At 36.7% G+C, this 470,663-nt stretch overlaps 34 protein-coding genes and 1 long non-coding RNA gene across 78 annotated transcripts; 17 read left to right on the top strand and 18 right to left on the bottom strand.

The window, feature by feature from the left end:
- The first annotated feature begins 6,214 nt into the window (after window positions 1-6,214).
- On the top strand, window positions 6,215-8,152 carry LOC124176848 (rhythmically expressed gene 2 protein-like). The gene has a single exon (XM_046558632.1). It carries the CDS (start codon window positions 6,717-6,719, stop codon window positions 7,485-7,487), a length of 771 nt encoding a protein of 256 aa, XP_046414588.1. The 5' UTR covers window positions 6,215-6,716; the 3' UTR covers window positions 7,488-8,152.
- A 2,152-nt stretch (window positions 8,153-10,304) lies between these two features.
- LOC124176171 (laminin subunit gamma-1) lies at window positions 10,305-26,702 on the top strand. 5 transcript variants are annotated; one of them, XM_046557085.1, is made up of 26 exons: window positions 10,305-10,690; window positions 11,027-11,381; window positions 14,321-14,582; window positions 16,405-16,706; window positions 17,262-17,467; window positions 17,702-17,805; window positions 18,823-19,011; window positions 19,138-19,363; window positions 19,499-19,755; window positions 19,838-20,010; window positions 20,081-20,213; window positions 20,282-20,506; window positions 20,632-20,820; window positions 20,931-21,116; window positions 21,208-21,410; window positions 21,503-21,718; window positions 21,789-22,062; window positions 22,157-22,335; window positions 22,421-22,551; window positions 22,746-22,856; window positions 22,973-23,171; window positions 23,323-23,560; window positions 23,650-23,825; window positions 23,891-24,076; window positions 24,202-24,319; window positions 24,470-26,702. In XM_046557085.1, the coding sequence occupies exons 2-26, from the start codon at window positions 11,241-11,243 to the stop codon at window positions 24,703-24,705; spliced, it is 4,860 nt and encodes a 1,619-aa protein (XP_046413041.1). In that variant the 5' UTR covers window positions 10,305-10,690; window positions 11,027-11,240; the 3' UTR covers window positions 24,706-26,702. The 5 variants fall into 5 exon arrangements, with proteins under 5 accessions (XP_046413041.1, XP_046413043.1, XP_046413040.1 ...); XM_046557087.1 differs by having other exon boundaries at window positions 10,305-10,694; window positions 11,086-11,381; XM_046557084.1 differs by having other exon boundaries at window positions 10,305-10,694.
- LOC124176178 (syntaxin-6) lies at window positions 26,046-31,321 on the bottom strand. 3 transcript variants are annotated; one of them, XM_046557100.1, is made up of 7 exons: window positions 31,039-31,321; window positions 30,000-30,202; window positions 29,429-29,523; window positions 29,255-29,314; window positions 28,895-29,127; window positions 28,675-28,769; window positions 26,046-28,304 (listed from the first exon to the last, which is right to left on the bottom strand). In XM_046557100.1, the coding sequence occupies exons 1-7, from the start codon at window positions 31,071-31,073 to the stop codon at window positions 28,153-28,155; spliced, it is 873 nt and encodes a 290-aa protein (XP_046413056.1). In that variant the 5' UTR covers window positions 31,074-31,321; the 3' UTR covers window positions 26,046-28,152. The 3 variants fall into 3 exon arrangements, with proteins under 3 accessions (XP_046413056.1, XP_046413058.1, XP_046413057.1); XM_046557102.1 differs by having other exon boundaries at window positions 26,046-26,438; window positions 31,039-31,319; XM_046557101.1 differs by having other exon boundaries at window positions 28,166-28,769.
- Window positions 31,322-31,867: 546 nt separating this feature from the next.
- Window positions 31,868-37,373, top strand: LOC124176177 (probable medium-chain specific acyl-CoA dehydrogenase, mitochondrial). Of its 4 annotated transcripts, none has more exons than XM_046557098.1 (10): window positions 31,868-32,035; window positions 32,174-32,252; window positions 32,438-32,605; window positions 34,207-34,307; window positions 35,254-35,334; window positions 35,729-35,859; window positions 36,141-36,249; window positions 36,324-36,464; window positions 36,545-36,817; window positions 37,007-37,373. In XM_046557098.1, the coding sequence occupies exons 1-10, from the start codon at window positions 32,012-32,014 to the stop codon at window positions 37,157-37,159; spliced, it is 1,260 nt and encodes a 419-aa protein (XP_046413054.1). In that variant the 5' UTR covers window positions 31,868-32,011; the 3' UTR covers window positions 37,160-37,373. The 4 variants fall into 4 exon arrangements, with proteins under 4 accessions (XP_046413054.1, XP_046413053.1, XP_046413052.1 ...); XM_046557097.1 differs by lacking the exon at window positions 34,207-34,307 and adding an exon at window positions 33,669-33,769; XM_046557096.1 differs by lacking the exon at window positions 34,207-34,307 and adding an exon at window positions 34,671-34,771 and having other exon boundaries at window positions 31,869-32,035.
- Window positions 37,374-38,092: 719 nt separating this feature from the next.
- LOC124176180 (early nodulin-like protein 2) lies at window positions 38,093-112,262 on the top strand. 2 transcript variants are annotated; one of them, XM_046557106.1, is made up of 2 exons: window positions 38,093-39,114; window positions 39,765-40,359. In XM_046557106.1, the coding sequence occupies exons 1-2, from the start codon at window positions 38,841-38,843 to the stop codon at window positions 39,794-39,796; spliced, it is 306 nt and encodes a 101-aa protein (XP_046413062.1). In that variant the 5' UTR covers window positions 38,093-38,840; the 3' UTR covers window positions 39,797-40,359. The 2 variants fall into 2 exon arrangements, with proteins under 2 accessions (XP_046413062.1, XP_046413063.1); XM_046557107.1 differs by lacking the exon at window positions 39,765-40,359 and adding an exon at window positions 112,024-112,262 and having other exon boundaries at window positions 38,094-39,114.
- LOC124176173 (nuclear hormone receptor FTZ-F1) lies at window positions 112,229-145,363 on the top strand. Its single transcript, XM_046557090.1, has 5 exons — window positions 112,229-113,934; window positions 136,850-137,538; window positions 140,773-141,031; window positions 141,255-141,355; window positions 141,569-145,363. Exons 1-5 carry the CDS (start codon window positions 112,881-112,883, stop codon window positions 141,713-141,715), a joined length of 2,250 nt encoding a protein of 749 aa, XP_046413046.1. The 5' UTR covers window positions 112,229-112,880; the 3' UTR covers window positions 141,716-145,363.
- LOC124176179 (glycine cleavage system H protein, mitochondrial) lies at window positions 143,087-147,407 on the bottom strand. 2 transcript variants are annotated; one of them, XM_046557105.1, is made up of 4 exons: window positions 146,910-147,407; window positions 146,302-146,445; window positions 145,555-145,807; window positions 143,087-143,232 (listed from the first exon to the last, which is right to left on the bottom strand). In XM_046557105.1, exons 1-3 carry the CDS (start codon window positions 147,058-147,060, stop codon window positions 145,578-145,580), a joined length of 525 nt encoding a protein of 174 aa, XP_046413061.1. In that variant the 5' UTR covers window positions 147,061-147,407; the 3' UTR covers window positions 143,087-143,232; window positions 145,555-145,577. The 2 variants fall into 2 exon arrangements, with proteins under 2 accessions (XP_046413061.1, XP_046413059.1); XM_046557103.1 differs by lacking the exon at window positions 143,087-143,232 and adding an exon at window positions 144,507-144,753 and having other exon boundaries at window positions 146,910-147,406.
- Window positions 147,408-148,194: 787 nt separating this feature from the next.
- Window positions 148,195-152,229, bottom strand: LOC124176174 (protein arginine N-methyltransferase 5). Of its 2 annotated transcripts, XM_046557091.1 has the most exons (12): window positions 151,801-152,142; window positions 151,237-151,380; window positions 151,043-151,161; window positions 150,729-150,952; window positions 150,360-150,542; window positions 150,069-150,278; window positions 149,758-149,966; window positions 149,456-149,578; window positions 149,189-149,364; window positions 148,891-149,094; window positions 148,606-148,787; window positions 148,195-148,408 (listed from the first exon to the last, which is right to left on the bottom strand). In XM_046557091.1, exons 2-12 carry the CDS (start codon window positions 151,323-151,325, stop codon window positions 148,256-148,258), a joined length of 1,872 nt encoding a protein of 623 aa, XP_046413047.1. In that variant the 5' UTR covers window positions 151,326-151,380; window positions 151,801-152,142; the 3' UTR covers window positions 148,195-148,255. The 2 variants fall into 2 exon arrangements, with proteins under 2 accessions (XP_046413047.1, XP_046413048.1); XM_046557092.1 differs by lacking the exon at window positions 148,195-148,408 and having other exon boundaries at window positions 148,624-148,765; window positions 151,801-152,229.
- Window positions 152,230-176,846: 24,617 nt separating this feature from the next.
- On the top strand, window positions 176,847-185,602 carry LOC124176176. Of its 2 annotated transcripts, XR_006869319.1 has the most exons (8): window positions 176,847-176,995; window positions 177,940-178,225; window positions 178,521-179,160; window positions 179,374-179,649; window positions 179,853-180,567; window positions 181,072-181,078; window positions 181,906-181,912; window positions 185,567-185,602. XR_006869319.1 is itself a non-coding variant. In XM_046557094.1 (5 exons), the coding sequence occupies exons 1-5, from the start codon at window positions 176,965-176,967 to the stop codon at window positions 180,114-180,116; spliced, it is 1,497 nt and encodes a 498-aa protein (XP_046413050.1). In that variant the 5' UTR covers window positions 176,847-176,964; the 3' UTR covers window positions 180,117-180,664. The 2 variants fall into 2 exon arrangements, 1 of the variants encoding a protein (XP_046413050.1); XM_046557094.1 differs by lacking the exons at window positions 181,072-181,078; window positions 181,906-181,912; window positions 185,567-185,602 and having other exon boundaries at window positions 179,853-180,664.
- On the top strand, window positions 181,078-184,005 carry LOC124176175 (kelch domain-containing protein 4-like). Its single transcript, XM_046557093.1, has 9 exons — window positions 181,078-181,221; window positions 181,508-181,678; window positions 181,782-182,017; window positions 182,103-182,269; window positions 182,411-182,560; window positions 182,630-182,848; window positions 182,982-183,154; window positions 183,391-183,577; window positions 183,687-184,005. The coding sequence occupies exons 1-9, from the start codon at window positions 181,108-181,110 to the stop codon at window positions 183,839-183,841; spliced, it is 1,572 nt and encodes a 523-aa protein (XP_046413049.1). The 5' UTR covers window positions 181,078-181,107; the 3' UTR covers window positions 183,842-184,005.
- On the bottom strand, window positions 184,048-189,179 carry LOC124176172 (valine--tRNA ligase-like). Its single transcript, XM_046557089.1, has 17 exons — window positions 188,904-189,179; window positions 188,577-188,769; window positions 188,022-188,268; window positions 187,718-187,946; window positions 187,423-187,602; window positions 187,184-187,308; window positions 186,779-187,041; window positions 186,435-186,663; window positions 186,177-186,299; window positions 185,996-186,103; window positions 185,729-185,888; window positions 185,359-185,627; window positions 184,978-185,190; window positions 184,789-184,903; window positions 184,529-184,707; window positions 184,254-184,403; window positions 184,048-184,186 (listed from the first exon to the last, which is right to left on the bottom strand). Exons 1-17 carry the CDS (start codon window positions 189,007-189,009, stop codon window positions 184,127-184,129), a joined length of 2,949 nt encoding a protein of 982 aa, XP_046413045.1. The 5' UTR covers window positions 189,010-189,179; the 3' UTR covers window positions 184,048-184,126.
- Window positions 189,180-190,311: 1,132 nt separating this feature from the next.
- LOC124174661 (F-actin-monooxygenase Mical) lies at window positions 190,312-230,926 on the bottom strand. Of its 8 annotated transcripts, XM_046553983.1 has the most exons (28): window positions 230,702-230,926; window positions 230,405-230,572; window positions 223,096-223,448; window positions 222,364-222,688; window positions 220,571-220,929; window positions 220,231-220,488; window positions 219,677-219,876; window positions 218,748-218,881; window positions 218,148-218,395; window positions 217,780-217,902; window positions 216,764-216,997; window positions 215,354-215,593; window positions 214,717-214,858; window positions 214,280-214,401; window positions 214,009-214,212; window positions 213,406-213,565; window positions 213,146-213,309; window positions 212,656-212,858; window positions 210,331-210,500; window positions 208,242-208,366; window positions 200,698-204,321; window positions 200,590-200,619; window positions 198,364-198,508; window positions 197,877-198,024; window positions 197,558-197,667; window positions 197,062-197,235; window positions 196,494-196,670; window positions 190,312-192,749 (listed from the first exon to the last, which is right to left on the bottom strand). In XM_046553983.1, the coding sequence occupies exons 3-28, from the start codon at window positions 223,375-223,377 to the stop codon at window positions 192,697-192,699; spliced, it is 8,154 nt and encodes a 2,717-aa protein (XP_046409939.1). In that variant the 5' UTR covers window positions 223,378-223,448; window positions 230,405-230,572; window positions 230,702-230,926; the 3' UTR covers window positions 190,312-192,696. The 8 variants fall into 8 exon arrangements, with proteins under 8 accessions (XP_046409939.1, XP_046409938.1, XP_046409942.1 ...); XM_046553982.1 differs by lacking the exon at window positions 230,405-230,572; XM_046553986.1 differs by lacking the exon at window positions 230,405-230,572 and having other exon boundaries at window positions 218,148-218,383.
- Window positions 230,927-232,030: 1,104 nt separating this feature from the next.
- Window positions 232,031-278,746, top strand: LOC124176402 (protein phosphatase 1 regulatory subunit 12A). 6 transcript variants are annotated; one of them, XM_046557644.1, is made up of 22 exons: window positions 232,031-232,433; window positions 243,977-244,107; window positions 245,755-245,873; window positions 246,212-246,371; window positions 247,472-247,616; window positions 247,887-248,002; window positions 248,338-248,483; window positions 249,460-249,600; window positions 250,749-250,831; window positions 251,284-251,410; window positions 251,599-251,710; window positions 254,689-254,826; window positions 255,227-255,391; window positions 257,328-257,456; window positions 258,721-258,910; window positions 261,987-262,136; window positions 266,159-266,345; window positions 266,646-266,755; window positions 267,401-267,472; window positions 271,925-272,251; window positions 274,523-274,618; window positions 278,569-278,746. In XM_046557644.1, exons 1-21 carry the CDS (start codon window positions 232,185-232,187, stop codon window positions 274,616-274,618), a joined length of 3,093 nt encoding a protein of 1,030 aa, XP_046413600.1. In that variant the 5' UTR covers window positions 232,031-232,184; the 3' UTR covers window positions 278,569-278,746. The 6 variants fall into 6 exon arrangements, with proteins under 6 accessions (XP_046413600.1, XP_046413605.1, XP_046413603.1 ...); XM_046557649.1 differs by lacking the exon at window positions 249,460-249,600; XM_046557647.1 differs by lacking the exon at window positions 254,689-254,826.
- Window positions 278,747-279,321: 575 nt separating this feature from the next.
- On the bottom strand, window positions 279,322-285,856 carry LOC124176404 (glutamyl-tRNA(Gln) amidotransferase subunit B, mitochondrial). Its single transcript, XM_046557652.1, has 10 exons — window positions 285,558-285,856; window positions 285,155-285,302; window positions 284,952-285,065; window positions 284,594-284,766; window positions 283,744-283,892; window positions 283,438-283,673; window positions 282,703-282,891; window positions 282,212-282,348; window positions 282,015-282,138; window positions 279,322-281,912 (listed from the first exon to the last, which is right to left on the bottom strand). Exons 1-10 carry the CDS (start codon window positions 285,767-285,769, stop codon window positions 281,694-281,696), a joined length of 1,701 nt encoding a protein of 566 aa, XP_046413608.1. The 5' UTR covers window positions 285,770-285,856; the 3' UTR covers window positions 279,322-281,693.
- Window positions 285,857-286,324: 468 nt separating this feature from the next.
- On the bottom strand, window positions 286,325-288,176 carry LOC124176406 (protein lin-7 homolog C-like). The gene is made up of 5 exons (XM_046557654.1): window positions 287,919-288,176; window positions 287,584-287,625; window positions 287,291-287,403; window positions 286,833-287,078; window positions 286,325-286,705 (listed from the first exon to the last, which is right to left on the bottom strand). The coding sequence occupies exons 1-5, from the start codon at window positions 287,953-287,955 to the stop codon at window positions 286,541-286,543; spliced, it is 603 nt and encodes a 200-aa protein (XP_046413610.1). The 5' UTR covers window positions 287,956-288,176; the 3' UTR covers window positions 286,325-286,540.
- A 233-nt stretch (window positions 288,177-288,409) lies between these two features.
- On the top strand, window positions 288,410-292,562 carry LOC124176405 (ataxin-3-like). Its single transcript, XM_046557653.1, has 5 exons — window positions 288,410-288,905; window positions 288,985-289,149; window positions 289,764-289,900; window positions 290,129-290,283; window positions 290,371-292,562. The coding sequence occupies exons 1-5, from the start codon at window positions 288,882-288,884 to the stop codon at window positions 291,030-291,032; spliced, it is 1,143 nt and encodes a 380-aa protein (XP_046413609.1). The 5' UTR covers window positions 288,410-288,881; the 3' UTR covers window positions 291,033-292,562.
- On the bottom strand, window positions 292,044-298,514 carry LOC124176403 (sulfhydryl oxidase 2). Its single transcript, XM_046557651.1, has 3 exons — window positions 297,543-298,514; window positions 296,791-297,043; window positions 292,044-293,971 (listed from the first exon to the last, which is right to left on the bottom strand). Exons 1-3 carry the CDS (start codon window positions 297,847-297,849, stop codon window positions 292,558-292,560), a joined length of 1,974 nt encoding a protein of 657 aa, XP_046413607.1. The 5' UTR covers window positions 297,850-298,514; the 3' UTR covers window positions 292,044-292,557.
- Window positions 298,515-299,792: 1,278 nt separating this feature from the next.
- LOC124175852 (EGF-like repeat and discoidin I-like domain-containing protein 3) lies at window positions 299,793-302,519 on the bottom strand. The gene is made up of 4 exons (XM_046556441.1): window positions 302,224-302,519; window positions 300,294-300,428; window positions 300,074-300,202; window positions 299,793-299,919 (listed from the first exon to the last, which is right to left on the bottom strand). Exons 1-4 carry the CDS (start codon window positions 302,273-302,275, stop codon window positions 299,855-299,857), a joined length of 381 nt encoding a protein of 126 aa, XP_046412397.1. The 5' UTR covers window positions 302,276-302,519; the 3' UTR covers window positions 299,793-299,854.
- A 5,378-nt stretch (window positions 302,520-307,897) lies between these two features.
- LOC124174559 (suppressor APC domain-containing protein 2) lies at window positions 307,898-311,143 on the top strand. 4 transcript variants are annotated; one of them, XR_006868951.1, is made up of 6 exons: window positions 307,898-308,990; window positions 309,053-309,199; window positions 309,800-310,012; window positions 310,442-310,584; window positions 310,706-311,084; window positions 311,117-311,143. XR_006868951.1 is itself a non-coding variant. In XM_046553757.1 (6 exons), exons 1-6 carry the CDS (start codon window positions 308,136-308,138, stop codon window positions 310,710-310,712), a joined length of 1,293 nt encoding a protein of 430 aa, XP_046409713.1. In that variant the 5' UTR covers window positions 307,898-308,135; the 3' UTR covers window positions 310,713-311,143. The 4 variants fall into 4 exon arrangements, 3 of the variants coding, with proteins under 3 accessions (XP_046409713.1, XP_046409711.1, XP_046409712.1); XM_046553757.1 differs by having other exon boundaries at window positions 307,898-308,849; window positions 308,922-308,990; window positions 310,706-311,143; XM_046553755.1 differs by having other exon boundaries at window positions 310,706-311,143.
- Window positions 311,144-312,307: 1,164 nt separating this feature from the next.
- On the bottom strand, window positions 312,308-326,374 carry LOC124174558 (cold shock domain-containing protein E1). Of its 3 annotated transcripts, none has more exons than XM_046553751.1 (11): window positions 326,229-326,374; window positions 321,487-322,953; window positions 320,621-320,800; window positions 319,806-319,996; window positions 319,044-319,254; window positions 318,123-318,352; window positions 317,752-318,013; window positions 316,864-317,100; window positions 316,451-316,653; window positions 314,947-315,531; window positions 312,308-314,609 (listed from the first exon to the last, which is right to left on the bottom strand). In XM_046553751.1, the coding sequence occupies exons 2-11, from the start codon at window positions 321,874-321,876 to the stop codon at window positions 314,441-314,443; spliced, it is 2,658 nt and encodes an 885-aa protein (XP_046409707.1). In that variant the 5' UTR covers window positions 321,877-322,953; window positions 326,229-326,374; the 3' UTR covers window positions 312,308-314,440. The 3 variants fall into 3 exon arrangements, with proteins under 3 accessions (XP_046409707.1, XP_046409709.1, XP_046409708.1); XM_046553753.1 differs by lacking the exon at window positions 326,229-326,374 and adding an exon at window positions 326,106-326,202; XM_046553752.1 differs by lacking the exon at window positions 326,229-326,374 and adding an exon at window positions 326,024-326,043.
- Window positions 326,375-326,684: 310 nt separating this feature from the next.
- Window positions 326,685-328,912, top strand: LOC124174561 (selenoprotein K-like). Its single transcript, XM_046553759.1, has 4 exons — window positions 326,685-326,931; window positions 327,020-327,101; window positions 327,891-327,989; window positions 328,557-328,912. Exons 1-4 carry the CDS (start codon window positions 326,913-326,915, stop codon window positions 328,651-328,653), a joined length of 297 nt encoding a protein of 98 aa, XP_046409715.1. The 5' UTR covers window positions 326,685-326,912; the 3' UTR covers window positions 328,654-328,912.
- On the bottom strand, window positions 328,881-330,993 carry LOC124174560 (probable palmitoyltransferase ZDHHC24). Its single transcript, XM_046553758.1, has 2 exons — window positions 330,946-330,993; window positions 328,881-330,756 (listed from the first exon to the last, which is right to left on the bottom strand). Exon 2 carries the CDS (start codon window positions 330,467-330,469, stop codon window positions 329,588-329,590), a length of 882 nt encoding a protein of 293 aa, XP_046409714.1. The 5' UTR covers window positions 330,470-330,756; window positions 330,946-330,993; the 3' UTR covers window positions 328,881-329,587.
- Window positions 330,994-331,388: 395 nt separating this feature from the next.
- Window positions 331,389-333,681, bottom strand: LOC124175175 (trypsin-1-like). The gene has a single exon (XM_046555158.1). It carries the CDS (start codon window positions 332,590-332,592, stop codon window positions 331,594-331,596), a length of 999 nt encoding a protein of 332 aa, XP_046411114.1. The 5' UTR covers window positions 332,593-333,681; the 3' UTR covers window positions 331,389-331,593.
- A 127-nt stretch (window positions 333,682-333,808) lies between these two features.
- LOC124176925 (hemolymph lipopolysaccharide-binding protein-like) lies at window positions 333,809-334,195 on the bottom strand. Its single transcript, XM_046558813.1, has one exon. The coding sequence runs from the start codon at window positions 334,193-334,195 to the stop codon at window positions 333,809-333,811; it is 387 nt and encodes a 128-aa protein (XP_046414769.1).
- Window positions 334,196-336,252: 2,057 nt separating this feature from the next.
- Window positions 336,253-341,781, bottom strand: LOC124175176 (tetraspanin-33-like). Of its 3 annotated transcripts, XM_046555160.1 has the most exons (7): window positions 341,393-341,781; window positions 340,646-340,849; window positions 339,836-340,009; window positions 339,514-339,645; window positions 338,652-338,978; window positions 338,355-338,414; window positions 336,253-338,253 (listed from the first exon to the last, which is right to left on the bottom strand). In XM_046555160.1, the coding sequence occupies exons 1-5, from the start codon at window positions 341,477-341,479 to the stop codon at window positions 338,742-338,744; spliced, it is 834 nt and encodes a 277-aa protein (XP_046411116.1). In that variant the 5' UTR covers window positions 341,480-341,781; the 3' UTR covers window positions 336,253-338,253; window positions 338,355-338,414; window positions 338,652-338,741. The 3 variants fall into 3 exon arrangements, with proteins under 3 accessions (XP_046411116.1, XP_046411115.1, XP_046411117.1); XM_046555159.1 differs by having other exon boundaries at window positions 336,253-338,414; XM_046555161.1 differs by lacking the exon at window positions 338,355-338,414.
- Window positions 341,782-345,297: 3,516 nt separating this feature from the next.
- On the top strand, window positions 345,298-350,099 carry LOC124175762 (protein scabrous-like). Its single transcript, XM_046556257.1, has 3 exons — window positions 345,298-345,609; window positions 346,470-346,809; window positions 348,509-350,099. The coding sequence occupies exons 1-3, from the start codon at window positions 345,380-345,382 to the stop codon at window positions 349,814-349,816; spliced, it is 1,878 nt and encodes a 625-aa protein (XP_046412213.1). The 5' UTR covers window positions 345,298-345,379; the 3' UTR covers window positions 349,817-350,099.
- Window positions 350,100-350,207: 108 nt separating this feature from the next.
- LOC124175763 (zinc finger protein 37 homolog) lies at window positions 350,208-352,924 on the bottom strand. Its single transcript, XM_046556258.1, has 3 exons — window positions 352,611-352,924; window positions 352,358-352,528; window positions 350,208-351,829 (listed from the first exon to the last, which is right to left on the bottom strand). The coding sequence occupies exons 1-3, from the start codon at window positions 352,725-352,727 to the stop codon at window positions 350,759-350,761; spliced, it is 1,359 nt and encodes a 452-aa protein (XP_046412214.1). The 5' UTR covers window positions 352,728-352,924; the 3' UTR covers window positions 350,208-350,758.
- Window positions 352,925-353,382: 458 nt separating this feature from the next.
- On the top strand, window positions 353,383-357,365 carry LOC124175861 (exopolyphosphatase PRUNE1). Its single transcript, XM_046556456.1, has 6 exons — window positions 353,383-353,596; window positions 354,584-354,822; window positions 355,652-355,917; window positions 356,017-356,258; window positions 356,845-357,003; window positions 357,099-357,365. The coding sequence occupies exons 1-6, from the start codon at window positions 353,561-353,563 to the stop codon at window positions 357,273-357,275; spliced, it is 1,119 nt and encodes a 372-aa protein (XP_046412412.1). The 5' UTR covers window positions 353,383-353,560; the 3' UTR covers window positions 357,276-357,365.
- A 740-nt stretch (window positions 357,366-358,105) lies between these two features.
- LOC124174744 (discoidin domain-containing receptor 2-like) lies at window positions 358,106-372,673 on the top strand. Of its 3 annotated transcripts, none has more exons than XM_046554181.1 (15): window positions 358,106-358,338; window positions 363,946-364,125; window positions 364,313-364,418; window positions 364,870-365,095; window positions 365,201-365,348; window positions 365,452-365,744; window positions 366,219-366,423; window positions 366,509-367,090; window positions 367,273-367,418; window positions 367,518-367,679; window positions 368,131-368,240; window positions 368,349-368,525; window positions 368,602-368,694; window positions 368,780-368,921; window positions 369,033-372,673. In XM_046554181.1, exons 2-15 carry the CDS (start codon window positions 364,047-364,049, stop codon window positions 369,327-369,329), a joined length of 2,766 nt encoding a protein of 921 aa, XP_046410137.1. In that variant the 5' UTR covers window positions 358,106-358,338; window positions 363,946-364,046; the 3' UTR covers window positions 369,330-372,673. The 3 variants fall into 3 exon arrangements, with proteins under 3 accessions (XP_046410137.1, XP_046410138.1, XP_046410139.1); XM_046554182.1 differs by having other exon boundaries at window positions 358,106-358,562; XM_046554183.1 differs by lacking the exon at window positions 358,106-358,338 and having other exon boundaries at window positions 362,985-364,125.
- Window positions 372,674-373,634: 961 nt separating this feature from the next.
- On the bottom strand, window positions 373,635-377,025 carry LOC124174746 (ubiquinone biosynthesis protein COQ4 homolog, mitochondrial). Its single transcript, XM_046554185.1, has 4 exons — window positions 376,842-377,025; window positions 375,033-375,376; window positions 374,019-374,242; window positions 373,635-373,815 (listed from the first exon to the last, which is right to left on the bottom strand). The coding sequence occupies exons 1-4, from the start codon at window positions 376,864-376,866 to the stop codon at window positions 373,662-373,664; spliced, it is 747 nt and encodes a 248-aa protein (XP_046410141.1). The 5' UTR covers window positions 376,867-377,025; the 3' UTR covers window positions 373,635-373,661.
- On the bottom strand, window positions 375,415-376,848 carry LOC124174745 (UDP-sugar transporter UST74c-like). The gene has a single exon (XM_046554184.1). The coding sequence runs from the start codon at window positions 376,734-376,736 to the stop codon at window positions 375,735-375,737; it is 1,002 nt and encodes a 333-aa protein (XP_046410140.1). The 5' UTR covers window positions 376,737-376,848; the 3' UTR covers window positions 375,415-375,734.
- A 437-nt stretch (window positions 377,026-377,462) lies between the features above and the next one.
- Window positions 377,463-391,827, top strand: LOC124174743 (inositol polyphosphate-4-phosphatase type I A). 9 transcript variants are annotated; one of them, XM_046554172.1, is made up of 19 exons: window positions 377,464-377,693; window positions 377,908-377,959; window positions 379,071-379,253; window positions 382,238-382,330; window positions 384,678-384,833; window positions 385,092-385,292; window positions 385,383-385,537; window positions 385,715-385,887; window positions 386,187-386,322; window positions 386,669-386,784; window positions 386,868-386,954; window positions 387,011-387,171; window positions 387,266-387,449; window positions 387,756-388,810; window positions 388,944-389,209; window positions 389,412-389,629; window positions 389,738-390,060; window positions 390,163-390,430; window positions 390,634-391,827. In XM_046554172.1, the coding sequence occupies exons 3-19, from the start codon at window positions 379,136-379,138 to the stop codon at window positions 390,764-390,766; spliced, it is 3,843 nt and encodes a 1,280-aa protein (XP_046410128.1). In that variant the 5' UTR covers window positions 377,464-377,693; window positions 377,908-377,959; window positions 379,071-379,135; the 3' UTR covers window positions 390,767-391,827. The 9 variants fall into 9 exon arrangements, with proteins under 9 accessions (XP_046410132.1, XP_046410128.1, XP_046410129.1 ...); XM_046554176.1 differs by having other exon boundaries at window positions 377,463-377,959; window positions 388,956-389,209; XM_046554173.1 differs by lacking the exon at window positions 377,908-377,959.
- Window positions 391,828-392,983: 1,156 nt separating this feature from the next.
- LOC124176919 (L-lactate dehydrogenase-like) lies at window positions 392,984-396,125 on the top strand. The gene is made up of 8 exons (XM_046558805.1): window positions 392,984-393,168; window positions 393,330-393,459; window positions 393,923-394,040; window positions 394,124-394,297; window positions 394,369-394,542; window positions 394,904-395,021; window positions 395,123-395,246; window positions 395,887-396,125. Exons 1-8 carry the CDS (start codon window positions 392,984-392,986, stop codon window positions 396,049-396,051), a joined length of 1,188 nt encoding a protein of 395 aa, XP_046414761.1. The 3' UTR covers window positions 396,052-396,125.
- A 2,091-nt stretch (window positions 396,126-398,216) lies between these two features.
- Window positions 398,217-469,649, top strand: LOC124175038. Of its 2 annotated transcripts, none has more exons than XM_046554855.1 (11): window positions 398,217-398,323; window positions 399,823-400,283; window positions 432,449-432,559; window positions 436,195-436,366; window positions 440,313-440,442; window positions 457,601-457,839; window positions 463,386-463,517; window positions 463,689-463,796; window positions 465,773-466,033; window positions 466,377-466,635; window positions 467,693-469,649. In XM_046554855.1, the coding sequence occupies exons 2-11, from the start codon at window positions 400,213-400,215 to the stop codon at window positions 468,667-468,669; spliced, it is 2,460 nt and encodes an 819-aa protein (XP_046410811.1). In that variant the 5' UTR covers window positions 398,217-398,323; window positions 399,823-400,212; the 3' UTR covers window positions 468,670-469,649. The 2 variants fall into 2 exon arrangements, with proteins under 2 accessions (XP_046410811.1, XP_046410810.1); XM_046554854.1 differs by having other exon boundaries at window positions 467,663-469,649.
- Window positions 457,727-458,735, bottom strand: LOC124175039. The gene is made up of 3 exons (XR_006869065.1): window positions 458,290-458,735; window positions 458,048-458,185; window positions 457,727-457,861 (listed from the first exon to the last, which is right to left on the bottom strand). It is a non-coding gene; the product is annotated as an uncharacterized LOC124175039 (long non-coding RNA).
- Window positions 469,650-470,663: the final 1,014 nt, after the last annotated feature.

Genomic DNA, 470,663 nt, shown 5'->3' with positions numbered 1-470,663 from the left:
CATGGATATCGGTCAATACTGAAAGTAATAAATATCATATTACAAATATGGTGATTTTACTGGGTAAATACTATTTATATAAGAAAAAAGTTTAATCATCGAATAGTTCACTTGCATCATAGAATTTCTATACAAATCGTAAAATTATACTTGTGAGACTGATCGATGTACTAAAATGAATATTTAACTGAAATACAATTAATGAATGAAAAACTATACAAAGATTAATGCCATATATATATATATATGTATATATATATGAAATTCTGACAATGAAAAACTATGACTGCCATAATTATTGTCAATTGTATATGGTTATCTGTGCATACATTCATACGTGCATCCATACTTACGTAAACACATAGAAATACACTTATACATTCATATATAACAAAATTAGTACGATGATAGAAACTGAAAATGTGATCAAGCTTACTTTACTGCTGCAAGATATTGATCATGTTCTCAAAAGTGCATTTTAGTAAACGTTGAATTGGTCCTAACAAGTAGATTTTTGGTATAATACATTCTACTGTCTTTATAAGCTAACAAAAATCATTGTTGTGCAATTCACCTATTCCTAAGTATCAATCAGTCACAACACACAAGACATTGTATATTTCATGGTTTCAAAGCTCGCTTTGAACCGATGCAATTTTATACCGTTTAATATACATGTGTCCTTGGTGAAACCAAAAACATCTGTATCATAACACGTAAGGCTTACATGAGAAAGCTCGTTTTCTAACTACAATTTAGATGACATAAATTAGTGATTAGATGATATTTATTATTATTGTTATTATCATTATCATTATTACTATTATTATATTATCCACAGTGTTGTTCTATACCGAAAATAGCATTTAATGCAGAATTTTATACTAAAATTATGATAGTTCGTATCAACTTAAATCTAGGTATATCTTCTAACGCCTTCGGTTTTTTCCTCTTGTAAGGAAAATGTCGACGGAAAGACTGGACAAATTACTCGGTGTTTAACAAAACTGTATTGCAGTTTTTTTTTAAATGCGTTTCACATATTTCAATACTGAAGTTTAGTAAAAAAAAAAAAAAAAAAAAAACAGTTTCAAACGATCCTGAAGATCCATTCAAAATTCTATTCACATCTATAAATCTTGATACTTTCTAAAGAAGCAAACTTTATTTCATTTCACCTACTTGATATCTAGTTTATACTGTGTTCGCATGTATATGAATCGATACATTCTTACACGAAATCACTAATTTTGTGTGATTTAAAAAGAAATAAATAAAAATACGACCGTGCAATTAGATATGATCGATGAGTAATATTAAATTATGCTGCTGGGCTTTTAAAAAACAAATAATAACGTACAACTTGCGTTGAGAGCAAGATTGAGTATAGCAGATATCAAATTTTACAAGTGTAGTTCGTAAATTATAAGAGAGTCGTTAAGAATTTTAATTGTTCGATATGCAGAAAATGGTAATGATGTACTCTAGATCGCAAAGAAACGCCTCGCGCAAACGAATAATGGGAAGAGCAGGAAAAAATGAGTAAAACTATATAAACGAAAATTCTTGTATTCTGATAATTTATTCCGGCGTAAATATGTCATTTGAAATTGAACGCGTGTTAGGCAGTATGTATAAGTTTCGTGTATTGTTGACTGATCTCTTGCTGTATAAAATAAGATCAGCACACGGATTTGGCAGTGGGCAAAAAGTAATTCGTTTCGTATTGTGTAATCTATTAATATATTATATTTACGTTTCTTATAACATAATCCCTAGATTATTACATAAGCATACACGTAATATCGTATCTCTCTCTTTCTTAAATGTTTTTTTTTTCCTTCTCCATATAGAAGTAATATAAAATTTATTTTATGATAAACTTTAAACGACTGCACATACCAATCAACACAGATCTTTATTTTCTACAGTAACTTATAGTTCTAAGTAATATTGTTTATGTAATTGTACCATTTTTTGTAATCTAATATTTGTAATGTCTGATGAATATCTCATTATTGCTATTATTGCAGTGTACCGTACTCCATCTGGCTAATGTACATTGCAGAATTTATACACTTCAATCCACGTCTTTATTTTACCTTATTTTCTTCCTTCTTATTTTGCAATAATTGTACATATTGGATATATAGTATTACAAAATATTCCATTTGTTAAGAATTGATTAAAGTATTATTAAACAGAAAAAAAAATAAAATAAAAATTAAACATACCGATCGTTTTTTATTCTAGTCTACAATGTACTAATATACTATTTTCGCTATAGAATCCATGAGACTCTTCATAACTATTTAGTTTAGTTCTCGTGATGTATGTATTCAAACATACAAATGTCGTTTCTTTCGTTACGGTTATCTTTTACAGCGCAAGTTTGCTGTACATATTTGGAATCGGTACCACCTACTTCCCGCATTTATCATTTAATGTACCATTGTTTCAACATTTCAAACAACGCTGGCGATATCACTTCCGGCAAGACCGTCATCAGGGAAAAACCTTTATGATCACTCTGGGAGAGAATGATGGTCATCTTCAATTATTCAAGTCAAATTGCATCATTCACGTTGACGTATCACGACGCTAAGCATCATGAATTCCTCAGTGGCGAATGGTAAGATACGAATTTGCAGATATTTATATTTACCATCGTTATTTCTGTGATCGATTTTCTATCTTGTGAAACTCCGGCTGTCGTGCGTTATACAATATTTATTATGTTGGGCGCCAATTTCTTATTGCAATAATATTGAAAAAGATCGAAACGGAAGTATAAATGCGGAGAGCAGAGTTCATTCTCAGGATGTCGGCGTTTAACCAAAGGTATTATAACTATCTTAGATCGGATGAAGAAATCGAGGCAATAAATTGGCAAGACAATTATATATTAATTGAATATAAATTTATTTGAAAAAAAAAAAAGTTACGATAAAGGAATAAAATACATGGATAATTAATGGAGTAATTACGTTGGATATTTGCGGGATGATACAATTTTAAGTGTATTTGAGCATGTGCATAAAAATTAGAATGAATCTGTTTTCAGATACGTATCTTATAAACAAGATGAATGATACAATTTCTGCTTTCGGATAAATAAATAATCATTAGTCTTTCGCGTTTTCTTATTTTAATTTTACGAGGATCTACTAACGTTGTAATAAAATATGTTACAGCATTAATATTGATTAATTTTCAATTAAATAAGTTAGAGAAGCTAGACATTGTTTCGTTTGGCTCAAGAGATCTATGCCGTGTTCCTACAGTTTTGTCCTGTTTTCTCAACGTAAATATAGTGGATTATTATAGATAAATTTAGTGTATGATTTCTGACATGTAACAATCCAAAGTAACAGTATCATTTCTACACCAAGTATGAGGCTTGCATACATTACACGGATTGAATGTTATTAATTATATGGGGAAACCTTTACTGAACGTCAAGAAACTGAACCTCTTATATTAAAATAAATATTTTTCGAATGATGTCTGTGAGAAACAAATTCAACAAAAATTTTTATATCCAATTCCAATGCATTTGTTTTAGAAGATTCTTCAGACACACGTTCAGGCGCCGATAATGAACCTGTAACGAAACTCAGCTGCCCGTTCACTTGGGACATGGAAAGTATTCTTGAAGATGACAAAAAATCACTGCTTGAAAGCCAAGATTGTATTGAAATGCTTGCCGACTATGAGGATGAGTTTCCAGAATATTTGTTAATTTGTCATCTCATGTTGGCCTACGAAAACGCAATGAGAAATGATCCATCAATTGGCATGCAAGATATTACAAATGCCGAAGCAAATTTTGCTGGTATTAAACAAAAGTACGTACCAGAATCATAGATATTGCGTTCATTAAATTCAGGAAACAACTTCATGCAGTGAAATGTATAAACTTATTAGTTATTTGTAGATTTTATAAGGAACTCCGTTCAAGTTTGAAGTCGCAGTCTAATTCTTTCGCTTTTTATTGATTCAAAAATGCTAACTACAATGTTAGTTTATTAAAAGATAACGGGTGTCTCATATATGTGTATTATAGCAGTGCAAATTTCGAGCCAGCCAATAGCAAATAATGTTTCCATTATAATGATTCTTGTTGTTTATAATTTCAGGAATACACGAAAAAATGTGGAAAATGTTTTACAGCATATTTTGATGGGAACAAAATACTATGTCCACAAAAAACTGGGGCAGTTAACAGAGGCAGACGAATTGCTGGGTAGAATATACAATATCGACTATACATGTAATACCGAATTGGGTATGCTGGAAGGATGTCAATGTATGGCGTGGTCGTTGTATAACTCCACTCACATTTCAGAAGCGACAACCTGTATTAAAAAAGCTCTGAAGTGTGATCCCGGTAATGCTAAGTGGTATTATTTGCTGGGAACATGTTACAGGCGATTCAGGAGGAAGTATGTATCGATAATCGAGAAACCAAGTCCCGAAGAAGCATCAGCCTTTCGGACTGCTTACAATATTTCCAAGAATCCTTTGTTTAGTGTATCTTTGGCCCAAATGTATAGAGAAAGTGGTAAATTTAACGATGCTAATCGTATCTACGAAGAAGTTTACACTCAAAATCCAAGTTCTTGCAAGGTACGGCTACAAATAGCTCTAGGATTTATTCGAGCAAAAAAGGATGTGCTGGCCAAGGAGTGTCTCGATTACGTAGGTCAAACGATGCCTAACTGCCGTATGTACATTCATTATATGGGCTTATACGAGGAAGAATGCAAGAAGGATTCTAAGGTCAGAAGTAACAAATTATGCACAGTAACTGGTGATCTGTTTATCACAAGTTTACTATTTACTTATCTAATAGCTGGCGCCCATATTGACTCGAATAAAAATATTGTATTAAATTTAATGCGATTAGTACATATAAATGAGATATGAAGTTAAAAAATATTTCTGCAGTAGCAGATGCAGTACGTCAAGTTCGCAGAAATAAACAATAATTAGTTTTTGATTATTTTCCAGGCTGCTCTACCTTATTACAAAAAAGCGACAGAAGGAAGCTGTTATGCTGCAGAATGGCAATTTCTAAGATGTATGCAGGCAGTTCACCCTGAGTGGAATCCGCTACCATATATGGTGGATTTGTTGGAGAAATATAAGAAAAATACTGATTATGTCATTCAACAAATAAATATCGAAGTCGGATTATACTATCTCTTGCGTTTGGAAGATATTCCATCAGCATGTCAGTATCTTACTAAAGCCATTGAAATTCAGCCAGATGCACGTGTGCTAAAAGTACGTCAAAAATATATATAATTATACACACATGGTTAGCAATTACTGGTATAATTATACCGTACAAGTCATTTCAGAACATTTTGAATGAATAAATTGCAGAAAAATTAGAACTTGTTCATGTTATAGAAATATTTAGATTTAGATTTTATGAAAAATTCTGAGGATAGAGAAGGACACCGGTACTGGTTTCTCATTTTTTGAGTAGTTCTAAATAATTGCAATGCAAATGAATAACTTAGTTTAGTGTCAAGATATTATCTTAATAAGGAAATTGGTCCAAGATGTTGATATTTACCTGAACAGTTGTACGGTGTGCCTAATTTGCCAATCTTTGTCTTGAAGTGCAATTAAAAAGGAGAAATGTATTCTACTTTCTCGTGTGTAGCATAAATAGACCTATCATGGAATCGATGCTAGTAATGCTTGTTGTGGCAAAAATTGGCAAGCAGAAACTTCATCGTATGTTGTGACTGATCATATGCTTTATGCCAAAAGAATGTATTTTTTTTATTTCAGAAGTATAAGAGTTTGTTCCATGAAGGCGAACTAAATACATACCATATTTTGAAAAACAAACTTCGACGCACATTACAAAAGAAAGCTGGAGAATATGACCAGAACACGATTTCAATGTTGCAAGATACATTGAAACGCTGTGACAAGAATTAGTACAGATTTGACCCTGATGCAGGTACAACTATGAGACAACCTGCAAGACTGCGAATATGAAAACGGCAAGCAATCTTCACAGATATCTATAAGAATTGAACTTCAGGTTGATTGACAAACTTGGGAAATTGTGCAGTCAGGACATTTTACTGGTCGTAGGTTAAACCGTAGATCCCCTATTCCTTTAAAGATCCGTATTATTTTTCATCTTTTTCCGAATCATTGTTGAGCCTCAACATTAAATTTTTACTTCTGAATTTGATGCATAATTCTGTATTATCATAAATAAGTATAATAATAACTAAGGAAAATAAATATCTAAGATCATTTATTTAAAATTTCCGCTGCTCAGAATCACGTGATCCACAGTTTGGCGCACAAACTTTTCAGCGTCACTTAACGTTGGTACTAACGTAAAGTGTAAGAAATTAATTACTGACCGTTTATAATTAAAAAAATATTCGTAGAATTGGTGGACAAATATGTACAAAATCCCATAATTCCTTTGACAAAATTTTTACGATAGAAGTATAACATAACAATAACGTAAAAGATGCGCACGTTGATGCGCACAAATATCGAATGGCGGCCATTTTTGTAAGCGCTAGCAGCACCGGTGGTAATAAAAAAATTAAACCCTTTTTTATCTCATCAGTTTTGCAAATCCGTGGTGATTTTCTGTTTTGATCGTGTGACAGTCAGATTTAATTGAAGTTGTGCGGTATTGAAAAAATCGTGAAAATACAGGGTGAAAAATGAACGCTATACGACCGCGTTTAGTCACGTTTGACGTGACGGGAACTCTGCTGATGACGGGGTTGGAGGTTCACTACTCGGAAGTGGGATTGAGATACGGGATTTCGGTGGACCCTGGGAAATTGGCGGGAAGTTTTAAACAGAACTTTAACAAACTGGCGGCGGATCATCCGGTGTTTGGAAAGCACACGGGACTCGGATGGGAGAATTGGTGGCGAACCATAGTGTACAACGTTTTCCGAGAGCAAAACGAGCACACTTGCGAAAAGGCCCTCGAAAAGGTGGCGAGCACCCTGATCGAATGTTATAGTACGAATGAATGCTGGCACAAGTATCCCGACACGCTAAATATACTCGATTACTTGAAAAAGAAGAATGTCGTACTCGGTGTCATATCAAACTTTGATGCTCGTCTAGAGTCTGTACTCGTCAGCACCGAATTGCGCCCGTATTTCTCTTTCGTTTTGTCCTCGTACGACCTTGGAACCGAAAAGCCCGATCCATTGATATTTGAAGAGGCTCTAAAAATAACGAAACGTTATTGCGATAGATCGGTTCTACCCCATGAAGCCGTACACATCGGAGATACGTACGACAAGGATTATCTCGGTGCCAAAAATGCCAAATGGAACGCCATACTGATCAAACGTGATGACAAAAAGCCAACCGATAACACGAAAGTACCTCATCGCGACGTTTACCGCAGTCTCAACGACCTCAAAATCCATTTCGACAAAGTCTTTCGTTACGAGATGACGGAATCGCCTTAGCAAATCAGTTTCACATGTAACTAAATTATTCGAAGTCTCTTTGACTTGAGAAATGAGTATGTCAAACTAGAGTAAATTCCGTTTAAGTGTTACCAACGTTATTGCTTGATATTGAGCACGGATCTACCGAACAATATTTACATGTAATGAATATCCTCCGTGATCAATTCATGCGATAGAGAAAACTACTTTCTACCCCCTAATAACTCTAATATTGACGATGAGACTTAGAGGCACATTTGTATCACCTGCATGCAATGCGAAGCAAAGGGTTGAAAACATGTACATATTATTTTACGAATGACTATGAATATTTATATTGATAAAGTTGTGACGCCGCGGATAATTCGCACCGCAGGAATTCTCAGTGTTATTGTTTAGTTGTTTATTCTTAATATATTTAACTCATATAAACGATTTAGATATGTGTACCAATTAACACATGCTAAGTAATTTGACAAATCATTGATTTGGTGGCACGGAAAATTAATCAACGATTGATTATACTAATTAAAGTCATTTGTGTGTAAGCTTGAAGATAATACAATTTGATTAATGTAAGGTGAAATAAATTTATTATATTTTAATACTCATGTACGACTTATACAATGATATCGATTTTAATTTTATTGTCATATTGAATTGAAAATTCGCGAATAAAACAATAAAGATACAAATCGTATTTTTTTTTCTACTGTAAACGATTACGCTGACAATGTCATTCAATATTCTACTCGTGTCAATTTAAACAGTACAATCTTTACAATACGGCCTCATATTTAACCTCATACCGCTTCAGGCCTATAATATTTATCGCTTCAGGCACAGAAGTAAAGAACAACAAAATTAGTCATTCTACGATACGAAAATAATATGGTCGTGTTAAAAATGTTTCGTTTCCACATTTAACGTTTTCGTACGGGTATACTTCGTGTTGTTACTATATTTAAGCAACGTAGGTATACAATATATCACGATGTCGATTTTAACAAATTAAATTGTGCTTATAATAATTTTAATCGATAAGTCATCCTTAGGATATTCTTACAGAACTACGAAAGTTAACCAGTTCATCTTCATCGACATGGAAGATAACGCACACAGCTCTACCTTGTACCTACGTGCAGATGGATGTTAGCTGTGTAATTTGTTGACGTTGAAAGTTGAAGAAAACTAAGGAAACAAAGTTTATTCGTCGGTCATATTATCTGTGCAATACAACATACATATACTGTAAAGGCATATCTGTTGTTTTTTATGCTTGAAACTGATCTCGATGTTATTTAGGTCGATTCTGTCGGTGAATTTGTCAACGAAGAAATTCCGTGGACCACATTATACGTAATAAATATGCATCGTGGTAAATCTCACCGCGGTGATCGCGAACATATTCGATTAACGATCGATCGCCCAATATTAGATCCCGCAAAGCGACTGACGCATGATTGCAGTACACATATACCGCATAACTAAATCGAGAATATTACATTATGTGTATGTACAAACACCGAGATACCCGCTCTTGTACCATTATGGTCTCGAAGCGTGGGAGGCGCACAGTATCGCTTGTCGTTTCCGGGTAAAGAGATATCTATATCATTTGCCCCATGGCACATCCGACCTCCACCTCACCGTCGTCTCATTGAACGAGGATTGAGTCAGTAACGTTACTGTAACGATGCATGTTTAGGAAAAATCGTTACTTCGCATCTTTGGCAATGTACGAAATGTAGTAAACCATGATAGACAGAACATGCTGTTATTTTAAAAAATCCAACTTCTTCAAAACCATTTTAAAATTGCACAGTAATGATTTTTTCCCTGGTGTTTCGTTACGTTAACGTTACTAACGTAACTTAGTACCGTAATTAACAATAAGATACAATGCTGAGAATATTCGATGCGTATAAAAGTATCGTGATTGATTATTGTTTCACGCTAGAAAACAGTACACTTTAGCACCTCGTAAATGGTATGTAATAACGACGTAACGCACGCAACCGTTTCATTTTCTCTAAGTGTTTGACGATTAATTAAGAGACGAGGAAGTCCACTAGCTGCCGATAATCGGGAGGAGAATATTCTTAACATCGCGTGCTTAAGTCAAAGAACAAGGGCCTCGAAAGTGTAGATCACTGATACATATCAGTGGGCCTTGGTGAAAATCATTTCTACGATTTTTTATGAATTTTTACAGAAATTGGAACATTTCGTAAAAATTGTAAATATACATAGTTAGTTGTAAAGAATTGTTAATTTTCGTTACAAATTGTATTATCTTGTAGATTTTTAACCGAAAATCTACAAGAGTTTTTACAACAATACTATACATATCGACAAATTTTTTGTACAAAATTGTACGAAGTGTTCCAATTTCCCTAAAAATTGGTAGAAAATCATAGAAATGATTTTCACCAAGGGGGTTAGACCGAGAAGGGCGCGCGTCGCGAGGTGCAGAGATGCGTGAAACCTGGCGAACCTCGCAAATAACGCGTACTTTATACCCTTTATACCTATCCCGTGGGCGTAGGGCGCCGGGCGAGCGTCAAGCTTAATACAAACACGACGCGTGTCGGTGTCCCTCGAAGCGAAACGGCTGCATTCGGCATTCATTCCCAGCAACACGACGCGAAGGAACGGGTCGACGGGTTATTGCCGGAGGCTTGGCGAGTCTGACTCTCGAGGAGCGAAGGACCGCGGACGAGGAGGGGGGCGTACAGCAAAGGGAGAGGTTCCAGCGAGAACGAGAAGAATTCTCGGGGAGCCCGTTCACGACTTGGTGTGCATGGTCGCATCGACGGATCCACCACCACCAACACCACCACAACATCGGCGCTCTCGAGAGCTGAGCGAAGCCTGGCGCAGCCTGGCGAAGTGCCGGCGAAGCCGAGGGCAAAGGAGGCGAAGCGAAGCTGACAATGGGAAATATAAGGCTCGCCGAGTGCCGCCGCCTGCTCCCAAGCCGAGAGAGTCGGAGGACGGAGCTGAGTTTAGTCCGCAGTTGGAGTCCGCCAGGCGGAGGGTGTTCAGTGTCGGTTGTCGTCGTCTCTGCGTGCGTTTAAGGACGTCTTGACCGCCTCGCCGGTGCCTTGTAATTTATTGTTGGCCGATTATCCTCTCTTCCCAGTTCTCGGCTCCCACGTTCCCGCGTCAATCCTCCGACACCACGTGCCGATCGTCTATTGTTTACACGGTGTATGCACGTATGTACGTATGTATGTATGTACCTATGCGTACGTACGTTCGTAAAGGATACTTACTATCTTCATATTGATGCAGGGCATTAGCAACTTTTATTTATTTCTCTATCTATCAATGATTCTGGACTCTTTTACCGATCCGTGAAACATTGATGATTACAACGAAAGTTGCCAATGCCCGTGGTTTGATGTTGGAAATTTGTATGTATAATTGTATAACTACCGGTGAACGATATCGGCAAATAAGCGTGTAATTGTTTGTAATGTCGTTGAAATGATATCATTAGCAGGGTTATATTTTACGCCGCGTTGTAGTTGAATAGTGAAAATTGATTACAGTGCCGAGGATTGATGAAGGAACTGGCACTGCCACTAGAATAACGAGTGGTGGACTTTAGTGTTTCTCAGCTGCTATTGTACGCAAAGAATAAAATCGCGCGCATAGATGAGTGAGCGGAAAAATCGGCGCAGCGCGTTCTTCGAAGATAATAAACAGGTTTAAGTATAAAACTGGTACGGACGATATCGGTACCGTGACAAAACTACTGACAATATGTCTGGGACGATGTGGAATTCGCTGCTCCTCATTGCCGCCGTGAGCTCTTCCGTGGTTACAGTGCTCGCGGAATTTGACCAGATACCGATAACGCGTAGAGATGACAAGTGCTACAACGAAACTACCGGAAGAGCGCAGGTGAGTTTGATCGATGCTGTAAATTTTGTTTATGTAACGCGAGCATGTTTTACGCGTTTTCCTTGCGTGTTTCCTTACACAAAGTACCCGTTTCCATGACGGTCGAGTGAGTCTGCGAATGCGCATGCGCGGAGTACAGAAAACACCACTTTTAAGACCGAGGAGATAAAAGTGGCCTTTTCTACACTGCGCGCGCGCTGTGGCGAACAAATCTGACGTTACGGGAACCTAACCTCAATTTCACGCTTTGCGAAAAAACGCATAACACACTTTTGTTGCATAAAGAATCGTGTGGAACAAGGAGACAACGTCTTTTCGCCTCGCTTATTTGCAATATTCCACTTCTACTTCATCCACGACTCGTATCGCAAACTTACGCTCGACTCGAAAAGACCGAGTTTGCCTCCTTGTTACACAATATACTATTATCGTTTGTAGGCTATACAGCGTAGAAAGCCGATATAGCGTAGTAGCAGCGAAGGAAGGAGAGGATATGTTGAAGATGGTTGATAATGACGAGAAGAACTCGCCCGTAAAGCTGTTAAGTAGTTCACACGACGCCGCTGGAACTGGAAGAAGAAGAAGGCTGGAACGTCGTAACTCCACGTCTTTGCATGGCCTGCACATGCCGCGTGTGTTGCGAGCAAACGGGAGAAGAAATGACGATCTATTTTTAGATGACTTAATTTTGGGTTTTGTTAGGGACGCCTAGGGTACAGGAGGGTTATCAACGAGTTCGAAGTTGCTTGAACTCTCCGCCGAGATAAATACACACCACAGATAAATACGCGATACTAGCACCGCCGCTCTCCTTGTTCGAGTACGTATTTATAATAAAGAATGATGTAGTTACGCGTACAATGTAAATGTATGATACTTCTCAGCTGTTCCATTTTTGGACACGAAATTGTACAAATTCCGTAACCAAAATTTGAGATATTCCGAAAATCGTTTGTCAAAACTCCGTAGAAGAACATCGAAATAATGTTATGCAAGTTCGAACTTGCCCCGATGTTTTCACGATCTCGATTTTCAAAAAAATTTTCGTTTCTGCAACCACGATTCTCAACAAAGACCGAGTTTATGCGGTTCTTTCGTGAATATAGGCACCACAGTTGGTTGAATTATTGAAAGACTTTAGCCGATGCGGATTTAATCACGTTGACGTTAGTAACGTTATCGTACAATTCGTGCTGAGGGAAAACCGTTATTTCGCAATTTTGGAACTATTTAAAATTCAGTAAACCGTAATAAAATGAAACATACTTATATTTTGCAATCCTAGTTACGTCAAAATCGTTGTAAAAATAAGAAAACACTGATTTTTTTCTCGACGTTTCGTTGCTATAACGTTACGAACTTCAACCTCGTCGGATTTATCGGTTTGAAGTAGACGCGATAGAATGCTCGTTAGCACCGTAGACCGAGGGTGAATCCTCCATCGGTAAATATTTGCCTGTCTAAGGGTGATTGTGAGCGGAGACAAGGTTCGACCATTCCAGAAAATGCGCAAGGATTATTCCTCATAGATTTCCTCGGTTGTTCCAGTACTTCTACAGACTGACTGTCCGACCTCCGTCGGGTCGACAAATTTCGCAGGGCTCGTCCCCTTGTCGCATTCTCCGCAGCTTATTCACCGGCTTTATTGTTCGAATCGTTCTTCACCGCCGCAATCCGCTTGAGCATAGAAATTCGCCATGTAACGCGTGATGCTTTCTAGTAATAAAACCGTGTAAGAATAGGATTTACAAACCGTTGAGTTGAGCAGCAAACGGGAAGGTAAAATTCTGTCAAATTGACTCAGAATTTTTGTAAAGCAACAAAACATAGGTATATGATATACTTGAAACGAGTTATATTTCAATATCGGGTGAAATATATTTTTACCTGAAATAATGTAAACCTTTTTCTCGGAATAGGTACTTCATGTGGTGTAATCTTGTATGTTCTAAGTTCACAAGTGCGACCGCGATATCGGCAAGCGTTTCGAGTGCAGCGTGCATGTATGAACCTGCTTGCAAGGAGGGATAAGGAGACCTCTCGTTTTTTCGTCTAGGTACTCGTAGCTCTCCGTCCGTCGCGGCTAGAAAGTCTCAATCTTTACAGGCTAATAACTTACCGGTCCATTATGTGCGCTGACTGATAGAAGAAGAAGAAGCAGAAGGAACGAGAACGAGAGAACGAGACGGAGAAAATTATTGTAATATCGTATATTATGCAGTTTTTTTTTTTTGCAAAAAGTTCGTATACCTATCATACTAATAGTATAACCTGCAATGATAGTACACGAGGCGAAAAGTAATAATTAGACGCAAAGAAATGAGAACAGATCGATCGCTGTAAAATATGCATACAACAGTAGCGACGTTGAAGTTGAGGAACGGAAATTATATTGAGTTTTTGTAAGCAACAAAAGCAGAGCTCTGCAATTCCGTTGAAGAGTTATTCGCTAAACATAGAACTGTGTTATATGTACTGTATAATGTGAGAAGGAGTGATCGATAGACCGTCGTAGTTGCTAATATCGATAAAAGTCGTTAGATAAACGCGGAACGGATATCGGTTTTCATTGACGAATAGACTGGACCAGACGGAACTCGGACCGCCGCGATTCGATGTAAATAATTATTCCGGGAAATCACCGTTGAATGTAAATCTCTGTATTATCGGTACCGGGTCAGCATATTATCGTCAGCAGAATCCGTGGTTCGAAATAACATAACATCTCTACGACTTGTGCCACGTTTTCAAAGGCCTCGATGATCTTCGCCACGCTTTTACGAGGCTTGCTGTTGACGAAGTAGAAGGAAATACGATTAAGAACCTCGGTGTATTTACGCAACGGCGAATGATCTATACCAACCAATTTCTCTATTTATATTGTACCTACAAGACATGAGATAGACTTGAAAATGACGAATCGAATCATATTGTTTCAGAGATGCATTCCCTCGTTTTTGAACGCGGCATTCAGCGTTCCCATGGAGGCAACGAACACCTGCGGTGAAAACGGTATCCCTACTGAATACTGCAAGCAAACTGGAGTCCAGCAAAAATCCTGCGATTTTTGCCATGCGGGTGATCACCCTGCATCCTACCTAACGGATCTTGGGAATAACGACAACGCTACGTGGTGGCAATCGGAAACAATGTACGAGGCGGTTCAGTATCCCAACCAGGTCAATCTGACCCTTCACCTAGGTACGTTTGAAATTCTTCAATTAAAAATAAATCCCACCAACTTTTTTGGCGAACTGTGAAACAACAAAATCAAAACACACATTGCACATCATTCGCATTTCAATATCACATATTTAAATTTTTCTAGTAATGATTATACGAGTATAACGCGGTAAAGCGTAAAGCCGAGTTCGTGGTCGTTCATCATGCGCTTAATTTTGATGGTTGAAACGTATATATCGGGCAGTGAAATATAGACTCTAACTTTAGGCAGAGGCGCTCTTCTACATTTTTCTGCACGGCGATGCCACTGAACTATCTTAGCCGTGATTTCGACGTTATTTATATCGCCTGTCACTGGTTACAAGCCTTCAACATTGTAAACACGCACGGGCTTATTACACCCATCAAATGCATGTACAGGTAGCTCGCCCACCTTGGCGCAGTGCATGTAAAACACGTGCGTGACGTATTTTCCGGTAACGCAGCTTGATGCCTGCACAAAACGATTTTTATATTATTTCGTTTTCATTGCATTATATCGTACTTTCGCGGAAAAGTTAGCGATTTGTAACTTGTTTTTTTCGTCAATTTATATCCATTAACAAAACCGTTTTATTCTATATTCTTTTTGCGAATACCTAACAAACGAAGTCTTCAAAACTCAACGTCGAGGAGATGAGATTTAATTTTTTTGCAAATATAGTTGACGTATTACTGAGTTTCATATACCTACCATACATCCGGGCAGATTCATGATTATTTTTCTTCTTTGTTTTTTTTTTCTATACAGATAAGTACTCATAGTCATATCAGTTCTCAGACGTACAGCTGTGTGTAATATCGTACGGTCGGGTATGATGTATGATATACCTATATACACGTAGTATGGCGTCTAGCTGCAGCAGGACTGTACTATGAAAGATTCATTCATTCGTTACGAGTATTATAACGACAGAGGAGCGAAGATATAAGCTGATATAAGAGACGGGAGAGTCAAATGCGAGAGTATCAAAGAAGAGGAAAATGGAATGGGCGGGGTGAAATATTGACCTCTTTAGATAAGGTTTTGTGGGCATTTTATAACAGATTGCTCGTATTATAATTTACATACTACTAATTCAGGAAAAGAAGAAATTCGTTACTTTGATATTCATTGATCTTCATTTGCTCATGTTGAAAAACAACTATGAATAAAAATTACACTTCATATTGTAGCTTCGTATTACTATAGTATTCTCTTATTTCAACATAGGGTCATACAAACATTCGTAATAAGAAACAGTATATGTATATGGCTGTGCGAGGGAGAAATTTTTGCGAGTTAACGATCATGCGGTCCCGACAGAATAAACCATCGAGACCTTCTGGGCCCCACATGTTCATTCATAAAACAACAGCCGACTTTCTAAGGCTTTCAACGTTCATCTGAACCAACGTGACGAAGACCACCTACCAAGCGGTCTTTCCACGAATTTTTAAAAGGACAGCTGCTGCAGCATTAAAATATTATAGGTACAATCTTCCTCATTCTCACGGAAACTGAACGCCCAAACCGTTATTATTCTTATACGATTCGCCCCAAGTAGCCAATAATTATTCATTGTTAACGAATCGGCGAAATGTGATCAGAGAAGTGGAATTGCGCAGATGGATCTGGAATTTGTAGAATGCGGTAACGGGACTGTTTTTCTCAGAAAAATTTAATCACAATGAAAAACCGAAACTCGAACATTTACCACAATAATCATTCTTCCCTCGTTTTCAAACGAAAAAATTACAGATGGCCAGTAATCTGAATTCTCAAGCGAGAAGTAAGAATTTTCGTAATAACAAATTTCAGATAAGACTTACGACATTACCTACGTCCGGATACTTTTCATATCACCGCGACCCGAAAGCTTGGGTATATACAAGAGGAAGAACGAGAATTCCCCCTGGCAGCCGTACCAGTTTTATTCGGCTACCTGCAGGGACACCTACGGACTTCCCGACTCCAAGGAAACCGTTCGCGGCGACGATACCAGAGTGTTGTGCAGCTCTGAGTACTCGGACATATCTCCCCTAACCGGCGGGAACGTAGCCTTTTCCACCCTCGAAGGACGACCCTCTGCTTACTGGTTTGAGACCAACCCGGAACTGCAGGTAATTAATTTTGACTGTCGAGATTTTTTCGCCGAAGTCTTTAAATCCTTTCGTATATACATTTTTCCTCAGATGCGATTCGCTTGAAATTTTGCAAACATGGGCTTTTGGGACCGCTGATTACGAATCTGAATTCGAAATTCGAAAATGCAAAATAGCGGATTCGATATGGCGGACAAACAAAAAGAATAAGAAAAAAAAGTTTGAAAAAATCATGTCAATTTTTTTGGTGTCTGTTAAATTTGTGTAAAAATTGGCATTCGGATTTTCATAGTAGATTAGCGGAAAATGCTTTTTTTTGTGGAAAAATATGAATTAGGAGCATTCGTTTACATGTGCTATTTTTACGATAAGTAAATAAATTTATTTTATACCGTTTTCTAGACTTGGACGTATTTTAGGAACCATGTGGAACCAGAAACTCGGCAGTTATCAAAAAAAGTAGTTTAATAAATGAAAAGCTTTAAAAACGGTCGGAAGCTGAGTTTCCCAGCGTGAATTAAAGGCTTAAAGATCTTCCATTACTCGCGCAAACTTGTTTTCTGTATATTATAGGAATGGGTCCAAGCCAGCGACTTAAGGATCACTTTGGATCGGCTGAACACATTCGGTGACGAGGTATTCGGGGATGATCAAGTGTTGAAATCGTACTACTACGCCATCGCTGAAGTAGCCGTTGGTGCACGTTGCACCTGCAACGGACACGCAGGCGAATGTGTTCAGAGTACGGGTATCGATGGATCAACTCGTCGCGTTTGTCGGTGAGCATTTGACTCGAGAAGCCGCGAAATTTAATTGCGGAACGTATCGTCTAGACGAAAAATCAAATCTTGACACGTTTCGGATTTTATCGAAGTAATCTCCGCATTTTTTCTTCGATTCTATAATGCTTATTATTATTTCACTCTCAATTTACGTATCAATTACAACAACAGATTATTCAACGATATGTTTTTGAACAATTGAAATTCACAATATATCAACGATTTTTCCAGCTGTGAACACAACACCGCTGGAGCCGATTGCAACGAGTGTTTGCCATTTTACAATGACGCACCCTGGGCTCGAGCCACGTCGTTTAACGCCTATGAATGCAAAGGTATAATCATCGTCACGATTTTTTTTCTCAATTGATATTGGAACGCATTATTTCATCGCTAAATTAGAATTCGATAAAATTTATTATTCGAATCGGTTATGCAGCTTCGGCCAGATGCATAATCATATCTTCGCGATCGCGATATCCGCGAGCATTCTGCCGCTTCGTGGATCTGTTGAATGTTTTTTCCCCACGTACAAACTGCCTGCCCACCGTCTTGCTCGGTCGGCTTAGAACCCCATTGTGCGGCCTCACCTTATATGGACAAGTCAACCAAGTCAACCAAGTCGCGAAACGAAAGAATACCATCATCGCCAAGCTTCGCACGCTCTTCGTTCTCGCTACAACGATAAGTAATGCAGAACGTGAATCGTGCGATAGCCGTTGCGGAGTTCTTTGAATTTATTTAAAGAGAAAAAAATAAAAAAATAAATAAACAAACGATCCCCTGGAGTGATTGAAATACATTACGCCATTATTCGTAGAATATCTATGCAACTGATATTCCCACAAACAGCAGAAATCTAAAATGAATTGATCACTCTTAGATTCTCAACATGATGTATATAAAAAAAAATGATTACTTTGGAATCACGTATCAATTTTTGCTGTCCCGAAGTATTTGAAATCGCGAGTTAGCTAATTGTTAAGAAGAAACGTAAGAAAGTCGAGAATAATTATGGGCATCTCCGATATAGTGACATGAAAAGCAATTGCTGATAAAATAGAAGTCACGCGGTTTTCGAAAACAATGACCTGCCTTCCCTTTTACGGTGACTGCGAAGACTTCTTTGCGAGAAGCCGCCGCGATGTATCTTGCATACTTATACCTATACATATATTTCCTCTATAAGGGATTTCCTTATGCAGCCCCTCCTTGTAGGATATGCATATTTCGTTTTATAAGTTTCGTTGATTTTTAATGCGCAATTTGGATGATGATAGTTTTATACTTTACATAGTTTGTTATACCTACGTAATATTCTTAATTAAATACATTTCTTTTCTCAATATCAGCGTGCAACTGTAACGGCTACTCGGACCGATGTTACTTTGATAATGAACTGTATAAAGCTACTGGACACGGAGGACACTGTTTGGACTGTAGTTTGAATCGCGACGGTGCTAATTGTGAAAGATGTCGTGAAAATTTCTACGAACGTGCTGAGGACGGCTATTGTTTTCCTTGCAATTGTCATGAAACTGGTAAGTAAATCGTAGCTTCTGTAATAATTAGATAGGAATCTGCTGAAATTGTGAAAATAGAGTACAAATATGTTATTTTCAATTAAAATATATAATATATTTCACTGCGGTATTCGATGTTCACAGGTTCAAGAAGCTTGCAGTGTAACAGTGAAGGCAAGTGTCAGTGCAAGCCTGGTGTTACCGGAGACAAATGTGATCGTTGTGCTCCTAATTTTTATAACTTTGGATCACTTGGTTGTACTTCCTGTGAGTGTAATATTGCTGGTTCGTTGGGTAACGTTGAAACATGTGACCCATATAACGGAGATTGCCAGTGCAAGGAAAACGTTGAAGGAAAACGTTGTCGCGAGTAAGAATTTTGATAGTCAGCTTTAATCAAATTACAAATTTGATATTTTTTTTAAAGATACTGCAAAATTATATTGTATCCAATTTTTACTCGACATCCATGCAGTCGTAATAACATCTCAACCTTCACTCGCAGGTGTCGTCCTGGCTTCTTCAATCTTGCTGTTTCAAATGTATTCGGGTGCACCCCGTGCTTCTGTTACGGGCATTCATCAGTCTGTGAATCTGAATCTGGATATTCTAAAGTTGTTATTGAGAGCATGTTTGCTAGAGGTACCGAGCGCTGGTCGGCGGAAGTCAATGGCAGACGTTTACCACTCAATTACGACTCGCTGACACAATCTATCAGTGTGGCAGCCCAAGATCGTGAAGATGTGTATTTCGTTGCACCTGGTAAGTGTGAACCTTATAAAATGTGAATGGCAATCGAGTCGTATATTGTTCATAATATTTTGATCACTCATGTTCCTTGTAGACAGATTTCTTGGCGATCAACGTGCGTCTTACAATCAAGATATGACTTTCAAACTGAGGATAGGAGATAGAGGCGCGGCACCAACCGTAAGTGACGTAATTCTTGAAGGAAGGAATGGGCAGCCGATTGCGCAACCAATATTCGGACAGAACAACCCTTCACCATCTGGTGTAGTACGTATATAATTATTGAAACGGCATTGTCTATCGTTTGACGCGACGTTAATCCACGATTTTTCCACAGTTTATGGAATACAGATTTAGGCTACACGAGCATCCTGATTATGGTTGGCTTCCGCAATTATCATCGCGAGATTTCATGTCGATATTATCTAATTTGACCGCGATCAAAATCAGGGGAACTTACACTCACAAAGGTAATCAAGATCTACTAATTTCCTTCTCTGAAGCTTGTATTTTTAATAATTTTTTACATGCACTTCAGGCAGAGGATTCTTGGATGATGTAATGCTAGAAACAGCACATCGTGGCGCAGCCGGCGAACCGGCGGATTGGATAGAACACTGCACCTGTCCTCACGGATACATTGGTCAATTTTGTGAATCCTGCTCGCCAGGTTTTCATCATGAACCCTCAAACGGTGGTCCATTCGCGCTTTGCGTACCGTGTAACTGTAATGGACATGCCGAGATTTGTGAAGCCGAAACAGGTGCGTATTACATAATAAAAGTATGATCATTATGCAGAAATCGTTATTGGTAAAAACCGATAATTTGCAAGTACAATCAGAAATTGATTCAATATTTTAAACTTGTGCCTGCTAATTATCCACAGGCCAATGTATATGCCAGCATCACACCTCGGGAGATAATTGTCAGCACTGTCAACGTGGATATTATGGGTACCCATTAAAGGGGACACCTGATGATTGTAAACCATGCCCTTGTCCAGATCAAGGGCATTGCATTTTACTTGATAATAATGCCGACCCAATTTGTTCGGAATGTCCTCTAGGACGTACAGGTTCGTATTCTATGATACTGGAAGCATAAAATCAGTAATGTGTATACTTAATAGTATATTGTATAACGCTGACATATACTTGAATACTGATTAAACACATCCGACCACAGGTGCTCGATGCGAAGTTTGCTCTGATGGCTACTTCGGTGACCCTGAAAATAACCAAAAATGCAGGCCTTGTGAGTGTAATAACAACATCGACTTGAATGCGGTGCGAAACTGTAATCAACTTACAGGAGAATGTTTGAAGTGTGTAAACAACACAGCTGGCTTTAACTGCGAGGAGTGTCTTCCAGGTAATCTATAATTCGCATTTTCATTGATGTGAAAAACTTTTTCATTTGCGTAATAATAAGCAATTGCATGAATATTTCTTGACCATTTTAGGATATTATGGCGATGCCTTATCCGATCGTAAAGAGGATGGCTGTGTAGCGTGCCAGTGTTATGCTCCAGGCACGCAGGAACTTGATGACGGAAGTATCGCTCCTTGTGACCAATTGACAGGCTATTGTAGGTGTAAGCCTCATGTGACTGGGCGTAACTGCGACAAGTGTGAAGACGGATATTATAATATCGCTAGCGGAGAGGTAATTTCTTGGAATTTGTAGCTAATTCAAATGCAATTTCAAGAGTAATACATCACTCAAGTTCACATATATTGTTTAAACACGTATTTTAGGGTTGCGCTGCTTGTAACTGCGACCCCGAAGGATCGCATGACCGGACTTGTGACGCATTGACAGGACAGTGTCAATGTAAACCTGGAGTAACATCTCAACGTTGCGACGCCTGTTTGCCCTACCAATACGGATTTGGTAATGAAGGGTGCAAGCGCTGTGACTGCGATGAAATTGGTTCACAAGAATTGCAATGTGGTCCAGATGGGCAGTGTCCAGTAAGTTATTAATTCTGTACTATGCAAATCAATTGAGTTTGTTCTACACGAACTTTGTGCTATTTCTCAGTGTCTGCAAAATGTGGAAGGTCGACGTTGTGACCGCTGCAAAGAAAACAAGCATGACCGGCAGCGTGGATGTATAGACTGTCCTCCTTGCTACAATTTGGTTCAAGATGCCATAAACGCGCATCGGAGGCGCTTAGATGATTTAGAAGATACATTAAGAAAAATTGGAGGCTCTCAAACTGCGTTTAAAAAAGATACGGACTTTGAAAAAGATTTAAAGAACGTTCAAGATCGTGTCAGAACGTTGTTACAAAATGCTCAACAAAATTCTGGAAGTAAGTGGTATCTAGATTTCTTTCAGTAGAGTTCATTTTCATGTTGTTATTCAAAATGATTAACTGCTCACAAATGAAATTGTATATCTTTTAGGTAACAAGAAATCTCTAGTCGAACAATTGGACGAGTTGCGTAATCTTCTGAACGAGATAGATTACAATTCACAAGAGGTCGACTCTATTGCTGACGGAGCCAACGAGACCGCTACTAACGGCCAAATGAGTATTGAAGAGGCCGAAACAGTGTTAGATACAATTCACGAACAACTGTCTGTAAGTCTATTATTTTATAGTTTTAAACTAGCATTTATGCATAACGTACTTTTACATCAATGCAAAATAAATCATTTGACTGCAGGAAGCTGAAGGTTATTTAGCAACTGAAGGTCGAACTGCATTAGAGGATGCTAGAAAACGAGCTGAGGAAGTTGGCCAACAAAATAATCAGATGACCGCTATCGCGCAGAAGGCACGTGAACTAGCGGATATGTAAGTTACAAGCAACCTATTCGGTATTATACAACCATGGGTTTAATATCATCTCTCATTTGGTCAAGTATTTTTTCTTCTAAATACAGCTAAAACTATGCGACGAAACTTGTATAGACGTATGTGACTTGTAATAAAACTTGTTCGAATCACATGAAAATTATTTCTAAGACTTAAATGAAATATTCTTACAGTAACACAAACGAAGCAAAGAAAGTTTATGACATTGCAAATAATGCAAAAAACAGAACACTGCAAGCTTATAATCTAGCAAAACAAGCTATGTACAAAAACACCAACATAAGGTCAGTGTATTCTTTGAAAATTTTCTTAATTGGTCAACATCTATTGAATGCAATGAATGTTCATTGACATGAAATTTATATGGTTTTACTATTCATAATTTTTTTTATTCCATCAGCGATGAGATTCGAGCATTGGATAATGAACTCCAGTTACTCAAGGATAAATTTAATAAAGTCAAGGATCTCACAAAAATTACAGCTAATAAATCTGCCGCAGTTCTAAAAGAAGCATTGGTGATATCAATTGTAAATCTTATTATTCCAACCATTGATATTGATGAACTTCAAAGGCAAGCCGATGCCATCAGTAACGAGGTGAGATTTTACCTAAGTTCAAATTATTTTTGCACCTTTGTCTACATTCCATAAATTTTTTTTACTTATAACTTTGCTTTGCTATATACTTGAGTGAAACATTGTTAATGTCATACTATCTCATAAGTTTTATCATTTGTCTATGTTACAGGGATTAATGATAAAAGAGCGAGCTCAACTATTACTGGAAGACAATGATGATTTACTGCGAGAAATAAGTGAGAAAATTTTGAACAGTGAAAAATTATTGGAAAGAGCGAGAGACCAACAAGACACGATTGGCGAACTATTCTTGGAAGCGGACGATGCGAATGCAAAGGTTGATGAAGCTGTTAAAAGGGGTGATCACACTCTTAAAGAAGCCCAAGAAACGCACAAGAAATTGAGCGGTTAGTTTGGTTGAATATAGCTGGAACACCAATTATTTTTTCAAGTTGTTATCACATGGTTCATAACTTACGATTCACGTTTTGTATAGAATTTGACGAAGAAGTTCGACGGGAACAACTGATAGCACAAGAATCCTTGCGTGACATTGACGAGATCAGAAAACTGATTGATGATGCTTTTGAAAAAACTAGATCAGCTGATCAAACTTTGAATGGGGCTGAAGTTAATGCAGTCAAGGCACGGAATATTGCTAAAGAAGCGCAGGTAAATAAAAACAATGTTTCTAATGAACTTTAAACATGAGAAGATACTAACTGTAAGTATTCCAGGAAAACTATGCAAATAAAGCAAGTGAAAATGCCAACAGAATCAGGATGGAAGCGAATAGAACAAAATCCAAAGCCATTAGTTTGAGTCAAGAATCAGAACACCTACAAACTAGGCTAAAATTCACAGAGAGTCGTATCAAGGAACAAGAAGAACAGGCAGCCAGGGACGCAAACGTTACTAGCGAGGTCAGATTTTAGTGTCGAAAAATATATATAATATGCTTCTTTCAAATGATAATTTTTCGATTAATTCAATTCAATTTGAAAACTAACATAAAAAAATAATGTGCATGTTTACTCTTTGTAATCAGGCGAAACAAAAGGTCGGACAATCAAAAACCAATGTTGGTGTTGCATCCCAACAAGTTGATAAAGCTCTTTTAGAAGTAGCTGAGATTATAAAGGAACTAGAGGCTTTGCCAGAAATAAGTGAGTTTTGGAAGCAAGAAAACAATAATCTAGTGAACAGCGTAAAGTATTTTATTTCGAGAAAACTATACTTATACATGTAGTATTTTTTGATGATGTACAAAGTCATTTAATTATTAAAAAATCTACTATAACATTGCATACTTTTAGACGAAGCGGACTTGGATCGTTTGGAAGAACGACTTAATGCAGCCGAGCAAGAAATAAAGGCTAATAATTTGGATGAAAGAATTCGTGCCTTGACAGTGGCGAAAAATCTTCAAATTCAGTGGGTGAAAAATTATGATGAAGAAGTAGCAAGGCTTAAACTTGAAGTTGAAAATATAGAAACTATTAAATTAGCTCTTCCAACGGATTGCTTTAAACGAGTCCGTCTCGAACCTTAGACTTCCATCATGTCTCATAAAATAGCCATAGAATACTTAAAAAAAAATCATGAATTTTACGTTTCGTTTACTTGAATGAAACCAGAACTAACAAGTCAAATTCTCAAAATCTATACAATCCAGTATCGCATGATGCTTCAAAAAACATTTCAAATGAACACTGAGAATGCAAAAATATGATTTTCAGAAAAAAATTACGAAAAATTGAAAGAAAATAGGCGAAAAACAACATAAAAACGACATGTTTTAATAGACGAAAAATGAACTTCGAGTTTTTCAATAATATGACGCTAATTTACTAATAGAACAATGTAATAATAATGTTAAAACAGTCAGTTGACCGTTTTTTATGTCTATTGTCATTAACTTCGAGATTTCAATTCTCTATTATACAAAATTTCACAGTTTGTACAATGCTTTATCAGAAAATAACAATAACAACAAAAAAAAAAAAGAAAACATTAAAAAAAACTATTTTAATTGTACATTAATTACTAGATTTTATTATTTAACAGATAAGTTAAAACATTCACTTTGTATTTTCTGAAGTTAAGTACGTTGATACTTTTTATACAATGATAATCTCTGCAATCATGATTATTATACCAAAGATTTAAATAATAGAACCCTATTCAACATTATAAAATTTTCAATAATATACCTCTGCCAACTATACTCTGCAACTTTTAAGGATTTCCTTATTTCATTTTCTAAAGCTCAGAACACACGTTTTCAAAACTCATCTTAGAATAGGTCCCGAAACTTTAGAGTCTCGTACGAAGACTATAACTCATTTGACGAATGCGTTATGATGAGCCTTGTCATTGTTGAACATCTATATCAATCATTGTAACATTGTGTATGGATCATCTGTCAATGGATGTGCAGTCAAGTTGGCTGTTTCAGCTCTCCTTGAACCGACAAAGTAAGAAAGAACAACTGGTAATCTAAATTAATGACTGGTACTTCAGCCAACTTTAGAAACTTTGATTACCGGTGTTTTTTGGCAATTCATAATACTTAATACTTTACTCTTTAAACTTTTTACTTATATAAAATTATAAATAAAAAACAAAAAACATTTGTACGAAGTTTATAGTTTAGAACAAAATGTAGCATATAAAATAATAAACAATTATAAAATCATTGTACTCTGATAAGACTAAAAAAATAATTACAATGATTCATAATTTTTGTATGGCCTCGTATGAGATTTGTTTTTTATGAGAATAATTGAAACGCGAAATTGAAATAAGTAACAGCTTTATGATGTCAAAAAATTAACAGGAATTGATAACTTTTACAACTAAGAAGAAAAGAAAAAATATTTTTTGTCAAAATTCAAGGTGACTACCTTTATTTTACGAGATATTGATTTTTCTTCCATTTTACAAAGGACGAGTTAACATTATATGTATGGTATATGGCACTTTGTTTCTAACAACAACGTAAATATCTTTTTATTTATCTTCGGTAAAACGGTACTCTGGTAAATAAATATGCTGTTTAACAAAAGTTAATATACATATATATATATAATACACATATACATATATGTATGTAATATGTATACGTGTACACTGGATTACATTTAAATTCTAGTAAGAAAATTAATCACTATAATTGATGAACAGTCTGTAAAATGAAATAAGTTATTCACTTAATTATAAACAAAATAATTAGTAGTACCAATATCGCAGTCAAGACGCCAATGGCTACCCATTGTCTCCGATCTAAAACAAACGGAAAGTAACATCACATGCGCCACTTATAAAATTACATTTTTTATTTTGTTGATTTTGTGAGAGACAATATGTAACAATTTGAAACACAAATAAGTCTTACCCTAGTTTAAACTTTAATACCAACAATCAGAAGAAGACCTTAACATTGAAGTTTATTATTATTTTTGTAATATCAGATCTTTCAAATTGTTTAAATATTCAACAACATTTTGGGGACTCATGTGTTTTTAAACTTAAAAGGTGTAATCAAAACTTATCAAAAAATTAAACCACTGCCAAGCAGTACAGTATATATATACCATAATGGTTAGAGTTAACGTGTAGATTTTCTTCTTACATTCCTTTGAACATTCATTATTTGCAAGCATCTCTAAATTCCATATTATAGAAGTTGTTTTTGGCAGAAATCTAACTATTCAAAAATGGTAACTGATAAAATCTAAAACTGATATGCGTTTGAAAATGAGCCTAGTTAACAATGTTGATTTTGTCAGGATTGTATTTCAGAACAGCATCGTCTTCATTTCTTTAAATTAGCTGCAAACGTGTTCAATTTATATTTTGCAACTTTTAAGGAAGTTTTAATTTACTAGAATATGTAGTCTGGGGTACAATACAACTCAGTGTGGTATGTAATCATTTGGTGTTCGATTAAGATGAATTACTTTTCAGTTTGTCACAATGACCACTGATTACAGTTTTCTAAAATCTCTCAACAAATACGAATATTTGGATTGAATGTCTAATTTCTTTCAAAAACATCATTTACAATAGTTAACATCCGCTTCCCAGAAACTATCAACGTTTTATCTGTTCACCTAGGTATACAAGTACATTTTCCGAAGTCGCAACAACAGAATGATCAGCTGAGATTCTACGGTTCTATAAATTCTGAATCAACGCTTCGATCAGTTCTACAACAGTTTCATAACATATGTATTATAATCATAGTAGTTGTCAACAACATGATTTTAATACCTCACGTAACACTATGCTATATGTATACAAATTTTTGTAACTTCAGGTCTTGTTAGACTAGGTATAGGAATGACATTATTTCATTATGCAAATTTGATGCCATTTGCTGATTCCTCTACGTATAATTTTACTCTTACTAAATGAAAACTCATGTGTACATCCCGTTCAATATTTCTCTGACCTTTAACAGTGGTAACTATGTACATACCACATGTCTAATAGGTAATTATATTGACACAACTTTTGGGATGATAGTATTTAAAATACCTACCGTCATAGTTTTGACTAGCTGAAACTCTTGAAAAGTTACATTATAATTTTTCTTTACCATTTCTTGTTCAAATAGATGGTACATTATTGTCTAAAGCACATATTAGGTAAAGGACTTTTTTTTACACACATGTGGAATAGTTTTGCTGCAACAGGACACTTTTTGTTGGATGCATGGTGACTGATTTTGACAGTACTCGCCATGGAAACTAGATTTGAATTTATAAGTTACCCAGTGTTATACATTATACATTCCCACATCAAGAGATAGGAGATATAAATCTGAGTTACTTTCTTGAAAGGTGGCTAAGAACGAAATTCCGGATACTGTCGAAATTGGTAGCCCATGTGCACCAAAGTGTTTCGTTTGAGTAAGACTATGCCATGTAAATGGAATACATGCATTCATTTCAATGTATTCAATCATATATTCACCCCCAAGAATCGTGTTATTTTATAGACGAGGAAAATACCATTTAATCAGGCTAATCCGCTGTAAACTGTAAACTCTTAGTGTCATGTCATTAATCCATTCAGCCCTCAATTGATTTAGGTTATCGGATTTTGCTAAATTGCACGTATTTTTCTCTCTGACCTTGCGATGCACTAAACAAAAATTAAAATTGTGCAAAGTGATACTGCACAGACCGAACTGGTTAATGTATATTAATTGTGTAAACATAAGCTGCTGTTATTACAATATAATTTGATTTTCAAACTTTGTTAAAAAATGTTTCGTTCAAATTGAAATTTTTTGTTAAATCAAGCCAACATCAACTTGAGAATTAGGAATTACACGGATTGGTAGCTTATGTTTACATGACTAGAACACTATTACCAATGTCCTATTCCGCGGAACACAAGAAACAGTTTGTTAAGGTACTAGATAAAGAGGATAAAGAGGAAGGCTTAGAAATAAGGTCGGATGCTGTAGACGATGAGGTGGTGGGAGCAGGAATGTAATTGTTATAGTTACCATTGCTCATGTGAAGGACCTTTGCCATTTTCTTCATTGTCGCATCCAATTTTGAGTCTGTTACTTCCAGCTCATTTCCAAAGTCATCTAGCATTCTGGAAGTATTTAAAAAATTAAATATTTCATTAAGGAAACTTTGCTACTTGTGAACTGTCATACTAGCATCAAATATCAACTTCTTATTGAATTTGTTTTTTTTTAAATACAGTGTCAGACCTACACAGCTTGTTCGTCTAACTCTGTATTTATCTGACGAGAGACGGTTTTCAGGGTACCAATACTTTCTCCAATCATATCTAGCTGCTCGTCTTGTTGATGCATCATTGTGCTTTGCTGCTGTAGCGTATCCGTAAGGAACTGCCGGTTAGGACTGTCCATTTCATTTTCCAGCTTACTGTACTTTGTTGTTCCATGAGTGACGGGAACTCTTGCTGGACTGTTGTCCAGCAGGGGCTGTAAAAATCAGGTATAAACAACTTTTCTTCCTAGTTTTATGGATTCATTCATCGCACAATCTTAACAAATCAACGAATAATTTCTTTTTGCATTCAATACTTTGTTTTCAGTTAAGAATACTGACCTGTCTCGCGGTATGATCACGGTCTCGTCCTCTGCTTACATTCATTTTTTCTTTCATAATCTAAAAAAATGAACGAGGCTCTCAATTGTGCATTGGAAGTATGGAAGGATGAGTCATGTAATGTTGGTAATGGAAATTTTAGAAAAACGTTAGTCCTTAACTGCACAACCTCACCTTAACCATCTCACGAGTCTGTTCTATGAAGTTTCTTCGGATGGTTAATTCCTTATTATCGATTTTAAATTTGTTTGGATTCTTTTCTACGATACGTATGTGTGAAGTTAAGGCTTACATATTTGCTAAGCTTTGAACGGTATAAACATGTTGTCAACGTGCAGAATATTGTGAAGGAAATAGTACCAGTAAAGACAAACGTTTATTCTCAACTTAGCCTATTCCCGACTTCCTGTAAGGTTATCACAAGAGCAAAAATATTGTAAAATATTTCCAATAATTAATTTATGGTTCAACTTACTTGATTTTCAATATCAATACAATTTTCGGCGCGTTATTGTCGATTACGCAAAAATTATGAAAGACAAGTTTTTTTTTTTTGTGCTGAATTGCACTTTACAGGCATGACGGCGAACGCTAATAAACATCTAATAAAGCTTCATCTGACGTTTAAGAATTTTCGTCGACAATAAACCGTGAAAATTAATATACATAAAGTTGTTGCTTATTTTTTTTTTTATTATTGACACACAATTTCACGAGGTTAAAGCATAGAATAGTAAAAGGATATAGATCGTATCCTCTAAATCTTCTAAATCCCACTCGATGGACCTGAGAGCGTTCCGCAATTCCGTGGTCGTCCACTCAAGTTCTTCACGCGAAACCGGAAGTCCTCCGACTACAGTTGGAGTTGTTGTTGCATTCGACCCATCTTGTAACTCTGTCCAACGCCCGTATAATGCTCGTGTTTTATTTAGAGCCTTGCACACCTCGCTAAACAACAACTTTTTGTTTTACATCCTTACAAAATTTTACTACATAAAAATTATTTAAATTATTCAAACAGATCGTAGCCATGTAACTTTCTGATTCTTCCATAAATTTGCTTCATTTGAAATTATTTATTTACATCGGTTATAACCCGTGTATCTATTAAAGAAACCAATTAAAATATTTTACTGTGTTTCGGTTCGAATTCGAATACGAAACATTGTTGACATTTATTCAGTATATTTACAAATTTTTTCACAGTTGATACTCTTGATCTATTTCTCGTTTCAAATATTGTGAACATATGAATTTTCGATTAATATGTTTAATAATTAAGTGCAGGGTATAAGTTGTGGGATTGTAAATGACGATAATAGTAAGAATAATACGAATCTAAATTGTTGCAAATCCACAGAGTATACACTATACGACCTTATTCAATATTAACGAAGACAATTGATAATGATTATTCGTTTTTTGTCAAGAAGCAGCGCAGCTATTTTTTAACAACATTAGCGAAATATAATGCTAAGATACATTTTGAACACGAAGAAACGACAAAAATAATTTTTGTAATTTTACATATCGGTTTACGAAAATTTAAAACTTGTGCTGCAATTTATTCCGAGATATTTAAATAGATTCTCACACATGAAACGCGTGTATTGACAAACATAGTAAATGATGAATGACAATTTTGCCTGTTGTTTAGAAAAAAATAAACCAGGTGATTTGACAGTATATCAGATGCAACAGCGTATCTGAGCTGAAGTGTGAATAAAAGAAGTATAGAAAACAAAGAAAATATTGATAACGTCAGCCCCATTTTGTGAACTTACTCCTTGACGACAAAGAAGGGGTCTTCCAGCGTCATTCCTTCCCCGAAATTAAAAGGGTGGCCCTTCTCGCCTCCCCGTGGCACCCGCAAAAATTTTTAAGCGTAATTTCTCAATCATCGGTAGTAAATAACAGACTGTAATCCGCACTGTTATATCAAACCGACAACAATAATCAAATTGACACTTGCTCGCACCCCACTCTACTCATCTGTCGTGTATTATGACGTCTGCCACTGCAGACGACTATTTATTCGATTTTGACGTTTACCCCTTACAAAGATCTTCTAGATGGCAGTGTACGATCGATGCTCGACCCAGCTCAAGCCACAAGCCGCGAGTTTCGATTGGCCGAAACGCGAGTTCTCAAATATACCGCGTGTTTGTAAGCTCTACAAATCGACGTAGCTAAGGGTGCGTTCTGAAATCAGCTGCCAGCTCTAAAAACTCCCCGATGCGTTAAACGGACAATTGGAAAGACAGCTTAGACTTTCATGCATCAGATATAAAAGTTATTTTAACATGTTTCCGTAGAAATTACTTCATTTTTACTTGTATTTCACTACATCTCATTCACTTATTCCAAGGCACTTATTGCTCCGCATTAAGTACAAGCATTCTACTTTTAAAAGGCGCGCTTTTCACCGCTTAGCGGTATATTGGATGCTCTTGCCAAATGTGATACTTGGTTATCAACTGCGTTGCCATCTAGTGCTAAATCCGGCCAAGTTCAAATGAATTAACCAATGACAGCCTCGATACAAGAGATTGTTCCAATCCAATTCTGGTTATACTGGGTTATACCAGTTTACATACGTATTTAGCTCCAGATGGAAAACTGGTCATTGTAGGCCATCACCGTTGTCCGCTGATTGTATTTATCTCTGGGTTAAAGTCCATTCGAGTTTCAAAACTTTTGAACTGTTGTAGCTGGACTCTCACCTCAATCGTTTCTCCAACGTCGATCGACTCGTTTATGTTCAGGATGTCTTTGAGCCAGGTATAATTTCCCCGTCGAACGTTGTGTGCTTTCACTAATATTCAAGACTGTACGCACGGTTTAAAATATTAGTAGGGATAATTGCATCGTCATCAGATATTCCAAACTATTTTCCTTCATTTGTTCGTCTAATTGCAGGTGATTAGTAGGTCAGTGAGACAAGCAGCAGTCAGGTCTTTTTCTTCTCAAGCTGCAGTACCAAATGGCTACAATTTCCGTTAGTATTAAATTTTGACATTAATTACATTATATTTTAACAGTTTAGTATCATGAGTAATCCAATGGCAAAAATGTCAAGCTGCATATGCATTACTTTCTACGAAGAAAATAAAACTTTTCTGATTACTTAAACTCTGAGTACAGAATTAGTGCCGAAGCAATGTTGTTATATTTTTTGTTCAGAGCTTTCTGAGACGCAGCGAGAAATGCAGGAACTTGCCAGGAAGTTCACAAGAGAAGAAATAATTCCTGTAGCTGCGGAGCACGATAGAACTGGAAAATTCCCATGGGAAATTGTCAAGAAAGCCTGGGGTCTGGGACTCATGAACGGACACATTCCACAGCATTGCGGTATGTTCAAAATATCCTTGGCTAAGAATTTTCTTCCGATGATATGATATTTCGTGTATTTGAAGCTGGGGGCATCCAAATGAACGACAATTGAAGCAACATATAGCACACAAGTTTTTTCAACCAATTTCTCTACAAATTTGATAACAAATCTATCGATTCGTATCGATTCTGACAAATACTGTTTGTACACAGTTCAAAGTTTTTCCAATATATCTGGCATAGTATAATCCCATTATTATTTCCATTCAGATAAACGTTCAGCGTTTCAACCATTTAATATATTGAATCTTGAACCTTTTGAACAACTGCTAATTCCAAATTGAAATAATTAGGATGGTAAGTTTGTTTTGAACTTTAACCCATAGTGATGTGCGATTATTTTATATCTCTGATAATCAAACGTGCCCCAATCTGTTTTGCAGTAATATTTATCTAATCAGAATAGTGGTACACTGATCGCTCTGCAAGATATCTGTTAATCAATGATTTGTCATGCTAAAACAATAATATTTGAACAATAACAAGGTCAAGATATTTGAACCATATGTTTGATAATGTATCAGAAGATTAAGTATATTTTGATGTTGGTTTACCATGGATGGTTGAAAATTTTATTTAAAATGTGAGAATTCACACACTTGTTCAAGATCAGATACAAGTTTTTTTGTATGTGGTATAACGAAAGTTAAATTTCTTTTCGAATTCTAAAACTTGTGTTCGTTTAAATATCTGCATTCCTTTTTTTTTTTTGCAAAATATTCATCCAGACTACAATTAAACGGCATTTCTCAACATCAATTCCTGTGCTGTATCCTAACATATGCCAAAATACCGCAATGAATCGTTTTTACAACTATACGAAATTGTACATTACATAATAATAATTGCTGATAGTTTACCACAGTCAAATAAAACAGAAGATCAAAAGAAGTATCTACTTCATACTCAATTTTTAATTGGGAATGGGGAATCAACATGGAATCGTACAATTATACAACCAATTTGCTCTCTCTCAAAGCCAAATTAATACGGTCACTTTCAATTACAATTGAATCTTCAGGAGGAATGGGAATAGGTATTTTTGAGACGTGTCTGGTTGGTGAGGAATTCACATACGGATGTTCCGGTATAGCTGGTGGTCTTGGATCCACAGACTTAGGAGTAAGTTCCTGCCGGAGATGAAAAAGAATTCTTAAAAATTTGATCCAAGCTTATGGAGCAGTCAGCTCGTTTCATCCAGGCTCGTTAGTTCATCTTCTTTCAGCTTTTTGTGGATTTCCGATTGTTACCAAATTATATAAGTTGACATAGTTACTTTCTACAAAGTGTTAATTAATACTTACGACAGTTCTGCAGGCTTTCCGTGACGTTCAGTCCATCACATTATCATGGCGACTATACTTTTATGTCCTCAGTCATTTTATTATTACGCACTATTACTGAATGAATCTTATGTTTCAATGTTATGAATTCTTATGTTAACAAAACAAACAGAATACTATCGATAGGAAATTATGAGCATAGTACTTGTTGCTCATTGCATAGCAATAGATGGAACAATGTTGTAACATTGTATACAGTACTAATTTGACATTCAGGTGGTATTGGAATGAATACGTTTGATTCTTGTATGATTGGAGAGGAACTTGCATACGGATGCTCTGGTATTGCTAGTGGCATTGGATCCACAAAATTAGGAGTAAGTGACATTTGTGAATGTAACATTCCATTGCAATTCATTGTTCTTGAGCTGATATATGGATTCATGCCGAAGGGAGTTGGACGTCATTCATCGTATCATTAATATCAGTGTTGATTTCTTGGTGGGTTATCTTACTTAGTAATTACATATTGTTCTATTTTACATTTGGAGGCTTGTATGGGAGCATCGAAGCGATATCAAATATTTTATGAATTACTTATTGACATGTGGGTCCAATAGATATATTAGGGAAAAAGCATTACCCGATAACGAGAAGTTTCGAGATTGAAACGAAAATCGTGCGATATGCCAAAATAGCCATGACGTGTGATACATTAAATGGCTTTTGGTACATTCCAGGAGGATTAGAATGTGGTATTTTTGACGGTTGCATGGTGGCGGAAGAGCTTGCCTATGGCTGTACAGGGATAAAGACTGCAATGGAGGGATCAGGTCTCGGCGTAAGTTCATTCTGCTCGCGATCGAAAACTAATTTTTTTGTCTGTTGACTAACTTATGAATTAATTCTAAACATTAACATCCTTTCACCACGATCAACAATACTCTCATACTGGTTTCCACAGTAAATTACAGTGCAGTCTTGAATGAGCAAATTTATATTTTTTAAACTTTATTGCCAAAATTTCACTCTATAGTATTTTCATCTTCTAATTTTAATAGTTTTTGCATATGAGGATCCGAAGTAGGGAAAGAAAATAAATGCTCTCTGTCTCTTCTGTTTTGTGTAAGAAATTGCTGCAGCTTAATTGAGAATGTCTATGCACCATCTATTATGTCCTTAAATCTGGTAATGAGGTTCATCTGTATATCAGTTTACTGAAGCACAACCTTTGCTTAGTCACATTAAAATTATTGCGCTTGTTGTTGCTGTTTTAAAGTACATTCCGTATTTCCTAAATATGTGTTAAAATTGATTTCATAGCAAATGCCTGTGATTATTGCTGGAACTAAAGAACAACAAAAGAAATACTTGGGAAGACTCATTGACGAACCACTTCTAGCGGTAAGTTACCCTTCTATTCAAGAACCAGAGTGTGTCATTCTTCTATGCATAGTATATACTAATTTACTAGTGTTTTAATACTCAACATAAGAAACTCATTAATGAAAAATTTTTTCATCTCTTAATTCGGTTGTTTTTTCAATCACATCACAATTTGAATACCAAGGTTCGTGCTACACATTTCATACAGAGTGGATCAAAGGTACTGAGACTTGTGAATAACTTTTGAACGCGTGTAGATATCGCGAGAAATTTGCCGGAAATCTGTGTGATTGAAGAACTTACTTTTTGTAAGGGTCGGCAATTGCCATATTCCATGAGTTCCAAGATATAACTTGAACTCTTCAGGCTATGATAGTAAGTGAATAAATTGATAATGATTCGTTCATGGCAGGCCTACTGTGTAACCGAACCTGGGGCTGGATCTGACGTAAGCGCCATTAAAACTCGAGCAGAGAAAAAAGGAAATGAATGGGTTATCAATGGCACTAAAATGTGGATAACAAATGGCGGTGTTGCCAATTGGTAATATTGAGGGTAGAAATTTACTCCTTAAATTTATCTACGTGTATTTACAATCTAGCAAGTACAATTTTAAGCACTTTGAAATTCAGTTCAGCCTAAAATAATTGAATGAATAGATTAATAGAATGAATTGTGACAAAAGGAATGGTGGTAAGAGAGTTGATATTCCTGAAAATCCATGACTTTGTTTATAACGGCATTTTTGATTTAATGTGAAGTTTATTACTAATAATACAAAATTAAAAGAACTCTAATCCTATTCAATTTTTCCATTTTCATAGGTACTTTGTTCTGGCTCGCACTAATCCAGACCCTAAAGCACCGACTAGTAAGGCATTTACTGGTTTCATCGTTGAGCGGGATACCCCGGGTCTAACTCCTGGACGTAAAGTAAGTTTAATGATCGGATGACTTACTTGTTACCCCACGGTTAGAAAAGTAACTTTCAGGGATAAAACTTTCAGGAAATGAATATGGGGCAAAGAGCATCTGATACCCGCATGATCACATTTGAAGATGTACGTGTCCCACAGGAGAATGTCTTGCTCGGTGAGGGTCAAGGTTTCAAGATTGCAATGGGAGCTTTTGACAAAACTCGTCCTCCGGTAACTGTTTATTTTTTTTCCTTCAATAGAATTCTGCCGTGGAATTTCATATTCTTTGAAAACTATTTCATCGTTGCAAGGTTGCGTCTGGTGCAGTTGGACTGGCGCAAAGAGCACTGGACGAAGCTACCAAGTATGCTCTGGAACGAAAAACTTTCGGCAAACCCATTGCCGAACATCAGGCAGTAGCTTTCCTGTTGGCTGATATGGCGATTGGAATCGAAACAGCTCGGCTAGCTTGGATGAAAGCTGCTTGGGCTGTCGATAACGGCCAAAGGAACACCTTTCTAGCCAGTATTGCTAAATGTTATGCCGCAGACGTGGCTAATAAGTGCGCCACAGATGCAGTACAGGTTTGTCACAAGTCCAGAATTGCAATTGTATATTCGATAAGCATTGCGTAAAAAGTTTTTATTCATATCCATAAATACAAAATGGCAAGTTGAACGTAGAATTCAGTTTTTTACGTTTGATTTGAAACTACTTAGTGTTTAATCACCAATAGGTATAATCACCAAGTATCAACGTGTGATTCTTTACAGATATTTGGCGGCTGTGGTTTCAACACTGAATACCCTGTAGAGAAACTAATGAGAGACGCTAAGATTTATCAAATATACGAAGGTACAGCTCAAATTCAAAGAATGATTATATCACGTGCTTTATTGTCAGAGGCTCAACAAGGTGGTAAATGATCAAATCATATCAATCACATGTACAAATCATAATAATATCTCATTGCACCAATAATGCTGAGATAATTCTCAATGCATCATTGTTTCCACCAATACAATTGTACATACAAAATTTCTTACAGAATTCATAATGCTAATGAAATAGCGTGTGTCTTAAATATGGCCGTTTAGTGAGATAAGGCTCACAAAAAATATATATTTTTTATTCTCTTTACTTGACTGAAGTTTACTTCTCAAGCGTAAATTATTCTCTACCTGTTTCCTAATCCATTTCAAATTGTAAATATATTCTTTCCTTATCTTTATCACTTTTCATTCATCAGTGTCGTAGACTGTATAATATACAATATTTAGGAGACATTAGATTTGACAACTTTAGCATCATCTATACGTATTTGTAAAATAATTTGCTTATTCCCGTAAAATTCTTCGTGATCCTGGATTTTGCATTTTGTATTTTATAGTCCATTTCTCCAAGGTTTCGCGGGGTGAATAATGAGTCATATCTCTAATGTTCACATGGGATTACAGTGGAGAGTTGTGTTCGAAAAATACCTCGAAATTTGTTCCGGACATTTTATTTTTTGCTTCATATGAAACTATTAATGTGAACGCAGTTGAAGATGTTCATAGAATTCATTGAATACCCTGGAACGCCAGCAACGGTTACGTTGTAAACATATACGCGACAAGACGAGAAAGAAACAGAGCAAAACAAGGTGAAAAACGAAATCATTCGAACGACGCGCGTATGTTTGTAATGTACGTGTGCGAATGTGTAATCAGCCCGGCGAGATTAGAAAGTGAGACGAGCGAAAACGAAAGTAATCTGTTTAGAATATCCGCGCGACGTCGCGTCGCACGTTAGTCAGGTTGATTTTCGCGGTCATAAAAGTTGTAGGTGGCGCCTCGGCGATGAATTCTAACGTGCTAGTCAAGTGCGCCGCTTATTAATGAAATGCGTATTAGATCGTATTATCTTCGGTTCTGTTGTTGATTTATCAACGTTTATCCACCGTTCGAATTAACGATATAATAAATGTGAAAAACGGGCATTGAAGCATCGTCAATAAACGAGCAATAATATTGTGACATCTGACCTACTTAATGCCTTTCATCATTGTTCCCGAGAGGAAAAAAAAACCACCTATCCGCGGTGGAATAAATGATCAACGAAATCATTGGTCGGGTTATAATAAACCGATGTATCTGATCGTTTCGATACACTAGGTCGGTACGAGGGGTAGGTGTAAACGCATGGGGTTAAAGTAACCGTATTAAATCAAAGAGAGAAACAAAAAGAGAGGAAAAAAAAAACGAAGAGGTAGGTAATTCGGTTACATAGGACCGTCGGCTGTCAGTCCCTCTTAACGAGGCTACGACCAGTCGCGAACGCTCGCTTGACTAGCGAGTCTCCGTCTCTGAATGCAAAGTGTAAGTGAAGTGGCCTACAGACCTACATTTATCTAACGTTCGATTTTTTTTACCCGCGTAGGGATTAATAATTCGAAGGGTTGGGGTCGTCATGTCGGCGTGATAATAGATGTCCCGATAGCGTACGGTGTTCGCGCAGCTTCTCGAAAAGGGCGTCGGGCATTAACGGCGTGGTGTAGGTGTTGTGCGCGGCAGAAGAGACGGGCGCAAGAGACAGACACAGAGAGTACATACATACATAACTAGAATGCACGAGGGCCGAATGGCAGCAGCAACGACCGACGGAGGGGGTCCGGGTAGCCCACCGGCGGCCGCTCTGTCCGAGGCCTCCTCGGTCACCCTGGCCCCTGCAACCTCTGCCCCTGTCCCTGTCTCAACCTCGGTATCAGCCCCTGCCCCGGTCCTTGAAACGGGACCACCGCAGCCCCAACAGGTACAAACTGAAACTGCAACGCATCACCCACCTACACTAGCCTCGCAGGGCAGCGCTGCCGTGCCAGCCGCCACCGTCGAAGCCACAGGTATGAGCCTATTAAAACACGAGTGACAAAAAAACAAAAACGAACCGATAAGCCAGCCGTACTGTACATACTGTATTAACTCGGGGATAACCGACTGCTACTACTACAACTACAGGTGGCGGTGGTAATCCTCTTTGTCAAACCTTATACGAGTTCGTTTGTTTCTTTGTTTCGATGTTCTTTTGTCTATGGTCAAAAATTCTCTAACCCATAACCCCCGACGTTTCTGTCGGCTATTACACGCCTCCCCGCCTCTCGTCCCTCGCCCCCCCCCCCCCCCCCCCCCTCCCGGCGCACTCTACGTACCTGCCGCTCTCACACTTGTACGAAATGTGTTATTACAACCACCTACCTGTGCCGGTACAGTTGTATTGTGTTCGTACCTACGCGCTCGCTACGTTGGCATAACACGGTAGATGGTGTAAACCATGGTCGGGGGTCCGTCGATCCCCCCCCTCCTACATTTCCTTCCCGCCGTTTCTGTTCCACGTTTACCCCATATAGGTATTTATTCCCATTCTCTCGTTCCTCCTCAACCATGAATGTTGCTGGTGTTGACATTGTTGCTGATAAGACCGACGCTGCGGAACTGTTGCTACCGTGTTAATTACTTCTACTTCTGCTGTTTTGCTGTTGCTGTCACGCTGCAGTGACACATCGGTCGTCGTCTCGACGACGATGACGACGACGACGAGAACGACGACGGGGTTACGCAACCGACGAAAGGAAGAGATCGGTCTCTCTGAAAAGAAAGGATATAAAAGCACGGCGAGTAGCGATGTGCCTGCGAAAGGGAAACACCTGGTTACACCGGGGCAGACAGACAGAGAGACGGAGAGAAAGAGAGAAAGAGAGAAAGAGAAAGATCATTCACTAAAGTTTCCAGCCTGTGGCTCGACCCACTACGTGTGTCGTCGTCACTCGATCGCTGCGCGCCGAGAAGAGAAAGAGAAAGAGAAATAGGAGGAGGCCAGGAGGCCAGGAGGACAGGAGGGCAGGGACGACGCATCGCGCCTGAAAACCGGCAACGCCGTGCCGTATCGTCGTCAGATCCAGCCGCGATGTAATACGACGTTCCACATGGTCTGTCTCTGCGATTCATTCGCACACTTACGACTGATACGCGACATGCGTAGGCATAAGTAAGTAAGTACAACGATACGCACGTGTGTACCTACCTGTATGCATAAGCGCGTACGATCGACACACGCGTGCCTGCCTGCGCAAACTTAGACATTACACTCCTGCCCCGGAGACACACGTTTCTTTATTCGCACGCAGAATTTGGGCCAGTGCGCGTGAGTTTGCAGCTCACACGCGTGCACGCGATGTCCGTGAATGACGCGTGCAGCGCGATCTTGCCCATACCTTGGTGTGTGTACGCCGTACGTCTACCACAGCTAATAATAATTCTCCCAATCCCCCAACACGCTGGTACATGTATGTTTATATGCTCAATATTGCGATGAAAATAACTCATTCTCTCTCGCGCAATCGTCGTGTCGTTATACGTGTAATACGTGTAATCGTTGCACAATTGCAGCAAGCCTGGTGTGTATTGTCTCAGGTTATTCTATTTCTCCAACGCTCTCTCAGCGCTAGCGCTGCAGGTAATTTCGAGTATGAAGCGAATCAACGGAACAATCGGTCCCGAGACGCTGCGTTATTTTTACGCAAATTAATTAACGAAGCTGAAGAGCTGGCAGCGAAACGCGTTAAACTTTTTGAAAATACGAAAATGCGGTTCAGTTTTAGCTTCATGATTCAATAAAAGTATTATCGGGGTATCGAGGTATTTGACAAAATTTTCATTTTCGAACTTCCGCTACATGATTCGTATGAACGTTAGAACGTTTGGCCTGTTAATTTTGGCTGCTAGCTTTAGCCTCGTACGCAATTAATTAACGTGTATATAATTGATTTTACTTTCTCACTTAGCTCATTGCCGCGGACATGTTACAATGGACGTATTTGTCATATGATAGTGACGTTTGCTTAAGGGGATGCCACTGGTCAATATCGACGTTTACGTATATATCTTCAAATATCGAAGTCCACGTAAATCAAATGCGAAAAAGAACTTGACAACCCCTATTCTATACCAAATTCTGAACAAAAACGCCCCAATGCATTTTCATTTGACGCAGAAATAAAGAAATGGCACGTTATCTACGAAATCGTAACAGTAAATTCGTAGAATTCGTGCCATTTCTTTATTTCCGAGTCAAATAAAAATGTATTGTAATGTTTTTGTTAAGAATTTCTTGTAGAATCAGACTGTCAAGTCCTTTTTCGCATTAGAGGTACACGGACTTCGATATTTGGAGATATATACGTCAATGGCGAAATCCACCAAGGCACTCACTTAATACCTTTCAAAAGGAAACCCTGCATTGTTAGAAAATCCCAGATACATTATTAGAGGCGCGATGCGAACCGCGATAAATTCAGGCTACGTATATAAATTACCGCTGAAAAATCTAAAAAAAAAAATGCTAGAACTTTGCAAAGAGGCTAATTGCTCACGTCGCGTATCTACGTCTGTGTAGGTATTGTATGAAATAAACGTGCAAATGTACGCAGTACGGCGCTCCGTTTGACCATTTTGTTCTCTTCTCCTCGTTATTGGCTGTAAAATGAACCATCCTTCTTGTAGAAATAATATGGTAACAAATATATGTGTCTACTTGTCAAACGTGTAGACATGTAACCGATTTTATGTTCACCATGCTGAAGTTTGTAACGTTATTGCAACGATGCATCCTTGGAAAAAGTTGTCATTTTGCAATTTTAAAATTACCTGATATTTAGCAAACCGTTAATACACGATCACAAACTCATATTGTCTAAATTCAACTTTGTCAGTTATTTTGATAATAAGGTGCGATGTAGTAATTTTGTGTTTCAACGTTACTAACTTCAGCCTCGTTTATATTATCCGAATGAAATGCAGTAGCTATAATCGGTATCACGTCATCGATGAAACCGATAATTCGATCGTCTCTAGTCATCGCGAAAAGTGGAAGGAATGTATGAACTTATCGGCAGGATGGGTGAACTGCTGTAATGTAAAATAATAAGGAAAATATCAGTCACTTTTAACTCGAACTTATTTATCGTCGCACATCGACGGCATGTGGAATCATCGTGTAGGAACTGTGCGAATTGAAATCGGTGTGTCTGTTGTTACTCGCGTCTCCTCACTCCTCAGACATCGGCACTGCAGATGTGGCGAATAAAATCATTTCTTCAATTTATCTTACATTCACAATCAACGACGCGACGATCGGCGCATTGGCTTAAGTTGTAACAGGTTTCGCGCGTGGGTTTCGTCGGGATCAGTCTTACAGAGAAACACGACTCTGTACATACGTATATGGTAATGCATATCAATTGATGGAGGAAAAAGAGAGGCTCAAAGTTTATTCGTAAACATGCGAATTTGTCCTCAACTCATCCTCACTTTTACATTATTTTGAAAATATTCTTGTAAACAGTGACTTGCTCGTATTCGTATTTTTGGCAGCCAATTAACGCACGAAAAATCGTTAAAAACTATACCCGATCACATTCGTACAGGTTGAAAAAATGACCGCAAAGGTTTCTAACGTCGGCTAATTTATATTAGTAATTTTAGTCGTGAAATCTGATCCGAATTCGCCGCTCTTCGAAAATCTATCGAACATCGAATTCCAGCAACAGACGTCGCGGTGACTTTCTTTCCCGTACCGCGGGCTTTTTCAATGGGGCGAAAAATAGGAGAAGCAATTTTTTCACGGTTTGCTGCCCTTTTCGGCACGTGCCTGCCGCAGCGTTTAGGCGATGAAGGGAAAAGGGCGCAGTTAATCTTCGGCACAGACTTCCCGGCGTGTTTGTTGACGACGAGTCAATGCGCGTATCCGATTCTATTCTCATACCTCAGGCCTAGGTATGTCTCGTGTACCTGCACCTGCCTTGCACTTGTTACATTTCCGAAAGTAATTTAGCGACGCCCTAACTCGGGGCCCTGATCTCTGTGAGAGGCAACTTGCGACGTGCGAACGCCGTCATAAATCAAGATTAAAATCTCGCTTTCGTCGCAGCGCTTGTTTCAATGGTGTTACAAAGGTATACGGACACAGACACGCGCAGACGCAGGCGAAAAACTGACGATATTTGCAAACAGTAAACGGTCACGGCATGGCGACAGGTATGAGGTACCAGAACCCACCGTGATCCTTTCTTCACCTTCATTACGGTTCGTACTTTCACCCAAGAAGGGTATCTTCTCTTCTCTTGTTCCCGCGTTATTTTGAAACTGACTGGGTCAATATTTACGTTGGCATTATCGCGTGCGATCAGCGTGTGCTTTTTCTCTTGTACTTAGAGATTCCATCGAATCGCAATACCTGTACATACATACGTCATCAAAAGTATTCACTATTCTGATCTTGCGCAATGTCCAAGTTGTGTTTTACAACGATGCGTTCGTTCGTACGATCGAATAATGAAATTCACGAAATTTTACCGGCAAACATTGCCGAGCATTCTCTTACAGATTATTATTTGCATTGGTGTATGTTTATTGTTCGCATCCTTGGACGCACTTGCAGGTTCATTAAAATTAGGCACACCCGATCAGCGTCATTTGGTTATTTTAGATCGGCAGACTCATCTCGTCTACTCGCATAGACGCGTACCTATTACAACTATTAATTAACCGAGGTCGCTAGTTAGAGAGAAGCTAACCGGTTGTTCCAAAGTATAAATCGTGGTAACGATAACGTTCATGATTCGACAACCGATTTCAATCAAGGACCATTCCGATTATGGGAATGCACCGAATCAATCTTTTTACAACAGCCTTCGCAGTATGAACGGAACGTATGAGGAGGACGCACTTCGAACGGCGATTGCAATTGCAGACCTCTTTAATAACGTCTTGGAATTACGTGAAATTTGCGAAACTCTTGAAATTGCGACCTGAACAAACAGACGTATCGTCATATGCGTGATTAAAAATGAGGTTTTGTACACAGAAGCTATGATAACAGTGGAATCAAGTCCTACTATATGCAATTCAAACAAATGGATTTATTAGTACATTTGAACCCAGCAGAACCGTGAAGACGAAAATGCTTCGATTATTTTTTTATTTATTTATTTTTTTTTTTCACAGAGCACCGAACAATAACGATCTTGTTCTTAATTCATTTCTCGTCCAAGGTAGTCCTGTAAATTTTTCCAATCACTTCGGGGCGGTTGAGTGTAAAGATGGTGTTAAATAGCGACCAAATTACTTACTCGAAAAAAGTTGAAAACGAATTTTATCTTGCACTCCGCGATGTTGTCGAACAAGTTCCTGCAGATATAAATAATCGAGCTCTTTCCGCTTTGAAAATCCTTCAGTCCGTTCGCTTTTCCATATTGAAAAGAGGTTTTCTTACTGACCCGATCGAACTTGATCGACCTTTTGATTTACCATTTACTTGAATATTTGAAAAATGGAATCGCGGACGTTTTTTGGGTACCTATAGTAGCACGCGATCGGTCAAATTTGAATGGTAAAATTCGGTAACCTTTGTCGGCACAAGGATGTTGCAACTGCAGTCGGAGAGGTCGCATTGTTGTCACACTTTCCCTTTTTCCGTGACCAAGTGCATGGCGCGAGCCCGCGGGTGAAGTAAGAGTTCGCCAGTGAGCGAACGAACGAATGGAACGGATGGACAGACGCCATTAAACCAGGTCAAAATCCACACGAAATTCATACCTGCACGCGGGGATCCGGGACGACGATGAGCCCAATTTGACAAAGGACCAAAGACGCCGGTCTTGCTTTTACTCCATTGGGTCCCGGTCCTTTTTTTGGCACGTGCCGAAAATCCCTACCCCCGTTAAAATCTCGTCATTTTCACGGGGTTGTTTGCCCGGGCGAGTCTCCGCAGGTGGTTCGAGTCCTCTTCGCGTTAAATCGGCACTTGCTCCATTCACCCTGACGATTCATTTCCAATGGACAGACCCAGGGTTCGGTTCTCGCAATTAGGCACACCTACCTCGGCCCTGCAACAACGGTTTTGACAGTTCTCCCCTCGGTTATGGGTATCGCTTAAGAGGCAGCAACCCTCGACGTTGTTGGGCCAACTTTCTCACCGGGGGGGAGTAGGATCGACGATTTTACAACCTTTTGTGTATGCAGTGTTGTATTTATTGCTACGTAACGCGTGTACAATACCGAGTTAGCTGCGGCCCGGTAAATTTAAAGTCTCAATTTTACCCTCGTTGTAGTTCTAAAGGGAGGGGAGTGACCAGATTCTTGAATGACGATTACGCTAGCAGTCAAAATCTGTGCAGTGAAATATTGTTGAGATAACAATTCTGTCATTTTTCACATCTAACAAAATTATATGACGATCGTATAGTTTAATTTTTTTTTTTCTTTATTTTATCCGACGCACGCTGTCCGATGGAATTATTTCGTATTTTTCTTATTGCTTTTGCTGTGGGCAATTTCTTTTTGGTTAAAAAAAAAGAAAAAAACAAACTGTTCGTGTCATTGTCAGAAACGGTGAAATCTGACGCTTCGTTCTTATCGCTGAATTTTTTTTTTTTTTTTTTGTTTGTTTAAATTCACTCTCAGGTTTTAGAAACCAAGTTTATCATTTACTTTTCAACGTGGAATTCCGCACTTGTCAGAGAATTCATTTCATACGACTACAGTTGAAATGAACTTGAAACAAAATTTTATCTTAGATACGTGTTTATTGTGTAGATATTACTAGGTTATACCAAAAATTTAGTATTGTCTGTAAAAAAAAAAAAAAGAAAAGATTGTTTGCCAAACATTTGGTTACATTCAATGCTATCGGGTTTACAGTATAATATAATTTACATTGTCACACGTTAAACCGAGAGTCCATTCATCAATATCGAATAATTATGTAGAAGTTTTAATTACGTGTCGTGCACTCGTGTCACGTATATTTATATATTTATATAATACACGTGTCTGTGTATAGTTGTTCTAGATCTGCTGTATACATATTTTTCTTTTTTTTTTTTTTCTTTTCTCACAGTTTATACTAAAAACCTTACCGTTACTTCATAAATTGTAATATAACACAAATATTTTGAGCAATATTTGAAAAATTTGCGAATATAGGTCGAAGTACCTAGATGATAAGGGAAATCGATACCAAGTTACGATGGAATCGATTAGGGTTGCGGCAGTATTTTCTCTTTTATTTTTTCTGCAATCCTTCTTACTTTTTATCGTTCCCTCTTTCCTTCCGTCTCCCTGCGTGCGTGCAGTTAAGATGAAACGTGTAGAATAAGAGAGAGAGAGAGAGAGAGAGAGAGAGAGAGGTACGCAAAAGTGGTTGTAAAATGGCATAAAGGCACGAGGAGAAGGAGGTGGATGGAGGATGGTGGAAGAGGAGGAGGCACTGGTTGCCAACGAATTGGGTAACGTTGGCGATACCCCCGCGTTCCCCGCGTCTCTTCTCGTTGCCCCTCCGCTCAGCTCCGTCGTCTCCCACGCGTATACCTCAGTTATTGAATCGCTTGACCCACTTCGATAAACCCGCACTGGAATAACTCAATAATACACCACAAAGTTAACAATAATTATTATGCACGTACTTGACTGTTTCGACTCTGTCTATCCGTATATCTATCTATCTGCCCATCTAACCATTTGCCTATCTATCTATCTATCTATCTATCTATCTATCTATCTATCTATCTATCTATCTACAAATATATATATATATCTATTTGTCTGTCTGTCTATCTATCTATCTATCTACCTATTTGTGTATCTACCTACCTATCCATCTAACTGTCTATCCATCTATCCCTCTCTTATTTATTCTAAAAACACGACAAGTGTTTGTATAATCCTTTATAGGTAGGCGCCTTATAACTACCCGAAGCCTAGACAGGGTGCAAGTTATAAATATCAATTTTATATCGGGTTGGCACAACGTTTGTCTGGCACATAATACATCATACACACGCGTATAATATGTAACATGTATGGGGCATTCCATACGAGACCAACCAATTCGTGACCTTGACCATTTTTGATTTTGTTGAAAAAATTTAACACTCTTCAAGTGGCACGTTTACAAGTATTGAAAAATATTTAGCTTGTGATATTCGTAAGTTGTGTTTTATTATTATTTTTTTTTTCATTATTTACAGCGTCTGAAGCAAGAAATCGCGTTTCCGTCTTGAAATAATAACGCAAGTAGAGTGATTTGATTGAAAATTATTCTTTTTCATTTTATTGAAGTGGTTTGTAGAATATATTTTTTTTTTTTTCTCTCTTCTATTGTATTAAACTTTTCTATACACTTTAACAATTCTTTTTAAGACCATGAGCTAGTTCTGAAGTCCTGAAGTTGTAATAACCGCCGTCAAATGAGTTTGCCTGCTTTAATCCGCTTAAGTAATTTCTTTTTTTTTTTTTTGTCAAGAATTTTTCAAATTCGCGTAAGAAATTGGCACGATTTTTTGTTTACATTCCTTTCTTCACGTTGTAAGTATTATAATTCATTTACATTGATTACTAATAAAATTATTCGTATTCTCGCTTCCCGTTTTCGCAGTACTTTCAAAATATCTCAGACAATCCCAAAAATTGTGCTTCGTGAATGGTTTGTTGTTTTTTTTTTTTTTGTTTCTGAAGGAACGTCGGACATGTTCCGTTCTCCATTATTTTACACTCAACGATTTTCGGGGTTCCTGCGTCGATAATTCGCGCTTTTATATACTGCGTACGCATGTACATTCAAACATAAACGTGACATGCTTACCAAATAATATATAAATTATACACTCGGTTCGATGTTTCGTACAGAAAACAAACGCTAATTAATGGAAAATGAGCCGAGGAGAGGAAGGGGAATCATTTTTGAGCTGCAGTAATTAACATCATCGTTTGATACCGGGATTTCAAAATCACGCGTTCAGCCGAACACGAATCGTTGAAACTTGTATTCCATGGTTGAAAAACGCTTACAATATACGATATTTAAGTTCATATTATTTTTTACGAGGGAATATAAGACATTTACAATATATCATTGTACCTATAATATGTATCATACATATAACACACGTAATACATAAAACGCAACACACACACGCGCGCATCTCAGAATTAATTTTCAATGCCTCGGTGGAAATATTATAACCGTTGTACAAGTAATCCATACCTGCGGTAATCTTACAGTTGATGCACGAAACGTGTAACAGTGCAGCGTTATTAAAAAAAGCTAAAAGATAGGGTGACCTCGACTTGGAATCAGTTTTGCGTTTGACTTGAATCGCGATGTGACGAAAAAGGCTTTAACGCCTTAACACTTGTACTTTTTCTTACGGCCACAAACACCATCTATCGGAAATTTTCTGGGCTGACCGTTTTGTACGATCGTTTTCTTTTAAAACTAAGTCCTCTTGTGTGAACGAATTAATTGACAACAAGGAGTCGTTGCAAGGTAAATATTGTACGGAGTGCAAAACTTGGGCGTGAGTTTGTCGATTGGTTGCAAGACGGTTCCTTGGTTCTTTTATAAAATCAGCAACGTTTTACACGGACTTTCACACCAGCGCCGCCACGCGACCACTTTCAGGGATAAACGATCGGCGGGCCTCCTTCACTGACGTCACACGGCCCACTCCGTCTGCATCGTTCGATAGTGTAGATCGCTGCCGTGGAATTGCAGGACTTATGGGACAGAGACTGACGTACGATGACGACGATGTTGGACAGTCGGGTCGAAAATCTGTCGGAATGAAAACGTGACTCGGGAAAGAGGCTTTCAATATTATCCGGAGAGTATCGAATGATCGGGACGCACATTTTTTATACTCGTAATTGAATTTCAAATACGTAATTACGCGTACCACAGGTCAGCTTTTTTTCAGTAAATATTAAACTTTTCGAGTCTCCTAAATCCAAAAATGATTTCCGTTTCCCTCTATCACGCAGAGTATTTTTGCAAAATACAAGGTGCTTGCATGAAAAAAAAAGGATAAATCTAATAAAGAAATCATCATTTTATTACAACGAATTAAACATATTTATTATGTTTATATTAACATGTAAACAATTAAACAAACAATTTCATTATGAAATCATCATACATCATACGTACATCATATACATCAAACATCATACATAGTATTAAAGTTCGAAACCAAACATCCGACCCAGAGCGAGCTTTAGCCAGCGATGGTTTTACAACTAGTTTATTTAAAATTCCGTGTTCAATCTCTTTTCGCCAATGAAACCTTTTATAATTCTCTATTATACAATAATTTCTGTTTCTCTGTTTGTATTTATTCTTGAGTCTCACTCTAACTCACAGAGTCTCACTCTGAGTCGGACTTCCGTCCGAAATGCTGTACAACTAACAACACCTAAGCATGTACTGGTCGTCATTTTTTAATTTATCCCTGAGGATGGTCGGCAGGGCCCGGCCGAAACGTCGACTCTTTTTATATTCACGTTTTTCAAAGTATTAAATTCTTCTTCTTCCTGACCGGATTTTCGACGAATTTTCATCTTCAGTCTCACTCTAATGCATATTAAATGAAAGTAAGAAATCACTTTTGCATAGGATTTTTAGAATCAATAATAGGATACCGGATATCGAATTAAACGGTACTTTCACTTTAAGTGAAGCTGCAAATGCGAATTCAAAAAAAAAAATACCTCACGCGATGGAACTTTTTGAATATTTTTCCCGTTTTCAATGTACAAGAAACAGTATTAAAAAACCTATGCAGTTTTTTGATTTCAGACCCGCGTGAACAACTGAACTTGTAACTTGGATTGACATTTTTACTACCGACAGAAGTGTCAAGTTTAAATATATCTTCTTTCTGCAATAACGCGATCCTTGACTCAAGGAGAGAGGAGAACGAAGCATCGTTGAATAGAATATTTGAAAACTGTATTCGTTTGTGTAAATATCGTAGACGAGGTCGTTGCGAAATTTTCGATCCGCGCAAAGTGTAATGATGACAATGATTTGAATATCGAGAAGATTCGCTCGTAACTGACCCATGTGTATGTGAAACATCACGTAAAACGAGAGGTGAAATTTGAATTTAGACACTATCGTATCATCCGAATTTATACTGTATAAATTCCCTTCGTAACGGATGACTCTTAAACAATGGCACTAGTTTCTGATCTATTAATAATTGATCGTATTTACCCTTATGCATTATGTATTATTTATAAACAGTTTCTATTTTCGACGCCGCGCTGAACTAATGCAAGAATCGATAAACATTGAATTGCATGGAACGTTCAGGAATGAATTGTACGTTTACCGTGAGCAAGTTTTACCGTATAATTAGTAATTATACAGGAGTAAACAAGCGAGTATCAACGACGATATTACCCAGCTTAGTGTACCGCGAGTAAATTTGTGCCGCACAGATGGTCTACGTGGTACTCGATATGTCTTTCTAGTCACTTGGAGTACTTGTACGTCACACGCGTACTTACTTCGGAAGTAACACGACAAGCGTCGCGAATGAAAAATTTGACATTCAAATAAGGATGAAGAATAATAGCATGAAATATTTTCATCGCAGAATCATTGGTTATCAAATTGCTGATCGATATTATTTTTAATTCACAGCATAATTTTATTTCCAAAAAATATGAAAATATATTCAAATATCGAGTGTCGCGTAATAAGTGCTTCTAATTTTTTTAACGTTTTTTTTTTCGGAAAAAAGCGGGAAAACGGTACACCGAAAGAAATTAAGAAGAAAAAAAGTACCGAGTACGGTCGTAAAGACTGTTGTACTTATGTAAAAGAACAAGCAGTAAATTTCAGTTGGATAATGAATATTTTATTATACTGCAATGTATTTGTGGAGATCATACAGATTATGATTGCAGGGATAAAAATTGGTTTATATTTAGAACAAGATTCTACGCTATTCAAGAATAATAAACATGTGAGCAGGAAGTATGAGTTTTAATTTAAGCGAAACTTTTCCTTTCGATTTTCTCGGTAGATAATCGATCGCACGGATGATAATGAAGATTCTTATTTTTTACGCCAATATTCAATCAAAAATTATCGGACTAGTCGATTACCGTTTCTCAGTCTTTAATCGTGATCGCATTATTCAATGAGTGGTAATCGACGGTTCGTTTAGAAAATACAGATGGGTCATGTTTACTTGTTGTTTGAACTATGAGTCGAGACGAAGTTAACCGGATTGCGAACCTTGCGTATGCTTAACTATATATATTTATGTGCGTGTGTACGTGCGGTCTTTAATTAGCAAGCCGAGCTGCAGTCCGCGTTACAAGATTCGAAATTTGAATAATTCTTACCAGCGAGTCGATTGAAGAGGAAAACAATCAGACGGGAAAGTCTTGATATTATTATAAATAAATAAAGTTGTCGAATTACGTAAACGAACCAAAAAAGAATAGATCGAAATGCAATTAAACGTGTACCGCTAATAATTTGCAAAGATCATTATTATTAATGATGAGGCTGAAGTTGGTAACGTTACTTTAACGATGCACGTTAAAGTCAGTTTTGTAGCATTTATAAATTAATAACATCATTATTTAAAACGGTTCGATGTTTGAGGCCTGATAACTCCGAAACGACTTACCTTGCGCAAATCTTTATTCAGATCTTTTTTGTAGAGGGTAAAATTTCCTACAAGAATATGTTTTGTTTATATCTTCACACCGATTCGTTTTCGAGCAATAAAGTTCTAAATTTTTTAAAAAAATTTTCCCATGTTATTTAAATGGGAAATAAAAAATTGAGAATCGCCACCTCTAAATATCAATATTAAGAGCTCATGTTTTACCGAGGTCATTTTTGAGGGACACTCGGAAGATTTTAGAATGTTCTTCGAAAAAAAAAAAAAATAGTTGGTCATTTTGAAACACTCTAGAGTACATCCTCCTTAAACGGCACTTGCGCTGCAGGCAGGGACTTCGATATTTCACTTTCAATCTTTCTGCACGGGGATTAGCGAACATCTGGCTCGTTCATGGACCAGTTGGCACAGTCCATTCGTCTCCGTTTTCTGACCCGACGGTCGGTTTTGTGCCGAGCCAGACAGACGCGCTTCTTAAATTTCGGTCTTGCAGCTCTTCGTGTTCGAGTCTTTTTTATTATCCTTCCCATTCGTGTATAAATGTACATTTGGCTATATTTATATTATAAAAGGGAGACCCGATTCCAGACCGTTAGATTAACCGTCTCGTTCCATCTTCTGTAACATGGTCGCTGAATAAAACTAAAAAAAAAAAAAAAAAAGATAGAAAAAAAAAATTAATAAATAAATCTCTCACCCGGGCTATAAATTTAGACGCTGCGAGTACTTTGTCTCTTTTTTTTTCTTTTTTCTCTCTTTCAGTTCTTTTTCACGCCTTTTCGTTTCTCGCTCTCTATATATATATGTATATATATATATATATATAAAGAGAGCGAGAGAGATGTATATATATATATATATATATACCCGCTTCAACGTGAGTTAGGTGAAATTATACATCGCTGATTGAAGATTCATCGGGTGTACAGTCTGGTGAAAAAAAAAATTGCCGAAACCGGAGAAATTGAGGAACAGGCGCCTGTAAATCAGCAACTGAATCAGATTCCGATATGTTTTATCGAAAAAATATAACCCTTTGGGACGGAAAAAATAATCGAGTACCGTGATTTTTTTTTTTTTTTTTATATATAGAAATTGCTCGAAAATTGTGATAATCTTTAAAACGAGTCACATTATCGAATAGTTTTATTTTTACGCCAAATTCGTGTTGTTTTTAGAAATTTCATTCGATGATAGCCGGATAATACCAAATCGGGTACAAATCAAATTTGAAGTAATTGTATCCGACGTTTTTGATATTTCACTAAATTATGTACCGCAAAATTTAGACAATCTCGATTTATTTATTTTTTTTTTTATTACTTCTCATTTATGCAACCGTTTTATTATACAATTTCAAAATCAACTTTTTATTCCGATTATTACGTAGCTGCTATTTGACGACGATGTTTGGACTTCTTTCATACGATCCGCAATTGCAGAGTTTTAAGTATTTTGTACTATCATTAATTTTACTGAATTTTTTACTCTTACGAACAGAAAAATTAACCAACTTGTAGTTTTGCAAGTTTCCGATTGCGAGAAGAAAAAAGATCACCATTTCGCAGCTTCAGAATAACTTTTAAGAACGTCGAATTTGTGAATTTCGAGTTTATATTTTTGATTTTTTTTATTAAAGAAGAAATCCAAATTTCAAATTATTATAATCCGTACGTCAGTCAGATTTAAATTCAATCTACGATTTCAATTAAATTCAATCAGTTTAATTCCTCGGCTTCAAAATCATTCGAATCGCACATATTAATAATCGAGCAACGTTATTATATTTCTTCTGCAATTCGACATTTATTTCGCCTCTGCGATTTGAAACTAGGTCAGACCTCCCACTTTGAATATTTTTACGCGTCTTCGGCACACTTTCACGATAATTCAATAAACTGCGAGGCAAAATAAAGAACTAGAATAATCGTCCCAAAAATTTTCAAATTCGTTCTAAGGAGAATAACGATAATTGCCTTTCGGTATTTTCGACTAAAAACAAACACACAGATTGCGAGTTGTGAAGTATCGTAATCATAAAATATATGCAGATCGCGCGTTGAAATTTTTGCGAAAAAATAATCCAAACAAAAAAATTGACCGGATTCTTTCACTCTCATAATACGTTTATTTTATTATATTTTTTTTTGTTTAGTTTTGAATACTATTGGCTATTTTTGAGAATCTTACAGCTATCGTGGTCAAAGAAATTTGTCAAAAAAAAAAAACAAATAAATAAAAAGATCACAAAATAGGAACGACAATAATTCAGGCATGTGTAAATCCACGTTTTAGCGAGAGTTGAATTGTTCTTTATTGTTGGAACAATGCCACGGGTGGTAATTACTGAAATCCTGATACATCAAATTCCCACAACACAATTTATAATTTGTACCCACAATTCTTATACATCTGTACGTACGCTGTACATATCTTACAAAATAGCCTGCACAAAAAAGTTAAACATCAACTGTTCCAGATATCAGATTTTATACTGCGTACGCTCTGAAAATTCATGTCTATATTAGAATGCGAAACGTCGATTTGAATGTCAAATTAACTGGAACCGAAAAAGAATAACAGAGAATAAATCGAATCCAATCAAACGTATACCGCTAATAATTTACATATATGGAGAATACAATCGATCATCTACAGTTAACATTTGGGAAATCAGGTTAAATATGAAATAAGAAAAAAAGAAAGATACACAAATAAAGTTGAAAATCAGACAGAAGTACCGTCTGTGTAATTGTTTGTTGAAAACGTTTACACTATCATTGATCTAGATATTAAAATATGTACAACGAAACAAAGAAACGATCATTTCTGTGCATACACGGACTCATTATACATTCATGTTAGAGCGATGAAGCCTAAAACCCATTAAATATGTGTCTACAAAAGTTGCGCATATACACATGATGGATGATAAATAAATATATCGACAAACGAATTGGTATACGTATTATAAATGTTTGCAAAATGGGTAAAATTAATGTATCTTATTTGTAACATGTGCATTAGGGTGGTTCAAAAAACAGGTTTTTTTTTTCTCTTACCCCCCTGAAACGTTAGTGCTTGATAGAATAGGATCTTGCCAAAAGATGAGCTCTCAAATCTACCAGATTGCTTTTAATTTTGTTACTTCGCATTCATTTAATATGGAAACATTTCACTTTTCGTTAAAAGTTGAAATTCTCGTAAACTGTTCGGTACTTTTTCAAAATTTCAACAAATAGTATTTTTTGTTCTCATTTTCAACAGGCGGTCAAAAACCGCTTATTTTACGTTTGAGTTGCGAGAAGAAAACATCTTTTTTTCCATACAATTTTAATTGTAAGTAATATATATATATATATACATCACAATATACATACGTATATACAGCTACACTTAAGTATACCGGAACAATCTCTTGAAACTTGGAAAATCAACGGCGCACGCCCGAGTTTTATCGGCTGTTCGCGCAGGCTGGCCATCCCGAGTTTCAGCTGTCAAACTATTTCCGCCGGCGATGTAGTTGGCACGAATTTTCGAGGTTAGAATCTCAAATAATCGAGGCAGCGTCTCGGAAAGTTTTGAAAAGCATTTGTTATCGGGCGGGAAAGTCGATTCTTCAAAGAACGGTCGGAACTTGACGCTTACGCTCTTTGAAAATTCAAACGCACACATTTTGCGTAGGTTGGCCCGCCTGCGTCGCGGACAAGAATATCGCTGCGGGAAGATTTCGCCGACCAATGAGATTTAATTATTTGGCGCATGCGCGTTTGATGTTCAAGTTTCAAGATATTGTCCCGGTGTACAAGCGTGTTACAATAAACGCGGTATACAGAGAGAGACATTGTTAGTTACGATGTTAATTCGATTGGGTAACCGACAGTTTAAACGATCATCATGCCATGAAGTAATAAGAAGCAGCACCACCAGCAACGGCATACATTACAAATCGCGTGAGCGCGCTCGCGCGCGCGTCTCGCCAGCACGGACAACACGGGCAACGAGCAACGGGCAAGGGGCAACGGGCAATGGTGGAACGGGCAACGTTGCAGGTTTCGCGCACGCGCACGCGCGCTACCGCAAACCAGGCATACATCCGCGTAATACCCACGTATACGTATATATCCACGACCAACACGTCACGCGGAGGAGCGCCGCGCGCGGTTTTTTAATAAGCGTCCTACTTTCCGCGGTATCTCGCGCAACGCGGCGGCGCCTCTCCCCCTCCTTCACCACCCACCGTCAGCCCTCATCTCTCTCCCACCCACCTCCCTCCGCTACGTTGGTGAGATAACGTCGGCGAGAGAGAGAGATAGATAGATAAACGGAGATATACGTCGGAGACCTGCGCGTTGCGTGCGGTGTTGCGCGACTCCTGCTCCGTAGTGCAGAAGCGAAACTGAAAGTGGTGTCCCACTGACCCACTGACCTCCTTACCCACTGACAATGACATCGATCTCTCGCGGTCTGACTGACTGACTGACTGACTGACTCGCTGCGCAGGTCTCTCCGTATGACGTACCTTGTAGAGAGGATAAGTGAGAAGGAGCTACGGCATCGGGGGGGCGGGGGGGTGGACATACACGTATATATGTATAGATGTGCACCCCCTTCCTCCCTCTGCGTTACAAACATCGATACGTGTACATACGTGCGCGGAGCGTAGGCTTGTTCCCCTCACCTCACCGCAAAACCCCGTCCGGGTTGACGCGACGCCCAGTGACGTAGAATTATTATCGACGTCGTCGTTCGTTAATTTTGTACACTTTATATAACTAATTGTATCGTAGATATGTACGTTTAATATTTATTATACATACGTGCGGGTTTTTCGGGTTTTTTCTCTTTTCTTTCTATTTTTTGGCGAATTTTTTTTTCCTATTGTTAGTCTTTTTATTTGTTTTCATACACGCGTTAGATCGACGTAATTTTTTTTTTTTAATATAATTATTCTATCGGCTGGTACTGTAATTCGTTACCTAGTTGAACAAGATCCGATAATTATTTTACACAAGTTACAACGATGGTATATCCTTGTTATCCTTACGATGTACCAAATTGGCTATATTTGAGGTAAAAATCTTCAGTCCTGCACCACTTTTCTCTTCCCATTCTGTTGGGGTTTTCTTTTCTTATCACACATCATATCGTATCATCGTTTTGTCAATTGTTTTTTAGGATTTCGTTTTTTGGAAAACGATTTCGTTCTTCGATTTCATGATTCATTATCGGCGTATACACACAAATGGGTCCTATGTGACGCATTTACGGATGTTGGTTTAATGTTTTATATTATTATCATCGTTATTATTATTATTATCGTAATTATACATAGCTAATGCACACATACGTTATGTCCGTATGTGCAATGCCGGATTTAACGGGTATACAGACAGGGTACGATTACAGGTATGGAACTGTACGAGTTTTCAAGGATTCGCAATGCGCTCCGCACGCGATGATCAGTATGTCCCATGTCCGTAAATGGTATTGGAAATCGAATAACCTTTTGTTAAACAGAGGCCAGGATACGTCCCGCGGATATTTACTTAATGAGAGAAAACTACAGTGATTCGGTTACATGTCAGATTTGATTTTGAAAGACGCTGCGACGAGATGAGCATGAATTTTTCCCTCATTCGGCAACGTATTTTATTGTTAAAAAGAGTGAAACCGCACGTTTTCACGCCGTTTTATAATTTATCTACCAGTCATCAAGTTTCGAGAGATTGTTCCGGTATAATAAGAGCTCTCGTATGTTATGAAATGAATAAGGTTGCTGCGTCAATACGTTATATTATATTACTGGTTATCAATAACGCTATTGTTTCAGACTTTGAACCGACGACACTCGTTTCCCAATAAAACCATTTTTCCCCGTCTCTTAATTTCGCCGATTGTTAATTCGCTTCTTAATCTCACGAAGCTGTGTTAATTTGTTCTGTAATCACCGGATCGTTACATTTTTATACCTGTAATAGATAATGCGTAGTGCATAGGTAGGGTAAGAATTACTCGATTCAGTTTGTATCGCGATCAAGAGGAAGGAATCTCTTTCTAATCTTGATCGTACGTGTCTGATACTTTACATGGGTGATCGTGATCGTACCTTTACGCACTCCTGTGCGTTAAGAAAGATCTATCGACGGTGTTGTCCGTGATATTGGAAGGCCGTTACCTTGTATTTTTAATGCGACCACGACTATTTATTCACACACAAAATACAGTTTATCGGATGTTACAGTATAACGTGTAATGTATTATAATATACGATACTTATATTTCAGGGTTAATTCACTCGTAGAAGATTTGAATTAATTCGAATAATCGAGGTTGAATCGATAGTTTCGAAATGATAAACAAATGTTTCGAAACTTTTCGTTTACACGTGTATACATTACATACTCTAGATTAGATCTATGGGATAAATTCGTTTGAAAACTATGCGTCTATACTTAGAATTGACGTATGGAAAAAGGTAGAATTTTATTGAAAGTCACGAATTTTAATTCAACTCCGAGATATTACGTGCATGAATTAATATTGCACAGTAATTTCATAATTCGAAAAATTTAATTTAACGGGTTTTGCAATTTTCACGTTTCATTTCTAAATCCTTTTACAATATACTTGTGAGGATGGTTTTTTTCTTGGCTCCTTTGTTGATTGCAAGAAACAAAAAAAAAACAAAAAAAAAACAAAAAAAATAACGTACTACACATTGCAAATCCATTATTATATAATGCAATTAATTAACAAGTTCTTACGCTGTGGAAATTAAACAAATAACGGACGATCTCAAAGATTCGTGGTTTTAAATTGCGAATTTTAATTCGTTTTCGATGTAGCTAGAAAATTTATATCTCGCATTGAGCACGATAAAAATTCCGCACGACAGTCTTCTTCGGAGCAGAATTCACACGTAACTCACATTCCCGTTTGTAATAACGTAAGGTTGTCAAAAAAAAAAAAAGGGACAAAAATCGCTCCATAACGGAACCGGCCTAAAATTGTTCCAAGCGAATAATAAAAGATTTGAAAATTTTTGGGATAGAAGATACAGTTTCTGAGAATTGTGCTTGGAATTAAAAAAAAACGTCCTTTCAAAAATCAGTGTAAAAAGTATTTTACAAACTTTACAAAAATTTGAAAAAAAAAGAAAGAAAAAATTCAGAATTCTCTTTCAGAGCTTGGAACGATTGCAGAATTACTTTTGTCGTTTTTTTCTTTTAAAGGGAAACAACGGCGAGGGTCAAACGCATTATCAAACATTATACACATTTGCTTGGGATTTTCGAAACTTAATTTTTTTTTTTTTTTCTTCTGTCACCCCTTTCCTTCTACCCAACTTTTCGTCCAGACGTCCATTCATCCTTATACCGTACGAAAAGATGGAACTCGCGCGGATTTCTTCGAAGAGAGCGCAAATTACAGGCCTCGCGTATCACGTATATCATATGCCATGGGATAGAGAGTGAGAGTGAGTGAGAGAGGGAGGGAGAGAGAGAGAGAGAGGGACGGCCGTTCTCGCTTTCGGCGGGACGCGTTTCGCAACGTCTCCGTGCAACCACACACGTTCGCGTATTATTTCATCCTATATATAGATATACCGTATTTCAAGCCGCGATACGTCGCCTACTTTCGCTAGTTTGCGTAAGAATCCCTGTCCGTGTATCTCTAGATGCGTGTTTACACGTGTGTATTTATCTTACTGTTACTTACCATACGTCTCTGTGTTCATTATGATGATTAGCTAATGCTCGGACTTACTCGCTGCATATACATGTGTGCGTACATGTTTCTTTTTACCTACTGTGGTTAAATTGTCGTGAAATTATTATCGTTATTGTTCATTATTCATTGTTGTTATTATTATTATTATTATTATTATGTGTAACACCTTGTATTATACTTGGATTACACACCCTTGTCTCACCCCATCTTTTGATTAGTCGTGGATTCTGGAACTTCAACTAACCTTTCATTGCACGGCTATTGTATTTATTTGCCTGGAATAATTTGGGATAACGCGAGGTCTGGAAAAAGTTTTTTTTCTTGGTTTTTTTGAGGTTTTATTTTAATAATCAGGCTGTATTGTAAAGTTTACTTTTGTCTTTTTTAACGTTGATAAATAAGTGTCGATGTTTTTGGTTGATGGACGTAAGCAGCAGGTAGCAGAACGTTGAAACGAGGAGCAAACTTTGTTTTAATGAAATGATTTTTTTCTTTTCCTCTGTTAGAGTTGCGCGAAAGAAATCCAAATTTGACATCTAGAACTCGGATTGAAAATTCACGTTGACCGATTTTTTTCTTACACTACGGTATTATAACTTATCTTCCAAATTTTAAATTCCTATTTCGTCGTCTTACCTTCCGCCATATTTAGATAAATGATTCTATTTTTTTAATTTTGTTTTTTATTTATTTTTTTTTTATTTTCTCATACATGTAGGGTTTTTCGTGTCTCCCAGGCTTGAATCACTTTAGCCGGAATTTGCTACACACCCATTAGATCTATAATACTTGGAAAGGATTTCTACCAACCTCGGTTGAATTTTTATTATCTGACGCAGGGGGCTTTTTTTCACGAGATTCGTAAAACTGTGCGATGATCGCGGATGTCCGGCCGTCTGTAATAATACTCGCGTTCCATCGAGATTTTACAATATGTATGTAATAACAAACTTCACCACTGCCCACGATTTAAAGACCGGTCTGAGATGCGATTCATTGTAAAAAAAAAAAAAAGTAACGCCCAAAGGACAACATATTCTACCTACTTAATACATGTAATACAATAGCATGCTATCATTCATTTACGTGTTTCTTGTAAAAAATGACACGCTGCTGTGTATGCAGGAAAATGTAAATCTTTCCCTAAAAATCACTTGTGATCTGATTGTTATTATTTGTAGCTTGAATTTGTCCTTGGATTTTTTTTTCCTTCTATTTTTTTTTTCTTTTTCGAAAATAAAATGGCACTTGGAGCCTTTTTTAACTGTCCGATAATTAGACAGCCGCATAAACGGCAACGTATCAAAAGTTGTTGCATAGTATTTTGATGCCCCGTTTATTCTGCCCTCGTTTCAACTTCACGTTACACACACACACACACACACACACACGTATGCAAATATATTAATAAATATATTACACTCCAGCCAATCGATGCCCACCGTTCGTATCAATCCGCGCTGCATCGTTGATCATTCGACAGATGGATTATCTTTCACAATCGATTTATCAGCAATTGATTGTCACGCGTATCCTACAGCATACAAATAATTGTCATTCGCTTGAGAGTTTCGCCGTTTATCTAATTCCTTTTTGAGCAAAAAATCGGTAATAAAGTAAACTTCCAGATCGATTGGATCGGAATATCGTCTCTCAATCGCGGGATATAAAAAAAAAAACAAAAAAAAAACGACAAACGTACTCGCATAATTCGCGATTTAATACGTATTCGTTCTTCATCTCGTAGTGATTTTTTTTTTCCCGCATGAATCGATAATCAAGCGTATATTACATGTCACAAATTGCTTAAATATAATACACGTTACGCATAATATTATCCATCATCCAGACTTGATTTTCACACTATTCGTATTCGTATGTATTTATGTATATAAATATTTATATATACATGGCATACATACACAGGATGTAATTCTCTGGCTGTTACGGTAGTGATCACGATATATTTTTATTAGCCTGGTTCCTCAGCCGCCGCGATACAAGTTGCGAAACGCGTTTGAAGCCAACAGCATATGTATCATGATCATTCTTCGCGCATTTATCGTACGTGTATACGTATACTTGCCCATATAAATATATGCATACGTGTGTATACGTGTAACGCGTCAGTCTGCGTTGCGTATCATTAAGTCGTATACACCTGCGGCTAACGAGTTGCTCGTGTCATACACATCCATATGTTTATACGGTATTCGTGTGTGTGAGTGTACAATGTAATTGCATAATTTATTTTCCTCGTAAAATAGAGATTACATGCGGTGCACCTTGATGTGTGTATAATGTATATTAAATACTTGCGTATCGGTCTATATATAGATATTTATGTATATACAGAGAGAGAGAGAGAGAGATACAGACTAGCAAGCAACCCCATTCATTTTGACGGAGGTCACCCAGTAGCTGTAAGTAGGTCTCGACCACTTGGTTAGTGTGTCATGGCACACTCGGTATTGAATATACTTAATCTCAATACTTGGGCTAATAAAAAAAAAGCTCCGTGTCAGAAGGAGGTTTACCTTTTCGCTGTAATATATATGTATAATACGTAACTACGTGCATACGCGCAGTGTATAATGTACGGAGAGTGAGTAAGGAAAAGCAGTAAAATCGCAGTGTATTTACATATCAGGGCGTTGACGAATTTTTTAACGAATACCTCTGAAATATTCTTCAAATAATTGAAAAACAATTGCCTCATTTTTTCAGATTTTTATCTTGACACTAAACCCGTACCGATAACAGAGTGGAGTTCCATATTTGAAACACACGTGTTTCGGACAAATTTTTCAGTATGTATTTTATTGTAAAAGTAAGAATGTTTAGAAAAATATGTAACTGCGAGGTTTTAGCGGGCATTAATGATACTATCTGAGAAAAAATTCACACATCATCCTACGATGCAATCTCGACGAATCGCACACCCTCGAAAATTGACTTTTCTTCCATTCAGAGGAAGTGAAATTTGTCCGGATCGTCTGGTTTGATGATGTGAATTTTTTGTACATGTAATTTCTTGCGATTGTACTATATTCAAAGTTTAAGTGAAATTTATTCGTAACTATACGGAATGAATTGCTAACGACAAAATGGTCCGTTGTCTGTTACAATTAAATGCGCACGCGCTGTAATCTGAAAGTAATTGATTGCCAGGGTGACCAACCGTCCTGAACGTAACCTCAAAAATTTTCACACTTGTTACCGGCATTTGTATTAAACACCGATAACTGTGAAAGTTTTTCAGGTTAGATACGTCAGGGCGAACTGTCTTTTAAATTTACGACGGTTGGTCACCCTGGCAAACAACTTCTGTCGAATTGTCACGCGTGCGCGTTAAATTGTAACAGACTACTTACCATTCTGTCGTAAGTAATTCGCCATGTTTTTATATATCATGTTATTATATATAATGGGTGAAATATTACAGGTTGGAATTATACACGAGAAACTATTTTGCAAAATAGTAACTATGTAGTATTTACTTATTAACGCATTTATACCGAGTCCGGATAGATTACTTTCTGTTTGAAATAATGTTTAAACAAAACTGTCCATCGATATTACATCATGCGGTTGCATTTGAACTCTTCGACCTGTTAGTACATACATAGGCATGAATGTAACTGATTCGAATTAACGGTTATCAATTTTATTAACATTCGAACCCGGAGGTCCGTTCCTTTTAATCATAATAATAACAACAATAATAATAACGTACAATGTATCGTATTAAAACGAGAGACAATCGGTATAATAACAATCGTGAAAGTAATATATGTGTCAAACATACACGTTATCGCATTTCCAATAAAAGTAAATATTCAATGTGGGTCAAATGTGTTGAACAGCGTTTATTGTACGTATTTATATGTATATATATATATATATATATATATATATATACACATAATATTATTATACGCGTATATATTCCAATATGTAGAACGGCATTTTTATTATTATTATATATATATATATATATTTTTTTTCTTCCATTTTTCGAACAAATTTTTATCATCTACGGACATTCTGGGATAAAAAGGAAATCGATTTCAATTAATCACAATGTTATGATACACGAAACGTGATTCTGGCTATTTACTCTCACTGCTGGTCTGATTCATTGAATAAGAGATGTACGCCTGGCGTAGTTGTATTAATACATAATTATATTACGTATCTACCAATGATACTTGTAGCGCGAGTGAATTTTTATTTATCTGACCCAAAAAGACACACTTCTGTGTGTATGTGTATATATATACACATATATATCCCCCCTCCATCTGTTTTTCACGGTTTCCTTTATTTTTTAACATTGTTACATAGGCATGTATATTGTATACATGTATGCATATGCATATCGTATACTTACTCGACCAAACCGCATGCAAGCCGATTACACCTGAGCTGATAGTTGCGGCGATCCAACCGAAACCTTATCGTCGAAACGTTGTTGAAAACACAGGAAAACAAGGAAATGATATGTATAATATGTACCTACTACACGTGGAAAATAACAAATAAGCTTTAGAAGGTACGTAGACGCGGGTGTGAAGAAAAAAAAATAAATAAATAATTATACCAGAAACGGTGAGAAATCGGAAATTCAGCGTTGTAATACATTTATATTACGTATATCGAGCTTTAATTGTATTTTTTTGTTTTTTTTAATTGAACTTTTCACTTTTCGTTCTCACCACGGGTTACGCATCGCACATCTTCCGTTTTGATATTGTCAAGGTATTCGGGGCACCTTAACAGCGACTTCGAGGTCTCTACGATGTAAATTCTACACGCATACGAATACGTATTATACATACGCACGCACGCACGCACGCACGCGTAGACGCGTCGCCTTTTGCATTATACAGAGAAATGTGGGTAATTACGATTGTCGATCGTACAGTGTTTGCGTTTGTGTTTGTCTTTGCGCGTGTAATACAGGCGCGTAAATGTATCGTGCTTTTTAAGTAGAACACGTAACGCATAAAGTTAAATTACCGGTGTATGAGGCAAAGCTGTGAATTTGTAATACACTCGAGGGTGTAAATTCCAATTGTAACACGTTATATGTATATATATATACATAGATAGATATAAAATTTATACACACACACATATATGTATATATATGTAGACGTGACACGTGTGTACGTAACTATGGATATGTTGAATATGGATTATTAAACGCACCGCACCTGTATGGTTACACGTGTTATAATCTATAGCAAATATTGCATTACGGTTGTATTGTTTAATTTTCGAGAAACGGCATCGGAAAATCGGAATGAACAGGATTCCGGATGTAAAAGTATCGAGAATCCAAAACGAAGAATGATCAAAGCGGTGAAATTTTACCGAGTCACAAATTCACGGAACTGAAAAACTTCGATCTTTCGGAATTTCGATGTTCCAGATTTGAAAATTTGAAAATTTTCGCACTCCCGGAACTTCGAGCGTCGGGTTTCGCACCATTGGAAACTTTGACGTTATGTCAAAGTTTGATTTCTATCCTTCAAATTTCGCTATCAAAAAATTCCGGAATTTCAACCCCGTCCCTGCAAAAAAAGTGTTTTCAAAAGTTTCGTCAACATTTTTTCCATACGTTCAAACGTTGACGTAATTTTTTTTCCAACGCTGTGTCGTAGATATGATTTCGAAATGAAAAAGATTTAAAAAAACCAAAAAACAACTTTCCATTAAATTCTTCCAAATCTTTTGGTGAAAATTGCGTTTAATTACGTTTTGAAATCGAATCTCGAGAATTGAACGACATTATTTGAAGACGAAGAGTTTTTTGTTTTTTGTTTTTTTTTTCCAAACCGAATACCCGTGCGTTGTTTCGTGAGGAAAAATCTTGTTGACAAAGTTATCGAAAAATTAATTCTCAATGACTCATCGGGTACAATATAGCTGGTAGACGATATTATAATGAATATTGAAACCTTCTCGGCAAGGGCACGCCGAGCTGCTGCCGAGAATAACTTATTTATAATCCTATGTATAAAAAAAGAGATAGAAAATCGTGTATAACAGCAACGAGCATAACAATAATAACAATTATAGTAAAAACTATGATAATAATCGAAAGGGCGAAGATTTCACCGATGCAATTTTACCTGCACGTGGCTATAACACTTCATGGATAATAATACGTTATACCTGTAATATACGCATATACGTATAACCATCGTACGTCTATGTTTGTGTAAGAAACGCGCTGCCTGCCCTCAAAAGCAGCCTTTTAACCCGGTTATATTTAGTATTTGGTTCGCTCGATCGACGCCCCTTCTTGCGAAATAACGAATCCTCGGACCCCGCCTATGTTATATGTGTATGGTTGTGCAATTTTCCAGGATACAGAAGCTGTGTGCTTCAATGTTACGTGTTACATATCCCTTATTACGGATGTGCTGTAATCCGACATTGAAATCTTGTTTAACATTGTTACGGAAAGTGAAACTTACGAAGTATATTGACTGTGGGAACAACAGGAATTGTAACAGTAACGGCAACAAGAATTACAATAATTATGACCGTGACGCGGAAAAGATGAAAGGCAACAATTTCGCGAATCTCGAATTCTTTGAAAATCATAAAAATTTGAATATCTTTGTTAATATTTATTGCGTTGTTTACGGTAAATGTGTACTGATGTGAAGGAATGTGCGAGTGAAGAAAAAAAAGGGCAAATGAAATTTGCAAAGTATATCGATTACAAGGGGAGAAATAATTACATTGAGAAAAATGTCATTTGTTGAGATAACTAGAAGAATTCGGTAAAACGGTGAATTGTCCCGCAGTTTTTCTTCGCTGTAAAATCCTTGCCGTAAAAACGAGTCGATGAAACCATCATTTATAGTGATATGATTCTCGATAAACGGAAGAAGATGAAAATTTGTTCGACAAAAGTTGACCGCGTTAGACAGAAAGCTTATCTAGAAAACTTGAACTTTCACTTTTTCTTCAAACTACTTTTGTGCGATAGCGCGTCCGTGCGTTGTTTAAGAAAAATTTCAAAAATTTTTCATAAATTATCGCGCCAGGTGTGGGTGGAGGTGTAACCGTAACAGTGTAAAAATTGCGCACTACGTGGAAGCTACGAGGAGTCTAGGGATGTGCGAGGATAAGAAATGTGTGTCTAGTTTAGTGGGCAAGTGGGTCGCGAGGGAAACCATGAAGCAGGCATTGGTGTAGGTATGGTTACGTAACTCACTCAGTTCCAGTGTTATACAACTATATTGACTCACCGGATTAACAAGTAGGCTGCGCGCGAAAACGAAAGCTAACCGCGGCCCGAGTCGTGCCTGCACACCTATTATTCTATACATACACGCGTGCGTACGTACATTGCATTACGTTACGTTACATTACGTTACATTACACATTCATTTTCTACGACTTGACTCTGGCAGGCGGCCGCCGCCGCTGGGTAAAAAACTACCTCGACGAGAAGAAGGAGAAAAAATTTAATTGAACGATTTGGGGGGGGGGGGGGGGGGGGGCGGAGTTGAAGTTCCGAATTTGAAATGTTCCGAGAGCGCCTAATTTATAATCGTTTGAGTGGCGAAACTTGAAGTAAAGAGAGCGAACTTTGAAGAAACGAGAAACAAAGTTCCGAGATGAAAGATTTCGAAAAGTTAAGTTAGGACAGAGCGAAGTTACGAAAAATAAAGTTTCGATGGAGTGAAATTCTGATAATCAAAATGTACCAGGACTGCGTAGTTTACTCGATGAGTCGGTGTGAAAAATTAGAAAAACCGAAAATCAGGGTTAGCAGAAAATTTGAAACAAGGAAAAATCGAAGTGGTGAAATTTCAACGAGACAGAAAGTCACGGAACTGAAAATCTTCGATCGCTCGGAATTTCGTTGTTTCAGATTTTTGAATTTTCTCATTTTCCAATTTTAGAACCATTTGAAACCTTGATGTTTCCTCAAAGTTTGATTTTTATCCTTCAAGTTTCGCCGCCAAAGAAATTCGGAATCTGGCCCTTTCGGAGCTTTTGAAATTCGGAATTTCAGTCGCGTATTGTAACCGGCAACAAATTATGCACGCGTTGCAATTCTCCGCAACGAAGGACAATAGGAGGATTAAATACAAAAGAAAAACAATCATTCTTTTTCTCCTACTCTTGAAAATTCGATAAAAATTTTCTATTCTTTTTGATTTGATGTTACGAATTTTTGTTTCGATCGAACAAATTTTCCAACATGTCGATGTTACCTATTCGAAACGAAATCTTTAATCGTTCAGGTTACTGTTATTAAACACAGTACATTCAACTATGAATTGTTACTATTGTTCACTGTAACCGAAAAATACGGTTACTTTAATCAGGCCCAATCACTAACACTAAACAGCTTATACCTTATACCTACTTGCATACAATATACGAAATTTTACTTTTTTCAATTACAACAATTTCACAAATTGACAGCAAAAAATAGTATATTAGAATAATTTTCATACCAATTCCTGTACGGAGATCAATGAAAATAGTTTACCGGTTACGGTAGAAATATATCTACAAAATATGCAGGCATTTTAAAATAAAAATTGAAAAACATCGTTGAATTTGGAGTAACGATAACTGGAACAGTTTCTCTCGTTGGACGACGACGGTGTAAAAGCGATAGCGGTGACGAATTTATTTTACGCCGATTGTACTTTTGGAACGTGCCTCGCGTACACACACACACACACACACACACACGAATGTTTATCGCAATCACTCTTTCGGGGTCTAGAATTCCTTCCGCGATTACGCCGCGTTGGTTGGGGTCGAATCGATAGCCGGTGACACGGTTACCGAGTAAACCTGGCCTTGTTTCCCTCTTCGAGTCGTATATTACTCCCTGATTCTTCCTCCCGCACCCTTAACCTACAGCGTTGTAGTGCCCCAAGAACCCGGCTCGTGGAGTAGGTTACGCTTGCAGAGCCACTCGGCTCCGCAATCTTGATTATCACGAAGGTCCGACGACGCCCCAACCCCCCAGGGTACCGATGTAATATGCCTGCGTAGACCTTCCGAGGAGAAATTTAAGGTATCCGATTACTGCGCCCTTCCGCAATCCGTCGATGTAAAGTCTCCGTCTTACGATTTGAAATCCAACCGAGGCTTAAGGGTGTTATTTAGTCAGTTTTTACCGACAGAGTAAAAGTTCACTCTTTTTCATTATTACCACGATGAAGAGAATTGTCCACTTGTTATTTTTGGAGGTTTGAAATTCACGGATAGAATGCTCGACTTGTAACAAAGTCTTTATCTGTTAAGACAGCCGATGCTTGAGGGAGTTCTTTGGTCAGTTTTTTACCAACAGAGTAATATTTCACTCTCGTTCGTTGTTACCATGATTAACAGAGACTATTCATTTATAATTTTTGTAGATTTAAAAAACGCGGAAAGAATACTCGCCTTGTATACAAGGTTTAAGGGAGTTCTACAGTAAGTGCTTACCGACAGAGTAAACCGTCAATCTCTTTCACTTTTATCAAATCCTACGCAATTCTACGTGCAATGACTGACAAAAATGTACACTTATAATTACCGGAGGTTCGAAAAAATGCTCGATTTATATTTCCCTCGCACTCTTTGCGTTATCCGCAGGTTGCTATGAAAGTGCAACTGTAGTACGCCGTATACGCAAGGTACAGATTAATAAAGAATCTAATATTACGCGTAGAGGGATTATTTCTCTTTTCTGACGACGTGCCCTTGGTACGTTGATTGCCGTTGTATATTCGCTGTTGCAATTCTTTTCTTTATTGATTTACCGACCCGACGTGAGGGAGAAAAAAGGGAGAGAGATGCCCGGCTGATTGATCAAGGAAAACTCGATCTCTCGTTTAATTTTCTATCTCCCTCTCTCTCTCTCTCTCTCTCTTTTCCCCATCGGAGAGAAAATTGTATTCCGTATCACAGGGGATCAAAAGTTCAGGGACACCGACCCGTTTGTAATACAAGAGGTAATTTCTCGTTATTATACATCTGGATATATCTGGTATAGGTATAGAAATTTGACGAGTACATCTGTGATTTTGTTATTATTCACAACCGCATTATTATTTAAAATTCATTGTATATTTACACGTCGATCTTGTAATCTTGCAGAAAAAGTAGAGCAGGCCGCGTTTCATCGCTGCAGCTTATCATCGTTGCTATTTGTCGATTTTCCATTCGCTTATCTCAGGCTCGAGAGATATGTAAAGACAAAAGAAATAAAAATAATGTAAAAAAAAGCAACAATCGTATCGTGTATTGTTGTATGTATACGTCTGATCGCAACAATTATTTGCTGATACGTTTATTTCCTATTTTCTCTCTCTCTCTCTCTCTCTCTCTTTTTATCGTATTTGCCTTACAGAGTCCAAATGTTTCGCAAAATCTCTGTTGAAACATACGTATAATTACTCTCGAGATCCGTGAAATTACACTTTTTTTAGAGAAAACGGAACAAAAGAGAAAAAAATAAAAAAAAAAAAAAGAAGAAGAAGAAAGATTCTAACGCTGCACGTAATCGACGAATTATACGTCAGTGCTTCTGTATGAATTATTCCCGAATATATTTCCGCCCGGTTTGTAATCTGCGCGCCCGCATCGGAATCACGCTTTCCTTTTTTTATTCGCGGATATTAATTTTTAACGCTGTAATAAATTATCTCACACGTTCATATTACAGGTATGCAGATTGTAAAGGTGTAAATATCGCACCGAGTTGAATGCGATAAGGCAATTCACTCCCTCCCCCCTCAACAAACTTCAATGTATATAATCTATATAATTATCTTCATCGTTACAGAGATTTCCAGATTTGGTTTGAAAAAATCTTTTCACAAATGCCGGCACATGTCTTCCGCGGAGTGAATAACAAATACATTTTTCATTAGTTATATATTACAATACAATTTATATTAGTCAGCTAGGAAATTGAACTGAAAACATTGGAACCGGATAAAAACATCAGACTACAATTATTTTGAATGTTTCAGTTATAGAAGTTTTTATTTCACTGGTTTTAGATTCATTTCTAGTACCACAATACTGACGTTGTTTAATCTCTTCATCCATAATTTCCTCCTTATATAGGATTCACTTGAAATTTTGTACGAATCGGCTTTCGGGTTTCCTAATTACGAAACTGAACACGAAGTTCGAAAATTCGAAATGGTGGATCCAACATGAAGGACGTAAATTAAAAAAGTTAGTTAATTTTGATGAAATTTTACGTTACATGGTTTTTCGAGTCACTGATTACGAATCCGAACTGAAAATTCGAAAATTCAAAATGGCGGACAAACAAAAACAAGTAAAATAATGTTGAAGAAATTCTGTGAATATTTTTCAGTGTTTATTATAAGTTTGTCTAAAAATTGGTAAACGGATTTTCATCGGAGATTAGCAAAAAATGCTTTTTGTTTTTATTTCGTGGAACATTACGAATTTTGACCATATGTTTACACGTGCTATTTTTGCGATAGACGAATAGATAAATTGTATAATTTTCTTTTTTTTTTTTTTTTCATATTTAGAAATGCTTCGGGGATATTGTGCAACCAAAAAACTCGGTAGTTGTTGCCAAAACAGTAGTTTAATAAATAAAAAGCTGCGATAAGAAAATAAAAAAAAAAAAAAGTTTTTAGACGCTGAGCGTCCTACCGTGACTGAAAGGGTTAATTCGTATTCATTAGCCTCGGTGAAAATACCATTTTCTGGAAATTTGTCAACCGTTTCTTTGCTCCTTTCCTAACTTTTGAATCAGACGGGGTGAGATCCATTCATCCTGAAAACGCTAGAGGGATGTGGCTTTAAAATTCTCTTTGTCACCGCGGTCGATAGGGGTTCGCATTTTCGTCACGAGGCAACCAAGAGGACGGTTCTGTTTCCCATTAAAAGGAGGGGCAACAGGTTGCTAATTGTAATCCCGCTGACTCCTCTCGAGTTTCGAGTACTTTTTCACCCCTGAGTAACCCGGCCTCGTCGTCATCGTCATCATCTTCATGTTTCCTCTCCCACCATTACGGTGTGTATGCAGAACCTCGTTAAGAGCTTCGCACTCTTCTCGCTCGCTCCACATGAACGTGAACATCATGCGTTTAATTAAACTATCAAAGCGTGACGAGATTATTTCGTAACTCCACTATTTTACCGATGATATTATATCATCTGTTTTACTTGCGGCTGTCAATTTACGGTATAAAAATCTACTGTAATATCAAGTGTAATTATTACGTATTGATTGGTTCCATTTTGGATAACTTGTTGAGCCTATGGTAACTTGGGCAAACTTTGGGAACAATTTGGTGCAAAGACAAAGACAAAGGATTTTATACATTGGTTGGCTAGATGTTTATTGTGTACACACACACACATACATTATAACTGATCGGGAAAAGGTTACATGTATCGCAAACCTGTCACAACACCCACTTACATCTACAGATAAGTTTAGAAACATTTGCGCTTGTTAAGAGAACGCTGTCATTTCATATACATTTAATGTCATGCCAACGATGACATTTCATGATGATTATGATAATTCCGCAACGCCGCGCGTTACTATATCTTGCAAATCTGATGGTGCATTATACGTTTACATGTACCATACGTATAGACGTATACGTATATTACTAACTCACAACCAGACGAATTTTTAGTCACTGGTTACTTAAATATTTTAATTTTTTTTTTTTGTTTTGTTACCATACCATAAATCGAAAATCATAAAGTTAAAGTTGGACGGAAAATTAGGATGAGTTTTTCGCAACTTCAACCATGCAGAAAATCTAGTCATGTTTTACAATTATTTTTTTTAAAATTATTATTACCGCGGTTACTTGCAGTGACAATATTTTCTTACGAGTAACTTTCTTTACTTTTGTCACATCTTTAATCTTCCATGTACCGAGAATATTTTGCCAATTTTAACGGTTGCCTAATATTTCAAAAAATTAAGACTCAGACGTTACAACTTGCACGTTTTATACACTACGTCGGATCGGGTTCGGTAAACGGTTGTAACCTTATACCGGCAATGCATGCTCCTGCGTACAACAGAAGCGAACTTTCTTATTTCGACGAAACAGGTGCGCTCTGGGAATATCCGGGATACAGGAAGGAGTCGGCTCGATAATCGACTTCGTACACTCGATGAACGGTGAGACACAGGTAAAACGGGCATTTTGTTAAATTTTTTTCGTATCCTGTGTCGGCCGCCAAAGTCGGTCGCCTGTACATAGGTGTATATATGCCTGATAAATAACGTAAGACAAAAGTATGTATTATAAAATATAAGGTCGTGTCCGATGTACGAATAATACTTGTCTATGTTCTGAGTTTTCTCTGGGTTAGTCCGTAAACACACCCGCACTATAAAACACACAGAGTTTTGTTTTTCTGCGTCGTTTCATCAACTCCTTGTCTCTTTCACATGACTAACAGCGGCGCTTTCCCTTTGTAGTAATAATACCACCCTCTCCCTCTCTTATATTATAATATAATAGTTAGGGGCTACCTTGAGCTTGTTTAGTTTCTTTTTCGACAATAAAGATTAAACCTTGCTGTAATTACCGCCGCGTATTAGGTAACTAATTTTTATATATATGTATATGTATATATACATGTACGTGTATTTTTGTACGTACGTATGTATATATGATATGTCTAACACCGCGCAACGCATTGCGATATGAGAAAATTGGATTTTTGTTTTCGTTTTTTCGCTTCGATTTCATTTTGAAGCCACTTTAATACAAATTGCAACTTTCTTTTTTCTACGGTTGTAATTTTAATTTCTATCCATTCGGTATTATCTTGTCGTAATTTATTATTCGTATTTTTCGAATCGTACCCTTCCGGGGAACGAATGAAATAAAATTGAAATATCGTATCACCCGATTCCGAAACAGAGAAATCGATCTTTAATCGATACTTTTTTTTTCTTCTCTTTTTCGCGAATATCCCGAGCATTATTGAAACACGACGAATTATCGTTTCAATTTATTTTTCTCCCCCCCTCCCCTTTCAAAGGAAATTACTCTCGTCTGTTGTTTTTTCTATATTCACATCCGAAGAGTATATAATAGTATATATACCTGTACACACGGATGACAAGGAAAAAGAGAAGTGAAATCCGTAGAGAAAAGGAAAAGCGAGTTCGCGTATACTCGCCAAAGCCAAGAAAGACAAAAAGAGAAAAAAAAAAAAGGAAAAGAAAACTGAAATCCCTGCAAGATGTAATGGATAATGATGAATAAAATAATGGTAATAACAATAATGAGAGTAATAATATGTTTATAGTTCAACCGAAATCATTACAGTATATTGTATACGCTCAAGGATTTATAAAAATACGTTTTATACCTACATATATACAATACACGTATATATATTATAGAATAATGAAAATGCATGCATGTACTGTGCAATGTAAAGCAGAAATCTAAAATAATTGGATCATGGATACAACTTTTTTCTTCTGTCCATGGAACAAAAATTGAAACAAATATGTACACATACATATATCAGATTGAAAACTGTGACAATAGTAAAAGGCGATCATATGTTGAAATTTTAATCATATATTTTCAGCTAAAAAAAGCCAAAAAAAAAAAATAGAAGTCAATGATTTGACGATTTTCTGCTGCTTTTAACACTTGAATCATGATGATGATGATGTTATAATACCATAATTGTGTACATATTGCAAGGACATTTGATGCTCCGGTACATACATTGTATGTATGTATAATTATTTATACGCATTACCGTGGCATCTTATGCGGCATATTTTAAATTTACGACAATTCACCCGAATTTTTAGAAAACACGTAAAATTTGACATCGAATGCTGATCAATTCCGTGAAAACACGACGATATCTTTTATATAGTGGATGATTTCACGGAATGCCATTTTTTATTGTTGTTGTAAAAGTTTGGAATCATTTGGCGTGGGGGGTATCATAGATTGAAATATAACTGCAGACTGTACGAGACTGCACGTACGTACGTGCGTTATACGTTCATGCAATTACTTATTCACTGCTGCATCGCGGTGACGTCATTCTCATATAGAATCCTCGGTTGCATTGTATTATGTGCAATCTGTCTTTCGCATTTACATCGCTGCGTCTATATGGGAAAAAGTTGCGATAACGGAAACTGCAGGGAGAAGAAAAATCGGGAAAGTCATGCTGATTCAGCAATATTCCATTGAGCAGTATTCTTGGATGTTAGGTGTATGAAATCGAATGGAACATAAAAGTATTAATTGTCATACTGAATTTTAATATGTATACCTAATATACTCAACTACTGTTCTGTATTTCATTCATTATTGTACAATCTATGATTCGTGAAAATAGTGACGCTGTTACATATTTGAAAATTATTGATTTCGAGTTGAATGATAGCCTGAAACATCTGGGAATTTATTCAACCCTAATTATTATTCAATCGAATAATACGGAAAATTCTTAACATAGTTAGTTACGTATCATCATCATTCGAAATCTCATTAGAAAAATCGAATTTTACGCCGACGCAAGTTATTAAGGGTGACGACGTAATGAAAACGTGATGTATAGATCGAAAAATTGCAGGATTGCGCAATAAAGAAATTTTCAAATACGCGAGAATCCATTTCATACAATTTCAAAATCCTTAAATTTCCATACCATGTAATTCTCATTGATTTTGAAAATTCTACATCTCCCTTTACTGCAAATATTTCAACGAATGTAACATTTCACAATACTTCTCCCCCTTCAATTCCATTGTATCATTATTGAAAATTGGCCATCGACTAATGACCGTTCAATTTTCAAAACAGAGCTGCAAAAACTGACCTACGACGCACGCCTGCACGTAGAATTCATAAACCGCCGCGTGTCGCGCGGCAACGCAACCGGGTAAGTGTACAAAAAAAAATGAAAACGAGATAAAACATCGCTCGGCGCGAAGGGCCGAGCGGTGCGGCGCGGCGGGGGTGGAGCGGGGGGCGTCACCCCACCACCGATGCGCAGAAGACGATTTCCCGGTTCTGCGCCGCGACGAGCGCAACTTGCACGCAAGATGCATGGGCACAGAGGCAGCAAACAAGCGAGCGACGCGCCGCCGGTTCTCGAATCGCGGTCGGTTGGTCGGAGAACCTCAGAACGCGGGGTGCGGCGTGCTGGTCGGTGGTTGGTATGGGAAGGGGCGGAGAGTCCGAGGGGGGGGATTTGTGTCAAGGACACAACGCGCTGAGCAGCGGTCCGAGACGGGCGGACTGAGCCGAAACGGTGCGCTTTACCTGCCGCGCCGCCTGCCTGGCAATCTGTCTGTCTATCTATCTCGCGTCTCTTCGCGGGGAGCCGCTCGCTCTCCGTCTCTCTTCTTCTTCGCCCTCCCATTCCCGCTTACTCAGTCTCGCTCGCTCTCTCTCTTTCTCTCTCTCTCTCTCTCTCTCTCTCTCTCTCTCTCTCTCTCTCTCTCTCTCTCTCTCTCTCTCGCAGTTGGGCACACACCGCGACCGAACGGGGCAATACTGCACGCCGAATTAAGCGAATTAAGACAAGAGAGGTGAGACGACGGTGAGTTGCACAAACTCGTCTTTTCTCTACCTGATTCTCTCCCGGCTCAACCTTTTACATATTTTTCTTTTTCCATTGATGATTTTTGATTTTTTTTTTTGGTTTTCTCATGTTCGCTATTTGTGCTCTGCCTGTCTATCTCTCTCTCTCTCTCTCTCTTTCTCTCTATTATTATGTATACAATTGTATTTTTCTTGATAACTCTCTTGCTCTTCTCTGACTTGATTTTTTATCTCTCATTTCTACTACCACAACGCGTTGTGGCTTGGATTATTTTCATCAACGCTTTGCCGCCGTCGCCGCGTTAGCGGTGGTTATAACTTTTTTTTTTTTTCTTCGTATCCTCTCGAAAACCGCGGGACAAAGAGATATTATTTCCGAACACTTGGTTGTGTGCGATTGTGGTGATTTATCCGTTTTAGCCACGTTGCTGAGCAATTGATTATTACAAACGTGCCTTTGACTTTCCGACACCGATGCGAAAACTGGTCTTTCATTTGTTCGGTTTCACTCTTTACTACATTATTCACATTCTATGGTTTGATGCATCATATAATCGACGTTATTCCCAAACGAGCTGCGACTCTGGTCAACATTCATTGGTCAATTTATTTGTAGAGTGAAATGGCGTGCTCGGTTTTTACCGTGGGTTCAAGTATGACTTGTGAAGGGATTGATGAGCGTTACTGTACATTCTACGTAGGTTTACCATCGGAATTCATATGTCTTAAACAATGAATTTTCCGTAGGACAAAATTGACGCACTTTTACAATTGGTTCTGTGTTCGTCTATGTTTTTATCGATTCGCTGTAACACAGGTTTTTTTTTCTGAAAATTGGTTAAATTTCACTGAATTCGCAAATTATCGTCGAATCAAAGTGTCCGGAGATACTTACAAATTGAAAATTGTTCAATTTTATTCTGTTATTCGGTTGAAACAGAAAAAAAAAACAGTTTTTGCGAGCAAAGTTCTGTTTGGAAATTCTAATAAATTGGGAAGCCCGGGTTTCTGAAATAGGTACAAAAAATTTGTTTGCAGTTTTTCCCTATTGAAGACCGTTCGTATGATAATTTCTGTACCATGTCCTGCTGCATAAGCGTTCAACTTATTTGGGGGGATGCTACCCGGTCGGTAATGGTAGATTCGGTCCGGAAAAAAAACGCGAGCTCGATTTTACGTGAATTATGTGACAATGACTAGCGATGCAGTCGACGTAAGAAATCGGGAGTCATTGTCACATAAATCGTCTAGAATCGAGCTCGCATTTCGTTTCGGACCGAAAACAAGTTAGCCGGAAGTCCAAGGCATTAATTAGAATTATTGTACATACATATAGTATACAGTATATACACAGTACTTTGTAACGCGTTTCGTTTGAATTTTCTCAAGTATTGCTGTACGTATCTCTGCAATGTATAGCTAATGTATGTAAATTATACATAAACTTGGATGTAGGTAAATGCGTTATCGCCGCTTGTGCATCCGTGTAAAGGCCTTAAGGCTTAACGTATACGCGATGAAGATGAGAATTTTCGGCTTGTCACGGGGTCGAAGGCAGGAAAGAGGCGCAGTTCATCACCTGTAACACTGTAATGCATACGTAAAAGTTCATGTAGAACGATGCGATGGGAACGTTGTTATACGTATTTCACAGGTAGAGTGCAGGCTGGTAATTAAGAAAAATTTGTGATCAGCACGCGTGAAGCCTCGACGCGGGACGCACCGTTGCACCGGAAGTTTGTACAGTCGGTGGTCACGTTTACGATCTTCTTATAACAAAAGCAAGAGGATTGCGCAACTCCTAGCACGCTCGCCCCGCGTATACATATGTGTGTAGGTTAGGATATCTCTATATCTACGCACGCTATACGTTTCGACCTAAATACCGACGGGCGGGAAATTCAAACGGCAAAAATAATTCACACCGTCCATGGCACGTATTACGCGTGTATTAAGGATATACACGTGACTGTGAACGTGGGTGAACTGGACGCGGATTTTCTTTTCACTACGATATACCGAAATTTAACAATTGCAGAGACATCAATGGCGGGATTCCAAGTTCTGACGTCTTTAAATTCGTTGCGATTTATATAATCCGTATCATCATCGACAATTTCACGACGTTTTTACGGAAATTAAGACTTTACAACGTTTCAATAAAATCATACCAATTAGAGCAAATGTAGTTACTTGTACGATATTTTATTTTTATAATTGAAGAAGTACTCGAACGTTACTCATGAGTAATGGTATGTATACTGATTTCATGAATTTCTAACAGCAATGAAATTTTGTAAGTTTTCCGAACATTCGAGGGAACCGCTTCCACTCAACTCGGAGTCCTGCCAATGCAGGAAGGGATTCATTTGATCTCGCATTTGATGAAAAAGTGAATTTTCTTCATTTCTGAATATTCACGGTGTCCAGTAAAAAATCCGTTACAAATTCCAGGACATTTTCAGGTTATTCAAGGACATTAAAAATAGAATATTTCCGGGGGACAAGAAAAATTCAAGAATAGTTTCCAAGACTTTTGAAGGACATGCAAAATTTAAGGACAATTCCAGGACTACTGGACACCGTGATATCGTAACACTGAATATTGTAGAACTCAGAAGTGCAACCTAACTTGTAAACTTGACGTGCGGGGTGACGAAAGAAACTTGTAATTTCACAGGGTGTACGTGTAACGCACTTACAGCAATGGTGCACGTTGGTTACATGCGATATAAAGTATTACATATACGTGTGTGTATATATATACATATGTATATTTAATACTTGTGTACGAGGAACGGAACCTCGTTAACCGCGTTCATTCGACCAGTGCAGAGTTTATTATTACATTTCTTGCACGCGTTGCGCTTTATGCTTTGTTCTGCGGCAGCAGGAGCAGTGCGTGTATTATATGCAGGTTGGTGCCGGCGGTGGTGGTGGGCAGGGTATCAGATTGAACTATTCAACCTCCAACCTGGTAGCTCGCTGCAGAGTCGCGGGGCTACAGGAATTTGGATCAAGGAGGGCACTGGTCACCGAGCGTGACGGTATGCTTGACACGGGGCTTAAGAGTTTATAAGGATCAAGATAGATTTACAGTTGCGATGTAATGTTGGTACCTTTCACACACTGAGAGAAATTTTTAGTTCCGGTTACCGCTCGGTCCTCAACTATTTTCATTTTTTACCAAAATGATCGAAAAATATAGTTCAGGGTACAAAATGAAAATTAGTTTTATAGCTGTTACCGGAAAGACTAGTATCCGTTGCTATTCTTTCACATTACGATCACTGTTGCTCGATTTTCTCGTAACTGTTGCGAAAATTTAATGCTTGTGCAACGATAAATTGACGTTAAAGCCTTGTTTAACTAAAAAAGTAGAGTAAACCGAAGAAACTGATTTCGCGTTGCAATTACCAAAAAAGGATCGACGATAGCGCAAAATGGTTAGGCGTATCTCGTTTTTCGTAATTCCAACAATATTCAAACATTTTTTTAACGATACCTGTTTCACTGAACTTTCCTAGCTACTGTAACAAATGAAATTTTTCTCAGTGCACGTTAGAATCCTGCATGCGTATGCATGCCGAGCAGAGGAAATAATACCGCAGGAAAAAGGCATTTTGTGGTACAACCTGTCGTTAATCATTCGGAGATGCATCTCTGCAACGAAGTCTTCTCAATAAATGACTCCCGTGTGTATGACATTATTTCATTCGGTATTAAAACGAAGTTGATTTTTTTAGGACATTACCGTACACCTGTTTGAAAAAGATTTCATGGTGATTCGGAAGTCAATGTTATAATCGCAGGCGAGGTTTTCGGACACCATTTTATTACTGTTCTTTGTTGTTAATGTATTCGTTGGAGAAAGAAAGGAAAAAACACACACATAGACTCGTTTCCTAACGTGAAATTTTATATACATAATAACATTTCGTTCGATCTTCTTTGAAGATTGCGAAGTCAGTGGTAACAAACATCTTTCTCTTACACGTTGTAGTTTTCGGTTTTTTTTTTTTTTTCGTTCAGGACTCGATCTCGACTTTCGAATATGGCCAGAGGCATTTGTACCTGTAACGTTAACCCGCATGAATGAGAATTTTATTCGTCGGATATTATTTAATCCACAATACCGCATCGAACAAAGTGTTTCAATTTCAATTTTCACGAAGCGTCTAGATACGCCTGTCTGTCTCTGTGTTTTGCAAGCAATTTAAGTGCGACATATTTTCCCGAGATTTGCATTGAGTGAGATCAGTATTCTTCGGACTTGGCGAGATATAAAAGTAGAATGTAGGTCGATATAAATATCAAACGATATATAGGAATAACCGCGAGCCTTGATGCGTGTTTGTATCCTAGCGCTGCCTGTAGTAGACCTGATGGGAGAAACAAGAAAGAGGGAGGAGAGCTTCGGTATCGTTCTGACGATAAATATCGTAGCTATTCAAAAGTACAAGTGGATCATTTTTCAAACTGAAATGCGTTTAAATTTCGTTTAACGAAATCGTGCTGTAATACATTAATGCTCGAGATTCGATGGTAGTATTAATCGTTTACGTATAATTGTATAAGTACATGATACAAAAGCTCCACCAGTTGTTTCGGATTTCCTATCGAGCTAGGAGCGTTTTCAGAATCTAGTTTTAAAAAATTCATCATTGAAGTTTAGCCAATTTTCCGAAACAACGACCTTAAGCCTTGTTCTTGTTTTTTTTTCTCTCTCTCTCTCTATCTCTTCATACCCGTTCTTCTGTTTTTATGATTTTTCCTTCGTCTCGAAATACATATTCATGCTGAAAAATCACCTTGAAACTAAAACCGAATTATTTGTTTGTTTATTTTAAATCCATCAGAGATCTCTTGTAATATAATCATCCGGCGGCTTATGAAAAAGAAAAAATATACATGTATGTTCGTGATCGGTATATTTATGGTTCTTTTTTCCTCGCGTATTTTCGGCGATTTTCCAATTATCGAACGTTTTGAAAATTTCGTTGTAGCGAAATAATAGAAAAGATCATTGTTAGTCGCTATTACAAATTTAAGAAAGACGTGTTTTTTTTTTTCGGCTTTTTGGCTTTTTGTTTCGACAACAACGGGACATTCAACAAATTCCTTGGCGATATTGTGGAATTTTTCATTCGAATCGGCTTCTTCTAACATATACCTACTCTATAAGATGCAGGCTCTCCTTGTAAACGACAATCGTCCTTTTCCAATGACCTAGTTCCGTTTTCCTCTCTAGATACGTTTTGTTTTCTTTTTCTAATTTTATTCCACTATATAGTATTTTTTTTTTTTTTTCTCTTTTTTTTCTCCTTTCAAACAACCAAGATGCAAAGTGCTTCTGCTAATTATTCTTGCACTGAACCAGTGTTTGTAATAATTTACGTTACTCTGAGGTATGCACAAGATTCGATTAATATTACACAAACACATACACACACACACACGCACGCACGCACGCACGCACACACTGGAAAGAAAATAGAGTCGTAGTGTAAAGCGAGTTCCGCTCCGATGAGCGAAGGCTGTCTCTTTGCCTGTATCGTGCACTTTGTTTTATTACGTTGTGATTCGAGTCAAAGATGGGGTTACGTGCAGGAAATGAGATGAAGAAGCCAATAATAACAAACCAAAAGAGAAGAAGAGAAAGAGAAAAAAAAAACGGAACAAACATATCCAAAGTAAAAAAAAAAAAAAAAAAGGCAAAGAACCGAGAAACTAGCCGTGCACTTGAACGTCGGAGCATTGTCACCGTTTGTCGTAAAGAAGGTATTTCATACATATGTACTTGCGCTGTTGTAGCCTGGATTTTGAATCTGTTGTGTCACACGTTCGATTTCAATTAACAATGCAACGCGCGTGAAATTCGTCAAATTAAACCTGCCGGTGCGATAATATTTAACACCTGTATACCTGAACAATATATAATATATGTCATTTGCACGTGCACGTGTGTGTGTGTGTGTGTAGAGACGGTGAAAAGCAATTTGAAACAGGTTGCACAAAGTTGCACAAATTCATGCGCTGAATTCCACGCGTTGGCTGAAAATTTGTAATCTGTATCTGCGGTAAATCGACCGTCTAGTGTGTAATAACACGTAATGAACAAATTTTCGAAATGATCTTGGATCCGTGATAGTATTTATACATCGAAATTCGCACGATTCACAGCACAACGGAAAATGAAAAAGAAAGCAAAAGAAAACTTGCGTTTAAATTGCAACCGGTATTCCGAGTACGAGAATAGTTTTGATCGATGAGATTAGTCTAAACTCACCAATGAACCAATAATTCCGAAGCGAATAACCGACGTATGTGTCGTATGTATGTACATAACTACATACTCGGATTTAGGTACGCTAAACCGTTGAAAGTTAGGTAAAAGCACGGCACAGTCGAGTGTGTATACCTACGGTATAATAAATAACCGTTGAGATTTTTTTGAGAGGAGAATAAAAGCAAAAAAAATAAAAATTATCGAGGATGGATTCAGAAATCATAGTGTATCCGTATAAATGTAACACGGCTGTTGCTGCGTTCAAAATGAGAAATGATCAAACAATTTATTAACATGATTTTCGATTATGTATACGTATATATATATATATATGTATATATGCATATACACCTGTAATTGCATCAGCTGTTGCAACTTTTCTTTTATTTATTCTCTTCGTTTTTTTTTTCTCTCTCTTTCTTATCTTTTTTGACAGTTGACCTCATTCTTTATTCACGAAACCTGTGCAACCTTTCTCGGCGGTGCTTCTGTATCCGTATATATATACATATATACGGACACACATGTATTGAAACGTAATACAGATATAATCGTTGTGCGTTAACGAAAGTGATCAGTTTCTCGTTTCAATCTCTGTCTTATCCTTTTCTTCATGTTCATTTCCGTTTTTCTTTCTTTATTTTATTTTTTATTTTTTATTTTTTTTTTCCTCTCTTGTTTTCCTCAAAAATCTCGAATCTTCACAAATTTACACATCCCGGTTTGCTTTTCTTGAGATCGATTTGAATCGGTTTCCGTATTCTACGCTATATTCCGATTATAGGTACAAGAGCTTTCACTTATTACCGTATATCTTGAGGACACGTTTTATATTCGTTCTCGTCGCTGCCGCTGTTGCCGTGCAACAGTGTCCCAACCCTTATAATACCTATCAGTTCCGAATCTCCCCGACGGTGCGCTTTCACACGGCCTTAACCTACTTTTACCTCTGCGGCTTACCCGACTTTTTTTATCTATTTTTTTTATTTCTTTTTTGGCTTATACGGTCCGTAGGAAAATTTTTACGAGAAAAAGGGGGGGATATTTTTTTTTGCCCCACGACGTGATATTCCTGTAACGAAGATAATTCAGTCTCCTTACCGGGGATATCGATGCGCGAGTGATGTTGAAAGGAAACCTGCAGGTGGGTATTGGGGAAGTTCCGAGATTTATTTAAACCTTTAAACCGCGCATTATTACGCTGAGACAACTGTTGTAACAAGATGGTATTTTATGATTCTTGGGGTCAACGTCTGATTACAAATCCGAAATCAGATTTCAAAAATTCCAAGACGGTGGATCCGATATGGCGGACGAAAATTTCAAATCCGATCGAATCTGGTCGAAAAACACTGTGCAGAGTTTTTCGGGATCGCTGATTCGATACGGCATACTGAATTTTCAAAATCTGATTTCGGATTCGTAATCAGTGACCCCAAAAACTCATGGACAGAGTTTTTTTTCTCCGGATTCGATCGAATTTGAAATTTTCTTCCGGTATATCGGATCCAACGTCTCGATTTTTAAAATCTGATTTCAGATTCGTAATCACCGACCACAAAATTTATAATTTGTGTAAAACATGTGTACGCGTAGAGGGATAACTTTCTGGGAAATTAATTATTATTTCAATATTCTATAACAATTACTCTCGAATATCGAAGACTTGATAGTATACTATCAGAAATAGCAAAAAACCGCAAAGAAATATGTTTTCAAAGTTCTTTAAATATAAAAAAAATGTATATATATATATATATATAATAGGTGGTGAGAATACTTACTGCTGTGACTCAAAAGGTTAAGACACGCGGGGTGCGTATTTTTGTTTGTTTATTTATTTTTTTTGCTAGTCATATGTATCGTGTACACTTGAAAACCATTTATTTTCAACATTAATTTCAACCATGTATACATACGTGGATCGTCATATTACGATATGTGAACATCATTTTTCGAGAACGTTCATTCGGATTGCAATTCGAACGCTGTGCCTACGTAACATACGCACTTTCAATTTCAATTACAATCTGGCAATGTATTGTAATATATTTTTCTACAAGTAGAAAACTAATAGAAGAAGAAGATGAAGAAGAAGGACATTCGTAGTTGTTGAGTAAAATGAATGTGAAAATGAATTACAGTAGAGCGTCGATTATTCGAATGGTGATTTGATTTATCCGAAACGTCAATCGTCCGAAAGATTATTTAGTTCCTGGTTTTTACGAATAACAAGCCGAACTTCCGTTGTAAAACAGAGGAAAATTGTGGACTTTTTTCCAAAGGATGAAACCAAATGTGTACATACACCTGCCACTTATAAAATATTAATATAAGTATAGACACTTGTTTCTCAATACGTATATTTTATACACTATATATTCTATTACGTAAGCGTCATAAATGTTAACCAAAAGTACTATGTATCGAATAAGAAGATACTTGATCCGTTTCGTATTCGTACGTATCTACGTTGAACAAATCAACGTTTTTTTTGTTTTTTTCCACATGGTTCGGTTATCCGTATTTTCGATTATCCGAACGGTTCCCGGTCCCAATTATTTCGGATAATCGACGCTCTGCCGTAATCGCGCTTTGCCAGGACGTTGCGAAATCTCCGAAGACGACGATTAATTTCCGCACGCGTACAACGGGCCATAAGCATATCCTGTCATCCTAAACGTACGAGATATGTCTTCTTCTCTGTGTCCTCTTGGATGTTGATCCGAGGTGGTGAGTACGGTTTATACAGTCAAAACCTTTGAAAGAGTAGCCGAGGTGGGTAGAAGTAAGAAACCGTGCAACCAGGCGTGCGCCGCGAGCTGTCGTGCGTGGAATAGGATCAAGGCTGCAACGGTGCAACGCCTGCAAGACTCGGGGAGCAGCAGCGGCAGCGGAGAGAGAGAAAATCCAGACAGATCGGGTGGAAAAACTAGACACAAGTTGCAACGACCGTCGGAAAAACGAATAAATTGCGGACACGCCGCTAGCTCTGTTATTGTAATTGGGATTTGAGTGTAAATGGGAAGAGAAGAAGAGGGGAACGGGGAAGAGGAGAGAGAACGAAAGAGTCGATTTTAATGAAAACTGTAGGGGAAGAGGGACACGTCGGGTGTTTTTTTTTTTTTTTATTTTTTTGTTTACATGTTTACTACAGAATCAGTGTTCCGAATCCACGACTGTGCGGAGAGTGGGACGGGGTTGATATTCCGGATTTGAAAAGTTTCGAAAACGAGGAATTTCGAATTATTTGGTGGCGGAACTTGAGGTAAAGAAATCGAACTTTGACGAAACAACGATGTTTTTAATGATCGAAAAGGTGACGGCTGAAAGATCCGAAATACAAGATTTCGAAAATTCAAGTTACGATAAAGCAAATTTTTAATAAGTCAAGATTTGACGGAGTAAAATTCTGATAATTAAAATGTACCAGGACTGCGTAGTTTACTCGACGAGTGGGTGCAAAAAATCAGGTAAACCGTAAATCAGAATTACCAGGATTTCGAAGGTAAAAATATGGAAAATCCAAGACAAAGAAAAATCAAAGTGGTGAAATTTCTCCGAGACGGAAATTCACGGAACTGAAAATCTTCCGTCATTCGGAATATCGATGGTCAAGATTTTGATGTTTTCTAATTTCCGCACTTTCGGAACTTTTCAATTTCGGAATTTCAACCCCCCACCCCTGCAGAATAAAATCCGTTACGTTTACGGTAAAAAATATACTCGACGTGGATATTTTATACCACAAAATTTCAACGCGTTCCTCTTTACCTGCAGTTTCGTGTAAAATCAGTTGTTTTTTTCTCCTCTCTCCCGCAACCAAAATCATATTATTATAATAGAACAACAGCATCGGTCATTTCGGAATCAGAATTATCTTGGATAAATACGTTATTGTCCTCTTTATCACAATATAGACGTATAGGTGTCATGAAAATTCGACTCGAAATATTTTCTTCTTATATACACCTATTTTCATTTCGATATAATACCTTAAAAAATTTATCCTTAATATTTATAAACTATACAGGTATAAAAGGTGAACAGTGCTGTTTATATGTTGGTTTTTTTTTTTTTTTTCTTCCTATCATTTTTCAACGTTCGGTTCCGTCCATCGGTTTTCTTTCTTTGGTTCGTTTCGAAAATCCATCACCCTTGAAGTATCCCGCGCGTCGTAGTTCCCAAGTTTCTCGCAATTGCGACATCGTTGTAGACTGTAGGTAGACAGACAGACAGACAACAGGTTAAATAATACTCGTTGAGAATCCGTCGTCTAAAGAGGCAAAGTGGGCCGCAAGGTACAACAGGCGCCAGTCATTCAAACCGTCATTCGATTCGATTCGACTGTAAAAAAATCGCCCTCGCGAATTACCGCACGCATCTGTCGTTTTATACATTATACGCCACCCACATTACGTGTCATTGTAAAAGATGATTCAAAATTTCACCGTAATGTCGCAAGTGGGACAAATGAATAAAGTATACAGAAATTTTTCGGCGAGGAATTTCTGGCTTATGTTACGCATACATCTAATATATGTAATTAATAATTTTCGTAAGAATTTAAGAAAAAACGATTCTCGTCATCGAACTAACGTAAATAATTCAATATATGTATACGTGTATCTACGTATCGTATACACATATTTGCAGTCAGTTACGCGTGTACATTACACACAGGACAGGGTGTTACATTATATACGATCAGATAAAAATAGCAGACCTTGTTCACCACTCTCACTCTGCGCGTGACGAGGAGGTGAAATTAACTACACACACACACACACATATAGATATACATGCATATGTATGTATAATAGATGATATGTGAACATGCTTTACAATAACGTAGTGTCGTAGTGCAGCGTAAAACCGTAAGAGGGATCAGTGATAAAGAAAGAAGATCAGGGTGTATAAAAACGTTTGCAAAAAAAAAAAAAAAAAAAAAAAAAAGTGGGGGGAAAGAGTGATTATCATTTATATAATAGTTATGATTTCCATCGGATTATGTTTTGTAACATTTGTATCGTACAATTTAGCTACACATGTATGCGTATGTATATGAAAAGGGCCAGTTGAGAACAATTGTTAAATTATAGGTAATTGTCTCGAATACACTTTTCTTTATTATATATGTATATATGCCGGGAAAAAGGGAATATGAAGAAACAAATTGTTTGTCTTTGTTTTTTTTTTTTTTTTTTTTTTTTCTCTCTTCACTCAACTCAAACAAAAGCAGGCGGCATGTCGACACTCCGACGGGAATTTCCGTAGACGAATTATTCTGCCTATGTGAATATGTATAAAATATAGTGACGAAAGTTGTTCCTTTTTGCATATTCTACGGAAAAAACGAAGCATTCCAAATTCGAAAGGCGCAGGTTCCACATGAGGTGCATACCTTGTAATTTTTGGGATTACATTTTTCCCACGCCTTTAAGGATTTGCGAATTTCTATATCCATATTATATACATGTTATATATATTTATGTTTTTGATATCGTGAGTAAACTTACATAAATATGTAGGTCTGATAATCATCGTAAAATTCGTTATTCAGATCGATTATACACCCTGCATATGATGTATAATAATCTGATCACCGCGTCACGTCTGTATAAAACATTCTGTAAATATTTCGATCAGGTAGAATTTCTAAAAACACGAAACTTTACCTACCTGCATAATTTTTTCATAGCCTATTTAAGAAGCGAGAAAAAAAATTTGAACATATTCTGAGTGTATACTTAAAATACTATTCGTTGAATGGTGTCTTTAAAAATAACTATTTTTACATTTTTTCGTTTTTTTTTTTTCTTAATCCGTTTCCGATACCGTCATATGGTAAAACTACACTGTGAAATGTTTTGGTTGTTTTTATTTCTAGAATATGTGATAGAAGAGAAAAAAGAAAATCAATCATTTACTTCGAGGACAATATCCGTTTCACCGTCGATAATAATTCGCATCGTCTAATAATATACCTTGAATACATAGACGACGTGTCGTCATATTTGCGAATAAAATATTACATACATATCTGTGATGTATATGGGTAGGTATGTATGTCTTTTTTTCTTCCTACACATGCAAGAACCTCACTTTCCATTTTCAACATTACACTTACAGTATGTATTGTAGGTAAGCACAAGTGCAATATATATATATATATATATATATATATATATACATATAATTGTATTAAAAATCTCGTTGCGACATGTTTAGTATCGCATAATTCAAGGTCGTTCGCTGTTGAATAATTTCATAGAAAACTTGCGGCGATAGTCACGAAAGAAGCGTATAAACGAACCAAATAACATAAAATAAAACAAACATTGAATAAGAAGGAAAAAAAAAAAAAAAAACCGAAAAGAAGCAATGAAAATATTTCGTCAAACATCTGGTATATATATGATCATTTTTAACAAGGACTCTTCGCATTGTTGCATATCCCATCACTTGAGAAGCGTGAATTAAGTGCAAAAATTTGTCGAGGTCGCGTATTAAGCGTTTTGCTTGGTTTTTTTTTTTCTTTTTTTTTCCTCACGTACACCACGTCATATTATTCAAACGAACTACGTGCAAATCGTTTTACAATCTTTCTCTCCTCTATATATCTCTCTCTCTCTCTTTTCGGGCAAGTCCTCTCCTCCGCCTTCTGCAAATTTCTCCCCGAAGTCTTAGGCATCGAGAACTGAAACTGATTGCGTCAACCTGCGCGCGTGAGTCGCGGCATCGAAAAAAATAAAATGAAAATAAACAATAAAAAATAAAATCGTGAAATAAAATATACAACACTTCAAGGACTCGGATTTGCGTAGCAGTCGTAGTAAACGCGGTTTATTTCTATGTTTCGATTCGGGCTATTACCGGAGAAGGAGAACAAGATAGGACGATCATTACAGATATCTAGATAGATCGTACGTTGAAGATAATATGTACAATTACTATATTTGCAAGCTGTGACGAAGAGATCTTTAAAAATAAATACAAAGACGGAAAGAAAAGGAAAGGATAGGTAATGAAATTATAGACGAAAGATTCGATAACGATGCTTAGTTTAATATTGATTTGGAAATAGTCGAAAACCGTGTATAGTAGATGATTCCTTCGATTTCGGTACACAATGGTTAATTATTTTACTAGGAAGGAACTGTTTTCGACAAATTTATTTGATACATGTTTTTTTTTTTTTTCACGTTCAGTTTTCGCACCGTGTAATATTAAATCGAACGCAGGTGTCATTTGTAGAAAATGACGCTGATCCGACTGAAATAAAGAGAAAATCGAAGCTTATACTTCGAAGCCATTTGAAGCGAAGCATCGTTAGGATCTCAGCTATTGTTTACAATGTCAGTATCGTCTATTTATTTCATTTTTTGTTAATTTTTTTTTTTTTTTTTTTTTTTGCATATTTTCAAAGTATACCTCGGCAACAACTCGACGTATGTACATCCATCCATACATCCGTACGACCGTACGTATTATCCTCGTTATTTAAAATTGATAAAAACGATCGATTTTCGTCCAACCAACCAACCAGCCAACCTCAATTATTCTTCCACTTGTTCAATAATTTATTCTAGGTTTTCCGATAAATTTTGTTCCCCCCCTCCCACTCGAAGAACGTATATATTATCGTAGCACACGCCCGCGGCTTTACACGTGCGCAGAATCTAGTAGAACCGTTCTAAAAGCGTCGGAGGGACGGAGGGGAAATAAAAAGAAGGCCGCGGTGGGGGGAGAGAGAGAGAGAGAGAGAGAGAGAGACGCGCGTAGAGCATGCCTGGATGTGGCTGCAGAGGCGGTCAAGTGTACTGGGTAACTGGGTCAATGAGAAACGAATGCGGCGTGTGTGCGCCTCATCGTATATAAGCCGCGAGGATCACGCGGGTACGCCTAACCTAACCTAACCACGGAGATGCCTGCCGTGCGTGAGCGGAATGTGTCTATCTTCGTCGGTTATCTCCTATCCAACCTCTCCTCTCCTCTTTTCCTTCCCACCTATTATATTTGGTATGTGTCTTCCCTCCATCCCTCTTTCTATTGGCGTACATATGTTACATGCCTATTATTATCACCACGTATGGCTGCGCACACGCGAAACAAGAATGCGTATTACGTTCTATAGCTCGGTCGGTATGTGTACCTACCGAGAAAGAACACGTGAAATCGCAATTCTTTTGATAGCGCGATATTCTTCTTTTATTCTTTTTTTTTTTATCGTCGCCGGCGGGGATCAACGTTGGTCTTGAATCCAGAATTTCGAGCAGGTTCCGCGGTGGCTTAGATCGCCATCTTGAATTTATGGTTCAAGTTGGAAAATATCGAACGTAGAAAGAAAAACATTGGTCGGAATGAAATTGCGGAGAGTTGAATTTTCTACATGTTTGGTTGTTGTACCGTTTTTAGTCAAAAGTTGATAATGAGCTAGTTATTCGGTATTGAATTCAAGAATGTCGGTATAGACGGCATCTAACGTACCCTGGGAAATCGGGAACCCTGTAAAGGACTACTACTCGAGATATAAATCACTTTGGCGATGCGAGAACACAGATTACAGCATAGAGAGGAGAAAAGAAGCTTACAGTAGACATGCGTAGATACTGGAGCGGTTCTTGAAAACCACAAGCAAAATTCCCTGAAAATTTGAACTCGATCGGATAGGATTTAGAGGTCCCGCTTTCCAGTTTTCGTTTTTACGTTGAAATAACACGTAAAATTTTGTAGAAGAATGACAAAAAGTTTTATTTTCTCGTATTTTAATACGATTATATCAATTTTCTTCACTTTTAAGTCACAACAATTCTGAAAATATGCAAATTTCAATAAAATATCTGGAGACCTTTTCTCGTACTAAGTATTGCCGCCTACAAACAACCGGTCCCTTGATATTTTCATTTTGGTCAATATTTTCACTCAAAATCGGCGCTGAGAGTTAAGGTGAGAATTTTTTTTTTACGTCTTATATCAATGTAACAGCTAAAACTCAAAAGCAGGAAATTTTTATTTTTCTTCTCCCGTGAACAACTCTAAATTAGATACACACGTACAAATAATACGTCATACCTTACTGTAATATACTTATTGTTGTATAGGGAACAATATTTCTCGGTTTAACTCGTTACTTAACAAGAAAAATACCGTATTTAGAACAGGGAACTCTCTGTTTAGCCGGTATTCTATTCTTTACACACAAAATCACTACCACGCTCATTACGTTGCGAAATTCGTTCGTTGCTCATTGCCTGGTTCACGGTATTACGCGTAACCATGCACGAATAACTTGTACTATTCTCCAAAACACCTGGTGTTACTTTAACCAACAATTACGCTATTCTGATTGTTTGTAATTATTTTTTTTTGTTTTTTTTGTTTTTTACCTATTTTTCGTTCTTTTTTTTCGTTCCTTTTACTCGCAGACCTTTGCTTACACACTTCGGTATTCAGCTGTTCGATCATTGTTCGTCGTGAAACAAACCGAACAATCCGGTGCACGTATTATAAATTTATAATTAGCAACTGAAAGTCAGGAGTCAAAAATAACCCCAATTATTTGTATATATTATACGCTTTATTCAGTTTTAATAAAATTTACTGAAACATCTTGAATGACAACAAAGTTTGTTATTAGATTCGTATTATCGATGACAATGAATAGCTTGTTACGCTGAGAAAACTGTCATCGAATTATATATCTATTAAAGAAAATCTACAAAGGAAAATGGGTGCGAATTACAATTGAATATGATACGAATTATTATTTATTGTCATTACAATCGTCAAAAATAAATTTTCTCCGTGATTACATAGCGATGTTAAACCTGTTCGTTTGGTTGACTAAGTTTTGTGTTTGCTGGTTTTTTTTTTTTTTCAACTTCTTCTCTCGTTCAGTCAAACAAGACCTTGACATCAATTTATCGTTGCGCCAACATTGAATTATCGCAATAGTAACAAGAAAATTAGTAGGCTGTATATATATATATATATATATATATATACCGGTGACCAAAGTAAGAAAGAAAAAATTTAAAAAAAAAAAAAAAGGATCGAACAGTAACACGTAACACCGAATTTTCAGGTTACAGGAATTTAAAAATTAATAATAATAACGATAGAAAAAGACTCGGTTTTTGTATTTTTACTCCGAATTATATTATTCGGTTGCGATATAGAAAAATGAAAATATTTGAAGACTGTTTTTTATATATATATATATGTATAAATTTATTTACCTTTACGCTTAATTAACTAACCGAGTTACGGGTTACGTATGCAAACATTGGCACGATCGGCGATTGGGCAAATTTCTTGGGCTATAAAAAATACACGCATACCGTATGTAAGAAGATTTTTATAAATTTTTGTTTTTTCTTTATTTTCTCCAACGAGACGAGCGTCGGCGTCTTTGCGGCACGCGAAGAACCGGAGGCGTCGTTCGTCGATATTTTATATATGTAGTCCAAGTGCACCGGGTAAATGGGTCAAGTTGCGGAGGAGGGACGACGCCGGGCGTCGCGACGCTCCCGAACCTAGCCCATTATACGCTCGCCGCTGACCCAGATTCAAATATTTCCCCGTCATACCGACGACAAAGCAACGCGACGGTTACGCCCTGTTATTATACTTGCGTTCTTTGCACGTGGATTTAACAAACTTTAAACGCGCGTTCGATCTCACGCGTGAAGCTTATGCGGATGAGAAAATTTATTCGATTCTTCTTTACATTGATTTATCAGAATTATTTAGAAAAATAAAAGAGGCTGTAAGTGCCTGCAACGAAAAATTTTTTTTAAAACGGATACAAGTCGTCTTTTATGACAAAAATGACGCCTTCGGCCCTTTTTACAATTATCCTGATCAATTCATCGAGATGTTTCGTTGCGATGGTTGATTTGAACGGTTTTTATTATTTATCGCTTGAATTCGTCGGTGAAGTTGTTTTTTTGTTTTTTTTTTCACAAAAATGGCACCTTCGGCGTTAATCGAACCGTCGTTTTGGAGATCAAAATATCTACTCCGCATTTTCCCGTACACACGTTAATATTTATATTATGTCTAATTTGTACGGTTTGAAGTTTAAACTGTCTTTAATCTGTATCGTATTTTACATTATACCATTTTAGGTATATTTTTTCTTAATCACAAATGACAGCTTGATCGTTATTTCCTCCTGCACTTGTTTTATTTTTAAACGATTCCGGAAATTTTCGAACGTCTTGTAACAGCTCTTCGAATGAATATAGAATTAAATAGCTCTTGTAATTTTTTCAATCTCGTCATTGTTATAACACAATCAATTGTAGCAGACGTTTCGTTTTCGATGATTTTCTATTATGTGTATCGGTGCGCAGTCGATGCTTAGAAACCGTAATTAGTGTAGAATTTTACCTTTAACATGGAATTTTTTTTTTTTTACTTGTTTTTCAATTCAAAGGGAATTTTTCGTTTGAGAAAACATTGGGCAAAAAAAAAAATTAAAGTACCAGATACGTACGAATTGTTATGGGAAATGTGATAAATCGATACATGTATTACATAGATGATTTGAGCAAACATGCGCTTGCAGTGTTTTTTGTAAACTTCGTTGAGTGAAATTTCTCATTCATGTTTAATTTTTCACTTTATCAAGCTAGTGGCTTACACACCTTTCCCCTTACCCTGCGTAATCAATTATTAACACAAACGTACGCATAATTGCATACATGTATAAAAGTTGATGCGGTACGATGATAGTGATGATAATAGTAACAGTAATAACAATGTAACCAATGATCGCACGCCTGCGGTACGATAATATATCCGGTATAATCTAATTAGGCATGTGTACACAGATACAGTATGATGAAGTGAAAGATAATTGGTACAAAAGTACTTATTACATGTACTATATGATATGTATTATATTAAACCGGCCCAAGAAAAATTAAATATTTCCTCATCAAAGTCACACGTTTAGTAGTTGTAGGAAGAGGAAATGAGACGCCTGTCATAATCTGAGCCCTTAACGTCGACATTTAGTGGTTCCTGAACGCCATTTTTCATTTTCCATGTGAATAACACGCGAAAGTAGCTTAAGTTTCATTCTGATTTTTGTAGCTCAATAACGAGGCAATGTTCATGAACGCCCGATGAATATTTTTGCAGGGAATTGAACGCTCTACAAAAAAGGCTTCTCATCGTGTTTTGATAACTCGACTGTTTGAAAAATTATTCAAGGTTAAAATTGAAATTATGTAAAAATTCACTTCTTTTCGAGATTAATGTGAAGTTTGCCATTTAACAATATACAACTTGCACATTTTTACTCAACATTTGGTATATATTATATATATGTGTATGTACGCGTCACGTACAATTTATTGTATTATTCTATCGTATAATACATACATATACATATATATACCCTGCATGGCGCGGCACTCTCGGGAATTGGGTCACTTGTATCAAACTGACCTACATTCGTTATCGCACCTGTTATCTGCAGCCGCTGATAACAGATTTATTAACCTTATAATTATACGCATAATGTATTTACGTTATACACACATGATGCATACCTTTATAGATGTGTATTACAGAGCGCAATTTGGCACACTTACTTAGGTGAATAATGTTCGAGAACAACATTTATAACACTCTTCCCCTCTTTCGCAAAATTAATGTATTATTACAGCACATAGCTCAACGAATACACTATTTTAATAGATGTTTGTTTGTTTGTTTGTCGGTTGGTTTGTTTCTGTGACTTATTGATTTACGCGAGTTTATTTTTTATTTTCTTTCCTTTTTCTTTCACTTCTTCGTTGTTTTTCTTCTTATCGCTGTTTTGCTCGGTTCGATTCGTTATACATATTATTTCGCGTTGCGAAGACGAGGTCCGTTGTGGATTCATTTCGTTCTTTTCCCTTTCCTAATTTTTTTTTTTTTTTTTCACGCATTTATTGCAAGCAGCGTGCAATGAAAACCGTTTCGTCGCAATTTTGATTCACGTTACGTCAATATATGTTAAATACAGGAAGCTCGTCGATGAAATATGTTTATTTTTTCTTTGGTTTATTCACTTCGTAAAAAAAATTCCTCACCGTTTTCTGTGTTCTCTCATCTCACATTAACTTTTAGCATTGTATGATTTTTCTTCTTTCATTATTACCAGCATATAATTGTTCGCACGCTAATTTTGTGCGTACGTATAAACGAATCGATGAATCTAAATGTTATTAGTAATTTCTATTACCCTTTTATCCTTTTTATACAACGCGAAACTCTCATTGAAACTCGATCAATTCGTATAATAGATATTATAACCAAGTCAATTATCATTCGTACGAACAAGTTTACAATGTAAATGCCTGGTTTCACGCCTTACGTCGATCCAATTAATTCGTCCGTAATCGAATTAATTTTTCGTTTCGTTTTTAAAGGTCGCCAGCAATTATTGTAATATTTTTTATTCATTTTTATGCGTACGCCTTACTCACTTAATATTATTTTATATTTTTCCCATCGCGATTCAATTGATTATCCGTTCCTTTGGAAACGAAGCAAAATCCTTAAATTTCAAACTACGCGTGAGTTTTCACTTTGAGTACGGCCTGTTGCCGCCAGAGGGTTGGCAACGCTGCTACGGACCGTCACGTGGTCACTTCTAGGGACATTTCTTCTCCGAGCCTCGTCCGAGAATGACGATCATCCGACCGGCAGTCTAACTTCAGTTTTCCTTCACCTTCGCGTTATCTTTTTGCAGTATCTTTTAATTTATTCTTCGGTCTATCGTACATCCTCGTTTGCTGAGTTTTTTTTCCTACCCCAGCTTCTGTTCAGTTTTATTTCGAATTCTCCATTTCTTTACCGTATCTTAATCCCCTCTTGCCGGTATCTTTTTATCGTGGTACTTTGTATCCGGCGCTAAAAATTTATCATTTTCAATATTGGCGACTTGTCTCGTTTCTCGTTGGGGCCTTATTCGTAAGCCTTGCTGCTGTCGTATTCAGTCCCCGGGACGTTGAGCAGGGAGTACGAGTCACCAGGTATTATAATACGTACGAACATGCAGGCAGCGGATGCCCGGCCCACTTTTCCGTGGGAACGCGTTATACGCATCTGACAATGTACAGGATGATGATGACGATGGCGGATCAGCCCTGCTACCTCAAAAAAAAAAAAAAAAAAAAAAAAAAAAACCCTCCTTCACGAATATTTCCTTCTTTTCGTCTTTTCGTATCCATATATTGCGTAATTACATGATGCTTTTCTTGCTTTTCTGCAAGTGCAGGTCGTAGAACTTGAGAGAACAAGCGAAATGTCTATCCGTCGATTCTTACCTTCGTCTTTTATTCGTTCGTTCGTTCGTTCGTTCATTCAGCCGATTATGATGGAACAACGATAATTGAGGTACGACACGTGTACTATATAAGGTTTTTTGAAGTTGTTTTTTTCCTTCACTCCAATAGTAAAAATCTATCGAGATAAGAAACGGTCCGATAAAAATGTGGAAAATGAACGTGGTGCGTGGAGAATGACATGTCTGTATAGATCAAGAATTATCAAGAATTTTTGAATAGAGATAACATCAAGAGCCAAAATCACCGGGGCCACCCACGCGCTTTTTTTTCGAGTTGCCAGCTTCGATCAATAATAATAACAACAATAATAATAAACTATTAAATTTTTAAAAAAAAAAAAGTTTTTTTCGTATCTGCAATATGTAAATAAACACATCCTAAATATCCAAAACGATTCATTTTAATTTGTCCTACAAAAAAACGCCCTCCAAAAAAAGATATGAAAATCGTCTCAAGTTACCAGACTACTACCTTAACGATACCTGTTTCACTCAATTTTTCTAGTCACTGTAAGAAATGAAATTTTTCTCAGCGTACGTATATGTATATAACGAACAATCGAAAGAATGGATAATCACGGGCCGCAGCATCCTAGCAAACGATTCAAACAACGCGATGTTTCCAAAGTGTGCCAACATCGCGTCGAGCCGCCGGACGATGATCGATGAAAGTAGGAGTGAGGAGTTACTTCACGGTGAGGCAAGCCTCGCGTCGTCGCTGAGAAGTGAGAGAAAGAGAGAGAGAGAGAGAGAAAGTAAGAGAAAATGAGAGAGAGAGAGAGAGAGAGAGAGAGAGAGAGAGAGAGAGAGAGAGAGAGAGAAAGGCGTCGGTACATCGCGTAACAGGCGTAACAGACTCCTCGCATAATCGGCGAGCAAGGATCTCTGGCTTCGCCGATGCTTCTCCATTGCCAATGAAAGTCTCCCCCCCCTCCCCCCTCCCCTCGTCGTGTCACAATGAAAGTAAAACCGTTCTCGGTCTCGTTCTCAACCGGCTTCGAGTATTTTCGCTCTCTATCGTTCCGATTCGCGCAGCGATTTTATGGATACATGCGGATCAGTTTCGCGCGATGCAAAATGCGATAGAAATGAGAAGAAGAAAAAAATAAAAAAAAAAACCTTTTTTCAGGGTGGCCACAGGCCTGAAAAACCCGGAGTTGTCGGGGAATTTTTAATTTGATTATGGTAGATAACTGAAAGTATCACTTTTCTATCACGGGAATTGGAAATGATTTTTTGAGGTTAGAAATTTTATTATTTTCGTCGAGAGAATGAATTGGGTTTTAAACTGACTTTTTTGACGTTATATTTTACTCGAATTTCGCATTGAATTTGAGCCGAATAACGTAGAGTTAATAAACTGAAGGGTTTAGGCTTTAGTAACTTAGTAGAACTGGGGAAATGTTGGGGAAAAGTGGGTAGAAAGTCCTAGAACATGTGGAAATGTCATGGAAGTTTTTTCCGAAAAATTTATGGCCACCCTGTTTTTCGCTACCCTTAAATATTGCCCTCTTACGTCGATTTACATCTGTAAGATTATTTATTTGTTTATTTATCTTTTCTTATACTTTGAACGAATTGAACACGTTGAGAATGTTTATGGAAAGAAAATTTGTAATATCTATAGCTGGCACAGATAAGACGATTTTGAATTTAATGGCTGGATCGAATGTGAGATTCAAGTTCATGATTTCGATGGTATCGTTGTCGTTGTTTTTTCGTTTTTTTTTTTAGGGATTGTGCAAAATTTGGATAAAGCGTGTAAATAATTTTGGAAACTTGGCACTTTGAAAGCCATTTAGGAATTCCGAAACAGTGATATTTTTCCCAACGTTCATAGTCATTAGTCACGTTAACGCTGATTTGTCTACTACAACAAATCAAGTTAGGAGGTAATTAAACTCTCCTCGAGTTTATATCGTACAATACTGACCTTACTTGGTTGATTACAGGTAGGATTTCGTCGTTGTTTACTTTTCTAATTCTACACCTAAAGCAGGCCTCTAATGCACCGCGTGTGCGACACAAGCGGTTGTGTATAAGTGTATAATCTGAGGAAGATATTCGGAGTCCTTGGTACCGAAGGTGTCGTATCTTATCTCTCACCTTTGTGAGTCGAATGTCGTATCAAGGCCGCAACGCAAGTGAAGCACTATTATAATTAATCGGAAGAGGGATAATATGTGACTGTGTTAACGTGTGTTTTGTGCACATTGTAACTTCGGGCAAAACCGATAACGTCGCTCGATTAGAACGTACAACCTACCTGTAATTATATTATACATGTATCGATATTCGGTGCTCGAGTAATTCGGTTATAAAATGAAGCAGCTGAACGTTATGTGCAGGGTGTATAAATTAATCTAACGTACTTTTGATACTATCGGGTCACGCTCGTTATCATCATCATCGACATTTATATGGAGAATTCCATGCGAAACCCAACAACGTTTGATCCTAAACATTTTTGATTCTGTTCAATACAATTCCTGCAATTGTCCCGGCTCTGAAACAGTATCCTGAATTTTTTCAGACCTTGTATTCAACTGCTTAGTCATTGATTAATATTTTGCTTATTTAAAGTTTGAACAAAAAATTCTTAGAAACTATATTTTCTATTCCAAACTTTCAAAACCGTACCCATGATGGGCCGATTTTTAAAATATTTTTTTCATCACTCTCCATTTTTTTGTGACCAAGAAAAACGTTGTTTAAACGGTCTGGAAATGCACACAAAATTCTCAAAATCTGCTATACTCAACTTTTTTCATCAACTTCATTACGAAACCCGTATAGAAATTTTCTAAGTGAAAACTCCAAGTTTTGAGAATTTTTCGGGAATTTTCAGATCGTTTGAACAATGCTTTAATTGATCAAAAAAAAAAAAAAAAATTAAAAGCGCTAAAAGAAAATATTAAAAAATCATACAGTCATGAACACGATCTTGAAATGTTTAGAAAATAAAATACAGTTTTTGACAATCATTTAAGAATTTTGTTAAAGGTCATTTTCAAAATCACTCTCAACGTGCATAAATAATTAACCATTTCAATATAAAATCTGAAAAAATTGAGGGTACTGTTTCAGGATTAGTAGAATTTCAGCAAAAATGTTGAAAAAAATGAAAAATTGGGAGGGTCCGATGGTTGGTTGGGTTCGCATGGGATTCCTTACGTTCAGTACAACATTGTTATACACGTGGGCATTTCTTCTCCGATTTTGAGGAAAGCGTGTTGCACTTTATTGCATCGCCAGAGTTCGCAGTTGCGAAGAATTTTACGACGGTCTTGTTATAGCCCTCGTGAATGCAGTGAAATGCAGAAAATGGGACCGTCTGCAGTATATGGTCATGGTCGGGGATGAAATTACAACTGCAGTAAATAATGAGAAAGGAAGGCCGAGCATCCGCCAAGTTTCTAGAGAGTATTTGCGCCACTGGGTCGCACCTTATTACCACCGGTTATAACAATTTACTGACAATGAAAAACGCTTTCAAAATATTTAGATGGTAAGTATCCTTGTTACCCTTACGCGTATGAATTATTTATTGCGCTACCATGCTGTCTAAATTAACTTGCTTACAACTTTCTCCCAAAATTACGGTCTGTATCTTATACGTATAATATATATATATATATGGATTAGTTACCTATGACAATTTTATACATCGTAGCCTACCTAGTTTGCTCGAAATTTGTTGTACAAATGAAAAGATGACGAAGAATGTCAAATATTATTCCCGTTTCAAACTCTATTTTTTTTTTTTTTTTTATTTATTCGTTATATTTGTTTATATATTTTCTTATTTCTTTTATCTTGGCGATCACGCGTGAAAAATATTCATGCGGACAGTTACGAATTTGAAACGTATTCGAGTATTATTCGATACTTGTTACTATTTTTGTTATTATTATTAATATTATTTTTATCATTATTATACCCTGCAGTTTCGATCATCATATTTATATATCTCTTAACATGTTACCGCATGTACACCGTAGGATTGCTCAAGTGTTGTAATTGTTATTCATTAATCCGCTGCGTTTTTGAACGGCGATTAATTATTTTACCAACAGGTAATGCGATATCACTTTCTTATTGCAATCAATCTGCGGCGTTAACGCTGCGTATTCCGCGTTTAGTGACAAATTTGCGCGTGAATTTTTTTTTTTTTTTCCTGATTTTTAAACGTTTTCTTTCTTACTTTCTCACATTTCGGTTCTTCGACCAATGAATCGTTAATTTTTTTTTTTTTCCTTATCACTCCGTCTATCTTGCGCAAACGTACAACAAATCTCGTTAAAACACGCGATGCTGAGTTAATTAAAGGACGTACGTATGTTTTTACTTGTATACCGTACAACTCCTACATGGCCGAGCGATGGTCGCTAAACTGAATATAATCGATGCATCGATTAATCAAGTCCAGAAAAAGAATCGAACGCGACTCGATTGAATCGGTAAGAATTAATTGAATAATCGATTATTTCGTATTATTTTTTGTTTTTTTTTTTTTTTTTTTTTCGTAACGGTGCATTCGGTCAGGTAGAAAATATTCATTTATCTTTCACTAATTATATCAAATATGAGCTCGATAAGTAAGACAACGATAATGATTGATACTCCGATCACACAAATTGATATTCCACAGCGTCGTTAATGGGATTGAAAAATGAAAATCGATAGTGATGAAATATAATCGAATCACCCGATTAATCGATTTTGAAAAATAATCGATTACGCTCGATTATTTGGAAAAAAAAAATAAAAAATAATCGTTTCGATCGAAAATCGATTAATCTTTGATCGTTATTTACCGCATGCGCGCGAGAGGCTCCGTTTTAAACTATATGGGTATATTGTAAATATAATTCAGCACGTTCACGAGTGTTGCCCAATTTTTCTCTCTCGCTCTCTCGAACGACGAGGGCTCGCGTTGCAATGAGTTGACGATCTTTCGCAACATTTTTTTTTATCCCCCCCCCCCCTTCATCCTGCCAGCCCTACACGAAAGCACTTCCGTGCATGCCTTACGCGTACATAATACACCATATCTTGTACCTCGAGTACGTGATCCTCGATTTACGCTATATATTACACATATATCTATGTATTACGGTATATACATATATACACGTTTGTACTTTACAGTTAGGTATTATATACAATTTGTAATTGTCATAAGGTGGTCCGCGCGCAGACATGACACAGTGGCGTAACTTCGGGTGAAAGGGCCCGTGGTGAAATATATTCATTATTCTATATTATACATAGGTATATATTTATATATACGTTTTTTATTTTGCTCCATTTGTTTTTTTCAACTTCTAATTTTTATTATTATTATTATTGTTGTTGTTGTTGTTGTTGTTGTTGTTATTATTCTCATTAATCAGAGATTCAAGTTTTATCGACAAATTTTTAAAATCACACTTTCGTCATGCTGCACGTTTCGTTTTCTGATCGATGGTAAAAACGGAGTTGAAATTTTTGGAAACCGTTTTGTGCGACGACGTTCGGTTGAAATAAAGCTTGGACGAAATTGATGACTAAAAAAAAAAAAAAAAAATTTTATTGACATTCAGCTGTACGTGGTTGTATACGGAGTAGCTTACGTTGTCGCAGCCTCAATAATCTAATGAGAATCAGCCGCGCAAGTGTAATGTTTATGCGTACGGTTTATCGATAGGATCGATTTTTTATTTTTTTATTTTACTCATTTTAATTATTGCTTAAACGGCACAATTTGCAAAAATTGTATTTTTATTTCTTTTTTTTTTCTGACAATGTTGGACCGAGTTGATAAAATTGAAAGAAAATGTACACGTTTCAATTAACTATTTGTCAATTGTTTTTCCCTTGTCGTTGAAAATCAAGTTTTACTGAGAAAATATTTATGAAGCTATTTGTTTGATACTTTTTTATCGATGAGTATTCGAAGAAGAAATAAAGAGAAGGAAAAATCAGCAAGAGTCCATCGTAAATATTCGGGTTGAATAAAAGAAATTTATAAATAAAAAGTAAAAATTGAAAGTCGGATTTTTCTTCGATTATAATCGATAAATAATTGGGTCATAGGGGATGAAACTTTCACGAGTATTCGTATCGATTAACATTTCTTTACTCGGACATGTAATAATTCAATTTCATAATAACAATATCCTCAAATTTTTATTTCATCTCACGTTTCTGTCATGCGATATTTAAGCTTCAAACCAGCACAGCAAGGCCAATAATAATCGTGCACCGATGTTCATGGGAATCATCCATTGCAATAATTTTAATTTAAATTGAAATATCATAACGATGTATCAAAGTTGTATGAATTTCATACAGCGAACGTACGTGCGAAAGCGCGTCCATAATAACTGTGCGTATGTATGGATATAAAAAAAAATATTTACATCCATATATGTATATATACGTATGTTGCAGATTCGTTGAATTTCAGTAATAAACAATTTACATTATATATTATATACCTATGTATAGATCTATACACGTTATACGTATACGTAGAAATGTGAGATGATTAAAAGTAAGAGTTTTGCGAATATTTCTCACTCGGACATTTCATATACGATATCTCTCTCTCTCTCTCTCTCTCTCTCTGTCTCTCTCTCTCTCTCTTTCTCTCTCTCTCACCCCCTCCGCCAGTCATTCTCCATGAAACGCGCGTCGCCGGTCTGCAACCCAGTTCGCACGGCCTTGACACGGTTACCCACATGGGGGATACCTGCTACCCAGCCTCACCTGACACACCACACCGACGCAATTAGAATTTATAATAAATTATATTTTATACATCTCAAGTATATCGTATATCCAGCGTAAGCCTCGCATGTGCATGTATGTGTATTCGTATATATCTGCGTTATTATTCTTATTTTTGAGAGATACCTGCGCAGAAACGAGTGAATAGAGAGATTGTCGCGTCCTGCAGAGGCTGTAATTAAATAAGTTTAGTTATATGTTTATTTATTCATTTATTTATTTAATAAACAAAAAAAGATTTACATAATAATTACAGAATCATTAAGTAAGCATCTGCAGAGTGGTAATCGAGGTTACATGTTCGTGGCGTGGTGGTACAGAAACTTGATAAAAAATGAATAGTGATATGAAATAAATTATTTTTGTTTGAAATAATTTAATGATACCCATTTTTTTTTTTTTACCTTTTTTTTCTAGCATCAAGTATTCATTTAACATTTGGGAGTACATTGTAATCGCATGTTGCTTTTGTAAAACTATTTTTCACACCGACGGTGTGGGGATACTATTATTCTTATTGTTAGTAACAGTATTCGAGTTTAGGAATTTTACTATCAACGTACCGTAATGTTATTTTAAAAAGATTGAAGCGACGAGAGGTGGTCCGAATTTAAAGGATTGTTATCGATGTTAAATTGATTCTTATTTTAATTATCGCTCGATACAGATTATATCTTGCGTGTATTTACGCTGCATTACATTGGGCAATAATTTAAATCCGAAGGTCGATGATCATTGATTCCGGTCCCTTTCATTTATCATCGATACGATTCGACTCTGCGACAATTCGTCCGGTTGTTACTGATCGGGATTTTCGCGGACTGCACGCGGATAATGTATAACGCGGGTGTTGGTTTATTGTTGTTGCGTTGTAACGTATTCATTGTTGCACTGTACTACACCAGGTGCAGCTGCTGCATCCGTCAATTAGGTATATGCACGCGATAGCCTACGATTATCCTGTTGCTGCTTGCTGCTCGCCGGATGATTCTAGCCGCGTTTATACAATTCCACGTTACAGGTACACGCATCGTGTTTATCATGTATAATTAAGTCACCGTACAGAGTGCACCTGTAATACGTATACGGTGCGGAGATATTGACCGGTGCCTTCTTCATTTTTATGTTCTTCGTATTTTTATCGCCAATGTTCGGAGGTTGTGTTATTACGTACATAACATAACGTACGTGTATTATTTTAACCGAGGATGAGAACGATCTTGAGCAAGATCATTTCTCAGCTCTGAGGATTTCATTGTTTCGAATCGTTGTGACATTCACGGAGTATTCTTTGTTATAAAAGATAGTATTTTTGTACATGTTTAACATGTACTCTATTTTATTACGCCAAAGTTTTCAGCACGCATATACGTGCAATTATTGTATACTGTATAGGCGGATGAATGTGGTCAGTAAGTCGAAGTATTTCCTACCCACGACGACGACGATGATGATGATATAGCCCGTTTCAAGTTTGCGATAGTTGATATCAATAATAATGCACCGAGTGCGAGGTACCTTTTCTTTCTATCTTCTTTCTCTTCTTTATACTTGGACATTTTTTTAACGGACGAATAGAAGAGCTGAATTTAAGTATATCGGTGCATGTTATGAGATGACGTAAATTCATTGTTGGTTATTGCGTTACAGAGCTGAACGCTGGTTGGTCATGCGGTATATAATACATACAACTAACTTGTGTATAGTAACACGTTCTTATTATCGTTACCATTATTATATATTAATTACGAACCATTTCGAACCCAGTTTCACAGATACGGGTCACAGCTGTGGGTGTGCGAAAGAGAGAGAGAGAGAGATAGATAGATAGATAGTTTAATAGATAGTTAGATGCACAGATAGATAGATAGACGGACAGTTTATTTGATCCACGGTAATGTTGGACAAGTTTGTTTTACATTTATGCACCGTAAAAGGGGGAGAGAGAAAGAGAGAGAGAGATTGCCCAGCATTGCTATAAGTGATACAATGAGTTAGATTTTACTTTTAGTTTCGAAAATGTTATAGCAGCTAGCGCGGTGGGGACATCGCTCGTTATGCAGCCTTGGCACACTTTTGCCGCGCACTTATGACAAATATTACGACTAGGTGAAGAGAGCATTTGTAGGTATAACGTAGGCATAACACCTATACATATATGTATAAGTCTAACTATATACGTACGTGCATACATACGTGGATACGTGGACGCGTACCTTACGTACATAGATGTAACATGTACGTGGTTTTACCGATACATTATGCATGTATAAAACGCGTATCGACCGGCGGTCCGCGCGAGCTTATCTGCATCCACAATAAAACTATCTCAATTACAAATAGATACTTATATATATATATGTATATACATGTATGTAACACGTGTGTACATATACACGGATGTTCGTACACCTGCCTTACATATGCAGTGTTACGATGCATGCGCCTGAAAGACAATTCTAAAACACTTTCGGGCCTTTGGGTTAGGTTCAGGGTCGATTAAGAAAGAAACAAAAATAAATAAATAAATAAATAAAAAATGAAAAGTGAAAAACGCAGCAACCTTTTCCTGACCTGCGGCAAATCGAATATAATATCTCTTTACACACGGCTTAAAAACCTATTGGTGATGTGTGTCGTAGACGTTACAGATGCGATGTTTTCCTTATTATTGTTGTTATTCTCATTAGTTTTCGCTTATCGGTCTATTTAATAATCTCAATAACGAGCTCAATATAATTGTCACCTGATCATCATTTTCGTAACTCTTTCAACGAGAAATTGTATTATCCTAGACTGATGTTTCTTTACGTTACCGAGGCACGGCACTCCTTGATAAACAATCGTATCGAGATTCTTGTTAATTTATCTAGACACTTTTTCCAATTCACTTTATTAAGTATACATGTCTTTGTTTCCACAGTTTTCAGTCCGCATTACTGCTTGTAATTCAATTCCTGTAATATACTATTAAATTCCGCGTATATAAATAATATGAAGACAATAGGAATAAATAGATGGGGGTCTTATTTTATCTTTTGGCTGTACTCCAGATATTTCGTATGGGTCACTGTTCGATGCAACAAATGCACATACGAGCACCTGAGTATGCATCTATGTACGTAGATGCATATATATTCGCTGTACCAAGATTGCTGATTCTATTATGTTGAAGTTGGTAACGTTTTCGTTACAATTCATGTTAAGGAAAAGTTGGGAAAAGTCCGAGGTTCGAAAATTTTATTCGTTCGTTATGTACATACATTGCGTCTAAACATATTATAGATTTGTCGAACAGCTGGCTGAACGGTAAAGTTAGCTTTACATATAGATTTTAGACTTTGTTTTGACTTTCAAATCGAATTTTCACATTACAATATAGACTTCTATTATGCACCCTTAAAGTATCATCAGCTTGTCACTTTTATGTATACGGTATAAGCAGAAGGTCATCCACTGTCAATTAACGGATATTTTGAATTTCCGATGACTTGATTCGCCTCACTGATCATCTCCGTTCCAAGCATAAAAAAATCGAGCTCTTATGAAAATGATTACATACTTTCCCTATCCATATTTGTCGCACAGTTGATATGTAACATCGGTTTCCACGAAGTCTAATAGCCGGATTTCTTCCCATGCGTTTTCACTCCCTTTCTTTATTACTCATACGCTTGCTCCTTTCGGTTGAAATCTGATTCAACACCAATTTCATGTTACGTTACAACGGCTGCGTTAAAATGAAATACTATACTCGAGTAGTTTGAAACGAATTTCTGATTCCTTTGATTTTCTCCTACGATGCAACCACGGCTTCTCGTTACTTGCGCACTTGATTATGCTCTGGGTGGATTTTGCGATACGTCCGTTTATCCAATTTCGAAATAACAACCGTAAGATGAACGACAGTTGAACGGCTATCCGGACACGACGCGTTTCGTACTGCAGCTGAGAAAGTTGTTGCACTTACACGCGCTTTGCAATCGCTATGCAGGGGGTCGCGTGCTATTTTATACATACGATTTGACAAGTCAGTCTGACACTCGCAAACTCTTCGACTCTCCGTCGAGTTTCCGATATCTCCACTTTTCTTAAATTCATTACGCCTTCTTGGTAGACGCGGGTTTAATCTGCAGTTTTTCCTCCCACTCGTCGCAAAAGCTCTCGAATCCCCGTATTTCACAATACCTCTTGCAGACAAAATTACGTTCCTTTTATTCTCGCATTGCTATTTTCTCTTCTTTTTCGTTATACCTATGTACATCATTTGAAAAAAACGTCCCTCGCAACCTGTTTCGTAATTTTTTTCCCGTACAATATTGGATATATGAGTCATTGATGTAATTCAACTTCCACGCCGCAGGCTGTGCATATCCTTAAAACAAAAACCCCTGCAATACATGCATACCTATACAGGTATACATAAACATACGTCACAAAATTCCATTACGCTTACGTTCGAAACAACGACGGATGTGTGTGTGTGTGTGGGTGTGTGTACGTCGTGTCATCGCATGACAAAATAAATGTAACATTACGTGAAATCGAGTAACACGAAACGCGTCACTCCGCATCCCGCGCGTCGATACGCCTCTATGACCATAGACGCTGGCTGTAAGTGATTGTAATAAGTGTGTTACGCGCGCATATCTAGCCGCATGTCCAAAAGACGATCGCGGCCCGTTGAGATGCTGCTTCGCTCTGCAGGTGTACCAACGACGCAACGACGCAACGCCACGCCAGGATCTAGGAATATCAGGATTCCTCTAACCGCGTGCACATTAGACGCTGCTCACGCTTGTCGCAAGGCACGACGGGCCGTGAGCATGAAAGATAGAAGATGGATAAATTGTTGGGTAGATGAAAGATAGGCAGCTAGATAGACGATAGATAGACTGATAGATGATCAGATAGATGGGCGGAGAGGGCTCGCCGTACCCTCACGGAAAAAAAAACCCCACTTGGGTGTAAATTCGTACCCCCAACTCATAGATAATGCTAATTTCCCATAAGAAAAAAGTTAGGGGTACGAATTTACACCCAATTTGGGGTTTTTTTTTCCCGTGAGGGTAGTACGACGTTGAGCCGCGGTGATCCGCGGGAGGGAGGAAGGGGAGGTAGTGAGTCGCGGCTGCGTCATGTTCCCGGCGAACTGGGTCAGTAGGTCTCCCCTCCAGCGGCTCTCGCTCGCATCGACATCGCACCGCAAGCTCGCTGCTTGCTGCTGTTGCTGCTGCTGCTGGTGGTGTTCGCTGCTCGACGACGGGAGTGCCAACGGCGTTGCTGTTGACCCAGCTGTAAACAGCGGTCTGCCCGGCTACCGAGCCAAAGAAGTTCTTCTTCTTCCTCTTCTTCTTCTTCTTCTTCTTCTTTGAAAGCAAGAGTTGTCCCGCGGTTTGACGTTCGGCGGGGATGTGACGTGATTCTGAGCGCGTAGAAAAATCCATGATAAACCGAGTTCCTCTTATACAAAGGCCGACGCATCTCACGATGCGTAATATTAATGCGTATCTGACGCGACGATATTAGGAACTGGTGTTTCCATATCGTTTCTCTTTTCTTTTACTTTTTCTTTCTTTCTTTCTTTCTCGATGAAATATTTTCGAGCACATTTTTCTTCTTCCTTTCAACCGTATTTTTCATAACTGGCGGTGAAGTAACGCGGAAAATGCAATTCGATTCAAGGATCGACGCGCGTTGTAATCCTGCCGCAGGGCGGAACCCGTTCGTAACGAGAATTTTAATCTCCCTTCGCTACCTGCGCACACTTCGTTAGTTCCAGGGTATTATCGCGTATACGGCGTGTCAGCGGTGGCAGCGGCTACCAGTCGGGCAGTATAACCAGATTCTTACCAGCGCGGTGTGTTGTTACAACACACTCGCAAGATAGACGCAAACGCGAACGCTGGCTATACGAAACTCGTCCCATTCCCGGCCGTGTCGGGCGGTCACAATCTGTCTACCCACTATCCTGGAGACCGCGGATCAGAATCAGCACCGGCGAGGAGAATATCCCATATCCGCGGGTCAATTATCGTATTACTCGCCGAATGAATAATAATCGTTACACGACTGCAGGGAAATTGATCAAAGTCGATCCGAAGAGAAGTAAAAAAGAAAAGTAATAATATCGCGGGAGTCGGTGCTACAGAATATACATCGGCGATGAAAATGTACATCCGAGAAACGAAATTTTTCCAACATACCTACTCGAAAAATCGTTTATCGTAGATACGCGTAGCACACAGTGTAGCATTTTAGGGTTGACGGCGATGCGACAGCGGGGCGGACAGAGGCACACGTGGCTGCTGAGACCAAGCGGCCCGCAGCGCGGCGTTAAAAAAAAACTCCTCCCCCCACCCCCCGCCCCTGAATCAGCAGAAGCGGTAGCACACCAGCGAGCGAGCCTGCCAGCCGCCAATACTTGTCCGGCCGACATAGACCTGGTTCCGTAAGTGGGTCATCCCCACCGCGGAGACACCGGGCCGGTTCCTCCGCCTCCGCCTCCGCCGTCGTTGCAGCGACCCTCTCCCCCCTCTCTTCCTCTGCCTTCTCTCTCGTTCTTGCCCTAGTCCCGCGTCGATTTATCCGTCTCTCTCTTTCTCCCACAGCTCCCGCCCCCTCCCCTTCCCCTCAATGTTTGCGGAGCGCCCCGCAAGTCCTAACCTACCCCCCCCCCCCCACCCGTTCCTTTCCTCCCTCCCGCCCTTCCTCACCCCCCCCGGCACCTGGTGCTATGCGCTGCCGCTGTTGCTGAATCACTTTCACTTATGCCGTGCGCTGGTGTTGGTTCCGAGTCGTTCGGCGGAGTAGGAGAAGGTGGTGGCGGAGGAGGGGCCGCAGTCGACGGGTGAGGACCGGGCGCGAGGCGGACAACGACTACGACACCACCACCACCAATAACGACGACGACGACGACGATTATACGACCCGACTGTACGACCGTAAACGACGGACGGAGAGACCGCGACACGTCGGGACGTTGGAAGAAAGAAGCGGAGAGAGAGAGAGAGAGAGAGATAGAGAGAGAGAGAGATGGGGGGATAATAATTCGAAGAAGTAGAAGTAGTAGAGGGCGACGATGGGCAGAAGAGGGTCGCGTTCGTTTCTCGTAGCGGCAAACGGACGAAATGCAAGAAGAAGGGAACGGATAGGCGCGGAGGCACGAGGCTTAGACAACGCACCGCCGAGCCGCGCGCGAAACACCGAGACAACACCGTGCCTCTTTGCCTCTGCCTACCTATACGAGCGAGAAGGGTAGGAGGGGTGGCGGCCCTGCCGACCGAGCGAGGAGGCCGAATCAACTAGTCACGAGCGGATACCCGAGACGCGTGGTCGAGACCGCGGTGCTTCTCTTTCTCTGAACGAATAATAGGAGAAACTAACGGATATACGTAAAATAGTAGGAATACGCGTGTTTCGACATCGTGTCATATGTAACGTACGCGGTAGCGCGCTGTCATTTTTACGAGGAGAGGAGATATAATCGTATAACGCCAAGTGTCGTTGAGATCGATCGATGGATCCAAGTTTTCGTCGTTCTATTTTTTCTTTGTTTTTTCAATTTTTTCATCGTCGACCTGTGACTGTTTACATCGTTTTAACATCATTTTGTGCATAGAACGGACTGTGACGAAACATTGATTACCAACGAGTGGTTGTGATTTAACTTAACTCTGGTTAAATTTAATTCCTTCCGGTCGAATGTTTACTCGTTCTTAAATCGCGTGCTGCAACGAAAGTGTGATGACTTTGTTACCGCGAGCATGTAAATCATCGTTGTTGTTGGATTACACTTTACAACGCATCAAGACATTTATTTAATCGTTCGCCAATTGCTACCCGCGATTTGTTAAACATCTTCCAACGCAACGCATCGCGGGGTGGTTTAATGTTATTTTAATTTTTTCTCCTTCGTCTTCTCACCTCGCAAGTGAATCCCGTAACTTTGTACAATCGTGGATACTGTGTCAGCGAGAGCCGTTTATTGGCTTGTTATTTATTTATTTTTTTTTTCTGTTACCTCGCAGCTTGATAGTTCGTGTCTTTACTCACGCGTGAGCTTGTGTGTTTTGGTGTTTGTGGGTGTGTTTCGTTTTTAAGCACGCGCTAATCGCCGGCGTGTGTATTACAACACGCTACCTATACACCTCTCTCTTTCTTTATCGTTCTCGTTTTCTCTCGGGTACTTCCCCTCCTACCCTTTCTTCGCAACAAAATTGCGAAAATCATAACACGTACCGAAAAGGATTATAAACGATTACTCGTCGCTGTGATTATTGTGTGGTGGAAAAACATTGAATAATATAAAACAAACGAGCCAACGAGAAAACAAAAAACAAATAAAGTGTCACGTTGAATTCTGTCTACTTTTTGTTTTTTTTTTTTTCTTTTTTCATTATATCGTCGTCTCTTCCCCCCAACTCTCTCTCTCTCTCTCTCTCTCTCTCGCGCGCTCTCTTCCCCATCGCTGATAAAACATACGACCAACATATAATAATACATGCCGCTTCCGTGCCTCTGGATTACAGTGAAAATGTGTCACATTGGTGTTTCGTGATATACACAAATATACTATACAAAAAACAAACGCACGTTGGTACATACATGCATAAATACTATATACATAGACGAGAATTTTTACATCGTAAAACAGATATACGGGAAAACTGACACCGTCGGATACAGAAATCTGTAAAAAAAAAGAAAAAGAAAAAAAAAAAAATACTAGAAAACTGTAACTGTTACAATTCAGCCACAATGAAACGGACGCTTGTTATATTTTCAAACGACGATCATCACTACATTGCCAAAGTGTACCACCGACTCTTGTTATCTCACAATCAGTGAGGGACTTGGTGGTGTATTAAATAACAACAACAACAACAACAACAACAACAACAACAATAATAAAACTAATAATAAAAAAACAACGAAGAATCGTGCAAGGTGGTGACCATCAATCAATCATCGACGTGCGTCGTCTGGTGTGTGTCGTTAAGAACGTGCGTCGCGTGTCCGCAGCCCGAAATTCGGGCGTAGTGTTGAGGCAGGACAGGGACAGGCTTTAATTGTTCGTAGAGAGACGTCGCGACGATACGTATAAACATTGAGAGAACGAAAGGGAAAAAAGAAGGATTAAAATTTGTGGAGACCACGGATTTCGTTCGAATCAAGGTTTACCGCGAGTATTTCCTCCGATCCCTGTCAAGGGGTGGCGGCGAGGAGGAATTGGATTAATGCATTGCCCTCCGAGGAGCAGGAGGGGCGGGAATCGTAGCGTTAGCGTTAAAAGCAACGGTAGGAGGAGTAGGAGCAGCAAGAGTAACGTAACGGTCGAGGAGGGTAGGCCGGTGTGTGTAACGATAGCGAGCGGGTTGATTGTGTGATGTTATTGGAGATGGAACAGCATTCTGGCCTAATGTCGTTGAACATGTCGCCGTTCCATCTCAGCCCCCAAGGCAGTCCCTCGCAGGGTGCCGCGGGGGGTCAACAAGCGTTGGCTGCCGGCGGTCATTACAGCTCGCCGATATCGTACTGCGCCCAAAGTCCCCCGACGACGGGGGGCGGCGGCGGCGGAGGTCCTGGTGGTGGTGGTGGTGGCGGTGGTGTTTGCCATCAGCAAACCAGCAACGCCGCCAACAACAACAACAACAACAGTAACAGTAGTAACAACAATAATCAGCAACAGCAGCAGCAGCAGCAACAAATGCAAAACCAGCAACAGCATCAGTCCCAATCTCAGTCCCAAGCTCTCGGTCTTTCGGGTATCGATGCCGCTTTCTTTGACGCCACTTGTCCCGAAGAGAGGTGCCCAATGTGCGGCGATAAAATGTCCGGATATCAGTACGGGCTTCTCACATGCGAATCCTGCAAGGGATTCTTTAAACGCAACGGCTCGCCGAGCGTTAGCAAGAAAGTGTACACGTGTTTGTTCTCGCCTACAGGGGGCGGAGGAGGTGGAGGAGGAGGCGGCGGCGGCGGTGGTTCGTCTTCCGGAATCGACGGCGGTACCTACGCCGGGGGCGGAGGGGGCGGTGGTAACACACCCGGTAATAATACCGGAAGTGCCACCTCCGCCGGCGGCGGCGGCGGCGGGGGAATGGGACACGGAGGCGGCGGTTGCGTCGGTCAAGTCGGGGGCGCCGGTGGTGGTGTCGGTGTCGGCGTTGTTACCGGCTCGATACCAGGATCGTCGGACTTTACCGACGCGAAGGACATTATCGAGGAACTTTGCCCTGTTTGCGGCGACAAGGTATCCGGTTATCATTACGGACTACTCACGTGCGAATCTTGCAAGGGTTTCTTCAAACGTACCGTGCAGAATAAAAAGGTCTACACCTGCGTCGCGGAGAGGTCCTGTCACATCGACAAAACACAGAGGAAGAGATGCCCCTTCTGCCGGTTCCAGAAGTGTCTCGAGGTCGGGATGAAGCTTGAAGGTGAGCAAATTGAACTTGATTCTTTGTTCCGCTTTTTATTTTTCAATTTATTCCAAAGAACAGTTTTAAATCGATACCGGTCTAACCTGACCTAACCTAAACTAACCTAACCCAACCTAACCGCGTTATTCGATAACAGACGTACCCTGAGTAAAAAAAAAAAAAGATAGGAAAATCCTTGAATTGTGTTTATACCGCGGAATTTGGATTATTCCAAATACTCTTTCGCGATGCACTTCGTTTGTGATTTTAACGATCATCGAAATTTCATATGCACGATTATGCATACAAATGTCCATGAACGGTTTAATTATGATAAGCATGTTTGTAATATTGAACTCGTAAGTGCGAATAATTTAAAGTAACCGGAGACTTTGGTATTGTGGAAACAGTTTGGAGCAATCCGGTAACCATTTGGAATCTGAAACATGAAATCGGGGTAACTGAAAATAATATTCCCACCCTGCGCGAGAAAAGTTATATCGAATACCATTTGATTTGTTTCTTTGATTTATATCTTGCTTTTTTCATAAATTTTATACTTCTATATACGTATATCGGTGTTTGGAAAACTCGCCTTTGCCGCCGCGAGAGACTGTTGTATATATATACGAAAATGAAATGATTTTCACCAATCCGCGTGTCTCTCGGTGGAGTAACTCCTTTAGTAATCCAGTTTCGCATTTTAAAATCCACGCCCGGTAACAATCAAACTTTGTGTATATTGTACTATGTAGGTAGAATTATGGAATGCAGCTTCCGTACAACGATTCGTTGATAGAGGCGCTCTGTGAAGTAAAAGTAGCTCCGTTTGTCGTTTCGTTGTATATTACAACCAGGCATTTTAAATTTGATATTGGAATACGAATATAATGCGTCGTATTTTGCAATAACTAACTATACTAGGTCGTTTGTTCGGCGTACGGATCAACGATGCGTGGAGAGCAGACCTGCCTTACAGTATTATATTCAGTATATATGCAATTATTGTAACAAAGGTTTTTTTTTTTTTTCTCTCATACATTTTAGTTGGGCATTTATCATTCTATTAATGATGCAACCAGAATTGAAGTATCACCAAGATACGCGATATTGCTACGGATCAATAATACGGAGTTTGAGGATAAATAAAATGTATAAATATTAGGGTGGTCGTTAATATCCAAGGTATACTTCCCACGCCTGGAATCGATAGATAATAACGAAAAAAACAGTGTCTGAATTACTTTGGATCTTTAGCTTTATTGGAAAGAGTGGCGAAATCGATTTGATAATGAAAAAAGAAAAGTCTCAATTCTGGAGTAAAGAATTTTTTATAACTGTTGTTTAATTCGTTTTATTCGGTTAGAAAAGTAGGGTAAAAAAACGAGGAACAATCTTGTCTTTTCTTCTAACCAAATAAACTGAATTGAACGAGAGCTTTTAAGTTATTTGTTTTTTACTCGAAAATTGAGACACTTTTTTTTTACCGTCAACCTTAAATCAATTTTGGCATCCTTTCCAATCGAGCTAAAAATCTGAAATCATTCAGAGACTGTTGGTTCTTAATTATTTACCGATTTCAAGGTCGGGAAAGTTCACCTTGGAAATCAACGACCACCCTAATAAATATGTATTTAACGTATTCGGTTTCGGAAATTACAAAACCACCGTATTACAATATTGTAATTATTTGGCCTTGAAAAACGGCGCCGGGTCTTTAGCATTTTGGTTAGACGGGGCATCTGTGTTACACCTACATACAGTGATGACGTAGAACCGTATGTCACGTCATGTACCTAAAGTGTAAATATGTGTTCGAGAAATCTTATTTAACAGCTGGAAAATCCGATTGCTTGGTAAACGATTAAATAATCGCTTCTCACACGTTGTCTTATATCGGCCGATATTTGCAATCGTTAAATCTCTTATCGAATAATATCGGTAGGTACAGAAACATGCGCTAGTCGGAAGGATTTTGTTTGCAGAAAAAAACATAAAAGTTACTCCTTCGCGTCACGGATATCTTGAGATTGATGATGATTTTTTATTGAATTTTTTTTTCCTCTCGTTTATCTTTGTTATCTTTTGCAAAATTGTACGGTAGGCAGGCGTGTTTTTGAACGAACGAATCTTCCTTCATCAAAGGAGACGGTCAATTGAAACTGATATGAGACTTTTTTTCTTATCATTTTCAATTTCAACAGCAATTAAAAACGTTCCCTTTATCGAATATGAGAGAATTTTTTTTTTTTTTTTTTTTACAAATTTACTACGAAAATTCCGGATGGAATCGATATGGGAATAAGAGGGAACAATTTTCATTCAAATTGCATTTCGAAATTGCAATTCGAAACTTTGACGTTTCGCCAAAGTTTGATTCCTGCCCTTCGAGTTACGCCAACCAAACCAAATTCGAAATTCGTCGCCTTCGGAGCTTTTCAAATTTCCGACGTGCATCGTGGTCCATAGACGCGTGTATCGCAGTTTCCGCAACAGAAGGCGCGATATTTAAATGAAAAAGTGTGCGCGTCACGCGGATTGCGATTATCGGCCTTCTTTTACCCCACGTGTCTCGACGTCACACGAAGGCCCATAAAAATGGGCAAGGCCGGGGTGGTGGGCGTGTGACGTTTATGCCATACACGCAGACTTGCAACGCAATCATTGCCGTAATAGCGGAGGAGAAACGTCCAAGTGTTACGTCCGTGTCACGACGCTCATTACGTACGTACGTAAAATACAATATGACTGCATAGATTTACGTGGTGTACGGGTACGTTTATTACACTGCGTGCAGACGGTGACAATGACTTTGTTCATTCGTCGCGGACGTTTTTATTTATTTTTCAAGAGGGAATCGACACGTGAATGTTCACCGATGATATAATTCACGCGTTTCTCTCAGGTATCTCACGTTGTACGGTTTATTTTTTTCACGCGAAACAAGGATCGTCGTTAGTTGAGAGAAACGAAAAGTTTTACGTGCGTGCGTGGGTGTGCCGATTTGTAAACGAAACATCGAAGTTTTCGAACGGTCGCGAAACCCGACGCTCAAAGTTCCGAAGATTTTCACTCCCGTGACTTTCTTGTACGGTGAAATTTCACCGTTTTCTCATGTTTCTTTGTTTTCGATTCCTGATTATTCTGATTTTTCACAATCACTCGTCGAGCAAACTACGCTGTCTGAGTAAATTTTATTTTTTATTTTGAGCCGTCGGCTTTTCGACGATTCGAAACTTCGTTGATTTCCTCGAAGTCTGATTTCTTTACTTCAAAACTTTGCCACAAAATAATTCGATATTTCGCACTTTCGGTACTTTTAAAATTCGGAACTTCAACTCCTCTAAATACACGTATATATCTACGTACATAGAGCAACAAGCAGCATCGACTAAACTCTGACCTACGATTAATCGCGTCGTTCTAATTACTCTGCTACGTACGTAACCGCCTCGTTACCGATTGCAAAGCAGAGAAAGAGAGAGAAAGTGAGAGAGACAGAGATATATCTCAACGTCAAATCGTCGCCGAATGAAAATTGAAACATTTTCAAGTTCATCACTCCGCGTGTCGCGTCGCGCGCACAGGATAAACGCGTTTCTCTCTGTATTTGTGTATAATTGTGAGTGCGCTATCAAACCTGACAAGTGTCTTTTATCTACATTACACGTTTCTTATATACACATATAGTCATGTAAATGTACAGTAATAACACGTTTCTTTTCCTTGACTCATTTTTCTTTCTTTCTTTTCCTCTCTCTCTCTCTCTCTCCTTATTTTACTTTCCTTTTCGTCACGTTTCCTCCGTACGTAAGCTAGTAGTTTTCGAATCTGTTATCGGCTCAAAGTTATTATCATTACAGTGTCACGTATACATACGTATAATATTACAAGTATGTACGAGTGCTCTCTTCGTTGTTTCGATGTTATATATCGTACGGACGGAAGAAATTCAACAATTTTTTTGGCATTCTAATTATATTATACATATATTATTTTTATATACATTGCGTAGGTCAGGAGCGTCGAGTATTTATGAATATTTGTCTAGTTCTTGGACGCGTTTCGCGATTCTTCTTTCTCTCTCTCCCTCTCTCTCTCTCTCTCTCTCTCTTTCTCTCTTTGCCAATTTTTGTCCGGTGTTCATAACGTTCGATTTTTATCACTCTTATCGACGTTTATAAACACCGATTTTGTTTTCTTTTATTCTTCCTACTCTCTTACCAGCAAAAGAAACTCATCTTTACTCTTCTATCAAATTGAAAATGCATGTGACAAGATTATATAGAGTTTCCAGATGACAGATAAATCAATATATATATATATATATTACCTATACGTATATAAATACGTCGAATCAAATATTTTTCAAGTATATTTACTACGCGTATAATTTTTTTTTTTTTTTTTTTTTTTAGATTGATGAAATTTTCTCTCTCTCTCTCTCTCCCTTTTCGTTCGCTATTTTAGACACTCATTATTATGCGTACGATGTTATCGAAGAGTTTACAATTTTTTCTACCTTTTATCTTATTTACACACGTTTCATGCCAATCAGAGAGAGAGAGAGAGAGAGAGAGAGAGAGAGAGAGAGAGAGAGAGAGAGAGAGAGAGAGAGAGAGAGAGAGAGAGATAGAGAGAAAAAGAAACTACATATTTCTCCGCTTCATTCAACAAAATGACTCGTTAACTCACAATCGCACGCCCGTTTTTCTCAGTCTAGTCTAGTAATACCAGATGGTTAGTTCTTTTTTCTTTTTTTTCCCCCCATCGTTTAAGATTTTTAACGTTCTTGACTTCGATTCGACGACTGACCAATTATTGAGACAAAACCGCTGTCTGGTATCATTAGGAATTCCTATAAAAAAATAAAAATAAGTCTCGTCCACTGTTTTGTCAGGTGTACCGGATCTTGGGTAAATCTCACAAGTGCACGTTGGTTATGTAATATTGCTTTGGATTTGGCTAATAAATAATTAATTAGAGTTTTATAACTTGTACAATTACTGCTAATGACAATTAACGTACCGATTATGTAAAGTGGCTAATTATTTTGTAAATGGAATTGAAAAGAAAAAAGAAATATATGAAGACAACGAAAGGAAGAATTGTGAAATTTTCAAAAAAAAAAAAAAATAACTAGAAGCTGTCGTACGTGATGTAAAAATATACTTTGATTCTTTGATTTTTAACAACTCGTAACATTCGCGCGAATAAAATTTCAACGTATGATATATATAAATATATATATGTATATATAAAAACTCGTGCCTCTAACGAATAATTCAATAAATTGTTATTACTACGTAGTAAAAAAATTTTCTGTAACATCGCTCGGTATCTTTACAATTATCTTTCACCGCTCTGTGTATTGAGGAAAATAAAAATGGTCTAAAAACGAAAAAAAAAAAAAAAATGACCGACATTCATTTGCAATAATATAGAGAAAAAGTAGAGTTAAAAATTGATCCGTCGATCAGATCGTAACGCGAAAATATCAAAATTATATTACACACGAAATTGTGACGAGGTTATTATATCTTGTAAGGTTATACACAATTGCATGTACGATACGGGCATATATGTTTATGGATTACAGACTCGATACTCTCGGTGAATTTCGCACTACTAACCAAACGCTCGCCCGAGCAGTTATACGCCCTAATAAATTTAGATTTCGTCACTTCGCAGAACGGTTGTGTTGTGTGCAGTTGTTCTCTCGGTGCCTATGAAAGTGGTCAGTTTCACAGTTTCACAGTTTTGCAATGGTCCAACTTAAATAAATCCGAACTGCAGTTGTAACGGGCATTCCTATAAAAAACAAAAACAAAAAATAAAAAAAAAAAAAATAAATAAAAATCCGTCCCTCCGACAACAACGACGACTATTTGCCCATTTTCAACGTTTGTCTGTATATAAATGTATGCGTTTACATCATACTTCTTTCCTTCGAGTTTAATTTATTAAACTACACTTGGTTGTAATACGTGACCTACTTTCAAAATACTTGCATTTTCTTTGAAATCTTTTTTTCTCTCTCTATCTCTCTCTCTCTTTCTCTACCTTTGCAAATATTGCACGCATTTGAGGTTAATTGAGTGGATAATTTAATTTGTTCTTTTTATTTTTTTTTTATTTCATTCCTTCACTCTCCTCTTCTATATTCACCTATATTCACCTCCGCTTTTTGACGTATACGAAATTATTTCATTACAACACATTTTGTACGCTCTCACGAATATCGTGTGCATATTATTACACGTATTGGCCAACGTTTAATTATTGCAGCGGGGCATCGTGACGTTACGAAGATTTTAATTTCGCTTTTTACTTTTATTCATCTTTATTATTATTCATTCAATCATTCTCAGTTCGAACATTATCGCAGGTATGCTTGTACCAAACATTTTCTGCACACTACATGAATTTTAAATACTTAGCTAACGCACCTCGCACAGATGCATACATATGCATGTACGGATGCGTACACCGTAGGTATACATACACGTGTGTACACGAACATGAGTGTAACACACGTATTGCGTCATAGCATACGACGGGAAAAGATCATCGCGCCTGCGCATGGATTTCAAAATACAGATAGTTATCGTTGTTGTAATATATATATATACATATATATATTTATATATTTATATATAATACGCGCATCCAACTATTCGTCTACATTTAATTCACATACGGTGTACAGATATTTCGTGTATTTAAACTTTTCTCGCGTATACGAGACGCGCACGTATAACGTTGTGTTTTGTTTGTAATCATTTTATATATATATGCAGGAAAGTTTTTTATTTTTATTTTTTTTTTCACGAATCGGAAGTTTAATCATGTTTCGATATTACGATATATATTTTATTTATTTGTTTGTTCACTTTCTTGGGAAATTTGGGGAAATTTGTACCTCTAACCATACCCTGATTTTTATCACGGTTTGCATGAAATGTTGTGAAAGTCTGCATAACGTGTAATATATACACGTTTAAATTGACTCGAACAGCATAAATCAGGGCTCGTATATCAGTCAAAAGATGTCAAAATATTGCAGCCCATAAATTTAATTTTACAACGTTAATTTAAAATAATGTATGTATATATAAATATATATATATATTTATGCCTGTATAATTTTAAAAGCTCTCGGGTCAACTTACGACCTGTAATTGAAAACACACGGTCTTCACCTGTATTACTATAGGTATACAATATGCATGTTTATACCTGACTACGTATAACAGTCTTTGTATTATACGCGTATTGTTAATGAAAAACGGTTTTACTATTGAACTGAAATTTCTCAGCGTTTCCCACACAAGCATATATATATATATATATATATATGTGTGTGTATTTATTACGTGCGAGGTCGCACAGAAAGCTTAATTAATTTTCGGCGCCGCTTTAACCGGATTACAATTACATACAGCAACTGCTGATTTATCCACTTGTTGTACGTACATGCGGACAGAAAAATGTAAAAACTAGGAGTGTAGGGAGGGAAGTGAAATGTAATTGTGCGTGGATGATATAGTTGCCGAGGTTGTATTATACGAACACGTTTAGAAATCAACTTACAAATTTCATAATTATTGTGTCACGTTTAAATATTACCACGTTATATCTCTAACCGCACACACGCGCACAGACACTTGTTTCACTACCTTTCCCTCTCTGTCCATCCACCTACCTATCCTATCTCCTACTATCTAGTTAGTTATCTGGCTATCTATCTACCTGTTTGCCTGCCTGGCTGCTTGGCTTAACTGCAACTCGCGAAAGGTTAACACACACACACACACACACTCATTATGTATATATACAAAGAAGCGGGGGTTGTGCAACGTCCCGATTACCGATGTGCGATCCCTGCCTGCACCGAGAACCTTATTCTTTTTCTTTTTCTCATTTTTATTTCGGTCCTACCGCATCTTTCTTTTTTTCTTTCTTTCTTCTTTTTTTTTTTTTTACTCCTGTTATACCGATTTACGAAAATTATATTCTCTCAGACCCCCGTTGAAGATGATTTGTCATGTTTTTTCATCGTGCGAAACGAGACTTGATATCGTTCTTGCAAAAATTTCATACCTTTGGTCATGAAATTGAACGATTTTGGAAAAGAGTAAAAAAAAAAAAAAACAAAACAAGCATATAGAAAGAAATCGGCTTTTTCGATTATCGATAACTTGCGATGTTACATGGATTGTAACGAATTTCTTTTTTTTTTTTTTTGCAAAAAGGGCTGAAACGACTGAAACTTCTCGTTCTCGATGTTCGCTTTTTGTTGTATTCAACGTTCGATTCATTATTATTATTATTATTATTATCGTTGTTTTTTTCGGACAATGATTACCGCTGCACGATTTTTTTTTTTTTCATGTAGAATAAAAAAAATTTTGCGGCTGGTGTCGGAATCGCAAAGTGAGCAATTAGCCTCAGCTTAAATATTATACACGATGTAAGTGGATTATTATTTCAATTTTTGCATCCGTACCGGATTTTGTCATTTCAGCTGGATTGATCTCGTGAAAAATTTCACTAAAGAAAAACTAGACGCACGCACACACACATATTAAATATGTTTATACACGCATGCGTATCTACACAATATCTCTGTCTCTCTGTGAATTGTAAAACTGCGCTGCGTAATTAATAAATTTCAACGGTTATTATTTAGCTGGAATATAGTAGAGATATCTATGAGGATGGGGAAAAATAAAAAGAAATTGAAAAAAAAAAAACGACTCGAAATTAAGAAAGGGTGCAACGGATGATGGGGATTTTAAAACCGCTGTAGATAATCGACGGATTCTTAGACCCGCCGCCTCCGTAGACGTATACATACACGCATGTGCGTGCGTGCGTATGTATCTTCATTATTGCATATGTATAAGAAGGGAGGAGGGGACGTTGAATGAAAAATGGGGAAAGTTTTTCTTGATCGTCTTTTATTTATTTATTTATTTATTTTTATTTTTTTTTTTTTTTCTCTTATTTTGTCACTCTCTCCCACTCTCTCAACCGGTCGTCTCTGGCCTTGGAGCTGCGGATGCTCGCGCATTCCTCGGCTCAAAGATAACCAAAACACTCGCGAGTAGGTGCAGGAGAGAAGGAACGCGAACAACCTGCTTGATCTCATCTCATGCATCGGGACGCAGTGCTTGTGCGGTGTTTTGTCGCCGCGATTTGCAGGATATCGTGCGGTGTCTCTCTCTCTCTCTCTCTCTCTCTCTCTCTCTCTCTCTCTCCTTGCATTACGCCCACATGTGTCGTATGCATGTACGTGTCAGAGGTATATGTATACATGTATGTATAACGTGGCAGGACGAGAGGTGAAAGAAAGGGTGGCCAAGAAAATAACTCGATATACCGGCCAAAGTTGAAACTGACGTCATTGTCGCGCATACCTTTGTAGTAAAATAATGGTAATAATAATAATAATAATAATAACAACAGTAATAGCAATAATAAGAACAGCATTTACAGTATATATACATATTACCACCATGCGTGCGATGTTGCATCGCTGGTGGATTTCTATTATTCTACAGGATGACGCAGTTACGTATTGTTGCAATACGCACTGATTGTGAGAGAAATTTTTATTTCCGGTTACCGCTCGGTCCTTGAATATTTTCATTTTTTTATCACGATCGAAAAATATAGTTCTAGGTGGAAAATGAAAATTAGTTTTATAGCCGTTGCCGGAAAGTCTGGTATCCGTTGCTGTTCTTTCTCGTTACGATCACTGTTGCTAGATTTTCTTGGTAACCGTTGCGAAAATTTAACGCTCGCGCAACGACAAATTGACGTTAAAGCCTTGTTTGACTAAAAAAGTAGAGTAAACCTTGGAAACTGATTTTGCGTTGCAATAACCCATAAAAAAAAGGTACGACAATAGCGGAAAATGGTTGGGCGTGGCTCGTTTTTCGTAATTCCAACGATATTCAAACAGTTTCTTTTTTTTTGTATTTTTTTTTCAACGATACCTGTTTTACTGAATTTTTACTAGTTACCGTAACAAATAAATATTTGTCTCGGTGCGTGTATAATTAATCTCGTGTTATTACAACGAATGCATACATCAATGCGACGCGCTCGTTAAAAAGCTTCTCGTTTGTACTCGAGTTCAACTGATCACGGTGTTTAACTGCACTTTAACACGCGCTTCCTTCGCCCGCACACTCTGTACGTACGTATGCATTTATGTACGGTACGTACGTGGAACTTTCCTTTTCGTTTTCGTTTTCATTCGGAAGACGAAACACTTGCGACTTGTTGTCGACGTTTCATGTTTGATCCGTGATTTATATTTTTTTTCGTTTTTCTCGGATCGTATATTATTTATTTGCTTGTTTATTTATTATTATTATTATTTTGAATATTATTATTATCGTTACTTTCTTTCTTTTCTTATTTTATTTTATCTTTTTTTTTCTCTGCATCCGGCAAACGCCAGAATTCTCGAACATGTTGAAAACGAATGTCAAAAATTTACAAGTAACCTTCGGATGTGGAATTTGATTGTTTTTTTTTTTTTATTTTTTTTTATTTTTATCTTCCATCTATTCCGACGAGTTTTGTTTGCAAACTTGTCGAAATCGTTCCACAAAGAAGATGACTAGATTTAATCGAGACGATTAGAATTATCGGGGTTAATAAATTTCACCTATATTCCGCTTGACACAGAATGCGCTAATTTCTTTATTATTATTATTATTTATAGAATAGTGTGTGTGTGTGTGTGTGTATAAGAGAATTTTGAATACGACAAGTCACGTATTGTTCTATTTATCAAAAATTTGGTTAAAATTACACTCGTCGGAAATTGATCGTATACCAATATACTTTTTTATAACAGGTGTACAATTCATGCCAAAGTTTATACCCGGTAATTGATTTATCCATTTCTTTCAACGAATGACAACATAAAAATTATATCGATCTCGTTATATTACGAGTGCAATAAGTGAATATGATTCTTTACTTTTTTCGCATACGTTGTATACGACACCTGTGCAAAATTTGTCCAAGAGAATAACGCCTATTTTTATTTATTTATTTTTTTCATAACTTTCCCTTTTTCGGTTCGCTTCGTCTCTGTTGTTATTATTATTATTATTATTATCGTTATTATTATCAGAACGTTTCGAGTGATCGCCGCGACAGTTTGATCGCTGCATGTTATAGTACGTACGTCAGAATGACGTAGTTCTGCATCACTCCGATACGCATACGTGTATAAAATTAATATAAAACACGTATGCGTGGTATAATATGTATATATGGGTAATTCCCTGCGAACCCAAACAACGTTCGACACTCGGCATTTGTTACAATTCTGAAACAGTGCCCAGAATTTGTGTTCCAATTATTTATAAATATGTTGAAAGTGATCTTTTTGAAAATTGTCAAAAACCGTATTTTCTTTTTCATACACTTCAAAACCGGGCCCGTGACGGGCTGATTTGTTTTTCTACTTTTATTTTGCACTTTCATTTTTTTTTTTTATTTTATTTATTCAATTATTTATTTATTTTTTTTCTGACAAACTGAAACGTTGTTTGAACCTGCCGAAAATTTCCCAAAAATTTTCCAAACTTCTATCTTTCACTTGGAACATTTCTCGACCGGTTTTATTACGAAGTTACAAAGTATAAAGAAAAGTTGAATATGTTGAAAAAGTTGACCAAAAATCATTCCACAATGAAACAAACAGGTCTAGAAATTTTACAAGTGAAAAATTGTTGTTTCGAGAATGTTTTTGGAAATTTCATGACCGCTCAAACGATGTTAGTTTAATTGGTCAAAAATATTGAAACCGTGAATAAAGGAATAGAAAAAAAATGAATCGATCCATTATGGAACCGGTCTTGAAATGTTTGTAAAAAAAAAAAATACAGTTTTTGAGGATTTTAAAAAAAGGTCATTTTCAAGACCACTCTCAATATTTATAAATAATTAATCAGTTGAATAAAAACTATGAAAACTAATTCGGGGCACTGTTTCGGAATTTGAATAATCGCACAAAAAAATTTTGAACGAAATCAAAGATGACGAGGATCAGACGTTCGTTGGTTTCGCTTGGAATTACCCATATATCCTACAATAATATATCCATGATACCGCGGTTGTGTGTATAATCGATGTTATTGTTCCGATAATTGCAACGCGGTTTTCATCGAGATTTATAATATATATTCAAAAAAAAAAAAAAAAATTGAAATAATACGTAAACTTTTATTATACATTTTTACATACACAGCGCGTATAACGGCTGAGGTGAAAAACTTTTCAATTATGTATAATGAACCTGCACACTGCACACCGTTTCGGAGGGTATTGGCATCGCGATGACGAGAGGTTAATCCAAGGTTAAAATGAGATACAGAATCGTGCGATGAGTTGTACAAAAATTGTATATTTTTTTCTTTTATTTTTTTTTATTTATTTTTTTTCTTATCCTTCCTTTCCTTCTTTCTAGTCTCTTCTTTTCTACCTAGTCCCGAAGTCGATCTTCTTCCCTTTTGTTCAATTCTCGTTAAAAATTCACTTTATACTCTCCGAATTCGACCGACAACGATAACATCGATAAAGAATGCATTATTCATATATACGTGTAACGTAGTCGTAAAATTCAAAAAAAAAATCATTCCGTCCTTTGTGGAGAATTAGCGATTTGTCTTAAATTTTTGTCTCTTTTTGTTGTATTTTTTTTTTTTTTTTTTTTTTTTCATTTTGTCTGTTTTTGCGCTTCGTGGATTTTTGACTTGTTTTTCTCCCAGCAATCCCCGCGCGTGTTGCTTTTACACGCTAATTTCGAGTACCGTTATTATAATTGTACGAATTATAACCGAGCTCTTGGTACATTTTTATTGAAAATAAAAGTTTTATCCACCTGTTTAATGTACGATACAATAAAATACAATAAAAACGAGTGACATGTTATATATATATATATATATATATATATATATATATATATATATATATATATATATATATATATATGCATATTGTACGTCACACGCGTCATAAACAGTCATTTTATTGCACCCAACCTGCGCGATTCTTCTCGCGAGAAATGATATTTCTTTGTCCCTTGTGGAGGAGAGAAACTCGCGCATATGCGTATAAACGATCGCAAAATAATTTACGCGGTTCAACAATCCTCGATTTCATCTGCAACGCAGAACGTACTGTATTAATTTATTCATTAATTTTTTTTTTTTTTATCATATCCGGGGGGTGGAAATCCGATTTTGAAAAGTTGCGATTTTTTTTGGCGGCGAAATTTGAAGTAAAGAATACAAACTTTGCCGAAACATCAAAGTTTTGAATGGTCCGAAATCCGAGACTCAAATTTCCGAAAGATCGATAATGAGGAAATTTTTAAATCTGAAACATCGACATTCTGAATGATCGAAGATTTTCAGTTCCGTGAATTTCTGGCTTTTCTGGAAATGTCTGGAAATTTCACCACTTTGATCTTTCTTTCTTTTGGATTTTCGATACTTTTTTACTTTCGGAATCCGGGTTATTCTGATTTTTCAAACCCACTCGTCGAGTGTATTCCAATTTTTGGAATTTTCTGAATCTAGCATTTCGTAACTTTGAACCCTCTTGTTTCCGACCATTCGAAACTTGGGTTGTTTCACAAAAGTTTGATTTCCTTGTTTCATTTTATTTCTTAATTTTCTACTCGACGATGTTATAACTCGACTATCGAAACACGTTATCGTTGTGCGCTATTAAAAAAAAAAAAAAACACAAGAAAAAAAAAACATTTCCGCGAGATTTTTATGACGGGTTTGACGGTAATTAGTTATATTGGTATCAATATATTACATGGACGCGTTCAGCGAGTCATTCCGATTTAATATACCCATTAGCATATCGTCAAGTTAGATCTAACATTCGGACATGGTTATATCGTCATATTAAAGTCCGTTCAACTTGTCAAATACAAGAATAAATATTCTTACTTGGCTAAATATTGTCGTCGTTGATGAATATTATATTTATTTAATGTCAATTTAATTTCTTTCATTTCACTTCGTTATACTCGTCATTTGGTTCTTTTTATTTTATTGAAAACGTTGCAACGGCCTTGAGATATTCCATCTTACCCGTTATACACCACGTTTCATTTATCAAGCTTATCCCAGATTCATTCACCGCGATTCTGCTGCAAAAAACGATAGTGACGTCCGTCTCTCGGCATGGTTTTCGTTTCCTTCTGTTTTTTTTATCTTTCTTTAATTTATTCATTCAGCCGATCGCCTAAATTTTCATCGCGCATTCTGCACGAATGATGCACGGAAACTTGATAAATTCAGGTCAACAATGATAGGAAATAATTCCAGTTACAATTCGAGTGAGTCATTGTACAAAAATGCGACGTTATGTGAAAATAATCTTCCAATTAAACTATAAATCTCAGGATCTTTGATTTGTAACTAATTTTTAACACCCTAAGGATTTTAACTCTTGAAAAGAAAAAAAAAAAAAAAAAAAACCGAAAAATGAACGAGAAAACAACTTTGTTCGTTTCCTTATAATTATGAAATTAAAACATTTACCCAGCTTTGTTATTTATCGTCGCTGTGACCTCAATACGAAACAGTGAATTTCTTCATCCCGATTTACATATGCAATATATATATATATATATATATATATATATTGCTATATATATATATATATATAATGATTACGAATTTCTTATTTCTCGTTATGATTTCTTCTCGCGTATTATTAGTTCACTGTATATATATATATATGTGTGTGTATTAGGGTGGTCGTTATTGAGGGTGTCGGCGATTTGTTTCCGGCACGCCGTTCAAATCAACTTTAAATAATTAAAAAAGAATTATCAAATTTTTTCAAACTCTTATCTCAACTAAAACTATTAATTTAATCTTAAAATAAAATACTGCCGCTGAAAATGTGTCCGAAACACGTGTATCTTAAATTGAGAGATGAGATAAAAGTGTGAAAAATTTAGAGAATTGTTTTTAAATTATACAAAGTTACACGTGCATGTACATTTCTTAAAATTTCATATTTACCGTAATTATATTGTTCGGTCTCTCTTGCAAAAATTGTAAGTAACGTGTAACGAGCCCGGAGTGTCTGATTTTTCTTTTTCTTTTTTTCTTTCTTTCTTCATTTTACTTATAAAACCGTGAAGCGAGAATTGTTATGATTTGTCGATGCCTGTTTCCGGTTCCGGGTTCTCCGCCGTCTCGAAGCCCGTGACATTGGAGCAAAACTTACAGGTATATGCAACACACGAATCAAGTACGTTTGTCTATATATATATATATGATACAAACGCATACTTGAACGTGGATTCCCTTGTACAGTCTCGCTATTATGCATTATACAAATGTACAATATAGATAATACGGTGTGTAAATACGCGGCGAGGAATGGGAAAGTGTTATCACGGAAGTTGAGAAAACGGCCTTCGTCAAAGCTCTCCTTCGTATATCTACATATATGTATTATATTATTATGGGTAGTTATTCGTGATCGGTATGTAAGTATAATGTCATTGCTAGCGGCATAATTGATCCGTATATATTATACGTACCTCGTGTACGCGATTTTACAGGCACAGGTATTTATAACAATCATTATTACAATTTCTACCACCTATCGAAAATTTTTGTCGATATCGATAATTTATAAAATCGTGTCTTTTTTTTTTTTTTTTTTTTTCGTATATACATTTCATCCGATGATACATTTTTATTTTTTTTTTTTCATTGTTTTTGAAAGTCCGATTATGCTCGCGCGATCCAGTTGATGAAAAAAAAAAAAAACAACGTATCCATTTACCAACGAAGGTACCATTAGTCGAATTTGTTATTTGTTGAGCGTTGTTTTTTTTCCCACCCCCCGTTAATTTTTTTTTTTTTTTTTCTTGTCTTTTCACAGTAAGATAATTTAAGCCTTGAAGTATATCACCGTTATGCGTGAATTTGTGAATATAATCTTTATCTTATAGTATAACATAAATTTGCAAGAAATTGAAAGAAGTAAAAAAAAAAGCTCAATTGAATGAACTGTTGGAGCTATAAGTTTTCTTCTTCTCTTCTGATTAGTTCCAATTATTTTAACGCGTGAAAATAAAAAAACAAAAATATATATAAGTAGCGATTTATATGTTATGTGTGAACAATGTCGAATGACTGGTAACATCCTTTGATGTACTTGTGCTTTGAAGAAAAAAAAATCTTATTTTTTTTTTTCAAAATCGTAACCTTAAAATCAAGACATTTCGATACTCTTTACATTATCCTATAGATTTTACCGATAATATCTCTTCTATGTAAGAATAATAAAAATTCAATGACTTCGAAGTCCAATCGTAGTGGATAAAAAAAAAAAAAAAAAAATATGCCATAATCACCGCAATACAAAAATATCAAACGTCGTTGTAAATTCGAAGGAAAAAAGCTTATGAATATCGTTTTAATCGTAATGAAAAAAAAGAAATCATCAAAATTGTAACGAGATCGAACTTATCGTACAAGAATTGAAGAAATTTCGCCGCGTATGCGAGTTTTTAAATTAATACCGAACGCAGAGTTCGTGGTATTGCTAACAAGTGCCACTAATTTGATTATAAATTTAGAACAAGAAATATGCATACCTCCACATACCTATATTACAATTAATACTCAAAGACGTAACTTGTTTTTTTTTCTTTTTTTTTCTTCATTTATTAATTTTTTTTTTTTCAATTCGCAATTCAACGTAACGCGGAGTGTAGCTTATCGATCTAAATTCGACGTTTATCGTCACGCGTTCAACAATAACTCCGTATTTCGATACAACAGACAGCGCGTTATAATTTTACTTATTATAACCCACGTTACACGATAGGTTCATCTCACATCATGGGATGCAGTCAAGAGATTGGCAAGAGTAACGTGGCATTCTGTCTGTAATATACTTGAAACGAATAAAATGGCTGAAATGGACGCTATTTACAATTGTGTGGATCACGTATACAACCGTACAAAAATACACTAACGCGTTTTATAAACGTATACAGACTCTACCCGGTCATAATATAAGCACGTTGAAAGTGAAAGGAGGTTGAGGCGCTCGACTTGCTCGGCCCACTGCCCCCCTCCCCACTCGGGCCCAACAGGCCCAACTGCCCCCCGCCTCCCCCCCACCGCCCCCTCCAACAGTCCTCCCGACGAGTAGTTAAACGTTGGTTCTACAGTATCGAGCACATCTTGCGGATTCCCGCGTTTTATACGAGGATATTTGCCGCGTGTTTATTTTATTACTATTTTTAGTTCTTTTGTTCTTCTTTTTTTTTTTTTTTTTATTTTTTTTTAAATTTATTTATTTTTTTTTTTTTACTCCAAAAGCGTTCAATTTATTTGCCGCTTTTGTTTTGTGCGATTTTGATGAGAGTTTGTTATTTTTTTTTTTTTATTTTTATTAGACAAAGATGGTTTTCTTAACATTTCACCAACAGTAATTTTTTACATTCGTCTTTATCGTTCTCTTTTGTTTTATCACAAAGCTGTGTAAAAAAGTTTCTGATATTCGATGCCTTTCTTAAAGATTTATACGTGTAACGTATATTTATAACAATATATGGCAAAAGAAATTTTGATACGCTTGTGGGACTTGAAAGGAGAAAAATAAAAGAAAAACTTCAATTTTTCACAATATATAATTAAATTGATAGTTGAATTTGAAAATGTAAGATGATTATCAATTTTTTTTTTTTTTTTCTTCACGTTTGTTTTTTTTTTCACCATACTAGAAATGAATTCACAGATGCGTTCGGTGAAAAGAATATTGCAAATATTTGATAATCCTAAATCATGCTGACCCGATGCATTGCTCATAATTTTTTGTATTTTTTTTTTTTTTTTTTCGTTGTTTTTCATATTTATGATCCGGACGGACTTAATTAAAAGACATATCATCATTTAATTTATGCTGGCGTATCACCTTCTAATTGATTTCCCACAATTATAGTATTTTTTTGAAACATGTATTTCGTTACAGGTACCATCCGATTTCCGTGCTATTCGAAAAATAGAAAAATAGAACAGCTGAAGAGAAATAAAAAATAAAAAACAAAAAAAAAAAAAGAATGAAAGATGTCCGTAGGCGATTAACTGCAGATTCGTTGCAGAAACTTTTGCAACTGGTAGCTTGAATACAGTTTACAAGTATGGTAAAATTTTCTTGCTCAAACGTCAGGTGCATTCTAAAACGAGAATTATCAGCTTCGACTAGTTTTTTTTCTTTTCTTTCAGAATAAAAACAACCGATCTGTAGTAACCTGATCAAAGTGAGAAGAAAATGACGATAAAAAAAAAAAAAAAAATCAAAGAGCTCACAATTACCGTTGAGAAAATCCCTTGCGAAATTCCAAAAGTATTTAAATCTTGCGAATCTTCGTAAATGTATTTATTTTTTTACCTATTCTCCCAACTCTAAAATTGAAATTGTTTCCCGCCTCGTCAATTTTATACACCTGCACATCGTTCTCCTCTGCATACATAATATGTTTGTCTATACGCTTCGTAAAAATGGCAATACATCTTCGCCGAAGCACCGCAATATTACAAAGTGTCCGAATCGTCGCTCGATTTATCTCGTGAAATTATTTCGAAACAACGAACAAGTAGAGAAAAATTCTCGCAGGTTGGACAAAAACGTATAATAATAATAATAACAATAATAATAATAATACATGTCCGAGCGGAATGAGAAATGAAATGTTCGCGTATACATTTTGAGAGAGAAAGAGAGAGAAAAAAGAATTCGTTCTGGAGCAACTCGGGACTCCGATCACGTTCTAAGCCTGCATCGCGAAGAGTGTGTGTTGCAGTCACGAAGTTGTCGTAGGTATACACCATAAACGCACAACGGTTTGCTTTGTTGTGCCATAATATTTCTCTCTCTCTCTCTCTTTCTCGCAATAATCAAATCTAATTCGATGTCAACGCTGCGTTTATTTGATTCGGCCGCGTGCCACGTTTATGAACGTATGTGTGTGTGTGTGTAATTTACCAGGCCGCATTTAAGACGGGAATCGGACCTATAAGATTACGTAGCTATGGTGTAGCGACGATATTTTTTGTCGTTGCATTCGTCGAAGAAATTAATCGTCGTGAATGCGAATTTGTCCAGCAGTTTATTTTTTTTTTAAACACATCGTCGACGCGAATTGGGATTAAATTTTAGGCTAGTAAGTATAGTAAGATTCTATTTTATAGGGAAAAATATTATTCTGTAGATGATTTCGATTATTCTAAATCAGTCGTGATTTATTCCGCTTTGCGATGTATTTATTGCTTCTTCTTTTTCTCGCGAGGCTAGAGTTGGTAACGTTATTTTTACGATTCACGTTTCGGAAAATCGTTATTTCACTGATGCGGGAATCTTAGAAATTCAGTAAACCTTAACAAGGCAAAATAGTAATTTTTACACAATATATCATGGATCAATAGGGTCGAATTTGTGATGTTCCGTGTGGATAAGGTCGAGGAAATTTAATCGAATATTTGAAGATTTTCTCGACTGATTCTGGAATGAAGAAATAGGTCAATTTAGACACAATTTAGGGAATTGCAATTATGAATGCAGTTTTCGTTACGTTGAGATTAACGTGGCATACGTTTGCTAACTTATTAAAGATTGATCGAAATTTCATTGAAACATTGATACTGTCAAATATTCAATCATTCAGATAACGATTTATTTTCAATTTCACCACGATAACAGATATTCGCAATTACTCGTATTCTTGGAAAACTTTCAGTCGACTAATTGGTAAATAATATTCAAACAACAACAATTATCTACGCAGAAAACCATCCCGACGAATTATTGTTCCTTTACATTTACGTATACCTATACATACCTATAACCTAAATCTTCCTCACTCGCATTTTCCGCACTTATTCTAAGTATACATAATAATCTTCTTTCAAAGCATTACAATATTATTTTTTTTTTTTTCATTTCATTTCATTCCTTTTTCTTATCCCTTACACATACTCTCTGGCAAGACCCACGTATCTCATATATTTATTGCGAATAATGCAGAACCGGCATTCGATTTGCGTGTATGCGTATATACGTACATGCGTATATATATATATATATGTATGTATGTATGTATGCATACAGTTTTATACATGTGCACGTGTGTACAGACAAAGATTGGTGGGGAGAGTCGAAAGGAGGCAGGGTTATTGCGGAATACGAAATGTGTCTCCCTGCAGTCCGATCCCCCTCAAAACGTCGTCGACACTTTGGTTTCCTAAGAACGTTCGCATGCATGTAATACACCGTACGTGTATGTACGTACGATGTATGTGCTATGGCATATTATATTGCCAACACGCGAAACCAGTTTATTTACTTACGTATGTGTGTGTGTGTATATATATATAGAGTTTGGAAGATCAATTGTACTAATTGCGTAAAACAAAAAAAAAAAATTTGCGAAATTTTAACAGGCGTTTTTCGTCGTTACCTTTATTATATTTTTTTTTTTTTTCTTGTTTCTCCTTTTCGTTCCGATCTCTTGATTTTTTTTTTGTTCAACATTGCACGCGGCTATTCATGCGTCGCTTCTAATTCGCAAATATCGCGTGATTATTACGTGTACATACGTACATACATACGTACGTACATACGATATACAAAAATGCAGGGATTAATATCTGTATTATGCGTTTATAAACGACTTTCTCGTAATCGATGTGTAAATTGTTTTCTTGTTTTTCGTTTTTACGCGATATTCAAGTACAATACGCGAATGTATACTTGCGAACGAGTCAGTATCGTCAAATAATACATTTGCTATCGTTTCATTCCCTTCATTGTATATTAAATAAAATTTGTATTTGCACTGAAATTGCGATATGGCCGTCAATTGACGTGCTTGAAATTTCGTGTGTATTTACAGAAAAAAAAAACGACATATTTTTTTTTCCATCAGTTTTACACACCCAATACCGATCGGATTTTGAAAAATTCGCAAATTCGTACACGCGGTGCTGCTGAAGTTTGCCTGTCAAGTTTCATCTCTTTGGATATTTCCTATCTCACGATAATAATAATCTTTCCGTCTTTATTTTATTTCACTCTTATTTTTAAAAAAGAAAAGAAAAAGAAAAATCCTTTGCTTCGTTTCATTTTTGCAAATTGTCAGCAGCTGCGGACCGCTGCAAAAGTATTTCCCTTAATTGCATTAAGTTTAAACGTGATGTGTGTGTATGCATGTGCGCACGTATAGGTATGTAGGTACATTATACATACAACGTGACGAGCGCACGCGTTATCCGTTCTAATACGAAATGACCCAAATTACCGCAAGGAGCGTGTATATATGACATGCATGTATACGTATATGCAGTGTTGTAAGTTGGCCGTGTATAAGTTTACACTATACCTATACCTGCCAAGTATAACCGCCGGTGTTCGTTCAGTTCGGACTATTGGAAAGTTTAATTTGCCACTAGCAGGTGGGTAGAAAAATATACGTGACAAATATATGTCTGGTGTATATTGTGTATGTGTACGTATACGTATATATACACTAAATTTAATGTTGTTGGGAAATTACTTTACACATACGTGTGTATCATATGCTGTCCGTAAATGGGCATTTAAAACGAACTGTTTCCTTTTATTTATTTATTTATTTTTTATTTTTTTTATTTTTACTTTCTTTTTCTCTCTTTCTTCATTTCATAATTCAAACAGCCAAAATATTATTGTTGAAAAAACGTCGTGTTTTTGTGATTTCGGTCGTTCGTGAAAAAAATGAAGAAACGACTGAAAGAAATGTTTGGCTTTTATGTTCGTACTGGAACTTTTACTTTTAAACGCGTTTATATGCCGAAAATGACTATCTAAATTCATAATTTTCCTTTATCGTTTAACCATTCTCTACGCATGCAGATTGAACTATATACAAGTATATGTATAAGATGTAACTACTATATCAAATGGCTCGATGTCCTGAGTCTATAATGTCTAATCGATATTCGTATTATTTTCTACGACATCCGGGAAGTAATGTAGGTATGTTGTACTTATGTAAATCGGAAACCGAAGATTGCAACGTTCCTTCGGATTAAATGTAAAAATAACATTATATAACTATATATATATATATATATATATATTTATGATATATACGCATACGTGCAGGAAGGGGAAATGTTCCAGAACGCTTTAAATGTCTGTATCTAGGTACCTGAGCAGCTGATTTAACTACTAGGTTGTTATTGAAATAGAGAAATTTGTCACTCATGGAATAACATGGTGTCCAGAAGTCCTGGAAATATTTTGTTTTTAAGATTTCCTGCTAATGATATATTTATTTACGTTCACCGAGTAACTGTTGTTAAGAAATTAATCGTTTTTCCCTACTAACAGATTTTAGTTGAAACAATGTACACTTGGGGGCAATGAATCTGAGACGGTTAATTTTTTCCACTAGACAGTTATGTCGGCAATACAGAGAAACGTACAGCGCCACAGTCGACCGAACGCCGAACAAACTCAAATACGCGTCAATCCAACAAGTCAATATCCCCGCGGTATTTTAAGGTTAGATTCGACAGTCATGGGTTATGTTACGTTAACTGAGATTGAGTTAGTTTCGCGCTTGGCCGACTGTGGCGCTGTAGGTTTCTCTGTGTTGCCGACATAACTGTCTAGTGTAAAAAAATTAGCCGTCTCAGATTCATTGTCCCCAAATGTATAATCTCGTACGTCGCGCCGATTGTTTACAGTGCCCTCTACATTCGTGGATTTTAATTTTTCCCGAACGTCCTTTAATAATCTGAATATGTCGTTAAAATTGTACCGATTGTTGAACAAAGTTGGGCGTTGTTCCGTGTTTCAGCCGTACGAGCCGACAGGATGAGGGGCGGTAGGAACAAGTTCGGACCGATGTACAAAAGGGACAGAGCGAGGAAACTTCAGCTAATGAGACAGCGCCAATTGGCCCTTCAGACGATACGAAGTGGCCTCGGTAGCGAGGTCGGTTATCCGTCTGCCGTAACGCCGTTCCTCCACATAAAGCAGGAGATTCAAATACCTCAGGTCTCGAGTCTGACCTCGTCTCCGGACTCGAGTCCATCCCCGGCAGCGGTTGCCGCGGGACTCGCGACGACGCAGTCGGGACCAGGAGGAGCCGGTCAGCACCAGCTTATAGCACCGTCTTCCCAGCCGACGATATCGGCCGGCAATCATCTCCACAACGCCAATCCGAACCTCGAGAGTAAATTATGGCCGGCAAACTCTACGACGCCGAGTCCGAAGGCCTTCAACTTTGGCGAACAGTCCCAGCAGTCTCATCAACCGGCCAACACACCGTCCACAGCTACCCTTAAAACTAGTCCGATGATCAGAGACTTCGTTCAGACCGTTGACGATCGGGAGTGGCAATCATCGCTGTTTAACCTATTGCAAAACCAAACGTACAATCAGTGTGAAGTGGACTTGTTTGAACTTATGTGCAAAGTGCTCGACCAGAATCTCTTCTCGCAGGTCGACTGGGCGAGAAACTCGGTTTTCTTCAAGGATCTGAAGGTTTGTCAATTTACATTTTTCAACGACGATTCTCCTCGTTTCCCAATCTCATCGTTACACCCCGTTACACTCGTTTCTTGATCTTACAATCCCGCTCCTCCTACCGCTCTTACTAAGTTTCGGCATGCCATTGTTTTCAATGGTTATAATTAACATCAAAATCGTGTCTAATTTATGTACCTACACACATCTCTACGGTTAGAATCAATTTCTTACTTTTTACACATACAAAAGTGATAATCGCTATTACTCATTGTTTCCACCTAGTACGAAGGATATCAGAATGTTTCGTAAGTTCGGTTCACAACTTGTTTGACATAATTTATTGAGAAGTAAAAATTCCTTCTTAATTAAAACGTATTTGTATGCATACATACACGAATCGCCGTAGAAAATTTGTGAAATACTTGTGTGTAGGTATACGTGTACAATCGTCAGAACGATGCGCATCGTGTATTTTTACACCAATAGGTTTATTCCATCCAGCGATAAACTTTAAAGATGAAAATGGTTATTATTTCTTTCTTTATATAGTATTGAAGGTTCTTTCTCGTAATTCGATAGATTAGTAAAAAAAAAAAAAAAATGAAATCATTAATTTGCCAAGACACAAAAAAAAACCCCCCGTTTTCGCAAAGTATAACATATTTGCAACTCAAAACGGTATACATACTTTATACTCTTTGAACAGTATATTTTGGAATATATTAAAGTCGTTAGACTCTACGGAGGTCTTCGTATCTCCTATGCGATCTCATTTCCATAGAGTATCGTTGGCAGGTTGCCCGTCGTCCTTGAACGTCCTGGAAGTCCTGAAAATCTCGCGAAATATCACGACAGTCCTTGACATAGTACGGCAATATCCTGGAACCTGGAACCCAAGCTCGAGTTCTCGAAATATTTTCAATTCCGGTCCTCGGTACTCGTGAGGGAAATGATCGTATGACTTTACTCGAATAAGCGTTGAATGATTTCGTTATTATAAAGAATAATTGGTGCACTTCATCTTTTTTTTTCTACTCTTCGTTATTTTTTTTTATACGTTGTACGAATCACCCGCAGGAACAACTTTTTGCAACGGAAAGGGTACTTTAGATGATAACTTTCGATAGGGTACATTGCAGGACTTTATGCTTAGTCGAAAACTTTGTTACACGGTACTACGTAATGTTAACTTCGGAGAAATGTCTACGCCTATAATCGTGCTCAATAATACGTGACATTGTTTTACAATCGTGCAATTATAAATAATGGGACACGTGCAGACCTGCGCCGATCATTAATAATAATAATAACAACAATAATAATGTTAATAATAGGAGTGTATATATATACACTGTTGGAAGAAATATATGCATTCATTTATTTTCGCACTCTTCCAGTGCTACGTACAGCAGAGAGGTCAGCTCTATCAAATTCATGCGCAAAATGAAATTCAACATTTTTTAATGTTAGGACATTTCACGATAGTTATTTTGGACATTTGGACAGCGTGTATATAGAACGATATAAATATTCTAGATCAAATTAAACTCCAAATGAAGATTTTAAGTCATTTTACAATTTTTTTTTTTCATATCGGGAGTACTTTTGGTACCCATTACCAACCATTTTCGAAACAGTTACAAGAAAACATAGCAACAGTGATCGTAATGAGAAAGAATAGCAACGGATACTAGACTTTCCGGTAACAGCTAGAAAACTAATTTTTATTTTCTACCTAGAACTGTATTTTTCGATTATCGTAAAAAGTGAAAATAGTTAAGGACTGAGCGGTAACCCGTTCTAAAAATTTCTCTCAGTGTTGGTTTTAGTACGAAATACAAAATTTTCTTAGTACGTTGTTCTCTATTCCTGGAGCCATTTTGGTGAACGGATATGACGTCATGCGGCAAACGCGGCGCACGCGACGGGCAGAGAATTCACACCGCTCACGACGATCAGCCATCAGCTATCAACCAGCGACGTCCAAAGTCTGTGGCGGCCGGTGTTGGCTGCCCTGCATTGCAGTTGACGCGACGGCGTTGCTCGATGTTCTTACATCAACAAGTCGTCGTCGTCGTTTCATTGTAGTGTGTCTATGAGGCCGTCCCCCCCCCCCACACCGCCACTCCGAGTGTGTAAGAGCGGGGTATGTGAGGTAACCGCGAGGTATTTCACAATCGGTGAATGATTTCAAGCATCGCCTCATATCTGGGTCATAACACGATACGTTTCTAGGTTATGGCGGCGGCTCTGGCTGGGCTGGCTGGGCTGGCTGGATGGCTGGCCCGAAGCGGGCCCATAGTAATTTACATTCTATGGAGGTCTACGTCGGGGATATTATGTCTTCGCGTATTACCTTCTCCAAAATTCACTTACATGCCATATACCTACCTCTACACCCACGCCATTCAAACTACTCCTCCTCCTTCCCGCTCCCCCCTCGCTCGTTTTTTTTTTCACTCTTTCTGTCTCTTACAAATATGAGAGTCCAGAAGCCGATTGCTGCAGACGTTGAGCCAATCCCCGTAACACCGTGTATACACGCTGTTGCCGATTATACATGTGGCGAGTTTAATATGTAATTGATTTCGTTTGAAATTTTTCCAAAGATTTTTCATCTTCGTTTTGATTTGTCGGTATTATATACCTGTAATCACTTTCACCGCATGGTCACATACGCTCGTAGTTTTATAGCCGTGGTATTATAAAATTCGAATTAATTTTTTATGTCTGCGGTCTGTTCTTAAATTAGATGTTAATAAAATTGTAGAGCAAATTTATTATACATCTTTGAAATCGATGATACATATTTTATACGGAATATCATTCTTGTAGAATGTGTGACGAATTTGTTTGAATCAAAAAGAAAGTTATTCATGTTTTATTTTTATTGCAACATACATCTAATCAACCGATGAATAATATAGTTCGTTCCATTTTTTGAAAAGTAAATTATTTTCGTATGTTTTATGAAATATTGAAAAAGTATCCAACAAAGTTATGGCTGTTTGCTTTTTGCGTCACTGCTTTAATGTGTAACATTGTCATGGCGTCATTAAGTCTAGATACAGCAATTGTAAAATACCTTTTTATATTCAACTAAAAAATTTGAAAGAGAGAAAGGTTCTATTAATATTCTTATCGGCCAATGATGACAATTGAACGATTGTCACCCTATCCGAAATATTTAGATTGTAAATCGATAAATATTACTAACTTCTTTCATTTCTTTTCTGTACATGCAATTAGGTTGATGACCAAATGAAACTTTTACAACACTCTTGGTCGGATATGTTGGTGCTTGACCATCTCCATCAAAGGTTACACAACAACTTACCAGATGAAACAACTCTTCACAACGGCCAGAAGTTCGATCTTTTATGTCTTGGACTTCTGGGTGTTCCTTCATTGGGAGATCTCTTCAATGAGTTGTCCAATAAACTTCAAGAGCTCAAATTCGACCTATCCGACTACATTTGTATGAAATTTCTCATGCTGCTCAATCATGGTGAGTTATAAATTATTTGAAATCCGTTACTTTATTAACCGACATTTTGCACTTATCTATTTTATACTAAAAAAAAATCCGATTTCGAATTAATATAATGGAAATAGAACATTTTGATTGAAATGTTTTTTTTTTGAAATTCATCATGTTTAAAAAGCTTTTCGATTTAACCTTTCTAAAAGATTTCTTCTAATTGATGCAAAAATAAAATTGTGTTTTACAGATGTACGGGGATTGGTGAACAAGAAACATGTGCAAGAGGGACATGAGCAAGTGCAACGTGCTTTACTCGATTACACATTGACTTGTTATCCGTCGTTACCAGTACGTTTTCATTGTCGTATTCTTTGATTAATAGTAATAAAAAAAAAAGATGACTTATGTTGAGCATCCGATGGTAACATTTACTCAGCTGGTATTCAATTGAAGACTAAAATGATGATTTGAGCAAGAATTATGTACCGGAATTCTTCTAGTTTACCAACAATTTATGACTTTTTTTATATAAAATTAACAATCGTAAATATTTTGCTCCAGGACAAGTTTCACAAGCTGCTGACAGTATTACCAGATATCCACGCGGTGGCGAGTAGGGGTGAAGAGCACCTTTATCACAAACACTGTAACGGAGGAGCCCCGACACAGACCCTTCTCATGGAGATGCTTCATGCGAAGAGAAAATGAAATGATCAATTATATGGACAGCTGTGCTGTCCACAGAGTATATTGTACTATATTAGAAGTCCTGGTACCGCCCCTTGCCAACGGACGAAATGGACCTCACGTATCTATCACAAAGTAACGCGATTTATTTAGGTATTGTACCAAATTACGGGGCCCTGGTTCATGTATTACCTATGTAAAGATGAAAATGAAGAAAGAAAAAAACAAATCAAGTATAGACGTACATACTTTACATAAATACATAGTATATATGTATTATAAAAGAAAAAAATGTATCTAAATATATATAAACATAATGATATATATTTTCTATATTTGATGTTGAAGTTTTAGAGATGTATCCGTGAAGAATTACCCTAACTCGGGGGGTATTATGCGCAGGGAATAGTAAGCAAGATGCCTTGAAAACAGTACAAAGGGTGGTTAACAAAATATTGGTCAAAGGGCAGGCAACTTTTGTCTGAATAAGTAAAGCTATTTTTCTAATATTAGAAACAATATTATTTTTAAGTAACAATACCACTGAAGCCTTGCTCTCAACTGATAATATCCTATTGTTGGAAAAAGAAAGAAGTAATGAAAGAAAAGAGAGATATATGTATATATATGTACACATTATGTACATATACGTGTGCGGATGTGTACGCCTGCATGTCATATGTATATGTATACGCATATATACCAATCTCTCCAGTTATTCGTATCTCTATACGGGATTCAACGGGCATACTTGAATAACACAGTGAATTTGCATGTGACATGTTTGTTGCACGTATGCAAAGGCCACCAGCCGGGCATCCTTAGAACTTCCTTTAATTCTGCATTTTTCGTCACACTTGCAAACAGCAGGGATTATCTTCTTGTTCTTGTAAATATTAGTTAACACATTCCAATTACATTGTATAGTATAAAATCATGTTAAATATGTAATTACAATAATTTGTGTATAGTTTAATGAAATAAATTTATTTCTGTTGCTTACTGAAAAATCCTTAGCTACTTAATGTCTTCATTAATTTTAATACTTTATTCTTGAATGTATTTTTTGTCTTATCATTTTATGTGATTTTTTGAATTGTTTTCTGTTTCCCTTTTTTTTTTTTTTGTTCTCAAATAGGTGGCGGAAAAAAATAACCACGAATTGCGATATTTTATTACTACTTGTATATTGTACCATAATAAAGATTATATTAAGAAAACAACAGAATCACTGGAGCAAGGTTTATGTGGTCCTAAATTGTGTTGTAATTAATAATACATACATAATAATCAGAATATTACTGTCTTAATCAAGTTGTTAAATATAATGATAAATATTTAGTGAATGTTAAGATAGATTAGTTTTATGCTCGTATAGTTATTTTTCATCAATAGATTATTATTATATTATATATTGTTTAGCTCTTAGTCAGAAATTGTTCAGTGCTGTGAAGGTTGTCATTGGGACACCTGCGGTGGCTTCTAACGAGCCTCCCGTTACAATTGTCGGACTCGAGAGGCAGAAACGGCCAAACTGACTGAAATCATTGCCCACAATGGTTAGTAATATTCAAATAGGGGTAAATTTTTCTTTGCTTTTTTTCCTTGTCCCACTCTCGCCTCCTTCTATAAATTCGTTCAACTAATCGTGCCGCTCACCATAATTTATATTTCTGTACATCACGCACACACCATAGTTCTTCTGTTTCTTCTTTTTTTTCTCCTGACTTTTAACGACATATAAAGTAAGTTTGCTTGTATATCGAAATAATCTTTCAATGCTACGAAGGAGTGCATAGAGTTTCTATCCAGAGTTACCATATACGGCGAGTAGCGCTATTTTACGCGAATATATTATCAAATGTTTGCTTGTGCCGTTGCCTTGATGTTGTTACTAGCTAAATTTTATGCCTTGTGCGCAAGGATTTTTGCTGCTGGTTGGTCACTTTCGACTTCGGATCCTGACAGTCTATAATATTGACATGTTCTAAATGTGTCAAATCTGCTGGTTTGTTATAATACAGCTACATAAATCTATACATATGTGGTCAATTATTTAGGGATTTCTAAAAGAATTTCTACTTTGTACATTTAGTCTCATGAAATATCTTGATGTTAAAATATACACCCTGTGTATGTTAAAGCCCATTACACCATCTAGAGGAGAAAAAGTGGAAGGAAGAAGTAACTATTAATCTTCGATCGATTTGAAGAATAGTTCACATTTCCTCTTTCAAATTTTTTCCTTCGCTCTGTTATGAAATGGTTATGAACTTTAAATATACGACTATTACCTCAAATGAATATATTTCACTTTTGTACTTTTACAGTTTTAATAACTCTCGATACCTGAAGCATTGCAATTTGTTCCTAAATTAAAGATGTGCCGCCACCAGTAGGTTTGACTAATTTTCGAATATGCGATACGAAACCATCCATAAACATCACCCCTGAAGAAAAGAGGAGAGCACCCCTCAATTGAGGTCCTCCGCTATCTTTGTATCTATAAATACCCATCCTATTTAATTGTCCAATGAATTCCATTACATCCTGATTATCAACAATTGTACAATTATTATAGATACGATAATTATATGGTGTTATGTACATTGTGTTAAATATTAAATGTACAGTTACCAATTACAATTGGCAAGAAATTGATTTGATATCATTATGATTATTTAGTTCAATTGATTATTGGAATTAAATTAAAACAAAAACGAAGAAAAACGTGGAAAAAAAAATATAAATTCTTACGCATTGTTGACACTGCCATTAGAAACTGGCAATTGTAAATTATGTAGAAAATTCATTGATTGTAAATATATCTTTATTATTAACATACAATTGTACCTTCTCAGACTCAACATTAGTATTATCGTTGGATCTGGCGCTTCAGTTCTTAAAATAATGTATAACTCGTCAGTGAGCCAACAAACATTTAACACTATCAGGCTTGGGCTGCTGACGTAAACTTCTGAAAGCCAGTCTTTCACACAGCTATGCTTTACGGATTGAATTGGTGAATTGAGAGTCGGATTACCCAGATTACCATTTACCTGGTAACAATGAAAATTGAAAAACACAAAAAATAAACGAATCTTGGTAATAATACCTAAGCCAATAATTATAAGCTGTATGTGTAAGAAAATTAATTCGATACATATATGACATCAAGAATATAGATTATAAACAGTGCTAAATAATCAAAAAGGTCCTTTATTCAGACGCATTGATAAATAGCGAAGACAATTTGTTGTTTCAATCTATTTAATATATTACAAAAAAACCTTCAGAATAAATATACATTGTAACTGTCATTCAAATCTCTAAATCTGTATTACAGATTTTTGCCAATTACTGCACAAGGCATAATGATTTTTTCTACCAACGCACTTATATGTTCTGTACACAATGTATTCTGACTCATAAACCTTATTCACGTGATCTCATAACTATGACCTACGTCCTTTTTGACCCGAGATTGGCTATTTTAGAGTAGGTCTATTTATATTCTGTTCAATATGGACGTATGCTAACCAGAAACTTTACCATTGCTGTGCCCCCTGAATTTTACTGTCGAAATGAAAACTTTGCGTACATAAAATTAGTGCCTAAGGAGTTTCAAGAGTTAAAACATGCGAAAGATAAACCTAGATGTGCCGGTTGTCACATATACAAAAATTTGGTACATTTTTTTTTCTTGTGATGTTACCGATACAAGTTCTTCATTTCGTTTGTAAGACGTGTCTAAAAACTATATCGATGAAAATTGTCAAAATCCATTGGGCTCATGAAACTCCTCATACTATCCCATGATAAATAATGGAACTATATTATTTCACAAATTATTTACGTACGATTTATTTGTACACATTCTTATTTAATGGCTATCTGTTTTCAGGAATTGATCGTATGTCTTTTCATCCATCAATTTCTTAATCTCGTCTGGGTTAGTCAGTTCAACTTTGAAAAGCCAGCCCTTTTCATAGCAGGAAGAATTGATTAAACCAGGACTACTTTCAACTGCCTCATTTTTTTCCACTACTTTGCCAGACACTGGGCTATATAGTTCCGATGCTGCTTTTACAGACTCCAATGCTCCACATTCGTCTGAAACATTAAATGATATGACTCGCAATCAGATCAGTAGTTTTGTCCATCAATATCACAGACAACAAAATTGTTTCAGTTTAGTGTTTCTATGCTTAATTCAAGTTAGTCAACAAGAACTATATTCCAAGACTCATTTTTGTAAAAATCGTTACTAGATGTGGCTAAACGAAACTTTTGTGCCATTTTTAGGACAGCAGAGCTGAAGTCACAGTCGTGTTGGTAAATTTTGGAAGACGATACTGATTAATATCAGCATCATGAAAACCTATCGAGGTGATTTCCTATTGATCGTCAATCTAATAATCGTAAATACTGTCAAAAATAATGTAACTCAGCATTGCTTCACCTATTATGCTCACATTGGAAATATTTCAGTTCAGGAATTTCCTGAAAACATTTTTTATGAAAACATATACCTGCGTGAGACATTGAATCCAGATTGTAATGTAAAATCCGAAAAAAGAAGCAAATGAAAACAAAATTATTCGTACCTTCCTGACTTATGGAACTGCCAACATCTGGAAGCTGTGCATAGACGACGTCGCCGAGGGCATCTTGAGCATAGTGTGAAATCCCAATGGTACCGACTTTACCATTAATTTCTACCCATTCGTGTTTGTCTGTATACCATCTCTCTGAAAAACAAATAAGAGTTGAAAATTTGTTTACTAAAAATAATAACCGGTCTAGCCTTTAATGCTTTGAAATGGCGAGATTGAAAAAATGTAACTTTTAGTCGATGCAAAGGTCCAGATTTCACGTACGCGTGAGAGCGTGGAACAAATACTATCCGTACATTGTATCACAAAAAATTTTAGCTCTACTGGTGCATAACGACATTCTTGAATCTAAAAATGACGCAAGTTATCATATCGCATATTAAACTTTATGATCAAAGATCTCATTCTCCCCTCTTTGTCTGCTGTTAGTTTAAATTCCAATATAGGTTAGGCTAGATTAGGCAACTTGTGACAAACACAACCAAACCGACGATATTGAAATCATAGTAGTGCGTTATAAATTATGACACTAGAGAGACGGGCTGGATGTCAAATCCTACTATATATAAAGATGAATTAAGTAAGAAATTTTCACTCACCGGTACTGGACATACACCGCGTTGTGCTTATTCCTCGTGATAAGAATATCTTTGATCTTAGGGAAACACCACTATTGAACATTTGTTTACCATGAGTAGAGGCTATTGTTTTTACTGTACATCTTAAAATTTGCGTCACGTATTGAGCCATTGATTACACTTTTCTTGTTACTTCTTCGGGATAAATTACGTAAATAGAACTAATAACGTACTAGTAAACAATTTACTACTTTTCTGCTGCTACCGCGTCGTCTGCTAGGTTTCAACTAATTCACGATGCGTGTGACAAAACGACCGCAACAAAGCTCAAGTTGGAACTCCCGTAACGCACACAATAAAATATTGGAAATTCTTCTCTTCCAATCTGGTTAGACTCTTCTTTGCGTTCCCTCTCTTCCCTTAAAATGTTTATGTTTGTGAACGATCTTTCCACTCCCCGCAATCACTGCTTTACTATCAGACAGTGCAACGAGCATAAACGACTTTGACGCGGTCTTTACACTTTTCAAACGTTATTATTTATGACCTTTTGAGGTCGTGCGTTCACGCACCTATAGAAATCTAGAATAAACATGGAATGAAATACAGATTATAGTATACATTGCATTATAGTCAAAGAAAAAAATATTGCGAAGTCATCAAAAAGAAAGCCAGAAAGTATTACTAATATCCACCAGACTTCTTTTAAAAAATTCCTTCCAATCAACATTAGGCATATAAAAATATCTATATCATCTAGAACTGCTCCCATCTGTTTTGAAAAAGTTGGGTGAAATTTAATACGATTAATAATTTTCAATATCGCCGTACGTGTGACAAATTTTTGTACGGACATTTTTTGCTTCAATAGAATCCGAGATCTACGATTTACGCGGCACTTTGCGTGTGGTATCGGTACATGACTGTTCTGATCACGTGAGGTCAATGGTTTATCAGTTCGTTACAACATTTCTCCAGCGTGATTACAGCAAACATGTTATGTATCAAAATTCTACGTAGTACCACCTACATAAGTATATGCAGGATCACTATTAATAAATTGCAAGGGGCGGTAGCTGGTCTATCCATCACATTAATACGACAAGCTACGAACCACAAATACATGTTTCTAATCGCATTAAAATGCATTCTTGCATTTCCATAATGTGCAGTTACTGGCTCATCGAATAAAAGAGATATTCTCTAAGTTGATTACAAATACTGCACCAAACAATCAGTTCAACAAATGAAAAAATATCTTTTTTCGAACAACATTAAAAATCATTTTTTACAAAATAACGAAAAGTGGTTCTTTGTTTATTTAATTTTCAAGTTTCAACCTTTCATATCACACAGTTCATTGTAATTCAAAGCCCAATTGTATAGGACCGGCCATTTGGATTATGGATGGAACATGGCGCAGGTTTGCTGACACACCACTCGTACCACACATTTTTTAATGTACACCTTCGCCAAAAGTGTGCCTCAACCACATCACCAGCATTGAGTAGAACGGCTTCCTGGAAAATTTATATGGTATTTTATTAAGAAATCTTGATCTGTTTCCACAACTTACAAGGAAAAAAAATAATACAACAATGTGACGATCTAAAGCTCTTATCTTATTGTTAGTAACCATAGTTGTATCAACATTCTTTTAGTTGGATTGTACACCAGATATATCCTTACGAAATATAAGATTCATGTGAATTATTACCTTAATAGGAAAGAAAATTGGGAACCAGCTAACCATGCCTGGACTGTGTGTGTTCGGTTCTATACTAATAGTCGCATCTTTGTACAAGATGGCTTCAAAGTAGCCGGAAAAACCGTGCAATACCGAATTTTGTTCTGCTACAAACTTTTTCACTTCATACCTGTTGTTATCAATAAATGGTTCTGAAGATAAAAAGAATAGAATGAAAATTTTTGTTACATTGTAATAGGAAAAACAGAAATTTTTCGCAGCTTTTAGTTACCATAAACGTTGATCAACTCTTACCTTTATTAGGATGAACGAATGTGAAGAGAGGCTGTGGTTGTGCAATATCATACTTGTTTTGAAGATGAACAACGTAAGGAGTTTCAAAGTGAGCCAGGGGATGCTTGTCTTTTTCCTTACATTGCCTGACTTCATTATACAACTTTGACGATTGCACTGGACTAATGTATGACGTGTATGAACAAGGTATACTTATTCCATCATCTATCAATCAGAAATATTTAGAAGACATATTAGTCTACAAATAAATCCATGGGAACACTATATGAATGAATGTAAGTATTGATGCAAGGTATACCACTTAGGAACTTTTGAACCCCATCTAAGCACTCAGGTGAAAGCTCGTTATCGCCAAAAGATCCTAGGAGCTCAGAAACGAGAATATCTGCTTTTTCAGGAGCGACCCACTCTCTCATGTCAGATGATACAACAGTGACCTTGTCTCCCCATATTTCTTTTTCTAAAGCCTGTAACCTGTGATCAATAATCTGGTAAGTACTAGCAAGTTGAGAGTTAAGTACAGATTTAGTTGATCAATTTGGTTATCAAGACAAATTATGCATACGTTAGAATGGCATTAGGGTTTTTCTCAACAGCATAAACCTTGACTTTTCTTTGTGCTTTTTCAGCAGCATTCAAAGAAGCCCGTACCAAGGGTCCTCTACCTGCGCCGACAACCATGATAACTCTGCACAATGTAAAACGTTACAAGATGTATTAATAACTTTGGTTAGTGAGTAGGCAATGAAAAGATTGTTCAATTGGGGGAAAACTGGTTGACTAATCATAAAATTCATCAGCGGCCTCTACCCATTCACAGTTCAAAACAAGTTCTTATTCTAGTGTAAGGTTTAACACGTTCCTTACAAAGTTTTGGTATCCTTTTCAGCTTCTGGAATCTTGTCGAGAATTCCTTGGTAAATAGCGGTCTGATATTGATTGTATTTGAAGGGATCTTTTTCAAATATTTCATATGTCTGAGATTCAAGATTATCCATCAACGGTTGCAACGGGCATTGCAAATAATCTTCATAGCCCCTGGCAAATCTTTCAACTGGCCCATTACTTTGATAAGTCTGGGAAAATGAAATAATCTTAGACATTTTAACCACAGATAGCAAAAATAAGTGTACAATGCACTGCACAAGAGTGAAATGAATAATTTGGATACACCGTACCTTTGCAAGATGATCAAGATAATTATGATAAAAAGTAATATCCTGATGTCTGTTTGATCCGGATAGAATCATTTGGACCCTCAGTGGAGAAAACTTCTTGAGCAACATTTGATGTGCCTTACTTAATACTGGATATCCTTTTTTATTGGTAATGAACAAGGTTGTAGGTAGAATTAGGCACTTCAGTGGTTCACCCAACCATCTATTTATCTGAAGTTAGATTAGGTAATACAGAGACCAGGTAAAACAGAAAAAATCACGTATGAGGGGAATATCAATGTTACAAGTCACCTCATCTGCACTAGGAATGTCGTGACTAACAATCAAGGCAACACCAAGCTTCCCATGGAAGTCACAAACTAATCTCAGGGAATTCCACCACTCCCATGTGCTTTCAACTGCATCATCTCCTTTGTCTGATCTGTACGTGTTGGCTTGCTTAGCAGGGTTTTCCATTGGAACTTGAACCCACACCTACGAATGCCAAGGTTATTAAACATAATGATGTAAAATAAAGTTCAATCAAACTGATCTGTGAGGGTATTTGTTTTAGTTTTTCACAATTAGATTTAATTGACTACATTCTATGATTTTAAATTGGCGGTTAGATCAAAATATTGATACACTTGCACAGAACTAAACATCCATGTGTAAACATACCTGGAAGGCACAAGGAGTTGTAGACTTATTGTAAATAATTCGAGCAAAATTAATATTTTGATTCATATTTCTTGTTAGCTTGAATGTAATCGCTGGAAGACCTAGGTGTGTAGCCAATGCCAATTCCTGGTTTAAAGTCTCTTCGTTATTCTTTCGGGAGATTGGATTAGTGCAATCTACATCAATGTAAGGCGACAATTTCCCAATCACCAAGTTATTCCAATCTGCGAATTTAAATTCACTCAGTGGTATATGCTAAAAATTCTGGTAAGCAAATTTGAAAGTCAGTGCAAATGATTTTCTTCTCAGCTTACCGGAGCTGCATAGGATCATGTCAGACCTCGTGAATGGCCCAGGACGTTTTTTCAATTCAGGATCAACAAATTCACGTTTAAATTTTGGATGCACCAAGGGTATGCAGATAAAATCATACCTGCAAATGATGTCCATGAATCAGAGATTTTTTCAAGTAGAACGTCATGTTCAAATGGCAATAATAAATACTAACCTTGATGATGTCGCAGTCATCAAACAATTACTTAAATCTGGGACTGAACAGAAGTCCAGCCCACAGGAAACTTGTTTCTCAGCAGCCATTGTCACGATTTTAAGAACTCAACCGTGTCCCGTGAATCAGAGAAACTTGTATATGCTGCAAAATTGCATTTCATTTTTGAATTGTAATTGACCTTATTAACTACATCTTGTAATCAGAATAAATGCAAAAAGTATAAGTAGGCTGTTGATTTATTGTGAGGATAATTTTATAATGCGTATTACACTGAATTAGAATTGAATTGATAAAGCCAGCAGTGAAATATCTATATACGTGTATCCTAATGTGTTGTTAGATACTTTCATTTACTGATGATTATTTGTTCATCAATAAGCGTTGTAAACAATAGAATAACAGCACAATGTGGGTTATTTCAGGTGCGCAACGAAGCTGCCACATTGTTATCGAGGTTAGGATATGCAGATTCGTTTACGTCTGATAAAATAGCAACAAGTTATCTGAATCCTATTTAAAAGTCTATATTAATGATTCATCTATCCTCTGCTATAGCCGTACCTGAGGTTCAAAGACTGCGATTCAAGAGCCGGTATTAACAAAATCTTGCGATACCAAATCACGCTTTGACATTCTCACCGGCCAGTAAGACTGTCATAGACTTGTAAAGAACATAGATAGACTGCGTGGTCCGCGCACCGAGCTGAAGCCCTAATTGGAAAGAGAAAGCAACGGCGGAGTCCGACCTCTCACTCTAATTAGTCAATTGGTGGTATAAAGACGGATACCTCTGAGTAGATTTTTGTGACCAGTTTTCGGCGGGCAAGTGGACCCGGGTGAGCCTGGGAGCGTAGGAGGGTTTTGCTCTATCGATTCTACCTAAGGGACTCGAACCGACGTTCGTAACAGGCAAAGTAGTGTCGGTATGGAAGCTTATATTTTAGTCGGTACAAAGTGAATACGTAAGACTACTTGTCGACTGCGACTTAGAAATCTCGATCAGCTCGATCATTCCCGCGAGAAGACGCGTAACCGCGTCCACCGCCGACCACCCCCAACTACCACCGAGCACTACCAACCATCGTCAACCACCTCCGACCACCTCGTCCCCCTCCTCCTCCGCCGCCTCGTCGTCCTCGTCCTCCTCGGCCATCTCCGATCACCTCCTACCACCTCCAACCACCTGCTACCAGCGCCGACTACCTCCTACGGCCTCCTACCAATTTCGAACACCACCAACCACCTCCGACCTTCGTCCTCCTCGACCCCCTGCTCGGCCATGTATTCTTTAACATTAATATTCATAATTATTCCAACAACTTTTCATTTGCTCTCTCGATCTTGAATTGTCGTAGGCATAGAATCGAAACGCTGTTTCAGCTAGTCGCAAGTGAGGTATCTACATTGGGTAGGGAAATAGAATTGGTTTTAGAAAAGTGTTCGTACGGAAAAAAATTCAAAGTAACTGTAATACATCACGGATGCGCTAATTTTGATCGAGTCAAATGGATGCTGCTTATGTGAGACAGTATTTAACACAGTGTCCTGATTTAAAGGTTTGAAAAGGTGGTTGTCGGCGATTTTTTTTTTTTTGATAATGAGAGAAAGAACGAAGCTTCTTAAAATGTCGAGGGTATTTGAACACATATTTGAAAGGTACGAGCAAAAATTTTTATCATCTAACTGTCGCAGAACAGCAGCATTATTAGCTGACCCGTTAACTGAAGAATACATCTTTAGTCAACGGTTGACCATCAAAGGGCCTAGCCCCTTGAGTCTGGAATTGGCAGGGAAGATAGTGCGTCTTTCTTGTCTGAAATGTAAAAACTAGAATCATTATACATCATATCATATCATCATACATCATACATCCTACATCATACAAGATACATAGTATTAAAGTTCGAAACCAAAGTTTGGATGTCGTGTCTTCGTATGTTCAGAAAGTGACGTCACCCAAATTTTTTTTTCTCTTGCTAACCGAAAATCAGCTAACCGAATTTCTCAGTCTGGAAATAGCCACGCAGTAGAGCGGACGTATGAGAATCGCGCTCTGCAGATTTCGAGTACCGGGTTCTCTACCTCCTGGATCTTGCGCTCCAGGTCCGCTACCTCGGGAAACTCGACTTCCAGGACAAGTGCTCCGTAGTTCTAGCTGTCTAGGTCCTTGACTTGGTGACTTTTGACCTTCAAGACTAATTTTCCGTAGTTCTGGCGATCCAGGTCCTCCACCTGGTGGATTTTGACATCCAGGAACAGTGCTCCATGGTTCCTGCGCTCCAGGTCCACTACCTGGTGAAACTCGATTGTAGGGACAAGCGCTCCGTGGTTCCTGCGCTCCACGTCCGCTACCTGGTGCAACTCTAGATCCAGGACAAGCGCTACGTAGTTTCTACGCTTCAGATCCGCTACCTGGTAAAACTCGACGTCCAGGACAAGCGCTCCATAGTTTCTGCGCTCAAGGTTCACTACCTGCAGGAACTCGACTTCCAGGACAAGCGCTCCGAAGTTTCTGCGCTCCAGGTCCGCTTCCTGGTGAAACTGGACTTCCAGGACAAGCGCTCCATGGTTCCTGCGCTCCAGGTCCACTACCTGGTGAAACTCGACTTCCGGAATAAGCGCTCCATAGTTCTGGCTATCCAGGTCCTTGACGTGATGACTTTTGACATTCTGGACTAATTTTCCGTAGTTCTGGCTGTCCAGGTCCTCTACCTGGTGGATTATTACATCCAAGAAAAGCGCTCCGTAGTTTTGGCTGTCCAGGTTCTTGACCTTGTGACTTTTGAACAATTATTTCGGTTCATTTCTCGCGCAAGCACAAATTCAGTAGCTATAAATGCGCTAATAAAATTTATTGTCTTAATTAATTAATTAATCAATTAATTAATTATATTAATCCTTACACAATATTTTTGAAGTGTTCTTGTACTGAAACTATTTATTACTGATCAAGGTATAACCCGAGGTGGTGATCGGTGGTTGTTCGAGGTGGTTGGCGGTGGTTGGTGGTGGTCGGAGGTGGACGAGGAGGAGGACGAGGAAGACGAGGAGAACAAGGTGGACGAGGAGGAGGAGGATTTGTGCTCGATGAGTTTAACATTTTTATAAGATTACATGACAATTGTAATTATATTTCGTGTAAAATTTTTCTAACTTGTCATGTTTACAATAAATTATTTCAATTCATTTTTCGCGCAAGCCCAAATTCAGTAGCTATGAATGCGCTAGTAGAATTTCTATAATATTTTATAATTTTCTCATAATCTTCTTGATAAATTGTGTCAATAAAAAAATTGTATTAATCCTTACACAATATTTTTAATATTTTCTAATGCTGAAAATATTTATTAGTATTCGAGGTATAACCCGAAGTGGTTAGCGATGGTTTTTGGAGGTAGTTGGCAGTGTTCGGAGGTGGTCGTAGGTGGTTCGGGGTGGTTGCGGGTAATCGAGGTAGTCAAGGAGGAGGACAAGGAGAAGAACGAGGTGGTCGGCGGAGAAGTAGAAGTCAGTGGAGGAGGACGAAGAGGAAGCGAAGGACAAAGATGAAGAGGAGGACTAGGTAAACGAGGAGGACGGAGGTGGTAGTAGTAGGAGTAGAAGTAGGAGTAGGAGGAACAGGAGTTGGCGTAGGAGTAGGATCAGGAGTAGGATCTAGAGTGAAAGAAGGATTAGAAGTTTTTTCAGGTTCGGGGAGGTTCAATCTTCAATTAAAAAAAAAAAAATCGTATGTTCGATGAGGGATGTTATGGACCAAAAAAGCCTACACTTAGGGGTAGCTGCCGCCCCCCCCCCCGGACAAGGTGGGGGGTGGCACCACGGTTTTTTCTTCAGGTACTCGAGCTTCCCTATCGATTGGTACGAGTTTCAATTGCATGTTCGATGAGGGAAGATAACCTCGAAAAAACTGACCGGAAGTGACATTTTTTTTGACACTCCGGATCCATTGTCTATAAAGTCTGGCAACCTATTGACCATTATATTCCCCATCGATTCATATGCATTTTGGCCGTATGTTCGATGAGGGAAGATATGGTGCGGTCGGCTCCCGGACTAGTAAGACCGTGGTCAAAACTATGTGGTTGAGTCAGTGGTACTGTTGCGTTTTTATCCTAAGAATTGAAAAATCTAGGATTGTTAATTCGGAATTTGAACAAACGGAGATAATGAAGAAGCAAAAAGGAAATCAATTTAAATGTTAGCAGTTTTTTGAGGTGAGAAAATAATCCAATTTATTCTCATTATTCCAGAATCGTGCACTCGTGCATAACTATCATGCCTTTTCATACGTTTATTACCGCATGGTCTACACTGAAAACATTGCGGTGTGTCCAGGGCCTTTCTTCTGAACAATAAACAAAAATGAAAAAGATATTAACACTTTATTCATTTCACGGCATTACATGTATGACGATTCTAGAATAATGAGAATGAGTTGGATTTTTTTTCTCATATCTCTAACAGCTACTCATAGAGCTTAAAGAAAAGTTTTGTGGAATACGCTGCGAGCGAAGTATCAAAAGTACAGCCGAAAACGTAAGATTTTGTTTGTAATTCCTCTGCTGCTGGTCCTATATACGCTTTATTGAATGTCTTTTCGGCATTTTTCAGGGTTAGAATTATCTGATTTAAAAAGAGTCCTGCAAAACGATTTTACGACGAAAAGTTTCCAAACTCCGAGGGTCGCAAATTTTTGGCTGATTTTGGGATATGCTGATATCGATTTATTCACACCCAGTATCAACATAATTTTGCAACGAATCAAAACTTACGGCTGAAAAACATCAAATTTGCACTGGATTTTTAACGAGGTGGGAAAGGAAAATCACGAACTCGTAGGGACAAAGTTCCAGTTCCAGTTCCAGTTTATTCAATGTGGTACAAGTGTTCAGGTGTCAGTGTATACTACTTTACAAGTTTCCAAATACTATGAATCTATTATGTTATACTAGTACATTATACTAATGATTTTATACCAATAATTACTATGATAATATTCTCATTAATATAATTAGTATGCTATTTCTATGTAGAATAGATGCTGCGATATATATTGCATTAAGCAGAATAGGAACAATGTTGTATAAAATAGTTATTAATGTTGTTTGTAAGCGCAGTTTGGGTTCCAGTCTGAGTACCTACGATGCTAAAAGCTAGAATGCACCTCTGCAGGATTCAAGATGTGTAATGTTGTATTACTATTATATGTGATATTGAATAAATTGAATAACACCAACTGTAATTTCTCCATAATTTTTTCGTATCTTCTCCGGTATTGGTCCCACGAGGCTCCAAATACCTTTTTGTAATACAAGAGTTCCAATGAGTCTGGAAAAGGGTCATTCGGGTTGATTCTACGACGAAAAATTATCCGCTCGAAAAAAAGGAAGGTAGACCTCGTCAGTTTTTTTCTATCCGCTGTTTGTGAATTTAAAACAATGCAGAAATCAATCTTTTGATACAGTACATCGACGTGATTTACTGAGAGGGGTCGATTCGACGCATTTCCAATACGCTGCGATCAACGCATCAAAAGTTACAGCCAAAAAACGAGACCTGAGTTTTCGACATATTTCAGCAGGTGCTTTTTCCTTCGTGATTTCTCTCCTGTAGATCCCACGCCCTTTTCGCTGCGTTTTCTGGGTTCCTGGGGGTCCTATTAGTCAGGAAAGGGTCATTTAAATCAAATCAGAGACCAAAAATTTTCAGCTCCAAAAACGAAGAAAAAGTAAGGCTAACCCCTTTGCATTTTTGGCAAAAATTTTCGCAATTTTAAAAAGTGCCGGAATAAATTCTTTCATGCACTATTCCGACGTAATTTTGCGAGAGAAATCGATTGGGCGCAGTCCCAATACGCTGCGATCAACGCATCAAAAGTTACAGCCAAAAAACGAGACCTGAGTTTTCGACATATTTCAGCAGGTGCTTTTTCCTTCGTAATTTCTCTCCTGTAGATCCCACGCCCTTTTCGCTGCGTTTTCTGGGTTCCTGGGGGTCCAATTAGTCAGGAAAGGGTCATTTAAATCAAATCTGAGACCAAAAATTTTCAGCTCCAAAAACGAAGAAAAAGTAAGGCTAACCCCTTTGCATTTTTGGCAAAAATCTTCGCGATTTTGAAAAGTGCCGGAATGAATTCTTTCATGCACTAGTCCGACGTAATTTTGCGAGAGAAATCGATCAAGCGCAGTCCCAATACGCTGCGATCAACGCATCAAAAGTTACAGCCAAAAAACGAGACCTGAGTTTTCGACATATTTCAGCAGGTGCTTTTTCCTTCGTAATTTCTCTCCTGTAGATCCCACGCCCTTTTCGCTGCGTTTTCTGGGTTCCTGGGGGTCCAATTAGTCAGGAAAGGGTCATTTAAATCAAATCAGAGACCAAAAATTTTCAGCTCCAAAAACGAAGAAAAAGTAAGGCTAACCCCTTTGCATTTTTGGCAAAAATCTTCGCGATTTTGAAAAGTGCCGGAATGAATTCTTTCATGCACTAGTCCGACGTAATTTTGCGAGAGAAATCGATCAAGCGCAGTCCCAATACGCTGCGATCAACGCATCAAAAGTTACAGCCAAAAAACGAGACCTGAGTTTTCGACATATTTCAGCAGGTGCTTTTTCCTTCGTAATTTCTCTCCTGTAGATCCCACGCCCTTTTCGCTGCGTTTTCTGGGTTCCTGGGGGTCCAATTAGTCAGGAAAGGGTCATTTAAATCAAATCAGAGACCAAAAATTTTCAGCTCCAAAAACGAAGAAAAAGTAAGGCTAACCCCTTTGCATTTTTGGCAAAAATCTTCGCGATTTTGAAAAGGGCCGGAATGAATTCTTTCATGCACTACTCCGACGTAATTTTGCGAGAGAAATCGATCAAGCGCAGTCCCAATACGCTGCGATCAACGCATCAAAAGTTACAGCCAAAAAACGAGACCTGAGTTTTCGACATATTTCAGCAGGTGCTTTTTCCTTCGTAATTTCTCTCCTGTAGATCCCACGCCCTTTTCGCTGCGTTTTCTGGGTTCCTGGGGGTCCAATTAGTCAGGAAAGGGTCATTTAAATCAAATCAGAGACCAAAAATTTTCAGCTCCGAAAACGAAGAAAAAGTAAGGCTAACCCCTTTGCATTTTTGGCAAAAATCTTCGCGATTTTGAAAAGTGCCGGAATAAATTCTTTCATGCACTATTCCGACGTAATTTTGCGAGAGAAATCGATTGGGCGCAGTCCCAATACGCTGCGATCAACGCATCAAAAGTTACAGCCAAAAAACGAGACCTGAGTTTTCGACATATTTCAGCAGGTGCTTTTTCCTTCGTAATTTCTCTCCTGTAGATCCCACGCCCTTTTCGCTGCGTTTTCTGGGTTCCTGGGGGTCCAATTAGTCAGGAAAGGGTCATTTAAATCAAATCAGAGACCAAAAATTTTCAGCTCCAAAAACGAAGAAAAAGTAAGGCTAACCCCTTTGCATTTTTGGCAAAAATCTTCGCGATTTTGAAAAGTGCCGGAATGAATTCTTTCATGCACTAGTCCGACGTAATTTTGCGAGAGTAATCGATCAAGCGCAGTCCCAATACGCTGCGATCAACGCATCAAAAGTTACAGCCAAAAAACGAGACCTGAGTTTTCGACATATTTCAGCAGGTGCTTTTTCCTTCGTAATTTCTCTCCTGTAGATCCCACGCCCTTTTCGCTGCGTTTTCTGGGTTCCTGGGGGTCCAATTAGTCAGGAAAGGGTCATTTAAATCAAATCAGAGACCAAAAATTTTCAGCTCCAAAAACGAAGAAAAAGTAAGGCTAACCCCTTTGCATTTTTGGCAAAAATCTTCGCGATTTTGAAAAGTGCCGGAATGAATTCTTTCATGCACTAGTCCGACGTAATTTTGCGAGAGAAATCGATCAAGCGCAGTCCCAATACGCTGCGATCAACGCATCAAAAGTTACAGCCAAAAAACGAGACCTGAGTTTTCGACATATTTCAGCAGGTGCTTTTTCCTTCGTAATTTCTCTCCTGTAGATCCCACGCCCTTTTCGCTGCGTTTTCTGAGTTCCTGGGGGTCCAATTAGTCAGGAAAGGGTCATTTAAATCAAATCTGAGACCAAAAATTTTCAGCTCCAAAAACGAAGAAAAAGTAAGGCTAACCCCTTTGCATTTTCGGCAAAAATCTTCGCGATTTTGAAAAGTGCCGGAATGAATTCTTTCATGCACTAGTCCGACGTAATTTTGCGAGAGAAATCGATCAAGCGCAGTCCCAATACGCTGCGATCAACGCATCAAAAGTTACAGCCAAAAAACGAGACCTGAGTTTTCGACATATTTCAGCAGGTGCTTTTTCCTTCGTAATTTCTCTCCTGTAGATCCCACGCCCTTTTCGCTGCGTTTTCTGGGTTCCTGGGGGTCCAATTAGTCAGGAAAGGGTCATTTAAATCAAATCAGAGACCAAAAATTTTCAGCTCCAAAAACGAAGAAAAAGTAAGGCTAACCCCTTTGCATTTTTGGCAAAAATCTTCGCGATTTTGAAAAGTGCCGGAATAAATTCTTTCATGCACTAGTCCGACGTAATTTTACGAGAGAAATCGATCAAGCGCAGTCCCAATACGCTGCGATCAACGCATCAAAAGTTACAGCCAAAAAACGAGACCTGAGTTTTCGACATATTTCAGCAGGTGCTTTTTCCTTCGTAATTTCTCTCCTGTAGATCCCACGCCCTTTTCGCTGCGTTTTCTGAGTTCCTGGGGGTCCAATTAGTCAGGAAAGGGTCATTTAAATCAAATCTGAGACCCAAAATTTTCAGCTCCAAAAACGAAGAAAAAGTAAGGCTAACCCTTTTGCATTTTTGGCAAAAATCTTCGCGATTTTAAAAAGGGCCGGAATAAATTCTTTCATGCACTATTCCGACGTAATTTTGCGAGAGAAATCGATCAAGCGCAGTCCCAATACGCTGCGATCAACGCATCAAAAGTTACAGCCAAAAAACGAGACCTGAGTTTTCGACATATTTCAGCAGGTGCTTTTTCCTTCGTAATTTCTCTCCTGTAGATCCCACGCCCTTTTCGCTGCGTTTTCTGGGTTCCTGGGGGTCCAATTAGTCAGGAAAGGGTCATTTAAATCAAATCAGAGACCAAAAATTTTCAGCTCCAAAAACGAAGAAAAAGTAAGGCTAACCCCTTTGCATTTTTGGCAAAAATCTTCGCGATTTTGAAAAGTGCCGGAATGAATTCTTTCATGCACTAGTCCGACGTAATTTTGCGAGAGAAATCGATCAAGCGCAGTCCCAATACGCTGCGATCAACGCATCAAAAGTTACAGCCAAAAAACGAGACCTGAGTTTTCGACATATTTCAGCAGGTGCTTTTTCCTTCGTAATTTCTCTCCTGTAGATTCCACGCCCTTTTCGCTGCGTTTTCTGGGTTCCTGGGGGTCCAATTAGTCAGGAAAGGGTCATTTAAATCAAATCAGAGACCAAAAATTTTCAGCTCCAAAAACGAAGAAAAAGTAAGGCTAACCCCTTTGCATTTTTGGCAAAAATCTTCGCGATTTTGAAAAGTGCCGGAATAAATTCTTTCATGCACTAGTCCGACGTAATTTTGCGAGAGAAATCGATCAAGCGCAGTCCCAATACGCTGCGATCAACGCATCAAAAGTTACAGCCAAAAAACGAGACCTGAGTTTTCGACATATTTCAGCAGGTGCTTTTTCCTTCGTAATTTCTCTCCTGTAGATTCCACGCCCTTTTCGCTGCGTTTTCTGGGTTCCTGGGGGTCCAATTAGTCAGGAAAGGGTCATTTAAATCAAATCAGAGACCAAAAATTTTCAGCTCCAAAAACGAAGAAAAAGTAAGGCTAACCCCTTTGCATTTTTGGCAAGAATCTTCGCGATTTTGAAAAGTGCCGGAATGAATTCTTTCATGCACTAGTCCGACGTAATTTTGCGAGAGAAATCGATCAAGCGCAGTCCCAATACGCTGCGATCAACGCATCAAAAGTTACAGCCAAAAAACGAGACCTGAGTTTTCGACATATTTCAGCAGGTGCTTTTTCCTTCGTAATTTCTCTCCTGTAGATCCCACGCCCTTTTCGCTGCGTTTTCTGGGTTCCTGGGGGTCCAATTAGTCAGGAAAGGGTCATTTAAATCAAATCAGAGACCAAAAATTTTCAGCTCCAAAAACGAAGAAAAAGTAAGGCTAACCCCTTTGCATTTTTGGCAAAAATCTTCGCGATTTTGAAAAGTGCCGGAATGAATTCTTTCATGCACTAGTCCGACGTAATTTTGCGAGAGAAATCGATCAAGCGCAGTCCCAATACGCTGCGATCAACGCATCAAAAGTTACAGCCAAAAAACGAGACCTGAGTTTTCGACATATTTCAGCAGGTGCTTTTTCCTTCGTAATTTCTCTCCTGTAGATCCCACGCCCTTTTCGCTGCGTTTTCTGGGTTCCTGGGGGTCCAATTAGTCAGGAAAGGGTCATTTAAATCAAATCAGAGACCAAAAATTTTCAGCTCCAAAAACGAAGAAAAAGTAAGGCTAACCCCTTTGCATTTTTGGCAAAAATCTTCGCGATTTTGAAAAGTGCCGGAATGAATTCTTTCATGCACTAGTCCGACGTAATTTTGCGAGAGAAATCGATCAAGCGCAGTCCCAATACGCTGCGATCAACGCATCAAAAGTTACAGCCAAAAAACGAGACCTGAGTTTTCGACATATTTCAGCAGGTGCTTTTTCCTTCGTAATTTCTCTCCTGTAGATCCCGCGCCCTTTTCGCTGCGTTTTCTGGGTTCCTGGGGGTCCAATTAGTCAGGAAAGGGTCATTTAAATCAAATCAGAGACCAAAAATTTTCAGCTCCAAAAACGAAGAAAAAGTAAGGCTAACCCCTTTGCATTTTTGGCAAAAATCTTCGCGATTTTGAAAAGTGCCGGAATGAATTCTTTCATGCACTAGTCCGACGTAATTTTGCGAGAGAAATCGATCAAGCGCAGTCCCAATACGCTGCGATCAACGCATCAAAAGTTACAGCCAAAAAACGAGACCTGAGTTTTCGACATATTTCAGCAGGTGCTTTTTCCTTCGTAATTTCTCTCTTGTAGATCCCACGCCCTTTTCGCTGCGTTTTCTGGGTTCCTGGGGGTCCAATTAGTCAGGAAAGGGTCATTTAAATCAAATCAGAGACCAAAAATTTTCAGCTCCAAAAACGAAGAAAAAGTAAGGCTAACCCCTTTGCATTTTTGGCAAAAATCTTCGCGATTTTGAAAAGTGCCGGAATGAATTCTTTCATGCACTAGTCCGACGTAATTTTGCGAGAGAAATCGATCAAGCGCAGTCCCAATACGCTGCGATCAACGCATCAAAAGTTACAGCCAAAAAACGAGACCTGAGTTTTCGACATATTTCAGCAGGTGCTTTTTCCTTCGTAATTTCTCTCCTGTAGATTCCACGCCCTTTTCGCTGCGTTTTCTGGGTTCCTGGGGGTCCAATTAGTCAGGAAAGGGTCATTTAAATCAAATCAGAGACCAAAAATTTTCAGCTCCAAAAACGAAGAAAAAGTAAGGCTAACCCCTTTGCATTTTTGGCAAAAATCTTCGCGATTTTGAAAAGTGCCGGAATAAATTCTTTCATGCACTAGTCCGACGTAATTTTGCGAGAGAAATCGATCAAGCGCAGTCCCAATACGCTGCGATCAACGCATCAAAAGTTACAGCCAAAAAACGAGACCTGAGTTTTCGACATATTTCAGCAGGTGCTTTTTCCTTCGTAATTTCTCTCCTGTAGATCCCACGCCCTTTTCGCTGCGTTTTCTGGGTTCCTGGGGGTCCAATTAGTCAGGAAAGGGTCATTTAAATCAAATCAGAGACCAAAAATTTTCAGCTCCAAAAACGAAGAAAAAGTAAGGCTAACCCCTTTGCATTTTTGGCAAAAATCTTCGCGATTTTGAAAAGTGCCGGAATGAATTCTTTCATGCACTAGTCCGACGTAATTTTGCGAGAGAAATCGATCAAGCGCAGTCCCAATACGCTGCGATCAACGCATCAAAAGTTACAGCCAAAAAACGAGACCTGAGTTTTCGACATATTTCAGCAGGTGCTTTTTCCTTCGTAATTTCTCTCCTGTAGATCCCACGCCCTTTTCGCTGCGTTTTCTGAGTTCCTGGGGGTCCAATTAGTCAGGAAAGGGTCATTTAAATCAAATCTGAGACCCAAAATTTTCAGCTCCAAAAACGAAGAAAAAGTAAGGCTAACCCCTTTGCATTTTCGGCAAAAATCTTCGCGATTTTGAAAAGTGCCGGAATGAATTCTTTCATGCACTAGTCCGACGTAATTTTGCGAGAGAAATCGATCAAGCGCAGTCCCAATACGCTGCGATCAACGCATCAAAAGTTACAGCCAAAAAACGAGACCTGAGTTTTCGACATATTTCAGCAGGTGCTTTTTCCTTCGTAATTTCTCTCCTGTAGATCCCACGCCCTTTTCGCTGCGTTTTCTGGGTTCCTGGGGGTCCAATTAGTCAGGAAAGGGTCATTTAAATCAAATCAGAGACCAAAAATTTTCAGCTCCAAAAACGAAGAAAAAGTAAGGCTAACCCCTTTGCATTTTTGGCAAAAATCTTCGCGATTTTGAAAAGTGCCGGAATAAATTCTTTCATGCACTAGTCCGACGTAATTTTACGAGAGAAATCGATCAAGCGCAGTCCCAATACGCTGCGATCAACGCATCAAAAGTTACAGCCAAAAAACGAGACCTGAGTTTTCGACATATTTCAGCAGGTGCTTTTTCCTTCGTAATTTCTCTCCTGTAGATCCCACGCCCTTTTCGCTGCGTTTTCTGGGTTCCTGGGGGTCCAATTAGTCAGGAAAGGGTCATTTAAATCAAATCAGAGACCAAAAATTTTCAGCTCCAAAAACGAAGAAAAAGTAAGGCTAACCCCTTTGCATTTTTGGCAAAAATCTTCGCGATTCTGAAAAGTGCCGGAATGAATTCTTTCATGCACTAGTCCGACGTAATTTTGCGAGAGAAATCGATCAAGCGCAGTCCCAATACGCTGCGATCAACGCATCAAAAGTTACAGCCAAAAAACGAGACCTGAGTTTTCGACATATTTCAGCAGGTGCTTTTTCCTTCGTAATTTCTCTCCTGTAGATTCCACGCCCTTTTCGCTGCGTTTTCTGGGTTCCTGGGGGTCCAATTAGTCAGGAAAGGGTCATTTAAATCAAATCAGAGACCAAAAATTTTCAGCTCCAAAAACGAAGAAAAAGTAAGGCTAACCCCTTTGCATTTTTGGCAAAAATCTTCGCGATTTTGAAAAGTGCCGGAATAAATTCTTTCATGCACTAGTCCGACGTAATTTTGCGAGAGAAATCGATCAAGCGCAGTCCCAATACGCTGCGATCAACGCATCAAAAGTTACAGCCAAAAAACGAGACCTGAGTTTTCGACATATTTCAGCAGGTGCTTTTTCCTTCGTAATTTCTCTCCTGTAGATCCCACGCCCTTTTCGCTGCGTTTTCTGGGTTCCTGGGGGTCCAATTAGTCAGGAAAGGGTCATTTAAATCAAATCAGAGACCAAAAATTTTCAGCTCCAAAAACGAAGAAAAAGTAAGGCTAACCCCTTTGCATTTTTGGCAAAAATCTTCGCGATTTTGAAAAGTGCCGGAATGAATTCTTTCATGCACTAGTCCGACGTAATTTTGCGAGAGAAATCGATCAAGCGCAGTCCCAATACGCTGCGATCAACGCATCAAAAGTTACAGCCAAAAAACGAGACCTGAGTTTTCGACATATTTCAGCAGGTGCTTTTTCCTTCGTAATTTCTCTCCTGTAGATCCCACGCCCTTTTCGCTGCGTTTTCTGAGTTCCTGGGGGTCCAATTAGTCAGGAAAGGGTCATTTAAATCAAATCTGAGACCCAAAATTTTCAGCTCCAAAAACGAAGAAAAAGTAAGGCTAACCCTTTTGCGTTTTTGGCAAAAATCTTCGCGATTTTAAAAAGGGCCGGAATAAATTCTTTCATGCACTATTCCGACGTAATTTTGCGAGAGAAATCGATCAAGCGCAGTCCCAATACGCTGCGATCAACGCATCAAAAGTTACAGATAAAAAACGAGACCTGAGTTTTCGACATATTTCAGCAGGTGCTTTTTCCTTCGTAATTTCTCTCCTGTAGATCCCACGCCCTTTTCGCTGCGTTTTCTGGGTTCCTGGGGGTCCAATTAGTCAGGAAAGGGTCATTTAAATCAAATCAGAGACCAAAAATTTTCAGCTCCAAAAACGAAGAAAAAGTAAGGCTAACCCCTTTGCATTTTTGGCAAAAATCTTCGCGATTTTGAAAAGTGCCGGAATGAATTCTTTCATGCACTAGTCCGACGTAATTTTGCGAGAGAAATCGATCAAGCGCAGTCCCAATACGCTGCGATCAACGCATCAAAAGTTACAGCCAAAAAACGAGACCTGAGTTTTCGACATATTTCAGCAGGTGCTTTTTCCTTCGTAATTTCTCTCCTGTAGATTCCACGCCCTTTTCGCTGCGTTTTCTGGGTTCCTGGGGGTCCAATTAGTCAGGAAAGGGTCATTTAAATCAAATCAGAGACCAAAAATTTTCAGCTCCAAAAACGAAGAAAAAGTAAGGCTAACCCCTTTGCATTTTTGGCAAAAATCTTCGCGATTTTGAAAAGTGCCGGAATAAATTCTTTCATGCACTAGTCCGACGTAATTTTACGAGAGAAATCGATCAAGCGCAGTCCCAATACGCTGCGATCAACGCATCAAAAGTTACAGCCAAAAAACGAGACCTGAGTTTTCGACATATTTCAGCAGGTGCTTTTTCCTTCGTAATTTCTCTCCTGTAGATCCCACGCCCTTTTCGCTGCGTTTTCTGAGTTCCTGGGGGTCCAATTAGTCAGGAAAGGGTCATTTAAATCAAATCTGAGACCCAAAATTTTCAGCTCCAAAAACGAAGAAAAAGTAAGGCTAACCCTTTTGCATTTTTGGCAAAAATCTTCGCGATTTTAAAAAGGGCCGGAATAAATTCTTTCATGCACTATTCCGACGTAATTTTGCGAGAGAAATCGATCAAGCGCAGTCCCAATACGCTGCGATCAACGCATCAAAAGTTACAGCCAAAAAACGAGACCTGAGTTTTCGACATATTTCAGCAGGTGCTTTTTCCTTCGTAATTTCTCTCCTGTAGATCCCACGCCCTTTTCGCTGCGTTTTCTGGGTTCCTGGGGGTCCAATTAGTCAGGAAAGGGTCATTTAAATCAAATCAGAGACCAAAAATTTTCAGCTCCAAAAACGATGAAAAAGTAAGGCTAACCCCTTTGCATTTTTGGCAAAAATCTTCGCGATTTTGAAAAGTGCCGGAATGAATTCTTTCATGCACTAGTCCGACGTAATTTTGCGAGAGAAATCGATCAAGCGCAGTCCCAATACGCTGCGATCAACGCATCAAAAGTTACAGCCAAAAAACGAGACCTGAGTTTTCGACATATTTCAGCAGGTGCTTTTTCCTTCGTAATTTCTCTCCTGTAGATCCCACGCCCTTTTCGCTGCGTTTTCTGGGTTCCTGGGGGTCCAATTAGTCAGGAAAGGGTCATTTAAATCAAATCAGAGACCAAAAATTTTCAGCTCCAAAAACGAAGAAAAAGTAAGGCTAACCCCTTTGCATTTTTGGCAAAAATCTTCGCGATTTTGAAAAGTGCCGGAATGAATTCTTTCATGCACTAGTCCGACGTAATTTTGCGAGAGAAATCGATCAAGCGCAGTCCCAATACGCTGCGATCAACGCATCAAAAGTTACAGCCAAAAAACGAGACCTGAGTTTTCGACATATTTCAGCAGGTGCTTTTTCCTTCGTAATTTCTCTCCTGTAGATCCCACGCCCTTTTCGCTGCGTTTTCTGAGTTCCTGGGGGTCCAATTAGTCAGGAAAGGGTCATTTAAATCAAATCTGAGACCCAAAATTTTCAGCTCCAAAAACGAAGAAAAAGTAAGGCTAACCCTTTTGCATTTTTGGCAAAAATCTTCGCGATTTTGAAAAGTGCCGGAATAAATTCTTTCATGCACTAGTCCGACGTAATTTTGCGAGAGAAATCGATCAAGCGCAGTCCCAATACGCTGCGATCAACGCATCAAAAGTTACAGCCAAAAAACGAGACCTGAGTTTTCGACATATTTCAGCAGGTGCTTTTTCCTTCGTAATTTCTCTCCTGTAGATCCCACGCCCTTTTCGCTGCGTTTTCTGAGTTCCTGGGGGTCCAATTAGTCAGGAAAGGGTCATTTAAATCAAATCAGAGACCAAAAATTTTCAGCTCCAAAAACGAAGAAAAAGTAAGGCTAACCCCTTTGCATTTTCGGCAAAAATCTTCGCGATTTTGAAAAGTGCCGGAATGAATTCTTTCATGCACTAGTCCGACGTAATTTTGCGAGAGAAATCGATCAAGCGCAGTCCCAATACGCTGCGATCAACGCATCAAAAGTTACAGCCAAAAAACGAGACCTGAGTTTTCGACATATTTCAGCAGGTGCTTTTTCCTTCGTAATTTCTCTCCTGTAGATCCCACGCCCTTTTCGCTGCGTTTTCTGGGTTCCTGGGGGTCCAATTAGTCAGGAAAGGGTCATTTAAATCAAATCAGAGACCAAAAATTTTAAGCTCCAAAAACGAAGAAAAAGTAAGGCTAACCCCTTTGCATTTTTGGCAAAAATCTTCGCGATTTTGAAAAGTGCCGGAATAAATTCTTTCATGCACTAGTCCGACGTAATTTTACGAGAGAAATCGATCAAGCGCAGTCCCGATACGCTGCGATCAACGCATCAAAAGTTACAGCCAAAAAACGAGACCTGAGTTTTCGACATATTTCAGCAGGTGCTTTTTCCTTCGTAATTTCTCTCCTGTAGATCCCACGCCCTTTTCGCTGCGTTTTCTGGGTTCCTGGGGGTCCAATTAGTCAGGAAAGGGTCATTTAAATCAAATCAGAGACCAAAAATTTTCAGCTCCAAAAACGAAGAAAAAGTAAGGCTAACCCCTTTGCATTTTTGGCAAAAATCTTCGCGATTTTAAAAAGGGCCGGAATAAATTCTTTCATGCACTATTCCGACGTAATTTTGCGAGAGAAATCGATCAAGCGCAGTCCCAATACGCTGCGATCAACGCATCAAAAGTTACAGCCAAAAAACGAGACCTGAGTTTTCGACATATTTCAGCAGGTGCTTTTTCCTTCGTAATTTCTCTCCTGTAGATCCCACGCCCTTTTCGCTGCGTTTTCTGGGTTCCTGGGGGTCCAATTAGTCAGGAAAGGGTCATTTAAATCAAATCAGAGACCAAAAATTTTCAGCTCCAAAAACGAAGAAAAAGTAAGGCTAACCCCTTTGCATTTTTGGCAAAAATCTTCGCGATTTTGAAAAGTGCCGGAATAAATTCTTTCATGCACTAGTCCGACGTAATTTTGCGAGAGAAATCGATCAAGCGCAGTCCCAATACGCTGCGATCAACGCATCAAAAGTTACAGCCAAAAAACGAGACCTGAGTTTTCGACATATTTCAGCAGGTGCTTTTTCCTTCGTAATTTCTCTCCTGTAGATCCCACGCCCTTTTCGCTGCGTTTTCTGAGTTCCTGGGGGTCCAATTAGTCAGGAAAGGGTCATATAAATCAAATCAGAGACCAAAAATTTTCAGCTCCAAAAACGAAGAAAAAGTAAGGCTAACCCCTTTGCATTTTCGGCAAAAATCTTCGCGATTTTGAAAAGTGCCGGAATGAATTCTTTCATGCACTAGTCCGACGTAATTTTGCGAGAGAAATCGATCAAGCGCAGTCCCAATACGCTGCGATCAACGCATCAAAAGTTACAGCCAAAAAACGAGACCTGAGTTTTCGACATATTTCAGCAGGTGCTTTTTCCTTCGTAATTTCTCTCCTGTAGATCCCACGCCCTTTTCGCTGCGTTTTCTGGGTTCCTGGGGGTCCAATTAGTCAGGAAAGGGTCATTTAAATCAAATCAGAGACCAAAAATTTTCAGCTCCAAAAACGAAGAAAAAGTAAGGCTAACCCCTTTGCATTTTTGGCAAAAATCTTCGCGATTTTGAAAAGTGCCGGAATAAATTCTTTCATGCACTAGTCCGACGTAATTTTACGAGAGAAATCGATCAAGCGCAGTCCCAATACGCTGCGATCAACGCATCAAAAGTTACAGCCAAAAAACGAGACCTGAGTTTTCGACATATTTCAGCAGGTGCTTTTTCCTTCGTAATTTCTCTCCTGTAGATCCCACGCCCTTTTCGCTGCGTTTTCTGAGTTCCTGGGGGTCCAATTAGTCAGGAAAGGGTCATTTAAATCAAATCTGAGACCCAAAATTTTCAGCTCCAAAAACGAAGAAAAAGTAAGGCTAACCCTTTTGCATTTTTGGCAAAAATCTTCGCGATTTTAAAAAGGGCCGGAATAAATTCTTTCATGCACTATTCCGACGTAATTTTGCGAGAGAAATCGATCAAGCGCAGTCCCAATACGCTGCGATCAACGCATCAAAAGTTACAGCCAAAAAACGAGACCTGAGTTTTCGACATATTTCAGCAGGTGCTTTTTCCTTCGTAATTTCTCTCCTGTAGATCCCACGCCCTTTTCGCTGCGTTTTCTGGGTTCCTGGGGGTCCAATTAGTCAGGAAAGGGTCATTTAAATCAAATCAGAGACCAAAAATTTTCAGCTCCAAAAACGAAGAAAAAGTAAGGCTAACCCCTTTGCATTTTTGGCAAAAATCTTCGCGATTTTGAAAAGTGCCGGAATGAATTCTTTCATGCACTAGTCCGACGTAATTTTGCGAGAGAAATCGATCAAGCGCAGTCCCAATACGCTGCGATCAACGCATCAAAAGTTACAGCCAAAAAACGAGACCTGAGTTTTCGACATATTTCAGCAGGTGCTTTTTCCTTCGTAATTTCTCTCCTGTAGATCCCACGCCCTTTTCGCTGCGTTTTCTGGGTTCCTGGGGGTCCAATTAGTCAGGAAAGGGTCATTTAAATCAAATCAGAGACCAAAAATTTTCAGCTCCAAAAACGAAGAAAAAGTAAGGCTAACCCCTTTGCATTTTTGGCAAAAATCTTCGCGATTTTGAAAAGTGCCGGAATAAATTCTTTCATGCACTAGTCCGACGTAATTTTACGAGAGAAATCGATCAAGCGCAGTCCCAATACGCTGCGATCAACGCATCAAAAGTTACAGCCAAAAAACGAGACCTGAGTTTTCGACATATTTCAGCAGGTGCTTTTTCCTTCGTAATTTCTCTCCTGTAGATCCCACGCCCTTTTCGCTGCGTTTTCTGAGTTCCTGGGGGTCCAATTAGTCAGGAAAGGGTCATTTAAATCAAATCTGAGACCCAAAATTTTCAGCTCCAAAAACGAAGAAAAAGTAAGGCTAACCCTTTTGCATTTTTGGCAAAAATCTTCGCGATTTTAAAAAGGGCCGGAATAAATTCTTTCATGCACTATTCCGACGTAATTTTGCGAGAGAAATCGATCAAGCGCAGTCCCAATACGCTGCGATCAACGCATCAAAAGTTACAGCCAAAAAACGAGACCTGAGTTTTCGACATATTTCAGCAGGTGCTTTTTCCTTCGTAATTTCTCTCCTGTAGATCCCACGCCCTTTTCGCTGCGTTTTCTGGGTTCCTGGGGGTCCAATTAGTCAGGAAAGGGTCATTTAAATCAAATCAGAGACCAAAAATTTTCAGCTCCAAAAACGAAGAAAAAGTAAGGCTAACCCCTTTGCATTTTTGGCAAAAATCTTCGCGATTTTGAAAAGTGCCGGAATGAATTCTTTCATGCACTAGTCCGACGTAATTTTGCGAGAGAAATCGATCAAGCGCAGTCCCAATACGCTGCGATCAACGCATCAAAAGTTACAGCCAAAAAACGAGACCTGAGTTTTCGACATATTTCAGCAGGTGCTTTTTCCTTCGTAATTTCTCTCCTGTAGATTCCACGCCCTTTTCGCTGCGTTTTCTGGGTTCCTGGGGGTCCAATTAGTCAGGAAAGGGTCATTTAAATCAAATCAGAGACCAAAAATTTTCAGCCCCAAAAACGAAGAAAAAGTAAGGCTAACCCCTTTGCATTTTTGGCAAAAATCTTCGCGATTTTGAAAAGTGCCGGAATGAATTCTTTCATGCACTAGTCCGACGTAATTTTGCGAGAGAAATCGATCAAGCGCAGTCCCAATACGCTGCGATCAACGCATCAAAAGTTACAGCCAAAAAACGAGACCTGAGTTTTCGACATATTTCAGCAGGTGCTTTTTCCTTCGTAATTTCTCTCCTGTAGATCCCACGCCCTTTTCGCTGCGTTTTCCGAGTTCCTGGGGGTCCAATTAGTCAGGAAAGGGTCATTTAAATCAAATCTGAGACCCAAAATTTTCAGCTCCAAAAACGAAGAAAAAGTAAGGCTAACCCCTTTGCATTTTTGGCAAAAATCTTCGCGATTTTGAAAAGTGCCGGAATAAATTCTTTCATGCACTAGTCCGACGTAATTTTGCGAGAGAAATCGATCAAGCGCAGTCCCAATACGCTGCGATCAACGCATCAAAAGTTACAGTCAAAAAACGAGACCTGAGTTTTCGACATATTTCAGCAGGTGCTTTTTCCTTCGTAATTTCTCTCCTGTAGATCCCACGCCCTTTTCGCTGCGTTTTCTGAGTTCCTGGGGGTCCAATTAGTCAGGAAAGGGTCATTTAAATCAAATCAGAGACCAAAAATTTTCAGCACCAAAAACGAAGAAAAAGTAAGGCTAACCCCTTTGCATTTTCGGCAAAAATCTTCGCGATTTTGAAAAGTGCCGGAATGAATTCTTTCATGCACTAGTCCGACGTAATTTTACGAGAGAAATCGATCAAGCGCAGTCCCGATACGCTGCGATCAACGCATCAAAAGTTACAGCCAAAAAACGAGACCTGAGTTTTCGACATATTTCAGCAGGTGCTTTTTCCTTCGTAATTTCTCTCCTGTAGATCCCACGCCCTTTTCGCTGCGTTTTCTGGGTTCCTGGGGGTCCAATTAGTCAGGAAAGGGTCATTTAAATCAAATCAGAGACCAAAAATTTTCAGCTCCAAAAACGAAGAAAAAGTAAGGCTAACCCCTTTGCATTTTTGGCAAAAATCTTCGCGATTTTGAAAAGTGCCGGAATAAATTCTTTCATGCACTATTCCGACGTAATTTTGCGAGAGAAATCGATCAAGCGCAGTCCCAATACGCTGCGATCAACGCATCAGAAGGTGCAGCCGAAAAATGAATAAATTTGCTCCACATTTCTCTGCTGTTGATCTTTCGCACTTTTCCCTGCGTTTTCAAAGTTCCTCGTCGTCCAATTAGTCAGGAAAGGGTCATACTCGAGCCTGAGACGAAAAATTTTCGGCTCTAAAAATGAAGAAAAAAACAACGCTAAATATTGCCACACAATTTTGCTGCGAGTGAAACCTAGCCTTGGGATGCTACCGTCATGTCTATAAGCTCGATGATACCGAGCTGGATGGGGAACAATTTTTTCGTTAACGTTTACCAAAATGTTTTTTCTCTTAACATTATCGATTCAAAATCAGTCAGCCAAATTCCTCCTGGAAAAAACCGCACAGCAGAGAGGACGTGTGAGAATCGCGCTCCGCAGACATCGAGTATCGGGTTCGCTTCCTCCTGGATCCTGTGCTCCGGGTTCCCTTCTTGGTGCAGAAATCCTCGTCCTTCTCGTTCTCCTCCTTTCTTCCACCAGTTCCTGCAAGTAGTAGACCTGGAGCGCGGAAACTACGCAGTGCTTATTCCTGAAGTCGAGTTTCATCAGGTAGCGGACCTAGAGCGCAGGAACCACGGAGCGCTTGTTCTGGAAGTCGAGTTCCTGCAGGTAGTGTACCTGGAGCGCAGAAACTACGGAGCGCATTTTCCTGAAGTCGAGTTCCACCAGGTAGCGGATCTTGAGCACTGGAACTACGGAGCGCTTGTTATGAAAGTCGAATTCCATCAGGTAGCGGACCTTGAGCGTAGAAACTACGGAACGCTTGTCCCTGAAGTCAAGTTTCACCAGGTAGCAGACCTGGAGCGCAAGACCCAGAAGGTAGAGAACCCGGTACTCGAAATCTGCAGAGCGCGATTCTCATGAATCCGCTCTACTGCGCGGTTGTTTCCAGACTGAGGAATTCGGATAGCAAAAGAAAAAAAAAACTTGGATAACGTCACTTTCTGAACATCCGAACTATAGTTTCGAACTTTAATACTATGTGTGATGTATGATGTAGATGTATACTGTATGATGATGTATGATGCTGTGATGTGATGTACTTATAATGATTTTAATTTTTACATTTCAGACAAGAAATACGGACTTCATCTTTCCTGCCGATTCCAGACTCAAACGGCTAGGCCCTTTGATGGTCTTCGATGGTGTCGAATAGAACCCCATTTCAAAATAAATAATTCCTCATTTTCACATTATAGACGTATTATTGTAAGTAATCCAGTTTGTCTTCTGAAAAATTATCAAATTTATAGCATGGATCACGTATTAATCGTAAATGGAATTAATATCGTACATGGACCGCATATACATATACACTATTTGGTCTCTGTATCATTATTCTATCTGATCTATTACTATTTATGATCTATGGATACATTCTTTTCTCGGGTACTTGTACTTTAATTAAATCACTTTTTTGCTACAAATGCTGCCGCAGCTTCCGCAAGCCAAGTCACGTGACGCGTCATCAAGGCCACACATCGTGTATCAGCTCTGCAACTGGAATACCATACTGCTATAGAAACCTAAGAATTAACGCAGGTTTTCGGCAGTTTTAGGAAGGCTTGCACCGTGCGCTTCGGAAAGAGGCTTGCTGCAGGTGACACGTACGCTCTGCCGCCAGTAAAAAAGAAATTCACCGATAACCGACCGATATACGAATTCTGCGCTTACAATTTAAATGTACGCAACTGTACACGTTGTTACATTTTTTGTCCTGATTTTAATTATCTACCAATAAAAACATGTGCAAAAAATTATGTCAAACAGGCGAATTAAATTTCAATTCAGAACACCTTCTCGAGGGCCGTCAAGTTATGATAACGTGAATGTGTTTTTTTTAAATATTCTTTGACAGTAAAGTTACTAACTTGAACGTACATTCTGATCAGCTGGAACAGGATTACTTGCTTCTTTATCTAACGTCATGGGTTGATACAGGAAGCAGACTACAAGAGAGCGAGCGAGTCTAAAGACATGGGTTAATCTTAACTATTTTCCGTAGGCGCAGAATTCAAAATCTTCTCAACTACAGTGGAAACATCCGAAAGGTTGGGTTCTTATTCTTCGTTTCAATAGATCAGAGATTTTTTCCAGTACACTACAACTCATAATAACTATATAAAATATTTGTAGTAATCCTGAACCTCAACTTGATCGGGATCTTACGAGAAGTTTGTGTAAATAACTGTACCTCTTGGCTCTTATCCTACGTAATAACGAACAGTAAACAAATATTAGGTTTTCGGGAGAAATATTTGACAATACGTCAGGAAATACTTTGAACTTGAATTATTTGGGACCCAAAACTATGGAAGACTCTTCGCAAAATAGTAAGGAGTGAGACTCGAACCAGATGTCAAATTCACTGACCATTGGCCGAAACCCATCCCGTTTGGCGTGGAATAGCCCATATATTATTCCGCGTTGAAACTGCTTCCGCTTGCACCAGGCAGCACTCATTGTAATAAACATATAACATACATAATATAAAATCTCATGGTCTTACTCGCTGTAATCTAATCAGCGGATGTTCAGAAATAGACGTGGAAGTCGTTCCACATCATACTTACAAGTAAAAAATAAAATCGCCACCAGCATTTTTTTTTCTGGTATTGAATATCAACTTCTATTCTCACGTCCAAGTAACTCAACTTCTAATATCAAATCCCAATTTCATCCATACCAAAATCCACTTCGTTCACAACATTCACACTCCTCATTAGTCCAATAAATTATCTACACATTCAATTAAACCTTTTCTCCGTTTGATTTTTTGCTTGCTTCCTCATCCTTTCCCCGAGGCGAAGGCACCGACAAGAACGAACCCAAAGAAGCCCAAAAAACGTCTTGGATGGGTATAGAAGCATATTGCAAGCCGCTCGTCAATACCAATAACTCTATCCGGTAACAAATTCTAATTTGTAAACAGTTTCATAGAGAAGGAAAACTATGCTTCCAGAGAGAATTCATAATCGCGCAAACTTTACATGTAGCAATGAACGAAAAAGTCACTTAAGCCAAACATTGCATTGATTGCAAACCTTGATAGCGTGCCGTTCTCTCAGAATGTCCGACGCCGTGTCCGCTCGAGATTTTCTGCTTTGCTTATGTCGTATTCAGCCATCAATTCAATATGACTCGTTCAGTGATCTAAATTATTATCAACAATAAGTCCAGTAATATTTACAGATCGTTGTTGCAACACCCTTTCAACGAAGCATTACACGATTCAAAAGTGCATAAAACAAATTGGCGTCTTGCGTCGAATTCAATTTGCAAGAAATTCAAATCGTCGAAACCAACCGATGTTTTCTTAATATTTCTGTGATTTTTAAAAGTGAACGATATTAAGAAACAGCGCCTGAAAAAACGATATCAGGTACCCAAAAATTTTACTACGTCGAACCGGAGCAAAACTGCGAATTGAGAGTCAAAATTTACACTTTGAGTCCAAAAACTCGAAATATTAGCTTCTTTAAACTTAATCTAGACGCTCTTTCGAACGAAAATTAGACTAGTTCAGAAACCAAACTTGAAAGATGAATATAAGATTTCAGTTGCGCTATGTTTAAAAAGTATCTACGAATCTATGCATTAGTATCTTTGATAAACCGTAATCAATATTTGAAACTTTAAATCTTCATAGTACGAATTCCGTTTCTTTTTTTTCCTTTGTCTAAACAAATATTGTGTCTGTATGCTGAGTTCAATTATTGCTTGCGCGATACTTCATCTACTGAAAGCACAAATTTGCAAATTGACATGCTCGCTAAATAACCGTAACATGATTTTCAGATTTTCGAAGTTGAATTCCTTTTAATGAGATTTCATTCACTGCTGTATAATGCAAAGTTTGCGCGATTATAGACTTTCTCTGATACATGGTTTTTTTTCTTTAAAATTTTTTACAAACTAGAAGCAATCAATAATAGTTTGAATTTTCCGACGTTGAAACTACAAATATTCATAATTCCGAAATTTCGTATAGCATGTTGAAATTAAAAAAATCCAGTCAATCATTTCTGTATTCAATATATCAAAAAATTATCGAGGCGATTTTCTTTTTCAATTGTAACTATGATCCTCCCAAAAAGCACCTCTGGCGCAAAAACCTTTCGCCAAGTACATTAAAAATGTAAGCATATGTCACCTTATATAAAAAAGTATTTCACAAAAACATAGCATAAATAAATATTCTCAACCTTTACCGAAAAAGATTCAAATCACACATCATTACCAAGCACAAGCTCTATGATTCTCAGAAGGCGTGTCGAGGATCTCGTATAAGCAGCGGAATCTCCACCCCTCCACAATCCGAAACAATACGGAAAGGGGAACCACTAGTGATATGCCTCCTAATCAGCATGCCTGCACATAAAACGACATTTTTCTACATTAACATTCAATCTTCGGAGTCCATCAGACGTATTTCGAGACACTCGCGGGGCCACCCGATAAAGTTGCGCTGAATTTTTACAACGATATCATCATGAGCTCCATAGCGACCAATAAAGAGACAGGTATTTTATAATTTTTCCATATTAAAGTCAAGATTGATAATTTCGTAGCAAGGTGTCAAAAGAGGATAACTCGAAACAATAAATTTTTGTACAAAAAATGACATGGATAAGTTTCGCATATTTCTTGTCAGATCCTATTACGAGTGCGCGGTATTGGAAATTAGATACTAATTTTCGTTACGGGTTTCATATTCGGTAGTTTCGGTTATCCGAAATATCGAAAATTCCGTAAATACCGTAGTACCGAAATTTCGATAGACTTTAATCTGCAAATATCGTCGGAAAAAGACTAAGAAAAATCTGTATTGAACTGTATAAATACCAATAATCTAAGTAGTATTTAGATTATCAGAAATTTCGGTACTTCGGTATTTACCAAAATTTCGATATTTCGGTATCGGTATTGACAGAAGGTTTCCATACGGATACATTTCGAGGAATGAGATACCGAAAAAAATTCGGTATACCGAAATAACGCGCACGCCTAGTTCCTATACATTAGATTGGAGTATAACTTTGTACAAAATATCTCGAATTAATTTTTTCCAATATTTGCTTGGAAAGTTTCACTTACGAAGCCTGTGGAGCTTGCATAAAGTGCCCCGTTTCCGAAACCGTTTTCCCGAAACCGTCACGTTTTCGAACCACTATTTTCCCGACCTAGTGAATTCCCGCATTGTTATGTTCCTGACCTACCCGATTCCCCGCAGACCTGAGGAATTCAGTAGATCGGCAATACGACGATCCGGGAATTTCATTTGTTGGGAAACTGCAGGAAAATGCCGATTCGGGAAAATGGTTTCGGGAATGTGAAGGGTTCGAACTTTCAATGCACGGGTAGGAAAACAAATTTGAATCATATCTGAAAGTAGAAATTCAAGTGCTTTCGACTTAAGCATAAAGAAGGTACCCATGTGTAGTTTAAATGTACACCTATTTTTCAGAGGTTTCACCTGCATCGTCGAAAATTTTTGACGTTGACGGAAAATCTATGATAAAACTCAGCTGTCCATTCACTTGGGATATGGGAGAAATCATGGAAATTCGAGTACGATTATTAAACGATAACTTTCGTTTCAAAGATGTTATTGACAACCAAGATCAGTTTCCAGAATTTGTATTAATTTACTATCTCATGCTGGCCTATGAGAATGTATCGAACGAGAATCCGCAAGCCGCTGAAAAATGCATCAAGGACGCTGAAGATAGTTTTCTTGAAATTAAACAAAGGTTCTTGACATTATTTACTATAAACGTTTTTCCATAATGTTAGTTTGATACCACAATGTAACGAGAAAAACTAAATGGCTCAAGTTTGATAATGAAGAAGCTTAATTTTTCTGAACATTATGTGCTCTCTTGAGAGAAATTCAAGTGTAAAACTCAATCTGAATACACGAATTTTATACAAATGTAATGGAATACTATTCTAATTTGTACTTATACTGAAAGTAGTGATCAAATTTTACATTGAATTATTTATCTTGTTTCACTGATCTAACAATATTATAATAATGAAAATCAGGAAAACACTGGAAAGCGTAGAACGTGTCCTGCGACACATTTTATTTGGAACAAAGTACCATGTGCTTCAACAGCTGGGGCAGCTGACACAGGCAGACGAACTGCTGAAAGAGATATGCAATATTAAGGACATGAATGAAACGGAATTAGCCATGTTGTCCGGGTGCCAATGTTTAGCCTGGTCACTGTACAACGTCACTGATAATTCCATGGCAATGAAATTTGCACAAGAGGCTGTCCAGCATGAGCCCAGTAATGGCAAATGGTACTATTTGGTCGGGAGATGTTGCCGAACCTCAAGAACGAGGGATCGTACGACTGATAAACCAGATAAACATGAATCATTGGCTTTTCAGAGGGCTTACGAACTTTCTAAAAACGCTATGTTTGGTGTATATTTGGCCCGAATGTATCGAGAGTCTAAACAATATGAAAAGTCTCTTAAAATGTATAAGCAAGTTGCTGCTGGTGAACCAACTTCTTGTAAAGTGCGATTACAATTAGCTCTAGGATTTGTACGAGCGAAGGATTGTAGTTTGGCAAAGAGTAGTCTGGATTACGTAGCTGAAATGATGCCCACTTCTCCGAAATATGCACATTACATGGCTATATACGAGGAAACATGCAATCGAGACTTTGAGGTAATGACTGATAAATTATACACAATGTTGTCAATTCGTTGATATTCAGTTTATAACTACTTTTGATTAATGTTACCTGGTTGACATGAACAGAAATATTAGTACAATTTTCATTTGATTAATGAATAGTTGAGATTACAATGAATTGAAATATCACAGACAGTATATGAAAACTACTGAAATAAACTGAATAGTTTTTAATTAAACTTTTAGGCTGCTCTTCGTTATTACACGACTGCAATAGAGAAAGGAAATTATCCAGCGGAATGGCCGTATATAGAGTGTAGAAAAAAAGTTGAACCTGATTGGAATCCACTGCCATATATGTTGGAGTTATTGAACAAGTACGACAAAGATCCTGATTCCCAAATTCAAGAAATAAACATTAAAATTGGATTATATTATTTGTTTCATATGGATGATATTCTGTCAGCAAGTCAATACTTTGACAAAGCTGTTCAAATTGATCCAAATGCCAGAAGCCTAAAGGTATAGAGTTGATTTATATTATACGAAATATACGTACATTATTTAGTTGAAATAATAATTCAATTTTCTGTACATGTGCCCATTTGTACTGTAACGTGAAAATAGTAGAAATTATACTCGCATGAGTATCGCATTATTCGAAATTTTTTTAACTACCATGATTAATTTTTTCGTTTGTACCAACAAAATCTTTCATATTTCAGTCACATTACGTTTCTAATGGGAACAAAGTGAATGTATTTTATGCGTGGGCAGTAAAAATCCGCCTTGCATTACTGATGAAAGCTACGGAACTCAGTACAGACGAGATCGCCAAGTTGAAAGATAAATTGCAACTCTGTTCTGAGAATGATCAAAGAGCATCTTCTATCTCTGATGATTCAGAACAAACTTTGAACCAACGATGGTCAGAAATCTACCAAAGTGATCATCATCGAAGTTCTGGTGGCAATTCAAGAAAGCAGTAGATCCATCGAAGAAATCAATCCAAAGGCACAAGGCAACCGAAGCATTTGTGACAAACAATATTAATCAAGTAAATCAAAAAATAAAGGACATTTAATTGCAAATTGTGAGAAACGTTCAAGAGACTGCGACTATAAAATCTTGTGGTAAAGAGGAAAGTACTGCAGCTGAAGCTACGTATCATCTTGTCAAAAATTTCAAAACCCTGCTTTTTCACTAAGATAACCGCCAGACAGCCTAATGCTAATTATACTACTCATTCCTGTGTAATCAATATTTCGCATACTCGGCTACGTATCTTTTGTGCAACAAATGGCAGCTGGCCCAAGGTCTGCTTCGATTGCTGTCCATCATTCTCCATTCCTTACACATATTTTCCACCGAGACCCATGCAAGACAAACAAGCTTCATTGTAATTTCGCTATTCTGTCACATATTTCTGTCAACTATTATGTTACATACATACAGACCTATGAATTTTGCAATTACAACTCAAATGTACAAATTGTCACATTTCTTGTGCTGATTTTAATTATCTGCCAATAAAAATATGCAGAAAATTATGTTGAACGAATGAATCAAAATACCCTACAACTAAAATTGAGATGTTGAATATTATGATTATTGGCACTTACCCTGTCAGGTAATATACAGCCAGACGGAAAATAGAAGAAATACCGTGATTTATAACCTCATCAATTCGAACAGGATTATATCTTCAGTCAACGCTTGCGGAGACGGGAGAAAATTTAATTTTCGCATCGGCGTAGATAAAAGTTATTCCTGTGTAGTAGAGATCACAGGGTATTCCCGCTCCTAACCCGATTGAAAGCATTGATGGCAACTGGAAACTCAGAGACGATTATTATTTCAGAACACCACCATGTTTCGTGAACACTCAACACGTGTTTGCCGGTTGATAGTGGAGTGTTAGGTTAAGTTGTCAATCTTACCAAGAATTTCTGTTGATTTCGTTAAATTTACCGATTAGCAATGGGTAAAAAAGACAAAAATAAGAAGAAAGTTAGTGGTATTGAGAAAACAGCTATGAAAACAGAAAAAAAACTTACTGCAAAGCAAAAGAAAGAGTTGGCTGCACTCGGAGAGGTTAGTTTAGCATCGTAGAGTGCTAAAAATACAAATTACGTTACCAGCGGTTGTTCCGGTAACTTAATTTCTTCACATATTTCAAAAATTTCCACAGCTGAATTTAACCAATCGAATCGTCGTGCTACATTAATTCATGTGAGAATCAAGAAATGGTCGTAACTTACGGTAGTTTTGAACATAGTTCAAGACTTCCTTCCTTGTTGCTCAACGATTGTTCATACACTTAGAACAGAATAACACTTAGCATCTGACAAATGAGCAATTGTTTTGTTGTGTGTTGTAGGATGATATCGAGAAAGTGGTGGCAGAAATTGAGCGGGAAGAGGCAAAGAGGCAACGTGTCGTTGAAGCGGTTGTCGCACCGCCGTCACATCGTGTAAATTTCTCATTAACCACTCATCCTTTCAAAGATGAGCTAGTAATGCTTGGGGGGGAGTTCTACAATGGACAAACGGTATTCATAAAATTTATGGTGCAAATATATGTATCAATTCTCATTTAAGTTCAGTTTCATCAATGAACATCCCTTTAAAACAACATTGTGACATTCGTTTTAGACACTTGTGTACGGAGACATGTTCTTTTACAATATAAGCAACAACGAATGGTCCGTAATTAAGGCACCTGGTGGCCCAGCACCCAGATGCGGACATCAAGCGCTAGCTGTTCCAATAAATAAAGGTCAACTGTGGGTCTTCGGTGGTGAATATTCAAGCCCTTCGCAGTCACAGTTCTACCACTATAGAGATCTATGGGTCTATCACTTTGGGGATAAGAAATGGGAGAAAATTGGGTGAGCGCAAGAGTACTGTTAGTAAATTTGAATGTTGAGCAAATATGCAATTTTTTTCATTGGACTTCTTTTTTTAATTAACTAGGGCCACTGGTGGACCATCAGCGAGAAGTGGTCATAGAATGGTATATATGAAAAAACAACTATTTATATTCGGTGGGTTTCACGACAATGTCAGAGATTACAAATATTTTAACGACGTTTTTGTATTTAATCTCACAACATACAAATGGAACAAGTTGGAGCCTTCAGGTTTGTAGAGTGTGGAAAAATTTTTCTCACACTTTTTTAAAAACTCTAAAATCTAATTTACAGTAATTTGAAATGAAAGATGTAATATTATAATCATATCTACTATAGTCTACCATCATTGTGTAAATACATTTATTTCAGGCACTCCACCAGCTCCTCGATCTGGATGTGTAGTATTACCAACACCGGATAATAAAATTCTAGTTTACGGTGGCTACAGTAAAGAGAGAATTAAAAAAGATGTGGATAAGGGTCACGTACACACTGATATGTTTTTATTGAGCCCAGAGAGTGAGTTTTGCATTGGAAAAAAATAGCTTTGTAAGTTTCTGATTATGAAACCATGGATTCAAATTTTAGAAAATGATCAGACTGGATTAAAATGGAAATGGACGCTTCTGAAACAAAGTGGTATATCAATATCACCAAGATGTAGCGCTACAGCGATTTTGGCTCAATCAAATCTCGCATATATGTTTGGTGGTGTTTTTGACGAAGAAGAAAATGAAGAAGACCTTAAAGGAACATTTTTCAATGACCTCATCGCACTGGATCTTGAAAAGTACCAATGGAGAACAGGTATGTAACGAAAAAATTATGAGTTTGACGGCCTCAATTTCAACTGAATGAAACAAGATTTGGGGATATGGACGCTTAAGTACAGTTACGATGAAGTAACTTTACATAATAGAAATCATTTCTGGTTTCATAGTAACATTGAGCGGAAAGAAAAACCCGCAAGAGAGGCGAAAACGTAGAAAACAAAAAGAAGATGGTGATATTAACGAAGAAAGTAGTGACAACGACGATGGTAGTGACCATGAAGTTCCGAAAGCGATGGATGTCACTTCTGAACCAACTATTGTCTCTGATGGAATTTTCACGGTTAGTAATACTTGATACTATTTTGATTTTTATTATTTTCAGTGAATTTACTACTTGTACTATATACAACAGAATTGCCGCAGTAAAATGATCTTTTTCATTCGAATAATAATCCATGATTACAATGAAGCCTTGTTAGATAAAATTTCACTACGAATTCAAAATCATAAGTAACAACAAAACGGTTGACGACAAAAAAAAATAATTAAATTGACACTTCACTTATCCATACTCAGGTCACTGTTGGTCCGTCCAGTATGACCAACAGTACAATTAAGGAGGAAAAACGACCAGATGATATTTTCTCACCATCTCCTCGAATTAATCCTGGGCTTGCCATCAAGCATGGAGTGCTGTACTTGTTTGGTGGGATGTTTGAAGATGGAGACAGACAATACACTCTTAATGATTTCTACAAATTGGGTGAATTATATAATCAGTTACAATTTGTAGAACATTTAGGTAGCAAATTAATAGTAATTGAACCGAGATCAAACATTTTCTCAATTTCTTCTGCTCTCCTGGTTTACAGACTTTCGTAAGTTAGATGAATGGAAAACAATAATCAAAAGCGACATTACTTCGCAAACATGGATTGATTCTGAAAGCTCAGAATCTGAAAGTCAAGGTGAAGAATCTACCAGTGATGGCAGCAGTGAAAATGAGATGGAGGTTGACGAAAATTGAAGTGTAACTTTTGCCTAATTAAGTGACAGAGAATTTTTTTCATCACTATCAAATAATGTAAATTGATTGTATCATGATACTACGACTCAGCTGTAAAATTATCATTCAGTAAATTTTAATATGAAAACAAATTTAAGTCTGAAGTATATGAAAAACGTACTGCATAAACGATGTTGCGACGAGCATCTGATCTATGTAGCAATTTAGTATTCTCATGTGTTGAATTACCTACACACAGCGTACCAAATCTCATACATTGCAAGCTAGACTCAATAATCTTTTTGGTCATGCACTGTTTGCTCTCATTTGCTTGAGTTTTTCCAACTCTTGCCGTATTCTGTCTTTCTGTAGAAAAGAAAAAATATTCCAGTACAAACAATCGGTTCGTCACTTACAAATATCACAAAGTTACCTTTTGCAAATGCTTGCTCTGTACATCCACAGGTGCCTTGGCAATATAACCAGGTGCTGAAGTCAATTGTAACAATCGGTTCATTTGCCCCTCTAACGCGGAGACCTTTCTTTTAATCCTGTCTTGAATTTGTTCTGCTTGCTTTGGATCCTATCAAAATTAATTACTTTAATTATCGATAATTTAGTGTTTATGTTGCAGAAATTAGGAGAATTCTTTTATGCGGAAATTTAAAGGTTGAAATATATGTACAAAACGTAATAATTTTGTTTTACCTTAATTGAAAGATATATCACAGCATGACTCCCAACTGTATCAGATATACAATTCTCCATTTTATCGTAATTATTTTCAAGTGCTACTTTCACTCCCTGAACTCTACTTAACGCGGCAATAACGCTTGAATTTTCAATAAACAAATCCATATTATCTTCTGCACTAAGCACGACGTGTGCTGTAATAGAAAATGGTACTATATTGTAACAGATTTTATATTTCTACCATTCACTTGCGATTTTTTCATTGAATATATTACCTTCACTCGTATTCGACTTTATATTACTCGTAGAGATAAGACTTCTTATCGTTGATACGACTTTCCAAACGTTTCCAATATTTTCTTCTAGAACCTCATCTCTAAATTCTTGAAACTGTGAAAATTACATAAGTAATGCGATGTAAAATATCAGTTTTCAACTTAACTATACTCTATCAATTGCAATACCTCTTCCGATGTGGGATAAGTTGTTTGCATGAGTGACTTCAAAGTTGGCAATGTGTCTATGCGCTGAGACAGTAGTGAATATAATTCATCAGCCAGATAAGGTGTGATCGGTGCAATTATCCTCAGAGAAACATCCAGACACTTGATCAAAGTACGTATGTGTCCACTGGCTGTATTTCCTTCTAGATGTGCCAGTCCTGGCTTTGTTGCTTCCTAGTGAATACGTAATGTTAATACAAGTGTCTATATCAGAGTGGAGGTCCTCTTCACAAGCTTGTGAATTCGCGAACCATTGTTAATAGTTGGTCGAATATTAATTGATTAAGAAAAATATTTAAAATAATAGTCTATTCAATAAGTGTTGATTGAAAAAATGCATACCAAATACCAATCGCAGAAGTCCCGGTAAAAAAAGTTTTTCATTTTTGACGTCACAAGGTGAAGATTTCTGTGTAAAAATGCTTCATTCACAGTTGTCACCATCGATGATAGTCTGCTTAGTATCCATTTATCGATTGAACTTAGTTTTGCATCAGGAAGACATGGATGTTTTGACGTTGCAAGAAGGATAAACTTACTTGCTTGCCAGATTTTGTTACAAAACAGCTTATTTGTCACGCATTCACTTACGTCAAAATTTATGTAGTGACCTACGGGAGAATGAAGATACTTTTATTATGAAACGGTCATGTTGAGCATTCTATCAAGAGATTTAAATCAAAAAAATCTGCTGACGAAACTCGTAACTAACTCTTTATTTCGAGGGAAGATAATGTAAGTCGTAATGCATCATTTCCACATTCAGGGATTCCATTTGGAAACATTTTATTATTCAGATTCACCGTTCTCTCTAGCTCCTTATGCGAAAATATACCAGCTTTATAATTCTGTTTGGCTTGTTCATTGAGATTCTGTAAATAAAAAAAATTAAATATTTCGAGCAATAGTTGTGATATTTGATCATTGAAAAAATGTAGATTGCTATCTTTCCGTTGGAAAAAAAAATTGTAGCACTTACTTGCAATGATATACCCTGAGTAATATTTTCCGGAGTTATGACATTACCAAGACTTTTTGACATCTTTTTTCCTTGGTTATCACACAAAACTCCGTGCAAAAGTATTTCCTGGAAGTATAAACCTGTTCATGCGTTTGCGCAAGGAAAAAATGTCATAAACAAATTTGTATGATCACCATACCTTGAAAGGTAACTGACCAGTTAGTTCTGTACCAAGCATGACCATTCTTGTTACCCAAAAGAAAAGTATGTCATGACCAGTTTCAAGCATTGACAGCGGGTAAAACTTCTTATAATCGCCAGTCTGAAAAACATATAATAGATTTCAAGACCTGGGTAAAGTAAAATGTTTTAGAAGTGACAAAAGAATGTAGGTAATAAAAATGAAGAATAACTATTCAATAACTCTAGAAAATAAGAAGGTATTGCAAATTCATACTTGATTGGGCCAACCCATTACAGTAAAGGGTAGAAGCGCCGATGAAAACCATGTGTCTAAAACATCCTCATCCTGTTTAATCGTCACCTCATTGCCAAATTTGTTTCGAGCTTTGACCAGAGCTTCATTTTCAGTTCGTGCAATAATCCAAGTAGATTCTGAACCGTTACTGCAAAGATACGCTGGAATGCGATGTCCCCACCACAATTGTCTTGATACACACCAGTCTCTGAACAATATTTTGACCATTATCGGTAATATTCAATGCATTGTACCAGATGTCGATAAATCAACAGGATTTTCTTAAACTGATAACAATAGGTAGTAAACATCAGAAGTCTTACTTGATGTTTTCAAGCCAATTGTACCATGTCCGTTCATGTACAGATGGATCAATCTTTAGGGTGCCATTTTTAACAGCTTCTAACGCAAGAGCAGACATGCTTTTACATTTAATAAACCACTGCTCCTTAAGTAGATGCTCTATAACATCACCTGACCGAGAACATTTTGGTACTACCATGTTATGATCTTTAATTTCTCCTAAAGCATTATCATTAGCCAAATGCGTCAAAATTAGTTCACGTACCAAGAATCTTGGAACTCCCTATTGTTTCGCAAACATGGAAAATACAAAGTTTGGAGTTTAATAATCTTGAAAATAATAATTTATGGTGAAAAACGAAAAAATAGCAGTGTGTCTGCAAAAATAGCAACTAATCTGCATCTTAGTGATAAATTCATAGTACCTGAAATAGTTCAGTTTTCGATATTATGTTACCCTTCTCATCGATAACATCGATTATTTCTAAATTGTGTCTTTTAGCAACTTCTAAATCAGCTGGATCATGTGCTGGAGTAATTTTTACCGCACCTGTAAGTACAATTTTCAATAAATGGGTGTTAAATCCATTATAAAAGCTTGAATGCTGTTTAGTCTGACGATATAAGTACCAATTTTTGTATACCTGTTTGGTGATTTTTTTACCTGTGCCAAAAGTCATGTTTACAAATCGGTCTGCAATTATAGGAATATAAGTTTTTCTAAATGGATGCCACACCTGAGAACCAATGTATCGAGAATATCTTTCATCCTCTGGATGTACAGCCACCGCTACATCTCCTAACATGGTCTCAGGTCGCGTAGATGCTACAGTCAGGACTTCGTCTGAAATAATTAAAATTGAAAATTCCTCTATCACAGAGTGAGAAAGTGATAATGCTCAAAGATTTTGGAATGTGTACAATTTAAAACATGATCATTTTATTTTCAGTTTAATTACCAGAATTTTGAAGCTTGTAAGAGAATTCAGTAATTTGTCCGAACGTGATTTTTTTCTCATAACCAGGAATTTCTATTTCAGTTTTTCCTGTAACCGGAATATAATCAACTTCGATATCAGATATAGCACTGCGAAGAGTTGGAGACCAGTTGACTATAGACTTATCTCTATAAACTAAGTTTCGTTCAGCCAATTGAACAAATGCTTCTGTTACAGCGTTGCTACATCTCTATAAATTAAAAACTGCACTAATAACCAATGTGATTTTTAATGTAAATTAAAAGTTTATTTATTCAGCTGATACCTCGTCCTTGGTGAAAAATTTTCTGGACCAATCCAGACTAGCTCCAAATGATTTCAATTGCTTGTATATTACATCCTCTTTTTCATTTTTCCAACTCTCGACATGCGATAAAAATTCTTCCTTCCCAAGGTCATGCCGAGATAATCCCTTACTTTTTTTTAATTGCTTTTCGACAACCACCTGCGTAGCTATTCCTGCATGATCCAGTCCCGGTACCCACACAACTGGATGGCCTCTCATTCTGTACCTGTTAGAAAATAGTATTTAGAATGATTTTCAGACACAATTGCGTGAAACAAGTGGGCAAGAGTCATTTTTAAAAGAAAAGACTTTTCCTAAATCTGGTGCTATTTTTCCTTAAAATGTGACTTTTAGTCATCTTTCTTTGAACCGTGACTCTAGCAGAGCAGCAACCATTGACGGTTTATAAATGTCAGAGCCTTAATCAGTAAATAGTTTCTAAAATTTAAAGGTAAATATAATTTTGACAATAGAAAGTATTTAGAAATCCCAGCCAGTGAAATAATTATTAAATATCTCTGAATTTTTATCTACCATCTTGCCAGCGAATCTTGTATTACTGCAGTCAGTGAATGTCCCAGATGTAATGTACCCGTTACATTGGGTGGTGGTAATATAATTGTGAATGAAGTTTTATCGCTATGTTTTGTCGAGAAATATTTATTCTTCTCCCAGATATCGTACCATTTGCTTTCCACATCTTTACAATTGTACGTAGTGGGGAAATCTAAAATTGAGAAAAAATAAAATACATTAGCTGAATTTAATTCATTGAATGGTCTTGATACGGCAGAGTTTTTTGCAATGCTTATTGTACTTAAAAAAATTAACTGAATAATTCAATCAACGAACAATACGTACCATGTTTAGTTTGTGTACAATATTTGTAACAATTTGGGCTGTTATAACCTCTCCTAAGTGTCACGTGCAATCGCAATGAGTTCATTCTAAAAGTTTCTAAAATCATTCATCGAGACCTATTGCCCAGCATCATGAATAAAAAGATATTGGTATAGATTGGAAAATTATCCTAGTACAGTAATTACTAATCCGTGCTGTTTGACGTTCAACTATTAATCCGCATCTTTATCGCTGCACGTTACCGGCGGCCAGCGTTTTGTCGCGGTGCCTAAACAACAGCTACCTACATTTCTTGCCTGCGACCACATTCGTTTGTTTGCAGGCGCATCTATTGGTCCATTCGCTATGTTGGTCTATCTCGGGTGTCATCGACCCCTTTATTTATTATTAGTGTAGTAAAGTCATAGGAAAGTAAAGTTTTCTTATTAGACTCGACAGCTTTTTAGTTCTAATTAGAGATTAAATAATTTCTGCATGTGCATAAATTCATCCTAATAACGAATAGTATGGAAACAGGTGTTCGATAACTTGTTACAAGAAAAGACGTCGATTCAATTGCAGTTGAAGTCGGCGAATGGCCTGCGGGATTTCCCACACTAGATCTCATTTCTCTGTTTCACTTTGTCCACGAATACACGATTAGTCACCGATAAGTTATTAGACGTATTCCGAAATATGTGCTCGCACATGCGACATTTCGAAACGGTCGTTCCATAACTAGAATAAATATGCGCGATTTGTCATTTCGAAACGGCCGTACCAAAAATGATATCTTGTGTCCGATTCTCAATAATCGTTATTTCATTCTACTTCTGGTTTTTGTTGAAAAAAATAGATGTAAGAAGATTGAAGTCCAAAAAACATAAATATTACTAGATTTAAGAAATGTCCAGAATCTCGACGATGATATCGTTCTTCGATAGCGTTGCAGCAATTTGATATATATTCCATCGAAACGCTCGTTTGTTAGGTGAAGCTTAAGCACTTTCAAACTGACGAAAAAAATTCCACGAAAATTTGGGCACTCTACATCAACTCTAAGATGATCTGAATATTCGTCAACGATTTATAAAATTTCAAAGAGCAAAAAAAGTTTTCCCCATGTTATTTCCATAAGATAATTCGATCACAAAGCGGATTATGTATCTAACTCGATCTGCAGTTTTGTTTGTCACTTATTTGTCACGTGTAAAAGTTTTCAAATTCGACTGTGATCATTGAACCATGCAGAGTATCAGTGAAATATATTAATGAAAAAAGTACAAATTTTAAGAGATCAATGAGTTTCAAAGATTGTTATAATAATTGCAGGTATAAAAAATTATTCATCTCCTGCAGTTTACAGAGCAAAGTGTTTAAACTATCTTTGAAGTATTCCATTATTCAGAGTAACTTATGTACCTACAACTAGAAAGCATTCTCAAGTTTTATTGATAAATATACATCAGTATTTAGGCATATTTTTTCACAAAGGAGTTCTAGATACGAGGCACATATCTCATCAAGATTACCAAAAATACCATTCTGTTGGCTAATCCAATTTCAATATAATCACAAATTATGATAATTTAGAAGGTTATAAATGAATTATCATTCAGCGAAGCTATAATGTATTTATCATATGAATTTAGTGTTTCTCTCGTTGAGCAGTTTTGTATACAACCTATATACATATTTCCAGACATCAAACGTACGTACACGTCTTCAAATAGGCATATGATTTCTGTGTATTCTACGTACAATGCGCATATATTATATTGGTTAAACATTTTCGCATACTATACGGTTATTTCTTTTGGGCAGAATATACATATGCATGTATAGTCATAGTTTTATCTATAAACCGTAAAGTAGCCCATTTTTTTTTATCAATCATTAACCATAATTTAATTCCACTGCTTTTGGCATTCATCAGAATGAAAAATATACTTGTTACTGAAATTTGGAATTCCAACTGTATACTGTAACAAACTATCTTTATTAAACTGTAGTTGAATAGGGATTCCATTGCATCTACGCCAAGTTGAATAGACTTTTTCGAATCAATCTTGTAATAGGGCCTTATTCTTGAAATCAGACAACTCTGAAAGGTCAAATTTTCTCTGTATCCGATTGCTTTTATACAATCTTCATATCTTTATAGAAGAGGACTTTATAATTTGTTGGTATTTTTATTTAAATGTTCACTTCAGTTATGAATTTTCAAAAAATTGCAACTTACAACTTTTCTAATGAATATAATTTTCGATCAAAATGATAAATTGATGAAACAAAATGCATGATTATTTACCTCTAGTTTTACATTTCGTACATGTAATGCTGAAAAATTACATCATATCAAAACCAATAACTTTTTCCTTTTTGAAACGCACAAAAAATTTTACCGTGAGTTGTATAATCTTGCAAAAAATATCAGTTGCACTGTTTGTTAGCTGTTCTTCGAATTTAGACCGAGTATTATTATTAGCTCACTTGTATTCGTTACATTTTTAATATTTACTCAAATTTAAATTTTGTAAACAGATCGCTGCGATTTATAATTTTCGTCTTTTTAAGAGAACATTCCACCCAATGAACAACAAAAACGTAACGAATTATCGACTCATAATAATACCTGTGTGCCTTAAAATTCATGAAAGAGCTAATAGTTTGGTTAATATTTTTGGCAAGAACATAAAACGGAATCCTTTTGAAACTGAGAATTCAAATGAAATCGTGAAAGGTCGTTTCGATATGTAGAATAAAATATAAGGGAACTGCAAATCAAAATGTTGACCTCGAAGTTGTTCAATTTAAAAAATAATACCTCATATCTTTTCTGAATATCATCAGATAATAAAAGCATTGGTTTATATCGTACAGAAAATGGAAGTCCACTTACTCCGAACTGTGGATACTTTGCTATCAAAAAATACTTACGCAAAACAAATCGAGCTAACAGACCACAAATACTGAATTCGCCTTTTGTATTACATCTTATTCCAATACAAATATATTTTATTCCTAGTGGGTCTTTATTTACTTGTGTAAATTTTGTTTAATTTCACTTTCTGTAGTAATGACATCTATTATTGCAAGAGGAGAGCTGTCAACACGGAAGTTAGTTTTGATAAATGAAATCGGTATAATAGGATCCGCATATGGATCATTATTACCAGTCTTAAACTGAAAAAAAAATGCTCTCGAAACTTCTATTTTATTGCTTTAAAAATTTCACTGCCAGCAAGTAAATACCCCTTATTCCTTTGCTCACTGGTTAGGCCAGTAATAAGTGAAGATTGCGACATGCTTCACACGTAAGTCTGTATTTTCATCAGTTGTAACGAAATATGTCGCAAAATTTAAATAGAAAATTGGAAATAATTTATAACGCCATTTTAGTATGAAAATTAGACTGTCCATTGTGACCTATTTACATTTCAATATAGTCGGTACATTTTGAAAAATTATAAACTAATAATTATCCCAGTCTATTAACGAACATGAAAAATAGATTCTTAAGACTTATCATATAGAATATACATATCACGATTCTTCTTACTTGATTTGTGAAAATAATCGATAAAAATATTGCATGCATGTTTTGCTGTATAAATTTGTATAATTCATCTGGTCACAATCATTGAGGTTTAATTGTGATTATTTTCCGAGCACATAAATAAGCCAAATATCATGTCATCAGATTGAACTACATAAATTCAAAAATGATTAACATAGCTTGCTTCCGGGTACAAGAGAAGCAATTCGTACTTGGCATTGTAATTTCATGGAGAGGATGAGTTCTTGGAAGGAGTTAGTCCTTTAACCAACATTTGAGCTTCCAGATCACGGTCTTCGTCTTGATACCTGCAAACGAAAACCAATTTATTGGAGATAGATTGATCGCATTTAATAATTTCGTTTAAATACAACAATTATTAATACACGATGTAAATATATGTGAGTTAAAGAATATATGAATCTTGAGAAAAAAAACCAAACATTAACAAAGTCCTAAGCAACTGGAGTCATGCAGCACTCATTATTTTATAACAACATATTGTAAATTTGCTGGCACTTTTACCCCTCATTTTGATACTTCATCATACGTTTGATATTGAAAATAATATTTCTTTCTATTATATTGATTTAATAATATAAAATACAAAAAGATAAACTTTTGTAGCAAAACCATAGGAATAGTCGAGTGGACACAACTGTTTTATTGAAGTACGTACTTGATCGTCAATTGAAATTAAAAATAATTCACTATGTACGTAAACTATGAAAGTTTTGTATCTCACATCAAAGCTAGAGTAAAAAAATTTTAGAAAGATAAAAGTTTGAGATTTTATGTATACTTTGTACGACATTCAGTGCACCAAACTGGATTACATTGAAAGAACGGCTAGGCAGGGCAATCTATGTAAAAAAAAATACAATTTTCTTATCACTACAAATACAATGTTTCAGAGAATTATGTAATCAGTGTAAAGCTTCTCAATTTATTAATTCCCGACTTGTATAAATTAATCGTTTTCACTATGAAACATTTCTTTATAAAACTTTTCAACAATACAATTGTCAACTAACACTGATGGCTTACCAAATATGTCTGAAATGCAATCTGTAGAGGTGCATGACAAAATCAGGATGTGCCAAATTTTTACTTTACCCTCTGCCCATTGTCTATTTAGTATCTGAGTGTAATTGTTATGTCATGTTAGTGAGTCATGGTAATCAGAGTTTGTTCTTTTATGGCGGTGTTCATCAGTATGAATTTACTAATAAAACACAAAGCTATCATTTTGGACAAACATAATACCAATTAGGAAATATATAAATAAAGAAATAATTTTTAAAAAGTAGATTTACCCGAAAATCGTGATGATCAATGTAATTTATGGTTCAGACTTGATATGACAGCATTTTTTAATCAACGAAATTACGGCCAAGCACCGTCCGGAGCATTTTGTGCCGTTGATGAAAACATGCATAATATACCCAATGTAAATATATTACAATTATCGAGCTTCCTAAACATAGCTCCTTGGTCACCCGCTAATCATGGCAAATTTCTATTTCGTTTATTAAAACTCGATGCTCAATCATACATAGAAATGATGCCAAGATTAAGATCAATAATATTTTGTCAGTCACCATGTATCAGTGTACAATAAAAATACATACAGTACTGAATATATTTTGAATATTGAAATCGTACGCGCAATATATAGAATACGTGTCGCATAATGCACATGGATTAAATATTTGCAGACTATCCTTCCTAAATTGTTAATATGATATTCAAATAATATCCGAGCATCGTTTTCAAAGCAAAAGTGTGTTACAAGTCGGATTTGCAAATCTAGAAGCAACCGTTTTCTTTTGTCCAAATACTTAGTTTTCATCGAATGATTCACGTGAGTTTGTAACTTGCAATAGCTAAAGTTTCATGGAATAGTAGTCACAAACCGAAAATTGGAAAAGAGTTAGAAAGGACATACTCAACGCTTTAAAAGAAGCTGTTACTCAAATATTTTCAATGAGTTTTGGCTTCTTATTTTGGTTTAATTTGAAGTAAAACAAGGCACACTCAGGAAAATTACAATTGTTTGTAGAAACTGAGTTTGTTAAAGAAAGTCGACAAACATATTAAAAAAAAACCGATTGAACGTATACTTGAACAGTTTTACTTTAAGGGCTTGTTGAAATTTTCGGTCGGCAGATTTTCCATCAAAAAATGCTTCGGCGGGCACTATGTTACGAATGTGATCTACCTGAACTACTCATATAGCTGTAAGGTAGACAGGCGGTAAGCTCATACTATCTTCCTATTTCCATCTGCTGCAAAACACAGCTATCTAGCGATCTAGTGTCAAGTCACGCTTCGTCAGCTCATTTTGAAGACCACTTTTCCACCTTTCTTGTACTCAGACATTACACACAAACTCGTTTAAAATTCATCCTTTGAAAAAATAACTTCTGTTTCATGTTCTGGATCATGTACTTCATTCACATTGTTAAAAATTAACCACCATTTAACGTTGAACATCATTTAAATTTACTATTTTACTTCGTATTTATTGTATCTCCCAGGTATAACTGAAATGAACTACGTAACAAATAATATGTGTAATTCAATTCAATTAGTTCACACGTTTAATTCACATGTCCTTTAATGCAATTTTACCAAAATTACTATCCTTCCTATTTAACGCTTCCAGGTATAATTCTACTTTGAATCGAAAAAAATGGAGTAATTGACTCGTAGATCACAGATGTAACAAAAATGAATCATCATGACAAAGAAATGAAATTTAAGTTAATAGTACAAAAAAGAAAAAAATCATAATAATAAATAAATAAATGAAAAACAATATTCTACTATCAAGTCACGTTTGGACTCTAGAATAATACAGACAATAATATTACCTTCTAGTAGGTACGTAGTATTGATTTGCATGATCTTTAGAATGTAATCAGTAATTACTGTTTAACAAGCGCATAAGTAACTATCTTAATTGGTTTTAAGTCATGTAAAAATATGAAGCTAATTTATATTAAATCTGATGTGTCAAGCTTTCTTTATTTTCCCATATTAAATGAATGGGAAATAAAAATTAAAGTAGCGACCTATTAGAGTTGAGTTAAAGAGCTCCTCATTTGAAAAGATTGTTTTCTATCAAACACTAACATTGGAGGTGGTGAGGGTGAAAAAAATCTATTTTTTTAAACCACCCTATTGCCCATTCATGCAATCGACAAACTTCGCACAGGTAAAATCACAACACTAATATACATATTGTGTAATTGTGATATACCTTTCGTTACTGTTTTATGAACTTGCAAAAATAATAAATATGAAAATAAAAAAAAATAAATAAAAAAAATTAAACGAAAAATATCTACATTATTAATCTCCATATAAAAACATGTCAGATAAAAAATTATTTCCAATCACAACTTTAGTTGGATAAAAACCTCAAACCCTGTAATAAGTCACACCTAAAAACTAGAATGCTCATACAAACTAATGCATCAAGCACTTTGGATCGTCTGAAAGATAACATTCATACATTCGTTCAGTGCGTTTGCTACTACTACACTTCTACAGCAAGTATGGAGAGTAAGAAGAAGATATGTCACTACTCAGCCAGGTGATTTTTTACCTTCAAACTGCCAAGATGATCCTAAAATATGGTTCTGCTAAATTAACCTCAACTGTGATATTTAAGATCAAACTAGGTAAAATTTTTATAATGATTTTAACAATTTATGCTCATGATGGAGAGTAAAATTCATGAATGCGAAAGCATTTAGAAATATAACTCGACCTTCTCTAAGGTGATTTCTAACTATCTAGAGCCTGGTGCAGTAGCGAAAAATTTTCTTTCTTTACCGAAACGTTACTACGGTGTTCATGTGAACAGTAGAAAAATATAAGCAATACGAATTGCATTCACGTGAGAAACAGTAATGATTCTCTGTGAGAACCAATAAGAAATTCTACAATGTTAAACGAAAGCAGGTAAGCGACAAGGATAGCCAGGAGGATGAAGGTATATGAAATTGAGGCAGTAGGAGTTATCAAAGAAATATTAGTCATGCCGTTAGAGGTGACAGTGGCTGTGGCAGGTGCAGTGAGTGTTGGGCACGAGGGTCTACGCCACCTTTGTCGCTCTTCTTCCAGTAGAACAATTAGGGAATCTCTTTTCGCAACAATTTCCAGCATCTCGGTGAGAATTTCTCCTTCTTTTTTCACATCGTCGCTTGTCTTTCCTCCATCTACGAACAGGTAATCATTATTCAAGTTAGAACTGATCAATTCTGCAATTTACTTTATCATTGTAAAATTATTGCGTCCTATTTTTTCACACCCAGGAAAAACAATCCTACAAATTTATGCAAACTTCTTGAAAAAGATATCAATATTTAACATCGGTTTAAACAATTGAATGTGATAGATAAGTATTAGACTGTCAGTAGCACCCAAATGATTTTCGTGCTATTGTGATATACATATACTTTTTTCATGAGATAGAATGAGAACATTAGCTAATAAATTTTATATTGCTAGAACTTGTTCAGGAAATTCACATATTTTCGTGGATTACTGTTTGTCAAATGTTGGACACCTTTTGATGTAATTCTGGGAGAGAAATGAAGGAATACTAACCATCGTCAGCTAAGCGTTCACGCAATTCCTGTTCAAGACGTTCATGTCGATCTTCTAATTGCAATTCTTGAGCTCGTACCAGTAATTCTTTCTCGTATCTTCTTAATTCCGTTCGTTCTCTCATCAAGTCGAACCATTCACGCAATAAATCAACCTCCTCTCGATCCATACATTCTACAATATAAATATTACTGTCAACCTCTACAACAGTTGATTAATTATTATAATTAGTGAATCAGCTATGAAGCAACTATATCACAATTTGAGGGAGCTATCAAATGTCAACTGTACTGATAGAATTCCTGCATGTTTTACAACGAGCCGTATCTCCTTAACAGTCTATAACTTAATTAAATCTGGACTTTCATTCTTTTAGCGATATAATATATATGTGATATAGATCTTGAATATAGAAAACCAATTAATGTTACAGATAAACAACAAATACTATGTTCATTTCTGTTGAACACGCCAATAAAGAACTTGTACACTATACCTCCTTCCCCACGTAGAGCTTTTTCTACACTGACACCTCTGCTCTCCAGTTCTCGTTGCTTTACCTCAGTTTCTTCCAATTTTCGTTGGATTTCTTGTGCCATTCGTAATCTGTAGCACAAAAATTTTTTAACAATTGACTAAATGTCCTAAATTATGATGAATAACAAACTTTGAAGCCATTGAAATTATTAGCAATATAATAAATAATTATGCGACTAATGCACTTCTTCTGTCATGTTTCATATCAACTGTGGCACATGCATGTTCAACCTTACATACGTAATTAGTCTGTATATCCATGAAGAGCAGTTACGAACCTTTTTAGTTGTGTCTGCCTGGCTTGTCTCTTAGCAGTTTTTTCCTTACGTGGCATACTGTGACATGAATCTTCAGGTAATGACACTCGATGGGTTTGCGACATCGACAAAGCCGTTGTTTTCGAGTCTTCCTCAGACAAAGTATCATCTGTTTGGAGTACACATGTATTACAATCTGATGTCGGCCAAAAGCATTTACCACTGATATAGCAATGACTTTGAATAATAAACTGATGAACTCCGTTTCCTTTACGGTAGAAGATTTTTGCAAAATGATCACATTAATGAGAAACATACGTTAGTTGCCAAAAAATTGATGGATATAGAGAGCTATAATGATTATTTTATCCGCTATTACATACCACCAATAGAACTATATTTCACTTGGACAACGTATTTTCTGCTGTTTGTTTTTTAATGATTGCATAATAGAATTTTAATGGTGTAAATAAAATTAATAAATATTGTTAGCTCTTACTAATCGTACCTGACAACTGTGAGGTAGGGAGAGCATAATGCACTGGCGGGGGTGGAACCAATGGCGGACTTCCATCAAGAAAACTCCCCATCAACATTCCTTCGCAAACACTTTTAGGCCTGTTATCCAACTTATGAAATGATTCTTTGTCAAGCTGGAATACATTAACATCGTTTTAATTAGCGAATGAACGGAAACATTATTTTACATTGAAGTGTTAGAAAATGATACAGATTTTTAGAAATCACTCGAATGTGAATTAACATTCATGCAATAGAAAAATCTCATTACACTCAGTGTTTAAAAATGAATTTTTATATCAATCAAACCCATATCTTAATAATCTGTTTATGATTTATTTTCAATAAGCTCAATTTCTTTTAGTCTCCTGTGCAAGTATCCTGCAATTGAAAATAAATGTCTATTTCAGAAAATCTAGTCAATTTACGAAATCAGATTAGCGACGCACAATTCTGTGTTATGAAATTATTGTTGTGAAATTTATGCAGCAAAATTCAAAAGAAGAATATGAAGATCTTACATTCTTTTTTATAGATGACAATTATTAAAAATTTTTCAAGTAAGCAAAAAAAAGAGTAAGAAAACTGACTCAATATTACATCGAATGATATCAGAGATGTTTCAGCATTTGATGCGACTGGTCCAAATTTTTTACCTCAAAACACTGAAAAATTTTTCACTACATTCACTGGGATCAAATTTGCAGTGTATGACAGCAGGTTATTAATGTACAACAGTGCATTCGGTTAGCCACAGAAGTACATCGTGGTGCATTCTATACTGTCCTAAAAGCCATATGAACTTGTTCTGTATGATGTGCTGCGTACACACTACAGAAAATGTAGCGAATTAAAGTTCTCCTTTTACCGATTGTTGCAATTTCTTTAGTTGTTTTCAAGATTCGTCTTGCGGAACAATATTTGGACTTGGATAATTAAATATAACTTGCGTTTTACGTCTTAGAGTGGTATATTATCTATTTTTATAAAACTCCCGGTATGTTTTATCGCAATACAGCATGCAGATTAAGAATAATTATTGTTGCGATCATTCCGTTGGAAATGAAATGGCTCAGCATAAATGATGAATTGACAAAATATGATATGGCTTGAAATATGTGACGAATCATATGAAATACGACTGAAGTGAGACCCTGAATAATTATATTTTCATTGTAGAATAACTATCTGAAACATCTACATACACAGCTTTGACATAGTAGTTAAAATTTTACATATGAAAAATGACCAGCTCAAAAAATCAAAAATTTTCCTTTCATGTGTCACAGCTGTATAATACAATAGGAGCTGAATAACAAAATAATTCACTATCTACTTTTCATGATTTCGATCCAAGAATAGTGAATTCAACACAGCAAAGTACTTAACTGTTGGCAAATAATGTATATTAATTAGAATCCGAATACGTGGTGAAATGATTAACTGACGCTACGGATTTGTATGACACAAAGCGAGAACAATATTACATAAATGGCTTTGAAGTTGATATTGTATTATTCTAAAATTTGTCAAATTTATGATAAGTGGCATTTTCCATTAACTGATTCGTTGCATAAAATTCTAAAACATTTTCTGTCCAATACCTTATTTTTTGTTTTTTAGAACTGTACATTTTTAAAGGTACTTGTATTACGATTCTATTTTTAATCACAAAGAAGTTAGACTCATCATAGAAAATTGGTATATGTGTAACTTAAAAATCATGCCAGTAACACAAATCGAACTAGATAATAGACTGTACACTGTTTCTGGTAAAATACAACTCGAACAGCTGATAGCGTTAGTTTCGACTTCTTTTGGAAAACATTTTGGATTATTTAATTCATTAGTGATATATGATAAACAGTTTCGTGGATAACTACTGAAAAAAAATCCAATATCTTACATAAATATAAAAAAAGTAGATGAGTAATTGATAGGATGGAATTTAAAAATAAATAAAAATTAATTAAATTAATTAAATGTATGAAATAGTGAATGCAACTGATCTAGATCGAGAAAGATTTATCAATGTTTATTCCAATTTGGAAAATTTTGAAGATTGTATACAGTCTGTTATCTATTGAACAACGAAGCACAAGTGTCATAATTTGCAACGAAAATCAAATCAGTACCTGGCGTTAAAATATAATATACAGGTACATGTGGACAAAGAGATTATAATACGAATGACTAGTCATTATATATTGCTTACATCTGACCCATCCGAATATGATTTATACAACTGAAACATGTAAACAACCCATAATATATCATTCAAGGTAGACAAGTATATGCTATATTGCAAGTTTGTTTCGTTTACCTTCCCTTTATCCCTAAGCTTCGAAGGAAGTCTGAACCTTGAAAATTTATCCCTCTGGTTTGGCGGTGATACTGAAGTTTCTTTTTTTTTGAAGAAATCCGATACTGCTTGAATAATACTTTTCCTTCTTTCGGGATCCTTTGATTTTTTCTTGTCTCTCTTGCTTACGATTGCATCATTTTCGCATTTAGCTTCTGAGGACTGCAACAGTTCATCCATAGACTTGGCATTTCCAGATACTTTAGTCTCAGTGTTCACCTTCTTAGTAAACACCTTCACATTGTCAGTACTTTTGCTAGTTTGCAATTTTTTCCCTGGACTTAGTGAACCAAAGCTATAATGCCGCGTTCTCACTTCAGGCATCACTTCTTCATTAGCTCCCCTGTTGTCCTCCACGGAAAGCTGTCTTCTTGGCACTTTCATTCTTAGCTGTTTTATTCTATCTTCAGGACTCAATCCTAAGTCTTCATCACTCTTGAGTCTGGCCCGAGCACGAGCATCTTGTCTTGCTTTTTCGGCAGTCCGTTTAGCTTCTTCGTGTTTGATTCTTGGTGGAGCTGTAGGAGTGACGAATTCACTACTATATACATTGCTTGTCGTCTGAGGAGCTTCTGATACTCCACTTTCTGATCTTTGGGCAACAGATTTTTCTGAATTTAGGAACTTCTGAGTAAAAGCTTCGCGACCTGTCTGCTTTTCCAGCGTTTCAAAATTCAGTTGTTCAACAGTGCTTTTCGGTGTAATACACATTACTGGTGTTTCTAAATCTAGTGCTTTTTTCGCTTCAGCAAAAGTAGTATGAACCGGGCTGTTCGTCGGAGTTCTCGTAGATGTCGGCATAAATTTCAGTGGCACAGGAGACGATTCAAGAACATTCAATGGTTTTGCAGGAGATACAATGGTACCAGGACTAAATGAGAATGTTCTGGCAGCTCTTTTCGCTTTTTTCTCAGCTGACTTCAACTTCTGAGCCTGTAATTTATCCATTAATATATCCTGTATAAGATATTTCTGCTTAGATCGTTCTCTTGTGATTTCTTCAAGTTTACGAGATGTTGCTGGTGAATTAAAACTGTTATTACCTTGAGCTTCTTGAATTTTCACCTCTTCTGCAATCATCTCCTGCGAGCGTAAATGTCCCGAACACTTTGAATTTTTTCTTCTACCTTTTCTCACATCTATAGAATCTTTTACATTGCTGAACTCTGCAATTCTGGACTGTAAACGTTTCACATATTCCAGATAATCAGGATTATTTCCATCATGCGAAGGAGAAACTTGTTTCAGCGGTTCGTTATCATTACTTTCTGTCTTCATTAAAGCTGTCGAAGGATGCGGATTTATAGGACTGGCGAGTACAGTTATGATTTCACTAGTTGTAGTATCTTCAGCAGGTTCAGCTACTAACAAACTGTCGTCTTCCATTGATTGAAAAACTTCTTTCTTTACACATTCTTCAGGAGTCTCATTCTGTTCACTCGCAGGACTGTGATAGGTTTCGAGTTTCACGTTCTTGTTACTGGTACTGTTTAATCTGTCCTTAATGTCGTTCATAGTGATGGGATTTATTTCTATGACATTTTCGTCCTTGTACTGGTCATCATCTGAACCCAATTCATGGTCATACTCTGTCTCTGCGATTGGGGCTTCAGACGAACATATGTGTGAAATTTGAATGGGAGTCGTTTCTTTGATATTCACGAATTCGATGTACCCTCTATTTTTCAATAATGTTGTATTGGTAGCATCTTGCAAACTGTCATCCAGAAAGGACTCATTATCAGTATCCATAAAATCTATATTCTCACCGTTGGCAAGAAGTTCTGAAGTTTGATTAATGGGAAGCTCAATTTCTGTGCTTTTTCTGTTACAATCAGAATCTAAATCAGTTAGATCTTCTTCTCTAGCTATTCTAGCTGAAACAGTATCGTGAGGCACACTCACATGTTTGTGTATTCTATTACTGCGTGTGGTTATGAATTCTGGATTTATGTTAAACTCAACATCACGTAAATCCTCAGAAACCAATCCTTCGCCATCTCGAGCCCATTCCGAAAATTCAGTTTCTGTAAGAGCTGCTGTTGTGATATCATTTTCCTCGGAATCGTCATGCTCACTAGATGCACCTGATCTGGCAGATGTTGGACTACTACAATTACTCAAAGTGTTTTTACCTCCATCCTTCGGATCCAAGTAACTTAAATTATTATTCAGCCCTTCATCTCTTTCAGGAATTTTTACATTTCTGAATGAATGAGTCTCAAACAATTTACTTACAAGTGGATTAACCGCTCCCCTCTCATCTGTTCGAACACATTCAATTGAATCTGGTTCAAATGATACACCAGCTTCAAGTTGCTTCTCCTTACCAGTTTCTTCATCAAGCAGTAACTCACCGCTAGTGCTATGTATTTGTAATCTGGGAGGTGACAAATTAGTTGCAGCGTGCTCGACTGCTCCAAGTAATTCTTCAAATTCCGTTCCACTGCAAGATAAAGAATCACTATCCATTTCTGAGTCGTCAGATGTCTCAGTTTCTTTACAATCTTCCTTATTGTTTTGTCTCCAATCTACATTCGGTACAATGATTGAAGTTTCATGTAATGGGCTTCGAGGTCGGCACTCAATATTTTCATATGCTGGGTCACCATCTTCAATATTTCTGTCTGATTTCTTACACAAGTTTGTCATCAAATCTTCATTGGCATGTACTACAGTTTTAGGAACCTCAGTCATGACTATTTGTTCGATTATTTTTCGATCAGGTATATTCTGAGAATCTTTGCGGACTATATTCGGGTCTGTTTTAGACTTCATGATATTTGTTTCTTTTATTAAGTCTGGCAGAGGTACTTTAGATACATCGGATGTATCTGCTGATTTATTCAATTCAATATCCGAGAGTATTTTTGGAGATTGAACAGGTGAAGCCCCTTTGAAAGGTGAACTATTTAACACAGTAGATGGTGAAAGAGGGGAAAGCTGAATATTGCTAGATCGCAACTTATTTGTGCCTTGTAAAAATGCTTGCATTGTTGGACTGGGTTCAGGAGCTGGATTCAGTAGTTTTTGGTGTTGGGATATGATGTCTGTGAAGCTTCTCAATTTTGTGTCAACATTCGACGTCGAACCTGACTTCATGACCGATCCAGTCAGCGCAGAACTGCCAAGTAAATACCGTTTCTTAAGTTCCAAAGAGAGTTTTGACGCAATACCTTCTGTAGAATGTGTGCGATTCAGGAGATAGTCACCCTTTCTGGGATTGACAAGTGGGCTAGGTGAAGCTATTTTAGGACTTGATTGGACTATGTATGACTTGGCTTGATTTGCACCAACACCAAATTCCTTATTGGCATTAATCTTAGAGAATTCCAATTGCACACCTGTACCTTTGTTCTCTTTCAAGTTACCATTAACTGGAGATATGACGTGGCTCCTCACTTGAACTGTTATTGGTTCCACGTAGTTTCCTCTAGTTTTTCGGACGAATGCATCGTTTATAGTGATCTCTGGTATCTCGTGTTGTGTAGGAGTTGTACCATCATGCTCGAATTCAGAGTCTGTTGAAATTTCTGTTGCCGAGTTTTCATCACTCTCTTCAGCCGAGTCGTCATCTGAAGCCACCTGGAGACAATTATTTATTAATACGACATCCTCATCAAATATGGAGTTTCAAAATAGGAGAAATAGACACAGTTTAATTTGTTATGAGGTACTCTTATCATACAGGGGATCTTAGTTTCATCATTCAACGGCAGTCACTTGGTGAGTATAGAAGATTATTTAGTACATTTATTAATGGCAGAAGGCCATGGTGTAAAAGGAGTATCAAAGATCCATAAAATTTTTAACCACAAAAGATATACATGGTTTTGCAGAGGTCATGTGTATAGTAAAAAGTTTCTGCAGGTAAAAACTGCTTGTGAAACCAGATTTAAAGTTTTCGAAAAATTTCAGAAGAATCGAAAGGCATTGCAGAAACTTGGGTAACCAAAATAAATATTAGTTGTTGGTATCACAAGAAACATAGTTATTTCGTTAGGGTAAACAATTTGAAATTCATGAAACTGGATCATGTTGATTACATGGAAATTTCATAGCATTGTTATACATTGTTGGATTTGTTTAAACTATACTCCAGTAACAAAAAATAATAAACATGCAAATTTATTTGAAAGCCGTCGTGTGTGAAATCTTGGAAACACTGTCATCTAGAAAAATTTGATTTCATGTGTAAGATACTCGGCTCGAAATTCAAGAACTTTTACATAAAACGTAAATGTTTGGTATTATCATCAATTCCGGAGATACTGCAGTTGATTGATTAAAATGGGACACACTGTAGAATTAGTATATATATACATTTCAGATCAATTTAACCATTCTCCAGTATTAGTTTTGAAGTCTTTTGAATGTATGTCACAATACTATGAAAAAAAGGGTGTATCATTTACCTTTCAAATTAGAAATTTGCAAGGGTGTAATATTTTGAAATTCCTTGTCACAATGTTTAAAAAGTTGAAGACTAAAAAATAGATGTTCCAGAGATTGATTGATTGACTGAACTGACATATCTTGCTGTACTGTACAGATATTAATAAAATATGGACTGGTGGTAATGGTTCAGTTACTATACAGTCTATAGAGACCAATAAGTATCAATGCTGGTGTGAGCAGAAGCACTACTAGTCCAAACAAACGCATACAATTAATAAATCAGTGTTAATGCATTATTAGTCTTGACAACACTCCATTCTTATAGCAAACTTTTCTTTTTACCTTATTTTATCAGCCTTTGGGTTGTCTGAAAAAGTCTCTCATCACCATCAGCCATATTTTACGTAATATACTTTATTTAAATCTTCCAAACAATGTTACTAATCGAAAATTAGATATTAAAACTCAAAATCGTAATTTACGAAAAATCACAGAAAACTTTTGTAAATACTTTTCATCATGTACATCAACTATGAGTATTCAACTTGATTCTTAAACCTCTAACACAAATTATACTACGATATTATACATTTATCTTTTTTACGGAGTTCAGAGTTTGAGGCACTTAGGGATTTGGCAGAACCACGTGGATCGGACTTATGAGTTAACGCTACAGACATTGCATCTAACGCTTTTGGACCTGGTGATGAATTTTTTGGCTGTCGTTGATCATTATTAAAGAGATTATTACAGTCAGGAAGTTGAGAATCAGACTTGTCTAATGCCATTTTTTTAAGCGATTTTGTTTCACCGATGTTAGAAGATGATCTTATGTCACTCATAGCTGTACTCACGTCTACAATCCCCGGTGTATAGTTTTTAGCATTAGATTTCTTTCTCAGAGGTATTTCTGGCAGTACTGGGATTTGGACTATATTTTTCAAATCAACTTCACTAGAAGCAGGAGAATTTTGTGATAAACGCTTACGCTCAGGTCTCTTTGGAGTTTCAAGCAACTGGGTAGATGTATTTTTATTTGTTTTTTCAGGACTGTTTGACTTCATTAATATGTGATGAACAATACTTCTTCCATCCTCAGGATCTTTTTCAATTTCCGTCACTCGGACATCACGCTGAATAATTTCTTTTTCACTTCTGTTATTGCTAGTATTTTCATTTGATTCTATGCTCTGAGGTGATGTGTTAGGGATTTTGCCTTCACTAATATTGTTGACATTTGTTGAAGTTTTATCAAGTGTTGAACTAGAGGGTATATTAATCTGGGGTTGATTTGCTTTTGTATCTAATTCTTTCCTAGTTGTCGTGATTACTGCGTTCTCTAATTTGGATTCGTCATTTTTAGAGTTAGGCTTATGTAGTATGTTACGATCAAAGCTTGTGATTGTATTGCTATTTCTAAGTTTACCTAAAGTCAAATTTTCCAGTTTTTCAACATTTGAATTCATTGTATCTACAGCTTCACGATTTTGATTTTGCTGGTCTATTTCATCAAATTGTTTGTCAATTGTATCTGAGGCCTCACACTGAACAATATTAATAGTTTCACTATCAGCATTCAATTTCGCTAAAAATTCAACCTTTGGAGAATTTATCTCTACCTCATCAGTTTCAACGTTATCTTCATGGTCTTGACTGACTGATTTCTGAAAATATTTTCTCAAATCTTTGCTATCAACCTTATCAGATAATTTTGGTGTTACTCTTAACTCAATTATTTCAATGTCTGGATGGTGAATTTCTTGCTGTAACTTGTCACTTTTTTTAGCAACATCAGATTCTGTTGATTGATTTTTTCCTAGATCGAAATACTTGTTTATTTTCAACTGGGCACATTCTCTTGATAAGGGTCGTAGCATAATATGGCTGCTGTCGTTTGATTTCTTTGGTTTTTTGAATTTAGTTAGAAATACTGTCTCATTTTCAACACTATCTATTTTGGGATCAGCTTCTTCAGGAACTGCAAGTTTTGAAGTTTCTCGACATTCTATTTTATTCTGTGGATTTTCCATCGTTGGTGTTGGTGCTGTTACTGTGACAATTGGACTTTCACTCAAAGATATTTTCAATGAATTATTTTCTTTATCAATTAGACTTTCTACATCCACACTTGTAGATTCCACATTTACTGTTTTCTCACGCAAATCATCTTCAACTTCAAAAACTTCTTTGTCACTTCGTTCAATTTCAATTATCTCTGGAATAATTTTATTTGAATGATTATTCGCTAGCGTATCGTCAGAAGCACTTGCGAGTGAAATTATTTGTTCATCTTGTGTAGTTTTAGGTAATGAATTAACCAAATCTGACAAATTATTATAACTATCAGTGTAGCTATTTACGTTTCCTATACCGTCATCTTTCATCTGAGTGACAAGAACAATATCTGGTTGCACTTCTTTCTTACTTACAAGTTGTGTTCGATCATCTTCCAATTCTTTGATTTTCAATTCACTTTGCGAGTTGGCCGTAGTGGTAGTTAAATTTAATGCTTGTTCAACATCTTCAGTTTGTGAAAATAATTTTACTTGTTTATCAAATTCAGGTGTCTCCGTCTTTACGGTTTCACGATTACATTCATCACACTCCGTATATCTAGACTGTTTATGATCTGTACTATACAAATCCTCTGAAACCGGAGTTGTATCGTTTATAACTAACTCAGCCACACTGGCAGTCAGACCTATTTCATCAGTTATTTTGCCAAACAGGTCATTGGGTTCCAACTTTATTTCACCTACTTCATTCAACAAACTCTCTGTAGATGAACCAATAATCGAATTTTTTGATAACTCGGGATGAGTTAGTAAATTCTGTGACCCATCAATATTCGCGTCAATTAAAGGATTTTCAATACTTGGCATGGCCACCTGCGCTTCTATTGCACTAACATTTGTTGATTCATTGATGTTTGATTCGTTTACTTGATCGAGTACCTCTCTACCACATAAATTTTTACTATTATCTACATTTGGCGTTAAATCTAGATTCAACTTAAGATTAACATCGGTAAATGTGTCATTATTTGAACAAAGCGGTTCTTCAGGCAAATTATCTAACAAGTTTTGAGAGAATTTAAGACGCTTCACCTCTGTATCAGAACCTGTATCAGTTTCAGATCCATGGGGTCGATCTTCCAGCCAAACTTCTTGTTTTCTTAATTTTCTGGCACGTTCGTCATCCTCATCTTCTGTGGCTGTACCGCTTTCATCATCTAAGTAACACAACAATGAAGAAGAAAAAAACTCGGTTATACTTGAATCAGCATTGAGGCATTCTCAATCTGCTGGGTACCATCTGTGTCCAGCCGCCCAGTGCCACTTTATAAACCAAATTTTTGAAAGAAGAATGTAACAAAGCGCATAGCTATTACTCTGTAAAGTAGAGGACAAATAGTATGTATAGCAGGCTTGAAAGCTTAGGCTATTGTCTAAGTAATCAAAGTCTGAGAAATGCAAAGTGAATAAACATCGTGCCAAGAACGTAAGAATTACTAATATAATATATTCTATAGTTGAAAATCTGCAGTTTGAAAAATGTAATTTTTTTATTTTTTTTATTTTTTATTTTATGCAGTATCGAAGAAAAAGCATTACAATTCGAAAACTATAATTTTTGTTCATTATCTCGATATCGTTGGCATTAATTTTCACTGTGTTTCATAAAATTGAGATATTGGTGGCGGACTTTCGTAATCATATTACCGACACTCTCATAATTTTATCACACCAGTTTAGAGATAGAAAAGGAGAATTTAAACAAGTTTTGTGAACAGGAGAATTTGTGGGTAGCTGGACATTCAAGGTGGTCCACATTCGGATATCAGAAAATGATGATCCTCAGTGATGTGCCCGTATCAACCACAAATAAACAGTCATACACCGACAAACATGTATATTATATATATATAGATGGATCTTTTCGAACTTGACACACTTTTGGTTTTCACTGTGCCAGTATCTTTATGACTTCCAGGTACATTAATGAGCTGAGAAATCAAACTTGCAACATTTGTTAACATTTTAAAATCATCTCTGATTAACAGTGGCACTCTTATCAACTAACACAGTGAGAAAACAGTGAGCATATATTACGATGTTCGTACCTTTCATTGTCTAACTGCGTAAGTCGCGTAAATGAGAGGATACGAATAAATATTGTATATCAAAATTTGACAGTTTCAAAGAGACATTTACTGGTGATGTTACAAAACGATTTTATCGATACCACTACAAAATCTCACGATAACTCAAGATTCGAAATAAAAACTTCTCCCACGGCTAGCTAATTTTGAAATAAAATTAATGAGCGAAAAAAAGAACACTCTAATTTTAATTTAACGTGGAAGTTATTACACTTTAACTTTTTAAAAATAGTGCAAGTACACAAACAGATTCTGTAGTTAAGAGGGACAAATGCACCTAAAATTAAATTGATAACAAAATCCAATATCCCTCACTAAAAACTTATCATTAAGTTATATTGCTTCGCAATTTTGTGGATCTGGTCATTCCACGTGACGGGAGACTCTATTAAAACTTTGAAATTCTCGACCTTTTACAATTTAGATATTACTTGGATAATCTTTCCATATATTGGGGCTGGTAAGAAAGTTGGACGAAAGTTATTGGTTAAATATATTCTTATTTTTGAATGCATGTGCGGAATTTTGTCTTATTCATCATTTTTTTTAATAAGCATGTCCGCTTTGATAAAAGTAAATATCCGATTATGTGGTTGGTACTAATATCTGTTATTAGGTCACAGAAAATGACGTTAAACCAGAAATAAATTCAGAACAGCGTAATTGGTATGCAAAAATAGCAACCTAGTAACAAAAGTGTTGAGATCGATCTTTTTAGTGTAATATTGTGAAGTCGAAATTATACATAATTCCTCTTAATTCTAACAGTCGCTGTATGCTTCAACTCAGAAAACGAAGAAGGTGGCTGATTTTCAAAGCTATCAACACTGCTGATCAATTTAACAACCGACCTCTAGTCTATTATGGTCTGGATAGGTACATGCGATTAACGATTCTGCAACTGGCAAGTTGGTACCGCGCTATGTTATAGTGCTGTAAGGGTCAGGCTACGGAGCCTGGAGCATAACAGCGGCTCAGAATTTTATTTTTGTCGAGTAACAAATAGCGCCGTATATTAGACAACAAGACAGTACCTTCAGTTGTGTAATCTTCATACTCGTTACTTCCTGAATCTGAATGCTGTCCTGAGGCATGTGGGTGAGAATAGCGTAGAGTCCATTTTTTTGCCAGTTCTAAAGTTCCTTCAGTAGTGAGTGGTTGATCTAAGGCCTCTTCGTACACCTCATTATCGTCATCAGAATCACTAAAATAAACAAAAAAAAAATTATTATACTCATATCGTTATACGAGCTGAACACTTAAGAGCATTATAGTTGCAAAATTAATAACGTAATTTTTCGACAGTTACATTATTTTGAGGGCACAACATAATCAGTCTTTCCAATAATATTATAAGCAAAAACAAATGTCGATAAAGTCTGAGTTATACAGTTGAATATACAGGAGACATATACAAACTATATTTAAATGATACTTTAGTTGCAATATTTCATCTCAAGTAACAAGCGTGTAATGTATTAGGGTAGAGTCACGATAAATAAATTCTAATCCGTTTGTGATTGCTACTCTTATAATAATGGTATTAAAGATCTGCGTCTATCTATGCCATGCCTAGCAGCTGGAGAAGACCCTCTTCAGAAACTTTGTCAGTAGAAATACGAACATAAAAATTAATGCATAATAGGATAAAACTCATCAATGGTGTAAGCTAGAGTAGAGACTTTTCAGTACATTTTCTGCTTGAACATTTTCTTCCGTTATGCAACAGAATTTTAAAGTCTGGGCTAGTCTCTATATATAAGAACCTATAAGAACCTCTATAAAATAGTTGCACTTGTAAAACATTTGGTTACACATCTTCCGCAATTATGCCCCATTTATTTGATTCCAGGGTAGTGTTCTGTACCTATTACACGTTGATGTGAACAGTGCCACGTCAGAAGAATTGGTCAAATCGCGGATATTTTTCAAATTTTGCATACCGAAAGTCTGTAGCGGTAAGGGTTTTCCTCCTAAATAGCAATGCAGATTATCAATTTCAGATATTTTGTTAGAAAAGGTTCAATTATTTGCAACGCAAACTTAGGACGCGCATACTTCGGTAAATCATCAGTAAGTCAATACTGATGCTACATGAAGGATTTTTTTCTTCAGCTGGAAATAACGAGTTACACTTAAAGATAAACAACATTTTATGTCAATATTATTCAATTGTTTATTTAAAAAACTGCAAAATAAGGCAATTAATTGCAACGAAACTCTAGCTGATTTTCGATCATTAAAAATGCAAAAGTAATTCATCTTTAGTTAATTATTTACTCCTTTTCACATACTCAAACGAACTATGAAAGTTATCTGAAGCTGAACTTCCTCCATTGATGCAAAAAAGTGTGTCGGATGCGCAGAAAGTAACGATCTGTTTCATATAATTAATTACTGCCTCGTGTATTGTAACGAAAGAACAATTTTTCTGTGATAGGATGCAGAGACGACTGACCTCCCTATTCGAATTTTAATTAATCATTCAAGTAACTCAAATACAAAGAGAGTTACGAAATTAATATTATATTAACGCCATATTTAAATGTATCAAAACAGCATTCCAATAGCCTGATTTAAGAAAATTAAATCCACAAATACGATAACCCAAACACAGCTAAGTAGCGTTAATCGTAGCCATATCTAGAAATAATCTCAGTACAATTTTGTACCTGTTCGTAACTGAAACTCACTTGTACATTTCTGTAATAAATAAGCAAATAAACATCATTAATATTATTTTCGAGAGGGGTAATGCAAAATTTCACTTAATTGTCCAAAGATTTTCTAAAAATGAACCGATTTTTATTATTGACGGCTCTAACATTATCATTTGAAAACTATGTCGTCTTCTGCAAATAACCAAGGGAAGAAACAGCTTTCTATCGATGATTGTAACAGAGTTAAGAATTAAAAAAAATGGGCATGAAGTTGTTGCGGAATAAATTAACTTTGAAAACGTTTGAAATTTCACCTTAATGTTCTGCTGAAAAAATGAAGTTTTTTAAGAACTACAAGATATTAAAAAATGTAAAAAAATCTGTTACTTTGTTAATTCACCTCAAGTTCAATGATCCTGAGACATTACTTCAAATAAAACTGAAGCTTTGATTGAACATAGATGCTAAGTATTACCAAAGAGCTTTGCAGAAACTTTAAAAATTTATAAAACTGGGTAGCAAATTCTTCCATTTTCTAGCAATCACCAGCTGGTGTTACCATTATCATAGACTTCATATTTTTATTATCGCTGATAGTTTTTCATTTTTAATGGGGAGGACTGAACATGTGATGTTGGTTTCACGTTAACTGCATAGTGTAGATTGGTAAGGGTAGGTATGAATAATTAAAGTGTTTACCTTATGCAGGACATTTCATCACTGGATCCCATTTCTGCGGTAGACGCACCAAAATTGCGATCCGTCCATTCATCTTCGTCCATTTGACTCTGAGCTTCTTCCGCATCTGACAAGCCAGCCAGATTTTCAAATTCTATTCTTTCAGGTGTTTGGCCACGATCTAACAAATCAAGTCCGACTACTCCTTCTAAAGGTGTTTTAGGCTGAAACAGGAATTTAAAGAATGTTAGTTTAAACGGTCTCATCAATTTTGTACTGAAGGTGATAAAAATTGAATAGCTTTGTTGAAAATTGAGATGTCTTATATTGTTGATAATTTTAGGTTCGCGATGCTCAATTTCGCAATTGAGAGAATATATTTTGCCTAACTAATTCTGTGAACGACCGCAAATCTATATTTTTATAAATCGTACTACTTTTCTTTGACAAATAAGGTGTACCCCTTTAGGCATAGAAAGTCTACGTTTGGTTATTGCATTTAAATACATACTTTTTCTGGTGTCTTCATAGAGGGAGAAAGATTAGGAATATTTTCCTTATCGATGAGTGATATCTTCTTCTTCTCCACTCTAGCTTTCATCGTTCCAGACAATCCGAAGTGTTGTGTACAGTAAAATCTACCACCAGCTTTTTCTCGATCAAACATGTGACTTCCTGAAAGTTTATTACATTAGAACAATAAATTATATGGAAATTTGAAATTAATAGAATGACCAATTACATTGACGAAAAAAAGTGACAAACGCATACCGATCCTAAGAGATGTTGAACAATATTCACAACGGAAACAGCCACGATGGAAAAATTTGCCCTCAGCACTAAGCCTTTCCATAAGATAAACTCGCTTGTTGCAAAAATGACACATCTCTGATCCTCCTTGCGCAGGTAATACTAGCGCCGCCTTAGAATTCTGTAAAAGAAATTCAATCGACTTTAAATCTAGCAAGCAATGCCATTTTACACAGGAAACTAAGAGGCTAAAGTCAGCACATGACAATTTATTCCATATTATTTACAGTAAAACACAATTAACATCATGACTTACATATCGTTACAAGACAAACAAAAACATTACTTCACAAAAAATAATGTGTGGAAGATATAGTGTAAAGAGGGACAAACGTGATTGAAATGATCACGTTATTCGACATCTACCGGACATCGTTTTGGGTATGACGATGTGTGTCACATAACATAAAGTTTGACTAATTGTTTTGAATGTTTTTTTACTTGCTCCGATTACTAAATTATTGAATTCCAATTTTTAATAGTTCTACAGAAAATTAGATGATAAACTTCTTGCTGACTTCTAGCCCGTGTTTACCGTATGATCTACAGTGTTGTAATATTTACCGATCTTTGCACTTTTTGTTCAGCTTCTTGATTTTTATTGGAAAATTGTTCGGCCATGGCAGAGACTTTATTGTGACCAAGAACGTTACCCTCTTTAATCTTCTTGTCGATAAACTTGAGGGTATTGTCTAAATCAGCGTACTTACTATCCGAATCATTTGGGTCTCGTCCTTTTTTCTCCATCTTGATTTGTCGAGCTAAAAACTGAACGAAACATATAGACACCTGAACAGGATTTTTTAAACAGAATGAAATCAATTCACAAACAAACCTGCTCTCTGCTCCATTTTGGGACTCGTTCAACTTTTTGCTGACGAGCTCCGCGACCCATTTTATTTTCTTCAATTTTTTTCTCTATTTCCTTGACATTCCAATCACTTCTTTCTATTTTTCCTATGCATAGCAGAAAATACAGAGAAAAACTATATTGCTAATATTCAACATTTTGCGAGTGCTACTTTCCATTGAGAAACGCTCTAATTGACCAACCGTGACAAGCTTAATTATCCAAAACTTGTTTTGAATGTGTTTCTCAGAGCATTCATTTCACTACAATTTTACGATTGTCGGTGTGAAACGTTGCACATATGAGAATTTATTACCGGGATTGGTCACTTTTAGTTGTTAGCTTGCAAATGATGTTAACAGACAGAAAAAATAAATTGCATCATTCTTTTCAATGTAACAAAACGAAATATAACAACTTACCAATGGCGCGTAGAAGATCTCTAGGCTTTTTCTCGGTTGGTGCCGTACCTTTCAATTTGTCTTCAATATTTTTTATTCGACCAGAAAATTCTTCGTCAGCGGCACCTCGTTGTGGTCCACCTCCAACCTTTGGATCCCTATCCTAAGAATTATAATTTTCAATAAATATTACTATGTGACAAAATGTTTATAAAAATTTCATTGTTAAACACAAATTAGCATAAAAACAATGTTAAAATGCAAAATGTACGATAATGCACGTCAAAGGTTACAGAATACATTCAGCACAACAATTCATGGATCACATATGTTCATTTGTTACGAATCCAGGTTTTCTCCAACTATACTAACTTTGCGATCAAATGGTGATAAATTAGACATTTCAAACTCTAAGGTTTCACTCTGAAAATGATCCTCAACATTTTTAACAAAATTAATCCGAAACTTTTTAGTCAATATACAAGTCACTTGTCAAGTCTTGTTCAGTGCCGCATATTCAATATTATATGTTAATTTTCATTATCTTCATGCGAAAATTGCAAGAAGGTAAATGTTCAAGTCAGCTAATAATGCAAAAGGTTAAAACTCTAACAACATCAACTGTTAAAACGCTTTTTTCACACGCTCTAAGGCTTACTGGATAAAGTATTTTCTGTTCTAGCTCTTTCACCCTATCTTTGAAATCGGGCGCTGTTTGTCGATAGAGAAATATAGAATAATCTTCAAACGGTTCATCCTTGTCTCGTTTAGCATTTGCCTGCAGCATCTGCATACTTTTATAGAACTGCTGATTCGCCATTTTTCTTAGGTATTGACGTTTCATCATACGCTCACTTCGATTCTTTTCTATATCTTCGAGTCTCTTCAATCTTTCCTCCTTTTCGTTCAAATATAAAAATGTATACTTAGATTTAGATTGCAAGTGCGTGGGTACAAAAATGTCTTCAAGTACAGTTATAAAACTATAGTTTAAACTGATAGTTTCAGAATGATCAGTAAGGTTGGTAAAAACTGGAATTAGAACTTGGAAAATTAAACTGCCAAATCATAGACTATTTTTCTTCAGTTTGAGAAATTATCTACATAAGATATGGATAGTTTACCGTATAGCCATATACTTTTGTATGCAGAAAACTTGAAATGTTGAAGGAGGAAAAACCTCTTCGCATAGCATAGCAAAAAATGTTATCCCTACAAACCACTTACTGGATGAAGTTGAAATTTCAGACGATTCGTCTTAGTTGCACAGTGAATAAATCTCCAAAGGGGATTTTTAATTTGAACAGTAGTTTTTGATTTTAAAATTCAAGTATTTTATAGAATTACAGAACATACACCTTAATGTTACGGTGCAGTAAATTTGTAAGATTGTGTAAAACTAAATGGAGCTTCAAATGACGAATTTTTTTTCGTATTCAATGACACATTTTTTTTTACCTTGTTTAATTTCTCAAAGTATTATTTTTAAAGTGGAGGAGCTCCGCCCCCCCTAACCCAATCGGTGGGGGTTTCGCACCCTACACCTTGTCCAGGGTCTGTAGCCCTGGTCCCACACCCACACCCTAACTTCCGCCTACCTACATCCATGTACTACTGGTATGCGTTTCTTAGATATTCTCTTTGTTTCTTTTCTGTTCAAGTTAATAATGTGGATAGAGTTTGAGTTGGAAATAAAGTCCTATATGCAACACAGGAATAAAAGTCGATTATTCCCTTGTTGCATGACGTATTATTAAAAACTGGATATTTCCCTAATTTGCCACTCTAAACTATAATTGTTACCCCTGAAGTTTAAGAATATGTTTGGTAAAGAATCAAGTATGCACGTCAATCTAGGAAATTGATCACTTAACAGAGTCTTACTGCACTTGAATAAATTATCATGTTTGTGGGTTCCGAAAAGACGAGTATAGTTTTACGCAAGTTTCAAAAATTACTGCAAAGATATGTTGCGCGCACTAAATGAGAAACTATTGACTCTACATGTTGTATGTGTGTGAAGCAGCACATTGTTGATACGATTAATTAGTATATAATGTCATCTCACCGTTGTTGCACCCATTTTGTCGGTACTTCGCCGTTTTCTGGATCGGCGACTTAGTGAGTCAACTTTCTTTTCTGTTGTTGACTGTCCATACTCGTTGCCATGCCGAGAACGTGAATGTCTTGTACGAGAAGTACCATCTTGTTTAGTAATACGACCCAATAGTTGTGCTCTTTGTTCCGGAGTTAGTTGTTTCAATTGTTTTGTGAAAGTTGGCCTATCCTCGGTTTCAGGTTCCTGAAGAAAACGACGTTCACAATTTTGATTACGCTATTACAACTCACGGTATTGTAAATAATGCATATATATGTGGGATCAGAAGTCTGAACTTGTTGACTAGTGCAAGTGACGGAATCATATGTGCGGTACGTAGCTAAAACAGTAGTTCAGTTACACTCTGGTCACACCTGAATACATGTAGCTGGTAAAGGAGGGTTCAGAGTTGTATATTAGACCGTAGACTATTCGATTTGGCCGCAACGGTTATAGTAGTTTTTGTGTAATTTTATAGTTCTCAATATACTGGCGAAAATATTGGGTTCGACTCTTGATTCAGTCAAATAAACAGCAAATCCATACGGTATTTTTCGGTACAGATTTATTCTCTGTAATATAGGATGCAACTGAATCAAATCGATAGACTGTTTCTCAATTGCTATCAGTTGTTATGGTCCAATGTATATTCTAAGACAATCTTATAAATTGTGCGTGTAAGGTTCAGTTTGAAAAGGACAGAATCTCAGTCAAGAGTGCAAGTATGACACGGTGATCACGTCTTAACGAGGCTTATATTTAGACCTAACTGTATGCATATAAGAGTTTTGAATATGGGAACTCTTATTGTTAGAAAAAAAATTAACTTTTCTCACAGACCAACTAGTAACTAATATTACTAAAACTTATAGTTGCTTATCCAAAATGTCTTGCATATTTGAAGGAAATGGCAATATAAAGAAAAAAACGGAAAATAACACATAAACAAAAAACAGAGGCAATTGAGAATCAATGTATAAACTTACCAACTTTGGATGCTTAATGTGTGGAATTTCACCCCGAAATGTTTCGTATATTTGAGTGAGATATGAAAACATATCTAATTTGTCAGGCACATCGCAGGAGGCAATTTCGTCCGCAGTCATTACCTGCATGAGAAAGATAATATTCATATAACATATAGCAAAAAAAAAAAAATTAATGAACCGTCACTTTTGTAAAAGGTATGTCATTTATTCAAACAAAAATCAACAAATTTTGCAACTAAAGAGGTAGAGATCCGAAAAAAACGAGATCTAGGCAAAGGAAGACAAAATTCTTTATATTTTAGTTCTCGAAAACGGATTAAACGACTCTTGAATGTATGTACAATCTGCAATTGTTTACTACTTACCGGCGAAATGCCCAGCTCCTTTTCCAGTATATCGAATGCGAGTTGATTATTTTTTTCAACATCTTCAGATTTTAAAGAATGAAAATCTATCAGATCAGGCCTGTATCTATGAATTATTGCACAGATAGCCAAACCATCTTTGAACGACGAACTCATATCAGCTATGTGCACCGTGTTATAGAGAGCCACTTGTTTGCGCAACCAATGAAGAAGTACGTCTGGATGGACCTGAGAGTCTGTTCCAAGATCTACGTTAGAAATGTAATTTCTATTTCTTTGAGATGATAATCAAAGAGATATTAGAAAAAACGATTCACACTCAAATTGTATACTTGTTAAAATTTGGTTCATTTTAGCCACATTGTTATTGGAACTATTCATGCAGTCACTTGACATTTGTTTAAAAAGGAAAAAAAAAACCAAATATACTCAGAACACAAGAAATCTTATGCTCTGACGATCGCAGGCAGATGCGTTTCAAGTTAATTCATTAAAAAATTCATAATTCATAATCATTCATTGCGAAACTGAAATTTCATCAATGTAGGCATACTGCGTGCAGGGATATCTTTGTCTGAAGTTGAATATTATTTTCTTTACCCCTACGGCGTCGCTTTTTGGGAATATCTACAGCTGGTTGCATGGAAGGTTGTTCGATGTTATCTGGATCATCCGTATCCAAGAGGCCACGCACTTGAATCGGTGTGACCAGCCGAGGGTTCAAGTTTGGGTACCTTGAAAAACAAAAAGATTATACATTTACAAAATGTGTCATCGTTATACTGTTTAAAGAGTATGTTCACCATATTTTTTGTTCATAGACCAGTTAGAGTAACTACAGTCTCTGATTCTTACAAAATTCGAAAGCAACTTTAAGGTCTTTACTTTTAAAAGTTATATAAAATTGTACTGTCAAAATATACTTAAAAATATCATCTTATTGTATAGTTATATCAGAAATGAATGAGTGCCTCTCCCAAACTTTTTCAGTCACCTGTTCCGTTATTTTTGAATATCTCAATTACTCTTAGTTGAAGTGTTTTGTTTTCTCTTTTTTCAGAATTCTATCCACATTGACGTCAAAAGTTCCGATGGAATTAAAATCTAAAACCGGGCAGCTTGCGAAGCATGCGTTTTATGAGTTTGAAGTTAGTAGCGTTAATATAGTGACACATTATAATATTTATAACAAAAGCTTACAATTTTGCTACATCGGAATATCTTAAGGAGATTTGGGTTTGCAAAATATGGGTAGGTACATTTAGCATTATTACGATTTATTCGATTTTAGACAGTGCTCAAGTTGTGAAATAACGATTTTCACTAAAAATGCACTGTAATATCAACGTGATGAACTTTAACCTCGTATTGTTATCGTTATCTTTTCTTTACTTTGAGCAAACACATTATACTGTACAGATGTTTTAAATCAACACTAACAAGTGTTTGTATTCAATACTGCAAATAAAACATGTTCACTGCTAAGAAATGTAAACTTATGGTTATTACAAACAATGGGACTAGCAGACCTTGTGTGGGGATCCAACGTGTATGCAGCATAATCTCGATTGAGATTTTCTGGTGTCGTTTGCCCAAGAAGTCTGTAAATAGATTCCCGCTCGGCTAACACTTCCAACGGAGTCATGGTACTCCATCCTTTGATGGCCCAGCAAGCATCTAAGGAACTAAGAAATCCTCGAGCACACCCAGATCCTGTTGGCCAAAATGGCTACAAAAAACAAACAAGTAAGTTCATATTTCGATTACAGTTAAAAAACGTTGTCTATGAAAAACAATACATTTTAAGTGAACTTGAAATTAACAGATTATATTAATTGCAAGTAATTACTAAATATGATACTAATATATATAAGTCGAAGCAATTGCAAATTCTTAGAAATTGTTCGAGACTAGAGAATTAGATTGTACTCTTATTATTTTCATTTCATTATTGCAGATTTTGCTTGGTAAAAAAAATAGTTTGATAATAGTCAAAGTATGATTTTTCTATGTTCGCCAGACATTTATTTACATATATGTCCTTAATTGTATTTATTGGAATAATGTAGAAAAGTGAACTTACCTCCAACAAGCTGTCCCCGACCAAAATCATGAGCAATCGATGACCTTTTTGCTCCAACACTCTACTCGCATTTTCAGCAGCGTACATTGACGTGAAATCGAACATGGCTACATCTGGCTGGCCGTAATGATTAACAGCAAATTCCATATTAGTCATTTGATACTCAGTCGAAAATTCCGCAGCTTCGGTCGCATACTGCATCAATGCTTCTCGATTAACGTTCTCCATTGCAAGAAGCTTGGCAGTGTCTGCATGATCCTGTCACGCAAGATGTCATAAGTGTTTAAAAATATTAATGGAGAAATTGGGGTTCAAAACTACACTTATAAAACAAATGTACCTGAAGGATGACACCTTTGTCAATAAGGCTGTGTTTTTTGGCAGTCATAACAAAATAATGGGTGTCGTCTTTGTAGTAAACAATATTTTCTAGATCAATACCCGTCACTTGATACAATTCCTTGAAAAATTTTTGATTGAAAATAAATGCAACGCCACTAATTTCTTCAACTCGTGCCTCGGCTTCAGTTTTTTTATTTATAAAATTAGCAGTTATTGCAATAGCTAGCTTTCCCCTAAATTCCTTTCTCTTGAAACCTTCTAAAGTGTTCCTTTTACCATCTGCACCCAGTAAAACGTTAAACTCATACTGAGATACTGGATGGTCGGCTGGTGAAGTCTTTGCTCTCCAACCGATTTCTGTAATCAAATACACAAATTAGAGAGTATTAAATATAAAAAGAACATATTTATTGTTTCAATCACGTATTGCGCAAGCCTGTTCAATTTTAACTGACTAAACATTCATTAAAAATTCGTAAGGTATCTAAATCAACTCATTACATACATTTTTGTTTCTACATTCGAATATTTTTATAATAATAACTCATTCTGAATGTAAGTTGTGAATTCATATCAAGTCTCACAAGTGGGAGAAAGATTTCTATTACAAAATGATATATTCATGCGCTCGCTTTTCATTCACAATGTATTAAGAATCTCCAAAAGGCCTTTAAGGGCAAGAAATTTGTGCCAAAGAAAATATATTATTGATCTGTAGGAACTATTCAAATCTAAATCTGTTGCAAACTCCATTATAGAATTTGCTCAATTGAAAAATCTGACATCAAATAGTCCTCATGGATACAAAGAAGACATTTTTGTATAGACGTTTTGGAATTTTTGGACATAAATCTACGATTCTTGTAAGTTATTTGCCGCTTTGCTGCAATTGATAAACTTTTTATATTTTGGGTTTTTTTTTTCTTTTGATGTAGAAATTACATTGGTCTTGTAGAAAAATTTTATCCCATCAAATACTCGTGGGCCAGCGTGTTTGCTACCATGAATAATTTATGCAAGCAAACTAGAAAGTAACATTCCCGCATGTGCTATTTCTAAAATTATCGAATATTTTTTCAGTAAGATTTATGAGTTTTAAAATTGGGAATAAATCGAGCCAATGTGTCCTAAGAAATATGCAACAGAATTTGATTTTTTCAATACTAATTCATGTCAACAAGAATCTTTCCGTTCGCAGTTATTTCTGTTAAGCCCACGTGTGATGAATCATATTTGCCAGCCATATTTGGTCACTCTCCTTCAAACTGGCTCTCAAATTTTGATTCCGCGATTTGGTAGATATTTTATTGAAATATCAAGGATTCATAATATTTGGATAATCGTTCATCGAACAGAAGGAGCAAAATTTTCTTTTACTAAAACGCGCGTTGGCGCCTCACTCTAATCAGCTTGAAAATTAAATCCGTTATTTCTATCCGGAAATTCAAGGCAGCATGAAACACGGACTGAAGCCTACGTGGGAAGACACTGAGTCATTAAAATAAAAATCGCATGTAAATCTGTCCAGTAGTTTTGGAGCCTTATTAAAGCAGGCAGAGATGGAAAGATAATATAAAAAGGCTTGTAACTTTTTTTTTCAGTCATACACCAGTAAGTGAACTCTACTAGTAAACGGCCAATCTAATACAATAATTGAAGCAAATTGTGTCGATTGGTGAAAATTCTGTGACTCTTGAAGCTTTCATCCACTCATGTGTTTTACCATAGAAAAACGGTCGTCGGTTCAAATATGTATTAAAATTTTTCAATCTATCGAAAATCATTACTTACTGCTTTCCTCCTGATTCTCAGGAGGCGGCACCAATGCATCAAAGCTGACATTTTCATGGAATTCAACCCCAAGTACTAAGGCAACTTTAAGCAGAATACATTGTAGTTGTCTAATACTTATATGATCTATGGCTCCGGCACAAAATTTTCCAAAAAATTTCTTTGCGCCTAAACTGCGAAGATCTTGAATGACAAATGGCCAGAGATGAAGAACGTTATTTCTGGTTACTCGATCTCGTTTCTCCACAACAACTACTTTTGCTCCTAACAGTTGTGCCTCTATGGCTGACCGCAAGCCGCACGGGCCACCTCCAATAATCAAAACCTGTAATAAAAAAGAAAACGTTCTAATTTTATAAGATAAGAACAACAAAAAGATTGTATTAACTTATGAGGATTTCCTTTACTACTTCAGGATGTACTCGTACATAAAAACTCGTCAATATTCTAGAGGTCAACAGTCAAATACTATCGATGAGAGATGGTGGGAGTTGCCAACTGAATTTTGGAAAGAGACTTTACGTGGCTGTATTTCAGTAGTGCGAATGTAAACAAAATGATGACTGTACAATAAATTAAGCAGGTTTGTCACTAACAATGAAGTGAGATATGGTTACTATTAATGGAAACATTTGAAACATAATCCAACTTAGAAATATCATCTTAGTCAGGGATAGTCACAACTAGTGCCATTGTTATTTAACAATTGTTATAAATGATTAAATAACTTACCCTTGTATTCGGACATGCCTTTCCTCTGTTGTAGCATTTGTGGCTGGCACGTTGATCGAACTTCTTCCATAAAGCCTGCGCTTTCCATGATCTTAACTTAGACTTTAACTTTGGATAGAATTGATTGAAAGTATTTGGTTTAAGTTTTAATAAATCGCAGAGATGACGAAAATGGCCAAGAATTGATTTTAAGGTAGAAGCATTACAGAATTGATCAAACACTTCACTAGCTAAAGCAACTTCAGGCGAGGCTATTTGCTTTCGACCCAATTGATGCTCCATTATCTATCCATCCAGTTTCCTTATTTCTTGAGTGGTTTATGTGAAACCTGAAGTTGCTACTTCGTCATCGCCTGTAACAAAAAAGAACCGAGTTAAAAAACATAATAAAAGGTAAAGATTATATTGCTTTGTCAAGCTTATCTACAAACATTTTAAACTGTCTGAAGCTTAACAGCACTTCAAATTGTTACATAGTACGTATCTTCCAACCAACTAAGTTCTAGAGTGAAAATAGCATGAAAAAAAACTGCAGTTGATAGAAATGTCACGGCAGGCTGAACCCTATTGGCATCTACGGCATTTATTTCCTCATTACATATGGAGCGTAAATATACGGATTGACAGTGAACGTGGTATGTTGTTCTACGCAGGTAACATTGCAGACGATATATTTGGAGCAAGAGTAGCAACGATGCCTAGCTTTTTTTTTTAATCCAACCAACATAAATAGAGAATTTGATCTTTTTTCTTGGTGACACCAGTTACAGCTATTTACGGCTACTCAAAAGGGTAGCTCAAAATACACGTGCACCGTTCAATTATAGAATTTTCATTCTGTGTTAAGAAGACAACAAGTATCTCATTCGAAAAGTATTTTATTTCATACATGTCACACTTTGGCAATTTTTTCTTACATTTTCACCACGAGCTCTACTCATTATATTACTTTTTTATAATGTTTTTGCCAAGTTTGGCCAGCCACAAGTCTATTCTCTTGTAAATTCATCGGAACGTATCTTCAATGTTTAAAAAAACGGGTAATATATTTTAGTTTGGTCAACGTGGAATTTCGAAACACTTTTAAATGGTAGTGAATCCTCACCCATCTCCATTTTTTTAAGCAAATTTTGTTTCTTGTAATCCTAGAGCTATTTAGCTTTTTCGAACCCAGGATTTTTCAAAAATTTCGAATACAAAAATCACTTTACTTCTTCGTAAAATGTTTAATCGGTATCAAAATGTCGTAGATAAAAAAAAAATTGTTCTCAATCAATCAGTATATGAACGTTCTTTGAAATGAAAATATTAAAATTTTTCTCATGTGCTGGAAATATGGTGAACATTCGCTCGAACAAGTCGAAACCTTATATTTAAAAAAAAAAAAAGAAAGAAATACGCCGGTATCAATTTTGATCCGATCTTTTATTCGCGATTTCGCATCGGTACACAAAAATATCACGATCACGCTAAAGGTTTACATGAAATGCTTCGTATTAACATATGTTATAAATATCGAACTACCCTACTATTCTTACGATTAATATATTTCTGTAAATATTTCTTTCTATCCAAGCATTGTGTTTCCAATTTTAAGCATCGTTTCATAAAGAATTTCTTTGCTATACTTCGTAACTACACCACATTCTCAAAGGTAATGGAAAAACTAGAATAACCCAAGTGTGGTGTGGGATATTAGTTCAGCTATTCTAGACGGAGCGTGACGTGAATTCATTAACGAAGAGATCTGCAGCGTCAGTAAGAATGAAAATATAAAAAAAAGGTAGAGTTGCGCGTGCTGATTACTAATAAAGAATTATCATCGTAGGCGAGTAAAGCCGAATGGAATATGCCGAATGAAATTTAAAATTTGAACGGTACATGTCTTCAGGAATTGTGCCATCGTGCGCAAAGAATATCGGTCAACGTATTTCCGTCACGAAGTGTTTCAATCTAACAAAGAGGGTTGCGGGACAACTTCACGTCGGTCACGGACTAGAACCTAGACTCGATGTTGTATCGATTTGCATCATGAAATTTTACAAAAAATTATCAATTCATTGCATAGACGTTGTTTTATTAATTACCCTTATATCGCAGTCAGGTTATTTTATGTAGCTGATCAATTTATTCGATTGATTGGAACTAGTCCGTCAATCTAAATCTATAGTCCGGTATTGAAGAGCTACTCGGATCCAAGCGCCGAAAATAGTATTTCGCGCAATTGGCCAATTATCCAATTAGTCACGGTGCAATCTTGGATGGTCTTTTATTTCAAATCGAAACCGTTCCGTGAACAATTTGTTGACGTAAAACTATAATTAAATTCTTATACGCTTCAGATTTTGACGCATGGGAAGAAGAGATAAAACTTTTCTCCAATTATGAACAGACTGTATAATAGCGGCTGCCAAAAAATGTGCCATTGACCACTATAATCACCCTAAAATATATAGTTATCTATGCTTGTACCACACTCCCTTGTAAATAAAACAGTATTTATGCGGTCAGTTACTGTAACAACATCCCATTGGACTATGACTTCGTAGTAACGATAACAAAATAAAATTTAACATCAGTTTCAAAAGCCGTGAATAACCGTGTTAAGAAAAACTAAACATACCGTGCAACTCGTAGCGATTGCAACAAAACTTGCACGGGTATGAAAATCAAGTGTAAATGTATCCAATCGAAACACCGAGTCCGTCTATAAAATTAACCCCCGGAGTTTGTCTGTACAATTTTTGTTTTTGTGTGTTATAAATAAAGATATCAATATTCAATTGTACATAGGGTACATAAGAGTAATAAATAATTTGAAGTGGTTGTCTTGCAATTGAACGTGTGATTATTCATCCTTCGTATGCGGGGGGATTAAGCCTGTGACGCGATGCCAACTTCGCAGCATTGAATTGCTCAACACATATTATTCGTTAAACATGTTTTGCACTGCATTTTGGGCCTCACTTGTCACATCCCTTCCTCCTTTGTTCCTCTGTAATTTTTCATTCTTTATTGAGTAATGAAATTTTCATCTATAGGTGGGCAAATTTTTTGAAGATTTCAATCCGAGAACTGAATGCGGCAAAACAATTCTCAAACCTAATACATCGTACAATTTGAATAACTTTTACATCGGAGACATTTCAGACATTTCAGTCAGTTTCTTGACATGATCGAAACTCTTGTAGATATATTTCGTTTTTGATTTTCCGTTATGACGGTGCCAATTTAAGTAACGGAGCTGGATTCCCACGCTATGAAACACATCCAGGCGCGAAATTTTGCTACTCGCGTCATTCAATCGAGCCGGAAACATTCTAGATTTTTTTCATCGGAAAAGCGAGTGAACGCAACTTTTAAATGAATTTAAGCATGTATGTGCCTTAATTTAGAATTTTTTCAAGCGTATTCTAGTCGGCGTATCCTTGAAAAATCACCATGTTGAATTTAGTAACGTTATCTTAACGATTCAAGGTAAGGAAAAGCCATTACTTCGCGATTTGAGAATTATTTGAAATTCAATAAACCGTAACAAAACAAAACATAGTCAGATATAAAAATACGAAAATAGTGATTTCTTCCAATGTTTCGTAACGATAACGTTACTAACTTCAATCTCGTGAAAAATCAGTCGTTATCTGAACAATTAAAAAACAAACTAATCCATCTCAAAAGACCTTTATGTGCAATTGCAAAGTTCTTTCCTAATCCATTATGAGCTTCAAAATTTTTAAAAGTTTTTCATTTGTTTTGAAGGAATTTGCAAATTCCGAAGCAGTCCAGAAATCTCGTTGATGCATTTCTTCAATTAAATATAAATCGCGCATTCTCAACTGGGATATTCACAGTATACAGATTGGTTAAAAATTCAAGAATCGAATTTAGAGTTGAACCATCGAACAGGAACTCAAGATTTCGTATTTTTGCGATACGTTCCTTCAATTTTATCTACAAAAATTCAAGAGATATGTGTAGAAAATATTTGAATATTTACAAGCAAAAGATGGAGATAAAAATCTAGAAAAACCCTTGAATTGAGGGAACGGAAAAATGAGAGAAAATAATTGGACAAATTTTATATGATCGGGGTCAGTCAGAGATTCGGTGATTTGGCATGGAATGCCCCATCGGTATACAAACATACAGAGACATGGGATGACTGTGTTTCTATAAATACGGATAAGTGTGGGCGATGAGATGCAACGCGCAAGAATTAGAGCAGTTCTCACACAACCAATCCGTTCGCCGGTGTGGGCGGCAAATAACGGATCTGAAATGTTCTCAGTTTAACAGAAGATAATCGTAAAAATGATGTACGAAAACCGTCGATTCGGCAAAGGAATTCAACGAAATATAAAAACAGATAAGATATCGAGAGCTAAGCATAACAAACATTTTCTACACATGATGAAGTTGATATAAAATAATTTATTCGAGGCGAACGATTGAATTCGTCGTCATGTTTCATACCGTATATATAATTTACGCCCTAATTCAGTCCATAACGGTTATGACAAATTGTAGAAATACGCATGTATGTATGTACAATTCATGACAGGTTTTTATGCGCAGGCTACACCGTAAGTAGAAAATCTCTAAAACTTTCCCGATTCTTCCATCTCACTCACAATCAGAGAAAAAAATTAGAGGCGACTTTTTCACGTGGCTGAAGTTAGTAACGTTAGCGTAAGGAAACATTGGGGGGAAAAATCAATATTTTGCAATTTTGTAGTGATTTTGAAGTGGCTAAATTTCAAAAATATCAATAACTTTTGCCTTGTTATAATTTATTGTATTTCAGAGATTCCTAAAATTACGAAATAACGGAATTCCCGAAATACGAATTATTATAATAAAGTTACTACCTTCAGTCTCATACTTTTTCCCCGATTCAAAACTGATCAGATTTTCAGCGAAATCGCTGAAAAATTCTTGACGAGTTCTTTAGTAAAGTAAAAAATCTATTCTCCGAAAATGGGTTGTACAATTGAGATGTAATTTGGTATGTTAGTCTGGCCCCATTTATCTTAGAACAACCGCGATTTCGAGTAAAATCAGCCCTCTCTGTGTTATTGGTAAAAATAAATTCGCCCGCGATTTTCATTTGAAAATAACGAGACCAGCGGAAAGTTCCACGAATGATTTTCTTAAGTCTGCATGGAACTAGTAGATAAAATGACCTTAAAAAATAATAATTATCACATAACTCACGACATTCTTTGAATTCGCACTAAATTCTTCACAAAGATTTTTGTTTCTTTCTACTATGCATTCGATCGATGGTTTGACAAATAATTTGTGAACAATGTGATTTCTCAGAATTACGAATGTATAAACAGGATGTCGCAATGAATAAAAAGTCTCGAATATTATCATAGTTCTTGGACTCTACCGCCATGTAAAGGATCAGGTGCACATGTTGCAAGGGAGATTGTTTTGCAACGGGTTAAACTTTAGTTGATCTGTATATATCGTCTTGCATTGCAGCAAATATTGGGAATAATACTTCTTTGTTCATTCACTTGTGTTCGTTTGTGATACATGTATAAAACCAATGTGGGCCTTTGTTGTAAATTAACGTGCGATAAACCATTCTTGCACTTCCTATTAATATAGTTTTATTTACAGTTTTTTATTGAGGATACTACTCATAAGAATTATAAAAGTCATGTGGATCATGTGTCTTGCAATAGTAGTATAGTTGAAACAATCCTTCGATTTATTCAATGTACTTGAAGTTTGATCAATACAATAACGAGCCATGATTTCAAAATTTTGTTCTCTCAAAAAGAGGATCTTGATAGTTTTCTGAGTTGTAGATATTTTACATGGTGTTGTAAATACGATGTACTCCTACACAGTTACTTTCGTTGAGAAAAAGATTTTGAGCTATCAGACGATGGCCTACAAATACAAAATTTGCTATCTAGATCTTGTTTAGCATTGTGATTATTAAAAGAATAATTATATACAAAATAGTGATATTAAAAAGATTCTATCTTTGATTATTAGTACAAGGAAATGTTTTTTCTACTGTTGGAAAGCAATGAGGCAAACACAGATTTTCTGAAATTGCTGATAATGAAGTGAAGAGTATTTTATCAATAAACAAACATTTATTTCTACAAATCTACTTTCATTGGTCATCATTTTTGTCTTTCAAACTTGTCCGATAACATTTATTCATGTTTGAACTTTGTTAACTATAAACATTGTGATCTTCCCCACACTTTACCAACCGACGTTGGTAACAATGAAAAACCAAATGCAAACAGACTCCAATTCCAGTGATATGAAAATAACGAGTGTTGTAAAACTGAGCAAATTTTTTCACGGTTCACAGCAAAAGTCAGCACCTGTGAATCTGTACTTTGAATTATTTTCATTTTGAATTTTTAGGTGAGTAATAAATGAACTGTATTTGAATTTCTTACTCATCTACCTGTATAATTTATCATTTACTTTTAGTCACTTTGTATCTCTATCAAAGTAGATGGTATTTGCGTTGTTGCCATTATGAAGGTAAGTAAATAAACCTTATCAATCCGAACGTTATCTCTCTGTGAAAGTAAGCTACGTAACCGGATTATCACTGCTAGCAACTATCGTTTTTGTCTTGAAAAATAAATGAACAATTATACAAAATGATATGACCTGTCAATGTTTACATAAACTTACAAGCCTGTCGGAGAAAATATGACACTACGCGAATCTAGTGTTATTGGTAAATATGCATTTAAGTAATTAGTGTACACTGGTACCTGCATGCGTTCTTTGCGAATTACACAACAAAGTACAAGACACGTGATGATTCATCATCCATTAAAATTATTTCGTACTGATTGCAGGAGAGATAATACCTGTAGTCATTTATCGCACCATGTATCAGCCAATTGACAAGGTTCACGCAATCGGGGTAAGTAAAGAGTGAAAAAACGTAAGACTACCCGAAATAGCCAACTGGAACTGTCAATTACCACATAAATGTTGAAAAGAACAGCCCCCGTCGCCCACTGAGGACCTACCACCGTGATAACGGTATTTATCGTGGCGAAAATCTCCGTGTGTAAAAACATGCGGAATATTATAGGTGAATGAAATTCCTGTCAGATTAAAAATCATGTATATGACGACGCGATATTTGACGTGACAGAGCTTTCTAAACAGTTTTTTCTCCACAAAATCCAAACGTTCACCGAGGCGACGAACGAGATGAAGACCAATGAAGACTGAGGTATGCAAGGAGCAGGGCAGAGGAATAAAGAGTATATGTATCAGGTGTGCATGAATGTGTGTGTATACATACGTTTGATTAAAGCCTTTGGACTAGATCCAAGTAGCTTCAGAGCGCTATGTGAAAGGCTTCGGACCAATCAAACTCGTGGTTTGAGAAGAAAGCAGGCTGATAGTAGTCTGCTAGTTAGCTCGGAATCTGAATCGAGCAAGCCTTATGCGCTCGGATGTATCCAACGAACTACACGCGATACGTGTAAGAATGCAACCGTCGTGGGGGAACAAACGTCGGTCAAAAGCAGAGAAAAATAAAAGGAGAGTTTAAAAAAAATTATAGTAATGGACAATGTAATCGTAAATGTAAACTCACATTCCATTAAAGGGAAACGATAGTATCCGGTGTTGTAAAGTACTTAACAGGTTTCTATTTACGAACACACTACAACTCACTCCGGATCACTAATCACATAATTTCAATGACACTGTGCCGCCCGATCCACCACCCGTCTACCATTAGGTTTCTACTCGACTGAAGAGAGCAGAGACGTCCAGTGAGACGTCTACCAAAACGTCCAGCTGAAACTGAGCTCTTTAGGTGAGCTGAAGTTGGTTACTGGTGGTGTGCTGGGTTGAGTTCCCTAACCCTACACCAGAGGTACGTAATTCAACTCGCTATCTCTCTCGCACGCACTGTATTCCATCAGTTATGTTTACACCCACGGTTTAGACCAGTGGTTCACAAAGAACGTATTTCGCAATGCTGGCATGGTCATTGGTCAACTGACATACCGACGTCAATTTCTTATTCTTTTCTATCTGGCGCCTTAAATAAATCCCGTAGATACGGTAATGCAGGGTATGGACACTTGGTACTCACCTCCACTCGTTATTCGTGAGATCGGGACCAAAGCGATATCGCAACAATGGGGCAAAAGTATAGAGCATAACATTTTTTTTCGTGCCATTCTTGATTTGACAGAGGTCGTCACCACAAATACAATATTACCAGCTACTTCCGTGATAATATAAAACTAGTTTTAAAACACTCGCTCGCTGAAGCTTGTTCGGGGTCGGACGCCTAGTGTAACTAGTTTTTGTGCTTGACATAGTTGTAGGGGAGACTGGGCACGATGACTCTCAAAAACTTCCGGTTTTTGCTTCACAAGCCGTGTTCGAAAATTGACCGACAGTACTGTCAGCAATCTTTCATCTCTTTTGCGCTTCCAAGTTCGTGAATAGCTCTGACTCTGTCCTAGGGAATTTTCGGTACTGACAGTCAATTTTCGAACACGGCCTTTATGAACAGCGCTGCTGCTGCGTCAATTACTAGACAAATGTTAGTAATATCTAGTAAGTTACTAAACTGCTGCTGCTTTTTGATGCCCATGAAATCCCAGCTTTACCGAAAGCACTTAGGGACTCGAGGAGTGTGTTCGAAAATTGACTGACAGTACTGTCAGTACTGAAAATATTATAATCCAAGTGACCTATACTGTAGATTTTCAGTACTGACAGTACCTTCAGTCAATTTCCGAACACGCCCAATATGTGTGTAAAACCGCCGCACGGTAGGCAACTCAACTGACAGAAAAGAGTCACGAATGTTAAGCTAGACAAGTCTGCCGTGGATAGTTTGTGTTTTAACCACGAATTTGAGGTAGCGCGTGGGTTGTGCGGCCGAGTCATTCCGAGTCGGCCGAGCGATTCCGAGCAGTTCCAAGAATAGCCTAGCACGAGTTTAGAGGTGCCTCGGCGTCGGGCGACCGCTCCCTCCATCTACAGTGGACAGAAATCGTATGGGGGCTGGTAGCGAGCAAGTGAAGTGAGTGTGAGTCGAGAGTGTGGATCAAATAATGTCTCTAGAGACTCGATCAAGTTCGGCTCTTTTCAAGAGGGCCGAACAGTTAAAGCGTTGGGAAACGTCGGAAACAAATCGCGAACCACCCCACCCAAGGCAGATTGATCGTAAGATTAAATTCTCCGCGGACTGTGTGTATTTAGCAGCATGTGCAGCGGGCGACAAGGAGGAGGTGATTCGTTTGTTGCAGAAGGGGGCCGACATCAACACCGGGAACGTAGATGGATTGACAGCCCTCCACCAGGTAATCCGAACCCTGCTCGCCTCCCTTCTTTTCGTCTCCCGTCGCCGTTTCTCAGATTCGGTTCCTGCGGCACAGGAGAATCGTCTATTTAAACCCGGTCAGTCGAGATACTGACGGGTTGGTATATCGTCCCGAGAAAGACGTATGTGTGTCTAAGATGGCCGCGGTTTACTCCAGCTGTCTCCTTAATCGCAAACAACGGCGTTCCGCTTACGTGGATTTCCCTCAATGGAGCCAGATTTCATTCCTCCCTCGACCATCGTTCGTATAACTCAACGATTACCTCGTCCGCTCCGATACTGAGCCTGTTAAATTTAGGAATTCCTTCGAGTGGTCGCCACTGGCACGGTTCGCACACTGAATCCCCTTCCCCCCACCCACCCGCAATCCCTCACTTGCTGTTCACATGTGTGTCTCTCGGTTTGCTCCTGACGTGCGTCAAGTCGGCCGCTCCTCCGTCTCCTCCTCGTCTCTGTACATGCGCTTCTTCATTCCTATTCAATTTTTCGTTTCTGCCAGCTGCACACTTGTGAGGTGTATCGATTGTGCGTTCTGTCACCTGGCCAGTTCCATCGCTTATCGCTTGAAATCGGTGTTACACCTTCTCGTAGCTGACTGTCAACTCTCGTATTGCTAACCATGGCGTACGAAGTTTCTGAGACGATGACCCTTTCCCAGGGCTGCAAAAGCACCGAGTAACCTTACCTAAGTTGTCGACGATAGTTTTAGGCACCTGTTCTTGTCCCAATTCTTTGTTTACTTTGAAAACAGCACACGTCACATTAACTTTTTGACAATATCGCTGACAACAAGTTGAAAAACATTAAAACTCAAAACAACAACGATACAGTGTTTTTAGAAAAGATAATTATCATCTTATCGCTTAAGACGTAGTTCCTATAAGTAAGATAACCGAAATTCTCAACACAGCTGGTAAGCTGAGATGTAATGTGGCAATGAACGAAATTCATTCTTCGAAATTCTAAATGGAAATCATCAGAAGTTACTGATTCTTAATATCAAGTAATTTTCTCTTTACAAGTCAGTGAAAATATCTGGATTCATTGGTAATCGTTCATCAGACTACCAGTATATGGTAATCTGGTATAATTGAATTTCTTCCGTTTTAGATTTTCCGAAAAAAACTCAAATGCATCCGCTGTTTCATCAGTTACTGTAATTTACTTCTATGCTGGGTGCTAGTATGCAACAACGTAGTTTGTTTCGTTAATAATTAGAATTTGAAATTGAATTTTCTTCAGTGTTATCCCATTTTACCCACCGAACGATAAGCTGAATGCATTACATCGGCTTGTGCCAGTTGGCTATGGGCATGTCAAATCACTCGAATAGTAAGGAACAGAGTAGTTTATACTGTATATATGGCTTAATGCAATATCTGATGGTATCCAGTAATTAAATTTCTACCGCAGAATATGTTCAATGTTTCTCTTCGACATTTGGTTTTATGAATTTTCTCTTTTATACGAAAGAAATTTTATCCCTGAAAGAACGGAAATGTAAATAAATATCAACGAACGCATGGCCAAGGATAAATTCTTCCTAATTTGATTTTCATGTTCTTCGTTATCCAGAACAGTTAAAGTGAAATTTTCTTTTTACCTTACTAATATTACACTAAACGTAAAAACTGAGAGATAAAAGACTCATGAACTTGAGCCAGGAATGAACTCGCTGACGTATGCAAAATTGGCCATTCATCATTTATCTTTATAGTTTGGATAATGTATTAGTCGACCTATTCATCGAGTCATTTGCGAGTCGACCTGAAAATAATATATGCCAACTACCGTATCTCGTAATAATGGTAACGAAACATTTGCTGGCGTGATAGAAATATTGATTGATATTCATGCATATAGATAAATTTGAGTTGGAGTGACTTATGTCCATGATATATACATGCACGATATCATACAGACTAAGAACAGCGAATTAGTTATTCCGTCAAACTTTGTAATGGCCAGTTGAAGAACATGCCAAATAACATAATATATTAATGATATATTGTAATTCAAAGTAAAAACATGCTTGTTTCTCTAACACAATACACTATCCATTGGAGAAGATACATTACCGAAAGTGCAAACTCCTTGTAATTGTACCAGGTCTCAACCAATACCCTTGTGGGAAGTACCTGGTAAATCGAATTGATTGTGAGATGTTAAACCGAATGATATTGAAAAGAGGTTTGTTCTTCAAACATATCTCTACGTCGCAATTCCCTCCAGTGGTACTCAGACAAATTTTACAATTATTTGAACATCCAGAATCGAATAAAAGGTGACTGCGCTTATGAAAGAAAAACGTACACGGAGCTGTAAAATCCAAGATATTGCACAGCGAAACAATGATATGAAAATACACTTGTCCCAACCTTGCTAAATTTCTGCTTCCTCTAGGTTAATTATTTTGAAAATTTATTTTCCTAGTTCTAATGGGCATATCAATTCACTTTCTATTGTGTCAGTTAATGGAGCTAAATATCGTCTCAGAGGAATTAGAAATTAGGGCTCGGTATTTGGTTTCATCAATGCAGAAAACTCAGTAATGTACGCGTACACATTTTTCAAAGTTCATAAATTTCGGGGTCTTTAACTATTATCGGAGTGCTATCGTGTCTGACTATTCCGTGTATTAAAGAAACTGATGCAACGCTTTTTCCTATCATTTTCATACAATATCTTGTTCTACTCTCCTGCTATTTAATCATTGTTGTTGCATGCGTTTGCTCGTTATTTTCTCATCAGATTATCGTTAAAATATATGTACGTGAAATTTTCTACGTAATTTTATTTAATCGCTGCCGACCCGCTTTTCTTCATATTAACTGAATTATCAAAACTTTAAAATCCGTAACAAGGCAATATTAGAATCACACCATTTAACTATACTGCGTTTCTTCTTGATAAGAGAATTGCTCGTTTAGCTGTCGATTATTCACGAGGCTGAGGTTAGTAACGTTAATGTAACGAAACATTGGGGGGAAAAAATTACTATTTTGCAAGTTTATGGTGACTTCGAAGTATTTAAGTTTTGAAAATATGAATACATTTTGCCTTACTATGATTTACTAAATTTCAGACATTTCTGCTACTGTGAAATAACGATTATACAAAACCTTTATCATTACAATAACGTTACTAATTTCAGCCTCATGATTATGCGTTTTTCTTTTTATTTCATGTAGTTTCTGAAAATTCTCTCAATTAGTGAAGACAAAATCTGATTGGCTTTACTGAAAATTTTTTGGGTTCCGCTTTTTCGGATAAAGATATAATATTTAGCTAATAAAATAAACGGTACATTATTATTTACAATAATATCCTAGTGTAATGTTCGGTCCATAACTTTCACACTGTATAAGTTCCTATCCTTAATGTTTTATCGCAAATTGAACCATTTAAATATCTATATTCGTCATTCACTTTCTATGGATTGTATTCTAATGCTAGGAGTCGCGTTAGTCTAATTAGGTAATTATATTGAAGTTAGTAAGGTTATAGTAACGATTCATACTGAGGAAAAACCGTTATTTGGCGATTTTTGAATTGCCTGAAATTCAGTAATTCTTAATAACACAAAACACTCTTATATTTTGAGATTTTAGTTCCCTCAAAATCATTTTAAAATGAAAAAATTAGTGATTTTTCCCTCACTGTTTCGTTACTATAACGTTACTCACTTCAATCTCGTAATTAGATACTCGTATTTCAAATGTTTTATGACACGTTACCCTTGTCTAATAAAATTGCACCAATAATCTTGAAAATTACGGTGATTCCTCCATTTTGTCGCGTTATTAACAAGGAATAAACCAAAGTATCGTCCAACGTCCATGTCCATCAATGTGAAAACACTTGAATTCGACGTGACTGAAGTTAGCAACGTTGACGTATCTAAACGTTCAAACAAAAATCACTATTTGCACCTTTAGATTAGCTGAAGAATTTATTAGGCTGAAGTTTATAACGTTATTCTAATGGTGAATCTTTAGAAAAATTCATTATTTTGTTACTTGAGTTATTCGTAAGGTGCAAAACCGTAATTTGCGTTTCAACATTTCGATACGGTAACGTTACAGCCTCGTAAGAATTTGAATTTACAAAATCAGAGTTTGTTCGTACTGTATTGACAGTTTGCTAAATTTCAAGTAATCCTAAATCTGCAAAATAACGACTTTTCCCAAAATGCATCATTACAAATAACGTTACAAACTTCAGCCTGATTAAATTCGTGATATTTCCTTTGCTATCCAACGAAGTGTGCAACGGTATCCGTAACTTTCTTTCGCTCTTCATTTATCGCTGGTATAGTCATCGTTCTTTTGTTACTGTGTTCAAGAGCTATCTTGACCTGCATTTCAATGTTCTTATCACCCCAAAGATTTTTGCGGATCAACTTCTTGTTGGCAATGACAGAAAGAGAACAGGAAGAAATAATTTACGAATCCGCTGTTTTGGCACGGTCCAAATCGCAGCCTCACTCACTCATCCATTGTTCGCGGTCATTATTATTCATCATCAACAAACCCCTTTCATATTTTTCCTTTTTATCTTCGACTGGCAAGTAATACTCGAACTTGAATTGCAATATGCAAACTATTTCAACGCGCTGCCAATTGGCGCAGCAACGAATATGAACCGTTTACGCTTTCCGTTCAGCGATACGGATACACGTTCAAGCACGAGTATAACTGACAGTAAAGTGTTGGTAGTGACGACCGGCAACCGGCGTAACGTTACACTAAGATTAGACAGAGAGTTTGGCCCTCTTGCGAAACATGTATTATAAAGTACACCGGAATTCGTTCCGAAAACTGCGAACAACTGACTTCAACGAATCGATATTCGCTGGATACTCATTGTTTTCCCTTTATAAAAATTCCCTTCGAAATCGTTTATTTTCACAACATTCTTTCAAAATTAACACTTTCGTGCATACATTTTTCCTTATATGCGATTCACTTGAAATTTTGCATGCATCATGGCCTTTTGGGCTCGCAGATTACGAATCTGAACTCGAAATTCGAAAATTCAAAATGGCGGATCTAATATGGCGGACAAACAAAAACAACAAGAAGAAAGATGTTTTTTGGTGTATATTAAGTATGTGTAAAAATTGGCGTTTGGATTTTTGTGCTAAATTAACAGAAAATTCTTTTTTTCCCGGAAAAGTACGAATTTCGACCATTTGTTTACATGTGCTATTTTTGCAATAAATAAATAAAGAAAGTTTGTATTTTGTTTTTTTAGTCTTAATAATATTTCTGGTACCACGTGGAACCAAAAAACTCGAGAGTTGTCGGAAAAAAAGTAGGTTAATAAATAAAAAGCTGCAAAAAAAAAACCGGCCTGAATTAAAGGCTTAATAAATATTCATATAATGATGCTTTTGCGTATGCTTTTACGTATTCCTGAGTTCGTGGATCGTAACTTGAAATGTAGAAAAGTTTAACATGTCTTCATCAACAAATTTCAGGATATCGCGAGTACACATTCGTCTGTTATTATCTGTTGTTAAGATCGATTCATTTTTTCCTTCTCACTTCTTGGGCTTTTATTATACGAGCTATACATTTTTTCATCCATAATTTTGCAAAGAACAACAATTAATGAACAACGATTTGTTACAACCTGTGATATTACCTTTATTTTCGCAATTTTCAAGTTGGCAGTAGTGAATGCAGAACGTTGCCAAGTTTCACTGCAAGTCTTCATCTAATACAATATTTCACATTCCATATTTACATTGTACTCTCTAAATTTGCACGAGGTTGAAGTTACCAGCGTTACTGCAACGCTGCATGTTTAAAAAAATCGTTATCTTGCAGCTTTAAAATTTTCTAATATTTCGTAAATGGTACTAAATTTTGTAAAATTTTAGAGTGACTCTCAAGGATTTGTCTTTACAAAATATGACTTGGTTTTGTTTGTTGATGTTGATTAAATTTTAGACAATCTGAAAGCTGCGAAGTAACGATTTTTCCTAAACATTCATCGTTACGGTAACGTTACTAACTTCAACCTCATAGATTGAAAAAAATTTCACTCGTCGCATTTTCCTCCCTATCAGATCGACTACTATAACAAGTAGTGGAGAGAAGTTCCCAATTAGAAATGGTACGCGCGTTTTATTTTTCATTTGAATAACACTGATAAGTTATTGTCTTTCTCTAAGTATAATTACAAATATGTTTTTTTTTTTTATCCAAAATGAATATCAATTCAAGGTATATACAATATTGTCAGTACGAATTGGAAAAAATCTTGAGAATGCCTGACGCGATCTGTTATGCAGCTATGGATCGATGATGTTGATAATGATGATATTCAATAACGAATAATACTGCATATACAGTCGTATAAAATATCGCATCAGGAATTCCTAAGATTTTCTACTAATACTACTGAAAATATACCTTGGATTCGTATAAATTGTCGATTTTTTAAATGTTTGTTAGACTTGGCAATTTTCGACGTCCTAGTAATCATCACTCTATAGAGAACATATAATGTTTACCGGTACATCGTCATTTGGTGGCGTTAAATCATCGAGAAGAAAAATTTTCAAACAATTGGGAAAGATTTGGAATGCAGATAACGAAAGCTTGTGTATTGAAAACCCGTTAGAGATAATTTTTTTCAATCTACGGTTTATTTTCACAATTTTTTACACGAACCCTCCAAAATTCTAGGGAATTTTTTTTTCCCCCCATTTCGTAGACATGCATAAGCGCTCCAATATTATATGCTTAAATTTGATTAATGGTATGGGATAGGAATGTTCGGTTAGTAAGAAATGCTTGTACTTTTTGTAAACGCGGTGAATCAGACGTAGGTACAAACAAAAACGTTTATACAGGTCACGTTGAAAAATAGTCGTACTCTTAATTATTATTTTTTTTTTTTTGTTCAAGTTTCTCTTTTGGATCATAAATTTGAAATTGAATAATAGAAATTTTTATCAAAAGCATTATACGGTAAGAGGAGTAAGTTGAAAACTAGAGCCTAAAATAGTATCATCCTAATATAACGTAATATATATATATATATACACACATATGTATGTATAGAATAGACGCAACATGGAGCCTATGTATATAACCATTTAACTTACGCAACAGGCAGTGACGTCAGACTTCAATTTCGAATCGGTGCGTTTGTTTGTTACAAAACTTGCGCCTCACAAAATGACGCGCGAAATCAAAAGGAGGCATTATACGTATAACGGATATATACGATGAGTCTGAAGTTGGTAACGTTGAGCGTAACGAAATATTGGAGAGGAAAATAAAAAGTCGCTATTATGCAATTTTTTAGTGACTTTGAGGTGGCTAAGTTTTGAAAATATGAATTAATTTTGCCTTATTATAATTTATTGCATTCAGAATTTCCGTTAATTACGAAATAACGGGTTTTTCGAAACACGAATCATTAAAATAATCTTATTAACTTCAGCCTCATGATAAACGATCGATTCCTGTGTAATATTTTTTTTACGGGTGTGGGAAATAATTATCTAGATACTTGTAGTATTCTACGTATGCTCGATTAACGTACCGTCCATGTTCAAATAAATAAATAAATAAATAAAAATCAAAACTAAAGTCGTCCAGGTTACTATTGCGATGCGTATCGTTGAAATTTGTAAGCCTGCAAAGTCAGAAAATATATAATTACGTTGAGAATATTTTTGTACCTACTCTTGTATAGTAAATATTATGCTTTGCGTAAATATATACAGGGTGTTGCGTATTAAACATATCGGTAAAATATCTGGTAAATTATGACAGCGCGGCGCTGCTATTTAGACAATTTGTTACATCGTTGTATGTATATTCAGTTTTTTGAAAATCAACGCCTTCAAAGTTGTTACGAAAATTTTGAAATAGCGATTCTAAATACAATGTTTCGTTACTAACTTCAACATCGTGCAGATATTATCCGATTAGGTACACTCGGCGTGTCTGTTGAAAAATTTTCCCGGCATTCATTTTTAAAATTGCAAGTTTTTTTTCTTCATGTTATAACGCAAAAGTTTTTAAACGTGGTTTTTCTTACCGTGAATCCAGAAGTTATTCGCCTTACAAGTGAAAAAATGAACAATTTGAGCTGGAAGAAGTCTAAATGGGATCAAAGTGACAAGATTACGCGTTTTTAATATTGTGATTCAAGTCGAGAAGTAAAGTTTATAGAAAACAATGGCAAGATTGTGAAAAGTACGGAAATTGAACCATGTTGAAGTTAGTAACGTTAACGCAACGAAACATTATGAAATAAACCGTTGTATAATTTTAGACCGAATTCCAAGGAGTTTGGCTTTTAAAAATATGAACATGTTTTCTTTGTTATGATTGACTAGCTGAATGCTGAATTTCATACAATCCTCAGGTTGTGAAGTAACGATTTTCCTAAACATGCATCGCTTAAAGTAACGTTACCAACTTCAACCTCATGAAATTAATTATTTCTTATCTTTCAAGTTGCACTTCTGATTTTGTTCTATAGCTGAACCCTTTTCTTATGTAAATATTTCTTATGTAGTGCGTCGAAAGGAGAAAAAAAAATTGTGGATAACCGGGTCAGCAAGTAATAGAATGTTAGGTACAGCAAAACCGGACCTTTTTTACATTCTGGAGCTACCAAAAGAACGTTAGCAATCTTAGGTTACACAGTGGATCCCTTATTTCCCTAAAGTACCCTTTTTTTTTAGTCTCCTATAAGCACTCTAAAACTGAAGGTTTCCCCTCAGTAAGCCCTAAAGCAGTTGCCAGTTACTGTTATTTTCATGAACCAAAATGGACTGAAAAAATCAATTTACTGATTAACATAGGAACAAAAAAAAAATACATTGAATCTCAAAACTCTCTTATATTTCACAACAGTATAATTTTTACGGTTTAATTAAGTATCGTTATCCATGAAATACGTTGGTTCATCCCAAATTATTTTGTTCCTACATTAATTTGGAAATATAAACCTTGTTTTCAAGTAAAAAATTAATTTTTTCAGTCCATTTTAGCTTATTAAAAAAAAAAAAAAAACAAATTACAAAAACATCGATGATTTCAATATATACTACATTCAACATTTCAATCGTCCCCCGGCATGTGTTAATATTATCCGAAAATTTTCATATTCATAGGGAATATTTTTTTTTTATCATAACATATCTTATATTTCGGGTAAAATTGATAAAATTTCAAAACGGCCAAAATAATGGACACTTTAGCTGTGGGTATCTAATTTTGCTCTATTTGGTCCGTACTATGAAAAAGTATTGGAACCCTAATACCCCATCTATCTTTACAAAACCCCTATGTTGTAAATCCTAAATCGTAAAAAAAAATCGAAACCTAGCCTGGGAGAAGGTTACTTTTTCTCACTAGAGCGACCTGTATTTTTTTCTGTCAACATACTTCCGTTTTTCGTCCGACTTCTAAAATGCACGCACTGATTTCGAATACATGTAAAAATTACAGAGGGAAGTTATGGTTTTTTGTTATTAAGGAAAATATGCATTTTAGCATATGTCACTCGATGCGTTCATCATATGATGCACTCTGCATGAAAACCACGTTATCGGTGGTCGTCATACGGCACTAATTGTAAGTACCGTGTTTGAACTCATGAAATATAACTGATTTCGTCACACCCATGGATTTTATATTAAAAAATACTACGTTCGAAATAAGATTTATTTCTATAGGTACGTCTTTCATGTATTTGTATGTAGGTACATTTATACAGGAAATTAATAACGATTGCTCGGGTTATAAAAATTTAAATATACCGTTCGAAAGTGTTGAAACGTCGTTCTACCGACTTTCTGACTTCCCGACTTGGGTAGTTACTAAAATTGAAGCGATAAAAGTGGAAGGACGAAAGGTATTATGCATCTACATCCATTCTATCAGCAGAGGTACTCCGTTATACAATAACTGTACCGATGCTGCATCTTTAAGGTTTTCATCGTTATAGTTTTGAACTTTTTTGATAAAAAATCATGCCCCGAATTGGTCTCGCATGCATTTGTGCACCGTAGAATCGGTGGTATAAGTAGGTAACGCAGTTGCTCGTAATGCGTTAAATTGCACGTTTCTAACGGAGAGTCTCATCTTGGACTCGTGTATAACATAACCGCGGGAGTTGTGCTGGCATCGAGGCAAAATTTCTAAGCGGTGCAGACGTTCTTGATGAACGGAGTGTAGCCGACTGAGTAGCTCGAAGCTATTTAAGAACTACGACATTTGACCAATAGGTTAATACGAGCTGAATGTCTCTTTTGGATCGCCTTGCGTAGGATTTTGTATATTATAGACGCGAATTCAGGTATCGTTCAACTCTACGTGACTGTACAAAGTGTTTTGACAGTTTACTATTTATGCCAAAATTCACATGGAGAATGATAATTTTTTTATCTTATAAATACCTTGACCTGTTTTTACCTTACGGATTCCATTATACATTTTACCTCACAGCTTGGGTTATGTCTTGTGTTTGTACATATATTCTTGTATTACAACATTTGTAGCATTGCTTTTTACCAAAACATTCGCGGTCCACCGATATTGTTGGTGAAAAACCATTTCTCATTTAAGGATTCAAGTAATGATGCAAAATATCATCGTAATGCTGTTTCATAAAATCATGTGCATAACGCATGTACATAAAATCGGCAATGCAAATTACTCTGGAGATATGGAAAGAAAAAAAATAATTTCCGCAGTACCACCGGGTAGTGAAAAGCGCCCTAGAAGCTCCGACTGACAAGACTGATCGGCTTTACAGAATGACCCAACATTTAGATTTAATTTTTTTTATTTTTTTGATTGTTTTCATCTATAACGTACAATTTAAAGGTGCGAAGCGGTTTGAGAGATGCGAGAACTGGCATGGTTCATTAAGTCCTTGAAAAGATCATTTGTAAGAGGTATGCAAATGACGCCGAGTATTTGTTTAACGAGTAATGGAAAGCATAGATACAAGTGAAATAATAGATGACGTTAATTATCCGGTATACATAATAGTTTTCATAGTTGGTAGTATATAAGCAATAAATACCTACCTGTAGGATCTACGCATATTACATATTCCAAATTTATCTAACACGTGTATTGCACAGTTTTATAAATGTGCGGGAAACATGGCTTGGCGGGTCAATCAATAATGATGCAGTTTTTCTTTCTGTATAAAATCGCATAGTTTTCATTCAACGAGAAATACAGAACTTGATGAAGAAATAGATAGCCAAAAAAAAAAAAACATTAAAAAAATACTTAGCGATGGTAAAAGATGAACGACAACTTATCGCGTTAGTCCAGCCACATTGCTATGGTGGTTAATTATAAAGACAAAACTCATCTAAAGATATAAATAAAAAGATTGGAATGCTATTGTTATTATCAATGCGCTGTACAATTTTGACTATAAATTCGACTCAAATATGTTAAACAACATTGGGGTAGAACCTTATATTTTATTAAATTTTATTAAAACCGTATGAATTGTCTTTTTTAGGCCTGCATTGACGATGACTTGGATATGGTGGAGTTTTTGGTGGAGCAGGGGGCGGATATCAATCGTGGAGATAACGAAGGATGGACGCCTCTTCATGCCACCGCCTCGTGCGGATTCATATCAATTGCCAAGTACGTCTCTACGCATTTCCATCTTCCCTTAGTCCCATTTGTACTGTTGCTGCACATTAGAATGGCTTTTAACCCTTTCAGTCACAGATTTTTCAACTCAATATTATGGCCTGAATATTGTCACTCGCTGGTTTTCGGAGTCGCTGATCACGAATCTGAAGTCGGAATTCGATCAATTCTAATTCCAAAATGGCGGTTCCAATATGGCGGATGCAAAATCGAAAAAACTATGATAATTCGATGATTCTGGCCGAAACTCGTTACTCGGGGGTTTTTGGAGTTATACGAAATAACAATTATCATTTTAAGATGTAAATAAACGTTGATAATGCTAGGATATGGAATCCTTGAGGTGGGGCGCCAAGCATCCCATTGTGACTGAAAGGGAAGCCAATAACTTTTGTATCATCTATCACCCGATAAATCTTGTCGCAATTTAAACACCGGCATACAATCCCAAAGTATACCTGGCCGTCAAGACTACTCGAAACTTTCGTGGTCGATTAATTAATATACAAGACATTGTTGCTGCGAAGATTTGAAGACATTATTGAATGTCGTTTACGAGAACACGCAAAGCTAGAGTTAACTTCTTATGGGTTGATGATGCTTATGGTAGGTGTACCGAAAAGTTGATCTATTATTTTCGAACAAAATTGTTAGGCTTTAATATAAAATTGCTGAGAGCATAGTATAAAATATTACGAAAGTCCGTGCAAAAACTGACTAACTTGTCGATATCCGTTTATGAAAAATAACCGAAAACAGAAATGAAAGCGACGTTTTATCGGCGACTGGAACCGGTCCCCTCTGTCCTGCAGTTGCAGAGCTTTCAAACCCCATTAAGGGCATGTGACAATACTATCTTACCGACCGAGTCATTGTCATTGATATCCGAATCATCTGAAACTGATGCAAAAGATTACACCGTAAACTACGTGAAAAGAAAATCCTGGGCTTATTCGCTTACTTATGTTTGATTGGAATTGTTACACAATATCCAATAGCTTGGAGCCACTTGATTGATTAATAATATGACTAGTAAGTACACTGTGATAATTGGAGTCCAACCAAACTAGGAGTTGATACATCGAATTATGTTTAACTAACAGATAAAATTATAATACGATTATTAAACACAATTAATTTTTAATTCGTTTCTTTCGAAATAACCTAGGAATTTTATTTAATTGTCTAGTATAACATGTATCATACCAATAAAGCCAATAAATGTAATATACATATTGGTTTTTACAACAAAGTATTTGTTCATACATAAAGTACGTTTTTGTGAACGTGACTGAGTGTTACATTAATCGTCGATACTTTTTTGAAATATCGAAAGTGTTTCCACATAGAAAGGAATTTTTAGTTTTTTTTTTATCAATGTTGCTTGGTAAAAAAAGGTAAAAGACCATTTTCAAAAATTGCCTTAAGATTTATGACTGTGAAAAATGTGGAATAACTACGCAAAGGATAATGTTCCATGTAATATATCATATCCTAGAGTTACAGAGAAATCAGTGACAGTGAATGCATAGATTGTATTCGGTTTCACAGGAATCAATTAGATATGAAAATGTAATGCAATTTACCATTAGTTATCAATCAGGCATGGACGTAACAAAATGTATGTGTGGCTTCTAGATACCTGATAGAACAAGGATGCAACCTAGCAGCTGTGAACAATGACGGGCAATTAGCCGTTGATATTGCAGAGAGCACCGAAATGGAAGATATGCTTTACAAGTTCATCAACGAAGCTGGTTCGTAGCACTGTCATACTTTGCTCGCCATATTCTTGTATTTAAATCAATATCCAAACCCATTACAAATAAATAGGGGGGCTTTAGATCGCAAACTTATTTTTGCACACAGTCTGTTGCCTTCATCGAGACTGGAACAATTGAGATTGTGTACACAAAAGACATTTTATACTCATCTTATTAATTTGCTAATGAATAATTATTCGATTAATCAATAAGTAGATTTTACAAAGGATGTCGAAATGAGTAAATTTCATTGGATAGTTCCACTAATGTTATGCTGGATTGCAGTGAATTTAAGTTAGTTGATTTTTGGTACATCCTTGATTGTCCTTTAGGTATAGATATTGATCAAGCTAGGAGCGAAGAGGCAAGGTTAATGATGATCGATGCCAGAGCTTGGTGTAACGGTGCCCCCGGCAAAGACGCAGTCCATCCTAGGACAGGAGCTACCGCACTTCACGTTGCTGCTGCCAAGGGATATGTGAAAGTCATGAGGTAAGATATGACAATTCGATCTCTTCTTTAAAAATTGTATAAATCAGGGTAATAGCGTTATCAGAATTTTCTACATTTTTTCGTACAAGTGTATCATTACTGTAAGATTTTTCTACAAGATGATTGTGACTCGATACTATGTATTTGACCCTGATGATTCTTACCATATTCTTATTTAATTACATACAACCCATGTTCGTTCAAAACAAATAACTCAGGGATTTTCCTTAAAATCTAACTGGATTTAGGTTCAATAAATAAATTGAATAAACTAGCATAAGCTGCAACCTGAGGGATCATAATACAAAAACGCTTGTATAGAGTTCAGTTCCAAATCCGTGAATTCTGAATCTTAGGAGGCCATCTTAGAATTGTACTTATATTTGACACGTTTAAGAAGGAATGTTCTGTATCATATCTACCTACGTCCGAAAAGAATGATGGAATACTATTTAAAAGAAATATGACCAATGTTTGTTTAACTTGAACGAAACGTACGAGGCAAACTTGTTTTTTTTTCTTGTCGGAACAATGAGGGAATTTGATTTCAGCTAATTTGCCGGCACCCTGCAGGGTAAGCAAACGACGATCTATGCTTATAGTTATATAGGTAATTCCTAAAATAGATTCGAGATTGCTTACGGTTCCGAATCAGTGCACCATTGTGAACTAGCTATGTATAAAATAATTGACGATGGAAAGATATTAGCTGAATTAAACTTTACTTTTTTTATTTGGAAATCTTCGTTTACGATTCTAAGTAATAAAAGATTGTACAGGGTGTTATGACATGACGGCACACACCGTTGTGTAATAATAAATTCAGTGAAAACACACAAAGCATAAATGTCTAATGAAAATACGTTAGCAATTTATAAGGTTGTCTAATCTTTGACAACGGCAACCGAGAAATAGGGTTTCTTTTTATTTTAGTAAAGTCATGTTGCATGATTGGCTGATGGTGACGAGTTTATCATTCCAGCATCGACACAAGAAACAATGGCTTTATTGTATAGTCTTTCACATAAAAATTTGCTAACACGCCATATTCCGATCAGTTCGCACCATATGCACCCCTATAAGTGTTTTATATTTTCTAGCATCCTTTTACAAGCATCCTGTGATGTGAATGCGCAAGATCTTGATGGATGGACTCCCCTGCATGGTGCAGCGCACTGGGGTCAATTAGAAGCTTGTAAAATGCTTGTTGAAAAATTCTGTGATATGGATATAAAGAATCATTCTGTGAGTATGATAAACTTTGCTCATTCTTATAACAATTGTGCCATCGTATTAATGATATTATATTAGCAGCTCTATTCCTAGCAAACATTGATAATAATTCTTTCTTTTTCTCACATAGTTCTGTGTATTCAACTAACTGTGCGTAACTCATTCACACATCCTATGTGATGGTATCAGAATTACAAAGAAAATTCTCGCACGACTTTTGCGTGACACAAATAGAGCACATGTAAATAGCAATTTTGAATACTTTTACTATTTGTTTATCAGGGACAAACTGCATTCGATGTTGCGGATCCAGATATATTGAACGATTTAGAGGAATTGAAACAGAAACAAAAAACACTGATGAAGGATCACCAAGGAAAGTCGTCTTCAATGAAACGGTAAGTTTTGTTATTTTCTATCTGATTCCCTTCCAAGATCTTGATATTTGATTAAAAAGAATAAAAAACAATCGTTTGTAAAATATCTGATTTCAATCAGTCGTAATCAAGTTGTAATAGTGCTGTAGTAGTTTACACTGTTACAACCTTGGATAACGTGGTTTTGTACACCTGATAAGTCGATGTCTTTTTTTTTGGCATGACAGCAAGTAAAACGAGTAATATCACTCTAACAACCTGACATACAGATTAATATAGGATTAAGCTGTGTTACTGTGGCCAATATCTCAAAAACCCTAACATCAATCTCACACGTATAACTTGATAATCTGCAGAGAATTCACGAATGATGAAAATCCAGTGGTCACTCAAGAAGGCTCGGATATCTTTGACAGAAAAACTCCAGCCAAGGTACTGAGAGTTGAAGTAAAAATTCAATCCGACAAAGAAGATTCTGGTTCCACTACAAACAGTGACGTTGGTGAGTTGATATCTTACATTATATTTATTTTTAGAAATGCCTCGTTAATTCGATTGTTGACAACCGTATTTTACTGACTGCAAAAGTCTAAGATGAAATTAATATTAGAAGCAAAGCCGATTAAACTTATATAATTTTTAATAACTCAAAATTGGCAGAAAGCTTACATCCTATACATGGTATGCCTGGACGTATGATTCTATTATCTAGCTTCAAAGCCGTTTAGGCAACATTCGTTTGACGTAGCCCTTTGTAAGGCACTTAAATCTAAAACGTTACGTAGTTGATGCCTATTAATGCCTCAAACTTTGGAAAAATGGTAGAAATAGCGATGATAACTCAATTCCATTTAGTGTATCACCTCCATTCCAACAGTTGGAGTGCATGTCTCGTATACACCTTTTTATCACTATTGAAGCAATTACTATAGCCAGCAACGTCGTATCGGTTTGTTTGAAAGTCATATGCCTTGATTGCAACCAGTCTCCGAGAGACCATTTTTCGAAAATTTATTACTCTGAAACAATTGTTGGATATAGTACTGTGATTTTTGCTGCTATCCTTTGCTGCTAAAGTACATCGATCACTTTGCTTTCGATAGAGATCATAATTGTGATAATTGTAGAGATGTTTTTCCCCTAGACATTGTGTACATTCAGATACAGGCATTTAATATCTATCATGCAAAGGAACATTACCTCATCAAACTTTTTATTGATTGCGTATCTTAGCTGAACTTACTGAATTTTGGAGATTATTGCAATAGCAAGAAGACGGGGAAATTTTCAGATCAACTTCTTCGTTTCCACTATAATTTTGTTAGTGCTTAACACAATTTTAACCCTCCCGATTTCACTGTATGATATTTCTTTGTTAATTGGAAAATACCTTTCGAAATTTTCCTCAAATTTAAAGTTAAAGAAGTTAGCTTTTTAAAAGTAATTTCAATTCCTTTTTAAAATTGCTGCGAGGATAGAAGGTCAAGTCGAAACGGACATGGAAGCGAGTGATGGTGAAGGTGATTCTGAGACTAGCTCTCAAACTCACTCTTCCACCAATTCTGACCACTCTAATAAATCCAACCAATCCGACCACTCTGCATGTTTGACAGATGACGGTGAGTCCCTTGGTCACTGTGAAACCAATCTGTAACTGGATCAGATCATATTATGAATCTCATTAAACATGTGCATGTTGTAAATAGTTAATTCAAGTTTTTTGACAAAATTGATATTTATGTATATTGTTCACGTATTTCAGTTGTTAATAAAAATTCACCAGGCACTACTATTACCGTCATCACAGACAGTTAAGAGTTACTAAAACTTTACAAGTTCTAGTGATCAAACAGTTCTATTACTACAGTGGCAAATCGACATTTGTTTATCATTGTCTTTGAAACTTGTTGAATATGGCGCTGCGTTAAAAAAAAAATGAATCTCTTATTTCTCTTGCCTTTACTGACAATGAGTAAGGTTTTCAAATTTCCCATTATCAATTGCGAGTTGGTAATGATCAGCATACTTTTGAAATTTTCTAATATTACACGATTCGTTATTTGCCTCATAATGACTTTTACTCGTACAATTTTACAGGCTCATTAATTCTTTACTGAGTATTGGCGATGTGTTATAAAATATCACACTACTTATTCACTGTAAACTCGAGACTATTTCGCGCCTACAGTCTTCACGTGATCAATCTCTCAACCGTTAGTTAATGCTCAGTTCGTTATCCGACTAGCCGTTATTACTGTAAGAACTGGAGATGTGAAAGTGGACCAACACCAGCGAGAATTTGTAGATTTCCCAACAGCAAACACTATTATTTTTCAATGACGCACTGTTTATTGCTAATTGAATAATTTACTATTTATTACCTACCTATGATTATAAATTAAATGGAACGTGCTGTGGTAACACGGAATATCTTTCTGCACTGGAAAAGCATGGCGTGGATCACGTAATAATTGTTACCAGTCAATCGTGACGGAAACTGAGAGCTTGAAGTACAATAAAATGGAACAGCGTACTGCTTATTGATAGTAAAGAATGATCGGCCTCTGTACAGTCTTTATATTGTAAATAAGTTTATCAGAAGTTACTAATTGCAAAACTTTTATTGCAATATAATCATCATTTTACCGTGTTTCACAGTGATTGTATGTGTCGCATGATGAACGTGGTTGTACGTAATCCCTCGAATACATTTGTACTTACCTTTGATTCAGGCTTGATAATCTGTAATGTTGAAAAATATTTACAGAGAAGAAGAACAGAGTGAACAGGGATGAAACTGCAGCAGTGCTTCCCTCATCACCAACGGAAACCAATAAAGTTCCTATTCAGGTGAGATTATTTATGTTATCAAATCGCCTTATTAGGGGTAATTTTATTAGCAAAATTGACTACGTGTTCAATTAATTTTAAAAGCTTTGACAGTGGATAGTGTACGTCTAGTGATTCGCAACGGTTTGAATCAATCGATGTTTTATGTGATAAAAAGGAAGAAAGTAAAATGAATTAATCGAAGGAAAAAATTCGTGGTAGTAATTTAAAAAATTCACTCATAAAGAATAACAATGACAATATAGCGTTAAAAAGATAACTATGAAGTGGTTACCAATGAAACTACTCTGTATAAAATAACTAAAGAATCTTTTCAATATATTTGCTCCTGATCAAGAAAATTCCTAATAACATCTTGGTCTAAGGATATGCAGATTATTATGAAAAAATGTCGTATACATGACTGATCAACTGCTTTCAAAGGTGACTGAAAAATTAATTTTTTATTCCAGGCTCCAATATTGCCACCTAAACAACAGACTGATAATAATGAAGATGGAGCCATCCCGTCCTGGCGACGCTCTGGCTCCTTTAGAAGTAGAAATCAAGAATCTGAGACGACAAATTCCATACCTACCAGTAAGTTATTCGAGAATATTTTTAAGAAGCTCTTCATAAATTTCCTGTAACTTAGTCATCAGTCACGTGCGTCAGCGGGAAAGTGAATTTTGTATAAAGATATTATTTACTGTTTAAATATTTATTTTGTGCGCGGGATATCAACTGTAAACGTTAATATCAACGGACTTTGATGTTTACATCTACAGGGATGGAGGAGAAAGAAAAACCGTCTACCAAGTCACCCAGTTCACCGAACAAAATAACCCCAGATTCAGAGGTAGTACTTAGAAGAACACACAGCTTTGAAACTGATGAAAAGTGAGTAAAAGCTTTCATATCTGCTTTGATATTTTTTCAGGTCACTCTAGCTGTAGTATTATGCAAATTTAAAAGTTTTTCAACATTCACGGGTTTCTCGGGCTTTGAAATAAAGTACCTAAAGATGTGCATCAGAAATTGTATCAGACTTTAAAATTTAAGCGCCCATGAAATGAGGAATCAAGACACTTGACTTTTTTAATTATACTTCAGTGTTGAGAAATTATTTTTATTGAGTTGATGTACGATACCTATTTTCAAAAATCTTTATTACTACAATAATTGATTATTAATCCATTCGTATGACCTTAACGGGTTCCCGAAACAAAAATATGTGGCATTCTGACTGATAAATGTACTATCGACATCGTCTGATGTTTCATATCGATAATACATTGTTTCGTACAACGAACAGAACATTTACTTGGAAATCGAAAGAGATTATATGTTTTTGTGTTCTAACAGTTGTTACTCCCGCATCTTAACATGATGTTTGCAACTAACATAAAAGTTCTGCATTTGAGACAAATAGTTTAACTTCAGTGGTGTAAAACTATAGTTTGCTTTAATTGTTCAATAAGTTTCTGCTAATGCAACTCCTTACCATTGCTGCAATGGTATATCGAGAAATCATGTGAAAACTAAACATCTCATCCACCTGTGAGCAGGTAACTGAAATGACAATCGATTAGCAAGTTTAGTACCATGGGTAGATGTTAAAAATGGCAGTAATCCAGCTGTCTCTTATCAGGATTTATTAAAAAGTTTTGGAATAATATCAAGAGATTAACTATATTAAGTGGACGAAAGAAAGTAGGCGGTGAAAAATGTCCTGCTTTTAAAAATAGCTTCTAGTCATGACTGTAGTACCGATTTAGAATTGGATTGATTTGCAAATTTTCAAATTTTCGACGATGCTGGGTTCTTTTATAAGTTTGTCCTTTACGAAGCCCAGAACTTAGTTGGCCAGTGTTAAATCAATACAATAACAAATGCTCATTGTTATTTTATCTAAAAATCCTATGTTTCTCACCACCGACGTCTTTTAATTCACTTTAAGATGGCTGCACAACTTGACTGCAGTTCAAAACTTTTTTTGCTAATTGCAAGAGTGACAGCCAACATCATCGCTATTGCTATCATCCATTGGTAGCATTCACCTTACTGATGGACTGTCATTTAAATTGCGCACTTGTAGCTGACTCCGATGTTTTGTTTCCATATTATCTCTCGGTATTTATGAAACTGGTGATATTGATTCATCATAACACAAAGTGGAAAATGCCAAATACTGGCAATTTGTCAAATTGATGTACAGTTATGATTAACTGAATCCAGTCCCAGCTGAACCAGCATCATTCTTTACAACCTCTTCCATATTTCTACGTTTTTTTTTGTGTCTATCGGTTCCACCACATTTGATTTTTTCACTTATTTCCAAAGTTCTGTGCCCGTATTTTAAAATCTTACACCGTTTTCTTCATTCCTAAGTTTCACCTCCTCCACATTACGTGACCTGTTCCCTCTTTGCATAACTGGCAAAATTTAGGAATAGCGACAAAAAGTGTTATTTTTTTTTCATATTCTCCCTGTTCTATTAAATGAAAGTATACATTATGTTCATACCAGTGTGAATGATAGAAAACTCGTTGAACATTTTATAATATGCCCTGAAATTTTGGTCAGAGGAAAGAATTAATTAGTTAATTATTTTTATCATCTTCCTTAGTCTTTTGTATTTGTTATCGAAACTTTCATGCATGGCAAGTTAGCAACCTCATAAAAAATACTGCTGAATATCTTCTCACTTTTTTGCCCTAGAAGTTAATTAGGAATATTAAATTCAAACCTGGCAATAAGTCTCATCTGTGGTTCGAATTATTGGTTTCTGTAATTCAATTACTGTAGAGTTAACATATGTATATGTAACTTTACATCGAATATTTAAAAGTAATTTCAATTATAGTAACAAATCACAGGTATGCACATTATGCACGCAGTGCCGTATATAATTTATTTTTTCTTGGTCCTTGAAAGTTAGTTTTTTTTTTCGCCATGCTTCACTATGATTAGATAAAATAGAAAAAAGGTAGATCATCACCAGCAAAAAATTTCAGTTAATACCAGATTTCCAAAAATCGCGAAGTAAATGAGAATTTTGTTACTCAGATTGAATGTTTGCCCCCAAATTTATTCCCAAGATATTTTGCAATGATAAATACTCATATTCTTAGGTTTATCTGATTATTGTTTCGATTTTGGTCTAGACGTATAAGTTTGATATGTAGAGTCTAGCTGAATTGAGATGACAAAATTGTTCAACAATCTTTTTGATCAACAGTTGGAACAGAATATTTTTAATCAACAGAAAAAAAAGTAATAAATATTCTAAACTAGAAGCTTGATGAATAAAACTCAAGTTAGTTTTCTTTATGTCTGTAAATATGTAGAGTATGTTAGATAAGGAAGAGCATAAAAATAAGAATTTTAGACTGTGATGAAAAAACAAAAATAGCGTGCCCATCGGTACTTGAATACTTTTACAAAAATCTAATGTTTAGCTACTGTAAATATATCATGTTGATTGAAAATATTCTTCTCCAATTATTGGTCAAAGAGCTTTCACTGGATCATTTTCACATGCTCAAACGGTCCACCCTTTGAGATTCTAAATTAAATTTACACATTCAGATAGTCTAAAATAAGTATGCAATGCTCGATGGATTAACCATACTTGATGGGTACATTTGGTGAAAAAGTCTTTTGTTTTTCAATTCAATTAAACTTACACGAAGTCGAGGGAAATTTGACGATGTTATTCAAAGTTACTTTAATTCGTGTGAATTCATAAAGCTGCCGAAAGTCTCCTAAAGTCAGGTGTGCGTTTCATGAAGAATGGTCAACCCCTCGGCAGCGCTTTATGTATGTTAAAATGCAAATAGTATAGAGGTGTGCATGGTGTGGCGCATGTTGTGCAGGTTCTATAAGCAGTATAAGGCACTGCAAGCTCGCATCAAGGCATCTTCTTGCCCCAGTCTCCATCGTTGCAATCCAGCTTCTCCTACTCACACCAATACTACGACTGCTCGTTCTGCGTCTCTACGCGAGACTCACAGGTATATGCGCTTGCTCTAATTTTTCTTCCTTCTTATTTCTAATATTTTTGTTTAATAAGTTAACTTTGCAGATTTAAAAAAAAAATTTTCCCATATAACACGTGCTAAGTTTACAATGGTCTGTAATTTATTGAAATATTGCTTGCGTGTTCGCCGTGTTGACTCATTTATTTTTAACATGATTCGCTTTTTATCTTAACCATTGATGTTTTGTATTGACTAATTTTTAATGCTTTCATTATACGTGAAATTTTGTTCAACTTTGAACTGAGCAATTATTAATACGAGTGATAGAATTTATTCTATTCATTGTTCCATGTATCACAGTCAAACCTATAGTACTGAAATCTTGGTTTAAATAAACTTTGAAGCAAAATCTTTATTTTCTGCTACGTCTTAGGCGGAAAGAAGTGAAACTGAACTTGGAACTGACCAGGGTGCAAACTGGATCTATGCCATCTCCTACGTCCCTACCTAACACAGCTACTACGCCGGTAACTAATACCATGTCCGCTGCAACAGGAACCATCACAACAAGTCCGGCTCCAGCCAACCAAATTCGTAGGTGTGTATTGTTTTTGTTTTCTCATGTTAATTGTAAACATTTTCTTTAATCATCCAACTTTATTTATGCGTTTCATTACGCAATACCAATACCGAGCCTGAAAATACGTGTTTGATCCTACCACTGTATGAGAAAAACATGTGGTAAAACATGCCCTGAATTGGTGTGATTATTTTGAGATAGTCGCAATGTAAATACAAGGAGTCCAAGAACGATCGAAGAGTTACTCGTGGCAGCATATACACGCATTGGTAGATGCCCCCATTAAAGATTGTGCGAGGAACAGCATCATTTAATATTTGTCCGAGGCTTTGTACAGACCTGGATAAATTGGAACACCGAGAAAAGTCAAGGAGTTACTGAAACATTTGTGAAAAGCGTTGGAAATTTAATTTAAATCTGGAATTCACTATTTAGTAATTATAGTATTGGTATTCCTAGATATTTACCTAGTGTTATTATCGTAGTATATAATATGCAAGCATTCGGTATTCTACAAGTTTTTGATCTAAAATTTTGGCAATTATCGAATCGAATCATTTGTCATAAATTTTATCATTTTGAAGATTGAGATTTCATAACATATATGATGAAAATTTCATTTTTGCATCTGTAATAGGAAGTATTTCTGATGAGTTTTTTTTAGCAAGTATAAAAAAGTACAAACAACTGAATCGATTTTGATAACTTATAATATAAACTGTGTCTATCTGACTTTGAAAGCAGAAACCATGTGATACCTATTCTGATGCACAGAAGTACTTGGTGAAATCGATTTCAAATCAGACAGGCACGTTTTATTCTCAGTCATTAAATCAATTTCTTATCTTCTATTTAAAGGAAATAAGAGTGCTCGCATCAAACTGATTCGCGAAGAAAAAAAAAAAAAAAAAAACTTGACAGTCCTATGAAGTTTCTCTTTGTAAAGCTGTGAGTGCTAGTTACAAAGAGAAGCGTCGAAATTTTGTTTTTTAAATCGTTTATTTCTTTTATTATGCTCTAAACTTCAATCGAAAACATTTATAATCCCAATAGTTTCACAATATCACCTGAATTCAGCTGGTAGATGCAAGCGTGTAGTAGAACGGTATGATCTAGTCTGTAGGTCAGGAATTACCAATGGATAAAAATTCAGATGCGCTGATATCCCTGGTACATTTGATTTGGTTAAACATTGAGCCTGTATTACCTAGGTTGAAAGTTGAGCCTTTCATTCTGTATTGATACTCAATCGTACTATGGAGCATATTGAGAAATAGTCACAAGGGCTTATTTTTGTACCTTGAAACAATAAGGTTTGTTTAACAAAAAACAAAAAAAAAAAAAAGAAAACTCTCACTCTGAAAATATACCAGACGAGTTGTTGAAATTTATATGAATTAATCATTATCCTATCTTTGATATTATATATTCCATTATGGAGGACATTGATTCACGTAAATGTATAATTGGATCGAAAACGTGAGAGCAATTGCTTGAAGGAGCCTAGGATGTTTATGCATAGATTCGACTTACAGCAAGTCTTTCACTTATATACCAGACGAGTATAGAAGTAGTTCTTTATTTTCCTAAGCATTTCGGAATTTTGGAATCACTGCTGAAATTTATTCTGTAGATTCTTTCTTTTTGCTCCCAGCAATAACCAAGTCGCTCATTCATAACTGCACATTTTTTTTTTTTCTTTGGAAAGCCTTCAATTTATCGGAACATTAATAATATCCGATGATCTGTTGAACTCTGCGACTTTTTGGAACTCTCAATTAATTCTTTGCTGTCGGATGTTGATAGCTGTGCGTAACCTAGGTAAAAGGCTCATGTACGATAATAAATATATTTGTTTTATGGGCTAGGCGCATCAGATGTGTCTATTGGTAACCCCTTTTTGAGACTATAGTCTGCATTGTTTGATGTAATGTTGTTTGGTATCACGGGGTAGCAATCATCCAGTGGACACTGCCCCATCGGGTATATCTACTCCAAATTCAACCACAGCGACTCCAGTTACTCCAACTACTCCTGGAGGAAGCAAGCTTAGTCCTGGAAATATCTTCAAGAATTTCTTCAAGTGCGTAGTAACGACTTGATTCGGAGCTCTTTTGAAATGCGTGGTTTTTTTGTTCATTATACATTCGAGTGTAAAATGCATGATTCTGTAATGCTCTATTTTACTTGTTTCAGTTTCAACGGTTTTACTTAAATACCATTTTGTATTGTACACATTAAAATTAAGTTTGTTGTGTTTTTTTTTCATTGAATCAGAAGCAGTTCATCTTGCTTTAGCTGGTTTGCAACAAAAAAAAATTGTTATTTATATTGATTTCCAGTGCAATTGTCTGTTTTTTTGAGCCAAGTGAGTGGTGTTTTCAATGCAAATTGATGAAGATGGGACGATGACAGTCTTCTAAAGAACTATTATTAGACGCTATTCTACTGCCCATGTATATATGATAATGCTTGGTAATACCCAAAATTGTACACCGATTGTACACCCTTCACACAACTTCTGATACTAGATCACCCACTCCTTACTCTCTCGCTTGTGCTTTTGACATTGTCTTCCACTTCAGTCCAGTGGACAGAGGTTTTTTCCCAAACATAAAGCTAGACTAACTTTTTTTTTCAATAAATAACAGGCACTTGAGTGTTCTATAGCGATAGATTTCGGAAAATCGTGTATAATAATGATTCTTGCAACGCATCTTGTTAACAGTGGATCCTAGAACAAAAGCAGCACCAATTTGAAAGTTCAACAGATTCTCTGTAATCCCTTTTTATTTAAAATTGTCGTACGAATCATAGATTCGTAGATGCAGCTTCCAAAAGTAGGCATCTTTATCTTAATTTAGCTATTATTGATGACTCAATATTATCACTTTAAGTTTGCATAATTTTTAATTGCTTGATATTTTTTTAGTGTAGTGAACTGCCCAATGATTTTAGATGTTTTGCAAATAAGTATACCATTTAGTTGAAACTTATGACTTATAGCATCGTTGTGGACATATTTTGAAATTTGATTTGTGACTTGAAAATTGCTCAAATTTCATGTTATTTATTACATATATATGGACCAAAACATACAGAATATATGGAATTAAATAGCGTGCCCAATTTTCCCTGAATTATTATTCCTTATTTTATCGTTTTGTACTCTCACTAATTTTGTACATTTTCATATCAGAATTAATTTTTCTTTCAGTGCTCGATATATAATACATATAAGTGTAATAATTTACTTATTCTTTATATAATAAAATAAGTTTCTAAAATGTTTCTCAATTCCAAACGCAGCCGCAACACTTTATTGAATCATTCGATTCCTTGTGCAGATCCTTTGTGCCACCAGTTCGCGATGAGGAGAGTGAAACACAAAGAAAAGCGCATGCTAAGAGGGTACGAGAAACGAGGCGTTCCACTCAGGGCGTGACATTAGATGAGATAAAGAGTGCGGAGCAACTGGTAAAGAAAAAACAGCAGCAAAACAGTGAATCACCCGCTGTAACAGCACCCTCAACACAGGTAGAATTTCCTCTTTTTCACATCACTAACAAATGTATTAAACACTCAATGAATTTTATTCCTTCTTTTAAAACGTATTTCTCGAACGAAACAATCGCCGAGTCTTCGGAAGATGAGTTTCACGATGCACTTAGTAATTTGGATATCAGTGAGACGCAATTCTCAGATATTGGCGAGTTGTCACAAAAAAACTGTGCCCACGTAACACGCAAAGCTGAGCTCTGTAATTGCAATAAATTGCATCCAGAATGGAATTACAAGTCAATTGTTAGGCGCAAATTCAATTCACCGGAGAATATTGATGACATTCTGAAAAGGCAGAATTGGAACTATAACATATCAGCTTTTTCACATAAATCAAATTCATTAGGGAAAATCGATGATAGTTCAAAGAAACAGTACGAGGAAAAACAATTAATTCAAACGGAAGCTAAGATAGGTGAAGAAATTTTAGGGAACGGAAATCGTTGCGTGATCGTCAATAAAATGATCGGGTTATTCGTAGCTCTTGCTATACCCCATGTGGTCTTTCAATCAAATCGAATATAATTAAATTAGGCTGTGATAATATAATTTGAGGGTATAAAGAAGGTGATGAATCGACTGAATAATATGATGATTAATAAATTTAAACGTAGAACTACTTTGTGCTATCTCTATTGGAAAAATCAAATTTCTGTACGTATAAATTGTGATTAAAATAAAGTTTTGCACAATTTGATTGAAGATTAGTTTACATTTTCGGAAAGAGGCTAGAAGAGAAGGTGTAAAGTATGAGCAACGATTTGTCTTCCATTTGTATAAATTTTGGAACATTTATTTTTACTTGGCATAATAAGAGTCCTGCCGCTTCTGAAATTATTATTCCTCTTTACTGGTAAAATAATAAATTAATTATTTCAACTGCATCATTCCAGATCAGTATTATTTTCATTTGATGATGATTACTGTTAGTAACACAGTTCAAAAGAAGTATAATTAATCATGTTGTACTGAGAAAAATTTATATGGTAATTCTAAGTTCTGAAAATGATTTTGTATGAAAGTGAATCTAAGAAGTATAATTCATGTATTTCATGAGTATATAAAAACAGTAAATATAGAAAAACCTTGATATGTCTGTAGTTTTTATTCGATAGCCAATTGACCTTGTAGATCATTCCTTTATTTTTCTTCGATAATTGAATTACATATCCTTAACTTCACCGAATAAACTGAAATTTGGCAGAAATATAGTGACTGGATAGGAAAACCAAGTGGTGACTGGAAAACATGCGCCATAGTATTGTTGAGGAAAAATTGGGCTTGCAGGTTTATTCAGTTTCCACGATGTTCAAATTCGTACATTCAACCTGATGGAACAAAAGGCAATCATTGTTCTGTAACTTCAGAATTACCGACTTTATAAGAATTGCGATTGAAAGGTACAATACAAAGAATTTTTAACATTGTCTTAGCGCTGAAATAAATTATAGTAACAATAAACACTCTTCCATTTAGCAAACTAAAGATGAGTTGTCCCATCTTGCAGGTAAAATTCACCCTGCAGGTAAGAGCTATATTCGGTACTCTGATTGTTAGGCAAACTTTATTATTGTAACATCCATCTATTGTTTATTGCTTAGAGAACTGAGTTGAACTTCAAACTGCGATTTCTTCGTAACGGTCAAGAGGCGCACGTATGCCACTGTCCACCTGTTCCTTTCATTCAAGTACTAAATGACTGCCAAGTTTCAGTGAAATCGATGACATTGAAATTATATGCTCCCCACGTATGCCTCGATGTAATTCATTAAAAGTCATCAATGCGTTTCATATACTGTTTTTAATAACGTTTAAGATTACCTATAATCGGATATTAGCGTTACATCGTATTACATTATCGCATTACAAAACACTGTTATCTGTATGCCTCTAACTGTTCAAAATATATTGACTTCTTTTTGAGGAAATAATCCCTGAAACGGCGTTTTAAAATCAGCAGATTATTGCCATGCTAGGTCAAGATATATATCTGACGTGTTGCCGTAAGCTCAAAAACGTCGACTTCGCACAAAATAATTCTATACAATAGCAATTGCATTTTTGCCTATGTTCTAGACAACTAACTTCTCAAAACTTCTCTACACTGATTTTCTCGCTGAACTTGAACCTATCAATAAACTAAAATCATATTTCTTAGACTTGCTGCAATCCATACGCTCGATCATATTATTCTTCCAGTATAGTGTTACAGGCAAAACCTTCATCTTTGGTGCTTATTGGAACTCTGAATTGAAATTCTTCAGCTTCTAAAAAATAAAGCTTTGAGAAATTTTCATGCTGGAACTTTACATTCACACGTATCACATTTTTAACTATTTGTATATACATATAAATCTCATAAATTCATAATTTAATGTTAATATTATCACAATACAGTTTGGTTTTTAGATAAAAATAGATGAGGTAATCATTGAAAGTTGGCAGATTTCAGCTGAAATCTTTCAGACTTCACTCCTTATTAGACACTATAACTCACGTTTGTACATAGCCATTTTTCGCAGTTTCTTTTAACCGCTACTAATGATCTCGTTATTAGTTCACAAACATATTCAGTGTTCTATTACTCTGTACAAAATTCTTATTTTATCTCATCTAACTTTGATGAACCATGGTTGATATCTGGTTGATTTTAGAATTATTCCGTGTTCAAAAAATTGGAAAAGTTTAATCCGGCAGTACATGATTACGCACCGCAACGATAATATTGCTATAAATACGAAATAACTAGCAACAGATGTCGATTCTACGTATCAATCCACGGAAGCATATGTTTATGTAACCTGAATTGTAATAGTTGCATACTGAATGTTTTGATTGAAAATATAACCAATAGCCTTTTGTCTGCCTCTGTGAAAATAAGTTTTTCCTCTGCATATCATCAAATACATTAAAATTAATATTTGAAGACAATCGCTTGATTACAATTGTTTCGCTATCGGGGGCCCAGCGGTACTTAATACAAATCCGATCCAAACTAAATAAATAATATTATCAATCATAATTCACATATTTTTTTGGTGAAAATACTCAGCCTCCAGCTTCTGTGAGCAACTCAACCTCAATCACAGCTACGATAACAACAGCTACTCCCACCACAGTATCTGCAAACAAGCCCTTCGAGGAAACCAATTTGCCTGAGAGACGGCCCTCTTGGAGGCTCAGGGTAGATAATGGAAGCAAGGTGTGTGACTCAGATATTGTCCAAGTAGAATCGGTTGTACATTGCCGCCAGCGGAGCAATTTGTGTTCATGGGTATTTCATATTCTTGGCTGGAATTACAATTGAGTATTACTGCTACATATTTTGAAACATTTTATCTTCTTTTTTTTTTCGTGCATTGTATGCATATTCTACTTGGAATTTATACATATCTACATTGTAGTTAGATTGAAAATTATGTAATGCTTATCGTAATGTTTATTGTATCGTTAATCCTATAATCGTGATTGGACATTACGACCACATTTCACAATCGACGGTAGTTTACATTAATGGCGGTGAAAAATTCTAAAAATATCTTTCCAATGTGAAAAATTTTATGTGAACAATTTTTTCCGCTGCTTCCACAATTTCGTAAGAGACAAAAAAAAAGAATTGTTGTTCAAATGGTTGGTACGTATAAAACGAAGTACATGCTGATGTTTGAAGTAAATGCCATCAACTCCTAAAGTTTATTTACCCACGTTTTTTTTTTTTTTTTATAACAGAAGGCAACTTTTATGTACCAAGAAAGAATTTAATCAATTTAGCAAAATAATGATTTTGAGCATATTTATATAAGCACCATTGTGTTTTTCGTGAGGTACTAAAATTTTATATACACATTGACAATGATTCAATTAATTTGTAAGTCGCTTGTACGTTTTACCTAGTTGACAAAGTTGAAAAGTGACCATCTGTTGTGAGCCTAGATGCCATGCTGTCGAGAAAAAAAATGTCTACCCAAAAATTTAATTACTCTCTTGAAGTACCAGCATTTACTTTGTTTGATACATACCAGCCATCGTGTTGTTTCATTAGATTTGGTTCGAGAAAATTCAGAATTGGTTCGAAGTTGCAAAAAACTTGTTAAGGGGTGAATAACTTTTTGAAGACACAATTTCAAAACAACCCCGGGTAGTTTTAGAGTTGGGACAATGATGTAAAAAAATTTAGATCAAAACTTGAGAACGATAGGATTGCATGGTACTCGAGTTGTGCGTAGTATTTAATACTGAATGGCCATACAAACACTGTTAGAGTCTATTAATGAACGTCGAATATTCAAGGTTTGTCAAATCTTTGCAACGGTTTACAGTTATTAGTTAGAATATGTGCCTACTAAATGTAGAAAAATCTCTTTTTTTTCTAAACGTGAATTTGTACTTTTCATCTATTACGTGAAAATTATACTAAGTCAAACGTGATTTTTTTTTTTATCAATCGAGCCACTTTTGAAAATGTAACCACCAATTTAACGTTCAATTTATTGCGTTCTATTCTATTCTTTGAGAAAACTACACGCTAATTTTTCAAACTTTTATTAGTTGATTGGTAGCCTGATAAATATATAATATAATTTCACATAACCATGGATCATTTTCACTGTTCGCTATCTTATTTTTCTTCTTTTTCTTTTTAATGATTTTCTTGGTAATATTTTTTCGCACTATCAAACCCTTCAAACACGAAAATAATATCAACGGTCTTTTTTTATACAAGTCGAATAACTTTCACTTTGATCATCAAACTATCGAGAATTCAGCTCAACAGAATCATGCAGCTGTTAGAAATGTTAAGGAACAAATAGCAAATGTTTAGCTTCAAAAAACGCATGAGAAACTTTTGGATTATGCATTCATTGGCGGTTAGTCTGTTACGATTATAGATAATTTTCTGATATATTCGAACGATACTTTCAAATATGACAATAATAAAAAGTGCTAACGTTTCAAATTATAAACCTTATTTCAGTTAAGCATTAATAAGACGTCTTCTCATGTGATTTTTTATTCTTGCTTTTTTTCCTTGAACCAGTTATTTAGAAACAAAAAATAAGCTATCAATATTTTTACAATATTCGATATACAAAATTCAATTTTTGGAAACGGCTAAAAATTTTTTTGTAAGCCAACAATATAATAAGTATGATAACGCCTAAAGTCTGATCTGTCTAGAATGTGAATGAATGTTACGCTGTCTTGATACAAACACTCAATTCTAGAGAAATTTACAAATGATAATCCTGATAATTTTGAGATATGTAAGTTGGAATTTATTGATTGATTACTTCTTGGTGGAAATTACAATTTTTTTTTTAAATTTTCCGTCAACAAGCTGTGATTCACACAACAAATTGGAAAGAAGGATGGAATTTCACATGAGCAGGATATTTTATGAGTGTCCAACTGTGAGTGAAGCTCGACACTTATTTTGAGACAGAGTATTGTTTACTTATTTTTAATTTTTTTATGGTAATAACTTTTTCACACACTATGTATTGGCGTAAATATCACACTAACATCATTGTTAATTAATATTATAAAAAAAAAAGATAGCGGATATCTAGTCTATAAAATCATTCGTGTGTTTCTTGATAAGTTTGATGTTCAATTTGCACGTGCAAGAAATTTGATGATAATAATTTTGTATTAATTCTTCCATTTGGTAAAGTTAATAAGATGATTATTTTTTGATCAAAAATAGATTCAGGGTATGCATGTATCATTAATTGGGTTTTCCATGAGAAAAGGAGACGGAAATTATTATTATTATTATGAAAACAATGTTTTACATGTTTAAATTGTTATTAAAAATTATTAAGAGTAGCAGTAAAGTTGAGAAAGCTGAAATGCGTTTCTTAATGGGCGTCATTCTTGTGTCATTATTTAGTATTCCAGCATTACAAGGTACCAATATCTAGGTTTCGTAGTTAAGAATAATAGTGCGATGTTAGATTGAGTAGACTGAATAAGGACATTAGTAGAGTGACGCTTTAAATAGACCTTTTATATCTTTTAAAATGACTACATTTTATTTAAATGTGACTTTGTCATCTTATGTATTTTTTTAATTGTTATGTGTAAACTTATTTATCAATCGATGAAAACATAGATAAATTCGTGGTAAACCCAATTACACTTACGCACGTTTAACATTATCACAAAAAAAATTAGTATTATGTTTTAATTCAGTCCAGGCATGCATCGACCATAAGACTTACCCTCTATTTCTTAACTGTGCATTTTAGAAAACTTATTTTTTGACAAGCATCCAGTCCAGTCGTCAAGGTATACTAGACAATATGTGATATAATAAGCATGTGATGTAAATTATGTTTTGATACACGTTTGTACCTGTACCAGATGCTTGGAAAAAAGGCTAAAATGTTTGAAGATGCATGATCTCATTGTTTTAACAAATAATTTATCTAAGTTAGCTTGATGTTGGAAAATGCAACCACCCAGTCGCTGTTATTAATTATTACATCCTAGGTAAGCGTAGTAAAATTCTTGTTATTTAAAAAAAAAGTAATTGACTGTATTTTAATTATAATTCATACCTTCTATTTGGTTATTTGCAATGTTTGAAATGTATTATTAAACTATGGTATTGAATCTTTCTTTAACTTACGTTTTGGAATACCCTAATTACAACTGTATCGCATAAGCTGTTGTTTTCGATTTTTTCTCCTACAATTTCATATAGAACTTCCGTTAACATCAGCCTCAGAATGTATTATTTAGCATTATCTGCTCAAATTAACATTCATTAATAATAACTCTTGAATTTTCCCTGTATCTAAATCAATTTTAACTTTACTTATGTTTTTTGAAAACGATCAACTTTTTTTTTTTTTTTTTATGTGCTCGCGAAAATAATGATGAGTATTCACCCTAATTGCATTAAATAATATATTACGATTTTTATTTTTTTATTTGAATATGTTACTATTCTACACTTTATCTATTCGATACTATTCTATACACGCATACACGTTTTGTTTATTGGATGGTTTATATTGTTCAATTGATTTTATTTGTATATTTTATAATTATTTTAGGTATATTAAAGATTATCCTCCAAAACATGGAATTATTTTATTTGACCTGTAATAATAATAATTATTATATTAATCACAATACCGAAGCAGCATGCAATATTTTAGTTGTTGAAGTCGCTGCTAATTCTTAATTCGCTTATATTCGAATTTAATTCCTCAGTTCCAGCTGGAAGATGCAAATAATAGAACGTCAACTGATACTACGACCGCATATATCAGAAGGCCATCCGGTGGAGCTGGTGTCCCTAGACCTAGTTCGGCGCCGGTGGAAACCATAGCAGCCAGTACTACCGATACGACAATCACTTTACCCTTAAGAAGACCTCTTAAGCCTCCGGAAGATAAAGGTGCGTTGAGAAATGATCACGATGGTTGATCAAAATTGAAAAAATAAAGTGATTAATTATTTTTGCAAACGAACTTTTCCATTATATTTTCATAACAAAATTTATATATCTTTGGATGCAAAGAAGTTGGTCAAACTTTTGTAAGAATACTCGCCTTTATTGCATTTCATATTCATTCGGTAGCATAATATATTCTGAGTTACGTCGTTTCATCATCTTATTTCAAATATAAATTTTCCCCTTATTGGTGCATGCTGTCAAAATATAATGTGATTATACTTCTAAATTTTGTTTTCACAGAACAAGACAAGGAAAATGATAGTAGAAACGCGCAAGCGACACAAGCCGTAATACAAAGGAGACGGCGGCCTAAGAGAAGATCTACCGGAGTCGTCCATGTGGATATGGATGTTAGTATTCATTTTTCTTAAGATATTACCTCATTGTTTCTAGTATAAGACGAACCCCAGTTCTGCGACAGTTTTTCAGGATCTTTTTCTTAGTTACCCGCACATCAGACGAAGATGATTTTGGCAGGTTCTGTCAATGACAAAAAACCTCTGCTTATATTTGGAACAATACGATATACGAGTACTTTGAGTAACAAAATATTTCTCCGTCTAGTCTGTATAATCTATTAATTCTCTACGTAAATTCATAATTTTTTCACGTTCAACCTGTTTATCGAACTTGACTATGCAATTGCAGTTACGTCATGTGGGGGTTCTTAATTTTTTCAGTTAATGATGTTGTATAACTCAAGGTTTTTATATTTTTAACGCCAATGCAACTATCCTTAGGTAAATATTTATTTTGGGACAAGTCCAGAGTGATCTGGCAGATTTCTGTTAGCTGTTCGTAAATCACTGCTGCTCGTATTTGACGTCAGAGTAAACATACTATTTATAATGATCCGCGTGACTACACGGATTAGAAATAGCGACAATTTTATTATAAAATTATTTCCTTACATTTAACCATCATTAGTAAAATAACAGTTTTAAACGTTTCTAATTTTCATTCCTTCGCAATTATTATTTTTTTTTTCTTTATAGGAAATTGATCCGGATCGACAAGACACATCAGCCAGTGGAGATTACGAAGATTCCAAGGTCAACCACAATGAGGTAAGCTGTGTAGTCGCACATATTTTCAACTGCGAATATATTCTCTCGTAACAAAATACAAAAGCTTATTGTAATCACGAATCACATCATATGTGTCACGTAATTTTTCATGTTTCGCACAATAATAGCCTCTTGGAAATCAATTGCATCGATAACTTTGCAATAGTAGTCGGGAAGTGAAACTTTTCTGCAAAAGAATGTTTCTAATAATGCAAAATTCATCGTGCTATTGATCATAACAAAGTGCCGTAAGATTGACCCGACCAAAACCATGAGCCTCTCAAAATTGGTTCAACTTCAAAACTATTGGTCATGCAAAAAAGAAGAAATCGAAAATCATGGTATGCAAGACACATAACTTCTGGTTAGAGCCGCCAAAGTTGTAACAAAAATGGTATCGATTCATTTCAATCAATCTACAATTGAATGGGTTACGCGCATTTCTTAATGTTCAATCAAATAGTTTTATTCCATCAGTTCTCTTTCTATTGCAATACGATTCAAAAGTATCAATACAACTTTCGATTAAACTTGCATGACACTATTTTTTATAAAGGGGTGTCAACTTCCCAAAATTTCTTAACGGTCAGCGCAATGAATAATGTAATCTACTCTATTGAAAAAAACTTTTTGTTTACTTAAGCCGAAATTAATAGATGTGTCTTCGACCATAATATTATGTTGATTAAGTCCTCCGATCTTCCATGTCGTGTAATAAGATCGAGTAGCTGAAAGCATGAACAAAAAACATATTGTTATAAATACCTCTAGAAAACAGATGAATCTTATTGAATCGGGCAGTATTTGTCAGAGCTTTTAACAGTGAAACTACATCTAAGTGTTATTGTTAAATACAAAGAAACTGTTAAAATGTTTGCATATGTGGTCTTGCTTCTGAAAATACGTAAATATGTTTAGATTATTCCATGCCAACTCCACAAACATTTGACCCTGACCCTCTGGGATTTAGTTCGTAAGTTTTTTTATTCTTTTACTCAGGTTAAAAGGCATCTCCGATTTTTTTTCTCTTCGTTCCAAGATATTTTCTTTCGAATAGAGAACAGTTTAGGCTCACTCTTTGTAATTGCTTATTCGCAAGTACTTTAGTATCTGAGACAGAATTTTTAAAAGCTATACAGTAATTAAGAACTGGCCTTTTTCACGCAGTCAGGTGTAAAATAGTCTAGTTTAAAAATGTGGGCACCAAAGTATTTTAGCAACTCCATAAAGATAGTGCATTGTTTTCAAATTTTTTAGAATTTCGCGGGTGTGGCTAAATCGACAAAGCGTGGCAACAAAGAGAAAAAACAGTCGGTTAAAAATGCCTATACACAATTATCGGATCTTGCGTGTTGAAACAAAATAAATGACAAATAACGGCTGGTGCAGAAAATAACAATAAAATTTTGGGGAAGTCTTTTCATCTGACGATCGGTATAGTGTAGAAAAAGTCTAGAATTAAATCTGAGAGGGTCAGGGTCAAATTGTTTTGGATTTGGCATGGCATATCCCATATACAGTGTCGCTGATGAAAGCATCTCAGTATGTATGTGTATTGAAAAGGCTAGTTGATGCCACAAAAACCTCGGGAGATTCACACTGCGTTACAGATTTGTGATATTTTTGGGCCAACCTCTCGGAAGATTAACCTGATTCTTGCATGCTTGGGTAAAAATAACGTGAGAACTACACATGCAAGAGAAACTTCATATTAAGGACATGCCTGATCATTTTTTCCGTTTACTATGACTTCCTGAATGTTATTGTGTCAAAGTTGATACAGTTCTATTGACATAAAATAAATGAAACTTATTTAGTATTTTACTATCGAAACTATCGTCAAAACGTTCTGGAATATGGGGAAAAGTTTGCTAGTACTGCAAGTGTAGAAGTTTTAATGGTGAATAATTTTTTCAAGTTGTTTATAATATTTTCTAAGATATTTAATTTGCAGAGAGATTAATTTACAAATATTTCTTGTACAGGTTTTATTAATGTTTAACTTCCTTCGATGCCAATTTGCCTTTTATATTCATCAATCATTTTAATAAATAACAAAATTTTGTACAATTACAGATTTCTCATTTCTGAAACAATAGTAGGCCGATCAAATATTGAATAAACATATTCAGAAAAGTGAAGAAAACATCTTGTAGATTTAAAAACAATGATTTCGTTATTACTGATGCAATTGCATCCAGCTCTACATTGCAGTTTGCCTTGTTTTGTATTAGCTACCTTTGAAGTTGTGTGTTTTTCTGTTCGATCGTTCAAACCTATCGGTCTCCAATATGCATTCAGGATAGCTTGCAAATTGTAACAGTAAAGTTAAAACGTGCAGATGCTGAAAACATTACCTTACATGAATGTCAAAAAATTAAATAACTTTAGGAACTACTTGATGACATGGTTGAAGAATTAGTAGCGAAGTTACTTTCATCGTTAAAATATATATTGAAGCTGCAAACAAATTACAAAATTGTTTAAAGTCAAATCACAACTATAAAAATTAATTTTTCACTTTAATCTTCTACTTCCTCTATATCCTTTCATAATCTAGGTCTTGGCCAAAAGATTTTAAAAAGTGGATATCGAAAGGTAATTCTATAAATAGCCAAAGTATTGCAGAACTCTATGTGTCTATAATAAACTCTCAAATATTGTGAGAAAAGATTATATACTAATTTTAATTCATCCGCCATTATTACTATTTTTATCTTCTGTATTCTTGAATTGAAACGAAATCGACCCTGATGCGGAAAATGCTCAGAATAGGCACTATGCGTTAATTTGTGAAGGTTATTAAGTTAAATTAATATCTGTTTTCATGCACCATGAAAACGTGCGTCTCAGAATTTTCATGGTCTACGCCTAAAAATAATGCTGTGACATTTCAAGCATGATGCTCCTTTGACATTTACTATGAATGTATACTAATGTTGAAAAGCTACGTAGATATATTATTCAAGTTGCCGTATCGTAAATATTTTGAAAGTGTTTTCAACCGAAGGTAAAAAATATAGTTGGAAATTTTTCATTATATTTATAATCTTGAATTTCCAACAACGCGGTTTAAAGGCTTATGACTATTTTAACACTTACATGGACTCATCTGTGTATGCCTTGCAGTGGCTGGCAGTTAATTTGTGTGCGTTCTACGTATGTTCCATAAATAGAAACCAGAGCCAAAGCAATGTAGCGACGACCAACCGGCTGATGACTAGTGTTGCCTGCTAGTCGATGCCAGTCAAACGTTTGCTGTCACAGTAATAATTGCCTTACTTTGTCAGTAGTTGAAGAATTCTTTTTTTTTGAGGGAAAAAGTCAAATTTTTTTCCAGCAATTTAACATACATGTATTCATGGAGGCGATGATTTTTTTCACAAGTGCACATTGGATAAAGTACAGATCGTGGGTTGGAGTTTAGAAGAATTTGTGAAAACTTTTATCTACGGCTAAGTTCAGAATTAAAATGTCTTCGTATAGAAAACGAACTCAATCGAAACCTACAACAGCAGCAGGTTTGAGGGCCCAAGCATCTGCTAATGGAAATTCAATTTTTGGGAATCGCCAGACCAGTCTGGCAGGATTATTTGGTTCAAAGAACAATAGTTACTCTACACTACTAGGCATTAACACGCCAAAATCGTACAGCACACCATCTTTTTTGAATAAAACAAGCAAGAACAATACGCCGAATTCATTTTTTAAAAATTCATATTCGGATTCGACGAATAATCTGAATTATTCAAATCCTTACACAACTTATGGTGGAACATCGTCTGGGTACGGTGGCCTTACGGTACCGTCGCACTCTACAGTTCACTCGTTGAATCTTGCTACACCTATTTCGACTTATAACTACCCCCAAGCTCGATGGTCCGTACATAGAGCTAGTAGTTTCAACCAAGGAAAATCTAGACCAAACTCGAATTCAAATTTTGGGTCAAGAAGTTCTAGTCTGCAGAGCTTGGCTGCTTCCGAAGGTTACATTGTAAGAATTTAATATTGAAAACAAATCATATAGATTACGGTAAAGAGTAGATCACTTGTTTGATGAGTATACTCTGATAAAAGAAATGGTTGGTTTTCAAAAAAATTTTTAACTGCACAACTGTTTCGCAACCCTTCAAAGTAAATTCAGGTGAAAAATCACAGTGAGAAAAATTTTGAATTTTTTCCAATAATGCATACATAGCAAAAAAAGGTTTTGGAAGGTACTAGCCTCACATCTATCTGTTGGCATTCTAATTTTTATCTGATCATACTATGGAATATTCATTAAACGTTCTAATGGAACGATGTCATTACAAAAACTTAGAAACTACCAATTTTAATAACATTCCTTTTCTAAGGTGTATGTATGTACCATTCTATAATTTAATTGGTGGTGTCAATATAAATAACGTACTTGTTTTACCCCTCTGACTCATTGATTAATATTATTTACAGAGTGGAAATGAACGCTCTGGTCGTTCTAGTAGACTTGGCTCGGTATCCTCGGTTTCATCTGACACGCAAAATCCACCGCCCACCCGAACCAGAACTACAACTTCTGAAAACGGTGAACTTGATTATAAGAAACTGTATGAAGAATCGCAAGCCGAAAATGAAAGGTTAAAGGACAAACTACGACGCTCTGATGAACAATTAAAAGAAGCCAAAAGTTTATTGGATAAGGCACAAACTGCCCAAACTAAAAACTCTCTCTCCGAAGCTGAAAAGCGTGAGAGGCGAGCTATGGAGCGAAAACTTTCGGAAATGGAAGAGGAACTGAAGGTAAATTTCATATTTACAGTATTGAGTCTAATATCTTATTTAACTTTTTATTTAGCTTAAAAAATGATATACGATGTAACGAGTTTTTGGTGAAAAATTTTTACTAGTGCGCGGAAGCAATTCGTTTTTGATTTTGGCATTGGCATGGAACTAGATTCAGGAGCTTCAAAGTTTTTTTCATGAACAAAATACACGCCCGGATTAAGGAATGCTACTGTATTCTTACAACTCGGTCTGTGATTTTTTTTTTAAGCATAATAATGTGTTCAAATTTTTGCAGTGGTTAAGCTAGGCATGTCGTCTTTTGGTTGAAATTGAAATAAGTGAAGGAAAAATCGGGGAGTCTCATGTGATTCTGGTTATGAAATAGCTATTACATATTTAAATTAAAATCTTTTCTCAGCTTCGTCTCGATTACGTATCGTATTTTACTTCGATATTGAAGGTCAATAAAATCTAGTAAAAACCGCTTCGGCAACTAAGTTTAGTCCTCTAGGACTTTTTATTTGTATGTATTGTGTTTTTCATTTCTATAAATGAAATTCCTTATTTTCGTAAATCATATTAGTAAACATCTAAATATGTCCACGAATGAAAATATTTTATTATGAAATGTCAAAGTGCGAGACTAGAGAATTATTAAATCAGGTTCTGTTGAAATCATTTTTACATGAGTTACTGATCTTGATGAACACGGCCGTATTCATAAACAAAAGAAATCATTGGTCTATACTTTTGGACAGACCAAAAAAAATAATACCATGTTACCTTGTTGCGTTGTAACAGCTAACATGGTACGAAGAGCAATGTGTTCAGCTCTCTAAAAACTTGTTTCAACTACAACGAAGAGAAAAGAAGAACCTTTTTTAGAAAAAAGTATCGACATTTTCTTTAAATAACAACTGGTATTATCAAATAAACTATCTTGCTACTAAACATTGATCCAGTACACGGATAATATGAGCAAAGCCATGTCAATAAATCCATCCATAAGTTATAGTATAATTAAGTGCTCTTCAGTCGCTCATTTAACTGTCTAATCAAAGTTTATGTACTTGATTTTATTATTCGGAAATTTCATTTTGACATTGTTCTGCTAAGGCAGCGTCATTGTAGCAAAGCTCTTTCTGCAAATAACGAAAGAACTACTTTTTTTTTTTTTTTTGCGACCTTTTTACCACTTTTGAATTTTACTTACAGTATTTTCTGATCTTACATTTTCGTCAAATCAAGATTTTAAATCATCACGTCTTGTAGAAAAAGTAATTCGTATGGTCAACAAGTATTGTGCTGCAGGAAAATGTTTAATAACTTTTCATTTTATTTGAAAATTACAGTTTCTCTTTTGTTCACATTTGCTCCTTGAATTATTTTCATACATGTGGAAGATTGTTGTCAGATAAGACCATTAAATAAAATTTTGTAGTTTTACTATGAACGTGAAATGTATCAAATTTGCGATGGTTTGTACATACTGGAAATTTTTTATACTAACTCGTGATATTTATTTTTGCCTCAAAATTATCAAAAATATCGCCGAGCGACACGTAAAATACTTTCGCATTAAGATTTTCGCTTGGGTAATTTCACTTGAGGTGGATCAGTCAGTTTTCGAATTTCGATGTGTTTAATACTAACCTATAGTTATTGCGGAACATGATTTTTCGACCAAATGGCTGTCATTTTTAATTTTTTTGAATCGCCCTAATGTCGTTTCCATGCCTTTAGAATGCGTTGTATTTCTCGTGTAGAGTTTTTTTTTTTTAACTCCAGCTTTATGAAATGAAGCACACTTTCCTTTATTATTTATGCAGCTGAATAAAATAATTAGTCAGTTGCACGTTGAAATTTTTTATTTTTATCCTGTTTTTGATTATTGTGGATGAGTGCGGCAGAAAAATCCTAGTTTTTTAATATAGAACTATACAGTTTCCCAAAACTTATTGTTGGGCTTCGACGCATTGCTTCTTTCTTTAATTTACCACCTTTTGACGCATCTTATTCTCATCTATTCTTAATATTCATACGTGTATGCTTAATTTTCATTCTCAAAAGAGATATTCTAGTTCCTATAATTTTCTCTGGTATAAGACATCCGAAGGTCTAAACATGCTTCGATTTGTCGAGTAATGGTGATAATAACAATAATAATAACAGCAATAGAAACAACACACACTAAAAATACAATTAATTCTAATTTCTTTATATCATGGTTTGGTTTTGGGGCCTGGACAAACGGAGAATTTGGGCTAACCATTTCACTGTTTACAGCAATTACAAAAGCTCAAAGCTGAAAATGAGAGATTGAAAGCCGAAAATCGGGCACTTACCCGCGTCGTATCCAAACTCACCAATACTACTAAATAGGTAAAGGATATAATGACAGCCTCTGCGTTAACATTATACACATACACATGACATTTATCATATTTATTTATTTCATTTGACATTTTATCGTTGATAAATTTTCAACTTAAAACAAAAGCGCTGCATTTGCTTACCTTAGCTCCAAGCTTTATAATCATTTGGTAAATTTTTCATTTCATTTAATTCGTAATATTGCTAACGCTATATACTTGGATGTAATCTCTACCTTGAAACAAAGTATTCCAATTATTCAAGAGAGAGAATTTCATTTCATCGTACACAGAAAATCACATTTCTTACTTCTATCTACAATGTTGTAAATCGATCCCAATTGTTCACTCTATCTTCATTTTAATTCTGTTAAATATTCAATCTCTACGTTAAGGAGTCTCTTGAACGCTTCTCTAACTTTGAAGAAGATCTTAAACTGTTTTGCCTCGATACTTATGGGAACAGCTTTCAAGTTATGAGGGAGGTCATTGAAATTAGAAAACTTCACAAAATGGAAAAAGTTCTTACAAAAGGAATGAAAAATAATTTAATTTGCTCAAAATATGTACGAATTTTCCATAATTCAAGTTTGGACATGCTTTTGCTTCTTCGGATGCTTTTGGTAGATGAATCTTTCAAAATTATGTTAAACTTATTGGAAACTGAGACTAAACTTAGGATCTGACATTTTAAAATATTAGATCATCAGAACTTGTGAAATTTGAGTATTCTATATTATATTATGTTGAACTGTAAAGTTAAGCCATAAATACCGTTTACTTCAAGGATTATGAAGTGTTAATTCTTGCGCTGCATCAAGAGAAAATTTTTAGTGCAATAAACCACTCGTTAGATCCGCTTGAAATTCCACGTACTTATTCTCAGATTCATAATTGACAAAGCTAAGAAATTAATTTTGAATTCAATCAATACACCTTCATTTAAAGAATCAAATCTTTGACATAACTACAGAAAAAACATTAATTGTTCAGTAAATTTGAACGCTTATGGAAATTACCCGAAGCTTCCAATTCGGTATCACTTTTTTTGAAATTGCGGTTAATATGCATCTGTGATGAATTATGCAATAAATTAAGTTGGTCCAGTAAGTTTTCATACAAACAATTTTCTGTCAATGCAGCCAAAAATACTTTATACTCAAAAGTAATAGATAATTTATGGATAATCTGTTGTTGTTGCTTTATAATATAGACCATTCGAATCCCAAAACCCTGAATCTCACCCTGAACAATAGTCTAGGATTTGGATATGTCAGTTTCCAATAATCTTAAGAGAAAAAAAATGGAATTTTCCAAAACAGAGAAACGTGTCAACCTCTTAACATGCATTTTCTAGTTTGCGTTGCTATTTCTCAAAATTTAATTCCACATTAATTTCATATCGGACGTCGGTGATTTTTTTTTGCCATCTAGTTATAACTAAATCAATTTTATTACTGAGTTAGTTATCAAGATGCGATTGTTCCCAAATATTTCATAAACTGTAATCAGTGTTATCTTGAATTAAGATTTTGTTGTCTCTTTGCAAGTATTATGGATTTATTCAGATTTGAAGTAAGAAGTGTTTTAAAAATGAAAAACCAAACTTATTGTGCTTCCAATCACGGTTACCCTGTCTCTAGTTTAGAATTTGAAACATCATTCCACGTAAATCAATTGCACGCATGATTCTGCTCGCTGTTGTGTTTTTGCTTTGATCAGTTGCTGGTGCATTAACTATATGTCAAACCTTTCTGTTTTGTCGACAAATACAGCAAACCAGAAATCCCCCCAATTCCTCTTCTGAATGATAAAACCGCCTGAAAGTTTGGATATTGATGAGATTTACAATCATGCTTGTGTAGTAACTAAGAGAAATTTAAAAAGATACCTGTTAATACAATTGTTTCAGTTGAGGGAATAAACCACTGTGATGACCAAAAATATTATATTTCGATGAATTTCTTCAAATATATGCACATTTTTTCCTGCTAATAATTAACAGGATTAATTTGCAAAGGAATTTCTGAAATATCGGACTTTCATTACTTGATTTGTTTATTAGCTTTTGCAAGGACTATTTACTTTTTTCAGAGATTATGTATTAGTGAACCTTTGGCGATTCGTTTTTTCACGTAAGACTACCATATATATGTATATTTTATAACTTACATACAAGTGAATTTCACGAAATAAATTCTTAGGTCACCGAAATCCACTCGTATTTGCATTTATGTATACACATGTGTTGGTGAAAAAATGCAACGAAATTCACCTATGGGTCACTATTTAAATATGGGTTTTACAACGATTATAATCTTTTGTAGAGGTATGCACAGTGCGACATGGTATTATATTAAAAATTCGTAATTTATATTATACTGGAAATTATAAGTGCGATATGAACAATCTATCAGTAGGAGGGTGAAGTGAACGTCTCACAAACTCGGGTGCTTACTTCAGAAACAATATTTTGTTCACAATTAGCTATAAAATTCCCAGCTGCAAAAAAACATGATCGTGCAAACCGTATTGATTTGTGGGTGCTTAATTGCTAATAGAATAATAAGATAATCGAATACTGTTGATTTCATAATCAAAGAAACTAATATCCAGTACTATATTCTGGCCAGTTTATCTTTCGATAATTATTGTCACACGATGAGGATTTTATTATATACTTTACACACATTCTTTCAGTTTAAAATAATAACAATCTAATTTTGAATATGCCTTTTGAACTCATCGAATTCAACGTTATAAAATAATGTACTCAGCTCAAACATTTGAATTTCTCCTTACTGTTGTGAGAGTTTCACTAATTATTCAATGTTGTTTTGAAAGTGCTTCAGTGAAAAGAGGAAAGATAGACAGTTTAACATATACCAGATATCTATATAACGTTTTATCAAGAATATCACATTCAATAGCTGTAGAATTACAAAGAAACGTGAGAATTGCAACACTTTGAATTAAAGTTTACAAAAAATTCCTACGCTGAAGCTGCGTAAATCTCTGGAAACCAAATGATACTTTACTATCGCTAAGATTCATTAAATCACCATTCGCGTTAAGCTTCACATGTAATAATGTGGTGTCTTGAGAAATGAAAATTTTTATTTACAGAGTTTCGTATGTAATTAGCAGATGATTTAAATAGTCGATCTCAATCAGTATCATATCTACCACTATCAATCTTGTATTTGTCAGAATCACATTCCTATTGTATTATATGGAAAATATCGAAAAATTGATAGGCGCAGAAATGAACTCATCGGAGATGCTACGTCAATTCTTTCATCATAAAAAAAAAAAAACAGGATTGCAATAGTTACCAAGTTGTTGAAATTAATAATGCGAAAAATGCTGTAGCAAAAGTGCATGAATCTTAGTTATTTGTCGGAATGATTGATTCTATTTATATCTTACATATCATTTTTTGTTTTCTCAGGTCCTAATTAGTAGGCAAAGGCTCTGAGTAATAGATTCTCAAAAATTTGCACATACAACATTATAAGATAATTGTCAGTTAACTAGTTAGTTACAATATTACATTATTATTTTCAAAAAAAATTATAAATCTACAGAGCAAGCATTATTAATTCACTGTATAATAACTACTAACCGTTGACTGAAAATATATAAAGATGTACTTACTGACTCGCTTGATAAGATTGTAATACAAATTGCGTCAATAATTGCACTTGTTGAAAACTCTCCATACAGGGAGCATGATGGTTGGTCGTACTCTTACCTATATCTTCAGCCAATGTATTAACTATAATTTTCCTGCAAGTTGATTATTTATCTCAAATACACTGCTAGTATATTCTGATATTTGTTTAATAATCATTTAATATTCGCAGTGTTCATGTTGTGTTTTTCAATTTCCTACGTATATCGTGGCCGTGGTTTATATAAATAATAAAGCATATTAATGTTTTCTTCAACGATTTTCAGATGATGGAGTACATGAAATGTGAAAATCAGAGGCTAAAAGACGAAAACGGTGCCTTGATTAGGGTGATCAGTAAGCTGTCCAAGTGAATTCACACACAAAAAAAAACCCATAACTTTTTAATATCTAAGTAGCATTATTATACAATTAATAATTACTTCAAGTATACAGCATTATTATGATCTATTATATTGTAATATTAAATACGGATTGATGTTTGTGTTAGTAACTTAATTTATTCAAACAAAATCAGCTAAGTTCGTGGCTTCGGCGGACTTTGACAGAAAAAAAATAACGCAATTTTTTTTTGTTCCTCCGACTGTGAATATTTAAATTAACAGACCCCACGTTCTTTATAAGGTTCAAACTTTTAAGTAAATATCCTACAATAAAGTATATCGACGATGTATTTTTACCAATCTATCTAAACAAGTATTGTAGTTGAATGAAATCGTACAACTGAAATTCATATTTTTCGAATTATTCATATGCGGGATCTTGATTAATCCAATATTTTTTCCTTGGGAACCATATTTTTTAATATTCCTAAACTTTTCGAACCAATCACTTTCACACATGCAATATGATGTTCAATGTCGTAATAGAGGTACGTGTATATTGCATAAACATTACTGATATATTCTTACAATCCGTATTAAACAAAATATACCGTGCAGGAACTTGTCCATTTTATCAATATTTTGATATTACGGAGTATCTACATCTACTGCCAGTGCACCTTTTTGCTCGTTATATACAAACTTCTGCTGTGTGTTAGGAACATACAATTTTATACAGAAAATGGCTAATCTCAGGCCAATAGTGTGAAGATTTGTTTCGCTAGATTAAGAAAAACTTGATTTTGTGGATGACTTTTTATTGGGTATTTCAAGTATTAAATGAGAATTAACTTCTGTACGAAACCTTTCATAATCGATACAGAATAAAGGAAATGATACTTGACTTGGTAGTTCATCAACTTGAGATTCTGATATTACAAATCATAATATTCATTATTTAAAATTACACCTTTCATCGATTTTCATGCAAACTAATGCTAAAAATATATACAGATACTTAGATTCATTTTGATATCATGAAATTTCACGGTAGCTCATCAATTATATCAATATGAACAAGAACCAGACAAGTAACAGAAAACCAATGAAAATTTCTATGCTACTTCTCACGCACGGACTTATAATAATTTATTAGTAGATCTAGAAGTTTTGAGTATGACGATTAACAATCTACGGTTGATATTGGGTCAGTAGTGTGAACCTGACAAAGAAAACTCTATGCGTAGGAGAGAGAACGACTTCAGGTTACTAAAAACGTGTGCGGCGGAACAAGTCAAGGATTGCAACATAAACACAAGAGCAAACTCTATTCTGCCAATGACGTGGCACCAGCTTTTTCCTGCTTGTAAATTGTCAGCCATCCGCTGAAATTTTCGCTCTATCTCACCCATACGGTTTTATATGTCAGGTTCGCATGAATTGGTCCAGTATATCTATCTCTAGTGACATTATTGTAAACAATTGTAAAAATTGAACGAGTGTAGTTGTTTCTAACAAGGTTTGTTATATAATAACGTATTGTAGTATAACCGATTAGGAATTACTAGTTAAAAGTCCAATTACGTCATTGTACTGTATTATAGTAATTAATATGTGCTTATTGTACTATATTGTTTTAAAGTATTCGGGCCGAGTTGTATGCTAGGTTCCTTGTAAATTCGAAGCAGCATAACTTGAGTCCATAACTGTATAGCCTTTATAAAAAAAAATAATAACAGAGTTTACTGTATGCAGATATATCATTTGTCAAAATTTCACAATTTTCAATGACAATTATATATAAATGCTTCGGATATGCGATGCTTGCGTAAATCAGTATACATGGTTTATTTAAAAAAAAAGTAAATCCTGTTTCCAACTAGCACAGTGATTAGTATTTATTTAATGGTAATGCGAACATCTACATATTCATTTACTTGATTGCAGGTAATTGCACTTGATCTTAATACACAGATACTGGTAAATACTATTCTTGATTAAGTGAACAAATCAAACGTCTCACCAGAGCAAAGCTTATGATTAAATCTTGACAGTGGTTGAACCAACTGAAATCAAATGCAATCCAATTCCCAATGATGATGACTAGTAACTCATGTTTAAAAAAAAAAAGTAACAGGCACGGCAATCGCAGGATTCGAAATGAAATCCTTTTTGTCATATTATGATTATTTGATTAACCTGCGATTTGTTGTGTATTGTTGTGCTTATTCAGAAGTACTTTCAGGACTGTTGTGATTTAATGAAAATGATTATCTGCTTACAATTTACCAAATCTTGTGTAATTTTAGCACACAGCTCCCAGACATGTTTTGTGGAAATATGGACAGACAATCCTGTCCCACCCATCTGTACATATTTTGTTTCGTTTTACTACTTCAACTATTAAAACTACACACGAACGTTTTGCGAGCAACAATATAACTATGCAGGGAGACTGAATTTTCTAGTCTCCAAAATTACCACAATGTACCACAAACATATATTTATTTCCTACATGATTTTGTACTTCTAATGAATAATGCAATTAAAATTTCAACATGTCTTTTATATTTCCGATGTTTCTAACGTGAACACTACTTAAATATATTGCAATAGAAATCAATATTGCTTCCATATTCGTCTTCTAATTCTCCAAATTATTCCTCACGGATACTGTTTCTTAGTCGAGGAATTTAATAGGATAAAATGTTCGATATATTCTTGCTTGTTCAATAGAGCATTAAAAAAGAACAGTTTAAAATTTTTGAACGGCTGCTCCTCTTAAAATTCAGTGTTTCCCAAAAGGACTATCCACAAATATAAGGCCTAAGGTCAAGAAACGAAGGTCGCTCTCTCAATTCACATGTCTCCCCGTGTATTTCTCATTTAGATAACATGTGAAAACTACATTCTCATGTTCAGTCACTCTCTCTCGTTTTTTATTAAAATAAATCAAAGAATAAATTCTTACGACTTTTCCTGCATAGCAGAGTAATTATTTTATTTGAAACGTTGTTTAAGAAGATGTAAAATTCAGTAACGACAAGAAAAATTCAACTAACAATGTCTCATTCATCTAACAATTTTTTCAATATATTTACAACAGTGGCCATATCAGCACGATTTTTAGTTTCCTGGGCTACAGCACCCACCAGAGCTCTGAAAACTTTTGTCTTTCCAGCTTTATACTTTTTTACAACATCAGCTCGCTGCAGCAGTATATTTTTGCATATTTGAGTTAATTGATGTTCATCTGTGATCTGAGTCCAATTATTTTTCTCAACAATCTACAAACAAATAACATACATTAAAGAAAAGTAAAATCTTACATACATATCCATCCATGTATACAATCTGTCTATGTATGGCTACACTGAAACGAAATTTACTTGTTTAGGAGTCATCGACGATTCAGTTATGTACTCTTCCAGTACGTTTTCGGCAGTAGTTAAATTGATTGTTTTGTTTTGTAGCATGTCCACCAATTCACCAATATGTTGCGCATTCAAAATACTAGAAGATAAATTAGTTGATGAAAGAATTTATTATTATTTGATGTAGTAATAGTTTTACCGTGCTTCCATACCAAGTATCCAGTTCTAATGCTTTTCTGTTGACCACCGTTAGTAACTGGTTGATCAATATGTTTGATACAAGCTTGGGTTTTCGTTTACTGTCTTCTTTGACAACAGCTTCGAAGATATTCAGCAAATTGTTTTCATTCTGAAAAGGTTTCAGATTTGCATCAATGTATTCACGGATAAATAATTCATAAGGTTTCCACCAAAAGGGGTTGAGAAGCTATTAGTTGACTACAACGATGACCACTAGCATTGCCTTTGTATCCTAGGGATTCTCTTTTACTTTATATCGCATAACAGCAATTGAAATGTAAATGAATTTGGTTCAGTGTGGCAATATCTTTAACCATTCACTGGCCGTGTGCTTTTTTGTACACATCGCTGTCCAATATATACGAATTCGATCATAATTAAACTAAAATTCAAGGAACAGAAATCGTTTACTTTTGAATATTTGGTCGAATAATTGGAATTTTCTTTAATAATACAAACTCACAGTAAGTATAATGGCGGCAGTTGAGTCGAGTCCAAAATTATTTTTAAGATTGTATCGTGTTTCCTCTGGAAGCTCGGGAAGGCTTTCTTGCAGAAGTGGAACATCAACCAATCCATACTTATTTTTTATTTCTTTAGTGACGTGTACGTGCAATGGCGGAAGATTTGGTTCTGGCATAAAACGATAATCCTGTAATGTAACTTAAATTTTTTTTTACATGAATTTATAAAGAATCTTATTCTATTCTTCAGAACTGCACTACACAAATGTGATCTGATATAGCATGCCTATAAGTAAACTAGAAATTCAAATTAAACTTTCTAGTTGAAGGCACCGTAAAGATTTTAAGGTTTATGTACAGAAATTAATATGAATTCAACCTTGTATGAGGAAAGTACTCTGATTGAAAAGTCACCAGAGAACGTCAAAAATACAATAAAGGTAAAGTGCCACCAATACTGCGATTATTATACTACAAACCAGGAGCTGTGTTTACAATTCGTAATGTATAAAGGTCTTTGAAAGTAGCTTATTAACAATAGCGTCACATATGAATGGAATTCCGACAGTCTGTTTGCAACAGTAAACGCAGATTTTGTAAAAAGTTGAAAGACTTCTCAGTAAAAAACGGAATCGCCATGTCACTTAAATGTGAAAAGATTCTCAACCGCTATAATAGAATTGCGCAACACACTCTTACAGAAATACCATATTTTCGAAGTATGCATTCTATACCTGCTTTTCTTCTTTATCTCGCATTGGAACTGTTTTGCGAATTTCCGTGTCCCATGACCTTGTTTCATTAATAATTGTACCACCATTCTCAATTTCTTTAATCTGTCTGTCAATTTCAAACTTTACAGCAGCTGCCACTGACCTAATACTTCCAATGTTCTTGACTTCTGTTCGCGTGCCCAATTTTTCCCCTGGTCGATTCACAGAGATATTGGCGTCAACTCGAAGGGCACCCTCTGAATTCAGATCATTATGCGTAATGGCCATACTTCTTTGTTGTTAATTTTTTTTTTCATACCACTTTACCTTCCATTTTACAGGAGCACGTCCCCAATCTTTTCAGAATGAGTACGATCTCTTTGACTAGCGCAGCAGCCTCTTCGCCATCTGATAAGTCCGGCTCGAATACCAATTCCATCAGTGGTATCCCTGCTCGATTAAGATCGACCAAACTTCTGTTATTGTTGATCATAAAATAAAAATTCAATCCGTAAGTGTCTGTTAATATCTTTCAAGTTGATAATGGTCTGAGACAAAGTAAAGAATTTAAGTATTTGAGCCAAAAGTGTAAGGCATAATCGAAATTAAAGCTAAACTTCAGAAGGTAACGATTTTGAGTTCTCAAGTTTTGTTTAAGCCAGGGCAAATATAACAACGACATTCAAGACTTCACGTAGGTATAGATTTTTGTAATTTTTACAGAAATTTCACACACATGAAAATTAGAAATGTACTCTGCAGTGCTTTGTGTAAGATACAAATTGATCTGAAACAGCTTAAACTCGTGCGCTTCACGAAATGGGATCAATATATAAGAATGGCTAGCACTTGGTTTTCAAACTCTTCATACATGGTATAGTGAGAAAGCGAAAATTGCAGATAAATCGGTGAAGACATACATAATTAATACTTGACAATACTTTTGGCATAAGCAGAAAACAATTTTTCTCCACATTTGTATAGATGAGTTAGGAGGTTTGTTTTACCTATATTAAAATGATGTACAATCAGAACGCATTACGAGAATATTTATATAAGTCAGTGATTGTTTTACTTCAGCAACAGGTCTACCAGCGAACAAAATATCCACAATAATTAAGAGTAATTTAATTGTAGCAACAGTTACAGCAAATAGGTATTGAATCTCTGACAGCACCTTTTTGCTATTAAATCATGTAAGCTTTTGCCACTGTCTTGTTCCAGTTGCAGCTGCTTGATTTTAGAAACTTTGCTGTAGGGTCGTGGATGAATACCCGGTGTATATACTTGGAAATTGAGTTCTCCATCTATAGCCAAGGCTTGGCGTTGCTGAGTTATTTGATATCCTGCCTGTAAATATTATCATTTAGCCTCAAGCAATTTAATACTACCTGTCTAGAAGATTAATTCGTCGTGACAATATGCCCAACCACAGCTCATACAGTAATTGCATCAAATTTAAAAATGAAGTTCGCCATATTCAAACAGTGGGTTTTATAAAGTTCAAAATTTGAATTACTTTCTAGTCAACTTACTGGCAAATCTGCATAGAAATAATGTTTTCTATCAAACAATGATACTTCGTTTACTTTGCAGGATAGCGCCAGAGCAGTTAGTATTCCTGCTTCGACGCATCTTTTATTCAGTACCTAAAAATCGTAATATCAAATTCATAAAACAATTCACCTGCAAAAAGCAGATGCAGTACGAAACTTTACTCATCAGTGATTATCCTTACAGGTAGTGTACCCGGTGTAGCACAATCAAAGAATGAAACGTTACTGTTTATCGGGGAACCATACATGGTGCTTGAACCAGAAAATAACTTTGAATTCGATTGAATTTGGGCGTGAATTTCGAGTCCAACGACACTGCGCCATTTTTTCCTAAAACATTTATTGGCATCAAGGAGTATTTCGAAACGAGCTAATGGAAATTTTTCAAAACGTTCCTGATGTGTTCATTGACACCATAGAAAATTGATTTTTTTTTACATGGATACTACACTTTTATGGAGGTATTTGTTAATCCTTATGAAATCGATTTTGTACCACTTTAAAGTAAGTTTCAAAAATGACACGCATGTCCCCCAATTAAGTAGAAAGAATTAAAATAATTTTATAAATCTTGCTTGTTGTTACTTTGTTTCAGCTCGAGACTTGGCTTCTGTGCCAAAACAATGTTTCAACATCCTGAGATAAGGCTTGTTTTCGCGCCATCGTTTGATGCAAGGGTTAATTTTCCAACAGTTCGTATAATTCATTGGATATTTCAAATAAATTTTCACTATTTTTACAGGCTCTCCGTCGCTCGCGTTGGCTGTGTCGTATGTATTGTACGTACATACACGCATACATAACCTCGCTCCACAATCAGGTGTGATACGGATTGTCACAGCTGACCACCACTAAATTCTATCTAGATGGACCTATATATTGAACACGTGCGCTTCGTGCAGCGCTAATATACGTTGTTCGCAGCGACCCTAGACGCGTGCAATCGATTCCACTCGCAAAATTACGTCGACGTATATCAGAGTTAAGATCTTTTCGCGTGTTTAGAAGCATAATATTTTTATATCCGAGAATTAATTCAATGGACCCTGTTCAGACTAATCGAACCCTAGGGAAGCCAAACAAGACATGTAGGACATCGTAGAATCAATGACCGAGGATAAACGGATGAATTTTTTCGTTGCTTGAATGTCACTTCTGAGATTTGGATACTATGGGAAATTATAAAAGCTTAGTAATGATGCGTGTAATATTGCTTAAGACAATTACAAAGTGCTTGGTTTTTCAAGACGAGTCAACTCTTGGAAATTCCTTCAAACTTATATGTTTAAAAAGAAATTAAAGTTTAGAGGATTTGCCCGTACACTTATGATTGGGTTTAATTATATTGTGGATCGGTTTTAAATGGCTCATTAATGAATACTGATAATGTTCGTGGGAGAGATGGCCATACAGAAGTTATTTCTAGGTGATGAATTACAAGATAATTAAGCCAGATATTAATTTGTCGCTTAAAACTATAATAATTAATATAAGTAACATTACATTGTATCTATATCAGTTATTCATAAATTCTATATATATGTAGTGATAAAAATAATCATTGCAGTCTACTGCACACGTTGACGCCTACGCGCAGTTTGGTGCGCATGTTTATCAAACCGCAATTCCATTTCCTCCAAAAGACGAGGAGTATAGCGAACAACTAACTTCACCGAGTTTTGGGCTTGTTTCAGCGATTCCACAGCTGTCTCATGATTTTCGCCTTCAATACACTAGAGGAAATGAGAAAAATACAATTATTTACACTATCCTCTATCATCGTATAAATTCTTGAATGGCAACGTTCGAGTATGATTAAATCTTAATATTTTATCAATGTAAAAATTTCACATTACGTACCACGCCATTAACAGACAGTAACTGGTCACCACGTTTCAAACCACCATGTCTGTCGGCCACACCTCCTGGAATAATTCGAGATATATATACAGGTGAATTTTGCTCTTTTCCTCCCATCACATTGAATCCAAGACCCTCCTCTGTTTTCGGTAATTCAACAACTCGCGGATGGGCATGTCCTTCACTTGCCGCAAAAGCAGCCACAGTCGCCTTGGCTGTGGCGGAAGCACGCACATCTTGAGAACCCTGTACCAAAAATTCCACATACACTTATATTAGAGTGGTTTTAAACAGGATAGTTCTAATAAACTCAAAGTCTCAAAAACTCATGAATGGCGTATGCCAGGCACCAATTAAAGTATATGTTACGAATCGTTTGGATGTTCTCCAAAACTTTGGCATCAGAGAAAAATTGATTATTTTATGAAAAAGGTATAATTACTTGTACTTAGTATTACCTGAATATCAACAGTCTCATACACGTGTTCATAGACTTCTCTTACTGCATTGAGAAAGTCGCTTTGTAGTACCTTCTGCAGAGCTGCTAACTTTGTAGCCGGTACTTCACCACCTAAAATAAGTCAGCATCAATCAAATATTCAAGATAAACTTAATTGCAATATAAATACATTACTCGATGATGTTATTTATGAAAACTTGATACAAACCATTTTAATTTGTAATAATCTAACAAATATTTGTTTTAGTAAGGATGTAGGTAATTTAAAAAAAATTTCAATCATCAACTTACTTTTCTGTAGTTTGTCGAGGAGTTCGATCGATCTTTTGACATCTATAAAAACACAAATAAACATAAGCGAGTACCAGAATGAAAAAATAGTAAATGTCCGTTCTAGTAACTAATAATTAGATGATACTACAGACATACAGACAATTGAATGAATTGAAGTACCAAATTATACATTTCTTATTCTGCAATTGCTTATTCAATGAATTTAGTTACATGATCAATCTAATTACTAATCACACCCAGAAGCGTATCTACGAATTGAAAACTATCCGGCGTTTGCACGACGAACTGACAGTACTCCAAACTGAGTAAACAAGAGCAATAAGTTAACATACCCCTGGCTAATGTGAGAGGTTCCCCAATCGTTGCCATGGCTGTTAAGCGAGAGTACAAATATTTCTAATATGATAATTACTATCTTTTTTCTCCGCAATGATCACTCAGTATTTTTTTCTCAACTTTCACCAATAATGTTCTCGCTCCATCAATAATTCTGCTGGGAGTATTCCAAATTCCACAACAATAATTATCGAACACTGTCCCGATTCTGACAATTATGACGCCTTTGACGAGAACCGATAGGTGGAGCTCCGAGTGAAATCGCGTTATTGTTGGGCTTAGGATCATACAGTGTCAAAGAAATTATTAATTCTAAAAACTCTATAATTCTTAATGCTTTAATTAAATTTATTGACTCTTTAAAAATTAATTTCTAATATAATAATATATCTTATGTTAAAATAACCTATAAAATGTTCAAATAATTTACAGTATAAAATGTTCAAATAATTGTAATTTAATCATAATATGAAATAATACAAAACTGTAATATCAAGTGTAAAAATGGTTGTATGGGCTAGTACCCAAACAGAGAGGTGATTCCACATACAGCGCCATTCATTGCAACTCATTACGAGCGCGTTCCGAAATCAGCTATCAGCGCCAAAAACCACTCATCAAAAGCGAGTAAATTTGGGAGCCTATTGGCCCTTTTCCATCGGCTAAGACTGTGATTGGCTATTTGTCCTGACTTGACATAGGCATGAAGGAAGGACACTACAAGCTTGAACATTACCATCTCCTCTTTACATCCACCGCGCTTGAAAAGTGTACATTCCACACAAACGTATGTGCATACATGGATATTAATGTATGACGTTTGATTGCTTGACTTGAAATATATTATTTTACTTTTCCACCGCCTGATATCGCGTGTTATTATCTATTATCCGAGGTCTCATTTTTCGTTTTTTTCACTCGAATCTTATTTCGCTTTTTTGTAAAACCCTGACTTCACAATGGAGAGCATATTTCACGAGAAGGTAATGTAGTTATCCAACCACAGTACTATAATGCTCACTAAAATTTTCATGTCCATTTTGGTTCAAATTTATTTCTTAGCAAGAAGGATACCTTTGTGCGCAGCATTGTCTCAATGCTCTTCTGCAGGGTCCATACTTCAACGCTGTAGATCTTGCAAATTTGGCATGTCAGATGGACGAGGAGGAACGCCTCAGAATGGCTGAATCAGGCATCGACAGCGAGGAGTATCAGTTGTTTCTGGAGGTAACCGTTTGTCTTACTCTTATTATGGCATACACAATCTTTTTTTTCTCACTCTACCATCGCGTATGTATATTGCTTCGTGCCTATTCTGTGCGGATCATTAATCAATTGAAATTCCCCGTGTTGATAGTATTTTCAATTAGTCGATTCAATGTACATTAGATACATCTCGGACTTACTAGCTGTTTTATTAATAGCATTACGACAACAAGCTACAGAGGATTCTCATAGTCCTATTGATTTTAAGGGATGGTAACCTTAGACTATAGAAAGTTAGTATTATCTTTTTACTGACGCGACAGAACTGTCAGTATTTATTGAGCTAGAAATAAAACTTACTCAAAGAAGCATTCTGTACTATGAAATGTAGCTGGAAATGGCTGTAAATGAAAATAGTATTACCTTGTTGTTGGCTATCCTTGCTTTGTGCATGTTGTCTGGAACCAGTTGAAAACACTATTGAGTTCAATCTCACAATCCAGATGTTGTATTACAATTTATTGCTTCTATATAAAGCAGTGAAATTCCACTCCACTTTGCAAGCTCTATTGTAAAATTAAAAGCTGATGTTTTTTCATCATTTTAAGCTAATTCAATGGATACCTTTGTTATAGCAACCATCGGGAAACATGGATGACAGTGGGTATTTTTCGGTGCAAGTCATAAGCAGTGCTCTTAAAGTGTGGGGTCTTGAATTAATTCCTTATAACAGCACTGAAGCAACAGCCCTAATGGCCCAGAACGATCCTTCGTAGGTTATTATTTATCATTTTTTGTTCCCATCGAAAGTACTGTGATTAACACTCATCTTGATCATCCTTATTTAAACTTAAGTGCCTCAGCACTGCTGCAGATCACGTCAAATCTTACTCTCACTGACCAAATGCAAACTGTATTAACGAAAATAATTCAATCATCGGGAACAAGCATTTATTAACTTGACAATATACCTACCAGGATTAATAATTGACTTTTTTAGAGACATGAATGCATATATTTGTAACTACAAGGGCCACTGGTTTACTATCAGAAAACTTGGAAAACAATGGTTCAACTTAAATTCAATGTTGAGCGGACCACAACTTATATCGAACACATATTTGGCTATGTACCTAGCACAGCTGATGCAGGAGGGTATGTTGACAATTTCATTTTATATTATTCGATAAATAATCATCATTTTCAATCTTCATTGATCATTTTACCATATATTCCTCACAGGTTACTCAATTTTCATTGTTATCGGTTCTTTACCTGAATGTGTGGCAGAGGATGTAATTACGAAAAATCCAATAACAGCAACACCGAGAGTAAAAGCGAGATCAAATGATTGTGTAGGAACTAGTGGTATGGGGTATCGTTTAGGTTCCAAAGAAGAGGAAGATGCTAAAATTTTGAAAACTGCTTTAGCCTTAGGAGAAGTTAAAGTTCCAAATTCATGCGTACGTCTAGCTTCAACATCATCAATAGCAACGGCAGTCAGTAGAATGAGCCAAAAAAATCATTCAGATATTGCATCAGAAACTGGAAAACCAAGAGAAAGAATAATACCAATCAGAATTGAGGGACGTGATCAACCTACTGTAGAAGAGGAGGATGATGCTGACTTACAAAAAGCATTAAAGTTGAGCTTACAGGATGCTAATGTAGGTGTTGACGAATCTTCGAATCTTAGATTGGATCCAAGTAATGATAAGGCAGACAAATATTTACCCAATTCCAATGAGGATACGGATGAAGACGAGGATTTGAGAAGGGCCTTGCAATTGAGTCTAGAATGTATGACCACACCATCTACTCCTGATCCTGATGATTTACGCTGGCGTCGATTGGCCTTCTTAGGAATACACAACAGCGATTCTACTCAGAAGTTGAATACGTAACAATAATTCTGTGAATTGTTATTTTTTTTTGCTTTTTTTTTTTATTAAATCTGTTATCGATTGAAATTCAATATGTAAAGTATAATTATCTAATGAACCAAGTGGAGTGATCTTGTCACTTTTTATAACTAATGAACTAATAAAACTAATAAAGTTTACTACATTATAATTTAATCGCGTTTTTTCATTAATTTATTCTAGGTTTGTTAACAATTCTAACTCAAACACGTTTATTGTAATAATGAATAATTCTGAACAGACGTTTAAGACCGAGCCTTGTGCGGACAATAATGCCAGAAGATGATTCATGCAATTAGTTGGATTCTGTAATACATCTTCTGGCATTAATGCTGCGTGAAAAAAAAACTTTGTATCCAGCGTTATATGCAGCATTATGCTATTTGCGGAATTTTCGTGTCAGTGATGCATAGGCATTGATGATATTCATAATGAGTGACATTTAGTGGTTGGTCTGTTGGTAAATACTGAGTATAGTGAGCTCTGAGATAGTACCTTTACATCCCAGTAATATTTCTAAAAGCTTAGTGCACACTGCTCTCTCAGTGCGTTGCATACACATAAGTGATATTAAATCATATGTCAGGTATTCACACTGTATAAACTTAATATGGACCATGAGCGATTAACCAATTATATGATGGCTTTACAAGAGAAACCCCCTACCTAATTCTGACCATACCACAGAATGAAATCACGGAACAGAATGGTGGAAAGTAACTCGAATCCTCGTCTCGCTCATCTCTTTGACAATTACTTACGACGTTCACTCCGTTCCATCTGCAGAATTGATGTGAGATTTAAATAATTAAATATCAGAACTACACCTGTAATTACATCGATGATTTGTAACATTGAGCCGCACCACCATCGATTCAATAGATGTGTTGACTGACTGTTGAGCTAGTTATGCGAATCCCAGAAAGTAATACTATCGATCCTGTATTTCGTTTCGTTTTACTTTTCTCTAATTGGTACGGAACAAATCGAAACTTCGTAATGACTAGTTTGTATTTCATTGCAGCGATATTTACATTCATGAGGTATGTAAGTATGGGAGGTTCTATTTACACTGTTAACGAGTTTAAATAGCTACAATTTATTTTAATTCCGTTTCGTAATTCCATTCAAATTTGCCACATGCAAGAATTCAACTATTGCATAGATTTATTCAACAAAGTATCTATTTAGATGCATTTTTTATGTACAAGACCTTTACAGTTTATCCATTCAATACAGGGCTAAAGTTATGTTCACTGATCTATTGAAATCACCACGGATTTTCGTTTCACCACTCTTATTATTAGGACACTATTTTTTTTTTGGCAACTAATGTTTTTCATTCTGGATTTATTTTAGATTTGATTATACTCCCTATATTGTAGCGCTACGCCAACAGTGAACAGACAAACTGAATATACATGATTTCTCCCAGATTTAATGGTAAACTTTATAATGTGATGCAATGTTTCTTTGATAAATCAAATCGCATAAGCGACAAACAAAGTTATACTTTGCCAAAAAGATCATGTATATATGTTTTCTTCCTGTAAGTCCTTTTCATCGCAAACTTTATACAAACAAGGACGAGTATCGTTGCAGACGTTACATACAGGACCACACAGATGCTTATGTCAAATATTGTAAAATCCCATCCCAATTTTCGTTGACCACTATACTTATCTGAAGCAAATCGTTCTTGTCTAATTTTGAGGTGAACGATACTGTTATTCTCGTTTAGTTTTCCACTTGAATTATAGTAACTTATTTCTGAAGAGCTGTACTTGCGATATAAGTAACGTAATATTTCTGCTTCGTTCCAACTCTCGTTATTGTATTTGCAAGTCGAACATTGCTCTTTGGACGGATATTGTACTTTTTTATGCATAGGATCTTCAGTTTTATCACCAGCCAGTCTTTTGTTCACAAGATTGTGCGATTTCCACAGCCACAAAATACTTTCGTTTAAAGTACGTACTTCAGACATTTTATTTTCACCAGCCATTTTGACGAAATGTTCGGAACAATCAGCACATCCAAAAAAGTTTTTGATATATCCAAGCATAGCTTGTAAAACTTCTTGTGGTTTATATTCTAGATTGTTTTTATTACGGATTGCGGAGTTTACGGTGAGCATATGGAACATTGTCCAAAGTCCACATGGGTACCCACGAAAACTACTAACACTCCCCTTGCATCCAATCCATCCCTGTGGCCCAGAGTATATGGGGGATATTTCTTCTTCAGTCGATTTAACAATTTGTCTGAATTCTTTCCCTGTCAGTCTTTCTCGCTGATCAACAAGTTCTCTTAATCTATCTAAAAATAAAATACCATTGCGTCCAAATGGAAAGTACTTTGCCAGTACATTCAAGTAAGCTTTCAGCGCCTGAATCTTGTCCCCCTCTATAATTTTAACCATTGGAATTTCGTGGTCAATCGAATATCTCAATGCTGTCTCTAAATCTAACTGAAAAAGGAGATCTCCGAGTGCTCTGACTTCCTCCTGTTCTTTTTCGTCTCTCCTTTCTTTCATTATGTCCAACACATTTGGTATTTCAACCTTCATCCACTCGCTGGGATGTTTATTAGTATTATCAGGTATATCTACCGTTATTCCTTTCAACACTAAAAATTCCTTAATAGCTTTTCTTATTCCTTCTCTTGTTGGGTACCTCACATTTATAAGTTGCTGCGAACTGTTACGGCCTAGTGCAATTAGAGTAGGAAATTTATTTACTGAAAGCATTATGCTAAGTGGCTCATTCTCAGAGGTCACACCACGAACTTGTATACTGCTGATGTTGTGTAAGTCTAAGGTCACCTCAGTGGCTAGGAATGAATCCACCGTTTCAAATATTAAAAAGTTATATTTTACACCGGCAGGTAAATCTTTCCACAAATTCTTCGTATCCCCACTTCTGTAACATGCAATCAGATGACAAATAATTTTTCTGGCTTCATTAAACTTCTGCCTCTAAAATTGCAGATAATTAAAACTAGTAATTAGAACAAGCAGTACTCGAAATTGTCTTGAAATTTAAAAAGGGCTCCTTATGAAAAATTACTACCGCCGTATACTGGAATAGTGGAATTCAACACCAATAGTGTTCCCGGTACGGCTGAAGTATATACTAGTGAAATAATACTTGAAAATAATGATATTTATATAAAATAGTACCTGAAGAATATTTGAATTCATTAATACATTGTGATTAATTATTACAAAGGATATATGTATGAACTCCTTTCATTTTGGTGCACTGTATTCGTAGTATCATTACTGCATTGTTTTTGGGAGAAGTATCAATCAATACTGATGCTTTCAATATATTATGCAGATTGTGCGCGATTAACTTTTATCATCTATTGTAATAGCTCTGTTAGAACAATTGGTTGTAGTCAATTAAAGAAACTCCAAACCCATGCATTATACAAAAGCAAACAGTATTATTGAAATCCGACACAATTCGATACTTTCTAACCCATTCTCATGTTCCCATTCATGCCGTATAATCTGTCGTTACCTTTCTCATTCTATTTCTACTTTTTCTTTCTTTCCATATCACTGAGTGGAGAAGAATAATACCAAGAAGAAGAAGCTACCAGTTGGTCCCATTATCATCATCATCAAAGATTGAAATGAGGGTGGGAGGACAACATGTACTTTAGAACTAGAGTAGAATTGACACATATTACAGTTGATGTTAAGATAGATGCTGCGTGTAAAACAAAAATTGTATACAAAATTATATAACCTAAGAAGACAATGAGACCTATCGGCAAGGGTGGATGCAAATAATCAATTCAAAAGGTAAGTGTTCAGAATTGATTAATTGGCTCAACAAACAGGAAAATTGATTGGGTTGTAGAGATCAGTCTAAAAAGAACTTTCAACTATTCCTATGTATTTCACAACTAACTAAGGGTTCAGCTTATCCATTTACAAGTTACCCAAAGAATTACATTTTTCAAATAATTAAGGAATAACTTGACTGGTTTTACGAAAAATCTAATCAATTCTAACTTAGGGAGAACAGCATGGATTGAGATGAAAATAATAAAAATCCGTTGTTTTGTTCTTGGGAAGTAGGACGAAAAATTGATAACACACATACATTCACACATACACCTACAGATTGAGATCCAGTAAGATTCCAAATTTTTGAGTTGATCATAATAACTTCATATCTATTTTGAATATAAAGAAGATCTAGTTCGGCGCCAATCTCTGAAAATGGCGATAAAAGATCAACGGAAAACAGAAGAGAAGGAGATCACAATATACCAGTAAATCAAGAAACTATTACCGAAATCAGAGAAAATCATGGACTGTATAGGGAGTCATTAAAAGGACTAAAAAGCAATTGATAATCTAAAGAAACTGAATCTCAAATATGATAACACAACAATATGTTTAGTACATAAAACCATTGCACATGAAAATGTGATCAGAAAAATAAAGTACAAAAGAAAAATAGTATCTGGATACAGTATAGATATCATAAAACATTCACGAAATAAACAACTGTTCATAATAAGTTGAACAGAGAAGGTGAAGATTGTGAAAGAGGTAAAATTTATTATGAAGCCATTTAACGTACAGTTAAGTGAACACAAAACTGTGTAGATATTATGAGATTAGTAATTAGTGTGAGTAACATCAGTAGTAGACAAGACATCAAGGTTATAATTCAGTGTGATAAAAATTTTGTTTACTAACAAGGAATTCCTAAGAGTTAAAATCGTAACAACAAAAGAATACTTGCAAACATATAGAAAAGTAGAAACGAATAGTGGATCTTTAAAAATCGGCTAAGAAACCTATTCGAAAAAGAAAAGTAGTAAATGGTGAAAAAAGCTAAAAAAGCTAAATCAATCAATCGATCAATCTCTCTCTCTCCTACGCTCACCTGTCGATCACTCATCTTCAACCTCCTAACATAGCCGCTCATAGTTGATACTATCCAAGTCAAGAGTGTTGAATTATTACTGTGCTGAACTCCATTAATCCACTCATGAATGCCACAACTCCACACTATCAGAGACCAGTAATAATTTTTCATAGCCAGAAGTGGTGAACATGTGCACTTGAGAAATTTAAATGTCATTACTTCAAGCCCGCAATAGGTTTTCCAAATCGTGCATTAGGTTGACGAATGATAATTCAACTGTTAGATGTCACAAATTTTTAATTCAAGTCTTGAATAATATAATTCAATATACGATTCAGGGAATTAAGGAAATTAACTATGGCCTTGAAACGGCTGAGGCAAACCTCGTTGTAGTATATATCAGCAATAACCATCAGAGAGGGCTCACTAAAGTAAACTAAATTTGCAAAAAATAGCCAGTCACGAAAATTTCTTGGATGCCTATAATTGTAATCCTACAGAAGGAATGAAAAGCACGCTCCAATAATCATATATTTTGAAGGGGTTAGATGTAAGAGAATTTTTTTTCTTATATTTTGAGAGTCAGTGCTAGAGACAATTCTTAATAACCTTACGATCAAGCTCAATTAACTCAAACTTCAGTTTTGTGCGAAATCAGCATTACAATATGCATATAAGTAATTGATTTGAAAAATTATTACTGAATAGTGATCTGTTTTCCAGTCATTTGTTGATTTGTAACCTCTTCATACTATACAGGGTGTGGTAAATTATATGATACAGACTTAAATATGATACTTTTAGCAGGTTGCCTTTAGCAATCCATAACCATTGTACATACATACCGGTAAGGAGTTATATTCGGCCAAGAATGACCGCGACCTTCTTGCTGTTCCTTTTCAAGGCGGTCAATCAAGTTATGTCTTACGGCATCCATGTCTTTTCCTTTCTCAATTTCTATACCGAGTTGACCTGGTTTAGCGTCAACATGAAAATATTTGAGCATTGGATAATGCATTATTTCATATTCTCGACAAATCGGGTTGTTATCATCATTTGCGCAGTCAATTGCAGCTACCACAACAACATCTTTCCAGTCTGAAAGAAAAAAATCGAAGAGGGGATTTAGTGAAATGTTGTTGATGGCTGGAAAAAATTTTTTCGTATTCATGCAAAAAGCAGTCTTGCAGTACAATCAACTTGTAATTTTATGGCGCTAACGCAGATTTCGAAGGAACTGATGTATCTGGAGCAAACGATTGAGTCGAGTACGCATCTACGGATCAAAGATGAATTCAACCTAAATTCCAAGTTCCTAACTAATTTATCGTAAAAACAGTCATCGAAAGAATGACTTTTCATTTTTATTCTTGTTTTAGGTCTGCTCTACAGAATTTCTGGATTAATGTTTGTAGTATCTAAATGGTGAACAAAGTATGTGCGAGAAATATTTTCTATCCAAAAAATTTAACAACAGATAAATTCTCGTCACTAAATGGACAAAAACAGTAACGCCTTGCAAGTTCAGGATCATCCAGGACACGCTAGTTCCTCCAGAGTAACCTTGAAGGTATATGCAGGACCTATCGATACTTACGTCCGATGTCTTGAGCAAGAGCCTTCCAAGTATCTGCAAATCGAAGACAAAATCCGCACCAGCTGTTGTAAAATTCCACGAACCAGCCTGTCTTGCTTTCGTAAATACTGGGTTTAAAATTAGTTGCGTTTAAAATGTATATTCCATCGTTGCTGCTGTATAATCCTTGACCGGTTAATAAACTGTCGTAATTATCGTTTTTTCCGGCTACAGCCGCACTTGCATCTTGCACCAAAACTGTCACGTGTAGAACAAGCGTTTGGAACACTAGCGTGGCAATATAATACCGCATCACATTGAAATTCATGATGAACCGTTGTTCTTCTGATGAATGTAAATTTTATGAATGAACATTTCAAGAGGGGAGCCAACAAAAAAAAATGTTTGAGTTTGAGCGGAATGCTAATCACGCACTACGTAATGAGGAACTGTCAAAGCAGCAGACGACTCATTGAGGATTACGTGTTTCCGAAACCGAACTGCTAGTGCCAAACCAATATGCTATAGTATACGACGGCAGTTCTTTACAATCAGATGTCATCTGTCTACCAAAGTATTTTTTCAGCATAATTAGAAAATTACTCCACTGTTATCTCGTAGCCATATAGCAGGAAAGGAAGTCGACCGCCGTCGTAAATTTATGCGTCAGTGTCGTGAACCAACATCACCACTATGTCAAATCCACTGAAAGTGTTGTATCACGGTGGGAGTCGGTGCAGGCACAGATGGAGGTAAACAGTTCGACACACTCATGCATAAACTACGTCTCCATCGCACCTTAAAATTCAGGATTTAGATTTTCAAGTTAGATTGTATTCGTGTATGTCTGTATCACTGGAATGTATGCCTGTGTAACACCGTTGCTGTTGGTCAACCTTTTTCGTAAGCTTAGATCGCTTAGATTTATCCGTATGATGTGCCTAGCATAGACAATGCTGGTGGTACTCTACTAGGCGTAGATTTTCACGGGTGTCAACTTGACGCGACGGAAAATTAACGCGGCAGCGCCAAGCCGTCGGCGGCAAAACGACGCTCATGAAAATGGGTACCGAAGCAATTGTAAAATGACGCTAGTCTCTACAACTACGTGACATACGTGAACTACGTCGTTCAGTCAGTGGTTCTCAGTTGCGTTTTTATGCTAAGAATTTGATAATCTGGAATTGTTGATTGCAAGTGTGTACAAACGGAAAAAATAAAGTAGCGAGAAGAAAATCGTATAGAACGCTGGCAGTTTTTTGAGGTAAGAAATTATTCTAATTTGTTCTCACTATTCCATAAACGTGCACTCATGTCCATACTAAAAATGTTGCGGTGTGTCCAGAGCCTTTCTTCTAAACAATGAATGATAATGAGTGAGAGTTGTATTCAAGTGCGAATTATATTATTTTCTTTATTACCTCGAACAGCTACTTACATGGAGCTTAGAGACAAGCTTCACGGAATACGCTGCGAGCATCATATCAGGAGTTATAGGGCCTAAAAACAACATATTCCTTCGATTAATTTCTGTGCTGCTGGTCTCTCCTTCGTAATTTTTCTGCTGTTGGACCTACGCTCTTTTTGGTGTGGTTTTTGCGTTCCTAGGGGTTTAATTAGTCTAGAAAGGATCATACGAATCAATTGCAAAACAGAAGATTTTTCATAATCAGAGTGATCACGTTCATGGGCTCCTTCTGCCGCTGACGGCGTGCTACTGCCGCGTCAAATTACCGTCGCATCAATTCGACGCCCGTGAAAATTCACCCTGAAGCTGCACGATATTTGTTAGGGTTGGCTCTCTTGAATAGGATATGGTTGCTCGATTAGTAATGTATCGAACCCACTATCATATTAGATTAGTACGCGATCTGTATTACCGGCATGACTAACGAACCCACCTATAGTGACAATCTAATTTCATCTGAGGTTCGATCTCATGAGCTTGAAAGATAGAAATAAAGCGGTTTTATAAACGAAAATCCCAGCGACGTCTTCACTCACCGACGAACACTCCAAATTCGAAAACAACAGAGATGCAAAGCAACTAATATGCTACTACGTGTATTTATTTATACTAAATCTTAACACCAAATAATACATGTGATACCAGAGTAACTCAGCTTACTAATCAATTGACGAATGAGACTCCAGTCAAAGCATTCGAGAGTCAAAAAACGGAACTTCAGTAAATCAGTAGACGACACTGGTAGGCGAATGCTCGACAATGTATGTGAGATATCAAGATTCAATTGGTCACCAACATTTTGATTGGATTCCTAATAATATTTATTCATTGAATATACACACAGGTAAGTAGTAATAGAAAGAAATTAAATCACAACACACTCGTACGGGAAAGGTCCGCGGGTGAGCAAGTTTTGTGGACCCGGGCAAGCTAGAAAACATACAAAATCCTTTTAATTTTGGGATTCACATAGCATCATCTAATATAAGTTGGTCTCAGTGTAATTTTGTTCCATTGGGGTTACACAGAGTAACTGGAATAGTGAACGTGGTTACTCATTTCTATTATCACTTCATATACTAACCCTTGTCACATAGAGCACCAAAGAATCCGGTGCCTTCACACTGACATTTAAAGCCAGGGTGTTGTGATATTTGAAGGCAGGAACCTCCGTGTTTGCAAGGTCTTCGATAACATTTATCATTTCGGCGACCTGGAACAAATTGTTAACCCCGATTAATAATCACGATCTAAATGAATGGGCCAACATATTTTGAATTAACAATATTTTGAAAAGTTTTCACCTCGTAACGCAAGTCTGCAGTCCTCAGCATTGTTGTACCTATATTCGGCTTTGCAACCGTACCCACAGCTACATTGTGCATTCACAATTCGACATCCTTGATGCATTTGGTCCAATTCACAAGCGAGTGATATTCCTTTAAATGTAATTTTTTCTCGTGATTTGCATTTATGTAAAATATCAACATATTGGTTTATCTATCTCAAGTATTGCTGAGCGTTGGATTCCATAGAAAATTATAGAGATGAGAAAGAAAAAAAAAATATTGTAATCAAGTAGTTAATAAAATTTGAAATCTAGACAAATTTAAGTAGTTATGCTTTTCGAAGGTGAAATTTTAAATATCAAGGGAGTCTATACCATACATCTTTACCATCATGTTAAAATTTTTTCTGAATTCAATCAGAAGGAAGTAAGCCTCTGGAATCGATAATATATTGTTTACTTTACTACGAGATATGTCACATTACCTCTAACGGGATTTAATGGTTTAATTTATTGTAGCCAGATAAAAAAAAATTCGGGGTATGAAAAAAAAATGCCAGAAATCTTACGTTACAATAAGTTGAAATAGAAAGTTAAAATCTATTTGTAATTAAAGAGACAAGTAGCTGGTCTGTACCGTCACTTCGATCATTTTTCAATATTTCGGGGATCGCGCCGTTCTGTTATATAATGTCAAGTTCACGGTGTTGTATGTTCACGAAAATAAGTTTGGTTTACGCCTTCCTAGCTAAAAGCAATTCAGTATTTCTCTTACGAAATTTTAACTTTGAAATTGCGGATACACCTTCCTGGCCGTATAATACTCCATGTTTTTGGATTCCATCTCCTACTCTTCGGTTCTAAGCCCTCGATATTTTTCCTCTGATAATTACCACAATTTCCATACTTTGCGTTAAAAGCGTCGCAACGATTTCATAAAACTACTTATCGCGTTGTAACTCGAGACCATCCTCACGTTTATCGTGGAATTGTTATCCGCTTGCATAATTTTGATATGCTCAAAAAGCCGCGAAACTAATATATCTAATAATACATCTTATGCCCACAGTATCTATTGTATGGAATATATATATTGATAAGGTATAATTTATGTTGTATCATAAACTAAGTACTGAATAAATTACATGACTTTTATTGTACAAGATGCAGGCCTGATTTACCTATTCCTTCGATTATTTGTTCACGTTACCGATGTATAATATTTATTTCAAAACTGTAATTGTGTAAAATTCTAGTAACGAATCTTCGAGAATGATATTATACAATTATGAATTATATTAGTAAAAATATAGGGACGGAGTTGAAGTTCCGAAAGCACCTAATTCCGAATAATTTGGTGGTGAAACTTGAAGTGAAGAAAGCAAACTTTTACTAAACTACAAAGTTTTAAACAGCTGGAAACTCGACGGCTCAAAGTTCCGAAATACAAGATTCCGAAAATTCAAGTTCTGATAATTCAAAGTTCCGAAAAATAAAGTTTCGATATAGTAAAATTCCGAAAATAAAAATATAGTCGCCCAGCGTAGTTTACTTATCAAGTGGGTGAAAAATAATTCCGAACGTAAAAATATCGAAAATCCAAAACAAAGAAAGACCAAAGTGGTGAAATTGCACCAAGCCATAAATTCGCAAAACTGAAAATCTTCGATCATTCGGAATTTCGATGTTTTTGATTTTTAAAGTTTCTGATTTTCGCACTTCCGGAACTTTGACTTGTCGGAGTTATAGCCTTTCGGCATTTTGTCCTTTCGGAACTTTGCACTTTCAGAACTTTGAGCGTCAGGTTTTCGGTTTATTCGAAACTTCATTTCTTTTACTTCAAACTCAGATACCAAAAAAATTCGGAATTTGGTGCTTCCCGAATATTTAAAATTCGGAATTTCAACCCCGCCCCAAAATATATTCATATATTATCACTTATGTACCTATGACAAGAACTAGAACGATGAGAGCGAATACTTTATAGATTTTCATCATGTTCGCAACGGTGGGTGAAAGATGCAATGAATATACAAATCCTTCGACGGGCCCTATTTCTGGTACTGTTATAAAGTTAATCACAACACAAAGGCCAAAGGCCGACACCCGAGCCAGTCTCTTGAAAGTCTGGACTGGAACTGACGGCAGCAAAACGAAGTATAAACCACCACGACTGTCGCATACGGGGTCGTAAACAGTCAAGCACTTGTCAGGCTCCTCTGCTGAGGCCAGTGAAGTCTGTATATATACTGCTTGTGAGTGGAGGAAAGATAAATTTATAGCGACCGACTATAATCTGTACCGAAGCTGAGAAGCCGTTGCACTTGCGACCCCACTGGCGTGGCATTTCCCTCTTGTCGTTCACTGCCCACGCAGAGCTAAACTTTATCAATGGCTCGTCAGTTATATTTCTATGCATGTGTAATACCGTACGTTCAACGTGCAGAGAAATAAGGATAGAATTTCAAACCGCCATCGCATTGCGGTCAACCCTTTTGCTAAATCCTATTTATTCAGGGGAACATCTGCAGAACATATGCGTAGGTATCGTAGTTTGCGAATGCCCAACCATTCGTACTTTGTCAGTTGCAGACTTGACCGAGCTTTTTTGTTAAATGTAATGTACCATAAGCATCACGAGATTAATATACCACAGTATAGCGTACTGTATGATAAAACTATTCTCCACCAATTCAATCACTTTTTACCCCACAGATATGACCGAAGAATCTGTAAATTTTGCAGCAATGTACAAAGCGATGTACGTAACTGTTCAAGAAACGAACATTTTTCAATCAATTCTACGAGGACGATTAGAACACAGAAAAAACTTTGCCGTAAGTTGTTGAAAACCGGTTTATACATATTTTTTTTTCCTTAAGTTACACGTTTACTGGAAAAAACTAAAACATTTTCTAAAGGTTGGATCGAAAAATCTGAAATAATTCACGAAAAGTCTCTCCAGCTAGTGCGGCGAACTGACTAAATTTCATAAAATTGTACGTCGGGTGGTAGAAGAAAAGGCCTGTCAACGAACGCCCGCAGAATGTTTCATACAGATGTAATGAATTATACGTATATATCTTTGTTTACCACACACATCTCGTATATGGAATACCATTAGAGTACAGATCACACAGTTAACTATTTGTGAGCGTATAAAGGAATTGATAATGTATATACGATAATTTTAATCTGTATACGAAGAATAAATTGGCGTAATTTAACTATCTAAAAGTGATGCGAATTTCTGAGTTCGAACTCGACGCGTTCGTGCCTTTTGTATAAATTTCTATTACACATAATAAAATTATTTGCGTATAATTTAATAATTCTTCAATACAGCTTCATAATCTATAATAAACTTATCTTTAAATTATATTCAGAATTTTTGGTTAAAGTTTCCCATGCTCATAATTCGGTTTCTCATCTCCAGTTCAACGTGCGACAGCTGTATTACGATTACCGGGAATTGCGTGAGATGTACTTTAAATGTGCATGAGGGTATGTAAAATAATGTTGAAAATTTGTAATCGCGTTACAAATGAAAAAATTGTGGTCTGAAAAACAAAATAAAAAAATAGGGTGAGAATCGTGTCGAAATTAACTGCGCTGATCCGATATGCAGATACATATATAGCAGATTACATGTATATATAGTCTCATCGATCAAAGTTAATATAATGTGATCAAATTATTTATCAAAGATTTCAAATCAGATGCTTGATAGATAATCTCGACTCTGCTGCGCAAATTTCCTAGTGCAAATTCACTCGTCGGCATTTATATGAATGTAAATCTGTAGAGAGCTTTGAGAACGAATATTTTTTCAGAGAAAGTGCAGATAGTTTGCATCTATCAAAGCATTTTATCTAGTGTAAGACTAAGCAGATATGTAGGGTGGTTTCTTGCAGATGCTAGTGGTGAAGTGTTTTACAGGATTTCGTCAAATCAGTACACCGTGGTACAGTAATAATAATCAATAAGAGCTATTCTGCGACAGGAAATGATGGCCCTGGTGCTTTTTAACGTCAACTAGCGATAAGTATTTTTCCATACGTCATTCAATCTTCTATATCACATGTATTTATGTACATAAAGGCGAGAAAAGTGACTTTCTTGCGCCGCATCGCTTTAATACGAACCGGATGAACACTTGAGTTTTCTACACGTTTGCAAACATCATCACGCCATTGTACAGGCTGATTCCGTTGAACCAGCAAAAAGTGGTTCGGTATTTTAAGTATTTAAGTTGTAGAAAGTAGCTTGTTGCTATGTGCCGCATGTGTTTTGTATTTTTATTAGCCCGAGTGAATTCTAAAAAAGATGTTTACGCCATCAGGCGTCCCCTTTACAAAGATTAAGGAAATTTTATCTCATATGTACACTCTTTTGATTTGATTCGCTTTGAGAATTATCGCGATAATAATTATAGAGATACCAAATGAAACTGACGAGATTTATTTTAAACTATAGTTTGAAAAATTATAACATGTTTGATATTCCAGTCGCGACTTACTTGTAAAGATTTAATTCTCACTCGTTACTTTATTTTAATGCAAATTATATACTTTTATCGTACGGTTTTTCAAAGACCTACTAAAGCAACGCTGAAACTCCGCAACACACTATAAATTTAATATTGACTTAAAAGACGCAGAGAATCGAGTAAACCAATATTTGCATTCAATTGAAAATATAAGTATTCATCCAGTACACGTACCTTATACACACAGTAATCGAAAAAATTGAGTTAGTCGTCGAAGAATGACTGTACCGTAATATACCATAGATATAAGTATAAACTCATTCCTAACGTTTTCGAAAAACCGATTTTTTCCGCAATAGATTTTGAAGAATTGTACACAGTCTGGAGATCATCAAATTCAGCGCCATCATAAAATTATATCTATACGGCCAAGTCTTAATCTGATTGTGAGTAAAATTAAATTTCAAGCAAAATTATATTCATATATTATAACTGTCAAATGAGTTAAAGTTAACTCTACAGTTCGGAGTCTGAAGCCGAAGTGGAACAAATTTGCACCGTATCACTATTGCTTAAAATTCTGATAACACTTGACATTTCATTAGAAAAAAAGATCTGTGCCGCGTTCGGAGTTCAATGGGGCATTCCATTTCATAGTTTATACAAACAGCATAATGAATGTTTTAAGAAGATTGCAGTAGTATTAGTTTCTCAATATTTCACGTTCTATATGAATAAATGTTTTATCGAGTACAAAGGCGGCCGTTGTACTTAGGTATGTAATAACGAGGAATAGTCAGGGTAAGGTGAAACACTGAGTAAATGGGACTGGGTGCAGAGCCTATAAATCATTATTGTTTCATCGTACGTATCCTGATCTAATGTAGCGAAGTAAGTGGAAATACTAGTTGTATACTTCAAAAATATGTCAATAAATGAATAACGCATTTAAGAGATATTTTTTGTAACATGTCTCTCAACGCCTGACAGATATCAGAAATATTTTTCAAATGTCAAGAAGTACTCGCGCGAAAATATTAAAGTGGAGTATTTTTGAAATATAATGATATACTAGCTGTATATGTGTAGGTCGGATGTTTACTGTGTAGCTGGTGTTTGTCCTCGTGCGTTCGCTTACTCGTTGTCAGTGTTTTACCAGATGATACGAGATTAATGAGATACCTCACGCCCTCACTGCACCGCGCAAAAACTACGGAGCGTTGGTCTTGGAAGTCGAAATTCACCAGGTAAAGGACCTGGAGCGCAGAACTACGGAGCGCTGTTCCTGGAGATCAAAATTCAACAGGTAAAGGATCTGGAATGCAGGAACTACGGAGCACTGGTCCTGGAGGTGAAAATTCACCAGATAAAGGACCTGAAGCACAGGAACTACAGAGCGCTGTTCCTGGAAGTCGAAATTCATCAGGTAAAGGACCTGGAGCGCAGGAACTACGGAGCGCTTGTCCTGGAGATTCAAATTCAACAGGTAAAGGATCTGGAATGCAGGAACTACGGATCACTGGTCCTGGAGGTGAAAATTCACCAGATAAAGGACCTGAAGTGCAAGAACTATGGAGCGCTCGTCCTGGAGATCAAAATTCAACAGGTAAAGGATCTGGAATGCAGGAACTACGGAGCACTGGTCGTGGAGGTGAAAATTCACCAGATAAACGACCTGAAGCACAGGAACTACAGAGCGCTGTTCCTGGAAGTCGAAATTCATCAGGTAAAGGACCTGGAGCGCAGGAACTACGGAGCGCTTGTCCTGGAGATTCAAATTCAACAGGTAAAGGATCTGGAATGCAGGAACTACGGATCACTGGTCCTGGAGGTGAAAATTCACCAGATAAAGGACCTGAAGTGCAAGAACTATGGAGCGCTCGTCCTGGAGATCAAAATTCAACAGGTAAAGGATCTGGAATGCAGGAACTACGGAGCACTGGTCGTGGAGGTGAAAATTCACCAGATAAACGACCTGAAGCACAGGAACTACAGAGCGCTGTTCCTGGAAGTCGAAATTCATCAGGTAAAGGACCTGGAGCGCAGGAACTACGGAGCGCTTGTCCTGGACGTCGAGTTTCACCAGGTAGCGGACCTGGAGCGCAGGATCCAGGAGGTAAAGAGCCTGGTACTCGAAATCTGCGGAGCGCGATTCTCATACGTCCTCTCTACTGCGCGGTTGTTTCCGGACTGAGGAATTCGGTTAGCTGATTTTCGTCGTCGACGATTACTATAGATCGATGACGTCAAAGAAAAAAAATTTTAGGTGACGTCAGTTTCTGAACATCCGACATCCAAAATTTGGTATCGAACTTTAATACTATGTATGATGATATGATGTGTGATGTATGATGATGTATGATATGATTTTGATGGTAAAATGTACTGCGACATAACTCTGTATATATGTATATCACCAGCCGGCTAAGTATCTCCTTAGAATATATATTTGTCATTTGTGGAGCTGTTCGACTCAACATCTAATGTAAGATTCTGAGGATCTGTTAGGATCCACCGATTCTAACCATCCCGAAAATAGAGTCGGTATTGCAGAATACTGTAATTTCTTTTCTAGTGTCACTGTCTACTAACCAATATTGAAGCGCCACACGTCCAGCGGACAACTTGTGAAGCATAACCGACAGGATATAAAGGATCTTGGTTACGCGGCCCGCACCCACATCCAGAGTTTCGCGACATATAACGACCGTGATCAGAGTTCATATGGTTGACAGTCTTTAAATATCTTCGGTCAACGCCCTAGGTGAGGTACACAGCCACCTGTAGTAAGCTACAGGAGTTCCGGGACTTATCTGTATAAACGCCACAGTCTTTAAATATGCTCATTGTCAGTCAAAGACCGAGGATATAATACAAACACTTGTTCGAAATAGCACCTTATATTTTCGTATTGTGTTTAGATTAAACCTTAAATCTTGTACCTAAGAACCCGTAATCAGTTCGTTTATTATTCTAACCTTTAATTGCAAGTTCAATTCATGTATTCTTCGCGTTCTCTAACGTGGCGTGTTGTTCGCAGTTTAAACGTCAAAGAAAACTCGTGCAACGTTGGGCTTACAACCCAAATATAAATTATAATAGATTGCTAACAACAGAACTTTAAATGGTATAATACTACTGACCTTTTTCAAAATAGCTAACATCTTTACTTCCTGGATTAATCGTTTGTTCGTCTATTCTACTACTGATAGAAACTAATAAACAAAAATAAATTAATTCTACTGTCGCTTCCTACACACCAACTCTTTCTTGACTAGTGACTACCATGAAGTAGAAGAGGGTATCACCTGTACATTTAGTGCCAATAATAGTCTTATTAAGTAAAATTCTTTACAATATTGCCCAACCATGGCTCAAATACAGTCTGCAAACCTAGACGGGTTGCCAAAAGGCTTTGTCTCTGCAATGAGAACCTTATTTGACATAATGGACGATGAGCGTAGTGGATTTGTTAAATTTGCTGATATTCAAGAGAGGTGGCAAGACGACGGTACGCAGGGCTTGCCCAAAGGGGTATTAGAAAGCCTGAAGAAAGTTACACCAGTCAATGGTCTTCTATCTTTTGAACGGTTTTGCACTGGCCTTAAAATTTGTTTGCTACAAATTAAATCTGAAGCAGAAGCTAACAAGTTAGAAGTACCACAAAACAGACCACCATCCGCTCCTGTCTTAATTGTCGATGGGCAAAACAAAGTACCTTGGACTTCTCCAAACACGGCCACAATTCATCCCAATAATGCGATCGCTCAGCAGCGAACCCTTAGTATGCCACAACTTCTGGGAGGTCGTAAAGAAAGTAATGTTGCACTGGAAGCAGTTGATAACAGAACTGTACCGGAACCAAAAATAACAAAGCCATACGGACCACCAAAACCTCCAAGAACCGGAGCTGGATTAGAAGGAAGAGCCTCGTTGGGTGTGAATTTTGAAAGAAACATTGACAAATCTGAGATTCGAACTGCATTGCAAAATTGGCAGATGGGTTTGATGATGGGGGACGAAAAGTCACTTGAAAAGAGACAAGTCAGTGCAATGAATTATCAAGCGGATCCGAGAAGTCTTGTAAGAACAGCGCGAGTTTTGGGTGATGGGAAAGCTGTAGATACACAAAATAATCAGATCAATGTTCAACAGAAAAAATCATTGGGGCGGCGCCGTGAGCCTAGACGACATACGTTGCAGAACGGTATTGATTATAATATGGTAAATCCCTTTCTCCTTTCCAATGTATATCAAACAATGCTACAATCAGGTGAACTTTGCAGATGAAACGGATGAAACAGATCGAACAAGAAAAAGATGTGCTGCTGCAGGGTCTGACTGCTGTTGACAAAACTCGTGAATGGTACCTCAAACAGATTTCTGCAACTCAAGAAAAAATTAAACACGTGGGTCGCGTGGGTTCACATGTGGTAAGGAGATTAAAAATTCTCCACATCGTCATTAATTGCATACAGGTCCCTCCACTGTCTTTTTTGATGTCCAGGTCATGCACTTTATGGTTTTTTTCTCCAGGTCATCCGCTTTATGGTTTTTCCTGTCCAGGTCATCTGCTGCATGGTTTCCAACATTTAAGTAATTTACATCATGGTTCCTTCTCTGCTTCGTAGTATTTGACCGCTTGGAGTGCGAAAAATATCAAGCAGCTGACTCAGAATTCAAAAACTATGACATGGATGACTAGGTTACTGTAAAATTGAGAAACGAAAATCTGACTTCAAAAACTCTAAATTGGACAACCTAATTATCTTAAACTGTGAAGCAGATAGCCTGAGGAATATTAACTATGAATTGTCCAACTATATATTGCTTAAATCTGCCTTATTTTTTTTCCGTACGTTTCAAATTCCTGGATGGTCCCCTTTTTTCTCCACGATTTCCACCTTGATTTTCTGGATAGTTCTAGAGAATTGTCAGTAAAACTAGTGCTTCTCGTATTACAAAGTGTGAAAAATATATTTTTTTCGACATCTGTTATGGCATGTAATTTTTTGTCATTTTAAAAACATCAGGAACAATGGACTGAAGCTCAGCAGGAAAGGTTGGAACTGCAACGAGCAAGAGTACTCGAAGTTAACCGGCATCTCGCGGCATTAATAAGTAGCTGGGAACGTGGTGGCTTACCACTACATATGAATTTAGCTGTAATCAGTCATCCTACTACGGCACAATTGCATCAAGATATAGTATCCCGACTTAAACAACAAAACCACAGATTAACGGAGGTATTGTTTCTTATATTTTTTTGTATTTAATATTTTGGTATTAGTTATTGTTACAGTGGTGAAGTCAGCTGCAGGTTTTAACTGTCAAGCGTAAAAACCCAACAAGAAACAGGCTCTGTCTGATTTAATTTAATCTTTTTATTTTTTTTTCTTTAATGCTGAACCGTTCTTTGATAAATAATCATTCGAAGCTCTGAACATTGTGTCACACGCGTAGCAGCTGAAATCTGAAGCTAACCAGCATTTTATTATAGTTTGTATTTATGCTAGTTTTTTTATGTAAGCAGGGAGTCCTAAAAGCTGGAAATTAAAAAATTCAAACCAAAATAAAATGCCGGCTCTTAAATATAAAAAATTTTTCTATAGTTGTATTTAAAAATTATTCGAGATGGATTATAGGAGACATCTAATTGAAGTCCTAATTTTCAGGAAGTAAATAAGAAAAGTCAACGTATCGCCATATTAGAACAAGAAAAAGACAATTTGATGCGTGAAGTTTATAATCGGCAGTCGGGAATGAGTCAACCTCGAAGATCGACTATGATCCATGAGCCACATGATCAGACATTCATGTAAGGTACTAAAAGATATTTATTTATATTGTGGAAAAATGTATATGAATATATTTCTAATTGGTTAAAATTACTCAACCCTTACAAATTCACTTAGCCAACTCTGATTTATTTATTCCAGCATTTAGTGACTACTTTCACGATCTGATTTCCTGAACCAAGCACTTATCGTTTCAAAAAGATAATATTCCGTCCAGAAAAGGAAACTTCCTGAGCCGAAGCCAATTTTCATATTATAAAGATACATGGGGTATTTATTGTAATAAGTCTATTTGTACAATAGATTAAAAAGTCGATAAAGTTGATAATTATTACTGATTCACAGGTACGGTGATTTACCTTTGTAAAACACTAATTTATGACTGTGAAAATTGTTGTAAAATTAATTGTTTTGCAACAATATCTATTGAGTAATTTATAAATAAAAGTTTTTTAGCATAGTTTCATTTAATTAGTTATTATAACGAGACTTTCATTATTTCTCATCTTATTGATAGAACGTAATTATTTTTGTAACATTTATATACTACAGAAATGTACATAAATGGTAGTACACACAGTTCGAGTATGTTTCCACGACTTCATTGAGATCAACTACATTCAATACGTTATTATTTCAACTTCCTTTGCGTAATAATTCTTAACATTCAGGATGTGAATAGCTTCGCGTTAGTTTAAAAAAAAAAATGTATGGCAAAATTGAAAATTTTGGTTACATTTTCTTTAGCCACGGTATAAAAATGATGCAAATATTCAAGATGCTTATCAGTACCGTTCATTTAAAATTTTAGTATCTTATGAAGCGTTTTTAAAATGCATTCTTATGACACATGTACAAGTTGCGTAAATAAACATCCTTAATTCCAGAGAGAATATAGAAACAAAAATGATAAGGGAATATGCTAATAAAGTATATATTTCAACGCGAAACACAACTTTTTGCATGTAGTTTGATTATAGCGTGCGTCACCAACATTAGTTTGTACGTTTTCGGATTTACGATAATTCAAAAATCAACGCTGGGTACGAAAATTTTAGCACGACCAATGTTCGAAATTAGAAATTATGTTGCATTGATCGCGTTATTCGCGCAAATAGTATCCACATAATTTTAATTTAAAAACTGAAATTGATTATGAAGAAATTACTTTAACTCTTACCTAATTCTGCGATTTCCGACAGCTCGAACCAGACGCTTTGCCCCTCTTTCCCAAAAACAAGCTGGAAATACTTGAAGTGGTGCGTAAGTCCATTTTTGCTGTAGAGCAGGTTTGATTTCTTCACGTGTTTTACGTCTCTAATAAAAAATAAAATGTTGAAATTCCTCCTACAATTTTAAACACCCAGGTCGAAATGCATATACGCGAACGTCACGAATTGAGACATCTTCCTTATGTCTTAAGCCTATGGGAAATTTGGAAGAACGAGGATATGGATAAACAGCCTTTCATTGTGCTTGTTTCGCTCTTTTTCACAAGTCCTACAACACATAGAAGCACAACACTCAAGATATGCTTGATTGACTTTTACCAAACTTTTACTTGGTGGTCTACAAGCTTCACCTAAATTTTAATTCTGCTTTGTATTTGACTTAAACACTATTTGCTACACTCATTGAATATCACATTGCTATCATAAAATACTAATTACTCCACTTTACTATTGGAAGCGTTTGAAGCTTGAGAGAATGTGGATATGATGAATAACTATACGCATACAAGTATTCGTCAAATAAAATACTATGAAGTACGAAATATTTCGTTGATGCTTCATATGTTTATTTTTCACCAATAGTTTTACAGTATGTATGCATATGATGTGTTGGATCTATGGGCCTTAGGACAAGCGCTTAATTTGTATCGTGCTTGTGTATGTATTACATGATTATGTTATTCTTTCGTCTATTTCTAAGTAGTACCACGTCTATATCGTTCACAGTCGTAATGGCAAACTTATAAAATGTGAATGATTAAATTTCTTTTATAGACGATTAATAATTTCATCATATTTTCACTGCATGTATAATACTAATTTGATTTGACAACACGAGACTGCATCAGGAACTTGAGAATTTATCTTCGTACATAGGTGTGTGTGTATACATATGTATATACATACATACATACACACATACACATGTATACATTAGAATGAAACGAAAAAATGGGATTATCGAAATCAATTTTCTCTATACACCGAGAAATTGTATTCTGAATTTTAGAAACCCGCCCAAAAGAATTTTTTTCTATGGGACTGCATCTTTCTGTTCCCAAAGGACCACTATATTTCAATTATATGGATAATAAACATTCATGACCAAAGAGTGGCATTTAATATAAACCCAACATTCTTTCAGGTGGGTGTTTAGAGTTAGAGAGTACAACTTTTCAATGCATAGGGAAGACTGATATCGAAAGGGAATTTTTTTTTGTTCCGCCCTAATCTATCTATACGTTTCTTTTGGGTTTTGTATGTACAAGAAGTCTGGTACCAAGTTACGCGAGACTTTGATATTCACTGTTTGATATAGCAATTTTGTGCATAGCTCAAACTGTTTGAAAATTATTGTACCAAGTACAATAATTCGGACTTGGTACAAAATAGTTTGTACCCTTTGTGCTTTGTATAAAAATTGCTGTACAATCCGCGAAATTGACGATTTCAAGCTTGGTACGTGAATCATGTATATATATTTATTTATACATATGTAATATATATAATATGTCAAATAAATATATACACTTGAACGAGCGCATGCGCGTGTCAACACCAACACAGCACTCATGTATACACGTAAATATGCATGAAGTGTGTGTACGTATTGTGTATAAAATATATTATCTACGACAAACGATTGGCCAGATTTAACTTATATTTTCTTGGTTCTTATTATTTTTTTTTTTCGGTTTGTATTGTACAAATTCGTAAACATTTCATTAATTGATTTCGCGATACAGTAATTTATATAATGGAGATGCACATTTGTGCATCTTTATCGCTTTCATCATTTCGATTATCTTCATCATTATGATCATCATGCACTTAAATAGATAATCCATTAGCTCAGTCATGCAATTTTCTCATTTAAGACATGGTGAACCATTTCGATCATACACATACACAGCATGTGTGTGATTGTACTATAATATGCCTAGTCTCAGTGAGTGTATATCTCTGGGTAGCACAAATAGTCCAAACAAATCGATATAAATAAAAGTTGTATCAACATGTAAGTATATTTTTACAAAGTCAAACAGGAAACGTTGATTTTAGAACATGGCAATCTATGCCAGGCCCAGCTGGATGATTATCATACAGCCAAACACCGGGTCCTATTCATTTTGCAACCCAATTTAAATAAACTTTTTTAACTTACAAACTCCAATTTTTATCAGACTTATCTGACTGCATCAAATTGAAATAGTTATCAGATGCAACATTTGCGATAACTATGGATTTTACATTGTGTACAAAAAAAAAAAAAAGAAGAAAGAAAAAAAGACGAACGAAAAACATTGCGGAACAAGTTTTTGTATACTTGCAAAACAGTAGAAAACAAATCAGCATAAAAATTGTAGCTACAGAAGCAAAGTTTATTTCAAATCATGGATTGGACTAACTGCCCCCTTTTTTACCTTTATGGAGATAAAATGACTCGTTGTTTCTGATAATTTTAACGTCCGAATTGCCGATTATTATTATTACGATAGTTATTATTAATAATGTTATTATTGTTAATTGTTATTTTCGATTTGGTTACCTTTACGTTCATAATAATAATCTCGGCATTCAAGTGCATGGACTAAAAATATTTAATGTAGGTACAATTTGGATAAATAATTATCGGTAGGGTACATTATTCTTGAATAGCGCCAGGAATGTGGGGAGGTCTCTCCTGGCCAAATCCTCGAGTACCATCCGGGCCTCGTGGTTGTCTAACAACTGTTAATTTTGGGCCTGTATCTTCTAATGAAATAGTACGCAGACGGCTTATCAGCCGTTCAGGCCGCTGTTGGACTACGTCACTGTAAATTACAAGAATTCAATCAATGATTGCTGTTATATATTATTAAATTTATTATTTATGATTCCATTACATTTCTACAGATCACACACAACGATAAATATTTAGACCAGAGCCCATGCAATGTTAGTACCAAGAACTTAGTTGACTTCGAAAATTTGAAGTGAAACTGGTTAAAAAATGATCATTTTTCATATCTGTCCTGAAAGTTCAGCATATTTTTAAAGAGTTTTTTTTCTGTAATCTCAGATTTAGAAAACTGCAATCTACCAATGAAATATACGAAAAACTACATTATTTGTGTTATTTAAGAAATTTTTGTTGTCATATTTAATTACCTTAAACGGGTCACGTTGCATGCCGAAGATTTTCCTGTACGCTGATTTGTTACCAAAACAAATTCAACCTGGTCACCAGGTTGAAGAGTAGCGTGATCCCTAACTTCGCTCATGTGGAAAAATAATTTTTTTCCCTCATCAACTTCGTATGCAAGAAATCCAAATGGACCTTTAACTGCATCAACTGTTGCTCTTCGTTTTTTGCGTACAGCTACAATATTACAAGCATGCCCTGCTGCATCTACCTGTAATTGAACTGGATCACCGGACTGTAACAGTTCACGTTTATTCACAAGACCCATGATTCCAAATTCATATTCTGGTGTCTCTTCGTCTTCAGTAGTAGGATTTATTTTGATTAGCCCAGCATATTCAACTTGGTCAGGATTAGCGCTTCTCAGAGGTCGTACAACTGTACCATCTAGTACTTCCCCAGTACATACAGGCCTAGGGATTGTTCCGCGAGGTACTAATCGTACAAATTCCGCAGCTGCACAACCACCTGTACCTCGGCCGTTTCCAGTGCCAATAGTACACTCAACGTCAGCTCCCAACTCCAAAGTGTTAGCTTCACCGTCAAAATTACTGGACATAAATTCAAGATTTTACTTCGATGATAAGATTTGATAATATTTATGATGAGTTTAGTATATAATCTAAAAAAAAATTCTCCTATTGTCTGATTTAGCACTAAAGCTGTTGGTATGGTAATGGTACATAGGTAAATATTGGGAACCATTGTGAGAACAGCGTGACGAGTTTTATATAGACAGTAGAAGGTAAGGGCACAAAGAAAATGACAGTGTTCTATAATAAACCAATTCTATACCATCAAACGAATTGGTAATTGTAGAGAGCTAAATTTATATTTCCTGGACATCAGATCTGTTCAATAAATTTAACCGATACTCGCAATCTTAACATATATTCAGTTTTAAATATATCTAAGTGCAAAGGGACAACGACTTAGGAACCACTCGATAGGCTGAAGATTGATAATGCTCATCTCAACATCAAATTAAAACATACGGGAGCTATTTCGGTTCAAACAATAAGTCATTTCAATTTTTTATTCTTTTTTCCTTTTTTTTTTCGACATTTGAGTGAAATATTTATTAGAAATACTTTGGCAGAGTTGTCAAAATTAATATTTTGAACTTTCATTACTGATTTTTGGAAAAAAGAAAAAAAAGTCTAAATCTAGAAAAATGGAACACATGTATACATATATATTCTCTACTAGCGTTTTCACTATGTTGGATATAGGAAAGAAATGCAATTTCTACCTACTTACGTCGTCTGACATCTATAATAAAATTTATGATCGTGTCTACAATATATTAGAAAGAAAATATCTCAACACTGCACGCGAATTTCGTAAATGAAATTTAATATTGTGTTTTTGCTAGATAAATACAAGCCATACAAAAAATATAATCAGCACTTCAAAGTGTATATAATTTTGCAAGCCATTGGCAAAGTATGTCATTTTAATTTGTTTTACCTGAAGTGAAAAAATATTTCCCTTTCGTGATTCACAGTCTCAATGAAGCCAAATCCATCCTTGAGGGCGGCAATAAAGCCTTGGATGATTGAGCCATTTGATTTCTTATTTCCATTCTGAGTTTTTTCGTTCGAATTGGTTAATGATATGTCTACGGCGACAAGTTCTTTATTTCGCTTCACTTGGCAAATGTTGAATGTGACCTGGAATAGAAATTTTCTGGGATAATTTCAATTTTAAAGTACTCACTGTTCGAAAATTTTCAAGAAAATTTAAAATGAATAAATTTATTGACTGGGATTGACGACGTATCAGAACGAAATTAGAGAAACAGAACCACACATAGGACAATTGAAGAAAAACATAATGTTTTTTATAAAAGTAAAGGTATCAAGTTAACGAAATTTTCTCACCTTGTCACCAAGCCTTGGAATACTTTTTGGGTCACAGTCTTTTGTGAAAAAGATGATATTCTTTTGTTGGCCATCTTTTAAATAACCAATAAGGCCAGGTTCAATGCCATTAATATCCTGAACTATACTACCTGGTACAGTTGTTTCTATAACACTTTCAAATTGAACACTACCTGATGGCAGATGTGTCAATCTAATTGCGCTTTGTCGAGAATTGGAGAATGATGATGAGGGATCCTAAATAAGAAACATCAAAATTTATATATCAATAAAGTTAAAATTCCTGGCTCCATCAGGTTGATATCAAAATGTCTGCAAATTTATTGGAGTTTTTTGTGGAATAATCCCGAACTGTATTTATGGTTAGTCCAGCTTTGAAAATCATCAAAATCGAAAATATGAGAGAATCATTGATGATCAACGTATGCCAATAAGTTAGGTCAACACTGAGACGCACAGTTAACGATATCTCTTACGTGTTGAACTTCTCAAATTTCTTTGTGAATTTTTGAAAATGTATACTGAAACTTTCAGCATTTACTATTGAATATAGATTCAATTGTAATCCGTACATTAAAAAAAAAAGTAAATATTCTGTATAAGTTCTCTATAAGTCTAACAACGTGTGAATGTTTAAATTCATCATATCTGTGACTTGTAAAGAAAAAAAGTCTGCCAATGTCAAGTCTCTGTACAGCAGCAAATGTTAATCAGAGAAAACAGATATCATATCTCTTTCGTAAATATTCTAAAAAATTAAAGTTATTAGACGTTACTGTTAATCTCTCACCAATTGTATACTTTAGGTTTAAATGAAAACTTGGCAGCCTTTTATTCTTTTAGATATGTCGGTCGGTTAGACAGAATTTATAAATATAAAATTTATACTTGTATAACTGTGAATTCGACTTCATCATTCACACTGATTTCTCTATCTACATCCAGAACTTCATTGAAATGGAAGAAAAGTTTTGCGTCTCGGTCAACGCAACGTATAAATCCAAAACCCTCTTTTAGTGCAGCAATGATGCCTTGCTCACGGCGTTCTCCCGACACAGAAAAAGATTCAGGGAGTAAAGAGATTTCTGTGGCTCTTTTCAGTTGGTCTCTAGTATCAGTTGCAATGCGAAACTGAACCCAATCACCATGCCTAAAAAGAAAATTAGATTATTTTTAAGAAAACGACAATTTCAATACTCAATCTACATAAGAATAAACCTCAAGATTATTTGCTTATCATTTCATATATCACATTTCACCTCAATGTAAAATCGCCCTTCTGATCCTTATCCCCGAATGGCACTTCGACTTCAGAATGGTCCGGTGCTCTATATCTGATTCGACCAGGCAATGGATCGTTTTGATGACGTGCAGCTGTACCTCGCTCCAAAGGTTTCAATACTTGTCCTTTTACAACTTCATTACCAACTTCTTCAAAGACAATAGATCCTGGTGGTAATTTAGTAATATTGCATGCGACTTCTTTGCCCTAAAAAAATTGATAAGGACACAAATACACTTTTTGCTGATTATAAAATTGCAAAATTCTCCATTTACGACTGATTGAACTCTAAATTTCTGATCGTGAAACTTGGGAGTTTTAGAAAATGCAAAATGCGGTTTTATTGTTATTGACAAGTTGAATAGTTCACTAAACTGCTTCATGGACAATGTTCGAATCGCTGAAAGAGTATGGTTATTTCGGTAGAACTATCTAATGCTGTGTGAACCACAAGGTACATGCCCTAACTAGACTTTCCTACATTAAAGAGATGTAACATTATTTTCACGAGTAACCTCTTGCAAGGGGATCTTGTAAACCTCTGCCATCTCAATAAATATTTACATACATTAGCATTATATTCATCATTGTAACAAATGAAGAGAATATAAGCTCTGCAGTCCTCAGCTTAAATTCACTTGATACATTTTTACCATAAATGAACAGCCAGTTGTACTCAATTTTTTAGAAACATGTTCAATCCATTACAGAAAACTTAATTTTTTCAGTTAAAATGTACTGGCGGGGGTCGCGCAACCACCACACTGCTTAAAACTTTGTTGTGTCACCAAATTGATAAAGAATATTTTCTCATTAATTCTGCATCTTTCATATTAAGTGGCACCATATGTACTGATTTATTTTTCAGCTTGAATTTAGTTGTAATAAATGAACTTACATTTCGCGTTTGTATGATGAATTCTACATCATCTCCCAGCCTTAACTCATCTTTCATTGATTTGGCCTCACTAAAGTGGAAGAAAATCTCTTTGACAACGTCGGCTCGTTCAATGAAGCCAAAACTTTCTTTCATTGAACAAACTACTCCGCGGTAACGGACAGGATGGGCTGGATTTTCAAGTCTGACATGACAAGCACCCAAGTTACCTCTGAAATATGTAAAAACTCTCATACTTAATACCATTACAGGTAAATTGTTAGTGCACTTAGGTAGCTATTATTGTTTGTGATTAAATTGAATCATTAAAATGGTATTATAATTTAGATTAGGTTCAAACTGAATTATATAAGTTGAAGTTGACAAAGAACTATTCAAACTATAGATTAAATACTAAACAAGGCAATGAACAATAAAAATCAAACAGAACTTAAGGTGTTAGTTTCTGAGTCCTGAAACTCTGAAAGCAGTTCCCCATCTTTTTCGCAAGGGCGGAGGTAGATACCTTTCTTAAATGAGAAACAAACCCAACAGTCAAGAATTCACAAAAAATTTTAAAGATCTGTTAAGAAGCTCGCACTTTTTATGACCATTAAGCATTTGAGATTTCACAATTCTAAGAACGAAAAATTACTTCACGACCACCACGCAACTTTATATTTTATTTTAGATTCTGTGAAAATTGATTGTGAAAATAACTGCAAGTTTATAAACATCTGTAAGTCAGTAAACGGTGTACATAAAATCACAACAAACACTAACCGTTGATTAGTAGCAATTTGAAAAGACACTTTGTCACCCGCACGCAGAGTGACGTTTCCTTCTACATCATCTTTGGTATAAGGCAGGAAGAAACACTCGCCACGATTTTCATAGCTAATTCGTCCTTGTGAATCGCCACTACTGTGTAGCTCTGTTGTTACATTGCCAGTAACCCTCTCTTCACTCAGTACCTGCAATACATGATTTTTTTCGGCATTTTAAAATATTCATCAATTCATTTCATGTCAAATTGTTTGATACTATATTGCGTTATCACTCAGTCTATTTCTTCACAAACAGTGACAACTCGATGTGAATCTACCTCAAGGATTGAGAGGACTTTTAGAATTTACGTTACTTATTCTATTGAGATTTGAGCTTGTACTGTAAGCCTGTATGTTATATCTGTGAAACTTATTGTTAGTTTTGGTTCGCTCTTTCCAAGCACATTTTAAACATCATTCCATTATCTTCATTTACTTTTGGAAATTAGCGTGCGTGAGTATGTTATCCTATTGCAGAAATGAGTTGCCACAAAAGAGCTGATTGAAATTGTACCTTCATAAAAGAAAATTTTTCGTAGCTTTGACCATACTTGTAAATTTGGTTTCTAGAAGTTATCATAATTTCAATCTACCTCCGTAGCCATTTCTCCCTACAACAGATTAGCAAAACCACGCACACAAGTCATCAACAGCAATTGAAGATTATAAAAATGCATTCAAAATATTCTTTATTGGAACAATTGAACAGACTTGAAGCAAACTGCTACAGTAGGTTTTAAAGTGACTCATGCTAATAATTGTGTTATTTACCACTTCCGGAGCAATCTTGCTCACGGTGCTAGCAATAGGTTTTCCTGTTCGTCGATCATATGTCATTTCAAATTCAACTGGATCTCCAATTTTCAGATGCTCTATATTACCACTGAATTGGCTAAAATGAAAAAACAGTCTGGCTTGCCGCTCACAGCACTGTATAAATCCGTAAGAATGCTGTGCATCACATGGAAAAAACAAAGTTAACATAAGTTAATTAGTATATAGTAAAATGAAGTTAGATGATGTTTCAACTAATGTCAAAATTACACCAGTTCTACCAGCGTTTAGACACATTCTCTTAAGGATGTATCGGATTTTCGACCCAGTGGAAAAATTAATTGAAAAAGAAATGGTGAAATCACATTTCACTCATGAAGAACTATGAAAAGATCATAGCCTTAGACAATGTTTTTAGTACAACAATCGTATTGTTTGTAAAATTTCGATGAATCTGCACTTATTTCCATGAGAAATGGATACTGCAACTATCAATAATATTGAATATTGAATAATGTGAATGTATTTTTTAATAAAGCAATGATAAAATAGCTTAAAAATTGTTTCCATGTTAAGAAAACGTTGTTTTAGTCGAATTCAAGTTGTATAATTTTAGTCACTTTCTGAACTTTCGACAGGCCATTTTTCGGTTTTGATACCTTCGTGTTTAAAATATGTGTTTGATACATGCGTACTCAGCAAGGACCAATGCAATTATCACAGCAATGGAAGAAAAGCTGATGTATGAGATAAACTACACTGAAGGCAAGCGTCAAATAATTTCACAACAGTTTCAAGCTTTACTAAATCGGACACCGTAATACATTCGTAACAGTACTACGAGGCTGATCATGATGACTCACCAATAATTTTTCGATTATTCCAGTCTCACGGGTGCCTTGGTTGTTGGACTGATCTTGGTAAGACGAATTATTGGTCGCAGGTTCTCCTGTGTAACCAATACCTCCTTCCATACCAGTGAACGTGCCAATTGGAAATCTAGTTGTGCCGTTACGTGGTGATGTCTGCGAACTAGGATAATTTACATAACTTGACGAATTTTTTCCACAGCTAGGAGGTGAACCCATGAAGTGATCTCCGCTGTAACCGGTACCATTGCGGTATCCGCCGCCTGATTGGTGTGGCGCTCCAACCTTAGGACTTGGGATGGTCATGGATTTGTAGTCAAGTATTGCTGGGTCGGAGTTCATTATTGGCGGCTGGAACGTTTTCCACTGAGGATTATTGGACATTATTTGAAATTTTCAACGTTTTTATGTTTTTTTTTGTTCTCTTCTTATGTTAATTTTAAATATCTCCGTCAATCGATTATAGGTAATTTATTATTTGACTTTGAATTATTTTATTTAATTTTTTTTAATCTTCTTTTGAATTTTTTTGTTTTCGTTTTTATTTTATTTATTTTTTTTGTCGTTTTTTTTTTTTCTTTTTAAATTGTGTTTTTTGTCTTCGCTTCTGCTCCTTTGCAATATATATACTTATATTTAGAACTTTTAGTCTTTTCAATTATTTAAGTGTTAACATAGATATCACAGAATGGTTCTTGGTACCTTATATATTTGTTTACTATTACAACGTTACAAGAACTTAACAAAGAGGGAGAAAGGCGTGTTTTTTTTTTTTTTTTTTTTCCTTTTGTTTGGAAACGCTGCTGAAATGCAGATTCTCTTGTGACCGGCAACTAGGGAGGAAGGTGACACGGGTATCTTGTTAATTGTGGTAGATTGTTTAACGAGAACTACCACGGCTGTTCTTATTCTTAGCAAACTTGGCACTCTCAAATTGTGGATAATTCTTTTGTCCCATTAACAGATCAAATTAGCACAATCCCAGCCAAGGCAGCAATCACAATCGCAGGGTCACCACTACGCAGAGTACCTAGCTCCTTTTCATTAAGCGGGTTGCATACACAGTTTACAAACGAACAATACGGTTAGCATGAGTATTTCGAATGATTAATATGTGTACAAAATATTTCAACACATCATATCATACGAACAATACTTTCCACGAATCTTTGCATTAATAATATCATAACAACTGTTTGATAATTACTAAATTTAGCTTGTTCGAGAATAACTGTGTTTTTCTTAAACATCAGTCATCCTTTATAAAAGGAATAAATCAAAAACATTGGAGATTTAAAGGATAAATGTTGGCTTGAAAATCCTCAGATGTCTTCAATGCGTGCTGAGTGTGGTTGTGTCGTTCCAATAATTCTAGAGTATCGTTTTCTTCTTCAGCTTTTAAATGTGGAATTTACAGTGAGCGTTGATTTCAAAAATATCCTAAACTAACAATTACACAATCTGGAACAAAAAAAAATAATACAATCATGAATCAACTACACCAATATTATCTAATCTTAAGAATACTACATCAAAGATACTTTGGATAGTAGTTGAAGTAGATATTGAACTGGAGTATTGTTATTTTCAAATATTTTTAGACCAAGAGGAGTTTGTTTATAACAGTTTTCATTCGCTGTGATAGTTTTTCTTTTAGCAAAATCATTAAAATAAATTTTGGAATTGCTGGAATTGTTTTTTTTTTTTTTTCCTAACAAAACAAAAGTTCACCAATATTCTTAAAACTAACGATTTTTTTTGCTTTAATGCTTCATCATCGTTTTAAAACACGCCAGTATAGGTAGGATATCTCTGGAAATTCGAGCGCAATAATCTAGATCAGAAAATAGAAATGAACTGAATGAACGGAAAACACGATGATTAGCGGCGATATGTTTTCAGAAAGCATTAATGTAGAAATGTGTGTACTGTTTTAGCTTGTTGACAGTGTCAGTTCTCACGTTGGGTAAAATTTTTTGTCTGTTTTGATGGAACACTGAATTCCTACCATTTTAGCATATGCGACACACGGTATAATAATTCACACGTAGTGTCTGTCAAAATCATGTGCATGTGGGATTTGTGCATAAAGTCAAAAATTTATGTTTAGATAATACAGTGTCGAAAATTGTCATATGATTCACGTTGCTGATAAAATAGAAAAAAACAGTACTTGATGCATAATCAAAATTTTGAAGTATTTTGAGTATTTCAGACTGACTTAAAAAAATGAGTGGTTCTGAATAAATGTGCTCAAATTACAACGTATTGCTAGTTACACAGAGTGATGTGATTTGAGCTGTTCTCTAATTGACATGGTGAAAAGAATTTATGCAAATCTTTAGAACACGAGTAGATAAAATTAACGTTTACGTACACTGAATTAAACGTTTTTATAATGGACCATGCCTATGATGAATCTGAGCACGAAAAATTGGATAAAAGTCAGAAATAAAACAGTAAATCGAAAAACAGTTTTGAAATTAGTATTGCCTGAAATTCAGTAAATTGTAATAAAGCAAGCTAAACTCATATTTTGCAAACTCAGCCTCTTAAAAGTAATTCTGAGGTTGCAAAAAAATGATTTAGAGAGAATAATGTTTCATTATGTTGACTTTACAAACTTCATCAATTATTGTTTGTCTAACTTTCCAGAAATGGGATTACAGGGTTGCCCCTGCTTTTCTGTTACACAATTTTCTAATATTTCTAGTAACTCAGTGCTTGAAGTTTTTCAATTTTCTAAGTACAGCGTCGGTTATGGGGGTGTAGGGTATGATATTTCTAAGAATTTGCATACCTCCACTAAAGAACTTGAGGTAGATTTATATCGCTTTGAACTGAGCCTCTCGCAATAGGGCCATCAAAAATCTGTAAGGGCTATGCTGTTTTCTTCCAACAATTTACTTTTATTGCCAGCCGTATTGCGAGAGTATCTGGCAAAACTGTGGCTACGCTATATTCAACTGGAATAGTGGGAAATCCTGCTGAGGGAAGTGGCCCTATTGCGAGAGGCACTATCGAGAGAGTCGGCTATACGCTATTCCTTTTCTACACATAATAAAGAGATATTGTTGCCAAAAAGTGATTGATTGTTACAATTTGATATGGTAAATTTGTGTAGGGGAGGGGCTGAAAAACATTAATTTATGATTCCTGTTGCCAAAATTTTAAGGAATAATTTTGCCCGTTCATTTAAATTTTAAACATTGCTGACAAAAAACAGAGTTAATCAAGAGTAATCAAAAAACTGAGATTTTTTTGTGTTCAGTAATTGCAGGTTAATTAGACAATATTTATAGGAAATAAGTAACTACTATCAGCTTATTATATCGACTGGATCTTAAACATGAAATATCTTTACTCATTCGATATGGCAAACATTTGAAGATAAAAACTTAAATTTCCAGATTTTCGTGAACAGAAATCTCTGATTTTTTGGCAATAATTTACATTATCGTCGACGAATATGATGAGTGAATCTTACAAATTATACCAGTAGTAACCTGAATTTCGAATCTAGGTAAACAAACGTACTTAAGTGACTGATTAAGCAATGGGAATGGTCATCGTCTAATATGAGTTGCATGAAGTGTTCTAAGTTTTTGTAAAATTAATTCAATCTTTGCCGAGATGTCTTGATACATGAGCGCCATCAAGGACCACTTTAAACAGGTTTGCATCGAAATTTCGCATATATATAAGTGAATGCAAATATTCAACTTAGCCTATTTTGCTTGCTCCAATGACATTTCAAACACAAGTAATATAAAAAAGAACCTGGAAATGCACTTTGCTCTTGAATTCAACTTGAAATAAAGTATTAAAGGAACTCTCAATAGATTGAAAGCGAATGTAGGTTGGCATACAGTGCTACTTAGAACAGTATGAGCATCGTCATCGTTTGAATCTTAGACAACATCAGTGACAGATGGTATTATCTTTGAAGCAGATGATACATTTATTTAACAACTGTGAAAAGTGTATTGTTTCACCAATTCTCTTTCTGTCAAATGTAAAATGACTCAATCTATATTACCAAACATTACTCATTATCAGAAATTATTTAATTTGTTATACATTCAAGCCAATGAAATAGTAGCAACAACATTGCGAGATATTTGGTAGATTACAAGAGCTTGTCGTGAATGCAATGTTTGCAAGTTATTTGGTATTGGATATGCGGGCTACGCAACTGACGTGAACTGGTAGTGATTAGAAAAAAATGTAAGTAAATAGGATACGTTACTTTTGGAGTACTTATTGGACATGCAAATCATTTGACTCATTTGATAAACTGCAACGTGCTTATCAAGCACAAAACGCTATAGTAACTGTATTAGTTTTAGTAGCTGTATAAGAAATTGGAGCAAGCAGTGTCAACCTGGCCACAGAAACGGTGTATGATTGACCTCACACGAAAGTACGTTAGTAAAATGTCCATGATGGAACGGCAGTTAGTCAGTCAGAACAATTCAATTTAGATACGCGTATGTTGATTTATAGTCGAAAGTTTCACAAAATATTGTACCGATGTATGTGTTGTGTGTGCTTCATTGTGGAGTATTTAGATTTTTTCTAACTACATTCCGTTAATTGGTATATCATATTACTTGATTTGTATTGAGACTCGCCGCAGCGTTACTGAAGAGTACTAAAAGTTGTAAAATAAAACATTGTAAACTAGATTTAAAGTAACGAAGACACATAATCTTAAATTTTTTTACAAAACTCACCACGACACAGCACAGCACTGACGACATGCCGCCATGTTGAATGTCAACATTTAGCATTCACATACAAAACAAGAGCAACTGCGGAGAGATTCGGAACCACAGCCTTCTTGAGATACATCGATTATCCAGGACCCGAAGAGTATGGGATAGAGTGGATGCCAGGACCCTTGAAGTGTATGATTACTGGTGAAGTCTACGTAGACATTTATGGACAAATTTATTAATTAGATTTAATATTTTACGGCTACTTATTCTCAATGTTAGGTGGCCGTGAGCCAAAACTTTCAAGAGCTGAAACTCTGATTTAAAAAAAATAAATGAATAAGGCATTGTAGTTTACCTCATTGTAAAGTTGAATTCACAAATAATAGTGTTACCTTTGTTGGAGTACGCCGATTATTTATTTCACGTTTCAATCAAATTTGAATTTGAATTTTATGACTTTTTAAAGCCTTAACTCGCAGTCACCAGCGAGACGCTGTGGATACCAAACATGACGGATCCGTTTTGCTAGTGATTTTACTACATGCATCGAGTAAACCATGGTGTAACTCCCGCGTGGCATCATCCCATTATTTCTACATACGAGAGGTCACCAATAGTGGCAAATGACAGCAAGTGACGGAAAGACGTCGCTGAGAAAGTGATAACTGACAAGTGTTCGCGAACCTCCAAGAGTGCGACATGGCTTACGTTTCTCAAGGTAAACGATATATTGACAATTATCGAAAATAAATATTAAAATGTCAAAAACCCAAATATAACGTAAAAAATTTTATACCAATTCTCAGATGGATCTGTGCTCCAGACTGAACCCTGGCCGCGTAGACTGGTTTCATTTTTTTTGGGAATTTTCTACATGTTTTTCATGTTGTAAGTAATAATAACATTAAGCATGCTAAAAGCCCCCCTTTTTGAATAGAAAAAACACATCTAACCACTGCAAACGGATAATAGGTAGGCCCACTTTTGGAACGTTTGTGACATGATTATTAACAGGCCCGAGGAAATTGTTTCAGGTTAATTCGTCATTCTGATCCAACGGTAAACTTTTGATTGAAAAATAGAATTTGTTATAAATTACAAGTGTATAACTTCCCTTGACAATATTTTGATCCAGCCAATTGCTCGAGGTTATGTTCTGCAGCTGGAACATGCTTTAATTTTGTTTATCAATCAAGAATTGCCCTGTACCATTTATTACCAGCATGCAAACAAAAGTTTATGTAGTACAGAACTCTTATTCATATTTTTATTACACACCTGCTATTAAAAATAGGTGTGCAAATAAATAAATAATTGCATCATAAGAATCGCTGTCAAACCTGTTACATTCTTCAGAGGTATTGAAGAAAGCAAAATCCATTGACAGAATTTTGTGACCTCATACTTAGATTCACAATCCGATCACTGCCGATATAAATTAACAATTAAAGACAGTTAGGTACGTCCATCTCAAAATTTTGAATGTGATATAAATAGAAGAAGCTCATTCAATATATTTGGTTGGATACTTTCATTCTTTGAATGGTCACAAACTTTTAAGCCGACCAACAATGGATTCCTGTGGTACTATAGTTGGTTACTGATATAAATTTATATTATTAATTCTGAATGATACGAGTATAATTTCTCATGATGATAGAATTTATATATTTATAGTTTCAAGTCATTCGTCAGCCCTGTTTTAAACGCTGTTGGAACATCTGAGGATTCGTACAATCAGGGCACATACAGAAGAGACTACAGGCCTGGCTCAGGGTACATTACAGTATTTATTTAGCTTAAGACTTTCTATCGTTATCAAATTATGCTATGTACAGTATGCTTCAGTAAAATGAAATGGATGATGCAATTCAAAGTTAAGAACAAAGAATTATACTTTTTATAAATTATGTATGTATTCATGGCATGTTCGTACACCATAGTCGTGGTACTTTAACATCACTACTTCATGCACAAAAGCGTGTTATTAATCACTTTTATTGCAATGAATATTACTCTTATTACACCAGTTTAATGAAATTTAAGATGATCGATTGTATCAGTTGACTGTGATCTAGTGATTGACTTGTTTTTTTTTATTGGCCATGTTTATACTGCATTGATCTGATACAGAACAGGGTTAGACAACCAATGTAGGCAAAGCAGAGAATTTATTTTAGAATCTTCCACGTGATTGGTGAACTAGAACTCAATGCAGACAAAAATGACTATTTAATGTCACTCATTATCTGAATTAACAGAATTACACATTCATTTCGAACAAGATATGCATCAGAATTAATTTGTGCTAAGAGCAAGTTTGAGATTTTTTTTTGTATTTAGTCCACCACGTCCACCTTCACGCAGACTTGGGAGACCAAATACAGGATCATCCAACATTTACACTCCGGGACCATGTGGTGGATGCGGTTGTGGATAAAATTGAGAGCTGAATTTCAACCATTCTTTTCAAGGCATTCACATTTCAAATCACTAAGTCAAATTAAAATCGCATGATATGAAATGAGATGGTTGTAAGCTATCCGATGGAAGTAACTGAACTTGTTGAATTTCCTAAATCATATGAAAAATTTAAATACTAATATATTATGAATTATGAAACTAAATGAATACAGTATATTACAGGTAAAACTTTTTTGTAAATAGAAAAAAAATTTCAAATACATCATTAACCAGAATGTGCTGTGTAATCAAAAGTACCCTGAGAATTCCCGTTTCCAGAACGACGTTTTCCATACTTCTAAAATTTACTCCACTTTCACTGAATGATTATATAGTCTTCCTAAGTTATGTTTGACGATACCGTTTCCAAAACCAAAAACATAAGACATATACTTTTAAATGATGAAACCTTATAATAATTATATATTAAGAAAAAAACAATTCGTGACTCCAGTGATTATAATTCACTAACTAGTGTTAAGGAATAAAATTTGTTCATTGCAAAAGCTGAATGGAATATTGATAATATTTAAGTTTTTAAATTTCTATGTTTGTGTGTGTTCCCCTGCAAGGCACAGCATTTTTCTAAAATGTGCAAAAAGTTGTTTCTGGTTTTTGTGTGTACTGAATGAGATTAATGTCGTGGAAGAATTTGAATGAAAGTATTGCACAGACTAGCAAAATTTATCTCATAAGCAGAAATGCAATTTCAACACCTATTTTTCTAACTACAATTCGTGGGGAATGTGTTTCTTAAGATAAATCATTAATATACATCAATTTATAGTTTTCGTCCAATAAACAATGACCAGATGATATAGTTTTTCAATATCTTTTACAAATAATAATAATTTGTTCTTGAGGTTGTGAAACATATTTAAGAACAGAATCACTGCCATGACAAAACAATTTTATCTAGTTTTTTCACTGTTTTGTTTCCACGACGATGCCGTGTCCCAGATGATACCATCATGAGGGAGTATAGACTCAACGTAAGGATTGAATAAGGCAAAATACCACTTATGGCCAAAGACTTCAAGAATGTTTTGTTTAAACCCTAAGTTGTAAGAATAGTCTTTTTTGTTCTTCTCGTTGCAAACCAGTCCTTGAAAAATGAGATGAAAGTGGTAGACGCATAAAACACCCGTGAATAACATTCCGACGACCGATACAATATACAATAGCAAATAAAATTGTTCGATAGATCCGTCGAAGCCGAAGACAAATATCGCGAGTGGAAATACAACCTTTATAATTGACAAAGGAAATTCAAATTGTATTTTACTCCAAATGAAAAAATTATTGAATATAAATGCATATGCAGTTGCGGCGAATAGATAAAAAATGAACATCAGAAAATATCTATGGTTGTAATGGCCCACGCAACAGCCGGTGAATATACAGTGATGATCACGTTTCAGAATGCAGGTATCACATGTAGGGCAATGCCAGGAACGAGGCGGTGAAAGTGCCTCGCAAGAACTGCATAATCTCCAACCGTCTCGGGCTGTAGCTGCATTAACTGGTACTATTTTTCTCCTTGTACTTGTGTCGCAGAGTACAGTAAATGTAAAGTTACCCACTATATTTAACATCATATAATTTCCCATGAAAAAATGAATGAAATACGTAAGCGTTCCAAACTCGTAGAGGTCCGGTAAAACGATCCAAAGTTCAAACCAATAGATCAGAGGCACTATTACTAAAATAAATGTCATTGAACCAAAATCACTCAGGCTTCTGGGCCATATTTTTTTCCGTATAATCAGTGTCTCATTATGGGATACACGCATTGTAAATAAGGTTAATTTACGAATAACGTAAACAATTCACGTGTAAACAATCGCTCGAAATGTCTCGTTGACGCGTTTTAGCCGGCGTTAATGATTGGTTACTAGTCAGTAGTCGCTACTGCCTACGGTGGATGGAGTATGTTATAAACACATTTACACGTGGTGTGAATGGTGCAGGACGTCGTTGACATACGTGGCCTACTACACTTCTATAGCCACACCTACTTTTGCAGCGCAGGTATCGGATTTTCGTCCGTACGAGGCGCTCATTCAGTGATTGCGAACAGCTGAAATAAAATTGACCGGGACGTGTGAATGACCGGATAATCCCGAGAATGAGACGCAGTGTCAGACCTCGTTCGTAACATCGAAGAAAGGCGAGGTTCGCGATTTTTCCCTTACTTTCCATTCACTCTTACGCATAGTCTGTTCGAGCATAATCAGTGGACACAAGTCGTTGGAGAATTCTAACTTACGCCTGACGCTCCGGGAATCGGCAATTCGACTGCATAGTCCGGTTCGCGTTCTACTAGACTTCGCTAAAGTATGAAGTCTATATTTGGCACATTGACCGCATGCAGCTTGGCAGTACTGAGTGGTGCTGATTGGTCTAAACTAGTTTACTGACAGATTGAGATTGCTGTCGGGCAGAGTTCTGACTTGTCACGAATGGTTTGTGCCTATAAGAAAATGCCCCGATAATCTTCTGTTGCGGTTATGTTTTTTACTTTCTAACATAAAACGGAGCTGCGAATCTCGGAATTCGTTTGAAATAACTAAAAAAAATCTGATTACAAATTCCTTCTACGAAAATTTCGTAAACAATCCCTAACTCATACAGTCACGCCATTTCTACTAGCTATTTACTAGAGAGATATTTATTAATCTACGTATAATAGTCATCAACGATACTAAGAAGTTGATTCGACGCTTTTAAAATGTATTTTGAGGGATGGACGGAAATTGTGTTTAATACAGTATCGGAATTTTTCCATGTATTTATTTTATTGAACAAAGTAAACCCATCATCGCGTGTAAGTGTGAAAAATTTCAAAAGCCTACTCAAATTTCTATTTGTTTCCGAACAGTCGATGCCGTCTTGACAATTAGCCCGGGAATATGCCTCAATCACCGATGATTAAAGTGTTGCTAGATTCTGGAGCTACCGGAAACCCTGCTGTATTAACGCTAGGGTCAACAAGAGAAAATAGCCATGGTAGATAGTCAACGATACTGGTGTGCATCGTCGAACTCCCAGGTACACATCCTGCTTTGTACGTTACGGGACTGTCGTATATTGCAGCAGTGTTTATCGCTGCTAGATTCCCGTTAATAAGGACAGGTCCTCCAGAATCCCCGCCACAAGCACTTTGTGGAGCTGACCCTACGCCCCGGGCGCACAATATTCTGTTCGGTATATTTTCAATGTTACAATTCGGGTTACCTCTGCAACGATTCGAACCAGCCTTGTGCTCGGCATTGCACACGTCCCAGGGCACAAGGACCGACTGTCCGCGAAAAAGAGTTTGGGGATATGCGTTGTATCCTATCTTTCCCCAGCCTACGATGGTGGCCGGGGTACCAGGAGGGTAACGGGTGCCTGGTGGCGTAAGTGTGATCGCTTTAAGTCCACCGCTGACCATGTCTTCCACGGTTCTTATAAGAGCGACGTCGAAGGCGTGCCGTCTCGGGTCATACTGGGGGTGGATCACACATTGTGCAGCGTGTATCGGCGGTGGCTGACCACGCTGCGAATTCGAAGGGTATATTTCTATCGCCTGACATCTAGCCCTGACTATACAGTGACACGCAGTGACGATCCAGTAGTTGCTTATTATGCTGCCACCGCAGAGTATTCCGTTCGCGTTGAGTCTCACGAAAAATGGAAAATCTGCGGGATTGGCTTGCTGTCCATTTATGATGCGCCTGCCAGAATCGTTGTCACTGTACGGCGATGCGAGCACGGTTGACCTTGAGCTTCCATGGAGAAGAAGTAGTAACGGAACGCACGTCAGAATAGCGGAAAAAGTATTGAGCTTCATGATGATCGTGGGTCCGCAGCACTTTGTTTTCGATCCAGACTTACTCCCTGATTCATATACCGTGTGCAATCCACTTATCATTCAATCGTCGCAACTGTGTTGAGAAAATTACTTTCAGGTTCATTCGAATTTCATTACACTTGTTGTTCATAAGCTACGCGATTCAATGGTGCCATTGCGAATTCGTCACACGTGATAAGCGTCAAGCCTCGATAGATCGATTATAGCCTGTTCAAATGAAAATTTACCGCAGGAGTGCTTTATACACTTGTCTCGAAAACAGTGTGATCTGAAATGTTTCTGATGAATTTGTTCAACTGCAATAAAAAAATTCTCATTCACTAATGTGGTTCAATCTTAAGAAGGGAATCCAGTGAAATGTCAATAATATCGAGTTTTTTGTTTTTTAAATAACTTTTCGCAGATGATTGCATTTTTTTCAGGACACATACTACCGTGATCTAAATTTTGTTCGAAGGAATTTTTGATCACATCTTTTTTAGTCATTTTAAAAACGAAAAACTTGATATTATCAAAATTTCACCGGAATTCCCCGTTAACTCTTTCTACTTTATTTTATCCATTACTTTCGAATCATGACCGCATGATTTAGACTTGCAACCTTATCTGCTATAGCCCACAACCATTCTTAAATATATGCGTTTTAATATTTCAGATTGGCCAAATTCGCTGCGTGTATATCTGTATTATTTACGGCATGAAAATGTAGCGTTGTCATCTTGAACTGATATTTTTTGCGATGATGTGAATACGGTTCTTTAATAATTCGTGTTTTCATTCCCAATTCATCAGTTTTGAGTGGTTGCAAGGTTTTTCATTCTGGTGATTATTTGATACCGCTTGAAGCGGAGAAATCTGTGTGTGATCATCTAAACTAAATCGATACTCGCCGTTGAATTAAAAATAATCATCTTTGATCCACCATTAAAGCGATCATGCTTCATCAATAATAAACAATCAAAGAATTATATGAATTGAAAAATTGCGAACAGACTGCGATATGCAATTAATTGGTAAAAACTATGTACTAAAATTGACGGCTGAGCAAAAATCCTCTGAAAGTTTCGGAACAACGTAAGATTGAACTTGAAACTCTTTTCAGCAGAATACGTCTGCTGCTGCTGTAAAAAATAATAATAATAATTTATCATAGATATGAAGATTTATTTTATATATATTTGTCTGAAAGACGGTTCTATTATTTTATATTCTACGTTATTTATCAACGACATACTATCTGCCAATAAAAATCGATCACTCTTGTTAGATGTCTTCATCAGTAGATTGGTAACTCGCATGTAAAACCAAACTGTGTACCGCAATTGATATCGTTAAGTCCGCCACTTTTGTGCAATGATCCGCAATTTTCGGCACCACCCGAATTGTCTGGTTGTCCATCTGCCCACTCGCCGAAACCAGCTTTCGCCAACGTCTGACCGAGAATGGTCACATATTGGCCTTTCCGATAAAGATCGTGAAATCCAATACTGGCAAAATCCGGATGAGGTGATCCAGTGATTGGAGATGATTTTTTGAACAACTCAGTGACTACTTTCGCTTCGGCTATGGAGTTGAGAATGGCCAAGTGACCACCCTCCTCTTCGCGAGGCATTCGTGCATCGTTCCAAGGAACAGCTCGCGTGTGAACTTTGTAACCGCACATATTCGGCGTGTACCTGCGTACGTAAAACATTCAGAAAATTGAACGGGAGTTGCATAAAATTTGTCACGCGGAGTGTACTAGTGTACACTTAGAAGAAATATATACTCTGATCAACTATTGATAGTGAAGGCTTACCTGTAATCGTCTCTTTTGGCGAACGGTTAATTCCACTGCGGGTAGGCCGCTCTCGGCATATAACGTGAATCCCAACCGCAACCTATTCATAGGAAATATACAATACCTCTATGCATAACTACTAAGGAAAACCTGTGGATGATTACCGCGAGAGTTTAAATTAGAAAAAAAATATATAATACGAATTACAAACAATTGATTATAACAAATATACTACTTGAAACGATAACGAAAAATAATAATAAACACAAAGTTTCGTTGAAGTTAGGAAGTAATTTTCGATCGAAACCAATACTTTTCTTGTATCATCACAGACGGTAAAAATTACAAAAGTAATTGGGTCGGATTGTGAATTCTTATAATAGAAGATTGTGCATCAAGGAGCTAAAGTAGGTCTTTTTATGCCAAGCGTAAGTTTACGAAGTACAGTGCAAACCGAAGACGAATATTGCAAATGCGCGTGGTGAGACTGTCGCACGATGCCTTACGATAACAAAAGTATGGCTCACAAATGAATTTATTTAACATGTAAGTAAATGATTACCCTTTCTTTCACGGGAAACACTTACCGAATGATGGTTGATAAAACCAGTTTATCGCAGAATGAGCGGCTGGATGCTGTGCCGTTGGCAGTGTGGCATAGAACAATATTTGAATCACGCTGAAGATAATTGCCATGGCTGACATTTATTGTAAGATATACCGAAAGCTTTACTAGTTTCGGCGTCTCATGTATTCCGCACAAAGTTAACTGTGGCCAGTTCTGTTTCGATGCCTCGGGATACTCAGAACCCAGTGACGTGTGTTTCATTCTATCTCATCATATTATTATCGCAAGGAAATGACTAATAACAATACCGCAATGTTTATTTATAACTGAAAATACTTTAGTTGTTCACCATTTCAGACCGTGAAACATTCAATACAATGTCTCACTCAATGAGAGACTAATCTCATTTGTGCGCATGAAATGGTTCATTTGAATTCCAAGTTTTATTTGTGTATGATAGAGTTATTTTCTATTTTTGTACAATCATGTATAAAATTTACGCAATCTTCAAGCAGGACATCGGTGCAACTTTTCGATGATATAATCGATGTTATTCTTATCTGGACGTGACAGAGAAATTTTGCCACGATATTCGTACCAAACACCGCGAAACCTGAACATACTTTTCCATTACGATCAAGTTGTAATTGTAAAACATTATACATATATCGCATGCGAATATTGATGCGAAATTTACTTCCAAGTCTGAATAAAGACAGATTCAAGTGTTTTTCCATATATTTTGTATGTATTCAATATTGTCAGTCACAAAATCCGTATAATAATTATAATAATAATTTGAATAAAAATTTAAAAACAGAAAATCTGAATAAAGACAGATTCAAGTGTTTTTCCATATAATTTAGTATATTCAATATTGTAAGTCACCGAATCCGTATAATTAAAATAATAATTTGAACAATGAAAATTTAAGACAAGCCTGAATAAACACATACCTATATGCAAGCATAATTCCATATATTTTAGATTATTCAATATTGTAGGTCACAGAACCCGTATAATAACTAAAATAGTAATTTGAACAGTGAAAAAATTGTTAAAAAAGCTTGAATAAACACAGATACAAGTGTTTTTCCATATATTTTAGTGTATTCAATATTTTAAGTCACAGAATCCGTATAATAATTAAAATAATAATTTGAACAACAGAAAACATAAAAAAAGCCTGAATAAAAACATATGCAAGTATTTTTCCATGTATTTTAGTATACTCAGTATATGGCAATTCTGTATGTCACAGAATTTGAATAATAATTGACAATCTTTTTAATTATTGTAATTTATTTATGAAGGTGACAAAGAGCTATGACACTAATGTGGACTTAGACCTAGATAAAGAACTACACATCTATCAATTGATAGTTTCCTCTTTAATTTATAAAAATTTTTAAATACAAGTAGTAAGTATACAAAATCAAATTTTTTTTATGCTTATTGTCAGATCTTAGTAAAAAAAAAAAGAAAAACTTAAAACCTCAAAACGCTCGAAATTTTTAATTCGCTAATAAATCTGTTTTGGCACTAGACTTTCCTTGATGCCGATTTAACAGTAGGTATGTTTAAGAAAGTTTAATTCATATTATAAAATTTCTTATGCCATTTGGACTATCGGCAGCGATTATTTGTGCATATAAACTGCATGTAACACATACAGTTTTACAATTGAAGAGTATATATAATATATTCTGTTGTCAGATAGGTAATCAAAGTCAATTCGATACTAAACGTCATAATAAATAATTATCATTATATGGGTGATGTTTGTAGTGCAGACAAATCTACATATACATCATGGACTCTACACCTAGAATAGGTGTTGTAATGCAATGTTGTAATCAAATTCTTTACCAATGAGGTGACGCACAGGCATATCCCAGGTTTCCACTACAGTGGTACTTCGCGATAGTTTACCCATTGTGACTTAGCAATCCATAGAAATTACAAATGAACACGAAGTTACAACTTGTGCAGTCAAAAAATAGTCTGGCGATTATTCAGCATGTATGCGTGATGATGGATGATAGAAACTATGATTAGAAAGAGATTCACAGCTGTAAAGGAAGAATATTCACCGACTATTGCTGGGTATGCACTATTATAGATAGACTATCCGATGTGGGTTATACTTCGTCCTCTATTTCTTCTCACACTATGATGAGGAACTACTATTTTGAATATTCAGGCTGCATGTGCCGAAGAGACGTGCTACGTTGCGGAATAAATAAGAACGTAGTATTATATTTGAATCCGTTAAGTTACCTTTTCCTTCAAAAACACTGATTCTAAAGTATTTATCAGATGTTTTTATAAAATGTTTTACCATCAATCGGATAAAACAAAGTATCTGGGTAAAATGAAATATTACGAATGAACTCCGTGAATAGTATAGTTAGTTTTCAATTTTAGTGATTTGCAGGAAGAAAGTGATGATATGAAGCAGTCTCTAAATACAAATATACCCCTTCAATATTCATAGAAAAACATATCAATGGTAAAAAAAGGAATCACAAAATACAGTCAAGAAATAACATTCACTCGATAGTATAGATGATATTGGTTACCCTCGTAGCTTTGGGATAAAGGGCAGCTATTATTGTAGCAAATCATAGTAATTCATGCTTTCGTTTGTTAGCAAGCTATTCAGACAAAGAGATTCAAACTCTGCACGAGCATCGTAGATGCGAGTTTCTCACTGTTGCTCGTTTTTTGAGCTCTAATCTTTGAACATATTTGTTTCCCGTTAAAAGTACAGTGTTTCAATTAACCAGGTATAAAGAAGCAACTTTGATTTTCATTTTTCGTCAAGCCATGGGGGCAAATTCTTTCGATTACCTATTAATTACGTTATTTGTTATTTTTATACGTTCTTATTATTTGATTCAGGCTGCCAATCTCCCTAAGCTATATCAAGTTACAGATCTATCATTGAAACACCACACTTGTTTACTGAAATATGAACGGCTATCAATGGCTGTCAATGTAACGTTTGACGAGAGTCTTGTTTTTAATAATCATGTCTGATATTTGCAAAACCAACTTTGCAGATGGAAAGAATCTCACACTTTACGGATGACTAATATGAAATAATATGTATTTCAAAGAAACCACTTTCTCATAACTTGAATTACAATATGTAATGAGAAAGATTATTTGTGTGCAATAGACACCATTCTTTTTTTCATCGAATAGCATTATATTCCGCTGTCATTCACCAACCGAAAATATAGTTAGTTATTTTTTTTTCAAACTCGCACCCCCTGCTCAAATATTTGAGGCATCTGTTTCAGCCATAACAGTGTTTTATACTACCTAATTAGAGTGTTTTTGTGACATATGTGACGTAGCCTGAAAACTGTAAAAAAGGAAACAGATAAACAAACAAAGATAAATATTATACCCAAAATGCTAATACTAGATTATTAAGAGCGGTTTTCAGTTTACGAGATAACTTACTTTGTAATAATAAAGAAAAATTAAAACAATAATCTCGGTAGACGCATTCCACTTTACCATCTAAGTAAAAAACAAAAAAAAGATAAATGAATTAAGTTCGTTTAAAAATAAAAGGAAAATGACAACGTATCATGAATACCTATATAATTCAAGACACGAATTTAATTAGCTTTTGCCCAGGTGTAAATGAAAATAACTTCTAAAATAAAGAACTAATCTGATGAGGGAAAGAATGCAAAGGACATAAAGTGAGATGGCAAACACAACAAGTAGAGCCATTCGAGCATTTACACTGACTTCGGTTTCTTGGCTTCTGGATTGACAGCTGGCCACCTGCCTGCCGTTCGAAGAGGTGATTTGGTAGCGGTAGGTGGCCTGAGGTCAGGCTCAGGAGTGCCAACGTGACTTTTGCAATTCGATCTGGCCTTCCAAAGTTTTTGCCAGATAAATTACAAATAACTGACTGAGCGCTATGCCCAAAGCTATACCAGCTATAGCGTACAAGTTACGTTCTGCCCAACTCCGTACTCTCTCTATACAGCCATTAGTCCATACTTTCTTACTCGCTTCTGGAAGTGTCAAGTTTTGTGCCTTGTAACCGCACATAATGTTTACCAATCCACTCTGAAATTTAAACCATTATTCAATAGTTACTGAGTTAAAGTACAGGTTAGTATTAGAAATTTTTAGGTGAGTTCCCACATCTTGTCGGAAAGTGAGCTGAAGTAGAACAACTCGAATCAGATTTATTTCTGGCTCTAAAATCCTCACTTCTGCACGATGTGCAAAATTGCATTGAAGATTGAAAATTTCTCATACGTAGTAAACAACGGCAGTGTTTTACGTATGTAGCTAGGCACGTGGGTTTAACAATTTTCATTACTGCCCCCTCAATCGTCAACCCTCAACATGGGTTATCGTAAATAAATATCACACAAAATAGTAGGGATTTATTATCAACGCAGTTCAATCAATATTGTCTGAAATTCAGTAAATTTTAAGAAAGCAAAACGCGCTCACATTTTGCAAACTGAGTAAACAATTTTTTTTCATTGTTTTGTTACTTCGACGTTATTAATTGAAGAAATCTGACCTATTCAAAAGCGATTGGATTGTTGTACTTTTTCTAGGTAGCTTAAGACTGATAAAATTGACTTACAGAAATGTTGGTAGCATTCATACAACATGAAAATGGTACTCCACAGTTCTCAACACTCGGACTAGAACAGTTGAAGTACTCATTCTTTCCCCAATCCCGATAGCCCTCACCACTCAGGCCGCAACATTTAAACTGTAAGGCAAGGTGTAAAGATGAGATGTCGTCGTTCAAGCGATAGCTATATTACATTCGTAATTTAGTGAACGCTGAAAAGCTTTGATTAATTTTACAACATTTACATAGTTAGAGATAAATATTTATTTAGAAGTTACCAGCAAACATTCGCTTGGTAAAATTTGCATATGAAAAAATATTTTCTTACCTCTTTTTGTCCAAAATCTATGAAGTTTTGCAGATCAGGGTCTTCACGGTAAGTTTGGATAATTTTATCAGTGAGTGAATCTTCTAACAACGACTGCAAGGTATGTGGGAATACAAAGCCTACGATTGCAACTCCCATCTCCAGTAAAAAGAAGACCAATAGACACAGCGAGTACTAGACGAAAATTAATTATTATTTAGCAACACTATTTTCGTTTTCAACTTAATTTTTTGCCAAAAGTAATAATAGAAAGAATATCCAATGTTAGTCATCAATTGTAAAAGTGGGACACATTCTTGACAATTAGTAGTGACATAGCGCCAATATTCCATGAGTAAAAATTCAGAAATCATGGGTAATTTACTAGGTGAAATATCATCATTCTTACATATTGAAAGGGATTTAAGCGCGAGTGACGCTATGGAGTGTCATGGTATCAACTGTGAACTAAAAGTGGGGCCAACTTTTGTTATCACTGAGCGTAGGCCTTAAGTCATCTCCCGATAATTACTTTTCGCTTTAGAACTAATTCATTACAACAAAATTAACATTTTCTCAACTGTTTGTAAATGTATACACAACATATAATACAAATTTTTAATGATTAAATGATAAGCAGGGGTTCCTCTGCTTACGAATTCAGATAATTTTTCAAAAATTAACACGGAGATTTTTGTGACCACATCAAGGTGTACAAAAATAGCGAAAATCATTTGCAAGGGCATATTGCGTGTGCAAAGTTCAGAATATCAGTTAAATGACAACCATGGAAAAACGTAATTTTAATGTAGTATTATGATATATACTAACAAATTTAAGCAGGCAGGTATTTTCACGAAGCGCTCCAACGCAGCCTGCAAAGCTGACAACAAAGACAACTCCGCCGGCAATCACCATAACCAGTGAAATATTCAAAACGACATCATACACATTTTCCACTCTCACAGAACCAGTCGCCTGCCATTTGTCCACAAACGCGTAAAGGCCAACGCCTATCAGCAAACCGCCAAATAGCTGGATAAGATTAAAAGTTACACCGCTCATTAGATATGATTATTTAATGCTAACTGTTGATTAACAAAGGATGACTAATGGGCAAGATATTTTTTATTTCACTAGACGAAATCCAAAAAAATATGTGAAAGGTGTCAAAAACAGAATGTCAAAAATGTTGTTTTGAAGAAATGGGAAGTATAAAAACCAATTTTTAGTCAACTAAATGAGAGAAAACTTTGTTGGCGAAATTCTGCTTACAGTACACTGTAGAAACATTTTTGTAGAGTTTTAGTATAACTGCCTTCGAACCGATCGTATGATGGTACGTAAATATGTGTAAAAATAACAAGATTGGGGGTTGTCAGTTTGGTCAAAAATTCAATATTAAAAAAAATATCGATTTTCTGGTCATAAAGGGTGGGATAAAATTTTATACTAAATCTAAATTGTTAAATTTTAATATTCTTTTGCAAAGTTCTTAGAATTACTTGTATATACGTAGGAATGGTGAACTAGTGAATACTCGTACGAGATTAAAGATTTAAAAAAAAAACAACGTACCCAAAATACGAAGTTCAGCAGGAAAATCATGTATTTCACGCACGAACTTACGTACGTGAAATTATTTGTACGTCGACGATTATTCATCGTGAGTTAAAAATTGTCTGGGAAATGATCTTGCTTTGTTTCTTCCTAGAAACCCGATGATATGTCCGTCAAACACCCCACCTTAAAGCACATACACTCACAATTTATGAATACTAAACATCTTCGAGTTCTACCTTCACAGCTATTCGTGACGATGATTGCAATACCGCTTTATTCATTAAACAAAACTGTAAATAATTCCTGATCTAACCACAATACGGAATGAACAAGTATCAGCGGATGTATTTTTGACAGCTAGATCGTCCTCCACCATTGTGGTCCATATCCACAGTTCCTTGATTAACGCCTGAAACCAAACAGATTACTCTAGAGTTCTGTCGTCCTTAGATTCTGGACACTGATTTCTACATAGAGTTTTCTGGCAGTAGTAACATGTAAAATCCATCAGGTAGCGTATAACTTCCCTGAATTTGATTCCAGCGGGAAGGTATGTGTGAGCTAGGCGTCCCTATTGAAAATGATTACAGCCTATGATTATATCTTTAATTAAATCACATAAAAAAAAACGCGAATCATCAGATATAATAGACAAAAAATAATATAGTCAACTGTATATGATTTTTTATCTAGTGCATTTGCTAATTCATGATTTTGTAATTTATTACATGATTTTTTATAAATTTTTTCAAATTCGCAAGATAAATCGTGTAATAAATTACATGTTGATTTCGGTCACAACATCTTGAGATTTATTAGATAAACATTTATGGCTAGAAATCATGCAGAAAACGCTCTCGGAACTTAAGAATTTGCATTGAAATTTTGTATACTTTAGCACGTTTCAATACGATTTTCTGTATTAATCCATCCTAATCTACATGTATGTATATAATTTTAGCCAAAGAAGGTGTTCTTATTTAACTTTGCTTATACGTAGTTCAAAGCGTCTATTTCGAATGATTCCGAATGTGATCAAAAAATAGTCGAATCTTATGCCTTCCATGATTGTGAATAATAACAAATATGCTGGAAGGAATAAAAAAATTTGTAGTTCAGAGCGTCGGATTCGTGCACACTTGAGGACCTTTAAGGAACGCTATCTCATCATACCGCACCTGGCAAGCGGCAGCCAGAAGCTGAACATTCCTAATTTTTGCCTCACAGAAAAATAAAAGTGTCACCGTATCCCTTTTGCTATACCACCAAAGGGAAAGGTTTAGTTCACATAACGTAACTTCATCATAATTTATTTAAGAAAAGCGGATGAGCTACAGCGTTCGTACAAAGTCAGAGGTTTCTTTTTTTTTTTTTATACACGGGTTTTCGCCCGTAGATAATTGAATTAATAAGTATTATCCCTTCTTGTTAAAAAATTAAAAATATAATGGTACAATGTACATTCTATATATGGTATTATCAGATTTATTATTGGCGCTGCATTAGACTAAAACTTTTAAGTATTGTACCATAAGGGTGCAAGCCACCGTCATTTTTCGTGTGATGCTGCCTAGAAGAGCATAACATCTTATTAAATAAAATTTTTATTATTTTATCTGGTATTCTCCATTTTTACGATTCCACTTGAGCCAGAAGATCATCACGTAAGAAAAAGGCTTTGTAATGATGAAAAAATCATTCTCCCAATAGGATTAGGCTGTGTATAACAGATAGGTTGATAGGTAAAAAAAATGTGTTTGATCCTAGAGGCGTAACTCCCTGAGATGCATCAAATATAAAGGTTACAAAAAATTTTCTGACTGAATTAACATAAGGAATAACTCAATTATTTGCAATAATGCTTATTGGTGCTAACTTATAATCATCACTATTAACTTTCAATCTACTACCAAAAATTATTGCTTGTGCCTTAGAAGCATTTAATTTGGAACAATTAAGTTCACGCCAATTGACAAATTCATTATTCAACATATCGACATGTTGGTTTACTTTTAATGGATAACAAGATAAATATACAATCAAATCGTCTGCATAGAATATAATGACGTATTTTTACGATATCAAAGTTTGTGGCAGCAAATCAACCGTGTATGAATATCGTAAACCAGAAGTTGACATTTTTTTTTTAATTATTTCGAATTTAAATACATTACGTATCTCGCTTGAATCTTATTCAAAAGGCTTTAATAAGGTTCTACCTTCGGTTCGAATGCGATTTGAGCAAAAAGATTTTGCCATGGGTGTTGCCAGGAATTGTAAAAATGCGCTTGAAAATTGCAATACCATAGATCAGTGAAGATCGATTAAACCAGCGGCTGTTACGGTGAAAATACCTCAAATCTAACAGCGTGAAAGTTATTGTTTTCTTACAGGGTATGTTTTTCACGGAACAGCCGGGGTTCGAACATCTGCCGCACAGACAGATGAAAAGATTTCTACCCAAACTTTGTAGCCGAGGGGCGCCGGCGGTCCGGTTAGTCGAATCATTATTTACCCGTTGCCTTAGCTCAGCTCGCATCGCTGGACGGGATGATTTCGACTCGCATGCCGGCCGGTGCGGGTAGATGGTCCTCCTGGCTGCAGCCTGAAGCTGACTGCGAGTGCCGGCCCTAACTATACCCTGTGGTGCAGAGAAATACTACGGAGGGGGCGAGGGTGGTTGCCGGGGGCCGTTCGACGCGTGGCGCGCGCGTGCGCTCGTCTTTACTTATTGCAGAGGCTACGTGCCAAAGCTACCAAAAGCTAGGACTACGGAGAGAATACACTTAGGAGGGCTAACTTTGATTGGGCAGCTGGAAGGCCAGAATAAGTAATGTCTACGTGTACACAAACGTTTTTCAATCAATTATAAAACTCTGTGAACATTGGTTGTAGGTTCCAAAGAGCTAACCGTTTTCCGTACAAAGACTGCCACAGCTGCAACCATATAACGAAGAGAATCTATTCAGGGGGGCTAATTTTCATGGGGCAGCAAATATATTTGAATCAATTGAGAAAAATCTGTAAACATGGATCATGGAAAGATTTATTCTGAAGACGCGAATTATTTATTACAGTAATACCTCGAAGGGCGGGAATCAACTCATCTAAATTTAATTTGAATTCAGATTTACATGAATGAAGAATCGTATTGAAGTTAGTCACGTTGGTGCTACGATTAATATGATATAAGGAAAAACCGTTACTTCGCTATTTTCGAATTGTCTGAAGTTCAGTAGACAGTAATAAAACAAAAGACACTGATGTTTCGCATTCTTAGTTCCTTAAAAATTATTGTGAAATTAAGAAAGTAGTGATATTTTCCCCAATGGTCCGTTACGATAACGTTACTAACTTCAACCTCGTGAATGAGGGCAGTTGTTCGATATTGATCGAGGAGAAAATCAGTCACGAGTAAGGTGCTTTACTCGTTAACCTGATTGAAAATAAAACGGTATATCTGAAGAGTGAACTTTCAACTAATGGTAAGAAAAATAAGTTGGGTATCTATTCATTCGTAGGTGAATAAATTCTTTATTTGGAGTTAATTGTCCTCGGTAAGTGGTTCAATCAAGTACGAGCATATCCGTTGTACATTTCGGTATACCTGCAATCTGTGGCGGCGATGGCAGGCCGCAGGAGTTAGGGATCGAGATAAAACAGGTCTGTGATGCGGAATGGGGTTCTTAGCGAGGTGGGGATGATACTTTGGTACGGAGGATACCGGGACGCCCGGTGTTGTGGAACACCTGCTCCGTGGAGCTCCACGGAGCCGTAACGGCGCGGGCCCTTTGTCCAGCCGCTAATATAAGCTCTCCCTCGGCTATAGCGGTGTCAGTATGCCCATGGCGTTCAGGGTTTCAATTTACCATCCATTCGAATGAGAATATACAAAACACAGCTCGTACTTGATGAAATAATTGTATCGCGGTTGTAAACGTTCGCCAATCAGAAATACCTGCAGAGTTCGCGAAAATTGTTGTATCATCACATTTTAACGGTATGTGGAGAACAACGGAGTGGTTGGTTCTAGTTTTAGTGCTGATGTTTGTAACAATTGGCAAAACAGCTAGTGAAGATCTTACGATGACGGTTAAGTTTTTGCAAGAACAAGTGGAGGCGCTTTTAAGTCATCGGCAAGAAGAGTATAATGCTTTGGAAAGTAGCCTGAAGCGTGCCATTGAGAAAAACACGGAATTGATTGTGCTGAAAAATGAAGTAAAACAGTTGAGGTATGTATAAAATAATTACTACAAGTAGGAGCTTAATTTAAGGTCAAACGTCGGGCTGTAAAATTATTCGAAACTACAGTGTACGTCCGACCGAATGCTTGTAAGTTGGTTCATCACTGTTGATGAATTTATCTGACCCTACAGAAACCGGTAGCATATTAGCTTGAACTAAAAGTTGAGCAATACCAGTATTGATGATTTTTCACTATTACTTATCGGATAAAGTTAATTACATTTTAGATTGAAAAATATGATATTAGAATTGTTTTTCTCAAAAACTCAGCTATTTTATCTTTCGCGCGAACATCTCGCGTGCCATTAATCAAAATGTAGGACGGGGGTTGGCTTTTAGATGACGTATTTAAACAGTTCCATTACCCCCAACCACTGGAAACGGTTTTCGATAAGACATTGGGAAACAAATTCTGGAGGGTTGTCAATTTTTACATAATGTATTGTATATATCTACGAAGATGATGAGAAATGACATCGCATTCTTGTGCATCGATCATAATTAGTCAGCCGCTTAATTTAGCAATAACGATTATATGCCGAGTATATGGATGTATAACATTTATGAATTGGATTCACAAATTGATGTTCATTTTGCCGCTTCTACTTGCTGACTTTGACAAATTCATTCAGAGCGTCGATTGTGATCGAGTTATAACCATTGCACTAGATAATACACGCCGTACAAAAATATTTAAGAGGAGTCAAAATGTTTATGATACATATTTTTACAAAGTATGTTTTATACTTTTTTTCATTGAATTCACCACGTTTACGCTACCTTTCCAATTAATCTTACAAAAGGAGTACATCGTAATGCATGAAATACATAATGAACGTTTCCGCAGGAAGGAAGTGACGCTACTTCGCGGTGGAAGTGGCAACGAAGCGAAGAACGAAAAGTTAAGGGTGCGCTGGTTGGGGAGCGCTGTTACTGAATTACAAGCCGAAGTTGCTGAAGTACTTCGAACGAGAAATGCTAGCGAGGAACTTGCCGAGCGTTCCAGGATGCGTAGCGAATTGACTCTTCTTCGTGGTGACGTAGCCGAAGTCGGTCGCGGGATCCGAAGCCTCGGAGTACGGATCACGCGTATCGAGGCGACCCTGGGTACGATGCGGGTGGATATCGGGACGGTCAAAGAACGATCCACTCAGATTTCGCGATCGTGCGCCGAAGTCGTTAGTCAGGTAAACCTATAATCTTATAACAAATCGATGCATCCTATAATTTTCAACACATCAGAAGCTGGAAGGATGCGTAAAAAGGATATTTTTATGCTCGTTAGAATCCCTCATTCCGTTTGGGGATATTTTGAAAAATCACAGAAATGACGCATAAGAATAATAATTTTTACAATCAACAATGTGTAATTAGATGATTTTATAATTGAAAGCTATAAAATTCAGTTACTGTATCGAGCAGTGTAATCTTTAAATCTTTACTTAGAAGTCAGCGAGCATTATTATATACGATCCGATCCACTTGAAAGTTGTACAGAATTGAATCCTTGCGATCCGCAACGCGACAAGTTGTTCTTCTAATTTCGTTTGACTCCCCCCCCCCCCCCCCCCCGTGGGCGGCTGTGACCAACTCATGTTATTTGCCAGAGTACAGAGGCCGTATTTACATGAGGGCAGAGTACACCTGCCGGGCAGCAGGCACTGGCAGCCGGCCCGTTCGATTCTTTCTTTTGTATTTTTCGTTTTGGCGGGTAGCAGCTGCCGCAACATGGTTCCCCTTTTCTCCCTGCCCTACGTTCCATTCCGATGCTCGACCTGCCCATACCCCCGTTGCACCTTTCCAACTTGCAGGAACGATGCGTGGTACGAACGCATTCCCTCCTCCTGCCCCTCGGTCCGGCTCACTCTCAACTGCACCTGGCGTGTAGCCAGCCGTATCCCATCGCTCGTCATCTGCTTAATTTACTTGCGTCGAAGCACACAGCTATGGGGTAAAACCTTTGGCGATTGCTTATCTAGTTACTTCGGCTTGCGAGGAACTCTTCGGCCCCTATTTTACACCTATGATATACCTAAAAAAAAATCTGTAGGCGCTAGCGGTGTCGCGGAATCAAAACCAACATTGCACTTTTATGCCTGCGATCATTCCTGCGCTATATACTGAATCCATTACTTTCACTAATTATCGTGCGTGTACTGCACTTTTCCAGAGGTACAGGTAAACTCTTGCATTCACTCTGGTAAAATTTTCTCTCAGAAATTTGCAAAACTCATTGACAGCATTTCAGACAAATTTTTTGGAAATAATCATGTTCGTTTTGCGGAAATTTAATTAACAGACTTTAAGCAGTATTTTCTCTCTGAAACATGCTCCGGTTTTCTCTGAAGAAATATTCGAAAGTCTTGAAACATTATTAGTTAAAATCTGATTAGTATACTTTGGTGTTTTTTCAATAACTTCAAAAACTATCAATTTGTGGAAATTTGTGGTGTCTTCATGAAATCCTGTAACAATCTTGGTTAATATTTTATTAATACGTAGGCAGGGTGTTTTACTAAAAAACCAACTCATTTCTTAAAATCGGTGCCAGCAAAGTTTAACAAAATATCAAGCGTCAGACGCGAATTTCTCGCTTACCTACGGGATATGCCATATGCCATATGGTGAATAGTGGGATGCCAAGTGGGTTATACCTCCACTCCACAGACGGATCGAGCATTTGACTTCCCGGTAATTTCACGGTGTATCCCCTCACTCGAGCCACCATGCACTCCGAATTTAATTGGGTTCACTCTAGACCCACGTCCTCGGAAATGCCAATAATGATTGTGCCTATGTATAGACAAATAATTATGACCATCCGTCAATAACGTGTTTTTGAATCGTCAGTATGTTCTAATGAATATTTATTTTTTTTCGTTGCAGATGTCAAGTGTCCAGATTGAAATGAAATCCTTGAAATGCCGACCTGAGATATCCATGCACTACAAGGATAACCCATCTCTTCAGCACAATAATATTTACAACGAGATCAGAAGACAACACATCAATCACCACACGCGACACAGCCTTTTACGAGCGTCATCGAATCGTTACATAGAAGAGCGATTGATGAATCTCGAGCGTAAGATTTCAATGGTCTCTCGGAAACGCGGACTCGTTGAGAAACGTGTTATATACGAAAATCAAGATTATGTAACAAAGCATTTAACTGCTTTAGAAACCGTTCAGCACAGTTTTTCAAAACAGCTGTTTAACATATCGCGAGAAGTAACGGCTGTCTCTAAGGTACGGGAATCGATGGTGGAACTGTTCGAATCTATCCAAGCAATCGAAGACAAAGTTGACACGAATCAACCGGACATGAAACGAGAAATCGCACGATTGGACGTCAACGCGGCGAGGAAAGCAGCAGAACTTTCTCTTACGCGTGAGGAACTTGGGAATTTACGTCGAATGGTGCAAGCTCTGAGCGTAAGTGCTTCTAAACTCCAAGAGAAGAGCGACCAGCAACAGGAAATGATTGGGAACATCAACATCACTTTGGCGACTCTGGATTTGACCCAGTCTTTGGATACGGCGACCAACATCACTCACGAATTAGAGCACGTTGAAGACCAATACAGACTGATAGTCGATGCTCTTCCTGGAAACTGCAACGACAGAGATGGACTTACTCTTTTTGCACCAGGTCCAGGTGCGCCGTTGCTCGCGTCTTGTAATAAAGGATGGTTAGTCGTAGCACGACGAATCGACGGAATGGTCGAATTCGATAGATCTTGGAACGATTACGCAGCAGGATTCGGATCGCCGGTCAATGAATTCTGGGTGGGAAATGAAGCGCTGCACCGACTGACAAGAGATAACTGCACACGATTGAGGATTGACCTCGTTGACATCTATGGCGGGCACTGGAGGGCGGAATACGAATCGTTCAGGGTTGACTCCGATGAGGCCAACTACAGGCTCCATGTTTCAGGCTACTCAGGAAATGCTACAGACGCATTGTCCTACCAGAATGGAATGGCTTTTAGTGCGAAGGACCGCGACTTGGATATAAGCTCAACGGACTGCGCTGCCAATTATCACGGCGGTTGGTGGTTCAGTCATTGTCAGCACGCTAATCTCAATGGTAGATATTCTCTAGGACTCACGTGGTTTCAGTCACCCACTAACGAGTGGATGGCTGTTGCATCCTCGGAAATGTCCATACAACGTAAACAAGAATGTTGATACGTCAAGATATTCGGAGGCTGTTTTCTACACGGAAAAAAATACGAAGTCATTCATATTGAACCATGTCAGGGTTTAATTAATATTACTACTGCATCTAATCGTAGCAAAAGACACTGCAATCGATACAACACAAAACACGTTTTTTTCAATACTTTAGTAGTAGGAGTTTACTGGATTCAATCAGTCAGCAAATGATGATTCTCACCGCGCTCGAGAGATTGTTTGCTTTGAGTAATTATTGCGACACATCGTGCCTAAAGAATTTTTTCACTACCACTAATAAGTACTCTAAATTGGCATTCTCTATATTTATAGTTTCATCAAATGCCATTTGATTGTATCCCAATGCTTTACCAAAGAGATGAATATAGTAAAATAACGATGTATATAAATTTTATATATTATAATTTAGGGATGTTACATATATTAACTATCAGTTATATCTATCATGAGTATTAGACACATTATATTGGACATGGTACAGATCATGCTCTTCATTTATATTACAAATTGTACGAAATGCTAATTACACTTTTGCGTATTCACTGAATTATGAAGATGGATTTGAAAAAATTAATTCAAAAATTACTCTATTATGCAGAATTTATGTGAATAGTACAAATATCTGTTTATAAATTATAATCTTAAGTTCAACCAATAAAATAAAGACTTTTAATTTATTTACTCGTACTGATATTCAATTACAATCATGTTCAAGTGCGAAGTTTGATAGGAATGAATGGTTGTTTCGATCATTCGTTTCAGTATTAACGACAAATCACATAGCGAGAGAGATATTTGTAAGACTTGCAAGTATAGTTAAAGCATTAACGAATATAAAATTCCACCTCATTAATGGATGATGCTAAATTACTAAATATCACAATTACTCAATTTAAGCAACACAAACTTTTAATTACGTTAAAATGAGATATGTGGCTATAATTTTGAAGAATCAATAAATCCAACAGAATGCTTAGTTTTGCACTTTCTTTCGTGAACGAACAAACTTCCCGAATTTCCATATGCAGAGCCGCACATCTTACAGATGAACGGTTTTTCTCCCGTATGAATGAAAGTGTGCTCTTTGAGATACTTATGGCGCCTAAACGATTTGCCACAAGTATCGCAGTGATAATTAGCTTCACCCGTGTGCGACCTTAAATGGTACTTCAATCCATTCGCCGAAGCAAAAGCAGCACTACATATGTGACAAATGAAATGTTTGTCACCTGTATGAGTTCGCTCGTGTCTTTTTTTGTAGCTGGGAATGGTGAAGCTTTTACTACAGAATTTACATTTGTAAGGTTTATTACCAGCGTGTGATTTCAAGTGAAATCGTAGTCCGGATTTGGAAGCAAAAGTTCGGCTGCACATATCACATAAATATTGTTTATCTGTGTTTATTAAAGGACCCTTACCATGTACCCTTAAATGAAAGTTTAGTTTTACTCGTTCTTTGAACGGCATACCACACACTTCGCATTTAAAATCCATAGCATCATTATGCTTTTTCATATGTTCACTTAATTTTTCACTATTATTGAACGTTTTATTGCAGACATTACACGTCACGATTTCGCTTTTCAAATGTGCCTCAGTATGCTTTAGTAATGCTTTCTTAGAAACGTACACTTTTTGACACAAATTACAGTCAAATTTTTCCTTTTTTTTTGGCTGTTTCACACTCTTGCCCGTCAAGACTTTATCAGTATGGATTCGTACACGTCGCGTTTTAACTTTTGTATTATCCTTGCGCAAATTACAGTCCTCAACTTCTAGACTATTGCTTGAACGTATTCCATTCGCGATGCAGCCGAATTTTTTGCTATCTTCATCATCATCATCATTATCATTATCATCATCAGCAGCGATATCGCTGTATATCATCTCCAGTGAAACAGGCGTTACGTTTACCTTAGATATTTCCTTTTGATGTATGTCAAAGAAAGAATTTGTCGAAAGCAATGGGTTACCTTCAATATTATCATCCGTCTGAATGCCGATATCCTATAAGTGATTATTGATTGGTGAAGGAAGAAACATCTAATAATATAATGTTGATACATGCAGTGGACCTAGGCAGAATGTTTATGCGAGGCGAAGGGAATACCTTGTATGTATTTTCTTTAAACGATATCAAGAAAACCAAATTCACGCACATTTGTCAAGTTTCGTTCACTTCGTGAAAAATTAAGAAATATCCGAAGGATTTGAAAAGAGTGCATTGAATGCTAATGCCACAGGAATTGACCTATTTGAATTACATTACAATTTGATACACTCAACTCGTTATATGGCATATCTCGATAGTGAGAAAATTAAGAAGTCCAATATGTTTAATTCTTAGAATCCAATATTATGCTATGGCAGATATTTTAGGGAAATAAAAATATTCACTGTAAAATGTTTACGAAGAATTGTTGTAAAGATTGGTATATTTTGTGAAAATAATTTCAAACAGATGATATTCAAAATTATGCAAATAATTGTATAATTGCAGAAAGTTCTGACGTTATTTCACAAACATATTCTTACCTTAAGTGCTTCGAAAATTGAATGAGATGTTTGCTTGGGCGAGAAAATTTGGTAATATTCCCTTAGTTTTAGATCAGAATGTTCGCACTGCGTTTTAAACTCATCAATAGATGTCAATTTATCTTTACAACAATTACATATCATTTTAGGCAATGCATCATTCTCCGTTATCTGGAATTAATAAGTTTGATCATTTATTGCTATGATAGCCTGGTCCTTAATAAACATTGCTACATCATTTGAATTTACTGACCTCTATAGAACAATAATTTTGAATTTGTAATTGTAGCTCCGATGTGCATTTGCTCGCATAAAATATTGGAATCAAATTGGGCTCATCGCAAAGGCATAACCTACACACCATATCCATTCCGATAATCAAGTCAGTGATAAGTGAATATCAACGATGAAATATCAAGCATGACTTATTATTTGTTGGAACTGACAATGAGGCGAGCTTATACACAAATAAATGTTTAACAGGCATCATGTCAATACTGACTAAGGGGTATTCAATTGTTGTAAATCTTGATCTACCGTGACCTGACCACTGAGACTGTGTGTTTATACTTGAAACATTTGAACGATTGACCAATCATTATGGTGAAACGTGGTTTAACAGCAGAAATCCCCTAGGTGGTTGAAGTTTGATGTTTGATACCGCGCATGCGTCGAGCGCTCGGTGTAAAATATAAATATGATGTATAAAACGGATCACCAATTCGATTTTATGCAACAAAATCATCAAAAGTAAAAAAATAGCGAAACAACTGTTTATTCCCTACATTTTCTGGAAGTTTTCATTAGCTGGCAGCCGTGAGAGCGAGAACGACCTCATTTTAGAGAGAGATAGATGCGTTGGCTTGTGAACGTGATTTCATCGGTGTATTCCGTTAGATCCGACCAATGAAATCACAGATTTGTGTTAGATAATGATGTAAACGAAAGCGCCAGAATTTCTTTCACACCTCTGATATTTTCACCATATCCATATTTTCACAATGTCAATTGCCAACATGGATTACTGACCGTGTTTAAATCCTGTTATCAAGCACAGAATTTCGAACCAGCTGGTTTATTATTCCCTCAAATCTATCGTTATAATTAGTTTCACCCAACCGTATCAACTCCGTACAGTCTTCATGTTGTAAACAGTCCATGGTAAAATTTCTAACCTATATCACGTCGTTGCCTTTGTAAATCATGGATTCCTTTCTGGAAGCATCAAAAGCTTGTTTGGTAATTACATTTAATTGTTGGTCAACATGTGTTTCGAACTAAAATCTTCGCAATAATTAGTGACATCAGTTTTTATATTCAGTCAAAAGAATACAAAATAATTTCTGTGAATATTAGCTCTCTTCATTTTGGCTATTAGCAGTCGGTTATGGGCGGAATTCGACAACTGCTGGAAGCAGAAACGTCACCAAACTATTATGTCATTTAAGTAAACAATTGCAGAAGTATTGACATTTATAGTAAATGAATACTGCAGACAAGTGATAATTTTTTCGACAGGAATGTGTCGTGCACTTCTAATATTCATGCACGAGATAAATCATGTTCAAATTTCATCAAATAGTCATCACAATTACAATTGCGACTATTTTCCCTGAATGTAAAAATGCATTCTCAACAGGAAATTCGCATAAAACATTTCTACAACGTTGCTGAATATTCGTGGATATATTTTTAGAACTTTACTATGAATATTCCAGAAAATATTTCAACGAAACTTTCATAGAAATATTTCTGGAAAAATGTTCACACCGTTATTAGTACCACTGTAAATTTAATTTAATTTCTTTGCATTGTGAATTCGCCGCTTATTCAAATAATATTTATTTTCTCATCGAAATACGATGAAACGAGTATTTTTTCGAGTTCAAGATACTTGACAAGCAGCACTATGATCTCAATTGAAACTTTTTTCAAATAAATAATTTTTCCGATTAATTGCATTTACTGTTATTCAACAAATCTCTTTTTATTGCGGGATAATCTATGATGCAACATTCTATGAAGTAATATTTCTGTACTGCCGCAGTGGGCACTTGACCCAATCCCGGTTTATTGTTTTCAGATGAAGTTTATACGCTAGATAGATAAGTAAGTGCTGAAAAGCCAATGTGATTTCTCGATGGGAAATATAAACTTTAATCTCGAGATAACGTTACATTAAGAATAAAATTTCTGATTCTTTTGTTTAAACTTTTACGGTCGCAGGATAATCTAGTTCGGTATAAAATTGTCCGGGTAGTATTGGGTAATCCAACATGTGATTTGGATTCAGCAGTGTGTGCACTTGCCTATGCATTCCATCGCTACAACGATGTTAAAGACAAAGGTGAAGATACTGCTGTAATACCTTTGCTCAATATTCCGGAAAAAGAATTTCGTTTGAAAACTGAAGTTCTGTACCATTTTGAAAAACACAGCATACCACTGGAGCTGTTGACTTTCAGGTCAGTTTTGGAATAGGGGAACCCATATTGCGATAGCGTAAGATTGTACATTCTTCTTTCAAACGAATCACTTTTCATACCGTATGTTTACACTCTTTTAATAAACTGCCGTACCAAATTGAACCCTGATGTGTATCACGAATATAAATGATTCGGTATTGGGGCCTAGATTAAATTGATTTGTTCATATTTATCAATGTGCGGCCAATAATACATTTGAAAATGCTTTGTATAGCAAAAATGAACGTGACATATCTGTTATACTTGTGGTATAGCATGTATTTTTAAATCTTATTAAAAAGATGTGCTTGAAATTAAGGGTAAAAAGTAAATTATCATTCATATGTTTCTTTTATCCCACGGAAGAAATGTTCGGTTTATTTTACACCCTTGTACTAAACTCGATTTCGACCCTCCGCAATTATCGAGAAATTCAGCGTTAAGGGGGCGTTTCACTAGGAGGGTGTACATATGCTGCTGCAGTCACTTACTACTGATATTTGGAACTGCTGATGTTTCACAACTTGAGATCAGCCTTGCAAGAATCTATAACTTTCAATCCAACAATATTAAAATTTAACACAAGAATTGAATTTGCAAAGCTTTAAGGCAAAAAGTTCGAAAAGATATGAATACGGATACGTCTGTTTTACGCATCTAGGTATTTAATCGAGTTTAAATGTCTGTTGATATTGTCTCGTGGTTCACGAATTGAATTCATTGGAATCAAAATTGTAGAATTTGCGTTATCACATGCGTTCTCCTTAAATATACGGTATATGTATACCGAAATATATTCACGCATACAGTTTTCGCCATCTTGTTGCAGAGATCAGTTGAGTCTTGAGGTTCTTAGCAGTGAAAAGAAATTAGAAATTATTTTGGTTGACCACCATACTCTCTCTGAGGAAAGTCGAGGCCTTGCTAATTCGGTTGTAGAGATTATTGATCACAGACCACAAGACCCAGCATGGTTATGGCCGCAGAAAGAGATTAAGATAAAAATAGTTGGCAGCTGTTCAACTTTGATTGCCAAGATTCTGATTGATAAAAAATCGAAAATTCTGGATCCTCGTATCTGCAGTTTCCTGCGAGGTAATTCCAACACACTTGTACCTACTCTTGCGTGATAGGTTTTAAAATGTACAAATACAGCTCAAAGTTCCCAGTAAATAATTGCCTCATTTACAACAGGGCCAATCTTGGTTGACACAGTCAACTTTTCTGTCGAAGCTAACAGAGCCACTCCTGACGATGTTGAAGTTATTAAGAAACTTGAGGAGATTGGGTTCATTACTTCCGACAGAGAGATGGAATACAAAGAACTCCTTTTCGCTAAAACAGACATCAGTAGGTTGACCCCCGGGGAGTTGTTGATCAGGGATCTGAAGGTTGCTAATGGTATACCGATTTCAGGCCTTCCAATCTTGGTAGAGGTATAAAAATCATTGTTTTATCAACCCGACACAATTTTCAGTAAACGATCAGTTCTGGAACCGTTTTATATTTTCCCTAGTTTTATTTCGACCGATTGTTCCAGCTAATGCAAGATTAAAAAATTCCAAATCTCTGAAGTCCTTTTATACCTCTTATTTTGATTACGAAGCAGTGATTTATTTCGCTTCAATCTTTTGTGAGTTCGTAATTGATGAGGCAGTTTTCAAAGCTGTAAACCTTGCTTTTGAAAACTCTTTTGAATCAAGATTTCCGAAATTCAACTTGCAGAATAGACTTGAGATAACTGTATTTTGAAAAATACATTCTGATGGACTTTGTGCAGTAGAGTGAAATAAAAAAAAATATACAATTTGAATTGAACATCTTCATTGAAAAGTTTGCAACGTTCTCTATAATTTAATTAAAGACCGCATTATAGGACTCTCAAAATTCGGGATGTTGTATAATTCTTGAAGAGTATAACGCGACGGCTAAATATCAAAAAAAAAAAAATTGTTACTCACTGATAAATAATTGAAGTCTGCATGCATAAAGCTGCACGCTGTAACAGGATGATAATTTCAGAGTTTTGTGAAACTGGACGGTGCCTTTGAAGCACTCACTGAATTTACAACGAAATATAGCTGTTCCGTGACCGTTGTGATGGGTTTAGATCTGAAAAATGACACAGTAACGAGAGATATTGCTATATTTTCGCCGACTAATAACAAACTACGAAGTACAGTAAGTGATTCTGCGACGAATTTGGGACCAGACTCGCTTGATTCTAGTTTTATGTCCATCCGATAATTTCATGGTGAAAATTTATCCGTTTACAGATTATAGAATCGTTGAAATCTAACACAGAACCCTCGCTGAATTTAATGGAAGAACAGATGATTTCAACACGTAATAAATACGACCTTGTTTTATTCAAACAGGGCAATGTAAAAGCGTCGAGGAAACAAATACTCCCGATCATCAGAAGCATATCTATAAATTGTAATTCTTTCTAATTAACTCCCGCGAATAACAAATATTTTTAATTTTCCAATGCATTGTCACATGTAATATTACAGTTGTTAATAAAAGTTTTATTCAAGTAATATCCATAATACGCATTACACCTCTTTCAATGTTTAATACGATACGCGTAATGGGTAATGAAACATTTTCCATGTTTTTAGAATGTTATTTTATTTTACCGGACAAGACGTACGACATGCTTGAAAATTTGATTGAAACAAAGGTAGTAAACTTTGCTGCAGCGTCGGTTCGCATAATTAAATTATCTCCGGACCACGTTTGCCATTGCATTTAACTCGGAAGATTTCCTGCACTGAAATAGGATGCATAAAAGACGTAAAACGGAAAAAAAGAAGCAAGAAAAATTCAAATTTCCCCCGAGACCTCACGTGGCCGTCATGTTCTTCGGTTTTACATTTCCATCTCCGTTGTAAAGTATATTTAGACGTAAACGAGTCCGGAAAAATCGCTTATATATCATTTGTCGTTGTTATACTACGCGAAATGAAAAAAAATTGCCGCTCCCTGTATTTACAATTAGCGTAAGAGCTTGCTGAGTGATTACATTAGCTTGAAGGATGTCTGGGGAGACGCGTTGCTGAATTAAGAGTAAAAACATGAGACAAAGGGGCAAAGAAACGGGCGGAAATATAGAATAATCCTACTCTGGTGTGCAGGTGGTTGTCTACGGGGTACGCAGACGTATGTGAATGGACGTTATTGCAGGATGAGCCATACCCAGGGTGGGATGGAAACGCGTCTGCGCTCCGGAGTCACCACCGACGCTGCGGCACACTCGCAGGGTGGGAATGTGGTGGGATGGATGCTGGGTCCAGGCCCCCGTTCGTATCAGTGTACATCGGAAACAACCCCTCCGAATAACATATCCTTCACGTCACAACGTCGTATCATACCGTAGCCAGTTGTAAAATTTTTCAAATCCGAAAAGTGAAAAATCATTCGTAACTTACCCGTTCAACGAAGAAATCACGGACGCGATTACCACGCACACTTTATACGGATAGACGGTTAACGCACACGTGTATTCTATAGGTATGCACATTTCAATATACAATATCGATAATACCATTTCCAAGGTCTGCGAGTCAAGATCAGACGACGAACGTGAGCTCTGATCGATGTGATACTTTATACGCAAGGTAATACGTTTGACGTTACGTATAGATTATAGGGATTTGGAGACCCCGTTAATTAGACAAGAAAATCAGTGATCAGTGAATTAAGATTCAAGAGGCATTCGATATTCCCTCTTTACGGTGAGTCAACCAACAAAGAGATTATGTTACTTTGAATTTGGTTTAACGCTGTTATATTGGGTTCAAAGAGTACTTGAATTTGAAAGTTTCTGTACATATTCACACGATTTTGCTACGGTAAGTACGTAATTTTGATTTCGGTTGTCTGTATCATCGCGTTTGTAAGAATAATACAGTAATTGTTAATGATTTTAATGGGCAACGTAAAACATTTTTAAACAATTTTATCTCCGGTGTCTTGATCACTGTTAACAGCATACCAATTTTTACGATGATATATTAATATCTGGATTTTGAAAACCGTGTACATTACCATGCAAACGAAACAGCGATGTGAAAATGTAGAAAGACGCACATTGTGACGAGTTTAGTAAACAATTATCACATTTTAAAACACGAATATCGTACAGTATCAGTCGTAACTGAGTAAATGATACAATTTGCCTGTCACCTCGTTAAGTCGACCAAGTGTAAACGAATATTGCACGCCAAGTTGCATTACTGCAGGAAGAAATAAGCGAGAGGTGAGAAAACATCTTTGAAGCTCTCAACGCCCTAAGGAAATTGTAGATCTCCGTCGGTAGGAAATATGCCTTTAGCGAGGCCGAATATCATTTTACCCCCTCGGCGAACGAACGGTGACCGAATTATACGTACCTTGTGTGTAGGTGGTGTACGTTATCCGCTGGAGAATGAAATTCCAAAACGTCGGAAAAGTCGGATTAATCATCCGCGCTTGGGATTAAAATTTCACCATCCGTGTATCGAGACGCGTATAATTCGTACGCGTATCTATTTGTCTAGAATCGCGTAACTTTCGCCTCCAAATTTACAGCTATTGTGCAGAGGGTAGCAATATTGACTCGGGCGTTGACATTTCACCATCGGCAAATGTTAAACGTCCACCCTACCTACCTAATATTTCGTGCCACGTGTCGTGCAGCGAACAGCCCTCCCTAATTCCGACGCTGTAACACCACAAAAGCTCAATAGGTATCCACTATTGATGGGATTACAACCGAGCAGAACGTTAGAAATTAACGTTACGGAGCATGGTCAGAGGACAAGGATTCCGTCCCACTGAAATTGAACTTAACAATAAGTTACAATCAGATTTCACGGTGTAGTTAAGAGTTTTTTCTACACTGTATTTTAACTGTAATTATTGCATTAGAAGCTTATACCAAAGTCCGACCGAAACGTCAAAGAAATAAAAATTTTCGACTCCACCACGAGAATAAGACTGAGATCGAAAATATTTCTCACTACACTGAAATTACACTGAATTCTAAATACGTACTTATAACTGAAATCACACTTGAAATATACTGAAATTAAATAATATGGATATATTTTGTTAAAGAAAAGAATAAAAAAAACCATAAACTTATCAGTGATATTCTGGTGATGGCAGAATGGATTTTTCGAATCTAATTTTGGTTTAAGACCGTAGTGGAAAAATTTTACAACTACACCGAAGAATTGATTGGAGCTTGAGTGATTATTTGGAATATAACTGTAACATCGCTGATTTTGGGATCTAGTGAAAAAACACTCTAATAACACGTTGGGACCGAATCCGCCAGGGAGTGGTCATTTCCGACGGTGTTAATAGTCGTATCCTTACAAAGGATGTAAGATTCACGATACCAAAAAATCGTCTGAATTTTCAAAATATTTTTGAAAAGGATTAGATCAAAATGACTGCCATTCGTGCAGCTAGGTAGATTTTTTTTGATTTATCCCGTCATTGCCAACGTAGTATTACAATTTTGGTTTTGTCAAGTCGTGAGTTTTTTTGAATTGAAATGGGTGATTTTTTTACAAGAGGTGAAATTTTGACATTCCCGATGCCAATAATCGCGAACGTGCAGGGTACATGTTTCGAATTTGGGCGCGATCAATGTGTTGGGCGTAAATCATTTAATTGGCTAGCCATTTCCCTAGTGCAGAAGCCTCTGCGTGGAGGCCAACAAAGACCTGCCAAAAGGGTCGGCGGCGCAGGATTTGCGAATACACACCTCTACCTTTTGGCGATGAAAAATCACAGGTTTCATCACGCGCCATCATTCTCCATCACGACTTTCCTCTTGGCTTGCTTGTCGTAATACCCAGGCAAGCATATTTTCCACCGAAGTACGTCGGGGGATCTCTTTACGCGAACTCCATTTTAATTCAATTTTGTAGAATTTTCAACTTTTTTGCCTCAGAAATACGAGATATTAATAGCAAAATTTTACGGACCGGCACCGAAATACACGTGTGTCATTTGCGTAATAAAATCTAAAATTTGGAGGGTTAGACAATGAAATTGAAGTAGTTATAAAATCCTGAATTTGCGATACAAGCCGAGTCACAGGTTCCTAAAAAATTTTATTCCCATTGCCGGTGAACGTAACATTGTATTATAATTGTAAATTACATCGTTCGTCCATCGTACAAGATTAAATCGGTTGAAAATTTGACACTTCCATAAAATGTTAACGATCCAAATTGGTTCGCTCTCGCATTTTCGTGAAAAAGAATACGGATAGAGGTGTAACGGATTCAATTATCATCGAGAAAAATGGCACGCAAATCGAGTAATTTATTCCGTATAATTCAATTCCGACGATAAGCTGTTACGTCATCAGAATGTCAGGATGAAAAAAACGATACGTATCTAATATCAAGTTATTTGAAAAGGACCTTTGAATTGATGGGGCATACCGTGTACGGTAAATATCATCAACCCTGCAACACTCCATTCCCTCTATCACGCTGAATATGCAGATTTTGAGCGAGCCGAAATTAACTTCGTTAGGACAGATTGCCCGTGAATAATTTCATCGCCTATTCAACGGCATGATAACTTTGTTGGCATATGCCTATTGTTCTCGTTTAAGACGTCGCGATGGCGGAATATAGGTGTATATATATATATATATATATATATATATGATACACGATTCTACGCGGTGTCTTCTCAAAGATCGTTATTTCACTCATCCCTCTCTCTCTTTCTCTCTCTCTTTCCGACCGCTCCGCTGTCTCCGTCGGAGAGTATTTCTTTCTCTCTGTAAACTGACAAAGGGGCTATGGGCACCAAAAAACAAACACCTCAAACGTTGAGAGAGGCACGTGTCGCCCGACGTGCGGTGGAATTTATGCGGAAACGCGCGGTACGTGCCGTGTGACGTTTTAGGACGAGCATCGTGACGACGCAAAAATTCACCCCCTCCAATCGCGCTGCGACTCGCCGTTGCCGTTTCGCGGTGGGTTAAAAAGTGCGAAATTGCTTTTACGAAATCTCGTTTACTACTGAGGCTTTGCGTTAATAGAATTTCTTACAGTTTTCCCACCCTTGCTTGTTTTCCATGAGAATTCTTTCCCCGGGAAAACTTCTCTTCTTTTAATATGCCACATCCATCCCTCCCCCCTGCAGCGGTTGTTCTTTCGCAGCTCTACTGTATAATATAATCCAACCTATGAAACACACGGTCTGTACACGTACGCGAATCCTATACTTTCGCATTAATACTTTGTTAAGTGAGCCGGTTGTTGTCGTTATTTAATTTCCGATGATATATCGAAAACTAATTTTTTTCTTTTCGCCATATTATGCACACGCAGTAATGTCAGATTTGTTGTAAGCACACGATGAATATTAAACTTTCCACCAACGGACGTTATTACAAATTTTTCCATCATTATTCCAAAAATCGTAACGAACAAAGTTCTGTCAACTTTGGTATACATATAATGATGAAAATTTGGTATAAAAACTTTGGTATATATAATCTTGATCAGGACGTTTACTAATGTGTAATCAAAAATAGAAATAAAAAAAAAAAAAAAATATCAAATAAAAATAAAAATCGCGATACGCGTTGCTTTCGCGCTGCTTTTCCCAGTGATATATTGAATTAGTAGAAATGAAGCAAGAGGGAAATAAAAAAAAAAAAAAGAAAAAACATTACACCGACGCCACTCGGCTCGATTGAAACCACGAGGTAACTTCGCTTACCTGTAATACGTTATAGGCATTATATATGGTCATGAGGGAAAAAAATCCACAGCATAGTCATACGAGGTATATCGACGTGTGTTCCTGCAGGTGTCGTTTGCCACATTAGACCTGAAAGAAGCATTCGAGAGGTTAAGGGTGCAGACGAATGGCGTAAAGTGAAGTAGAGAGAGCATAAAAGGGGTGGATGATGAGGAGAAGGGGGATGGGAGGGGCGGGGGGCGGGGGGGGGGGGGGAGGTAGGGGTTGAAGGGGTGTGCGAAAGCAGGGGGCGGATAAACCAACTGCCAACATCGAATGCCAGCCGACATTGCGGACATTGTGGACATTGCGGAAACCGTGCAGACACCCGGTACATGGCGTATTGATCGTTGTCCTTTACTTGTTGCGCAGGCACACTAGCGGCTCCGCTTTGCTACCGTTGGGACTGCAAAAGCTCCCACACTTGCGCATGGTTCTATTTCTATATATGGACCGATGTAATTAAGATTTGGAGCCAAACAAGAGGACCATGGTAGGGACCATGGAACTCCATTAAGCGCTGCTACGATACCGCCGTGTCTCCTGACAAATTTAACTCACCGTCCGATCTCGGCGTTTAACACTTTTCGTACAATGATAAAGAAATTTGGGAAGCTCAATTTTTTTTATTTCACTCCTGATAGCCGAAATTATCGCGTGTACTCAAGTCTCGAAGACTAAATCGATTTTCCTATTCCTTTTACTCGTTATACTTGCCGTGCGTATCATTCCGCAATTCGTTTGTCGAACAATCAAATCAATAATCATTTCGTTATCTTTATGGAAAACTAGCAAAATACTGGAATCATAGACGAGTGAATGTAATTGGTAGGGTGTTTTCTCAAGATGATGTCCGCTGATTGAATTGATTATCCGTGACTGGTGAAACTGTATAAGTTATTCTGTCGATTGGCTTGGAATTGGAGATTGGATTGATATTTCAGGGTAAACCGGGAAAACCGGGAATAGTCAGGGAATGGACCGTAGGGAAAAATGTAATTTAAAAGAAAAAAAAATCGTTTTCAAACTTTAGCTATGCTTTGTAACTTCAGTTGAGCCAAATTTTGGAAATGGTATTGTTTAATTTCTAATTATTTGTGTGAAACGAAGCATTGCTACGTGTTTTTTAAATCCAAGTTTATACATTCAAGGTGCACAACTTCTGGAGCTTTTGGTCATAAAACCTGTCCAATATTACTCAAGTTTTGTGGAAAAACGTCAGGGAATTCTGAATATTTTTACGGGAAAAATCAGGGAATTTTATTTAATTTAGCAAAATTGTCGCCACCCTGTATCCGTTATTCTTGAGGTATTTGCGATGCATAACTGATCCGAACATTGTTAATTCTGTTTCAGAGTAAAATGTAACGTGTAAAAATGTGACCAACATATACAGATTATCATGAACTTTACAAGGCATTCCAATAATGCTGCAGTAGGATATCGCTTTACATATCATGGAAGCCGTAGGTATATTCATAAAAGTACTCATTGTCGTGGCTTGTTACACGGATGAGCCAATTAAATATGTTTTTGGTGAGTATAATTACAATTGTTGCCTAATTGACGAGGAAAGGTTAAACTGTGTAAATAAAAAATATATACGACTTGATTAATATCTTATAGACAAAACATCTGACATATGTCTTGATAACTAATTGCTCTTTTTCTCGGTTTGTTACTGCCGGTCTAACTGCGATATTGAATCAAGGTATGATTTCAGCGCAATGTATCATTCCACTCGGCATGGAAGAGGGAAAGATTCCAGACAACGCGATTACCGCCTCCTCCAGTTACGAAATGAAATCCGTTGGCCCCCAAAATGCTAGGTTCGTAATTCGAGGAATCCTGATATTCCACCGGAATGCCGTAAATTAGTTTCACTCTTACACGTGTATTCAGAACTGTAACACAAGCAATCTCACATATTTGGAATTAATTTGAACGTACAGCCGTTTGTCTATTTTTGATGGGACGATTGAAGACTGGTAGATATACATCATCGCATGAATAATTTGATACGCTTAACGCGATGCATTGAAAACACGACTGTCCATCAATTGATTCATTAATATTGAATTTAATAAGTGGCAGCGGAAATTTATAGGCCAATTTTAAAAACTCAAAGTACTAGAAACTTTACATTTTTTTCTATCGCTATGGCTTTTTGTAATTTTCCCCGTATTTTTGATGCTTTTTGAGTGAAAAAAAATCAAAGTGTGATCATTTAACTAATTGATGGTCAATGTAAAAGAAGATATACGATTGCTATTCCTGCAGAATACGCCAGGAGAAAAATGGTGGAGCTTGGTGTCCGAAAGCCCAAATTAGCAGTGACATTAGAGAATACTTGGAGGTGGATCTTACGAATAATCACCTTATCACATGGACTGAAACCCAGGGTAGATTTGGTAATGGTCAAGGGCAAGAATACGCGGAAACGTTTTTTCTGGAATATTGGCGTGACCTGAAATGGTACCAATACAAAACCATGAAAGGGGACAAGGTGGGTCAATCGTTAAACCAAAAATGTCAATTACATCACCTGCCACTTTTCGTCACTATTCATTATTATTATACCCTTCGAATTCGCCGCGGTAATCGTTGATAGGTACTCCGTGGAAACAGCAACACGTATCTGGTAGAGAAGCAAAAATTGGATTTGCCGTTCGTTGCCAGCAGAGTTCGATTCGTTCCGTACAGTCAACATCCGCGAACGGTTTGCATGCGAGTTGAAATTTACGGATGTGTTTGGGAACGTAAGTATTCAAATAGATCTGGACAGCCAGAGATCCTCCTCTTTCGATGTCGTAAATATGATCCGGTCGCTGATGAGGAACGAATTTCGATATCTTTTCCCAGAACAAATCACTAAATATTCGGCCCCGATAGGGGAGACTTTTGGACCCAATGGCTGCAATGTCGAAGACTCATCTTACGACGGTATTAAAAATGGTGATCGTATGGTCGATGGACTCGGACAACTGACCGATGGTGTATACGGAGAAGAGCCGAGCACCATAGCCAGCAGTTTCACAAATTGGGTTGGCTGGAGCAATTTGAACCCAGTGGAGCTGACCTTCGAGTTTTACGAAGTACGAGGATTTGAAAACTGTACCATCCACGCGGCGCATATACCGTCCCGAAATATCGAGGTATTGCTCAATGAGGATATGGCTTTTATTCTCATTAACCCTTTCAAGCATACATTTTTCCTTGCAGTCAAATTTCTTGAAACTGGATATATATAACAGTTTTTGAAGTCTCTGATATAAAAAATGAGGCCATATCTGAGAAGATTATCGAGTTCCATTTTGCTGGTCCCCATAATCTTCCCACAATTACAATTGTTCAGTAAAAAACTGACATTTTCAACCTTTTATTTGTAACTCTCACTATATTCACGGAAGCATCATAATCCCTTTTAAAACATCAATATTGACATCCTGGAACTTCAATTATGTAGAAAAAAAAAAATGTCAGCGATATCTGACAAATTGTACATAAATCTTGAATAACAGATTCAAACAAGGTGTCTCATATATATGAGACGCTGTGCCGCAAAGGGTTAATGATTAACTTGCGTCGTACCTTTTTTTCTATCCAACAATTCAACTGAAACGTTACAGGTCTTCTCCACTGCGTACGTTTGGTTTTCATTCGATGGCAAGCAATATCATCAAAGTTCGGAAAAGCTTGAGGTCAACGAAGATGTAAAATCGACTACCAGGAGCGTATCGATATCATTACAATCCAGGATAGGACGTTTCGTTAAAATTGAACTTGTTCCAAAAGCTAAATGGCTCCTCGTGAGCGAAGTCACGTTCGATTCTGGTAAGAGGGTAAAAACTTTACGTTTCAAACTCATTCGTAAGGGTGTTTCAAAGCGTGAGTCATCGGAAATCGGTTGTGTTCGCAGTACCGGCATCGCGGAATCTATCGGACGAATCGTTGGAACAATTTTATCGGGCGTGTCACAAGGATAATGAAACCGAACTGAGCGATACCCAAGACTCGCATTCGAGCTACAACAAGACAATTTTTGAATTGAACACCAATTTGACACCCGACGCGTTTCCGGTCAGCAATTCTCAGACCTACATAGGACTTGTCAGCGGTGTTCTGACGGTAACTGCGCTTCTGCTGACTTGCACGATTTTTTTGATGAAGCAAAGGGGACGCAACAAAGTCGCACTGCTGCAGAAGCACACGGCCTTGTTGTGCAGATCACCGACACACGGAATAACGATCAATATGAAAGACATTAAAATGCCCCCACCTGTCATCATCAACGGCTTATCCCAGTCGAAATTGTCTCTGAAAAGTAAAATACTATCGGTTGACAGTCACAGTCTTCGAAACGACGATACTCTTGGTAGCGAATACGAGAAATGTAGCGTCTACGAAAGGACTTACAAACTTTATTCGAAGGAGAACCTCGGCTACGAACCTCACACTCACAAAAGCGATCGAGTGTCCAGTTGTAAGAGTGAATATTCGGGTACGTTAAACCTTTTAATTCGTAATAATAAAAAAAAAAAAAAAAGAAAAGAAGGAAATGTAATCAAGTACTGTCGATCAATCGAGTACGTAGAATATGTTTTCAACATCATGCGAATCTAAAACAAAACATATTTTTCACACGTGAACTTTTGCTTGATGATCTAATCTTACCGTGTACAGATTTTACAAGCGACAGTTGCTGTGACGATAAAATTGTCGATCGTTTGGTCCTTACCCCGTTTCCAATAAAAAGACTTTGCCATACTTCGTCTAGAACTAATCACCAAATTTACGAAGGTTACTACGCGGCAACGGATATTTTGACGGTAAAAAATATTCATTATTCAAACTTCGTTAGGCTGGCATGGTTTAAATACCTTTTATTATTAAAATAATAATACTTTCGTTGGTAAAACTGATTTCAGATCAATAATAGAGAACGACAAAGTTGTTCGAATTTGTTCACATCCCTACAAATTGAGGATGCCATACATCCGTCGCACGTTTCTGACTCTTGTAACCTCCACCATGTTTCAAGACATAGACTAAAAATCCTGGACAAACTGGGGGAGGGGAATTTTGGACTGGTAAGTTATAATTTTATAATTATTCTCGGTTGATAAAGAAGCTGTGTATTATTTCATGCAAATTATCTTCACTCAATTACAATAATTTCAAAACGCATGTTGTAATCGATTTTAGACTCATTATAAAATCTATATAAATTTTTTATACCGGAGTTAGCATAAACCACGAATTACGGATGTAATTTACAACTATGATATAATTTATCACAAATTGTAACTGACCGGTGCCCGACATTGCTGGTAAGGCTATCGATTATATCAATTTGCCTGAAAGCTCGCTACTAATTAAAGGAATAGCAAGAAACACCGATGCCATGTATACCTACAGATATTATATACTCCCCTGAAAAACTTTCATCACTGTATTTATCGCTTAACCATTTCTTGTACTTTTTTCCCACCAGTCTTCCGATTCACTCAACAAACTTAAAAGTAATTAATACTCTTCCAGGTTCATTTGTGCGAAGCTAAAGGTATTCATAGTCCAGATTCAAATACGATACGCAATAAACAGGTTGTGATAGTGCGATCCCTTTGGCGCGGAGTTACAGATTCATTGAGGTATTTAATTATGTTTGTATTTAATTTTCTTTATTTTAAATTTAACGAACTAGCTAAGGCTCGAGTAATTTTATGCAACACATTGTCACGAAAATTTTTATTTCGCAGAAAACACTTTATGAACGACATGTACTCACTGGCAAAAATTCGAGATGTAAATATAGCTCGAGTAATAGCTCTTGTCGAGGAAGAACCATTCGGAGCAGTTTTTGAGTACGGCGAGCTCGGGGATATTCCTAGTTTTATCAGAACTCATGAAAAGTCGAGTGACGACATGCCGTTAAGGTAAGACCCCACTCGTGTAATGGTCTGATCTTATTTGCGGAGCGTATATTGAGCCAAGTTTATTTTCGAATTTCAGTTACGGATGTTTACTGAATTTCGTAACTCAGATTGCCTCAGGAATGAAATACTTGGAAAGCTTGAACATTCCGCACCGTGATTTGGCTGCAAGGTAATTTCATTTTGGTGTTTCGTAGAACGAATCCATTCCCCTTTCAGAAATAATTATTCTCCTAGAACATTTACAAATTTTATAGGAATTGTGTCGTAAGCAAGAATATGACCATAAAAGTATCAGATCATGCAATGTATTGTAGCAAGTATGATCAGGAGTATTACATAGACGACTGTTACGCGAGAGTTCCACTTCGTTGGATGGCGTGGGAGGCAATTTTACTGGTACGCACAATCTTGTGGAAAATTGTCGTATCAATAAGCACGTCTTGTATCTACATTTCGTCATATAATAATATATTATAAAAGAGAATTGTGTACATTTTTCTTATCCAGAGAAAGCAAACTTGCAGATCCGATGTTTGGTCCTATGCAATTACGGTTTGGGAAATTCTGATGAACTGTGCGGAAGTACCTTATGCTGATTTAACGTCTGAGCAAGTGTTGGAAAACTTTAGCAGATGGTACCATTGTGGACCAACGGATAAGAATCAGCCTCGTATTCTTCCACAACCAGTTCCATGCTCAAGAGATTTGTATCACATGATGACTAAGTGTTGGAGTAAACGTGCAGATGACAGGCCAACCTTTGAAGAAATCTACCTATTTCTGAAGCGATTGAGCTTCGATTGAAATGTTGTTTACACTGCAGCGTGGACCAAATCAATTACAATCAGCTTAAGCATCCGCCACTATCACGTCTTGGATGCTTTAGCCACTAACTCATGCTCAACTAGATTATATATCTTGACCTTCTAAATATATCATTACTATTAAGATATCCGTATATTGTGTGAGGATTTTTATATTAAATGTCGAAATTACTCGGTCGACTTGGTCAAAATTGAAAACATTTTACTATATAACATAATCAAGATTCAAGCTGATTATAAGTGTAAGTTTGGTATAGAGGAATAAGATCACTTGGAGCAATTGATCACTATTGGTCAATTACGATTGTTATAATTAACGTAGTTATAGGGATGTTTCAGGGGGAAATATTTCGCCGGTTATTTTTTCCTTTCCGTTTTGAAAGTCTGTTGTCTAGTCAAAACTTCAACTTTTAACATTCTGGGTTTCAGTTAAAATATCTAATTGTCAGAGATAAGATGAATCACCCTTCTTTCCTCCATCTTATACGTACAACTTTGTTACTGCTGTAAAGCGTTAGAACATTCAAGATCTCATTGAACAAACATTTTTTTTTCCGTATAATTTAAAAATGAATCGTATTTGGAAATTTACACGCAATCAAAATTAAATCACTTGATTTTTATAAGGTTTTCTAAGCAATAGTTATTTGAATGCAAAATTTCTTTTTTGCTCTTGCTTTACAGTCAACGTTAATTCAACAGATTCTTCAAAAATACCTTGGTAACGATCCAAACAGAAGGCGAGATATTTAGCCTGTATGAAATCGTCATTTTTGTAATGCTATGTTTTGAATGTTCTTTGTTAAGTTTTCCTTACAAAGTCACGTATGATAAAAAAAAAACTGTATCTTCACTGAACAAATCGGCATTTATTTGAAAATAAACGGCTCGATTTTCCCGTAGCTTGCGTCATTTTCGATCAGGATGCATCGTGTTGTAAAAATGACGAGTTTAAGCAATGGAAGATAAGTACCTAGAGTAAGATTTTTTTTAATTCTCTAATTGTCACGTGAACTCAATCACTCAAGAAAGTAGTAAAACTCGTTTTTCGTCCCGGGAATTCGTGATTGTATCTGTTTTATTATACAATACCCAGGCAACACGCTTGTCGAGATCTGAGAAGTAGAAAGTTAAGGATGTGTTGACCGAAGAATCAGTAAAATAATGTTTTCGCAGCTCAATCCTCGGACATCCTAGTTTTTTATGAAAGGAAAAAGTTGAACATTATTCACTAGTTATAGAAATTATCACTAGTTTTAATTTAGTTTATATGTTTTCGGTACCAGCTGTGAAGGGCACTACATGTATACATATATTGGCGAAACCTAAAATATAGATGTAAATTCCATGTACAGGATTCTTTGTAAAACATCAACAGAATCTGACAGAATTGCTTACATAAGTGTCCATATGACTATTCAAAACTCGAGGGATGTCTGAATACGAAACACTAAAACTGGTAAACAACTAAATATTTTCTGTGACATTAATTAATAGTCGCAATCATACAGGCGATTCCTTTATTTGCCCGCCACTAATTTCACGGACACAATATTCGGTTTCTAGGATTCAGTTTTATTGATGGTCAAATTATATTTCAGTTAATTACTCTTGACATCAATTTTCTTAGAATTATTGTGCAATACTTTCATTTAAGAAATAATTTATGTAGTAACAAATTGCAAAAATGTATCATCTTTTCTAAAGATTTAGGACGCAAAATTTTACCCTCGAGAAAAGAAAAAAAAAACACCATATATGGTTCATTCTGTCTCTAACATTTCTCCTGACATTATGAGATATGTACATAATAATATAATCAACAAAAATCATAATACTAAACTCTTTAAAAATGCTGCTCTTGTAGATTCACTGCGCAAAATAGGTTTCGTCACAAGGCAAAAAATCATCGATTTCACTAACAACACGTGTCATTGAAATAACCACAGCCGGAAAGTATTATAGTTATGATAACCATATTTTTATACTCTAGTATCATAAATATGGTCAAGTTAATCATATATATGCTAAAGTTAACCATATTTCTTCTCAGTAGCTATATTGGCCATACGTATAGCCAAACCAATGATTTTTTGTCCGTGCAACAATGTAGTACTATTTGGAAAATCAAACACATGTACATACATACTCAAGCAGACAGAATTTATGATGCAAAAATTGCTATTATTTGTCAAATTTTCGTCAAGTTGTTTCAATCATGTTCGACTGAATCCTAAAGAAGATTTAAAAAAAAAAGACAAGATCTTACGATGAGATCTCGCATATAAGGTCTTAAACGAAACTTATATACATACATATATGTAATGCGAGGTCTTATATCAGAACTCAATTACACATTTCAACATTCTATTGAGATGACGTCTGATATGTATTTAGATACGACTAGATATGAGAATTCGGGTGTGCGAATCATGTGAAAATTTCATATTAAATTTCATGTACCTCAAATTTACAGTAGGATAATGCCTCTTCTATGTGTATCAAGTGAAGTGTTCGCTGTCACAATGACCGTTATGTATAATATTTTCTATGAAACTCGTGAAATTTATAGATCTCATATGGCTGTGCACTTTATAGTGAAATTGCATATGAATTCTTGTGAAAGATCTCACGTAAGATCGTATACGTCAGATATCACGTGAAAATTTTCAATAGGGTAGGTTGATTCCCTCCCTTTTATCCCGAAAAGTTATCATTAACATCGCGCTTGTATTTATTAATCGTTATTCACCATTTGTTCTTTCCTGTATCCATGTTCAAAATCAATCCAAGGGTGTGTACCTGGGGGTAATTTAATAACTTCATCCTCCGTGGTTCGTGACAAATGTGATGAATCTCGTATTCATTCATCGGCAATTAGTTGTGAATGTTTATCAGTTTTGTCACGGAAAATCAGTATTACATATCAGAGATGGAACACTTAATGCATTTTTTTCCAGACAAAAACTTTGCCTACTTGCTTAATTGGAAATAATTCGATAAATTTCCCATTATTCGAATAATCTTTTAGCAAAAGTTTAACAAAAATGCAATTTCTGAGGGACTATCGACGTGCAGACTTGAAAAAGAACCGTGAGGTATGACCGATCTGCCTCGTGTAGAGTTGTTCAGTTTTGCCCTGCAAAGTGGTCTGGAAGACGGTGTTGAAGTTACTTGCATGAATTCCTATTGAAACTTCATAATAAAATATAGCTACAATTGTAATCCAACTTTGTAATATGAATGATATTCAATTAAAAATTATATTCTTCATATTTCCAGTGTTATAATCAATAAAAACTGTTATACTGTGCAATCGGACCATTTACTGCTGATTACTGTATAATAATTATTGTAAATTAATTCATCCAAACAGGCCAAAAAATAATGATCATCGTCTAAAGTACAATCGTGTCTGAACGATGCGTTTTCATTTCAATAATCGTATTTCGGTCGATTGTTTTTGTAAAATAGCATTAACAAATATTGGCGATTAACGTTGTGATCGTTGGACCGATGACTGATACGTTGTGCTGTGATACAATAAAGTCATTGCGATTGGTAACTCGAAGTGATTTAATTGAGCTCAATCAATTTTCGAATCATGTAAACATTGAAAATACGTTACACTGATCTAAGGAACGAATCCAGTGTCTGATTAATTGTAACGTTCCAATTGTGTTGCACTGCTGATCACCTATGTGAAGGGTGCAGAGTTTGGCCAAATATCAGCGGTTTCTCTATTTCACGAGTCGTCGACCGATCCGCTCCGTTGCTCGCTCCAAACTGACCGTCAGGTTTGGGAAATTGTTAGGATTCAAATTTTGGGACAGAGGACGTTGCAGTTTCGAATTGGAGATCTTGATCCTATTTCAATGCGTAGGTAGGATTAGGGATTTGAGAGGAACTGTGAACACAGATGTCATACAATTGATGAATTGAACGTCAGGAGTATGTGAATACGGATTTTCGTTATACATATTAAAATTGATCATGAACAGGTGTTTTGGATTGTTTCTGGTGGCATTTCAAATAGATATGGTGATAATATTTGAAAATAAGTAAGATAAAAATATAACTGTTCGGTGGCACCCATAAGATTGCTGTATTACCTTCATTTTATTGAAAAAAAAGGAACGCTTATACATACTGAAATGACTGTTGATCGGCACATGAAACAATATGGTATGTAAAAAAACGCGTAAGATATAACGTGAGATAATTCGCAAATCATTTGTCCATGACTTTTTAAAATTGGGACATTACAAGATGTGCATTACATACGCGTTATCAATTCTCATATTTATTGAATTCAGATGACGAGTGGAACAATATTCATCTCCTTGTAAAACTCTGTAAGAGGCTGCTCCCAACGTTCTTCAAAATAAACACCAAGCAGAAATTGAGATTGTGAGCCTGTTCTCAACGCCCAAGGCAGATAATGCTCAGTGTACATTTTCCTTGACCTAAAATTACACAAATGGTTATTATTAAATTTCATGAACGGTTTATGCCACTACTTTCAAGCCACTAATTATTTGTTACTAAAATTGTTCAGAATTAGGCGATCGATGATTGCAAAAGAATGAATTATTCTGTAGCATTTTCTTGATGGCGCTTATTGTGATTCATGGAAAACTGAAATCGGAAGGTCTAGTATGTTCTTTACTTCGGACGGAGACGCATCGCTCCAAATATTGCTCCTGATGTGCACATCGGAAGACGTGTTTGCACAGCTTCTACCCATTTCACAGCAACTTCGCCAAGCATAGTAGTTGGCATTGACAATGCTGTGTGATAAATGTCGTGCACCTCTCGATACCTTTGCATCACATATGCAAGTTCAATATCATCAACAAATTTTACAGCCATCCTGGAATCTGGAGTCACTTCCTATGCGAATAAATCCTGTAATCACTTTGGTTCTTATTTATCATTTGTTTCAGAGTATCATAAGTTTTCAAATTTATGCTGACAATGAACAATTACTCAAGTGTAGAATTAATGTAGTCATTATAGCAGTCTATGAATTAATTAGGAACCAATATACAGGCCTAGCTAAGAAATATAATGCAAGTCTCCACTAAGTAAAATAAAGTACGAATTGCACTGCTGCTCTGCTAATTTATGTCATTGAGAAAAACTGTAATTGCGTGTAAAGGTAATTTCAACTCTTTGAAAATATGGAAAGCCCTAGAACAGCTTTACATTTAGTTTCCAACAGTGTCAAGCCAGAGTGGCGTGTGACAAATATCTTCGCTGCCACGCTTATTTCAGACTTGGCGATATCAGGGTGAGGGCAGGAATCGACTGTACTCGAGTATACAAGACAAGACTACAGTATTCTACACAAATTATCAAAGGTGTTGTAACAAGTTGCAGGGCGGGTAGCAATCATGCCTATGGATGTCACGGATGCATATTCTAATTTAAAATTGTGATGGAAAGTTAGCTCGTAATACAGAATAATAATAACAATATCTGCATTTATCAATAGGATTTGTATTGAAATCGTTGAAAAAAATTGATTTTCAACAACGAATAGCATTTACTTACACATGCCTGGATGGTTATGTTTCAAAAATTACGGCAATGTGGGTGACTATAGAAAAAAAAAGATATGTGACGAAGTAACTTGCTACCATCCCTGCAGTGCAAAGTATTTTGATATAGTATCTCTTACGTTAGTTTCCAAAAAATTATAGTACGACTTTCCAAGGGTTCCATTAGGCAAACGCTTGAGCAATGCAAGATCAATGGTAGATGAATTTATGCGAGGTCTTTGATCTAGAATGCGTCTGCCTTCTGTGGAAGACTGCATCTGTTGTAGGCAATGAACGAGTGCACTCTGTCCTGTTGTCTCGCCAAGGCAAGCTATCATGTCAGCACGATAAGGGTTCGCCAAAGATATGGCTGCAGCACCTGCCGATAGTACCATGCGTTGCAGAAATGATAACTGCACATGGTTCCTCGTGAAATCCTCTGCAAAGGCACCGCTCATCGACAGCCCTCGTACTGCTGATCTGTCTGCAACCCATCGAGGAAAATAATCTTGTGGTGTTGAATTTGGTGAATTGAAATTTATTGTTTTACAATAAAGTTTTATACATGTGAAATAGAAATAATTAACATAACCATGATAATAATAATAATAATAATACAGCACAATTTTACAATTATCCTAATAAAATAATTTGGCCTAAATTATGAGCCACTGTACTATGGCACAAATTGTCCTGGTAACAGTAACTGTCCTTTGGTAGATTATCAATTATATGTATATTTTACAAATTACAATTAATAAGAATTTCACTGGCAATGACTTGACAGGTGTATAATTACCGGTCACAATACGTCGCATTTTAGTTCTAACATTGGGCAATAGTTATACAATTTGGGTTTTACCTTCTTCAACAGTTCGTAAAGAAGTATACTTGACTTCCGTTGGTTCTTGCCTCCTGAACGTAACCCACGTATAAATTAAACTACCAATTACACTTAAATTTAGTCCAACAAAGTTGAGCCAAGAGAATATATAGTCACCGCCAATAATCATACCAAGATAAGTGACGGATATATTTTTAAGACAGCCAATAATTGTTGTTGTTAGTGCGGAGTTGTGGAGCGTGCATAAAATAACGCTGTACGATAATATAAATCCCATCACACAGGACGACATAAAGTGTATCAAAAATATCGTGTTAGTCCAATATTGGAATTCCATAACATGCTTAATATCGCCTGACCATGAAGCGATTGCTGATGCAGGTAGAACCATGAACAAAGAATTGTAGTACATGAGGCCATATTTTCCAAGTTCTTTGGATTCAAGTTTTTTTTTCATACAAACTCCGTTTGCAGCGGTAAAAAAGTCATTGAGCAATATGAAGATGTATCCCTCAAGATTGAACGCAAGGTCATTTGAAGCAGCCAATATTGCGCCGAGGACCATCGTATATACACTGATTTGGACAGAAGCTCGTGGTTTTACTCCCAGTATGTAATATTCAGCAATCATTGTCATGAGAATACTGAAACGTCTTAAGGCGGTGAACATAGGAAGACTCAATTGCTTAGTTCCGCCTAATCCAAATATCATATTTCCTATGAAGATTATTGGCAGTGGCCAAATCTTCTTGAACGTTGAAACTTCTAGGTCGGGAAAATCAACGTAGCGCAATTTCTTTGCGATGTACAGGACAATTATAGTGGTCAACATTTGTCCGATACCCAGTACTTGGAACGATGGAAAACTGTAGGATGTTAGCACCGTCTTGTTAACTATAGTTATCATTAACGAAGCTATACCGTAGAAAAATGCTGAACCTATCCGCAGGAATACGGTGTTGTGCTGGTTCGAAATCATTGTACTCACAAATCCTGCCATTTAATTGCTGGTTTCTATCAACTTGGTTAACGTGGTTAAAGTCATAACGCGTTTATTTATATTACAAATTGATATAATATTCTAATATACAGAATATCAACGTACATTGAGATAATCGCAACAAATCCATAGTTGACACGTTTGTTGCTTGATTCGAGTGCCACGCGTACGTTCCGGCTACTTAAAAATTTTCGTAACGTAACTTGTTACATATCTGCTCGACAGTCAACAAGACACTAAAGTACTAAACAGCTGTACACATAACCCAATTCACGATCAGAGTAGCCAAGCGCTCACTATAAATGCAAATAATACAATAGTGTGCGTGCGTGGTAGAAATATACTACTACACGGCTAATTATGGTGAATTCTTTTTGTTGGTTGGCAAAAGTGGAGTCTGAACTTGGCAAATCGCGCCCATGCTTTTAGGGACCATCCTCGTAAATTTCATGTTCTGTATTTAGCAACGTTTTCTGATACAATATAGATTTTTGGAACTACTCTTCGAGGTGCCATATTTAACATCGCGTAATGCAAAGCATATTTACCTCTTCAAACTGTCCTAGGGAGTTTTTAGCGGTGCCGGCTAATGTCGGAACGCACCCCAATGCGCAAGCGAAAAAATCACGTGACTCGTTCACACAAGCACTGCTATGTGGCAACGTCGCCGACTGACGAATGAGATCTCACTGTTTGGAAGATTCAATGCGAGTTCTACCTACGTATGTATTCATGGTTGAAGTAGAAAGATGTGTGGCTGTGTGGTGACATACATACGGACGTATATATGAACTATGAGTCTACGAACGTCATCCGCAATGTTAGGGCGGCTAGGAGTGGACCACGAGTAGAACTTTTGACACTGTTTATTCGCTTATCCCTGAGATCAGTCGCCAGAAGTGAATTTTATTGGTTTGGAGAAAGAAAAATCTTAGCTCCGGATAATGAAATAAACCGGTAATCAGCTGTGTTATTGACTTTGCGTAGGTATAGGAAATAAAAAAAACTCGACACGAATCCGCGAGCTCAAGTAACTTTACGATTCGTTTTCAATATTCCTCATACAAATATTACCCGTTTCGAGAAGTTGTGATGAAACTATGACATAGTTGTCAAATAATGAATCGTATATATTTTGATCCTTCTTCATCTTCTGCTTAAATAAATGAAGTGTCTGCAAGAGTCTGCCTCTCGAAGAATCTCATATACATCACTTGACCCAAGTACGTGATTACACTTTTGTACATGATTTTAATATTTTTATCAATTAAATAAGTCGAATAAGGAATTTCACGTATCAGGATGAAATTCTGATGACTTCTTACAACTTTAGAGCATCTTTCATGCAATATTCTTCATTTGTTAATCTGATAAAACTGTACAACGGAATAACAGTGCTTACTGATTACATAGGTATAAGCATAAGATGAGTAAAGGTATTTGACTCGTGTACTATATTATTGCTTATTTATCGCGGATTTAAGATAAGATCTTCCATGTGTCTTGCATTGCTCGAATTCATTCTGCTGATATCAGTGATCCTCTCTTATTTAAAATTCAATAAAACAAGTTATCAACCTCATTGCGCAATGATCATAATTCACAATATAATTTCATAAACATCGTGGTTTTGTTGACACCAGGATGATTTTGGGATTAATTGCACTGAAAAGACAGACTTATTGGGTGATCATTCCCAAAAATTATTTTACCTGTGGATCAATACCTGTGGAGATTTTCATGCATTAATGATTGTTTGTATCTTAAGATTGACATTTGTCTGTACGCATCAAGGTGAGGTATCGACAACAGTTCTCAGTCATTTTCTGCTTGTATAGCGATAAAGAACGTCATTTTGCACCCGATTAATCTGTTCCGAGACATTTATCTAAATTTTTAAAACAGATTTTGCTGTACCTGTTCTCTGGTGTTTGAAGTATCTCTGTGTAGTTTGGAAGAAATATGCAAATATATACCATTAATAATAATAAATATGTAGCCAAATGAGGCTTTCCCACTTTCAGACATACTGTGAGTAATAAGGGGTGAACTTTGCTGAATGGGAAATGGGATGGTCTAGATTATGTTTGTTATGATCTGTGAGTGATACATTTCAAAGACACGCATGCCAGATGAATGGTAGATGACGAATATTTGTATTACGAAAATGTTTATCACGTCAATCGCATCAATTGACGTGTGTACGATTCTTCGGAATATGGTGGCATGGGAATGGCCAGAGCGTTGGATATTGGTACCTGAGACAGAGTGTACAAATTGCAAATAACGAATTATCTCACATCAAATTATTTTATAGAAATATTTTCATTCCAGTGAACTTGAGATCACACGTTGCTGGTGAAGATCGATGAGAATGTTGTAATACAGGACAAAGAAACATGCGTTTTAATAAACAGGAATTGATGACATTGGCAACACAGCCGTCGCAAAAATTTGATAAGGAAGGAATTTTATACATACGGGAACGGCAAGAAGGTTTCTTTCGAAGAACAGAGAGTGAGTTGTTGTATAGCTGATCGGATATATTTAAAAAACAGATGCTATGCGAATTAATGTTTTCTCTCTTTTTTTTTGTTTTTTTTCTACATCATTTATCAGGCTAATAGATACTTATGCATGGACGTTCTAACTGTACTGTAAATGTTTGAAATTTTGAAAATAAAATTTAATAATTAATGTTTCATTTGTTGTTCGATTCAAGGACATGAGTATGCCGATAGAAATAATTACTTAGTTACCTTACATTGACATTTAACTATTTAATTTCGCAGGCATGCTGAAGACGTGTCCTTTGTATTTTTTCAAATTTAGGCTGATGTAAAAGTTACTTCGTTCGGTACTAATGATATGTTTCTCGTTCAAATCTAGAAGGACTTGTAATTCAATTTATAAACATGCAAACGGGACAGTTCAAGCGAAAATAGACAAGGTTCGGCATTGACCCTCCTCGTCGTATGGGTTGCTGATTTTTTTCACCGGATGGTTATTTTGTATGGCTCGGCAAATCAAGAATTCGGCAACATATTCAGTGAGTGTTGCGACAGAACCTTGTACACGATCGTTTGGACTGTCTCATGTGTACATTACAGTTAACTTTATAAATATCGTTACAAATGCAGTGACAATCACAATTTTTAAACAATTGTATCAATCGAGTGCTATCGTTCATGAGCATCATATTCTTAAGGAGCATTGCAAGATGCCGTGTCAAGAATTTTCCTTGTAAATTTTTCTGCCTATCTCTGCAAGACATCATTTTGTGAATCGTGATTCGTTAAATAAAAATTGCAGGGAATTGTTATTCTGTAAAACTTTTCTCAGATTATATGCGTGCGTGATCTGCTGATCACGTTTCTTGGTGGTGAACTATGCTTAATGGAGTCTATTGAAAATTCATTGATTTAAATAAATTTATGAAACTCGACCAAGAGTAAAAGGTCAAGTATTGAAAGATGTAGTTGCATCAAATAAATAATTTTTGCTATAGATCTATGTACTACCCGTAACATGTGTTTGAAAAGCTATTTCCGAATGATTAGACTTTACATAATGAAATTTTATCATACAGCTTCAAAATAGTTTGAATGAAAAATATATTAATACTATGTTGAAGCTTGCATGAACATTAAGCAAAGTTCAGAAGGAATGTGTACTTTGTAAAGAAAAGCCTGCAGATAAATCTTAGGAGTTCTGATAGTTACAACAGCACATAGATCAATAATAATGAGAAAAGGTTACCCTAGTTATTTAAAAGTTTTTAAACAAATTGGAGTTTCAATTTGAACACGTATTTCAAATCCTTTGAGTGTAAACCTGTATTCGTAGTGCTGAGTGATCCAACAGTTGAAGTTTCGCCCTCAAATTATGTAGATAGACCAGGTTGAAATTAGTATAATATTAACGTTATGATGTATAAAAAAAATCACTGTTTTGCAACTCCACAATGACTTTCAAGGACTTGTATTTGATCAATATAAGCATCTTCCACTTTATTATCTGTCGTCATTGTAACTATACAAGACTTTAGTGTATAATTTCATGTTTGAATTCATTTTCCTCAGTATTAAAAAAAAAAAAAATAGTCAAGTTCTGAAAGAATAATTTAAACATTGTTACAAGAATGATAGAAAATTTTTGCCAACTTTTTTCGTAAAAGCATAATAAATCCGCGTCTCAAAAAATGAGAGGGTAGCCAGAAAAAAAAAAACATCGAGCAAGTTAGAAATGTTGGAGAAAAAATAAAATCTAGAAATAAATCAAGGTGTACGAAAATGTAAAGATCGTCATTAAAAAAATTTGATGAAAGAACCGAAAAAATTTTTTATTGGTAATCTACGACTCCGAAAAATTCTCTGCAATTTTACATCAACGTTTGTAAAGAATTACAGAAAAAACATTCACCATAATGAAATTATTGAAGTGCACATTGATTCCTATTTTAGATTATTTCGAAACAAGTCCTAAGAGAATTTTTTAAATAGATAACGTCGACACGTTTCCATTAAATATGTGCAATAAAAATGATTTGTTGGAAGTATGTTTGAAACAAATAAAAATAGAACATTTACACCATTTCCTACTTGTGTATTGAAATGCATAACTCACACAAGCTAATCATCAATATGCGCGTGTGCATTCTCCGTGAGCTTAGCCACAGTTTTTCAAGACCTGTTGACATTTCTGATAATTATCCAGATTTTACTATTGCTTGAGAATATATTCGGTAATTTAAAAAAAAAAAAATAAAAATTCAATCCACCCTTACCGAAGCCAAATTTCTTTTTAATATCTGTGATCTAAAAAGATATAAGTCACACCCAAAATTGTATCTGCAAAAAAGTCTTCTTTTATTATCAATTTTTAAATTGAAGAAAATTTAATCTTAGTTCACGTAGAATCCCTTATGTATGTGCTTGTCGATATCGCCTGTGGCTTAGCTAAGGAACTTGGGTCCCTAAATCTCAAGTGATTTGACTTTTGAGTTTGTGTGAGTATGCAACTAAGGTGTAAAAAGAATAGATGATCCAAACAGCGCTGACATCGTGTGCACATTTTGACTTATTTCACCAAACAACCACCAAATGTTTCAGGTGAATGAGACAATGTGAAAAATAATCGCTGTTTGAAATTGCACGTATGAGACCTAGATCTGGCAGGTCATTGAAAAATCGAATATTTTATGAAAATTTTTCTGCTGTAAGAGGCGACATGCATTAGTTTACCCCAGAAAGTGAATACATTATACGTAGAATTAATTACAGGATAATTAATAGACTAGATATCATTGTAAGTTTCATATTTCATGTTATTTTTTCCTTTTCTTTCAACTTATAATCAATTGAAATATAACTCATTGTACTAACTCTAAAAAAAAATTAATGAACATTCAATCTAGTTACCCAAGGACATGTTTACTCTATTCTTTCTTTTAAAAAGAGGTGCATGGTTAATCATTACCTGTACCTCCATACAATTTCCAGGTACAGGTAAAAAACTTGAGAGCAAAAGACAAAAAGGAAAAACACATAAGACTCTACGAGACCTCAGTTGTGTAACAGCCAGCACGAGTAAAGGTACCATCGAGTGGATTTTACACTAAGACCTTTCAAATTCCTAATCCAACTTCCTGCGATTAACACAACTCTCGACTGATCTCATATTAAACACGTTCCAATATTTCGATAATAATACATTATCCTTGATAGTTCATTTCACATTACAAACTTTGTAGTTGAAGCTAAATTTCAATTCGCCTGAAATTGAAAATAACAACTCGTCAACTTGAAGAATGGAAGTTTAAATATATTGTTGGAAAAAAATACTGTTTCCGTACTAAAGTATTTTAATATCAAGTTGCCAGAATTATTAAAATAAATGTTTAAAATTTTATCCCGTGTAAACCATTTAATAAAAACCATAATTTCAATTTTTCTGCATCGAAGAAATATCAAGAACATGTAAACTCAAGTTCGTCGCAGACCAAAATTTTGACTGCAGCATTTAATGGTAGAAAAATATTATCATTTAAAATTTCATAAACAGATTTATGCAACAAAATTTTAAATGAAATGATATTTCAACAACTATTTCCAGTCATCAGGACTTTAGACATCATTTTTTAATATATGAATGTGAAATGAACTTTCGTTATTACTTATGCACATTACATTCCACTGAATAATATTACAGCTTTATTTTCATTTTCACAAATTGTGCGTTTTGTATCACTTCAACTTTCATACTTTTAATGAAATAAGACGAAATTTTAGTTCTTCATAATTTTGTGTGGTGAAAATATTTCGAAATTTTTGTTGACAGAAGTTCTCGTCTCATGATGCTTAATTGCATTATACTCACATATTGGAGAATAAGATATTGTGGAAAGGATATTCCGTTGATTTGATCAAGGGAGCTTGAATCATACTGTAACTGATTAATTAAATATCACATAATGAAAGCAATTCAAATAATTCGCTAATCTTTGTACGCGCTAGCATATTTTATCATCTGCATGTATGTGAGCTTTGTACTTGAGCTGCCTGGTTTGTAAATTATGCATGCTGAAATTAGCGACGTAGCGCATGTAGATTGAAAAAAATCAATGTACTCGAAAACTGTGCAACTTGTTATTCATTTGTAATCCTCTTACTGCTGAATACAAGTAACGATTCCATATTCTTCGTAGTAGAATGAGAAATTCAAAACTTAAACTACAGTAAAATATTTAAAACTTGGCCGTAGTCAATGTATATTTCATAATTTGAATTAAGAACTGCAAGTTTCGTAACCTTATCAAAATGACTTCTGGGTACCATTATTGTATAATTTGGCTATACTGTTATTTGTAACATACCACATACCAAATAGGGTGGCCATAAACCTTGAAAGCACGGCACAATATGCAAGAAGCAGTGGACCGACATCTTCGGAGTACTTATAATTAATCCTTTAAAAAGCGTAAGATGTCCTAATTTTATATTACGCTGTTAGATTTGCTTTCAATTCTTTAACGTATTTGAAAACAGATCTTGAAAAACCTGGATAATGATAGAATTTCAGTTTTTATGGCTATCGAGAAAAAAAATATAATTCACGAATATTCCAGATGAAAAATAACTACTGTACTGTTGGCGTAATGGGGTACCAGCATTTAACTTTGAGAGTATTTCTGCCACTATTGGAGTACTTCATTAATGGAATGCTGCACTATCGGAGTATGCACTAGTGGAGTAATACTTTGACAAAATGGAAAATATATACGAAATGAAGCCTACTGATTATTTATCTACTCTATTTATACATTTCTTTAATGTGTAGAATTTGCGTTATTAGAATGTGTAATAATGAATTCTAATAATGTATATTGTTGAAATCAACAGTAGCGACTTACTACTCCGATGGCCTTCACCACTTCACTAGTGAATTCCAATACTTTGTCACCACAGTAGAGCCTTGATAATTTAAATTGTTGAAGGGTAATCTTGCCAGTATAGTTCAAGCACTGTTCATAGTAAGGCTTCTTTGAAATACAAAGTAACCTTCTGCGCGGATATGCTAGTGGGTGGTAAGACGCCTTACTCGATATTCAGTTGGTCGACAAGTCAGTGTGCCAAGGAGTTTTTCATATATTGGAGTCAACGCCAACATAGTTTTATTGTAACTTGCTAATACTCACACTATTGCAGAGCAGTTCTTTACCAAGCCAATAGTTTAGTATTACACATCCGAGGTACAGTAGTCATTTTTCTTAAGGGATACCAAAACAAAAAATGATTCACACGAATGTTGAACTGCACATGATAATTATTGGCAAAGTATTGGTACTTATCACAGAGAAAAAAAACAATGCAAAACGTTTTCAACATAATGAAGAAATAACTAATGTAATAATTCATTCTATTTCATACTTTTTTTCAACAGCAAGTCTAGAGCGGTGGTGCAGGTTGCGAGGAAATTTGTTGTTTTATTTTAAATCAAGAGAACAATGGTCAGAGCCTCTTGGAGTTATTATACTCGAACAATGCAATGTCCGTGTCGATCCACCAACACATCAAATTCCCTATGGATTCAGCATAGGTAAGTTATGGCTGGTGGTGTTTGTCCAACTCCAGAGTATCATTGTCGGATAAAGAGTAATCATTTATGTTAAGTCCAACTATATCAGATATATTTAGTCATGTAAAAAAGTGACCTTCTCGATACTTTTTTTGCTTGCATACTTTTACTAGCTGATTTTTACAATTAGTAAAACTTCTATGAAAAGAATAATTCTTCTGTTAAGTATTTTTAGATGCAGCAAAATTTTTTCATGTCTTGTACTCTGTTTATGTCTAGTTTTCGATGGTGGCTTATTCCAACAGCTGGGTGCAAATTCTTCAGAAGACAGAGATAGCTGGCTGCAGGCACTCCAGTTGGCTAGTTATGAATGCATGCGTAGTCAGTTACTGGCACTACGACAACGGATAGAGGCTTGTAGCGGTCATAAACATGGAACCGACATTCAAATGATGCGTCTTCAACAGGGAATTACCACAGGTGAGTTAATAGTTTTAAAAAATCATAAATTCAACGCGTCTTCCGTAAGTGTCTATGCCATATAATTAATCGTATTTATACTTACAACAGATCCAGCTGAAATACCAATCTGTGAAGTATCACTTGCATGTGACAATCTGTTATGTGATGGCCATGGCCGTCCACCAAATCCTGTATTAGAAATTGATATTCTTGCTCATCGATCAAATACATGGATTAAATACGCCAGAACTGAAGTAGTCGAGGTAAACATGGAGATACTTGAATCAACAACACTCTACCCTTTATATCTTGATTGTAATTAAACCCTTCTTCCTTATAAATGGGCTTCGTATCATTCACCACCAGAAATTATTTGCTCATCTTTTGCCCAATTATTCAGTAATGGCTAGTCTATATTGGATACGGTTCTGTGTTTACAGAGGAGCAGCAATCCTGGATTTCTGACAACTGTAAGCTTTCGTACAAGCGATGGTTTAACTTCGGAGACGAAAGTAAGGATTACTGCATATGACGTTAGGGAGAGAGTTAGTCAGACTGCTACGCCAATAGGATCTGCAGTGGTTATATTCAATGCCATACAAGATACACCACGGCAAGTCACTCAATTATTTACCTTTAATTCTTTATTTGTTCAGTTTGAATACTCATTTGACGTTAAAATGATGTAGGCATATTTTTATATCGAATAAAATGCTAATATTTTCTGGTACTGTCAAAGGAAACATGAGGTATTTGTATCTTAACGAGATCATTACGAACAATTCATAAAAATATTGATAAATTTTGTAAAAATAATAGCGAAAGCTACTCTGTTATTCATATCGTATTTATTCATACAGTTCTCAAGGTTTCAATTAGTTCAACTCTACATGATTTCTTTTCTGTCGACAGACTAAGAATACCATTGAAGTCTGCCAAAGCCACAACAGTAGGTTTTTTAACCATCAATGTGTGGAACTTGGAGGCAGAAGACAAAGGCAATAGCACAGAAAGTACTCCTTGTAGAAACATACCAGCTAATAATCAGGTAACAGTGATATTTGTGACTGAATTATCAATATCGAAATATGCAAACACTGATTTTCAAAACGCACCAAGTGAAATATCAATGATAATTGTAGTGAATCTGAAAAAAGGTTCACTTCCAGTTCAGCAACAAATAGTAACGGAAAAACATTTCAATGCATACGAAGTTGTCTAAGATTTGATTTTGAAGTACGTAATCTAAGCAAAATTAATGGCTTGACTGGATCATGTATGACAATTATAAATTTCAATGTTAAAAGTCACAAAGGCCTCCCTCTGTTGATTCTCTGAAAATATTTAAGATAAACCGCTTCATGCGTTTTAAAAACTTTCATTCCCATTCGTAGATATTTTCTCATAGAAGGTCACAGTCTTTGCCTCCAAGATTAGGAACGAAAATGAAGCTTCCACATCAAGGTCAACTTAAATTGTTATTTGCGAATCCCCATGTCCAAACATACAGGTCAGTATTTGCTGCATCCATCGTATATGAAGTTATGAAGTCGTCAAGCCATGTAAAATTCACTAATGTTTGTTACTATACAGGTTCCATTCTGGTCTAGGAGGTGACATATGTGTTCATGAGATAATGGCAGAGAGCAAATTGTGTTTTCAATTTCCGCAGCAGCTACTGTAAGTATGCTACACAAGTCAATTTGAAAGTGGTACAAATTTAAATACCATCTTAGTGAAATTTGGATACAAGAAGAAAAAGAGCTTCTGCAAGAGGTAGCAGGAATGGGTGAACTCCGCGAGCCCTGGCACACAAAGCAGATAGAGCTTCTCGATCGACATCTGCATCTTTTACATCTCTATTCGCAAGCTAAACAAAATTTGACCGCTTTTAAGGGTATGTGGTTAATTATTCACGTTGTGATATTCTTCAATCAAAAGATAAAAGTTTCTTCACTGACCAAAACCTGTAAATTATGATTACATCGTAGGGATTCATTTCAAACAGTCGACGCGAAAGAATGATAGGACTCTAGAATTTGCTCCCTTGAACCTTCATTTGCAAAGGATGTGGGTCCATAACGACACACTAAATAAATGTGGTTTCTATGATTTTATCAGTGTAGGAGCCTTTACAGCACATGCTCACAAGAGTAAAAATGGTGGACTTATTAGGTGAAGTATTAAGATAATCGTACTATGTGTGGCCATTTGAGCTGGAATTGAAAATTTCTTGATTTGCTCTTCAACCATCGTTTTTTGTCATAAAGAGGCAGATAAGAAAAATGTAGCCGAATCAGAAAATTGATGAAAAGAGTTTTCTTAGAGTTAGTCGAATCCTTTAAATTGAAATTGAATTCTTATCCGAAAATTCTCCAACGTTATTTGATACTCAAGTTTCCAGCTTTTATGGTCACTTTGTTTTGTCGAGTATGCACTGTTTGCATTGTGCTCTTAATAATTGCTGATAACTAACTGTAGATTGGTACAAGATCTCAAAGAATCACCGACACGCTGCAATCAGTTATATCAAGGGCCATCGAAAATAACCATGGCACACGATGCAATTCAAGCCATAAAACAATTGCGTCGTGATGTAGTTGAGGCAATGCGTTCTCTCATGAAACTTGCGAAGGAGAAGCAAACTAGTGGCATGTTACCCATTTGTGAAGATATGATATCAAAAACTAGGATATTACTTAGCTTGTGGGATCCTGGATTGGTTGAAGAAGCGTTAACGTTTCTAGAAGAGTACAAAGTTGCTGCAACTGTTCAAGAACCCATAAATAACGATGATACATTGACGCTGGATTTAAGAACTCACCAGTCTCTTTCTCCGTTCAAACGGATTACCCAACAGCTTAATTTTGATCTGAAAAGTCCTGATTTTGACGAGTTTGTAACACCTGATACACCTGAGTGTGTAAAGGATATTTGGACGAAAGAAAGTTCAAAAATGAAATACAGTAATCTTTCCTCTTATAAGGAAATCAATGAAAACGGGCAGCTCGTATCAGCAGAGAACTTTGTAATATTTCCAGACGTTGAAGATCAATCAAATGATGCGGAATCTAATCAAAATGGGAATAGTGCTGATAATAGCAATGAAGAGGATGACAGAGGCGGGTTCAAAGGAGATTTGGATTTGAGCAAACGTTTTTTAGATACACAAAAAATGTGCAACTCTCCATCAGCAAATTATTACAAGCCTACTGACGAGCCTGAACCATGGGATCTTACGCAACTCAATATTGAAGCCAGCGTCATGTGTTTAGTTTCTAAAGTTAAATTCCTCTGTGGTAGATGCAGCAGTCCTGCTGTTCGTTTACGTAGTAAAAATGGTTTAGGCAGGTCTCAAAGTCTGAAGGGGTATGCTCCGAATAATTGTCATTCTCCTGCTGTGGTCACCATTCAACCAAAAAATGGCACAAAAAATGACGAGTCGAGCAAACTATTAGATAATACCAATGTGTCGAAACAAGACACGAATTCGTCTCTGGAAAAATCGGCACCGGCTCTTACTAAGGCTAAAGAAGGTAAGATACTTAGGATAATTTATGACGTAGTAACATGGGACTGACAGACAATAATTGTTCATTATATCTGTTATTTGAGCTCGTAATGCGTCAGGGTTGACTGATATTTATTGTAATGCATCTTCTAATAAAGTCTGTCAAGCAGTAGACACAATGACAAAAGTCATTAAAAGCAATTCAGGCCAAAGAAATAAGTTTACCGAGGGTCTGGACTTCGCATCAATAGTTGATTGGACCAGCGAGCTTAGGCCCAGTATGAAGAAATTACGACAAGCCATGGATGGACTTCTGAAGACTGCTAGGCTTACACATTCGGTATTTCGAGTTCAGGAAGATGCTAAGGCTGCCCAAAGAGCTTGTAATGTTCGATACAGGAGGGATGTGTGCTTCAGTCAAGCGGTAAACGTCTTTTGTAAACTGTAGAGGTTCGCTAGTGCTAGATTACTTTATAAAGTCTGAAAAAAAATGACCAGAAGTATTGAAAAGTTATCGCTGTATCATGTTTTGAGCATTCTGTTTTGGATGAATAAGTGGAAAACATGCTCCTATTTTATATACGTTTTACTCTATTGATTAAGCTCAATGCCATTTCACTTTTCAGTTGACAGCATTGGTAACCGGTTTAATGGCCAAACTATGGTGCCAGCGGCCTGATCCTATGTTTCTCTTGATTCTTACAACTCTTGGACCAATCATATCATTTGAAGCTCTTCTCAGCTACTATGGAGATGAAATTGATATGTGGGGTGACATGACTGTTGCGGTCGAAGATTTGCATACTGTCGCCTTTACGTTGTCTAGATGTGGTGTTCATGATAGGTATATGTATAAAATATTTAAAACTGATCGGATATTCTGGTCAGCAGCGTCAAATACAGATTGAATAATTCCTGAAACGTACATGGCATCATTTATTTGTCACTACAGAATAGAGGGAAAATCTATGTGTGCTGCTCAGTTGCCATTGCCACGGGTAGTTGGCTCACGAACAGCATTGACAGTAATGCTTCCAGTACCAGATGCTATCTATTCTCTACTCCCGCTTGTGCCATCTTTGAGACAAACTATTTCATTTAATGTAACGCCAGTATTTTTCAACGTTGGCATAAATGAGATGGCTACGTTGGCTGAGAGCCTTGGGACGACAAGACCTCAAAAGAAGAGCAATATCGACAACTTTGACAGACTAAATGAATATTACTTAAGATTCAAAAAACTTAACTTGCCTACGGAACCTTCTTCCAGCAGAAGTAAGTTAAAAAAAAATAGGGATTAATTTGTTATTGCTGATCCCACCAGACTATGGGTAAGCTTGTACCAGTTAAAAAACTTGCAATGTTTAACATTTTCAGTCGGTACCCGTTCACCTTTAAATCAAACATTGGCAGATATGGTTAATCATTTGAAAACATGTGTACAGACCAAGGTAAATAAAAATGTTGATGTCCTTCAACTCTCATCACATATCTGTCGGCGTATGAGAGGGTTAAGATTTACCAGCTGTAAAAGCGCCAAAGATCGTACCGGTATGTCAATAACTCTTGAACAAGTCAATGTACTAGCCGCAGAATATCATCTTGCTGAGCACGAATTTAACAGAGCACTGGATTGTATGCGAAGGTAACAAACTGATGGCTTTTTCTTTCATCATTTACAAAATTTGTATAGATTTGTGTTATTGTCCATGAAAATCCTTTGATATTACTGTAAATTTAAACACATTTTTATATTGACAATTATGATACTTTGCAAAAGAAAATTCACAATGAAAAGATGTGATTCTTATTTTTTTCCAATTTATTGGAATATTATTTTCATTATAGCGAAGGATGTCGCAGAGAAAATACGTGGAAGAACACAGGTGTACGAAAATATGCATTTAATAGTCTCCAGATATTAACTCTTCCCAAATTGTACCGGCCACCTACCGGTACGTATGGATCAGCACAAACGTAATTCACCCTATCTACCTGAAATTATATTCCAATATCTAGTTGTACAAAATATACCCCAAAACTGAGTGCACGTTACTGAAAGTGACACATTACAATGTTCAGTCTTAACATCCTCTATCGTTGAGGTTACCAATGAACAGAATGCATGTGTCAATATAAATATAGTACTATTAAACTACTTAATTATGAAAATTATTGCGTATCAGAGTATAATGATAGTGGCACAAACCTTACGAGGATATTCATACATCGATGGTATGAGAGTGATACAAAAATTCCAATCTAATCAATACCATTATATTCTTGTTTATTCGTGCAGTAGACTAAGTCATATAGAATAATTTCTAGCTGCTGTTCTAAAATGTACATACTATGATAAAGTGCACGATAAATGCATTGCTAGGCAATGACAATGGTATAGAACTTACCCGCATAAAATTCTTTGTTTCTATGTATACAAAAAATTACCAAATAGCAATTTCAACTGCAGACTCATTCCTTATTGTGAAAATATGACGTATACGTACTTGTCGGTTGATCACGGGAAATACCAGGCATTTTATTATGCGTTCCATTTATACAATTATACTGTCAACATACTAAAATCGCATTGTGGGCATGTCACATGATGTTTTAAACATTGAGCGTATGACAACCGACTCTGTGGTATTATCGATAGTTTCCTATTCAATAAATCCTGATGGTAGTTTTATTTCTTGGTCGAAAAAGGAATAGAAAAATTATTCTCAAAGTGGATTCGTAGTAAATAATAGTTGACGATGATGTACTTCAATACTACCCTATTGAATTAATTTAGAAGCGTTGGCCGTTGTTACTATTTTAGTTAATCTCAATAATCTGTACAGTCCAGTTACTGATCGACGGAATTCAATATTGTATTTTATAATTCACTAACAACAAGCTGCATTGTCATACACCGTACACTTTTGACAAAGCTTGACCTTAATTAAAAAAGGGTTTCAGTTTCTACTAATTTATTAATGCTCACATTGTCATAACCAACATCGAATTCCATACATACGAAAAAAACCACAATTAAAACAAAAAAAAATAAAAAATTTAAATTCTATGTATTACAAGATTATGTTAAAATGAAGTATTAAAATTATATTTTATTCATAGATATATGACGGTAAAAAAATATTGTTTACAAATAAATTATTAATATAGTTAAATAATTGTATGATCTTTATATCCGATATACTTTAATCTGGGGAGAAAACAAAAACTCGAAAAAGTCTTTTCATGGCTAAAAATGTGTATTCATTTGAATCTATAGAGTCCTTAATTATGATTTATGTAATTAATCAATTCTGACTTATGGACTGTCCAAACAAGCGTTTTCACTAGTCATATACTTACCGATAACGACGGTTGTAGATAACACGTTACAAAGTCCTTGTAGATGTAAGATCTTTCTTTTGAAGGAACTTAACGTTAGTATTGTTAAGTAATGAAAAAATTATACTAAAATCACCATTTGCCAATTTTCTAGTGACTGAAGATGTTGTGCTTCGAAATTACATGTTAGAATGAATGCATTTCTTGAATTTCTTGGGGTTTAATTAGTCTAAAAGTTTTTAGCTTTAAAATCGCAGAAAACAGAAAGATAAATCCTTGGGATTTGGCTTCAAAAATCACCAAGAAATACTAGACTTAATTTTTGGATAAGCCGTAATGACATGTCGATTTGAAATACAGTCGCTCAAAAGTTACAGCCGAAACACAGGGAAATTTTTTGATACTTACCTAGCTGTTGATCCAGCTTTAATATTTTGACTGCGTTTCTTGAGTCTTTGCGTGAAAATGTAACTCTTTTCAGATTCACCACAACGAATTATTCTCGCGAGACAACTGCTTAGGTCTTAATTGTTTATTTCCATACAAATAGAAACTGCATTTTCTGGCCCCCAAACATCTTACTTTATCTAGAAAACCAAATAAGGAATGAAAATAATTTAAATAAAAAATATGTATTTACACATTAATCCGGGCCCTGGTAATTACGTTCCCTACGCACAAAGTCTAGTAACGCAGTAACCAAGGATTCGCTTGACAATTGCCGTTCAGGTGAATGGCGCTCCCGCTAGAAATGTCATTCGTGTATACGCATGATATATAAAATTTCATTTGCAATGCGACGGGTGATTGCGGGCGTATATATTTACCAATTCGCAAGTGAATCGTTATCAGCGTAATGCTGAGACACCTTGTTCTGCGAGTGGTTAAAGCGCCTAGCCAGCCGCGAAGATGTCTCGTGACAGCGCGTCGGTTATGTGCGCGCAATCCGCCGTTGATTAGAGATGCATTCGCTTCACCCAACGCCGTTAATAACCCCGAGAAGATCATCACACCTGGAAACTACAGACTGACGAACTGCGGGTTGGTAGACAGTCGATTTTCTCAATTTATACCGCCAATTGTCACTGGCCATCGAGTCATTAAAAAATTTTATCACTTTCAAATATTATAGATCGTCTTGCCACTCTGTAGGGTTTCTTTCTTATTTTGTGTTAACGCTACTTTCATACATTTTTTCACAGACCTCCTCCTTGTCTCCGCGACGAATTGCTCTGCAATGTATCGGAACCGATCAGAGACAGCTCGAATAAGGTGACTGTTGTTGGAGCCGGAATGTGCGGCATAGCCGCGATCAATGCGATACTTTGTCAGGTATTTTCCAAGTTTTTACGAGAATAGTTTACTCGTGTGACATTAGTAGAAACCTGAATCTCGAAGTGTTCATTAAGGGGGTCGGTATACGGATTGGGGTAGTTCTTTCTAAATCAGGGAAGAATCTGGCAACAGAAACTATCCGGGCTTCAAAGACACGTGACAGAGTGAAGAGGGTGAAGGAATTCCTTCGGTTTGATACATGTACCTAAGTAGTTTTATTTTACAGTATTCGAATGGTGCTTCACTAGCGATTTTTCGTACATTCCTTCAATATCAAGCATGTTTTGAGAACTTTCATTCCATTTCGTCCGATACCGATTCGAAATTCAATTTCTGAAGCTTCCGAGTTTTAATTTCTCTCGGATTTTTGAAATACCATGATATTCAGTCGAGATTTCAATCTAGAGAACGCTGAGACTAAAAATAATTTCCGTTAATTTCACACCTGCTCTTGGGTTAGAAAATTACCGGCCATGTAGCGATCGTCGATGCTTTCCCAAAGAGGATGGAGGGTGAAGCCCTCGACCTTCAGCATGGTGCAACCTTCATGGGCGATCCTAGGATCGAGTATGACACTGGTAACTCGGCAAAGCCGTGATCCGACGACAGATTATGATCACGGTTGCGGATCCTTCTTAAACCGAGTTTAATCCGTGCGTAGATTTTTGCGCGTCAAGCAACTCGAAGGTTGTCATCTTGACGGCTGGAGCGCGTCAGTTGGAAGACGAGAGTCGGCTGGACCTCTTGCAGCGAAACGTTGAAATTTTCAAAAATATAATACCGCCGCTTGTCCAGTATAGCCCGGATGCAATATTCCTGGTAGTGACAAACCCAGGTGAAAAAATCGAACCCAGTAGAAAATTCGTGCAGCCTAAAGTGGTAATTTGAAATCTGTTTCAACCGAAGTCGACATCATGACCTGGGTTACCTGGAAACTGAGCAACCTTCCGGTTCACAAAGTCATAGGGACTGGGACCCAGATTGACTCCTCGCGGTTTCAGTTCCTCATCTCAGAACGCCTCGGTATCAGTCCCAGCTCAATTGCTGCCTGGATCATTGGTGAACACGGAGATTCTCAGGGTAAGGTGGTAGCACGTGTTGAGAAAAAACTAAAAACTTCTAAATCATCAGCAATGAAATCAGATCTTAGTCGCAATATCAGAATCTAATAATCGAATGAAATAAATTTCTACAGTGAAAAAGTAAATTAACTTTGGAAACACGAAACTCACCATATCATTGTCTTTCAATGGTGTATCCAAGTTCAAGTTTGTCAAGAAATATCTGATATTTGACGTGTTAAAACGAAACACGCTACCTAGCTGTTTTTTTTTTACTGTGTTTTGGTTGTCAACCTCAGTAATCACACGCAATTTTCACGTCGATAAGTCGTCGTATTTCTTTTTCTCCTTTTGCCTCTCTTCATTTTCCTTACGTATAGTACCTCTGTGGTCTGGTGTTAACGTGGCTGGTGTTCAGCTGCGCGACATTGTGCCTAATATTGGTTTGGCAACTGACTACGAGAAGTGGAATGAGGTCCACCAGGAAGTGATCCGAGCGTGAGTGATTCACTCTGATCACAGTTAATTTTCGGCTCTATGAACTTCTCTGTACTTGTTTTATTCCATATCTTGTCAATTTCAAATTCTACTTTCGATAGAGGAATGACTTTGAGGTGCCTCAAGGGTTACACAAACACGGCAATCGGTCTCTGCGTCGCTGGAATCGTTGATTCCATCCTGCGAAATGTGAATGACGTTAAATCGATTTCGACGTTGGTTCAGGTGAGTTGACACGTATGATGAAAATCAGAATTCATATCTTAAGGGAACCAGTACGTCGTGGAAACTGATTATTATACGATGCAAATATAAACTTTTTTTACATTACTATCAATTCTGACAGTTTTTAAAATTTCATGGTTGATGTTTGCTGTTTAAACATGAAGACCCACATTTTACGTCATTGATTCATGGGCAGTAGATGGGGCTCGCACATAGATCTGTTTTTCAGAAAAACCAGTTGCTTGTCGGAAGCACCTTGTTGCCATTATACCATTAGTCAAATTTGACTTCATAAAGCACTGTTCTCTTTAGAAAATATTCCGCTTGCACTTTAAATGTAACGAGAAATGCGATAGTTTTGCTGAAAAATGAATCTATGTACTGACGTATATTATATTGCCCATGAATTGATTATGTAAAACGTGGTTCGTTGTTCAAGAAATAAAAATCAACTACGACTTCTTTAAAATTACTAAAACTTATGATACTAACAAAAAAAAATAAAAATGATATTCGCATCCTGTAGATAATGGCCTCCTTAATTAGAACCTCATTACTAGCTAATGGGAAGGTGAAATGAAATTCCAGACTTTCAAACTGCTTTTTCAATGTTAGGATTGTTTTTTTGATTCTCTTGCAGGGCCATCACAACATCTGTGATGAAATATTCTTATCCCTTCCTGTCGCGCTAGGCGAGGGTGGAATCACGAAAATTATTCGAATGCGGATGACTGAGTTTGAGAAAAAGCAACTCATGCTTTCTGCCGAGACTATAGCCAAAGCACAAAAGGATGTAAAAGTCTGAATGTTTTAGAACGTCTGAGTGTTCAAATGACTAAGCTCAAGGCGTTCTTATGTTGTTTGCCATTTTTGTTTTCTTGTGAAAAAATAAATCAACCGTTTGGTTACATGAAACTAGACACGTCTCATTGAAAACAACATTTATTGAAGGTTTTTAATCAAGCGTGTGAAATGAAGTAGATTCTACAAAGTTTATACAGCGTATCCCGATCAAAAAAGAAATCTAATCTATCTAATAAATTTTGCTAGGTCGAATTGGATGTAACATTTAGAAAGCAAAGCAAGTCGAATGATGTTTTTACGGACAAATTGGGTGCAGAAACTGAAACACATGTCAGTTTGCTTGTTAGATGAGCAAATTTCGTCGATTTCTGGTTTCTGGTTTCGAGATGTATCGAATAAATCTGTTTATCTAAACGAACTTCCAAAAATGTTTCTACTTTTCTTCAATCTATGAGGATGTGTTCAAGTCAGCTCTCAGGTCTCGTTTTACTTTATATCCTACCCGTCAAGGGGAGTTTCTTTTATATTTGCTCGTTGAAATAGTTAATCTCACGTTGCGCCGTGAAATGGATGCTTTAGGCAATTTGATGACACAAATGGCGATGCGGTTGCAGTTGTTCTGGCGTCGAATTCGCAATGGAGACGTCAGCATCGCCATTAAACGTTCGTACTTAATTCTAAATTGGTCAAGTTATGTAGCTTTATATGGCCGTAGTTATTTTCTACTTAGTTTCAACGACATGTGTCGTAAGCATCTTGATTATTTCTTCTTTCGTACGAGTGAAATCATCGCAATTTTATGTTTTTCTCTGTGTTTCAATCTGGAATTGTGACACAGTTTAATTCACGTTGAGCCGTTAAAAGTTGGCGGTATAAAATTGCATGGGAAAAGCAAAATTCAATCGTACTATTAGTTATCAGAATAAAATACACACCCGTGATTTCTTACGTTTGACGCGCTTTGTCAAGCTTGGCTTACATAACCACACTTTCACGTGGCTCTATGATCTTGCACAAAATATGTTGGTAATTAATATTTCTTTTTGAATTGACAATTCTAACCTACTTACAGTTGGTTTTAACTTACGATACAAGGTTATTTATACTATAGTTAGACATTCGGATGAAGGGTCGTTATTTTCTACATAAAGGGGGGTCTACATAATGCGGATTTAACCTTCGTATTAGTCGAAAATAGATTAGGGTATTAGCGTATCAAGATTTCTAGGAAGTCGTCGCTTACTAAACGTCTTTGGTCAAAAGAAAACGGGAAGCAGGGTTTCCCAAAGTTTTCATCCCAACGATCGTCCATTCCGTGCTGCATAAATCGGTAAGTTAAAGAAAATGCATGGGAACCTTTATAATATAAGTGCGTAATTGTCATTGGGACTTTGCACACTTAGATGAGCTATGCGATTGCGAAAATCGTTTCACGTGACACTACGAATAGTTTCTACATCCTATTTTTTGTTTTCATAAATTTTTCCAATTTTTTTTTAACTTATTCTCTCAAAATCCCGTTGATTCATGTCCCCTTACGAAATTACATGTTTCCAAAGTCACGATCAATGAAATTTGACCAATGTTATTAAAAGATACGAGAGTTTCTGATATTCGCAAAGTTTACGTAGATAAAGAGGACAACAAAAAAAAAGTCATTTCGAAGGTGTTCATAAATCGAATTTTTATTGAACGGAGAAAATTGCAAAAAGGATAATCACATCGGTTGTTTTCAGTGAAACTTGCCGTTCAACGCCGAAAGATATGTAACTAGAGTAATTTTCAATATAAATGCAACACAGAATGTAGTTTCGGTTGCCGATTTGCTGGCGTTGATCGGTAAGTTTCACGGAAAACTCCCAGTAAAGCAAACCGCTAACACCTGTTTCCGATCCGCGCGTATTTATTTGAGAGTCTGCTCTTTCGGTAATTAATTTTACTATATTATTTTGATCACATCAGCTGCGGGCGAACGAAAAAAGAGGAACGGACACGCTGACACACTCGTGGATTATTTATTACGAGAAAACCGGGAGTAGAATGGAGCTCGGATAGGAATACCGCTTGAGGCTAGGCCACGGCAAGGTGAACGGAGGATGCAGGCAACGAGCAAAACTGTTCGCGCCCACCGTCGCGTCGCTCAGCGTCGCTCAGCGTCGCGTCGACCGGCGTCGTTGCAATCGCAAGAATGATCGCGACGGCGCACTTCGGGCTTACTCGGTTCTCGCCTACCTTTAAACAAGCACACTAGCGGTGCGCAGCCGATCTGCCAGGTACGTACTAAACCGGTAAACAGCCCCTCCCCCCCCCCCCAACTCCGGGGGAAAAGTTTGGGTGAAAATATCACGTCGTATGATGTGAAAGAATCGCGAAAACTTGGAACTGAGGACAAAGTCTTGGAGATAAGAGAAAATAATATTTTCGAGTTGGCAGGGAAAACAATCGACGATTAAAATCTACTCACAATCAGTCAGTGTTACGAAAAGATTGGTGACAAGTGAGGGGGGAAAAAACTAAATACTTAGTCACGTGTTGATTTTAAGTTGATCGATAGTTCGATGTTAACAGTTCCGGAGTCCAATTCTTCTTGCAAATTTGTTTTTGTTTGTAAAATAAACTCAATAGTTACAATTAGCGAATGTGTTGTAGATTCTTGTTTCGATTGAAATTTAAATGTGTTGACTTATAATTTGGATGGGAATGATTTCCTCAAGTCATGCAACAGAAGGTCTACTTCCGAGTGAACTGAAACCCCAAGTTTTAAAATCAGAGGGAAAATCGGCATGTAATTTTATGACAAACAAGTCGTTTTAATAAGAAATTGTAATTCAATCATTTTTTATTTAAAATCGAGTTGTATTCGGAGACAAATATTATCACATTAAAATTCAATCTCTGCTTTCTGAGTTCGTTCATAGATTGATAAATTTATTTTCTATATCTATCGTTAGTTGTTATTAGTGTTGAATATAAATCATTCTTTGTACGTGCTTGTATTTCGACGAGGTAAAATAGTTGATTAAAGATGTTAGAATTCGGAGGATTGAGAAATGTTTAATTCATTTCCATCGAAGGAGTTGATCGTTGCGGCACACTACGTGTGATAATTAAAAAAAAAATAAACAAAAATAATACAATCGAGATAAACTTGTGCAGAAAGAACATAAATTATTACTAGATCTAAGTCGATTTTTATTTCACACTTTCTTCGTCATTGAAATGCATATTGTTGCAACAGGAAGATTGGTGACATAATAATAACGAGAATTGCTGCACCGAGAGAAGTTAAAAACCAAAAATGAATTTTGTACCGTATTTTTTGATATTTTGATGCCATGTTCAGGTGTTGGCGCAACAATAATCAGACTTAATCGTTACTTGTGTCGAATATTCTCCTAATTCGAACCGTTACATTTTAACGAGTGGGGTTAAAAATATAGAAGGATCAAAAAATCGACCGGTCACAATATCGCATTTTTAAAGAAGCGAAAACTTGTTTTATTGAATTTAAAAATTTTCAATGTCGAAGTATGGAGATGTAAAAGAATAGAAAGGTCAGAACATAGAATGCCAAACTGTAGAATAGATTTTCACATTTTCAAATTCTACCTGCAACAATTTCGCGTCTATGAAAATTCGACATTCCAATCCTTCTAACGATCGGTAACATGACTAGTTTTTTACCCCTGCTAGCGTCAACACCACCAGTTTCACCAGAATCCCTCATCTCACCAATAAGACGACTGAAATATTTCCTCACTCCGTTTTTCAGGCCTTCCTGCCCGTCGAAGGGGGCGAGTTTCACGCGGCTCGTACCTGGGCCAAGCGAAGCGAAGGTGGGGTTCGGGCCCGTTCACGTTGTTCTCGTCGGTCTCGTCCGTCAGGTAAGTCCAGTCGACAGAGACCCGGTGGTTAGAACGGTTGGCTTCGAGCGTCGTTGATCGCGATCGAGAATTTCGTTGACCAGAAGATCACATCTCCATGGGCCGTAAGCGTCGTGCCGAGTGTCAATCCCCATGGTAAAGGCGCCGCGACGCCCACCATTCGTCAGGACGCGCACCTCCACCGTTTGTGCGCGTGTGTGTTTCACATCACCGCGTCAGCTGGTCGGTCCTGAAGATAGTTACAAAATACCGAACCACCTCGGGGCCCAGACGAGGAAATGACGGTATCGTACGCCAGCGAGGTGCCGAACGGCTCGAGTTTCGGCTGCTTCTGGAGGATACTTTGCAAGTGAGTTGTTTTCTTTTCGTTATTTTCAATTTCGAACTCTTACGAGCTGCTTTCCTTTCTTTTTTTTTGTTTTTATCTCTTATGGAATTACCATGTCACCCGACCCGGTTTCGCTTTTCTCGTCGTGGTTTATCACGATTCGGGTTGTCGAGCTGATACTTGGCCACGTCGCCACTATTCGGCACCTGTCACTTCTCCCTCTGCATGCCTGAAGGCCTTCGTAAAACTTATTCACCGAATAACGGATACCCTCTGTAAATCCGGGCCAAATTCGTACGTCCGATTACGAAAATTTATACACACTGTGCGAGAGGGGCTGATGTTCCCGCAACTAGTTGTTCTCTCATCCCCAAGATCGGTACTGTTCGTAAAGCACGTGAAATAATGAGGTCAGGTCCAATTTTTTTGCTTCGATTTTCCCACCAAAATGTAGGCTAACCCCCTTTAGTCAGAGTTTATAATACGGTACACAAGAGTGTTCGTTTTAGGTTTGACACATGCTCAGCTGATTGTGAGTTCCGAGGCTTCTCTCCGTCCGCGTCAGAGAGAAGGTCTCACACGAAAGAATATTACCCATCCATATCTCGTAAATAAAGACTCGAGCAACGAGAAATAACAAAATATTATGGATCGGTATCGCGCAGTTTGAGCGAGGTTCGTACGTACGTACGATCGTTATTATCACCGTTATTATTATTATTATTATTATTATTATTATACACGCGTATATGCATGCCATATAACGTATTGTATGAGGTAAGGCTGCTGCTGTTTGGAGCCGCGGGAGCGGCTGGATCGTGGTTGTTTAGAAAGTGTACGTATAGTTCGGTCTGGCATTTATCTTGTTATATGTTTCGAACTACCTGCTGTTTGTGGCTGAACGCTCATTGCAACCTACCGCGCGGACTCCGGTCGTTATACCTTTCGGCAAGGCAACTACGTATCAATCGTAGCTTACACGCCGACACATTCACGGGCCGAAAGAGATCCATTGGAAATTGCGCGCGCGTGCGATTTCGTCGTATGCGCGAATCGGCGATATCGGTGCTCCGACTCGGAACCCGCCGGTTCGTCGCCGTAGCTGAAACACACAAGCAAATTCGCAGACGAGTGGGTCACGAAAATCGGCAATTTTGCAGAGCGCGATTTACGGTATTAATCGAATATGTACTTGTGTACATATATTTTGTTTTTTTTTAAACTTTTTTTGCCTGTTTTTTTTTTATTTATACGCCTTTTTTTTTGCATAATAGCCAACAAAAGAACTGCGTCGAAAGTGATTTCTATAGAGTGCTGCGCGATGGTGAATTTTGAGGAGTAGCCCGCGTAATTTGAGCCCATATCGCGCTACGCAAGTAGGTTAACATATGACGTTACTGACGCCAGGCAAGCGACACAAGTTACGAAGTTAAATAATGGGAGTGAGTATGCGAAGAGTTGGGGAATGTTAATAATTTGACGTTTGTTTTACCCGTGATATTTGTTTATTCAAGTTTTGTCATGCACTGCGGAGAAAAATCTTGTTAATTATACGTGACGGATATTTTTCTTTACAAGCAATTACACGAGTATCGTTACAATTATGGTTTAAATATTTTTCGAATGACAGATGAAATTTTTGAAAGTAATTATTTACTATGATCGTAATTTTCAATGCTATATTTATTCAGATAATAGATCTGTTCGTTTAGTTTGATGTATTTATTCAGTTGTTTAAGGCAGTGAAAACAATTTATTCTTCTACCAAGTTGAAATTAACGCAATGTTTACAAGAAACTGTACTAACACGTACCTAACAGATTTTCTGGTTATGGCTTCAAAACTCATTTTCATTTTGTGCATAAAACTGCATGTTTTTTTGTTATTGTCAAATGTGAAAATAGTTAACGACTGTACGGTAATAGCCATAATTAAAATTTTGTACTCAGTATACATGTTTACTAATTATTCAGATTACACTGAAAAAATGTAGGTATTATAAACAATCAAACAGCAAAAAAAAAAAAAAAACAATCGGAACGAACCCTTTACCAAACTTTTACTTTACTCGTTCGACAAAATTACTTTACCTGAAGAGAATCAAATAAATTTTACGAATCAAGAAAATCTTGAGGCGAACTAATGACACTGAAAATCCAAGTCGACGGAATTGAATACAAGTAATAATTTAAACGTGGCTAATATCGTGTTATAAATTAATTATCGTGCTTAAGAATGACCTCAGTTCCGAGTTGCTTTCGCGTAATATGCTTACTTAAGATAATCGACTTCACATCCGTTAATCGGGATTAAATTGAATTCTCAAACGTAGGTACGGTCGTAAAAATCAGGCTGCTCGGAATTATCGCGTTTCCTCGTGATTTCGAGAGTATAATTGCAGGTATACAAGGTGTCTTGTTTTTTCATACTACGGATACGTACGGCTGGTAGCCGAGGCTGTTGTGATTCTCTTATTACAGGTATACTCTGGGCAGTTTTTAACCTCGACCTGAACCGCGGGGTAGGCAATGATCTTAAGGCAATAATACCGACTCGCCGTAATTGTCCGGTTACCGCCTTGATACCCGCCTGCTCCTCGAGGTCGTCTAATTGTTGTAATACGTATCCTCCAGGAACGCGTTGGACTTCGAATGAATCAAATTCCAACTGCATCCCGATGCCGAAAGAACATTGGATAAAACTAACTGGAGCATTTTAACTATCAATTCTATTATTCAAAATTGGACATGACCGCAGATAAAAACGAGGTTCGACCTCGTAACGTTAGAGTAACGTTATATTTTTACAAAACGCTATTTCACTCGCTTACACCATTGTCAGAAGTATGGCATAATTTTTCAGCCTCTTTTCCCGTGCACCAGATTTAAAGCAGTAAAGTATCGTTTCTCATCGATGCTATTAACGGGTTCACTAAAGCAGCAACTAAACTTAGCAAAATTCTCTTTTTCAATGTGTATTGAACAAAAGGATTCAACTCGACTCGTACGTGAACCTCTTTATATGAGCCGCAATTTTGATACTTCCTAGAATTTTTTAGTGATCTTAGGACATTTTTGGAACACAATTGCAAATTCCCTGCATTGTACGTTCGACAATATTTCATCCATCGTGTATTATTTGGTATTCTTAACGTTTGCGATGGTTACGGCAATATGGCGTCGGATTTGGGAAACAGCTGATCGCTTTTTAGACGTGATACTCTACAAGTATCAAAGCGCAGAAAAAATAGCGAAAGCTTTTTGGATTCTCATTTCGTGCATCGACACGAAATCAACGTACAGTATACGTAAAGTATGCGACAAAAACAAACGGGAGTTTCAATCAACCACCGTTTGGGGTTAATGCGGTAAATTTGTACTGCCACAACAACATGGCGTCCTCTAAAGTCAAGGATCTAACCACGTACGTTTGTAAGTATAAAAAATAGAAGCAAACGAACCTCCTGTAAGAAACTGACAAAGCGAGATACTCGATAAAAGGCTTTTTCACCCAAGCAAACGAATTCGATTTCCGAATAATCCAACATCCGTAACGGTGATCGCGTTCAGTCGAGTTCGGTGTAGTTTAATTAACGTTTAGATATTATAAAATTTCCTCACATGTCGCATGTAATCTACATCTGCACGTTATTCTACCAACTTGCTATACCGTATATCGTTGCCTGTATTTATAACTGTGGCAGTCACGCTCCATTAAAGGCGGCATAATATACGTACGGCATACGGCAACTTCTCTCTCTCTCTCTCTCTCTCTCTTAGCGGACACTGTCCCATGGCGATAAAATTCTATTCTATTCTATTCTCTCTCTCTCTCTCTCTCTCTCTCTCTCTCTCTCTCTCTCTCTCTCTCTCTGCGGTATGGTGCCGTTTTTTTTCTTTTCGGATCACGGGCCATCGTCTAGACTCTAGACTCTCTTGTAGACTTTGGCAGCTCCTTCGTGGCAGACCGTTACATAAGACGGTAGCCTAGCTGTTTGCCATTGAAAACCTCGGGAACCGGACGGTTTAAGTATAATCCTCAAGAGAGACTCGCTTTGATGGCAATCGGTGAATACTTAATTAGCCACCGAGCGTGCAGGTGCCTCGTTGTAGATTTGCCCGTTCCTCGAATATCGTTCTGAGATTATAAATATCATCGTTTCACCGGTTTTACATCATGTTTATAATACTTTTAACCGCACTTCGTTGCAAATTTTACCGTACCCTGAACGATATCGTTTTTTTTTTTTTTTTTTTTATATTCATCGCGGCAGCAAGTATTTATCTTATCAAACTGATCGCCCTTTGTATGATCTGTGACAAAATGAGTTTGTATTCGGAAAATTTTTGTTTCATTTTTTTTTAAACCCTTATATATTCCGAACGTTTTATGCGCGCTGCAAGTTTTTCCGATCGCAAAAGACTGTTTTTTATTAGGTTTAAAAAAAAAAAAAATTGAAACATTTGTATTGAAAATTTGACAAATTGAAAAGATGTAGTTTTATAACCTCGTTTTAATCGATTTGAAGAATTCAAGACCCTAAAATATTGGAAGCTAAGATAGCTTTTAGTAATCCAAGAATTTCCATCGATCTTGCCAATATTTTTCGTCACTTGGTCAGATTGACGTTCTCGTGAAGTGTTAATGAAATTTGACTTATTCCGAAGCCGTGATTTCGATTGGTATGTAGATTTTTGCGAAAGTTATAACCCTGCATAACATGCGATTGTATCATGAAACAAGTTATAGAAGGTCATCGTCTACAGTCGTTTGAAGTTTTTCTAAAAGAAACAAAAAATTAAATAACCCGTACTTCCCTATGTTTTTTTTTCAACAATCTTACAGCATATCTGCCCGATAATCAGAATTCACTCGGTATTTGAAACAAAATGATCGGCAAAACTGCGGAACAGTTATTAATGACGGGGAAATTAGCGCTGAACGCGTATGCAAATTACTCACTTCAATGATCGAGACGACGTGACACCGAAAACAAGTTTCATACGCACGTGGTCGTCTAGTTCCACTGTTCAACATTCACCTTTTCGACTGTCTCCTCTTCCTCGATCTCAAAACGGCAAATTAACGAATAAATGAGATCGAATCGCTTCCACTTACGTAATTACACGATTCTCGTGTCAAGAATATCTCGTACACACCTGTATTGAAATTTTTTTATACAATGCGCATAATACACATTCCAAGATTTCACGGATCTAGCTCGATCGCACAGTTTCATTTATAAGCATGAATCGAAGTTTGCAGGTATAGGCAGAAAGAAAAGACCGTTAAAATAAAAAAAAAAAACTAAAAAAAAATGAAAAGATCTCCAACAACGTTAATATCGTTAATAATGCATATCGGTGTAAACACGTCGAGGACAATTAAATCGTCACACTTCTCTGCACTCATTCCGAAAAATCAACGTGCCTGAATCATCGGCATGACTCGTGTGTCGTTTATAATTACGCGGCAGAGGCGGTTCTTAATCCGCGACGCGTTTCAGGGTCTGTGCGATAAGTCGAGCATGAATCGAATAAGGCAAATACGCGAATTGATTTACCTGCTTATACGTGAAAATTTATCAAAGAGGGGGAAGATATTCCGGATCTTCGGAGATAAGCCTTGACGCTCTCACTTCGTTTACACACTTGTTGCATCGGTTCCGGATGAAGGAAGTTGGATCCAGCTATTTTATGCGCGGAAGGGAAAGACGCGGGGCTCTATAAATACGACCTGCTAGCCAAGAATAGAAAATCTCTGCCTCGTTTCTAACTGTCCCGATAACGTTATGCTCGTACACGTATATAATATATACATGTATACATATGTACGTATGCATGTAGGTATATGGTGCACAAGGAAAGTGCTGAAACCGGACCAACTCGCCGGTTTGCTACCGGTCGCAATCTCGCGTACATCTGCCTCCTCTTCCCATAAAACGTATTGCATATTCATCACGTATGTTTTACGGCCTTTTACGGCTTGAAATCTCTTGGAAAGAAAGAGGCTTACGTGGCTTTTTCAACGGCCCTCAGCCACTTTGCGCGAATATTAAATCTGTATTTTTCTACGCGTTATAACGTGGAAATTGAACGGACGGACGTGGTTTTTTTAAATCGGTCGTAAAAACAGTATGGGGGAGCTTCTCTGTGAAGAAAGTTAAGGATCGATCGATCATTTTATGCGGAAGGATCGCAGTTCAGCTGAAACTTCGCCTTTTTCTATCACATTTTTTCAATCACTGCGTCAGTGAAACCTCGAACACTACAATCATGTATAATTTTTGAAGAGTATAAATTAATGATATGTCAGCAGTTGTTTTAGTTATCTTGTATAAAATCGTGCAAGCAAATTAATATCGTTTTTTCTCGTGTTCGCAATAATGTCGATTTTATCTTCCAATATATAACGAGCAAAAAATTCACCACGTATTACAGATTGTATAATAATAGACTGGTCTTTAAAAAGGTCATTTTTGAATTTCAGATTCAGAATTTTGCTCTAGATCGCAATGAGAAAGAATAGTAACGGATACTAGAGTTTTCATTTTCCACCTAGAACTATATTTTTCGATGGTCGTAAAAAATGAAAATTGTTAAGGAACGAGCGGTAACCGGAACTAAAAATTTCCCTCAGTGTAGTGCAACAATGCACACTTGGGTGGTCCTTATTTTGGGTAAGTCGGAATTTCAAACCTCTCACCCCTTGCATATCTCCCATTTGCCAAAAAAAAAATGTGTGCAAAGTTTAAGCCCAATCGGACAACGCTTACCCGTGGCCCAAGAGGGTCAAAGTTTAATATTGGAGCCAAATGGTAAAAACGAGCTTGAAGGCCTTTATTTAAGTAGACCAGCGAAAAAAAATCGAATTGAAATTCCGACTTACCCAAAATAAGGACCACCCTAATGCACACGAAGAAAAGGTAAATTACTCGATCGCGAACTGCAACTGCAATTCTGCAACGTCGAGCGTGAGTGAAATATGTCTCGTTGTATATCTACGCCGATGACGCGGTTGTTGCAACTCGGTATTGCTCACCACTTTGTCATGGCACACTTGGATCGTGGGCGGTCAAGTACATCGATCCGAGTCTTCGGTGTGCCGCTAATCGTACAAGTTCCTCGGGCCACCTAGAAACTCTCGATGACCCACTCAGTTGGACAAAATTCTTCTACCGCATTTTTTCTGCAACTTTCCTTTTGCTATTCACAAGTTTTTTCATCGCGCGTAACAACGAATATAATACGGATGTCCAATGACAATTGCGACTCGCAAAAATTTTACAGCATCATGTGCACGGTCTGCAAAAAGAGAAATTATAATTGTTTGCATCGTTCGTATTGAAAATTCGACCGTCGATCATTTTCCAATGCAATTTTACTATTTCGCTAATCTTCGCTAAATGTAACCAAGAAATTTGCAGATTTTATGAGGAGTAAAAATTCCGCAAAATTTCTTTTTTGAAATATTATTGTACGTTTATTAATATTCGTAGAGTTGCTTATTTAATTATTTGGGGAAATTTTACCTAGAAGAATTTTCTCCCGTCACCGTTTGAAGGGTTTAAAATATTTTTCAAAAATTTTACGTAGATCGAATCGATGAATTATTTATAATATATTCATCATATTCTTTCGAGCATAAGTACAAAGCACAGAACCGAGCGTAATTTCCTTCGTTACGAGTATGTAACGTTTAGATAGAATGATCATCGCTCCGACGGTTCATCGTAATTGTAAATTGTAGTTTGTTTAACCTGCGCTCCGTGCAGCAACGCGCGATCCTTATCGGATGTACCACGCGTGTTTTATACTTCGACTTACAAGCGATAGCGAAAACTGAGACGCAACGTTTTACGATCATTTTATGACGGCCGCTCTTTGTCAACTGCGCGGAAAACCGAGTGGGTGAAATTTATTATTATATTATTTAACTCCTTTTTTCCTTTGCGACTGACTGTCATGTCATACATCGCACGGATAAGAGTATATTTCGATGATTGTATAAATCATCGTTTTTGCTGTGAAAAATTTCTTACTTTCACAGATCTTAACCCACGCTTCATTTAATTTTGACCTTCTAGTATTATGTATAATTTCCAACATCTTTGACATATTTATAATCAATCATATTTCACGAAGAAATATTCTCACAAAACGCGCAAAGTACTTATTTGGATAAAATGTACGAAAGGAAGTGTTTCTGTTTTACTAATTGTTTTCAACGCTGATTATCGGTAAAATTATCATTTTCTTCTTGCACAAATTGGTTATCATACGTGTGTAAAGAATAATGCGAAAATCTGTATTGTAATTTTGAAATTGAAAAAATTGGCTTTGATATATCATATTTACAGAAGCGTCGCGTTATTATTTGTTGTCCGAACAAATGTTTGGAAAATTAATGTCTTTAAAATAATAACCGTATGACAACCGAGTGTATATTGAAAATAATGTGACGTTTATGGATGTAGAATTCTTCGTGTCCTCGAGAGGATATTTAAGAAAATTACATTCGCATTGAATTAAAATTTTGATGAATAACCGTTTCATTTCTCAAGTTCATATATATCTCGCATTATCTTCGTTTTAACACTCTTTTCACCACAACAGACAGACTGCATAATACAAGACGGAGTAAACACGATCCTCATTATACAGCAGGAGACAAATACGAGCCTTTTTCGATGAACCCCGATTCAACGTCAAGACAATCGGACTTGGCCTATTTAATTGTCTTTTGTATTCGAGAATGGCGAGTCATTCGAAAACTATTTCCAATATTTTATTATTCACAGGCAAAACCTGAATCCGGAAAGTTATTATATTTTTCAACGGTATAACAGACACAATTTGTGTTTATATTTTTTTGCAACCCTCTCTCACTTTTACGTTTCACGAATCCTTGGATAAAAATGGCAGGAATGAATATTCGCTTTTGCCGATATCGACGTATCGTTAGATTCGATGTTTTACTTTCCCCAAGGCTCGGAGTTAAGACTCTTAAAAATTAATTCGTTAGCCTCGAAAATTTTCGAAGGGTAAACGGGGTTTCGTCGTCAATTATAAATGCGCCACGTCTCATCGTCGGCTCGTTTGACATTACAGCCTGTCGAAAATAAATTAAGCGTACAATTATCAGTTCGCACACACTCGCTCGGATAGGAAGTTACGAATTATTCCGTGACCGATACACCTGTTCTCTAATTTTATTATTTCCTATTTTTATCGCTATTTGCTCTCGTCTCTCATTGTCAAGGATCAAGGATCAAGGAGAGTCAAGGTGGCCGGCGTTTTTCTACGCTACATCGAAAATAAAAGTACAACGGTAGTTCACCGATGTTTAACGGACTTGCTCGTTGAGCAGAGCTTTCAATCGGAACGGTGTCGAAGCCGGATTTATCGAAACTGCGTGAAATCCGATAACTTTCTTCGTATTTATCGACGGTAAAATTGCTCGCGAAAAATTGCAACGGCGTAGAAAAACGCTAGTTCAACGCTTCTCCCAGTTTCGTTAATTTTCAAAAATCGAGATCCTTAATACGCTCGATTTTCACTTAGCACTCGTGATACGAAATTCGTGAAATATTTTGGATCGGAATTTTTTCAATTTTTTGTCGGATAAACCGAAAACACTGTAGTTTTATCTACGAGTAACAATCATACCTCTCAACAATACTGGCTATCCTGCGAAGCGTAACCGCGTTTTTTGTTATGCAACGATCATTCGCTTCTTCGTAATGACCTTGTTCCTCAAGAGAGCTGAAGTTATTTTTCACGAATCAGTGAACGGGTGGAAACACGTATCGCTATTGAAAGTCGTCGACGAAGAATTGATAAGAAATCGTGCACACGGAGCTTTGAGAGTGACAATTAAACAAAGTGAGGAGGAAAAATTGTCGAAGAATTACAGCGATGTTTTCAATAATTCGACTGCTTCCCAATGCTCAGCAATCAAGATACCGATACACTTTCATTCTGTAATCATTGTCGACGGTGGTTTTCTTGATTCAATAATGTTTGCCGGATGAACTCCGTTTAAAACTTTTGCCCAAGTTAAATATTAATTTTCGTTTTGTGTAACGATACCATAACTTTGATACTCGGCATGCGTATCTTAGTTTGCAGTTGATGCAAATCAAAGAAAAGGAACCTGATCGAAATTGAAGAACTTCGTTCAACCCAAGATTCGGAGGATTGGTACGTGCAAAAATTTACGAAATGCAACACCAATCTGAAATTAAACCAAGGAAAAAAAGAAACAATGCAGCGATTCGGTGATCAAGGTTTGGAAAGAGATCCTGCGCATACCTCCACCCCTTGGGCGCGAAGTTTGCCTGGTTAGAATTCTTACATGTATACCTATCTACATTTCGGCCGATTGCACCTTGAGAATCGGAACGTTGATGCGTATAATTTTGCAAAGGTGAGGGACGTCCCGGCCTTCCGATTTGTATGCGGAGACAGTTTTAGGAAATGTCCTGAAGCACGCCTACCAGTCTCCGAAGGCGATCATCGCGCAACATCTGCCCTTCCATTTCTATTACGTATCGGTAGTTTATTCTTCACGAGGTTCGTGCAGACACACTTGCAAAATTCGAAATGAGCGATCGAGCGATTGAAAGACCGAATGTAAAACAGCATGGATCATCGCTTCGTTATAATTTCCATCCAACCTACACGCGGACCAATTCGTTTCCAATTATACGTTACATCGCATCACATAACTTTCTAACCACGGTATAATGCAAAGTGAAATATCAGGTACATTGCAAGAAGCTGAGTTATATTATTCGCGGACTCGGCCTTGCTCGAGCAAAATGCCGCGCTCCTCGCCGGCAGGATCAAGGATCAATCGTAATTAAACTGGACCTATATCAAACGGAATATTCCGAAAGTATTGCGGGCCATTTTACAGATTCGATTCTGTTTTTATTTTGGCTCCTGGGCAGGAGTGCGAATTTTTTGCGCCCGGGGAGCTTGTGCGCTCTCAGCTTTGATTATATGGGCATAATTATGTGCATGCGTAGGCAGAGCTGTTATTAGCATGCTCGATGTACGGTATGCGCGTGTTTAGAGAGAGAAAACTTAGGAGAGAGAGAGTGAGTGAGAATGAAAAAGAGGCGCGCACGTCGCCTTGCGCATGTCGCGCGGCGTGTAAACGCGGGAATTACGAATGATCCGAGACACAATTCTCGCACATCTGCGACACGCTGCAAGGCTGATCACAACTGTGTCACTGTCAATTAAACTCATCAGTATGTGCACCGCTCGCCTAAACTCTAATCATTATTCCGCGTTAATGATTCGTTATTTTCAGTCCTCGAGGCTGTTCGCAGGTATCGTATACTATACACACACACATATATATATATATGTACGAGTATACGCGACAGGCTAGAAACGCGATTTATCGTTTTGGCAATATCACTGTTCGGTATCACGCTAGTAAATTGAGAATAAAAAATTATCTCCCGTGTTGACAATCTTTCTACCAAATTAATTACGCGTCCTCAAACCTTAGAGTTAAAATTTGTTGTATTTCTCATTCGTGCCAGCTACAAATGTAACGTTGAATCATAAATTTCAAAATCCTAACACCGTGGTTGATTTCACTAAACATGGCCAATGAATTTCATGGCAATGGTAATTAATTAGTGAAAAGTATTACAAGTTCACTTGATGATACAAATTGCTCTTGCGTTCAATTCTTTGTCGAATCAGATAACGTTTTTTAAATCGTATCTGCTCGCCATATTTGGTCAAAAAAGCCAACAAGCCCTTTCCCTGCAAAAATGAAATATACCAACTTTTATAATACACTCAAAGAAATTTGTTTACCAAATTGCAGAGTATTTATTTTAGCTTAGAATCGACATTTCGTTTACAATGACGGCACAAAATTTTGCATACTGCGATTGTTCACCACCGAGAATTATCAAACTAAGAGATTCTTCAGTTAGATAAACTTCATTAAAAAACTAAAAAATCGATAGATTTTACAAATTTTTCTACACAATTAAATCGTGTCATCGACAAGCGTAACGCGGTTATAAGTTTAGAAAAATTCTTGTATCAGACCAATGCAGATGTTCTCCGAAACAGAACGGCAAAATATGTATAAACATCCTGCGGTCTAATCGTCTGCGAAAAGATTTCCCGTGACGGACATCCTGCGCAGAATGCTCCTCGAAATTGGTCGTATTTTCCTGAAACCGATATCCCGAAGCGGCCAAGTATGACGTCGCGACGCGAGACGCACGCGTGTTTGTTTCGCCCCTCCGCCCCGCAAGAGGCATTCTTATTGTAATTAACGTGCCGTAGTTGATTGATGGGAACACCCGGAGCAGAGTTAGGTATTATGTAAACACAGGAAATTACGTTTTGATGCGCATCTCGTTTCGTAATACCCGATCGTGCACCGTTCGCCGCAACCTTTCGGATGCTTGCAAGCCGACTTTGGAGCTTCGGCACTTCGATCTGGTGCTGTGCGATCAATCGAATAGTCGAAGATTTCGACAAATCGTCTTTTCAATTAATCGATTAACCGACGGTTTCGATTCACGTACCGATTGACCTGCAGAATTGTTATTGGGCAGGTTCGATTAATCGATTAATCGAAAAAATTATTTATCGAAGCTATCGATTATTCGATTAATCGGAAAAATGATTTATCGAAGCTATCGATTAGTCGATTAATAGAAAAAATGATTTATCGAAGCTATCGATTAATCGATTAATAATATTGTAGTAATACTACGAGGATATCTGCATAGATGGAATTTACTGTCCACTAATCAGCTACAGTGCAATGATGCAGCCGCTGCAGGATTCGATCGATGTCTTTTGCCTCTCAGAGGCCGAAGGTTAACTTGTTGCCCCTCTTGCCTCCCCCGCTAAAGACGCCTCCTTGGCTTGGCTGTGAGCTGCTAACTTTCATTCACTCGGTTCGTGTTGATATTAGCTATTCCATCGATGATTCCCGGACCAGCTGATTCCGTAACCTCCACAATGTCGTACCGTGTTCATTGTTTGTTGTATAAACTACTAAAATACTGTAAAGCAATTTTTGTCGTCCATTTGGAAATTTGGTATCACATAGTGTTGGAATGTCATCGTCATCGAATCAAATTGACATCGTGTAGTGTCTGGTTGACACCAAATTATAGTCTGTAGAAGTGAATACCGAAATGTTTCTTACAGTCTACTGAGACTACCAATTTTGGCAAATGGTCTCAACGCTTGTAAAAATTAATCTCGAGTTTATTGATCATCGATAATCGATCACGACTCAGTGTAGAGATTACCACATCTCTTGTATATCCTTCGGGGAAATAATTCGACAATTATAGTGAACAGATTGTAGTTATTGAGCTTTGTTCTGACATTGGTAAACCGTTTGGATTTCCAACTCTTTGACTCTCTTTAAATCTAAAGACAAAATTTCAGCATATAAAAGTTGTAAAATGTTTCTGGAAACGGAGTAAGGGAAAAGATGTGACAGTTTATACTTTGATGTCTGGACTTTGCGATGCTCAACTTGAGATCAGGTTTCGTATAACGTCATGCGAGAGTTACTTAATTTACGTCCTTTTCAACACCTGCTGGAACGTCTGTGTTCATAACTCTCAATGAATGTCTCCGATATATCATGCATTATACCGATTGTGAATCTCTCATCAGTCTATAAAAAAACACCCACGGATTTCGGCGAGCCGTATTAAATTCATTTGGACTACCGATCAATTCGCGATGAGAGGAGACAACCGAACTGGGAAAAACAAACCTTTTATACACATGTTTGTTAAATAGACACATACAAATGCTACAATAACCGCGTCACATCTTAAGAAGAGTATAAGAGAATGGCCAGTTGGGCAGTGACTCTCTGCCGTTCTTTATCAGGTGAATATTATACGACAATGCGCTCGAGATGTCGAAACGTTCTGTTACGCTCTTTTTTTTGCAATTAGTACCAACGCGGTATTTGTACGGTAAATATGCTTTTCCGATTCAAGAACTCCTCGATAATGTTGCGGCGATGGCGGATGTGTAACAAGCTAGCCTGATATTGACCCTGATCATAGCAGTTCGAACGGAACTCGTTTGTGAAAGAATAGTCAGACTATGACAGTGTAAATGAACATTAGTCATCGGGAAAAAAAGGCCGATCGGTGAAAACTGTTCACAGGTATAGACGAATTTTTGCAACTAGTTGAGACTTAACCGAGGTCTCTAGATCAGGCGGCATGGATCAGACTAATTATTCTTCTTCTTTTTCTTTCGGTTGGCTATCTCAAAGTTTGGAATATGCCAACACGAATTAGCTGAGCGTTTGGTGCTAACTTTTTCTGGTACCATACTGTAGTGTACATTGACTGATATAGTAAAACGCGGGATTAGAACCCACAACTTTCATTTCTTTCTCTCTCTTTTCTCATCTTCCGCGTCATCTTTCTGAAGCTGTAATCTTCAAGTTCTTGTAGATATTTTTTATAGGAATGTCTTCGTGCAACATATCTGAAACATACGAGTAACTAATTGGATGTGTCGTTTTTTGTCCTATGTTATTATACACATTCACGTTACGTCATGGTAATCAATTTTTACGCAATGATGTGGCAAGAAATTTATCTGCTTTGCGTCATAAACAAATCTGTATTGTTTATCACATAATACCTTCGTATCATTCCTCTGTTTTCATCGATGTTCCTTAAATACTTTCGTTACCGTTTTCCATGGTTGGAAACAAGGAACCGAAGACTTGGCAAGCGCACATTTTGCCAACAGGTTGAGGCCTTTTTTCTGCTGGTACAACTGGATACCCATTTTCAGGTTCAATTCTTGTTCAGCACGTTGCATTTGGTCGTTTCATCTTTGGACTGAAGAAAAGAAAATGCCAACGATGCACTTTTGGGTGTGTTCAAAACTTTGTTCTCGTGTGATTGAGAAGAATCCTAGATAATCTCCGCCTAGTCAGCGGTCAGGAAATGTTACCGTACACAATTTTCAACTGCTCGTTCCGAATCCAGAGGTAAAAGCGGTACACACAATATGTAAGCAGAAACGGCATGTATAAGATATTGATTAGGACTTCTCCGTGTAAAAACGATGATGATGTCCAGGCAGAATTTAGGCGCAATGACGTCAACGAAACCATCTCTTTCATTTACTGCTTCGTAGACGTACGTTATATACACCGCAATTTTATGTCTTGGTATTTAGGCACACATAACTCTGAGCGTGCCTCGGTTCCGATAGCACCTACTTACTTTGACGAGTTATTGACGTCGAAGCGTCGATAGTATCGAAAAGAGCTCATACGCCAATCATCTGTGCATGTACCTATGTCAAAAAGTGATTGACTTTGATCAAGCCATAATTGCAAAGGTCAATACCTTGTAGATTATGTACTTTGGACTAAATATCAATTGAAGCAACCTTCACCTTGGTTTGATTATAACGGAAGGGTCAATACCTGGTTTATGATGTACAGTAATCTTCATTAACGCCTTGGGCTTCCGGCTAGCTTGTTTGCGGTCCGAAACAAAATGCGAGTTCGATTCTGTACGAATTATGTGACAATGATTGGCGATGTAGCCGACGTGAAAGATTGGGAGCCATTGTCACGTTATTCGTATAGAATCGAACTCGCATTTTGTTTCGGACCGCAAATAAGTTGGCCGCAAACCCAAGGCATTAATGAACATTACTGTACTTTGGAGTAAATATCAATTCAGGCAACCTTCACCTTGGTTTTGTTTTAATGAAACATTGAATTTGTTCACCGAAAATGAAATGACATATTCTCGGAATCTGGATTCTAAACTGCCGGTTTTACGAAGACTTTGTCTTCATTCTCCAGTCCTGATTCTCAAGATATGGTCAAGAAACAAGTTTCACATAGGTATGCATAACGACATTGCGTATTTCTTAAGGATTCTAAATTTCAAATCCAAATATAGCAGGGAACCAAATTTCAAATTGAAGCTAAAAAGTGAGGTCACATCGAGTTCCACGTGAGTCATTCGCTTCTCGCAAAGAAAAAATTGCAGAGTATTACTCGTTTACACCAGTATATTCGAAGTACCGATCTCTTATGTAATAGGAAGATCGCATCCGTGCCTCGTTGCTAAAAATAGAAGACCGCAGGTAATGGAGACGGCGGACTTTTGCGCTGCAGGACGAAGACTCGCGTCCTTTTAGAGCTTGTACTCTGTGTCTGCACGAACCAGACTGGATTCTAGAATCTAGCATCAGTCTGACTGGCTGCCCGTGGATGACCGAGGGCCGACTTAGAGGCATAACGGATCTTGCGACCCGTAGAAGGCTGACACTGCATCCGAGTGCTCCACTGAACCCTTAGCAAAGTTGCCACAGCCATCTAGGGCCTCCATTTTTCGTTTGCCATCCGCGGCTGATTGACAGTGTCGACTAGTTGTTTATTTTGTCCATCGTCAGTTCTGCATCGAATTACTGTAAAACTTACGACTCGATAATTGGGGTAGTTGTGTGGTATCAGGTTACTTTTTTTGCGGCAGTCATTATACCGGAATGTCGTTCTTTGTCAGACTTAATTGTTGTAACCAATTACCTTGTATCGATAGAAACTTATTAGATTCAAAATTCGAACACTTGTGCAGATTTCTGTCTAGGTTCACAGTTTCAAAACATGTTTAAATGTGTGTTTAGTGTTTTTTCGGTAACGCGCCCCATAGGGACTCCTAATTCTAGGCAAATCAGGGTACGAGTCTACTTTGATTGTGAGCAGCTTCGCTGCTCTTTTGTTAGTATCGACTCGTGCCCTGATTTGCCTATAATTAGGGGGCCCCTATGTAATGCATCGTGGAAATAACCCGGTATAATGGAGGCAGGAGGCACAGCTTGTGCAGCATCTGCGAAAAATCAGTTCTATCATCGAATCACTTACAGAAACATACTCTGCATAAAATAATATAAGTGGAACTTTCTGATACTCAATTATTGAGAAAGAAAGAAAAACACTTCACTGCATTCATCAAAGGTTGTAAAATATTTTTTTATCATTCGGATTCCGTTATATCAAATGATGGGAATACTTATGGATCATCCTTGGATCAGGATTACGATCTTTGACGATTGATGTTTGCGTATGTAATTGAGCACGTTATACCTATGTATATATCTGTATGTTGGGTGTGATGTACTCTGAAGTAACAGGTTTTGTTTCAGAGTAAGCATCGTAGTCGTGACTTTTTTTTTATTACGAATTGTAAACTCAAAATCCCACTGATATTTCGTCAAAGCATTTATATTCACTGACGTGACACGAATTCTTAGTACAAGAAAAGTTTCATTTTGTTTCGTCAGAATTGTCCGTCTGGTTAGATAAAAAATGAATAATTAATTCCTAACTAAAAGTGACTGAGAAGGTATTTATAAATACGGTGAGAATTGACTTATCAAGGACTTCCGAGAACTTTTCGCAACTTTTTGGCTTTTTTGTTACACACAATATATCCAAACCGATCGCAGATCTTTTTGCAACCAATGTTTGAATTGTCTATACAATTTCAGCCCCGTTAAAATTGCCAATTATTTATTTGAATAGCGGATGCTAATGCGTCAAGTGGATATGAAAATGTAAAAAAAAAAAGAAAGCTTTTTGAAGCCTTCGAATGGAGAACAATTATCTACGCTGCTTTGATGATTCCTTGTCGCAAATTAGCCCTTATTCGTCACATTGTGTCGAATGCACGATTTTTTTTCTCAAATACTCTGCATAAATGTATCGGTTTTTTCTCCCTCTCACTTTCGTTTTTGTTCAAATTTTTTTTTCTTCTTTTACCCTTCACATCGGCAAACGAAGTCTGCATTTCGGAGGCTGTCTAATTTTCGAAAGTATATTTTTTGCGTCCCCTTTCACTTCGCATATACATGTTATAAGCCTAATAATGTTCCTTTATTGTTCATTGAAAATGTCGGAGAGCCACGTCGGCGGTTAGCACCCGAATAATTATCAGCTTGCAGCCGCAGGTTCAAGAATCGTCATGAACTTGGTATGAAATTACAAATTTGACGCACGAGAAATTCCGATTAATTCATTTAGTAATGATTAACGAACTTTCTTTGCTACTCGCCTGTAGTTATTATAGCACGAATTCTTGTTGACCAAGAAAACTGAAATCTGAATAATTCGTCGAATCGATTGAACAAGAACTGAATCCAACCACATAAAATTCATTCCGTCAATTAAGTTCGCGCAATGTGAGTGTCATGTATATTATACTGAAAATCGATGTTATCTGTCATTACTGTTAAATGTGTATCGGCCTAGTTTTCAACTAACATGTTTTCATTCTTGATTGCCGACTTCTACGGCTTGACGACAGGTTATAGGTATACAATTTTTTTTTTTTTAATACAAGCGGGAAGTTCCCGAATATCAGCGGTATAACAAAAACATGCACCGCTTCTGTTATACCTGCGTTATTTGATCTATAACTTGGAATTAAAATCTGAATATACATAGAGTGAATTGCTTGTTAAAATTCAACCCGGTTTAGTGGAAAATGAAAAAATTGACTCAAAATGATTTAATTTGAGTAAAGAAACACGTTTCCGATGATTTTGAGATGTTTTGGACATGTTTCAGAAATGTTTGTCTTTCAAAATTTTGCTTTTTCTCGCAACGTGAGAATAATTTCTTCAAAATAAATCGTGGAAATCGATTTGTCAGAAAATTTTACCCCTATTTCATTTACTCAACAATTATTTAATACGCAGTGTATCTCGAATAAATCGTAAAAAACGATAATCAAGATTGTACGCTACAGCGTCCGATCCAATGAGTTGGTTCAATACGCATGCGCTAAAATCCGAGAGCAGTTGTTTGTCAGGATGGCCAACCGTCACAAGTTTACACGACAATTCACCGCGATGTATGTAACCCCAAAAAATTCATAATTTTTGCGATTACGTTTAAAACAGTTGGTCATCCTGACAAGCAGCCTATTTCGGATTGTAGCGCGTGCGCATTGAATTCTAGCAGACGATGGAGTGACGCAGTCGATAAGAATCGACTATGCGTATAAATACTTAAATTTAATAAACGTTCTTGGATAATCCCGTGACGATGGATTAAATAGAAATCAAGAAATAGGTCTGCCATTTCTGATGAATAAAAAAAAAAAAAAAAAGACGAAAAAAAAAGAAAAAAAACTAATCCAAACCGGACAAGTCAGAGAAAATAAGAAGGCCCACTTTGAGAGTGAGACGGAGGCTGTAACTTCTGGACGGTCATCGAGTAACGGTGTGCCGGTCAAGGATTATCAAGGCCTCGCTCCCCCCTTTTTTGCCTCTCTCTTTCTCCCCCCTCCTGCCTTTTCTCTGTGTTTCTCTCTCTCTCTCTCTCTCTCTCTCTCTCTCTCTCTCTCTCTTTCTCTCTCTCTCGCTTTGCAAGACGATAATATCTGCGATATACATAGCGGGTTAAGCATGGTGTTTTAATTGTTTTATCACCGTATAACGTGTCTGCAAGCTGTGCGGATTATGAAATAGCGCGAATAGTACGAGTGACACAAACATGCTTTCAACACTTAATTCTTCAACATTATGCTGTCGGCATTTTTACGTTTGGTTTAACCCTTGTTTTTTTTTTTTCGTTCGGAAAAATCAACTTTTATGCAATATATATATATATATATATATATGTACGACGGTCTCGTTAAGATATTGTAACTGCATTTACAAGACAATATGTTTACAATACCGCTCGCATGTGATTAGAAGTCGGAATAGATCGGACTTATATGAATGAAAGAAAACAAAAACGAAGTTGGCAAAAAAAGAAAATAAAGAAAAAAGAAATAAAAAATGAGAAAGGTCCGACACATAAAAGCAAAGGAACGTGCCGCACCGTTGACTCAACATCGAGTAGCTACATATATGTACGTACAGCGATTAGATGCGATAAATTGCATGCGACATAACGCTCGTTGCATGAATGATAAACATCTGTTTGCGTTCAGGTATTACGGCGCGTGGCACCAGCATCTGGCTGCCAAGCTTTCTCACAATCCGAGTCGTCCATTCATTTCACCGCAACTGACTTCGGTCCCACTTCCATTCGCTTCGTTCATCATTTCTTCCGTAAGCTTTGATATCCACTCGTTTTTTCCATCCAGGAGTAAATATTTTGGATAGAGTATTTTTTTGTCACGAATTTTCGCAAATATTTGTTATTACGTGAGGTCAAAGAGCTGGCAGTATTTCAAAGTTTTTATTGCAATATCATTCGTCTTTGGAAAATGTCTTTATTTTGCAGAGTTTAGTCTCCAGTTTTGATAAAACAATTTTTTTGGAAATTATTTTACCGAGAAATCCAAACGCCCATTTTGATTGCGACGTTGTTTAAACCTAGTACCAATTTGTTGTTACAAATGAATGTAACTGCTTGTGAAAAATGACGTTCGTGTACAACTTTTGTTCGGTATAATTTATCGTAGATTCTTTTTTTCATCTCCGTTTCTTAACCGATCGTTATTATTCCGCACCACGCAGGTTATAGACGTCGGGATTTCCATTTGTCGGCATAATTTGTTAAGCTGGTTTTTGCCAATTTCGCTGTGTAAAATTTCAGCTGTGCTAAAAATGTACCAAGAAATCCTTGACCTTTCGAAACAAGGAAACAGAATTTTAGTAGCCGTATATTGTACAGCTGTTTTTTAATCGACCTGAAACACAATAATTTATTACTCTTCGGAAACGCATGATGGATAAATAAATATACACGATCGAATCGTACATCGATATACGTATAATCCATTGCGCGAGTCTAATTTTTATTTCACGACATTTTCGAGCACCGAGATTACAATTATGTTATTAATACTGTACAGAGTCTTGATTTTCTTATCGAGAAAAAAAAAATCGAAGTACGATCGTATTTGCGTAAGAAATCACCTTGAAATTCTTCTCCAGAAATTAATTGCAATTCAATAAATTGTCGAATTTTTCCGCATGTTGGAGGAGTTATTTGCAATAAATAATTTGCAGCGTTTCCTTGTAATCTACATATACTATTAGCATTTTAATAAAACTGAAAAATACCTCTGAATTTAACTGTTTTCACCGCTTTTAAATCAACCTGCATAATACTGGAAAATCTAAGATTTTTATAAAAGATACTTTACGGAATTCTGCGTACTCCACTAATTTTCTCGAGAGAAAATTTTCACCGAAACACTTTTAAAGTACGTAAAAAAATATTCGTTATCTTTCTGTCGTTGCAGGTTTTTTGTTTAAAATTCGAGTACATCCAACTTGTATTCTTTTTTAATACGACAAAACCTGGTTTTCAACCAGAGAAAGGAAAGGCTCTACCGATTTTGATTTTGTAGATACATACGCACCTATACATTGGTACAAGTGAATTATTTACTTTTGCAAGTTTGCACAGTTTTTTTTTTTTTTTTTTTTAATCAAGTACAAAAGCAGGGATCTTAAAAAAGAGCTTAAAAGTTGCCCCAAGCTTTGCCTGTACCTCGGATTTATCGAACGAGGTGGTAAATCAGGTATTCCCCAAGTTTACAGGGCCCAGCAGGCCCCGCTGATACAGATAAGGGGGCCTCACGTGTGTCGTAACAACGCAACGTCGAACAATCAGGCCAGTGACTTAGAATTCTGCGCAAGCGATCGAGTCGGTTGTTTTATCGAATGTGCCACAGGACAAATCCTTCAGGGGTGCGTCGGCCTGCTTCGGTTCGCTTCGAGATATCGGTTTCAACACAGCTTGTTCATTCGACGAAACTTGTTCCACATTCGCATAAAATAATAATAGACACGTGGACGTAATTTTTTACGGAGCGAATCGATCGGGTCGAAATTTAATACAATTTTGCTAATTTCATTGCGAAATAGTTGAATTTCATATCGAGAATTAATGAAAGATTTTTTTGAAAATTCAAGATAATTAAACGCTGAAATTTTAAGCGAGAACTTGGACATCGATTTTTCCTTATAAATCGCATTGAATTTGTTAAAAGTTTGGCAGATTCGCTCGTTTTAATACAACGATGACCTTTTAGTGTTTTGGGAAAATTACTTTTCACCAAATTGCTGGAAACGATTGTTTTTTTTTTTTTCATTGATTGTGAATTTAATATTGCCGTTGTTTCAAAAATTCAAATCAATCATATCAGTGAAATGTTGAAAAATTATGTATTTGCCGATTCGAATGTGATACTACGAAAAAAATTTCTTAGTGCTATTGTCGAGAATAATAGACTTTTCCAGAAAATAAGCTATTGTGGAATACAATCGAACGAATTATCCCATTTTTTTGGTCAACTATTTCAAAGTGATTTGAAATGAAAATTAACTCAAATTCCCATTTCTATTGATCGAAGGAGAAAAGTACCTAATTGCAGAAGAGGTAATTTTCAAAATTGTTGAATAGCCCAATTCAACTGTCAAAGAATGTTGACACGTATTTACGGAATTGTAATAAAATCTGCCAAAAAGTGACCCACGTTTCGCGCACTGTAACGCAAAATTACAAATGAATAAATAAAAAGTACCGGCAAAGAACCTTGCACGAATTCAATTTGTATTTAGGATTGCGTTGTAAGATTCGAACGGGACTCTGCGGCCTTAGCATCCTTAATTTTGACGCCTATAGGTGTGTGTGTATATATATATAAAATATATAATATATATGTTCAGGTGCATTGAATATACAGATGTCTGAGAGAGAATCTCGTTTGTCAACGATTTTATGAAAAATGTAAATAATGCAACGACGCGGGATGAGTAATGGAATATTATACGTGATTCAGAGCTGCGTGGAGAAAAAAAGGCCCTGCGCCAAGGCCCATTCGAGGTCTGCACCTGTCCATCAAGTTTGTCGACAATTACGTGAATAATTATTCATATAACTGCGGTAAGTTTTGTCTCGAGTTGCAGAAAAGACGGACTTTTTAACGGTCCGCCGAAAGGAAAATTTTCGCAGAAAATTTCATACCGACAAAAAGGTGGCGCGAATTTTGCGAAAAACGAGTGCTCTCCGTCTCGTCGACGAGAGATAAAAAGGTAAAAGACAATGAAACAGTGGGAAGAAACGATTGATTTATCGGTTGAGTAATCTGCAAGGTGGTCGCGATTTTTTCTTTTCAATTTGTTCAACTTCCGCCATTTTGGCATTGAAAAAATACGCAGCGGGAAAACGTGCAGCGAATAAAATTTACGGGATTTTCACGTCTCTGAACTCCGAAAACAAAGCGACATTATTTTGTTGAGTTCTAAAAAGCTCTGATTCAGAAATATTTCTACAGAAATATTGCGGGGTGTTGTGCATATTTTCTTTTCTTTTTTTTTTTTTTGTTCATTCAATTGCAACTCCGAACGTGCGAACAATCGGACCTTGGACGAACAAAGAGTGATACAAAATGATGACTCGTTGTGCGGGAAAAGAGTGAGGATCTATTTGCAACGATGTTTGAACGGTCAGATTCGCAATAATTGCAAATACGTAATAGCGGAAATTATTTTTACGGTAAGTCTGTTGCAATGAAGCAGACTTATTGCGTTTGTGAAAAATAATTATCACATCGAATTCAGCCGTCGTGGAATAAAATCGAACGATCCTGTTAGAGATAGTTAGAAAACAATTTTAAACCATCGATGTCCAAGTTCTTGTTTTTTTGCAATTTTAGTGTTTTTCTCAGTATATGTTCGACTGTAAAGTACAATCGAATTAACAAAAAAAAAAAAAAAAATATATTTAATTCGCGTCACGAACCTGCAACTTCTCAAAGTAAACGATTCAGTCATCTTTCTGCCAACTGCGTGTACATAAATTGTTATTATTGAGGATGTAGGGTTTTTCATACAAACCACTCCCGATTCCTTGACGTCACGGCTCCGTTTACGGTTACAGTTTCACTTGGGCATTTCCACCGGTTTGGACTGCTACTATAAATAACCTCACGTAATACATTATAATTTGTATTTTCCTTGTTTTTTTGCTTGATTCTTCTTTACGATTCATTTTTATTGAATTTAATTTTCTAGGCTTGTATTTTTGGGCTTCTCTTACTTCAAAATTTCCTTTTTTGTATTCTTGGACTTGTTTCAGACGGGAAAATTTCAGCTGTCCAATATTGCCGCGGACATTAATAAAGTCTAACAACAACAATAAAAACAATATCGATAATAATCATACAGATTAGTAATTGTTTTAGCTTATTTCTATTTATACAATTGACAAACCTGGAATATCGGGAGTGTTCGAAATTATAAATAAATTATAGTGACTATAATCGAAAAACACGATAAGATTGTATTTCAAATTTAGGATCACAGTACAATGAATAATGCGATGTATAAATTTCGTGCAGATTCTTCATTAAAGCGCTAAATATTTCGCATCTTTCAAGAACAGAAACAGTTGTAACGTGTCATGATTTAAAAATGGCATTAAAATATCTCGATATGTAACGAAAGAATCAATTTTCGTTGAAGAAGTTTCCTTCAGTGTTTCACGGAATAGAAAGTAATCGTGAAACGGGTGTCGCCTTAAATTTTTCGATGAATGATCATCGATTTCAATTTCAGCCGGTTTTTAATGACTTTACGCATGCATGATCTAAAAAATAACCAATCAAAGTACACCGACAGTGTTTTTTCAGAAATTCTTTCAAGTGACAAACATCGAAATGAATCCGAACACGCGCTGGTTGAACTTTGGAAAGTTCTTCGGACGTGTTGAAAAATCGATTTCGACTACAGATAGTGCAGACGATTAACATTCGGATCCAGAGAGATCCGCGAGGATCTTTTGTACGCTAAATCCCTGCAACTACCGAACTCTCAAGCATCCCGTGTGATTAATTGCGCAGGTGAAGTTGTTCGCGATTGGACTGACGAGAAGTGAACAAAAGAATTCATTTAACTCGATTTCAATTATTCAAATATTCCGCTCCATAACGGTGCTATAAACTGCCCAAGGTCACCGGTCGGCAGGTAATGGTGATATCGCACGAAACTTTGAAACGTATGGTGACAATGCCTCCCATGACCCACTAACATACAAAACACTTCGACGCCCGCGAAATTATCCGTAGCGCAACGTTGATGTGCGAAAAACTTTTTTTTTCCCTCATATTTCGGGTTACTTTTTGCACGGATATGTGTAATTTTCCTAGCGAATTTGGGTAATATTTTTAGGATGTAAAATAAAACTCCACTGCGATGTGTTACTTACTGTTATTATTCATTTCGAATACTCGTACATTGAGAAAAAATTTCATTTGTTACAGTAACTAGAAAAATTGAATAAAACTGTTTGAATATCGTTGGAATTGCGAAAAACGAGCTACGCCTAAACATTTTGCGCTATCGTTGATCCTTTTTCGGTAATTGCAACGCAAAATCAGTTTCTGAGGTTTACTCTACTTTTTTAGTTAAACAAAGCTTTAACGTCAATTTATCGTTGCGCGAGCGTTAAATTTTCGCAACGGTTGCAAGAAAATATAGCAACAGCGATCGTAATGAGTAAGAATAGCAACGGATGCCAGACTTTCCGGTAACAGCTATAAAACTAATTTTCATTTTCTACCTAGAACTATAATTTTCGATTGTGGTAAAAAACCGAAAATAGTTAAGGACTGAGCGGTAACCGGAACTTCAAATTTCTCTCAGTGTACTATATTTTCTTCTAACTATTACGTTAATTAATTCACTGAGCCTTAAACAAACTAATAAATGTTTAGTCAAATAAAGAAACAGATTCAATGTTGCTACAATGGGAAATAATCACGCTTAACAGCTGCTCGTACATCACGTTTTACGATGTTGAAACCGTCATTTCAACGGTATCAATTTTTCCAGAATCTTCTAGCAACTGTAACAATAATATAATGAAATATTTCACAGCGCAGAGGTTCGATTATGTTACACCGTCTCTCGGCTTGAGGTGACATATTAATTGCGTAAGCTCTATATCGCTGAGGACGCATTTTCCCGGGACAAGGCCGAGGCCTCGATTTTACCAACGGGAATTTTTTACGCATTTTTTACGACAGATATCAAATCCCGATAACGTCGAAAATTTCAACTGTGCATTATTCATAATTTTTCAAAGATGCAACGTCGTTGAAAATTCATAAGTTGTACGCGTTGAGAAGCTTATCGAGTAATAAAGAAAAAACAAATAAATAAATAAAACGAAAGCCTGTAAACTGTAAAGTCACGACAAATAGTTGCCTGTGAACAATATTTATTTAAACATTATCCGTAATTTCCTATAAGTAACGACAGCTGTGGTATCTTTGTGTCTAAGTACAGGTTTAGTTCCTAGTTAGTTCCCTAGATATAAGTTGGCTAACCTTTTAGGTACACAAAGCGAAGAACGCTCTCTCTGCCTATCTGCGTGTTGTGATACACGCGTTAATTAACCCTTTCATGCGATTAACTTGACATTTTGCGTGCACGGGCTTTTGGGGTCGCTGATTATCCGAAGCTGAACTCCAAAATCAAAAATCCAAAATGGCATGTCCAAACGAAGAAAATAAATAAATAAATGAACAAGAAAAACTTTTCATAAGTGTGCGTTAAGTTTTATGGTTTTTTTTTTCGTGGAAAAGTCCGAATTTTGTTGCTATTTTTGCCGTAAATAAATAAACAAATTTGTAGATTCTTCTTGGTCTTAGAAATATTTCAGGGCTGTTACCGAAAAAAGTAGTCTAATAAGTATAAGACCTAGAAAAAAAAAAAAAAATAAAGAGTTAAAATAAAGAGTTTCTGATATCCCAAAACATCTAGCTCTAAACATCGCTCTCAAATAATATTGTAACAGCAAAATGAAATTTCTCTCAGCGTTTCGTTGCGCAGTTTCTTGTGTGAGAAAAAAACACAGGAAAATTGAACAGATTAGAAATAATACGTATATCGCTGATGCCGTGCGTCTATTTCACGTATACGTCCCAACTGTAACTACTCGATGCATTTGTATAGGTAGGCTTGCTCTATGCAACGAATATAAATCACTGGAGCGAAGCTTCGTTTAGCAAACTAATGTAACGATCCGTATAATCGACTGCAGCGGTGATACTCGTTAGCGATTTTGCAAGCAGCACCTTGCCGATCGAGCCTTGAATGAAATTGCACTGTGGTATTATATTTTCTCTCACCTTTATACTCGGAATCAGTGTCCACCTCGTCGATGCTCGTTCGATTGTAAAATTTGCTCGGACTTCGTTTCAATATCGAATCCGAATGCCGATTGTCGGGAAATTATCGTAAATTGATTCATTGCCGATTCAACGAGGCGCGGAGATCTTAAATCCTGCAATTTCATTTCTGCTAAAAATTTGCATGTTACAAAGTTTTTGAGATGTTAAAAACTGTAATTTTAATTATATTTTAATAATAAGTGAATTATTTATAGCTATAAATACGGAAGTTAGAAAAAGATTTCTTACCGTCTTACCTGAAGAGTAACGAACTGAGATTTTAACCAATTACCGGAATCGTAAGGAAGTCAAGAATGTTTGAGGGTGTCGTTAGCAAATGGTCGTCATATTGCCTGCGAGCAAGCGAATGGTGATGCGGAATTGTTGTCGGCGAAAAAATTACGACGAAGATTAGTGACGATTGTCGGGTCGAGTTAGCTCTTTAATTCACAGTCAATTTGAGCTTGCAACTTATTTAGTTGACGGTTGTAAAGGATGGCAACGAATTCTAAGAAAAACGGTCACATCGTTGTGTGCTTTTGGCTTTGAGACGAGCCGCCTTATCCGCAAAAGATTTTACGGTCAATGCACATGCGTTGAGTCATTTTGAAAAGTGGAAGGAATATTAAACAATCTTTGAACTAGGATTTTGGAATTCTCGGTGTTATAAAATTTTCGTTACACCTGCAGCTTTCATGATTTTCAGAAATTATCTGGTAGATATTCGATGTTACGTCTGTCGATTAATCGTCGATGCACGCGTAGAAATTTTTATGAGTAATTTCTGAAAGATCAAATATGAAAATCACAAAACTTAGCAAACTGACGAATCGGTTGATGAAAAATTTTTCATACTGTTTGAAGAAGTTGTTCGTCGTGTTGTCAAATTTTTTACTTGCTCTGCGACTTTTATACTTCCAGATGATTGATAAAAAATAAGCCAGATCCAATAAAAAAAAAAAAAAGAAAGAAGGCGCTTCAAGGACGAAACGAGAGGTGAAAAGATTGCTTCGTTAAAAAAATTAACGATTCGTCAGCTGGTCGAAGTTTGAAAGATCCAAGCAATGATTCATTTTTAGAAAAAAAGTTCGTCTATTTTGCAAGTTTAAAAATGGATTTGGGAAAGATAATTATATCTTGGAAATTCGACTCGTTGGAAATCAATTTGAAGTTTGAAAAATTGTGATTTTTTTCAGTGCTTCGCTTCAAGCTTGGATATAAAAATATTCGTGACGAATTCGTTAGCTTCTGTTTTGTAATAAGATCTACGAAATATTGCGTGATTTCTACTCGAACGAAATTCTCGGTATAATATATATATTTTTTATTGCAATGTATTATTACAAGGTGTACCTAACGCGATGATTCGAGTTACTCGACGTCGAGAGTCTTTCGCTGTACGCGGTTGAATCTTACAGCTACCGATGTCTCGTACTTTTGAAACGGTTTCTAAGATTCGTCACGCCCGACCCGCCATATTCTAACAGATCTATCATTCCGCTTGGTCATCCAATAACGCAACGAGATTTCATCCCAAGTGATCACGTGCATATATGTCTTCAAAGACTAAAAAACGAAAGCTGGTATAAGCGTTGAAAATGACAAAACACTGCAGTGCCAAGAGTTGTGCGGGTGAAAATTTTATTTTCTCATTTTTTACTCCAGATTACGTTTTTTACAAGTGTATCGATCGAGATAAATCGATTATTGGATCAAAGTCGGTCTGATCCGATGAATCGACTAAAAGCTTTTTTGGCCCAAATAAGGCGTAGCGATTGAGTGAAATTGTTATCCCGTTTTGGTACATCATTTTCTACAGTGTATTCTATCGCGCTTATCATTCGTTGGAAAATTTCGTTCGTTTATACGGCTTACGAATCAAGCTATAATGAAAAGTATCGGTTGAAAAGCGGTAAAAACAAGATTTATTCGTACGTTCGTATTCTCATTGTTTTATCACGATCGGTTTGACGTACACGAGACATATCTAGATACATTGTATCAGTAAACTGTACAATGGTTGATTACGGCGTTATGCTCGACCTCCTGCTGCATCGACGCCTTTTGTTCCGTTTATATGCCTCAAGTGCAGTATCGGTGTTTAAAAATTATTCCGAAGTTCCGAACGTTCGTTCGAACGAGAATTTAACCAGTCGATAAATCGAATTTCAAATTTATTTTCTCTTTTAAAATTGTTTTCACAAAATTTTCGCAGCAAATTTTATCGTATCTTTGGATTTTTATACATCTGGAATTAAGCTGTCGTTATATAGACAGTGAAAAAGTATCGCAAAACAGTTAGCCTGTTTTAGAATTTCAAAGCTTTTGTATCTTGTGTTTAAAACTCGATATGCAAAAAATATTTATTCCAAGTATCACTTGCAAGCTCGACGTACAAAAATAATCTCAGAACCATTAAAAGAGATTTCGGAAAATCTAAGCGATATCGATGTTTAAATTTCCTGGATTTAATTAAATTAAATTTCACACGTCAGGATAGTTTCGAAATTTTTTTTTTCGTGTCAAAAACAATTTCGATACTTTGGTTTGTGGGTCAGATTACATGTACGCACGATAATTGAGCAGACGTATAAATTATTACACATCCGCGAAGTATTTTCGAGAAGATCAACTTCTTGGGACGAATTAAGGCTTCACCTTGACCCGGAGTCCCCGCAACTTTTCCCGAAAGGATTGCGACTCTTCTCAATGTGCAGCGTATAAGCGACGAAGGTGTTCAATTGAAAGTGAATAACAACTAGCGGGATAAAGTCTCTCGCATCTTCGGAATCTCAGGTTGGGTTGGAGTCCCATTTGAAAACCGGCACATCCGGTCTGCGATCGGCTCTCTCTCTGTGCACGGAAAAGAAAAGCAACGAAAAAACCAAAAAAAAAATAAATAAATTTATGCGGTAGAGTGATTCAAGTAAAAAAAAATCGACTTATCTTTCTTCTTCAAAGTCACACGTTTAAAGAGAAAATAAGACGCCTGTTATAATTTTAGCCCTTAATGGTAATATTTAGTGGTTCCTGAAGGTAATTTTTCATTTTCCATTCAATCAACACGCCGAAATCATTTTAGTTATTTTTGAATTTTTCAGCTCAGTAACGAGGTAATGTACATAAATGTTCGATACATATTTATGTAGGGAGTTCGATGGTCTACAGAAAACGTCTCTTGTAATTTTTTGACAACTCAACTATTGCAAAAGTTATTCAAGGTTAAAGTTGAAATTATGTAGAAATTTGATTTTCGTCGATATTAACAGCGAAAATATTGCGGGTCAATTTTTACTTTCCAAAGAATTTCGTGAGCAAATTTATTCTTTAATCGTTACAAGTAATAATGTTTAATAAATTTAATTCCACTTTGAAAGGCACCTTTTTCTCGACGAAACGTAAATTTGCTTTAGTTAAAAATCAATCAAATGACATGATTTTTTAGCGTTTGAAATATATCACGAAAAAAAACCCACAATATTTTATAAAAAGACTAGTATTTTCTAGTAAATTACTCTCACTCGATTCTTTCCGGTTCGCCATTCGGCCCCTTCGTCTTTAAATTTTCTCTCAAATTCTATCAGACGCGAGGCTGTCATCGACGAACTGCAGCGTGGTTCCGGTCTTTGCACACGTGGTTCAATTCACCGGATGTCCGTTGGGTCTCGATGCTCACACACGTGTTAAATTTACACGTACACTTTGCTGTCTCGTTCATTCTCGCATGGGATGCGCGATTATTCCACCGGCTTCCGACACCGTGCACCATTTTCGCAACTCGGTTGTGAATCGCTCTTGAATTAAAAGTTAGAAAAGCAGAAAGAAATGATAAAAAAATCTCTAGCCTTGCGATTCGAGTCAAGATTTCTCTTTTCCTCTTAACTTTTGTGATCAGGATGACGGGGAGCGTCGATTCTTATAATAATTTACCGAGAAAACTTTCATCCGACGCGAATAACTTGGCTAAATATTTGCACATGTTTCGTTAACGCGTTTCAAACATTCGCAGAATCTGCCTTGTCACTATTTATAACTTTTTATTATGCAAAACCGTACGCAAGGAATTGGCTTCAATGCAACTGAACATCTTCTCTCCAGATTTTATCATTCTCATCTCCAGCTCCGTCTTAAAAACATGAGTAAACAAAGCATCGATCTTCCAATGAAGACGTCGATAAAGTGCGTTTGCAATTATCGAAACATTGAGTCATTATAATTTAAAAAAATTCTAACTTCACTTATTTCAAATTAAATTCTATACCGGTTTATCGAATACCCGAAACGTTGGTACGAGCAAATGCGACACATTCACGTGTATGTGTCTGATTGGTCTTTGCAGAGTTAGCTGGAAGGCAGGTTGCACCTTGGTCCGGGAAATTGATGGTCATTGATCTGGTTCAGTCGAGCGTATCGGCATTTGAAAACTGTTTAGAACCAGCGAAAGAAGAAAGGTCATGCCCGCTTGGCATCGTACAATTATTCTCTTGGCACACAGCCTTTAAGAATCCGTTAACGGCACCGCTCTTTGCATCACCTGAACCTGCGCCCAGGTTACCCGGCCATTATTCCTAGGCATAGACGAGCGTGATTTCCGTGAAACTTCGCGGAGGATAAAACAAGCAATAACGAATTATCAAATTCTACAATTTTCATCAACGCAGGCCTGCATTGACGGTTGATTATTATGCTGTAAACAAGCGTAACAATCCGTCGAGTAGCTGAGGCATGCACTTTATACGCGTTTGCGTAACGCGGATGTCGATGTTGTTAATTTTTCAAACAGTTTTTTTAACCATACCTGTTTTACTCAATTTTTCTCACCGCACGCAGAGTTTGTTTAATTGCGTTGATTCTCGCTGTACGCAATTCAGCGTTTTTTTCATTTGACACGTGCGCGAATGAGGTAAGAAAGTGATGAAAATAACCAGTGAAAATTGATGACAAATTTTTTTTTTTTTATCCTCTGTTCCAGGTGGCGAGGATCGGTGTACAAATTGATATGGCGGGAGCTAATAGCTTATCTCATCGTTTACTACATCATCAATTTCACGTATCGATACGCTCTTAACGAAGACCAGCAAAAGTAAGTATCATGTATACATAAGCTATGAAATTAACACCTATATATTTAGCGAGATCCGTTACGCGCTGCTACTGAGAACCAATGAAACGTTCTTTGCAACGACCATTATACACCGGTAAAATTGTTATATTTTTGGAACGGTATTTTATTATTGTCACAACAATTTATAAATCATCTCGGAATTTCGATTTGAACCTAAGGGATGGTTGACTTCCCGGCAATCGTTTGGTCTTCCTGTTGTTATTTATATCGTAATTTTAGCTGTATCGTGACTGCAATCCGATCACAGCCCAACGAATGCTTGGCTCGAATTTGTTCTCAGTTCAATTTACGACCAAAAAAAACCTGTCGACATGTAGGGAAATATCATATTTGCAATTAAATTTACGTGAAACGTTTTATCGTGAATAACGTTGAGCGGATAATTGCGATATACTTTGCTTCCTGCTTACCGTTGGATCGGAAATTGATAAATCCTGAAAAAAAGGACATAGAACAGAAACGAAGTGGAGGTTTCACAAGGTACAAGAGAAGAGAGTGCACTCCTTGGAAACACCGATGAAGGAACGGGAATCGGAGATTAATAAACAAAAACGAGCAGAGAACGATGTACCCGAATTTTTAAAAATAGACTTGAGGCGTTCCTTAAAGGGTGATGGAACGGTCGACTCGATAATTACTTTCTGCGTCGAGAAGCTCTGCTGGTTCGGAAGAGGGAGAAAGAAAAAAAAAAAATTAAAAAAACTTGGTTGGCAAGCGAGCAGAAGAGAAATAAAATTTAAAAGACGCAACCCGTTATTTATCTCGGCGTAAATTGGAGAAAGGGATAAAGAAAAAAGTAAATCGGATTCAAGTTAACAGGCTCTTTTTAGACCCAGACGTTGCGGTTCAGAGGGAACGGATGGATCAGGTGTTTTAAAGTTGCATCAGAAGTACGAAGATGTGGACAGAAAAAAAAAAAACAAAAAATTAAAAGAGAACGAAGAAAACGAATCTCGTTTTTAATCTTCGTCACTAATATTAGAACTTTTTTTATTTCACTCCCTTCACGCGTCTTGTATCTATTTGGGAACGTGTTCGTATCATCTCGGTGAAAGGTCCGTGAACGTCCCAACAACTTGCAATCTGGTAGATCCTCTCCTTACGCCGTCTGTTAATTAGCGGTAAAATATTCCTACGTCGATTCTACATTGCGGAAGATTGATTTTAAGTAATAATGAGAAGTAAATGAGACTCGAAAATGATGGATTCGGGAGAACATATGACCATATTCAATAAAGAATTTCACAAATTTTTCTCACGTGACTCGAGTCGCAAATTAGATGAAAAATCACACTCGTACAATTTCAAAATGATTTATACTTCGGACAGGGTATCGATTCAACGATCACTACTTTTCAGAATATCCAAAAATGAGACAATTCGAACCACTTGTATCTAATTATTCCGATCCTCAGACAAATGTCTCTGTAATGATGATTGCGTGAAAATGTTCGGACGTCACGATGAGTTATCGCAACGCGTGTCCACAGAGTTCAATGATTCTTGGTAAACTGTCGTTTTTTCAAACAGCGCTGCAATATTTTCTCGAACGGATCGGCGATCATGTTATACGGGCATTCGATGGCGTGGATACGAAGCGTTAGTGAAAGTGGCAAAGCGAGTCGAAAATTCGCTCTCTTTCCGCGAACGAATCGGCAGCATTGAAACAACATTCGCAACCGAAAGAGCATAACAATATTCTAGGCCTTGTTTCAGGCACGGAGACTAACGTTGCGTGCAGTAATTTAGGGTGGTCCTTATTTGGGGGTGGGACAAATTTTCATTCGGACGCCCCCCAGATCTGTTCTAGATCATTAAAAAACAAAAAAAAATCTGCGTAAAGATGACGTAGAGGCTTTAAACTTTACACAGATTGTTTTTATATGATTTGAAAAAAATCTGAGGGATATCCCAATAAAAAATTTGTCCGACCCCCAAATGAGGACCACCTATTAGGACGCTATATATTTATACAACTTGCTTATAACATCGAGTCCGATGAATCAAGCGTAGGAAATACATGCTCGGATGATGCAGGCGAGACGGATCATCGCGAATAATATCAGCAGAGGCGTTTCGCAAAATGGACATGGCCACACGGACCACCTTTGCTAACTGACCGCGGAACCTCCGAGGGATTTAAATTCTTGGGAAATAATAAAGCCGCGAACCTTAGTTTTCTCTCATCGTCAGCTCTGCACTTATTGTCAGCTCTTGACAGAAGTTCCGTCGAGCTAACGGATCGCCTCTCCGGCAAGGAACTATTGACGCATCTCGTACCGAGCTGAACTAATATTGTTCTAACTGTAAGCAGGATGCGTCTTTACGTAGAATCGAACGTATTCAAGATTCCAGTTAACGTGCAGCTGCAGGCTAAGGTACCCAACGGCTTAAACACGCAGACGCGATTTGTTGAAGCTTGGAATATCGTCTCGTACGCAAGGTCGTCGAGAATGTTTTATCAGTTTTGGCTAACTCTTATTTGATAGGTAAACCAAGCGGACTGGGTTTTTTTTTTCTCTCTTTCTGTTCTGTCACTGGAAGAACGTTATGTCCGTTCCAGATTCCGACTTCATTAATTAGCCGCGATTGGAAGGGGATATTTATTACCCCTGATTACTCACTGCTCGAGCTTGATGGAACTGTAAAAGGCATTAAAGTGTGCAACAAGTCGTATTATTTTCAAGCTGATTTGTTTTTTTAATCCATATGGAGTTTGACGGTTCGAACGGAGATTCTTAAAACGGGACTGTCCGTGGTTTGAAGAAATGTTGATTGTTAGCTTTTCTCAGAACCTGGATTTCGTCAAAGAAAAGGTCCTTTACCCAACGAGGTTCCATTTTACTCGTCGTGGCGTCATCGCAAGGAATTCTGTTTTTCAATTTTATTTACAAATTTCCGTAAACTGCCTGACACGCGTCATTCCAGTTAATCGGAGCACCATTACGGATGCAGTATCATTGTTTAGCTATTCAGTTAGAATTATCGGTATCGGATCGGCTTCGTAACTTTCAAATCAAGCTGTAACGACTGCATTTTAAACGTAACATCGTATCGGAAGAACGAGAAGTAATAAAGAAATGCCGAGAAGTGCAATTTCACTCACCGTCTCTGAGACGAAAGTCATTCCGAGTTGATCCGACGTGCACGACGTGCAGGGTCGAGGTTCTCCGACATTGGTTTCAACCGCACGAAATGACACTCGTCAATTTTCTCGTTGACGACGCGAAAAGCTTTATGGCGTGAGCAAAGTTTAATGGACTGCAAGCGCGTGGCGTGTGTTGGAAGGAAAAGGGAACCCGTTTCAAATGTGCCGCGTTGCCTCGACCTTGCTCCACTTAAACCAGTGCAGTAGCGAAAGAATCCGAAGCTGAACAAAGACCGTGTGTTGAACGTAACGCTTGTGCATTATATAATTAACGGAGAAGATTCTCGTGGCACGTTATAAGACTAGCTGATCATTGTACTGCGGCGATCGTAAAAAATTTTATATCGTACCTCGAGATTTGAAGATAGAATCTTCTTCCGAGTCCGATCTAATCGAGCTTTTGCCCATCGCCCCGTAATTATTGGAACAATGCTTTTGTCAACAGGATATTCGAAAGGATACGACACTACTTTGGAAATTCAAGCGAATCCATCCCAATGTCCTTCGTCCTGGGCTTTTACGTGAGTCTGGTCGTGAAGAGGTGGTGGGAGCAGTACAAACTTTTACCCTGGCCAGACAACCTGGCGCTTTTCATCAGCGCTGCTATTCCAGGAAACGTGAGTACACGCAATTTTCTTTTAAACACTGACAATCGTCATTGTTCTTCGCATCGGTTTTCCACTTTTCTCACCTCACCGTTTCCCCGACTGGCACACTCGTCGAAAGCTATGGAAATCGGAAGCCCTCCATCTGCGATTGGACGTAAAAAAAAACGAAGGAACAACATTTAACGAACATGCTTGCTTTCCTCTCTTTTCACTTGTCTCAAAGTTCGAAAATGGTGAAAAGTTTAAAGCCAAAGGTGCGGGTACTTGCGATCGCTCCGTGATTCCATATCTCCCGAGTTACGTACAGATGTGTAGAATCTATGCCAAGGTGGAATTTCTGTCTTATAGATGAAAGAGCGGTGTGATGCTTTGTTGTGTGGTGATGGGCGTCAGAATCAATGGCAGTGGATCCATTCGTTAGGCGTGGCACTTAGACACGCGTAAACGTGACGTCACTTGCCGCTTCTGGCACTTGACACTTGTCACCTGGGTTAACGACATCGAAAGGTGTCATGGCGATTTAACAGCTGTTCCAACGAAATGTGCAACACGGTTCGAAACCCCCGCATATCGCTCGATTTTAGATACAACATAGTCAAGACCTGGACGAGACTTCGGGTTTTCATTCCGCAACAGCTGTTTTCGAACCGGTTTCTGTTTTGGTCCCCACTCAATGGTCCCAACTATATAAACGAGAGTTGGCGTAATGGTAGAGTTCGATTATTTAATGCCATTACCAACGCGTCCACATTTACTTCTCCTCCTTGCTTACTTAATGCCCGATACAATTTACCCGTCAAGTTAATTGGACTGGCGATTGAATTCGCAGAAGCGACTCGTACTCATTATACTCCGATTTTTCATTCATCGTTTATTTCTGCGGTTTTGCTGCAGGCACGAATTCCCGGAGGAACTTGCTTAGACTAGATATGTTCGAATCTTGTTTAGATGAACCCTGAGAGTGGTTGGAGGCTGCCGCAAGAGATCAGTGACGAGTTCTTCAATAATTGCGTGAATTCACATCGATATTGATGAATGGACGTCGAAGGCATTCCTTTCGTTGGTAATTGATTCCGATCACTCGATATACGGGATGTCGACTCCCATCTCACTCGTACCCGTATCTCCAAGGCGAGAATTTTCACATGCAAGTCCAAAGAGAATTCACTTAACGATCACCGCGGTGCGATAAACGAACGCCTGGTCAGTAATTTGTGGATCAGATCATCGGAGAAGAAAGGCTGTTTCGTGAACAATGCGGCCGTCTTTTGTTGTAGAAAGTGACAGGATTCACGGACTAATTGGAAGTAACCTTTTTGCAAGAGAAACAGTTATTTTAGATTACTAAAAGCGCAATGACGAATTATAACGCGTATATATCTAACGAGGAAGGTAACCCAGATCGATCTCTGCGATTTCATTTCTTTTTTAATATGTTATAGTAGACTAAAAACTAAGCGACACGTCTTTTCCTTTTATCCGCCATTAAGCACTTTAAGGGGGTGAAACCACCATCCAAAGTGAGGCATGTCAATAGTCGATTTGGCAGTTTCACCCACAAGAACGTAATATTTTTCAACCAATCCATCTGGAAAAGTTTTTTCACAACGAGAAATGAAATATATAATTTTCTCAATTAAAAAATTAAAAGAAAAAAGAAATCTACCAAACTATAAGTAAAAATGTAACCCGCATCTCGATACGCAGAATACCAAAATCGAACTTCGAACGCGGTTGTGACGCAACGGTAACGGGATAGTCAGACTGTATAAAACTTCATCGTCATCGTTGTAATCATCACTGTTTTTTCTCCTCTATCTACACGACAGTTTTCCTAATTTTATTTTCTCTCGATTATACCCACGTGCTAGTTATTAATATTCAATAAAGCGATTGTCTCCTTAATTACCTCATCTACAAACGACGTATATCCATTATCCTGTTGCACAATATTGTGCACCACAACTAGACGTCTGTTAAACATTGTGCTCAATAACTATGTAATATCCCTGAATCCACGCCGTGCGCAGGTGGTTAATTTCTTGCACTAGTGATAAAATTTTTTTCGCTCTTTCGAACCGTTGGCGTCAATTATATCTACAACAACCACGTCACAGAGGCGTCGTGACGCGCGAATCGACGCCGCTACTTGTATCTTGCCGAATAGAACGCGTCGGCGTAGGGAAAGTCCTGCAAGAGTCGCGACCAGGAAACGTGATTCGAATCAGACCCGCTGCCACGAAATTAGTCTTGACACGCGACCAGTTCATTTTACTTTGCGCACTTCATCTGCCACGTGGTTGGAGCTCGCCCGACTCGCCAATTTTTCTTTTTTCTTTCCTTTTTTATTCCCTTTTTACATCACTTTTACTCGAGTTTTTGCGACAGTATAAACCTGAAACTCGATCGCGTTTCAACTCTTCTTATAATTCAAGGCATGAATTTTAGACACGGACAGTAACAATGTTACTGACTGTAGGAATCTTGTTTTTTGAAAAATGAATGTATTCGTCAGAAAATTTGATCATTTTATTCGAATTTTGTACGTAACAACTGATTTTAAAATATTTTCTACTCAAGTTTTCACTTTTATCAAAACTGTTCCGTGATTTTCATATGCTTGATATTTTTGCCATCAGGTTTTATGTCATGAAAATTTTTATGAGAAAATAAATGATGCATTATATTTGCTCAGCGAATCTAGTCGATTAATTCCGACCGAGCGCGTAAGCCGGAAAGTGAACTTACACATAAATCAATCTTTCACTTTCTGGCTTTTTTCCAGTTAGAATCCAGCTGAAAGAGAAATCGATATAAACCCGAGCTGTTCGAGCATTTGCGTTTCTACGAGTGTAATTTTAAAATCGGTGAGACAATAGCGAGAAAGGTGTTGATTACAGCGGTGCAGGGTTCAACATTCCGGTTGGAGGTCGTGAACCAAAGTCGATAAAGGTTCGTCCTGTCTTTTCAACTCGGAAAGCTGCGGAATCGAAAACAGGATTATAAACCTCGCGAAAGTATCCGTTTATTTTTATTTTCAATTTTTTAAAAACAATTTTCTTCCATCTTGGCTGAACAAGAAACAAGCGATAAAAAGTTGGTCATAAATACGTGTCCGAAAATGTCTGCAATAAATTCAACTCAGGATAAGAGATCTCTGCTCAGATCCGTTCATGGATACCAAGCAAGATTCACAGACTGCTTTGATATCAATTTTTATTCGTCTTTTGCCCCTTTTACATACCTGCTCAAAGCTTTAACGTTTCACCCAGAATCTCGACGTATTCACGAGTCCAATTGCGGTGATTATGAATCGGAGATTAAATTTTGTGTCGAAATCAGGATCTTCGGTGTTCACTCTGGTCTAACGATAAAGGAAGAAATGGGATTTCAAAGCACAAGTGAAATTGTCCAAAGACATGAATTATAGACTTTCTAATCCAGCAACGGACGACCTTGGTTACGTCCAAAGCCACTCTTGAACGCTGGACAAGACGCTTCTATGGATGGTGTTATTTTTTGGAGAGTGTAGATAGAATGAATTATACACAGGAGAAACGACGAAAGAGATGTAATAACGAGCGTGTCGAGTTTGCCCTGCAGCTTGAGAGACGGTGGGTTGCGTAAAAGTGAGTGTGTTGTTCATCGGTGGGCAGTAAGAGTTCACCGATCCGGCGAGAACTGGAAATGGTCGCCGGTCGTTACGTAAGAGAAATGTGCAGCTTCCTTATCCAAATGAGTTAACGAAGTTGGAGGTCAATGCCGCCGAATGATCGCCGAATGGTCTCGCGTTTTCTTCTTCTTCGACGAAATCGCAACTCCCAAGGGCTTGGAGTTTGCGACGAGTGGCAACACGCCGTCCCTCTTCCAAATTCCATCCATCTTCGACCAAAACAGCATGATTGATCACGTTTACCACGATCGTTACCGTTACTTCTCTTTACCGATGTTTCAGGATGAAAGGGGTCGGCTGATGCGTCGGAACATCGTCAGGTACGCGGTGCTCGCCTACGTCATCACGCTGCAACGAATCTCCTTGAGGGTTAAACGTCGCTTCCCAACGTTACAGCACATCGTAGATGTCGGTCAGTGAGTTGAGAATATCTAACACTTACCCGTAAATTGGTTTCCCCGAAATGGAGTCAGCTTGTCTTGGTTGCTGCAAGGTAAGTGTACCAGTTATTGACACGTTTAGACCCAATTACCGACCCTTTCAATTTTCAAAATTAAAACTGACCGCACAAATTGTGAATTTCTCGACGACTAAAATCAATTTCCAGAGGGTTAGACGGTACAAATTTATTTTTTGGTAATTTTGGAACTAAAGATCAAACAGATACAACCAAAAAAAGTTAATAATTGGGACAGGGTCAATGAATGGTACACTTACCTTAACGATTATTTAGCTCGAACGGTTAACGGATCAGTTTCCACGAAAGCTAAACGAGCGAAATTTTTCTATAAGTATTTCGTCTTGTTTGATCTATCAAATATCGATCTCTGATTTTTTGACACACGATCCAAGGTGATCAGGGGAACGGTAAAGGTAAAAAGTATCACAAGATGACCGTGACGTCAGTTTACGTCCGGTTCGAACTCACGGACGAAGGAAAATCCTACTGCAGCATTCTCTTTTCCTCCCTCACAGCTTTATGCTTCCTTGACTGAATAGTTAACAAGTATACTAATAATATCGCGATTCTGTGTCGGAGTATAGCGTACAGTGAATTGATGATTCAACGTCACCTTGCTAAAGGCTTTCCAACGAGCTGTTGCGCATTTTCATATACAACAGACTCTCTGTATGCTAATGGATAAATGGAGCTGTTCATATTTCTTTATTGAAAAATTGATTTGCACTCCACGTGTACAACATCGCAACACTTCGTCTTGTGTGATTTTTGTCGTAGAGGATAAAAAGAGCACCACCTTAAATTAACCATTTCAAATGGTCCAACACTTGTTGACCGTCCTTTGCGTGGTTTGTGAAAAATTCACGTGACATCGAAAAGTAGACCGTGTTTTGTGATCACCCTTATCCACTTTCGCGATCGTTTAAATGATTTTTTCAACGATCGTTAATGTCGGAGCAATATTGTGTCATATTGGTACATTGGTGATGTTAAAGTATGCATTCACCGTGAACAAAAGGGGGTTGACTCAGCTCCGATAACTGAATTTCGATAAAGTTGGGAAAGTATAAGATGACAAGGTCGAATCAAGGCTGTGAGTCCGATAGGCGGAGAGAGCGGTTTTAGACGGATGAAAAAGGATCGCACTGAGCGAGTGTTGCAACGTTGTTAGCGCTAGGCACGATTCAGTAGCAAAGCACGGTCTCCCGATAATTGCAGTTAGGCATCGTGGTTTCAGGTTATGGCAGCCTCAATGGCATTGAGGGTATGCATAGCGACTCGCGGAATGGCGTCGATTGCATTGTATCACGCGGTGAAACGTGACTTTGAGGAAAGTTCAGAAATACTGGTTCACCGTCTGCAGATGGACTGCGGACAGTGGATCATGTTTGTGCAGCGAAGTGTTCGTTGTCCGGGTCCAGTTGTCGTAAGAAAAAACAATAAAACAATAAAACAATAAAACAAAAGCAAAAACAAAAAGAAAAACAAACTTGTAGGTATACGAACAATTCGTTTGTAATGGCAGGAAGCGAAGTGTCGCGGAATGAGTCAACCTCGGAAAGATCACGTGCTTTTGCTACACGTTGTTTTATGCGACAATTTGAAATTCAATATACTTCGGTTACTGGGATCGATAGATGATTTAACGCCAATTAATCCGGTTGTCATTAACCACGAATGTCGAGCAACGCGTCAACTGGCGCGTGAACAAATCAATAAAACATGCTTTAGGCACGCAAAAAGTTTGCAGGTATGTTGGTAACAGAAGACGATGCGTTCGATGATTGTGCAACTGCGTGGCATGCTTAGGGAATCGAGCATATGGCTGCGTGCCTTCTTGAATAGTTCGAATATTTCAAATATTAGAACGGAGAAACATTTATTCGTTTCTTCGTCTAGCATCGTGAAACGATTTTATTGGCATGGAAATTTTACAACTTCGTCGAGTAAAACTCAATTACCTACCATGTTGAGATGAGTTTATTATCTTGCTTCGTACTTGTGTAAGACACTACAAAAACTTGTAGTTTTCTCATTTCTCAAGAAAATTGACGAAAAATACGTGAGCGAAGTGAAAGAGGATTGCGAGGAAAGAATAAAAAAACCCTGTTAGTAAATATATTTCAATGATATTTTCCGTGCGAAAAATATTTAAAATACCAAGCAAATGAGTTTTGTGGAAAATAACTTTCGGTAAAAGAAGAGAATAACAAGCTGGCTGTGCGAAAACGACCGGTATTCGAACACCTGCGGAAATTTCGCAGATCGAAGGAACTGAAATTTGATCGAAGATAAAAACTTTGTACAAATCATTGCCTTTGTTTTTATAAAACCATCATTAAGGGAGTGCTCTAGTCGATTTCGACGTTGTATCTCTAAATATCGAAGTCCGCGTACCTTAAACGCGAAAAATGTTTCAACAGCCTCATTCTATACGCAATTCTGAATAAAAACACTCCAGTGCATTTTCATTTGCCCCAGAAATAAAGAAATGACACGGATTCTACGAAATGGGAACAGTAAATTCGTAGAATTCATGCCACTTCTTCATTTCTGCGTCAAATGAAAATGGATTTGAGTGTTTTTGTTCAGAATTGCGCATAGAATGGGGCTATTGGACACTTTTCGCGTTTGCGATACGTGGACTTCGATATTTGGATATATATATATATATATATACGTCAACTTCGAAATCAACCAAAGCATCTGTGATAAATCCGAAATGAGATTCAATAAGCTTAAACTTTCGTTCGTTTGAGGAGTTCGTGGTTTTCCACGTAACTCGTCAACTCATCCATCAAACGAACGTCGACATGTTCGCGACAGGCCGAGTCTTGGCAAAAGTTTATTGTTTTCACGAAGCAATTCCCGTTTATCAAAAGTTCCGCGATTCGTTATTCGCGATCTGCGATCGAGCTGCATGACAATGTACGCCGGTTCAGCCGGGTGATAGGAACGTGCGTATAGATACGAAGTCGAATCGACGCTCAGAATGCGAAGCACCTTTATACGCGACCAGCTTATAGGCTATCGACACTGCGCCTGAGTAGAAAGTAAAAAATGTCAGTAAATAGTGCGCACAGAAATAGACCGTCTCAATTGCATGCGAGCAGAGCTGTCCGACGTGAAGAGTAATTTTCTCCTACCCCAGTCATTTCAACTGGCGCCCCTCGACGTCGAGGAAACGCCCGAGGATCTCGAACGGTTTACTGGGCGTCGCTCGCTTCGCGACGCTTCGGCGCCGGCGCCGTGGCGTCTTTTCGTTCTATTCGTCCTTTTTCGCGGGCAGCGCGTGCGCCGATTTATGTATAGCTCTGCGCACACTCGAGGGTGCGAACAACCTGCCGATGCGATAAATTCAACGACGATGAGCCGGTAACGAGCTCTTACACTACCAATCAACGAAATTATTCCACTACACGTCGAGATTCATTTTTTGAGGTGATCGAGACCGCGGCAAGGTTCCACTTTTATCAGGAGTTGTTGTTTTAGAAATTATGGAAGGTGAAATCGGATCGAGATAATTGTGTGATCTTCTGATAGAAAAGAATAAGATCATTTTCAAGATTCGTTATTAAAAATTGAAAACAATGAAATTCGTATTTTACGCCTATGACTGTTCGATTCTGTACTTGGACTTTTCTCAGACTCTGAAACTCAATACGCACTGGCGATCAGATTTGTTTTGGAATTTTTTTTCTTCTAGATCTAAGAAGACGCCCGAAAGAAAATAAAAACTAATTTTTGATATTGTTTGGTAAAGGTTCGAATTTGTCATTGTTTTTTGGCTGAATCATTAATTCCGAAAATTATCCTGAGGCTCAAGGAATTGAGAGATCGTCGTAAAAAAGAATCAGACCAATATCTATCCGATTGTATCTCGAAATGTTGCATCAAAGTGCCAGAAGATCTAAGTTTTTTGGAATATGAATCTCAAATCAATCCGTTAATCAGAGAAGGAATTAAAAATTTTATAAAATTTGAAACAATCTAATTTCCACGAAGCACTGTTTTAATGAATATCTTATATTCTGGAACGTTGGGCGGATAGTTTTTGTTTTGTCAATTGTTTAAATATCCTTTGGTTTCCATCACGAATTTTTTATAAGGAATAAAAACAACACGCTAAACATTATTCGGGTTACTTTTATAATTTCTCTGGGATTTTTCATTAACATCCACATTTCTTTTTATTCCCCTGCAATATTTCACGTCTACTTATAACGACTTAGAAACCGGTTTCATCCTGCGGTTGGTTCAGCGTACAAATAACTGCGAGAAATGGCGAAAACATTTCGGCGAAAGCTTGAACACGTTGGACGAAATCATAATCTGCACATTTCTTGCGACCCGCAGTCCAATGACCATTCATGAATTCTCTTTTCGCAGGCCTTTCGAAGTTACCAAAAAGCTTAATTACTCGCTTGTTACACAAAGAATTAATGGCGCCGCTTATATTTATCAGAAGTATCACGTCCCCTGGACTAGAGCCGGGATGAAAGCGTGTTACGCTGTGTAGAATATCTATCGCGGATTTTTTTTTTTAGCCATGTGGCGCCAGGAACGTGCAAGTAACGAGACTCTTGTAGGATCTGTCCGACGATGAGGCTGTAAATAGAAATAATGGAAATTGCTGAGGGCTGTTAAGCCCCACTTTTCGGTTCTCGTGAGGCGAAAAAATGCTAACTACCATATATCAGGTTTATTGCTTCTTTTGTATTCTCGTGCAGCGGATAAAATATACGATACGTTGAATAAAATCGTAAGCTGAGACAAAAATTTCGACGCTTGTCTTCTCTTCTCTCATATTGCGAGCTACACTTTCAAATTGTATGAGAAAATAAATGATCTTCAAGATTTGACGAGTCCGTTTTAATATCTTTGAGCGAATTGAATATTTTCAAAAATCTATCAGTCAGACGAATCTTCCCTCATCAGGAATTTTGACCCCCCGTACGATAAATGTAACTAACAAAATTTTTCTCTCCCATCATCGTGAATTGCTACAACGATTTCAGAAGAGAATCTCGCGATCATATTCAAAGTCATTAAAATTTCACCTGTCACTTTCTTTTTCGAGTAATTAAGGGCAACTGGAGGAATGTTTTTTATAAGAGGCGTCGTTTTCATTGAGACGCGATAAAATATCGCACGCATACCGTCGTCTGTGTAAATAAATTATAGGAAAGTTTGAAAAAAATCAATCATCAAGCACCATGGGTACGATGATGGCCTTGACTCAATTACTTGCCCACGCGATCTGCTCGAGTCTTGTTAAAAAAATTTCCCCAGGAATAATCAACCTGCAGGTGTAGGTTATTCGATATTATTTGGTTGTTTTAGGAACGACGCTGATTATACCGGTGCATGAAAATTCTCGACGTATCTGGAATATCCTGAATTATAAACATACGTGATACCATATGGAGAAATGTTAATTAGCGCAAAGTTGTACAGTATTTAACTTGCACCGAAGCGGATGCCATTGCGTGTTGTAGGCTATATTAAGATGAAATTGTTCCCGAGTTTCTCTTTGATTATTCGAAATAGTTGGCCTGAGGAGCCGGTATCGCGGGTGCCTCCTCCTTGCAAGAAAGTAATTACCGAGGATCTATTTTCAGCTCGTCTCTTTCCATCTCGCGTGATCGAAGAGCGTTGAACAGTTAGATCGGCTCACGGATGGCGCCCGATCAGATTCTGGGTCACATATTTCGGTTCATTTTTCAACGCAAGCCATATAACTCGGGCCAAAAAAGGAGCATCGTCGTTTTAACTCCTGCCAAGAGAGTCGATCCGGGGGCCCGGATTTTTCCCCGTTGTAAAAAAAAAAGAAACAAAAAATGAAAGAAAGGAAAAAATCACGCCTTGGCTGCAGGTCTTCGATTCAATTATATCGTGTTTACAGCCGGGCAAATATTTGCTCGAAACTTCGAGGCGTTTCGTACCTGATCGAGAACCGTAATGCCAAATTAAGATTTTCGTACACTTGGCCATTTCTCTGACATTAGAATTTGACTATCGAATGCGAAAGTCGCCCGTCTATCGGTATCGGCACATGTGCCGGCGATCCATTTAATTGGTAATTTTCAAACGTCTCGATGCAGTAATTCGGGGCTTTTAAGTATGCCCAACGAGGCACCAAACGATTAGCCCAACAGTTGAGAGCTTCGCCTACAATGTTGTACGTACACTCGGCGACATTGATAAACAGAACATGTTTTGGCTCGGGGATTAGAATAACGTTAAGTAAGAGTATATAAGTGGGCGACACTTACGCGCGTTAGTTGGTCAAAATTTAAAACGAATACAAGGCTGATTTTTTGATTTTTTTTTTCTTTGCACAAGAATTCGCCCCCTTCCTAAAAAAAAAAAAAAAAAAAACAATCAATTTTTACAAATGCGCGATCACGAATTTATGAGCCGAAATCGATTTGTCGCAAATATATGAATAAATGTTTTGTCAACCTTGCGTCGACTGTGAAAACACGTGCTTTTGGTACGCAGCTTGTAACATTATATATGCAGAAAGTCTGCGGCACAATACTTGCGGAGCGTCTAGGGGTCAGGTTTTGAATACGTCGCGACAAACGCTTAAAACTTGTGTGCCTAATTATCCATTGGCTCGTTTGATCTGCTGTATATGTTGGAAAATATAGGTGTAATTTTGTCGAACGAATACCGAGCACAAAGTCACCGTATAAGCGCCGGTTTTCATCTTCAACGTCTGCAATGGTTTCTTTTTCTTTTCTTTTATCCTCTGTTGTTTGTCAAGTCGGTACAGCTGACTTCCGGAATTTTCCTACACCGAGTTTCTCCGGTATTCAGGTGTGAAAAGACCGACTGCGAGTCGTTGTGGGTGGAAGGTGGAAGCGACATCGCAGCCAAGGTCCTGAGTGTCCACATTAGAAATTGGCTTGCCGGCCTCGGTACTGATTAAGAAACATATCACCCGCGTAATTAGAAGCGGCCGATTTAAAATCGCTCGGTGCGTTTGGATGGCGGTGATGCGCGTTGGGTACAAATTGCTGGACACAGGTTCGCCACTCTGTTCACAAAGGAGAAAATAGCTGGCAAATTCCATCGCCGATTTGATCGGGCATCCATATATTTTTACCCTTTCATCGTTTCACTGCACGGAAAGTCAAGCCTCAAGATTTGCCTTTGGTAAATCTCAAAAGAAACCGAGTAAACGGTGTTCCGGTAATGTAGGTAAAGACACTGGACAGTGTAGGACGAAAAAGGTGCAGTTGTGTCGATGCATCATCGTTGTGACTGGGAATTAAAATGAGTTTAGAATTAGGATAAAAACTGGATCGACGTTCTAATATATTGTAACAAAGGGCAATCTAGGAATTGCGTCTAAAGGAATGAATGGATTATTCGTGCATTCGTAACGAGCAAACGTCGAGTCGAAGAAGTCTCACAGTAAAGAAAAATGTGTGAAAAAGTGGATGTATTTGGAATCGAAGTGCTCCTGTTGAAGTGTTTGGAGTATTCGTTTGTAGTCAAATGATTAAACATTTGATGACTGAGTATTATGTCGGCATAAGAGGTGTGAACATCACTTTGTTACAACATTATTCCCGATCGTTTCAAGAGGTTCGTCCAGTGCTTGAATGCACCTGCGGGATAACCTTGCTGCCGTTCCAATTGCCCAATCTTATAATCAAACGCGGTGGATGATGTGGGAAGATGTGTGTTTCCAAATGTCCAAAAGTGTTGCTTCAATCTCGTTGACACGATGAGAAATCCCATGGTGAAGAGTCCAAAAAACTCGAGTCCGGTAGACTCGTGCAGTGAAACGACAATGGAACGGCGTGACATAAATCATCTTCTTGGGCTCGGCATCTTGCCCCGCCTCGTGCTTCGTGTCTAATAAAGGATTTGGGCGCGGCGTGACAGCGTCTGGAATATAACGTGAACGACTGTGTATGGTTCGAAGAATTTCGGTTCCGAACCGCACAGTGGATGCAAATTTTTTCCACCGACCCCTCGCGACCTCGAAAAGTTTTACGCAAATAACCGCGTTTCGGCGAAATATACACGAATGCTTCGATTGAATGTAATTATATCCATAGTACGGGCTGGATCAGCATCACCCTTCGTCTCGAGGTCGACCGTTGTTCCAAACCAGAATCCGCACAGCGCACAATTTCATTACGCTATGCGTAAATGCTTGGCTGTTGCGGAAGTCGATTGGTTCAATCGCTTTCTCATTTAGCATCCTCAAAGGTGACGCTTGGAAATGGACGTCTTCCAACCTGCACATCCGTAAAGATTACATCGTACTGTGAACCAGATTTCATGTCTTGTAATTCCTACCAAAAGATGATTCGACGCTGACAGTATCGGTACACTTTTGGATGTGCCCTTCAGCTCGGAATTCGACAATACGTCTGCAGTGTGTGTTTCAAGTTGGATCACACGATTCATTCAACACAAGTTACGAAAGTTCCGATACTCTTAAGTGATACCTTTGCGTCTTGGTCCAGTCGTAAATCAGAGGCGAAGGTTACGTGTATTCGTGAATTTAGCCACAGGCAACCATATCGCATGATCTTGTCCCGACGATTAAAATCACAATAATTTATTCCCATTCGAACAATGATGGAACGACTGTATAATTTAGTTCAGTCTCTTCGTCACTTCGTTCTATATACTCAAGGTAATAGCTTCAGTGCAGGAATGCCACCTAACATGAAAGGTGTTCCTAATCCATTTCATGGTGCGGAACATCAGAAGACCAATTTCTTGCCCGCACTGCAGGCTGTTTTCCTGCAACATGGAAGGTGTTTCTAATCCATTTCACGGTCTGGAACATCGGAAGACCCATTTCATGTTTCGCTCTTTGGAATCAACTTGTAATTCGGTGTATCATACCTACCAGAAATACATATCGCGTCGTACCAGCGTACTCTGTTCGGACATTCGCATCACGTCACGTCGAGTAAGACTTGGACTCGAGTTTTTCTAGCCTGTCGATGATCGGCCTTGCCGAGGGGGACCGTAGCGCCGATTTTACATTTCCAGCGGTTCGGGCACTTCTCAGGATTTCATCTCCCTGCTCGGTCCCGTGGCTCAGAGAACGCGTTCATCGCCCTGCATCGTTCCTCCCCTGCCCACCCGAAGGCGGACCGAAGGACTGGTTCTCTTCGAAATGCTTTTCGATGTGCTACACCGGGATCGTGGTGAGTTTATTTTTAACTCCACGACGACCTTGCCACGCGGGCAAGGATCCCTCCGTCTATTGACCCAGGATCCCCACGGTGGTAAACCGGACCGAAGATAACACGCCTCTGTATACAACGATTATACACCTCTGTGTGTGCAGGCGCACGAGCCTTATACGTGCCTCCAGCCCATCTTCCTTACTCGCCTCTCCGCTCCAGGTAAACACGTCTCATTCTGGAGGAGATGATGGAAGGCGGTTTTTATGGTACAGTAATAATTCAGCGTGTGAAGGCTGCCTACACGCGATGCTGCGGGGTTTCATCGATAATGCATTCTTTGTATTTAGAATTTTTAAGTTTTACCGTCTCCTTCGTTCGCTGGAATTTCATTCCTACCGACGGTTCGTTCATTTTTGATCGTTGGTTGGCAATTGACAGAAGTACTGCGGGTTATTCTCGAGAGCAAATATCATCGATGTTCTGCACAATTCGATAATTGGTTATCACTGTGTACAGGATTGTAAGAATGTATCCAATGTTTATCCTTAGCTGTGCACTGAATCAATTTCTTATGGTGTCAGTCTATCCTAGCTTCGAAATTTTTATTCCCTTTTTTCAACCGAGAAGCATATGATCGAAGATTTGATTGGCTTTTGGGAATGTTACCGAAGACTTTATGTTTGAAATTATCGTTTTCATACCTTGTTTTATGTAATTGGGAATCGGCTATGAACAACACGTAGGTATTCAAATTATTTAATATGCAAGGATGATCGTAGCGATGACGATGAAGAAAGTAAATCGAACACGTACGTTGAACGGAATCGAGAAATTCATGACGCCTCCGTTGATTTAGCGTGAATGAAAGCTCGTTGGCCTCAGATACGTGTGTACGCGCATTGTCAGATGTTGAAACTAGGAGCTAATTGCAAGTTCAAATTGCATTAAGCAATACAATGCACGGACGTTCTAATAGACTCGGAGACAAGCGGTGTCAGTAATCTTCAACCTCTGTCCGTCTCTCTCGTTTCCCTGTGCATCACGACGCTTCTTTAACAATTAGCGAACGAATGTATCGGCAGCTCCTTTCTTCCGCATTTACGTAGCTGTACTCACGGAAGAAACATCAACCTGTGCAAAATGAACATTTTACCGTGCGTTAAATAATAACGACAAACAAATCGGCATGCGTGTACAATCGTGACCGATAAACTCTGCCGTAATAAAGATTCCAAGTATAAGATTACAACGCGTTATTTATTCCTTGACAAACATGTGACGCTTTGCGCACAGCTTACGAGGCATTTATCACGTGATAATTAAATTGCACAACTGTGCGCACAGTTCGAGAGCCCTTAAAATTGCCCGTTTGAGTTTCTGGTTTGAACGATGTGACTAAATTTCGCTGAACGAAATCTGAAATCTGAACCTCGGAAATAGTATCGTTAATATTTTCAGACCGTTTTTGATTAAAATTTTGGTCGGGTCCTCCCTTAATAACAGCAGCCGATTAGAACAATCGAAAAGCAATTTTCACACGAATTACGAGACGTGTTAAAATTTAAAAGCGAGGAATAACTGATAATGAGTTTGAACGTGTCGCGATTATTATACTGGCATGCGGACCACTGAGAAATACCAAATAAACAGACAGAAGAAACTCCGCGAAAGAAGAGAAAGAAGAAACGAGAAGAAAAATAAAAAATAAAAATGAAAATCCTTCAAGAGACGCGTAGACGCGATGCCTCGGCGCCGATCTCCCGGTGATCGCATCCTACTGATCTCGATCCGGAGCCACTTGAAGCCTGAACGTGAAAAGAAACCAGTCAGGAATCTTTCACAGAGCCGAGGTGGTGCAGGTGACAAGAAGCTACTCGGAGAAGGATAAGAATCACGCTTTGTTAGGATACCGAGCGCAAATCTTGGCAGGGACATGAATACCGGGGTCAAAATGATTCTTCACCGCAAAATCCATACGAAAATGATTAAAAATAATCTGATTTGATTGAAGATAAATTATGAAATATTGTAAAATCGTTCATTCATTATTTTTTTTTCACTGAAAGAGTGAGTTTTTTTCATCGCGCGGTATCTCCATATTTTATTTTCTCAAATATCCGTGTCTTGAGAGTTACTGACAATGAGTCAATTTTCAGCTCACCATGTTGAAAATTCAATGAGTTGTTTTCTGAATTTCTTTTTCATATTCAAAATTTCCTGCTGCTAAAAACAATTAAATTGCCTTGAAATGTCATATTTAAAGTGTGGGACAGAATTTTTTCAAGTTATTTCAAACATCATCTCGGTTTCTACGCAATGCACTCGATGCAGTCTTCGTTACTTGCGATTCACACCCTAGAGGCGTAAAAATTCGTCATTTGTTTTGCGAGGTGAGATCGCAGAATGTCGTTGAGAATGATTCAGAGCAAGGTTGAGGAAGAGAAGGTACAACTGTCGGCTTTTAGCTCGTAGATCGTAGATTTCTTCCTCCGGTTTCTGAACGACTTCCTGAATGTCGTTGCCGATAGGCGCCGGCGCCACCCAGTCGTTTTCATTTTGTCCAGTTATTTATAGGTGCGGTGTATAAAAGATGGGCTTATAATTGCCGAGTAATCAAAGAACCACGAGTTGTAAAGGTACCGGAGCTCTAAGCGTACCCACCGTTGCTGCTAATTGGAAAATACTTGTGGTATCGGGACTCGGTGCTGGTTGGCTTGGACTGTCATGACTTCGCACAGTTTATGACCTGAGACCACAGTCATGCGCCATAGGCTTGATATTGACATTGAAATTGCAGGTTTGAAGTGACTTAAAAGTTTTTCATTGTTATTTCGAAACGACGAGAATGTTTTTCCATTCTTACTTTCAAGTTACACGTATAATACGCATACATTACACACGGTTGACCTTGACCGAAAGGCAATTCAGCTAAACATTTACAGCTTGTGAACAAATGTACGTACGCATCTCTTCGCGTTGAAGACATAAATTACTCTCCTCTGACTCAGTGTGTATATATATATGCATTATTAATGACACGTTCATATCCGCCATTAAACAAACCTCCGAAGATGATGAGACACGGCATATATGCGTATGGACATGCCAAATATCGTTGCATGGAATTCAACGTTCCGTGCGGTTTCCTTTTTTCATTTTTCAGAGCGTGACTTGTTACGGTTGTAACAATATTTTTCAAAACAACACTATTGTACAGTTCAACAGCGCGCGACCGTTTTTTCCTTCTTTTTTAATTTTTCTTCCCTCACGGGCTCTCCGATTGACGTAGATACGCGAAAGAGCTTTTACCCGTTGCTCATCGGTCCGATAATGACAAGCGTAAAAGTTTATCTCGACGAACGTCAGCCTTTTGTCTCCGACATTATTCCGAGACACGTACCTTGCATTGATTTATGCCAGTGTAAGAATACCTCCGGAATTTTTTCGCAAACGCTTCGGTGTCTGAACTCTACGTGAGGTGTCAATAACACCAAGCGCAAACTGTGCTACTACTCCGTTACTCGTCCAGGTCTTCTCTACTACGATTTATCGCTGTTTCTCTAACGGAAGAAGATGCGAATACGTAGCTAGCCGCAAGCTATCAGTAGACTTCGACTTACGATCGTCTGGTCCAACAGTCTATCGTCGCAACTCCTCGGACTTCCGGTCATAAAACATGAGCTTTGAACGTATATTCTTACGTTTGTTTTTAGCACTGTTTGATCATCAATGATGAAGTGAATTCGTAAGGAACATTGGGAACCAGAGTGGGTCATTAACGAGTACAAAACGTTTCGCAATGCGGTTGATCGGCTATAATATGATTGAAATTTACGAATGCTCGGCACACTCGAAGGGCTTGGCTAAGGTTGCAATCGAGGGGAAATCCTTCGACGATCGGGCACGAAAAGCAGTCAACCTCACACGACACTGTAATTCACATGTATTTCTCTATCTCGCCGCGTATGATCGATTGTGTAATTATTCTTTATTTGGGACAAGTTACATATCACTGGCTCACATCGGAGCGAAACGAAACTTCGTTGCGATATTACCGCAGCTTAATTTGCGTCGGTCATACTTGGTGTCCCTAATTTTTATACACAAGCTCAAAAATATATGCCATATCGTTTCGTCGTACGAGAAATTTGATATTTCTATCAAACGTTGCGATTCTAGAAACTAATTAATAATTGCACAAGCAGAAACTTGACATTTGCTCTGCGCGGTATTTCCAACAGCTTCGTGTGTGTGTGTGTGTGTCTGTGGGTAAAACGATGACAGGTATAAAATTTTTTTTCTCAAGTCATCACCCTATTAAAGTTGTTGCAAAATCAATTCTCCGTTCGCATTGTACGTTATTTTTGCTCGGTGGTAAAAAAACGAAGACGGGGTCGAGTGCTTGTCTACGTATACATACATTACACGTGATTTGCATTGACGCAGATTTGTCCATATATGCTCCATGCGTAGGTAATACACCATTTGCATCATATCATCTCGAGGTGATTTCATTCGTCTCTAATTCTCTGATCGCGTCCTGAGCTACAATTTAGAGCTACGAAAATTTGGATTTTTTAAAGCTGCGACGGAATAATTTCATGATCTCGAGTGACTTGGATATGGAGGCTGTGCTTTCCTGTCGCGGATATTCTCACAGATAGTTGTGTCCGAGTGCAGTTTCCGAGTATTTCAGGTTCTCGGTAATGCCTCGCAAGAAGAATTCACATTTTAAGCCTGGGGTTTTTCCCCCTCCCGCTTCCTCCCCCCTGACCGTCTTCTTTGCAAAGAAATTTTCAATAGATTTCCAAGACTCGTTCGTTACACCGTCATGGTCAACGGTACAGAGACGAGAGTCTTGTACCCTTGCGCCTTTATCCGCCGGTCAAACCTGTACCTGACTAACGATAAACTTTGTCACTGGACTCGAGCCGAAGGTCTTGTCAGGTAGAAGAAAGTCGGCATTAACCAACGGGGAGGAAATATTTCTACGTCGCTCTTCAACCGGCAAATTCTACCGCGCTTAGTCGAATTCCGATCAGTGATCCCGGAGTGATCGGTAGCCGTAAATTAAAACTGATCGAGGTGGACTGCGATCTGATCAGATTATATTATCCTCTCGCTTCTTCGATGGGGAAAAAATTTGGCAGTCGATTTTCAGCGTGAAAAAATTCCCACAAACTTTGGATTAGAGTTTAAAAATGAAGAGGAGAATCCAAAAATTTTTTTCGGGCTGAAACTCGCACTTACAGTATTTTTTGATTCTACATTTCAAATATCGAATACCACATTCTTGGACGATCTACGTTAAACGAAAGAAAATTTTCAAGGATTTACTCGGCAGAAATTGTCGCGTGTCTGTCAAAAGATTGCCAATCGATGTATTGCGGATAAACGAAACTGCGGAAATGTCTTTCCTTGACTCCGTTGACCGTTGCATGATATTTATATACCGTTACGAAAAGTTTATACAACGTTTAGTTGGCAATCGAATGTTTGCACAGTCTCACTTTCTACAAGCTAATTTTATCATAGTGTCGGCGTAGAAAAATTTCAATTAGACTAATTAACCGGCGCATCTTGTTATGGTGATTTTCTACCGCTGCCAGAACGGCGTGTCACCATCGTTTCCAATTCCATAAGAAGACAGATGTAAATGCTTGATCTAGTTTCTTGCAGAGTTGGCGCACGATTCGTTGCTACACGCGCAAAGAGAACTCCGACCACGTTTTATTCCGATCGGGAGAATTGCGACAAGCCGCGTTATCGGTGAACATATAAGAAACAAGAAACGCGATGGGGGAAAATCCTCGAAAAAAGAAACAGTAACTGTTATACATGCCTTGGCAAGAAATTTGAATCGTGTGTAACAAACTTTGTACATACCAAGGAATGAGAATAATAAGTAAGTGACATTGTTAGTGTTGTAAATTTTTATTTGCGATAGAATTCTCTATGGGAGATATTTATAAATTCATAAACATTGGCTCGTATTCTACTTCGCCGTTCGCTTCGTCGGTTTTTACTTTCTCGATTTTTCGCAACCAATTTTCATGGTTCGGAACGCTTTTTATTGTGATATGAAAAACATAGCGTTGCGCAAATGTTCTAATGTTCAAATCGAATATTCCTAGGAGTTCGCGTTCGAAATCGCAGAATTTATAAAACTCCCTCACGATGTAACGTCGTGGTTATTACTAATTCCCATTTACGCACATAATGGATTCTCCAAACGAGTTTGCGGTTATAAGTATCTATGCAAAGAAGCAACAAGGAACAAGCCTACGAGTGTTTTTCCTACAAATGTACAGTCGTTTTTTCTTCTTGTTATTTTTCAATCAGTTCCAGTCTGCTAGCAACGCGACGAACATTGCCAAGACGCATTCACGACTGATAAATAAACACTTGCTAAGAGATTTTGGCAAATTGGTAATGGCTCACTATACATAGTGGAAAAATTACACAAGACGTGTCGTGGCGCCAAAATATATGAAAAATATTCCAGATCTGTAATATCTTCGTCTGGCATATCTGTGGATGAATATGCGATACTGTACGAGCCATATCAGCCGGTGTAACGAGTTCCAGGAGCTAATTAGTTTAGAAATTGATTAAGGAACGTCGGAGTGGCGAAACAAAATAAAGCTCCTGGAAATTGGGAAATTTCGACAGAAAATAATCTCGGATAAAATTCTTTATTTTACATTTTACACGCGGCAGAGTTTCAAGCCAAAGTTCGACGGTTGGGTTATGCAGATTTTTCAGTTCTTCATTATCTCCGATCCTCGAGTCTCTCAAGCTGTTTGATAAACGTCAAATGTAGTCACCGACGGTGCGATTGTTTTACAGCGAATAAAGAAACGTGGTAATTGCGAGGAATGAAGCTGTTGTATCAGAGTGACAATAAAGTGGGTATAATTACAGAAACGATCGAGGTACATCGCGGTTCGTTTTCCACACCTGAATAACAACGTCGCGTGCAGTCGTAGACCGAAGCAGCAATGCTGCTGCAAGTACAAATCGGCATCGGCACGATGCTCCAACATGTGGATAGTTTAGGATACCCACATAACACGGTGTGCTGGAGCTTTTCGTTTTTTTACAATTGGATAGAAATCAAGAGTAATTTATGCGCAACGAGGAAACCGTCGCAGTGCCGCATGTAATGTATGAAGTTAGCATAAATTCAGTAACTTTCTAAAAGAGGCCCAGAAAGGCTCCTCCACGTGTTAGACGTGAACTCTGACAGACTTAACCGCCTAGACTACGAATAACTTGTCTCTACGATGATGAGCCATGACTATATTTTACTTGGAACACTCAGCGTGTCTACTGCAAATCAAAACACCATATGGTCGTCTTCGGAAGAACATCCTCGTGTCGAAATCAAAGTTCATTCCATGATCTATCGATTGTTAAGTTCTACAGTAACGAGCCAAGTCTAAAAGAACTGGAATATTGGACAGCGCTTCGACTGTTATTGTACTATCGGTATTCCGAAAGCGATACTAAGTCGGTGAAAATTTTCTCAGTCTGTCTTCTTTTCGCTTCAGAAGTAACCGAAAACCGGAGAGTTCACGACTGGGTTGAGTTTGAACGAAAAAATTAGCAGTCAGTAGTTTATAACACTTGTTATTAAAAGTTCTGATCCTTCGTAATGGAGTTGTCGTCCACCTTGTCTCAAATATTATGCATAACAGGTTTAAAACGCATGCATCATGTCCTCAATTTGTCTTAAATTTGATCCATAGTAATCGATCGTCTTCACTTGATACGGTATGAATGACAGTAGATGATGAAACGGTAAATACTTTCTTTGCAATATTCGATATTATCAAGTCAATCAAATCATGTCTGACATGATCCCTGCAACCTCTTCATATAAATACGTGATCATGTTCCGCCCCGCATTAAACATATTTTCTCCAATTGTGTTCCAGGTCTGATGATGGAATCGGAGAAAAAGATATTCGAAATGATGAACAAAAAGGCAGCGATGTCCAAGTACTGGATGCCCCTCGTCTGGGCGACCAATATCATCAACAGGGCCCGGAAAGAGGCTCTTATCACCAGCGACCAGGTCGTCCAAACTCTCCTTGTCGAGCTTAGCGACATTCGTAAGCGACTGGGAGCCCTAATCGGTTACGACACAGTCTGCGTGCCGCTGGTTTACACTCAGGTGAGCTTCCTTCTCTGTTTAGCTGGTCAGAGTGGATTAATAACATTGCATCAGAAACTTATAAATGGAAAATCAATTTTTCACAATAGTTGCATCACAGGCACGAGGCACGTAAATCGTGCCAGCTCTTCGATTAGCAAAAAAAAAAAATGAAAAGAAAAAACCTGCTTTAGTGATGAGGTGAAATATAGGAACGGCTTGTATCCACCTTAATTGCACAACTTCACATCGATGAGGGCAAGGTGCGTAGTTTGCATAGCTGTGAGGCGGTTCTGCACTTGGAAATCTATACGCCGTTACGTCACCCGTGGCACGTATTTAAATGCTGATAAGAAGCCTCTCGCGTCTTTGGGAGAAACAAAAATATTGAGAAAATACGGCGAGTATGAATTTGGAGAAGCCGTTTTAGCCAACGAATAACAGCTTAGGTTTGCTTTTGGGAGAACTTACGCGGAAGCGGTTGCCAGCAATTAAGTCTGCATTCGGTATCGTTGAAAAGCTTTTTGTAATCAGTTCCACGTCAACGCTTCTCTTTCAATCCTCCTAATATATGTCCGTTCCTACTTCGCTCGTGTCGTGCCTTCTAAAATACCGATTCAATTGGAGATACTCCAAAACTTTACCGATCCATTGATACCCATACGATGAAAGTGATGAATGATCGGAAGACTTCTCGTCGAGCTGTGAATATCCGCACATCAACGTGTGGAGATAATATTAATGATTCCTGAGATTCGTAGTAATGGGTGTGTACCAAAAAAATTCTTCAATGCCAATGGATTAACAATGTCAATTGAAATACCGATGAAAGCTGTTAGAAACCGGATGAGGAGGTAGAGGTTCCCAACGATAAATGCCGATCATGTCCGATCAATTTTGTCCAGACTTTATTCTTCGAAATACGGCGAATATAACTCTTGGACGATATGGTTTCTTACATGGAAACGGCATCCTCGTGTCACCTTCTACAAATGCGCAGTACCTAGTACCTAGTATATAAATTAAGCGTTGTATCTACGTAGGAACACGAGTCTCAGCCGAAGACTCTGAGGTCCCGGAAACATATATTTTGCATTTATAATTACCTGCACCGTAACACAATGCGCATTACGCAATCTAATTGCTCATCAAGCGGACTCGCCTTGTATTACAGAAATCTTTTAATTAACCGGAGTTCTGCCGTTGTTTTCTCACTCCAGCTTCCACAAAATCGGTGTTTCGCATTCGTTCCGCTGTCTTCACGTTCTAGTCAAGGCGAAATAGATCCGAATTAAAAGCATTAGGAAAAAAGAAATTCTACTCATCGACGGCATGTGGGGAATTTTTATGAAATACTTTCCTTTTTCTTAATTCGTTGATCCAACTCCATTTCCGACATACGAGGACATAATTCGATGTAGAATTTTCCGCTCTACGCAATGGTCAAGTAGTTTATCATCTATCGATAGAAGTTTTTCAGGAAAACGTAAGAAAAAAAAAACATCAAATTTGCTGTTTTCATAAAACACTAGCTATGCAGCTCAAAAAAGGACTTCAGATTTCGGTTCCTGAGGGTCGAAAATCCGTGTAAACAAAAAGGCACATCCCTAATATTTTTAATTCCGACCTATTTTTACCGGATTATTCGGCCTTCATTTCCGCACTCACAACGGTCCTCCAGTCCTTTCCGTCTATTCCCGAATCGTCGAATTTCTTTACCGCCATTCGCCGCCTCATGGCAAATTTACAAAGTGTTTACACGCGCTTGTAGCGACATGCTGACCGCGTACGCGACCCGCTTGTCGAGTCCATAGTCCGGGGTCTTGGATCCACCCGCAGGAAGTCACGCGCACCTCCTAGAGGCGCGTGATCGTGTCGCCCTGGTAAATGCCGCGGCTTTCTTACGACGCCTTAGAGGCTTCGGTCAAACCCTACGGGAGTCTCCGAACACGATGCCAAGGATTCCGCGCGGTCCTCAAGTTCGTTGGCTCGATGTCAAAGTCGGTCGTAAAAATAGCAAAAGGACGGATCGCGGGAAGGAGAGAGAAAAACGGGAGTTGGATGAAGAAAGCAAAGGGAACTTGTATGCACTGCTCGACTTCTTGACATTTTTGAGAAAATTCTGATCTTATTGTTAGAGTGTTGAAATAGTTCAATAGCATTTATCGTGAACCTTCCACGCTGTTAGAAAGATTTAACTAAACATAACGTCCCAGCAGGTTCATCTTATATTTGTGTTAATTTTCACATTCTTATATCAGAGAATATGACACAAATTTTTTTATTTTTAACATTTCAGATGTCGTGTCAACATTTGATTTCTAGTTTCTACTTAATAATACGTTAAAAAATGGTTTAATCGACCCAAAAATTTTAGTCGACTTGCTGGGACATTTTTTTCCAACCGTGTACTGATCGAGACTGGCTTCGTTTACTTCGTACACCTTTGTAACCCTTATAATTCAGTCGCTTTTCAAATAAACATCCCTATAACGATTCGCTGTAATACTTCTGCCGGTTCGTTGGCGAAAAACGACCTTCGATATTTGTCGGGGTATTAATGCGATCGAGAAGGAATCGCGAAGGTCTTTCTCTCAATCTAAGGCTATGATACGTGATGTGTTGAATTAATGATAATTTTATCGCGGCTGGACTGAAACGTGGTCGTTACGCTATATATAGAAAGCTCTACACTGCAAATGTGTTCGCCAATTTAACGAACGTTTATGCAACGTCGATTATGATACAGGAAGTGCGTCTATATGGAAATATTGAAACACTTTAGATGAAAAGAAGCGAATCGCTGGTTGTACAGTTGAACCAAAAATCAGCCGAGGGAATCATCTGGTTTGCTAATCCGGCCACATCTCGATTGGACAAGCGATATTCGATCGGCTCAAGAATAAACGGTTCTAAAAATTTCACTTCATCAAACTCTGAAAACAATTTGTAATTGGCTTCGACCACTTCTATGGTCGACGAACCATAGTCTATTCCACAAGTCGATCGTGGCGAAACTCATTTAGTACTATCGAGTCGCGAACTCTCTGCTAACAATTGATTTTTTGCCACATCGATGATGACGACGATCATGACGATCAAGGATATGTCCAAGATGAGGCTTCTGATTGAATTGATTCACACATGTGCCCGATAAATCTATTGTCCGGCGTGTGAGAGGTTCCGTTTTACCAACCATCGATCCGACGATATCGCATCTGTCCAAACTGGCCTCTTCCAATAAATCACTTCGATCCAACCGTAGGTCGATCTAAACTTCGCAACGCGACTTAGAAGGCACCACTAGCTGTACGTGCCTATGGCTTCCCGAACTCCAAATATAGAGTTCAAACGGCTAATTGACTTCGTAGCGTTACCATTGTAGAAGTTGCGTTGATAATAATCACGCTGGGAATGATTTGAACTTGAAGTTCAGGGCAGTTCAATCACACGTCTGTATAGCTTTTTGCGTCACGATGGTTGAACGTCATGGATTTGACTAATTTTAGACGAATAAACCGAGGCGAGAAGACGGAGCGAGCTTCTTCGACACGGGGAAAATAGGAGAAAGGAAAAAGAGGAATGACACGCCAGTTTTACCGTCTTCTTGGAAGGCTGGAGTGTTTCGCGTTCAGGAAGCTTCGATACTTCCGCCATCCTTGAGCCTTGAGCCTTGCTGAGAACATCTTACGTTAATGACCGAACCTCGTCGTATCTTATGCATGCAAACTTTAACCACTCGACAAATTAATGTGAAAATTAGCTACGTCCTCGTGAGTTAAATATAGCAATTGTTATGAGTATCTACTTACAATGAAAACTGCGGCACTTCCATGTAAGATTTGAACCTAGTGACGTCTTTGCGGTGAAAACAAATCACTGTTAAATTCCAAAACGAGCTCATTGCTACTTGGAAACTTTGACTTCTTAACATTCCTATAAGCATTGACAAAAAATCAATTCTGCAAACAGTGTAGCAAGATGAAGAACTACTCCAAAAACCTATAAATTTTTAGAAATCATTTTCTTCGGTTACTTATACGCGTTGTTTCAAACATCCACTTCATAGGACTTTCGCTTTTGGAGATGGCAGTTAAAAATTTGACACTACAATACATTACTGTCAACCCCATGACTACCTTATTTTGCATCCGACTTTGAAATCGGTGAAAATCAGAGTGCCGAGTGCACAAACGATTCGTGAAGATTCTAATTTGCGAATCGCGGTTTAATTTTACGCTACCGTAAAAAGGAGCATTACCAAGGACTCGAAACATCCTTCTCCTAACTAAGCATGCTTACTCGTCCAATGAATGGTCTTAACGGGAGCACAGCGATTTCCTGTTAAGATTCGATTCAATGTTCGACGTCTGATTATAAGGTGGTAACAATCTACCGGTTTCTGGTGCCCTTGGGCACCGCCTCGATACTCTCGGGTCCTTGATACACGTGATTAAAGTCATACGGAACCATATGTCGAACAGTTATCCGCCCGACGGGCAAGTCAGGTGATCTCTAAGCTCCCGAATAACATTTGGGTCTCGGCAAGTGTAACATTTTTTACGCACGCTTCGAGTTCCGTGACTCTAAAGCTCATCAGAAATCCGATCGAGACGCAATTCGTAAACCCTGAGGCATCCAACCAACGCTGGAAGTTTCCTCGCCATTTTTTAATATTACAATTAAGGACGCTTTGTTTTCTTCTTATCGTTTCTCGGAACGATTACAGTGTACGTTCAATGGATAATTGGCTGTTTGAGCCGAGCAAATGACTATACACAATGCTTGTGTAAAGTTTCCGTAAAGATCAATCAATCGCGGCGAATTTATCGAACAAATATTCGTTCGATCGGTAAACACGAGCCGAATGATTAGAAGTTATAGACGCAGTTTGTCTTCGCGTGCAATAAATATACTATTTACGATGGTCGTAAAAGGTCAAGGGAATTCTTTCAATGCCTTCACGCTTTAACCGGAAGGCCTTTGACCTCGCGTGGTCAAACTCTATTTGAATTTAATTATCCACGATCACATGGTACTCTATATATTGATCTTCACATGCTGTATTGACTAGCGTACTGTTATTATAATACGCGCAAAGGTCTCATGGACGAAACCAGAAGTCAATTAATGTCCGATTGTCCGTGTCGGTCAATATACTTCGCAGTCCATTTAACCTCCGCAATTGTCGTCCACTTGCAGATTTAATTTTCGATTTAGAAATATATCATCTAAAGCATATGCGATAAAAAAAAAAAATAAATAAATAAATAAATAAAACACACGTCGCCTAAATCTGTTGGGCAAAATTTTTTTTTACAAATAAGAGTTGCTTAAATTTTTTACTTACTTTGACCGAAACTTGACGTAGCAAGTTGCTTTTCGATTTGGGTGTTGAATCTTACTGGTAAAATGGAAAAATTGTTCTTCTCCCTCTGTCGGTAGAGTGTTTTTTCTTTCTAATGGGTCTTTAAAATTTTTATATTAAAAACGATGCAACAGACTTGTCCATAGTTATTTTTTACCGTTGTTACGATTAATAATGACTACATTTTTTTCACTTACAGGTGGTTACTCTATCGCTGTACGCGTACTTTTTTGCGGCGCTTCTGGGTCGTCAGTTTATACCAAGAGCCGAAGGAAGCGGTGGAAAATACGAAGAGCCTGACATGTACTTTCCGTTCTTCACCGCGCTGCAGGTATAACCGTATAAATTGTTTATATTCTTTGTTCGCAAAATTGATACTGCAGCTGTTTTAAAAATTCAGTAAACATGTGTTAAAAAGAAAGAAAGAAAGAAAAAAAGTAGTAAAAAGTAAAAAAAAGTTGTACGTATTTGAAAAAATAACAATTAAAAACCAAATCCACAGTTCTGCTTCTACGTGGGGTGGCTTAAAGTTGCCGAAGTCCTGATAAATCCTTTTGGCGAGGACGATGACGACATCGAGCTGAACTGGCTGATAGATCGACACATAAAGGTATAATTCACTTTATTTGTTTCGTTCTGATACAGCATGAGGGGAAAATATCAGTTAGAACCGAGACGTACGTTGATAGAATCCAAGTACCGATGCATCGTGTATACGCTCCTTTTCCACACGTAAAATACCGGGCAAGCGGATTCAATAACCGGAAGTGCCAATGGCTATTTCTTAAATGGCAATTGGTAATTGGCGAGCATAGTTCGATCGCTTCCTCGGCGTAGGAGAATTAACGATTCATTTCGACCGTCTTACACGTTATGCGTCGCAATTTGTATTACAATACTCGTTGCGAAAACTGTATGGGTGTAATTGTAAGGCTATGTAGAAGGTGCATGATTACGATGTTTCACGTCTACACGAGCGAATTACAGGCACAATTTGCAACTAAACACGCGACGAGGATAAAACACACTTGTACTTACGTACCTACATACCTACATCGTGTATGCATACATCTTAATATAATTAATGGCCGAAAGATCAGGCGATCATCGGTGTTCACGTGTGTAATAGACAATCGGTAAATAATTATGCTGATTCTACTTATAAACATTGCTTCTTCCCCCCCATATGGTCAAGTTATTTTTTTTTCCTCCTCTTCGGCTTATTCTCGCGCGTTTAATCTTTCATACGTGTATTGTACGGGTAGAAAGGAAACGCAGAATCACGATTGTGTCCTTCACTTCCGGTGACCTTGACAGCGATCTTTCATCTCGGTATCTCACGTGCAAACACGTTAAAGCCTGTATGGCGAACACACGATCGCATGGCATTAGCAGGAGCCAATATTTTCGAAGCATAAATAAGTCGACGTTGAAGCGTGGAATTATAATATGCGAATGAAGAAGGAATTTTAACAATATGTTAAACATCGAAGAGATCGGCTATAATGAAGGAGCTTTTTTTATCCGTGTAATACTTTGCGGAATTACGTTCAAAAACTCGGTCACTGTGATGTCATCTATATCGTTGACTCCTGCGTTAAGAGTAAATAAATTTAACGGATACAATTATGTAACAGAATACAGACACTGGTTTCATAATTTATCGACTCGTACAAGCTTAGCATCTTCGTTTCGCACGTGACTGAATTTATTTCTCATATCCCCTCTTAAACTAATTTGCATCGTAATCGACAAAAAAACACAAAAAATAGCGAAATCAGGATTTCTTTCATATCAGGTTTAACGATTCACATGATATGTCATAAAGGAAGAAAAGGAACAGATTTTACAAGAACGTGCTGTTCTCTCTATCATTACAACTCTATTTCTATGCTAATTTCTACTAGTGGCGCTGATACAGAGATTTAAGCGTCAAATTGCTAACTCTTTCAGGACCAAGAAATAAATTTTTTATGCTTGTGAAATAGTAAAGGAACAAAAAATTATTCACACAATCAGAGGCTTTGCTGAAAGTCCCGTTGAGTCGATATTAGAATCGGGAAACCTGAGCCTTTTTCGAACATTGTTTCACTTTGTTAGCTTGTTATCATGTTTAACTAATAAAATTAATCACAAAATTGTTTATCGCACCGTTCGTGTCAGTTTCAAAATAACATTTGCCTGCATTTGTGTTCCTCAATCGGTCGAAAGCTGCGATGCTTAGTTGATCGGAACAGTTTAGCTACAAGGTAAATTTTTTTTTAATGTTAAAAATTTCACGAACCGCGAGTCTTAGACGCAACTGTATCGAATATCATTCGTCACCAGAGATTAATTGTAACGAGAAAAAAAAAAAAAAAGAAATCATTATTGAAAACCTGAAAAACCTGGCAACATGAGGGTATTTAAAAGGGGTCACCAATATATAGTGTTAATAAGCTGAACATTTCAGGTTTCAGTAACTTACTAGAACTGATAAAACGTTAGGGAGAACTAGGTTTTAGGTCCTGGTATTTTTACCCGAAATTTTGTGGTCACCCTGTTTCATGATCGACATGCTAATGGCAACACCTGTTTTTTTCCCAGGCGGGGTACATGATAGTGGACGAGATGCACGAAGAGCATCCGGAGCTTTTGAAGGACCAGTATTGGGACGACGTAGTGCCGAAGGACCTGCCATACACAGTGGCGAGCGAGCAGTACAGGAGAGAGGAGCCGAAGGGTTCGGCGGAGCTTTACAAAATTAAGGAGAGCGACGCCCTTTACGCGAACGTGCTCCTGGGTACGGACGACCACAACCATAGTCAGCACCGCAAAAGCGCACAGGACGAGGTCTTCGCCGACTACGTGAGTACAGAATTCGTGTATCCAGGTGCGAGCGAGATATCGGACAAGACCCGAGACTAGATTACCAAGTTTCTTAAATCGGACTGAAATGTAGAGAATTATTCGAATTTGCTCGATCAAAGTTCAAGGATAACGACATTCTTCGTTTCGCTCGACTCCCACCGACGGCCGAGTTTCATTTTTAACAGACCAGCGATCAACTCGTTGTTCAATCTGATCAAAACCCATTTCCGAGTCCTCTTATTGCGACACGTTCAATGTAATTTAATGTTTCTTGATTGATACGCTGTCACCGTTTCATCAATTTCACTTTCTGAATCTGATCGTTTTCTCATCGACACAGGAAAGCGTTGACACACCGCTCGTCGAGAGGAGAAAAAATTGGCTTCAGCGTCAAATAACGAGGATGGGCTCCGTGAGAAGCTCTTCGACGACCTACAGCAGTGGAGGTGGTTTCTTTTCCCGTAACAGGCACAACAGCGTTTACAGTAGTCCAGAGGCTGGCGGCCTCCCGCAGGCCACCAACCCTAACCAGAAGATGTCCTTGTACGACCGTTTTGTGGGCCAGAAAAGTGTCCGGAGTCAGCGTATGGGACGTCAAGGTAAATCCACTTCTCCTTAACACGGTCGAGACTTCGGCGATGAATCTTCTCTTCTTACAAGGAAGGTATACCAGGTCGATATCTCCGATCTGATTTCTTTTGTAATATGTTATAGCAGACTAAAAACTAAGTGATACGTATTTTTCTTTATCTACCACTAAATGGCATGTCAAGGGGCGGTTTTGCAGTTTTTTTTTTTTTTTTTTTTTTCATAGAGAAAATTACATTTTTCATTTCTCGTTATGAGAAAACTTTTTCGGTTGGATTGGTTAAAAAGTATTATGTTCTTGTGGGTGAAACTACCAAATCGCCCCTTGACATGTCCTACTTTGAAGGGTGGTTTCCCTCCCTTAAACTGTTTAATGGTGGATGAAAAAAATAGATGTTGCTTAGTTTTTAGTCTACTATAACATATCGCAAAAGAAATCAAATCGGAAGGATCGACCTGGGATACTTTCCTGGTCAGTGTTCTGTCAGTTCCGACTTTGGAGTTGGGGCTTTTGTTTTGTCGGCAGAAGTATAACTTGGAGGTGTATGATTTTTTACGTCATCCATGTAGGAGATGCTGCAACAAAATTTCGGAATTCTGTATAAATAATAAAAAAAAAAAATCCTAGTAAGAAATAAAAAAAAAAAAATTCAACTTGACGTTCCTAATTCGCACATCCGAGTGACCTGAACGCGTGTACCGACTTCAAAACATTTCGAACGACTTCATTTGAGGATGCGCAATTGAACATGATTTCAAATTTATTCATACATGGCTATATGAAATACCTGAAATCTAAAAATTCAATAATGCACAATTGAATTCAATTGATGGTTTCTCGGACTTCTCCGATTCGTAGTATCCTTCAAACCACGATTCTGTTTGATACTAAAAAAGCTTATAATCCAAAGTCTTCCGTCCACAATTGGAAAAAAAATAAATAAAATTAACAAACCCCACTTTTTTCAAAACCAAATAAAACGCGTTAGAAAAAGAAATCAAGAAAAAGAAAACACGCGGAATAATTTGCAATTTCAGGAACGCTGACGAAATTGAACTCGATTCCAGTTTCTCTGAAAAACCGTCCGCGTATCCCGACGCCTGACGTGACGAAGGAAGTGGTGGACAGAGAGCAGCGTCTCGCGCTGTCGGCGAGCAACGCGGCCAACATCGGTGCCGGAGTCGTGGGAGTGATGCACCAGCTTCCGGCTAACGGTCACTACCCAGCGGACCTTCCGGTGGTCCAGGTGGTGTTGTCGCCGATCCAGGAATCGGAGGGTAGCCCGAAGGGCGCGGGTGGGAAGCCGGGAACGGCTGCGCTGGCGCAGGCGGTCCTTTCGCCGACGTTGACGAGCGCCGGTCTTGTGACGCCGGTCGCCCTGACGCCGGTGACGGTGAGTCAGCTGACGCAGCTGGGTTTCGTCACAACGACGTCGTCGCCGACGCTCCGGGTTGCGCAGCAGCCGGGAGGCGTGCAGGCAACTTTAACGGAGGTGAACTCGAGCGAAGAAGAATCGGGGAGCAGCAGGAACGGCAGCATCGCTGGTCGCGAGGATCGGTCGACGCCTCTGATCGGTGAGCGGCGCTGCAGTCCGACGGCGAGTCACGGAAGTTCTCCGGCTTTCGACTGCTTTACCGACCGATCGCCGATTCTAATGAGTCCGGACAAACTGAGCGGTTATATCGTCACCGACGTCGTCGACGGACGCGGCAGACGATCGGCTTCGCTTCCCGGTCCCCCTGTACCCCAGCCGAGGGAGGATCGTAGCATGTCCCTGCCCCATTCGCCCGGCATGCGTCATCACCTTTACGCCACTCAGGTTAGCCCCGTTGCCGCCGATCGGCTACTTCCGGTTCAGACGGAGATACGCCACCGCGCCGGAAGCTTCAGCAGGGATCCACCGAAACCGCCCCCGGAATTGCCGAGGAAAATTAGCACCGCTTCGAACCCCAACAACTCGTCGAGCTCTAATGGTAATAATTCTTCAAACCAGACCGGTAATGCTCAGGTTCCCGGCAGCAAGAGAGGCGAGGTCTACGTTTGATATGCATATTATAACCAAGTGTGTTACAAGGACCGTTCAGTCTGTAATTTAGATGATAAGTTATTAAATTATTGACAGTCTTTTTGTAATTATTATTATCACTGATTTTGTTGTTATTAATATTATTATTATTATTTGAGGGACGAATCTCTCAGCGTTAGATTATGCGACGGACGGAGGAATTTATACATTTAATATCGATCACGCTCGAGCTCTGTGTAAATATCGAAATCCTAATTTATATATTATGTGTAATACGTTGTATAACGCGCGATCGGCATGAACTGCTTTATGTGTTGTTTTTTATTTTCATTTTTTTTCTTTCGATTCGTCCCAAATCAAGTAGACGGCTATACCTTTTGACGATGGACAGTATTGTCGCAATGTGGGAAGTACGTTCATATAGGTATATATATATGTATATGTAACAATCATATGTATATGGATTATAACGTGCAGCGCGTGCAACGACGTCATGATATTATTATGTGATATGAATTTTATAGTTATATTATACACATATATGTATATGTATATGTATACAATGTTGATTATACATACAAAATAATAATGATTGCGTTTCAAAACGTCATTAACGCGAAACGAAAATTATTTTTCTTTGTACATTGCACTATTACATACATGCATATTATTATACATATAGGAATAAACGAGATATTATATATGTATAAATTATTTATAGTTTTATATGTCATATAATATTGTCATTGCATATGTGGAACGGATATATCGCGCTCAAGAACGCGAGCTTATTAAATAACACTCGCGGATCAAATCGACTGGTATATAATGTATATTGTAAGTATATGGAGATGCATGAAATGTAATTCATGGCTACACGTGCAGTCGATTTGCAGCGTTTGATACTTTGATTGTAAATATTTTCTAAGAACGGTATCAAACGTCAAACAAAAAAAAAAAAATGAAGACAAAGTATATAGTTTCTCGACATTTTGCCATATGTATATGTATATGTTTATTGTATACCTGCTCAAAGTATACGAAAGAAATAACGAAATCTGAGACGAGATCGATATTGACGATTTTGAAATCAGTATATTTGAAAGGAAATTGTTCACCGATGCCTACCGATTTGAGAGGGATTCATGCTAGTTATATTCCAGCTATGTATAATAAACTTGTATTCGATCCTAATTTTCAACTGATAATGAAACTCGAAAAATTCAAAATCAATATCTCGGTTTATAATATTGTAGGTATGCGTCAAACGAATTATTAGTAAAGTATACAATTTATAATGCAAATATCCAGGATGAATATGGACCTAGCCTGATATGTAATAGAAAATAACATTGAATTTGTTTCCTGTTCTGATTATGATTTATATGCAATTATATATTTGTATATGTAATTAAATACGATTACTACCGTTATTATTATTATTATTATTACCATTACTATTACTATTATCATTATCGTTATTGCACAATTATGTATATACATATGTACGGATATGCGAACGTGTTTTTACTCGACAAGTATATACTATATAGGTATATTATATACGATTATAAGCGCCGACTATTGATTACGTTATACCATGCAGTATAGACACAATTATTAAGTTTCAAATCGTTACAAATATAGTAATTGCAATATGTTGTATATAGAGTTTAAGGTATATACATTAGAGTGTCCCAAAAAAACCGACTATTTTTTTTTTTTCAAAGAACATTGAAAAATCGTCAGAGTATCTCTAGAAAATGACCCTGTGAAAATATAAGCTCTTAATATTAATATTTAGAGGTGGCGATTTGTAATTTTGTATTTCCCATTTAAATAACATGGGAAAATTTTTTTTTGAACTTTGGAATTTTGTGATGGGATAACGAGCTACTTCATAAGTATGACAAAATCAGGTCTTATAGGAAATTTGATGCTCTACAAAAAAGGTCTGATTGACATTTTGCGTAAATCCAGCCGTTTCAAAAATATCGAGCCTCAAACTTCGG

The sequence above is a fragment of the Neodiprion fabricii genome, chromosome 2, assembly GCF_021155785.1.
Source record: "Neodiprion fabricii isolate iyNeoFabr1 chromosome 2, iyNeoFabr1.1, whole genome shotgun sequence".
Taxonomy (NCBI): Eukaryota; Metazoa; Arthropoda; class Insecta; order Hymenoptera; family Diprionidae; genus Neodiprion; species Neodiprion fabricii.
Note: the sequence above shows the minus strand (reverse complement) of the source record. Positions and strands in the feature narration are given on the sequence as shown.

Bases quoted from the DNA above. Each gene is read 5' to 3' on its own strand.
- LOC124176406 (XM_046557654.1), bottom strand. From the start codon at position 287,955: ATGGCAACGATTGGGGAACCTCTCACATTAGCCAGGG. The intron at 287,626-287,918 runs GTATGTTAACTT...GTGTTTTTATAG, and splicing joins ACCTCTCACATTAGCCAGGG to ATGTCAAAAGATCGATCGAA. The intron at 287,079-287,290 runs GTAATACTAAGT...TTTTTGGTACAG, and splicing joins ATGAGACTGTTGATATTCAG to GGTTCTCAAGATGTGCGTGC.
- LOC124176178 (XM_046557100.1), bottom strand. From the start codon at position 31,073: ATGACGCTGGAAGACCCCTTCTTTGTCGTCAAGGA. The intron at 30,203-31,038 runs GTAAGTTCACAA...GTTGTTGTTTAG, and splicing joins CCCTTCTTTGTCGTCAAGGA to CGAGGTGTGCAAGGCTCTAA. The intron at 28,770-28,894 runs GTAGGTCTGACA...AAATACTTCCAG, and splicing joins GAGTTAGACGAACAAGCTGT to AATGCTAGATGACTTTGGAA.
- LOC124174746 (XM_046554185.1), bottom strand. From the start codon at position 376,866: ATGGATTTGTTGCGATTATCTCAAT. The intron at 375,377-376,841 runs GTACGTTGATAT...GATGGGTTGCAG, and splicing joins TTTGTTGCGATTATCTCAAT to ACAGATCAGCAGTACGAGGG. The intron at 373,816-374,018 runs GTAAAGAACATA...GTGTAATTTTAG, and splicing joins GCGATGCGTCTCCGTCCGAA to GTCAAGGAAAATGTACACTG.
- LOC124175762 (XM_046556257.1), top strand. From the start codon at position 345,380: ATGTGGAGAACAACGGAGTGGTTGGTTCTAGTTTTAGTGCTGATGTTT. The intron at 345,610-346,469 runs GTATGTATAAAA...ACGTTTCCGCAG, and splicing joins AATGAAGTAAAACAGTTGAG to GAAGGAAGTGACGCTACTTC. The intron at 346,810-348,508 runs GTAAACCTATAA...TTTTCGTTGCAG, and splicing joins GCGCCGAAGTCGTTAGTCAG to ATGTCAAGTGTCCAGATTGA.
- LOC124175038 (XM_046554854.1), top strand. From the start codon at position 400,213: ATGACGGTATCGTACGCCAGCGAGGTGCCGAACGGCTCGAGTTTCGGC. The intron at 466,034-466,376 runs GTGAGTACAGAA...TCATCGACACAG, and splicing joins ACGAGGTCTTCGCCGACTAC to GAAAGCGTTGACACACCGCT. The intron at 466,636-467,662 runs GTAAATCCACTT...TTGCAATTTCAG, and splicing joins TCAGCGTATGGGACGTCAAG to GAACGCTGACGAAATTGAAC.
- LOC124175763 (XM_046556258.1), bottom strand. From the start codon at position 352,727: ATGGATATGGTGTGTAGGTTATGCCTTTGCGATGAGCCCAATTTGATT. The intron at 352,529-352,610 runs GTCAGTAAATTC...TATTAATTCCAG, and splicing joins AAAATTATTGTTCTATAGAG to ATAACGGAGAATGATGCATT. The intron at 351,830-352,357 runs GTAAGAATATGT...AATCACTTATAG, and splicing joins CAATTTTCGAAGCACTTAAG to GATATCGGCATTCAGACGGA.
- LOC124176177 (XM_046557098.1), top strand. From the start codon at position 32,012: ATGTTCAGGATGTCTTTGAGCCAG. The intron at 35,335-35,728 runs GTAAGTTACCCT...CGTTCATGGCAG, and splicing joins TTGACGAACCACTTCTAGCG to GCCTACTGTGTAACCGAACC. The intron at 35,860-36,140 runs GTAATATTGAGG...CCATTTTCATAG, and splicing joins AATGGCGGTGTTGCCAATTG to GTACTTTGTTCTGGCTCGCA.
- LOC124176405 (XM_046557653.1), top strand. From the start codon at position 288,882: ATGGAGAGCATATTTCACGAGAAG. The intron at 288,906-288,984 runs GTAATGTAGTTA...TTTATTTCTTAG, and splicing joins AGAGCATATTTCACGAGAAG to CAAGAAGGATACCTTTGTGC. The intron at 289,150-289,763 runs GTAACCGTTTGT...CCTTTGTTATAG, and splicing joins AGTATCAGTTGTTTCTGGAG to CAACCATCGGGAAACATGGA.
- LOC124176175 (XM_046557093.1), top strand. From the start codon at position 181,108: ATGGGTAAAAAAGACAAAAATAAGAAGAAAGTTAGTGGTATTGAGAAA. The intron at 181,222-181,507 runs GTTAGTTTAGCA...TGTGTGTTGTAG, and splicing joins AGTTGGCTGCACTCGGAGAG to GATGATATCGAGAAAGTGGT. The intron at 182,018-182,102 runs GTGAGCGCAAGA...TTAATTAACTAG, and splicing joins AAGAAATGGGAGAAAATTGG to GGCCACTGGTGGACCATCAG.
- LOC124175852 (XM_046556441.1), bottom strand. From the start codon at position 302,275: ATGATGAAAATCTATAAAGTATTCGCTCTCATCGTTCTAGTTCTTGTC. The intron at 300,429-302,223 runs GTACATAAGTGA...TTACATTTAAAG, and splicing joins CGTTCTAGTTCTTGTCATAG to GAATATCACTCGCTTGTGAA. The intron at 300,203-300,293 runs GTGAAAACTTTT...AATTTGTTCCAG, and splicing joins CTGCAGACTTGCGTTACGAG to GTCGCCGAAATGATAAATGT.
- LOC124176171 (XM_046557085.1), top strand. From the start codon at position 11,241: ATGTCTGGGACGATGTGGAATTCGCTGCTCCTCATTGCCGCCGTGAGC. The intron at 19,012-19,137 runs GTAAGTAAATCG...CGATGTTCACAG, and splicing joins TTGCAATTGTCATGAAACTG to GTTCAAGAAGCTTGCAGTGT. The intron at 20,011-20,080 runs GTACGTATATAA...ATTTTTCCACAG, and splicing joins ACCCTTCACCATCTGGTGTA to TTTATGGAATACAGATTTAG.
- LOC124174745 (XM_046554184.1), bottom strand. From the start codon at position 376,736: ATGGCAGGATTTGTGAGTACAATGATTTCGAACCAGCACAACACCGTA.
- LOC124175861 (XM_046556456.1), top strand. From the start codon at position 353,561: ATGGATTCCTTTCTGGAAGCATCAAAAGCTTGTTTG. The intron at 355,918-356,016 runs GTAATTCCAACA...CATTTACAACAG, and splicing joins TATCTGCAGTTTCCTGCGAG to GGCCAATCTTGGTTGACACA. The intron at 356,259-356,844 runs GTATAAAAATCA...TGATAATTTCAG, and splicing joins GCCTTCCAATCTTGGTAGAG to AGTTTTGTGAAACTGGACGG.
- LOC124176404 (XM_046557652.1), bottom strand. From the start codon at position 285,769: ATGCGTGTATGTACGTACAATACATACGACACAGCCAACGCGAGCGAC. The intron at 282,892-283,437 runs GTATAGAATGCA...GTTACATTACAG, and splicing joins GAGATAAAGAAGAAAAGCAG to GATTATCGTTTTATGCCAGA. The intron at 282,349-282,702 runs GTGAGTTTGTAT...AAACCTTTTCAG, and splicing joins CTGCCGCCATTATACTTACT to AATGAAAACAATTTGCTGAA.
- LOC124174561 (XM_046553759.1), top strand. The intron at 327,102-327,890 runs GTAAGTAATAAT...ATATATTTATAG, and splicing joins TTCTACATGTTTTTCATGTT to TTTCAAGTCATTCGTCAGCC. The intron at 327,990-328,556 runs GTACATTACAGT...TTTTGTATTTAG, and splicing joins GACTACAGGCCTGGCTCAGG to TCCACCACGTCCACCTTCAC.
- LOC124174743 (XM_046554173.1), top strand. From the start codon at position 379,136: ATGCGTTTTAATAAACAGGAATTGATGACATTGGCAACACAGCCGTCG. The intron at 384,834-385,091 runs GTAAGTTATGGC...GTTTATGTCTAG, and splicing joins TCCCTATGGATTCAGCATAG to TTTTCGATGGTGGCTTATTC. The intron at 390,431-390,633 runs GTAACAAACTGA...TTTTCATTATAG, and splicing joins GCACTGGATTGTATGCGAAG to CGAAGGATGTCGCAGAGAAA.
- LOC124176402 (XM_046557644.1), top strand. From the start codon at position 232,185: ATGTCTCTAGAGACTCGATCAAGTTCGGCTCTTTTCAAGAGGGCCGAA. The intron at 249,601-250,748 runs GTGAGTCCCTTG...AAATATTTACAG, and splicing joins TGCATGTTTGACAGATGACG to AGAAGAAGAACAGAGTGAAC. The intron at 257,457-258,720 runs GTGCGTAGTAAC...TTCCTTGTGCAG, and splicing joins ATCTTCAAGAATTTCTTCAA to ATCCTTTGTGCCACCAGTTC.
- LOC124176176 (XM_046557094.1), top strand. From the start codon at position 176,965: ATGAGCTCCATAGCGACCAATAAAGAGACAG. The intron at 178,226-178,520 runs GTTCTTGACATT...AATGAAAATCAG, and splicing joins TTTCTTGAAATTAAACAAAG to GAAAACACTGGAAAGCGTAG. The intron at 179,650-179,852 runs GTATAGAGTTGA...TTCATATTTCAG, and splicing joins CAAATGCCAGAAGCCTAAAG to TCACATTACGTTTCTAATGG.
- LOC124176174 (XM_046557091.1), bottom strand. From the start codon at position 151,325: ATGGCTGCTGAGAAACAAGTTTCCTGTGGGCTGGACTTCTGTTCAGTC. The intron at 150,953-151,042 runs GTAAGCTGAGAA...TTAAATTCGCAG, and splicing joins CATGATCCTATGCAGCTCCG to ATTGGAATAACTTGGTGATT. The intron at 150,543-150,728 runs GTATGTTTACAC...TGGCATTCGTAG, and splicing joins CAACTCCTTGTGCCTTCCAG to GTGTGGGTTCAAGTTCCAAT.
- LOC124174661 (XM_046553983.1), bottom strand. From the start codon at position 223,377: ATGGAGCATCAATTGGGTCGAAAGCAAATAGCCTCGCCTGAAGTTGCT. The intron at 215,594-216,763 runs GTGAGATGACAT...TTGAACGAAAAG, and splicing joins ACAAAATGGGTGCAACAACG to GAGGAAAGATTGAAGAGACT. The intron at 214,402-214,716 runs GTAAGTTGTTAT...TGCTATGCATAG, and splicing joins AGATCTTCTACGCGCCATTG to GAAAAATAGAAAGAAGTGAT.
- LOC124176172 (XM_046557089.1), bottom strand. From the start codon at position 189,009: ATGATTTTAGAAACTTTTAGAATGAACTCATTGCGATTGCACGTGACA. The intron at 186,664-186,778 runs GTAAGACTTCTG...AATATTGTTCAG, and splicing joins AATTGGCTTGAAAACATCAA to AGACTGGTGTGTATCAAGAC. The intron at 185,889-185,995 runs GTAAGTGCTACA...TTTTATTTACAG, and splicing joins CTCAGGGTATATCATTGCAA to AATCTCAATGAACAAGCCAA.
- LOC124175176 (XM_046555159.1), bottom strand. From the start codon at position 341,479: ATGAATAATCGTCGACGTACAAATAATTTCACGTACGTAAGTTCGTGC. The intron at 340,850-341,392 runs GTACGTTGTTTT...AATCTTATCCAG, and splicing joins TGCTGAACTTCGTATTTTGG to CTATTTGGCGGTTTGCTGAT. The intron at 338,979-339,513 runs GTAAGTCAATTT...TTTAAATTTCAG, and splicing joins TGAATGCTACCAACATTTCT to AGTGGATTGGTAAACATTAT.
- LOC124176173 (XM_046557090.1), top strand. From the start codon at position 112,881: ATGTTATTGGAGATGGAACAGCATTCTGGCCTAATGTCGTTGAACATG. The intron at 113,935-136,849 runs GTGAGCAAATTG...TCCGTGTTTCAG, and splicing joins GGTCGGGATGAAGCTTGAAG to CCGTACGAGCCGACAGGATG. The intron at 137,539-140,772 runs GTTTGTCAATTT...ACATGCAATTAG, and splicing joins TTTTCTTCAAGGATCTGAAG to GTTGATGACCAAATGAAACT.
- LOC124176180 (XM_046557106.1), top strand. From the start codon at position 38,841: ATGCACGAGGGCCGAATGGCAGCAGCAACGACCGACGGAGGGGGTCCG. The intron at 39,115-39,764 runs GTATGAGCCTAT...GTCACGCTGCAG, and splicing joins CGCCACCGTCGAAGCCACAG to TGACACATCGGTCGTCGTCT.
- LOC124174558 (XM_046553751.1), bottom strand. From the start codon at position 321,876: ATGTCCAATAATCCTCAGTGGAAAACGTTCCAGCCGCCAATAATGAAC. The intron at 319,255-319,805 runs GTTAGTGTTTGT...TACATATTTCAG, and splicing joins CAAATTGCTACTAATCAACG to AGGTAACTTGGGTGCTTGTC. The intron at 318,353-319,043 runs GTAAGTTCATTT...CAATTTTTTTAG, and splicing joins TCATCATACAAACGCGAAAT to GGCAAAGAAGTCGCATGCAA.
- LOC124176919 (XM_046558805.1), top strand. From the start codon at position 392,984: ATGCTGAGACACCTTGTTCTGCGAGTGGTTAAAGCGCCTAGCCAGCCG. The intron at 394,298-394,368 runs GTGAAAAAATCG...TTTCAACCGAAG, and splicing joins CCTGGTAGTGACAAACCCAG to TCGACATCATGACCTGGGTT. The intron at 395,022-395,122 runs GTGAGTGATTCA...TACTTTCGATAG, and splicing joins CACCAGGAAGTGATCCGAGC to AGGAATGACTTTGAGGTGCC.
- LOC124174560 (XM_046553758.1), bottom strand. From the start codon at position 330,469: ATGCGTGTATCCCATAATGAGACACTGATTATACGGAAAAAAATATGG.
- LOC124176179 (XM_046557105.1), bottom strand. From the start codon at position 147,060: ATGGCTCAATACGTGACGCAAATTTTAAGATGTACAGTAAAAACAATA. The intron at 146,446-146,909 runs GTGAGTGAAAAT...TTTGTTTTTCAG, and splicing joins GCGGTGTATGTCCAGTACCG to AGAGATGGTATACAGACAAA. The intron at 145,808-146,301 runs GTACGAATAATT...TTAATGTTTCAG, and splicing joins CAGTTCCATAAGTCAGGAAG to ACGAATGTGGAGCATTGGAG.
- LOC124175175 (XM_046555158.1), bottom strand. From the start codon at position 332,592: ATGATAAGTGGATTGCACACGGTATATGAATCAGGGAGTAAGTCTGGA.
- LOC124174744 (XM_046554181.1), top strand. From the start codon at position 364,047: ATGGAAGCCGTAGGTATATTCATAAAAGTACTCATTGTCGTGGCTTGT. The intron at 368,241-368,348 runs GTATTTAATTAT...TTTATTTCGCAG, and splicing joins GGAGTTACAGATTCATTGAG to AAAACACTTTATGAACGACA. The intron at 368,922-369,032 runs GTACGCACAATC...TTTCTTATCCAG, and splicing joins CGTGGGAGGCAATTTTACTG to AGAAAGCAAACTTGCAGATC.
- LOC124174559 (XM_046553755.1), top strand. From the start codon at position 308,136: ATGGCTCAAATACAGTCTGCAAACCTAGACGGGTTGCCAAAAGGCTTT. The intron at 309,200-309,799 runs GTAAGGAGATTA...TAAAAACATCAG, and splicing joins GTCGCGTGGGTTCACATGTG to GAACAATGGACTGAAGCTCA. The intron at 310,013-310,441 runs GTATTGTTTCTT...CCTAATTTTCAG, and splicing joins AAAACCACAGATTAACGGAG to GAAGTAAATAAGAAAAGTCA.
- LOC124176848 (XM_046558632.1), top strand. From the start codon at position 6,717: ATGAACGCTATACGACCGCGTTTAGTCACGTTTGACGTGACGGGAACT.
- LOC124176925 (XM_046558813.1), bottom strand. From the start codon at position 334,195: ATGTGCGGTTACAAAGTTCACACGCGAGCTGTTCCTTGGAACGATGCA.
- LOC124176403 (XM_046557651.1), bottom strand. From the start codon at position 297,849: ATGAATTTCAATGTGATGCGGTATTATATTGCCACGCTAGTGTTCCAA. The intron at 297,044-297,542 runs GTAAGTATCGAT...TTTTTCTTTCAG, and splicing joins TCTTGCTCAAGACATCGGAC to ACTGGAAAGATGTTGTTGTG. The intron at 293,972-296,790 runs GTATGTATGTAC...TGCATGTTACAG, and splicing joins CCGAATATAACTCCTTACCG to AAGTGGGGATACGAAGAATT.